At 49.1% G+C, this 567,268-nt stretch overlaps 10 protein-coding genes, 2 long non-coding RNA genes, 8 other non-coding genes and 4 pseudogenes across 34 annotated transcripts in view; 15 read left to right on the top strand and 9 right to left on the bottom strand.

Annotated features, from left to right (window-relative positions):
• The window catches only part of LOC136160831 (ATP-dependent RNA helicase DDX19A), a 16,669-nt gene extending 3,462 nt beyond the window's left edge, over nt 1-13,207 (top strand). For both annotated transcript variants that reach the window (XM_065924988.1, XM_065924990.1), the window contains exons 3-12: nt 2,367-2,417; nt 3,376-3,511; nt 5,740-5,832; nt 6,855-6,957; nt 7,327-7,441; nt 10,597-10,774; nt 11,131-11,368; nt 11,901-12,063; nt 12,506-12,697; nt 12,913-13,207. In XM_065924988.1, the coding sequence (XP_065781060.1) occupies nt 2,367-2,417; nt 3,376-3,511; nt 5,740-5,832; nt 6,855-6,957; nt 7,327-7,441; nt 10,597-10,774; nt 11,131-11,368; nt 11,901-12,063; nt 12,506-12,697; nt 12,913-12,974 (1,331 nt within the window). In that variant the 3' untranslated portion in view covers nt 12,975-13,207. The remainder of the gene's footprint in view (nt 1-2,366; nt 2,418-3,375; nt 3,512-5,739; nt 5,833-6,854; nt 6,958-7,326; nt 7,442-10,596; nt 10,775-11,130; nt 11,369-11,900; nt 12,064-12,505; nt 12,698-12,912) is intronic.
• On the bottom strand, nt 5,564-22,480 carry LOC136160832 (uncharacterized). Of its 2 annotated transcripts, XR_010661658.1 has the most exons (3): nt 20,866-22,480; nt 18,229-20,437; nt 5,564-8,248 (listed from the first exon to the last, which is right to left on the bottom strand). It is a non-coding gene; the product is annotated as an uncharacterized lncRNA (long non-coding RNA). The 2 variants fall into 2 exon arrangements; XR_010661657.1 differs by having other exon boundaries at nt 18,229-22,480.
• A 364-nt stretch (nt 22,481-22,844) lies between these two features.
• On the top strand, nt 22,845-40,159 carry LOC136160830 (ATP-dependent RNA helicase DDX19A). 2 transcript variants are annotated; one of them, XM_065924986.1, is made up of 12 exons: nt 22,845-23,010; nt 26,163-26,211; nt 28,683-28,733; nt 29,692-29,827; nt 32,054-32,146; nt 33,169-33,271; nt 33,641-33,755; nt 36,910-37,087; nt 37,444-37,681; nt 38,185-38,347; nt 38,766-38,957; nt 39,179-40,159. In XM_065924986.1, the coding sequence occupies exons 1-12, from the start codon at nt 22,954-22,956 to the stop codon at nt 39,238-39,240; spliced, it is 1,437 nt and encodes a 478-aa protein (XP_065781058.1). In that variant the 5' UTR covers nt 22,845-22,953; the 3' UTR covers nt 39,241-40,159. The 2 variants fall into 2 exon arrangements, with proteins under 2 accessions (XP_065781058.1, XP_065781059.1); XM_065924987.1 differs by having other exon boundaries at nt 22,891-23,010; nt 26,123-26,211.
• Nucleotides 40,160-47,850: 7,691 nt separating this feature from the next.
• On the bottom strand, nt 47,851-96,664 carry ST3GAL2 (ST3 beta-galactoside alpha-2,3-sialyltransferase 2). 2 transcript variants are annotated; one of them, XM_065924984.1, is made up of 7 exons: nt 96,446-96,664; nt 61,510-62,820; nt 59,056-59,249; nt 53,119-53,298; nt 51,537-51,582; nt 51,111-51,230; nt 47,851-50,260 (listed from the first exon to the last, which is right to left on the bottom strand). In XM_065924984.1, exons 2-7 carry the CDS (start codon nt 61,846-61,848, stop codon nt 50,087-50,089), a joined length of 1,053 nt encoding a protein of 350 aa, XP_065781056.1. In that variant the 5' UTR covers nt 61,849-62,820; nt 96,446-96,664; the 3' UTR covers nt 47,851-50,086. The 2 variants fall into 2 exon arrangements, with proteins under 2 accessions (XP_065781056.1, XP_065781057.1); XM_065924985.1 differs by lacking the exon at nt 96,446-96,664 and adding an exon at nt 70,551-70,780.
• On the bottom strand, nt 82,502-82,871 carry LOC136158606 (large ribosomal subunit protein eL34-like; annotated as a pseudogene).
• Nucleotides 96,665-101,376: 4,712 nt separating the features above from the next.
• Nucleotides 101,377-103,301, top strand: LOC136158605 (S-adenosylmethionine decarboxylase proenzyme pseudogene; annotated as a pseudogene).
• Nucleotides 103,302-121,009: 17,708 nt separating this feature from the next.
• On the top strand, nt 121,010-137,195 carry FCSK (fucose kinase). 4 transcript variants are annotated; one of them, XM_065924980.1, is made up of 24 exons: nt 121,010-121,035; nt 124,185-124,289; nt 124,645-124,796; nt 125,442-125,492; nt 126,433-126,558; nt 126,819-126,891; nt 127,313-127,410; nt 127,750-127,830; nt 128,334-128,453; nt 128,630-128,801; nt 129,210-129,322; nt 129,959-130,060; nt 130,146-130,316; nt 130,568-130,632; nt 131,007-131,377; nt 131,938-132,148; nt 132,287-132,453; nt 132,548-132,769; nt 133,051-133,194; nt 133,331-133,450; nt 134,950-135,137; nt 135,228-135,327; nt 135,794-136,017; nt 136,190-137,195. In XM_065924980.1, the coding sequence occupies exons 2-24, from the start codon at nt 124,208-124,210 to the stop codon at nt 136,274-136,276; spliced, it is 3,240 nt and encodes a 1,079-aa protein (XP_065781052.1). In that variant the 5' UTR covers nt 121,010-121,035; nt 124,185-124,207; the 3' UTR covers nt 136,277-137,195. The 4 variants fall into 4 exon arrangements, with proteins under 4 accessions (XP_065781052.1, XP_065781054.1, XP_065781053.1 ...); XM_065924982.1 differs by lacking the exon at nt 121,010-121,035 and adding an exon at nt 121,079-121,239; XM_065924981.1 differs by lacking the exon at nt 121,010-121,035 and adding an exon at nt 121,079-121,336.
• COG4 (component of oligomeric golgi complex 4) lies at nt 137,179-161,885 on the bottom strand. Its single transcript, XM_065924983.1, has 19 exons — nt 161,709-161,885; nt 159,657-159,739; nt 158,599-158,713; nt 156,936-157,110; nt 155,900-156,093; nt 153,701-153,806; nt 153,039-153,196; nt 151,698-151,756; nt 149,783-149,916; nt 147,825-147,943; nt 147,133-147,299; nt 146,187-146,352; nt 141,945-142,007; nt 140,081-140,197; nt 139,411-139,503; nt 138,595-138,678; nt 138,296-138,397; nt 137,932-138,060; nt 137,179-137,738 (listed from the first exon to the last, which is right to left on the bottom strand). Exons 1-19 carry the CDS (start codon nt 161,877-161,879, stop codon nt 137,604-137,606), a joined length of 2,370 nt encoding a protein of 789 aa, XP_065781055.1. The 5' UTR covers nt 161,880-161,885; the 3' UTR covers nt 137,179-137,603.
• Nucleotides 161,886-162,124: 239 nt separating this feature from the next.
• SF3B3 (splicing factor 3b subunit 3) lies at nt 162,125-200,690 on the top strand. Its single transcript, XM_065924978.1, has 26 exons — nt 162,125-162,272; nt 165,542-165,679; nt 166,836-167,162; nt 168,043-168,215; nt 168,634-168,775; nt 171,171-171,283; nt 172,674-172,811; nt 173,589-173,692; nt 176,436-176,601; nt 177,113-177,208; nt 179,481-179,553; nt 184,575-184,726; nt 185,032-185,187; nt 186,175-186,330; nt 186,817-186,960; nt 189,098-189,220; nt 189,941-190,095; nt 194,472-194,646; nt 195,324-195,529; nt 195,628-195,784; nt 196,863-196,988; nt 197,403-197,615; nt 198,180-198,278; nt 198,905-199,048; nt 199,629-199,733; nt 200,096-200,690. The coding sequence occupies exons 2-26, from the start codon at nt 165,610-165,612 to the stop codon at nt 200,234-200,236; spliced, it is 3,654 nt and encodes a 1,217-aa protein (XP_065781050.1). The 5' UTR covers nt 162,125-162,272; nt 165,542-165,609; the 3' UTR covers nt 200,237-200,690.
• LOC136162339 (small nucleolar RNA SNORD111) lies at nt 167,443-167,520 on the top strand. Its single transcript, XR_010662139.1, has one exon. It is a non-coding gene; the product is annotated as a small nucleolar RNA SNORD111 (small nucleolar RNA).
• Nucleotides 172,353-172,440, top strand: LOC136162338 (small nucleolar RNA SNORD111). The gene has a single exon (XR_010662138.1). It is a non-coding gene; the product is annotated as a small nucleolar RNA SNORD111 (small nucleolar RNA).
• Nucleotides 200,691-208,296: 7,606 nt separating the features above from the next.
• Nucleotides 208,297-269,696, top strand: IL34 (interleukin 34). Of its 4 annotated transcripts, none has more exons than XM_065924977.1 (8): nt 208,297-208,464; nt 220,257-220,413; nt 259,093-259,491; nt 264,030-264,163; nt 264,985-265,062; nt 265,328-265,486; nt 268,190-268,322; nt 268,544-269,696. In XM_065924977.1, the coding sequence occupies exons 3-8, from the start codon at nt 259,464-259,466 to the stop codon at nt 268,711-268,713; spliced, it is 702 nt and encodes a 233-aa protein (XP_065781049.1). In that variant the 5' UTR covers nt 208,297-208,464; nt 220,257-220,413; nt 259,093-259,463; the 3' UTR covers nt 268,714-269,696. The 4 variants fall into 4 exon arrangements, with proteins under 4 accessions (XP_065781049.1, XP_065781045.1, XP_065781046.1 ...); XM_065924973.1 differs by having other exon boundaries at nt 265,325-265,486; nt 268,544-269,695; XM_065924974.1 differs by lacking the exon at nt 220,257-220,413 and having other exon boundaries at nt 265,325-265,486; nt 268,544-269,695.
• LOC136162108 (U6 spliceosomal RNA) lies at nt 222,015-222,121 on the top strand. Its single transcript, XR_010661956.1, has one exon. It is a non-coding gene; the product is annotated as a U6 spliceosomal RNA (small nuclear RNA).
• On the bottom strand, nt 245,457-246,538 carry LOC136157424 (RNA-binding protein 4B pseudogene; annotated as a pseudogene).
• On the top strand, nt 248,065-259,377 carry LOC136157423 (dnaJ homolog subfamily C member 7 pseudogene; annotated as a pseudogene).
• On the bottom strand, nt 269,681-289,142 carry MTSS2 (MTSS I-BAR domain containing 2). 4 transcript variants are annotated; one of them, XM_065924969.1, is made up of 14 exons: nt 288,840-289,142; nt 284,436-284,497; nt 284,286-284,359; nt 283,422-283,506; nt 283,253-283,344; nt 283,096-283,170; nt 281,879-282,036; nt 281,591-281,698; nt 280,593-280,690; nt 279,031-279,250; nt 273,619-273,693; nt 273,188-273,364; nt 272,852-273,017; nt 269,681-272,773 (listed from the first exon to the last, which is right to left on the bottom strand). In XM_065924969.1, the coding sequence occupies exons 1-14, from the start codon at nt 288,906-288,908 to the stop codon at nt 272,019-272,021; spliced, it is 2,214 nt and encodes a 737-aa protein (XP_065781041.1). In that variant the 5' UTR covers nt 288,909-289,142; the 3' UTR covers nt 269,681-272,018. The 4 variants fall into 4 exon arrangements, with proteins under 4 accessions (XP_065781041.1, XP_065781042.1, XP_065781043.1 ...); XM_065924971.1 differs by having other exon boundaries at nt 269,682-272,773; nt 279,031-279,154; XM_065924970.1 differs by lacking the exon at nt 273,619-273,693.
• Nucleotides 289,143-290,084: 942 nt separating this feature from the next.
• VAC14 (VAC14 component of PIKFYVE complex) lies at nt 290,085-365,800 on the bottom strand. Of its 2 annotated transcripts, XM_065924967.1 has the most exons (20): nt 365,430-365,800; nt 359,451-359,601; nt 358,984-359,151; nt 358,045-358,107; nt 357,460-357,567; nt 356,949-357,058; nt 356,591-356,697; nt 355,543-355,677; nt 355,046-355,198; nt 350,154-350,217; nt 343,199-343,343; nt 343,021-343,086; nt 330,821-330,977; nt 322,983-323,115; nt 298,785-298,959; nt 296,898-297,016; nt 295,960-296,039; nt 294,070-294,220; nt 293,323-293,398; nt 290,085-290,665 (listed from the first exon to the last, which is right to left on the bottom strand). In XM_065924967.1, exons 1-20 carry the CDS (start codon nt 365,531-365,533, stop codon nt 290,384-290,386), a joined length of 2,547 nt encoding a protein of 848 aa, XP_065781039.1. In that variant the 5' UTR covers nt 365,534-365,800; the 3' UTR covers nt 290,085-290,383. The 2 variants fall into 2 exon arrangements, with proteins under 2 accessions (XP_065781039.1, XP_065781040.1); XM_065924968.1 differs by lacking the exon at nt 293,323-293,398.
• Nucleotides 353,990-354,060, bottom strand: TRNAG-GCC (transfer RNA glycine (anticodon GCC)). Its single transcript has one exon. It is a non-coding gene; the product is annotated as a tRNA-Gly (tRNA).
• On the top strand, nt 360,889-360,959 carry TRNAG-GCC (transfer RNA glycine (anticodon GCC)). The gene has a single exon. It is a non-coding gene; the product is annotated as a tRNA-Gly (tRNA).
• TRNAG-GCC (transfer RNA glycine (anticodon GCC)) lies at nt 361,560-361,630 on the top strand. Its single transcript has one exon. It is a non-coding gene; the product is annotated as a tRNA-Gly (tRNA).
• Nucleotides 365,801-368,192: 2,392 nt separating the features above from the next.
• LOC136158604 (uncharacterized) lies at nt 368,193-418,196 on the top strand. The gene is made up of 5 exons (XR_010661360.1): nt 368,193-368,288; nt 381,047-381,154; nt 383,242-383,383; nt 408,326-408,650; nt 415,607-418,196. It is a non-coding gene; the product is annotated as an uncharacterized lncRNA (long non-coding RNA).
• TRNAC-ACA (transfer RNA cysteine (anticodon ACA)) lies at nt 403,899-403,970 on the top strand. Its single transcript has one exon. It is a non-coding gene; the product is annotated as a tRNA-Cys (tRNA).
• A 23,959-nt stretch (nt 418,197-442,155) lies between the features above and the next one.
• Nucleotides 442,156-466,054, bottom strand: VSTM2B (V-set and transmembrane domain containing 2B). Its single transcript, XM_065919318.1, has 5 exons — nt 465,973-466,054; nt 465,237-465,421; nt 464,218-464,247; nt 462,866-463,316; nt 442,156-442,244 (listed from the first exon to the last, which is right to left on the bottom strand). The coding sequence occupies exons 1-5, from the start codon at nt 466,052-466,054 to the stop codon at nt 442,156-442,158; spliced, it is 837 nt and encodes a 278-aa protein (XP_065775390.1).
• An 83,069-nt stretch (nt 466,055-549,123) lies between these two features.
• On the top strand, nt 549,124-549,227 carry LOC136162079 (U6 spliceosomal RNA). The gene has a single exon (XR_010661929.1). It is a non-coding gene; the product is annotated as a U6 spliceosomal RNA (small nuclear RNA).
• The last annotated feature ends 18,041 nt before the right edge of the window (nt 549,228-567,268 follow it).

Here is a 567,268-nt window from a genome sequence, read left to right as displayed (position 1 = left end):
GGCACCAGATCTGAGAGCCAGTAAATTCAGTGTTGTCAGGCGAGTGGATTCTCCTCAGTTCTGTCTCATCTCAACAAAAATTTGAAGTGACGGACGTTAGAGCCCTTGGTGTGACATAGCTCTTGGGTCTTGGACAGACCGTGTTATAGATCTTAGACAGATCAGTGTTACAGCTCTATTTTATTTAGAAAATAGCAGGAAAATCCAGCCTCTAGGCGTGAGGGCATGCCTACCCAAAGATGCGAAGAGAAGAGTGGGGGAGCAGCGGCAGTGGCAGGCAGGGAGGGAGAGAGAGAGACCCCGGCCCTTTGGCTCCTCCTTTTATATGTTTTTTCCTCCCCTTGGGCCTGTCCTATGTAAATTGGGCTAGCCAGGAGTGCTGTTTCTTCTACCTGAGGTCCTCACTCAGGGCCTCAGACCTTCCTTTGTTCTATTTTTGCGGGCTTTCCCCTTTCTTGTCTTTTAGCCACCGCCATTCTGGACTCCTGTTTCCTATTCTTTTTTTTTTTTTTTTTTTAGTTGGAGGCTAATTACTTCACAACTGTTTCCTATTCTAAGTACCTAACAGTTTCATGACTGATAAGGATAGATTAGTTTTCCAGATTTAAAAAACAAAAAAATTAAAAAAAAAAAAAAAAAATTTACCTAGCTAGCTGTACTAAGTCTTTGTTGATAGTGTTGCTCAGATCTTCTGTGTCTTGACTGTTTTTTGTTTGTTTGCTTTTTGGTCTAGTTGTTTCAGTTGTTGAAAGAGAGGTATTAAAATTTCCAACTGTAATTGTGGACTAGTCTATTTCTCCCTTTAATTTCGTCAGTTTTGCCTCCTGTGTTTTACAGATCTGTTGCCAGGTACATTCACATTTATGTGTTCCTGATGAATGAATCCTCTTACTAGAAATATCCTTATTTGGGCTTCCCAGGTGGCTCAATGATAAAGAATCCACCTGCCAATGTAGGAGACCCAGGTTTGATCCCTGATCTGGGATGATTCCACATGCCGTGGAGCAACTAAGGCCGTGTGCCGTAACTGTCAAGCCTGGGACTCTCGAGCCCAGGAGCCGAAACTGCTGAGCCCACAGGCGCAGCTGCTGAAGCGTACGTGTCCGAGAAGCTGTGCTCTGCACGAAAGAAGCCACTGCAATGAGAGAAGCCCATGCACCACAATTAGAGAGTAGCCCTGGCTTGCTGATACTAGAGAAAAGCTGACACAGAAGCAAAGACCCAGCACAGTTCCCCCAAATAAATAAATATATAAATAAATAAAATTATTTTTTAAAATTAAAAAAAAACAAAACTATCCTCCTTTATCTCTGGTGATGATTTTGTTCTTGAAATCTGCATTACCTGAGCTAATCCAGCCTTCATATGCTTACTGGTTGCATCTCTTTCCATCCCCTGACTTTCAACTTATTTGTGTCTTTATATTGAAGTGCCTCTTGTAGGAGTATAATCTATAAAAATTTTGAATCATTATGTTGCATACCTGAAACTAATATTGTAAAATCAACTGTACCACAATTAAAAACAAAAAATAAAGTTTGCCTCTTATAAACAGCTACCAGTTGGATCTTGCTTTTTTTAATCCATTCTAATAATCACTGTCTTTTTTTTTTTCTCACTGTCATTTAATGGGAGTATTTTATCCATTTACATTTAAGGTAATTATTGATGTGGCTAGGTTTAGGTTGGCAATTTTACTATTTGTTTTCTGTTTGTCCCCTCATATTTTGTTTCTCTGCCTCTTTTCCTGCTTTCTTGTGGGTTAATTGAATGTCTTAGATTTACATTTTAATTTATTTATAGGCTTTTTAGCTTTATCTCTTTGCATCAGTTTATGAGTTTTATTAAAGTTTTTCTTCATATATTTTCTACTAGCTTTATTTCTAGATGCAGTATTTTATCTTTTAGTTGCTATTATAAATAGTATCTCTTCAGTAATACCTGTATTTATAAAAGCTACTGTTTTCTATTTATTTTGTACCTAGCTCTTTCATCTTTAATTGAGATAGTTTGTAGTCATTTTTAAGTTATACTCTTAGTCCTGCAAGTTTACAATCACATATTCTACAGAAAGTGATCATTTTACTTCTTTTAAATTTTTAATACCTTTATTTTCTTTCTTATGTCTCATTGTGTCTGCTAGCATAATGGTATATTTTAAATTAGGATAAGGAAGTCAGAGGTGACATCACTCTGAAGTCAACCAACATTTCTAGAAGTTTGAATTTTAAAAATCCATTAATCATAAAGAAACCCAACTATTTACATTTTGATCACTTAAATAAGCTCTGATATTTATATTGTCCCGCCTTTTGAATGGATTTGATATTTGCCTTTCTGATTATGATAACTCTTTTCTTGTGTAGGTGTTATCAAAACCAATGCCACTCCAGAGAAAACAGATGAAGAAGAGAAAGGTAACTAATCTTTGAAACCCTGTCACCTAGGACTTGCCTCTCTGGAGCCAGAGGCACTGTGAGTTATAAGATCGAGGAGATGAAGGGGACTCAGCCAAGGAGATTGAGAACAGTCAGTGAGATAGAACCAATAAAGGGTGGTGTCCTAGAGACCGGAATAAGGAAGTGTTTTAAAGGTAGGGAGTCCTGTATAGGTAATAAATTAACAGAACTGAAAATTGGCTATTCAGTTGACTTAGAATGTAGAAGTCATTGATGGGTTTGACAAGGGGCTGTTGAAGTCAAGTGGGGAGAGTAATGAAAAAGCCTCTAAGTGTGCGCTCTGGGGAGAATAGGAAGTGGACAGCATAGACAGTATAGAAGTGGACAGTCTAAGTATAGACAACCCTGTGAAGGAATGCTCCATGAAGGGAGTAGAGAATTAGGGTGGTAAGTGGATGGGCATGTAGGATAAAGGAGGAAGATTTATGATGAGGAATGGCAAAACATGTACACATGCTGGTAGGAGTGATCTAGTAAAGGGAGAGACAGAATGCAAGAGAGAAAGGTCACTGCTGGGAGAAATGTCCTTGTCCAGAAGACGGGATGGGACCAGGAGCATAACTGTCCATCCATAGTTAATAGCAGCGAAGGTAGAGAGAGGATGCCCACAGACACAGGTGGGTGTGTGGGTTGTCACCACAGCATGTGGAGGCACTTCTGATGGGGTTTCCTTCTCGGGGTCCTGAGAAAGTGGAGAGGTCAGAAACTGAAGAAGGGAGACGAGTGAATGAGTGGTGTATAGAAACATAAACACTGCCCAGAGACTCAGCCTACTTGCATCTAGGGATCAGGAGTTAAAGTGAGATTTTTGGTGTGATTGTGTTTTTCTCCCACCTTGCTGGGCTATCCAGGAGTGGGTGCAGATGTGGGGTTTGCCTGATGAGTATGAGGAAGATCTGTTGGTTTTTTCCTACAGAGGACAGAGCCGCCCAGTCCTTACTCAACAAGCTGATCAGAAGCAACCTTGTCGATAACACCAACCAAGTGGAAGTCCTACAGCGGGATCCCAGCTCCCCGCTCTACTCAGTAAAGTCCTTCGAGGAGCTTCGGCTGTGAGTACCTGTTCCTTTGAACAACTGATCCTTGCTAGTTCCTCTTTTGTAAGACTTAGTATCTCAGAGATCTTGTGGGAATTTTCCTCTCTGCTTTGTTTTAAAATCTTAATATATATTTACTTTCTTTGACTAGTTAATAATTCACATGATTCAAAAGTTTAAAAGTATGAAAAAGTGATGGTCTCCCTCCACCCTTGTCTCTTGGCAACCCAGTTTTCCTCCTTAGGGAATTTAAAATGCCACAGATTTATTCATCATAGCTGAAAGTCTTTTTTCTTTTATGCTCTTAGAACTTTCAATAAAATATTGGCTGACAGGTGATTTCTGGATGTCAGGAACATTTCTTATTAGGTAAGCCCTTTTGTTAGACTATAGGGTTTACAGTGTTAAGAAAAGTTTATCTACTTTTATAAAATCTGTCCAAAAAGCCTGTGCAGGATTCCCAGTAACTATAGTGAAAATCAGCCTTCAGTGTTACAGAATTTTTTCAAAAAATCTAGAACCCAGGATCAAGTCTTAAGTGTGTACATTTATGGCACTGTGCTGAGAATGACTTCTAAGATGTCCTTACTCTAAACGCGGAGAATTATATAACGTCATACCAAGTTTTCTGTTCCCTTCAGTAAGTTAGTAAAGAGGTATTTATGGGTCATTGGTTTATATACTTGACACAGCTGGGTGTTATGAGTAATACAAGATGTAACTACTGTTCCTGCTGCTTACCAGCACCCAAATCATAGACAGAATAACTGGTGAATAAAAAAGTGGTGGAATGAATGGATTCTTTGTCTTGCTCGTTGCCCACACATACACACTTAAAGTCAGAGAACTAACTAGAAACCAAATCAAGGTGTTAATGAAGCAATAGCTAAGATTTTTAAATAAAAAGTAAGATTTTTTAAATAAAAAATAAAAATAAGATTTTTAAAGTGTGGCCTTCCCCACCCCGCCCCCCCCCCCCCAGGAAATTATACTTTTCTATGTGTATTTTCTCTATGAAGGGCTTTTTTCAGTAAATTTGTCATCTCTGCTTCTCTTCATACATTCTGTCTGGCAGCTTGCCTTTCCTAGTATCAGTGGTCTTATTCAAAGGACTGGAGCTCTCAGGTCAACCAGTGATGAACTGGCCTCTGAAAAGGCAAGTTCTTTCTGATTTAATTGTTAGTAGCTGAACGAAACAAAGAATAAAACCTAGGCCACCTATATACTTGGTCTATTTTGTACTGAAAAGATAGGCAAAATAAAAGGGAAATAATGAGCCACTGAAAGTTCCTGGATCACTTGAGTCCTCTTTCAGTAGTAACTTTGTTCCTTGGCAACTAAATCAGAACCTGCCAACCCTCACAGCCTTTTCTTCCAAATGGAAGTACGCTAATTTTCAAAGTTCTTTGTGTCTGAGAACCACCAGAGGCCAGAAGAACTGCCTTTTAGAGACCCTGTGGAACTCTCAGGAAGGCTTAGAGAACATTCTTGCATTAGTTTGATGTTTCTTTAATAATAATCCGGTGTGATTTTTGTTAAACATCCTGTCAGTTTAGAAGTAGCAGAGAGCTTGTTACAAATGTGCTGTAAGAACAACTTTAATTGATATTTGTTGTGTAGCCACTTATGTAAGAAGTTGGTGCTTTTGACTAGACATAGTAAATCTGAGCAGCTGTAAAGTCCAGTATGATAACTGAACTTCCGTCATCTATTTACTAGAAACTGGCTGAATCCATGTTCTTACGTCTCAATTGTCCCAAGTCCTTGTGCAGCTGCCTTGTTTGGAAGGCCCATGGAACACAACACGGCTGTGGTTCCGTGGAGCACCTGCACTGAGAAATGTAAACCGAAGTCTCATTCTCGAAAGGGGCTTGTGTATCTTAGTGGTACAGTAAGGAGTGCTTGCTTTTAGATATCTTTCATAATTTATTTTATACTGTGAATTAATAGGAACCATTCTCACTGCATCCAGGCCAATCAAATTTGTGGGTCTACTGAAAGATGAATTTCTCTAAGAAAGGAAACTAGCCCAGATTTTATAAATTGCACAATAGTTTCAGATCAAGATTTAGTAGGGAAAGATGTTGGTTTTATTTTTAGTTAGTATTTTTTAAGGCACAGGAAAATATGTCTGACGGCCCAGAAAGTATCACTCTTTGCTAGATATAGGGAAAAATAAAATCTTAGGTCTTGAAAACAGTTGCGACAACTAGGAGCCATCCTCTCTCTCCCCGGCCTCCTAGGAAACCACAGCTTCTCCAGGGAGTCTATGCCATGGGCTTCAATCGGCCATCCAAGATACAAGAGAATGCATTACCCATGATGCTTGCTGAGCCGTGAGTATACAGACCCTGGTACACATCTCCAGGATGGGGTTTCGCATCTCCCACCAAGAGTGTAGTGTTCCTGAGCATAGGATGAGCCATTGGGAGCAACAGGCTTCTTCAGGGAAACAGCTTGGATAGGTAGCGAGAGAATCAGGTGCAATTCAACACATTTTCTGCCTTTTCCACTTAATAAAAACTGATAGAGAAAATCAGTGCTGTTTTAAACACTTTTAAAAATAATTTTGAAAATTTTGAGGCCTTCAAAAAAGTATCAGGAGCCATACCAGGAACATTGCTGTAACGCATCCTGCCGAGAAATAAAGCATCATTAATCTAGTTGACAATTGTAGTCCCCATGTAACCCTCTCCACTCACAGCCCCTCCCCGACCCAAGAGCGCATCACGGAAGTGGGTCATCATTTCTCATGGTTATTTATCCTTTTACTACATACCTATGTTTCCCTAAGGATCTAAAGAGTAGTTGGCCTATTTTTAAACCTTAGATAATGGTATCATACTTTACATAGCAACTTTTTTCATTCAACTATATTGTTTTTCTTTTTTAATGATGAAAATGCCACCTGTTCCCATGACACTGAATTACACGGAGTGAAATATGAAAGCTTCCTCTGAAGCATCTGACTTAGTATCTTACATCTTCCGAAGGTGGGAAAAGGGAGCACACAGAAGGAGCCGAGTCCTGAAGACACATCATGCAGTGAGATTTGCCCAGATCTTACTCTGCAGTCACAATTCCCATGGGCCTCTTGGGGTATAAAACTAGGGAACTGTAGCTGCACTAGAGTCTAGAATGAATATTTTTTAGTGTGAGCCCATCTAAAATAATCATCATTTCCCTTAATATTTAAGCAGGTTTTTTTTAAACAACATATAAAAAATTTATCATTGTGCTCAAGGCAGAAAACCTGAATGAGGGGGAAAATCCCTTTCCCTACCACCCAGAGAGAACATTTGGACCCTTGATTGTTTCTAACCAATGTTATCCTCATCTCTGTTCTTCCTGGGTTCAGCCCACAGAACCTGATTGCCCAGTCGCAGTCGGGTACTGGTAAAACGGCCGCCTTCGTCCTGGCCATGCTCAGCCGGGTGGAGCCAGCAGAGAGATACCCGCAGGTGAGGGGGTCCTGGGGGCCCTGGAAGGGCAGCGCCATCTGGGGGCGACGGTTGACAAGGGCATCCCTGGTGGAATCTGAATGCTTCTGATGCCTCAGACTTGCTCAGGCAAAGCCCAATGGCACAACAGGCCCTTCCATGGGTAGGATTCAAAGCAGCAGCCTTGAATGTGGCTTCTGACAGCATCTGCCAAGCCAGGCCTCCCTGCTGAAGGCTTCTGTCTACAGCTGACAGGCAGGCCTGGTTGATGAGGACGGGGCTCCCCACACTGTTCGGGTGGTAATGATACCAGTGTTCCTGTTGCTCTAGAACCTGTGGCCTGCCACTGCAAGGCTTTTCTAAACTCATCTCCTATGATCTGCCCGTTAGTGTCTGTGCCTCTCCCCGACGTATGAGCTGGCGCTTCAAACAGGAAAAGTGATTGAACAAATGGGCAAATTTCATCCAGAACTAAAGCTTGCTTACGCTGTTCGAGGCAATAAATGTGAGTATAAAGGGGCAAGACCCAGGCTGTGAGCTCAGGAAGCAGGTAGGGTGTTTGAATTTTGAAGATGAGGTGATGATATTCAACTTTCTGGTTCAGTCTGAACTTGGAGCCCAGCATGGATTTCAGCAAATTTATTTAAATACTTGCCCATTTCTTAATAATTCTCTCCACTCTTAAAATAAGATTTTAAGTTGTTAAAAAAAAAAATCCCTGCCTGAGTCATGGGGCTCTTAAAGTGTGGAGTGTTTCCCTGAGGGGGCAGGGTTTGAATTCAGCATCCAGAGTTCTGAAAGCTGCCTATGAGAGAGAGTAAGCAGGGAGGATGGTAGGTTGGATCAGATCCCTTTCTTCAGAGGTAAAACAGCTTTAGTAAGAGTGATCTACGAGCATGTACAGTTCTTACCAAATCAGAAATCCTTCCACCAATTCTTTTTTTCTGCAAAATTTAGAGAATGTAGTTAAAATAGGACAGGTAGAAAATTGGTAATGGGGAAATTATCAGAATATAAAACTACAAATCAAATAGAAAAAAGTAATCATTCTAATAGGAAAATGGACAAAAGAGGAGTGAACAGACCCCTCACAAAGAAGGAATTCAGATGGCTGGTCAATGGGAAAAGAAATATAGCTTCATTAGTCATCAGGGAAACGTCAGTTGAAACCACTATATGCCTCTCAGATGGTAGAAATGAGGGAGTATGACATACCAAGTGTTGGCCAAGATGTAGAACTAGGAAGCTCACGCGCTCCAGTGGGGAGTATACACAGGCACACTCACTCACTTCAGGAAGCAGCAGGTGTTACCTAGATGAAGAGGGACATCCCTTCAATTCAGCCGTTTATAATCGCCTCGAGCAGCAATTCTTAAACCTTTCGACTCTTACTCTTAAACATTATTGAGGGCCCTAAGTGCTTATTTTGAAGGAATATGAAGAAAATCTAGCCTTTCTTAAAATTTCAGATACTGCTTTTAGGATGCCATACCAAAACCCAACAAGTAGTAATTACGTAAAAGATAATTGCCATGTGATATTTGAAATCATATTAATGACCTCTTCATACTGTTACATTAAAATTCCTTGTTCTCCCTTGCACTTTGAATGCATCTTTTGTGCAATAGTAATTTTCTAACATTATACCTTGGTCATTTGGAAAATACCAAATGTCTTACTGAGTTATGCTGAGAATGTTGACATGTTTCATTATACAGAATTTTAAACAGCATTTAAAATGCATTAATATCACCACCAAACAACTCAGAGGAGTTTACATACAGAGAAACTCTCAAGTTTACAGCATCACTACAAGTTTTCCAAAGTTCTGATGTTCTCTTACACTTTAAATGTTATCATGACAGCAAATAACAGTCGATTGTTTTCGCTGAAAAGTCAGGCTCTCATTGTTCATATTCAAGAAAGTGTATATCAGATTCCCTAGTTAATTTTCTATAGTTTGTCAGTCAACAAACAAAAATGGCTTGTACAGTTCACACACAAATGATCACACAAGGACATTTCCTGGAGAAAACCATCATGTTTCAGCATGCAGCAGTAGCACTTTAACCAGAAATTATTAGGCTAGGTGTATTTGTATGTGTTTGATGTCTCAAACTGACAGGTGCAACTAAGTGTAGTATACTGGAACCTTGTGGCAACATGGATCTTCTCTAGATTGTTTATAATAACAAGGGACTTCACTGTGTGTCAGGGGTTAATATATTACTATATATTATATATTAAATATAGTAATAACCACTTAATGTACTGGTTTTTTTTTTTTTAATTCAATGTAGACTGATCAGCAGTGTGCAGTGAAAATCACAGTGTGTTGAAGATTTCATTTAAAACTCTTCCAATGGAGTTGATGTATTCCTAACCAGAGTCCCCTCCTCAAATTTTAAATTTTGTTTTTAAAATTTAAGTTAAAAACATTCATGTGTTTCAAAATTGAAAAGGGTGTATGGTAGAAACTTTTCTGTCTCCTATACCCTTCAACCATTTGGTTCTCCTTCCTAGAGCACCCATGGAGAAGGAAGTGGCAACCCACTCCAGTATTCTTGCCTGGAGAATCCCATGGACAGAGGAGCCGGGCGGGCTACAGTCTGTGGGGTCGCAAAGAGTCGGACACGACTGAGTGACTAAGCATAGCCCAGCACAGAGCACCCAGTACTAAACAGTCCCTCATGTGTCCTACCAGAGATGGCCTGTGTGGCTGCTGACAAGCGATACTTATGTGTGTGCATATATGATGTGTGCATTCACACACGTACACGTACAACATGTATTCTTTTTTGCCCCTATTGGCATGTAGGTTGCTCTGCAACCTCTTTTTCACATTTAATAATGTATTTTGGAGATTACTGCATATCAGTTCCTAAAGAGCTTTATACTTTTATTGGTGTCATCCATTGGGTGCATCATATTTTGCTTAATTAGTTATGTTTTGATGCATGTATATCCTTGTATATATGTTATTTCACACAAACTCGTATGCACACAGGATTGATTCCTAATAGTGGAAGTTCTGATCAAAGGCTACAGGCATTAGTAAATTTTTTTTAATGTTCTAAGTTGCTTTTTTGGGGGAGGAGGGGTTCAGCGGGCAACAGTTGACATATGGCATGCAGGTTCTTACTTCCCCAGCCAGGGTCTTGAACCTCTTCCCCCTGTAGTGAAAGCATGGGGTCTTAACAACTGGACCACCGGGGAAGTCCCATGCATTAGTAATTGTATTGATGGATAAAGCAGTTTCAACTGCTACCAGCTGTAGTTGGAGAGTAATGTGCTGTTGTGTTTTTTTTTCCTAGTAGAATTTGTATTTAGGAAAACCATCTACACAATTAGAATGTCTAAGAAGGCAAAAAATCACTGGGCCAGAATCCTGGGACTCAAAACTACCAATTTATAAGGATATCAGTGAAGCATGAGTGAAGGGATGGTATAAAAAGAATAAGAGTAATGCTAAAGAAAAAGAGCTGGGTGATGGGAAATTACAGGAGGAAGTAGGTAAAGGAAACTAACATGCATGGAAGATTCACTGTACAATTTATTCCCAACCACGGTACAGTGAGACAGGTGTCATGGCCGTTTTATAGCAGAAGGACCCAAAAGTTTTAGATAGAAATGCCCACAGAACACATCTTGTCTCCACAGTGGAAAGAGGTCAGAAAATCAGTGAGCACATTGTCATTGGCACCCCGGGGACCGTTCTGGACTGGTGCTCCAAGCTCAAGTTCATCGACCCCAAGAAGATCAAGGTGTTTGTTCTCGACGAGGCTGACGTGATGATAGCCACTCAGGGCCACCAAGATCAGAGCATCCGTATCCAGAGGTAGGCCCTCAAGTCAGGAGGGACTTCTCGGGTCCCAACCTGCAGTTCCTGCTCCTGTTACCTCACACTCCCCTTCTTGCCCCTGCCAGGCTCTTCGCAACTTTCAGGGGCATTTGTTTGATGGGCCATTTCTGTGTCAGCACTGAGTGCACCCCCTGCCCGGGTTAAGAAGGGAGACTCAGAGACTCTTGGTCACCCGTCCCTGCCCCCCGTCTGCTCCCCCTTCCTCCCCAAAGCTGCTCCCCGCTGCCCCTTCCTGGGGATGCAGGTCATCAGGCCTGTGGAGGCTGTGCCCTGGTCCTTCCAGAGAAAGCCTGGGTCAGGGTCATGCCGGACACCTGGGCCTCCCCTTGCAGGATGCTGCCCAGGAACTGCCAGATGCTGCTTTTCTCTGCCACCTTTGAAGACTCTGTCTGGAAATTTGCCCAGAAAGTGGTCCCCGACCCGAACATCATCAAACTGAAGCGTGAGGAGGAGACACTGGACACCATCAAGCAGTATTATGTCCTGTGCAACAGCAGAGACGAGAAGTTCCAGGCCTTGTGTAATATCTACGGGGCCATCACCATTGCTCAAGCCATGATCTTCTGCCATGTGAGCAGCAGCAGCAGCAGGAGGCGGTGTCCCGTGGGGGTGGGGGCCCCCAGAGGACGTGGCCCCGCTGCTCCCACTCAGCCAGCTGCTCTTGGTGCTGGGGACCGTGTTAACTGCCTGTGGCTGGAAAGGAGATAAATCAGTCCCAGGACATAGTCTCTCAGGTTGTAATGAGTTGTAAGGGGAAGACTGAAGAGCTAAACCTTCTCCGATCCCTACTTCTTAGAGATTACTTGGGGGGGAAAAATTCCAAATAACTTCCAAGTAAATAATTTTGAAGTATTAAGAATGTAATTATTTCAGAATGCAGACCTTTGGCTCAAACCACAATAACACTGAGATCATTGATGTAATTTATCCCCCCAAAATCATGTGGCTAAAAAATATTCCGAAACTTTAAGCCATCTTGCTGACTGAACTCAGTAGAGCGTTCATGTGTGTTAACAGCAAAAAAAAAGCCACTTTTCTGCAGGTGTCTTCATTTTTTTTTTTTTACAGGCGTCTTCATTTAAAACACTTCTTTTCACTCCAGACCCGCAAAACAGCTAGCTGGCTGGCCGCAGAGCTCTCGAAAGAAGGCCACCAGGTGGCCCTGCTGAGTGGGGAGATGGTGGTGGAGCAGAGGGCTGCGGTGATTGAGCGCTTCCGGGAGGGCAAAGAGAAGGTTCTGGTCACCACCAACGTGTGCGCCCGCGGTGAGCGGAGACTGGGTCTTGGCCCGCCAGGCTCGGGGCGGCAGGGAGATCTTCGTGTGTGGGAGGCTGCGGTGGTTTGTGGGAGATGCTGTTTTGTGGGCGAGCCTGTGGGGCTCCCCCAGCAGAGGAGACCGTCCACAGAAGCCGTGAGTGCTGGCTGGTGGCCGAGGACGGCGCCTGCTCTTCTTGGCCCCAGTGCGGTGTCAGCTGCTTCTCCAGATCCTCGGATCCAGCAGGGGCTCTCTGGCTGATGCCGGAATTTGGCCAGCACCGGGACGGCCCCGTCCTCTCCCTCGGGTTCTGCCACCTGCTCGTGTCCCAACCCCAGAGCTGGCCTGTCCCAGACCCTGCCTTCCGCCTGAGCTGGGTGAGGGTGGGCCTGACCGGGCAGCGGCGATTTCCGTCTCCCGTGCTCACTTGTGTCCAACTCTCCCGCACGCAGGGATCGACGTGGAACAGGTGTCTGTCGTCATCAACTTTGACCTCCCCGTGGACAAGGACGGGAACCCGGACAACGAGACCTACCTGCACCGGATCGGGCGCACCGGCCGCTTTGGCAAGCGGGGCCTGGCCGTGAATATGGTGGACAGCAAGCACAGCATGAACATCCTGAATAGAATCCAGGAGCATTTCAGTGAGTCCCGGGAGGGCCCTGTCCCTCTCCCGGCCCTCGGCTTCCCCAGGACAGGATGGTCTCCGTGCACCCGGAGCGCTCGGCCGGGCCGCCACCTCGGAGGCACAGGGAGGCCTGCGGCGGGGGGCGGGCCCGTCCCAGGGAGCCCCTGCCCTGCCTGCGTGCCCTGCGATCTGTGCGGGGCTCTCTCTGAACCCGCCTTTCTCTTCCCTCAGATAAGAAAATAGAAAGACTGGACACGGACGACTTGGACGAGATTGAGAAAATAGCCAACTGAGAAGCCCCTACAGTCTCTGTGCCGCCCCCGCCCCGGACACGAGTGCTTCCATGGCGCACCCTGACTGTTCCCGCGAGGATGACAGCACGAGTAGACAAACTGCCTACCTCATCTGAAATTACGTTTGGACTTGACAAAAATTGTGCAAATGATGGGGGAAGGTAGAAAAAAAAAATTGTTTACACAACTTTTGAAGATTAGGCGTGAATACACAGAAATTTACCTTTTGGAAATTCTGTTTGTTTTTTGGCCAGTGTTTTCCCCATCATAACCATAGTCCAGATGTTGTGGCTGGCTGTTTGCTGAGGAGTCTCAGTGGCAGCCCAGCCTGTTGTCTCCTTGGTGTTCAGGGCAGCCTCCAGCCTTTATAGAAGCCTGACAGAGTTGAGGTGAAAAGTGAACAGCGAGAGACCAAGTAGGTTAGGTTGTGAGCCAGTTGTCATGCTTGGGGTGTGGTGTGAGGCAGCAGAGGAGACCTGTAAGCTGCTGCTTTGAACTTGGGTTGGGACTGCTCCTTTGAGTGTTTTAAACCCCTTCTGTGTGATGGCTACAGCAGGAAGGGATTTGCTAAGCATGACCCAAAATGCGAACCTGGCATCTTTGGTGTATACAAGTCTGTTGCAGACCGTGGCCTGTTCTCAGCAGGTGCGATCTGTGTAGAATTGCACATCTGATAACGGTGGATCCCTTGCCTGTACTTGAACAGTCCTTTGGAGGAACCATCATGGAGAATTAGTGGTAGTCCTAGCTTGCCACACAGCCTGACCTTTCAGCATCTTTTTTACACCCCTAATATCACCATGACCTCTTAGCAGCTCCAAGCAAATAAAAGGTAATCTGTTTGGAGAAACAGTGAACACTGTGTTTCAAGTTGCTAATGGCCAGGCTTAAGGCAGCTCCAGAAGTGACCAGCAATAGTCACAAATGCTTGCTTTGCAGAAAGCAAGTTTGTTTGCTTAAATCGGAGCTGGGGAATGGTTTCAGAAATTCGCCATCTTGATTATAAAGGAATTCCGAGTGTCTGCATCCATGGTGCTTGGGACACAAACAGGAGCAACTAAGAGACACAGTGGACTCAGCCATTTATCTCTCCAAGGCCTCTGCTCCATCCTCACTCGGCATCGCGTGCGTAAGTCAGAGTAAAGAATAGGAATGGACACCTCCTCATACCCAACCAAAGCTGTTGGTGCCCAGAGTGACGGAGCAAAGATGACATGAAACTGAGGTGCAAGAGCATATGAAACCCCAGCCCAGAGGAGTCCTCTCCAGCTCTCTGACAGAAGGGCCACTTTGTCTAGAATCAGGCCTGTAAGAGAGATTTTCCATGATGAGAACTATTTGAATCCCAGGCCTTTCTTATAGGCATTTCTGTGTTTTAGGGCCAGATTTGTCTCCTGGAAAGGGAAAGGGCCAATGCCAGCCTCCAGGTGGTTTCTTTAATCTGACCTTACAGATGCTGCAAAGAGAGCCACAGACCACCAGTCTTGCCATGTTCCCCTATAGGCACTTGACTGTGTTGAGTCTGTGTACTTCCAGCCAACTTTGAGCCACCTTGGGAGACTTGTTAAGAGAAGAAATTTTACACAAGGTCCTGCAGACCAACCCTGAAATAACTTAAAGGCAATAATTAAAGGAGTACAGACTCCTTCTGAGGCTGCAGGCTGAGCATACCCCACCTCCTCACAACACAGATGACCTGAGTAGCCCCAAATCTGAGCAGGAAATGGGAAGGGATGTGCTTCAGACTCTCCAACAATAGGAATACATGGGTATCTGAGAGAAATCTAGGTCAACAGTTCCTTATCTGGGGGTTTGGACCCCTAAGAACTCACTGGATGGGTTCCATGGAGTTTATGCTGTATTTTGCTTAAATGTGTTTTCTTGGAGAAAAACTCTCAAAAGAGTATGTGTCTTTTTAAAAGGTAAGACTCACTTTATGGATGGCTCTAGATGGTGCCCCCAGTGTCACTGCCATCCATACTCATTCCTGCTAGTGCCTGGGTTCAGGGGGGTAATGGGCCACAGCTGCCTCTGTGACCTTGTGCCATTTTGAGACACCAATGATGTAAAAACGTATTAAGCCCTTAATGAGCTTCAGCCCCCAGGGTGTCTTTTGCTGTTTTTAGTAAGTTCCTATGTATTAAATGATAAACTGTGCCCTAGAACAGAGAAACTTGCTTGAAAAAGATTCTGGCCCAGTGGAAAATTCTGGATATGAAAAAAAAAAAAAAAAATTCTGGATATGTTCATTATCCATAAACAATAGATTTTACTGATTTTTTGGAGTGTTCGTTGACTGGTTTGCATAAGAACTAATGAATTGTTAATATAATCTTTTTTTAATGTATTTTTTTAATGTATTCTTTATTGATGCCTAATGGAACTAATTATGACATGTCCATGTTACTAAGACATCATTTCTGAGTACAAAAACCAGCAGCTGGTGATGGTGAAGATTTATGTATTATTCCATAGATTAGTCATCACCTGATAGTACTATCCCATTTCAGAGTTGACACTGCTCCAACATGAGCAGCTGGGATGTCTCCACAGGCCACGAGCCCTACTCAGTTGCCAGAGGGCTCCTTACCATCCTGTTTTTCTTGCTGGTAAGCCAGAGGCTGCTGGCTAATTGGAAAGAAGGCCGATGCCAGCAACACCTACTTACTGTTGTTATTCCAAAAACAAATTTGTGGCTCTTAAAATTTAGGCACACTAGGCAGAAATAATTTTGGGGAGAAACCCAAAGGGAAGGTTTGGAAAGAACAGATGACATCAGAGTTGAGTCACAAACGAATGACTCATGAATTCATGCCTGTCACCTTCGCCAGGAGGGACTGGCCCATCTTCTTCACCAAAACCCTCAAGCTATTGTAGATTTCAGGGACTCTCTTCAGGTTTCTCTTGATCCTGAACACAGATAAAAGGTTCTCAGGAACCCCCCCCCCCCCCGCACTTTATCTAACTTTGCTTTTCCGCTTGAGAATAAATGTTCCTTATTCTGTTGACTGACTCAGGTTGCAGCATTTTCTAAAAATGACACAGTGGAGAGGGAACCTGAAGGGCTGATGCTAGAAGGCTCCAATACCCAGAAGAGCTGTTCTGCCACTAGTATTCAGCAGAGCAAGGGGCTTTTCCTTAGCCCTAATTGTAAAGTGGAGAACAGGAGCAGGTGGAGAAAAATATTATATGAAGCCTGAGAGTGGTGGTTGTCTGGGATGTCAGCTGCTCAGATGAGACACTCACAGTCTCTGCTTTATCCATATCTCATAGGCAGAGGTGCTTGGGTGGCAGATCTTTTATGCAGCCCTACAGCCAGCTTCTTCCAGAGGAAGAAGGGGGGGGGGGGGATACTATTTAAATGGAACTCTCCTGGAAGTACTAGTACACATTTTGTGAGTCTTTACAACTGTCATATCCTCATCCATAGGCCTCCTGTATTGTTGGAATTCTTCAATTGGAGAAATGCAAAATAGTCTTAACTTAGCTTAGACCCTGGTCTAGATCACCAGATGTAGACATCTGGTCTACACTGGTCCCTAACAGTGTTCTGCTTCTACTTGGATTTTCCTCCAGTTCATCTGTCACACAGCAGCCAGGGTAATGTTTGTAACGTTTGAGTCTGATTATCCCACTCTCCTTAAGTCCTCCAACCCTTACTTTCCATTTTCCTTAAGTGCAAACTGGGTAACATGTTTTGTGTGTGTGTGTGTATATATCCCTAATACTTTATGTATTAGGCATTCCTCACTTCCTTTACTTTCCCCCTTGTACTCGACGCCAATTCCATCCTCACCGAAATTTCCTTTTGTGCTGGGATACGCCTTGGTGAAGTTAGTGATCTTGTGCATTTCCCTCTCCAATTTCTCATTTTGAGGCCATTATTTCCTCCCCTAGCCAGCCCACTTTGAAGCAAGAAAAAAAATTCAAAGGAACTGTCAGCACTTATGGATGAAGCTAAGAATGTTTCACCTCCAGGATTCTAGCTAAGATGGGCATGTGGAAAGAGTGAGTAACTCAGGTTGCAGGCACTCAGGGAACAGAGTGGAAGATCAGAGGATAATTCTTCATGCCACCCCAGGGCGTCACCTGCAGCCAACCTCCAGTTCAAAAGTGCTGAAAGCCCCTCACCCTCGACAGAGCACAGGAGAGCTGGGCACCCGTGTAGGGAGAGGAGCCTGGGCGGAGAACCTCTCCCCTCTGCCAGGTGACCAGGTGCACCAACTGCTGTGGTTACCCCTCTGCTTCGAACTCTTCTCCCAGTTCTTCCCTCCTTCGGTCTCACTCCTGCAAGTCCTTCCTCTTTCAATAGCAAAACCACTTCTTCAGTGTCCCTCAGTGCCCTGTACTGATCTCTAGGGTGCCCTGTACTGGTGTCTGTACTTCCCGACTGACATTACTGTCAGGCAACATTACACATAAGGACTTGCCTCGTGGTCCAGTGGTTAAGAATCTGCCTGGCAATGCAGGGAACACAAGTTTGATCCCTGCTCTGGGAAGATCCCACCTGGTGCAGAGCAACTAAGCAGATACACCACAAGTACTGAAGACCGCATGCCCTAGGGCATGTGCTTCACAAGAGAAGCCACTGCAATAAGAAGCCCACGCATTGCAACTAGAGTAGCCTCGCTGGGCACAACTAGAGAAAGCCTGCACAAAGCAACGAAGACCCAGAGCAGTTAAAACTAAAGTAACTCATTAAAAAAATAAAGGTCTTCACAGAGGCCTTCCCTGGTGGTCCAGTGGCTAAGACTCCACTCTGCCAATGCAAGGGGCCCAGGTTTGGTCCCTGGTCAGGGAACTAGATCCCAAATGCCACAATTAAAGAGTTCGCAGCAACCAAAGATCCTGCATACTGCAACTAAAAGATTTCAATGAAGACTGAAGATCCTGTGTGCTGCAACTGAAAACTGTCAAATAATTAAAAAAAAAAGTCTACACAGGGACGTCTTTGGCGGTCCAGTGGTTAACACCCCCCGCTCTGGGATAGGAAGTGCACATTTGATCCCGGGCAGGGGAGCTAAGATCCAACATGCCACCAAAAAAAAAAAACAAAAAACATAAAGCAGGAGCAATATGGTAACAAATTCAGTAAAGACTTTCCTAAAAAAAAAAAAAAAAAAAAAATTCTACAGATTATTTACTCCTGACAACAGATGTATTAGGATTCCTATTCTACAGATCAGGACATAGGCACAGAGGTTAAGTCTCATGCCCTATAACACACAGGTCAGAAGTAGCAGGACAGACTCACCCCTGGGCAGTCTGGCTCCAGGACCCGCATCCTTAGCCACTAGGCTGCACCTGCTGCATAAACAAATACGCACATGTTTGGGACTCCTTGTTTAGCATCCCTGTTCCCTTGAGATGAAGCTGAGTAAGGCTGGGAGGTGGGTAAAATCAGCCATCACTGAACTTCTAGCTGTCAGCAGGCATGTTGCTGCTGCTAGTGTGTGTTAATAGTGGAATATTTTTTACATATTTTCTTTTAAAAAATTATCCCCTATCACTTTTTCATACAATTTTTAAAAACCTGTTTGATATTTATAAATTAGTCATCAGACCTTTGTAGGAAAAATACAAACTTGGTCTGGCTCCTGCCACTATTCCTATTTTCTGAATCTTACAGCATTCCACTTCCCCTTCCCCACCAGTACAGGCATCACAAGGAGAAGGGACAGTAACTCCAAGAGCAGAGCCGCCATCCTATAGTGCCTGACACACAGTCAGACCATGGTGCTTTCTCCTAATAAACAACGTAGCCTCAAAGCAGTAACTCCACTAATGGTGAGGATGCTGGGTGTTAGACCAGCTACTTGGGAAGACAATATGCACATAATGTGTACATGCCCTTAACCACTTGTTTTGATGAGTGGTTAAGAACTGAGAAAACATTCTTAGCCCTCCAGTTTTTAAAGTAAATTTACTACTACCTGTATTTTTTTATTGGAGAAGGCAATGGCACCCCACTCCAGTATTCCTGCCTGGAAAATCCCACGGGCGGAGGAGCCTGGTAGGCTGCAGTCCATGGGGTTGCTAGGAGTCAGACACGACTGAGCGACTTCACTTTCACTTTTCACTTTCATGCATTGGAGAAGGAAATGGCAACCCACACCAATATTCTTGCCTGGAGAATCCCAGGAACGGGAGAGCCTGGTGGGCTACTGTCTATGGGGTCACACAGAGTTGAACATGACTGAAGTGACTTAGCAGGAGCAGCAGTAGTATTTTTTATATTTTATTTTCTCATTATACTGTTTTATTTTTAATTAACATATACACAGGTTGTAATGCACAAATATTAGGTGTATGATTGTTCTGAGTATTGACAACTGTATACATGTTTCAGTTCAGTCGCTCAGTTGTGTCCGACTTTGCGACCCCATGAATCGCAGCACGCCAGGCCTCCCTGTCCATTACCAACTCCCGGAGTTTACCCAAACGCATGCCCATCGAGTCGGTGATGCCATCCAGCCATCTCATCCTCTGTTGTCCCCTTCTCCTCCTGCCCCCAATCCCTCCCAGCATCAGGGTCTTTTCCAATGAGTCAACTCTTCGCATCAGGTGCCCAAAGTATTCAAGCTTCAGCTTGAGCATCAGTCCTTCCAATGAACACCCAGGACTGATCTCCTTTAGGATGGACTGATTGGATCTCCTTGCAGTCCAAGGGACTCTCAAGAGTCTTCTCCAACACCACAATTCAAAAGCATCAATTTTTCAGCACTCAGCATTCTTCACAGTCCAACTCTCACATCCGTACATGACCACTGGAAAAACCAGAGCCTTGACTAGACGGACCTTTGTTGGCAAAGTAATGTCTCTGCTTTTTAATATGCTATCTAGGTTGGTCATAACTTTCCTTCCAAGGAGTAATAGTCTTTTAATTTCATGGCTGCAATCACCATCTGCAGTGATTTTGGAGCCCCAAAAAATAAAGTCAGGCACCGCTTCCACTGTCTCCCCATCTATTTCCCATAAAGTGATGGGACCAGATGCCATGATCTTAGTTTTCTGAATGTTGAGCTTTAAGCCAACTTTTTCATTCTCCTCTTTCACTTTCAAGAGGCTTTTTAGTTCCTCTTCACTTTCTGCCTTAAGGGTGGTGTCATCTGCATATCTGAGGTTATTGATACTTCTCCTGTTTAACCACCAATTAAGATCAAAACATAATTAAAAATTTTTTTTTCATTGTTATCTAATGGGGGTGCAGCTGCTAACAAAATCAGTACTCACAAATGGTAGATAGAAAAGGTGCTTTTAATCAGAATGCCAGCAATCTGGGGAGATAGTGGATTCAGTTTCCCCAAAAAACCATCTCCGAAGACTCTGCGTGGCAATGAAATTTTTACAGGGAAGTGGTAGCAGTCATTCACTGAGACGGGGGGTTAAGTTGTTGCCATTCCCCACAGTGTGCAGGCTCCTCAGCTTCTCTTTCTAAAAATACAAGAATCTTGTGGTTCCAGCTACTTTTATCAGGCAAGGATTCTTTTGCATTTCTTTTCTTTTCTAAAAGTTATTCATCTGGTTGTGCCGGGTCTTAGTTGTAGTATGTGGGATCTAGCTCCCTGACCACAGAAATTGCTCTCCCACATTGGAAAAGTGGTTTTAACCACTGGCCCGCCAGGGAAGCCTCCTCAACTTTTCTTCTTCTAGCTGTAATCCTGTTCACACACTGATCACACAGTATTACTGAAGGGGAAGCTAGGGAAGAGATCTGGTCATCAGTTACTTACTTATTCCTCACTTCTACTTCTCTGATCTATAGAAAGAACCAACAAGTTAGGCAAGGTACCGTTTGATTATAAGATTTCAAAGGTGTGCTTGGCCTGGAGATGAGTAGAGCCTGGGGGTGCCTGGTTTAAATGTTAAAGTATAGCTGTACTAAAGTGACAAGAGAAGAGGCTTCCTGCTGCGGCTGGCTTCCTGCAAAGAGCTGCTTACACTGAATCTCATATAAATGGATTATACATTTATGCATCTTGTGTCTGGCATCTTTCTTTCAACATAATGTCTGTAAGATTCTTCTGTTTCATCATGTGTATCAGTAGTCTGTTCCTTTTTATTGCTGAGATGTATTCTATTTAATAAATATACTGAAATTTATTTATCCATCATCCTGTGATGAACATTTGAGTTGTTTTCAACTTGGGATTATTATGAGTAAATCTCCAATGAACATCTGTGTGCAAGTCTTTATGTTTCATTTCTCTTGGATAGTAACCAGGAGTAGAACTGCTGGATCACAGAGAAAGCATAGATTTAACTTCTTGAGACACTGCAGGACAGTTATGTGAAACCACTGCACCATTTTATATTCTCTGGAGGAGCTTGTGAGAGCTCCAGGTGCTCCTGACAGCCTCCTTGCTTGACCAGCATTTAGTCAGGCTCCTTTCTCCTAAGCCCATCTGTGCACGTCTTTGTAAGATTCAGTTTTAGCGAGAACCACCCACCCTTGATATCTCATCACCCTTAATCTCTGGTCAGGTTCTTCATTCTCCACCATCTTCCAGGTGATGTCTGATCACCCTTGCCTGTCTTCAGCAAAAATCCTATTAAATTGGCTTAACAAGAATTCTCCTTACCCCTGATGTTTCCTTTCAGTAATTTTCCATCCACCCCCCTGCTCCTTGACAATAAATTTCCACTTGCCCATGCAGTATTTGGAATTGAGCCCAATATTTCTCCTCTGCTGAAAATTCCATTACAGTCATCCTTATGCTTATGGCAATGGTCCTGAATAAAGTTTGCCTTATCATCATTAACAAGTGTCACTGAATATTTTTTCTTTAACACTCCACAACTTTACCAACACATGGTGGGTCAATCTTTAATTTTAGTCACTGTAGCCAGTGTGCAGTTGTATCTCACTGTGACTTTAATTTGCATTTCCTTAATAACTAAAGACTTTGAGCTCTTTTTCTTGTGCTTAGTATTTATTCCCTTATAAACCGGTCAGATCATTCACACATTTTGATATAAATGTTGCAATGATTAGAAATGTGCTCTAGAGTAATATATTTTGAATTAAAAGCTGTGTTAGTCTATTCAGTCATACATTAAAAAGTATTTAATGAGAATCTACCATGTGTCATACACTTTTCTAGGTTTATTAATCAGCTGAGATTAAGAAAGATAAGATCTTTGCTCTTGTCTGAAGAGTTAATATTTTAATGGGGAGAGACAAAAAGTAAATTAGAAGCAAACAAGATAATTTTGATGGTATAGAAATGCTCCTTGAAGTGTTATCAACTAATAATAAAACATGCAAAACAACTTATATCCCTGAGGAGGAGGATAAAGGGGACTTAGGTAATTTACCTGATATGAGATTGACAGACTATAACAACATCAAGTTGGTAGTTGTGACGTTTAAAAATTCTTAGCCGTATAAAAAGTCAAATTTAAAACTGTACATGTACTTTGTTTAGGACTATATAAAACACCTGTGTTTATGGACAGAAACTAGAAGGACCCCCATTTGCTTTGTGGTGGAATTACGGGGGCTGAAGGGCTTTCGGTGTCGCTCCGGTTTTTGCTGTCTTACCTGTTACCTCGTTCGTAACAGCAGAAACCGGGACCACAGTTTTCTTCTAGGACTTTCCTTCGTGCAAGGCCTTACAGCTCAGAGACGCAAACACTACAGGATGTGACAGACTTAAAAATACACTGAGGTGTCTGCAATGTGACGTGAGGCAGAAAAGTGAGGGCGTGGAGTTTCACTCCACAGAACTTACGGATTTTAAGGCACGACGAGGCCGCTCCAGAGGCAGGCAGCAGAAAAGGCGAGCTGGCGCAGGAGGGGCGGGGCGAAGCCCCGCGCGGCGCGGAATGGTGACGTAAGAGAACTGACGTCATCTTCGTGCACCGCCGCTTCCGGCCCGCGTGAGTGTGGGTCTGGCGCCTGCAGCCGGCCCGGGGCTGGTGTTGCTGCGCTAGCCGCTGTGTGTGTTTCCCAAGTCGGCCTTACTCCGCCGGTACCATGGCCACCGACTCGTGGGCCCTGGCAGTGGACGAGCAGGAAGCGGCTGTCAAGTCGGTCAGTGGCTTCAGCTTCAGGCGGGGCGAGCGTAGTAGGAGGGCCCAAGCTGACACTGCTTGGGGTTTGGGGAGCTGTCTGGGTTGAGCAGACCCGGGGCCTGCACACCCCGAAGGTTTGCTGCGGGGAATCTCTTAGCCCTGATCTGCGGCTAAGGCAGAAGAGGCCAGTATGGAGCCTTTTCCTTTGATCTGAGCCAGTTAAAGGCTTTATCCTGTACTTGCTCTGTAAACTGTCTTTCCTACATTGCATCTCCTTCGCAGTGGGGATTGTAAGGAAAGGAACAGTGCTGATTCTCTTTTTCATCTGTTTTCTGAGTGATTCTATGTTACTCTTATTTTACCAATTTTTAGATGCCGACTTAACATTGTTGGCAGTTTGTATCACTTCGCAGAATAACGGATTCAGGTTTATATTTAGTGTTTCAATCTGTTGCAAACGTTGCGGGAGGCAGTACAAATTGTTTCACCGGTGTTTAAAGTGACATTTAATTTCATGCAATGGTTCTTTAACTAATGAAGATCCATTCAACGGGAAGGTAATTATAGTGTAAACTGTGACTCTCTGTTCTTACCTCTTTAAGGTATGTTGATTTGGTGGTAATGGAATATTGATTTTAAGAATATAGGGGTTCTTTGTGTTGCTTTTTGTAGTCTGAAGTCTTATGTAACCTTTTAATGCCTAAATTATAACTTTTCTCCAGTCACCATTTATTGCTTTGGAAGGATTATCAGTTTCTCAGCAGGTAGTTGAAATGGACCAAGTCCAGGGAAGTATAGGAAGAGCCTTTATGGTTTGGTTAACAAGGCTAACTGGTGGGAATTGTGAAAATGGTAAGAGTCATGTTAGAACTGAACTCTGAGTGGGAAGAGAATGTTTATGAGTAAGAAAGTCAGGGAAATTCCTTGTGAAGAAGTTTATATTTGTGCTGGATATTACAGTAACTAAGAGAGATGATGCGAAGCGCTGACTCATTTGGAAAGACTCTTATGCTGGGAAAGATTGAGGGCAGGAGGAGAAGGGGACGACAGAGGATGAGATGGTTGGATGGCATTACAGACTCGATGGACATGAGTTTGGGTGGACTCCGGGAGTTGGTGATGGACAGGGAGGCCTGGCGTGCTGTGGTTCATGGGGTCACAAAGAGTCGGACACGACTGAGCGACTGAACTGAACTCAAGAGAGATGAAGGTGAACAGCATTTTAGAACAGAATGTACTAAAGTGCTGGACTTGTACAGAGAACAGGAATCAGAATAATTTTTGCTGCAGCATAAGGCTATTGGGTTGTGGTAGGAGCAGTATTGAAAATAGAGAGTGTACTTTAGACCTTAACAAAGAATTTACAGAGGAGAGGCTTAATTTGAATGGTTTGGGCAATTTTAAGGATACTGACAAGACTAGATCTGAGGACTAGCAAGAACTATTGGACTACAGAGAACAGAATATATTAAGAGTGGTGGCTAAAGAAAAGATCAGTGTGGAAATTACTCTAATAGTACAGAGATAGAGGGCCTGCATTGAATGGTGAAAGTGTAGATGAAAGGATGGATTTAAGAGATAATTGTGGAGGTTTTAGATGGCTTCCATGGTGACTTACTGGTAAAGAATCGGCCTGCCAATGCAGGAGATGGGGGTTTGATCCCTGGGTTGGGAAGATCTCCTGGAGAAGGAAATGGCAACCCACTCCAGTATTCTTGTTGGAAATCCCATGGACAGAGGAGCCTGGCAGGCTACAGTCAACTCTACAGTCTAGAGTTGAACATAACTTAGCAACTAAACAGCAACAACAAAAGATTTAGGAAAAAGAAGAGAGATAAAGCATAGATTACAGTTTTCAACCTGGATCCCACAAGGTGGCATTAATAAAGTGCTAATAACAGGTTTAGTGGAGTGGGAGGAACAGCAGATTTGATGTGTAGGGTGATGAGTACAGGTTTGCCAGTTCTGAATTTGAAATAAGGAGACAACTTGGTAAGTACCTGTGTTGCGAGTCACCAAGAGGTGTCCAAGTTCAGTGGTTTCTTCAGAGGACTCACAGGACTCTGCATGTAATTGTTTTTACAGCTATGATTTATTGCAATGAAAAGCAAAATTAGCAAAAGGAAAAGGCCATGTTGAAAAGTCCAGAGGGAACCAGTCTCAAGCTTACAACAATCCTCTCTCCTAGAGGAGTCAGAAGTTCCACTTTATTCCTACTTAATTCCTCTAGCCACAGTTAGTAACAATACATAAGAGGTGTTGTCAAAGAAACTCCTTAGAGACTAAGTGCTCAGAGTTTTTACTGGGTGCCTGTCACATAGTCATTCTTTGCCTCGCAGGTACCAAAATTCCAGACTCCTGGAAGGAAAGCAGTTGTTATCATAAACCATCATATGTTTTTAGAAACATGGTTAGTGAACCCTTCAGCAGTTTTGGGAATGGTGGGAACCTTCTCATCATCCAGGCTCCCAGAAGCCTGCCAGGGTTCAGCTTTCCAAGCTGGCTTTCTGAAGGCTAGCAGTCAGACCTGCTGTGTTAACTCCTGTCTATAAAGTACCCATGAAGCATTTGGAGATTCGGCACTGGAGTTCAGGCAGAATCAGTTCAGGGGTGTAAAACTGACAGTTATCCACAAGTAAATAGAAGAATATTATAAAGGTTATCGTTTGTACTCTAGAGTTTACAACTAGTTTTCAGCATCAGGTATTCCCTAGAGACAGTTACTGAGAATTGGCTTCAAATCTTTTTTAACCTACAATCCTATGAATAATACAAATAGAGACCTAAACATACTCATATCTGGTTTTATCCATTCTGTTTCTTGAGTGGTTGGTGTAAATAAATGTTTTAAAACATTGCTTCCTAATGGTTGGGTAAGACCCCTTTTATTTTACCATTTAGACTTAAGTGCTTGATAAATGTGATTGACCAGTGAACAATTTGGGGGTTATGAGCCCCCAACCCACACTGCAGTTGAAAATCCCCAAATAACATTGCACCGTATATGTGGCCCCACATTCAACCAGCCATGGGTTGAGTAATACTGTAGTATTTATCTTTGAATAAGTGAACCCTTGAAGTTCAAACCTGGTTTTAACAGTCAATTGTAACTCATGGTATTCTTTTATCAGGTTTCTCTGCTCTTAAGTGTTTCCTTTCATTCCCATTCAGATGAGTAATTTGCAGATTAAGGAAGAAAAAGTCAAACCAGAGACCAATGGTGAGTCACAAGTAACTACAATCTACATGTGTGCTTCTGCTTTGTACTCTCAGCTGCAGTGTGGAAAGCAGCTTTCACTAGCACCTGTGGCAGATGTCGGCACCAGATCTGAGAGCCAGTAAATTCAGTGTTGTCAGGCGAGTGGATTCTCCTCGGTTCTGTCTCATCTCAACAAAAATTTGAAGTGACGGACGTTAGAGCCCTTGGTGTGACATAGCTCTTGGGTCTTGGACAGACCGTGTTATAGATCTTAGACAGATCAGTGTTACAGCTCTATTTTATTTAGAAAATAGCAGGAAAATCCAGCCTCTAGGCGTGAGGGCATGCCTACCCAAAGATGCGAAGAGAAGAGTGGGGGAGCAGCGGCAGTGGCAGGCAGGGAGGGAGAGAGAGAGACCCCGGCCCTTTGGCTCCTCCTTTTATATGTTTTTTCCTCCCCTTGGGCCTGTCCTATGTAAATTGGGCTAGCCAGGAGTGCTGTTTCTTCTACCTGAGGTCCTCACTCAGGGCCTCAGACCTTCCTTTGTTCTATTTTTGCGGGCTTTCCCCTTTCTTGTCTTTTAGCCACCGCCATTCTGGACTCCTGTTTCCTATTCTTTTTTTTTTTTTTTTTTTTTTTTTTAGTTGGAGGCTAATTACTTCACAACTGTTTCCTATTCTAAGTACCTAACAGTTTCATGACTGATAAGGATAGATTAGTTTTCCAGATTTAAAAAACAAAAAAATTAAAAAAAAAAAAAAAAAATTTACCTAGCTAGCTGTACTAAGTCTTTGTTGATAGTGTTGCTCAGATCTTCTGTGTCTTGACTGTTTTTTGTTTGTTTGCTTTTTGGTCTAGTTGTTTCAGTTGTTGAAAGAGAGGTATTAAAATTTCCAACTGTAATTGTGGACTAGTCTATTTCTCCCTTTAATTTCGTCAGTTTTGCCTCCTGTGTTTTACAGATCTGTTGCCAGGTACATTCACATTTATGTGTTCCTGATGAATGAATCCTCTTACTAGAAATATCCTTATTTGGGCTTCCCAGGTGGCTCAATGATAAAGAATCCACCTGCCAATGTAGGAGACCCAGGTTTGATCCCTGATCTGGGATGATTCCACATGCCGTGGAGCAACTAAGGCCGTGTGCCGTAACTGTCAAGCCTGGGACTCTCGAGCCCAGGAGCCGAAACTGCTGAGCCCACAGGCGCAGCTGCTGAAGCGTACGTGTCCGAGAAGCTGTGCTCTGCACGAAAGAAGCCACTGCAATGAGAGAAGCCCATGCACCACAATTAGAGAGTAGCCCTGGCTTGCTGATACTAGAGAAAAGCTGACACAGAAGCAAAGACCCAGCACAGTTCCCCCAAATAAATAAATATATAAATAAATAAAATTATTTTTTAAAATTAAAAAAAAACAAAACTATCCTCCTTTATCTCTGGTGATGATTTTGTTCTTGAAATCTGCATTACCTGAGCTAATCCAGCCTTCATATGCTTACTGGTTGCATCTCTTTCCATCCCCTGACTTTCAACTTATTTGTGTCTTTATATTGAAGTGCCTCTTGTAGGAGTATAATCTATAAAAATTTTGAATCATTATGTTGCATACCTGAAACTAATATTGTAAAATCAACTGTACCACAATTAAAAACAAAAAATAAAGTTTGCCTCTTATAAACAGCTACCAGTTGGATCTTGCTTTTTTTAATCCATTCTAATAATCACTGTCTTTTTTTTTTTCTCACTGTCATTTAATGGGAGTATTTTATCCATTTACATTTAAGGTAATTATTGATGTGGCTAGGTTTAGGTTGGCAATTTTACTATTTGTTTTCTGTTTGTCCCCTCATATTTTGTTTCTCTGCCTCTTTTCCTGCTTTCTTGTGGGTTAATTGAATGTCTTAGATTTACATTTTAATTTATTTATAGGCTTTTTAGCTTTATCTCTTTGCATCAGTTTATGAGTTTTATTAAAGTTTTTCTTCATATATTTTCTACTAGCTTTATTTCTAGATGCAGTATTTTATCTTTTAGTTGCTATTATAAATAGTATCTCTTCAGTAATACCTGTATTTATAAAAGCTACTGTTTTCTATTTATTTTGTACCTAGCTCTTTCATCTTTAATTGAGATAGTTTGTAGTCATTTTTAAGTTATACTCTTAGTCCTGCAAGTTTACAATCACATATTCTACAGAAAGTGATCATTTTACTTCTTTTAAATTTTTAATACCTTTATTTTCTTTCTTATGTCTCATTGTGTCTGCTAGCATAATGGTATATTTTAAATTAGGATAAGGAAGTCAGAGGTGACATCACTCTGAAGTCAACCAACATTTCTAGAAGTTTGAATTTTAAAAATCCATTAATCATAAAGAAACCCAACTATTTACATTTTGATCACTTAAATAAGGTCTGATATTTATATTGTCCCGCCTTTTGAATGGATTTGATATTTGCCTTTCTGATTATGATAACTCTTTTCTTGTGTAGGTGTTATCAAAACCAATGCCACTCCAGAGAAAACAGATGAAGAAGAGAAAGGTAACTAATCTTTGAAACCCTGTCACCTAGGACTTGCCTCTCTGGAGCCAGAGGCACTGTGAGTTATAAGATCGAGGAGATGAAGGGGACTCAGCCAAGGAGATTGAGAACAGTCAGTGAGATAGAACCAATAAAGGGTGGTGTCCTAGAGACCGGAATAAGGAAGTGTTTTAAAGGTAGGGAGTCCTGTATAGGTAATAAATTAACAGAACTGAAAATTGGCTATTCAGTTGACTTAGAATGTAGAAGTCATTGATGGGTTTGACAAGGGGCTGTTGAAGTCAAGTGGGGAGAGTAATGAAAAAGCCTCTAAGTGTGCGCTCTGGGGAGAATAGGAAGTGGACAGCATAGACAGTATAGAAGTGGACAGTCTAAGTATAGACAACCCTGTGAAGGAATGCTCCATGAAGGGAGTAGAGAATTAGGGTGGTAAGTGGATGGGCATGTAGGATAAAGGAGGAAGATTTATGATGAGGAATGGCAAAACATGTACACATGCTGGTAGGAGTGATCTAGTAAAGGGAGAGACAGAATGCAAGAGAGAAAGGTCACTGCTGGGAGAAATGTCCTTGTCCAGAAGACGGGATGGGACCAGGAGCATAACTGTCCATCCATAGTTAATAGCAGCGAAGGTAGAGAGAGGATGCCCACAGACACAGGTGGGTGTGTGGGTTGTCACCACAGCATGTGGAGGCACTTCTGATGGGGTTTCCTTCTCGGGGTCCTGAGAAAGTGGAGAGGTCAGAAACTGAAGAAGGGAGACGAGTGAATGAGTGGTGTATAGAAACATAAACACTGCCCAGAGACTCAGCCTACTTGCATCTAGGGATCAGGAGTTAAAGTGAGATTTTTGGTGTGATTGTGTTTTTCTCCCACCTTGCTGGGCTATCCAGGAGTGGGTGCAGATGTGGGGTTTGCCTGATGAGTATGAGGAAGATCTGTTGGTTTTTTCCTACAGAGGACAGAGCCGCCCAGTCCTTACTCAACAAGCTGATCAGAAGCAACCTTGTCGATAACACCAACCAAGTGGAAGTCCTACAGCGGGATCCCAGCTCCCCGCTCTACTCAGTAAAGTCCTTCGAGGAGCTTCGGCTGTGAGTACCTGTTCCTTTGAACAACTGATCCTTGCTAGTTCCTCTTTTGTAAGACTTAGTATCTCAGAGATCTTGTGGGAATTTTCCTCTCTGCTTTGTTTTAAAATCTTAATATATATTTACTTTCTTTGACTAGTTAATAATTCACATGATTCAAAAGTTTAAAAGTATGAAAAAGTGATGGTCTCCCTCCACCCTTGTCTCTTGGCAACCCAGTTTTCCTCCTTAGGGAATTTAAAATGCCACAGATTTATTCATCATAGCTGAAAGTCTTTTTTCTTTTATGCTCTTAGAACTTTCAATAAAATATTGGCTGACAGGTGATTTCTGGATGTCAGGAACATTTCTTATTAGGTAAGCCCTTTTGTTAGACTATAGGGTTTACAGTGTTAAGAAAAGTTTATCTACTTTTATAAAATCTGTCCAAAAAGCCTGTGCAGGATTCCCAGTAACTATAGTGAAAATCAGCCTTCAGTGTTACAGAATTTTTTCAAAAAATCTAGAACCCAGGATCAAGTCTTAAGTGTGTACATTTATGGCACTGTGCTGAGAATGACTTCTAAGATGTCCTTACTCTAAACGCGGAGAATTATATAACGTCATACCAAGTTTTCTGTTCCCTTCAGTAAGTTAGTAAAGAGGTATTTATGGGTCATTGGTTTATATACTTGACACAGCTGGGTGTTATGAGTAATACAAGATGTAACTACTGTTCCTGCTGCTTACCAGCACCCAAATCATAGACAGAATAACTGGTGAATAAAAAAGTGGTGGAATGAATGGATTCTTTGTCTTGCTCGTTGCCCACACATACACACTTAAAGTCAGAGAACTAACTAGAAACCAAATCAAGGTGTTAATGAAGCAATAGCTAAGATTTTTAAATAAAAAGTAAGATTTTTTAAATAAAAAATAAAAATAAGATTTTTAAAGTGTGGCCTTCCCCACCCCGCCCCCCCCCCCAGGAAATTATACTTTTCTATGTGTATTTTCTCTATGAAGGGCTTTTTTCAGTAAATTTGTCATCTCTGCTTCTCTTCATACATTCTGTCTGGCAGCTTGCCTTTCCTAGTATCAGTGGTCTTATTCAAAGGACTGGAGCTCTCAGGTCAACCAGTGATGAACTGGCCTCTGAAAAGGCAAGTTCTTTCTGATTTAATTGTTAGTAGCTGAACGAAACAAAGAATAAAACCTAGGCCACCTATATACTTGGTCTATTTTGTACTGAAAAGATAGGCAAAATAAAAGGGAAATAATGAGCCACTGAAAGTTCCTGGATCACTTGAGTCCTCTTTCAGTAGTAACTTTGTTCCTTGGCAACTAAATCAGAACCTGCCAACCCTCACAGCCTTTTCTTCCAAATGGAAGTACGCTAATTTTCAAAGTTCTTTGTGTCTGAGAACCACCAGAGGCCAGAAGAACTCCCTTTTAGAGACCCTGTGGAACTCTCAGGAAGGCTTAGAGAACATTCTTGCATTAGTTTGATGTTTCTTTAATAATAATCCGGTGTGATTTTTGTTAAACATCCTGTCAGTTTAGAAGTAGCAGAGAGCTTGTTACAAATGTGCTGTAAGAACAACTTTAATTGATATTTGTTGTGTAGCCACTTATGTAAGAAGTTGGTGCTTTTGACTAGACATAGTAAATCTGAGCAGCTGTAAAGTCCAGTATGATAACTGAACTTCCGTCATCTATTTACTAGAAACTGGCTGAATCCATGTTCTTACGTCTCAATTGTCCCAAGTCCTTGTGCAGCTGCCTTGTTTGGAAGGCCCATGGAACACAACACGGCTGTGGTTCCGTGGAGCACCTGCACTGAGAAATGTAAACCGAAGTCTCATTCTCGAAAGGGGCTTGTGTATCTTAGTGGTACAGTAAGGAGTGCTTGCTTTTAGATATCTTTCATAATTTATTTTATACTGTGAATTAATAGGAACCATTCTCACTGCATCCAGGCCAATCAAATTTGTGGGTCTACTGAAAGATGAATTTCTCTAAGAAAGGAAACTAGCCCAGATTTTATAAATTGCACAATAGTTTCAGATCAAGATTTAGTAGGGAAAGATGTTGGTTTTATTTTTAGTTAGTATTTTTTAAGGCACAGGAAAATATGTCTGACGGCCCAGAAAGTATCACTCTTTGCTAGATATAGGGAAAAATAAAATCTTAGGTCTTGAAAACAGTTGCGACAACTAGGAACCATCCTCTCTCTCCCCGGACTCCTAGGAAACCACAGCTTCTCCAGGGAGTCTATGCCATGGGCTTCAATCGGCCATCCAAGATACAAGAGAATGCATTACCCATGATGCTTGCTGAGCCGTGAGTATACAGACCCTGGTACACATCTCCAGGATGGGGTTTCGCATCTCCCACCAAGAGTGTAGTGTTCCTGAGCATAGGATGAGCCATTGGGAGCAACAGGCTTCTTCAGGGAAACAGCTTGGATAGGTGGCGAGAGAATCAGGTGCAATTCAACACATTTTCTGCCTTTTCCACTTAATAAAAACTGATAGAGAAAATCAGTGCTGTTTTAAACACTTTTAAAAATAATTTTGAAAATTTTGAGGCCTTCAAAAAAGTATCAGGAGCCATACCAGGAACATTGCTGTAACGCATCCTGCCGAGAAATAAAGCATCATTAATCTAGTTGACAATTGTAGTCCCCATGTAACCCTCTCCACTCACAGCCCCTCCCCGACCCAAGAGCGCATCACGGAAGTGGGTCATCATTTCTCATGGTTATTTATCCTTTTACTACATACCTATGTTTCCCTAAGGATCTAAAGAGTAGTTGGCCTATTTTTAAACCTTAGATAATGGTATCATACTTTACATAGCAACTTTTTTCATTCAACTATATTGTTTTTCTTTTTTAATGATGAAAATGCCACCTGTTCCCATGACACTGAATTACACGGAGTGAAATATGAAAGCTTCCTCTGAAGCACCTGACTTAGTATCTTACATCTTCCGAAGGTGGGAAAAGGGAGCACACAGAAGGAGCCGAGTCCTGAAGACACATCATGCAGTGAGATTTGCCCAGATCTTACTCTGCAGTCACAATTCCCATGGGCCTCTTGGGGTATAAAACTAGGGAACTGTAGCTGCACTAGAGTCTAGAATGAATATTTTTTAGTGTGAGCCCATCTAAAATAATCATCATTTCCCTTAATATTTAAGCAGGTTTTTTTTAAACAACATATAAAAAATTTATCATTGTGCTCAAGGCAGAAAACCTGAATGAGGGGGAAAATCCCTTTCCCTACCACCCAGAGAGAACATTTGGACACTTGATTGTTTCTAACCAATGTTATCCTCATCTCTGTTCTTCCTGGGTTCAGCCCACAGAACCTGATTGCCCAGTCGCAGTCGGGTACTGGTAAAACGGCCGCCTTCGTCCTGGCCATGCTCAGCCGGGTGGAGCCAGCAGAGAGATACCCGCAGGTGAGGGGGTCCTGGGGGCCCTGGAAGGGCAGCGCCATCTGGGGGCGACGGTTGACAAGGGCATCCCTGGTGGAATCTGAATGCTTCTGATGCCTCAGACTTGCTCAGGCAAAGCCCAATGGCACAACAGGCCCTTCCATGGGTAGGATTCAAAGCAGCAGCCTTGAATGTGGCTTCTGACAGCATCTGCCAAGCCAGGCCTCCCTGCTGAAGGCTTCTGTCTACAGCTGACAGGCAGGCCTGGTTGATGAGGACGGGGCTCCCCACACTGTTCGGGTGGTAATGATACCAGTGTTCCTGTTGCTCTAGAACCTGTGGCCTGCCACTGCAAGGCTTTTCTAAACTCATCTCCTATGATCTGCCCGTTAGTGTCTGTGCCTCTCCCCGACGTATGAGCTGGCGCTTCAAACAGGAAAAGTGATTGAACAAATGGGCAAATTTCATCCAGAACTAAAGCTTGCTTACGCTGTTCGAGGCAATAAATGTGAGTATAAAGGGGCAAGACCCAGGCTGTGAGCTCAGGAAGCAGGTAGGGTGTTTGAATTTTGAAGATGAGGTGATGATATTCAACTTTCTGGTTCAGTCTGAACTTGGAGCCCAGCATGGATTTCAGCAAATTTATTTAAATACTTGCCCATTTCTTAATAATTCTCTCCACTCTTAAAATAAGATTTTAAGTTGTTAAAAAAAAAAATCCCTGCCTGAGTCATGGGGCTCTTAAAGTGTGGAGTGTTTCCCTGAGGGGGCAGGGTTTGAATTCAGCATCCAGAGTTCTGAAAGCTGCCTATGAGAGAGAGTAAGCAGGGAGGATGGTAGGTTGGATCAGATCCCTTTCTTCAGAGGTAAAACAGCTTTAGTAAGAGTGATCTACGAGCATGTACAGTTCTTGCCAAATCAGAAATCCTTCCACCAATTCTTTTTTTCTGCAAAATTTAGAGAATGTAGTTAAAATAGGACAGGTAGAAAATTGGTAATGGGGAAATTATCAGAATATAAAACTACAAATCAAATAGAAAAAAGTAATCATTCTAATAGGAAAATGGACAAAAGAGGAGTGAACAGACCCCTCACAAAGAAGGAATTCAGATGGCTGGTCAATGGGAAAAGAAATATAGCTTCATTAGTGATCAGGGAAACGTCAGTTGAAACCACTATATGCCTCTCAGATGGTAGAAATGAGGGAGTATGACATACCAAGTGTTGGCCAAGATGTAGAACTAGGAAGCTCACGCGCTCCAGTGGGGAGTATACACAGGCACACTCACTCACTTCAGGAAGCAGCAGGTGTTACCTAGATGAAGAGGGACATCCCTTCAATTCAGCCGCTTATAATCGCCTCGAGCAGCAATTCTTAAACCTTTCGACTCTTACTCTTAAACATTATTGAGGGCCCTAAGTGCTTATTTTGAAGGAATATGAAGAAAATCTAGCCTTTCTTAAAATTTCAGATACTGCTTTTAGGATGCCATACCAAAACCCAACAAGTAGTAATTACGTAAAAGATAATTGCCATGTGATATTTGAAATCATATTAATGACCTCTTCATACTGTTACATTAAAATTCCTTGTTCTCCCTTGCACTTTGAATGCATCTTTTGTGCAATAGTAATTTTCTAACATTATACCTTGGTCATTTGGAAAATACCAAATGTCTTACTGAGTTATGCTGAGAATGTTGACATGTTTCATTATACAGAATTTTAAACAGCATTTAAAATGCATTAATATCACCACCAAACAACTCAGAGGAGCTTACATACAGAGAAACTCTCAAGTTTACAGCATCACTACAAGTTTTCCAAAGTTCTGATGTTCTCTTACACTTTAAATGTTATCATGACAGCAAATAACAGTCGATTGTTTTCGCTGAAAAGTCAGGCTCTCATTGTTCATATTCAAGAAAGTGTATATCAGATTCCCTAGTTAATTTTCTATAGTTTGTCAGTCAACAAACAAAAATGGCTTGTACAGTTCACACACAAATGATCACACAAGGACATTTCCTGGAGAAAACCATCATGTTTCAGCATGCAGCAGTAGCACTTTAACCAGAAATTATTAGGCTAGGTGTATTTGTATGTGTTTGATGTCTCAAACTGACAGGTGCAACTAAGTGTAGTATACTGGAACCTTGTGGCAACATGGATCTTCTCTAGATTGTTTATAATAACAAGGGACTTCACTGTGTGTCAGGGGTTAATATATTACTATATATTATATATTAAATATAGTAATAACCACTTAATGTACTGGTTTTTTTTTTTTAATTCAATGTAGACTGATCAGCAGTGTGCAGTGAAAATCACAGTGTGTTGAAGATTTCATTTAAAACTCTTCCAATGGAGTTGATGTATTCCTAACCAGAGTCCCCTCCTCAAATTTTAAATTTTGTTTTTAAAATTTAAGTTAAAAACATTCATGTGTTTCAAAATTGAAAAGGGTGTATGGTAGAAACTTTTCTGTCTCCTATACCCTTCAACCATTTGGTTCTCCTTCCTAGAGCACCCATGGAGAAGGAAGTGGCAACCCACTCCAGTATTCTTGCCTGGAGAATCCCATGGACAGAGGAGCCGGGCGGGCTACAGTCTGTGGGGTCGCAAAGAGTCGGACACGACTGAGTGACTAAGCATAGCCCAGCACAGAGCACCCAGTACTAAACAGTCCCTCATGTGTCCTACCAGAGATGGCCTGTGTGGCTGCTGACAAGCGATACTTATGTGTGTGCATATATGATGTGTGCATTCACACACGTACACGTACAACATGTATTCTTTTTTGCCCCTATTGGCATGTAGGTTGCTCTGCAACCTCTTTTTCACATTTAATAATGTATTTTGGAGATTACTGCATATCAGTTCCTAAAGAGCTTTATACTTTTATTGGTGTCATCCATTGGGTGCATCATATTTTGCTTAATTAGTTATGTTTTGATGCATGTATATCCTTGTATATATGTTATTTCACACAAACTCGTATGCACACAGGATTGATTCCTAATAGTGGAAGTTCTGATCAAAGGCTACAGGCATTAGTAAATTTTTTTTAATGTTCTAAGTTGCTTTTTTGGGGGAGGAGGGGTTCAGCGGGCAACAGTTGACATATGGCATGCAGGTTCTTACTTCCCCAGCCAGGGTCTTGAACCTCTTCCCCCTGTAGTGAAAGCATGGGGTCTTAACAACTGGACCACCGGGGAAGTCCCATGCATTAGTAATTGTATTGATGGATAAAGCAGTTTCAACTGCTACCAGCTGTAGTTGGAGAGTAATGTGCTGTTGTGTTTTTTTTTCCTAGTAGAATTTGTATTTAGGAAAACCATCTACACAATTAGAATGTCTAAGAAGGCAAAAAATCACTGGGCCAGAATCCTGGGACTCAAAACTACCAATTTATAAGGATATCAGTGAAGCATGAGTGAAGGGATGGTATAAAAAGAATAAGAGTAATGCTAAAGAAAAAGAGCTGGGTGATGGGAAATTACAGGAGGAAGTAGGTAAAGGAAACTAACATGCATGGAAGATTCACTGTACAATTTATTCCCAACCACGGTACAGTGAGACAGGTGTCATGGCCGTTTTATAGCAGAAGGACCCAAAAGTTTTAGATAGAAATGCCCGCAGAACACATCTTGTCTCCACAGTGGAAAGAGGTCAGAAAATCAGTGAGCACATTGTCATTGGCACCCCGGGGACCGTTCTGGACTGGTGCTCCAAGCTCAAGTTCATCGACCCCAAGAAGATCAAGGTGTTTGTTCTCGACGAGGCTGACGTGATGATAGCCACTCAGGGCCACCAAGATCAGAGCATCCGTATCCAGAGGTAGGCCCTCAAGTCAGGAGGGACTTCTCGGGTCCCAACCTGCAGTTCCTGCTCCTGTTACCTCACACTCCCCTTCTTGCCCCTGCCAGGCTCTTCGCAACTTTCAGGGGCATTTGTTTGATGGGCCATTTCTGTGTCAGCACTGAGTGCACCCCCTGCCCGGGTTAAGAAGGGAGACTCAGAGACTCTTGGTCACCCGTCCCTGCCCCCCGTCTGCTCCCCCTTCCTCCCCAAAGCTGCTCCCCGCTGCCCCTTCCTGGGGATGCAGGTCATCAGGCCTGTGGAGGCTGTGCCCTGGTCCTTCCAGAGAAAGCCTGGGTCAGGGTCATGCCGGACACCTGGGCCTCCCCTTGCAGGATGCTGCCCAGGAACTGCCAGATGCTGCTTTTCTCTGCCACCTTTGAAGACTCTGTCTGGAAATTTGCCCAGAAAGTGGTCCCCGACCCGAACATCATCAAACTGAAGCGTGAGGAGGAGACACTGGACACCATCAAGCAGTATTATGTCCTGTGCAACAGCAGAGACGAGAAGTTCCAGGCCTTGTGTAATATCTACGGGGCCATCACCATTGCTCAAGCCATGATCTTCTGCCATGTGAGCAGCAGCAGCAGCAGGAGGCGGTGTCCCGTGGGGGTGGGGGCCCCCAGAGGACGTGGCCCCGCTGCTCCCACTCAGCCAGCTGCTCTTGGTGCTGGGGACCGTGTTAACTGCCTGTGGCTGGAAAGGAGATAAATCAGTCCCAGGACATAGTCTCTCAGGTTGTAATGAGTTGTAAGGGGAAGACTGAAGAGCTAAACCTTCTCCGATCCCTACTTCTTAGAGATTACTTGGGGGGAAAAAATTCCAAATAACTTCCAAGTTAATAATTTTGAAGTATTAACGTAGATTATTTCAGAATGAAGACCTTTGGCTCAAACCACAATAATACTGAGATCATTGATGTAATTTATCCCCCCAAAATCATGTGGCTAAAAAATATTCCAAAACTTTAAGCCCATCTTGCTGACTGAACTCAGTAGAGTGTTCATGTGTGTTAACAGCAAAAAAAGCCACTTTTCTGCAGGTGTCTTCATTTAAAACACTTCTTTTCACTCCAGACCCGCAAAACAGCTAGCTGGCTGGCCGCAGAGCTCTCGAAAGAAGGCCACCAGGTGGCCCTGCTGAGTGGGGAGATGGTGGTGGAGCAGAGGGCTGCGGTGATTGAGCGCTTCCGGGAGGGCAAAGAGAAGGTTCTGGTCACCACCAACGTGTGCGCCCGCGGTGAGCGGAGACTGGGTCCTGGCCCGCCAGGCTCGGGGCGGCAGGGAGATCTTCGTGTGTGGGAGGCTGCGGTGGTTTGTGGGAGATGCTGTTTTGTGGGCGAGCCTGTGGGGCTCCCCCAGCAGAGGAGACCGTCCACAGAAGCCGTGAGTGCTGGCTGGTGGCCGAGGACGGCGCCTGCTCTTCTTGGCCCCAGTGCGGTGTCAGCTGCTTCTCCAGATCCTCGGATCCAGCAGGGGCTCTCTGGCTGATGCCGGAATTTGGCCAGCACCGGGACGGCCCCGTCCTCGTGTCCCAACCCCAGAGCTGGCCTGTCCCAGACCCTGCCTTCCGCCTGAGCTGGGTGAGGGTGGGCCTGACCGGGCGGCGGCGATTTCCGTCTCCCGTGCTCACTCGTGTCCAACTCTCCCGCACGCAGGGATCGACGTGGAACAGGTGTCTGTCGTCATCAACTTTGACCTCCCCGTGGACAAGGACGGGAACCCGGACAACGAGACCTACCTGCACCGGATCGGGCGCACCGGCCGCTTTGGCAAGCGGGGCCTGGCCGTGAATATGGTGGACAGCAAGCACAGCATGAACATCCTGAATAGAATCCAGGAGCATTTCAGTGAGTCCCGGGAGGGCCCTGTCCCTCTCCCGGCCCTCGGCTTCCCCAGGACAGGATGGTCTTCGTGCACCCGGAGCGCTCGGCCGGGCCGCCACCTCGGGGCGCAGGGAGGCCTGCGGCGGGGTGCGGGGGGCGGGCCCGTCCCAGGGAGCCCCTGCCCTGCCTGCGTGCCCTGCGATCTGTGCGGGGCTCTCTCTGAACCCGCCTTTCTCTTCCCTCAGATAAGAAAATAGAAAGACTGGACACGGACGACTTGGACGAGATTGAGAAAATAGCCAACTGAGAAGCCCCTACAGTCTCTGTGCCACCCCCGCCCCGGACACGAGTGCTTCCATGGCGCACCCTGACTGTTCCCGCGAGGATGACAGCACGAGTAGACAAACTGCCTACCTCATCTGAAATTACGTTTGGACTTGACAAAAATTACCCAAATTATTCAGGAAGGTAGAAGAAAAAAATCTGAATTTTGGAGAGTTGAGTCCTTTTCCTCCCATCCCTTTTCAAAGCCACGGTTTCCCCCATCTTTATAATAATGTGGTCACTATTGGTAACCGCTGGCTGCAGGAGCCACTGCCTGTTTTCTGGCCAGGGGTGTTCAGACCGCCTTGAAGCCCTGAAGCAACAACAGAGCAGCAGCCTGGGCCCTCCACGGATCCACTGGTATCCCGGCTGATTGCTTTCCCTCTTCTCTGCAGAGGAATTCCACCCTCTCCCGGGGTGAGCGTCTTGGCTCTCTTTGTACACCTCAGATTTGAGGGGGGAGCATGAAGTCAGCGAACTGTCTTCAGAGGCACTGGTCTGGCACAGCAGGTCGGCCCAGGGCTGCCTCCCCCTCCCGCAGTGGCTCTGTCTGATCAGGTGCCTGGCGTCCCAGCCGCTGAGGTGGTTTCTGACACACACCTGGCCGGGTGAGCTCTTACCATGGACGGTACACTATGCCTGGACGTGAGCAGCAGAGTTTGGAAGGAAAGTTATGACCAAGGGAAAGCTCTGATGATGCCGTTCATCCATAACAGTGGACCTGTTGCTTACTCTGATTCATATACACTGTCTTTATGAATAAGGACGGACTAATCAGAGCTATAACCATCATCCACTATGTTAAAAAATTTAAAAATAATTATGGAACGCTTTACTAATCATGATTTGTTGTTTTTACTTGTATTTTTCTGCTTATTAGACTAACACATGCTCATTAAAAAGGTGTGTGTGTGTGTGTGTAATTTATAAAGTGCAAGTGTTCTGGCCTCCACCTCTCTGGGTTCACCACTGCTAGCAGCTTGATGAATATTCAGAATATCGCCTTCTGTTTGATTATGTCAACCTACTTTTCTTTTGCAAAAATGTGAACATTCTGCTGGCGTCGTGCAGCCTGCCTTCTCACTCACCTGTGTGTCTTGGACACGTGACATGGCTGTGCCTCCCTCTCCATCAGCACCATTCCAGGATGTAGCTGCCCCAGCATTTGCATCCTGGCTCCTAGTGAGAAACACGGGGTTGTTGCCCACGGCAAATGCTGGTTCCTCTCCTCTCTGCACCGCTGAGACCTACTCAGGATGTGTTTCTGGAAGTAGAGTTGTTGGGTCAGAGTGGAGATGCTTAACATTTTAACACATTGCTAATGTAGCCTGCTGAAAAGTTTTTACCAACATGTCATTTCAGTGATAGCAAAAATACCTACCTGCTTGCCAACCCCTCTCCATATGAATTTTTAAAACTGCAACTCCGAGCAGCAAAAATAGATTACATAATTGCTTTTTTAAAAATTGTAGTGATATTTGGGTTTATTGGTATTTATACCAGCACCTCTTCTGGGGGTGCTGCCCATTCCCATCTCACCATTTTTTCACCAGCTTGTTTGACCTCTGTGAGTTATAGCCACCTTTCTACTTTAGGGAAGTTAGACTGTCTTGAGTGGTAGATGTTTTCCTAGTTTGTCTTTACAAAATCATTTTTTCTTAATACTACACAAAAGTTTAACTTCAGTAGTCCTAACATACATTTTTAAGAAATCTGGATTTGGTGTCGTGGGCAGAAAATCTTTTCTCATCTCAGTATTATAAATTACTCATGTTTTTGTAGGTCTTAAAATGATTTGCCTGCCTGATCTTCTGTGAGGTATTACTATTACCTATGGGTGAGTGTATGGCAGAGTTGTGCATGCGTGGGTCAGAGTTGAGACCGAGCGACAAGGTCCAAATGGGACCAGACATGGGAGAGAGTCCTGGGAGTGAAGCAGGCAGACAGTGACCACAGGTTATGAGGGGTGCGGGAGTGGCTCTGAGAAGAGTGGGGTGAGAAAGGCAACAAGGGTCCAGAAAGGCCGGGGATGAGGCAGCGGGGGTGGCGAGGAGGAGGCGTGCTGGTGTTCGGAGGGAAACGAGGAGGGAGAAGAGGCCTGGTGCAGAGCCAGCGTTCCAGTTAGTTGAAACCCACGTGAACCCTGAAACACAGCAGCGATATAGAAAAGGGAGAACCAGAAAACATACTGTCCAACCCCCAAAATGAGGTGAATACTGTGGATCAGCAACCAGGAGAAATGCAATGTGCTGAGCAGGGCTGAAGCCAGAGCTTGCTGTGCTCCCGTCTGGGGGCAGAGCAGCTGCTGGCCAGCAGGTCCCGTGGAGCCAAGGAACTGGGAAGCACCGCATACAAGATCGGAACCCAAGGCAGCATTACTGCTCGAATGGCGCTGGACAGGATCTTCACCTGCCCGCCCGCTGAATGGAGGCTTCCATCAAGACACAGGCCCTGGAAGCAGGGAGGAGGACTTGGGCCCTGTCCTGCAATACGAACACAACCAAATTTCAGCAGATTCGCATAGTAAGACTATTCTTGGATGTTCCTGATTGGTTGACTCTTGACCCTTTCCCCCAACTCCTTCCATGGAAAAAACCTTTTTTAAAAAAAAATAGACTTGATTTTTTTAGAATAGTTGTAAGTGTATAGAAAGAAAAAGCAAAGTTACCTTATAGTAAAGGAAGGACTGAACTCAGATCCCTCTGAATGTGTACACTCACTGTATGTTCTTTTTACTTCAAGCCTTCTCCCTAGAGAGAAGCCACGTTACCAGAAAGAGCCTGTATTCTCAAAAACAAAAACCAGTTGTTGGATGAAAGGTATTGTTTCTATATTCTTGGGGAACAGGCTGGCCCTGATACACAGTTCACTGAGTGGAAGGGGAAGCGGCATCTTTTTGCATTTTTGTGTTAGTTGTCACACAGACATATACTCACTGCAGAAGCTGTGATTTTTCTGGAAGGGTAGTGAGGAGCATTGATTCCTAACTCATGCTCAGAAAGGAAAAATTTGATTTTTAAAAATGTTTTAGGGTTTCACCCTTCCCCTCCGCAAGCCAGGAATGATGTTTTCCTACCGTGCCAAGCGTGTCACAGGAAGGAGTTCCTTGCCTGCCGAATGGCAGTTCCCAGCCATTCATTCCTGTGATAGATAGATAAATAAAATAACCATTTCCTGCCCCTTCCCCTGGCATTCAGCAGAGTGCCAGCCAAGTGTGTATCCACCTACCCCTGGCCAGGCCATAAATCCAAGTGTTTCTCTCCAAGGATCCCTCTGTATTCAGACAGCATTACTGCTTAACAAATATGGTACCTCTCTTTAGAGTACACATTCTTACTGGATTGAGGCATGGCCGTGGGACTTCTCTGGCATCAAGGAAATGTGAACTTCTTGACAGAAGCATTCAAAGACAGCCTGTGGCTCACCAGATTCTTTTTTTCTGCCCCTGAAACAACAGACCCACCCCCAGATGGTGCCACTGTCTGCCTGGGTCCTGAGTGGTCTGAGGAACAGATCTCCTGATGGAAAAATAGCTTGTGAGAAATATTTTAAGCCACTGCCAGTTGGAAAGATGTTTATCATTGCAGCATAACCTAGCTTATCCTTACCATCTCTCCCTGCCTTGGAAAAGCTGGTTCCCTGTCCAGGCAACCTAATGTCAACCCAGATAGCAGGTATGTTCCATCCAGGTATGCAAAATTCCCAAGCAGTTTCTTAATCCATTATTTTAGAAGAGAGAATTATTAAATTATTTAAAAAGCATCGTGACAGAGAGGGATTTTTTAAAAAATCAGAAAAAAATCAGCTCTGTGAAGACAGGAAAACTGAGGAAGAAAAGGGTATCTGCTAAGTATGCAATTAAATATCACATTTAGCTAACTTTCCTTTCCATGAGCTTGTTGAAATTATAGGGGAGGAGAAAGGTATAAACTCATATGGACAAATAAAATGGAAGCTGTGACATCAGAAGAGAAAATTTAACAAAATGTTTGGAACACACAAAAATGAATGAAAATACTCCAATTTTTAGCGATATGGGAAACTACATAGAACATGAAAAAAAATCCCAATCCAAAAACCAGCTACAAAGTCGATGTATTCTGTTTGACTATATCAATGAACAACTACTTTTATTGTTTTATTTTTTACATTTAGCTCTAACTCTTTTGGTATTTTGGTGGTTTTGGTTATGGATCTAATTTTATCTTTTTCCAGATGGTTATCTAGTTATTTCAATAACATTTATTGCAACATCCATCTTTTCCTAAGTGACTTGAGAGGTCATCTCTTTTATAAACTGAATTTCCATACAGCCTCAGGTCTAGGCAGTCGGACTAATGAAAGAGAACTGAGTATCAGGGTCAGTCAGTCAGTTCAGTTGCTCAGTCATGTCTGAGTCTTTGTGGCCCCATGTACTGTAGCACGCCAGGCTTCCCTGTCCATCACCAACTCCTGGAGCTTGTTCAAACTCATGGCCATGGAGTTGGTGATGCCATCCAACTATCTCATCCTCTGTTGTCCCCTTCTCCTCCTGCCTTCTATCTTTCCCAGCAACAGGGCCTGTCCTAAGGAATCAGTTTCTCACACCAGATAGTCAAAGTATTGGAGCTTCAGCTTCAGCATCAGTCCTTCCAATGAATATTCAGGACTTCTTTCCTTTAGGATGGACTGGTTGGATCTCCTTGCAGTCCAAGGGACTCTCAAGAGTCTTCTCCAACACCACAGTTCAAAAGCATCAATTCTTCGGTGCTCAGCTTTCTTTTGGAGAAGGCAATGGCACCCTACTCCAGTACTCTTGCCTGGAAAATCCCATGGATAGAGGAGCCTGGTAGGCTGCAGTCCATGGGGTTGCTAAGAATTGGACACGACTGAGCAACTTCACTTTTAATTTTCACTTTAATGCATTGGAGAAGGAAACGGCAACCCACTCCAGTGTTCTTGCCTGGAGAATCCCATGGATGGGGGAGCCTGGTGGGCTGCCGTTTATGGGGTTGCACAGAGTTGGACATGACTGAAGCGACTTAGCAGCAGCAGCAGCTTTTCTTTATAGTCCAACTCTCACATCCATACATGACTACTAGAAAAACCATAGCTTTAACTAGATGAACCTTTGTCAGCAAAGTAATGTCTCTGCTTTTTAATATGCTATCTAGGTTGGTCATAGCTTTTCTTCCAAGGAGCAAGCCTCTTTTAATTTCATGGCAGGAGTTACCATCTGCAGTGATTTTGGAGCCCCCCAAAATAAAGTCTCTCACTGATTCTGTTGTTTCCCCATCTATTTGCCATGAAGTGATGGGACTGGATGCCATGATCTTAGTTTTCTGAATGTTGAGTTTTAAGCCAACTTTTTCACTCTCCTCTTTCACTTTCATGAAGAGGATCTTTAGTTCTTCTTCACTTTCTGCAATAAGGGTGGTATCATCTGCATATCTGAGGTTATTGATACTTCTCCCAGCAATCTTGATTCCAGCTTGTGCTTCATCCAACCTAGCATTTCACATGATGTACTCTGCATATAAGTTAAATAAGCAGGGTGACAATATACAGCCTTGATGTACTCCTTTCCCAATTTGGAACCAGTCTGTTGTTCCATGTCCAGTTCTAACTGTTGCTTCTTGACCTGCATACAGATTTCTCAGGAGGCAAGCAAGTATCAGGGTAGTGGTCACCTTTAGGGGAAGGATGGGGGTTAGCAAGCAAGATGGAGCAGAAAGGCCTCTGGGTTGCTTGCACAACCTGAGGGTGACTACGTCAGTGTTCATCTTAAAATAAATCACTAAGGAACCTCTATACTGTTTCCCATAGTGGCTGCACTAATTTACATTCTCACCAACAGTGCACAAGGGTTCCCTTTGTTCCACATCCTCACCAGTGATTATCCCTTGTCTCTTTGATAAGTCATTCTAAAAGTAGTATGGTGATATCTCATTATGGCTTTGATTTGCATTTCCCTGAGGATTAAGGATGTTGCTCATCTTTTCATGAACCTGTTGGCCATCTGTATGTCTTCTTTGGAGAAATGTCTATTCATATCTGCCCATTTTTTAATCAGATTGTTTTTGTTTTTTTGCCATTGTGTTATATGAGTTCTTTATATATTTTGGTTTCATGTTTTACATTTAAATTGAATCCATTTGGAGTTAATTTCTGTGAGGGGTGTGAGATAGGCTCTAGCTTCACTCTTGCGAATAGAACTACCATATGATTCAACAATTTGACTCCTGGGTACACATCCAAGGGAATATTACTATCTCAAAGAGACATGTGCACTCCCACATTCACTGCAGCATTATTCACAATAGCAAAGACATGGAAACAACCTAAATGTCCATTGACAGATGAAGGGGTGAAGAAAATAAGAAAATATGAATATATATACAACAGACTATTATTCAGCCATTAAAAAAGAAAAGAAATCCTGCCTTTTGTGACAACAGGGATAGACATTGAGGGCGTTATGCTAAGTGAAATAAGTTCGATGGACAAAGACAAATATTGTGTGATCTTACTTTCGTGCAGAATCTAAAAATACTGCTCTCATAGAAACAGAGAGCAGATTGGTGCTTGCCAAAAAGGAGGAATGGGCAAAGGCAGCCAAAAGGTATAAACTTCCAGTGTAGGATAAATAAGCTCTAGGGATAAGCTCATGGGAGCTATAGCTAAAAGCACAACACTTACAAATCAACTATACCTCAATAAAATTTTTAAAAATGTATTAGTGATTGGGGTACCATCTTTAAAGCCACTCTGGTGGCTGTCATTTGAGGGTCAGCAAATAATGGGATCCCAGCGTAACAAAGACTAGAAAGCCATGCCTCCTGACTTGAGACAGGGAGGCACATCTACCACAATAATCCAGTTTGGCAACTAGAGTTCTGACCTCTAAGGATTTGGAACAATAGTTAATTGACCACTAAGGTCCCCAGAAATGAAACAGATGCTTGGAAGCCTACTAAAGTATTGCTTGATGTGTATGGGAGAGAAGATTCTAAGAGTGCTGGGAAGAAACCTGAGTTGCAGTGATGGGAATTTTCAGGTTTTTACTCAGTTCCCAGACCTAATCAGGCCACACACCTGGAGCCCTTCTCAAGCAGATCTCAGGGTCCTTTGTGCAGCTGTTGCTTTTCCAGAGCAACCTACTTCCAGAGTGACAGTGCACTGGGAGAAGGGAAATACCCAGACTTTCAGGAGTCACCATACGCTAGCTTTGAGACCGGAATACCAAAGCAGTCCACTTTATTATGAGACTTTGAGCTTCTTATGGCCAATGACAGATGGAGCTCTGGTTCAAGTCCATTTAATGGTGGGTCCAATGAGATTCATTGGACATTCACAGATTCATCTTAAGGTAATTCCTCTAATTCCAAAAGGAAAGAGAGATATTTACTACCTGGCAAAATCTCCATACTGGCAACCAGACCCATTGGGGTAGGGCCTAACAGATGTCCCTGAAACTATCTCCAACATGCTAAGTCAAACTCAATACCACATTCCAGCAGGGTTAGCAGAAACTGGTGCTGCCATCCAGTTTGAGTTATGGAAGGATGGATGACTTCTTCCTCATCCCATTCACTCGCCATCTGAATCATGGAGAATAACAGTAGTTTATTGCAACAGTGCTAACTTGTGATTCCTGATACAGTATCTTTGCCAAATCAGAGCAATGGAGTCCGCGGCCAACATTAAAAAAAAAAAGATATAATTTGTGAGACTCAATCCTGGAGGTAACATGTACAACATCTGGAGTGCTGTTCCCACCAAGGACAGTGACCCATAAGACAGTGGCTTTGAGTGGGGCCCAGACAAGAAACAGTTCTTGGCAGTCATGGCTATGTACATGTCATCTGGACACTGGGCCTTATGATTCAGGTACGTGCTACCGGGGAGTGTCTGTGGCAGAGAACTGTCATATGGAGCCTCTGGCAACTCCAAATAGGAGAACTACAGCCCAGAGACCTACAGTTTCAGAATAAACCCTCCACCACTTCCAAAAAGTGGTGCCTTCCTCCACCAAAAAGTATCTTCCATTTGCAAAGTCACTCAGCTTGCTCTTGGGCATTGGCAGAAACTGGACAGCAGGGCACCAAGTTGAGTACAGACTCTGAAAAGAGCCATCGTGAGATAACTCATCCACCAGACTATAAGACTGTATGTTCAGGGGCATTCTGATGCATGATGGAAATTAAGGTCAAGTAGATCCAGACAGCCTAAGAAAATGGCAGTTACCTCAGACGCCTGTGGCACCAGCTCCAACCATTTTGCCAATTTCCTGCCAACCCACACCTATGGCATCATGCGAAGCTGCACAGAACCCAGAAACAGAGCAGGGAAAGCCCCATCCTGGTACCTGCGGGGTCTGCACGCTGCGCTGGGCCCACACAGCAGGCAGTGGTGAAGGCCACCCTCCCAGAGGGCACAGCTGGCGACTGGGAGGCTTCATGTATAAGGGATGGGTGCCTGGGAGTCGTCCCTTCCCCACTTCACCACCCCCTCCCAGCAATGCCCACAACATCTTCACCATTACTTGGTCACAACTTCCAATTGACAAATACACCTTTCCACCATCAAACACATTTCAAAACGAACAAGTGAATACACAGTTTCTTATTTTTAATTCAGAAAGAGAAAGGGAAGAAAATAAAAAAACATTTGCTTAAATAACTATTGTAGAAAAGAAGATCTGGGTTGGGTGCTGGGACCTACCTCTTCCAGAATGGGGATTTATTAATGTTCTAAACAAAACAAAACCCAAACAAAAGAAGAAAAAGGAACAACAACAACAAAAGAAATAAATTATTCCGCTCAATACTGTTTGGCATAATTGCATTTTTTCATCTCTTAAACACTCAAGAGCCTCTTTAGGAAGCACTGAGATGAGACTGGCAAGAATAACTGGTCTTGACTTTCTAAAATGATGGGGAGGAGGTGGTGAAAGAGGTGTTCCACTAAAGCCCTCCCTAACCCACCCCCGTTCTTCACTCCTCCTACTTTTGGAATTGGTAAGGGACAGACTCAAGCTAAGTTCTCAATATATTAACTTTTAGCGGGGCCCACTGCCCCCCACTAAACCTCTAACATACTCCTCTGCTGGCTCCTGTTCCCTCAGCCAGCTGCAGGAACTATACCAAAGACCAGGAGGCTGTCGAGTGGTATCAACTCACTAAGAAAAAAGGGTGGTTTTTATGTTTGTTTGTTTGTTTAATGTTTTTTAAGTCATTGTTGGGAAGGGGGATACTTTTAGTGGTTTGGAAGCTTCACAGAAGCCCTTTTCCCCTCCTACACTCCCCCAACCTTCAAGGGTGAGAATACCTTCAGCAGCTTCCTCTAGGAACTTAAGCTGGGTTCAGTCACGCAAGTAGCTTCCAGCTGTAACCTCTGGTTAGCTTTGCAGCCCTTCTAGAGCTGGAAACGGAAAGGGGGTCAGAGGGAAAAGGAGCAAGGTGAGCACGGGCAAGGGGATATGTGGGCAGGGGAGGAGGCATGCAAGAGGCAAGTCCACTCCTCCCCAGCTATTTGCATGGCCAGCTCAGTATCTGAAAAGCATCTTTGTTGGTCAGCCACCCATGATAATTTCAGGTTAGCTAAATCATAAGGCTAAAGCAAATTCCAACCCAGAGCAAGAGGTTTCCTACCCTTTTGGGGGGTGACAGGTGAAGGACCAGAGAGCTGGTCTCATCTCCAGCCTTCTGTCCTACATGCTGCTCCCTCTCCCTAGAGGCAGCCAAAGGCGGAAAGGCGGGGGAGCTGCACTGCCCTAATCACAGGGCAGTCTTCCCCCTCAGATGAACAAGTAGCCTGGTGAGGAGACCCAGGGCCTAGGGAGACACTGAAAAGGTTGTGAGCAAACAATAGGGCCCAGGGCACACGGAATAGCACCTGACATCTGACGTGACGGGGTTTCCTGTCTCCTGTCCTATTCCTTACACCTGTGCTTCAGAGTTGAGCCCTAGACGAAGTTCGCCAGCCTAGGAAGGGGTGCACACAATCCTAGTTTTCTGGTGACACACTAAATGCCGCGGTCAGAAAGGCCATTCCACGGCGTGGCCAAGGGCGGGAGGTGAGGAGGCAGGAGGAGAGGACCCACGTGCCCTTCAGATTCTCACTGCATTTCTTTGGTGGGTTTGCACTCACCCATCTACATCTGACCGATCAAGGAAATGTGGGTCTAGTTCTCTAGGCGGTTCGCGGCGGTCTGGGAGGGCTCTAACTTTTCCCCTGGGGAAAAGTGAGCTCCCTGAAAACCACCTGACCGCCCCGCTCCCCGCCCACCAGAAAGGCTGCCGGAACGCCCTTCCGCCCGCCCCGCGGTCACGGCGCACTCCCGGGAAGAAGTCTCCCCGCTGTCCCGCATCCTCCCCACCTTTCCTTCTCGGCGCCCCCAGCGAGGTTAGGCAGGAAAGTGACTGAGACGCCATCTGCCGAACCTGCGGGAAGTATACTTCTCGAAGCCGGAACGAACTCCTACTCCTTAGAAAGCGTAAAATAAAATCCTACCCAAAAGCATAAGGGAGTGGGAAATTAAACGACCGCCGGCCCGCCCCCGAAGGCCATCGATTGGCGGAGACGGGTCCCGGCGCCGGAAGTCCTCCTTGAGTCGCATGATTGGCTGAAGGCCCTGCCCGCCGGCGGCGCTGATTGGTGCTCGGCTGGGGGCGTCTCCTCGCTGTCCAAGGATACCAGCGCTCGCTGGGCTGCAACGTGATTGGTCCAGGCCGCGGCTGCGGCGCTCCGATTGCCCGCTGACGCTCCGGAGGGCCCCGCCCCGGGGCTGACCCCGAGTCCCGGCGGGAGTCGCGCTGCGGGGCCGAAGAGTCGCGACGCGGCCGGGCTCAGTTCCCTCTGTAGACCTCGATCTTGCTGGCCTTGGCCAGCATGTCGATGATGTGCGCCTCGAAGTCAGCGTCGTGCACGCCCGTCTTCCGGAACTCGCCCGCGTACCGGTTATTCTCCCAGTAGTGGTGCCAGTTGCCCCGGCTGTCGGCCCCGAAGCCGTACACGTTCACCTGCGGGTGAGGGCGGCGCGGGTCACTGCACGTCGGGGCCGGGAGCAGAGGGCACGGGAGAGCCTTGGGTCGTGGGAGGGGACAAGAAAGGGGCCGCGGCGCCCCGACCCGAGCAGGCGGCGGCTCATCCGCTCCCGACGCGCTGCACGCGCCTAGAAGACCCGGGACACCCAACCCTGACACTGTTCCAGAGGACACTGTCCCAGAGGGAGAGGGCTGTTCCCTTCCGGTTCTCCTTCCAGCCACCTTCTGATGACATCAAGAACGCCTGAGTTTGGGGCCAGTCTGACAGCTCACAAACCCTTGCTAACATTTTTCCCCCCTTAATGGTCTATTTTATTGAAAGCTGGTCAGGTACGCAATATCATACACTGAATAGTTTACTGGCAAAAGGGTGTGCTGGGCATGAGCACTGCTGTCCATGGCAGAGTAACAGGCAGAGCCCAGAGAAGGGCTCCTTGAATGACTAATCTCCATTTTTAACACAGAGTAGGCCTGGGGCCCACAGCTGTGGGAGACATCATTCTGTTGAAACAAGTACAAAACTGTTCCACTTCATTTATGGTTATTCTTTCTTTATGGCAAGTAAATATCAATTATGGGATTCAATTTCCTTTTTAAATAAATTTAACGTTTTAATGAACTGATATCAGATATGGTAAAATCATGAAAATAGTATGTTTGGGAAATGCAGATCTATACCCTGCAGCCTTGAAATAGGGGGAATGAAAGCCACTTAGTTCCTTCCTACAAAAACACATTCCTCTTGATGCACTGCTAAGCCCTGACAAAGGCTGGTTCCCTCTGCCCCTTGGGTTCTACTATCTTATCCTCAGACCAGGCTACCCACCTCATCACACACATGCAGGGCAAAGAAGAGTACCAGCATCCCAGTGGAAGGGTACCGCCCATGATGCTCTGTCCACCTGTCATGGATGTACTTGAAGAAAGCTGGGTTGTAGATCTGGACCTAGGAGGAGAAAATGTAATGAGCATATGAGGGTTTCTGGGACCTGAAATCTCAGGCCAAGCTCTGACCAGTTCCTCCACACGTGCCAGTAGACCTGTCCATCAGGGTTTCCTAGTTCCTGCAGCCTGTGTGTGTGTGTGCGGTGGCGGGGGGGCGGGGGGGGGGGGGGGAGAAGGTCAGGCATAGCAGCATATAGGGACTCTGAAGGTTCTGGAAGGGTACTGGGGGATACCTGAACCACAGGACCAGGCACAGCATGAGTCAGGCCTGCACTATTTCCATTGAGGTGGGGAGGAGGAAGCTTACCTTCTCTTTGTCCACTCGAAGGAAGGACTTCACTGGGGCATAGGTACTGCAAGCAGAAAGAAAAGTAACGCTGAGCTGGCTCTACCCAAGGATGCCTTTCCTCCCGCTGAGGCCCAAGTGATGACGGCCTCATGACAGGCTGCCCTGCTTCCAGACCGCTCTCCCACTGCACCTCACTGCAGCTCCTTGTCCAGAAACCAATGGCTCCCTACGTCCTCCAAGATAAAATAAGGATGGTTTACACAAGCACTGGGGTGTTCCATAACTCAGCTCAACTTTTCTTCCCATGACTCTCTGCTGTGACATTCCACTTGGGTTAGCCCATCTTCTCACACCCAGCATGTGTGTGCTCTTAACCTCTGCCCACAGCAGCCCTGACACTACTGTCCTCACATTAGGCTCAAATTCCTCCTTCCCTATTAGCCATGTTGCCTGTAACCTATGCTCCCATTTCTGAGTATCCATGGAACTTAAACTCTATAGCACTTATTTTAGCCCTGAGGACTCCCAAACATAAGCTAAAGTCAGAAAACTGCAACTTCTGTGTTTAAAAAAATACATAGTGAAAATAGGCAAAGGTGGAAGTAATCCAGTTATGGATCAGATGAATAGATAAAATAGACAATCCAATGGACAGATGAAGAGATAAAAATGATATATCCCTACACCAGAATACTATGCAGTCTTTAAAGGGGATAAAACCCTGACACAGACTATAACACAGATGAGCCCTGAAAACATGATGCTACTGAAATAAGCCAGAGGCAAAAGGACAAACACTGTATGATTCCACGTGTATGAAATACCTAGAACAGTCAAATCATAGAGACAGAAAGAACAGTGGTTATCAGGGGCTGGAGGGAGGAGGGAATGGGGAGTTACCATTTAATGAGTACAGAGTTTTCATCTGAGATGATGAAAAAGTTCTGGAGATGGGCTGTGGTGAAATTTGTACAGCAATGTGAATGCACTTAATGCTCGTGAACTGTGTGGTTAAAATAGTATTTTATGTTACATATACACATTTTTACACACACATGTGCACACACAAAAACCATGGTGAGACAGAGTAGATTAGTGGTTGCCTAGGGCTAGGGGTGGGTGGAGGGAGTGGGGGTGATGAGTAAGGGGTACAGGGGCATCTTTAGATTATCTTCATCTTTGGAATATGCATATGTTCTAAAATTACTTGCAATGGTTACATAACCCTAAACCCTGTGCATATACTAAAAGTCACTGAACTGCACTTTACATGTGTGAACTGTATGGTATGTGAATCCTATCTCAATAAAGTTAAAGCAGGGCTAACAGACAGGAGCCACCTCCTGGAAAGGGGGCCTGAAAAGGTATCCGTCACCTCTCGAACACTAGTAGGCTGGCTGCCACCATGCAGAGAGTGGCCCAAAACAAGCTGTGGCCGTAGCTAGCCACCATTTGGGGCCATCCCTACTGCTGCTTCTCTCCTCACCAGCCTCTCTTGGCCAAAATAGTCAGTGAAAGGAATTCTAAGATCTGGCCCCTAACAGTTCCTCCCCAGGCGGGGCAGCGCCCCGTGTCCCACTTGCAGCCAGCAGCGACTCACAATCGGATCTGCCCGGTGGACAGGGCGCTGGCGATCCACAGGAGGTCCAGGGCCTTGAAGGGCACCAGCACGAAGCTGACATTGGCGGGCAGGTTCCTGGCACTCTCGGGGTACATGAAATGGTGTGTGGTTCGGCTGCCGACATCCTGCTCAAAGCCCACGGTTGGTGCCTGATTCATCCTGCGGGGACAAGAGGGTGGTGTGACAAGACTCTGACACGGAAACTGGTACAAGAATTCTAGAAGACAGTTTGGTGCTGGCCACCATACATGTTAACAGGTGTGCACTTACCCAGCAATTCCATTTCCAGAAATCTATCCTAAAAAATGGTTGCATCACTGTGCAAAAATGTGTGCAAGGATATTCATTGCAGTATTATTTATAATAGTAAAAAGAAGAACCAATCAAACAGAACCAGTTAATATCAATACATTTTGTCACATTCATGTAACAGAACAGCATGCGGTCATCAGAACAAATGAATCAGATTTTTCATGTGCTGGCAAGAAATAAATTTTCAAGAGCTATTCAGTAAAAAAACCAAAAAAGGTGGTGAGGAATCTCACTTCTTTCAACACATATCTTCTGAGTACCTATGCAGTCAGAGGAAATCACAACGCAAAAAAGGAAAACTGAAAATTCAACAGTGTGATTCCAGTTAGATTTCAGTTATCTTGTTAGATTTCAGTTATCTAACTGAAAATAAATAAAATACATGGTGAAAAAAAAATAGTGTGATTCCATTTTTTGTAAAAGAGGGAAAAAAAGGAAGGATGGAAAGAGAGAGAAGGGAAAAAGGAAGTGAGGGAAAGAAGGGAAGAGGGATGAGGGAGGAAAAAACCTGACTTTTGTATATAAATAGAAAAAAGTTGGAGGAGTATTAAAATTTTAGAAATGCTTACTCTTGGAGAATGGGATAATCCACTTTTTAATGTGCACACTTCTCTTTTTTCCCCCAATAATGAGAACATATTATTTTTACAATTTTTTAAAATAAAAAAACAGCCTTTCACAGCTTATAGCTCACTAGGCTGTTCTATCCTTTCCTAGAAGACAGTGAAGCAAGGTAAGAAGCTGGAGCTTCCCCTCAGCCCCCAGGCAGCCAGTTCAGTTCCACCAGCGCCAGCGCCCTGTCGCTGCACTTTCAGCTCCTGTCTGCCCTTCCACTCCAAGACCAAGGGGGAAAGCCGGAGCTCTGACAGTGCCCACCTCAGCTGTCCCGGGCACACGTGCAGTGCGGGGCTCTCTCCTTTGCTGTCTTAAAAGAACCTGGAACCCCAGCGCAGACTCTTCCACCCAACCTTCCCCTGCCCACCGCGGTGTGACACACCAAGGTGGCTTCCAATTCCTTTCAAGTGGTGCAAAACATAGGATCAATAAAATCAAAGCTTCTCTTGTTGTGAGCATCTTAAAAACAAGTGATCCAGCTTTAAACACAAACCTGTTGGTCTTTTCTGCTGTGAGAACACAGTCTTATGTGGATCACACTGCAGAATCACACCACCCAAGCGGGTGGCTGTAACCTGGGCCTTCACTGAGGACACAGGGATCTGGGAGAGAGGCAGCAAAGTCCCCACTTGCTCTCCCAGCTTTTTAGCCAGTTCAAACATGCCAACATGCCCTGTCCTTAAAGGGGCCAGCACCCCCTAGGTCCTGGGCCCTGTGTCACAGGGGCTCCCCTGCCACCTCTATGGATGGCACAGCATGGTAAGGGTGTGTCCAAGATGTCCCCCTCTACCAATCACTTGCTGTACCTTCTGCCTCTCTGGTTCCCTTCCCTTGAGGGACTGGAGAGTATTATGTTTGGGAAACCAAGAGTGGCCTGATTTGGAACTAGAAAGGGAGTCCTTATTCTTAGCCACTTTACTTCCTGTCTGCTTCAAGGAGAAGCCTAGATTCTTTCCTGTAGGACTAACTGTGCTCTGGCCCCAGAACAAGGATTAAGATCCTGTCCCCCTTCCCCTAAACCCAGTTCTTTAGATTAACTGCCCCTCTGATGTCTTGGTCTTTAGGGCTGAGAGATCCCGTCTCCTAGAGGAGCTGAAATGCCTTTTTCTCATCTACTGTGGGTTACAGCTCCACACACACCACTGGTCCTCTTGTCAGCACAGCCACAGTCTGGATCTGGCTCTGCCCCGATAGCCCTGGGGTCTGTGAGGAACAGAGCAGTTGCAGAGGATGCCTTGATTGGATGGTGTTTCTCAGCTGCCTGGGGTATGCAAGTGGGTACCAGACTTGGACTGCTGGCACTTAAGCTGGCTGGGGTCTGGGCTGGGCAGGAGCTGGGGTCAAGGTTTACGCTTGTGAGGACCCAAGAAACACACCTCATCTCATTGAAGATGGAGAGGCCAAGATGGCCCTGCAGATCACAGGGCTGCAGCTGCCCCAGATCAGCCCTGAAGACCGCCCATCTGCCTTTCCCACAGTTCGGCAGCCAGAGCCGTCACGACACCCCTCCTTAGACCTGTCGTCCAGGATCACAGTCTCCCAGCCTCGAGTCAGCCCTCCTGGAGAGTCTCCACCTCCCTCGAGTGCCCCCCATTTGCTGGGCAGGCAGCCGCTTCCAAAAGTTTGGAGATGAATGGAAAAGGGATCTAAAAAGATGTTTCAGAGCCTCCAAGGAAAGGGAAGGAAGTGGCATGCTTCTGGAGACAGCTGATTCATTCTGGAGAAGCCAGGCCCTGGAAAGGGACCAAGGCGGGATGCAGAGGATAAGTTGGATTTCCGTGACTCCAGGGAGAAACTTCTAGAGTTCTCTCTGTCCCCTGCCACCAGAGCACCCCGAGCAGGATGCGCATATGGGCATGCTTAGGCTTCAGAGTGTGGGCACTCAGTCCCTTTCACTCTTTCATGTATTCACGGTGAGCCTACCATCTGCACGCGGCTATTTAAGGAGCTGCAGATCCATCTGCTGGCCAGCTGAGGGAAACCAGCTCAGCTCCATCTAGTCAGGGGGGCTCTGGAGTCAGAGGGGAGGTGGCGGCGAGGGGAGGGCCTGGGGGCTGGGGGCTGGGCACACTCCCCCATCAGCTCACTGTAACTCGGCTCAGCCCTTCCTTTCATCCGTGGGGCTTTCATCCGTCCTGTTTCCAGGAAGGGAGGCCTCCCCACAGGTTCCAAACCAAGACACACCTATAAGCAGTCCCCTCCATTGCCATCTGGCTGCTTCCACAAATCAGCTGAAAGCCACTCCTTCCACAAAGAGACCGGCATTTGACTAGTCTGGTGTGGGGGTCAGGCATCTGTATATTTTTTAAAGCTGCCATGTAACACTAATAATGTGCAATCAGGGTTGACAAATACTCACCTACAGAAAAACTCAAATCTTTATCTGCAGTTTCATGTAAGTAAAAGATATTTATACATATTTATCATAATATCTAACCATTTTACTCAACTGTGTTATTAATTCTACAAGCTTGTTGGTTTATTCATATTATCTATAAGTAAAACTTTTTTTTATCCTGTGCACAATCGCCACTTTTGCTGTTCATTCCTTGCTTTACTTCCTTCCTAACTCTGAGAATTATGTTAAATAGTATTGCAGAAAATATCCTTCTTTTCCACTTGATTTTAATAAGAGTATCTTTAGACCTGCCACTATTGAGGGTTTTGGTCATTGATATGGAATATGTAAAGAACCCTGGAGAAGGCAATGGCAACCCACTCCAGTACTCTTGCCTGGAGAATCCCATGGACGGAGGAGCCTGGTAGGCTGCAGTCCATGGGGTCGCACAGAGTCGGACATGACTGAGCGACTTGACTTCATGACACCCACAAAGAAGTCCCAGTGTCAGTCCACAACACCCGTCTCCTGGCCTGGCTCCTGTGAGCCTCTCTCTGCCTGACTAGGACCAGGTGCCGTCCCGTCTCCTGGCCTGGCTCCTGTGAACCTCTCTCTGCCTGACTAGGACCAGATGCCATCCTGGTCTGTCCAGCAGCCAAGAGTCTGCCCGCTGTGCTCCCTCCCTGGAGCTTCCCAACCTTCCGAGGTGCATGGTGAAGCCCTGCAGGAGGTGGAGAGGCCCTGCAGGCAGCACCTACAGACGCCAGAGCCCTTCCCGGGCCTTCCGGGTCCCACGGCTGCTCTGAGGCGCTGGCCAGCCACCTATCACCCATCTCAGTCACTGTCTCAGGGAGAGAGGTCCCCTCTGGCTCCCAGCCCGCCTCTCTTGTTTTCTGGGTGCCAGCAGCCAGAAGATGGGGAGAATCTCAGGTGGCTCCGGGAGCCTGGATTTGGACTAGCATCCCCCCTCCCCCCACTCTTAGCATCCCCCCTCTCCCCCGCCTTAGCATTCCCCCTCCCCCCACTCTTAGCATCCCCCTCTGTCCCCCACACACACTTAGCATCCCCCTCTCTCCCCCCCATTCATAGCATCCCCCCTCTCTGCCCCTCTCTCCCCAAACTCTTAGCATCCCCCCTCTCTCCCCCCACTCTTGGCATCCCCACCTCTCTCCCTCCCTTAGCATCTGCCCCCCCCATTCTTAGCATCTGCCCCCCTCCCCGCCAATCTTAGCATCCCTCCCTCTCTCTCCCCCCTACTCTTAGCATCTGCTCCCCTCCCCCCCACTCTTAGCATCCCTCCCTCTCTCTCCCCCCACTCTTAGCATCCCCCTCTCTCCCCCCACTCTTAGCATCTGCCCCCTCTCTCCCCCCCGACTCTTAACACCCCCACCCCCCACTCTTAGCATCCCCCCTCTCTCCCCCCAACTCTTAGCATTCCTCCCCCCGTCACCCCCCCACTCTTAGCATCCTCCATCTCTCCCACCCCCACCACTCTTAGCATCCCTCTCTGCCCCACCCACCTCACTCCTAGCATCCCCTTCTCTCCCCCACCCCCAACACTCTTAACAGGAGAAAGGTTTTGCAAGGACTGTGGAAAGCCTCAGAGACACATTGCTGCCTTGGTGTTGCTATGGAGACAGCAACAGTTTCTAAGACAAAGCCCTTCCTTCCGCCTCCTGTGAAACCTGGTCTTTCTCAATGCTCATCCTAAGAGATGCTTAGTGAAAACTGGCATTTTCAGTATCTTTATTCTCAGGGCGCTCCCTCCACCCAGGAGTGAGATGGAAGGATCCCCCACATGGTATCTCCTGCCCCCACATCTGGGGGGCGGAGGCGGGGAACACAGAAGTTCAGGGGCGGCACAGTAGCCCATCTCCGGTCACAAGTCCGCCTCTAGTCCCTGCTCCCCTGCCCGGGCTCCCTGCTCCGCGTCTCTGTCTGGAAGGCGTGCCCTCCCAACCCTTCTCTTCTCCTCAAGGCTGAGCTCAGATGTCTGTGGAGGGAATGAGCCCTTGCACAATCTAAATGCAAAAAGGTAAAGGGTCAGGGATGAGGGCTCAGAGCAGGCACCAACAGCTTCTTTTTCTGCCCAGGACACCCCTCTTCTGTCAGTTGCCAGAGGGATCACCCACAGTTGTTTGGGGCCCACACTCCTGGCCCAACAACTAAGGGGACCAGATGGATGAAAGGGCCTCTGGTGGGAGTTTTCACAAGACCTCAGCCAGGAGTCTGATTTTAGCTCTCTCCAGAGGTATTCAGAGTTGAAAGCTGAGTATGGGCCTCAAGCAAAGTTTAGAATGGGAATTGTGTCTCTTCATCCACAGAGGACAAAATGGTTGGATGGCATCACCAACTCAATAGACCTGAGTTTGAACAAGCTACGGGAGATGGTGAAGGAGGGGGAAGCCGGGCACGCTGCAGTCTGTGGGGTCGCAAAGAATCGACCACGACTGAGAGACTGAACAACAATAAATTCACCTCAGAAACAAAAGCAAGAAACTTGAGCTTGTCATGGAAGATTCTGGGTATTAGGGTCCTCCAGGACCCCCAGCAGCTGGCAATTCCTCCCACAGTTGGGCAAGGTCAAGGAGGCCAGTGCCCCCTCCTGGAGGCTTGTCCCATATCCAGCCTTGGGCTCCCCCGGGACTCACCTCATGATAAAGTTGTGCCCGTCCACGTCTGGCCCATAGCCAGAGCCCCGCAGGTTGCCCGAGTTGCCCACCACGGCACAGCGCCGGCACTGGCGGGGGTCCCGGAACCGGTAGGGGTTCTCGCCTGGCACTATCTGGAACAGCTTCTCCAGCACCTCATTGGTATTGTGTGACTTGAACTGTGGCTGCAGCATCTGTGGAGGAGAGGGAGAAAAAAGAAAGGGGGGAGCAGGGAGGGTAGGGAGGGCGGAGTGAGCAGGAGGCAACTCCCGCCTGCTCCCCCTCGCTCCCCTCAGCCTGCAGGGTCCAAGCTGCCCAGGTCTCCTACTGTCGTGGGGCGGGAATCCTCCCTGAGCAGTGAGGGCCCTCCCGGAACTCAACAACAGAGCTGTGTCCAGACCAGTGCCCTGCTCTCAGGAGCAGCTCTGTGATCCTGGTTGGACTCAGGGGCCAAGGTGCTCTCCAGCCTGCTCTCTGGGAGTCTGCAGGCCTGTGCCACAAAGTGGAGAGGCCCCTGCTCTGCGGTCCTCTGGGGCAGCTGCTCTACAGTCATTCTGAATGCCATTAATGAGGAAAGTCTCGGGGGAGCTTCAGGGACTCATTCCCAGTCAGCCTGCAGGGGGCGCCCCTGGGACTCAGCCCAAAGCTCCAGGCGAGATCCGGGGGAGACCTGGAGCCCTCAGCTCTGGGGAAAAGGCAAAAGGGCACAGATATCCTCCAGAGTCAGAAGAGCTGGAGAGAAACTAGTCCCCACCCCTCTAGGCACCAGTGATTTTGAAGACTGTAGAATGAGTCCAGGGCAGCACTTAAAGGCCCACAGTGCCAGACAGGTTAACACTCAGGAGTGAAGAGGCAGGTAGGCCCATAGCAGACAGGAGCTGCCATGAAAAAGGGCTGACTTAAACCGATTGTTGCCTTGTGGGACTGTCAGAGGGACCAGATTTTCTAATTTTTCAAGAAAAGCTGAAAATACAGATCTCATGTGAAATATGCTGATTCCTAACGATGGCAATTAAGGCAAACAGTTTTAGAACACGGAGCTGGACTCAACCCCCGGCCACCCCCTCTAAGGGCTTTAACATGCTCTGCGATCCGAGCCATAACACTGCGGGTTTGTGGCTCATGGGAGCTGCTCAGGGGCGAGACGCAGGAAGGGGATGGTGGGCCTGCTGCCCTGAGCACAGGAAGGGCCCCCGAGCACAAGAACAAGGACTCAGTGTGGAGAGGAAGCTTAGCTCTGAAGTAAGAATTTCTAGGTTCACAGCAAAAGCAAGTGACTGTGGGGAGCAGCAGAGAAGTGGCTTCTGGGGCTTAGACAGCTCTGAGTTTCACCCCTGTGGGCAGGGGGGCCTGGCCGCCCTCTCAGTCCATCGCTGCCCAGAGGCCGGTTCTGGCCCTTTGTGGCCACCTCTGAGACCTATGCCCTTGGGCAAGCCCTGTGCACTCTCCGAACCTGGATTTCCCCATAAAATGAAGGATGTGACTATGAGGAACAGGCAGGACCCTTCGAGGGCTCCGCGTTGTCATGGGAAGGGCCCGTGTGGCTCCTGGTAGATCCTGCCCTGTAAACTTGGGGGCTCTGACAGTCTGGCCCAGGAGCAGAATCTGTGAGTTGCTCTGATAAGCCCGGTCGCAGGAGCTCATTCTCACAGCTGCCCTAAATGTGAGAAAGAGGGAGAGTTACCACCCTCCCCGTTTGCCAGCTGGGGAAACCGGGGAGCATGCAGTGCCTCCGCAGCCCTCAGCAGGGAGCGCCGGCAGCCTGCGGGGCCCTGGGTTGAGGACTGACACAGAGCCACAGCTGACATCTGTGGCGACCAGATGGCCCTGGCGGAGCCTGTGGAGCGATGCACTAGAGACGGTGGGGGTGGGGGGTGGGCAAAGCAGCAAAGAGGTGACAGGGTCCAGCAGAGTGGCTTCCTCTCCTCCCCTCCCCTCAGCCCCCAAAGGATCCATGATGCTTTCGTATCCTAACCCAGAAGAAAACCTTTTCTAGCAAGTGGAGAGAACCAAGTGAATGGAACGGTGTTTCAAATTATTTGGGGCAAACATTTACAAATGAGGAAGCAGCCAGCATCGCAGTAAGCACTGGAGCTGAGTGGCCGCCTGTTTTCTGAAGGGCAGGCCTTCCTGTTGCCATGGGCTTCACTTCTCAGCATCTTCTCCCCAGAGACCTACCTCTCCTGTTTATTTTACCTCCTTGACCCAGCAGGCATTTCTGGTCTCTGTTTGGCCTCTACAGGCACTAGAAATGTGCGTTCTCTCCCCTTCCCAGCCAAAGCGCACTCTGCCCTTCACACTCTGTACCCCTGGTGGCTGGCTCTGGTCCAGTGAAGGGTGCAAAGGGGGCCAGGAGGCAGACGGCCCAAATCCCAGAGGGGATGCTCAGGGGGTCTCCTAAACAGACGGGGACAGACTCCAGGGAGGGGGCAGCAAAGGCCACGACTTTCTCACCATCCACCACCTCTGGACGTCGGGGGGCAGGTTCATATTCTCCCGAGTCCAGACGGGGGAGATGTTGCTGTTGAAGTGGCTGTCGAACCACTCGGAGGCACCGGTGTCGCCCATGCAGCGGCGACAGGCGCAGCTCTTGCCGGCCAGCCCCTCCTTGCTGAGGCGCTGCAGGCCAACGTAGCCCGGAACCAGCTTCACCCGGGGGGCCCCGTCCAGGGCGCCCGAGTCCAGGTAGGGCAGGGTGGCTGTGCTGTGGTGGGAGTAGGTGAACAGCAGCGACATGACGAACACCAGCAGGAAGGCCACGGAGAGGAACCACACCCGCAGCGAGCACTTCATGGTGCGCCCCTGGGAGCTGGGCCCTCAGGCCGGCGGCAGGCGGACCTCACCGCGGCCACTGCTTTCCCAGCCTGCCGACAGGCCAGCTACAGAGCAGCCCACGTGCTTTGGCACCTCGTGCAAAGGACATGCGGGCAGGTGCTGAGCTGGGACAGCAGCAGGGGCCCGCGCATGCGCCCCCGGCGCCAGGAGAGTCCGTGGCAGCAGCAGCGGCTCCTGTCCCAGCCGTCAGCCCCGCTCACGGCTTCATCAGCTCTGTCTGCCACTAGCTGGGCCACAGAGGCTCTGCTGCTCCTCGAGCCGCGGCAAAGAGGAGGTCAGTCCATCCCAGCCCTCTAGTCCCTTGGGGTTGCTGGCTGCCAGCTCTGGGGGTCCCCCTCTTTGGCGGCTTGAAACGATCCAGTCTGGAGCATTCGGGGTCCTTGTGGTTCATGAGCAGATGCCGAGGCGGCCCCTCGTCCCCCGCAGCGGGGAAGCCCTTGAACCCTAGTCACAGCAGAGAGCACGTGGGCTTCCAGCAGACAGAACGTCATGAAGTCTTTCCGTCTCTGGGCCCAATGCCTCTGCCGGGGGAGAAAAGGGAACGAGCCCAATCTGGAGAGAAGAGACTCAGGAAGCTCTGTGGGTGCCGGTAAACTCTTCAGGGACAAGGTCCTCCTGCCGTTGGGTTCCTCCTTCCTACTTCCCCAGAGGCGCCAGCCCCTTCTCCTGATGGTCCTAGTTGTGGAGGGGTGGCCGAGCTCCAGCTCCTGCCGTGCGGTCCTTAGGGCCTGCAATCTCCCGCTCCTCAGAAGAGTGCTGCTTTGAGTGCCACATGGGGCAACCGAACGGGCGCTCTTGTTGCTGCTGGCCCAGGCTTGGAGGCTGCCCTGCCCATCCCTGCTTCCGAGGCCTCGGTCCTGCCCTGAGCGAGCAGTAATCCCCCGGCAGGTTCCCCTCACTTGTCAGGCACCAGGCTGCTGCAGCGTGACTCTGAAATCAGAGAGGAAAAATAACGTGCAGACAGATCCCACAGGCACACATGCTGTCCCCCGGCCCCGCCCCCGAGGCCCAGAGTGGGCAGAGCTGGCGGAAGAAGACGCCCCCTTAACCAAAGGGCGGACAAAGGAGGGCTCCTCCCTCCCCGCGCTGACAGCACCGCGCTCTGCTTTTTAACTCCGGCATCACAGGACAAGATCAGCCCGCCATCCTCACTACGAGCCAGAGGTGGTTCAGACAGTAAAGATTCTGCCTGTGATGCAGGAGAGTGGAGTTTGATCCCTGGGTCGGGAAGAGCCCCTGGAGAAGGAAATGGCAATCCACTCCCCTACTCTTGCCTGGAGAATTCAATGGAGAGAAGAGCCGCGTGGGCTACAGTCCATAGGATCGTAAAAAGTCAAACACGACTGAGCAGCTAACACGTTGACACTTCAACAACAAGGATGGAAAGTGATCTCCCTAGAGCCACAAAATGAGTACCTGCAAAAGCCAGGTTTAGGAAGCTCCTATTCCAGCTATAGGAGGTTAATTTCAGGTGAAACAAGAGAAAATGGCCCAGAGGAAAGATCATGGGGGACTGCAGATATGACCCCCCTGGCCTGGGTGCTCTGGACCCCTGAGAAGAGATAGAGCACCCACACAGTGAGGGGTGCAGCCGGCCTGGGCCCTGGGATTGACCCTCCTCTCTCCCCAGCGTGGGCTACACAGATGAGGCAGTCCTGGGTTAGCCAGGTGAATCGTTCACACCCCTTCCAGCTCTGGTGTCAGCAGAGAACCTGACCGTGACAGGATGCTGGGGCCACTGCTCAGCCCTCTGGACAGCTGCCTTCATCTGCAGGCTATGGTATAAATGCCAGGGCCCCTGTGGGTACTCACAGCCTGAGTCCCCGGGCCAGCCGTGAAAAGAGGCAGCAGGGTGGTGTGTGGATCCGCCGGGAGGAAAGGAGCCCGAATTCACGCCACGTGCTCGGGAGCCAGGGTGAGAGTGAGGACAAGGCTGAGAGTGGAGCCCCAGGCCTGACTCCACGCCATGGGGAGCACTTAATCCCCGTGGCCCACATGTCTCCACCAGCTCCTCTCCAAATCCCGCCTGCCCTGGTTCTGACCTGGCCCCGGGTACAGCTGTTCACAGGAGCGCCACCTCAGCCAGCCCTCCCAGGTCCTTTGCTGCACAGAAGGCCTCTCGGCTCCACATTCAAGAACCTCTGCCACCCTCTCCATTCATGGCAGCTCAAATTTCTGGGGCCACGCCAAACCACAAAGCCATCAGGGAGCAGAACTAGCATGTTCCAATGAGGAGACATTATTCCAGGTGGGGAAACAATGGTTGCACACGTGAAGGACTTGCCTAAGGTCGTAGCCTCCTGAGTGGAACTGAGATTTAAGTTCAGTTCTACATGGTTCCAAAGCCTGAGACTGGCCAGGGTGTAGAAAGCAGCCCACGAGTTCCTTCAATGGCCCAGAGGCTCAGGGGTAAGAGACAAGGAGACACAGAAGCTGGCTTCCCAGGGTCCAGGGTGAAGCTTCGCCCACAGGCCTTAGCGGGGCTCCCAGCTCTAAGCCCCAGGCCCAGCCACACTGGTCCAGCGCGCTCCTGCCCGAGGGTCTCCTGCACCCTCTCCAGGCACAGCGGCTGGGCGCACGGTCTGTCAGTATCAACAGAAGTCTCCTTCTATTGTCTCCTCAGGGCCTCCGAGTGCTCACACCCAACATCTAATGAAAAGAACTTGGGTTTGCAGGGTCCTGCTCCCAGCACCCTGTGAGCTGAGAACCTGCCACGAGGCAACCCGTCCGGAGGTGGCGACTTTCCAGAATGAGTAAGGGATGGGGCTAGGGGTCAGGCTGGGAGACCTGGTTTCTGGAGGGTGGCCCAGTGTGGCCCCTGAAGGCAGACTCTAGCCGAAGCCAGCACAGGAGTCTCCGAAGGCTCCCAGGCTGGGCCTGCAGTAACTCCTTGGAGTCCTAACGAAGTAGGCACCTGAGGTAACTGGCTGCTTGTCAGGGAGGGGAAAAGCCCAAGTTTCGTCACTGTTTAGGAAGAGCAGAGAAGCCGGTCACCAACAAGAACCATTGCTCTGCAAATCCCAAGGCTGGGCTGTGTGTGGGAGCTGGTGCTGAGGGCAACTCTGGGCACAGGGCGGGGCTGTTGGTAAAGCAGCAAGAAACTTCCCGAGGTCATCGACGAGCGCTCCAAGTCCAGAAGTTGCATGGCTAAGCACCCCCATGGCCTCCAGCTGCCACTGGCTAATTCTGATCTCTCCCCTTTCCTGGCTGCTCTGGTCTTTCATGTTAAGCCCAGGCCAACCCCAGGGTCAAAAAGACAGGGGAAGGGCACACACTTGCCCCTGCCTCTGGGGCACTCAGAAGGAAGGAGGCCAGTCTTCCAGGGCCGCCTGGATGGTGCTGGCTTGTTTATTCATTCAACAGATACTGAAGGAGCCAGGGAAGGCTCGGGGGCTAGTGTGGGACAGTCCATACGCGTCCTGTCCTCATGGATCTTCCGGTCCAGGGCAAATACAACCACACGGGGGTGATGAATGCCACGATGGAAATGACAGGTGCCGTGAGAGGGAGCAGGGGACACAGGAAGAAAGAGCCTGACCCATTAAAGCTGGGAGAGGGGCTTCCCTGCTGGTCCAGCAGCTGACTCCACGCTCCCAACGCAGGAGGCCCGGGTTCAGTCCCTGCTCAGAGAACCAAGATCCCACACGCAGCAAGAAGACTGAAGATTCTGTGTGCCATGCCACAACTGAGACCTGGCACTCAGTCGTGTCCGACTCTGTGACCCCATGGACTGCAGAACGCCAGGCTCCTCTATCCATGGGATTCTCCAGGCAAGAACACTGGAAGGGGTTGCCATGCCCTCCTCCAGGAGGTCTTTCCAACCCAGGGATCAAATCTAGGTCTCCCGCATTGCAGGTGAATTCTTTACCGTCTGAGCCACCAGGGAAGCCCAAGACCTGGCGCAGCCAAATAAGTAAGTAAGTGTTAAATAAATGAACACAACAAGAAGGGCAGGGAAATGGGGGAGAGTGTTGGAGAGGAAAGTATGAGGTGCCCAGTTACGATGGGCTTTGAAAGGATTAGGATTTATTATGAATCTAATGGGCGGCTTTAAGGGAGGGATGTGTCATGACCTGATTTATATTTTAAAATAGGCCCTTGGAGCAAATTTTTAAAAACTAACAGTACCAAGAGTGGAGAGAGGATGCAGCGTATCAAGAATACTCAGTCACCACTGGTGAGAAAATAAATTGGTACAATGCTTGGGAGGCTAATCTGGCATTACTTAAAAAACGTGGACATGAATAGTATTTTTTTTAAGAAAAATTTAAAAACATCTTTCTTACAGGAAATATGACATGGGAACACACGTGATCAGAGAGCATGAGAACATGAGAGATTAGAAAGTCTCCCTGTCTGTCCTGGTCTGATTTATTCTGTGATGCCCTGATGTTATTCTGTGATGACGTTTGGAGTAACTGCAGTCTTCCTCTGGTTTGGTTGGGAATGAAGTTTGTCACCCAAAGACTGGATATTTGGAATCAATGAGTTATAAAACTGGTGAGTCCAGCCTGCTTGTCCTATGAAGCTGATTTAAAGCTTAAGTTTATGAACTTCCCTGGCGTCTGGTCCAGTTAAGACTTTGCCTTGCAATGAAGGGGGTGTGGATTCGATCCCTGGTTGGGGAGCTGAGATCTCATATGCTTCAAGGTCAAAAAAACCAAAACATAAAACAGACAAAATATTGTAACAAATTCAATATAGAGTTTAAAAATGGTCCACATCAAGAAATAAATAAATAAAGCTTAAGTTGAACCCTGACAGCTGTTTCATTTTCCCCTAAAATCTTGCCCCTACTTGGGACAATCTATTTCTTCCACTGAGATTTAATTCACAAACAATAAGATGCAGAAGCCTTTCAATGTATAGCTTAATGCATGTTTACCCATGTGTGTGTCTGTGTAAGCACCCAGAATAAAATACAGTGCATTTCCACACACAGCCATCCCCCTCCCCCGCCCAGGGGGCTCTCTTGTGCCCCTTTCTGGTCATTATTCACCGTTCTACCATTCTGCTGAGTCCTGTCATCATACACTAGGTTTACTTGAGTCTTGAACTTCATATAAACACTCCTGCCTGGCTGGCTTCTTTTGCTCAACACAGTGTTTTAGAGATTCATCCATGTTGTATGTATCAGTAGTTTATTCTTATCCATGTTTGGACAGTGAGTTGTTTGCAATTTTTGGTTGCTATGAGTAAAACAGCCCTGACCTTTCTGTACAAGTCATTTTGTGGACACAAAGTCTCACTTCTCTGGGGTAAATACCTGGGAGTGGAATTATAGAGTCATATGGTACATACACCAGTATGTTTAACCTTACCAGAAATGATCAAATAGCTTTCCAGAGTGGTTGTAGCATAAGTTTCCACCAGTAATGAATGAGAGTATCATTTGTTTCATGGCCTGAGTATCTTCTATCTTTTTAATTTTAGTTATCCTTGTGGTTGTGTAGTAAACTCTGGTGTTTCTACCACCAGATACACGTGAACATATGTACCAAGAGACATACATGAATGCTTAAGGCAGCACTGGTTAATAGCTGAAAACTGTCAACAACCCAAATGCCCATCAGAATAGGATGGATAAATTGTGGTCCATTCATGTCATATGGTAAACATGAATGAACTCCAGTTTCAGAAATAAACAGGGATGAATATGACCAAAAGACTACTATGCTGAGCAAAAAGAATAAGTTAGGGATACTTATTGTGTGAATTCATGAAAAGTTCAAAAGTATGCAACGCTAAGCAGTAAATTGTTTAAGCCTCTGTACAAAGATGATAAAACAACAGATAAAATCAGGGAAACACTGTAAAATTCAGGAAGTTTCCCTGGAGAGGAAGAAGACAGGTAAGATAAGAAGGGCCTAAAAGAAAAGAAAAAAGAAGAAGGGCCTATTGGGACGTTAGAAGTACTAGGAAATGTGTTACTCTTTAATCCAGGTAGGAAGAACAGAGTATTTTAAATTTTTATTCTTTAAGGAATTTACATGATACATACTATTCTGAATGTGTGATGAATTTCATTATAAAATCTATTTTTTTTTTTTTTTTTGCAGGTTAAAACATTTTTTGCTAAGGGACTACTCTGGTTGCTGCGTAAGACTAGCAGGGCACCGGAGAGGAACTACTACAATATCCCAGGCAGTGGAGGTGGTGAGTAGCTCGATGTACTCTGAAGGATTTAACTGATGGGCTAGATGGAGGGTGGTGGCGGTGCCATTCATTCATGCGGAAAAGTCAGGAAAGAAATGGATTTGGGTGAGAGAAAAGGAAAAAAAAAAAAAAAAAACAAGAGCTCTGTTTACAACAGGTTAAATCTGAGATGCCCTTTAAACATCCATGTGGAAATGGCAACAGGCAACAGGACGCAGATGTCGGAAGCCCATGGATGAGGTCAGAGCTGAAGTGATCCAGCGAGAGTCATCAGAGCATAGTTCATTTTAAAACTATAGGACCAGAAGACAGTGTCAAGGGAAGGCCTGACACAGATAAGAGAAGGCTGTTGGCAGTGGCCTTCACAATGGCTGATCCAGATGTATGGAGGGGGTGGACAGCTGACTAGATGAGAAACAGTCAGCACGCAGGGGAGATGATGCAGCATCATTAGCTATCAGGGAGATGCATCTCGAAACCACAATCAGGGCTTCCCTGGTGGCCCAGCAGTGAAGAGCCCACCTGCCAACGCAGGAGACACAGGTTCGATCCTGGGCCAGGAAGATTCCCCAGACCATGAAGCAGCTAAACCCATGTACCAGAACTATTAAGCCTGTGCTCTGGAGCCCAGGAGCTGCAACCACTGAGCCCATGTGCCACAACCCGGGAACCTGGAGCCCATGCTCTGCAATAAGAGAAGCCTGTGCACTGCAACTAGAGAGTAGACCCTGCTCTTTGCAATTAGAGAACAGTCCATGCAACAACAAAGACCCAGCACAGCCAATAAATAAATAAAAATTAAAAAAAATTTTTAAGTAGAATGGTTAAAAAAAATCCCACCAGATACCACCCACTAGGGTGGCTATAATCAAAAAAGACAGATAATAACAAGTATTAGTGAAGATATGGAGAAACTGTAACTTTCATACATTGCTGGTGAGAATATGAAATGGTGCAGCCAGTTTGGAAAACAGCCTGGCAGTCAAAAGGTTAAACACAGAGTTACCACATGACTCAGCAATTCTAATCTTGGGTCTATAATTCAAGAGAAATGGAAATATATATCCACATAAAAACACATATACAAATGATTATAGAAAGAACTCAAGGTTCCATCAACTGATGAATAAACAAAATGTCTAATATCCATACAATGGAATCTTAGCCATACAAAGCACTAATACAGGCTACATGCATGAACCTTGAAAACATGGTGCTAAGTGAAAAAAGCCCCCCCCCCCAAAAAAGAAAAAAGCCCAACACAAAAGCCTATCTACAATGTGATTCCATTTACAGGAAATGTCCAGAATAAAGTCAATTAGTGATTGCCCAGGGTTGGGGGTTAGAGGAAGTGCAGAGTGACTGTGAACGGGATGATGAAATGTTCTAAAATGGTCTGTGGCCTAAAATTGCACAACCACGTGACTAGACTAGAACCAACTCACTGGTACACTTGAAATGGACGAACTTTACGTGAGTTACATCTCAATAAAGGTGTCACCAAAAACCGGGCATGAGGTAAAGTGGAATGGGAGATGCGGAATGCAATATATAGAATGCTTGTATACTGGTGGGGATGGTTCAGTAGGGGGAGAAGTTAATGCTGCAGGAAAAAGAGGTTAATGGAGAAGCAAAGTCCCGAGTAGCAGGACCAGGGCAGCGGGTGGGGGGAGCCAGTCCCACATGGTCAGGGCTTACTAGCCTAGCAGGAGGCGAGGCAGGGCCCCGGCTCAGGCACGGGGAGTGATGCACCTTTACAGCTGGGGTTGGAGATTTACAGAGATAGATGAGAAGCAATCCTCTAAGAGAGGAGAGAAATGAGGGGGATTTGGTGGGAGGCAAGCAATGCTAGGGTCGTCCAAGAGGGTTGTGGTTGCAAAGTTAGCAAATCTTTTGAGACCGTTTAATGATAAATGCCCCCTGAAAAACTGGCTGAACTCAAGATTCTGAGGCTGAACAGAGGAACTGGCGACCAGAATCCAGAAGGTCGGGGGCAGACTTGACCCCTAGAGCCTTCTACCCAGTAGGGGATGCAAGCCTGAACAACTACACCAATAGAAAGAACCAAGGAAAGCCAAAGGAGGCCCTGGCCAGCTTGCAGGTGGAAGAAAGGAAAAGCAGGCACATGGAACTGAGCAGCAAAGCCAGCCCCAAAGGAGAACAGTGGGAACTGGGTTTTGGAGGCGAGTGCGGTTTTAGAGCCAGTCTCTGGTCCGTTCCCAGGAGACAAGCCATCGAATTAACCTAATGAAGCACAGGACAGCACAGCCTCAGACCAGCGCAGCTGAACACAATCTTCTTGGCAGGCAGAGAAAAGAAACGTCAAAATAAGGAGCAGAGGCTGGGGGGGAGGGAGGTTGTTTGAAGCTGGAGGGGGTGGAGAGAAGGAAAGAAAATCCCAGCCCGAGACTGATAAAGCTCCCTCTTTCCACCCACTGACACACGGCCTAAGGATGTGTCCCAGAGCCTCAACGGAAAAGCATCAAGCCCAGATTAGTACTCACATGTGTGATGCTTTCTGCGTTTCTGAGCATTCGCAGGCACAGCCTCTCATTCGGTATTCACAGAAGTCCCAAGACAGCCAAACGAGGTCAGCCAGGCGGCGAGGGACGGAGCTTTAATGCTATCCCACGGCTGATGGCTCCAAGGCCAGCGCTCCCTCCACAGGCTCTCACTGCCTTCCTTACAGAGAGGCTTTTCCCACTTACTGAGGTACAATCATCAAAGCACTCCGTGTGTCCCAGAACCTGGCCACCGAGCAACCCAGCAAACTGCCTGCCTCCTGGGTGTGGCAACAGCAGATGCCTGGGGGGGGCAGTCAAGACGTGGAGGAAGGGACCCAACAGCCCCACCTTTCACACTCAACTGGAGCCCACGTCCTTGATCTGAGAACTGCTAGCTTGACCTCTGCATGCCTGGCTGCCTGAACTCATCCATTGCAACACACTGGCACCAGCCTCTGGCACAGACCCCTCAGTTATCCTGGTGACTCAGGCCCCCTCGCTCCCCAGTCACAACCCCTCCGGCAGTGTCTGCTTCAGGAGTCCGTCTTGCTGCAGGACACCTCACTCTGACTGGTTGTCCAGTATGAGATCTCAGCTCCAGGACTGCTGATGCTGTCCAGAGTTGGCAGCCAGGAAACCAGAAAGCAAGAGCTAACACAGCTCTTCCAGCCTATGGTCGTCACTCTGGCTAACTTTCCAATAAGCCCGGGAGAAATAAAACATCAGTCTTCATTGCGAGATGATCAATGGTGCAGCCTAAGAAACAGGCTCCAAGGGAGGGATGCTGAGCCCTGGGGCATGGGCAAGCAGCAGGGCAGGGGGACGCGGGGTGCGGGGTCCCGGCGCTGCACCATACCTGCCCTTTAAGGAGTCCCTGCGTGGTGTGTTGGTGTCCTGTGGCAGGACAGAGTCCAGGACTTTGTTATACGTATCTACAGTAGGCAGGAAGCAGTCTGGAAAAGCAATACCATCTCAATAGCAAGGCAAAGCCAGACAGAAACAATTGAGGAGAGGCCAGAATATAGCACAAGGAATAAACAAGTGTTTTAAAGAACAGAACCACTTGTACGGTGAAGGCTAGGGTGGTTCCTGTTAAGCCTGTGTGTCCACTGACCAGTCTCTCCAGGCTTCAGACCACTCCTTATTTGCATTTTATCTGGTAGTTGTTTAACACATGAGTATAACCCTTTACCCGGATGTATTTGGACTCATATTACTCTCTCTGTTTTCTCTTTACTAGTTTTCCTTTAGTTTTTTTTTCCTTTTCCTGCCTTGTTGGATTGACACATTATCCCTACTCCCACCACTTCTTTCCCTCCTGGGTTGGAAATCATATCCCTCTTCTTTCCTCTTTTAGCAGCTATCTTAAATTGCTAGCATATATACACTTTCTTAACGAGGCCTAAGGTTTTCAGTAATACTGTCCTATTTAACATGGCAGAAACCTGATGTGATTTAAGAATGGTATTCCCTTCCTTACTCTACCTTATTCTTCCTTGCCTATGTGGTTAACAATTTTAGTTTTCCTTCTTAAAATTAAAAAACCAAACTAGACACAGAATCCCTGTTTTTGTGTTTTGCCATCTGTGGCAGACACTGCTGGTTGCGTACCAGCAGCCGCTCCCCCTTCTTTCCTGCCAACAGAGTCCTGATTTGGCTCAGGCGGCAAAGAACCCAGTCCCAGGAGAGGAGGCACGCCTGGACAGGCAGCCACAGTAAGCCTGTTCCCTTTTACCAGGAACTGGTGTAGGGATGAACCAGCTCGGGCCCATGAGACATAATGAGGTATCTGCTGGGGCCTTCTTGGAAAGATTCTTCTTCCCAAAAAAGAGGCACATTAGAAAGCTTCCTTTTTCTTAGCATCCCCCTGCTTGGGAAGTTATAGGGTGATGCTGTGCTACCCGGGGCTGTAGCAGCCATCTCTCAGCCATGAGGAGAAGGATCTTACACCCTCGAGACGGCAGAGCAGAACAATGGAATGACCCAGGGTTTTTCATATCAGTATTAGACCACTGCCCCAACCCTGGGACTCCCTAACGCCACACTTCTCATCATAAGCTTATTAAATATTTTCTGGAATTTAAGTCACTGTGGGTGACAGAATTATCTGAATATACATTCCATAGTTAAATTTATCAACATACTATGTCAATTTCTGCACTCGATGTTCATGCTAGCAATCTCCTTCCCCCAAGTTTTCTTAATAAAGTATACCTTTGGTAGTTCTTTTAGTCACTATCTACAGGTGATAAAACCGTCTTAGCTGGGGAGGGAGATGGGAGGGAGGTTCAAAAGAAGGGGTATATGTATACCTATGGCTGATTCATGTTGAGGTTTGACAGAAAATGACAAAATTCTGTAAAGCAATTATCCTTCTATCAAAAATAAATTCTTAAAAACTGTCTTGGCATGTCCAGAAATATGTTTATTTCTCCTCAGTCTTGAATGAGAGCTGAATATAGAATTCTAGCTTCCTTAAGACAGTCTTCTATCACCTCTGGCATTTAATGTTGATGAAATGTTGTCTGTTGGTCTAACTGTCATTTCTTTGAAATCTTTTATTTCTCTGTTAGTCCTCCCACCTGGTAGCTTTTAATGTTTTCCCTTTATTCTTTTTTTTTCCGGCTGCACCACACAGCTTGCAGGATCTTAGTTGCCCAACCAGGAACTGAACCGGTGTCGCCTACAGTGGAAGTGCAGAGTCCTAGCCACAGGACCACCAGTGAATTCCCACATTTTCCTTTTATTCTTCTTTGGGGGGAAGGGTAATAAGTTACTCTACTCCCTTTATTCTTATCTGTAGTTTCACTGTATTATATCTAGCTATTTATTCTGATTGGAGAAGGAAGTGGCAACCCACTCCAGTATTCTTGCCTGGAGAGTCGTGGACAAGAGAGCCTGGTGGGCTGCTGTCCATGGGGTCGCACAGAGTTGGACACGACTGAAGCGACTTAGCAGCAGCAGCAGCATTCTGTTTGGTATTCATGCTGTTATGTCAATTTTGGAATTCTTAGTCATTATCACTTCAAATGTTTTTCTGCCATTTCCTTGATTTGTATCTGGAACTCCTACTAGACTTGTACTAAAGCCTGTCACTCTGTCCTCCATGTCTATCCTGCCTTCTAAATTAATTCCTCAGCATGAGTGTCCAATTCATGATTTCTATGTGTCCAGGCTATAGTGATCCATCGTCTCAAGTTCTAATTACACTATTTTTCAATGCTGTAATTTTTTATTTAAAATTTTCATATTCACCTATTGTTTCCTTTATGACTCCCCTTTCTTTTCTTTAATAAGTTTCTTGTTGCCCTAATTTCTTTGACGATCCTTAACCTCTTTCTTTTTTTTTGAAATTGCATCCAAGTACTGCATTTTGGACTCTTTTGTTGACCATGATGGCTACTCCACTTCTTCTAAGGGATTCCTGCCCACAGTAGTAGATATAATGGTCATCTGAGTTAAATTCACCCATTCTAGTCCATTTTAGTTTGCTGATTCCTAGAATGTCGACATTCACTCTTGCCATCTCCTGTTTGATCACTTCCAATTTGCCTTGATTCATGGACCTAACATTCCAGGTTCCTATGCAATATTGCTCTTTACAGCATCAGACCTTGCTGCTATCACCAGTCACATCCACAACTTCGTATTGTTTTTGCTTTGGCTCCATCCCTTCATTCTTTCTGGAGTTATTTCTCCATTGATCTCCAGTACCATACTGGGCACCTACCAACCTGGGGAGTTCCTCTTTCAGTATCCTATCATTTTTGCCTTTTCATACTGTTCATGGGGTTCTCAAGGCAAGAATACTGAAGTGGTTTGCCATTCCCTTCTCCAGTGGACCACATTCTGTCAGACCTCTCCACCATGACCCATCCGTCTTGGGTGGCCCCACACGGCATGGCTTAGTTTCATTGAGTTAGACAAGACTGTGGTACTGTGATCAGACTGGCTAATTTTCTGTGACTATGGTTTTAGTGTGTCTGCCCTCAGATGCCCTCTCTCAACACCTACCATCCCTGCTTATTTAACTTATATGCAGAGTACATCGTGAGAAACACTCAGCTGGAAGAAGCACAAGCTGGAATCAAGATTGCCGGGAGAAATATCAATAACCTCAGATATGCAGATGACACCACCCTTATGGCAGAAAGTGAAGAGGAACTAAAAAGCCTCTTGATGAAAGTGAAAGAGGAGAGTGGAAAAGTTGGTTTAAAGCTTAACATTCAGAAAATTAAGATCATGGCATCTGGTCCCATCACCTCATGGGAAATAGATGGGGAGACAGTGGAAACAGTGTCAGACTTTATTTTTTTAGACTGCAAAACCACTGCAGATGGTGATTGCAGCCATGAAATTAAAAGACGCTTACTCCTTGGGAGGAAAGTTATGACCAACCTAGATAGCATATTAAAAAGCAGAGACATTACTTTGCCAACAAAGGTCTGTCTGGTCAAGACTATGGTTTTTCCAGTGGTCATGTATGAATGTGAGAGTTGGACTGTGAAGAAAGCTGAGTGCCGAAAAATTGATGCTTTTGAACTGTGGTGTCGGAGAAGACTCTTCAGAGTCCCTTGGACTGCAAGGAGATCCAACCAGTCCATCCTAAAGGAGATCAGTCCTGGGTGTTCACTGGAAGGACTGATGCTGAAGCTGAAACTCCAGTACTTTGGCCACCTCATGCAAAGAGTTGACTCATTGGAAAAGACCCTGATGCTGGGAGGGATTGGGGGCAGGAGGAGAAGGGGACGACAGAGGATGAGATGGTTGGATGGCATCACTGACTCAATGGACATGGGTTTGAGTAGACTCTGGGAGTTGATGATGGACAGGGAGGCCTGGTGTGCTGCAATTCATGGGGTCACAAAAAGTCAGACACGACTGAGCGACTGAACTGAACTGAACTGAACCTATTTCTATTAAAGATATTTACTGATTACTCTGTTATTTTCATTTCTTCTAGGGTAAATTTTTCTTTGTTTGTGTTCTTTTTTCATATTAGTTTTCCTTACTTTTTTTTAAAGGCTGACCCAAACATGGCCACCATCTTTGTGATTTTTTAAAATTTTTATCTATTTAATTTTTTTGGCTACACAGCATATAGGATCTTAATTCCCTGAACAGGGATTGAACCCATGCCTCCTACAGTGGAAGCATAGACCCCTAACCACTGGACCACCAGGGAATTCCCTCCTCACATGTTTCTGAGTATATAAGCTCATCCCTCCACCATCTAGGGGTTTTCACCTTTGCCTCCTCAGGTCCTCTGGGTCTCCTGGTCTAGAATTACATCTTGCGGCACTAGCTCAGCTTAGGTCCGGGCTCTGACCCTGGGGTGTGCCTAGGCAGGCACCTTCATGACAAGCCACAGCCCCAGGAACGGGCGGCACCGCCAGTTTCCCCGCCCCCGGGTGGCAGCTGTGTGCCCAGCGCTAGTGCCATGCTTTGTGTGGAGCACTTCGGAGCTGCTACCCCAGATGTCCAGTCGCTTCTGCCGACACCCAGACTCAGAGACCAGCAGGGCTGCAGTGTCTGCCCTGCTCGCCCGAGTATTCTCGCTCCGCTTCTCATTACAGGGGTGTTTATCATTTTATGTGGGGAGGGAGGGGGAGGACCTGACTATGTTTTCAGCTTTTTGTCTTTTTTACGTATCACTGCTATGTATTTAGCGTATTCATTTATAGTGCCATCTTGACTGGATGAGCTGGACTAAATTATTCGTACCAAGGAACTAGGACTCCTTGCCGATACCCATCTCCCAAGAAGGCATATCAAGCCCTCTCTAACGGGATTCACAGAACTCCAGCCAGGACACTGAGGGAAGCTCACTGAGACGGCCTAGGGTAAGCTAAGCAAACGCTCCAGTTAAAACTGCTCTCCCATCCCCACCCCATCTTCATCCCAATCCACCATGGGGCAGCCACAGGGGTAGGCAGACACCCAGCCCCACGCCTTCAGCCCCTCTTCCACACCACTTCAGCATCTACCAGTGTTTTACCTTGCCAGGGAAACTTGCATACTGGCTACATGGACACTCTTGATGAATGGCCTATCTGACTCCCTTCAAGACCCCAGCCCCCTGCAGCAGGCCCAGTCTTTAGTCTCAATTACATCAGGACAGCAGTGAATCTGGGAGCCAAATTCTAGTCTGGGCTATCATCAGGCAGCTAGACACTTTTTCCTTCCAGGACAAGGTTCTTGAACAATCAGAGCAAGGCTCTCCCACACCCCCCTCTCCTTCCTCTCTGATTATTTCCTGTTTGTTTCCTGCTGACCATCACTTTGACTTCAAAGCCACTATGACCTACCTTCCTGACTCAGACCCTTCCACTGCTTGTTTTTTCCAGCAGCTAATGGATTCTGAAGGTTCCGCCCTCGGCTCTTTTCCTCCTTTGCCTCTCTATGCAGGCAAGGACAGGAGGAGCCTGTCCTTCTACCCTAGACTCCAGACCTACATTCTCAATCACCTCTTTAGCCATGTGGCATTTCAGACTTAAACGCATCACCTTCCTGCATTCAAAAGCATATGAGATGGAGACACAGCACTCTCACTCACACGGCCCAGGTCACGCTCACAGAGCACCCAGAGACACCCTAAACCAGGCCACCCTCCCAAGCCTCATCTCTCACCATGCCCATTCCTCTCGGGTTATCAGCTAATTTGGACCATAGGCCAAATCTAGCCCACATTTATTAAGATCCTACACAAAACCTAAAAAGACACAGACATGTTATTTAATTCATTACTTAGCATTGGCCTTTGTATGGCAGGCATCAAAAAATATTTGTCCATAGACGGGAGAGATAATTTCAAAGTTTGGGATTAATGTATACACACTACTATGTATAAAACAGAGAATCAACAAGGATCTACTACATGGCACAGGGATCTCTACTCAATATTCTATAATAACCTATACAGAAAAAGATTTTCTGAAAAAGAAGGGATATATGTATAACAAAAACACTTTGCTCTACACCTGAAGCTAACACAACATTGTAAATCAACTAGACTCCAATATAAAATAAAAATTTAAAAAAAATTGTTCAACTGAATATCATCTCTCTATATAACCACAGGGTTGTAAGAAGCAGAAGAAATAAGGGTAATAAAAAACGCTTTGAAACCACTTTCATAAATCATTGTGTAAATGTGCAAAGGGAAACGATCATTATAATCAGCCCCCACTCATATGGCTATGACAGTCTAGAAATGAAAGTTTTCTCTGACTTCTTGCAGACCACCAGGAAACATGAGGCCTCAAGTACAAACCAGATTTCACAAGTCAGAGGCAAGAAGAAAGGTGAATGTATAAAAGCTAAGGGGGCTGCCTGGATGGTAGGAATGGTTGAGGCAGCCCGCTCCTCAGTTTCTACCAGCAGAGACACCAGGACTGCTAGGACGCACCTCTCTCTGGTCCAACCTTAAGCACCACAGGCTGCTGGCTAGGTTCTCTCAAGCTGGGACTTGTCAGATCTCACGACCGCCCACCCCAGCTCAGAGTCCTTCCCAGTTAAACCTTCCAAAATGGGGGGGAAAAAAAAGCACCTAAAAAGCTTGGCTTCAGATTCTGGTTTTGCCACCTGTCAGCTATGAACCATTTAACCTTTCTGATCCACGCCCTTTTCTGTAACATGGAGATACCGCGTATCTTGGAGAGTTTCTGTAAGGATGAGAACCAGAAAACTTCCAGCTCAGGAAGCTCAGAAAACTTCCTGTGCTCCCAGGCTGGGCAGGTGGGGGCCACGGTTCAGCCAGTCCCACCCCAGCCCCCGCCTCCCAGGCCAGGACAGCCAAGGTCTCACCCCAGAGCTCCCTCCTGTGCCTAAGCACTAGCACTGCCTGCCCAACCTCCAACCCCCATAGCGGCAGCTTCCGGGGGTGGGGCGGGCAGCAGAGGCCTGAGGTCTCAGAGCCAGTCGCCCCGTGGACATTCACCCCCAGGTTGCGCAGTAAGGAACACTGTGTCCATCCTGCGGCAGAGCCTGGGGGTCACGGAGCCTGTCACCTGTACCTGGCTTCATCACACATTCAGAACACAAGCCTGCCCTGAGCTGGTCCCTTTATTTTTCAGCCGTGCTATGTGGAATGTCGGATCTTAGTTTCCCCAACCAGGGATAAAATCCGTACCCACTGCATTGGAAGCTTGGGGTCTTAACCGCTAGACCGCCAGGGAAGTCCCTAAGCTGATTCTAAACAGCTCACCAAGGTTCATCCCATACTTGGCCACCTCTGTGACTCTCTAGACACACGTTGGCAACAAGATTCTACAAAAGACAAAGTTAATAAGAGGGTTTCTTCACAGGGCTGAAAGCCTCTAACATTGAGAGGCAGGAGGTGGACTTCCCCGACAGTTCAGTGTCAAGACAGTGCTGCCAATGCAGGAGGCATGGGTCTCATCCCTGGTTGAAGAAGATCCTGAGTGCTGTGTGGCAGTCTCCCCCCCCAAAGAAAGAGAAAGAGAAACAGAGAGGCAGGAGACACTGAAGGTAAGAGACTGGGAGAGAGATCTTTGAGGACTTCTGGAGGCAAAGGGAGTGGGATGAGTAAATGGATAAATGGTGGCCTGGGGAGAGCCAGAGAGCAGTCTGGAGAACCTGAAGTCTAGACCTTATTGCCCAACTCTGCCTCCCTAAGGCAATTAAACGTGACCACACCGCCTACCAGGGCCAGGGGACAAGGGTGCTTTGAGTCTGCTCTGATTGTCTATAAAGATAAGGTTCAAAGTGCCAGGTGGCTCAGCTGTTCATCACGGTTTACGATTTAGACCTCAGTCACACCAGAGATGTAATGAAGAGCTGCAGAGCTGCCACCGAGCCCTACGTCTCCTTCTGCCCCTTGTCTGGGTGTCCAAGGGACGTTTCAGATCTCAAGAGCAAAGCAGAGGATGTTTGTTCAACAAGCATCTCCTGCACCCGGGAGTGGCAGGCGGCACAGAAGGGCCCAGCCCTCCCCATCCTGAGCAGCTGTATCACTGACCCTGCAGCAAAGCTCCTTCTCTGGCCTCGAAGCTCCTGCTCCTTCAAGGAGCAGAGCAATGAGAATCCCATTCTGAGGAGGCTCCACCAGCCCCTCTGGTCCACCTACCACCCAGGGCTCCCTGGTTTTGCCGGCCAGGCTCCCCCTAGGAGAGCTGCCCTTCCAAGGGCATGCCAAGGGCAGCCAACCCTAAAGACCAGTTGCTGGCCTTGCCGCTAAAGAAGATGGAGCTGGGGACAGCCTATTCCAGAGGACTTAGGAGGGCATAACCGGAGCAACGCCCACAGCTAGAACGGGCATGGTGGGCAGAGCCAAGGGCTTCCAGAAGGAAGGGGTGAGTAAGATTCTCAGCTCCTAAACCCTGGGGAGAAGGACAATGCTTCTCATCCAGCTCACACTGATGAAAGACAGCACTCTTTGCTCTTCTCAGGAACATGGGTTAATCCAATCCTTCTCAACACCGGTTCCCTCAAATGCGCACACACCCTCTGCCCTGGGGTGGGAGGGCAGGTGTAGGTTTGATAGAGGGTTTAGAAGAAAGGCTCACGGCATTCCATCGCCCCTGCTGGAACTGAGTGAACAGGAAGAGGAGTAGATAGTTTCTCCAGGTAACCAACCTCCATCTCCCCAACGCGTGCACCCACAGGGCAGGGGACCAGCCAGGGAACCCAGACAGCTGCCTGCAGCACTCCCGGCAAGGGCGTGCAGGCTGAGGAGGAGGCTCCAGGGGCTGCGCGCAAAGGGCAAATGTTGTCTCCCTCATTTCCAACCAGCGCTCTGAGATGGCACCCCAGGAATCCTGCATCTGATCACTGCCGCCCTCCCACCGGGGAAGGGACAGGACTGGTGCTTCCGTTCCCCACCACTGCCCTGGTCCGTGCCCTCCCCAGCCTGCACCCAGCACGGGGTTCCGGACAGGGCTCTCCGCCCAGCACCGGAAGCCTGGGGAGGCTGGCAACCTGAAGAAGCTGATGGAGAAGGCTGGAGCTAGGGTCTACACTAGTCCTGCCAGTGCACACCCAGGAAAGGGAGAAGTTATGCTTCTAGAAGCCCCCAGGTCACCATCTCCATGACTCCCAATTCCAGCCAGGCCTTGGCCCAGGCACAGAGTTGAAGGATTCAACTTAAGACTCTAGCGTCTACCCCTGTATCCTTTGTGGGACGGCGGGAGGAAGAGAGAATGTCAGAGAAGAGGTCCTACCTAAAGAACCAGCACGGTGACCCTGCAGGAGAGGAGCCCAGGAGGGAGGTGACCGATGCTTTGCGGGCAAGGCAGGCCACAGGACCGGGGTCTGTGTCCTCACAGCACACGCATGATTCAGCAGGACTGCAGGCCCTCAGCAACCAGAGGGCAGACACCAGCTCCTCCTGGGCGCACAGTAGGACGGACCTGACCCACAGCTCTGATCAGTGGGACCAGCTCCAGCCCCCAGGAATGCTCACAGAGTTCCTGGGATGTGATAGCCCAGAAGCAATGCTTCCAGGAAAACAGCAGCCCCAGTTCCAGGATTCTCCAGCCCCCCAGCCCAGGGGGGAAGTAAGAGACGCACTCTCCGCTCAAGCCAGCATCCTACTTGAAGGTGCGAGTGAGAACAGGGCTGTGTCCTCTGCCCCAGGACTGTGCCAACCTCCTCCCCTTGGTCAGGATACCCTCGGGATACCTTGGTTGGAACATTTCAATCCTCACGACCCAGCCAAGCCACCCAGGTGGGAAGTCTGCCGAGCCGCTGGAACCAGGCAACATCATGAAGGGGACGGCCAGGGCTGCAGGACAGAGCCCTACTTTGTCAGCTGCAAATTTTTCTAAACGGTTCCAGCAGGGGAGGGCCAGTGGACTGTAGACAACCTCCCGTACTCTATCCATCCTGCCCCCACATTTCCTTATCAGGTGGCAGTTTCTTTTGATTTTTCTCTGGCTTCATCTCAACACCGGGAATGAAATGGGACCACCTTGCGTGCCGGTGGGGTGTGGAGGCCTGTCTCGGCACCACTCATAAGCCAGGCAGGAGGCCGACCAGAAACGCTGATCTGTGGTCAGGTGCTTATCTCCTTTATCAGGACTAGATGACTTCAAAGTGTTCTCTGTTGTTTTTTAAACCAGAACAATCTTTCGCCCAACTCACCCAGAAACTTTCATCAACCAGGCCAACTTATCAGTTTCTACTCTTGCTGCCCAGTGGGAAGAAGGAGCCAGGTGGTGAGACCAGATGCTGGAGGAGCTACCAGCCCTCTGCAGCAGCTCACGGGCTAAGCTGGGGCCTGAGCACCGTGTCAAGAGAATGCCTTCCTGTTACAAGGCTTACTTAGGATAAATGAGGCGGCACTGTTACAGGTACAGCCCAGTCGGTGCCAATTCTCTGGGGGACCTTGGGAAGGAGCCACATTCCCTCACAGTCAACCCTAAAGGAAATCAACCCTGAACATTCACTGGAAAGGACTGATGCTGAAGCCGAAGCTCCAATGCTTTGGCCACCTGATGCAAAGAGCTGACTCTCTGGAAAAGACTCTGGTGCTGGGAAAGACTGAAGGCAAAAGGAGAAGGTAGAGGATGAAATGGTTAGGTAGCATCACTGACTCAATGGACAGGATTTTGAGCAAACTCTGGGAGACAGTGGACAGGGGAGACTGGCATGCTCTAGTCCCTGGGGTTGCAAAGAGTCAGACACAACTTAGCAACGGAATAACAACGAGAAGAGATGACCCACCTGCTCCGGGGAGGACTCAAGGCAGGATAGGCACCAGGGCTCCTTAGACAGGGAGACAGATCAGCGCTAGCAGACCAGAGACTCTGGAAGAAAGGCATGCAGAGGTGCCTCCATGCTAGGGAAGCATATCTCCAGTGGGGAAGAGTATCCCAAAAACCCTGGAAACAAACCAGGAACCTGTCCCTTGTGAGCCAGACTGTTTTTATTCTTCATACACCTTATCTTTAGCTTTCTTTTATTCTCCTTTTATATTTATTTTATTTATTTATTACTCAAAAATGGTTCATTTTTTATTTAGCTTTCTGACTCTGTGCTTGTGCTTTCAATACTTTCACAATGATATTCTGCTCTTCAATAAGGAAAGCGCGCTTGATCCTGTCCTGGACACATTTAGCACACATGGAACCACCAAAGGCTCGGCTGATGTGTTTCTTCATTTTAGACAACCTCATGAGAACTTTAGGTCTCACGGCACGAACGCCTCTAAGCTGGCCTGCGCACACACCACATGCGGATTTTGGTGCTTTCCCAAACTTCTTGGTATAAAGGTAAACAATTCTATTACCAGGGGTTCGGGACAGCCTGGTTTTGTTAGCGGCTGTATTGTAGGACAGCTTACGTCAGACGCTGCACCATCCTGAATGCCTTTAGATGCCATCCCTGGAAGAGTCCTTTTATATGTATTAATGTCTTTTGGAAAGGTCAGCCTGTGACAGCTATGTTAATGAAAACCCAAAGGAGGTGTCTGCATCCACGCCTGGACCAGGAGATTAAAGGGAGCAATGTTATCTCTCTCCCCCAGGACTGGAGGTGCAGAGAAGCCCAGGGGTGGGCCCCTCGCTCAGCCTGTGTTCTCTGGAGTCATCTTTCCAACAGAAAGGGAGAGCTGTGCCATCCAGGCAGAGGCCCTGAGCTTGCGCCCTGCCCAGTGCCACAGAGGCGCTCCCAGCACCAACCCCGCGGACGCACTCTTGCCTGTGCCCGCACCAATCCCGGGTCACTAACAGTCAGCTCCAGGGGGCAGAGAGCAGGTGGCTGGGAAACTGTCGAGACCAGTGCGCACCTGCTTCCATTCCTCCCTGGCTCCAGCTAAGCCACCGTCCTTGTCACCGAGGAGCTGATAATACACTGTGAGTGACTCAGGCTGGACCCCTGTGGGGAAAGAATCCCCCCCCCCCGCCCCCGCAAGGTTGCTAGGCAGGTAATCCGCTTTACCAATTCAGCCAAGTGGCAGTGTCGGCTGCCGTGAGGACCACAAAGGCGGCCTTCCCCTCGCCCTGCCTCGGGCCCCTTGCCCCGGGGTGAGGGGAGCAAGGAGCCCTCCCCAGTCCCATCCGCAGAGAGTGGCTGACCCTCCCAGACTTGGCCTGAGTTATACACTCCATGCTAAGATAATAACTGTCATGACATCCTGACATTGCTGGTCAGGATGTCCAGTAATCATGGACATCATGACATTACTGGTGTCAACTCTGGGGAACACGGAGAGGAGGAATAGGGAGACCAGGGTCCACCATGAGAGTCCCGAGGGAGGGATACCTCTTGACTGACTTAATTACGTGCCCTGGGGTTACCAGGGGCTGGCCAACACGACGGTGCCTGTCTGGAGCTTGGGTTGTATGGGTGACCAGGGCTGTGAAGAGGGGGGGCCCAGGGCCTCCTCCCAAGCCCCTCGTCTGGTGAGATGAGGCAGCCCCACTTCAACACATGCTTGTGAGTTTAGCCTAGCGGGCTCTGGACTTCAGTTCCAGGACTGGCTCTATCTGAAAGTTGGCGAGTCTGGGCAAATCATACCTTCCTGGTACTCAGGTCTTCTGTCTGTAAAATGGGTATGGTGACATCTGCCACCCTGCTTACCTCACAGCCACCATCAAGATGCAGTGAGTGACGACTGTAAGCTACAAGGCACTACACACCCGAGGTACTGCTGGGTTTCAGCATCACAGAGGGGAGGGGGCAGGGACGCGCGCAGACACCGTGGCCCCGCCTGCGGGAGCAGGAGGCCTGGCCCAGACTGGCCGATCTCCAAGAACAGGACCCCAGACAGAAACAGGTGGGCCAGAGAGCCTGCGGGAGCCAAGCATGCAGGGCAACAGAGTGCTCCGGCCAGGCCGGGTCGGCCGACAGCTCAGGAGACTAGCCATTCTGCTAGGTCTGTGGTGGGCTGACCCCGTGGGACTTTGTCCGCTTTGTTTTTGACCACAGCACACGGCTTGCAGGAGCTCGGTTCCTCATCAGGGATTGCATTTGGGTCCTCAACAGTGAAAGTGTGGCGTCCTAGCCACTGGAGCGCCAGGGAATCCCCACAGAGCTCTTTCCACAACACCCCACTCTTGGCTCTGCCAGGCTGAGTCAAACCTCTGTACCCCCACAAATGGGAAGTGACGGGCGAACTGAGGCCAAAATCGTCTCTGTAGCTGAAACCGGCACCGCTGACCTGAGCACCGTCTTCTAAGGGAGGGGACAGGGTGGGGGGCGGGGCACAGCCCTGTCCAGCAGGAAGTGCCCCACTCACCCAGGAAGCGCAGAGGCCCTGAAGCTGCGCCCTTACAGGGTCTCAGCAGGAAACTCACGGCAGGGTGGGCACTTCAGGAGCCAAGAAGACAGGGCAGGCGGGAGAGCATGGGGGCAGCTCCAGGGCTCGGGCAGGCCTAGTTGGGCCAAGGGAGCTGGCTGAACATGCAGAGTGAACGACCCCCTGAGCCCAGACAGAGGCCTGCATAACACCGGCCACCACGTGAATGGCCCTGGGCCACCACGAGGAAGGGACCATTGCCATGAGTCACCTGTGTCTGCTCTTTATCTTGCAGTCCAGGGGATGCAGGACTTCCGTGGATGGGCAGCCAGGGCATGGGGGTTGCGGCAGGGAGCTCCTCCCGTAAAGATGCCATTCCTATTGGAAAGAACCTCCGTCTGCAAGTCAGATAGGCGGCCTGGGTTCTTGGACTCAGTGCTTCTACCTAGTGGTTTGAGGATCTTAGGCAAATTTCTCAGCTCCTACTTCCTGATCTAAAAATGGAGTGACTCTGTGATTCTGAGTCTCAGTCTACATTCCAGCATTCAGTTATTAACAAGGTGAGTGAATAAATGGCAACAAATCCTTGTAAGTTTGCCTACGGTGTGATACTGACACACACACTTAGCTCTGCCTATTGCGCCTCAGTACACGATGCCGTCAGAATGGACGACAACCCCATCTTCCTTCGGAGAATCATCTCTTCCCAAACTTCCATCTCTGTGCCCAATCAGAGCACCAAATGCAGCCAGCCAGCTTCCCTGGTGGCTCAGATGGTAAAGAATCTGCCTGCAGTGCAGGAGGCCTGGGTTCAATCCCTGGGTTGGGAAGATCCCCTGGAGGAGGGCATGGCAACCCACTCCAGTATTCCTGCCTGGAGAATCCCATGGACAGATGGGCCCGGCGGGCTACAGTCCATGGCGTCTCAAAGAGTCGGACATGACTCAGGGACTAAGCACAGCTTAGTTCTTGATCCAGGGCTGGGGGAGAGCCCCGATTCCAAGTGAACCCAGGAATCCCGCGGCAGTCCTGGCCTGGGATGCTCAGAAGGCAGAAGCCTGCACTGCTGGCAGACACCTTCTACCACGTGGGGGGCGAGGAAGGTGTCCTGATGGAGAGGGCAGGGTGAGGCGGCTATTGTTTGAGCTCTTTCCTTCCCTGCATGTGGCTAGCCATTCCCTCAGGTATGAGTCAACCAGTTCCCTTTTATCAAAGCACTTTTAGAGTTGACTTTCGGCTGCTGTAACTGAAGAAGTCCAACTGATACAATCTTGCACACATGTACAACTATTTTCCATTTCATTTAAAAGAATTTTTAAAAACCACTACAGTATCACTTGCCACATAGTGCAAAGGGGCTGCCCTGAACCTGGCCCTGAAACCCTGCCCTTGATAAGTCTGTCCAGCTGAGGGGTCCTCAGGCACAGAGGGATTCTGGGTTCCCAGCGGTAACTCTGGGAACTCCCCGGCCAGGACCCACACCCTTCTCCAGCTGAGGACACTGCCCGGATGCACAGATGGTGGGACAGCCATTGATGTATGCAGTCTTCCCGGGTGGCCTGGGGTCAGGACTGCTCACAGCCAAAGTCCCCCAACCACAAGCAAGACTGGAGGGGAGGGTGCTGCCCGGCTGGGCCCTGACCCGGTTGAAGTGATCAGGGCAAGAGAAGACCACCTGGACACGGACTGCAACGGGGAGTCGGGACCCTTGGCACCATTCCTTGTCTGGCAATGGATTTGAGGGAAAAAAACCCTTTCCAAATCTGTTTCTCAACCTGTTCAGAGTCATGTCTGACTTTTCTAAATACTGCCAGACACTATCCTGAGTTCTATCCATCTATCCCACTCATTTCTAGCAGCCACCTCTCTGATGAGATACCTTGCATGTACCCAACAGTACCTCAAACTCACCCTACTCACAATGCCAAACTCACCCACACTTTAAGCCCCCAAAACCTGAACTTCCCTCTGTATTCCCAGTGTCAGCAAAGGGGCATCATCCATCTGACCCTGAAACCTGGGAATCATCTACGCCCCTTCCTTCCTTCAACCTCCTTCAGTCAACCTATTACAAAGTCCATCTGAGGTTTCCAACCTAAATCTCTCCCTTTTCTACTTTCCTCCACGTCTGCCACTCCCTCTCTATTGAAGCACTGCCATCATCCACCTACAGTAGCCCCTGAACTGCTAAAGCCCCAAATCTACCCGAGACCTCCCTCCCACCAATTCATTCTCCACAGAAAGGTCAAATGACCTTCCCAAATGCAAGTTCCATCAGATCCCAATTTCTATTCCTCTCAGAGAAAGAACCAGACCTCCCAAAGCTCTGGGGCAAAGGTGGGGCTCCCTCAAGACCACACACCCTGGCTGGTGGAGCTGGGGGTAACCCTGAGGCCAACATGGACCAGGCAGGTCTAGGAGAGACTGCTCAGTCCAGAGCCCTGGCCACCCCAGGGTTCTCCCATCCCAGGCTGACTTGGAACTGGCTCAGCCTTCTAGGACTGACCCCTCCCCCAGCGTAGGCTTCATCTGACCCCAGATGGGAACGGTAGCTGGAGGCCAGGCAGGGGAAGCCCAGCTGGGCTGCAGCCAGGGGCGGTATGTGTCAGGAAGGGGAGAGAGCAGGGCCACAATAGCCTGTCAGTATCTGGGGCCATCAGAAAGAAGGCAGCTGGCGGGAGGATAAACCTCGAGGAGTCTATCTCTTCCCTCTTATCAGACTGACCCTTGGCAGCCTTGCAGCCCGCGGATAACAAACAGTCATTAACAACCCTGCCCACACTCGTGCACAACCCGGTGTGACCAGCCCAGCCTGGGGAGCCGGGGCCTCTCTTCCTGCCAGGGCAGTCTCGGGGGTCCGCCTGTCGGCCAGCCCGCCCATCCTGCCCCTCCTTCCTGGGCAATGAAACCCTACGCTCAGCCTACCCTGGCCTTCCCCGGCCCGTGGTCCCCTGGCCTTTCAGGTCAGGCCTCCGCGTCACGCTATATGTGGCTTGGCCTCACTGCGTCCTCCGCTCTCCTAAAAACCTTTAGGAGGTCTTTTTGCCCCTCCTCCCTTTTCAGGCGAGTTCTCAACCCTCAGTAGGCCCACCCAGAGTCTGCGCTACTGACCCGGCACCTCCGGGCTTCAGCATGTGATCCAACCCCCAAGCTGGCTTTGGGGGCAAATTCTCACTAAAGCAGAACCCAAAGCAGAAGAAGGTGAGGGGACTGGGAGTAGAGAGAAACAGAAAGCCTATACACAGTCACTCCAAAGCCTAACCAATGGCCAGCACAGGAAAAGATGGATGTGATGAGAGACCGGAGGGGTTTTTCTCTGGCTAAGCCCAGGACAGAGGCAGAGCAACGTTTGGGAAGGGGGATGAGGACAACGAGAGGCAGGGGGCAGCTCCCTTGGCTGCAGGAGCCCAAGTTCTCCAGAGAGGACAGAGCAGGCTGGGTGATGTTCAATACATCCAACTGGTTAGCAGAAAGGTCAGAACAATTCTCAGCAACTCCTGGACCCTGTGGTGGTATCCTGGGGCCCCAGCAGTATTCTCCTCGCAGGATATGGAGCTCCTCTGTTCGGCCTACTGGATGATTTGACAGCAAATCTATGAACAGATCTTTAAATTCTGTATTTACAGATGAGGGGACTCTGGGGCCCAGAGAGGGGCAGCAACTTGCCTTGGGTCACACAGCACCCATTTCACAGCATCCTCCTAAGGAAGTGCCAACGCTGGCTTCCCTACATTGGAAGAGCTTGAACAGAGTATCTTGCTGCTGTTTAGTTTCTAAGCTGAGTCCGACTTTGCGACTCCACAGACTATAGCCCACCAGGCTCCTCTGTCTGTGAGATTTCCCACCCAAGAACACCGGAGTGGGTCGCCATTTCCTTCCCCAGGGAATCTTCCTGATTCAGGGATCAAACCGACATCTCCTGCATTGGCAGGCAGATTCTTCACTGTTGAGTCACCTGGGAAGCCCGCAACAGGAGTCCCCGGGACTCTCCTAACCGTTTTCAAGCTTTCCTGTCTCCCCCTACCTGTGACACTCGGGGTCTCCTCCTGAGCCATGCTGGAGGACCCAGGAACTGGCTAGAAGCTACACAGGTGTGGGCCCGGGGAGATAGCAAGCCCTCTGGGACAGGATGGAACAGAGAGAAGGCCAACTGCTGGAAAGCCCCTTGCAGCTGGCTGCCTGGGCCTCAGATGGCTCCCGAGAAAACCCAAGAGAGACAGGACCGGGCTCCCACCCCTCCCCGGCTTTCCGGCACAGCCTCAGTCCCTCTGGCTGCGGCCTGCTAGCTTGCTCGGGCAGAGCACACAGCACAGGGGCCACAGAGACTTTCATTTCCTCCTGACTCTGGCTCCACCAGGATCAAACGATGAGTATTTTGTTTTCAACTGAAATTGACAGTTGGGGGGAACTCTACTCAAAGGTCAGGGAGAGTCCCTTGCAAACCCAAAGGGATTCTCCCCACAAAGAAGGAAGAAGGTAGTAACTATGCATGGTAACATATCGTTAACTAATTTGTAGACATTTCGCAGAGTATACAAGTGTGGAATCCTTATGTTGTACACCTGAAACTAATATAATGTTATATGTCAGTTATATGTCAATAAAAAAAAGGAGGGAGAGAGAGTGGAGGAGCAGGGTGGGGCTGTGGGGTGACAGGGCAGGGAGGGGGACGCCCCACTCCAGCCCTCAATTCCCTCCCTTGTTCCTCTTCCTACAATCCACCTCTCAACTTCCCCTTTCACTACCCACGCCGCCCCCTCCAAATTCCTTTAAACCACACAGAAAAGTTGTTGATTTTTTTCCCTCATCAGAGCAGTCCCCTCTAGACCAATTTGCGATTTGCATTTTTTGCTGATTTTCTCCCTCAGAAGGCTGCAGACCTGCCCAGCCCGGGGAGTGTTGCTGGCCCTCTGTGCAGGGACTTCACAGCTGGAGGGTTCAGAGGGAAGGGGCAAGGACTGCTCTCTGAGGTCTCTGGGTCATGCCCTGACCCCTCAGGATCTTCTCTGTCTCCTAAGTCCCCTTTCAGGAGCAGGATGGGCCTTGCACCTCAACTGTACACAAGCAGAGCTGCTTTCTGTGTCCCCCTCCTGCTTCCCACCCTGAGCCTAGAGAGGAAGAGAAGGGGAGAAAAGGAAAAAGGATGCTAACGGGTAAACGTGATCAAACCAGGAAGAGATGTCCCTCCAGGCAGGAAAAGCCTGTGCTACCTGCTCCCCCCAACCTCAGCAGCTAGTGGGGGGATGCCAATCAACCTCTTTCCCTCTCTGAGCTTCCTCATTTGCAGTCACATCCCCCTTAAGGAAGAAGGCGTTTGAGGATGTTTTTCAACATCTGATAGCAGAACTCTTGTTTTGTTTTAATATGATTATTTCACAACACAAATTTAGCACTGACAGCAAAATAAAGAAAAATTACATTTGTCTCTAGATTTCTCTTGTTCCTAGTTCACCTTATCATACACGGGTAGCAGGCAGTGCGTTCATATCATGCATGGCAAAATATCACATCCACTATGGCTCATTCATGTTGAGGTTTGACAGAAAACAGCAAAATTCTGTAAAGTAACTATCCTTCAATAAAAAATAAATTAATTTTTAAAAAAAACACACTCATTTGAATGCTAACAGCTATAACTGAGGGATACAGTTCTCTTCACCCCAGGAAGATGATCCTCTCTGAAAACCTGCAGGGATAAGTGCCCTTCAGCATCACTCCTTCTGCCCCACCTCACAGAGAACCCTGCTCCCTTCCTCACTTTCTTTTTATGTAGTTATTTAATATTTTGGCTGAGTGGCATGTGGGATCTTAGTTCCTCAACCAGGGATCGAACTCGAGCCCCCTGCAGTGGAATCTTAACCAATGAACCACCGGGGAAGTCCTTCTCCCATCCCTGCAGTAGGAAACCTCTCCAGTGCTCAGCTAGAAAGTTGGGGTGGCCCAAAGCCCAGTCTATGCCCTGGAGCCTTAGGAGAGGTCTGCAATGGCAACGTGAAAGTGTGACTGACAATACGCTGTAATTACAATCATGATTTATAAATAAGCATCAAGAGGTGCCCCAGAATGGCTGCTTAGGGACACACACAGGCATCCCTGGTGAGCCCAGCATAACTGAAGGAAATGACCGTTTTCCTCAGATAGCAGGCAAAGTTCACATCCCCTACACGCAAAATGTCATTTGCAGATATCTGCCCTGATAATTCAGAGAAGGCAATGGCAATCCCCTCCAGTACTCTTGACTGGAAAATCCCATGGACGGAGGAGCCTGGTAGGCTGCAGTCCATGGGGTCGCAAAGAGTCGGACACGACTGAGCGACTTCACTTTCACTTTTCACTTTCATGCATTGGAGAAGGAAATGGCAACCCACTCCAGTGTTCTTGCCTGGAGAATCCCAGGGACAGAGGCGCCTGGTGGGCTGCCATCTATGGGGTCGCACAGAGTCGGACACGACTGAAGCGACTTAGCAGCAGCAGCATCCCTAACAGTGAGAACTTGTTGTTAAAGAAAAGAGGGGAAAATCTAAAACTGAGGTCCCCAAAGAGCTGGGCCAGCTCCTGGAGTGGGTAAGGGCCCAGGTATTGGGACAACACAGTGGGGGAAAGTTGGGGCATGGAAACTGAGAGCGGAGAAAAGGGAGGAAGGAAAAGGTCACCCTTGGCGGAAGTGGAGAGACAAGAGATGCGGGCATGCTGAGCATGGACCACAAAGCCCCAGTTGCTTTCAGAATGAACCGGGCCCCTGAGGCAGTGGGGCCCCACCCTCTCAGGGCTGAGGCCCCAAACCTCAGGCAGGCAGCGTGGAGTCCGGAGTAACAAGCTAACCAGGCTTCCGGGAGCGCTGTCAGCATCCTGCACACAGCTCCTCCAAAGCAAGGACACTTCATCTCCTGCAAACTCCTCCTCCTCCTGACTGCCCCACTTCAGCTAAAGGACCTGACCTCATCACCCAGGCAAGAAAGTGTCTAACCCCAGCCAACTGACTGTCTGTTCCAGAAGATATCTACTTTCATAGTTCTCTAGAATCAGTCCCTTCTTTCCATTTTTACTGCCAAGTTCCAGTCTTCATTACTTCTCACCTGGACCCTAACTAGTTTACCATTTCCTCCCTCCCTTCTTTCCTTGTCCCCTTATGACCCAGCCATACCCTGCTACCAGCCTGCCCTCTGCCTGCTCAGAAACTTGTCGGAACCAAGCCCTCTTTCTGCTATCTGCTGAGTCAAGTCCTCACTGAACACTGTGCTGGACTGATCTCTTGCAATCTCTACTGCCTCTTCTTCTGGGGACTCCAACTTTTCGATACAGTTTGGGGGGACTGCCTACTGTGTCAACAGTCCTTCCCCGGCCAAGGGAGGAGGCATGGCCCAGTCTGGGCCAACCAGACATCTCCTCCCTGGGATATGATTCCCAACCTATGGTGACAAAATCCCAGAGCACAGCTGGAACAGAGTTATCCTGGCCACAGTGGTACCCTGAAGAGGCTGGCCTTTGGCTCCTGACATACCTACTCCAAGACCCTTGAGGGGAACTTCCCTGGTGGTCCAGTGGTTAGGAATCTGCCTGCCAATCCAGGGTACATGGGTTTGATCTCTGGTCTGGGAAGATTCCACACGCCACGGAGCAACCAAGCCCACGCACCACAGCTACTGAAGCCCGCATGCCCTGGAGCCTGTTCTCCACAAGAGAAGCCACTGCAGCGAGAAGAAGCCTGCGCACCACAACTGGAGAGCAGCCCTACTCTCTGCAACTAGAGAAAGCCTGCATGCAGCAACAGAGATCCAGCACAACCAAATATAAAATAAATACATAATTTCTTAAAAACCTATTTAGAAAAAAAAAAAGAAAAAGATGGAATAATTGCTTTTAAAAAAGACCCTGGAGGGGACTTGGGTCTTGAGTCATTCCTCAGATTCTAGGAGTTCCCACAGCCTTCCAATGAAGTCCTTTCCTACCAAAGTCAGCCAAGGTGTTGCTTGTAACCAAACTTCTTTTTAAAATACCTCTCCTAAAATAAAATAAAATAAAATGAAATACCTCTCCTATGCTCCAACCAAAAGAGAAAATTCCCTGAAAGCGCCGTTATGGTCTCTCCTTCCCCTGCTGACCAGTACACTCCCTGGCCTGCAGGCACTGTTGGAACTCTGCCTTCCCCTTCAGGGCCCAACCCAGAGTTCTCTTTTGAGCCCTCTTTGGGGATGACCTCTCCTCCTCTAAACCCACAAGCCCCTGGTTGCCCCTTCTGCCTCCCACTTCGGACATTGGAGTACCTGTCTTATCCCGCTCCCAGTGGACAGGGACTTGGTCATCCTCTCCTCCACAACACCTGGCAGAGTTCCAGACTCAATAAATTCACTAGGCTTTGTGGGCAGACAACTCAAAGGCCAATTACAGGTTTTCTGGGCAAGACAGACAGTGAGTGACAAAGAGCATGGGGTCAGAAAGACCCCATTTGGCTTCCACATCCTCCACTTACCAGCTGAGTTTATGGGCAAGTCTCATAAGTTCTGTAAGCCTCAGTTCTTCCTCTGTGAAAGAGTGACAATAATGCTAACCCTGCAACGCTGCTGTGAGAATGTGACGAGCAGACATGCATGAACATCCAGCCCGGTGACTGGCTAAGAGTAACCACTCAGGGAACAGCAGCTGTCACTCCAGCTACCCACAGCTCCTGGGTTAGCAGATGCTCTTTCGGCGGATTGAAATCATGAGCCCTGGGCCTGTGGTGTGACCCACAGAGCATCTCTGTTTCTTAGTAAACCCACCTGGGTCTACCTCTGCCTTATAAACCTCCTGAAAAACAGTAGGTGAACAAATGCATGGCGGAGATAAAGCACAGTGTATGGGGCTCCTCCTGTTTGTCTCAATCAGAGAGTCCTCGGCACCCTGTCCAGTGTGCAGCCATGGCCAGCACCCAACCCGCTCAGTCTGAGGGGCGGGGCAGAGGAGCGCCTGGTTCAATGTCTGCTTCCCCATGTACTCGCAGCTATCCCTTTTCCAAAGCCCTGGTGCCTGAATGTCCTGCTTTGGTGGGGCGGGGGGGGGGGGGGGGGGGTCCTTCCTTCAAATGGCCACAGTACAGTGTCTGCTATGTGGTTACGGGGGACTGGGAGCTCAGGCCCTACAAGTCACCCCGACCATTAATCTAGCCCACACTGGAAAGCATGGGAATGGAAGGAAAAGACCAACCCAGGGAAGCTGCCAGAACAGTCCTCGGTGGGGAAGTAAGGTGGGAGGCAGCCTCCTGAAGACCTTACATGGGCCTGGATTAATCACCCAGGCAACTCTCATGGCCCCAAACCAGTGGTTCTCAAGTACTATGGTCAGGAAGCCGGACAGAAATAAAATCTCAGGCCACGCCCAGACTGCTTGAATCAGAAACGTCTGGGGGTGGGGCCCAGCAAACTGCGCCTTACACAGCTCTTCAGGGGGATTACTGAACACCTACCCTGTGCCAAGGACCGAGCTGTGGGGTGGTATTTCAGAAACGAGGACACATCTGAAGAATTTCCACAGTCTAACAGCCGGCGGGGTGCGGGGGGTCAAAATCAAGTACACAATACACAAGGCAGGATGGCGTATAGAACAAGGCAAAGGAATCAGCTTCTCACCCCTCTCGCCAGCTCCTCCTCCCCCAGCCAGCTCTTCTCTTTCTATGTTGGCAAGGGGGAACTCCAATTCAAGGAAACGCGCCCCCCACCCCCAGGCTTCTCTTTGAGACTCCTCATAACTGCAGGTAGTTTTCAAAATAAGAGTGATCCTCACCCTGAGGCATCATTCAGGTCCAGAGGTTTGGCTTGTGGGGAAACGGACCATGAGGCCACAACCAGTGGTTCTTAGCAGCTGAGAAACTGACCCCATGCGGGGTCTGGGCTCGGAAAGTTCCTAGAGGGCTGTCAGCATGCCACAGTATATCAGGGCACTGCACTCCCGTGCAGGTCACTCCCACAGGCTCCTGGCAAGCTCACACGGTGAGCGCAGATGCAGACACAAGCACGCACACAGACAGCTGGCCCCCTGGCCTCCCTGCCTCCATTCTCAAGTTACAGCGTTAAAGATGTCCTATTCACAGCCAAGGGGGAGGGATGAGAGAGGGGGTGCTGAAGCAGGGAACCATCTGGTTCAGATCAAGATTGCTCATTCAGGACCCCAACGGAACTCCCAGAGCCTGCCTTCATGATGGCTCACAGATTTCCCTCCCTCTCCCAACTTCCCACTGGGAAACTGAAAACTGGGCTAGGAAGGGATGACCCACAGGCAAATCTGCCGAAGGAAGATAAAACAAAACTAAACCAAAAAAACACAAAACTGATACAGGCAAGTCTCCACCACCTCTCTGAGCCCTGGCTCCCTCTTTCCTTCAAACCCTGAATACCACGAATAAACTTGAGATCACCACCTACAGTCACTACATTTTCCTCCACAAAGAGCTCAGGGGGCACCTAGCAGGCATCCTTCCTTTTGCCGGCAACCATCTCCAAAGTTAGCAGCAGAAGCAAGATAAGGGTTAGGGGTGTGGTCTCCCAGACTTCTCTTATGCTGCCATCTCCACCAGTGTGGGAGGTTCCCTCCATCTCTGAGGGATGGTGGAGTCCACCACGCATAACGACGAGAGAAAGAAATGACCAACCAGCTTCCAGACAACTGTCCCAAAGACAAGATGGGAGTGTGCAGCACTGGCTAGGACTGACTGACGCAGGGACTCCAGAGTGCCCTGAGCCCCCTCGGCAGTTTTAGCTGGAAGAGGCTGCCACTCCCTTCCCACCACCAGCACCTCTCTCCTTTCCCCCCAACACCACCTTAGACTCTGTTCTTCAGTGTTTCACTGTAGCTGTAAAGCAGAAGGCAAGATGGGAGATGGATGCAGTTGGCAAAAAATAGAAATCAAATGGCTAACTTGAGTAAAGGAGTGATGGGTGGGGGACTCTACAGGCAAAGGAAGCCAGAAATTAAATACAGGAAGGAGGAGGGGGAAACAAGTGGGAGAACGGGGAAAGGGAGACTAAACCGAGCTCAGCACGGAGCTGCGGCAGGCAACTGGGAAGTTTGGTCCAGTCACAGAGGAATAACTGAGGAAAGAAATGACTCTTTCATGCCAAGGCAAGGGCTCAGACCAGCCCGACAGGGCTGGGGCATGGACTTGGCCAAGTTCCTGGTTCACTGTGCCAAGCCTTGGTTTCTCCAAAGTGGGAAGGAGGTCAGGCTGTTAGGTCTCATCAGAGAGAACTGGGCCACTGTGGATGGCTCGGGGGCAGTGCCAGGTAGGGAAAAGAGGAGAGAGCTGCTGATGGTGCAAAGAAAGCCTGTGGCCAGGAGGAGCGGAGCGAGGGTCCCCAAGGGGTGCACAGGCCAGAAGCGCGCGCGGGGCTGGGGGTGCGAACTAGGCAGTGGGCTGAAGTCGGGACTGGGGCACGGAGCGCTTCTTGGGCTGGGGTGGGGGGCTGGGGACTGCCACCACGGGTTGGAAGAGCCGCGCGTGGGAACTGCTGGAGGTGCAGGAGCAGAAGGCGGGCAACCGGGAGGGAGGCCAGGGTAAGAGAACCACCGCCCGCACGGCGAAGCCCAGCGCCCCGACCCAGGGGAAGTTAACGGGGTGGACCGGGAGGATCTGGGCCGCTGGTCGACCAACTGCCCGAGCGGAGGGGGTTCGTGGCAGCAAGGGGCCCGGGGCGCCTCACATCCCGCCCGCCCGACCGCGCACCTCAGTCAGCTCCCGGCGCCGCGCGGGCCATGCTCGCCGCTACCGCCGCCGCCGCCACCGCCGATGCAGAGAAAGCCGCCGCCGCCGCCAGCGTCCGGACCCGTTAGCTCAGCGGCTCCCCAGTCCGCCCGCGGCGGGCCAGTCCCGCCCTTGCCCGCCCGGAGCGAGCCGCCGCCGCCGCCGCCGCCGCCTCAGCCCGGCCCCTCCCCCCACCCAGCCTGACTGGAAGGGAAGGGTGGGGGCGGGGGGCGGGGGGGCGAGGGCCCCCTCCCCACTCACATCCTCCGGCCCTGCCCCGCCCCCTCCCCCGCTCGCCTAGTCATCCTGGGAAATGGAGTCCAGCGCGCGCCGCTCCGCCAGGAGAGCCCGACATGCGGAACTACTACTCCCAGAAGACAGCGCGCCAGTCCGCGCGCTTGTGGGCTTTGTAGTCCCCCAGGGGCTCGGGACGTCTACAGCGCGGGTGGGGAGGGGGATGCGAGGTTTCCACTCCGTGAGGCCGGGGTACCGACGGCGGAGACAGGATGTGGGGTCTGCGACGCGCTGTGCCGGGGCTGAATACCTGGACCTCGAGGGGGGCACCCAGCAGTGGAGGATGCCTCTCACACGGCTGTGGTCCGCTGCAGCCGCGCAGGGCTGCAGGCGAAGCCTCTATCTAGCCCGAGAGCCTCACGCTGGGGACGGTTACCATTCGCGCGGAAAGAGCCTTGACCTGAGGCTAGCTTGGCTTCATGCCCGGGTTCCGCAAGCCGGAGCTGCGGTGAGGCCGCTGCGCTCAGGCGGGAGAAAAGAGGTCACCCCACGTGGGCGTGGGGTTTTCCCTACCTGGAAAAGGGGGGCCGAGTGTCTCTCGGTTTCCTGGAGCGCTCACCCCCCTGGGGACCTTATATTGATAATTCCAGTCCCACCCACTCTCTTTCTAGCTGACGCCCTTAGCTCCCAACTGTTTAGGGCAAAGTACACACATAGGGCAAAGTATTACCCATTTTAAATATTTTTCTATGTCTTCTCTTAGCACGTGCTTTCCCCAGTTTCCAGATCTACCTCAAATTGTTATTGAAACGCCCGGTTGCCCTCCAAGCTTTATCCGTTCTGGCAGAGGGAGGCCTGTAAGTCGCTGGTTCTCTAACAGGCGTCTATCAGATTCTCCTGGAGAGTTTGTTTAAACATTGCTGACCGATACCTCTCCCGTTGCTGTTGCTTTAACTCCAGGGTGGCTCTGAGAGTTTTCCTTTCTAACACGTTGTCATTAGATGCTGGTTTGAGGAACCACTTTGAGAACCCCGCCTGTTGGCGTTTGTTGGCTAGAGTTCTGGCATTGTCCTTCAAGAACAAGCCTGGTGTGGGATAATATGAGCCTTAGAAAAGTCAGGCCATAGAAAGTGGGGTTTCAGGCTAGTTTAGCACAAAAAAAGTTCTTTTTAATTTAAATAAATCAATCAGTTGATGCAGTAAAAGGAAAATACTATATGAACCTGAGGGCTTCTCTCATATCTCAGCTGGTAAAGAATCCGCCTGCAATGCATGAGACCCTGGTTCGATTCCTGGGTCAGGAAGATCTCCTGGAGAAGGGCTAATCTAGTATTTTTGGACTTTCATGTGGCTCAGCTGGTAAAGAACCCACCTGCAGTGCGGGAGACCTGGATTTGATCCCTGGATTGGGAAGATCCCCTGGAGAAGGGAAAGGCTACCCACTCCAGTATTCGGGCCTGGAGAATTCCATGGACTGTATAATCCATGGGGTCGCAAAGAGTCAGACATGACTGAGTGACTTTCACTTTCCACATGAGCCTGAATGATGTCCCAGTCCTTAGCCCTTAGCATTCTCTTCAAAATTGGTAAGGTTTTCTGTTTCAAAGGCGAGCTTGTTGGGTGTGGTGCTACTCCCCAAACTATGGGATTGAGATCTCAAACTTCTAGGATAAGATCAGCTCCATAGAATCCTCTGCTTCCAGGTGTTCTATGACCTATAACAGGCTGGAGGATTGAGAGGTGGGAAGGTGGATTCTTGACTTGTCAGATATCTGAAAGTGATTCTCACACCACACCTTACCTGGGTAGACCCTTAACCACCTGCTATCCTGATGTTCTGGGAGCTATAGAACTCCATGGGGAAACTTGGTCACCTTCACCCTCTGGCACGATCTCAGACCCTTTCAGCTGTGAGATGATCAAGTTCTCTGCTCCACCAAACTCTAACCAGGCTCCTGTAGGCCCTCTTCTCCAGAATGTCTCAACCTTGGCCTATAAAAACTATACTCTTGGTTAGGATTCCGTTGGTCCACTGCAGTTCAATCCCTAGTCAGGGAACTAAGATCACATCCCACATGCCACACAGCACAGTCACAAAACCACCCCCACAAAACCAAAAAACTGTACTCCCAACACAGATGACTTTATCCACCCTCCTCCTTGGTGGTTCAGACAGTAAAGAATCTACCTGCAGTGCAGGAGACCAGGGTTTGATCCCTGAGTTGGGAAGATCCCCTGGAGAAGGGAATGGCTACCCACTCCAGTCTCCTTGCCTGGAGAATTCCATGGACAGAGGAGCCTTGCAGGCTACAGTCCATGGGGTCACAAAGAGTTGGACATGACTGAGGACTGAGTGACTAACACACACAACCTCCCCCCACATTAAAAGACTTAAACACAGCAACATAGTTTCTAACATCTCAAGGCCTCATCCCTGGGATGACTCTACCCCCCCTTTAAAGTGCCTGCCTGATAAAGCTCAAAAATTTACTGTTTATTCTAGCCAATACCAGTTGTAATTACCCCCCCACCCCTTCTTAGAGCGTTTACTAAAAAGGCTTACAGTTGTGACTTCTTCTTTCCCTTTAAGGTGTGCATCAAATGTATATGTGTTACGTGTCTTTCTCAAGGACCTGAAAGCCATTCCTTTGGAATATAATCACTGGAAAGAAAAGGGCCTCTGTGGGAGGGTAAAATCCTAGCTTCAATGCTTGCCAGCTAACAGATACAGCTGACCTAATCAACATGTACACTGACCCACCCTTTGTAGTTTTCACTTCTCTGCTCACCTCCCTCCATACTTTCTCATTCTCCCTGTAAAAGCGCCCAGTCACCTCTGTGTAAATCCAAGTTGCAGTGTATATCGATAATATATTGGTTAAAATCTGTGCTTACCACTTTAGTTCCTGCTTTGTTTATTTGTCAATTATTAAGATTTTTTGTTAGTTAACTATTAAGATGTTTTTATCTTTGACAAAATGGATATGAGTGTTGGGCCCTGGGGCCCCAGGCTCCAGCCTTCCTCCCATCCACCAAAGGCCAAAGGGTGAGTTATCACTAGGTCCTTGGGCACGTAGCCCAGAGGACACCAGGGGTGTCAGACCCTGACTAATGTTGACCCCTCTGTTGAACTCTTGAATGCTTTTCTGTTTTTTAATTTTTGATTTGTGTCCCTGTCACAGACTATAGTGCTTGCGTGCTCCATCGTGTCTGACTGACTCTTTGCGACCCCATGGGCTGTACATGGCCCGCCAGCCTACTCGGTCCATGAGATTCTCCAGGCAAGAATACCGGAGTGGGTTGTCATTTCCTATTGCAGGGGATCTTTCCAACCCAGGGATCGAACCTGCGTCTCTTGCATCTCCTGCATTGGCAGGCAGATTCTTAACCGCTGGGCCACCTAGGAAGCCTGTCACAGACTACAGGGGGCTCAGCAATCCACATACAACTCCATGCTCTGCCCCTAAGACCAGCTGCCAGGCCCTTCCTGTAAGGACTTTGCATCTGCAATGGCAACTTTCCCTCACGGGCAGAAGGGAATGAGTCTTTTTGAGTTTACACCCATCACCCAAATGTCTGTTAGCAGATTACCTGGGGAGAATTACGATGTCATTTCATGGGCAGCGCAGAGAACTTCTCTATCCCTCAACTCCAACAGGAGCTCCCATCAGCACCCAGCCACCTCCCAGTTAGACATCAGATTGGTTTTTACCCATTTCCTCTTGCAGGTTGTGTTTTCCTGTCCTCTCCACCCATCCAAATTCTGCCTGACTGTTCAAAGTCTGCCTTGAGTTTTCCTTCTGCCTCAGGGTTCTCCCCAACCGCCTCAGCTGCACAGCCACCCCAAACGTCACCCCTGGTGTAGCACTTGAATTTGCTTCATTGACTTAAAAGCCTACCTCTGCTGGTGAGCATCCACAGCAAGGGAAGCAGTGGAACAGGAAGTGGGGGAGACAGAGGAGCCATCCTTTGCTTTGGAGGCAAGCTGCTACTAAGTAGCAGGATGCAAAGAGGCGGTGCCTCCCTCCCTCCCCTGCTTTCTGGTTGACCTGGTGGTGGCAGCTCCCACACCTAATGGTCTGCGGTGACCCAGAGCAAACTACACAGTTCTGTGATCTGTAAAATGGCAATAACAACAGAATGGCCATAATAACAGACCCTTCTTGTAGAGTTGTTATAAAGAGTAAATGAAGAGGAAAAAAAAAAAACATACAATGATGCTGGATAAAAAGACTGTCAAAAAGAAATCAGGTCAACCTGTATATTTAACGTGATCACAGTACAAATACCAGCAGCATTTGTTTTGTTTTTTTGGAGAGGGAGGAAGAGGAACAGGTCAGTTTATTTTAAAAATTCATTTGGAGGGCTTCCCTGGTAGTCCAGTGGGCAAGAATCTGCTTTGCAATGCAGGGGACATTGATTAGATCCCTTGTCAGGGAAGATCCCACATGTGGAGCTAAGCTCGAGCTCCACAACTACTAAGCCAGCACACTACAGCCCGCAAGCCACAGCTCCTGAAATGCCCGTGCCCGTGCCCGTACACTGCAGTGAGGAGCCCGAGCGCTGCAGTAAGGACCCACCACAGGCAATGGATAAATATATCTTTTAAAAAATGCATTTGAGGCTCCCACAGTATGGCCGGCGACATTAGCTAGCGCTCGCTCTACTCTCTCAACGGGGAAACAGCGGACTACAAGAGACTGAGCTGTATCTGCCTCTATTTCCAACAGACTCACGTTCAACTTTCGCTCACCCACACACACAAAGCCGGGAAAATTTTATTAATCCTTTTTTTAAAAAAGTTAATATAAAATTATAGCAAAAAAAAAAAGGAACCTGAACTTTAGTAACACAGCTGGAACAATCCGCAGCGGCGGCGGCGGCGGCGGGAGAAGAGATTTAATTTAGTTGATTTTCTGTGGTTGTTGGTTGTTCGCTAGTCTCACGGTGATGGAAGCTGCACATTTTTTCGAAGGGACCAAGAAACTGCTGGAGGTTTGGTTCTCCAGGCAGCAACCCGACGCAAACCAAGGATCTGGGGATCTTCGCACCATCCCAAGATCCGAGTGGGACATACTTTTGAAGGATGTGCAATGTTCAATCATAAGTGTGACAAAAACTGACAAGCAGGAAGCTTATGTACTCAGTGAGAGTAGCATGTTTGTCTCCAAGAGACGTTTCATTTTGAAGACATGTGGTACCACCCTCTTGCTGAAAGCACTGGTTCCCCTGTTGAAACTTGCTAGGGATTACAGTGGGTTTGACTCAATTCAAAGCTTCTTTTATTCTCGCAAGAATTTCATGAAGCCTTCTCACCAAGGGTACCCACACCGGAATTTCCAGGAAGAAATAGAGTTCCTTAATGCAATTTTCCCAAATGGAACAGCATATTGTATGGGACGCATGAATTCTGACTGTTGGTACTTGTATACTTTGGATTTCCCAGAGAGTAGGGTTATCAATCAGCCAGATCAAACCCTGGAAATTCTGATGAGTGAGCTTGACCCAGCAGTTATGGACCAGTTCTACATGAAAGATGGTGTTACTGCAAAGGATGTCACTCGTGAGAGTGGAATTTGTGACCTGATACCAGGTTCTGTCATTGATGCCACAATGTTCAATCCTTGTGGGTATTCAATGAATGGGATGAAATCGGATGGAACTTATTGGACTATTCACATCACTCCAGAACCAGAATTTTCTTATGTTAGCTTTGAAACAAACTTAAGTCAGACCTCCTATGATGACCGGATCAGGAAAGTTGTGGAAGTCTTCAAGCCAGGAAAATTTGTGACCACCCTGTTTGTAAATCAGAGTTCTAAATGTCACACAGTGCTTTCCTCGCCCCAGAAGAGTGAAGGTTTTAAACGTCTTGATTGCCAGAGCGCTTTGTTCAATGATTACAATTTTGTTTTTACCAGTTTTGCTAAGAAGCAGCAACAACAGCAGAGTTGATTAAGAAACATGAAGAAAAAACGCAAAAAGAGAACACACATAGAAGGTGGTGGTGGCTGCTTTTTAGATATTGATACCAAGGGCCATGCTTTCCATAACCACCACCTTGTAGTTGCAGAAAGCCCTAGATGTAATGACAGTGTAATCATTTTGAATTGTATGCATTATTATATCAAGGAGTTAGATATCTTGCATGAATGCTCTCTTCTGTGTTTAGGTATCCTATGCCACTCTTGCTGTGAAATTGAAGTGCATGTAGAAAAAACCTTTTACTATATGAAACTTTACAACACTTGTGAAAACAATTCAATTTGGTTTACACACAGTGTAATATTTCTCCAGGTGTCATCCAAAATTCCCCACAGACAAGGCTTTCGTCCTCATTAGGTGTTGGCCTCAGCCTAGCCATCTGGGACTGTTCTATTAATTGCTGCCAGGATTTTACATCCAGTTACCTCCACTTTCTAGAACCTATTCTCTACTAATGTTATTGAAACCAATTTCTACTTCATACAGATATTTTTGCAACAGCAATTAAAGTTTTTCTTCCACGAGTCGAGTCCTCTAAGAAAACAATTGGAACTATCCATTCTGTGTATTTATATTTTAACACTGCTTCCTGTACTTGTATTACTTTGATTCCTTCCATTTACCATGGTGTCTCCCCTCCCAACCATACCCCCTCAGTAAAGCAATACACTGTTAAAAAAAAAATGCATTTGAAAAAATAATAGGTAAGGTTAGTGCCAACAACAAAAAAGATCAATTCTCAAATCTAAGAAAGACATGGAAAAATCTGTTTGAGCCAACCTGAGGACTGTTCTGCCCATCAGAGATCAAAGCAAAATTATATAAGTTCTTGAGACAAAAGGTTATTCATCAAATGACATATTGACAGTTTACAGACTCCAGATGTGCACGTTGTACAAAGCAAGTGATGTGTCATCATGACCTCTTACAAGATTAAGAAGGAAGGTTATCTCCTAAGGAGGTCTGTTTTATGCAAGTACACGATACACTCTAAAGCAGAGAGAGGAGGCCCAAATGGGCAAAGAAACGTGAATTTTATTTAATCACGAGTCAGGAAATTTTTGAAAAACTAATTGTATGAAGTAGTGAATGTCCTCTTGGATATTAAACATATTATAAACATACCTTTAGGATAGTGTAATAGATCAATAGCATAGACCTGTAAGTCTACAAATAAACTCAAATACTCACAAAAACTGACATATGGTAAAGATACATTTCAAATAAGTGAGAGGAAAGATGAATTTTTCTATAAATGGTATAGGGACAGTTGGAGAACCATCTGCTCAAATATTAAGTTAACGCTGGATCTAGTAAAAAAAAATCACCAATGGCTACCAATATGAAATATGAAGACAGATAATGGACCCCTGATGGAAGTAAAATATGCAGAAAGTAGTGGTGAAAAAATAAATCACCCCAAATCTGACAACTACCAATGTACAGAAAGCACAGGTGTTTGAGAGGAATGTTTTATTTGAAACTATGGGGATGCAATCTAAAAAATTCAGTGAGAAACTGTATAGGACAAATGACACAATTTCTTCAATGAATACATTGAAAAAAAAATTTAAGACAGAGGAGAATCTATAAATTAAAACAAGCTACATTAACCAACTGCAATGTACGGACTTTGTTTGACTCCTAATTCCAACAAACCGAAAAAAATTACATGAGAAGAGGGGAAGTTTGAATACAAGCCATTGGATATTGAATAATAATTATTCATTTAAGTGTATTAATGGTATTATGGTTAGTTTTGTGTGTGTGTGTGTGTGTGTGTGTGCTTAAGAGACTACATTTAGTGATATATACTGAAAGTTTATTTATGAAATGATGTCTGAGGTTTGCTTCAAAATAATTCAGTGTTGGGGTAAAGGTATAGACACAAGGCTGGCTAAATTGGTAATTGTTGAACCTGGGAGACCAGATGGTCACTTGGAGTTCATTTTAACATTTTTTTTTTCTACTTTTGCATGTACAGTATTTAAAGTGTACATAATAAAGTGCTTCTTTTTTTTTTTTTTTTACTGAAGTATAGTTGATTTACAATGTGTCAGTTTTAAGTGTACAGCAAAGTGATTCAGTTATGCATACACATGTGTGTGCTCTGCTCAGTCATGTCCTACTCTGCAACCCCATGGACTGTAGCCCACCAGGCTCCTCTGTCCGTGGAATTTTCCAGGCAAGAATACTGGAGTGGGGTGCCATTTCCTTCTCCAGGGGATCTTTCCAATCCAGGGATTGAACATGCATCTCTTGTGCCTCCTGCATTGACAGGCAGATTCTTTACTACCTCGACCCTTCAGTTCAGTTCAGTCGCTCAGTCGTGTCTGACTCTTTTTGACCCCATGGACTGCAGCACGCCAGGCCTCCCTGTCCATCACCAACTCCCAGAGTTTACTCAAACTCATGTCCATTAAGTCGGTGATGCCATCCAACCATCTCATCCTTTGTTGTCCCCTTCTCCTCCTGCCCTCAATCTTTCCCAGCATCAGGGTCTTTACCAATGAGTCAGTTCTTCACATCAGGTGGCCAAAGTATTTGAGATTCAGCTTCAGCATCAGTCCTTCCAATGAATATTCAGGACTGATTTCCTTTAGGATGGACTGGTTGGATCTCCTTGCAGTCCAAGGGACTCTCAAGAGTCTTCTCCAAAGCCACAGTTCAAAAGCATCATTTCTTCAGTGCTCAGTTTTCTTTATAGTCCAACTCTCACATCCACATGTGACTACTAGAAAAACCATAGCTTTGACTAGATGGACCTTTGTCAGCAAAGTAATGTCTCTGCTCTTTAATATGCTGTCTAGGTTGGTCATAACTTTTCTTCCAAGGAGCAAGCCTCTTTAATTTCATGGCTGCAGTCACTATCCACAGTGATTATGGAGTCCCCCAAAATAAAGTCTGCCACTGTTTCCACTGTTTCCCCATCTATTTGCCATGAAGTGATGGGACCAGATGCCATGATCTTAGTTTTCTGAATGTTGAGTTTTAAGCCAACTTTTTCACTCTCCTCTTTCACTTTCATCAAGAGGCTCTTTAGTTCTTCACTTTCTGCCATAAGGGTGATGTCATCTGCATATCTGAGGTTATTGATATTTCTCCTAGCAATCTTGATTCCAGCTTGTGCTTCATCCAGCCCAGCATTTCTCATGATGTACTCTGCATATAAGTTAAATAAGCAGGGTGTCAGTATACAGCCTTGATGTACTCCTTTCTCTATTTGGAAACAGTCTGTTGTTCCTTGTCCAGTTCTAACTGTTGCTTCTTGACCTGCATACAGATTTCTCAAGAGGTAGGTCAGGTGGTCTGGTATTCCCATCTCTTTCAGAATTTCTCAGTCTGGTGTGATGTCAAAGGCTTTGACATCGTCAATAAAGCAGAAATAGATGTTTTTCTGGAACTCTCTTGCTTTTTCGATGATCCAATGGATGTTGGCAATTTGATTTCTGGTTCCTCCCCCTTTTCTAAATCCAGCTTGAACATCTGGAAGTTCATGGTTCACGTACTGTTGAAGCCTGGCTTGGAGAATTTTGAGCATTACTTTACTAGAGGATGAGATGAGTGCAATTGTGCAGTGGTTGGAGCATTCCTTGGCATTGCCTTTCTTTGGGACTGGAATGAAGACTGACTTTTTCCAGACCTGTGGCCACTGTTGAGTTTTACAAATTTCCTGGCATATTGAGTGCAGCACTTTCACAGCATCATCTTTTAGGATTTGAAATAGCTCAACTGGAATTCCATCACCTCCACTAGCTTCATTCGTAGTGGTGCTTCCTAAGGCCCACTTGACTTCACATTCCAGGATGTCTGGTTCTAGGTGAGTGATTATACCATCGTGATTATCTGGGTCATGAAGATCTTTTTTGTACGGTTCTTCTGTGTATTCTTGCCACCTCTTTTCAATATCTTCTGCTTCTGTTAGGTCCATACCATTTCTGTCCTTTATTGTGACCATCTTTACATGAAATGGTTGTTCCCTTGGTATCTCTAATTTTCTTGAAGAGATCTCTAGTCTTTCCCATTTTATTGTTTTCCTCTATTTCTGTGCACTGATCACTGAGGAAGGCTTTCTTGTCTCTCCTTGCTATTCTTTGAAACTCTGCATTCAAATGGAAATATTTTTCCTTTTCTCCTTTGTTTTTCACTCCTCTTCTTTTCACAGCTATTTGTAAGTCCTCCTCAGACAGCCATTGTGCTTTTTTGCATTTCTTTTTCCTGGGAGTGGTCTTGATTCCTGTCTCCTGTACAATGTCACGTGGGGGCTTTTTTCAGATTCTTTTCCATTATAGGTTATTACACGATATTGAGCATAGTTCCCGGTGTTATATAATAGGTCTTTACTGTTTACCTATTTTACGTATAGTAGTGTGTATATGTTGAGGAAGAAATGGCAACCCACTCCAATATTCTTGCCTTTAAAATTCCATAGACAGGAGGGAGGAACCAAGATGGCGGAGGAGTAGGACGGGGAGACCACTTTCTCTCCTATAAATTCATCAAAAGAATAACTGAACACAGAGCAAACTTCACAAAACAACTTCTGATCGCTAGTTGAGGTCATCAGGCGCCCAGAAAAGCAGCCCATTGTCTTCGAAAGGAGTCCTCTAGTACTCCTCTACTACTCCTTAATTTTCATTTTCAATACACTATAACCTTATAGAAAAAAAAAAAAAAAGAAGAGAAGCCCTATTTTTAAACCGAACTTCATATATATTTCTAAAATTTTTTGTGTGTGTTTTGGTTTTTGTTTTTAATATAGTATTTTTAAGAGTCTAACCTCTACTCTAGATTTTTAATTTTTGTTTTTCAGTATATGATATAAATTGTGAACATTTAAGAATCCAATATTCAGCTCCCATTTTTATTCAAGAGTGTGTTGATTATTTTCTCCCAATCTTGACTGTCTGTTTTCTACCTCAGAACACCTCTATTTCCTCCTTTTCCCTTCTCTTCCCAATCCAATTCTGTGAATCTTTGTGGGTGTCTGGGCTACGGAGAACACTCTGGGAAGAGACAACTTCGTAGATCTGTCTCTCTCCTCTTGAGTCCCCCTTTTTCTCCTCCTGCTCATCTCTACCTCCCTCCTCCCTCTCCTCTTCCTCATGTAACTCTATGAACCTCTCTGGGTGTCCCTAACGGGGGAGAATCTTTTCACGATTAACCTAAAAGTTTTATTATCAGTGCTGTATAGTTGGAGAAGTCCTGAGACTACAGGAAGAATAAAACTGAAATCCAGAGGCAGGAGACTTAAGCCCAAAACCTGAGAACACCAGAAAACTCCTGACTACATGGATCTTTAAGTAATAAGTGACCGTCCAAAAGCCTCCATACCTACACTGAAACCAACCACCACCCAAGAGCCAATAAGCTTTAGAGCAAGACATACCACGCAAATTCTCCAGCAACGCAGGAACATAGCCCTGAATGTCAACATACAGGCTGCCCAAGGTCACACCTAACACACAGACACATCTCAAAACTCATTACTGGGCACTCCATTGCTCTCCAAAGAGAAGAAATCAAGTTCCACGCACCAGAACACCGACGCAAGCTTCCCTAACCAGGAAACCTTGACAAGCCATCGTCTAACCCCACCCACTGGGTAAAACCTCCACAGTAAAAAGGAACCACAGACCTCCAGAATACAGAAAGCCCACTCCAGACACAGCAATCTAAACAAGATGAAAAGGCAGAGAAATACCCAACAGGTAAAGGAACATGAAAAAGGCCCACCAAGTCAAACAAAAGAGGAGGAGATAGGGAATCTACCTGAAAAAGAATTTAGAATAATGATAATAAAAATGATCCAAAATCTTGAAAACAAAATGGAGTTACAGATAAATAGCCTGGAGACAAATATTGAAAAGATGCAAGAAATGTTTAATAAAGACCTAGAAGAAATAAAAAAGAGTCAATTAAAAATGAATAATGCAATGAATGAGATAAAAAACACTCTGGAGGGAACCATGAGTAGAATAACGGAGACAGAAGATAGGATAAGTGAGGTAGAAGATAAAATGGTGGAAATAAATGAAGCAGAGAGGAAAAAAGGATCAAAAGAAATGAGGACAACCTCAGGGACCTCTGGGACAATGTGAAATGCCCCAACATTCGAATCATAGAAGTCCCAGAAGAAGAAGACGAAAAGAAAGGCCATGAGAAAATACTCGAGGAGATAACAGCTGAAAACTTCCCTAAAATGGGGAAGGAAATAGCCACCCAAGTCCAAGAAACCCAGAGAGTCCCAAAAAGGATAAATCCAAGGCGGAGTGCCCCAAGACACATATTAATCAAATTAACAAAGATCAAACACAAAGAACAAATACTAAAAGCAGCAAGGGAGAAACAACAAATAACACACAAAGGGATTCCTATAAGGATAACAGCTGATCTATCAATAGAAACCCTCCAGGCCAGAAGGGAATGGCAGGACATACTGAAAGTAATGAAAGAGAATAACCTACAACCTAGATTACTGTACCCATCAAGGATCTCATTCAGATATGAAGGAGAATTCAAAAGCTTTACAGACAAGCAAAAGCTGAGAGAATTCAGCACCACCAAACCAGCTCTTCAACAAATGCTAAAGGATCTTCTCTAGACAGGAAATGCAGAAAGGTTGTATAAACGTGAACCCACAACAACAAAGTAAATTACAACGGGACCACACCTATCAATAATTACCTTAAATGTAAATGGGTTGAATGCCCCAACCAAAAGACAAAGATTGACTGAATGGATACAAAAACAAAACCCCTATATATGCTGTCTACAAGAGACCCACCTCAAAACAAGGGACACATACAGACTAAAAGTGAAGGGCTGGAAAAAAATATTTCACGCAAACGGAGAACAAAAGAAAGCAGGAGTTGCAATACTCATATCAGATAAAATTGACTTTCAAATAAAGGATGTGAAAAGAGACAAGGACAGTACATAATGATCAAAGGATCAATCCAAGAAGAAGATATAACAATTATAAATATATGTGCACCCAACATAGGAGCACCACAATATGTAAGGCAAACGCTAACGAGTATGAAAGAGGAAATTAATAGTAACACAATAATAGTGGGAGACTTTAATACCCCACTCACAACTATGGATATATCAACTAAACAGAAAATTAACAAGGAAACACAAACCTTAAATGACACAATGGACCAGCTAGACCTAATTGATATCTATAGGACATTTCACCCCAAAACAATCAACTTCACCTTTTTCTCAAGTGCACACGGAACCTTCTCCAGAATAGATCACATCCTGGGCCATAAATCTGGTCTTGGAAAATTCAGAAAAATTGAAATCATTCCAGTCATCTTTTCTGACCAGAGTGCAGTAAGATTAGATCTCAATTACAGGAAAAAAATTGTTAAAAATTCAAACATATGGAGGCTAAATAACACGCTTCTGAATAACCAACAAATCATAGAAGAAATAAAAAAAGAAATCAAAATATGTATAGAAATGAAGGAAAATGAAAACACAACAACCCAAAACCTATGGGACATTGTAAAAGCAGTGCTAAGGGGAAGGTTCATAGCATTACAGGCTTACATCAAGAAACAAGAAAAAAGCCAAATAAATAACCTAACTCTACACCTAAAGCAATCAGAGAAGGAAGAAATAAAGAACCCCAGGGTTAGCAGAAGGAAAGAAATCTTAAAAATTAGGGCAGAAATAAATGCAAAAGAAACTAAAGAGACCATAGCAAAAATCAACAAAGCTAAAAGCTGGTTTTTTGAAAAAATAAACAAAATTGACAAACCACTAGCAAGACTCATTAAGAAACAAAGAGAGAAGAACCAAATTAACAAAATTAGAAATGAAACTGGAGAGATCACAATAGACAACACTAAAATACAAAGGATCATAAGAGACTACTACCAGCAGCTCTATGCCAATAAAATGGACAACTTGGATGAAATGGACAAATTCTTAGAAAAGTATAACTTTCCAAAACTGAACCAGGAAGAAATAGAAGATCTTAACAGAACCATCACAAGCAAGGAAATTGAAACTGTAATCAAAAATCTTCCAACAAACAAAAGCCCAGGACCAGATGGCTTCACAGCTGAATTCTACCAAAAATTTAGAGAAGAGCTAACACCTATCTTACTCAAACTCTTCCAGAAAATTGCAGATGAAGGTAAACTTCCAAACTCATTCTATGAGGCCACCATCACCCTAATTCCAAAACCAGACAAAGATGCCACAAAAAAAGAAAACTACAGGCCAATATCACTGATGAATATAGATGCAAAAATCCTTAACAAAATTCTAGCAAACAGAATCCAACAACATATTAAAAAAATCATACACCATGACCAAGTGGGCTTTATGCCAGGAATGCAAGGATTCTTTAATATCCGCAAATCAATCAACGTAATACACCACATTAACAAATTGAAAGATAAAAACCATATGATTATCTCAATAGATGCAGAGAAAGCCTTTGACAAAATTCAACACTCATTTATGATTAAAACTCTCCAGAAAGCAGGAATAGAAGGAACATACCTCAACATAATAAAAGCTATATATGACAAACCCACAGCAAGCATCACCCTCAATGGTGAAAAATTGAAAGCATTTCCCCTGAAATCAAGACCAAGACAAGGATGCCCACTCTCACCACTGCTATTCAACATAGTGTTGGAAGTTTTGGCCAAAGCAATCAGAGCAGAAAAAGAAGTAAAAGGAATCCCGATAGGAAAAGAAGAAGTGAAACTCTCGCTGTTTGCAGATGACATGATCATCTACATAGAAAACCCTAAAGACTCTTCCAGAAAATTACTAGAGCTAATCAATGAATATAGTAAAGTTGCAGGATATAAAATTAACACACAGAAATCCCTTGCATTCCTATATACTAACAATGAAAAAAACAGAAAGAGAAATTAAGGAAACAATACCATTCACCATTGCAACAAAAAGAATAAAATACTTAGGAGTATATCTACCTAAAGAAACAAAAGACCTATACATAGAAAACTATAAAACACTGATGAAAGAAATCAAAGAGGACACAAACAGATGGAGAAACATACCGTGTTCATGGACTGGAAGAATCAATATTGTCAAAATGGCTATTCTACCCAAAGCAATCTATAGATTCAATGCAATCCCTATGGAGCTACCAATGGTATTTTTCACAGAACTAGAACAAATAATTTCACAGTTTATATGGAAATACAAAAAACCTCAAATAGCCAAAGTAATCTTGAGAAAGAAGAATGGAACTGGAGGAATCAACCTGCCTGACTTCAGACTCTACTACAAAGCCACAGTCATCAACACAGTGTGGTACTGGCACAAAGACAGAAATATAGATCAATGGAGCAGAATAGAAAGCCCAGAGATAAATCCACGAACCTATGGACATCTTATCTTTGACAAAGGAGGCAAGGATATACAATGGAAAAAAGACAGCCTCTTTAACAAGTGGTGCTGGGAAAACTGGTCAACCACTTGTAAAAGAATGAAACTAGAACACTTTCTAACACCATACACAAAAATAAACTCAAAATGGATTAAAAATTTAAATGTAAGACCAGAAACTATAAAACTCCTAGAGGAGAACATAGGCAAAACACTCTCCGACATAAATCACAGCAAGATCCTCTATGACCCACCTCCCAGAATATTGGAAATAAAAGCAAAACTAAGCAAATCAGACCTAATGAAACTTAAAAGATTTTGCACTACAAAGGAAACTATAAGTAAGGTGAAAAGACAGCCCTCAGATTGGGAGAAAATAATAGCAAATGAAGAAACAGACAAAGGATTAATCTCAAAAATATACAAGCAACCCCTGGAGCTCAATTCCAGAAAAATAAATGACCCAATCAAAAAATGGGCCAAAGAACTAAACAGACATTTCTCCAAAGAAGACATACAGATGGCTAACAAACACATGAAAAGATGCTCAACATCACTCATTATCAGAGAAATGCAAATCAAATCCACAATGAGGTACCATTACCTGCCAGTCAGGATGGCTGCTATCCAAAAGTCTACAAGCAATAAATGCTGGAGAGGGTGTGGAGAAAAGGGAACCCTCTTACACTGTTGGTGGGAATGCAAACTAGTACAGCCACTATGGAAAACAGTGTGGAGATTTCTTAAAAAACTGGAAATAGAACTGCCACATGACCCAGCAATACCACTTCTGGGCATACACACCAAGGAAACCAGATCTGAAAGAGACACGTGCACCCCAATGTTCATTGCAGCACTGTTTATAATAGCCAGGACATGGAAGCAACCTAGATGCCCATCAGCAGATGAATGGATAAGGAAGCTGTGGTACATATACACCATGGAATATTACTCAGCCGTTAAAAAGAATTCATTTGAATCAGTTCTAATGAGATGGATGAAACTGGAGCCCATTATACAGAGTGAAGTAAGCCAGAAAGATAAAGAACATTACAGCATACTAACACATATATATGGAATTTAGAAAGATGGTAACGATAACCCTATATGCAAAACAGAAAAAGAGACACAGATATACAGAACAGACTTTTGAACTCTGTGGGAGAAGGTGAGGGTGGGATGTTTCGAAAGAACAGCATGTATATTATCTATGGTGAAACAGACCACCAGCCCAGGTGGGATGCATGAGTCAAGTGCTTGGGCCTGGTGGGCTGGGAGGACCCAGAGGAGTCGGGTGGAGAGGGAGGTTGGAGGGGGGATCGGGATGGGGAATACGTGTAACTCTATGGCTGATTGATGTCAATGTATGACAAAACCCACTGAAATGTTGTGAAGTAATTAGCCTCCAACTAATAAAAATAAATAAATAAAAAATAAAATTCCATAGACAGAGGAGCCTGGTAGGCTACAGTCCATGGGTCATAAAGAGTCTGACACAACTGAGTGCGCATGTGCATACACACACACACACACACACACACACAATGTTAATCCCAAACTTCTAATTTATAATTTATAAAATGTTTTTTTAAAGTTCAGTCAGATGTGTACATCAAAAAACCAAAACCACAACAAAAACCAAGTCAACAGAAAAGTGGAAGAAAATTTTGCAATTTATATCAGGTATAAAAGGCTAATACAAAGTGTTCTGTAAATCAGTAAAATTTCCAAGGAACAATGGGACATGTAGAAAGAATACAAACAGTTCACAGAGAAGGAAACAAACATCTGTGATGTGAAAACATGAGTAGCTTCACGCTTTTTTAAAAAAATTATAGTAGGGATTTCCCTGGTGGTCCGGTGTATAAGACTTCACCTTCCAATGCAAGGGGTGCACGCTTGATCCCTGCTTGGGAAGCTAAGATCCCACATGCCCACAGCCAAAAAGCCAAAAAATAAAACAGGAGCAATATTGTAACAAATTCAATAGAATTTAAAAATGATCCACATTAAAAAAAAATCCTTTAAAAATTGTAGCAAAAAATACATAACATGCAATTTACCATCTTAGCCATTTTTAATTGTACAGTTCAGTGGCATTAAGTACATTCAAGTTGTTGTATGATAAACACTACCATTTATCTTCATAATTTCTTTGTTTTCCCAAACTAAAACTATGTACCCAAGCTATTACTCTCCACATTTCCCTCTCCTCCCAGCCTCTGACAATCACCATTCTACTTTCTGTCTCTATGAATTTGACTATCAAAGCTTGTAAGTATGAAGACAGTATTTGTCCTTTTGTGCCTGGCTTATTTCACTTAGCATAATGTTCTCAGTGTTCATCCATGTTGGGGCATTCGTCTGGATTTCCTTCTTTTTGTAGGCTGAATGATATTCTATTGTGTACACTGATATATACCACATTTTATCCATTCATCTGTTGATGGATACTTGGGTTGTTTCCATCTTTTGGCTATTGTGAACAAAGAAGCTATGAACACGGGTTTACAAATATCTCTTTGAGTTCCCAGTTTCAATTCCTTTGGATGTATACCAAAAGTGAAATTCCTGGATCATATGATAATTCTGCCTTTAATTTTTTGAGGAACCCTCATAATGTCTTCCATAGTGGCTATACCATTTTATATTCCCACCAACAGTATACAAGGATTCCAGTTCCTCCACAACCTGACACTTATTTTCTGAGTTTCACTTGTAATAATAAAAGAAATGCAAATTACAACCACACTGAGATATCATTTTTCACCTATCAGATTGGCAAAGATCAAAAAGCTTGATAGCTATCTTGGGAAGTGTATGGGGAACAAGGATTTTCGTACACTGCCAATGTGGTTGGAAATCCATACGGCCTCTGTGAAGAGCAACTTGGTAATAATGTCTTCAAATTACACATGCAAACACAATTTGACCTAGTAATTTCTAAGGAGGTATCCTATCTGCACATGTTCTTAATTACATATAGAGATGAATATTTGTCAAAGCATTGTAAGAGGAAAGATTAAAGATGATCTAAATGTTGATGATCCAGATTATAGATTAAATGAATGGAACTGGGGAAGTTTCAATTGATGGTGTCAATTGTTATCACTCCTGCTCACTTACTTCAGTTATCTCTGACACTTTGCCACCCTATAGACTGTAGCCCGCCAGGCTCCTCTATCCATTGGACTTTCCCGGCAAGAATACTGCAGTGGTTTGCTGTGACCTCCTCCAGGGGATCTTCCCGACCCAGGGAATGAACCCACGTCTCCTGCATTGTAGGAGGATTCTTTACCACTGAGCCAATGGGGAAACCCTTTTGTTATCATTGAAGTGAAGTGAAGTTGCTCAGTTGTATCCGACTCTTTGAGAGCCCAGGGACGGTAGCCCATCAGGCTCCTCCGTCCATGGGATCCTTCAGGCAAGAATACTGGAGTGGGTTGCCATTTCCTTCTCCAGGGGATCTTCCCAACCTAGGGATCGAACCCAGGTCTCCTGCATTGCAGGCAGACACTTTACCGCCTGAACCAGGCAGGGAAGCCCTTTGTTATCATTACTTCACTAGATAACAGACTTTTTTTTTTAAATTTACATCTGTATTTTATTTATTTATTTTTTCATTTATTTTTATTAGTTGAAGGCTAATTACTTTACAATATTGTAGTGGGTTTGTCATACATTGACATGAATCAGCCATGGAGTTACATGTATTCCCCATCCCGATCCCCCCTCCCACCTCCCTCTCCACCTGATCTCTTTGGGTCTTCCCAGTGCACCAGGCCCTAGCACCTGTCTCATGCATCCAACCTGGGCTGGTGATCTGTTTCACTACAGATAATACACATGCTGTTCTCTCGAAACATCTCACCCTCACCTTCTCCCACAGAGTCCAAAAGTCTGTTCTGTATATCTGTGTCCCTTTTTCTGTTTTACATATAGGGTTATCATTACCATCTTTCTAAATTCCATATATATGTATTAGTATGCTGTAATGATCTTTATCTTTCTTGCTTACTTCACTCTGTATAATGGGCTCCAGTTTCATCCATCTCATTAGAACTGATTCAAATGAATTCTTTTTAACAGCTGAGTAATATTCCATGGTGTATATGTACCATAGCTTCCTTATCCATTCGTCTGCTGATGGGCATCTAGGTTGCTTCCATGTCCTGGCTATTATAAACAGTGCTGCGATGAACATTGGGGTGTACGTGAATAACATACTTTTGAAGGATGGGCTTTTGTAGGTCCAAACAGACCTTCCAGAAATATTGATCAGATTAACTATTTCTTAGCCTCTGGCAGAACTAAGTTGTCAGACAACTCAGCAAGATAAACTGGTTTATCTACAGAAGGTCATCCACAGAATGTGTACTACATATTATGTGCAAAGCACACTGGTAGGCACTGTGAAAATGACTGAAATTGAAAAATTGAACCCTATCTTCTCGGAGCTTGAAACCTTGTGAAGCACTCTGACAGACCTTAAAAGTATTCAACTTTTTTTAAAGTGTACTTTCAATAATATCAATGGAGACCATTGATCTGGTGTAAAAACTAAGACTCAGCTCAGAGAAACTGTATATTAACAGTCCCAGGGGTTGAGACTTTAAGCTCTCACTGCCAAGGGTGTGGGTTCAATCCCTGGTTGGGGAGCTAAGATTTCTGCAAGCCGCAGGCATGGCCTGAAAATAGGATTCCTTAACATGTTTGTGAAATGCTTTATAGCTTATCCTAGAGGTTCCCCATGCAAATAGGAATTGTTTTTCCCTAGCTCTGTCTCTGTCCACTGAGAAGACCTGGGAGCAATGACACCCCATGAGCAACAAGCACACTAAATGTGTGTGTGTGGTGTTGTTTTTTTTTTTAACATTTTCTGTCTGTGTGGCATGTAGGATCTTAGTTTCCCAACCAGGGATCAAACCCAAGACCCCTGCAGTAAAAATGCAGGGTCTGAACCACTGGACTGCCAGGGATGTCCCTCAGTGCTTTTTTTTTTAAAATTAAGGTGAAATTCACAGAACACAAAATTAACTTTATAAAGCATACAATTCAGTGTATTTAGTGCATTCACAATGTCTAGAAACCAGTACCTCTAGTTCCAAAACCTTTTCATCACCTCACAAGAAAACGCTGTACCCATTAAGTGATCACTCTCCATTCTTACCACCCCCAGTCCCTGGCAACTGTTAGCTTGCTTTCTGTCTCTATGGATTTAACTATTTTGAACACTTCATATAAGTGGAATCATAAAATATTTAGTAATTTTTGCCTGAATTATTTCATTTTGCATATTTTTGATTCATCCATGTTGGAGTATGCATTATTCTTTTTATGGTTGAGTAGTATATCATTGTATAAATATATATATATATATATATGTATGTATACACACATTTTGCTTACTCAGTCTATTTATTTTAAAGTTGTGGTAATAAAATAAACCCATTTACCTTTATTTAATGGATCTGTACCTCTTCTGAAGCAACACTTGGTAACATCCTATGTTGTTGTTTAGTTGCTAAGTCGTGTCTGACTCTTTGTGACTCCATGGATTATAGCCCACCAGGTTCCTCTGTCTATGGGACTTCCCAGGCAAGAATACTGGAGTGGGTTGCCATTTCCTACCATATACTACTATTAATATATAATCACATCCTATAGAATATATATATACACATATATGTATATATGTACATCCTAGAGCAAATATATAGATACATACACATTCTAGAGCAGCACTCTTTGGAAAATACTGCATAAGATATTTGGCAAAGGCAAGTCAGGCTTTGGGGAAGATGGCCACTTAATGATAAAGTACACTTAATAGTTCTCCAGAGAGGGTTACCTATTTGGTTATCCTATCAGGTCTGGATTTATATAAAACCATACCAGGGACTTCCCTGGCAGTCCAGTGGTTAGGACTCGATGTTTCCACTGCAGGGACCATTCCTGGTCTGGGAACTAAGGTCCCATAAGTCACATGGAGTGGCAAGGAAAAAAGAAGAAAAAATAATCAGCTGTTTCAATTCTCCTTGAAAGACCAGTAGGAGAGTTTAATATCCTCTTCTCATCTTCATCATCTAACTCCCTTCTCTTCAGCAGTTCCCCTGCAGTAAACGCTCTTGGTTATATGCTTTCACAGGGATGGACCACCCATTCCCCAGCTGTCATGAGTGCTGGCTGCTAGCTGACCCCTTCTCCGGAGAATTGTTATCAGTCCCTGTGAGCTGCTTTGTCTGGAGATGCCCAGGAAATTTCGCTCCTCTTCCCTACTTCCCCCTGGCCCACCCATAGCCGATGAACAACTGATGTGGGGTACAAAGTCCAGATCCCTTGTTTCTAAAATAAACCCTGTGGTGCATTTTATGCTCCTGAGATCCCCAGAGGATGAGACTGAGGCTAGACTTAGCTGAACCATCTTTGCCTGGCTTCTTCCCCTGCCTTATTCTGTCTTCCTCACTACCCTAAAAAATCACTCGCAGAAGAATCCCTTTCTCTGGTTCTGCATCTAGGGAACTTAGCCTAAGATATCCCTGGGTAGCCCTGACTCCCAGAGGGATTTCCTGCTACCAGTGGCAGCCACTCATCTCATGCAGGGTCCTGCAGATTGCAACTCCTCCAAGAAGCCTTCCAGTCTTGCACCCTCACACTCTGACAGCATGTTTAATAAGGAAGTGGGACGCCTACTTGGGCTACCCTCATAGCTCAGTTGGTAAAGAATCTGCCTGCGATGCAGGAGAACCCAGCTTGATTCCTGGGTTGGGAAGATCCACTGGAGAAGGGATTGGCTACCCACTCTAGTATTCTTGGACTTCCCTTCTGACTCAGCTGGTAAAGAATCTGCCTGCAATGCGGGAGACCTGGGTTTGGTTCCGGGGTTGGGAAGATCTTCTGGAGAAGGGAAAGGCTACCCACTTCCGTATTTTGGCCTGGAGAATGCCATGGACTGTATAGTCCATAGGGTCGCAAAGAGTCAGACACGACTGAGAGACTTTCACTTCACTTCACTTCTGGATACCTTCTCTGTGCCAGGCACTGTGCCAGACCGTTAGGCAAATACTATTGTATTCTTACAGAGGAAGAAACTGAAGCTCAAAGAATCTGAGTGGTTTCCTCACACTGTCAGAAAGTGATGAGAACTGGAAAGGATTTGTCTGATTCCAAACCCTAGAATCTATCCTATATTATAACATCAGATTTTTTTTTTTTTTTAACGGCTCTGTCTACCCCAGATCATGGGGGTGGAGAGCTACACGTTTTTGTGTCTGCTGCTGACAGATAAAGTACTGAGGACTTTATCTCATTAAAAAAACCTCTGTGAATGTGTTTACTAGTGGCCTTGGAGCCCGACCCAGTGAGCCTGCCTGCCCTAGGATGTGGGGTGAAGCCCTTGGCCTCTGAGCTCTTTGGAGCTCACTGTTTTCGTTGAGCCACCCCCAGGGCTGCAGCTGCAGGCACCCCTTCCTTCTCCTCCACTGCAGAGTGCGGTCTGCTTTGCTAGGAACAGCTTTCCTGGAGGCCTCCTGTGTTCACAGGAGAAGGAGCAGGTGCTGAAGTGAAGGAAGGAGGAGGAGACCTGGGCCAAAGGAAGAGAGGGGGTGACTCTAGGGGGAGAAAGAGGGATGGAGAGAGGTTTGCGGAGGAAGTGGGCGAGTGGGAGCTGAGCAGCGGACTGCTCTTTATTCATTCCATCATTCAACACATTGTTTTAACCACGGATGATGTCCCAGGCATGTTCCAGTGACTGAGGATACAATAGGGAACAAACCACAGATCCAGCTTTAAGGGGGCCGTGTGGGAATAACAGTAATAGTCACAACAAGGGTTAGTAATTTTGGAGCATTTACTATGGAGTCAAGAATTTATCTTATCCTCATAATAATCTCAGGCATTTGACACATTTATTACCCCATTTCACAGATAAAGAGTCCTGACACAGAATAACCATGTGACTGGCCAAGGTTACAAAGAGAGTGGAATGTAACATTTTCTCTGAAACTCACTGCTTGGGCCTCCCAGGCTCCCTCTTAAGGACAATAGTTTTGTAAAGTACTTCTAAGAAAAACTCAAGCAGAGCAAATGAAGCTCAAGGTCTCCCTGCCTATGCCCACACCTGGCAGTATCCTCCTCCCTGCGCTCCTTCCAGTCCTGCTCCTGTCCATAGGTACTGTTATATCCACAGACATTTCTGACATGAGTAGCTTCCCATACATAATATTCTTTAACAAAATGTCTTTAGCATCTTTCCCTATTGCATATGTCGATCTAGCCAATTATCTCTGTTGCATAGTATTCCATTGTATGGATGTGCCTAATTTATTTTTCCAGTACCCTAGAGAGAGTGCGCGTGCGTTTCCACTTTTCCGAGATTACAAACAATGCTGCCATTCATAACTTTTCCAAAAGAGCCACACATCTTCTCGCTAGAGTTGTGACGGACCCCATCGCAACTCAGAAGGACCCCATGATGAACCCGTGCAAGTCTGGTTAATTGCCAATCCGACGGTAGTCGCTTACGCTGGGACACCACCTGTGGGTTTTATCTCCGGGTTTGATTTCTACCTTTGCGGAGGAGAGCGGCGGCCCGTTCCGCCGCACCCTCAGGACTCCCCGTCCCCGGGGTTAAACAAATGCCTAGACCCCACGTCTGGGACTCGAGCTCCAGGAAATGCGTTCTGTTTTGGAGACGCCCTGGCTCCTCTGGGAGTTGTAGTTTTGCTGCCCCGCGGAGCCGCCGTCTCCCGCCCCAACGCCCCTTCTCGAAGGGACGGCTCACTACCCTTTAGAAAGGCGTTTGCTCGGACCATGTCTGAGGACCCGCGAGGTTGCTCGGAGCCGGGATTCGGGGAGGGGCCGCCTCGGGCGGGGAGAGCGCTGAAACTACACTTCCCAGGACGCGCAGCGAGGCACGCACCGCCCCGCCTTAGAGAGCTCGCGGCGCGGGGGCCGGGCGCAGGCAGGTACGTGGGTGCGCGCGGACCCGGCGCCGCGCGGATACCCCCAGCCGTTTCGCGGATCCCTGTCCACCTCTTGGGCCCTCAGGACGGAGCTGGGCCATTGGCTGCCTTTTTGCTTACAGGGAAGAGTCTCTCGGAACTCTGCCGGCGCCCCCGAGCGCCCGCTTGCCGTGGGGTGGCCGCAGGCCGCTCATCGCGTTGGTCCAGGTCTTTTTACAAGAGCTCTGGGACCTGGGGACGCCCGGGACAGGGACTCCAGGCGGCTGGGCCGCTGGGTGCCGGCGCTGGTGACTTTCGCTCTGAGGTCACTTCTCCTGCCTCATTTTACCCCGTCGGGTCTCGTCATTATCCACTCATCTCAACTATATTTCTTTGTGTGATTTGCAGTGTAGTCTTTACCTGCAATCACCTTCTTTCTGCCTTCCATTTTCCCCTTTTCTCTGTGAAACTACTTTTTCCCCTTTAAAATGCAAAAGCACTGGCCTACTTCTTTTCAAGAAGCAAATATGAAGAGGCCTTATTTTATTCTGTCCCTGACTCCCCTTCCCTATCCTAATTTTGGGCAGCGTGTGGCTGAGGGCATTTAAAAACCTTTTCAACTTGACCTCAGTAGATGAAGTTCTATTGGAAGTGTGCAGAATGTTAGAATAGAGGCCTTACTATCTAAGATCTCTTTACAAATGTTAAGTATGACAGAGGGCAAAGACTCCAGGAGAGAGGTCTTGTTTCTGCAGGGTGCATAAGGACATGAATCTTGGAGCTGGACACACCTGACCTGTCTGTACAAGCTGTATATGACCTTCATTATCCCCATTACCTAAATAAGAATCTGAGCGACTCAGGTTCCAGTCATGGCTGCAGTATCAACTAACATGTGTGAACTGGACAGAATACTTCTCTGGCAGTGGTGTTGTGAGGATGAAAAATCAGTTGACTATGGGTCAGAGTGAGTGGCTGAGCTAACTCATGATGGCTGTCATCTTTAATGCCATCCCTGATTCACTGTCACCTTGTATTGGGCACTTTACATATATTTAGTACTTTTGTTCTATTTTCAGTTCTACAAAGTAGGTTTGGTGTAGTGGTTAAGAGATGGACTTTGGAAAAAAGGTGTCTGGGTTCAGATTTGGCTCTACCACTTGCTAGCTGTGTGAACTTGGGCAAGTCAATCTCTGTGTCTCAGTTTCTTCATCTTTAAGGATCAAGAGAGTACTTCCCGGATACTTAGAGGTTCTTAGAATAATTTTTCCTTTGATGGTGCCGAGAGGAAAATGATGTACTTGCTATATTGGTTCAGGTCCTCAGAAAAGCAGACAACAGGATGAGATGCAAGAGATTTATGGGGGGAGGCAAAAGGAGAGGGACCTGGAGGAAGCTGGGAGAGCTGTCTGTTTGCATTCCAGGTCCACTTCCTGTGACAGAACACCGGAAGGAAGACAGGAGTTATGCCCAGAAGCTCTCAGACTGCAGTGTGGTTCTGAGACAGCTTCTGTTGGGTTGAATGGGGAGTTCTGGCACCAAGGAGGCCTCCCAGGGGATCCCTATCTTGTCTCAGTGGGTCTCTCTTCTTCCAGTCGTTGGTTGATGGATCACCGGGCCACTGTGTGAATGAGATGGGGGGCATCTGTCATTACGCTTCCTACCACCGGAGGCCAGAGCTGGTTAGGGGGTGCCAAAGGTCACACAGGGAGTTGGTGGCCAGCCTGGAATCCCCAGCAACACCCTTCACTGGGAAGGCCCGATGGGTAACCTGGGGAATGCCTCTGACCCCAGATCCCTGGCCAAGATCTCCTGCTCAGATTTCCCTCTGGATTCCCCTCCTGAGCTGAGTGGGGAGCCGAGCAGTTTCTGTTAGTGGCGGAGGCTTTCCCTGGAAGCTCGTGGGAGTGTGGGTGTTGCTAAGTGGCATTGTCTGTCAGCCTGAACCACGGCTTGTGGCAGCAGAGTCTGACAGGAAGAAACGGACCGAGATTCAGGTTTCCCGTTGGCTCTGATTGGAATGCGGGTGGGCTGCAGACAGAGGTGATTCCACCTCTGGGGGATCATGCAGCTCGCTCAACCGGCCCTCCCCGTGCTGAGCTTTGGGGGCTGGAAGGAAGAGGCGGGAGGGGCTGCTTCGTGGGACCACCGTGGGCAGCACACTCCTAAGGACCCGCTATGGAGGTCTTGGGGAGGCCGAGCCTCGGAGGTTAGACCATTTTCTTACCTGGAAGGAGAGGAGCGTTGCGGGGATAGGAGTGGGTGAAGTCGTGGCTTTGGCATCACCTTCCCCCTACTGCTCACAGTGCTCTGGAGGAAGGTGACTGACAGGTGGGGTTGCAACCCCATCTAGCTTGGAGTCTCTGAGAGGGGAGGTCCCCTCCGAGAGCCCTGTAGTGGGTGCTGTGGGCACACTGCCCTTGAACAGACTGGTGCACCCCTCTCAGAGCTTCCCTCTTTGCAGGGAATTGCCTGTACCCTCAGGAGCCTGGATAGAAAACCTCCCTCCCCAGCCTCAGCTCAGAGCCAGTGATTGGGTGATGAGGGGCCTACAGCCCCATGCTTTAAGTGGGGGCCCACTGTCAATGCCACACCTTCCCCTTACTTCCTCTCCTGAGGAAATCTCAAACTGATAAAGACAAAGATACATTCATCATGTGACCCAGTAATCCCACACTCGGGTGTCCACCTGGAGAGATGTCTTATGTTCACGTTAAATCTACACACGAATGTTGATAGCAGTTCTATTCATGATTACCAAAACCTGGAAGCAGCCCAGATAGCGTTCCTTTAGTGGGTGGGTAGAGAAACAGACTGTGGAATGTCCAGGCGATGGAGCACTGCTTGGCAAAAAAGGAGAAAGAGTTATGGCTATGCTTAGCCAACTCAGATGGTTCTCAGAGGTGTTGTGTTGAGTGAAAGAAGCCAATCTCAAAAGAGTACATTCCAGTTATAGCTTTGGAGAACAGATGACTGGTTGTCAGAGGTGATGGATGAAGGAGGGTGTGACTGTGAAGGGTTGAGGTATAGGAGTTCTTTCAGATCCAGATGGTGGTAGTGACCACAAGAATCTATATGTGTGTTAAAATTCATAAAACTATTTACAACCAAAAAAATCAATTTTAGGATATGCTAATCTAAAAACATTCACACATCTCTGTATCTCTGCCCAGAAAACCCCTCAACTTTGGCCAGAATGGAGCAGCCAAAGGGCGTTGATTGGACGGTCATCATCCTGACGTGTCAGTACCAGGACAGCGTTGAGGTCTTTCAGAGAGGTAGTTGACCCTCCCTCTCCACACTGCCCCTGATGTAGGACCACTCCCTGTTCCTTGCCACATGTCCCTGGAGCCCCAGGAGCTGGGCAGTCCCAGGTTCAAACCCAGATTCTGCTTCTTCCTTGCCATGTGACCTCAGACACATGTCACTTCACAGAGACTTGGTTTTCTTACCTGTGAAATGGGGGTAACTGTCCTTACCTCACTGAGTTGGGAAAAGATCTAATGAGCTACTAGATGAAAAGGTGCTAAGTCAAAGAAGAGAAAATAATGGCGGTTGGGAGGTTTGCTCTAGGTGCTCGGGAATGGGGGGTGAGGTGCTGGGGGGCAAGTCCCAGCCGTGTTCTGACCGCAGAGCTGGAAATACGGCAGAAGCGAGAGCAGATCCCTGCCGGGACGCTGCTGCTGGCCGTGGAGGACCCTGAGGTTCACGTGGGCAGTGGAGGAGCCACCCTCAACGCCCTGCTGGTGGCCGCTGAGCACCTGAGTGCCCGCGCCGGCTTCACTGTGAGTGGTCCCGACATACCCTCCTTGGCACAGCGGGGTGGGGGCTTCAAGCGGAACCTTTCCCTGGTCCCCGCTCCTTGGGCCTCACTGCCCTGCCCCGTTCAGGGTCAGCATCGTGCTCGCGTCTGTAGATTGGGCAGACTCACTCAGGTGAGGGCAGAATGCAGGGCCAGCCTTTCGTAGTGGTTCAGAGCCAGTGTCAGAGTTAGGCTTTCTGGCTGCTCTTGAAAAACCTCGTCTTGCCACCCTGGGCTCTCCTTCCCACGTGGCAGTGGTTTGCTGGAACTGGGCTGCAGCAGCCCACGTCCCCCACACACCCAGTTGCTTCACTCGTCACCCTGCCCTGGCACGGGGAGTGAGCGTGGCTGTAGACCTGGGTGCAGCCTGGCAGTGGGCGTGGCACCAGCGAGTCAGGGACCACTGCGTGGCTGCAAGCTTCCCTACAAACGGGGCAGGGGGTAGCCCACCAGAGGGCTGCTTTGTCCCCTCATCTGTCTTGTGCCTGCCTCTGGCCATTGGTCTTACCTGTTATTCCTTTGTTACTTGTGTGGACTGGTGCTGGGATTTCTCCCTGGAGGGGAGGCTGCCATCCTTGGCTGCCATTTGTCTAGACCTCTGTCAACAGGGCTCTCCCACTTCTGATAGGTGGTCACGTCAGATGTTCTGCACTCGGCCTGGATCCTCATCCTGCACACGGTTAGTAGAATGCCCGGCAGGGCCCACGCAGAAGGATGGAGCCGCTGATTCTTGGGGTTGGACAGGACTTTAGAGGGCTTCTGCCTCTGTGTGCAAGGTGTCCCTTGTGCTCATTCAGAACTGTCAGAATCAGAATTGATCCAGGTGTTCAAAATAGGGAACTGGATAAATAAAAACAGCATATCCTCCTGGAGGAATATTAGACAGTGAGTAAAAGGCCCATTTAACTCTCTGCACTCACCTGTGCATTGACTGACTCTGTAACCTGGGGCAATGGTCACATGATCACTTCTAGGCCTGTTAACAATTCCTCCTTCTTGTGGATGTGTTGAAATGACCCATTAAATGTTTAAATTGGGGCTGGGCCTGGCTCATTGTGAGTGTCAGTGAATGTATTTTCATTATTCAGTGAAAAAGGCAAGCCACACAAGTTTGAATATAATGATCTCAGCTTTTTTAATGGAAAGTTTGGTTGAGATCATTATAGATGCACATGTAAGAAACAGTCCAGAGAGAAACCTCTGTAAACACTGCCCAGATCCCTGCAATGGTCATATTTTCCAAAACTATAGTATAATCACAGCCAGGATATTGACATTGACTTATTTCTCCAGTTTGACTTACACTCCTGTGTGTGTGTGTGTGTGTGTGTGTAAAGTTCTATTTTCTCCACCTTTTAAATTTTTGTAAAAAAATAGTCTGCATATGAGGTATATGAAAGGATATACCTCACAAATGAGGGCAATGGTTATTATTCCCGAGGGATTGTTTTTCCTTTTGTGTATCTGCATTTTCTAATTTTTTTACCATAATCATTTCATTTCAAAAATTATATGAAAAAGTTATTATTGAGAAAAACCCTGGTCAGAGTGCTGTAGCTTGGTGGCTTTCTGCTCTGGCCCTCTGCCCCAGGCTCCTCTGCCTGTCCCCACTCCCCCAGGGTCGAGACTTCGCCTTTGACGACTGTGGCCGGGCCTTCACCTGCCTCCCTGTGGAGAACCCCCAGGCCCCCGTGGAGGCTGTGGTCTGCAACCTGGACTGCCTACTGGACACCATGAGCCATCGAGTGAGGCCAGGCCCTTGTCCTGTTCCCCGCCGTGCCCCAGCCATGGTCTTTGCTGCCTGAGACGGGACGCCAGAACAATGGCTTTGGGTGCCCGCGTTTAGCGGGCGCTTCAGGAGGATAGTGTGCCGCCCTGGCGGAGGCGTGGCCCCAGAAGTAGGTGGGAGGGCGGGCATGGGCACCGCAGGTCTGGGGGCCCCCACCCCTCAGCAACCCGGTCCCCCAGAACAGGCGGAAGCCGCCAACTCTCTCTGTCCCCGCAGCTGGGCCCGGGCTCCCCGCCAGGCGTGTGGGTGTGCAGCACGGACATGCTGCTGTCGGTGCCTCCGAGCCCAGGTGAGCCTGCGGAGGTTTGCGGCGGCCTTCCCTGCCCGCCCGCGCCCGCTCTGCCTCTCCTCTCCCACCCCCCATCTCGGCCTGGCCCGCTGCCCCTGCAGAAAGGGCGCTCTGAGGTTTTTGGGATGGAGCCTAGAGCAGGAGGCAGGCCTCCCCCGCCCGCCTCCCTCTGCTGTCTGTGGGATGGAGGCACCCAGTCCTGTCCCTTTGGCCTCCAAGGGCTCTGGGGACGAGCTTTGGGGGGTGAGGTGCTGTCATCCTCCCAGGGGAACGCCCGTGTTGGAAACCACAGAAATGCCCTTTCTCTAGAGGTGCCTGCACGCCCCTGCCCTGAGAGCGTGCTCCTCCTGGCAGGGCCCCCCACCTGGCCCTTGCCTTGGCTTGGGGTGCCTGGAGAGCCTCCTGCTTCCCCCACCCGCAGGCATCAGCTGGGACGGCTTCCGGGGAGCCCGAGGGATCGCCCTTCCGGGGAGCACAGCCTACGCCCGGAGCCACGGCGTCTACCTGACTGACCCCCAGGTAGGGCCCTGGGAAGTGGTCTGTGCAGCCTGGTCCTGGCTCCTAGCCAGCCTGGGTTTGAGGTTTTCCCCACGGCAGCAGCTCCTGTGCTCACTTAGTCCTTTGCCAAACATGAGTTGCCCCTGACCCTGTGCCGGGCTCTGTACCTGCACTTGGGGCCGTGGAGACATTCAAAGCCGAGGAGACGGTCTGCCGTGGGGCTGGGGCAGGTCTTGGGCACGGGTGCCCCGGGGGTGTCCCGGCCCCATCAGACTTGTGTCCGAGGTTTTCATCTGGAGAACGCCCTCCTTCTCAGTCTCTTTGCCTCCGCCCCTGAATCTGTTTCCTCTTCCCGCCTAGGGCTTCGTTCTGGACATTTACTACCAGGGCACTGAGGCAGAGATACAACGGTGCGCCAGGCCTGATGGGCAGGTGCCACTGGTACGGCTGCCAGCCCCCAGGGTGGGGGGCTTAGAGACTTTATGGGATGGGAGAGGGAGAGCTTGCCTTTGTGCCCAGGGCAGAGCGCCCCACCTTTCAGGGAAGGCTAGAACCGGAATCTGAGGCAGATCTGGAACAGGTATTCAGGGGGGCAGGTTAGCCTTGGCATTCAGAGTCTTGTCCTGAATGAGAAAGGCCAGAACCAGGCTCAAGGGATATTTCTAGAAGGGAGGACAGAGATGTAAGTGGTGGGTAAGAGTCTGGGACTAGACTGTAAGGACGACGGAGGAGCCCTGACAATTGAGGGGTCCCCAGAAGGCCCTGTCGCGGGGCCCTTGGTGGGGAGCTGCCTCCAGTCAGCCTGGAGTCCCAGCGCTGCAGTGGCCCAGAAGATGAAGACCCTGTCCCGTGTGGCCTGGGGGCCCGTCTGCCCCCGCCCTCCCCAGCTCGGGCACACGCCTGGCCCTGGGGTCTCTTTTCTGACCCTGTGGGGGTCCCTGCAGGTGTCCGGGGTTGTCTTCTTCTCTGTGGAAACTGCCGAGCGCCTTCTGGCCACCCACATGAGCCCGCCTCTGGACGCCTGCACCTACATGGGCTTGGACTCGGGAGCCCGGCCTTGTCAGGTGCCCGGGACTGGGGACCGGGAGGCCTTGGCCTGGGCGAGAGGCCCTGACGCTGCTAGTCTGGCTGCGGGGCCTCGGGCCAGTCTGTTCCCTTCTGTGTGTTGGTGACTTTGAGGAGGGAATGGGCCCCGCTCAGCCAGGTAGCCCACTGACAGAAGCACCCACCCCTGTCCCAGCTGTCTCTATTTTTTGACATCCTGCTCTGCATGGCCCGGAACGTGCAAAGGGAGGACTTCCTGGTGGGGCGGCCCCCGGAGATAGGGCAAGGTGACGCAGACGTCGCGGGCTATCTGCACGGCGCCCGAGCTGAGCTGTGGAGGCAGCTCCGCGGTCAGCCGCTCACAGTGGGTGGGTCCTGCCTCTCCGCGCTCTGGGTGGGGAAGCCATGGGGGTGGGGACACCCTGGGGAGGCTCCTCCCTCACCCTCTGGCCCCTGGGCCCCTAGGCCAGGCCAGCCTCGTGAGCGCCTGCGTGGGACAGCTATCTTCTCCCAGTTCCGAGTCTCCTGCTGACATATCGCTTCCCTTCCTCCTTCGTCTCATTCCTGGGCTCCCGTCCTGGTCTTGCTGCTTTGTAGCTGGGTGACTTTGGGCAGGTTGCCGAGCCTCTCTGATCTTAGCTTCCCATCAGCACAGTGGGCTCGTTCATGCCTGCCCTCCCAGGCCCTGGTGAAGCCATGTTTTCTGGTGGGAGGCCCAGCCTGGCGTCAGAGCTGCAGGAGGCGGGACGTTGAGGTCAGTACTTGTGTCTCTACAGCGTATGTCCCTGACGGCAGCTACAACTACATGACCAACTCAGCCAGTGAGTTTCTGCACAGTCTCACATCCCCGGGGGCTCCAGAGGCCCAGGTCGTACACTCCCAGGTGGAGGTAAGACCTGCCTGGAGGTGAGGCCTGCAGAGGTACCTTCAGGATGCTTGGAGACAGTGGCCATGGGGGGCTGCAGGGAGGGGTGGGAACAGCTCATGCTTGGGACAGACTATGAGCGTAGGTGTAATTACCCCTTTTCACACCGGAGTCACTGGAGGCTCAGAGAGGTTAAGTAACTTGCTTAAGGCCACAGAGCCAGTTAAGTAGCCAAGTCAGGATTCTACATCCAAGTCTGACTGATTGAGAAGGTAGAGAAGAGTCCCCCCTAACCCTTTCTGAAGGGTCTGCTCAGGGAGTCAGGCAAATTCATGGTGATGGGCAGGTAGAGTGCAGAGGCAACCCTCAGGGTGACAGGGGTTGGACTAGCTGGACAGGTGGGAGTTTTCTGGGGGCCTGTCATCTGGCGGGACCCCCATTTCTGGGTTCAGGTTTGCTCTGGAGGGGAGCGTGCCCCTGGCAGAACAGCAGGAACCAGGTTGGGGTGGGAGTCATCCTGAGGCTGGGGCCAGGGAGGTGTGGAGTGGGGTCCGGCTGGCCAGCAGGCGTGGAGCGGCAGGAGCTCTGGCTGGAGCTGGGCTGTGGAGGAGGACTGGGGCCGCCCCTGCTGGGCCTCACGGCTTTCTCCCGGGTCTGCAGGAGCGGCCGCTGCTGGGGGCCGGGAGCGCTGTGGTCAGCTGCCTGCTGGAGGGCCCCGTGCGGCTGGGCCCCGGGAGCGTCCTGCAGCATTGCCACCTGCGGGTGAGGCTGGGTGTGCAGGGGGGAGGCCCGCTCCAGGGCGCGCCTGGGCTCCGCTGAGCACGCAGACCCTGTCCTCTCCCCCCAGGGCCCCATTCACATTGGCACTGGCTGCTTCGTGAGTGGCCTGGACATGGCCCAGTCCCAGGCGCTGCATGGCGTGGAGCTGCGTGACCTCGTCCTGCGGGGACACCATGTGCAGCTGCACGGCACCCCCAGCCGGGCCTTCACCCTCGTGGGCCGCCTGGACAGCTGGGAGGTAGGTGCTCAGTGGCCTCCTCTCACCCCCATTTTTAGGCCTTGGGGGCTCCGGTGTCCCCAGCACAGCGCCCACTTCCCTGCGGGGCTCTGCGAGCGCTCACCTGGGGGATACAGGCTGTGAGGAGGATGTAGCCGGTAGCCATCTCTCTTCCTGCCCCCTCTGGCCCCGACCCTGGTCCCCTGGCCTTATTGTCCTTAACCCCTTCCTGTGGCCCCGTCAGCCCTGACTGCTTCCTTCTCTTCCCCCAGAGACAGGGGACAGGAACGTATCTCAACATGTCTTGGAGTAAATTCTTCCAGAAGACGGGCATCAGGTAGGGTGGATGGCCCCATGGGGCTCTGTGGGCCTTGGCAGCTGGGGTGGCAGCCGCCTGGAGGCTCAGGGCACACCCCACTCAATCCCTGGGGCCTGGGGTAGTTTTGAGCAGCCTCATCTGCCCTAGCATCTTCCCCCTGGGCTACTCCAAATTCCTGACCATGCCCAGGCTTTGGGGTTTTGTTCAGCGGCCTGGGGAAGGAGGCAGGGCAGCTGGGCCTCCCTCCCTGAATAACTTGCTTATCTGGTCTCTGGAGGAGTTCGTCCTGTTCCCAGGAAGGAGCCAGGCCCCCGCTGACAGGTGGTCAGGGCTGGGGGACCAGGCAGGAGCCCCTGCTCCCCTCCTGCTGATGTGACTTCTCTCCATTTCAGGGACTGGGACCTATGGGACCCGGACGTGCCCCCCGCTGAGCGCTGCCTCCTCAGTGCCCGTCTCTTCCCCGTGCTCCACCCCTCGAGGACCCCGGGCCCCTGGGACTTGCTGTGGATGCTGGACCCCCAGGAGGACCGGGGCCGGGCCCTGCGGGCTTGGCGGGCTTGCTGGCGTCTATCCTGGGAGCAGCTGCAGCCGTGTCTGGATCGGGGTGCCACGCTGGCTGCCCGCCGGGACCTGTTCTTCCGCCAGGCCCTGCACAAGGCGCGGCACGTGCTGGAGACCCGGCAGGACCTCAGCCTGCGCCCACTGACCCGGGCTGCCGTCCATGAGGACTGTGCTGGGAGCCTGCTGGCCACGCTGGACCAGGGTGAGTGTGCTGGGCACCCAACTGGGAAGCCAGACCCCGCATCACCTGCTCTATCTGCCCTCCAGGTCATCAACCTCAGGCATTAGGGAGACATGAGACTCTAAAGCAGGGGGGAGACACAAGTGGAGTTTACCGTCTGGGTGCTAGGAAGTTCCATCCTGGTCAGTGAGGGGTTTAGGGAGAGGCGGGGCCCTGGGGCTGAGCCTCTGGGTCCCGTGAGCATTGGCAGAGCATGCATTCTGTGCCGGATGGGGTGAAGTGCTCCAGCGGGGGGCCCAGGCAGCGCCTTGTTCCCTGTCGATGCTGTTCACTCAGCCACCCAGGGGGCTGAGGATGAACCCAGGTGGTTTGCCTCCCGAGGCTGAGCTCTTTCTCACTAAGGGCGTCCTGGGCTGGGACTCGCCAGGATGAGAACTTTGCCAGGCGGAGAAGTGGGGAGCACTCTCAGGCCAGGATACATGTGGGGCCACAGTGCAGAGGTGTGAGGAGTCTGGGGTGTTTGAGGGCAGAGGGCCTTGGGGACGGCCTCCTCCGCAGCTGCCCACCTCCTGATCCATCAGTGGCAGCTGGTGCGGAAGACCCTGGCGTGGCCGCCCGGGCCCTGGCCTGTGTGGCGGACGTCCTGGGCTGCATGGCAGAGGGCCGAGGTGGCTTGCGCAGTGGGCCGGCTGCCAACCCCGGGTGGGTGCGGCCCTTCTCCTTCCTGGAGCGTGGAGACCTGGCGCGGGGCGTGGAGGCGCTCACTCAGGAGCGGACCAGGTGGCTGAGCAGGTAGGCTGAGGACTCCCCTGCTGGCCTTGGAGGTGGGAGCTCAGAGGGGCGGGGTGGCCCCAGGCGGCCAGGGCAGTGGGACCCAGGGCGACCGCTGGCCGCCAGCCTGGGCCTCACACCCCTCCCTCCCTCCCGCAGGCCAGCCTTGCTGGTGCGGGCCGCCCGCCACTACGAGGGGGCTGGGCAGCTGCTGATCCGCCGGGCCGTGATGTCCGCCCAGCGCTTCGTCTGCTCCGTGCCAGCGGAGCTGCCGGCGCCCGGGCAGTGGGTGGTGGCCGAGTGCCCGGCGCGGGTGGACTTCTCTGGTGAGCCCGTGGAGGAGGGTGGGGTGGGGGTCGGCACCCCAGAACTGAGCTGGCAGCCCCCCGAGACCAGCTGGGTCTCGTTCCGTCGCCACAGGGGGCTGGAGTGACACACCGCCCCTGGCGTACGAGCTCGGTGGGGCCGTGCTGGGCCTGGCTGTGCGAGTGGACGGCCGCCGGCCCATCGGGGCCAGGGCTCGCCGCATCCCGGAGCCCGAGCTTCGGCTGGCGGTGGGGCCCCGGCAGGACCAGACAGCCGTGAAGATCGTGTGCTGCAGCCTGGACGACATGCGGGGTTACTGCCAGCCCCAGGCCCCAGGTCAGCGCGCCTGAGACATGCGCTGCGGGGCGTGGGGGCGGAGGCCCAGAGCCCGCGGGCCACAGGGGCGGGCCTGAGGGGCGCCCTGCCTTCACCCCCCAGCCCACACGGGTGCAGGAGGGAGAGCAGCTCGCTGGTGCCCCAGAGCCCGCAGGGCCTGTCGTGACTGGGGAGGGGGTGTGCGCTGCGGCTGGGCTGAGCCCCTGGCTGCGCGGAGACGGGGTGGGGTCTGTTTCCGCTCTGGAGACCAGACGCCTGGCTGAGGGCTGCTCACTCCGCAGGGGCGCTGCTGAAGGCGGCCTTCATCTGCGCGGGCGTTGTCAGTGTCTCCTCCGAGCTCTCGCTGAGGGAGCAGCTGCTGCGTGCCTTCAGGGGCGGCTTCGAGCTGCACGCCTGGTCTGAGCTGCCCCACGGCTCTGGCCTTGGTGAGTGGGTCCGCGCCTGCTGCCCACCGGCCCGCTTGCTCCTTCAGCCTCACTCTGGCCCCCTCGCCGGGCCCTGCCCCGTGGAGCGGGATGGGCTGGCGGAGCGGCTTCATGCCGGCCCTCTCCCGCCCTGCAGGCACCAGCAGCATCCTGGCGGGGGCCGCCCTGGCCGTGGTGCAGCGGGCCGCAGGCCATGCGGTGGGCGCGAAGGCCCTGGTCCACGCAGTCCTGCACCTGGAGCAGGTGCTCACCACAGGTAGGGGGGTGCCCCCCGGGCAGAACAGGGCTCATCAGCAACAGGGGCTCCCCTGGACCTGCAGAGCGCCCACAAGTGCGCTGGGCCGCACAGTGATTAAGAGCTGCCTTCTTATCCCTCTGACACCCTCTCTGGTAGCTTTCAAAATGAAATATTTCTACCTCAAAGGACTTGATGTAGAAACATACTGTTAAGAGTTCGTGCGGCATCTTTCCTGTTAGGTATTCCTTCCGTCTGTGTTCCTAAGGGCTGTCCCTCAGGACGGGACTGGGTTTGGAGTAGGGAACAGGCCCCTCAGCCTGCTTTTCAGCACCTTGTCCCTCCCCTGGCTGGGGCCCCCACCACCTGAGGGGGCGCGGCACAGGGCCGTGGTCATACAGAATGTCTAGCACCAGGCTTCTCACCACGGCGGCCCCTTAGCATCCACACAGTAGAGAGCAGTGAGGCCTGTCTGGCTCCAGGGTGCTCCGCTCACCTCAGGATGCCGAGCCTCCCCTCCAGCACAGCCCTGGGAAGGAAGCTGCCACAGAGACACAGAGATACCTGCTGACGGTCTCTTCCCTGGCCAAGGAGTAGCCCAGCTCCTCCTCTCACTGTCTTGACTCACATCCTGTAATAGGTGGTCGTTAGCATAAAGGCCTGATGGGGAAGCCTTTTAGTTTTCTTTTTGAAGTGTACCATTCATATCCTTCATTTGATTAAATGACAGCTATTTATTAGATACCCACACTGTATTGGGCCCTGGGGATAGAATGAACAATAACAGGGTCCTTGCCATCAGAAGTCATATGGGCTGTTGGAGACAAACATTAATCAATAGCCACTCAAATGAACGTATAATTACGAGCTATGCCAGGTGCTCTGGAGGGGAGGGGTGCCATTAAGGAGTTCTCAGTGTTCCAGGCCGTGACACTAACCACGTTTGGCGGGAGCGTTCCAGATGCCTCCTGCCATTTGCGTTTCATACTCGAAACCCTTGGAGGCCTTTCTCCAAATATCACCCCAGAATCACCTCAGGTTTTGACATTTCTATGTAGCTGCCAGAAGAAAAGAGATCCATACCTTTCATTACTGAAGCAGAATGTGAACAAGCTATTTTATATAAAGTTTGATAAAAGAAGCTTATTTTCACCATCAACACCCTTTATCAGGCAAGCCAGGGTGCAGGGACTGTTAGGCTGTAGGGAGAGTCCTGTGTCATCCTGCCCTCGGGGGAAGGTTGGGGTAAGGTCTTAATCCTTCGATGTGGTTTACCCCAGTTCCAAGAACACATTAGGTATGCAGCAAACCTCAGACCTTGGGTTACGTTCTAAGCTTGGGCTCTGGAACGAAGCCCCTTCCCCTGGGCTTGTCTTGCTCCCAGGGCTGGGGCAGAAGCTGTACAACTCAGCTGACTCAGTGTTGGTGGGGGAAGCTGTCTTCCCAAGGCCAGCAGCCTAGCCTGGGGAGGGAAGCCTGGCCGGGGGACCCCAGCGGTGATGGGTTTGGGGCTCTCGTAGGAGGTGGCTGGCAGGACCAGGTGGGTGGCCTCCTGCCCGGCGTCAAGGTGGGGCGTTCCCGGGCCCAGCTGCCACTGAAGGTGGAAGTGGAGGAGGTCTCTGTGCCTGAGGGCTTTCTCCAGAAGCTCAATGACCACCTGCTCCTGGTGTACACTGGGAAGACCCGCCTGGCCCGGAACCTGCTTCAGGTCAGCCCCGGCCCCAAGAGGGAGGAGGCGGACCGCTCAGCGGGGCTTGGCAGCTCCTCTGCCTCCTCACGGCTCCTGCCCTCCCTGCAGGATGTGCTGAGGAGCTGGTATGCCCGGCTGCCTGCCGTTGTGCAGAACGCCCGCCGCCTGGTGCAGCAGACCGAGGAGTGTGCGGAAGCCTTCCACCAAGGTGAGGCACTTCCCCCCTGGAGCTCAGGACACCGGAGTGAGTGCCTGCTGCGACTCGTGGGCCTGAGGCCAGGGGGCTCTGCAGGGCTTGGCACCGCCCTCGGTACGAGGCCCCCGGGGACAGAGGCCTACAGTCTGTCCTCTGCAGGGTCCAACGCTTAGGTGTGAGTCGTGTCTCAGAACAGTATTTGCATCCTGGGGAAGGCCTCCAGCCCAGTTTCAGGGAAGCGGATGGGGGAAGAGGCTTGGCTCCACAGCTGGGTTCCAGGGAGTCAGCGCTGATCAGGGCCACACAGCTAAATGATCACTGTGCTGGGTACCATGCCAGCTGCTCTGTGCTCAAACCACCCCGAGAGGGGCTTTCCAGCCAGTACTGGACCCAGGTTCTGACCCAGGACGCCGGTTAAGCAATGCCTCTTGGCACCTCATCCAGCCTACAGATGGCCCCCGCTCTGTCCCCACCCCAGGGAGTCTGCCTCTGCTGGGCCAGTGCCTGACGTCATACTGGGAGCAGAAGAAGCTCATGGCTCCAGGCTGTGAGCCCCTGGCGGTGCGGCGTATGATGGATGTCCTGGCCCCCCACGTGCACGGCCAGAGCCTTGCAGGAGCAGGTGGCGGGGGCTTTCTCTGTCTACTGACCAAGGAGCCGCGGCAGAAGGAGGCTCTGGAGGCTGTGCTGGCCAAGACAGAGGTACCGGGTGGTTGGGGTACGCTAACTGGTGGGGACAGGAGCCCTCCCTGTGGCCCACCAGTGAACCAGGGCTACAGCTGTAAGCCCCATTGGCCCCGCATCCTACGTCCAGCCCCCTGAGGGCCTGAAATCCATGCAGAGCCCACTAACACCTCCCATCCTTTGCTCCTAGGGCCTCGGGAACTACAGCGTCCACCTGGTAGAAGTGGACACTCAGGGCCTGAGCCTGCAGCTGCTGGGGACTGAGACTTCCACCTGAGACCCCTTCTCTTGAGGCTCATCCCTCTGCAAGAGGAGACAGCCTGCAGCTACAGCAGCCCCTCCTGTCCTCCCTCAGGGGAGTGTTCAGCTTTCTCTCCACCCTTCTCTGTGAATCTGCTTCCAAAGGAAAGCGATCCAAGTTCTAGCCCGGCCCTTTCTAAAACTTGGTGAAGCAGAGACGGTGCTTGGAAACAGGACTGAGACCTCCTGGTTGACGGTGGCCTAAGGCTTAGCCTGTGCTCCATCTGGACCTAGGAAAGTCCTGTGCTAAACGTCCCCTGTGGCCTTTACAAATCTAATGGCCCTGCTTGGGCCTTGGCCTTTTCACTGTCCACCAGGGCCTGGAAGAAGGAATGACAACCAGCCTTGGCAGACTGCTGGGGTCCCTTGGTAAAGCCGACCTTGAAGAGGCCTTGGGGGCATTTCCTGTGGCCTTCCTTAGAAGTCCAGCTTTTGCCTGAGTAGAGACTTCCTGTTCAACACTCCCTCCCAGGCTGAGCCAATGGAGGAGTGGGAACATGTCTGTGGCAGAGAGCCAGTGCAGTCCTGCAGCAAGCTGCTGCTGACTGAGGCCTTAACAGCAATGCTGCAGCTCTACCATGTGCCTGTGGGTTCTCCATCTTCCTGGAATAGATTCACTCTGCCTGTCCAGGTTGTCCTCATGAAGATCCTTCCTGCTCCCGCTGGGACTGTGGGAGCCTGCCCCTGGGATGACCTGGCTTCTGGTGCCAAGGGCCAAGAGGGGATGAGGGTCTGGGACTGGGTGAGGCCTGTTGTCATGTGCCGCTCTGGGCACCAGAGGAGGCCGAGGAGTCAGGCTTTTGCCTTCATATTTCAGTGCAATTCGTGCACCTGTCTCGCCCTGTAGCATCCAGCCCTTCCTGGAAACAGCACACTGGCCTCTCTTCAAGGAGCCTGTTTATTCAGGGCGACCATAAATATCACAGCCTCTCCTCAGAGTAAACCTCAGGTCCCCAGATCAAGCCAAGTCCTTCAGGACTGGCAGGGAGGCAGCTCATGTGCTGCCGTGTCCAAGGGCGAGAGGATGGCCCTCCATGTGGAAGGCTGGCCCACCCTGGCATTCCCACCAAGTTAGAAGTCAAGGTGGAGCCACCTCTCTCGATGGGGAGACACTGTCCCCTAAAGCACCCCGACAGGTCTGAGAACAGAGAATGGACTGAATCAAAGTCTTGTTTCCCCGCTGCCAGCAGGGGAACTTTGCGCTATCAGAGCTCTGCCGCGCTAGACAGCCGTGCTCAGCTCCTGGATGCAGCCACTTGGGATGGGCTCCGAAGAGTCACAGGCCAGCTGGGCTCATGCGGCAGCTACAGGCGCAGCCTCTTGATGTCCTCGCTGCGGAAGTCTATGCGCAGAGCCAGCACCTGGCGCACTTCAGCAGGCGTGAGGCGCCACGTCAGCGGGCCCGAGTTGGCGCCCCAGTAATCCAGGATCTCGGTCACCTGTGGGAAGAGTAGACAGTCAGCAAGGAAGGGCCAGCCCGAGGGAAGGCCCGGGAACCCCACCAGAGGCAGCGCAGGGACGCTGAGGAAGGAGGCGGCCTGCAGGGCTGGGCTGCCGGTGGAGACCCAGATTTTGTCTCTGCCTCTCCTCTCAGTCACCTTTCTCTGGCAAGGCCAGGGGAGCCCCACATACCCGCTCCAGATTGAGGATCGTGGCCATCTGGGAGAGCCGGGCAAACTTGTCTCGGATGGTCCAGGTGGTCACCGTGGTGAGGTAGGCGATGAGTGACCTCAGCTCTTTGTCGAACTGCAGGCCGCCCAGCTGCATGGGAACACGAGCTCAAGGCCTGGCCCTCCGGCCAAGCAGCACTGGCCCCCAGCTTTGCTCAGTGCTTGGCTGCATGGCCCGCAGGGACTCGGGTGGTGCTTCAGTTGGCTCTACTGCCTCAGGGCAGGACTGAGCCTAGATGCACAGGGCCTGGGGTAGCAGGGAAGGGACAGACTGGTCCTCCTTAGGGAAGACAGTGGGGCGGAGGCCTGTGCTATCTTCACATTACCCGGTTGAAGGTGGACTTCAGCACCACTTTCTCCAACTCGACTGCAACGAGGCTGGTCATGAGGCTGGTCAGGCTGTCGTAGATGACTGGGGACAGGCCGGCCTGCACGCAGAGGCTGGATATCAGTGGGGGTCCCACCTTGCCCCCTGCCTCCATACGAGCTGTCGGGAGTGCTTCCACAGCCTGGGGCTTGGAAGGGCATCCAGAGTTCCCAGCAGGAATGTGATGAGAAGCCTCAGGCTGCTGATTTGGGTGGAGGTGGGTAATTCTACAGACTGGTCCTGAGAGCCCTTGCTCACCTTGAACTCTGCCATTTGCTGCTCCAGATTAAGGATGAACTGTTGAACCCAAGGATCGTTGGCCTCATAGTCACTGAATTCCTCCTACGTCAGGAAGCAAGGTGGGTCAGCAGGGGCTTCTCCAAGGATTATTCACCCCCACCCCACTTTCACTCCTCTAAGGAAACAGCTTCTGTAGCTTATCATCCAGTCTAAAACCAACTTAAAACCAGGCTGGCAGAAACTGCTGTTTCTGCATCACACTTCTGACCAGCAACTGAAGCACTGGCCCAAACATGGTAAACCTCCTGGCAGTTTACTCCCTCTTGTATCTCATGTTCTATAGGAGTGAAAAGATTGTGTGTACATGCTCAGTTGTGTTTGACTCTTTTGTGACCCCATGGAGTATAGCTCACCATGCTCCTCTGTCCATGGGGTTTCTCAGGCAAGAATACTGGAGTGGGTTGCCATTTCCTCCTCCAGGGGATCTTCCTGACTCAGGGATCAAATATGTGTCTCCTGCATTGGCAGGCAGGTTCTTTACCAACTGCACCAGCTGGGAGGCCATGAAAAGATAAAGCTAGAAAAAAAAGGTGCTAAGATGTGGGGCAAAAAGAGCCTCAATAACAGAATACATCAAGGCAAACTCCTTTTAGATGTCTTTCGGAGCCCTCTGACTGCAGGAACAACCTGTCACTGGGAGGAAGCTAGCCTTTGAGGGTGAGAGAAATGAGCCTGAGAAATACGTAAGGTGCAGTCGGTAAGACAGCTCCACCGCTGGGGGCCAGGGAACGCGGGGTAGTCCTGGGCTTGACGGCTGCCTGTGGTCAGGCTGACCTCCTCGATGTTGTGGGAGACAGAGAGGAAGGTGTTGATCCACGGCTGCACCTGCGGCTTGATGGCTGTGCTGTTCAGCTCTGCCAGCCCTTCCTGCAGGGCAAGGCAGACAAGGCAGACACGTCAGACACGGGAGGCACGTGCCCCTCCCTTCCCTTCCTCCGCTCCCTCCACCCTGTGTCTGCCAGGGTGTCCTCAGCTCGGAGCCTTTTCTGCAGGCCCTCTCTGAAGTCTTAAGAGACAGGATGCTGATCCAAGAGGCCAGGAACAACTGTTCCTTTTGAGGTATATCCTGAATCAGGTCCAGGTCAGAGAAGTGGCCACGGGGTTGGTGTGATTTCTGAGCGCCTGGTACCAGGCAGCGCCTTCGGCTAAGGCCACGCAGGTCTGAGTACCCACGCGGTTCCGTCTCTTCTGAGCACCTTTCTGAGGGCTCCTGGCACTGTGGAGGCCGAGTGCAGATTCTAGACGGCCAGGATGCCAGCTTGTCAACGTGACAGCAGCACTGCTGAGAAACCTTTAGTCTTCAAGGGACTCGCACAAGATCAGTGGTGGGCACCCTGCCCCCTCATGGTTCTTCCCCACCACCCCCATTTCCTTATATGCGTGTAACCCATGATAAGCCAGTAATAGTCTCAGAGCAAGACACAAGCCCAGGACTGGGGCTTACCTGCAAGAGGTCTCGGAATTTGCTGGACACGGCGGCCAAGTCAGAGAGGCAGCTGTCAAACTTGGCCTGGGCCTGCTCGCCTCCAATGCCTTGGCTGAAGAGCTTGGTGCAGTCACTCTAGGGGAGAATACCCAGCCATCAGGTTTCTGAGCCCAGGGAATGTCATCATAACCACAGCTAAGATTCAAGTGCTCACTGTGTGCCAGGCCCAGTTTCAAGCATTTTACTTTTATTAAAGTACTTTTCTTATGAATTAAGTACTATCATTATTTCCATTGTACAGATGAGGAAACTAAGGCACAGAGAAGTTAATAATTGGCCTAAAGTCACACAGCACTAAGTCATGAAGCTGGGCATTACAGCTCCAGAGCACCTGTTCCTAACCCCACACCGCGGCTGAGTGGCAGAGAATGCACAGGGAAGCTGCTGTGGCTTGCCAGGAGCTGCCGGCATTTCCTATAGCCTCCTCAGAGCTTGTGCTGTTTTGGCCACAGCGGGAGCAGCAGGGAGGAAGAGCTGCTAAGGGACCAAAGTCCAGCAGACTAATTAATGTTACAGAAAAAGTCAGGAACACAATCTAACGTGCCATGACCTAAAAACAACGGTGACAACCACCTTGTTGAATACTCACGACGTGAGAGACCCTATGCTATGGGTCTGTTGTGACTGTCGCTCTTACTTTATTCCACTTTAAGGCCTTTATGGGGTGAATTCCTAAGCTGGTCCAGTTTACAGCAGCCCCCCAAGCCTCCCTCAGGAAGCCCACCAGCGCGGAGGCCCTCTCTCGTGTCTGCTCCTGGCCACCTCGGGCAGCCCAGCCCTAAGGCCCGCGCGCAGCACTAGCCTCAGCGCAGGGCCCCGTGCCTTTGCAGCAAAGCGCCTTCGTGGGTACCGGTGCCTGCCTGGAGGCAGGACGCTGGCTTCCCTCCTCTCCCAGAGGCAGCGTTCAGGAGTGGAGGGGAGCTGGGCTCTTTGTTTTCTAGTATTTAACAAAGTAAATACTCCATGATGTTGTGTTAACTACTAATACAATCATTAACCACCACTGCATGCTGCTCATGTACCGGGTGCTTTATGTTCTTGTTTAATTCTCACAACAAACCTGTGGGGCAGAGGCCATCACTCCTGTTTACAGGAGAGAAAACAGGCTCAGGGAGGTTAGAGAACTTGCCTCGGGCCCCACAGCTTGTCAGTGGCCAAATGCAGACGTGAACTCAGGGGTATCTGACTTCCAAGTCCAAGTAACTTCCATTGTTATATGGCCTTCCTTTAAAAAACGATGACAACTGGCTCTCTACAGGGTTAAGTGAACCCTATATCATATTTTTTTTTGCTGTGCCACTCAGCTTGTGGGATCTTAGTTCCCTAATCAGGGATTGAACCCACACCCTCACAGTGAAAGCACAGAGTCCTAACCAGTGGACTGCCAGTGAATTCCCCTCATAATCATTTTTATCTCAAAATTTATGGAGGACTTTATTATTTTTATAAAGTGCTTTCAATCCTGTTTTTTTTTTTAAACCAGGCTACCCAACAAACCAAGAGCAGGGCCCCATGGAGATCTGTATTTCATTTCATTGATGAGAGAACTGAGGCTCAGGGATTTGTCCAAGGTCACATGCCAAGTATGTGCTGAAAGAGCTAACTTGAATTCTGATCTCCCAACTCATGGGTTATAATCTTCCTGTAGTTCCGAGATGTGCTGCTACCATGTCAGTCACTAATGAATCCCCTCCAGTGCTCTGAGGAAGAGCTGGCTCGATGCCAGGAATGCCACGGCCCCAGCAGGAGAAGCATACAGGGTTCACTCTCAACAGGAGGCATGGGAAGGCTGCAGAGAGCTGACAGGCAGGGTCCCCTTTACCTCCAGGGTCTTTTTCAAAGTGGAGATGTTTTCGCTGCAGACTTCCACGTTATTCAGTGTCACCTGGGAGACAGGACGGAAGAATGTCACTTCCTGCTCACTGTTGCTGGTACCCACTCCTGAGGCTCAGGGTGGCCAAGGACTACCCTCAGCACTGTACCAGGCAGGGTCTCAGGTCTCAGTGGGCAGAATGGTGAACCAGGCTCACCCTTTCTCCTGGGTCTGACACAAAGAGGCAGAGAAGCTATCTGACCTCAGAGGTAGGGATCCAGGGTTTCAGGTCTTTTTGTTCCATGTGTAGGCATACAAGTCTGGGAGAAGTCCTGGGGCTCTGAACCTCCAAGCCAAGGTCAGTGATGCAAAGGCTGTCACTGATTTAAGAAATGCTTTCTGAGAGCCTGTTACCAATGAAGTATTTTCTCAACCATTAGGTCTGCGGCTCTGCCAAATACCTTCTGCAAAACAAGTACAGTTGACCCTTGAACAACACTGGGGTTAGGGGCACAGTAAAAAGTCAGCATATAACTTGTGGCTGGCCCTCCATGTCTATATCTGTGCATGCGTGCTAAGTCACTTCAGTCGTGTCTCTTTTAGACCCTATGGACTATAGCCCACCAGGCTCCTCAGTCCATGGGATTCTCCAGGCAAGAATACTGTAGTGGCGTGCCATTTCTTTCTCCAGAGGATCTTCCCAACCCAGGGACTGAACCTGCATCTCTTATGCCTCCTGCATTGGTGGGCAGCTTCGTTACCACTAGCTCCACCTGGGAAGGCCATCTGCATCTGTGAATCTGCATCCATAGATTCAACCAACTGTGAATCATAGAGCTGTAGTATTTACTATTGAAAAAAATTCATGAATAAGTGGATCTGTGCAGTTCAAACCCATGTTGATAATACAGTCAACTGTATTATCAAGCCAGCTCACAGGTGGAAACAAGACACCTAAGAGGGTGAAATGACTCAACAAGGTCAGTCAACTCTTGATTCAGCAAATATTTAAAGTGTCCACTATGTGCCAGGCACTGTGGAAGGTACTGGGAAGAAAGTGGTTAACAGAAAAAACTCAGTCCCTTGAATTCCTGAAGCAAAGTCGATAATAAATGTCAGGGAGTGATAAACGCCACAAAGAAACATAAAGCAGAGGAAGAGGATAGCAATTCAGTGAGCGACAGGTCACAGCGCTAGAGCCAGGTTAGAATTTAGGTCTCGCCACTCCAGGTCAAGGGCTCCCTCCTTTATGATGCAACTCCTTATGAGCTTGGTGCAGAAACACCAATCATAAAAAGCAGTGTGTGACAAAAATGATAACTAAGGTAAAAACTGCGATGGCCATTTAGAGGAAAGAAACCTTGTTTTGGTCTGAGGCACACCAGGAGGCTCCATGGCAGAGCCGGTACCTGAGAGGGACTTACGAGGCTAGGAGATAATTCTGGAGAGAAAGGCGAGTGCGTTTCTCCACCCCACCAGCTTCTGCTAGTCCACTGTTCTGTTTGATAGTATCTTAACGGTACTTAGGATGATCCAATATTGTCTTATTTGTTTCTTGTTTGCCCTTCCCACTAGAATGAGAGTCCATGAAGGCAGGGATCTAGCTTGTCCAAGAGAACTTTCTTGATGATGGCAATGTTCTAAATCTGAGCTGTCCAGCACAGTAGCAATAACCATGTGTGGCTACTGAGCACTGGAAATGTGGCTGGTGCAACTCTACAACTGTATTTTTAGCTTCAAGTTAAATAGCCACACCATACTGGGCAGTGCAGCTCAAAAACCAACAACAGTGCCTGATATATAGAAGTTTCTCAATAAATATTTGTTGAATGAATGAATGTCTGTCTTCTGAAGAAAAGATAACAAAGGCAAATGCAGAGTGGCAGAAAGTCCAAAAACATATCCGGGGACCAGGAGAGCTGGGGTGGACGTGCAGGGAAACGACACGAGGTGGAGCTGCAGGGACGGGTGATGTCAGCCTGGGGCTGGGGTGCCATGCTGTCCTGGACAACGGGGTGGGGCTGAGGAATATGTAAAGTGGGTGGACATTATATGAGCACAGCTGTGGTTTGGGAATACTGTTCTAGAAGACACTGTTGGGAGAAATTAGAGTTTGAAATGCTCATGCTGCCCTTGAACGGGTGTGCTGGTCCCATGAGCAAAAGGCTGAGGTGAGGGAGACAGGGGCTGATGTTTCAAGAGGTGAGTCAGAAACTTCAGGGTTTCTGGATGAAAGAAGCTCAGAACCCCAGGGACTGAGATTAGGATGTCCTTGTTGTTGTCCACAAGAAAACTGCCCTTGTCAGCGTCCTGCAGCCAGTGCTGGAAGGTCATGCTGCTGACAGTGCTGCTAAGGCTGCTTGCACGGTGGATGGATGACACTTGAGGCATTCCTTTCGCGTGCCACAACACCAGGCCACCAACATCACAAGCTCGATACAAGGCCACCAACAGTCTCCAGAGAAGTAACTGCACTGTCATAACAGCTCAAGGACGGAAGCCACAACATGAATGTTTCCAATGCATTTGAGGACATAAGGAAAATCTGTCATGAGGGGAAATGGATTTGGGTTCAAATGGTATTGATTTCAAAGTTCCCTTGTACTGACAGTCCTTGTAAGCATGGATTCACTGGGCTTATCCCGGCTCACAGTGACTGATATATCAGCACCGTCAGGGAATTCATCTTGGCAGCCAAATAAATCAAGGTGACATAAGAAATAGGCCATGTGGTGGGAGTGATGACACTTTAAGTACTTGGCGTCAGGAAAACGAGAAAACTGTCACCAAGCATTTAGCATCACCTTTTCTTGCCGGCCTTATCTTCGGGGCCTCAAACAATGGGGCTGTCTGAATGGGAGCAGCGAATGTGCGAACACACAGCAGCCAGCCTACTGGGGACTGCGGAGCCACGGGATGGAAGACAGGACTAGAGGGACAGATGTGTCAGATTCAGGAGCCTTCAGCAAAACACCCAGGCAAAGATGTCTAGTTTTGATGTGGTAGGTAGTAGGGAGTCATTTTTGAGCAGAGAGATGAAAGAATGAAAGTAAGTTTTGTGAAGAATGAAATAGAATGCAAATAAAAATGAAAAATTAAAGTCAGTTCATGATTATATGAAGCTGGTTGCCAGAAATGTTGACAAAGTTCTCTAAAGGTACAGAGGCAATAATTTCTTGGAGAGAATCCTGGTTTTTCTGGCAACAACCATGATATCCTAAATCGACAGGACACATGCTCAGGGAAAATATTTTCAATGACAAAAAGAAAGTAGGACTGCCAAAAAAAAAAAAAAAGAAAGAAAGTAGGACTGCCTGAATAGACTTCACTGGATCTGAGGACTGGTTACTGTGGGTTTCCCTTGCACAGGGACAAGGTAAAAATGAGCATGTTTAGGCTTCTGTCTCCGAAAGCAACATCTCAACTCTTTTGGTGTCATAGTTCTGTTTAAGAATAATAAAAGCTTTAAGAACCTTGCTTCCAGAAAAAAACACATATACGTTTTTGCATCCCCTGCAGGGTGGTGTTCAGGACTCCATCTGTGGACTGCTGTCGACTGAGAATTCAACTCTCGGCTGTTTCCTTCAGGTCTCTGAACCCCAGGAGCCAAGAGGAGTCTGATCAATGCAGGGAGTGCAGAACAGCCCCTGATAGCACTGTACCCACACATGCCAAGACAGCAGGGGCCAGAAAGGCCTGACCACAGGCGCAGGACTCATCTGCATTCTTTTGGGCTCATCACAAGTTGGTTGTTGCCCGGTATGAGCCCTTTCATCCTCCCGTACTTCTTCCTCAGCTGTCACACAGCTGTCATGCTGGGTAGCAGCGCTTGAAGAAGGTCACCTTCCTGAGGAGGCTGAAAGCCTAAGAAGTGTGCCAGAAAAGCAGTTTGGTAGGCCTAATGGGTCAGCCCCCTCCCCCGCTGCAGGCCGTCCTCAGAGAAGTGGTCTGGGGGCTGGCACAGATGTCATCCAAGCTTGATACTTAGTGGAGCCCTCAACAGCTGGGGGTGCTCCTGGGAATGAGCACTGGGGGGCTCTGAGGCGCCCAGCCTTCATGGCAGGAACAGGACATGTCCTGGCTCAGGCTGCTCTGAAAGAGGGCCCTGGGTGAGAAATGTTTTCAGAACCCTCTAAAAGGAGCCTTCCTTAAAGGAGGAACTTTCCTTCTCTGCAGACACTGGGGGAGAGGTCTCCAGTCGAGGGCTGGTTGGCCAGGGCTCAGCCCAGCTCTCGCCCGCGGGCTGCCTACCAGGAAGGACAGCTTGGCCTCGTCGGTGCTCTCGATGCCTTTGGTGTCAAACTTGCCCTGCTGCAGGCTGCTGTGCATGATGCTCACGGCGCTGGTCACTCCGCGCTGGATGTCCTGCAAGGTGGTGGCTGGGAAGCCCATCCGCAGCTTGTGACACAGCACGTCCCTGGGGGCAGAAGGGCACGCGGGGACTGGCAGGCGTAGCCTGGCCTCCAGCACGCACACCAGCGGGCTCACCACCCCGAGCCAGTGGCGTGAGTTGCTCTTCCCAGGGAACAGGAGGCCCTGAGCAGTCAGGGCAGGGAGGCCGCACCCCCTCAAAGGCGCTGATGTCAAGCGCACACAGAGAGCAGACTGGCGACTCCTGAACCCCTGTGAGGCTGTCACTGGGTGGCACTGAGCTCCAACACACTCGGGAGGAAGTGCGGCTTGGTGAAGGCGGCACCATGTAAGAGCAGAGAGAACAGCTTGTGATAGTCAGACTCCACTCCATGTTCCACCACTTGTGAGACGTGGGATCTCCCTGAGCCCCGGGTTCCTCATTGACAGAAGAGAGCCACTGGCTCCCACCTCACAGGGTCGCTATCAGGACTGAAGGGGAGCAGGAAATCAGCACAGTGCCTGGCTTGCAGCAGAGGCAAGTATCACCATTAACATTACAACTGCTGCCTTCATCTGAGGCGCCTGCTCCCTTTTCTCGGTCTGAGGGCCAGAAACTCCTCCGATCCGGCCCAGCGAATTCAGATTTGGCCCATAAGGTACCTGGGTGCTGTACAACTGCCTGGAGTCAAGGATGTGGTGCTATGGATAGGAGCTTATATCCTGTTCAAGTTCAAGAACTGAACTTGAATCATAAGGGAAAAAAAGCAAGAAACAAAATGGGCCCCAGGAATCAAACATGAGGACCTTCCTGCCTCCCAGAGAGTGGAAAGGGTGGCCGCTGTACCTGAAGTCAGACTCCAGCTCTGTGGTGGCGAGGTTGATCATGGCGCAGAGGCAGTCGATGCTGGAGCTAGAAAGGGCCCGCCCGATGCACTTCTTAACAATGTAGAAGACGTCATCCACCATGCTGGACGTCAGCTGGCCCTTCTCATAGGTGTCCAGGGCCACAGCCTACCCCAAAGGCAAATTGCCCAGTAAGGGCCCCAGTTCTGTCACGGTTCTAGATGGTTCTGTACTTTGTCTGTGCTTTTCCTAAAATAGCTTATTCTGGTCACAGCTTGGAGTGGCTCCTCCTTGCTAAAGAAGTTCACTTCCCTACTGATCACCAGTGTTAGGAAACTAAGTAGTTAGGGCGTCTGCCTTGAGAATATCTGTTATGCAGGATATAAGACACCAGGGGAGGCCCATCTTCCCCACGGCTCCTCACCCACACACTGCTAGGGAGGCAGGGGACAAAGAGGCTCCCGAGGAGCTGAGGTGCTCTTCCATGACCCTTGTGAAAGAAGTCCCAGCTGGGTCCATGAAGAGCCCAATCACCCCAAAGATGCCCACTGACCATGCAAAGCAGTACAGTTAGTCGGCATGCCAGGGTATTCTCAAAGCAGGACTGAGAAATACGAGCGACCTCGGCCATGGCTTTCACCTGGCTTCCTGGACAGGCTGCCCCATCTCCGAGGGCTGTGCCCTCTGTCTTACCTTGTTCACAGTCTCCCTCATGAAGTACTCCTCCATGGTGATATAGAGACCAATGAGCTCCTGCATGGTACAGCTAAGTAGGCAGTTATTGAGGAGCTTGTCCAGGCACTTCTGGTGCTCTAGGAGACAGCCAAGAAAGGAATACTCACTCTTCTTCCCCAAAGAAAATAGATCTTTTCTCTTTTTTAGGTCCCTTTCTAGTCTCTGTTCCAAATCTGTACATAATTTACATGGTTACAATCATAGTACCGATACAATTCTGTATCCTGCTTAAAAATTACATCATAAATATTTCATTGTTTCTATGTAGTTTAGTTTTTCTTCTTTTTAGCTTACTGATCTTTAATGGCTGTGTGATATCTTATGTAGACAGCCCATATTTCTTTAAACTACTTTTTTTAGACAACTGCGTTATTTCCAAACATTTTGGTATTATTAGAGATAACAGGAAATTACAGTAATTGGAGATTGCAGTTTTTAGATTTTTCACTCTATAAAAAGTGCTGCCCAACAAAATTTTCTGTGATGATAGAAATGTTCTGTATCTGCTGCCTAATGTAGTAGCAGCTATTAAGTACTTGGAATGTGCTTAATATGATTGAGGAACTGAATTTTTAATTTCATTTAATTTTGTGAAAAGTGAAAGTATTTGTTGTTCAGTTCTGTCTGACTCTTTGTGACTCTATGGGCTGTATGTAGCCCGCCAGGCTCTTCCTTCCATGGAATTCTCCAGGCAAGAATACTAGAGTGGTTAGCCCTTTCCTTCTCCAGGAGATCTTCCTGACCCAGAGATTGAACCTGCATCTCTTGCACTACAGGCAGATTCTTTATCATCCTGAGCCACCAGGGAAGCCCTTATTTAATTTTAATTAAAATTCAAATAGTTACATGTGGCTTGTGGCTACTGTACATACATGGTCAACTCTGAACATACATGGTCATTATTAACAGCAGTAAGTACCAAACTCCAAGTGAGCACATATCCGCCTTTAAACACCAATTCAGGGACTTTACTGGTGGTCCAGTGGTCAGGATTCTGTGCTCCCACTGCAGGGGGCATGGGTTTGATCTCTGATGGGGAAACATGATCCCACAAATCTTGTAGCAATGCCCAAAACAAATAAAAAAACCAAACCACCAGGTCCTATAAATGATCCCTTTGCCATGCATTATTGGTACAAGCCATGCAGACTGCCACAGATGCTGGGTGAGTTTCAGATCTCCAGTTAAGAGGACTCATATACTCAACCAGCAGGAACTAAACGTCTTCTTAAAAACCTGGAGAGTCAGTGTGTCAGTGAAATAGGACAGTGGCATACCTTTTCAGTCAATATACTTATTCCTTCAAAAATTGTGACTGAGGGAACGGGGAGACTGAGGGAGGGAGTAAAAGGTTTTCTCAATATTACAATTTCTTCAATACTACATGAGGTGTAATTTACATATCATAAAATTCAACCATTGTATACGTGCAATTCAATGATTTTTTTTTCAGTAACTTTATATTTTGTAACAATAGCCACAATCCACTTTTAGAATATTCTTATCACTCCTTAAAGTTCCCTCATGAAATTATGTACATTTTTTTGTTCTATCAGTCTACCTATCTATCATGTGCACATATTGCCTACCTCAACACCAGTCCCTAAATCTGAGCTGGTGAGGAAGCAGGGCATGGGGAAAAGAGCAGAAGACTCATTGAACCATTCTTGCCTTTAGCCTTTTTCATCTGTAAAACGATTAGATGGCCTCAAAGACCCAGTCCAATTCTAAAATCTGATAAGTCCAAATTTCCTCCTGAGAGTCAATTTGTCCACAGATCCCCCCCAGAGACTAATAAGCCCCAATTACTTCCTCATTGAAAGAATCTGTGACTTAACTAGTACAAAACAGAGTCAGTTGACTCTGGCTCTGAGAGTCCCCGACCCATCTCAGGGAACATGGGCAACACCTTTTACCTTGTTTGACTTCTTCTGAGGCCATGGAGTCCCCCACCTCAAAATCTGAGCTGATCCTTTTCCTGAGGAAGCGCAGGTACAGCTCACTGCGGGCATTCATCAGGGTGACCTCAGTCAGGATAGGATCCAGTTCCCTAAGACACGTGGAGCAGAAAGCCTAAGCAGGACACTGGATTCCTTCAGATATAAGAGCTACAGGGCAAATAGAGTCCCGAAGTCCCCCTCCCCCAGGCCCAGGAGAGTCAGCTCTGCCAGATGGTCCTTCTGGCACTGCTGGCCCAGTTGTGATCAGAGACAGTGGTCAACCACACGTTCCATTTACATGTTTCACCTGAATTATTTACCCCCTAAAAATTCTGCCAGAGTTACATAAGAGACTGGGAGATGTATTTTTAGTTTTCGTGTAATGCGCTCAGTTGTGTCCGACTCTTTGCGACCCCATGGACTGTAGCCCGCCAGGATCCTCTGTCCATGGGATTCTCCAGGCAAGAATACTGGAGTGGGTTGCTGTTTCCTTCCCCAGGGGATCTTCCCGACCCAAGGACTGAAACCATGTCTCCTGCATTGGCAGACATATTCTTTACCACTGAGCCACCAGGGAAGCCTGTATTTTTGTTAGTGGCTCGAGTAAAAATTATCTATGTTTCATGTAAAACAAATCATGCTTCCCTAACCCCTCATGTAGCTGTGGTGGAATTTTTTAGGATACATCCTTAAACTGTGTCCCACACCCATCACCTATGTAGATAAAAAGCCAAATATCAATCTTGGAAAAAAAATGTTGGAGGACTCACACTTTCCAATTTTAAAACTTACCACAAAGCTAACGGCAAACAAGGCAGTATGGTTTTACTGACATAAGAACAGACATATAGATTAATAAGAGTCCAGATATCTTGACATTTATGGTCAACTGATTTGCAACAGGAATGTTAAGACAATTCAATGAAGAAAGAATATAGTCTTTTCAACAAACTGTACTGGGATAACAAACGGCCACTTTTAAAGAATGAAGTTGATCCCTTCCCTCACATTTCAGACAAAATTAACTCATTTTCCACACTGCTGTCCCAGAGGTCTTTTCGGGACATAAATCTGGTCATGTCGGAATCATGAGTTCCCACAGCTCTTGGGACAAACGCCAAGCGGCCTGACTGACAGCCTCGCCAGACTCAGTGCACGGCAGGCTCCCTCCATCTCCTGTACTTCAGCTCTGCTGGCCTTCTTTGGGTTTTCAAATACATGGCGTCTTTGCACACTTTCCCTCTCCTCTGCCTGGAACACGCTTCACCTCTTATTCCTATCTATCCTTTTCTGATTTTTGTGGCTGCGCCACACAGCATGTGGAATCTTGGAGACTGAACTCATGACCCTGCACTGGTAGCACAGAATCTTAACCACTGGACCACCAGGAAAGGTCCTCTTACTCATTAAAAAAAATAGAAAACTTTAATTTCTTTCATGTAAGGGTATAGCCAATTAACAATGTTGTGAAGTTTCGGGTGAACAGTGAAGGGACTCAGCCATATATATACATTTATCCATCATCCCCTTCTATTTACTCTTAAAGTCTCAGATGTAAGATCATGTTCTCAGGATTCCTTTCCTTGCACTTTATCAGCCTAGGTTATATTCCTTTATTACATGTGTCCCTGTACTCTATGCTCAGTATACTGTAAAGATTAACAGCACCAACTCTAGACTCAGACTGCAGCATTGGTAATGATCTAGTATTCTTGACAAAACACAAATATGTTATACATATGCTTTTGTTTGTATGCTATATTCCAGTCTAAAAAAAGAGTCAAAGATAAAGTATTTTTAAAGTGTAAACCACACTGTAGGAGAGCAGCCTCTGAATGATACTTGATTACTGATTCACACTTCCATGGGGTGAAAGAAAGAGGGTTATTACCTTGGCTCTATTTTTTCTGATGTAGAATTTCTCATCAAGTTGCTCTGGACATGCCGAAACTGCAACATACCACAGAATTGAGAATACTCTTCCCCTCCCTCCTTCTCTCTGCTTCCTGCTGGTCCCTTCAGACTTCTGGTATAAGAATGTTTAGATTTAGTTTGTTAAGAGGCAAGCTAAAAGGAGACTCTCAACGGGAGGTGCCAAAGATTTACTTTTGATTTATATGCTAATGTTCACCTCTATTACTGTACTTAAAACTGATGCTAGTGGTATTCCAATGAATTAATGTCTAGTTTCCTAGAGTTCTAGAAATAAAACTATATGGGGTTACTCCTATTTCTAAGTTCTATTCTTATTTTATCTGCTCAAAGGGATGGAGAAACAAAGTTCTGAAAAAGCAAATGTTACCTCAGCCCTTACTTTGTCAACAAAGGTCTGCCTAGTAAAAGCTATGGTTTTTCCAATAGTCATGTATGGATGTGAGAGTTGGACTAAAACAAAGCTGAGTGCCAAAGAATTGATGCTTTTGAACTGTGGTGTTGGAGAAGACTCTTTAGAGTCCCTTGGACTGCAAGGAGATCCAATCAGTCTATCATAAAGGAAATCAGTCCTGAATACTCATTGGAAGGACTGATACTGAAGCTGAAACTCCAATATTTTTGGTCTCCTGATATGAAGAACTGACTCATCGGAAAAGACGCTGATGCTGGGAAAGATTGAAGGTGGGAGGGAAAAGGGGACAACAGAGGATGAGATGGTTGGATGGCACCACTGACTCGACGGACATGAGTTTGAATAAACTCTGGGAGTTGGTAATGGACAGGGAAGCCTGGTGTGCAGAAGAGTCAGACATGACTGAGTGACTGAACTGAACTGAACTGATTCTCATTTTATCTGCTTAAAGAAATGGAGAAACCTAAAGTTCTGAAAAAGCAAACGTTACCTTTAGCCCTTAAAGAATGAAGGAGAAATCTGAGACAAAATTATTTAACACTGAATAAGACCTGAAGAAATCAAATTCTCACTCAGTCACCAGATGGCAATGCTGCACATTCTGTGACTGACAAGTGGTTTAATGTTTCTGTTGTATTCCTTTTAGGAAACCCTTTCTATTTCCTTCTCAGCCTTGCACTGAGGCCATCATCACCTTGACAACACCTTCTGCCCAAAGTAAGCTGGGAAATGGCAAGATGCAGGCCAGTCTGCATTTGACATTTTGTTCCTACTTTTTCTTTTTTGCACTCCCCACCTCCTTAGCCTCTCTGCCCCTGATTTATTCTATTCAGTGTTGCCGGCTAATGCTGCTTCCAAAACCCCTTATATGCTTCCCCTGCTCACCTGCTGTTGGTAGTCCCTCTGCTTGATGAACTTGTCTACCACCTTCTCTACCTGTCTGTCACATTCCACCTGCAGGTATTTTATCAGGGTATAAAGTCTGCCTGGCCCATAATACGTTTCCACTATTGGTTGATGGGTCTCCACAATTCGGGCAATTCCTGGAAGGGAGAAAGGGAGAGGGCTGGAGTCCAAATGTTCTTCCCACAGATACACTCCTTTCTTCTATCCAGGACTGACTTGGGGTCTAACTCAACCCTTTCTGGCTGTTTTACTTCCCAAAATGAACACAAATGGTTCTTTATTGGTGTCAGGAATTGCTAAGCAAATCTGTTACCTATGCACAGTGCTTGGTAAACAGCAGCCATTTGATAAATTATACTGACAGTTTCTACAGGAGCATCTTTGGAAATGAGCACCACTCTCTCCCCTGTCATGTTTTAGTTAAATCCACTCCTGGAGTTTTATTCTCGAGGACTAGGGAGAACAAAACATCCGAGAGATTCTAATCTTTGAGAATCAGATACTGAATTGGGAAGTTAACTCTCCAAGAAACCAGTATATAGCAAACCACAGGATTAAAGTAAAGGCATCAGGCTGGTGAGGAGAAAAGCAAAGCTAGGATGCAGATGCTGGAAGTGTCTGTAGTGGAGAAAGAGGCTTGCCTTCAAACAGAAGAGTCAATGTATCTGCAAAGATGACTGCAGCTCTTCGATCACTCATGTCTGTGCCTAGAACTAACAGAAGGTTCTCCTCAGCTTTACTGGCCACCTGAAAAAAGTAGAAAATCCACATGTATTTCTTAGACCAAAGGTTAGCCTCAGTTTTTCTAAAAGACCTCCCACTGGCTTTTCCCCCCATGCTTCCCTCGATGCTAGAAAGCCTAGATAGCACAGAGGAACACCCCTTGGGGGCTGTGGGCTGTCCAAACCTCAGGCAAGACAAAGAACTTAACATGGTAGTTAACTCTTCTTCCATTCAGAGGGATTAATAATGCTTTCCTTTTCCTTGATAATATCTACAGTTGTTAAACTGGGGAGAGAGTCCCAAGTTACAATAATTGTTTCAAAGAATAACTCAAGAGTTATTATTAATGGTGCTCTGTTGAGTAGGGGACAGAATCTGGGTACTTCTAAGGGAATTTTAAGGGATTAACAGTAGAAGCCCTTTCCAGGTTTCAGATAACAAAGTACTGATTAAGAAAAAAGTATTGATAGAAAAGTACCATAAAGCAGTTTCATTTCTTGTTAATTAATTTTTAGAATGGGTAAAACACACTTAAACATTCAAAAGGAACAAAGGAGTGCTGGATGAGAAGTAATTCTTTCATCAGTTCTAATGAGATGGATGAAACTGGAGCCCATTATACAGACTGAAGTAAGCCAGAAAGATAAAGACCAATACAGTATACTAATGCATATATATGGAATTTAAAAAAATGGTAAGGATAACCCTTGTTTATGCAAAACAGAAAAAGAGACACAGATGTACAGAACAGACTTTTGGACTCTGTGGGAGAAGGTGAGGGTGGGATGTTCTGAGAGAATAGCATTGAAACAAGTATACTATCAAGGGTGAAACAGATCACCAGCCCAGGATGGATGCATGAGACAAGTGCTCAGGGCTGGTGCACTGGGAAGACCCAGAGGGATGGGAAGGGGAGGGAGGTGGGAGGGGGGATGGGGTGGGGAACACATGTAAATCCATGGCTGATTCATGTCAATGTATGGCAAAACCACTACAATATTGTAAAGTAATTAGCCTCCAGCTAATAAAAATAAATGAAAAAAAAAAGTAATTCTTTCTCTTATCTATGTTTCTTGATCTCCTAAGTTTCCTCTTGAGAAGTGACTGCTGTTAACTATCCCCAAAATACTCCATGTTTATGTAACATACAATCTTTACTGTCGCTCTCTCCATTTTCAACATGAATGATGGCACGCTGTTGTTTAACTTAGTCAGCCACATGTTAGAGAGTAAAGTGTGTCTGCACATATGGAACTGTCGCATTTTCCTGAATGGCAAAATAATGTTCCATTACACAGAACTGGGGGATGGGGACAGGATGCACTGTGACACACACTTAAAAAATAACAACTCTGTGCTCACACGCCTACTAATGTTTGCTTCTCCACAATCTAAGGCTCCAGGGGAAGGTGAGCGGAGACTAAATTGAAGCCTGTTTCTTTTTCAGTTTTAACCTGCTTGATCTCAATTTTTGAGCTGCAAGCCTGGGGATTTTTTTCCCCTCCAAATCTTATTTTGAGACTCAAGCCTGGTTGGTGTTGTTGCTTAGTCGCTAAGTCATGTCCAGCTCTTTAGCGACCCCATGGACAGCAGCCCACCAAGTTCCTCTGTCCATGATTTTTCAGGCAAGAATACTGGAGTGAGTTGCCATTTCCTTTTCCAGGGGATCTTCCCGACCCGTGAATTAAACCTGCGACTCCTGCACTGGCAGGCAGACTCTACTACTGAGCCACCAGGGGAGCCTTCAAGCCTAGTTAGTTAGTTAGTCTAAAAACCACTAACCAACATCTCTGAATGCTCTTAAAAGAAGCCAGTCCCTGGCTGACAGCTTGGAAAAGGTGATTCAACTCGTCAGAGAAATTAAATTTTAATTTTCTTGTGGTTTTACTTGGTCCGTTGGAATACATCAGTAGATGTCCAGGCTACGTCTGGTACAAAGTAGACTGGTGACAGTAAGTGTTGAATGAATGCATGTGTCCAGTCCTGCCGGGATACAGCAGAAAAGGGGATTCAAATCCAGACATAAAAAAGTATCCACAGAAAATGGATCCATTCAATGCCCCGATTTGCAGGCAGAGAACTGTACCATTATGCTGCCAAGCAAGCAGGAGCCATACCTGCTTGCAAAGATATTCTGAGAACTTGCTTAATCCCTCCTCGTGCAAGCCCAGCAGTGGGAAGATCTTGAAGAAGCGCTCCACCTGGGGCAGGTCCCCTTCCTTTGTGGCAATGGCAAACTTCTCTGTGACAATGGCTTTGAGGCGCTGCTCAGCTTCCTGCAGCAGTTTCAGGTTGGCATCAATCATGCTGCCTGCACAATGGGGAGAAGATGAGAATTAACATAAAGAACGGTACTCTGTTAGGTTTATGCCACTCGGTCTGTGCATTCCAAAAACAGGTATTGAGCACTTAAGTGTGTGCAAGATGCTGTACTAGCAATACAGATGATGAAGAGATGAATCAGCCACACTTCCACTGCCACAGGAGTTACAATCATCTTCAAGAAATGAGATTTGTGCACAAATGACCGTAATAAAATTCCGTGTATGATAAGTGTCATGAGAAAGGTGCCCACAAGTGACATTTCTGGTTGAAGTAATCAGAAAAGGCTTCCCAGAGTTGATATTTTGTTTCTCAAAGATGGGCAAGATTTTGATTTCTGAGGATGGGGTACACACATTCTAGGCAAGGGGAATGAAAACAGCAAAGCACTGGACACAGAAAGATGAAGAGTATTTGCAGAGAACTGCAAGCAGTATATACCCTGGTCTAAAGAGGAGCTCAATAAACGTGTACAATGAATGGATGTATGAGTGAATAGCATGAAAAAAGGCTGGAAAGACAAGAGTGGGTAGAGGTCATGGAAGGTCCAGAACAGAAAGCTAAAAATTTAATTTTAATTGTATAAACAGGCAATATTGTCCAGTGTAAACAACCCACTGGTCAGAGGAAGAGTGGATCTGGATTGTTTTCTTTTCCATAAAGTAGGAATAACAACCTTTGCCCTGGGATGGTCTAGGACCTATACTGTGTCTAGTACCAGACAAGAAAATTTCCTAAATTTCCTAATTTTCCTTTTCCTGATTGAGACTGCCGAGTTCAGATTACAGATGCTTGTAACTAAACTAGGAAGCAACAGTTTGGGATGCCAACCTTCTTTGCCCTGTCGGCTGAGCTCGATGACTGACTTGTCCAGGCACAAGTAGCGATGAATATGGGCTGCAGCCTGCTCATAATCTTCATTTCTCAAAGCAGTCTGAACTCCATCCATGCAGAACTTCAGATCCAAGATGTCATCAGCTCTCTGAATGGCTTGATAGAGGCGATTCTGCAATAAGATTTGTTGCTTAGAAACAATGTCCTCTTCTTTCAAAAGCATCTCTCCAGAAGTTTGGGAGTTTCAGGGGCTGAAGCCAAGTAACCAGAGATCCTTTACAGCTTTCACTGGTAAAGTAAAAAACATTACCACTACCACTCACAAAATTTGTGGATGATGGTCAATACTACTGACAAGTATCACACAATTTTATTTATGTGAACTGTCATTTATTTTAATAAGGCAGTAGTGGAGTAATCCACATTTATATTTCGGTTATATTGTTAAAGTTATAATCACAGTGTATTTGACATTTTGGGAACATGACATTGCAATCCAATTAATAATGTATGCATGCTGATGTTTGGTAGAAACCAATCCAAAGCAATTATTCCTCAATTAAAAATAAATAAAATAATGTATGCAAAATATATGGAAAGAATTTTTGTTTCAAATAAGCAAGAATGAGGAATTCCCTGGCCAGCCAACCCTTAGGACTCCACATTTTCACTGCAGAGGATGAGGTTCAATCCCTGGTTAGTGAACTAAGATCCCACAAGCCACACAGCCAAAAAACAAACAAACAAACCAAAACCTACAACCCAGATCCTGTGTTGTTCAGTACAGTAGCCACTCTCCCCCTGTGGCTACTGAGCACTTCAAATGTGACTAATCCAAGTTAAGATGTATATGCGTGAAATACACACTGGATTTCAAACTTAGCACAAAAATAAATAAGGTAAAAATGTCTCATTAATATCATTTAATAGTAATTTCTGAAATAATGGGTTAAACAAATGTTTCTAAATTGTGAAAATTATTTTCACCTGTTCTGCTTTTTAAAAAACAGTCACTGGGAAGTTTTAAATTACATATGCGGTTCATGATAGAATTTTTCTTTTCCCACCTGAATGACTTTTATTTCATTTTCTTGCCTAACTTCTCTGGCTAGAACCTCTAGTACAATGTTGAAAAGCAGCATCCTTGTTTTGTTCCTGGTCTTTTGGGGGAAGCAACTAGTTTTTCACCAGTAACTATGATGTTAGTCCATCTTTAACATCATAAAGATGCCCTTTATCAGGTCGAGGAAGTTCCTTCTGTTCCAAGCTTGTTGAGTGTTTTCATCAAAACAGGTGTTTAGTTTTATCAGATGCCTTGAGTCTATGAGATGATCATGTGGCTTTTTCCTTTATTCTATTGATTTGGTGTATTACATTAACTGATAGTCTAAATCAGTTTTGCATGACTGGGATAAATTTCACTTGCTATAGTATAGTCTTTTTAAATAAATACATTGCTGGATATGATTTGCTACTGTTGTTGAGGATCTGTGTGTCTATATTCATAACAGCTATTGGTCTGCCGTTTTTCTGTGATATCTTTATCTGGTTTTGGTATCTTGCATTAGGTTTCTATTGGATGGTCGTGCTCTAATTTCTAATGTGGTGGCTTCTCTACTGCCCTCTACTAACTCAAACATCAAAAGCTCAATGGGATTACCTTGGCCAGGTCAAGCTGACGGACTTTGCTTGACACATTCTCAGCTAGGTTGCAGGTAAAGGTGATCATTCCAGCCAGCTGCTTTGCATCTCCTTCAATCAACTGTAGATTTGGACTGGAGACACACATTGTCAGTACACAGATCCATAGGAGTAGATGGTAAAAGAGATGAAAAAACATTTTTGCAGATGGAGACTATGTTTTCTATTAATACTTCTTGTGTGTGAGCATGCTTGTTTAGTCACTTCAGTCATGTCCAACTCTTCGAGACCCTATGGACGGTAAGCCTGCCAGGCTCCTCTGTCCATGGGATTCTCAAGGCAAGAATACTAGAATGGGTTGCCATGCCCTCCTCCAGGGCATCTTCCTGACCCAGAGATCAAACCCGCGACTCCTGCATTGCAGGCAGATTCTCTACCCACTGAGCCACCTGCGAAGTCATACTTCTTTTTTATCTCTCCACAACTCTTTGCTCCATTCCCTCTATTCATAGCTTTTTCTCAAGAGTGTTTTACTGAAAAGTTAGGCTTATATTGAATAACAACTTAATTTTAAATAAATACAAAAGACAGTCCTAAATAAGTACTGCCAAAGAACTAGGGTGCAGAATCTCCCCATTGCTAAGTGAGCATAAAATGCACTAACCAACAGTCTAAGAGGATGATGAAATCAAAGCAATTTTTATGACTAGCAAATATACAAAATACACAAAACAGGGGCTCTCAAACTTGAGCCATACATCAGAATCACTTGACATGCAGGTTAAGCTAGAGATTCTAATGCCCCACCCCCAGAGCTTCTGGTATAGTAAGTTTGGGGTGAGGCCTCAGAATCTGCATTTCTAACAAGTTTCCAAACAAGATGTTGATACTTCCTGGTCCAAGGACACTTTGAGAACAATCTAACCACACCCGAGGGTATTCACGTTACCTGGAGGTAATTCTCCTTTCCAATTTAAACTCAACTGTCACTGTATAACACAAAGTTATGAAAAATAATAACTTATCCAGTGGACTCCGATGGAACTTAAAATAGCTCTTGCTGAGCTGAAGACTCACCCCATCCGATGGAGGGTGACCATTTTACTTTCAATGGTGTTTTGCTGCTCCAAAAGAGCATCCAGCTCTCTCTCCACCACTTTCTGAAACAAAGAAACATCCTGTCATTAGCATGGTCAGAAGGAACCTTAAGAGTTGTCTAATCTAACTACTTAGCTGAAGAGTAAATCCCATTTCAAGTGTCTTCTTTCCTGTCATTAAGCTCCCTAGGGATTTAACAAATACTACTTCATTTCTGCTGTCATCACATTACATAATAATTGATAGCTTAGGTATATCTCATTCCAGCTAGGAGATGAACACAACAAAGAGACGAAATAAACTTTTATTTGATTTCATTAGTATAGTGTCTAACACAGGGAGGCATTTAAAATATAAAGGCTCAAATAAAGAAATGAAACTTCTAAACTGGCAGTTATAAATAGTCTCTTCTAGTGTATAATCAGTACCCAAAAGCAATAAATAGAATTTTCTCTCACCCAAGTCAATTTTTGAATTACTTTAACTAATGTAATCTTCTTATGCTTGAGTTTCTTCATCTGAAAAATAGGGATAGTACTATATACCCCTTACAGATGTTAGGTAAGCCAAACGATAACATACATAAATACAAACACAAAACCAAGATTATTCTGTCTGTAAGATTGACTTAATCTTTCCCCCCAAAGTATTGATTAACTCAGTGAATACAAGCTTAGTACTGAACATTATTAAGCACATCTTGCTTAAAAAAACGTATTAAAAACCGCCGGAGCTGTTGTAAGCCAACATTTGAAAATTCTGAAAGATACCAATGACCATCCCTGCTCGAGGCCGAAGCTGCCTTCTGTGCTCAACCTTCATAAAAGTTTGGTTTAGGGAACAACTACTAAACTATTAGATCAGAGCTTAGATTTTTCTGCTGACTGGCAAAGAAGCCAGCTGGCAGTCAAAAATGTATTCACATCAAGTCACACAGAAAAGTAAAGAAGGGTGTAAGGAATGTCAGAAAGCATAAAGCCCACACTCCTCATTTGATATCAGGCAGGGCTAAGTACAGCTTCCCTGGTGGCTCAGTGGTAAAGAATCCGCTTGCAAATGCAGAAGACGGGTCAGATACCCCGTCCAGGAAGATAGTACAGGCAACAGAGCAACTAAGACCCTGCACCACAATCAGAGCCTGTGGTCTAGAACCTGGGGCCTCCACTACAGAGCCCACTGCCTGGCAACTACTCAAACCCTCCCGCCCTAGAGCTGTGCTCTGCAACAAGAGAAGCCGCCACAATGAGAAACTCCTGTCTCCACAACTAGAGAAAGCCCAGGCAGCAACTTAAGACCCAATACAGCCAAAACTAATCCGCCTGCCGATGCAGGAGATAGGGGTTCGATCACTGGATAGGAAAGATAATCTGGAGAAGAAAACGGTAACCCATTCCAGTATTCTTGCCTGGGAAATGCCATGGATAGAGGAGCCTGGCAGGCTACAGTCCGCAGGGTTGCAAGAGTCCGACACGATTTAGCGACTAAAGATTAGACAGTTGTGTCTGAATCTTAAAATCCAAAGTTTCTATAAAGCCCTGAATTAACCTGAAACACTAAAATTACACTCTTAAATCATTCCCAACAGAAGGAAGTCTAAAACGCTTCGAGTTTATTTGCAATGATTTCTCGCCTAAATGAGATAATGAGGTAAGTGCATTTCAAAATATTTAAACTGCTAAGTCGTTGCAAGAGAGCTTTCTTCCTATTTTGAAAAGCAAGCGAGTCGGCGTACACCCCTCAAGTCTAACTTTACTCTGGCGGAGAAATCTGGCGATTAAGGGCCAGGGAAATCAATGGGTGAGTGCGGGCAGATCGCCTAGGTAATATGAAAGCATGCTTGGGGGCGTGAGACAGAGTAAACAGAGATGTCAGGTCGCCCCAACTACACTCAATTACATGCCTGCTTCTCGCGTAGGTGCTTTTTTGGTTCCTTGGCAAGAATAGAACTTCCCACAGCCCGAACTTCCCACTAACGGCTCCTAGGCCCACTGCCTCTGCGTCCTCCCGGAAAAAGCAGCTCAACTCCCCCACCTCCTCGCCGCAGAGCCGTTCGTACACAGCCTCCAGCTCCTGCAGCTCGGTCAGGGAGCGAATGAGCTCGGTGGAGATTTCTGAGCAGCTGCCTCCTCCCACCCAGTCAGGCGGCGAAGGCACGCCTGAGAGCTTCTGAAGGGAATCGAAGTCTGCCATCTTCGTCCCCATTCCTCGCTTCCGGCCCCGCGAGGCCCCCTCCTCGTTGGCGAGCCACGTCTTTGGGGCTGTCCACGGAAGTGCCTAATGAATTTGTAGATTTTTTTTTTTTAATGTCTACTTTTAGAAAGTCAATTCATTCCATATTCTCCTGGAAAAAATGATGGCCATAAATAATATTTAAATAATTTTCAATGCGATGTGGAAGCAAGACAGAAGCAGTTAAAAAAATTATATATACATTCTTCAGGCGCCCGTGGGGTCCTTTATCCGTCGCGCGCCAACCGGAAGGTCCCTATCTTCGGAGGTAATGGCGGACGCTGGCGGGTTGGCGTTGTCTGTGGCTTAGGCCTTCAAGGAAACTGAGGATCTGTTGGATATCTACGCCATCCTCCCTGCTACAAGGTAAGGAAGCAGCTTCCTGACCTCCTTGAATCCGGGGAGACGGAGAGCTGCTAGGTAGGGAGCTGGGCCGAGCCTTTGGTAGGGGTTTTCGAGGCAGCTTAGGCCCAAGAGGAAAGGGCAAAGGACGAGTAGGTGGCGGAGAGGGAATGCTCGCGTCGGCTTTAGGGAATCGCCTCCAGCTTGAGTTCACGGTGTGGGAACTAGGCCTGGCTCAAAATAAGGTTTTTAGAGACTGTACCTTTTAGGCACTGGAGGAGGTATGAGAATAGCAGGAGGGACGACTCCCTCTGGAGAAATACGACACACCGACGGTGTAATGGAAAGGTCGCGGGCGTTAAAAATGTGAATAATGGAAACAGCCTTTGAAATCGAGACTATGTCATGTTTATCCTTGGCACTTGGATAGCTTGTTTCCTTCCGTGATCTCATGCAGTGATTGATATTCTTTTGGCACATGGAAAAGGGGTGGAGGGAGCAATCACAGGCTTGTCCTCTCGTGTTTACAGACAACATTCCCATATTTCAGTCTAGTATGGGAAATAAAAATATACCAAGGTTAGGCCGTTAGTGGCTCCTGGTATATTATTTTGGCTGAACTTCCTCCATTACCCAAGATAACAATCCTTGGGGAACGTGATTTCTAAAGATAGTAATGGATGGCATCAGTTGTACAGCAACTAGAAAACAGGCAGAGTTCTTCAGTAAGCTATGAACAATGAAAGGTAGCCTGGAGGGCGCTTTTCCAGGTTTCAGAAATGACCTGTGGTTTCCTCTATTTGTTTTCAAAAAATTTTCATGTTTTAAATTCAGTTAGTCAGTCCTACCACTTGGATCATACTGACAACATGATAGGGGTTTCATTGTGAATTCTGTTGTCGATAACTGGAATTTTGAAATTATTTGAAGTTTTATAACCACAGCAAGATGCAAGAGAATAAGTTGTATCTGAGAGTCATATTTACTTTTTTTTAAACTTGTTTTTTATTGAAGGACAATTGCTTAATAGAATTTCGCTGTTGTCTGTCAGACCTAATCAGCTGTAGGTATACATATATTCCCTCCCTTTTGAAACTCCCTCCCATCTCCCCATCCCTAGGTTGATACAGAGCCCCGGTTTGAGTCCTGAGCCTTACAGCAAATGCCCCTGTCTATTTTACATATGGTAATTTGGCCACCTCCTGCAAAGAGTTGACTCGTTGGAAAAGGCCCTGAGGCTAGGAGGGTTTGGGGGCAGGACTAGAAGGGGAGACCGAGGATGAGATGGCTGAATGGCATCACCGACTTGATGGACATGAATTTGAGTAAACTCTAAGAGTTGGTGATGGACAGGGAGGCCTGGCGTGCTGCGATTCATGAGGTCGCAAAGAGTTGGACACGACTGAGCGACTGAACTGAACTGAACTGAATGCATTTACTACTTTTTGATTGACAGCAATTGCCACACGTTCTCTATTTTTTACCCAGACCTTTAGCTAAGGACAACTTTCCTTGGAACTTTCTCAGTGTCTAAGCCCTTATGCGTGTGTGTATCTATGTCTCCACATGTGTGTATGTGTTTTTTTTCCATTTTTCTTTTTGTAGGTCATTTTTCAACTGATATTCCACTTCAGGCCTTTGCCTTCTTTCCCTATGCTCCTAGATGAAAAGATGTTCCTTGGTTTCAAGTAGGAAAATGTGTATTTCTCAAGACTTGTTTCCAGACTGAAATATCTTTTCCTCTCTTTGGTAGCCCAGTGGTTATTATTTGTAAGGATATTTATTCAAAGTTCTCCTTTCTCATTTAACAAAACAGAACTGATATGTTAATTATACAGTGATCAACTTTGAATTTCTAGAGATCCTTACCTTTTGTATCTGAGTGAGGAAAAATAGGTCAGTTAATTTTCCAGCAGTAGGTGTGTATAGATGTTGTTTTTGGCAATTCTTTTATGGTAGAGATACATCAGTTTGCAGTTTTGAGTTCTATCTGATGAGAAGAATCCTTTTCTGTGATTGCGTACTCCTTTGGGGAGGCTTCCTCCTGAAGTGACAGTTAAGTTTTAGTTTTTTGGTGGTGAGTAGGTTTGAATTTAAAAATTGGCATCACTGACTCAAAGGACATAAGTTTGAGCAAACTCCAGAAGATAACAGAAAGGCCTGGTGTGCTGCAGTCCACGGAGTCCCAAAGAGTGGGACACGACTTAGCAACTGAACAACAGGTTTAAGTTTCTACTAATGTAAATATAGAGCTCTATAAGAGATGCAGGTGAAGTATTTTTTCTATTAGATTAGCAAAAGTCTGGTTGTGGAAAATTAGGAACTCACGTTGCTGGGGGTATAAATTGGCAGAGTTTCTTTGAATGGCAGTTTGGCAGTATCTATCAAAACTGCAAATGTGTAAGTCCCTCAGTCCAGCAATTGCACTTCTAGGAGTTAATCTTGGAGATACAGTCATGCACATGTGAACGACGTATATATGAAGGTTTTTCTTTGCAGAAATATTCGTGTTAGCCAGAGTTTGGGAAGAACCTGAATATTCATCTGTAGGGTTTTAGATAAGTGAATTCTTATATACCCATTCGATGGAATACTTATCCTTGTATTAATACATAGCTGTAAAATAAAAATGAGAAAGTCTTTTATTTGTTGCTATGTCCAAGATAGGTAAAAAGATTTAAAAAAAATCAGTTGCACTATAATGTGAGTGTACAACGATCTTTAGTTAAAAATGAAGGCATAGTATACAGTATTAATATGTCTCTTCTTGCGCATACAGAAAATATCTGGAAGGACACGATATAACTTGGTGAAATTGATTCCTCGAAGAAGGAAAACTGAATAGCTAGGGGATGGGTGGAGTGAGCTTTTTGCTGTGCTTTTGAATTCTGAGCCTTGTGAAAGTAGGTTATTCAAATAGAAGTAAATGTAGACTTACTTCATTTCCATGACAATAAAGCCAAATAAACATTGTTGCATTAAATGGTACAGAGTCCAGCTCCCTAATGTTTTTTACTACATGTGACCTTGGGCAATTTATTTTCTTAGCTTAATTTTCTTACTTGTAAAATTAGTGTAATATCATGTACGTTATATATTTCTTGTGAGGTTAGAAGCAAAGTGTATATAGTAGCATAGTGCCTGCATGTGGAAAGCAGTCTTAATTATATATGTATGTTGTTAGTCAGTAAGCCTTACTCTACTGGTCCTGCTGTCTTCACTAGATGTTCCCATACAGAAATATCTGTTAACAGTTTCACAGCTGATATTTTTCTGCTTTTATGTGCTCTTAGCTTGCTTTGACTTGGTATAACCAAGGTCTGAATTGTGGAGTTGTGGGTGGCTCACTGTTACTGCTGCCATGTTCCTGTACAACTTGACCTTGCAGCGAGCCACTGGCATCAGCTTTGCCATTCATGGCAACTTCTCTGGTAAGTTCCTCTAAAGTTTTGTGGGTTTTTTTAAAATTTTTTTTTTTTTTTTGACTGCACCTTTCGGCTTGCTGAATCTTAGTTCAGAAGTTGAACCTGTGCTCCCTGCAGTGGATGTGAGGAGTCCTAACCACTGGACTTCCAGGGAATTCCTCACATTTTAAATATTAATGGTTTTATGCTTCAGATTGGTTTTTCAACATCAAACCTTTTTTTTAAAAAGCAAGTTATGAAAAAAAAGTTTAATTGTTAGAAAACATTGTAGCTTATGTAATGCTTTACAGTTTCTAAAGTAATTGATCTTATCTCATTTCCAAAGAACTTTTAGAAAGTAAGGTGTCTTGATAAGTGATTGAGCATTGAGCAAATGAGAATGGATTGGGATGGGTAGGCGTGGTATATCAGGTAGGATAGGAGGCCATTTAGGCATTAGATGGTGAAGACCTGCACTGGGGCAGTGAGAATAGGTAGAAGAATATGAGTTTGCATCCTGGGTGGCAGAGAAAATGACAGGAACATTGATAACAAGTTGCTTGAGATCAGAGAGTGTGAGGAAGGAGGAAATTGGTTATTCTCAACATTTGAAGGTGATGACAACTCATCAGGGTGGAGATGAGTTGCAGGGAGAGATGGGTCCAAGTTGGCTTTTTATGCATTTGCAGGCGTTGATTGCAATTTTGAAAACAAGTGAGCTTTTTAGAAATTAATAGCATATATTAGACAGCAACTTTGAAAGTTCTATGGGACACTACATCTAACTGCACAAAAAGTTAATATGAATTCTTAGAACAATAGCATTAAAAATGGACTAGAAAGAGCCTTTAGTAGTTTTTAATTTTACAAAGCTAAATGTTACATGTTAGTATCATTTGTAGACAACTCCCAGTTACGCTTATTGATGGCAAATCTTAGAAAAATTAGAAGAAGTTTTTAAAAACGCTTGAGTGATCATTTATGAAAAGCTTTTCTTTGATACAACTTTGTTAAATGTTTTAAATTTTAGGAAAAGAATCTTTTAAAGTAGAATAAATTAATTTAAAATATTAAGCCTCCAACTCATTTCATTGTATTTATGTGTAGTAGCATTTTGATTCATGAAGGTTACTTTTTGGACTAGTTTTTATTGTTCATGATCTTTATTTTGTGTGTTTTTTAGGAACAAAACAACAGGAAATTGTTGTTTCCCGAGGAAAGATCTTGGAACTTCTTCGCCCTGATCCCAACACTGGCAAAGTACACACTCTACTAACTGTGGAAGTATTTGGTGTCATCCGGTCGCTCATGGCTTTTAGGTTGACGGGTGGCACGAAAGACTACATTGTGGTTGGCAGTGACTCAGGTCGAATTGTTATCCTGGAATACCAGCCATCTAAGAATATGTTTGAGAAGATTCACCAAGAAACCTTTGGCAAGAGTGGATGCCGCCGCATTGTTCCCGGCCAGTTCTTAGCTGTGGATCCCAAAGGGCGAGCTGTTATGATTAGTGAGTGACTTACTCTCTTGGCTTTTTGATTCTTAAAGAAGCTCAGTTCAGAATAGCAATGCTGTGATCTTGGTAGCATACCAAGAAATCACTCACCTGGATAAAATTTGTATCATTTTGGGTGTTTAAAGTTGCTTTCCCTTTTAAAACAATGGGGAAAGTTGTAACACACCTTTTCTACTTATCTAGTTGGAAATGGGTCTTTTTTGGTTTCTTTAACTGTAGCAAAAAGACCACACTGAAAGTTTTAACATTAGACAAAGAGTATGGTTGCTTTCATCAGCCTGAAGTGATGATTTTTATTCATGTCTCTTCTCTGATAAATCTCTTGAAGAAAACTGCATATCTGATCAGGCTTCCAGAGGGCAACCTTCTGTGACCAGTCACAAGATCATTAGATCTAATTCAGAGAACAAAGGTGGCAATTTATGAATTTTTGCTTAGTTTGTCATAAAAATTTTTGAAAAGTTAGTGGGATATTAAGATTCCTATTATGGGGACTTCCCCGGTAGTCCAGTGGCTAAGACTCCGAGCCCCCAGTGCAGACTTGGGTTCAATCCCTGGTCAGGGAAGTAGATCCCACATGTCACAACTAAGAGTTCACATGCCACAACTAAAGAGGGCCCTCTTACTGCAGTGGAGATCTTGAATATTGTAACTAAGACTCAGCAGTGCTAAATTTTTTTAAAAAATCCCTATTAGAATGAGAAGGGTAAAATTTTGCTCCTGTCTATTTTAGTGTTAGCAAAATCTAAAGTTAATGCATTTGTAGAGGTTAGCAGTGGCTATCATTTAGAAAATAATTGTGATGTAAATTTAGCTGTTCTGGAGCCTCTGTTTTCATTATCTGGAGTTTTTTTATTTTTGTCTCCATCCACAGGTGCCATTGAGAAACAGAAATTGGTGTACATCTTGAACAGAGATGCTGCAGCTCGACTTACCATTTCATCTCCACTGGAGGCTCACAAAGCAAACACTTTAGTGTATCACGTAGTTGGAGTAGATGTGGGATTTGAAAATCCAATGTTTGCTTGTCTGGAAATGGATTATGAGGTATATGTTACTTGTTCACAATTTTTTTTTATTATTATTATATTCCAAATGCCTTTCTGAAATACTTTGGAATGTTTCAGAGTTTACCTGACTACATGATAGCACTTTTGCTCTGATTTGAACAGTCTCCCTGAGTAAACAGGGTATTTAGTGTGAATTTTGGCAAAGCATTTGGCATCTGTGGACCTCTGTTTCCTGGTTTGTGAAATGGAAGAATCTTGATGTCCTTTTCAGCTTTGTTTATTCATTTTTTAAATAATTTTTACTGGAGTATAGTTGATGTACAATGTTGTATTAGTCTCAGGTGTACAGCAAAGTGAATCAGTTATGCATACACATATATCCTCTCTTTTTTACTTTCCAGCTTTGAAAGTTTGATTTTATGGTACTGACTAGTCTTTGTGCCACTGTTACCTAGGAAGCAGACAATGATCCAACTGGGGAAGCAGCAGCTAATACCCAGCAGACGCTTACTTTCTATGAATTAGACCTTGGTTTAAATCATGTAGTCCGAAAATACAGTGAGCCTTTGGAGGAACATGGAAACTTCCTAATTACAGGTACTTTTTTCTTAGATCTGCTTTGTACCATTTTGCTTGGTCCATTTTATGCCTAAACTTAAGAGTGTTTACTTAATAGAATTTGGAAACTGTAATCAGGTTTCATAGTAAACCTGGGTGCCTTGTCTGTGTTTTGGGGAGCTTAGAAATTCATGTGGTGGTTAACTCTTACTCTAATGGGGCAGAGAAGAAAAGAACAGTCAGCTTGGAGTATTAAATTCTGTTGGTTGCTCTGGTGTTTTGATTGTAGTCAATCTTTCACTCTCATTACAAAAATTAAAATCTGGCTCTTTGAAAAGACATGTTATAGATGAAACAAGATAAAACGATCCATCAGTTTGAAAGCCTAGATGAAATAGAAATATTTTTGAAAACTGTCACCAAAATTGATCCAAGATGAAATTAAGAACCTGAATAGACTAGCATTTGTTTAAAAAATTGGGGCAATAATCAAAAGTTTATTTTCCTCAGAAGATTTAAGGTTCAGAGTTTTTAGGGACCTTAAATTTCTTGAGAGATTAGAAGAAGAATAAAAACTGTTGTACCACTTTAAGAGCTTAATATAACCAGTACCAAAACTGGGGAAGGACAGTAATAAGAAAAATTTGCAGCCTAGTTATCCTTTGATGGTAGATCCAAAAATCTTAAATTTTAGCAAATCGGATTCAACAGTGTTTTATGTGCATCATAGCAAAGTAAGATTTTTGTAGGAGCTCAAAGAGGTCCACCATGAAGAATCAATATTAGTTTGAGTCAATAATAATTCTTTTAATGAAAGACTAAAAGACAACTGTATTTGTGGTTACTCAATTGTATCAAGCTCATGTAAGATGGTGATCCAGTCCTTTCTGTTTTGAGTCATTTGCATTTAATGTCTAAAATGAAGTATGTCTGTTGTTGGGTAGGATTTTAGAGAAGAAAAATATAAAGCAGCACTTGTCTTTGAGTGTTAAATGTTAGGAAGAGACTATATATTAAACAGAAGCATTTTTAAAAATAGATTATATTTAATTACTTGTTATAGTGTATTGTGATGCTTCTCATTTACAAGGGTTTCATTCATTAACCAAATGTTTACTGAACCTCTATGATCAATATGTGCAAAGTCAATCTGCTTGCCCCTGGGACTGTGTGGTGAAAAATTTGTTGTGGTGTCTCCTTTTATACAAGATTGAGTATAATGGTGAATACATATTAGTAACACAAAAATTACTAGAGTGTGCCACATGCCATGACAGCATGGAGGAGGGGTTCCTAACCAGGAGAAGGAAGGGAATACATTAGAGAAAGCTTAGAGCAGAAGCTCTAATACATTAGAGCAGAAGTGCTCAGCTGAGCACTAAGGAATAGTTAGGAGTTAGGTGCAGTGGGGGTAGAGGAGGAGTTTCTGTTATGGACAGAGGAAACAGAATGCACAAAAGCCCAAATACAGGAAGCAAACATGGTTCGTTGAAAACTGAAAGCTCATTGTGGTTGAATCATTGGGGGTAAAGAGCTGGGGTGGAGGAAGCAGAAGAAGAATGACCTGTTAAAGGTGAATGTTTTGGACAGATTACTTGATTACATTTTGGTCACAGAATGGAAGATAGTAAGGTCAGGAAGCATTTCCATTAAACCAAAAGAGATTTGCAGCATGAGGACTGCTGAAGAGGTAGAACCAATGTGGGAGAGGAGAGAATTGAAGCATGGCATTCTTTTTTCTGGTTTGGTCTGTTGGTTGATGGCAGTGTTCTCTATGGAGAAGGCAATGGCACCCCACTCCAGTACTCTTGCCTGGAAAATCCCATGGACAGAGGAGCCTGGTAGGCTGCGGTCCATGGGGTCGCTAAGAGTCAGACACGACTGAGCAACTTCACTTTCACTTTTCACTTTCATGCGTTGGAGAAGGAAGTGGCAACCCACTCCAGTGTGCTTGCCTGGAGAATCCCAGGGGCGGGGGACCCTGGTGGGCTGCCATCTATGGGGTCGCACAGAGTCAGACACGACTGAAGTGACTTAGCAGCAGCAGCAGCAGTGTTCTCTGAGGTCGAGAACCCAGGAGATGGTTTGTTAAGGACCTTGGCAGTGGTTTATGAATGGATTCATTTTTAACCTGCTATGGAATTTCCATGTAACAGTGTCCAGTAGGCAGTTGAATTATAGGTCTGAAGCTGAGAACAGAGTTCTGGGCTTGGAGCTAAACTTTTAGATGCCTTATTAGATATCTGGACAGGTTGAGATCACCCAAATGGTGCTCCATCCTTGTCTAGTGTAACTCTCAGGGAAAAGAAACACATTGAATGTTTATCACCTTCAGGCATACTGTACCTTTAAGTTGTGCTGAAGGAGAGAAGGAATTAAAGATAAAATTCGTGGTTATGTCAAATCATTGCTGTTTTTTGTTTTCTCTTGATAGTTCCAGGGGGATCAGATGGTCCAAGCGGAGTGCTTATCTGCTCTGAAAACTACATTACCTATAAGAACTTTGGTGACCAACCGGATATCCGCTGTCCAATCCCCAGGAGACGGGTAAGGTCTTTGTTTACCATAAGAGAAGATATATTTATGTTGTGAAATGAACTTAATTTTTGTTAAGTGTTTTTAATGAAGACAGTAAAGTATTTTAGCACAACAAAACAAAATCTGAGAAAGAAAATTGAAAATCAACACAATTCTGTGTTGTACACCTGAAACTAGCATGATATTGTAAGTCACTTGTACTTCAGTGTTTAAAAAAGCATATAGTTTTCATTCTTGACGAACCTATGAACATTATCAATTTGAAATTCCTGAAAGTTTCTAGTTTGAAGAATCCAGGTGTATTCATTGGAGGTAAATTGTCTTTCATCCTCCCCTACCCCACCCCACTTAGAAGGAGCAACCAGTGAATTCCTGTATACCTTTCACTTAGATTCACTCATTAGTACTGCTTTGCTACATTGGCCTTTTCTTTCTTTTGTATCTGTTTTTTTGGGAAGACCGTTTGAAGGTAAGTTGTAGGGATCATGACACTTTATGACTGTTCCTTGTATTACCCCATTTTATTTAAGAGATTTGGGTATCTGTGGATTTGGGTATCTGGGGCCTCCTCAAACCAATCCCTTGCAGATGTTGAGGGATGATTGTAATGAAGTTCTGTGTACCCAGCTTCAGTTATCAGCAGCACATGGGTAATCTTCATTGATCTCTGCTTCCTCAAACTCTTCACCCCAACTTACTTATCTTTTTAATATTAATTTATAGATCCTGGGGTTAAGTCTTTTTAAGACTTGGTTTGTCTAGTACATTGATTCCATCAATTTTAGAAATCTGGTAAGATTAGCAAGTTAAATTTTTGAAGTGGTATTAAGTAATTAAATTTAGTTGATCAGAAATTTATTAAGCACCTGACTGGCAGGTGCTGTACTTGACTTTGGGACTACAAAGAAGTATAAAACATGTTTTGCCCTTGAGAGAAATACAAAATGTTGGAAACATTAAAAAAAAAACACAAAATCCAGCTGAGGGGGATGCCTTTTGGGATTCAGGCAAGTTGATACAGAAGAGGGATGATGATGGTGGTTTGGATAGTACTGTGAACATGTAAGAGTCTTATTCACAGCCTAAAATGATGATTCTTTAAATTTCATATCTCTTTGACATTTTTCTCTGGAGATAGTTTTTGCCTTATTAATCTGATCAGGCTGTAGAGTGGAATTGTGGCTTTATTTATTTTTTTTTTTAACCTAAGCTTTATTATGTATTTATGGTAGACAAAAATTTCTTGGCTGGTAAGCTGCTCTGGGTCACAGCTTGCATGGAGAGACTTCAGGTGCCTCTAGGCGTTTGGTGGCCTGTTTGATCTTTCTTGGTAAAGTGCTGAATTCAGGAAAAGAAATCCTAATTTCTAAGATGTTGATTGTGTATTTGACTTTGCTAGAATGACCTGGATGACCCTGAAAGAGGAATGATTTTTGTCTGCTCTGCCACCCATAAGACCAAATCGATGTTCTTCTTTTTGGCTCAAACTGAGCAGGGAGATATCTTTAAGATCACTTTGGAGACAGATGAAGATATGGTAAGTAGACCATGGAGAAGGGGGGAAAAATGAAGAAGTATGTTAGTTCTTATTAGTCTAGTTTGATAAAACTTGCTACGATTTCATCCTAATTTTAGTTAAATAACTGTATTTTGAAAAATGATGGTTATTTAAGATTTACAGAGTGGTGTTAATAAGCCATTTGTTCAAATACTCTGAGATAGAAAGGATAGTTAAAATTTTAAAAAACGGGAGCAGAATGCCTTAAAAATATTGCTTAAGGTGTTAAAGCTTTTAAAGTTTGGAATTGGAATATGAATGTAAATTTTCTCCCTCTGGTTAACAGATTTTTGGTCTGATTACATATAATGTGAGAATGGGTAATGCCACATCTAGTGAATGACAAGAGAAAGCCCTCTATGTCACCTGAAAACGCAATATACGAGATTAGTCACTTTTATCCCATGGAGGAGCACTGAGCAATTTCTTAGATACTTGTTTAGCTCAAGAGTTGGCAAGTTTTTTGTTTTTGTTTTTTCTTTTTAAAGCCAGGTAGTGAACATTTTCAACTTTTGTTGTGGGCCGTGTGGTCCCTTTTTCCGCTACTTAGCTCTGCCCTTCGGGCACAAAAGCAGCCATCGGGAGTATATGAACTGCATTGGCTAGCCTGCAGACTGCAGTTTGCTGACTCCTGGTGTGGATGTGAAGGACAGGAATTTTTCTGCCACTTTATTACATTGTCTTATTATACTGGGCTGTCTTCCATGGTGTGACTTCATTTACCTGCACACTAGAATCTTTCTCTTTCCATTCTAGGTTACTGAGATCCGACTCAAATATTTTGATACTGTGCCTGTTGCTGCTGCCATGTGTGTGCTTAAAACAGGTTTCCTTTTCGTAGCATCAGAATTTGGAAACCAGTGAGTAATCCTTTTATTACCCCATTTCACCCTGGTTACTATAAAAGTTGACGGAAGAGAGGTGGTTTCAAGGCCTTGTAGCTTTTCCTGAGAATATTTTAGATCCTTCAGAACAGAAGTTTTGCCTTCTTCCTTTTTATGTTCTTTCTCTTGATGACTTCCTCTATTTTCGTGGTTTGAATCAATATCTGTGGATAGCTGCAAAAAGTAGTTTTAGAAGTAATCTCTCCTGAGCTTTTTGTTGGACATTTCATTGAATAAATACTTGCTGAACTATTTAGTATTAAATAGATGTTCCATAGACACGTCACTTGTACAAATCTGAAGTTGAAACTCATTAGTACCTATAGCAGCTTCCCAGCCATGTCACCAGTCTTTCCAACCTCACTATTTCATTTTTTTTTTTTAACATTCTTTTCCATTATGGTTTATTTTAGGATGTTGGGTTTTGTTCTCTGTGCTATCCAGCATGACCGCTGTTGTTTACATAAAAGCTTACATCCACTCATCCCAACCTCCTACCTCATCCCTCCCCAGCCCACTCCACCTAGGCAACCCCAGTCTGTTCTCTGTTTTTCTGTTTCATTGTGTCATATTTTTAGATTCCACGTAGAAATGATACCATATGGTATTTGTCTTTTTCCTTTTGACTTAGTATGATGTTCTCAAGTTGCATCCATGTTGCTGCAAATGGCTTATTTTGTTCTTTTTTATGGCTGAGTAGTATTCTGTTGTGTGTATTTATATACACCACATCTTTATGTGTTCATCTAATGATGGACGTCCAGGCAGTTTCCATGACTTGGTTTTGCCGTCCTCACTATTTCTGTTAATGTCTTACGGGCCAATTCAGCAACTTGAGCGTCAAGTCTCGATTTTGCTATCTCTACAGCTTTCATTTAAAAGTCAAGTTGATTATTACTTTTGTATTCCTTTTTTGTGGTACTAGTCTGAATTCGTTCTGTAATTCCTTATTGCAGTTCATTGTCTGTCCTGTAAAGCTCAACCTTTATAGAGGGTCATCTTTTTAAGCAAACAAGACACAACCCTGATGAAATCGTTTCCTCATCCCTATGTTACAGTCTTTGATGGCTTTTCATAGACAAATGAATTAACTCTGAATTCTACTCTGGCCTTGAATTTAAAACCAGTATTGAAGACTCCAGATTGCTTATGAATTGAGATGCCATGGTCTTGCTTTCTAGTTCAGGTTTTGCCAGTGCATGCAGAACAGTTATCTAATGCTATTTCTGTGTAATGAAAATGAAAGTGTTGTCTAGAATTCTGTGATTCTATTCCAGTTTTGCCATTTCTACAGTTGTTCTCCCTTTCTTTATGTTCTTAACTCATCCTCATGGAGCTTATTCCAACTGTCTTTTTATTATTCCTTTTCCCAGTTTATACCTGTTTTGTCTCACTTTCTACAACTTAGCCTACTGTTATGAGTATTTTCACCCATTTCTAATTTTTTAGTTTTCTTAACAAGGAATTTCCATTGTAGAGAAGTTAGGAAAGTGCATGTAAACAAAAGTGAAAGTGAAGTCGCTCAGTCGTGTCCTGACTCTTTGGGACCCCATGGACTGTACCTGCCAGACTCCTCCATCCATGGGATTTTCCAAGCAAGATTACTGGAGTGGGTTGCCATTTCTCTCTCCAGAAGAGAGACATTTGTAAGCAAAAATGTCTCTTGTAATCCTTCTGCCCAAAGATACATGTTTTTGTGTGTAGCCTTCCTGTGTATATATATATTTAAATGTTTGTATAAAAATTATAGTGTATAGTGTTTTGTAAGTTATGTATTTTTATATAGTAGTGAATAATAATAAATATTTTTCTTTATTAATAGATTTTAAACATTCATTTTTTAGCACCCATTATCTTTTTCGGTGGCAAAATATGTATAAAATAAAATTTGTCATTTTAACATGTTCAATTTGGTGGCATTAATTAGCAGTGTTGTATAACCATTGCTACCATTTTCCAAACTTTTTTTTAATCACTCCAGACTGAACCCATGTGCCTATTAAGGAATAGCTCCTCATGGCCCTTTCCCTCAGCCCTGGTGACCTAAGTGCGGTTGGTCACACATTCACTCTTTCTGTCTGGCTCATTTTATATAGCATATTTTCAGAGTTCATGTGTCAGCTCTGTATTCTTTTTATCTATGAATAATAACCCACTGTATGTATGTACCACATATTATTTATCTATTAATGGACACTTGAGTTCTTTCCACCTTTTGGCTGTTAAGAATAATACCATATTGGATGCTGGTGTGCAAATATCTGTTTTAGTCTTTGTTTTAAATTCTTTTGGGTATGTATCCTGTTCTTAAAGATATAGAAAACCCTAGTCAATAAGCAGAGATCTCAAACTGTAGATACTGACTCAATATTAAACTGATTTATGAACATTATGTTGATGGCAAACATCTTCAGAAAAAGTACTTTTTAAATGCTTATTGGCTTTTTTTCTAACAGTTTTACAGAGATAAAATTGACATAGCACTGTATAAGTTTAAGGTGTGCGGCATAATGATTTGACTTATACATCATGAAATGGTTATCACAGTTCATGTCATTTGGTACATTAAAGAAATAGAAAAAAATTTTTTTTCTCATGATGAGAATTCTTAAGATTTACTCTCTTTGACAGCTTTCATGTATAACATATGGAAGTGTTAATTATATTTATAATATACATCAGACAAAATATTTTACCTGAAATCTTTGCTTCTTCCCAGTTACTTATATCAAATTGCACATCTTGGAGATGATGATGAAGAACCTGAGTTTTCATCTGCCATGCCTCTGGAAGAAGGTGACACATTCTTCTTTCAGCCAAGACCACTGAAAAACCTTGTGTTGGTTGATGAATTGGACAGCCTCTCTCCCATTTTGTTTTGCCAGGTGTGGATCTTTCCTGTCACTCCATAATGAGCAGTGCTAACCAACTGTGTTTGAATATGAATGAGTTTAAAGTTTTAATTTCAATTAACCTCATAGTCAAAGAGGTTCAGTAGCATGTCCGTGGACTTGCCAGAGATTGAAGGGTGAAGCAGCTGAAGGCAGTTGGGGAGTTAAAAAGCCTTACATAAATCCTTTGGCATAAAGTGGTTAAGACTCTGCATTTCTACTGCAGGGGGCACAAGTTCCATCCCTGGTTAGAGAACTAAGATCCCACGTGCTGTGTGACCAAAACAAGGAACTGATAAAAGCTTTGTTTGTTCTTAAAACTTGCTGCTTCAAACTGCTTGCTTTTTGGGACACTGGGTCTTTTTTTCACTCCATGTGCCCAGGGCCTGTAGTAATATTTAAGCCTAGTAAAAACTAAAAAAGTGGTTTGTCCCCCTGAGAATAATCTAATTTGTGTGTGGAAAAGTAGCACAAGTAGACATTTCCCCCGCTTTTCTTTATGCAGATAGCTGATCTGGCCAATGAAGACACTCCCCAGCTCTATGTGGCCTGTGGTAGGGGGCCGAGGTCATCTCTCAGAGTGTTAAGGCATGGACTTGAGGTAAGATTGGAATTTCTAGATCATATGCAGGGTTTGGAGGGAAGCGCTGGCAAAGCAGCCTAAGGCTTTATTCTGATGAGATCAAAGATGTATTCAGTGTTTATATGAAACAAAAATGTTTTCTTCTTCACCTGTTTCCATAAAGTTTACAGTTTAAATTTCCTAATCTTTAACATGTTAACACAATAGGCACTTAAAAAGTTTGGCAAATGGATATCAAAGGGGAAAAACAACTATTAGTTCCAGGTTCACATGCCACAATGTGTAGGTTGAAAAGTCTGCATGGTACATTTTATTGCATCTCATTTTAGTCTTGATCTTTCTGCATAGCTTTTAAATACTTACATTTTTAACTATGTTAAATACAATGTATATATATTTATATCTTACTAAGTTTATTTCTTATTACTGTGTGTTTTTAAGTCGTACAATTCTTAATGTTTTTGCAATATACCGCCACAGTGGATGGATCAGAATTTATTTAATGACTCCTTTATTGTTGGACTTTTTAGGTGAAATGGACACTCAAAATTATCTTCTCAAATCCCATATCCTCTTCTCATCATGGTTCTTGTGTTGATGCCTTTTAGCAAGCCCTGGGCTTGATTTTGTTAGGAATAAAATAAATCTTCCTATGGCAGTTACTTTTAGCAGTTGGGGTTGGCAAACTCCAGGCTGTTAAAAGGCCCACTACCTGTTTTTTGTAAATTTTTATTGGAACACAGGCAGGGTGACCTTTGTTTTGAATTTTGGCTCTACTTAATAGCTGTTACTAAGCTTTTGTTTCCTCTTCTGTAAAATGGGCTTAATAGCATCTGCCTTAAAGATTGCTGTATGAATTAAATGAGAATGCAAAAGAAGCACTTGGTCAAGTTCTTGCTTATAGTAACTGTTTAATAAATGTTAGCTATTAATATTGCCATCTCAGGGGATTTAAAAAGTTTTGACTGCCCAAATATTCATCAAGTCATCAAAATTTCAATGACTTGAATCTAATTTAGACCAATAGTTCTTGGTAAGGTACTTGCTGCTCTTTGGATCCCAATGATCATCTGGTGAAAGTAAGTACTCAAACACAAAAAAATGCATACATGCATTAACAAAACTTTGTGTACGGTGTTGGGAGATAAAGAACCTGATGAAGAATCATTGTTTTTGAGTCCTCTGTTGCCTCCTGATTTTTTCTAATTCTATTTAAAAAAATCTGTGTTATGCAAAAATATTTTTTATTAAATTGTTGGGCATTGCTTTGTTCCGGTGTATCTATTTGTTGAATCTTGTTCGACTAGATTATGGTCTCAGTTGAGCAGGATCACTGTCAGGTAGTGCAGCATATTGACATTTATGTTTTATTGATCGCAAAATTTTCCAAGACTGTCCTGTACCATGACCAGGTACTCCTGTTACCGTTACATCAATAAACCAACAAAAGGATAAAATGCCTTTCATATATATTCTTGAGTTCTTCCTGTAAAATGTAGTTCCACTGTTCAGTTGTACAAAATGATAGGCTGCCTTTTTATCTCTGGATCGTTTAAAAATATTTAATAAAGTTTTTATCTTAGATGGTCTTAGATTTGAAAAATTGGAAGGATATTATAGACAATTAATGTTTAGCCCACATCTTGTTTTCTCCTCTAGATCATTTTGAGTTTATCTTACATTTTTTATTTATTCTCATTTGAGAGTCTATACGACATTCAGAGGATTCTTGACTCTGACATTAAAGGGCATAAAAATCTAGTAGGAAGGACAAAACAGTTCCTCAGATTACTTTTAGATAAGTGTCCTAAGAGGTGATGGTTGTGATTCATATGAGAATTTATAGGAGGAAGAGATGACTGCCAGCCCAGAAAATAAGGGAAGATTTTTTCTAAAGGATGTGGCATTTGAATTGTTATGTGAAGAGATGTGGAATTTCGCCTTAAGGGAGCAAAGGAAAGGATGCTAATTGAGATGAACTCTTTCATTCCCACATGCTTGCTTTTTGTGGAGGATGCAGGCATGTTACACTCAAAAGGAAGCATTTGGCCTTGGCTGCGGCAGCTGTCCTAGATGTTCCATCACTTCTTGCTGAAGTCAGTTTTGACAATTGACAGTACTTCTAGCCTTTTGGTTCTTAATGTTCTGTTTGACTAGTTGGTTCCAGTGTTTAATCCAGTGTACATTGTGAGCACTGCTATATTATAGGAACTGTATTATCTAGTGTGATTGTAAGCAAGGAGCCGAGTTTCACACTCACTGGGTCTGTGGTTTGTCTCCTTCCTGTCAGGTATCAGAAATGGCTGTCTCAGAGCTACCCGGTAACCCCAATGCTGTCTGGACAGTGCGTCGGCACATTGAAGGTAAGCAGCCCTTTCGCAGAGGTCTGAATGAGGGTCCAGGTGCCACTGACAGTAGAAGCTTAAGAGGCTGCATTCATAATACTTCTATGTCACTTCATATACTAGAAACTTTTTGACTCAACACTGTTTTTGAGGCTCCAAATCAAGATGCTTTCACTTACTACATTTTGTACACAAGGGTAAGAGGCACACAGGGTGGCTGTTCATACTCAGTACATAGACACTTCAGTATCATAGATAGAGCTATCGTATATCGGTTGTTTAACTATCTTCATCATTAAGGTACTCTTTCTATATGTTAGAGGTATGATGTAAGGAAAAGTTTTGGCTTCTTCTATGATGTTTTCTCCTGTTGTGTTGAAATCACAGTGAAATTGAAGGTATTCTGGATGTTAAGAGGTTTGTTGCTGTTCTGTTCAATAGGTACAGTAGTTGTTTTTAAGGGAAGTGGAGGTTGATTGAAGCAGAATTTTAGGGTGAGTGGAAAAGGAATGGAAGAAAGAGGAAGTCTGAGCTCCTGAATAAAAATGGTCACCTCATCCTAAAAATTTGAAAGTTATGTGAAAATGCATATTAATGCAATAGCAGAAAACTCTTGTGACAACTGAATTTCAGTCCCTTAGAAATAAAACTCAGTTCTCATTTTCCCTTTGATTCTTTGGGGTTGTAGGTCATTTCTATTCCTAGACCTCATTTTCCTCTTGTTCCCTCAGGGATGTGAAACTGGCCAGAATACAAAGCTTTTTCAAGAAAACAGCTGGAAATCTTCCTGCTTTTTAGATGTTTTGGTTGTGTGGAACAAGTTTAAGGGACCTGGGAAATGTGTAGGAGGGAAATCTCTTTCTATTAATAGAATACACAGTGAATTTTATCTTCATGTGGGCATTGGAATCCTATCTGAGTAGAGAGAAATAAGTGAGTAGGAAATCAGTAGGTTCATTTTAGCTGAGAAGGTATTTATTGGATGATTGGTTTTGAAAGATTTCCCCAGTTTTGTATTGTCTTCATAAAGTGGTCATAAACTGGTCAGTGTTGATGTTCACCTTTACCTTGGGGGCTGGTTGATATGAAGGCTCTAGACTGTGAACTAGAAAGAGCCTTTGTGATTAAACCTAGTGTGCTCCTTTTTTTTTGTTTGTTTTTTGTTTTGACTTATTAAACTTTTATTGTAAAATCGATTTAGATTTGCAGGAAAGTTACCCTTCATTTTTTTGCAGGAAACTTATCCCTCATTTTTTTTGGAGAAGGCTGAAAATCACAGATGTTGACTGTCTCAAGATAGAGCACATAGGTAATAGAGACTGAAAGCTTTGTCTCCCGAATCTCAACCCAGTGTTCATTTGACTAAGTGAGTCTGGGTCATGTTGGTTTACTAGGACAAGTTCAGTATTCTCATCCTGCTGCTTTGTAATTAAGATAGGATTCTATTCTCAGAGCATATGTCATCTAAAAAAGAAGTATACAAAACTGTTATGTGTTCTGGTATGATAAGGCACATTGTTGCCAGGAGGGGATAGAGGAGAGGGAAGAGGCATGTGTTTGAGAACCAGGAAAGGCTTTGGGGTGATGTTTGATAAGTTAGAGGTGAGCGCTTTATTGCCTGATGGAGCTTGTCACTAAAATGTTTCCTCCTCTAAATACTCACATCTAGGAAACTATTAAATCCTGATAAATTTTACTCTTTAGGAACTATAATTTGGGTTTTCACCCATAAAAGAGGTCAAGTTCTCAGTTCATTCTCTTTCCGGATTTCCTAAGTTACTATTCCACATGTGCACACATGCTGCAGTCTTCCAGGCAACTACTAACCTTGGCTGGTACTTGGTGATGCACACTACCAATACCAAGCCTTTTTTTCTCTTCCACAGGTGGCTGGTGGAGGTGCTGATCACCACAGGTGTGTACCTACTGCTAGGGCCTACCGTGGGGTCTCAGAGTTTGCCCAGGGAGAGGGAGTTGCACAAAGTATTGAGGCTGCCCTGATAGCATCTCTCAGAGGGTAACTTAGCAGTTTGCTGTCCGTGTGCACTGTATAGTGCACACCCATCTGCCAGTGTGTTGAGTAGTCAGAGGCAGGGGTCACTTTCTCCTACAGAGTGTAGAACCTAGGATTGATTTGCTTCCCATTAAGCCGAAAGGACCTGTAGCTAGAAGATCTTAACTTCATACTCTCCCTTGATGTTTTTATATGTTCCATGTGTAACTGAAAGGTTGGGCCCTGGAGCAAGCCCCTGCTTTTTTCTTTTGAGTCTAGTGAGGCCTGTGCTGAGGCAAGACAAACACTTGAGTAGTCTGAATATGGAGTGAGAATGAGATATTGAACGCCTCGGTCATCTTGGTGATCACTCACTTCCTCTTGGAGTGGGCTCTGCTGAGCCTGAGGTACTAGGACAAGAGAAAGAAGGGCTCATCCCCTCTTCTGTGGGCTGCTTCCGCAGTGCTCAGACAGAAGTCTCACTTACCTGAGACAGATGTGGTCTCATATGCTAATAGATTCTTCAGTGACATAGGAACTAATGGTATTTTATATGAAACTTGAAGCCTCTGGAAGAAGGCAACATAGACTTGATAGTTCATTAGCATTTGCCTTGACTGAATCTTTATTTTGTTCCCTAGTCCAGCTTTTACCCTAAAGCCTGCCTAGGAGCCAGAGCTGCTGCCTGCTTTTGGTTTTCCTGGTCATAGAATGGGAAGGGTAGACGTCTCAATGCTTAGCATTCACAGGGGAGTGGACGTTTGCAGCTTTCAGACAGCAGCCATTGCCTACTGCTTGTTGAACTGCCCGGCAAACATAGGACCCAGACCACCAAGCTTGGTTTAATTTTTACACCTCAGCTGTCTGGGGCCTTGAGTTGGGGGGAGGATAAGGACGCAGGCTGCTGCTTTTCCTCACTCCCCTCAGTCTCCACATGTAGGTTAAAAACGCGTGGTTTCTTTTCTGGAGACCCTCCTCTCTTGACTGAAGGAAGAAGCTGAAATCCTGGCCAGTTTTAGCCCTTTATTGTTTGGCTTTAATTTGCCCTGGCATAGCTTTTGAGATACAAGGTTTCAGTGTTGAGAACGTGGGAAAGTACACTATTTATATAATGTTAAAATTAAGCAATTCCTGTTAACTTTTACACCAGAGATTTCCAGTTTAAAAATAGAGCTGGAGTAAAGCTTTCAAGTTTGGTGTTGCTTAAAGACTGATGGTGGTTTTATTGTAAGCTGTTAGGACATCCACTTCAGGGATGGACATCTCTGTACTCAATTTTTTTTTTTTTTTTTTTTTGTGCTCAATATTTTAAGATGATGAACAGTACAGTTTTACAGAGCAGTCTTCTTATAAGGCGTTCCCCAGGCATGTGAAATCATCTGAAACCAGTTATTTGCTTGTCCAGCATTACTTCAGATGATTTGGAAATTGAACGTTCCTCTGGATCCCTGATGTAACCATTAAGATTATACCCATTGGAAACATCTTTCGATTTTTGCCTTTCAGCCACTCATTCAGTGCTCACATGTTATTAATTGAAGCAAAAGTTTTTCAGGACAGTACTTAAACCTTAATAAATTATAAATTATATTTCTATATGTTTATCTTTTAAAATGCTGATTGCCATCTACTAGATTGATTTTACATCCTCCTAATTCAGAATGCTATTATAGGTTACACCAGTAATACTGGGTTGGTCGAAAATTTGTTCAGATTTCTCTCTAAGCTGTTACTGAAAAACTTGAATGAATTTTTTTGGCCAACCTAATTCATTTTCATGTGGTCCCTTTTCTGTAAAGAACACTAATTCTGCTGAGCCTACTGAGTAATGTTAGTTAAGCTGAACACTTTTGGAGCAATCAGAATCCAAACTGTGTCCTTGATGTGAGTGGGATGGATCAGGCCTATGATGTTGGACTCAGACAAGGGCTCCAGCAAGCTTTCACTGCTTCTGCTAAGAGTGAGGTAGCCACTCCAGTCTATTACCTCGTCTACTTGGCATTCTGGCCCTCGCTTGCCAGATTTCTGTGTGAAGGGGGCAGGAAGAGGGAAATTGAACAGAAAATTAAAATGTAGGAAAATCACAATTCATCTTTTAAAAAAATGAATGTACATTTATTGAGCATTTATCAAGCTTTATGCCAAACATTGTTCTAAATATGGGAGACACACACAGAAATTGTTCTATGTTGTGGGGTGGAATGTGTAGGAAATAGCTTTTAACTATGGGATGTACGTGAGAAACTTTTGGGGTTGCTTGTATGCCTCTGACATCTTTTCAAAACTTGTTGGTGTTTGTTTATCCAAATACATTTTATTAAATGGAAAGCAGATTCTAATTGGATTTCTTATGACCACTGAACCATTAGGATTTTTAAATATGAAAAGTTAAAGAGGTCAAGGGCTGACAATATAAGCTACCTCCCCCCACCACCACCCCTCTTCCTGGTTATACAGTGTTCTTACATCATTCCTTTTGGGACATCCTAGGATTCTTAGTTTCCAACTCCGTATCCTAGAATGACTTAGTCTCATGGAGGCCAAAATAGTCACTGTTTCATTCATTAGGTCTTATGTTCCTATGTAAGATTCTTTCAGAAAAAGGGGAAGACCTTTTTTGGTTATAGGGAGTATCTCTTAATGGATTGTGACTGGCACCTGAAAGAAGCTTTAGCTTCAATACATACTGAATTGAATACAAAGACATTTTGAATACAAAAATATTGTATTCAAAATTTCCTCTTACTTTTTTCTTGCATTTTTCTAGCAAAGTTCTCAGGAAAATATTATAGTTTTCCAAGGTACTAGATGTGGGCATGTGTACTCTATTAACTGTTTAGCCATTTAAGGAAGCAAAGTGTATCTGTAGGCTGTTATGACCATTATCTTTTGGATCATCCTACGCTGTTTGCCACATGAGTGTGATGGCTCCACATAGAAGAAGTGCCTTGGAAGGCTTCTGACGAGAATGCTTAGTGTGTTTCATTTGGCTTTATAGCTAATGAATTCTCAGCTAACCAGCTACTTTCTTCTCTTTCCTTTTCAGATGAGTTTGATGCCTACATCATTGTGTCTTTCGTGAATGCCACACTGGTGTTGTCCATCGGGGAGACTGTAGAAGAAGTGACTGACTCTGGGTTTCTGGGCACTACCCCTACCTTGTCCTGCTCCTTGTTAGGAGATGATGCCTTGGTGCAGGTGAGGATTCTCAGAGAGCTACTTACCTGCTTCCCTTACTTTGTCCTTTCTCTGACTTCATTGTGGTGTTGGTTGCTGGGTTCACATTAATGAGCTTTGAACTTCTTTGAAATTAATGCTGTGAAACATGAACTTTTTTGAAGTTAACTTTGCCTGGAACCCCTAAACTCTTTTTGTCATTGACCCACTGGTGCTTCAAATGCAATGCCTCTAGATCTGACAGATCCGATGGTATGAGGGTCATGCTTATAATCACTAATCACTAAATGGCTAAAGTTGGGATTTTTTTCTCTTACTGCCTCTAGGTGTATCCTGATGGGATTCGGCACATCCGAGCAGACAAGCGAGTCAATGAGTGGAAGACTCCTGGGAAGAAAACAATTGTGAAATGTGCGGTGAACCAGCGACAAGTGGTGATCGCCCTAACAGGAGGAGAGCTGGTCTATTTTGAAATGGATCCCGTATGTTATTTTACTGTTCACTGTGGGACTTAGTCTTGCCTGGAAAATCCCATGGACGGAGGAGCCTGGTAGGCTGCAGTCCATGGGGTCACTAAGAGTCGGACATGACTTACTGAGCGACTTCACTTTCATTTTTCACTTTCATGCATTGGAGAAGGAAATGGCAGTCAACTCCAGTATGCTTGCCTGGAGAATCCCAGGGACTGGGGAGCCTGGTGGGCTGCCATCTATGGGATCGCACAGAGTCGGACACGACTGAAGTGACTTAGCAGCAGCAGTGGGACTTAGTGTAGAGTTCAGAGTTGAAGATGGGAGCTGCAATCCAGGTGTCTAGATTATATATTCACAAGGAGAAATGAGGGAAAGTCCTTTACTGGAAGTTGGAGAGGATACATTTTCATGTCTTTAATTCTTAAACTGGAGTTATGAAATGCCGTCTTAGCAATGAAATGCTTTTTCTGACCTTCACACTTTTTTCCACCAGATATTTGCTATGTGTTTAATTTCTGCAATCTGATTTAGTTTCAGAAAATTTTGTTTTACTTTTACATATGGAAAGATAGCCATATTTAATTATACTCTCAAGAAATCTCTGGATGTGACCAACTTGTATAGTGTAACTGTATCTATGATTGAAATGTTTTGTCTCTAACTGCCATGTTTGAATTCTGTTTCACCCATGAGTCTTTTTATGAACAGATAAAACAGTGATATATTTTCATTTCCTGAGATCTAGGTTGGCTTAGGAAGTTTGTGATGCATTATACTTGTTAAAGGTCTCTTGATTATCTTGTCAGTAATTTTGCATGCCATTAGCCTGAAGATTTGTCTTGGAACCTCAAGTAGAGAAATTCTTGGTCACCAATTATAGTAAGAAGAGTGAGAGGAAGCAAAAAAGAACTTACTTAGCAAGCCCCCATTCTTCTCCAGGCTCAGGAGTTGGGGGTGGGGTGGCATGGTCTGTGACCCCTGTCTTCAATCCTGCAGTCAGGACAGCTGAACGAGTACACGGAGCGGAAGGAGATGTCAGCAGACGTGGTGTGCATGAGTCTGGCCAATGTGCCCCCTGGAGAGCAGCGGTCTCGCTTCCTGGCTGTGGGGCTGGTGGACAACACTGTCAGGATCATCTCCTTGGACCCCTCAGTGAGTGTCACCCTCACCTTCAAGGGTCTTCCACCTGGGCTGGGCCCTGAATCTATACTTCTGCTTCTGATTATTGTAGCAGCACACCTCAGGAATCTTCTGCAGTGCTTTAAAATGACTGATCTAAGACTACCAAATGTTTCTTTGGCTTAAGTCCTGATTCCCTTTTTTAGTTTAAACAAACAAAAACAAAATCCAAGACTATGTTTACAGAAAAGAGCCTTAGATGACTTTAAAGAGGTGCCCTGTGCTTATTTACTTTTACCATTATCCACTTCTACAAAAAAGAGAAAGCCCAGTCCTCCGCAGAGCTTGTTTTAAGGTTTAGTTCTCTAGTGACCCCCATACCTGTTGAGAACTCATTCTTCAGGTTTTCCGTGTCCACAAAAAAGAGCTGTTCTTCACTTTTAAGAAATAGATTTTTCTGGGCAGGTTTTTTCCCAAAGTTGGTCACTTGCTGTATTTTATTTTCTCTTTCCTCTTTAGGACTGTTTGCAGCCTTTGAGCATGCAGGCTCTCCCGGCCCAGCCTGAGTCCTTATGTATTGTGGAAATGGGTGGGACTGAGAAGCAGGATGAACTGGGGGAGAGAGGTTCTATTGGCTTCTTGTACCTAAATATTGGACTCCAGGTAAGAGATCCAGAAACACACTCCTGGGGTCAGGGCATCTTTTACTTCATGACTGCTTTGTTTAAGGCAGGTATTTTCTGTGCCTGTGTTTTAGTTACCCACATTATGAAAAGTGATCAGTTTTGCTCTCGGTTCCACTTGTTTTAGCTCTAATTTAGAAGAAATCAGGCCTGGAAAAAAGTATTTTATAGAGTCTGATAAAATTGCTTAGCAGTGACTGTTTTGGGGCAGAACTATATTGCCTATGGCTTTCACGGTTTGCAGTTTGTGAGACTATGATCCAGTTGTTCCTCAATGTCCTTGGGGTTGGTTCCAGGATCTCCCTTGGATACCAAAAATCAGAGGATACTCAAGTCCCTTATATAAAATGGCATAATGGTTGTATATTCTCATAACCTTTAATTAAATCATCTCTAGATTACTTAATTACCTAATAGAAGGTAAATGCTGTATAAATAGTTGTTGTACATTTGCAGCCAATTCAAGTTTATTTTTTGGAATTTTCTGCTTTTTTTTCCCCCTGAAATATTTTTGATCTGTGATTGGTTGAATCGTGGATTCAGAATCCATGGATACAGAGGGCCTCACTGTTCATGATGGGCTCCATTAACAATAAAGGGCCCCTCCGTGTTCCCTGTTATCAAAACACCTAGGCTCTTCATGGCATGAAAGGCAGGAACGCAAGAAACAGAGTGTCAGGGGTTTTGACCATATCCTTTTTTTTTTTTTTTGCCTAGCCCAGGGAACTGTTTGCTTTTTAATTTTACTTCCTAATTTAGAAATTCTCAAACGTGCCCAGGAGTTAGACTAATGAAATGAACCTCCATGTACCCATTACCAGTTATCAGCATTTTGCCTCTCCCTTCTCTTCTCTTCTCTTTTAAGGCAGATCCAGTATAGTGTCATCTATAAGAATTTGAGAATGTAGCTGTAACAGGAGTATGTGTGTGCATTTTGAAGCTTTACTATCATGCTTAACAGAATTTAAGTTCCTTAATAGCTTCTGATACCCCCATGTTCTCATTTTCTCCCTTTTTTTCTGTTCTGAAAAATGTTTTTACTTTTGGTTCTACTCAGAATCTGCATAAAACTGTCCAGTTTTTATCTGCTTAATCCTCTCACATTGTTTTATTATTTATTTGACTGTGTCAGGTCTTGGTTGAAGCGTGTGTGATCTTGTTCCCTAACCGGGATTGAAACCGGGTCCCCTGCATTGGGAGCACAGGGTCTCACTCACTGGGCCACCAGAGAAGTCCTCATGTTTCTTTTAACAACTGTCTCAGCTTGTTAAAAAGAAATCAGATCATTTTTCTTAGGGAATTTCCTACTTCCCATCCTACGCATGTGCTGGCCTCCCAGAAAATCACAGCGCGATTCTTCCTCATCCCCAGGGCAGAGCGCATGTTTCTGATTCTGGATGGTGCATCTAGCTGTACTACCACTGCCATGGGGACTGCATCACGGCCTTCAGACCCGAGTTCTTGGATAAATACTTCACTTTTCCCCCTTTGTTTACTTATTTTTTAGAGTAAGAGGTTGGTGCCATAGCAGTCTCCAATGAAGACTGATGAAATGTTTGTTTTTGTTTTAATTTTAGATAACATTTGCAGATTTTTAGATTTACATCAGACTATCACAGTCTTTGTTTTAGATACTAAGTTCCCACAATTTAGAAAAGTGGGAATTTTCCTTTTGAAGTTGCTTCCTTTGTCCAATTAACAGGTGCCCACTATCTTTGGGGGCTTCCTTCTGGCAGAAGGAAGTGCTCCACATGCATCTGGAACACTCTTGCTTCAGGCTGGAATAAGCTATTTCTCTCAGGATTCTTATTTTTTTTTAAGGGAAATGTATTTAGAGACCACAATAGGCATGGGTATATTAAACGGTACATGTATCTTAAAATTGTAAAGGGTTTAACATAAAGGGTAAAAAATTTTAAGGATATATGATGAAAGGAAACTGCTTTTCACTTAGTAAATGCTCAGTAACTATTTGAGTGAGTGGTTTAGGAAAATGAATGAATGGCTGGCTGATGACTATATATTTAAACCACCTCGTCATTTTCTTCCAACGGAAATAGGGTAGCTAAAGAAGCTTCCATTATGCCTAGGCCTTAAACACCTCTCATTTTTATTAGAACGGTGTGTTGCTGAGAACTGTCCTGGACCCTGTCACTGGGGACCTGTCTGACACCCGCACTAGGTACCTGGGGTCCCGTCCTGTGAAACTCTTTCGTGTCCGGATGCAAGGCCAGGAGGCAGTAAGTAATGAAAGGGGCAGTAAGTTTTTGGATGTTAGTGGCATCAACTGAGCCCTGTGGCATAAATCTTGCTGTCATTAATTCACAAGTGTTGTAGTTAGTCAGTTAGTTGGACATTAACTTATCTTGATTCAGTTCCTTCATGCAATAAATCTTGAGTCCTTTAATCTAGAGCTTCTTAACTGAGGTTCCATGGCACTGTGCCATGATTAAGTTATAGGTGCGTTAGAATATCCCTTCAGCCCTGAGGCTGAGCAAATGGAGTGAACTGAGAGTTAGCTGGAAACCTCCCATGTAGGATACCACTACCTAGGAGTAAACTGGTATAGGTATTGTGACTTACTGTGCAATGTGAAAGAGGCCAGGAAACATTGTATTCTTTGTAGTTAAGAATGTCAGTGTTGCTGAGGGACCTGCCAGTTCTTTACTTGTTACTGCAGTTGAATCCTTGCAGCTCTGGAGCTTTGTGTTGGTATTTTCCTTTTACACACATGGAGCCCAGGATCCTAGATTGAGTGATTGCTGGCTAGGAGCCAGCACTTGTAGCAAATGCTGCACTGACCCTTCTGTAGACCTCTCTTTCTTAAGGTAGCCTTTTAGGTTTCTAAAATGCCTTGGGGTATTTCACACACTGAAATCTGGGGACAGAGTAATTGGGTTAGTACATCATGTTTGTTTGGGCTTTTCCCAAGCTTATTGGAGATGTTTTTCTTTCTTCAGGTGCTGGCCATGTCAAGCCGCTCATGGTTGAGCTATTCTTACCAGTCTCGTTTCCATCTCACTCCCCTGTCTTATGAGACCCTGGAATTTGCCTCTGGCTTCGCCTCTGAACAGTGCCCTGAGGGCATTGTGGCCATATCCACCAATACCCTGAGGTGAGAGAGTCCCAAGGCTGAAGCACCACGAGAGGTTGGCACAGAGCCGACTCTGCCCTGGGACTGGTGTGTTGTAATTGAAACCTTCATTGGCTCAGGATTTGAGTACCTGGTAGCCAAGTTTCGGTGTGTGGGAGTTTTAGCTTCTGTTAAGACTTTAGGACCATGTTTTCATATTTGGCAATGTAGTTCAGTCTCTGAGATTTAAGATTCTTGTTTTCCAGGGCCATGCTGTTGAATTAGTGTTATAGCAAGCATTGTTGGATCACTGATTGTCTTTTCTCACTGTGTCTTGCATTTGCAGTGTTATATCTTATTTATTAACCTCAAAATTAATTTAGACCTTTTGCTGGTTGACAGGTTATTTATACTGATCACATTGGAGTGAGCACTGTCTGTATTGCAAGATGGAAGATAACCTAGTCAGTTTTGACTTTGTCAGATTTTGGTGGTTGGTTTAGTTTTGTTTTCTTTTTTAACTCTTTAATGTTACCAGTGCCATTCATGTGTTCTAGTTACAACTGTTGTTTGTTTACAATGGAACTCTGGCCTCTTGGTATATGAATCACTTATTACTTAGTCAGGTGAACTCCTAGATTTGCTTGCAGAAGCTTTCAGGAACTTTATCATCGCCGTTCTCTCTGTTTTTAAGCTTCAGCATCTTTGGCTCCAGCACATTTGTTCTCCCTGCACACCTCCATATGTTCCTTCCTGGTTTGTTATCTCTGCACTTGTTCTTGGAATGCTTTTCACACACATCTCTGCCTGTTAAGTCTTAGCCTCATCCATGGGTTCTTTAGTTGTTTTATTGACATGTGCAATTTCCTGGATTCCTGTAAATTTTGACAACACCACAGATTTTCAGTTTTTTTTTTTTTAAAGCATCAGCATTTTCCTCCCAGAAGAAAATCAGGGAAGACTGCTGTGTGCTGTGTGTCTTGCATGTGAAACATGTAAGCAGAATTCTTGGGAACACAGTTTATACACCACTGGTCATGGTACTTACTGTCAGAACCACTCATTTCCATGGTGACTATTACGAATAATGTTGCTGTGAACACTCGTGTACAAGGGTCTATTTGTGTGTATATTTTCTTTTTTCTTGGGTGTATACCTGTAAGAATGGAATTGCTAGTAACTGTTTAACTTTTTTAGAAACTGCTACACTGCTTTCTCAAGTTGCTACACCATTTTACAATTTCATTAGTGAGGTATATTGGATTATTGTCTTTTTATTATTGAATTATAAGAGTTCTTTTTATATTCTGTATACAGTTATCTTATAACATGATTTGCAGATATTTTCTCTTTTTTTTTCTTAGAGAGTGACAGTCTTTACTGTTTAGCAGTTGATTTTTTTTTTTTTTTAACTCACATGTTGGTAAGTTCAGCTCAGTCGTGTCCAACTCTTGGCGACCCCATGAACCGCAGCACGCCAGGCCTCCCTGTCCATCACCAGCTCCTGGAGGTTACCCAAACTCATGTCCATTGAGTCTCTGATGCCATTCAACCATCTCATCCTCTGTTGTCCCCTTCTCTTCCTGCCTTCAATCTTTCCCAACATCAGGATCTTTTCAAATGAGTCAACTCTTTGCATCATGTGGCCAAAGTATTGGAGTTTCAGCTTCAACATCAGTCCTCCCAATGAACACCCAGGACTGATCTCCTTTAGCATGGACTGGTTGGATCTCCAACATCAGTTCAAAAGCATCAGTTCTTCGGCGCTCACTTTCTTTATAGTCCAACTCTCACATCCATACACGACTACTGGAAAAACCATAGCCTTGACTAGATGGACCTTTGTTGACAAAGTAATGTCTCTGCTATTTAATATGCTGTCTAGACTAGTGATAACTTTCTTTCCAAGAAGTAAGCGTCTTTTAATTTCATGGCTGCAATCACCATCTGCAGTGATTCTGGAGCCCCCAAAAATAAAGTCAGGCACTGTTTCCACTATTTCTCCATATATTTACCATGAAGCGATGGGACCGGACACCATGATCTTAGTTTTCTGAATGTTAAGCTTTAAGCCAACTTTTTTGCTGTCCTCTTTCACTTTCATCAAGAGGCTCTTTAGTTCTTTACTTTCTGCCATAACAGTGGTGTCATCTGCATATCTGAGGTTATTGCTATTTCTCCCAACAATCTTGATTCCAGCTTGTGCTTCCTCCAGCCCAGTGTTTCTCATGATGTACTCTGCTTATAAGTTAAATAAGCAGGGTGACAATATACAGCCTTGACGTATTCCTTTTCCTATTTGGAACCAGTCTGTTGGTCCACATCTAGTTCTAACTTGCCTCTTGACCTGCATACAGGTTTCTCAAGAGGCAGGTCAGGTGGTCTGGTATTCCCATCTCCTTCAGAATTTTCCACAGTTTATTGTGATCCACATAGTCAAAGGCTTTGGCGTAGTCAATAAACCAGAAATAGATGTTTTTCTGGAACTGTCTTGCTTTTTCGATGATCCAGCAAATGTTAGCAATTTGATCTCTGGTTCCTCTGCCTTTTCTAAAACTGGCTTGAACATCTGGAAGTTCATGGTTCATGTATTGCTGAAGCCTGACTTGGAGAATTTTGAGCATTACTTTACTAGCGTGTGAGATGAGTGCAATTGTGTGGTAGTTTGGTCATTCCTTGGCATTGCCTTTCTTAGGGATTGAGATGAAAACTGACCTTTTCCAGTCCTGTGGCCACTTTTGAGTTTTCCAGATTTGCTGACATTTTGAGTGCAGCACTTTAACAGCATCATCTTTTAGGATTTGAAATAGCTCAACTGGAATTCCATCACCTCCACTAGCTTTGTTCGTAGTGATTTTTCCTAGGCCCACTTGACTTTGCATTCAAGGATGTCTGCCTCTAGGTGAGTGATCACACCATCGTGATTATCTGGGTCGTAAAATCTTTTTTGTATAGTTATTCTGTGTATTCTTGCCATCTCTTCTTAATATCTTCTGCTTCTGTTAGGTCCATACCATTTCTGTCCTTTATTGAGCCCATCTTTGCATGAAATATTCCCTTAGTATCTCTAATTTTCTTGAAGAGATCTCTGGTCTTTCCTATTGTATTGTTTTCCTCTATTTCTTTGCACTGATCACTGAGGAAGGCTTTCTTATCTCCTGGCTATTCTTTGGAACTCTGCATTCAAATGGGTATATTTTTCCTTTTCTCCTTTGCTTTTCACTTCTCCTTTTCACAGCTATTTGTAAGGCCTCCTCAGTTAGCCATTTTGCTTTTTTGTGTTTCTTTTTCTTGGGAATGGTCTTGATCCCTGTCTCCTGTACAATGTCACTGACCTCCGTCCATAGTTTATCAGGCACTCTGTCTGTCAGATCTAGTCCCTTAAATCTGTTTCTCACTTTCCCTGTATAATCATAAGGGATTTGATTTAGGTCATAGCTGAATGGTCTAGTGGTTTTCCCCACTTTCTTCAATTTAAGTCTGAATTTGGTGAAGTATTTGATTTATGTCTTCAAAGAAATGAACCTTGCTCATTACCCCCTCATAGTATTTTGGATATTTATGGGAGTAGAGTGTTGTTGAGTTGCTGAGTCGTGTCCAACTCTTTTGTGACCCCATGGACTATAGCCTGCCAGACTCCTCTGTCCATGGGATTTCCCAGGCAAGAATATTAGAGTGGATTGTCATTTCCTTCTCCAGGGAATCTTCCTGACCACAGGGTTCAAACCCATGTCTCTTGCATTGGTAGGCGGGTTCTTTACCACTGACCCACCAGGTAAGCCCTGGAATGTTGCCAATCATAGTCTTGTAGAAAATGTTCTGGTGTTTGTAATGTACTCTTTTTAAATGATTCTTAATTAGCTTTTTTTTTTTTCTCTCAGCACTTTGAAGTGTCTATATTTTTAAGAGCATCTGAGTTCTGCTTATTTTGCACATAATTTGACTTATGAACATTTCTGTCTGCTTGACAGAGGTTGTAGATCTCATACTTGCCATCTCTTTCTGCATTGTGTGGGTTTCCTAAAGCCTAGGTGATTTTCGTTCAGGATGGCATTCACTTTATTTTATGAAACACTGTCACACAAATAATCACATATATTCGGGTAATTGCAGTGCAAAAAGAGATTTTAACTTTTCACTATCACGTTATCATTGGAGGGATAAAACAGATCTTTGAGGGTTCTAAGGTAAATTTTACTGGGGGAAACTGGAATCACTCTGAACAGTGATGGGCTGTTGCTGAAATAAAAGGCCCTTCCCAGATCTCCTGTCTTTTGTGCATAATCTTCTAGATGATAAGGGTATTGTTTCATGTTCCCCAATGCTGATATTAGAGCTGTGACTGCTTACTGACCCTTTCAACACCAGTTTCTTGGTCCTGAGTGGGTGACCTATTAACTCCTTGCCTTTTGCCATAGGATTTTGGCATTGGAGAAGCTGGGTGCTGTCTTCAATCAAGTAGCCTTTCCACTGCAGTACACACCCAGGAAATTTGTTATCCACCCTGAAAGTAACAATCTTATCATCATTGAGACTGACCACAATGCCTACACTGAGGCCACTAAAGCTCAGAGGAAGCAGCAGATGGCAGAGGTAATGCAGTTGACCTTCAGGGTTCAATAAAAAGGCAATCTTGTGAAACCATGTTTAAACCTCTGTGTAATTGATGTCTAATGCCTTTGTTATATTTAAAGATCCAGAGTCTTTTCAGGTCCTTCAAACAGTCCTTTGCCACAGTCCTTTGTTTTTCAGGGACTTTCTTATGACTTAGGACTAAAACGTTGACCTGGATTTATTCAATCAATAAATACTAGAACAGTATTTATTCTTCTCTGGAACAGTTCTTCTCTCCTGGAACTTCCAAAATAGCCTGTGTTATATCTTTCCTGAATTTGGGCCCAAAGAAGACAGCTTTTGTATTCCTCACAATACCATCTCCTTCCAGAAATTATTTCTCAGCAAAAACAAATAGTCCCCACTATGTAAAACTGTATCTGGCCCAGAAGAGAGGAAGCAATCAGTCTTCATCTTCACGTTTCTCAAGTGTTCACCACGACTGATGATTTTAGTTTCCCCTTAGTTATCTTTTCCTCTTTCCCTTATTTGTACGCCTCTCCCTTTGATCTTCATTTTGGGGAATAATGATTTTGGTGGACAGACTTTGCTGCTTTGTGTATTGTGAACACCTCCTGGAGGTGTTCTTGTTTGTCCACTTCTCACCCAGCACCCACCTCTGAACGCACCAACTCTTCTTGCTTCTTTGGATTTAGGAAATGGTAGAAGCAGCAGGAGAGGATGAGCGAGAGCTGGCCGCAGAGATGGCAGCAGCATTCCTCAATGAAAACCTCCCCGAGTCCATTTTTGGGGCTCCTAAGGCTGGCAATGGGCAGTGGGCCTCTGTGATCCGAGTGATGAATCCTATTCAGGGGAACACATTAGACCTTGTCCAGCTGGAACAGAATGAAGCTGCTTTTAGGTAAGGGGCTCTGACCATGCAAGGTTTTGAAGACTGGAATGGGAGTTCTCTGGGCTGTGCCTAATGCCTGACTCCTGATCCTTTCTTTGAAAATGCAGCGTGGCTGTATGCAGGTTCTCCAACACTGGTGATGACTGGTATGTGCTGGTGGGCGTGGCCAAAGACCTGATACTGAATCCCCGATCTGTCGCTGGGGGCTTTGTCTATACCTACAAGCTCGTGAACAATGGGGAAAAGCTGGAGTTTTTGCACAAGGTAGGAACCAGACAGTGGCTTTCCTGGATCTTAAGTCCTACTTGTTGTTGTTTAGTCTCTTAAGTTGTGTCCAACTCTTGCATCCCCACGGACTGCAGCCCACCAGGCTCCTCTGTCCATGGGTTTTTCCAGGCAAGAATACTGGAGTAGGTAGTCATTTCCTTTTCCAGGGGATCTTTCCGACCAAAAGATTGAACCCGTGTTTCCACATTGGCAGGCAGACGATTCTTTACCACTGAGCCACCTGGGAAGCCCCTAAGTCTTTTAGACGTAACCAGTTTTGTATCAGTCGTGGATCAGGTCTTTCTGACCCTTCTCTTAGTGGCACGTGAAAAATGCTCCAGTGACACGCCACTGCCTGCTGGTCCGCCTGGAGGCCTGTATGCTAACCACCCTCAAAGGGGAATAGATGCATAACTAATGAGCCCCGTATTTTCTTGGCTTACTAAGTAGGCAGCCATTTGTGACCAGAATTCAGCAGTTCTACAGAATTAAGGTCATGTTATAGATATATATATATAACATATATAAGGTCATATATATATATATTTTTTTTTTTTTTTTTTTTAAGGAATTCTTCATCTCTCTTCTACACTGACAGCACATGAATGTGATTTCTCTTGGCCTTCCACAAGGGGCATGTTACTATAGGAAATAACTATTTCACAGAGCCTTCTTTGTGCTAAAGTCACTGTGTCTCCTTTACTTGTCTCTAGCACTCTTTTCCTCTCCCTCCACACGCCCCAGTCACTTCTCTGATACTGAGGCTTCACTTTCAGTTAATGGTGCCACTTTAGTTAACATCGGCTCTGGGGCAGTGTTCATCAGGTACCAGGACTTCTTTTCACCTATGGCATTCATTGATCCACTTGCCAAAATAGAGTGTTTCTGATCTGTTTACCCAAACACCTGGTTTTATAGGGACTGTTCATTATATGTGTGGGTTTATTTTCTCTGATGAGCCAAAGAAGGTCTCATTGTCTGTCTTCCTGACAGATGCCTGTAAAGTCGTTTGGGGTTGAGGGCGTGTAGCTGTATGTGTTGAAAACAGCCGCATCACCTGTTTATCCTCTCACAGACTCCAGTGGAAGAGGTCCCTGCTGCTATTGCCCCATTCCAAGGGAGAGTGTTGATTGGTGTGGGAAAACTTCTGCGAGTCTATGACCTCGGAAAGAAGAAGTTACTCCGCAAGTGTGAGAACAAGGTAAATATGCTGGTGGAGGGTCCTGATCTAGCTTGTGAGGAAGAAGACCCGAGCATGGTGGTGGACAGCAGCTGTTAAAATCGTGTCTTTATCCGGACCGTCTTTGTCTTCCTGGGCTAACAGTTAGGCTCTTGAGAAGGGGAAGAATAAGTAGGTTTCTTGGCTTCTTTACTTCAAGAGCCAGATTTCTATCCTGCTTGTGTCTGTAAGGAGTTAAACTGACAATTAAGCATATTTTCCCACCACGTTAAAACTAGTCAGCTTTTTCCCACCTTCTAGGAAGTTCTTGCTGATTGCTGTTCTTTGGTGTGTGCCATTCTTTAGACCCTATCTATGTAGCAGTTAGGGTGACCTGGACTTTTCCTGTTGATTCTGCACCCCAGGGTTATACCTTGCTGTCCTTGTTTTTCCCAGCATATCGCCAACTACATCTCTGGGATCCAGACAATTGGACACAGGGTAATTGTATCTGATGTCCAAGAAAGTTTCATCTGGGTTCGCTACAAGCGTAATGAGAACCAGCTCATCATCTTTGCTGATGATACCTACCCCCGATGGGTGACCACAGCTAGTCTCCTTGACTATGATACTGTGGCTGGGGCAGACAAGTTTGGCAACATTTGTGTGGTAAGTTGATTTTTACTTGGGTTACAGTGATGTGTGAAAAAAGTGGCCCAATTTGTGGTAATACTGTAATCTCTAATTTGGAAAGTAAAAATGGGTGTAACATTCTTTTAGCTTCCTCTGCCCCCATCCTGCTGTTCACTGCCTTCTTCCCCATGCCAAGTGACTTAATAATGATAGATTGAGTTTGAACTGAGGACTAAGACTCTCACTCTTTGCCAGAATTGGGGGCTTTCTTTGTATTTTATTTTTCAGTTGGAAGAAGATTGCTTTACAGTGTTGTGTTGGTTTCTGCCGCACCAGCGAATCACCATAATTAAACATGTTGTCTCCTCCCTCTCGAGCCTCTCTCCTCACCCTTGGCTTATGTTTTAAAGCCCAGTCTGGATTTTCTTGAATAGCTCTTGAGTTTCTCACTTACTGGACACCAGAACAGGTGCTGGCTCAGGTCTGCCAAATGCAGTGCCCCCAGGTTTGCTTGCAGGGACCTGGGGCAGACATGCTGCTTGGTGACCAAGGTCAGTGAGTGCAGAACCCAGCTCTCTGATTTGTGTCTCATCATTTTAGGTGCGGCTCCCACCCAACACCAATGATGAAGTGGACGAGGATCCCACTGGAAACAAAGCCCTGTGGGACCGGGGCTTGCTCAACGGGGCCTCTCAGAAGGTAGGCTTGTGGAAGCGACCCCAAGGAGGGGCATCAGGACCTTCACCAAGGAAGCATTTCTTTAGTGTTTCATCCACAGTGCACGTGACTGCATGGTGGCTTTGACACAAGATAACCAAGCGACTACCGTGTTCTCATGATAGAACAGATTTTCCTGAGACATTTTAGCATTGTGAATTTCTTCCGCACATAGTGGGCTCCTTGGAAACTGTGGTTGCACAGGCTCACTCAGGACACTAACCAGCTCTTCCTTCAGTGTGTCCTGGGCTTTCCTCTTCTGTAGGTGTCTTTTGTAGCACTGAACTTTAAAAAAAGATCCATTTTACTTTAGAAGACAAGCCTATAGATTGCAGTTTTTTAAACTTTGCTTGTTTCTTCCTTTTTTGCAAACTTGATATTTAACAAAAATGTGTTTCAGTTATAAATCAGAAATTATCTACTTTCAGCATGTTTGTGAAGGTGTTAAACTCTGTGCTAAGAACATTTCAAAGTATGTTTAAATTTTAATAATTTATGAATTTATCAAGGTGGTGAAATCTGCCCTTTGGAAGTGCAGTTTGCTCTTGGGAATCTGGAACAGTCTTCTGAGGGCACACATAGTGACTAGTCTGGTTTTTGACTTGCAGGCAGAAGTGATAATGAACTATCATGTGGGCGAAACAGTACTTTCCTTACAGAAGACCACGCTGATCCCTGGAGGCTCAGAATCGCTTGTCTACACCACTTTGTCAGGAGGCATTGGCATCCTTGTCCCATTCACATCCCATGAGGTAACATCTTCCACACTCCTCTGGCTTTTCATTCCTTGGGTTGTTCCTTAGTGTTAAGTTGGCCTAAGAGGGCAGTCCAGTTTGTGTTCATATGCAACTAGGAGTGTTGTGGAATTTTTGTAAGGTGACAGGAGTATCTGGGAGAAAGGAATCTTGACTTTTTCCCTTGGGGAAAGTCATTGATGTTTATATGCCAGGGGTTCAGTTTTCTGATGTGACCATAGGATAGTCAGGGGTGGAAGCCCCAGAGCCACACCAGATGGGGTGGGGTGTGGACTGGGTACTTAATGCTTCCTAGGGTCAAGTCTGGGATTGGCTAAATTTGGTTTATGTAGTTGTAGCCGAGGAAGATGGGATTAGGAATCTGACTTCACAAACCACTCTTTGCTTATGGTGTTTTCTCTCATATTCTGCAAATACAAAGGGGTTTTCATTTAGGTTTTAGTGAGGAACAGTTATTTCACATCTGCTTGGGTGGTAAAAATCAATGGCCTATCTGTTCACTGTGCCTTTGTAAACCATAGACTAGTAGTTGAAATCTTTTTTCTTTAGTGATTGATCCTTTGTTTTTTTCCGCCAGGACCATGACTTCTTCCAGCATGTGGAAATGCACCTCCGGTCTGAGCACCCCCCTCTCTGTGGGCGAGACCACCTCAGCTTTCGTTCCTACTATTTCCCTGTTAAGGTAGGTCTTTCTTGGAAACTCGGGTTGGAAAGGGGGATTCTCAGCCCATTTAACCAGTCTTACCTTTGGGCGTCCCACCCTTAAAAATCAGCAGAGTCTTGAAGGAGCACTGGGGGGATGGATTTATGGGGGAGGAATAGTTAGTGACATTCAGAGACCTCTTCCCTCAGGACAGACCATAGCCAGAGAAAAGCTTTCACCCAGTTTTCCTCAGGCAATTTTGAATAGTGTTCCTGGCACTATAACTGGAATTCAGATATCTGAGGGAGAAAAAAACTTTTCCTGGCATTGCTGCTTTAGCATGTGCCATTTTCTTTGGGCATCTCACCTTTTTCTTTCTCTCCCATCTTTCCATGTCTTAGAATGTGATTGATGGAGATCTCTGTGAACAGTTCAACTCCATGGAGCCCAACAAACAGAAGAATGTCTCTGAAGAACTGGACCGAACCCCACCTGAGGTGTCCAAGAAGCTTGAGGACATCCGGACTCGCTATGCCTTCTGAGCTCTTCCTTTTCCTGTGGGGCTTATCAGAGACTTTATTTCCCTCACCATGGGGCTGTGAATTTCTGTGACAGAAGAAGGGTGGTGATAATTAAGACTTTGTAATATTAAAGCTAGTAGCTCTTCCCCATCCACTCTTTTCCAGGAGCGACAGGTTTCCCCTAAAATTGGCACCAAGATTTGTACCCTTCTCCTTGCCTGGTACATAATCCATTGCCCCCAGGTTCTGGTGTGGAATACAGTGTCCCTTTTCCCAAAGCTTTCTTGCATTGATATTTTTGGCTATCCTGCCTACTTTTGTACACACCTTTAATTTTTAACTGGTTTACCTGTAAATACAGTTTTGTATGATGTTGTCTTTGTGGGGCTTAGCTGAGGTGGGGACCAGGTTGGTTATAGTACAGCTCCGGAGTTCTACCACTTTGGAACCTAATACAAACCTAGCTTTTGAGGTGGCTGGCGTCCATGTGTCTTTTCTGGGGGTGAGAATTTAGGTGGAAGATTGAGACTGAGTTGGAAACCATATCCTGCTTCCAACCATCTTGGACTTCTGCCACCCTGTGGCCTCGCACTCCCAGCTCTGGGCCGGCGTTTGGACTTTCTCTAGTCTTTGCTGTGATGCAGATGGAGCGTGGACTCTAATGATATGTTGTCGTCCATACCTCTTCCCATTGGATAGTGAGGAAGAGTGGCTGATGTCGTTTTCCCTGTTTTGCCTCCCTTCTACTTTGAGGTTGTAGAGTGAAGGATTTGGTCTGAATTCCAGCTGCCTCATCTCTTAGTAGATGCTCCTTTTACTTCCACAGTTCTTGAAATAATCATTTGCCATCTGTCTGCCGGGAAGGATCAGTAAGTACAGAAGAACCTGCCCTTGGGAATAATCAGTACATGTGGTCACTTTTAAAAGAAAGGCACATGGGTAATAGGCTGGAGAGGGGCTGTCTTCAGCATAGCTTGTGAAGGACCTCAGAGTATGCGGAGTTGTGGCTAGAAGTGACCCAGACTCAAAGGTTCCAGCTCACACTTAAGAATTCCGCTGTCAAGCCTTCCCCTGTCGAGCTGTGTGGGAAGCCTTAACATTCTGGGCAGTCCCGTAACTTCACTGAGGCCCAAGTCACATTCTTTCCGAATGCTTCATAGAGTAACACGCTTCTCTGTGTGTGCTCAGTACTTCGATTGGACAGATCTTCAGGCACGGGTGAGAGTCAGAAGTGAGCGTGGTTCGGTAGAATCTTTGACCTCCAACAGCTGACATTCTACAATGCAGTGTCCCTGATGCCGTCCCTGGAACAGTATCTCTTCAGTCATAGCTGGATACGAGGTTGGTCAGTAGAGACCTCATTTTGCCAGGCATTGAATCCCTAGCGGACACTTTTCTTTCTCACTTAGCTCATGGGTATGCTTAGTAGACCGTACTTTGGAATTTGTATAGCCTGATTCTAGGGCTCATTTTCCCCATGGCCCCCACCCATTCCGTGTCACCTATCAGACTATGGCATTGCTGTGCCGTAGTATGGGAGACGGCATAGATGTTTGAGCAGTAGCTCCTTGTTCCCAGCCTCTCTCCTCTTCCTACAATAGTAGGCAGTTATGTAAGAAAGGAAATGTTATTTTTCCCCAAACTTTAAACTTCTTATTTTGTATTGGTATAGCCACTTAACAATGATAGTTTCAGGTGAATAGCAAAGGGACTTAACCATACATATTCATGTATCCATTCTCCGCCAAACTCCCCTCCCATCCAGGCTGGCACATTACACTGAACAGCGTTCCAAGGAAAGGAAAACTTGATCTCTATAGAATCAGGAATTACCACCCTTTTGTTGTTGTTGTTCTGACCATGTAGACAGTGGTTTATTGGTCCAGCCCAGGGGAGGGAGAAACCACATATCACTTAGGGACACTGCAGGCTATGCAAGACAACAGGGGGATCGCACTCAGGAACCCAGTAAACAACTGGGGGCTTTGGGAGGCTTTGGAATATCAGCAAAGGGAAATTCCTAATTCCTTTGGGAAGTTGTGATTGGCTTGTTGGAATAAACCCACAGACTGCTCCCCAAACGTGGGCATGAAAACAGTGGGGAGGGAAACTCGGGATTCGGCCATTTGAAGCCCTTCTGATTTTACAGCATATGATAACTGAACCTTAATTTTAGATTGTATACAACAACTGGGAATGTATATGGTCATGTGATTACTGCCCCACCTGAGAGCTACCCGTAGGTCAGGCAAGGGTGAATTTCACACTGGATCATCCTGTGCTTCCAGTGTTCTCCAAGGTTCTCTTGTTCCCAGGGAAGATGGTACATGCTCAGTGGAATTGTCAGAGAAATATGGGTGTGTATTGGAAACTGTTATATGATAGATGACAGCAGATTATGAGCTAATATTCTGAGCATTGTGCTAAGCACGTGAGAAATTCTCAGGTCTTGCTCAGCTGAACTTAACATTCTAGTAGGGGAGAAGCCTACACTTGTGAAGTAACCAGGCAACGTGTTTGATGTGGTCAGGCCAAATGACTGCCGAGTGAGCTTGGGCAAGCCATTTGTCAGTTTGGAGGCTTGGCTCCCCCGCCATAGAAAGAAAGGAGAGGGGCAGTATGTGCTGCTCGGAAGTCCCGGAGAACGTAGTCCAGCGTCTTAGTTCCTCTGAGTTACGGCACTGGTCAACACATCGGTGACTGTCTCTTGGGAGTACAAACTCTGTTTATTTTTTTCCCCAAGTTTCCTAATCATGAAAATCATCCTTTAGGCCACTCACGGCCTGAGTTCCATCAAGTCTCTGCCTCTGATTCGATCCATGATTTTGGTCAGGCCATTGACTTCTCATGCATAACGTGGAGATAAACAGTTTGATGTCAGTAAAACGCGGGCATATGCCTCAAACACCCAGCAGTCCACCCAGCACTTTATAGGTTCTTCCTGATCCACATGTGAGCTCTTACTATGTGGGCCTAGATCAGCATGGTTAAGTCCTCCATTTTCCTTTAGGAGCTAACGAGGGTGTGGATCACCTGACGCATCACAGTGATGTTCTCTTCCCCTCACACTGCCTCACGCTCGCTGTGTCTGTTGCCTTTGTCAGATGGGTGCTGAAGGAGAGCAAGAGCTTTGGAAGATGTGCAGAGAGCATTTCAGCGCCATAATTGAGGGACCTTCTCTGGACTTGATTCTTCATTAATTCTCACAGCTGGAAAGATTTTCTTTTCTCCAGTTTTGATCTAATTCACATACATCATTGTGTTTGTTTAAGGTGTACATCATAGTGGTTTGAGATATATATATATATATATAGTCTTAATTCATCATCTCTTGAAAAGGCAAAATGAGAAACTTTTTTTCTGAAGAGAATTCTTAGGATCTATTGTTGCCAACTTTAATATATATCACCTAGCGGTGTTTAGTCATCATGTTGTACATTATATTCCTAGTACTTGTTTCTCTTTTAACTGGAAGTTCTGTCTTTTGACCTCTTTGTCATAGTGTCCTGTCCCCCCGTTCTCCCCTCCACTCCTTCCCTCACAAATCTGATCTTTTTCTATAAGTTTTGTTATTTGGTTTTTTAAGATTCTGTATATAAGTGAACTTACAGGGTAATTTGTCGTCTTGTGTCTGGCTTATTTCACTTGAGCATAATGCCCTCAAGATTTATCCAATCCTGCAAATGGCAGGATTTCCTTCTTTATGACTGAGTAATATTTTACTATACATCCACACACACCACATTTTCAAGTTTTTGAGAGTTCTCTGTACTGTACCAGTGGCTGTACCACTGTATGATAGTGGCTATACCGGTTTACAGTCCCACCAGCAGTGCACGATTCCCCCTTTCCTCACATCCTCAGCACCATTTATGGCTTATTCATGCCGGTTCTAACAGGCGAGAACTGATTTAGCATATTGTGGTTTGATTTGCATTGAGCATCTTTTCACGTACTTGTTGGCCATTCATGTATCTTATAAAGAAAAAAGCCTGTTCAGGTCCTTTGCCCATTTTTTAGTTGGATTTTTTGTGTTTTTGCTGTTGAGTTATATGAGTTCTTTATGTTTTTGGATGTTAACCCTTTATTAGATACCTGGCTTGCAAATAATTTCCCCATTCCATAGGATGTCTTTTAGTTTTTTTTTTTTTTTGCTGTATGATAGTCTAATGGAGTCCCACTTGCTCATCTTTTTGTTTTGCTGCTTGAGTTTTTAGGTGTTGTACCCAGGAATTGTCACCATTGTGCTTCCTCTGCATGTCCATGAGTTTGCTTGTTCTCTGCAAAACAGAACTGTGACAAATGGAATTTTAGGATCACAGACACAAGGAATTAGGCTTGAATATGTTGAGACCAGTCTTGTCTAGTTCAGAGTTTCTGCTGTAGGACCTACAGAAAGTTTTTAGTAAGATTTAGTGATTGGATTGCAATCACTACAATTGCAAACTCCATCTGTGTTAAGGGGACCACACCACATCAACTCCTTTGGTTTAGTTGTGTAACCCGGTAAATGGAGAACTCTGCTGTTTTGCAGAACACACATTAGAGACTGCCACGGAACAGAGGGAATGTCACCCCATCAAAGCATTTGCCGTTGGTTATTAGGACTGCTCTTATTCTGCTGCCTTTAAGTCTCTGCAACTTGGGTCTGAAAAAAGGACTCAAAAATTTTTAAGTGCCTCAGCGTTTCCCTGACCTCATGAGTAGAGGTTCCACAGATGTTGTTTCATTTGGAAGATCTTTTGCTAGGAATAGCATTCCTTGGGGGGAGGGGGTTCAAGTTGGACTGTGGGTGGAATGTCAGCTTTTATCTATTTTTTTTTAGATGTATTGCTAGCAAGACAGCTGCTGGGACTGGAAAAGGCTCTTGAGGTTCACTTACTTAAAGGGAGAGCTCTCATCTCCAGAACCCATGCTGCTCTCACGACTGCAGCCTCTCTTGAGGTTGGTGGGAAGCCAGAAATGTTTGGAGAATTCTGCAGATGAATCAACCTGGCTTTCAGCTTTTTTTTTTTCTTTTTAATTCCTAAATTCTGCTTCTATTCAAAATAGAGATGGCATGTGTTTGCATGAATCATCCACTTGCTCATTTGCATATGTAATATTTTATGTGAATATTTTAAGTATTGTACCCTTAAAATATGTTTAACGGCCACATACAGCGCTCTGGTGCTGAAGTGAAATGTTCGAAAAAAGAATGTAGGGATACAGATGACTGGTATATGTAGGTAGGACTAAACACCTCTGTTGTCAGTGGCTAATTTATATTTGGGGATCTGATAACCCCCTGTGTGGACCTTGTATGAAGTCTGAACTGAAGTCAGTGGATGTGGACTCCACAGCACTCAGGAAAATCCCCTTCACCACTCTGCATCAACATAACCAAGAGCTGTTTCTACAGAGACTTTGGAAGTCAACATCAAGAGACATGCCTAATCCACTAGAAGATGGGGCTACATTCATTTATTCCACCAGTGTTGCCTGAGCACCTACTGTGTGCCACCTCCTTGAATGTCTACTGCACCCAGGAGTCCTTATAACAAAGTAGTTTCTGTCCCTCTGAGTCTGGTGGTGAGGTGAATCTGCCGGCAAGCCTAAGGCCCATGTCTCCTTCAGATAATAAAACAGGCACAGCCTTGGGACTTCTGGGGGAAATCAGAGACAGCCAAAGATTTTAGCTCAGGCAACCTGTTGCAGTGGTGATATCTGTTTTTCCCCAAATTAGTCTGCTAGGGATGCCTGGGCATCCGTCTATTTCACAATCTGGTAGTAATCAGACCTGGAAATCATTAGGTGGCTTCCAGGTGTCTGAGGGAACATTACTTCTTGTTAAAAATGAAGCAAAGGAAATCAGAACACCAAGTTTGCCCGAGAGGACAAAGCTAAGGAGTCAGCACCACCTCACCCTCTAAATCCAGCAGTTCAGTCAGTACCCAGTCAGGTTTGGCTGTGATCCCTGAGTCAAAGTCACCTCAGTTCCCCACCTCTGTCTTTTAGAGTCTGGTCCTCAAAATTTTATCCCACAGGCCCACCCAGCAGAATTTACCCTTTTCTGTAAAGCAAAATCTCTGGGAATGAGACCTGCTTTTGATTAGGTCATTTCAAGAGACTTTCAAAGTTAATAATTTGGGGTCATGAGTAAAATGTGTGTGAGCTAGTGTGACGTGATGGTGAAGAGAAATGTCAGCATTCACTGTGAGTCCCTGGGGGTGGGTGCATGTAGTGCTGCAAACAAGGGCCACTGAGGAGTTTCTTGCCTTTAAGGAGTTGATGCTGCAGTCGGAGAGAGGGACTTCACATAAGTCAGTCCGAAACCAGATCCCATCTGCCACGTGTAAAATGGGAGTGAAGTCCATAGCAGAACACTGGATGCAGAGTCACATGACCTGGGTTCACCAGTCTCTGAGCTGTGCCTCAGCTTCCTTTCTGTAAAATAAGACCAACCTCTAGGGGTTATTATAGTAACAGTAAAGTGCTTTGCACTGAGTTTCTGGGGATCTGAGGAGGTTTGGCCACTGAACTTGGGTCCAAAATCCTTGGGAGACCTGGAGCCACCCCTATCTTGAACTGTATGTGATGCCTTGAAAGAAAGGGTTATTCCCCTAAGCCACAAGTTCCCAGAGAGGGCACAGTGGAGTTTTGTTCAGACTTCTGCAGGGCCCCATCCTGTGGCTGTACCCCTGTCACTTCCACCCCATCTGTCCTCCCATGGGCTGCTTGACTGCTCGACTCAGCTGGGGAGAAATTCAGCAAGACCTTGCTGAGGGTGTGGCCACTGTCGTCGCTGTCTTGCAGATGGGAGTAGGGAGTTAGCCATAGTATTGGGTTGGCCAAAAAGTTGGTTCTGGTTTTCCTGTAACCTGGAAAAATCCTAACGAGCTTCTTGGCCAACCCAGTACATTCCAAATGTAGGCATTATTGTCTTACTGGAAGTCCAGGGCCAAACCAGGAATCCGGTTTTGTCAGCCCAATTGAGAAACCATTTCTTGAGAAATTTCTTGAACAAGTACTTGTGCCAAGCACTAACATCCAGAATAAGACACGCTAATATCTAGGCCAGCATTTCCCAAACCAGGTGCTGTGGAATCCTAAATGTTAAATAAGGGACCTCTTAGTGAAGGATCCTGTGCTTGTATCAGGGAAACCTGAAAACTATCTTGGATAGTTTGATGCTTTGAACACAGCCCTTCCCCAATCCCTTGAGGACAATCTCTACTTGTCCACTGGTAGAGAAGCTGAAGGATTCCTTGAAGGAAATTCCGGGTAGTTCAGTGGTTAGGACTTGGCGCTTTCACTGCCGTGGCCTGGGTTCAATCCTGGCCAGGGAACTAAGACCCTGTAAGGCTCCCTTGGGGAACTAGCCCACCCCTAAGCACTCCAAATATGATCTGAGTACATCAGGGACCTTGCTCTGAAAACTAGGAAGAGATGGAGCTCACCCTTCAGGGGCCACAGAACTGCAGGCAGAACCGTTCTCGGCTCTCATTCTGACCCAGGCAAAGTGAGAGTGCCCCTTGTCCTTGGAGATAGGCTTGAGCATCTGCTGTGTCACCAGGAACTCCCACAGATACGTGTGCCACCCCACGCATTACCCCAGGACAGGCCCGGAGTCACGGACAGAAGGAAGCCCTCTGGCTGTGTGATCTTGGCTTAGATAATTCCTCCTCTGGGCTCAGGTCTCCATCTGTAGGCTGGGTATTGATTGGTCCTCAACACTGGTGATATTTATCAAAGGCCTTTTCTTCCTCTGAAGTTCATCCCCCTGTGTACATGTGCAGTCTGGACAGTACTACATCACTACAGTTTTGTTGAGTTTTGTGGAAGGGTTCTTGTCGGAATAAATGTGCTATGAAGAGGAGTTGGCGTGGCCCCCTAAAACAGCCCATCCTGCCTGGGAGCCAAGACTTTGTCTGGGGCCTTCCACCGTTAACTTGCCTGGCGCACTCGGTCAGAAGAGTTCCTGGCTGATCCTCTGGGCTTGTGGCCCCCTCCTACTCCACTCTCCAAGGCAGGCTGGGGCCACGTGGCCCTGCCCCGCCCTTACTGGCTCCAGTTTCTGAATCAGTTGCAGTGGCCTGCTTTCCCCGCCCTTCCCATCAGTCGGGAAGCCTTGACTGTGGGCTGGGGGAAGCCACAGCCTTTCACACCTGGCACCCATTGCCCCCTGCCCTTGGTACCTGTTCCAAGCCCTGGAGCCCCTTAAAGCTGCCAGCGAAGCCCTAGGAGACTGTATCTTGGTACTTGAACAGGTAAGAAAGTGGTTGATTTTCTCTCACGTGGTTTTCTTTGCCTGACTTGTCCAAAACCCAACTTAGCTGCTTCCTTCACAGATCACAGCAAGAGGGATTTGAGCTAGACTTGAAAAACAGTCCCAGCAAGAAGCTCTGAATTACGTCTTAGAAAAATGGTGTGAATTCTCTGCTCTGTGTTTCTTTTTTAAACCTTTGCTTTCATCAGCTTTGCAGGAAAAAAGCAGATCCAAATAGCTATAAAGCAAGTCACTTCTCTCTGCATTCCCTTCTGAGTTTTGTAAATCAACAAACCCACATTCTTAAATGGTTGTCATGGGTTACTGAGGGCTCTTCCACCGGATATTGCTTTGGTTTTTAGACCTTAATGTATTACTGTGTGCATGAATTATGTACATGAATTACCTTATCAGAAATTGACTTAAAATTCTCTATAAAGGAAAGGAAGAAAATAAAATGGCATAAGTTAGCCTTCTTCTTTCAGATGGTTTTGTTGCAACAGTATTCTGAAATTAAAATGGAATGTTCTGCTTTTGCACTTTGCATTGAAACCAACTAACTGATTTTTAAGTCCGTGTGGTATCCACCAGGATAAGCATCCTTTGTCCCTTAGTTGTGAAGTTTAGATTGCTTCCAGGTGTTTCGTGATTAATAATTCGACTTTTATGGACAACTCTGTGGAAATAATTTCTTTTAGATTTTTTTTTTCTTTTAATCTCTCCTTGGATTTTATTCTCCATCCAGAATAAATACTTGGGATAAAGGGCAAGAACATTTTTGTAGCTCAGATCATGTTACACATGGAGTCAGCTCATTCATAAGATTTTCAGGACCCTGAGGCATGAGGGAGTGGGTGGGGAACTTGTTTTCTCTAAATTTTTCAGGAAGTGGGCTGGAGGCAGTTTAGTACAGTGGTTAAGACTTGGCCTGTGAAGGCAGGAGAGCCTGGGCTTATATGCATAGCTGCCTGACCTTGAACCCTCACCTAATAAATTCAATTAGTTCACATGTAAAATACAGACTTTAAAACTCCTTAGCGGTATAGGAAAGGTAGAGATAGTATTTGTAAAACAACGTTGGTGTGTAATAAGCACCCTGGAAGGCTCTTTCAAACCCGGGGCTTTCTCTGGGCCGTTTAGAAGCTGCGCAGAACTGAGACAGTCATCGCAAGGGCATCTTTTTGACCTCTTCCCCCCTTCTAATTCAGCCTCCTGTTAGAGATGTTTTTTGTTTAACTTTGCCCCAATCCAGCTAAGGCTGGTGAACTGGGCACTGGTCACCCAGACTCTCGGCCACCAGCCATCAGCTCTGATGCCACCAGTCCCATCTCTTAGCCACCTTCCTCAAAGGGCAGGTTTCAGGGATCACTGGACAGGGTGGAGGGTTCCCCCATGGCCTGTGGACCCACCTGTTGTCCTCCATGCTGGTAGGCCACTGGGAGGCCACATCAAGGCACAGAGAAATACTCCCAGGCTGGGTTCTAATCCTAGCCATACCAATTCCCAGTCAATGGACTCCTCTGAGCGTCAGTTTCCTCCTCTGTAAAATGGGAATATTAATACCTGGGCTATAGAATTACATGAAATTATAGAGCTCAAGCGGCTGGCACTTAGGAGCCCATTACCGTGGAAGGTCAAGACTATGTTCCAGAGCCCTTGGGAAGGTACCAGAATTAGCCATAAAAGATAGGCAGAAGACTCACGTTCATCGTCAGTCAGCAAACACTCATCATTCATGGTGCTGGATGCTCTGGAGAGGTGTATAACACAGGCTGCCTGCTCTTGGCACAGGTGTACAGCTCATCCCAAGGGACAGAGGAGACAGCAGCTGCCTTGGCACTCCCAGATACCCCGCTTGAAAGGGAAGAATAATCTGTGAGGCAAAGATGGGGAGGAAGGACAAGATAAGCTGGCGTGGGGGAGCCTGGATTGCAAGTCGGGGCCCGGGGCTCTGGGGCTCTGGTCCAGCTCTGCCATCCTCAGAGCCAGGGTCTTTTCTCCAGCTTCCGGTGAGAGTTAAGAGCACTCAGGTTTCTTCCACCTCCTTCCTTCTGGGGGTCTGCAAAGTGTCTCTGGAGGCCACGTGTCCCCATCCCCCACCCCTCCAACCCTGTTTGTTCATGGTAGCTGTCCAGGAACCAGCCTTGGTCTTGGGAGGAAGAGGCATCCTGTCTGAAGTGGACAGTCTGACCCCGTGACCCAGAGAGGGTGCACAGCAGTCTGAGGATGGCGGCCTCTAAGTCTGTGAGAATCCTGGAGCTTCTGGGCTCTGACTGCCCTGCACACTTCTGTCTGACAGCCCTGTCCCACACTGGGGACAGTATGCCCCGGGACGGGGTTGCGGTCATCCTGGGAATGTACTCCTGAGCTTCCAGCAGCGCCAAGAGAGTTCTGTCTGTGCATCTCAGCAAGGAAAGCTCAATAGCCACGCCTGGAGAACCAGGCCAGGACTTCCCATTTGGGGCCTTCTTAAGTGGGTGAAGAGGAGGATGAGTGGGGATGTAGCTACAGTGAGCAAGATTGAGGTCAGGGCAATGAATCTAAAAGGCCAAAGAGATGTGGACTTGCTAGTGTGGACAGCTGTTCAGAAAGTTCAGGCCCTGCTGGTCAAGCTTGCCTCTTGTCTCTCATAGCATGAGAATGCCCACGTTCTGGCTCAGGACTCTCTCGCCACATCCAAGCTTTATCACCCACAGACTTCCTCAATCTTCCCTTCAAGGAAGGGAATTTGGAGCATGCTATGACATGGATGAACCTTGAGGATATTAAGCAAAATAAGCTAGACAAAGAAAGACAGATTCTGTATGATTGCACTTAGGGGAGGTAACTGCTGCTGCTGAGTCGCTTCAGGCGTGTCCGACTCTGCGCGACCCCATAGATGGGAGCCCACCAGGCTCCCCCATCCCTGGGATTCTCCAAGCAAGGACACTAGAGTGGGTTGCCATTTCCTTCTCCAGTGCAGGAAAGTGAAAAGTGAAAGTGAAGTTGCTCAGTCGTGTCCGACTCAGCAACCCCATGGACTGTAGCCTACCAGGCTCCTCCATTCATGGGATTTTCCAGGCAAGAGTACTGGAGCGGGGTGCCATTGCCTTCTCCGACAGGAGGTAACTAAGAGGAGTCAAATGTGTAGAAGCAATGAGTAGAACAGTGGTTGCCAGGAGCCGGGGGAAGGAGGGAATGGGGAAGTTATCGTTCAGTGGGTTTAGAGTTTCAGTTTTGGAAGATGAAAAACTTCTAAAGACAGATGGTGGTGATGGTTGCACAACAAAGTAAATGTACTTAATACCACTGACACGGACAGTTAGAAATGGTTGAGATTTGTTGTCTGTGTATATCACTACTGTTTAAAACTTGGTGTGGGGGGATGAGTAGTATATGCCTCATAGGGATTAAGAATTGAATGAGGCAAATGAATTGAATTATTATTAATGTCAGGTTCTGGACACATCCAAGACATTTTGCCTCACAGACTCAGCGCTGGAGAAGATTCGTGTGTCCCTGTGGGGAGCAGCTGTGCTGTTCTGCGTGAGATGTTCAGGATGAGGTTCAGGGGAGACTTCCTGAAGGAATGACTGAGGCCCTGCCCAGAGGGCTCCTAGCATTTGTGGGATGAGTAGGTTCCAGATATTGGAAAGTCCCCGGCAAAACAAACAAACAAACAAACAAAAAACCACTCTCACTAAGGGGCAGTTTGAATGGGAGATTTTAGATCCACCTGGAGAACTTGTGATCAGAGCTGTTTGAATGTGGAATGGGCTGTCTTATGGAGTAATGAGCTCCCCATTAGTAGAGGCATGCAAGGAGAGTTTGGGCAAGTTGCAAATGAGACTCTTGCATGAGGCAAGGGTAGGGCCAGAGGGTTTCCTAGGCTCTGTGCCTCTGTGATGTGATCCAGTCCAGGCCTGTGTAAAGATGGGACCCAAGTCAGAGGGAGGGGGCAGGCAGTGGGGGAGGCATGCTGCCAGCCTTCCCTTAAATAACAGTAATGATAGCTGCTGCCATTCTGGGTACAGACTGTGTTAAATGCTGAACCGGCTTGATCTGAGATCCTCACCACAACCCCAGATGGTGGGTGCTACTATCGTCTCCATTTTACAGCTGGGAACTGAGGCTCCATTCCCAGTTCCCAGGCTTAAGTCTCCAGCCCAAGGTCAGCCAGCAGGCCACGGAGCTGGAGTTAGAACCCAAGCAGCCTGGCGCCAGCCCTCTGCCTCTGCAAGCTGGCTGCCCCCTGCTCCCCTGCCCCACAGCAGTCCCTGGGAGCTGACACTCTCACAAGGCAGGGATTTAGCAGCTGCCCCGCTCCCTCCATCTGGTTTCTCTGCGGAGCCAGGCCCTACCTGCTTGGCTCCAGGGTTCAAGTTTAACCCTTGGCAGACAACCCTGGCCTGGATTGAGAGCCAGGCTCCTGGTCACTCAACATCCCCCTTCGCATTCTGGTAAACAGGACCCTGCTTGACAACTCTCTTCAAGGTTCCAAGTCTTTCCCATAGCTGTTGAGTGAGTTCATTCTGTCTTTTTTTTGCAACTGTGTTTTTTCCAATGCAGCTCTTAGGGTGCCAAGACATTGTCTGCATGATTCAATTTCTCCAAGTTCCCAGGCTTAGCACTCACAAGTCAATAGATGCCACCCCTAACAGTGGCAGTCCGATGGCCTCCTGTGTCCTCAGAGTTATAGAGGAAGCCCTGCCGGGGCGGCGGCCTTACAGAATGACTCAGTTCATGGGGCTGGCCTTGACACCTTATGGAGGTGCAGGCAGCTACAGTGTAAAGACACCTTGACTTCCCTGGGGCCCAGTGGTTAAATTTCCGCGCTCCTGCTGCAGACTGCAGGAGATCCCTGGTTGGGGAACTAAGATTTTACACGTGGCCAAAAAAATTTTTTTTAATGAAGATAAAGGCATCTCCATTGCCAGATGGGCACTATCTCACCCAATCCATACAGAGCCCAGGATTCTCCCATATTACAGATGAGGTGACTGAAGCTTGGAGAGGTGAATTCACCTGTTTGGAAGACAGGAGTCTTTCTCTCTCCTCTTGGGTGCCTTGGAGGCTTTACACTGGTAGCTGATCTGACAGCAGTAGGAATAGTGCCACTTGCTATTTGGCTGTGTTAACGCACCCTTAAGATTTCTCCCCCACTGCCTCCTGGCACCCTCACTGCCGCCCTGGGAGCGGGCCTGGGAAGTGCTGTTTCATGGATGAAGAAGGTGATCTGGGGCTTTCAGGGCCTCACAGAGGAGAGGGCACACCAGAGCAGGGAGGGTGGTGATCCTTCTGGCCCTCCTTGCTCTGCAGGCCCCTTCCCCACCCTGCACTGGTGTCAGGCTGTGTAGCCCTCCTGCTGGCCTCCTTGGAGGCTCTGTCCCATGCCCCAGTGAAGCGGGTTAGGCACAGAGGCCAGCAGACCAGCTGGCCCAGAATAGGCTGGGCTGGGGCCAGGTACTTTCCAGTGTCCTCCCGCAGCTGGGAAACCTTTCTTGGATGAGAGCTCTGTAGAAGGTGCCTCCCGGTCTTACTTGCCCTGGTCTGCCTCCCAGCCCAGAGAAGACTCCTTCCCTCCCTGTCCACGGAAATCAGAGAGGCAACATAATCAGCAATGGCACTCTGGAACCTGTGAGCCTATAGTGCATGACTGTTAACCCCAGAGAAAGAAACTGAGGCTGGTTTAGAATCTGGGCTTAAACCCTGGGCTATCTGCTGGCAAAACCCATAACACTGGATGAATCATTTTCATGGTATACTTTTTCAGTTTTCAGTACTAGTGATTTTTAAGGATGGTTTTAAATTTACAGAACCTTTGAGGTGAAAGTGTCGATAGCTCCATACAGTCACGCCGCCACAGATACACAGCGCCCCATGTCACTAACATGGGTTAGCAATGCGATAAGTTTGGTACAGTTGATGAATCAGTATTAACACATGATTATTATATTAACAGATCACTAAAGTTCACAGTCTCCATTAGGGTTCACTCTGGCGTTACACATTTACAGGTTTATTTGTCTTTGGCTCTGCTGGGTCTTCACTGCTGTGCGTGGGCTTTCTCTGACTGTGGCAGGCAGGGACTACTCCACAAGCTCGCTGAGCACGTGGGCTCAGAGGTTGCAGCGCATAGGCTTAGTAGCTCTGGGACATGTGGGATCTTCCTGGACCAGGGATCGGACCCATGTCTTCTGTATTGGCAGGTGGATTCCCAACCTGTGAACCACTAGGGAATTCCCTATATGGTGATTTAAAAAATATATATATATATTTATTTGGCTGTGCTGGATCTTAGTTGCAGCATGCAAACTCTTAGTTGTTGTACGTGGGATCTAGTTACCTGGCCAGGGATGGAACCTGGCCCCCTGCCTTGGGATCACAGAGCCACTGAACCACCAGGTAAGACCCACTTATATGGCGACTGACACTCCGTACAAATAAAAGCGATGTGTTCTTCAGCCCTTGTATCTAATAACTGGTACCAGTTTTACTGAGTAGAGGATGGTTCTTCATATAGCTGTACCTACTCAGGCAAATGCCCAGTTGGCCCAGGCCCTGTAGGAACAATTCCATAAGGGGTCTGGGAGTCCTTTCCCTCAAGGCGTGGTTCAGACCTCCTGCAAGAACTGTTCCCCAGGCCCTTTCAGACATGTGAACCTACACTAAAAAGACCCCTCAGAGGTCACCTTCCTTTATCACGAGACTTAGAGGAACGGTTGATGTCCTGGCTTCTGCCTCCAGCTCATCTTGCACAACAGTGCTCCCTAAGTGTGTTCACCAGGTTACTCCCCTGCTCACAACCTGTGCTGGCTCTGTGATGCCTGGCACACCGAGAGGTGTGTGGCGTTGAAGGCCTTCTGTAGTCTGGTGTTGTCCTGCCTGTCCAGCGTGGACTCCCGTGATACCCTGATGCTGCTCCTCAGCTCTGGACAAAGGACCTTCTCTGCTGTCCTCAGCACTTGCCCTGTAGCCTCATCTCCATTCCTTGCTCACTTTATCCCCACTTCTCCCTCCTCAGTAATGTCTCTTGTCCCCGTTTTCCACCCTTCATCCTCTGGCTTAAGACTCCTTCTCTCTGCCATGAAGCCTACTTGGACCACCTTGGCTGAATTTGATCCATCCTTTTTCAAGCTCTTATTACATTTACCGTCCACACCATACAGACTAGCCTTGAATCATTCTGTATATGTTCTCTGGGCCTGCCTCCCAAGATCACCAACTAGCCTGTGATTTCCATAAGAGCAAAGAACTGAATCCCCAACATAGGCTGAAATCAGCCTACGGTGGTTCTGGGCTTATAGTGCCTTGCTAACTAGCCATTAACAGCAAGACACTGCATATGGAAATAGTCTGTAATTCTCAGGTAAGGCAGCAAATGCTCAATAGGGCTCTTAGTGTTACCATATTCCACTGATTCTAAAACACACCTTTCTCCCACTCCCTGCATTTTAACACCTCCTCTGAAATCAGGATCAATGGCAAATCACAATTTAACTGACAGGTTTTTTTTCTTTCTCAGTGCCACATATAATTTTGGTGCATTTTATAATCAGTTGTGCGTTAGACTTAAGGAGATGAGATGTTAATGGTTGATATGAGAATGTGTTTCTGGAATGGACCTGCTGATAAAGTTTCTGGGAGAAATGAGGGGATTCTAGGAAAGATGAAGGGAAACTGGGTGAAGAGAGGATGCTGAGGGAGATGACAGATGCTGGGAGAATTGGGGGATACTAGAACAGGATGGGAGGGTACACTATTGAGCCCAGAAGCTTCCCAAATCACTCTGAGTTGATTCAGGTATTCCTTCTTTTCATGTTCCTATCCTCTGTGCAAATGCTACTTCAGAGGCTGATTCCCAGAGGCAACCTCTGGGTCCCTCTCTGAAGTTGCAGGGTGCCCAGGTTACCCCTCCAGCTTCAGATTCTTTGGGGCTTCATCTCATATGCTGGACCTCCCTTAGCTTCACAGTCACATTCTAGCTGCATAAAGCTGTTGGGTGGAAGAATGTGTGGTCTTTTGCCTTCAGACTGCCCTCTAATGTGGAGTTAGCAGCAAGGGCTTTGGGGTGAGACATATTCAGATTTAATACTTGCTGTCCCATTTGCTAGCTGTGTGATTTTTGGCAGCTTGTAAAACTTTCTGAGCTTTGGTTTCCTCATCTTCAAAGTGAGAGTGAGAGAATTCCCTGGATGTCCAGTGGTTAGGACTCTGCACTCTCCCTGCGGAGGGTGCAGGTTCAGTCCCTGGTCAGGGAGCTAAGATCCTGCAAGTCACAAGGCACAGCCAAAAAAAAAAAAGAGAGTGAGAATATCTAACTCTGGTATTGATGTGCATGTGCAGTGGTGGAAAGGAGATTAAATGATATAAAGTGATTCACATTAGCTTTTATTATGCTGCTGCTGATTATCATTGTCTTTTAGTCTTTTTATTCAAGCTGAGGTAGCCCCTTCAGCCCCTGAGGTAGCTTCTTCTCATGGACACTGCCTACATTATCAACCCAGATTTTATGGGCCCCAAATACCCCTGAAGCAGAGGGAGCACCCTCTCCCTGGCAATCTCCAGTGCTGACTGGGAGCTCTGACTCTTTATCCCTCTTTCTGTTAGTTTCCTGAGTACCTGGCTGTTGCCTGCTGATTACCAGAGCTCTAGTTTCATTAAAAAAATAAAGAAAAAGGCCATGTAAGGTTATAGATAAAACCAGCATAAGGAAAAAGAAGTGTAAGTGAGGCTCCTTTTCAATGAGATGTAAGCTTTGATAATTTTTCAAGGAAACTACAAAAAGACCCAGAAATTCAGGATACAAAACAATCAGAACATTTTTTAATGCATAGCTGAGCTGCATGGACAGCCCCTGGGCAAGACAGTAAAGGAAGCTGGGAGGGAGCAAGGGCCTTCCCAGAGGGCCCTTCACTGGTCTGGATAACCCAAGGAAGCTGACTGGAATAACCATAGAGACTAGGGCCAAAGTTTTTAGCCTACATGAAGCACAGAGGTAGAAATAAGAGCCCCACATACAGCTGAGACTCTCCAGGATTTAAACCTCTTTTAAGTGAAGTAAGGCCAGAAAAAATTCAACGACTAAGGCAGAGGAGGAAGCTTTTCTAACCTGGACTGGGTCGGGTTGGAGAAGAGGAAGGCCTCCTCTTAGAAATGTATAATCATACATCTGCCCTCTTTTGGATTTGAGATTAAATTTACACTACTCATGTGATCCTAGAGTCTGGAGGCCAGGAAGTGATCATAAAAACTACTCCCGGCTGGAAAATTCATAGAGAAAGAAAGTAGAATGCTGGTGGCCAGGATGTGGCCTGTGCGGAGGAGGCGGGAGGAAAGGGAACTGTTGAATGGATATAGAGTTTCTGTTTTGCAACATGAAGAGTCCTGGAGATTGTACAACAACATGAAAATATTTAGCACTCTTGAACTGTATGCTAAATTTTATGTTATGTATATTTTACCACAATTAAAAAAACTGAAAAAAAAAAGATTTGGAGGGATTTCCCTTAAGGATTTTATTATTGAGTGAGAAAAGTAAGAAATGGAGATGGGTGTTAATATGATCCCCTTTTGGCAAAGTGACTCCAAATAAAGCCAAACTTGACCCCAAACCCCACACTTGTATTTGCCTATGTATTTCTGTATAAACATACAGGAGCATGAAGAAGGTAGTGAAGGCTTCCCATCAGGGTTGCTTATATAGGGCTGCAGATGAAGAAAGAAAAGGAAAAGAAAAAGGAAGATTTTGGTGCAACTGAAAATATCTACAATACCTCATCTTCACTCTGTCTGCTCTGATCCTGTTTATGAAAGAGGATATCTGATTGTGCGTGCTCACCTCCATGGGATAAAAATCAGACTGCTGACTTACCGATATGCCCTCTGTGGCAATGGAGAAGAAAGCATATTATATGGATCTGGTGATCTTATTTTATTTACACAAATAAGCAAATGCCCTTTCTATGTGTATACACACCCTCATGTATTGGTGTGAGCATGGAAAAGATGTGGAAAGACAGGTGTCGGCAACTGACGCAAAGCCAGACACTGATGTAAAAGCAAGGGACATAAAGCCGGAACGTGACGGAAAGCCAGTGCACCTGATGGAAAGGCAGGGCAAGTGATGGAAAGGCGGGGAACATGAGGGAAAGCCAGGGCACGTGACAGAAAGCCAGGAACGTGACAGAAAGCCAGTGCACCCGATGGAAAGGCAGGTCACGTGACGGAAAGGCAGGGAACATGAGGGAAAGCCGGGAACGTGACGGAAAGCTGGGAACGTGACGGAAAGGCAGGGATGTGACGTGAAGCCGGACACGTGATGTGAACCCAGGGAACGTGACGGACAGCCTCTGCACCTGATGGAAAGCCAGGGGACGTGACGTGAAGCTGGGCACGTGATGTAAATTCAGGGTACACGGGGAAAAGCCGAGCTCCCGACATAAAGCTGGGCACTTGACGTCAAGTTGGACACATCACACGCCCCAGACGTTTTGTGGCTTTCGGTTTTGTAAGCTGAAGTCTAACGCCAAAGTCACGTTCACTCTGAAGGTTCGTGCTGGCTCCTGCCTTACCTCTGCCTGGGCTCGAGGCTGGCTTGGGTTTGAGGCGCGCTGAAGGAAAGCTGGGGGAGGGGAGTGGGGTTTGTGGTGGAACCCGAGGGTGCCCACCACTGTACCGTGGAGAGAGGGACCCGCCTGCCAGTCTGTGGGCCCCTTTACCGGAAATAGCCGTTTCTGGAAGATCTTGAAGAACCGCCCTTTCCTCGAGCAGTTTCTCGTCTGTTAGGCGGGTTTTAAAGCCCCGCCCCTCCCAGCCTCGTGTCCTCCACGCCTCCTTCCCGCCCGGCCGCCTGCTCTGTGATCTGGCCTCCCCACCAGCTGGGCTTGCAGCTTTTTGTCTTCGTGTGCCAGTCCCCGGCATGGCACGTGGGAGAGGCTCGGGTCAGGAACGAATGTAGAGCAGAATTTAACTCTGACCCCTCTAAGGGGTTCTTATACAGGGAGCGTGGGCAAGAGTAGGGGTTGTGGTGGAACCAGGAGGATCCTGGGTCAGACTGATGTGTATGATGACGGCGGGGTGGGGGAAGTTTGGCGACTGACTCCTCCTGGCCCCAGACCGCTCGGTTCCAAGTGGCTTGGGAACCGGGGACTGCCTCTGATTCTACCTTAGCTGCAATACTGATGTCTGTTAGAAAGAGACCAGGCCTCCCTTGCAGATCTCTCTGCGTTAATTAATTAACATGGTGATTGAATTCTCCTCATGGTAGGCACTGAGCTAGGAATTCGGTGGGGCTTATGTTCCAGAGGGGTGGGAGATTCAAAATTACTAGTGCATAGTTGTTTAATTACAGCTATGATAGCTATTATGAAACACAGGCCCCGTTGCCCTTGGAAGGTGTAACAAAGCAAGTTTGATGATGAGCCAGAACAGAGCCTATGCGCCAGGGACTGTGTTCCTGCCAATGGTCTTATTACAGCAGGGCTTGAACCCAAACTCAACAAGCGTGAGGCAAAAGACATAGCAGGGACTTCTGCAAACATCCCCATTTCCCTTCCACCACTCCTTCCCGACTCAGTTCAAACAGGAGTTTCTCAAGCTCCATTTTTCAGATGGGTGAAGTGAGGCCTATAGAAAGGAACTGATTTGCTCTCTAGGTCCCAAATTAGTAAGGAGAAGCCAAAGACAGGCTCCCTGGCACCATGCTCAGCCTGCCTGAGTCCCCACAGTCCATCCTCTGTGATGAGCCAAAAAATGAAAAACAAAGCTGCTCTGTTCACCCAGATTTCTGTTTTCTCCATTGTTCTCCACTAGGGACATTCCTGAATTGGTAAAGAAGGGACTGGCTCAGCCTCTCCTGGCAGTTGATCGGCTGTGCTGTGCCTAACCAGAATTGAAAAGTCAGGAGACAGAGTTAGAAGAAGGTTGAGACTTTGAGGACCTCCCGCCTGGCTCAGGACCCTGTGATCAGGTCAAAGGAAGAGGGGCACTGCGGGGTTGGGGTGTGTGTGCTGGGGGGTGGGAATGGAAGGAATACAGAGGGACAGCTCCCTTGGAAAGGGAGCAGCTGGAGCAAACTGGATCTTCTGTGGGTCCAGGTCAGCATGCGAAAGTGTCTGGGAGGGTGTGGGTGAAGGGAAGGGGAAATGGGAGGAAAGAGAGTTAGGCTGGCAGGGGGTGGGGGAAGGGCTTTATGCACAGGGAACAGCAAGTGCAAAGGCATTGAGGCCAACCATCATGTGAGGGAAGGGGTGGGCTCCAGGGATGAGAGTCTGACCCCTTGGTGATCCTGGCTCCATGGAGCAAAGAAAGGATCATGAGAGTCTTGTCCTGTGAGAGGAGACAGTTGTCTTTTCTCTGCCTTAGGCTGAGAAAAGCAGAGAACCCTCCTTTTTCTCCAAAAATGCACATGTCCACTTACGTGTAATATTTTTTTAGTTGTTTTTGCTTTTTTAAATTGTGGTAAAAGATATATAACGTAGGACTTCCTTGGTGGCTCAGATGGTAAAGAATCTACCTGCAAGGCAGGAGACCTAGGTTTGACCCCTGAGTCAGGAAAGATCCCCTAGAGAAGGAAATGGCTTCTTACTCCAGTATTCTTATCTGGAAAAATCACGGACAGAGGACCTTGGTGGGCTATACAATCCATGGGGTCATAAAGAATCAGACATGACTGAGCGACTAACACACACACACACACACACACACACACACACACACACACACACACACACAACATAAAATTTACCATTTTTTAAAAGAGTGGTTTTAATGTGGATCATTTTTAGTTTTTATTGAATTTGTCATAGTATTGCCTCTGTTGTTTATGTTCTGGTTTTTGGCATGTAGGATTTTAGTATCCCCCCTCCCAATCCTGAATTGGAAGTCAAAGTCTTAACTGCTGGACTGCCAGGGCATCCCTAAAAACTACCATTTTAAACATTTTTAAGTGTGCAGCTCATTGATATTAAGCACATTTACAATGTTACATAACCATTATCACTATTTCCAGAACTTTTTCATTATCTCAAACAGAAACTCTGTACACATTAAACAACTCTTCCTTTCTCCATCTCTCCATCCCCTGGTAACCTCTGGTATACTTTCTAGCTCTAGATTTTGCCTATTCTAGGTCTCTCAATATATATACAGTTTTTAAAGAATAGTAAAATTGACATGCAATAAACTGCACAAAAGTGCACAACTTGCTAACTTTTGATTAAGCACTTCTTGTTGTTTGGTCACTGAGTTGTGTCCAACTCTTTGCAACCCCATGGACTGCAGCATGCCATGCCCCCCGTCCTTCACTGTCTCCCAGAGTTTGCTCAAATTCATGTTCATTGAGTCAGCGGTGGTATCTAACCATTTCATTCTCTGCCTCTCTCTTCCCCTTTTGCCTGCAGTCTTTCCCAGCATTAGGATCTTTTCCAGTGAGTTGGCTTTTTGCACCAGGTGGCCAAAGTATTGGAGCTTAAGATTCAGCATCAGTCCTTCCAATGAATATACAGGGTTGATTTCCTTTAGGACTGACTGGCTTGATCTCCTTGCAGTCCAAGGGTCTCTCGAGTCTTCTTGCTTACTTCAGCAGCACATATACTAAAATTGGAACAATGCAGAGAAGATTAGCATGGCCCTTGTGCAAGGATGATATGCAAATTCATGAAGTGATCCATATTAAAAAAAAAAGTCTTCTTCAGCACCACAATTCAAAAGCATCAATTCTTTGGTGCTCAGCCTTCTTTATGGTCCAACTCCCACATCTGTACATGACTAATGAAAAAACCATAGCTTTGACTCTACAGACCTTTGTCAACAAAGTGATATCTATGCTTTTTAATATGCTGTCTAGGTTTGTCATAGCTTTCCTTCCAAGGAGCAAGCGTCCTTTAATTTCATGGCTGCAGTCACTGTCCGCAGTGATTTTGGAGCCCAAGAAAATAAAATCTGTCACTGTTTCCACTTTTTCCTATTCAATTTGCCCTGAATTGATGGGATTGGATTCCATGATCTGAGTTATTTGAATGTTGAGTTTTAAGCCAGCTTTTTCACTCTCCTCTCTCACCCTCATCATTAGTTCCTCTTCACTTTCTGCCATTAGAGTGGTATCATCTACATATCTGAGGTTGTTGATGTTTCTCCTGGCAATCTGTATAGCAGCTTATGATTCATCTAGCCCGGCATTTTGCATGATGTACTCTGCATATAAGTTAAATAAGCAGGGTGACAATATATAGCCTTGACGTACTCCTTTCCTAATTTTGAACAGTCAGTTGTTCCATGTCTGGGTTTAGCTGTTGCTTCTTGATCTGCATACAGGTTTCTCAGGAGACAGGTAGGGTGGTCTGGTATGTTCTCATCTCTTTCAGAATTTTCCACAGTTTATTGTGACTCACACAGTCAACGGCTTTAGCATAGTCAATGAAGCAGAAGTAGATGTTTTTCTGGAATCTCCTTACTTTCTCTGTGATCCAACTAATGTTGGCAATTTGATCTCTGGTTCCTGGTAGCTTGAAGGATTTTGAGCATAACCTTACTAGTTTGTGAAATGAGCGTATGGTAAGTTTGAATATTTTTTGGCATTGCCCTTCTTTGGGATTGGTATGAAAACTGACCTTTTCCAGTCCTGTGGCCATTGCTGAGTTCTCCAAATTTGCTGGCATGTTGAGTGCATCACTTTCACAGCATCATCTTTTAGGATTTGAAATAGCTCAGCTGGAATTCCATCACCTCCACTAGGTTTGTTTGTAGTGATGCTTCCTAAGGCCCACTTGACTTCACACTCCAGGATGTCTGACTCTAAGCGAGTGACCACACCATTCTGGCTATCCAGGTCATTAAGACTACTTTTGTGGAGCTCTTCTGTGTAGTCTTGCCACCTCTTCTTAATCTCTTCTGCTTCTGTTAGGTCCTTACTGTTTCTGTCCTTTATCATGCCTATCTTTGCATGAAATGTTCCCTGATATCCCCACTTTTCTTAAAGAGATCTCTAGTCCTTTGCATTCTACTGTTTTCCTCTATTTCTTTGCATTCTTCATTTAAGATGGCCTTCTTATCTCTCCTTGCTAGTCTCTGGATTTCTGCATTCAGTTGCATTTCCCTTTCTCCCTTGCTTTTCACTTCTCTTCTTTCCTCAGCTGTTTGTAAAGCCTCCTCAGACAACCATTTTGTCTTCTTGCATTTCTTTTTCTTTGAGATGGTTTTGGTCACTGCCTCCTGTACAGTGTTACAAACCTCTGTCCATAGTTCTTCAGGCACTCTGCCTACCAGATCTAATCCCTTGAATCTATCTGTCACCTCCACTGTATAATCATAAGGGATTAGATTTAGGTCATACCTGAATGGTCTAGGACTTCCCTGGTGGCTCAGACAGTAAAGAGTTCGTCTGCAATGCAGGAGGCCATGTTCGATCCCTGGGTCAGAAAGATTTCCTGGTGAAGGGAATGGCAACCCACTCCAGTATTCTTGACTAGAGAATTACATGGACAAAGGAGTCTGGCAGGCTACAGTTCATAGGGTCACAAAGAGTCAGACATAACTGAGCAACTTACACTTTCACTGAACAGCCTAATGGTTTTCCCTACTTCTTGATTATTCATGCAGTAAGCCAAATAATGCCTATACCAGTCACTGCCTAAATTTCCTTGTGTCCTTTTAAATTCCTCTCTCCCCAGAAAACTACTGTCTGCTTTCTGTTCCTGTAGATTAGTTTGTATTTTCTTGAGTTTTAAGTACATGAAATGACACAGTTCATACTCTTTCTTCTGGGTGGTTTGGTTTCTTTCAGCATAATTGTTTTGAGATTCATTCATTCATGCTGTTGGGTGCCTCAGTAATTCATTCTTCTCATAGCTGAGTAGTATTCCATTTTATGATCTACCATAATTGTTTATCTGTTCACCTGCTGATGGACATTGAGATTGTTTCTAGCTTTTGGTGCTCATAAATAGAAATTCAGTGGCTTTTTGTATGCAGATTGTGTCCTGCAGGCTTCCCTGGTGGCTTAGCTGGTAAAGAATCCTCCTGCAATGCTGGAGACCTGGGTTCGATCCCTGGGTTGGGAAGATGCCCTAGAGGAGGGAACAGCTACCCACTCCAGTATTCTGGCCTGGAGAATTCCATGGACTGAATATTCATGGGGTCATAAAGAGTCGGACACGACTGAGCAAGTTTCACTTTACTTCACTTGTGTCCTGCAACCTTGCTGAGCTCTTTTATTAGCTCATCTTGTTCCCAGTTTTAGGGACAGAGCATTCAGTCATTCATCATGTAAGTTTCTCATAGATGCCCTTTTGCAGCTTGAGAAAATTCCCTTCTCTTCATAGTTTGCTGAGAGAGTCATTGGGAGTGGGATGCTGGATTTTGTCAGAGGGACAAAATCTACTGCATCTGCTGAGGTAATCATCAGTTTTTCTTTGTTAGTTTGCTAATGGTGGTGGGGGCGGAATTCACAATGCTTGATTTTCAAATGTGAAACCAACCCTTCATTCCTGGTACTGCCTGTGAGATTAGAATAGGGCATGGGAATTCAGGTGCCTCTGGAGAATCAGGGGCCTTGTCCCTCAAGGAGACCAGGTTCTATGCCCAGTCATGGGAGAGGGAGGGAGGGGGCAAAGGGCAAGGGCGGGGAGAACCCGAACGTCAGACTGCACCTACCACCGCAGGGGAGCCGCCCCAGGAGAGCCAGGGCCCAGTCAGGGGCGCAGTGCCATCGGCAGCTTCCTACTGGATGTGTGTGCGCACGGCTTGGGCGATCCCTGCTAGCAGCCTCTCTGCCGGATCTCCCGCACCGCACTTGCCTCTCTGGGAACTCTTGGCCTCTGTAAAACGGAGCTGGTGGCGGCTGGGCACCCGGGCACAGGGACCAGGCCCAGGAGGCCAGTCTGCATTCCTGAGTGCCGTGGAAACGACCTAGCAAGCTGCGAGCTCCTTGGCAGTTCCCATCTCCATGAAATGAAGGTATGGTACTTCCTCCCAGGGCTGCTGTCTTCAGTGAGCCCATGGTGACAGACCACTTAAATAAATCAGATAAAAGTGGCCAGTGGATGATGTTCCAGGCCAGTGGATGATGTTCCAAGCCAGTGTCCCGCACTCACCAGGTGTGTCCTGCCGCCAGTGGCTGACTCTCTCATCCTTAGTTTCCTCACTTAGAAAATGGAGATAACAGTTTTACGAGATGAATTGTACTGATGACAATTCAGTGTCATCAGGCAAATAGATGAGTGAGCACCCGGCACAGTTCCTGGCACGTGGGAAGTGCTGGATGACGTGCAGGCGTCTCAGGTGCTGGGGTGGCTGCAATGGAGACTGTCCTGGAGCTGGAGAAGCCACAGAGGCAGCCAGGGGCAGGAGCGTGACCTGGCCTGGGTTAAGTGTGCAGTGCTGTGCACTTGAGTGATACTGTGCCATGGAGTGGCGCTCTCAGCATCGCTGCCAGACTGGCATGATCCTGGTGCACCACCCAAGTGCCAGCAGAAAGGGCGATGCTCAGAGCTAGAGCTCGAATTGGAATCCAGATTCCCTTGGTCGTTTGGGAGGTTTGTGCCCATCTAAAAGGTAAAGGATCTCCCCAGGGTGGTGCTAACTCTGGTCCCACATTGAGGGAACTGGGAGAGAAGAAAGGAATCAAGTAGCCAAGGAAGTTCTGGTGGATTCTCTCCTTCCGCATCTTGGCCTTGGGCTGGGTTTTTCCTTCAGCTTCTTAGGCTGAGTGTTTAGCTGACCTATTTCTACTTCTCTGTTGGCATTTCAGCATCTGACCCAAATGCCCTGCTCACGCAGATGTTGTTCATCAGATGTTACCGTCTTCTTGGTACATTAGGCTCTGGGGACACAGTGATGAGGTCAGAACAAGGCTCATCCTTATGATTACAAGATAACACCTATGTGAACACAGTTAAAATGATGGCAGAGACCAGTGCCTGCAGAAGTGCCACAGACAGTGTGACAGGGAATGACCTGGGCTGGTCAGAGAAGGCTTCTCTGTACCTGTGATGTTTCAGTTGACAAGAAGGAGTCAGCTGGGCAAGATTCTGGGGCGGGGCATTCTAGGCAGAGGGAACAAAGTCCTTAAGGAGGAGTCAGTCTGATGAGTAACTGGCGGTCAGTATGTGGACAGTGGGTGGAGCTAGGGGAGGGGTCACCGTGCAGTGTGCGGGGAATTCCGGGGGGCGGGGTGGGGGGAGCAGGAGGACTTACTCTAAGTACAGATTCCAGGATTCTTCTGAAAATGAAAAAAAGTTCTTGTATTTTTTTCTTATCTTTTGTCTTTTGTGATTTAGAGGGTCTCTTGTTTGGAAAAATATTTGAGAGTCTCTCAGAACTGAAAGTATTGTCGCCCACCAGGTTGCCTTTAGCCACTATTATTTCTACTCCTGAACTGCCACTGACAGTAGATTGTGCTGTTCTCTAAGCCACCTTGCCAGAATTACTTGATGGGGTCATATCCCCTGGCAAGGGGTATGAAAGCCCAGCCTTCTTGCCCTAGGCTGGGAGGACTCTGATGTTATTTAAAAATGCTCTAGGCCTCCAAGACGTGCCCTTCCCTATCCTCTCCTCTTGCTCCTTCACCTGAAGGTTTCTCTGGAAAGTTTGCCCTCAAAAATTCATGTAAAACTGAACCCCTGTCTCAGGTTCTTCTTCTGGGGAAACCAAACTTAAGCCACCAGGGACCATGTGTTTTTTGGACTTGAAATTGAGGTTCTGGGATTAGAACCTTCCAGCTCTGAAAGTCTTTAGAACTGTGTGATTTACTCAATCACACAATAGGTGATTGGCAGAGCCCGGCCCAGGAAGGCATCAAGGGTGGGGGTGGGGCCTGTTGGTGAATGTGGTGCAGAGCCAAGGTCGCAGCTGTGGTTTACCAGTAGCTGTGCTTTCTGCCTTAATTGCTCCGGAGACTTTATGTCCAGAATTCCACCTGCTTCTTTCTATGTTAGAGTAATTCACCCTGAAGTATGAAAGATTGGCAGCTCAGAGACAATGCATTTTGAAAAGAAGATACTTGTAATAAATCTGTAGTTCAATGAACTTTTTGTCAGGGTGATGAATGAGTTCAGTCAGCTCAATCGTTCAGTCATGTCGGACTCTTTGCGACCCCATGGACTGCAGCATGCCAGGCTTCCCTGTCCATCACCGACTCCTGGAGTATACTCAAACTCATATCCATTGAGTTGCTGATGCCATCTAACCATCTCATCCTCTGTCATCCCCTTCTCCTCCTGCCTTCAGTCTTTCCCAGCATCAGGGTCTTTTCTAATGAGTCAGTTCTTTACATCAGGTGGCCAAAGTATTGGAGCTTCAGATTCAGCATCAATCCTTCCAATGAATATTCAAGACCGATTTTCTTTAGGATGAACTGGTTGGATCTCCTTGCAGTCCAAGGGACTCTCAAGAGTCTTCTCCAACACCACAGTTCAAAAGCATCAATTCTTCAGGGCTCAGCTTTTTTTAATAATCCAATTGTCACATCCATACATGACTACTGGAAAAACCATAGCTTTGACTAGATGGACTTTTGTTGGCAAAGAGATGTCTCTGGTTTTTAATATGCTGTCTAGATTGGTCATAACTTTTCTTCTTAGTGCAATTCTGTTGGGTTTGAGGTCATAAGTGAAAGTGAAAGTGTCCAACTCTTTGTGACCCCATGGTCTGTAGCCTATCAGGTTTCTCTGTCTATGGGATTTTCCAGGCAAGAATACTGGAGTGGGTTGCCATTTCCTTGTCCAGGAGATCTTCCTGACCCAGGGATTGAACCCGGGTCTCCCACATTGTAGGCAGACGCTTTACCAGGGAAGTCCATTTGAGGTCATATGTGTGTGTGTGTTAGTCACTCAGTCATGTCTGACTCTTTGCGACCCCATGGACTGTAGCCCACTAGGCTTCTCTGTCCATGGAATTCTCCAGGCAAGAGCAGTGGAGTGGATTGCCATTCCCTTCGCCATTTGAGGTCATAAGGGAGCCGTATATCAGGTAATTCCTGAGTTTTCCCAAGGATCAGCTTTCCCACCCCATTTCTGCTTCTCCTTACCCTCTTCTCCCCACAGTCAGACCACACATGTTGAGAAGCACTCCGTGCCTTCCTCAGGTCAATTGCAAGGCCTCTCAAAGGTTTGAGTCGATGGAGGGGAAGGTAACTCAGCTAAAGAAATAATTTGGCCAAAAGTGCATTTTGGAAAAGAACAGACTGGTGATTTGAGCTAAGCTCCCTGGCAAGTGATTGATTTCTCAGAAGCGTGGAGGGCTGTGTATGATGTAGTAAATTTCCATACCATTTTCTAAAGGGCTGGTGTCAATTGCTGACTGAGGCAGGCTTGTGATTTAGGTCTGGAGATGGCAGGTAAGACACTCCTGAGGAATGGCAGCCCCCCTGGCAGAGTTTCACTTTTCTGTCCAAGTGGCCTTGGGCAAGTCATTTACTTTTCCCCATACACAGTTTCCTTGTCCAAATAAGTAGAGCTAGAAAGTCCACAATCTTGGTCCTCAAAGTGTAGTCTGCAGACCAGGAGCATTTACACCTGGGAGCTTGTTAGAAATGCAGAGTCCTGGGAATTCCCTGCCAGTCCAGCAGTTAGGACTCTGCGCTTTCACTAGCAAGGGCCTGGATTCAACCCCTGGTTGGGAAAGTAAGATCCTGTAAGCTTCTTGGCATGCCCTCGCACCCCACGAAAAAAAAAAGAAGTACAGAGTCCTGGGAATTCCCTGGTTGTTCAGTGGTTAAGACTCCGTGGTTTCACTAGTCTGGGAGAACTTCTGGTTGGGAAACTATAATCCCGCAAGCCACACGGTATGGCCAGAAAAGAAAAAAAAAGAAATGCTGAGTCCTGGGTCTCACCCTAGACCTTATAAATCTGTATTTTAAGAAGATTCCCAGGTCATTTGTATACACATCTCAGTTTGAGGAGCCTTGCTCTGGAACAGACCACTCAAATGTGGTCCTTAAACTAACGTGTCAGCATCACCCGAGCTTGTTCGAAATGCCTCTTCGTGGGCCCCAGGCCTACTGAACGACACCTCAGGGTGGGGCCCAGGAGCCTGTGTTCTGACAGCCTCTCCAGGTGATTCTCAGGCACACTGACCAAAGGTAAGTGCCCTCCGTCAAGTCACATAGATTCTAGCAGAGGTTTGGCTGTTGTATGTGTGTGTGCTAAGTTGCTTCAGTCATGTGACTCTTTGTGACCCCATGGACTGCAATCAGCAGACTCCTCTGTCCATGGGATTCTCCAGGCAAGAACCCTGGAGTGGGCCGCCATGCCCCTCTCTGTAGCTGTTGTACACACAGGGCTTGCTCCCTGCTACTTTGTGGTTCTGGAAACACTCACATACCCGTACTCCATGGCATTTCTGGGGTGTCTTTAGCTTTGCTTTCCAAAGAGAAGACTGAAGTTTAAGGGAGGTTAAGTGAGTTGCCCAAGATCTTTCTATCTCACAATGTTTTTCGATAGTGTTATTGACACAAGATGTTTCTGGCAATGTGAGTTAGCTATTACACGGTAATAAAACTGCTCGTGAGTATTTAACGTTACCTGTTGATAAATGACAGAGGCTGTTTCTACTGGAGCATGGTGGTTTACAATGCTGTGTTCGTTTCTGCTGTACAGCGGAAGTGAATCAACTGTATGTAATACATATATCCCCTCCCTCTGAGGCCTCCCTCCCACAACCCCCAGCCCGCCACCAGGTAGGCGCTCTTGGAACATGAGCTGGAAAAGATTTTGTGGGTCTTGATCAAGTTTTCGGAGCTCGTGAACTGCAGCTCTTCTTTTCTTGTTTTGTATAGTAATACATTCACATGGTTTAAACATCATGGAATAAAGGACTGCTGCTGCTGCTGCTAAGTCGCTTCAGTTGTCTCCAACTCTCTGCAACCCCCTAGATGGCAGCCCACCAGGCTCCCCCGTCCCTGGGATTCTCCAGGCAAGAATACTGGAGTGGGTTGCCTTCTCCTTCTCCAAGGCATGAAAGTGAAAAGTGAAAGGGAAGTCGCTCAGTCGTGTCCGACTCACATGGACTGCAGCCTACCAGGCTCCTCTGGCCATGGGATTTTCTAGGCAAGAGTACTGGAGTGGGGTGCCATTGCCTTCTCCGTAATAAAGGACTATAGTCAAAGTTTTTCTGTCACTCTTGTTCCATAGCCATCCTATACCCTCCTCCCCTAGAGAACTGTTTTTAGTTTACTGGATTTAACCTAATTAATGCTGATTCTTTACAAAACTTTGGAATCTCCTGATATAAGGCTACCCTCACGACCCCCCAAATCTTTGCACTTGCATTTTCCCAATTCACTTTATCATCCTGACAAAAAGTCCATCAAATCTATTAACAAGCATCTTCTCTTAAGGATGCACCATCTTGAAGAGGTTCTGAGTTGCTGCTCTTGGATGCTTTTGTGTGTATTATTCTAATACAGCATTTTTTTTTTGCAAATACAAATGTACATAGATATTTATAAGTGTGTTATATATAGCATATATTAGCTGTGAAATAGCATCCGTATCTATGTCTATATAATGCTTTGTCACCTCTGCCAACACAATTTACAAAATAGAATACACGGTACTGTTCTGAGCCATGCTTGTTTCACTGAATATATTATGCAGTTCTGTTGTGTGATAGCAGTTGTTTCCATTCTGTTATCACAGACACTGCTATATATGTGGCATTTTGCCAGTGCTTATTCTATATGCAGGATGAATTCCCAGAAATGAGGTTGCTAGGTGTCTGTATTTGTAGTTCCAAGAGATACTGCCAACTTGCCCTCCTTAAGTTGGTGCCAGTTTGCACCTCAACCAGCTTTGGATAAGAAGTAACTGTTTTCTCACATCTTTGCCAGCTTGTTAAGTTGTTGTATCGCTGGATTTTTACCAATCTGATAGGTGAAAAGCAGTGACTCATTTGAGTCTTCATTAACCTAGAGTATGTTTACAGGCCATTTCTATTTCTTTTTCTGTGACTATTAATACTCTCTGCTTGTTTTAAAAATTGGATTGTTGCCTTTTTCTTTGTTGCTAGGAACTGATTATCTATTAGGGAAGGATGGCCTTTTGCCTTTGATAAAAGTTGTGTCCAACTTACTGTTTCTCTTTTATTGATGGTTTGTTGGTTCTGTTTACACATATTTTCATTTTTTGCAGTCAGATTTATCAGTCATTTCTTTTATGGTTTCTCAGTGTTGAATCATAGGTACAAAGGTCTTCCCTGCTTCAAGATAACCTGTTCTTTATTTTCTTCTATGATTTTACATTCAAATTTTGATCCATTTGGAATTTATTTTGATGTATGCTATGAGGTATAAATCAACTTTTTTTTTCAGATGTCTATCTCTTTTCTGATGAATTGAGAAGCTATTTTAATCATAAACTGTTTATCACAAGCTTATTTTCTCATATATATGTAAGTCTATTTCAGAACTTGCTACTCTATTCCATTGGTTTTTTGGCTATTCATGTTCGTTGATGTTCACACTATTTTGCTTGCCATGGTTTATAATATTTAAAAATATCTTTTAGTATATAGAAGGGCTGCTCCCCTTATTTTTATATCTCTTTCAGGCTGTTCTTGCTCATTTTTCTATTTGAACTTTAAAATCTGTTATATAATTACATTCCCATGTGTTGGTGTTTTTACTGGGTTTGCTTTAATAAAAACTGAAGTAAAGCACACATACAGAGAGGGGAACCGATTATAAGTATGCAGCGTGATGGACTGTCACCTAGTAAAGCGAGCCATGCTAGAGCAGCACCGGCGTGCAGAAGCCCCGCTCTGGCCGCCGAGCACAGAAGGTAGTTATCATCCTCATTTCTTTTGTCATGGATTGGTTTTGATGGATTAAAAAAAAAAAAAAACTTTACATAAATGGATTCTTCTGTATTTGGCTTCTTTTGCTCAATTTGTGAGTTTTTAAAATCTGTCCTCCTGCTGATGGACATTTAAGTTGTTTCCCAGTTTTTGGCTATCATGAATAACGCTGCCTTGAATATTGTAACATACTGCTTTTGGTGTCTATGCATGTATGTGTGTGTGTATATATACAATTCTGTTGGGTATTTTTTTATGAGAACTTGTGCATGGGATGTGCATGTGTTCAACTTCAGAAAATACTGCTGAACAGTTTTCCAAATAGATATGTAACCATTTACTCTCCTTCCAGTAGTGTCTGAGAATTCCAGTTATTTAGAGTTCCTGCAACACTTGATTTTGTTGGTTGTTTGGATTTTACTTACTCTGGTGGTAATTTAGTGTGGATTTAATTTTCACTTCTGAGACAACAGTGAGGTTGCATGTGTGCTCAGTTGCTTAGTCATGTTAAGCACTTTAAAATATGCGTTTGTCGGCCGTTTAAATATTTTGTTTCATAAAATACATTGGGATTGTTTTAAATGTATACATTAACTTTAGAAAATGGACATATTGATGATGTTGATTGTTCTTATCCAGGAACATGGTGTAACTTTCCGTTTGTTTAAATCTTCTGTGTCCTTTAGTATTATTTACAGTTTTTTAGTATGTATCTTGCACATTTTTTGATAAGTTTATTCCTAGATAGATATTTTTTATGGAGCCTTTTCTAACTGGCTATTGTTTGTAGTAGTTTCTTAGCTGATTCTTGTAGCCATTTTAGGCTTATAATTATTTCATCTATAATTAGAAATAATTTTATCTCCTTCCATCCAGTTCTTTTTTAGTTTTTTATTGAGATATAATTGACATATAACATTGTATTCATTTTAGGATACAAACATAATGATCTGCTATATGTATATCTATGAAGTGATTACCACAATAAGTTAGTTAACATCACAAGTGGTTATAATTTTTTCTATAACAAGAACTTTTAAAGATTTATTCTTTTAGCAACTTTCAGTTGCTTTTAGTACAGTATTATTAATTATAGTCACCATGCTGTCCATTGTATCCTCTCATCCAATTATTTTCTCTCTCATTTCTTTAGTGTATCTAGTTGCAGTGGCTAGTACCTCTTGTACAGTGATAGTACACACAGATGTATTATTTCTGTCTTTAGTTGGAGTGTGTCTGTTGTTTTCTAGTTAAGCAGAATGCTGGCTTATAACTGAGATTTATATACTTTATCATATTAAGGAATTATCCACTGAATCCTACTTAAGGATTTTTAATCAGGATAATGTGTTTTGGGGCAAGAGGAGAAGGGGACGACAGAAGATGAGATGGCTAGATGGCATCACTGACTTGATGGACATGAGTTCGAGTAAACTCTGGAAGTTGGTGATGGACAGGGAGGCCTGGCGTGCTGCGATTCATGGGGTCACAAAGAGTCGGACATGACTGAGCAACTGAACTGAACTGAACTGAATTGAATGTGTTTTTTTGTTAGATGCTTATTCAACATTTATGGATTTCCTGGGGTCTATCATTACGTTAAGTTCCTGAGAGCTCCTTGGTGGGTTAGTAGTTAGGATTCTGGGCTTTAACAGCCATGGCACAGATTCAGTCCCTGGTCGGGATGGCCCTGGGCCACAGCAGTGAGAGTGTCGAGTCCTAACCGTTGGACTTCCAGGGAATTCCCTCCTTTTGGTTTTTTCGTGTGCGTGCCACTGTACTGGAGGATCTTCTTTGAGTCAACAACTACTATGGACTCCTCTGGAGAGGATCTCTGGACATGTACAGAGTCAGGAATATGGTACGTATGGGCAGAAGTGTCCTTTTCTAAGGGCTTCCCTGGTGCTCAGACAGTACAGAGTCCGCCTGCAAGGTAAGGCGCCCTCTGTTTGATTCTCTTTTGGGAAGCCCAGCTCCAAACTCCTTCCTGGTGTAGTGGACAATAGAAGTTGGGGTTTGGTGAGTTCCCTAGTCCAGCGGTTAGGCCTCCATGGTTTCACTGCATGTGCACAGGTTTGATCCTGGCCGGGGACTAGGGTTGTGCAAGCTGCATAATGCCACCAAAAGAAAAAAGCAAAAGAGAAAACAGCAACTATGGTTTTGCGTCAAGTTGGGAAAAAATGCCTGATTCTGATCTTAGTCTTTTTCGGTTTAGCTCTGTAGTTGTTTGGTTAGCTTTCATCTCAAAATAAAACAAAACATTCCAAAACTCCCCCCCAAAAAATTAAACAACCTTAATCCTGTTCCACTCAGTTTTGTTTATATAGTGCTTTAGAGGATGTCCCAGTGGACCTTGGGACTCACTGCTCTAATGGTTTTTGAGAAGGGAAAAACGTTGAAGGAGCTCTGGATCTATAACAAACCTTTGGATTCTCAGTCCCTGGGGAATGCAGTGCCCAATCGAAAGAGGCGTCCACTTGGCAGTGCAGCCCGGTGGTTAAGATTTCCAGGCCAGTTTGTCTGGGCTCGGATCTTCCTCTATGTACTACTGTGTGACCTCAGACGAGTTACATCACACCTCTGGTCCTCAGTTTCTGCAGACGAAAAATAAAGATAATAGTGGTTCTATCTCTAGCCTTGTTGTATGGAATCAGTGAGTTCATGCCTGGCAAATTCCATAGCCATAAATATGGGGGAGCCAGAATGGGTATTGGAGCATTCAGTGGGGATTGGACCAGGTGGTCTTTACATTCAATGATCTTCCTGACTTTTGCTGACCCCAATCCTCATGCAGATATCTGCAGGTGTCCTTAGACAAGTGAAAAGTTCTCAGGGTCAGGGTCGTCTTCTCTCTTTTTTTTTTTTGGTATACTGTTTTATTAACATTTAAAACCAATGTTATGATTATTGAAATTATAATAGGCAGAGCTTTTAATAAATGATTGTTGAAATAAAATTACAATAGGCAGAGCTTTTAATGGAGCAACGTATTGAACACTGCAGATTTCATAGACAAAACCCTGGAATTGGAAGTAAAACCCATCATTGAACAGAAGGCCTTGGTTGCTGACAGAATCTCCTACTTGAGACAAGCCTGAGGGAGTCGGTGATGAAGTCCAGGATCGGTAAACGCGAGCAGATATCACAGATTCCAACCCTTAGATGGTTTTCCCACACAGGGTCAGGGTCTTCTAAGATGAAGCAAAATAATGAAATAAAAAGTCCCATTTTCTAAGTGTCTGGGCTACAGAAAGCAAAGGAACCAAAGATTCTTAAAGGTTGGCATTTCAGATAATCAATCTGTGAGTTGCTGAAAAGTTGGGTTAAGGCACTTGGTCCCTAACCAGGCTTTTCTGCAGCCTTTAATTCTGACACTTGGTGCTCCCTGAGAAGTGGGTTGGTTCATTTTTGAATGGGGCATCCGCACAGTGGCTCTCCTGGGTAGTATTGCCTACAGTACCCAAATATTTGTGTTTGAGAGAGTGGAAGAGGCATTTTGCTGTGGGCAGAGGAAGCAGACGCAGATAGTGGTTGATTGTAAAAGGGAGAGCCACTGGGAGGGAGGGACCCCTTGGGCAATACCTGGCTTCTCTCCTTAAGTGTGGATTCTGAGCAGCAGGGTCTGGCTCTCCTTCAGGTATGCTGTCTAATATGGTGAAACAGAAATCAGGCTGAAGCCCTCATCCCCAATTTGCTGTTTCCAATGAGTTATTTGCAATTTTTAAAGCTGTAGTAAAATTACTTAAAAGGAACCGACTTTAAACATTGCTTGATGGTGTGTTAGTTTCCTGGGGCTCTGTAACAAAGTACCACAAATTTGGTGGCTTTAAGAGAAAAGAAGTGCGTTCTCTCATGGGTCTGGAAGCTGGAAACCCAGAATCAAGGTGTCCACGAGGCCATGATTTTCTTGACCTTTCACTGCCTCTTCCTGGCTCCTGGTGATTGGTTGCAGCCTGGTACCATGGCTTGTGGACCTATTTTTCTGATCTCTGATCACCATGTTGTCTTCCCGTTGGGTGTCTGTTTTCTCTTCTTATAAAGACATCAGTCCTTGGATGAGGGCCTTCTGTAACCTGATAGGGCCTCACTCTAATTTAACTAATTACAGCTGCAAAGACCCTATTTCCAAATAAGGTCACATTCTAAGATTCTGGTGGACATGAATTTTGGGGGGACAGTATTCCTCCCAGTTAAGATGGCTTTTGACAATTGTGCATACCCAGGTGACCACTGCCCCATTCAAGAACCAGGATATTTCCATCACTGTGAATTTGCTCATGCCCCTTTCTGTCCTGACTGTGTAGCTGCAGATTATTCTTGCATTCAAATAAATGGAATTATGTAGCGTGTGCTCTTTGGTGTCTGTCGTCTTTTACTGGCAGTGTTTTTGAGAGTCATCCATGTTGTCACATGGATCACTAGTTTGTTCCTTTTTCTTGCTGAGCAGTCTTCCACTGTGTGATTATACCAGATTTGTATATCCATTCTCCTGTTGATGAACATTTGAATTGTTTTCAACTTTTGGACTGCATATAATTCATGATATGAATATAGTAGCAATGCATATTCTTTTTTTGTTTTTGAGTACATGGGTCTTGATTTTTCTAGGTTGATATTAGGAGTAGAATTGCTGCTTCATACAGCAGGTATATAGCTCATTTTATTAGTATTGCCAGACAGTCTTCCAGAATGATTGTAGGCCCCCAAAGGTAGTGTGTCAGAGCTCCAGTTGCTCCATATTCTCATGATCTTGGTTACTTTCTTGGCAGTATTTTCTTTGGTGCATACAGAGGGTAGACCTCTGCTCAAGTTTCTATCCTTGAGCTGTAGAGCTCAAGGCCCTCCAGCTACTGATCTGCTTCTTTTTGGTCATGTTGCTCCAAGGAAGTTTTTGGGCACAAAGGTCTGCTGGAGTCCCTTTGTCAGCTGTCACTTTTTTCTGAGAATAACAGAAGTTTGAGCCCTCCACACTCTGTTCTTCCACTCTTGAGTCTCCTTGCTCATTGGAGGTCAGAGTTTGAAGGTTGGAGGTTGGAGTCCTTCAGAAGGACATCAGCAGCTTTCAGGAGCTGTTCAGAATGTTCAAGGGTCCCATGTGACTAGTTCCACACTGGATTTCTTTCTTTCTTTCACAATCAAGTATTTTCCTCACAGATCTCTATTGATGGTGCTAAAGCAATAGCAATAAAGGGAATAATTCAGGAATAAAAGAAAAAGCTTCAGTTTTCCAAGACATGTCTTTGCTGCCTTTTCTAATAGTGAATAATAATTATTATAGTAAATACTGAGCTCCTGCATACCATCCCATGTTCTAAGTTTTCTATATATGGAAACTTGGTAAATACTCCCATAACCCTTTGAGGTCAGAGTTTTGTCTCAAGGCCATTCTACAGATGAGGAGTCTGAGGGAAGACAAGAATGCTCACGTTGCCCAAGGCAAGATGGAGCCAGAATTTGAACACAAGGTTCTAGCTTCGGAGTCAGTATCTTACCTGCACATTTTTTTCCTTAGGGTCATTCACATTTTGGAAACCTAGACACATTTATTTAAAAGGGAATCATTATCACTACCACGAATGGGAGATCCATATCATTTGCCATAATAGATGATAACTATGAAAACAAATACTCTGATAATGGTATTATTCTAACTTATTCCTGTTATTCCTCACCCACAACACCATTTTTTTAAAATGGTTTGTGCTTTTGAGTTAAATATAAGAAAATTTTGCCCAGTTCAAAGTCACAAATATTTTCTCCTAGAATTTATTTAGTTTTAGGTTTTACAATTACATCTATGATCCATTTCAAGTTATTGTATGCATAGTGTGAGGTAAGGGCTATGCTTCTTTTATTTTTTTTTAGGGTTATGCTTAATTTTTTTAAAAAATAAGGATTTCCGGGACTTCCTCGGTGGTCCAGTGGCTAAGACTCTGTGTTCCCAATGCTTGGGGGCCTGAGGGTGGTCCCTGGGCAGGAAACCAGATCCCATATACCACAACTCAGAGTTTGTATGCTGCAATGAAGACCCGACACAGCCAAATAAATGAATATATATATTTTAAAATAAGAATCTCCAGTAATTTCTACAGCATTGGTTGAAAAGACTCCCTTTTCATGTCTTCTCTGAGTCTGGCTTTTCTCAGGGAGTGGGAGGATTAATTCTCACAGTTGCTACAAGGATAAAAAGGTGTAATCATTTTGCTACACAGGATGTAAGCTCATTGGCACATGGTCAGGACTCAATAAACAGCCGTTAGTTCTCAGATCATGCTAAGTGCCTTCCTGTTGTTTGGCATTTGGGTTGTTTATAGTTTTCCTTCTTGAAGTGTAAACAGCAATGCAGTGGATATTGCAAGTGTACTGCTTTTTTTTTTTTTTCCTTTAAAATTACTTTAGAGTATATTTACAGATCTTAATCCATTCTACAGTTAGTGTCAGAAGCATATACCCTACCAGAAGCCAGAAGCTACGCCTTGCTTTAGAATTAGCTCTGCTTCTAACCAGCGGGATCTCCTCGGGAGGGTTAAGAACTGAAATCATCGCTTTCTCTGACACCCCCCCACCAACACCTCACTGTACCACTTGGTGGTTTTTCATCTTCCTTTAGCTGAACACACTTTTCAATGATACTGTTTTCTATTCATTTATTTACCTGTTTGCCTTCCCCACTGGCCTGCATCTGTCTTACTGGAATCACAACTTACCAGTTGCCAGCACAGTGCCAGCACGTACTAGATCCTTGGTAGATGTTGACTGTAACAGCAGCATCAGTGCAACGTGACGCAGCGGCTGGGTCTGCGGACTTCTCTCCGTTTTCTGATAGCAGTGTTCTTTTAGCACTAGTGCTTTGGTTCCAAGGTTTTGCGTCATTTAGAAAGCTTTCTCTAAGTGTGGGTTGTGTGCCATTAGTTAATGCTGAATGGCGTAACAGGGTCCTTGTATCCTACATTAAATAACATTGAATTTCAGAGTGAGGACATTTCTTATCAGTTCTTTTTCAACTCTTCTTCTCTAGGACAGGATTTCTCAGTCTCAGAACCATTGATGTATGGGGGCTGAAAAATTCTTTGTTGCAGGGCGGCTGCCTTGTACACGGTAGAATGTTTACAGCATCCTGGCCTCCACCCATTACTAGGTACCAATAGCGCCCCCATTCCCACTTGTGACAACCAGAGTTATTTCTGCTGCTGCTGCTGCTGCTAAGTGACGTCAGTCGTGTCCGACTCTGTGCGACCGCATAGACGGCAGCCCACCAGGCTCCCGTCCCTGGGATTCTCCAGGCAACAATACGTGACATTGCCAAATGTCACCTCCAGGTTGAGGACTGCTCTGGGAGAAAGACTCATGCTGGTGCTATTGTGTTTCAAACACCTCTATAAGCCTTGCTAGGGAACTCTCTGGAGGTCCAGTGGTTAGGACTGATTTCACTGCTTAGAGCCCAGGTTCAGTACCTGGGGCTGGGAAACTGAGATCTCACAAGCCTCACGGCCAAAAACAAGCAACAGAAATCCTTGCTAATACTCCCTTTCCAAAAAAGAGAGCACTTCCCTAGCTCTGCAGGCAATGCTTTCTCACTTAAACTTACGTTATTTTACTTTCCTTGATGTTAGCTTCTCATTTTGGCGAGTGAGAACTGTTTTTCTCTCAACGTTAAGTGTTGTGGAGTTTTCTTTACAAATGAATTTAAGTAAAAAGTTGAATGAATATAGAGAAACATATCTCAAATATGTAGCCATGACCCAAATAGTGCTGCGCTAGATACCTGCTTCTAAGGACACGCTGAGTCATGCATCTTCCTGTTTCAGGGCTCCTGTCGGCAGGCAGGTTTTCATGTTTTGCTTCGCCTAAGACAATCTCCAGCTGGGGAGATGCCCTAGGGATCTGGTGTAGTGCCGAGCTTCCCAGATGTGCTGACACGGATTGTACACATGCAGCACCTGTCAGGAGTGTGCCGCCTGCTCCAAGCATTTGGTCTGTGGACCCAAGAGTGAGTCTCAGTTGATAAAATCATTCAGGTGGCTTTGGATCACAAGGGTAAAGGGCGTGCATGTCTGGTTGCCAGCCAGTCCCTTTCTGAGAAGCCGGTATTTGAAAACAAACCACACAAGGCTGGAGACTTTCTGATTTCATAGAGAGGTCAGATGTGGGAAGAAAGCACCATATGCCATATTGTGACATATCATATGTCATTTCAGACATCTTGGCAAAGCTGCCAATCTGCTACTGACTCTGCTTGCCTCATGGGAAAAGTCTTGATCAGATGGCAGTGTGAGTGAGAATATCACACTTAGCAACCCTTTCAAGGGTTATGAATTAATGAACCCATTAATTCATATTGAGTCTAGACATTAAGCATCAGTAGCTACCAACACCAGGGAAGAGTGGACCTGGCACCGCCTGTAGTTGTGACAAAGGATTTAAACTTGAGTCTGATCCAATCCCCAATGTGCAGAGGCACAGGACAGGGGAACGTGTTGAATTGCACCATGAATGCACAACCAGCAGAGCTAGACTGGGGACACTCTTGGACGTGTGTCCTGGGTTCTTTTTTTTTTTAATTTGTTTTTATTTATTTGGCTGTGCTGGGTCTTCACTGCTGCATGTGGGATCGAGTTCCCTGACCAGGAATTGAACCCAGGTACCCTGCCGTAGCAGCTTGGTGTCTTACCCAGTAGACCACCAGGGAGGCTCCTATCCTGGGTTCTTTAACAGATGAATTGTAAAGGGAAGAATGGGGTGGAGGGGAAATCCTGTGGGCTAAAAGAGGATTAAAAAATACATGAATTTTAAAAATGGGCAAATTAAAACCTTTACTGTCTAGGGAAGCACACTTGGTTGGTAAAACCAGAAAGAAACCCAAGAAATGTTTCTGTAATAATCAGGATGGTGGTTACTTTTTGGTAAGTGAGATGGGACTCATGGAGAGCCTTCTGGAGTGGCCTACAAGGTTCTATTCCTTGATTTCATGGTAGATACAAGATTTGATTATCTTATAATAATTCATTAAACTATATATTTGTTTTCTGTTACTTCTATATTTTATTTTAAAATAGTTTTTAAAAAGCAAGATGCAAGAGGGGGCATAGGAATACCTATGGCTACTTCATGTTGAGGTATGGCAGAAAGCAACACAATATCGAAAGGCAACTATCCTTCAATTAAAAATAAGTAAATTTAAAAAAATGCAGAGTGCAAAGGAATATGGGTAAAATGCCACCTTTGTGGGCAAAGAGAGGAAATATGAAAAATATGCTTGTTTTTTAAAAATGTAAGCAATGTAAGGATAACCAAAAACTAATGAAATTGTTTTATCAGGGAGGGAGAAATAAGGGGGGAGAAAGATAAAGCTTCCTGAATATGACTTTTATCATTTAGTTTTTACTTGGAAATGATATGTTTTATATAATTAAAACACAAAATTTTAAAAATCTTTAAAAATAAGAAACAGAAATGCTTGATTTTTTGACTGTACATTCCCATTATTTTGAGAATATAATCTAAGAAAGAACCACAAAAAAATCTTAAACTGCACAGACTTGTTTTATTGTTAAAACATCAGTGTTACTGTGTTGAAACAGTAGTAATAATATGTGAAAGGACAAAGAAAATAATTATCTTAAATGTGATTAAGAAACAAGATTTTCAGCACAAAAGAGATGCAAAAAATAATCTAAAGAATTTAAAAACTTTATGATTCTAGTGATTTATCTACAAAATAATGAATATTTTTGTTTCTAAAAAATATGAATTTCCTAGGTCTATCCACCTGAAAAGGCCTATAAACATTGAAACCCAGGAGTAAGGAGCACTGTAGTGTTCAGATTGTGGTTTCTAAGTACCATTCCCACTAAAATTCCATGGAAAAGCAGCTGATTTCTATCTAGTCTGAGGCAGAAAATGTACACAATAAGCCAGGAAACCCCCATCATGGCTGAAGGCAAGGAAGCTCCTGAAGACTCCTGGAGTCATGTGGATAGGACAGGACCCACTGCAAGGAGCTCCCACTCGCCAAATGATGAAATAATTTGAATGTTAAAAAGAATAACAACCACCCACTTTGGAAAATAGGTTGGCAATGTCTTATTGTTTAAATGTTAGGCTATCACCCAGCCACTCACTCCTAGGTATTTACCTAAGAAAAATAAAAACATATATCCACAGAAAGACCTGTATGCAAATGTACAATACAGCCTTATTTATACTTGCAAACACCTGGAACGATGGAAAACTACTCTGTAATAAAAGTAAGAGGCTACTGATAGACTTAGCAACACGGAAGGATCCCCGACCTGTTAGCTGAGTGAAAGAAGACAGGACAGAAATAGCAACATACTATATGATTCCATTTATATAATAATCTGGAAAAAATAAAACTTCAGGAACAGACATTAAATGATTGCCAGATGTGTAGGGTGGGGAAGAGGATTGACTGCTAAAGGATACAGGGGACTTTTTTGGGGTGATAGAAATGTTCTATAAATTGAATAATGTATTGGTGTGAGTAATTATTGAAATTCATCAAAGAGGGTGAACTTTAGTATATATTAGTTATAGTTCAGTGAACCTGACTTTGTTCAAGAGGTGGCAAGAATACACAGAAGATCTTCACGACCCAGATAACCACGATGGTGTGATCACTAACCTAGAGCCAGACATCCTGGAATGCAAAATCAAGTGGGCCATAGGAAGCATCACTACAAACAAACCTAGTGGGAGGAGATGGAATTCCAGTTGAGCTATTTCAAATCGTAAAAGAGGATGCTGTGAAAGTGCTGCACTCAATATGCCAGCAAATCTGGAAAACTCAGCAGTGGCCACAGGACTGGAAAAGGTCAGTTTTCATTCCAATCCCAAAGAAAGGCAATGCCAAAGAATACTCAAACTAACGTGCAATTGCTCTCATCTCACACTCTAGCAAAGTAATCCCCAAAATTCTCTAAGCCAGGCTTCAACAGTACATGAACCTTGAACTGTTAGATGTTCAAACTGGATTTAGAAAAGGCAGTGGAACCTGAGATCAAATTGCCAACATCCGTTGGATCATCAAAAAACAAGAGAGTTTCAGAAAAACATCTACTTCTGCTTTATTGACTATGCCAAAGCCTTTACTGTGTAGATCACAACAAACTGTGTAAAATTCTTCAAGAGATGGAGCTACCAGACCACCTTACCTGCCTCCAGAGAAATCTGTATGCAGGTCAAGAAACAACAGTTCGAACTGGATGTGGAACAACAGACTGGTTCCAAATCGGGAAAGGAGTACATCAAGGCTATATATTGTTACTCTGCTTATTTAACTTGTATGCAGAGTACATCATGAGAAATGCTGGGCTGGATGAAGCACAAGCTGGAATCAAGATTGCTGGGAGAAATATCAATAACCTCAGAAATACAGATGACACCACCTTTATGACAGAAAGTGAAGAGGAACTAAAGGGCCTCTTAATGAAAGTGAAAGAAGAGAGTGAAAAAACTGGCTTAAAACTCAACATTCAGAAAACTGATCATGGCATCTGGTCCCATCATTTCATGGCAAATAGATGGGGAAACAATGGAAACAGTGAGAGACTTTATTATTTTGGGCTCCAAGATCACAGCAGATGGTGACTGCAGCCGTGAAATTAAAAGATGCTTGCTCCTTGGAAGAAAAGCTATCACCAACCTAGACAGCATACTAAAAAGCAGAGACATTACTTTGCCAACATAGGTCCATCTAGTCAAAGCTATGGTTTTTCCAGTAGTCATATATGGATGTGAGAGCTGGACTATAAAGAAAGCTGAGCGCCGAAGACATTTGAACTGTGGCATTGGAGAAGACTCTTGAGAGTCCCTTGGACTCCAGGGAGATCCAGCCAGTCGCTCCTAAAGGAAATTAGTCCTGAATATTCATTGGAAGGAATGATGCTGAAGCTGAAACTCCAATACTCTGGCCACCTGATGTGAAGAACTGACTCATTGGAAAAGACCCTGAGGCCGGAAAGATTGAAGGTGGCAGGAGAAGGGGAGGACAGAGGATGAGATGGTTGGATGGCATCACCGACTTGATGGACATGAGTTTGAGTAAGCTCCGGGAGTTGGTGATGGACAGGGAAGCCTGGCCTGCTGCACTCCATGGGGTTGCAAAGAATTGGACATGACTGAGTGACTGAACTGACTGACTGAACCTGACTTTAATGGATTGAAATACAAAAATTTTAAAAATTAATGAACTCAAGGTGATAACTGAAAAATCATCATTAATTACCTTTGGAAGCTGTTAGGCAACTCATTCTGAAAGCTGGTAAGTAAAGAAAACGAATCATACTTTTCTTAAAGTGTTATAAATATTTATTTGTCAAAATATATATATTTTTAAAGTGGAGTAAGACAAGGCTGAATTTCAGGTAATGTTATGCCACAATCACAGGTCACATAAAAACAACAACAACAACAGCCAAAACCCCAATTGTCCTAGCAGTTTCAGAGGATTAGCTTCAATGCTAGAGTTCAGAGCTAACATAGAAAAGTAAAAAGGTTGCTTGCCTCTACATGTCATTTTAAAGGGAAAGGAGATATTGCAGGTAGACAGGGAGAAGGGTTTAACATCTAAGGAAAGCAAGATAAGAGAGATTCTACTGTATGGGAGAAAGGGGATGCCAGCAAAATCCCTACCTAGGGATGCTCAAAGGCTGAGAATATAAGGGTCAGAGTGAAAGGCTACAGGGACTGGTACCAGGAGAAAAGAAAAAAGTCAGCTTAGAAGAATTAAAAAGAAAACAAAGAGACTTCCCTGGTTGAGAATCTACCTGCCAATGCAGGGGACCCAGGTTCTTTCTCTGGTCTCGGAAGATTCCATGTGCTACCACAGAGCAGCTAAGCCCCTGACCCACAGCTCCTGAGCCTGTGCTCTGGAGCCCAGAAGCCACCACTGTTGAAGTCTGCACTCCAGAGCCCGAGCTCCACAAGAGAAGCCGCCGCAATGAGTAGCCCACACACCACAACGAAGAGGAGCCCCTGTTCGCCACAACTGGAGAAAACCCACATGGCAGTGAAGACCCGGGGCAGCCAAAATACATAAACAACAACAGATAAAAGCTTTTTTAAAAAAGAAAGAAAACATGGTTGGTCACAAACTCCTCTGTTTACTGAGACATGAAGCGGTGGAAACATGTCCACACGGGGGACCATGCGGAGCAAATTCTCCTATGTGACAACAGTGTGAGGATCTGCAGTCTGCAGTTATCCTACCTCCAGTTTTTCAAAGGCTGAGTACCCAGCTCAGCCCACATATGGCTCCCGTTCGTTCGTACTGGGCCATGCCACAGAGAATTGCATGCCTCTGCGGAAGCTTGAGACAGCTCACTCTCTAGCCCGTAACCGTGGCCCTCTCCACCTGTGGGGCGCACAGCCCTGCTGCAGGACGCAGGGGGCTCCTGTCCCCTCCATCTCAGGAGGAAGTGGTGGGCAGTGGTGGCAGCAGTGCCTGAGTGTGGCAACAGGTGTCTGTCTGTCGGGATCAACAGAAGTGGAGCTGAGGCGGCGGGTCACAGCTATGTTCTGGACTTGAGGCAGATGGGACATGGTCTGCTCTGTGTAGTCGTGTGGAGACGCTGCTGCCGCCACTGCTGCCTCATGAAAGTGAACTCAGGAACGCTTGCAGTAGTCAGGTGCTCTGGAGGATAGCATCGTTGTAATAAATGGATTCCCCACAGCCCATGGTGTAAGCTGCGCACACTGCTTCATTCTGTTCATTATAATTGCTTGGTAAAGTCCGCCACGCGACCCGTACGGCCTGTTGGGCACTCTTTTGACCGGTGCCCCTCTTTCCCACACTGACAGCAGCCACTCCAGTCTCCCATCCCAGGGGCAGTCCATAGCAACTGGTGGACAATTGCACATGAATTCTTTTTGCCTGGAAACTATCAAGGCCCCTGTCAGCCTCCACCGCATCCTCTGCCCACTCCATGTGTACAAAGGCATAATCTCTCACAATGTCATCATATTTGATGCCTGGACCATACTCCTCAAACTTGGCTTGAAGCTATTGGTTGGTACAAATAGGACTGATATTGCCTACATGCAACTTTGTTGATGCTTTGCTCTTGTCCTGGCTGGTTTTCACCTTGCTGTTCACCCACATGCAGTCAGCAGTGGTACCGGTTGTGTATGGCATCCTCAGCTGCTGTCTTGTACTCTGCATGCGCAAAGCCATAGTTCTTAATGCTGTCACACTCCAGCACCTTCCAACACTGTTCGAAGAGTGAGCGGATCTCCTGCTCTGTGGCCTCCTAGGACAAATTTCCAATGAACAGTTTCATCATCCTGACAAGAATCTCCTGGTGGCAATAGCGGTGGCTCCCGCATCAGAGAGAACTCTGCCTAGTGGTGATCGTCACTCATGCCTTGGTGCCCCTGGGTCAAGAGTCAAGCTTTTATTCTGCTTTTTCTACCCAGACCACATCTTAAGAAAATAGATGAGGAAGGAATATTCTACTTTATAAAAGAATCACAGCAATATATGTAGAAGAGAAGATAGAAAGTCACCACCTAAGAAAACAGTGGATCAAGGCTGTCATCCTGAGTATGTGATGAAAGGTAAAACGATGATGGAAAACTTTATAATGGATGGATCATGGAGAAAGAACATGACATTCGCACTTTGAAGTGGGGCAAACAAAGCTTCTCTGTCTCCTGATATAGTGCAACACCTCCTATGAAAATTATGCCTGAGCCCAGTGAAGCTTCCTGATGCAAATATTATAATTACAGAGATAAATATGTTAAATGACATTGCAGGGGTGCAATTATACAAATCCAGAATGTGGGAAGTCTATAGGACAAGTGACTCAGTTTCTTCAATAAAAACAGAAAGGGAAGAATAAATTATTATAGATTAAAATGTCTTAAAATTGTTCAAAATGTACCATAAAGCTACAGAAATCAAGACAGAGTGGTTTTGGCATAATGATATAAAAATAGGGCATTCTCTGGCTCTCCAAGCGTTAGGACTTGACTCTTTCACTGCCGGAGTCAGGTTCAATCCTAGGTCAGAGAACTAAGATACCACAAGCTGTGTGGCATGACCATGAAAAAAAAAGATATACATAATACATCAGTGGAGTAGAATTGAGAGTCCAGAAATAAATCCATATCTACCCATGTATTTATGGTCAACTGAAATATAGTAAGGGTGCTAAGACTATTCAGTGGAGAAAGAATCATCTTTTAAAAACTAGTGCAGGGACTGCTGGATAGTAATATGCAAAAGAGTGAAGTTGGGCTCTTGCCTCACACCATATACAAAAATCAGTTCCAAATGGATCAAAGACCTAAATGCAAGAGCTATAACTATAAAAGTCTTAGAATAAAGCATGTATATCTTTGTGCCCTTGGGTTAGACACTTTTTCTTAGATATGACACCAAAAGCACAAGCAATCAAAAACAAACAAAAAAAAAGGTAAATTGGGCTTCCTCAAATTTAAAAAGTTTTGTGCCTCAGGGGACATTATCAGGAAAGTGATATTAACAAGTATCTGTGAGGATACAGAGAAATCAAAACCATCATGCATTGATGGTGGGACTATAAAATGGTATAGCTGTTTTGGAAAGCTGACTGACATTTCCTCAAAATTTAACCATGAGCAGCCATATGACCCAGCAACTGCATTCCTACAAATATACCCAGGAGAACTGAAAACATACACCAACACAAAAACTTATACACAAGTATTCTTAGCAGTGTAACTCATAGAAGTAAAAAAAAAAAAAAATGAAAACAACCCAAATGCCTATCAGCTGATGAATGGATAAAGAAGATGTGGTATATCAGTACATTTGGAATATTATATGACAATAAAAAGGAATGAAGATACTGGTCCCGGTGGTAAGACGGTGACCACTACTGAGTGCGATGTGGTGAGAGCAGCGAAGGAGCCAGAACTGCTCAACCACGAAGAAACTAGGAGGGCAGCGGAGTCTTTCAAGAAGCAAGAAGGTGCATACTATGTCAAGAAAGAGTACAGTGTTGCTTATAGCTACTGTATGTAGATACGTTTCCTTAAAAATGCTAGCTGTTACGGGGGTTGGGCAGTCATCTAGATGATGATCAAAGGGTTCCAGAAAGCTCTTGGAGACGCACAGCAGTGAGTGAGGTTGTGTGACAGTTCCACCCAGGGACTTCTATGAGAGGGCAGTTACCACCTGCCTCTAGGGAATGCCTTGGCGGCACCTTGCCGTTGCTGGCGAGCACTAGAACTTTACGAACATGCTCAGGCACAACAGAAGTTCAGGAATGCTAATACAGGCACAGAAGATGAGAAAACAGCAGGAACAGACTTTGAGAATCAGGATTTTGGGGAGTTTGTTTCCTGTATGGACTGTGCCCTAGAATTTGCCCCTGCCTGCCACTGCTTCAGAATCATCAAAGAATATTTAGCAGTCTGAGTGGTTATCCAGAAGCCCAATATGTGACCAGTAGTATTTTGCAAATGGATCTCACCTTTGCAGCTGCTCTGTATGTTATTATGAAGGTTGCACTGAGGAAGTGGTTTGGTTTTTTGTACAGCCTCTCAGGATGGCTCTTGACCATGAGGACACCTGCATTGTTTGTAGAAATGCCAAAGAGCACACAAAAAAGGTAATGGGAATACAACATTTAAAGAAAGAGACTACAAGCTAGCATATGAACTGTGCAGAGAAACTCTGGGGACAGACCCACAAATACAAGAAACTAACATACGTGTTCAAAGCATACAAATGTCCAAAACAGACAAATAGTTCATACAGCTCAAAAACCCCAAAAAACCCAATCAAAAAATGGGCAAAAGACCTAAATAGACATTTCTCCAAATGAGACATACAGATGGACAATAGACATATGTAAAGATGCTTAGCATCACTAATTATTAGAGAAATGTAGATCAAAACTGCAATGAGGTATTACTTGATACCAGTCAGAATAGTCATCATTAAAAAGTCTCTGAATAACAGACCTATACAGTTGGTGAGAATGTAAATTGGTATACCTGCTAGAAAAACTGTGTAGAGATTCCTCAAAAAACTAAAAATGGGACTTCCTTGGTGGTGCACTGGTGAAGAATCCACCTGCCAATGCAGGGGACACAGGTCTGATCCCTGGCCTGGGAAGATCCCACATACTGCAGAGCAGCTAGCCCCGCACACCACGGTTATGAGTCTGAGCTGCCGTCTGTGAGCTACGACTACTGAGCCCTTGAGCCCAGAACCCATGTTCCACAACAGGAGACGCCTCTGTGCATTGCAACTGGAGAGTAGCCCCCGCTCGCCACAACTAGAGAAGGCCTGCTTGCAGCAATGAAGACCCAGCACAGCCATAAATAAATAAATAGAATTTTTAAGAAGGAAAAAAAAAATAGAACTATCATATGATCTAGCAAGCCCACTCCTGGGCATATACCCAGAGAAAACTCTAATTCAAAAAGATACATGCACCCCAATGTTCATAGCAGCACTGTTTACAATAGCCAAAGCATGAAAGCAACCTAAATGTCCGTTGACAGATGAATTGATGAAGAAGATATATATTTATATCACATATAGACTGAAGATTGCAGGTAGGGGAGGAAGACATAGACTGAATAGGGAGATTGCTTGTGAATTTTTGTTATACATATATATATATGTATACAATGGAATTATATGTAAAATGACCTATAATGGAATACTACTCAGCCATAAAAGTGAAATAATGCTATCTTCAGCAACTGGATGGACCTAAAGATTATCATACTAAGTGAAATAAATCAGAAAGAGAAAGACAAATACCATAACACATATATCACATATATGTGGAATCTAAAATATGAATGAACTTATTTGCAAAACAGAAACAGACTCACAAACATAGAAAACAAGCATGGTTATCTAAAGAAGGTGGGGGTGGGTATAAATTCGGAATTTGGGAGTTCAAGGCATTCTTTGGGGGTCCTGGGAGCTTTGAAACTTCTGGTCCAGGGATTTTCTTTTTTTCTTTTCAGTTTGACTAATGACACTGTTTGGGGCCCAGAAAATGCAGGCTTTCCCAGTTTCACCTTGAATGTGGACGCATGTCACCTCCTTCCTTCATCATGTCTCCATATACTTGGCTTAGTTTTGTTTTCTTAGTTGGATACCCTGTGCCTGTGTGAGAAGGGTGACAGAAAGGGAGCCAGACTAAACACTGCAGGTAGGGGAGGGAAAAGGGAAGCCACTCACTTTCAAAGAGTCGGGTGACTCTTTGCGACCCCATGGACTGCAGCCTACCAGGCTCCTCTGTCCATGGGATTTCCCAGGCAAGAATACTGGAGTGGGTTGCTGTTTCCTTCTCCAAGGGATATTCCTGACCCAGGGATCAAACCCAGGTCTCCCGCATTGTAGGCAGATGCTTTACCGTCTGAGGAGGGAGGCAGAGAGTAAACAGGGAAACTGTGTGAATTTTTGTCTTACTGTTTAAATTTATTAAAAATTTAAGGGAATAAAATGTTTTACCCTTATTTAAAAAAAAATGATTTGAAGTACTGTCTTAGCCTACTCAGACTCTCATAATAAAATACCGTAGACTGGGTGGCTTAAATAACAGAAATTTATTTTCTCACAGTTTTGAGGGTTGAAGTCCAAGATTAGAGTACCAGCTTGATTGGTTTCTGTTGAGGACTCTCCTCTTGGGTTGCAGACAGCCACCTTCTGGTTGTGTGCTCATGTGACTGCCTCTTTATGGGATCACGGAGAGAGAGAGCGGCAAGCTCTCTGGTCTTCTTTTAAGGGCACTAATCCTATCATGAGGGCCCCAGCTTCATGATCTCATCCAATGTTGATTACCTCACTAAGATGCATTTCCAAATACCATCACAATGGGGGTTAGAGCATCAACGTAGGAATTTGTGGGGGAGGGGAACACAAACATTCAGTTTACAAGATGAATGAACCCTGAAAATATGCTTCTTTCACAGAAGCCAGTCACAAAGGATCACGTAAGATTTTATTTACATGAAATGTCCAGAATATGCAAATCCACCAACTCCAGGAGCTTACTCAAATTCGTGTCCATTAGGTCAGTGATGCCACCCAACCATCTCATCCTGTTGTCCCCTTCTCCTCCTGCCTTCAATCTTTCCCAGCATCAGGGTCTTTTCCAATGAATCAGTTCTTTGCATCAGGTGGTCAAAGTATTGGAGCTTCAGCTTCAGCATCAGTCCTTCCAGTGAATACTCAGAACTGATTTCCTTTAGAACTGACTGGTTGAACTCCTTGCAGATTGCAAGGAGTTATATCTTTTTTTTTTTTTTTTTTAAGGATTTATATCTTAATATTTTTAAAAAAGTAAAAGAAAGGAAAAAGACATAGAGACACATCAATCAGTGGACCAAATTACTGGGCTCTTGATTCAAAGCAACTTTTTAAAAACTTATTTTAATTGGAGGCTAATTACTTTACAATGTTGTGGTGGGTTTTGCCATACATTCACATGAATAAAGCAACTTTTTAAAGTTGTTTTTAATTTTTAATTGGAGGGTAATTGCTTTACAATATTGTGTTGGTTTCTGCCCTATATCAACATGAATCAGTCATAGGTATACCTATATCCCACCCCTCTAGGTGGTCACAGAGCTTTGGATTTGAGCTCCCTGTGTCATACAACAAATTCTCACTGACTTTCTATTTTACATATGGTAATATGTATGTTTCAGTGTTATAAGGCAACTTTTAAAAAGACATTTTTTAAATAAGGAAAATTGAATATGGATTCTTTTTTTAAATTGATCTTTTTATCGAGGTAACATTGGTGTATGAGTATATGTTTCATGTGTACAACATTATATTTCTACTTCTATATACACCACAGCCTGCTCACTACCAAAAATTTAGTTTCATCCCACCACCAGTTGCCAGCCATACACTTATACCATATGTTGCTTATTTTGCCCTTCTCACCCTTTCCCCTCTGGTAACCACTACTCTGTTTTGCCTCTACATGTTTGCTTTTGTTCAGTTTGGTTTCTCCACTTGTTTTTTAAATTCAGTGTGAGCAAAATCATATAGTATATTTCTCTGACTTATTTCATTTAGCATGATGCCCTGAAGGTGCATTCCTGTTGTCACGATGGCAAGAGTTCATCTTTTTATTTTTTAATTTTTTGGCTGTGTTTTCAGTCTTGCAGAATCTTAGCTCCCTGACCAGAGATTGAACCCATGTCTCCTGCAGTGGAAGCACAGAGTCCCAACCACTGGACCACCAGGGAATTTCCCGAGATTTAATCTTTTTAATGGCGGAGTAATATTCCATTTTCTCTATCCATTCAGCCATGGATAGTCACTTAGGTTATTTCCATATCTTGACTGTTTAAAATAATGCTGTGATGGACATAGGGGTGTATGTATCTTTTCAAAGTAATGTTTTCATATTCTTTGGATAAATACACAGAAGTGAAATAGCTATGTCATGTGGTAGTTCTGTCCTTAATATTTGAGAAACCTCTCTACTGTTTCCCATACTGGCTGCTCTAGTTTACAATTCCACTAACCGTATATGAGGGTTTTTTCCCACAGCCTCCCCAAGGCTTGTTGTTTCTTCCCTACTTGATGATAGCAGTTCTAACAGGTGTGAGATGGTATCTTGCTGTGGTTTTGATATCTTTTCATGTGCCTGTTGGCCATCTGTATGTCTTCCTTGGAAAAATGTCTGTTCAACTCCTCTACCCTTTTTTTTTAAAATTTCTGGCTGCACTGGGCAGCATGCAGAGTTTTTATCCCCCGACTAAGGAACAACCCCACTCCCCATGTAATGGAAGTACAAAGCCCTAACCACTGAACAGCCAGGGAGGTCCCATCCTCTGCCTAGTTTTCAATCAGGTTGTTTAGCTGTTGTTCAGTCGTGTGCATTCTTTGTAATGCATATTAACCCCTTAGTGGATATGCAATTTACAAATATCTTCTCCCATTCGGCAAGTTGTCTTTTTATTTTGTTGGTTGTTTCCTTTGCTGTGTGGAAGCTTTTTAGTTTGACACCGTGCCATTTGTTTATTTTTTGCTTTTATTTCCCTTGCCTGGGGAGACATATCTAGAAAGATATTGTTAAAACTGTTTTCAAAGAGTATACTGACAGGACTTACATTGTGGTACAGTGGTTAAGAATCTGCGTTCCAACGTAGGAGACTCAGGTTCAGCCCTGGTCAGGGAACTAAGATCCCACCTGCCATGGGGCAACTAAGTCTGCTCACTGCAACCACTGAGTCTGCTGTAACAAAAGATCCCGCCTGCTGTGGTGAGATCCCACGCGCCACAACTGAGATCCGATGCAGCCAAATAAACAAATAGATTAAAAAATATATATGCTACCTATGGTTTCTTCTAGGAGTCTTATGGTTTCAGGTCTTACATTCATATCTTTAATCCATTTTGGGCTGACTTTTGTGAATGGTGTGAAATAGTGTAGTTTCTCTCTCTCTCTCTTTTTTTTTTTTTTTTGCATGTGGCTGTCCAGTTTTCCCAGCTCCATTTATTTCTTTTTTTAAAATTTTATTTATTTGGTTGCGTCGGGTCTTAGTTGCAGGCACGTGGGATCTTTCATTGTGGCGCTCAGGCTTAGTTGCTCCACAGCATGTGGGAGCTTAGTTCCCCGACCAGGGATCAAACCTGAGTCTCCTGCGTTGCAGGGCAGATTCCTGACCACTGGATCACCAGGGAAGTCCCCCCAACTCCATGTATTGAAGAAACTATCCTTTCTCTGTTGTAAGTTCTTTGAACCTTTGTAGTAAATTAACTGTGGGGTTTATATATGTGCATTTACTTGAACATGGATTCTGTGTTAGATGATAAGGGATTGTGTGTGTATACTAAGTAGCTTCAGTTGTGTCTGACTCTTTGCCACCTGATGGACTGTAGCCCACTAGGCTCCTTTGTCCATGGGCTTTTCCAGGCAAGAATACTGGAGTGGGTGGCATGCCCTCCTCCAGGGGATCTTCCTGACTCAGGGATCAAACCTGTGTCTCTTATGTCTCCAGCATTGGCAGGCAGGTTCTTTATCAGTAGCACCACCTGGGAAGCCCAATATAAGAGATTATTGGTTTGGAAATGTGCAATAATAGTAATTTTTAAAAAATCTTAACACACGGGTAAAATGGCATGTCTGGGATTTGTTTAAAAATACTCTAGGGCAAAATTTAGAGGATGGGTGAAATGGGAATGACAGAGTGTTGATAATTTTAGAAGCTGAATAATGGCTATATGGGCCTTCCCTGGTGGCTCAGCTGGTAAAGAAGCCTCCTGCAATGCGGGAGACCTGAGTTTGATTCCTGGGTTGGGAAGATCCCCTGGAGAAGGGAACGGCTACCCACTCCAGTATTCTGGCCTGGAGAATCCCATGGACAGAGGAGCCTGGCAGGCTACAGTCCATGGAGTCTCAAAGAGTCAGACATGACTGAGTGACTTTGACAGTGGCTGTATGAGGGTCCATTATACTATTCTATTCTACCTTGTTTGGTTTGTTTAACAATGCTATAATACTGTTTCAAAAATACATCAAATAAGCAGAGGGGCAAAAGTATTGATTAGTACAGAATTCCAGAGAGTTCATCTTCTAATAGAAGATTCTGAGCTGAGCCCTAGGGCAGTGAAAGCACACCTTTGCCAACAGGCTTCTGCGTTTCATTCAGAGGAGAGAAGCCACGGGAACCACTCCCAGAAGATGCTTTGGATTCGACTTGATGGGATTTTTATAGAACATTTGCAGAGATGATGCACTTCCAGACTTTATCAATTATCTTTTGTTGTGTAAGAAGCTATCCCCAAGCTTAGTGGTTGAAAATAAACAAACATTGACTATTTCTCACAGTTCTGTGGGATGGCTAGGATTCTGGGCTGACTTGACTGGGGCCAGACGGACTAGTTTAGGATGGTCTCATTCAGATGCCTGGGGCCTCCTATAGGAAGCTAGCCTGTAATTGTTTACAGGACGTGAAGCCCTCCCAGCAGCAAGAGAGGACAAGCCGGAAGCCCAGGCACACCCTGTTGATCAGAGCAAGTCACATGGCCCAGCCCAGACCAAAGCAGGTAGAAATAGAGCCTCCCTTGCAGATGGGACTTGTAGTTACTGAACAGGGAATGGGAGCCAAGGGGCCAGGCAGGGTCTAACTCAGCCCACATCTCTGGATGTCACTGACTACTCAGATGTGGCCAAGAGTGGACCCTGTGTGATTCATGTGCCCTGGTTCTAGATTCCTCACTTCACTGGTAGAACAGAGGTGGTGGGTGAAATGTTATTCAGAAATATAAACCCTGAGCAAACAGAAGAAAATCATTCCTGTTTGTGCTTTTGTTTGTTTGTTTATTTATTTATTCCCCCGTGGCTTAAACTCAGTCCTGTTTTTCTTCTTCTTCCTCCTTAAATTGAGCATGTGTGACACACTGCTCAGGACTGCTAGGTGCTATAATATCCCTCCCCACATTCTCAAAGGGCAAAGTGGCTTGATTCACAGGAGGAGGTGGGACTGGGTGTTAGTCTTGGGACAGCTCCCTCTGTCAGCCCTGTTTCTTCATATCTAGACGAGGGGGTTGCAAGGCATGTCTCTGAGGCCCTTGTGGCCCTGCCCTGCCTAGAGATGCGGCAAGTGGTCCGGCGCTCTGTGCCCTGGGTCTCAGGTCAGGCCTGGCCTCTTTGGGAAGAAGGATGCTCTGTGTTGGTGTAATAGACTTGTTGCCAAAGTGGCCCTAATTCTTCACACGCACCCGCATTCATACCTTTCTCTACCTTTAAATTGAAGTACAATTGATTTACAATGTTGTGTTACTCTCAGGCACACAGCAAAGTGATTCAGTTATACATATGGAGCAGGGACAGGCTGCCCGCTCCAGGATTCTGGCCTGGAGAATCCCATGGTGCAAAGAGTTGGACACGATTGAGCGACTTTCACTTTCTTTTTTTATTTTTATTTTTTCGACTTTCACTTTCACATGTTCATCTTGCTCCTTTGTCTGAGGCACTGTCTGCTGACTTCCCCCCAGTGAACGTGTGGCTCCCTGTCACTGCTTCCCTCCCTTCCCCACACATACGCACCCTCCCCAGGCCCTTTGTCCTTCCACGATCCATAAGTCATGGTTCTGTTAAATTAACATTCACTTTTGACTTGCTACTGTGACTTTGAAAATGCTATTTGCTATTGAACTGTGTAAAATGATACTCCAACTTTTGTTTTCTTGTCCAAGTTCTCTCTGCACGAGCTCCCATAGGACTCTTCTAAGCCCCTGGGTAGAGTGGGGCTGGGGAGGCAGAGGCGATTCTTAACTCCTCCCTGTCCCCTTCCTCAGCAGAGAGAGGCAGGCAGACAGACAGACACCCTTGAGCTTTCCCAAGGTTCAGCAAGGCTCCTCTCTTTGGTGACTTCCTCTGTGCCACCCTCCCGCTCCCAGAGAAGGGTCCGGCTTCTGCGTCATCAGGCAGCGCCCGCTTTGCGCCTGCCTTGGTTTCCACACATCTCTCGCATTTCAGTGGGTGGCACCCAGGGGGGCTCTGTGGTGTGGCCTGAATGTGACCATGACCCCTTTTCTCACTTTCCCAGCTTCTCCATCCCAGTCTGGTGGCCCAGGGTACGTGGTAGGAGCCTTTCTGAGAGATTTCTGAGAGAGATCTTAATGAGGAGCTGGCTGGGAGAGTTTTGGGGCATGGATGGGGTGCAGAGGCAGATTCTGGCGTGCGTGTAGGAGGTCTGGATCCGCGGCTGTTCTGGTGGTGGGAGCAGGACAGGAGCAGGAAGCACTGTCCAGGCCCCGGTGCACAGGATGCAGGGCCGAGGTATCTGAAGGGCTGCGGGACCGCCAGGTTACAGGGCGGCCCTGGAGAAAGGGAAGCTCCATCCGCACCACAACCTGTCCACGGAGCCTCGTCGTGTTCTCAATCGTCAGAAATGGAAAACAAGCCAGCTGCCTTTCAGCTGGTGAGCAGAGGCTGTGCGGTGGGGCACTACTTGGCAAGGAGAGGGAACAGACGACCAAGACGGGCAGCATCCCGGCTAAGCCCCCGATGGCAGTCAGCTAAGGGAAGGGACACAGATCGCGCTCTGTGATTGCATTTATGAGGCGCTCTGGAAGCAAAACTGCTGGTCAATGAACAGGCATAGTTCCTCCCACCCTGGGGCCAGGGCGGGAGGAGTGGTTGACCGCAGGCTGGCAGGAGGGAACATTCTGGGTGGATGGAGATGTTTTACATCTTGATTATTACAGTGGCTGCGTGGCTCTGTGCATTTGTCGAAATCCATAGAATTGTATGCTAGAAAAAGGTGAAATTTGCTGTGGGTAGTTCTTACCTCAGTAAACCTAAATAAAGCAAACACAATGATGACAAAAGGTTTCAGCCTGGTCAGTATTTATGGTGATGCTGTGGCAGCAGGGAAGTTAACAGTGTGGGTCGCAGGAGGAGGAGGTTCAGGGGTGCTCTTCACACGGGATGAACGGACACCTGTGTTCTCCTGTGAGGCCCTTCCTGCCTGCAGGGAAGCGCCACGGGTGAGTCGGCCCATCCAGCATTCTATGGAGGAGCCATGGATGTCACAATGGAGAAGACCCCCAGATCACACATGCTCTCCCCTCATGCCAGCAGCCTGTGGCCATTTCCCCAATGGGGAGAAGGGAACAGGGTGGAACAGAGCTAAATCAGAGGCTGAATTTCAGAGCCGGCTCTGTCACTTGCCAACTCAGCGTCGCAGAGCCTCAGTTTCCTCATCTGCAAAATGGATACAACAGCCCATACCTCACAGAGCCGGGTGAGGAATAAATGATGGTGACTGTATGAAAGCCCCAAGCCCCACGCCCAGCTGTAACTCACTGGCTGGCTGTGGTTGAATTCCTCTTGCTCTTCTTACAAGCTGTGTGGCCTTGGACAAGTGTCTTAACCTTTCTGGGCTTTGAGTTCCTCAAATGAAGCTTTATGGCCCCATAAGGTTGTTGTGAGGATTTAATGATTATAAAGGCCTTAGCTGTGGGCCTACCATATAGTGAACACTCACAGCATTTTTATAATAGGGTTGCCAAATTTAGCAAATGAAGATACAGGATTCCCAGTTAATTTGGAATTTCAGATAAGCAGTGAATATTTTTGTAGTATAAGTATGTCCCATGCAATATTTCGGATATACTTATACTAAAAAAAGTATTCATGGCATGTGCTGTGTGCTGTGCTTTGTCTTTGAGTTGTGTCTGACTCTTTGCCACCTGATGGATTGTAGTCCGCCAGACCCTCTGTCCATGGGGCTTCTCCAGGCAAGAATACTAGAGTGGGTTGCCGTACCCTCCTCCTGGGGATCTTCCCAACCCAGTAATCAAACCGGGGTCTCCTGCACTGCAGGTGGATTCTTTACCAGTTGAGCTAACAGGGAAGCCCCATTCATGACATAATTATACTAAAAAAAATTTGTATCATTTATCTGAAATTCAAATTTAACTGGGTACTCCATACTTGGGGAGGCAGATTGGGAATGGAACTAAGCCTGAAAGTGAGTAGAGGGGTGAATGATCTGTTTTTTTTTTTTTTTTTTAATCTCCCTGCAGTCTAAATCATTCATCTAGTTTATCTATGATCTCCCCTCAGGAATCTCCCTGGGTTTAACCCACACAGCCCATTCATTCCTTGGTCCTGCTTTTGTTTTGGCCCCGGGCCATCCGCCTGTATCCTTTGAACTCGCTCCTGGACTGAGGCTGCCCTGTGGATGCCCTGTCGTCCTGCATCTGAGCGGTGCGCCTCTGGCCTTCCCATGGGCCCCGCCGGCCGTGGCTGCCGCCCGCGCGGTAGGCTCTGCGTGCCTGTGGCTGGGGGCTGAGTGGCAGCACCACTCTTACATAATCAGTCTCTCTCCTCCTTTCTCTTTCCAGAGCCAGATTTCACACTGAGCAGCTGCAGACGGAGAAATCAGAGAAAGCACAAGCCAGCCACAGATTCCAGGGCCTGCGGGAGACTCTCTTCCCACTCAGAAGGAAGACCCCGAGGCGACCGTCTCAGGCCAGGTCTTGCTGCCATGGGACCCACGGCCGCCGCCCACTGGCTGCCCTCCGCACTACCGGGCAGATAAGGGGGAGCCCTGCCCGGAGCACCTGCCAGCACCCGGCCACTCCCCCGAGGCCAGCCCTCCTCACTCCGGGCTCCCTCTGCTGACCTGAGGCCATGTAGGCCCTCCTCAGGCCTCTGTGAGCACACACACCTCTGGGGACGCACGTCTGTTCTCTGCGAGACCCAGCGCACCGCCATGCCCCGGGGACTCGCCTGGCTGCGCTGTGAGTACCCAGCAGGGCTGGGGGGCCCGTGGGGACGGCCCGGGGAGGCCTTGGCCCGCAGCCGGACTCTGCTGTAACCACGGGAACCAGGGCATTCTTCCTGGGGAGAAGTTGAGATGCTTCCCAGCTTAACGGCAGGCACCCTCAGGGACTCCCACGCCGTCTGCCCCATCTGCAGCTCAGACAGGCATGGTGGCTGTGAGCCTTGGAGTGGGTGGACACAGTCAGTGGGTCATGGGGACAGGGCAGGCACTCGGGGTGGGAGGCAGGGTCTCACCTGCCCAGACTCACTGGTGCTGCGGAGTACGGTGCAGAGATTCTGGCTTCCCTGGGGGTGGCCAGGCCGGGGTGGGGGCTTATGAAATTGTTTGGGCCCTGAGACACATGAGAGAAGTGCAGGCTGTCCCCTCTGCCTCTCCCTCCGTGCAAAGCTAAATCAAAAGGCAGGAAGAGAACAGTGTTGTTGGGAAAAAGAAAAATAGTTGAAATGAGGACAGAAAAGAAAAAGAATCTAGAAACCTCTCGAGCCTGCTGGTGGGAGGCCAGACCAAGCTCCCTTCAGGCTCCAGGGTTCAATTTAATCGACTCAAATTCAACATATTTTTTCTGGTGCCACCCACGTGCCCACTGGAGAGGCACTGCCATGGTGACAAGGACCTAGGCTATCTTGTGCGTCTCTAATACCTGGCATGGAGTTAGATGCTGGGAGCCATGTGTTTGGGTCCTGAGACATTTTTACATTTTACAAACCTCATGTTTACATGAGATCTGGGGTCTGATCCTCCGAGGGATGCGCTGAGGAGCTGGGTCCTCCCCGGCCCTTGTGGAGGGCACTGCAAAGGGTCAGGATGTTCAGAACAGGTGGGAGGGCCCAGACTTGGTGTTCTGGAATTTTCCAAGTCATGAGGAGTAGGGGGAGCAGGAGAAACAGTAGAGCGAGGTGCCACTTGAAATGGTCTCAGAGGCGGGTGGATCCGCATCCGTAGAGCTGGGGAGGTGAGGATGGCGCTCCTTCCAGGGAGGAGAATAGCGTGCGCAGAGGCCCAGCAGCAGGGGTGAGAGGCCAGGCTGGGTATCCATTTGGGCTCAGGAGGCTGAGGCCGTGGGAGTCAGGGTGAAGGGCGCCTGATTGATGAGATAGCAGGGAGCCCTGGAAGATGCGTGGTCTGGGGTGGGACCTGGGATTGGGAGTCCCTCTGCTTTGGGGAGAGTCTCTGTTCCATCCTTCCAGGCAGGAGGTGATGAGGGTCCCTTCTGAAGATGGAGGTGAGAATGAAGAGGCCTGGCAGAGGGGCATGGCGCGTGAGGTGGAGCACAGGGGTAGTGGGCCAGCTGTGGTGGGGGGTTGCGGATCAGGAGCTCTGAAGGAACTAGGTGCTGGAGAAGGGGTGGCGATCCTAATGAATTGCCACAAACTTGGTGAAACAGCAGAAGTGCACTCTGTCACAGTTTGGGAGGTCAGAGGTCTGAAATCAAGCTGTCAGAGCTCTGCTCCCTCCGAAGGCTCTGTGGAGGGTCCTTGCTGCCTCTTCCAGCCTCTGGCGGCTCCTGGTGTTCCTTGGCTTATGGCTGCATTGCCCCAGGCTGCCCTGCTCTGTGAAGGCCTTGTGAAGGGTCTTTCCCTATGCGTCTCTGTGTCCTTTCCTTGTCCTGAAAGGACACAGTCATTGGAGTTAGGGCCTACCCTAAATTCAGGATGAGTTCAGCTGGAGACTCTTAACAACAGTTGCAGAGACCCTGCCTTTGGAAGGCAGATAGTCAGTGAGGCTTCAGTCCTGCTGTCCCTGCCTGCCTATCTGTGTGCTGCCCTGCTTTTCAGAGTTGAGGCAGTGGGAAAGGAGCCTAACATTGGAGGTGGTAGCTGGGCTGCAGGGCTGGAGGAAGTCTCAGTCTGGGAGGAGACAGGTCATCTGGGTAGGATTTCCGGGGGCACCCACCGCTGCCAGTCTGGAAAGCCTGGGGGCTCCGCAAGTCCCTGCTGCGTGCCTCGTTGCCAGGCTCTGAAGGCTCCAGACTGGGACTCGGATGAGGGCAGGTGGAGTGCCACTTGGGGGTGGAGTGGGCAGCCACGGGGTGCCAGCCACGTTGGAAAGGAAATTCAGTATGGACAGACACCCTGATTGTGAAAGAAAAGATGGAAATTTTGATCTTTATGTGACATCTCTGTGCCCCGAGGACACCTGTCTGTGCCCTGTCACTTTCTGCCAAGCACAGTCGCCAGACCAGCAGCATCAGCTTGACTTTGGAACTTGTTAGAAGTGTAGATTCTCTGCCCCCCACCCCACACCCTGCCTGCTGAATCAGGTACTGTGGGTGGGGCCTGGCACTCTGGGCCTTTACCAGCTTCTGCAGGAGACCCAGATGCCTGCTCCCAGTTCCCTAAAGTGCTGAGTAACATGACCTCACTGGGGTTCAGAGCGCTGTGCATCCACATACTGGGAGCTGCCTTGTCTGCTCAAGACAGTGAGTGAAATTGGCCAGATGGTGCTAGAGACAGAGGCTGGTCTGGGCAGGGGAGGCCCCAGGGAGGGAAGGAGTCTTGGTCTTAAAGTGTGAGAGGACAGCCAGGGCAGGGGCAGTGTGTGGGCCAAAACCCCAAGGCAGGAATGATCTTGATGGACAGGAGCACCCAGCTGAGGGGGCGTCTGATGTAGAGACAGGTAGGGAGCAAGCGGAAACACCGGTTTGTCTGTTCCTTGGTCTAAATATTGGGTCAAGAACATGGGAAGGGGAGAGAGACAGGAAGTGCCAGATGGATTACAAATTTGCAAGTTGGCGAAAACTGTGGGGTCAGACTTCTACGACGGAAAGCGCGGGTGGGCTGCAGCCCATGAGGGGCGCAGCCTTGAGCAGACCTGAGCTCCTGGTCTGGCAGGGGCACAACTCTGAGCAGGCGGGGGTGAGGGGGTGGGGTGGGGCTGGACTGGATAGTGAAGCCCCCAGCTCAGGCCCAGGAGGTGTAGAAACAGAAGGGCTCCCAAGTGCCAGGGAGGTGGGTGGGGAAAGTCCGGCCAGTAATTCCTGCTTACAACAAGAGATGACTCAGCCTGCCTGGCTAATTTGGGGGGAAAGGAAGAAAGGAAAGGAAAAAGCACTGCTTTTGGCTATAACAATAATAGACAATAATTGTAGAATATACCCTACAAAATATAAAGAAGAACATAACAACATCCCATAGAGATTTGGTGCATTTCTTTCCGTTGCATTTTCTATGCATACACACACACAGAATTAACGAATTCAAGTCATGCTTCATACTCAGTGTGTTGAGTCATGCTCTTTTAAACTTCACTAAGCATATCAAAAGTATTTTTCTTGTCATGAAAGCATATCATAAGTATTCTTTAACAATGTGATTTTTATTGACTGCATTCATTATTAATGAACATCTACGGCACTTATAGATGTTTGCTATTATAAAATAATACTGCAGTGGAAGTCTGTGTCTCTCGTTTGTTTTCCTTCACATATATTCCTAGAAATGAGTTTAATGGGTCAAAGGGTGTGGACAGTTTTAAAGTTTAGTGGGTTGAAATGTGAACATTTTAAAGTCCATCAATAACAAAAACTGCCAAAGTGCTTTCCAAGATGAGAGCATTTGCCTCACTACTTCACCAGCACTTTAATAATTTTATTCTATTAAAATAAAGCAACAGCAACCAAAAAAACTCATTTCCTATTTGGTAGATGAAGCATGGATCTGATTGTTTTAGTGTGAATTTATTAGTGAGGTTCATTTTCAGATATGTCCCTTGCATATCCATATTTTGTTCTTTCTGCTCTGATCCACTGAACTCTTGTTCTTATTTGTTGCAAATTCTCTCAAATATATTTTCTAAGTCTGTTCAGTTATGCAGAAATCACAGTTTTTAAAGTCACAGTGACCCACAGTGGTGAAGGTGGGTAATGTTCAGATCATTTGTATGGAAAGAGAAACAGCCTGAGTGAGGTTGGCTCAGCATCCTAGAAAGACCATACAGGAAGGGCCGCTACACACCTGCTGGTACCAACACCTGAGAGGCATGTCAGAGTCAGACAGCAGGGAAGACAATGGCGCGGGTCGCCCTGGAGTCATTGGGAGAGTTCTGACTAGACTCCACAGTTCCAGAGTCTCTGCGTGGAAAGTGCAGCAGCAGGCCTTGGAAACTCCTTGGCTCTAGACGAGGGGCAGAGGTTGTCCTGGAAAGGAGGGTGCCCGCTCCCAGGGCAGGAGCAGGCAGGAGGCTGGGGACCAACCCCGGGGCGTGGATCTGGGGTCTCTGACTGGCCGAGGTGGGAGTGGCTGGGCTGGGCAGCACGTGCATGTCTGAGTTGTTGTCCCGGAGCCCCGGCCCCAGGGAAAGGCTGCCCAGTGCTAGGATGGCCTCCTGGGGGCCCAGCGCCCCCACCCCGGCCTGTGAGGACGTGTCCCCTCGTAAAGGGAGGCGCGTGCTCACTCTGCACACAGGTGCGTGAAGGGAGGCGCGTGCTCACTGCACACCGCAGGAGCAGTGTGAAGCAGCAGGTGCTCACGTGTTCTTGCTGGGTGCGGCCCGCAGATCTTGGGATCCTCCTCGGCATGGCCTTGGGAAATGAGGGCTTGGAGCCGTGGCCCTTGACCCAGAGCGACGAGTGCGCCGTCACTGGCTTCCTGCGGGACAAGCTGCAGTACCGGAACCGCCTTCAGTACATGGTACCCTCGGGCCCTCGCCGCGTCCTCTTCCCGAGGCCCTTGGCTCACGGGACCATGCCCCTCCCTGGCCTGGCGTCAGCCCTGAGCCCGCCCGGCCCCTCGCACACACCCTGAGCCCGGGCCTGTCCTTGCTCCTGCCAGCCGTCCGCAGGCGCTCACCCGCCTCTCATCTGACCCTTGATCCCACCTCCACGTGGCCCTCTCCCAGGGGAGAAGGGATTGCAGGAAATCTTGGGGGAAGTCCAGACATGTATTATGAACCAGGGTGATAAGGACCTGGAAATTATAATGTTTGATTCTTTTATTAGGGTGAATCATGTGGCATGTGGCTCTATAGGTCCTTTTTTTTTTCAACAGTTTTGAAGACATATTGAGACATAATTCATATACCACACAATTTATGTACTTAAGTGTACATTTCACTGATTTTTAGTGCATTTTCAAAGTTATGAAACCATCGCTATGATAAGTTTCAGAGAAATCCTTTAAAGTTATCTTCCTTAAAAAAAAAAAGTTATCTTCCTCACCCAAAGGAGATGGTTCTCTCAGAGTAGTAAGCCTCTCATCCCACATCTTGGCCTGAGAATAGGCCTGGTGAGGACCTATCCTTCCCTGTTTTCTTGAGGAAAGAGCTATCTTTGTCCCAGCTGGGGGCCAAGCACATATTTTCTGTGGAGGACCACTGCTATGACCTCTGCCGTCAAGGGGTTCTTCTGGGGTTCTTCTGGGGTTCTTCCCCTGCATCAGATTCCTCTGGGAGGCTGGGGGAATCTGAGCCATTTCTGACTCTGACCTTATCCTTTGTTCTTTTATCTTCCTAGAAACACTACTTCCCCATCAACTACAGGGTCAGTGTGCCTTATGAGGGGGTGCTCCGAACAGCCAACGTCACCAGGCTGGTAAGAATCCCCTCCCCTGGACTGGGAAGGCCCCTGCCTCCCGGGACACCCTGGGCGCGCTGCCAGGGAAGCTCACTGGTTTGGGCCGGTCCCGCTGCCAGGAGGCTTTCCTGGCCCCTCAGGCAAGCCCACCCTTGGCTCAGGCCCAAGCTTGCTCCCCACCCCCGGGGGCTGCCTGTGGTCTACCCCCTGGGCAGGGCAAATCTGGGGGGGGGGGGTTGGGCCTGGGGGCGGAGCTTCAGTAGTTTCTCTGTCCCTGCAGCAGCGGGCCCGGGTGAGCCAGCAGGAGCTTCGGTATCTGTGGGTCCTGGTGAGTCTCAGTGCTACTGAGTGGGTGCAGGAGGTGCTGCTCGAGGGCCACCCGTCCTGGAAGTACCTGGAGGAAGTGCACACGCTACTGCTGGACGTCAAGCAGGGCCTGCAGGTGAGCATTACGGGGGTGCGGGCAGGTGGGACAGCTGCATGTGTGCGCGCGCGTGTGAGCATTCTGGAGGTGCAGGCAGCAGGGTGCGTGTGTGTGTGTATGTGTGTGTCTGCCTGCAGGTGAGCATTGCAGGGTGTGGCAGGCAGGGTGTGTGTGTGTGTGCCTATGTGTGTGCATGGCCAGAAGCTATCAAAGGAGGAGGTGAACACGTGGAAAGTCCTGGCTTGTCTTGGAGGGTGTGGGAGAAGTGGGGATCAGGGTGATGGGCTCGGCTTTGGGGGAAAGAGATGCAACTGAGACCCTCTTAGGCTCTGCAAACCCAGGTGAGTCATTGGCCCCACTCACTGTTTCCACAGCTCAGGAACAAACAAAGGGCAGAGGGGTAAGTGGGCGGAGCACAGGGGGCTTAGGGTGATGGACTCTTCTGTGTGATGCTGTAATTGCATTTGTCAGAGCCCACCAATGTACAGCAGAAAGAGTGAACCCTAATGTAAAGAGAGTTTAATTAATAATGATAATAGGGGTTCCTGATTGCTGCCTTTCAGCGGTGTTGATCTGAGGCCTGGTATATATGTCTTCCAAAAGGCCTGAGGAGTAAGGTGACAGGATCACTGTGTTGTCTGTGCAGGCCGTGTGTGTGCTGTGGGACCCCCTCCCCACACGCCAACTCGCCCTCCTTAGGACCCCGATAAACCCCTGCCAGGTCCCCAGCTGCTGCCCAACAGGAACAGCCGACAGGGTGCCAGCTATGAGCTCCTGCCAACCTCAGGGTGCGGGGCCAGCGCCTGCTTTTGCAGCCACCTGGAACTTTGTGCAGTCTCTCTTTTCCGGCAGAGGCCAGGAGGCTAGGCCGTGTCCTTGGTAGCTCTCTTGTGCCTGGGGGCAGGGTAGGGGGGTGCTGACCTGGGGAACGGACCATCGTACTCCATCCTCAGTTTTCCTCGGGAGTGTCTCTGGCTCCTGGAGCTCCAGGGAGCTGCTCTGGGGGCTGGGAAGGAGACGTGCGTAGGCAGAGGCCCTGCCCACCTGGGCTGTTCAGGGTGAGCCAGTTTTGAATCTCGCCTTTATCAGTGGTGGTGGCCGAGGCCCCCTCACGGGTGACCCGTGTCTCTGGGGTAGTGGGTCCTCCCAGGGCGAGGCCCTTGGCTCTCCTCTCAGCCTCACTGCTCTCTCTAAGCCTTTGTACGTTAACTTTCTGGGACTGCCAGCACAGATCACTACTAACCCACCACTTTAATCCGAGCCTGCGCCTCCTCTCTTCTAGTCGCCTGGGGCTTCCCAGGAGGCACTTCTGGTAAAGAACCTGACTATCAGTGCAGGAGACATAAGAGACATGGGTTTGATCCCTGAGTCAGGAAGATGCCCTGGAGGAGGGCATTGAAACCCACTCCAGTGTTCTTGCCTGGAGAGTCCCATGGACAGAGGAGCCTGGCGGGCTACAGTCCATGGGGTCGCACAGGGTCGGACGCGACTGAGGCAACTTAGCACGCACGGTAGCTTAAAACAACAAAAATTGTTGTCACGGTTCTGAAGAGCAGAAGTCTGAGATCACGGGGGCAGCAGGGCCATGCTCCCCCAAAGGCTGCTGAGGACGCTCCTTCCCAGTGCTTCCAGCTTCCAGTGCTGGTGGTCCTGGTTCTGGGCTTGTGGCACATCACTGCAGCCTCCGCCTGTCTTCACACGGCCTTTCCCTCTGTGTCCCATGTCCTTTCTCCTGTCTCCAGTCATCAGATTTAGGGCCCACCCTAAACCCAGACTCGTCTCATCTGGAGGTCCCTGACTTAACTACACCTGCAAAGACCCTGTTTCCTCACATTCACAGGTGCCAGGGATAAGGACGTGGTATAGCTTCTCTTGTGGCTCAGCTGGTAAAGAATCTGCCTCCAATGCGGGAGACCTGGGTTCAATCCCTGGTGTAGGGAAGGTGCCCTGGAAAAGGGCATGGCAGCCCACTCCAGTATTCTGGCCTGAGGATCCCATGGACAGAGGATACTGGCGGGCTATAGTCCAAGGTGTTGCAAAGAGTTGGACAAGACTGAGCAACCAACACTTTTCACATTTTCACAGCTTTTTTAGGGGGACGTGGGGCAGAGGCGCACACTTCACTCTGAGGAATGGCCTTGCCCAGCTCAGGCCCCACAGCCCCCCTGCTCCGTGTCTGCTCCTGTGGCTCTGGGCCCCGCTCCGTCTTGAGCACAGTGCCCATGCCCCCCGAACTGGGCCCCTTAGAGTAAGTGCGACTCGGAGGAGTCCACCTGCTTGGAGCCAGAGGCCCAGCCTTGTTGGCCTGCTTTGGCCTCATGATACGACCGACCCTCCTGCGGGTCCTGCCTCCTCTTCCTGGAGTGGGTGTGGGTCTCTGCACCTGAGGGGCAGTGTCCCTGGGATGGGGACTCCTTGTGCAGGGGTGGCCAGGCCTGTGCTGGAGCAGCGAGGATGCCCCCAGCTCCTCCCGGTCTGGCCGCCCCCAGGAAAAGAAAGAGAAGCCTCTGTGTGTTGTGCTTGGGTGAGGGGCATTGAGGGAGCCCCTGCCAGGAAAAATGGCGCCCGCAGGAAGGAGAGAAGTTACTCTTGGGTGTTCTGGTCACCTCTTTCCAGGCAGGATGAGTTTGCCCACCTCACCCTCACCCCTGCCAGCTCTCTGGGGATCTCTGCACCGGCTGAGGGTGGCACCTGTGGCCCTAAAACTTTCCTCCCTTCCAGGGCGTGGAGGTCAGCCCCCAGGTGGAAGCAGTGTTGAACCTCCTGAGTGCGCCGGGAAGCCTGAAGTTGGTGCGGCCCAAAGCGCTGCTGGACAACTGCTTCCGGGTCATGGAGCTGCTCTACTGCCCTTGCTGTGAGGAGCTCTGAGGGGCTGGGGCTGGGGTACCGGGGTCTGAGCCAGGTCACCGGGCAGGGCCAGGGCCCTCCTCAGCACGTCCTCTGCTCCCCAGGGCCACAGGCCGTTTCTGGAGCAGAGATGGACTTGGGTACACGGAGGGCAGTGTGGCTTGCTTGGGGTGAGCAGGCTGCTAACCAGTCCTGCAGCCTCATTTGTGTCTGTGTGTGTCTCCGCAGGTAAAGAAAGCTCTGTGCTAAACTGGCAGGACTGTGAGGCGCCTCAGCCTCAGCCTCGCAGCCCAGCCTCGGCACAGTGTGAGGCCGCCCAGCTGTACCCTCTGCCCCAGCCGCCCTCCACCTCCCTGCCCCGTGTCCTGGGACCCTCGGCTGGCCCCCCTGGTCAATGAAGCTGCTGAGGGCACAGGGCGAAGGCTTCCTGCCCGGAGATGCCTAGGGTGACCTGGGGGGCAGCTGGAGGAGCCCCTGCAAGAGACGGACTGGGCCCGAGATCTCGGGTGGTGGGGAGCACCTCCCGGAGAGGAGGCCCCGAAGTGTTTTCCTTTGAGGACAGAGCCTGAGAAGCATGCAGCTCCCCCTCCTGTGGTCTTGCTGGGAGCGGCGGGGGCCAGGGCACCTGAAGGTCGATGAAGACAGAGCCTCTGGCTGCTCCTGGCACTGCCTGGGCTGCCCCCTTCCCCGAAGGCAGCGCTGACCTTCTCCTGAGTCAGGCGGTGGGAGTGGTACCAGGTGGGCGTGGGCGTGGGCAGCGCTCGGCTCAGCAAGGCCGGGGCGGGGGCAGCAAAGCTGGGACAAGGGCATGGTCGCCAAATGCCACGACTTGCCGTAGTTTCTTTTATTTTTTCTATTAAACACCGCTTTGTTTTGGTTTGCTTGCATCTTTGAGGGTGAACCTGGAGAAGGCTGCTTTCCCCTCCTGCCAAGTGCAGGAAGCAGGAAGGGGGGCGGGCTGGTTTGGCTTGGGGGCCTGGGGCTGAGGATTCAGAGTTGGAGTGGTCAGGGCCTTCGCCAGGGTCCGGAATGGTGGATATTTGAGGGACTGAGTTCCAGCCCCGCCCCAGCCCATGAAGCCTCACGAGCAGCGATGTCAGTGTCGGGCTAATCCCCCACAGCGTGTCCTGGACACTGCCCTCTCTCCCTCCATCTGGCAGCCCCAAGACCACCCCCAGCAGGGATGAAACTGAGGCGCTCAGACACATGGGTCCTGGCACAAGACCTAGCCACTCCAGCCCTGCCCACACAGAGCCCCGCGCTCCTTGGCTGGGGGCGCAGACGGCGGAGGAAGCCGGTAGACAGTGGTGTTAATTACAGTACAACTTTATTAATACTGGGATCTTCACAGTGCATTTGTTACTTGTAGCAGTGACTACTTAAATCAAGGGGAGGGTGGGCTGCGGGAGGTGGGTGGGGGGGGAGGAGAGGATAATTTATCCAAAAACAGACAGAAGAGAAACAAAATGGTTTAGATGGGATGGGGGCAAGGGCGGGGAGGGTGGTGGAGGGGAGACACAGTGAGTGGGAACCAGAAGGGGAGGCCTAGGGAGGGGAAATAAATTAAAAAAAGGAACAAGTTAACAACAGCACCAGAAAAGTTACTTCAGTCAAAAGACGCTTTGATTAGAATATTTCTCTGTACAAAAAGAAAAAAATGAAACAAACGTAAAGAAGTTCCCCAAACCAAAGTTTGTAACATGGGATGGTTGGCTCGGATCCTGAAGGGGCGGGCCTACTTGGCGGTCACTAGAGGGATGAGGCGGTCAAGGGGGTGGAGGAGCTATGTACAGCCCTGGGGGTGGCCTGGAGGGGGGGCCCGCAGTCTAGGTGAGGGGTGCCTGTGCCATGCCCACCCCCCTGGGGTCCCCGAGGCCACACCCCTCCTCCGGGCAAGCTCTCTCTCACGGGACCCAGGGACCACCCCCTCCCCGCCACTGCCCCTTACCCTGCTCACATCAGATAACCTGCGTCTTCAATCAGCCCACCTGGGCAAACCCTAGGAGGGAAGTGTACACTCTGCCCAAGCCTCCAAGTGCAGGCCGTCTGCTCCCCCGGCCCTCCCCCAGGTGTGGTGCGCTCAGCTCAGCGAGGCTCCTTTCTCCCACCTAGCGACTTACAGGTACCGTCCTCCACCCACCTCTGGGGAGCCCCTCAGAGGCATCCCTGGTTCCCCACACCCGCCTGGCGGCCGTACCTAGACCCGTTTCCGGAACAAGAACTACCGGGAGCCCCGGGTCCATCCAGACCAGGAAGAGCCAGCTCTCCTGACCCCAGGAGCCCCTGCCCTGTGACCCTGCAGCATGGCCGCTCTCGACGGGCCTGCGGGTCACAGGAAGCCCTCCGCTTGCCCTTGGCACACGTGCTTTTACCTGCTTAGAGTTGGCGCAACATGCTATGCGGGTGGAGGGGTGCACTCCCCCCCTCAGTCCTGCCACCTGGGACCACCCTGGAATGGCATCTCCTCTGACAACAGAGTCAGAGCCAATCTCCCCCAGCAGCCCTCCCCCTTTGGCCTGCAGTAAATGGGCAGGAGGCCCAGCCCCCGGCCCCTTCCCAGCGCATTGTGGCTTTGCTCTGGACGCTGCAGGGAACACTGCCCCTGCCCCAGGCCCCGGGAGCCGAGCCGGCTCTCGTCTTTCTCCCATGGCCGTCAGGCCACCGCAGGGCCCTCTGTCCCTCAGGCACTCTTGGACACACCCTGTACCGGCTACCCTGTCCCCACACGCAGTCCTTGTTCGGTCAGCTCACTTTATTACATGTTCATAGACTAACCCACCCCCCACCCTCTCCAGTTTCAGTCCCTGACCCAGAGGTGGCTGAAACTGTTACCAGAGTTAGAGTCCCCACGTGCCCAGATGATGATGGGATTCTGAGCAGCTCCTGGGAGGCCGGCAGGCCGACAGCCTGGCCTCCACCGCCTTCCCTGCTGCCCCGCCCCGCCCCAGCCACACCTGCAGGCAGGGAAGCTGTCTCAGGGCCCCCACCCTCCTCCCGGCAGGCACCCTGCATGTCCTCCCCGAGAGACTCGACTTGGGCCCCAGGCCCCTGTCCCCAGTGGGTGGGCTGGCTCCTAACTTCACTGGCCCCCCCAAACGGCCAGCCGCTCTGTGGAGCCTTCGGGTTAAACCAGACACTAGCCCTGGTCCCTCCATGGCCCCCCACCTCCCTGATGGAGGAGAGCCTGGGAGACGCAGAGACAGGGGTGACGGTGGGTGACGGAGAGGGACATGGGGGGTCCTGGCCAGGGGCATGGGACCACTGTCCCGGGGGAGACGGGGAGGCGCTGGGCCCTGCTGCCCTGAGCTGTGCACTGCGGGCCCCGCCAGGCAGGTGGGCCCCTCCGCTGGGGGCACGGGCACAGCTCTGTGGCTCGCCCGGTGTGGGGAAAGGGCAGAGCCTGGCAGGAGGGAGAGGAAGGGCAGAGTAGGCAAGAAAAGGTTGAAACAGGCTTCAAATCCAGTTCAAAGCCGGCAGGCTCCTTCCTGGCGCGGTCTAAGAAGTCACTTTCTGTTTAAACCATGAAATCCAAGCTGGGTTTCTCCTCCCGATAAAGTGGCTTTGACTCATGTGACTTAAAAAAAAAAAAAAAGCTCGCCTGGCTCTGCTCACTCCTGACTGTGCCTTTGCTGTGAGTCGCCGCTGCCCACCGGCCAGGTTCCCTGCCTCCCCGGGCCGGGGGGCGGGAGGGAGGGAGGTGCCATCACAAGATGCGGGGCGCCGACCTGTCGTTGGTGACGGTCCTGCGGAGCCGCACCCCTCGCCGGATGGCCACCAACATGTCTTTGGCCGGAGGCTCGCCGGGGGCGGCGGGGGGTGGGGCGGGCGTCTCCTCTGCGGGGGAGGATGACAGGGCGGAGGGGAAGGGGAACTGGCCCTCGGCCAGCGCGTGGGCGCCTGCCACCAGCTCCCCGAGCTTCTCCACCAGGCTGTGCCGGTTGGCGGCCAGCTGCTGCTGCTGCTCCTCGTCGTCCTGGGCTGCCAGCCCCGCGTAGCCGGCCGCCTCTGGGGACGGGCTGCCCCAGGCCGTGTTGGGCAGACTGAGCCTCTTCGGGGAGGCTTTGGCCAGGTCCGGCGCCAGGGCCGTGGCGGCCTCGTCGGTGTAGAAGACGCACTCCTCGCTGCCCGCCCGCGTGGGCCCTGCGTAACCGGGGGAGTCGGGCACCGTGGGCGTCTTCACCGGCACGATGGGCGGCCGGATGGGGATGGGGCCGGCGCTGGAGAGGGCGCGGCGCACGGTGGGCTTGGTGGACGGCGTGCGGCGGATGGTGGCCACGCCAGGGGGCGCCCCCGAGGCGGTGGGCAGCCCCGCGGTGGAGGCCGGACGCTTGGTCTGGATCAGGCGGCGGTAGTTCTGGGCGATGTTGCTGTTGCGAGGGATGGTGGACGACTTGTCGAATTCGGGGGGCCCCTCGCCATCTGCGTCCCCGTTCACGGAGTAGCAGTCGTAGTCAGAGCCTGGCGGGGCACGGGACGCGGTGAGCCCAGAGCCTCGGGCCAAGTAGGCGCGGCCCCAGCCCGAGCCCCGGGGCCTACCTTGGGAGGGGATGGTGTCCTCGGAGCACGAGGGCGTGGTGGTCTGCGTGCTGTAGCCGCTCGAGTACTGCAGGGAGTCCCGGCTGCTCTTCTGGTGCTCCAGGCTCAGGCCGCGGGTCAGCACCATGGCCAGGTCGCTGGCCGCAGGGGACACCTCCTCCCCGTGCTGGGGGCGGGAAGACGGCAGGCTGAAGCCTCGCTCCCTGTTTCCCGTTCCGCCCGGCCGAGGAGGCAGTCCCCCTAGGTGGCCCGGGCTGGCCCCGTGACCACTTGCCGGGCCTTAGCTGGCCTGGGAGAGAGGGGGGCCCGTTCATCCATCCTGGGAGCGGCCCTTACCTTGGCTGCGATCGTGGCGGGGGACATGCGGGGCCGCGGGGCCTCCTCTCCACTGGTGCCCGGGGCGCCCCCGCCGGCCTGGCCGGGCTCCGGGTCTCGCAGGAGCTCCACGCGGTCCTTCCTCCGCTGCAGCACGGTGCCTGTGGGCTGCTCGTGGGGGCCGGCCTTGGTCCAGTCCTGGAGGGCGAGGCGGGCGGGTCAGGAGGCCCCTGCGCCCCGCTCCTCACGGCTGAGGGCAGAGCACCCAGGGCACTGTGACTCCCCAGCCCCTCCTGGGCTCCTTGTCCCACAGGAGGGAGGAGGTGAGCATGTGGGGAGCAGCTGCAGAGGGTGCCCAGGAGGTTTCTTTTGTGGGGTATGTGTGCGTACGCATACCCCTCTGGTCGGACCTGGTCCCTCCCTGAGTGCCCGGGCAGGTCGGGGGCACTGACCGAGGTCGGGGAGCTGCACTCGCTAACAGACTGGCAGGTCTCCGAGGCCTCGGAGGATGCGGAGCTGGAGGACTTCTGCAAGCGGAGGCGAGCGGGCAGGCGGACGGGGCAGGGTGGCAGGTGGGGAGGGAGAGAACACATCCGGTCACGGCGCCAGCACGCGGGGGGCCCGGACTCAGCCCCCCACGGCCTCCCCGCCCACTCCACGCCCTGCGCCGCCAGCACCTACACAGAAAGCAGCACCCAGAGCGCACACCTACCCCCACCGCAGCCCAAGAACCACACTCCTAAGAATTAACAAAAAGGCTGACTGCTGCTGGCCTGCACGTGGCGAGCAGGGAAAGAGCGACACTAAGGACGGCAGTGGGGTGCTGGCATGAGCTGCGGGGGGCTTTGTCATCGTTCTCTCGGAGGAGCAGGCCTGGGGGGAATGGAGTCCAGGGTTCCATCCTGCAAGTGTTACGCAGGGGCTGCCTGTTAGGTGGCTAAGCCCAGATGCAGTGCAGGCAACGGTATTTAACAGTCTGGAGTTTAGGGAGAAGTCAGATTTGGAGCCACAAATCCAGCAGCGTCAGATGGAACCAGGTGACACAGGCAGTCGGGATGAGGGTGGTTAGAGAAAGGGCTCAGGATGCCAGGCTGCCCTCAGCGCTTGGGAAGGAGAGGATGGCCCAGTAAAGAGTGACAGGACCTGCCAGTGGCGTGGAAGACTGCGAACAGGCGACTGTCACAGAAATCAGGGAAGGACCCTACCCGCCAAGGAGGGAGGGCCAGTGGTGCGGGGGCTGCTGGAGTCTGGCAGGTGGGGCAGCGGGGTGTCCATGGAGACCCCCAGGACTGCTCATAGAACGGCGGGGCGGATGCCCAGTGAAGACAGGGCCGAGGACACCCAGAGGCTCCTGCTCTGGACAGTGGCAGGGACCAGGTGCCCCGGAAGGCCCCCAACTCAAGACAAAGGGTGAAGAAAAGGAAGCAAGGGCAGAGCAGGACCACGAGGGTCCCCAGGGCAGAGGCGGCTTTAGCACTGTGGTTGAGAGACTGGGCAGGCGCGAGGCGGAGAGCCCGCCCTACGACTGAAAGTAAACCTGGAAGGGGACTGGTCAGGTACAGCTCTCCGCGTCCTGTGCCCACCAAGGCACATTCTCTAAAGCATCTTGGTTTCAACTCCCAGACTTTTTAGTTATGATGAGCCAAGATGACCAAAAGAAAAGGAAAGTAAACTCTGTAAGTAAGGATTCAAAGAAAATAATAAACACATTGAGAGTTTTACCAATATAATTGCTAAAACAGAAAAAGAGAAAAATGTTTGGAAAACTCAGTGGAAAAATTCAACATCCATTCATGAAAAACACTCACACTAGTGATAGAAAGGAACTTCATTCATCTGATAGAGCAGTCTGCAAAAACATCAATTCTTTTCTTTCTGAGGCTGGAGAAAGATAAAGATGCCCACTATCACCATTTCTAGTAAGTACTAGAAGTCCTAGCAGTGCAATAAAGCATGAAAAAGAAGTAAAAAGGAGTAAAAAGCAAAAGGACTAGAAAAAAAGAAACTGATTGTTTGTAAAAGACCTGATTGTGTATGTAGAATATTCATTCTATGATTATCAGAACTAAGAAGTGTTTTTAATGAGGTTATTGGATACAAGATCAACATACAAAAAAAAAAAAATCAAATTGCTAAATATCAGCAGCTGAAAAACAAGTAAGAGACTCTGAAAAAGCCAAAATAATTTAAAATAACGTCAACAAATATCAAATACCAGGGGAAAAAAATCCAGTGGTATATGTGCAAGATCCTCATATGAAAACAGCAAAATAATATTGAAAGAAGGTAAAGCCATAATAAAATGGAGAGACACATGTAATCCCAGTCAGAATCCCAGGGATTGCTTTTTTTAAAGTGGAAACTAGCAAGCTAACATTAAAATTGAGAAGGAAATGCAAAGGGCCCCAAACAGACAGATAATATTGAAGAGTAACATACCTAGAGGACTTTTATTACCAGGCGTCAAGGTTCTGTATAAAGTTACAATAATTAAGATGGTGTCCTACTGGTATAAGAACAGACAGATCAACCAGTGGAACAGAATATAAACTACAGAAACAGCTACACATTCACAGACACCTGCTTTATGACGAAGTTAACACACTACAGTGCAGTAGAGGAAAAAGATGAGCTTTTCAATAAATTGTCAATTAGATATCCATATGGAAAAAAATGACTCCTTCGGTTCAGTTCAGTCGCTCAGTCATGTCCGACTCTTTGTGACCCCATGGACTGCAGTCCGCCAGGCTTCCCTGTCCATCTCTCATACTAACACACATACACACAGTCAATTCCAGATGACCTGCAGATCTGAGTGAAAAAAGGTAAAACAAAAAGGTTTTGCAGGGAATTCCCTGGTGGTTCAGTGGTTGGGACTCCATACTTCCATGCTGAAGGCCCAGGTTCAATATCTGCTGGTTGGGGAATTACAATCCCACAGGCGGAGCAGCAGAGCCAAAAAAAAAAAGAAAAGAAAAAGCTTTTGGAGGAAAACATCTTTGTGACCCTGGAGTACACAAAAATAGTGCTAACAGGACAGAAAAAGCACTAACAATTGGAAAAAATGGATAAATTGGACATACATTAAGAACTTTAGAATTTTACTCCTATTAAAGGAGATAAAGAGCAACCCCACAGACTCAAAACAGATTATTAGATGAAAAGACTTGTAGCCACAGTGTATAAGAAGTTCTACAAATCAACAAGAAAAAGACATACAACCTAGTAGAGAAAAAGCAACAAAAGATCTGAACATTTCCCTCATAAAAAGAAGATACGGCCTTTAAAAGTATGAAAAAACATTCAACCTCATGAGTCATTAGGGGAATGCAAATTAAAAACACAGGGCACTGTTACTGTAACACCTACCAGAATGGCTAACGTGAAAAGAATGTAGGACACGCAGGCTGATGAGGCGGAGGAACAGCAATAAAGCTGCTGCTCTGCTCCTCCTGCCCTTCTAACTATGGGGAGGCAGCAGATACAGCCGCAAAGAGCGATGTTCCACAGAACACGCGACAGCATTCAAAAGTCGGGGAGGAGGGACCGAGCAGCCATCACAGGCCGGAGAATTCAAGGACACGGCGTGAAATGCAGCACAGGGCCTGTGTCAGAGCCTGGGCTCCTGGTCTGGGAAAGCCTGCCAGTGGGAAAGCTGGCATCACGTGAACAAAGTATGCCAGTGGCTACCAGCGTCGCGCCCGTGCTGGTCCCCTGGTGTTGAAAACTTGGTAGTCACACGAGATGTTAACCTCAGGGCAGAGTGCAGAGGGCGGGTGGGAACTGTACTCTTTTTACAGATTGTCTACAAGGCTAGAGTTATTCCAAGATAATAATAATAAAAATAAACCTTAATGGACAGGTTAAATTGCTGTAAAATAGAGAAGGTGCACTGGAAGATAGACCTGAAGAGATGATCCAGAGAAACACAGAGATGGGAGGTGTGGTGGGGGCAGACACAGAAACAAGGCCAGAGGGCCTGACACACGCTTCCCTGAGAACCAAGGCGGGGGCAGAGAAGAGTGAGAACAGAGAATGCCTGCAAACTCCTAGAACCGATGAAAAACACGAGTGCAAAGACAGGAACTCAAACCCACCCAGGGAGAGTCAGGGAGAAAATCCACAACCAGACACGTTGCAGGAAAATGCAAGTGACCAGGCAGAGCAGTCAGGTCACTCAAAGGCACGGCAGTGAGGACAGCAGGCCTCTCGGCCGGCAGCAGAAGCCAGAACACGGGGAAAACACCCTCGGAGTGTGGCAACAGAGCAACTGGCACCCAGCCCTGCATCCCTGGCAAAACTAGCTTTCAAGGAAGAGGAAAAAAGTGAAGCCTGTTTACAGAAAAACTAAACCTGAGTTTACTACTACAGACCCATTCTAAAGGAACTTTAAAGGATGTATTTTACTTTAGAAAGAAGCAAAATGACTGTAAAAGGAGAAAACGAACAAAAAAAGTATAAACACATAAGGGTAAATCTAACAGATACTTATGTATAAGATAATGATGAAATTAAGAAGAAAAATGTCAATTCCCTAGAATTGATGATAAAAAAGAAAATAGCATAAAATAGCTTATAAGGGGAGGGGGTAGGTGACCGAAGTTAAACTATCTGTTAAGATCCTTGAATGATTCAGGAGCCTGGGTTAGGACTTTGCTAAGGATGCGTTGTAAAATTTCAAGGTAACATATATAAGAAAGGAAAGAAGTATAACCTAAAATCCAGTAGAAGGAAATAATGCGGGAAGAAAAAACAAACAAAAAGCAAGAGAAGAAACAAAAGCAGCACAGATAAAGCAGAGTGAACAGAAATAAAAAAGACAGAAGTCCAAATATTCCAGTAATATCAATAAATGTGAAAGGACTTAAAAATGTCAGTTGAGAGAGATTGTCAGCCTGGATAAGAAAAGAAAATCTAGGCATATGCTGTTTACGAGAGACTCATCTAAAACATAAGGACATAGTGAGTTTAAAAGCTAAGAAACAGGAAATGATAACATAAATGTTGAGCTGAAGTAGCTGCAGTAAAATCAAACAAAACAGACTCACTCTATGCTAGAAAACACACAAGCAACAGAGGGTCAGCTACATCACGTGGGGAGATCCAGTTCCCTGTGAGTTAACATTTTAAAGCTGTATGGACCTAATAGTCTCAAAGGCATACGCATACATGGATTAAGGGCACAGGAGAGTGAATTATGCTAGCTTTTCCGTTATGGAAAGGTGACGCAGACAGGAGTGGGTGGGGAATGAGACGGAGGCGGTCAGTGTGGACAAGTCTCCTGAGCAGTTTCACTGAGGAGGAGAGGCAAGGCGGCTGGAGGAGGCTGAGGAGGGACGGTACTGGAGCGTGTGTCTATGTGCCGACAGGAGTGGGCCTGCCGAGGAGGGCAGTCTGGGCATGCCGTGGGCACATCCTTGGTGAGAGGGCAGCCTGCAGAACGCTGGGGTCGGAGGGAGGCCGGGGCCACGGTGGGCGCCTGGGGACGCAGCCTGACCCCGTGTCCTCTGCCCTAGCCCCTCCAGTGCCTCTCATAGCGCCTGAGGGTCTGAGTCTGCCTCTGAAGGGTTCCTCGTGTTCAGAGTGAGAGCGGGGAAGATGCCCGCAGATCCTGGGGCTCCTGGGGACGCCTCCGCAGGCCACCCGCCCCATCGCAGCCAGCCCCGGGACGGGGGTCACAGGGCCCGGAGCTGGCAGGCTCCTCCAGACCTTCCCCTCCCCTGCCCTGGGGCAGTGGGCTCAGGCTGGTCTGGGCGCAGCGGTCCTGGGGGCCTGCAGGCTGCTCTCAGCGGCGGTAGGCTGAGTGTGGATCCCCACAGTGTGGATGGCCCGGCGCTGGCATGAGCTCAGCAGACGCCCCTCACCTGGCTGGTGATGTCTGAAGGCATGGGCGAGGGGGGCTTGGAGTAGGTGGCGTCCTGGGAGACGAAGCCGGAGTCGTGGGAGGAGACGCTGGAGAGGCGGGTGGTGGGGGTGGGCTGCGCCAGGCTGCGGTAGCGACAGGCGGGGCCGGGTGAGCACGTTTGGGCGCCCCCGGGCCAGGGGGTGCCGCCACCCTTGGCGCTGCTGCCGCTGCTGGGGGCGCTGGGGAGGGAGGGGCACGGCGGCCAGACAGGGAGACACAGGGCGCGTGTGGGAGGGCGACACACGAGGGTGGGCAGAGAGGCGGGCGGGGGGAGGAAAAGACAGGGTCAGACCGGGCCCTGAGACCACGGGCCAGAGCAGCGGGGTTCCAGACTGCGGGCCGGGGGGCGGGGCCGCCCGCTGCCCCAGGAGCCTCCGCCAGGCACCCTGAGGCAAGGCAGCCCGGCGAGACCTCAGGCTGACGAGGGGAGACCGAGTCACCACGCGTCAACACTTCCCAGTCAGGCCACAACCAGACATGAGTCGGGTCCTGACCGTCTCCTCAAAGTCTGGTATTTGCCACCAGATCCTGACCGAACGTCTAGAGTGGGGCGCTGGTCCTAAACTTGCCACCACCCTCCCCCTTTCCACCTCTGTAGCTCATCCTCTCTGCATCTGTGTCTAGGCTGGGCAATGCTCCTGGCAGTGAAGGTCACCATCCTCCTGAGCGCGACCCGGGAGGCCCCGGCCCCCACCCTTGGCCACGGGTGACCCCTGGGATCAACCTCCCTCCTGTATCAGTCACCACCCGGGCTCTGAAGAGCCTCCAGCTGCCGTGGACCCTTCTCTCCCTGCAGGAGCAGCAACTGCTCTCCCTGGGTCACCGCCCACGGCCTGGGTGCCCAGCCAAGGTGGTTCTAGAGAAAGTGTGCCTGGCACAGAGGAGTCTCCCCACCAGTAACCTGCTCTGTGCTCAAAGACCGACCCCCGCCCAGGAAACCTTGAATCCAGACCCCTCCCAGGAAGCACCCCGACCTTGAGCCTGCCTGCTGGTCAGGCAGGACCCCGGCCCCGTCCTGGCCCTGCACAGCCCCCGGGGCTAGCTTGGGCTGAGGGTTGGCCCTGTGGCAGCTGCCCACAGGGACCAGCCAGGCCGCAGTGTCCACAGGTAAGCTTGGAGCCTCCGCACATGCCTTCCCCATCTTAGATTCTTACTGCTGCCCAGGCTGTGCTGGGCCCGGCTGAGCTGAGGGGTTAATGCTGGCATTCTGTACTTCAGCTTCCCCCTCCATGAAACGGAGACAATACCATACCTGATAGAGTGGTGTTAGGATTCAATGAAGAAAATGCAAAAAGCATTTGACAGGGCAGCTGGCGCATCCTTTCCTGCAGCCACCCCGCACCTGTCCCCTACGCCTGCACTAGCAGCAGTCTTGCAATGTGAGTCTATTTTCCCTGTGCCTGCAGATTCCTTGACGATGCAGCAGTTGCATGAATTCTGGGGCCACAAAGCAATTCCTGACGGACTTCTGGGGGACCTCCCCCATTTCTCTTCCCTGCCCCCACCCAGTACCCCGCTGACCTGCACATGCTGGATTTCCGGGAGCTGGAGCTGCTAGGCGATGAGGGTGGGGTCTGGTACGACCAGCTGTAGTCTGAGCCCTTCAGGTCTGTGATCACCTGGACAGGGACGTGGATGGGGTCGCTTGGGGCAGCCCAGCCCCGCAGAAAGCCTCCGCACTTCCCTGAGTCTCCCTCCAGAAGGCTGGCAGGGCCTTCCCGATTGAGAACCAGGCCCCAGAGGAGATCTCAGGGATTCGGAAGCCCTCCGCATCCCAGCCTTTTTCTAAAGCCAGCTCCTCATGCAGGGACAAACGGCAGGGCTGCCAGAGAGCGGGGGGATGCCGGGGAGGTTGTGCCCTCTCTGCTTCTCAGGGATGCTGGCCCAGCCAGGACATGGGGGAGCCTGGTGCTCCCGAGGACTCCCTGGGGCTGGTGGAGGAGTCGGCCCAGAGTGGCCGTGCAAGACCATGGGGTCCAACCCTGGCTCTGCTCTGCCCCCAGGCGAGCCGCTGGTCCTCTCTGAGCCTCAGTTTTCCCTTGGGAAATGCAGCTGATCCTTCCTGTCTTAGAGGGCGTGGAGGGAACTGAACTAGGTGACCCATGGGAAGGGCTCGGCGTGGGGCTGGGCACACAGTAAGCGCCGAGTGAGAGGAGTGCCACGGTGCTGTCAGCGAGGACTGCCCCTGGTGCGGCGGGAGCCTGGTGCTGAGAGATGGGCAGGGCGGCCACAGGGGCAGCTGCATGTGTGTGCGGGAGCTGGCAGGTGTGGGCATGGAGGCCGGAGGCACCATCAGGACTGGCTTGCTCAGAGCCTGGCCCTGCGGATCCGGCCGGGACGTGCGGCTGTCTGCTCTCAGTGTGAGGCCCCGCCGGGTCCCGGGCACACCCTGCTTGTGTGGGCAGGCGCCCCTAGAACCCACTGGGGTGGCCTTCTGTGCCCAGCTGCTTCCCCACACACTTTCCCATTGCCTCCTCCACTGTCCCCAGCCAAGGGGCTGTCCCTGGGGCTGGCCGCACCTGTTCGCTGGCAGGGGGCAGCTTGTGCGGCTCCGCGGTCAGCACCACCAGGTCGTCGATGATGCCCTGCAGGTGGGTGATCTCCCCCAGCATGGTCAGCTCGCCGTTCTGACAGGGCAGTGAGTCAGCCTCCCGGCCCTCCCGCCCGGCCACCCCTCCCTCACCCTTCTCCCCTGGCCCACGCGGCTCGGGCGACAGTCCTTGGGACCTCTTGGGATTCCTGAGGGCCCCTCAAGTGGCCCCATCGTGGAGATGCTGAGAAGGGCTCCGTGTTCCCGCGGGACCCACCACCACGGGCTGCAAGAACGTGATGAAGGTGCAGAAGCGGCCGCGCTCCTCAATCAGGGCCCGGCGCACCGCCTGCTTCTCCGTCTCCTCCAGCAGCAGGTACATGTCGTTCACGTCCTGCAGGGCGCTGTCCAGCTGGGGCTGCAGGTCTCCTTTCCCTGCGGGTGGGGACGAGAGGCCGCGCTGGGGACGCGGGCCGGCCCACTGCATCCCAGGCTCAGGCCCCCAGTGGGATCCCTGGCCGTCAGGCTGGGCACTTCCAGGGGGCCCAGGGACCGGGGAGGGCAGCCAGGACGCCGGGGCTGGTGGAAAGGCTGGTCCCCAGTGCAGGCAGAGAGGACAGACAGACAGGCACACAGGAAAGACACCAAAGCTGCAAAGCCACCCAGGTCCTGGGGCGAGCAGAGCCCTGGGCAGCCCCGGGGCCACCCGGAGCAGCTGTGCTCAGGGCAGTCGGGCGGAGACCTCCAGGAGAGCAGAAGCTTCTGTCCCCGGGACACTGTCACCGTCACTGCCTGTGGGGTGAGGCGCCTCCCCTCCCCGGCTCAGGGAGGGAGCGTGGAAGCGGAACAGAGTAGAGCATGGGCGGGTCTTCAGGCTGGGCCCAGGGCATGGGAAAGGGGGTGTCTCATAGGGGTCCCCACTCGGCTCAGGAAAGATGCACAACAACAGCAGGAGTGACACAAAGCAGCAGCGAAAGAACCACGGAGAGTGACAAGAGACAGGCGTGGGGGGTGGGGAGCAGGGCGCAAGGGCCCTGGGGGGGCCCGGCCCCCACCCTGCCCACCCCAGCGCTGGCCTGGCAAGCCGACCCAGCATAGCCCCGGCCTCGGCCCCAGCCCCTCCCTCGCGGACCAACCACCTTCCTCGCTCCTCCTTGGCCTGAAGAGGCTCCTCCAATGGCCCTGAGCCGGGGGAGACAAAGCGACAGGGAGACACGGAGGGAGAGCAGTGGGGACGGGGATCTGACTTACCAAGCAGCTCTACAGGAGGGGTGGGGGAGGAGAGGAGAGACAGAGAGAGACCGTGTGAAAGAGCGGGATGGATAGAGCCGCTCCCGGGGGCGGGGCCTCCCGCCGCCTCCCGAGCAGGGCGTCCAGTCCGAGGCGGCAGGCACCCCCTCTGCCCACCCCAGAGGCGTCCAGCACGGGGTGCCTCAGGTGGGACGCTGCCCAGGGAACGGCGGGGCTGCGCCGCTGCGGCCGCTCGGGGCTCACCTTTGCGTGCTTTCTTCTGCAGCTTCAGCGTGTCCGAAGACTTCTTCTTGATCTCGTGCCGCGCTCGTTTGTACTCTGTGCAGAGGGCGAGAGCGCGGCGCTATGACCAGGTTTCTGCCAGTGGGGAGCTGGAGGGCGCGGCCGGGCCCGGACCTACCTTTTGCGTGATCCTTGTCCAGCTGGTTGGCCGACTTCTTCCAGTCCTCGATGCGCTCCTGCAGCGGGTTGATGAGGCTCTCCAGCAGCGCGCTGTGGGCGACGGAGGGCGGGTCAGGGCCGCCCCGGAGTCTTCCCGCGACCACTGCCCCCGGCGCGAACGCACTCACTTGGTGAACTGCCGCAGCTTGGTCTCGATGCTGCGGTGGCGCATGCACATGCGCGTGAGCGCCGAGCCGATGTCCCGCGTGGCCCCTGGGGGCAAGCGCCGCGTGGGCGGGGCGGCCGGGCTCCTGCAGGCCCAGGCCGGGCCACGCGGGGGCGCGTCCGGCCCGCGAGCCGAGCCTCCAGCCCGCCGGCCCCTAAGTCCCCAGCCCGCGACCCCGCGGCCCGCACAGCTCCCGGCATCCCCATTTGGCCGCCCAGCCGTGCTCCGTTCTGCGACCCCGCCGCCCCTGCAGGAGAGCTGACCTTTCTCTCCAAGTGGTCAGGCCAAAAGCTGTCCCCGAACCCCAGAAGGGAGAGGCCCACACCAAAGATGGTTCAAGGAGCCAACAAAACCCCTCCCTCCCTCCCAGGATCCCCTCCAGATGTGCCCAGATGCAGGCATGAGGGTGCCAGCAGCTGCCCGGCACCTTGGTCTCACCAGCCAAGGAGCAGGGGCCCCGGGTCCCCACTGCTTGGACCAGAAGGTCGCGGAGCCGCCAAGGCCAGCAAGGGAATCTTCCCCTGCCCCGTGTGCGCCCCGAAGGGCAGACAGGGAGAGAGCCACAGACTCACCTACAGAGTGTGAACACTGGCTGAGGGGTCAACCCAGCCAGCCAGCAGCAAGACAAGCGCCGCCCCCCACCCCCAGAACACCCCTGTTGTCTGTCACCCGCTCCTGCTTGGTGACGCGAGGCTCACTCTCCAGAGAGCCCGCTCCACGAGCAAGCAGGACCCAAGGTCCCGATTCTGGGCCGGGTCCTCTCGGGCTCACACCCACTCCGCCGTTCTGCGTGCAAGCCCAACCTGCGGCCGCGTGCCCTCCCCACCTCGCGTGTTGGTGGCCATGTCGGCCACTTTCTGGAAGGCGTCCAGGAAGGCCACAGCAGCCAGCACGGTGGTCCTGGGGAGATGGGCGGGGGGCGGTCAGTGGAGGGTGGCCTCACGCCCTGACCTCTCCCCAGCTGGGGCACCCTCACCTCAGCTGGGAATGCAGCTTCGTGGCCTTGGAGTTGAAGTCCTCCCAGATGGGGTAGGAGCTCTGCGGAGGGGACGGGAGAGGCAGTGAGCTGCCATGAAGGGCCCCCTGGGCCGGGCCCCCTCATGCCCGGTCTAGACCCCGGGTCGTGTCTGAGAAAGCAGCCTCGCTCCTGTGGAGAGGGGGCTTCCGGGGCTCCTCTGGGGGCAGACACAGGCATGAAGAAGGCCTGGCCCCAGAAACAGGCACCTCTGCCCACCCCGGGCTCCCAAACGCTCAGGAACCCCAGCCACTGTGAGCAGTGGTTGCCCACATCCTCAAGGGGGACGGAAGCAGTGAGAGGCAGGCCGCGTCTCCTTGCGGGTGGGAGAGCCAGGGGGGACTGGGCGGGCCACACGAGGGGCACTGTGTCCCTGGACAGAGCCCTGGATGGTCCACGTGGCCTGGGGGCAGAGGCACCGTGAGCCGTGGGGAGCGCGAGACACGCTGGGTCTGAATGAGGGCCCCGTGCCCCGGAAGCTGCTGCCAGCCTGACTTGCCCATCGCAGGCCCCGGGTGACCACGACTGCTGCGGTGCCTGGCCAGCCTGCCCGGGACCGTCAGGCCCAGGCTGAATGGGGCCTTGTGCAGCCAACAGAGCCACCTTTCTCCACCCCCGGTTCCCCACCCCTCCTGGGGACACAGTGTGGCCTTTATCCCAGCCTGGCTCAAAGCTCTGAGCTGGGAGGGGGTTTCCCAATAGAGAGGCTGGGCTCCTGACGATCAAGTTGTCCAGTGTGATCAGAGGGCTTTTCTGGCTAATGGGCCTCCCATGGCTGTTGGGTCCCAGCCCAACGGCCCTGTGGAAGGAAGCCCTGATCCTTGAAGAAGAACCCCAGGTCAGCGAGGCCCCAAGGTTCTTCTGACCTTCCCTTCCATGTGGGATGGGGTGCTGGAAGCCGGGGCTTTTCCAGTGGGAAGGGGGAAGGCGGAGACCCCAGTGCCCAAGGCCTCAGCGGGGAGGCTCTGCCAGGCTGGAACCCCAGGGAGGCCAGCCTGCTGGACTGAGAAGGACAGGGCAGCTTCTGGGAGCCTCAGAAACACCCTCCCCTCCCAGCCCAGCCCAGCCAGTGCCCAGGGAAAGCAAATATTTGAGAGGTTCACAGGCTGGGGCGGGAAGGCGGAGGCTGTGGGTGGGCAGTCTGTGCGGTACAGCCTAGGGTGAAGGAGCCTGGGTCTCCCCTGGCTCTCCTGAGGACTTGGCACCACCCTGCTCAGCACCCCCAGCCCGAGGCTGTGCTGAGACCCTGGGGGGAGACAAGGCCGTGGGGGCAGGGGGGCAGAGGCAGTGGTCCTGGGAAGGCATCTCAGCCCCTTGGCAGCCTCTATCTGAGAGCCAGGGGCTGGGAGAAGCGGGGGAGACAGGACCCCACTGAAGTCGCACCCTCACAGCCCCCAGGCTCACTCCATCCCTGGCCCTCCCAATCTCGGTCCTCCCGGGGCAGAGGGGACAGGGTGGGGGTTGGGGGCCAGGCCCAGTCCCTCCTCAGCAGGTGGACAGGAGCTCCTGGCCTCTAAGGGTCCACTGGGAAGTCATGATGAGCCCAGAGGCGAACTCGAGGGGCTGGCGCCCAGGAGCGTCCCCTCACGCAGGCTGCGCCCGTCTGTCAGGCAGGCTCGAAGCCTCGGGGCTTGTGGTCTTGATGGTGACAGGGACTGTGACTGGGGTCAAGAGTGTGGTGGGCCAGGCGCCCAGCTGAGCTGTCTCACTGTGGGGTCACACTGGGTCCTTATAGCAATCCTTTGAGGTGAATACCACTGTCATCACCCCCATTCTACAGATGAGGAAACTGAGGCTCAGAGGGATTGACTGGCTTGTTCACGGCTACCGAGTGTGGGGGTCAGGCTCTGATCCCAGGTCTGACTGGTCACTGCATGGCAGGAACACCCCCTTTACTTTGGGGTCTGGAAGGTCAGTATCTGGGTACCCAGGGTGGGGAGGGGTGGGGACCCCAGTATTGGGAGAGGAGCGGGCGGCTCTGGGGGGGCAGTCACACGCTCGTCAAGGGGGTGCTCCAGTGGGCAGGCCCCGGGCTGTACAGGTGAGCGGCCCAGACTGCACCCTGGCAGAGGGGCTCTGCGGGAGGCTCCTCTCTGTGCCTGTTTGCTCCCCTGGGAGATGAGCGCGGGAGCAGGCCGGTGTGAAGGCCGCCTAGGAAGCACCAGCTCAGGGCCCGGCACACAGACAGCGCTTGGCTGACGCTGCGGACAGAGTGGACATGCAGTTTCTGCCTCTGCCACCCGGCTGGGTGCGTGGGCAGTGCGTGACACTGCCCACTCTTGGGGGCAGGCAGGTTGTGACCCCGTTTCCGGAAGGTGCAGGCCGAGCCCTGGAGCTGCACCCAGCCCTGTTATCCCGGGCAAGTCCCTGCCCCTCTCTGAGCTTCGGGGGGCATCTGGGCTGCTTAAATGAGGCGGAGCAGGCAGGGGCTCCCGGGGCCCCTCCGCCCTGAGCCGTGTCCCCCAGGCCCCAGGTGCAGCCCCCCTCCCCTCTTCGGCCACCCCCCCATGCCAGGCTCTGGGCCTGCAGCCCTGGGTGGGCTCTCGCGGGGCCTTGCAGGCAAGTTCCGTCTCCTCACCCTGGCCACCTTCCTCTGTGGAAACCCCGTTGCTTCTGTGGCTCAAGCCACTGGGCGAGACAGCGGAAGCCATCCTCCAAATCCAGATGACCGGCCTCCAGGTGGCCTGCGTCCCTGCCCTGTCCCTGGCCCAGACACAAGCCTGTGTCACAGGCAGGGGACTAGCGGAGCTCGGCATTCCGCCAGGTGGAACCTCTCCGAGTTTGCCTCCCCACGTCAGAAAATCCCAAGTCGCTCGCTACAATCTGGGCCCATCTCCTTTGGTCTCATCCCCAAGTTCTCGAAAATTGCCTGGAGGCGGGGAGACGGTCCTGCCCGCTTCTCTGAGCGAAAGCGGCTGCTCTCCGCAGCGCGTGTGGTGAGGATGCCAGCAGGACGAGGTGTGGGAAGGTGCCCCCCCCCCCCCCCCGCCAGCCCTGGGAGTGGCCGGGGAGGGTGGTCTGGAACGGAAACCTGGTGCCAAGGCTGTGACGCTCACAGGGCAGCAGGGGCTGCTGAAGGCGCCGGGAAGCCAGGACTAGGGGGCCAGCAGAGGGCTTGGAGGTGGAGCTGGGGGGGCATGGTCTCAGGGGAGCACCCTGTGTGGGGCACTGAGGGGCACCGATGCACACTGCCAACCCTGCAGTTCTGGGGGAGGGTGGCCCTGGGTCTCCTGGGGGTGGGGGACACAGGGATCTGGCAGCCCCCCTGAAGGCCTGCCTGGGCACTGTGGTGTGTCCTCCCGGGGCCTGCGATGTCACCGTAGGATGCCAGGCTGTGCACTGGGGAGGGTGACAGGCAGGGGGCTCTGAGGAGTTCCCCGTTCCCTCCTGCCGGGCCACCCTGCCCTAGAGCAGAAGGGGAGAGGCGCGGCCTGCTGGGCCCCCGCCTGTCATTGCTGCTGGCCCTCCTCTCTGCCCAGTCAGCTGGGCTACTCCGCCAAGCCCCACCCTCTTCGGGGGTGAGGACCCTCTCGCTCCCCGGGTCAACAGTGACGGGTGAGGTCACAGACTGTCCAATAGTCTCCTTAGTGACCTTGAGCCATTCCCAGCCTCGGTTTCCCCACCTGGTGAACCAGTGTGGGCCAGGAGGTGGTGGCCCGCTGCAGCCTGACCTTGGGCCATCCGGGAGAGGGGCTGGAGCTGAGAGCCTGGAGCAGCAGCAGCCGTCCCCTGGGGCTGCTCCCTCAGCCCCACCTTCTCCCTCCTCCCCCCAAGGTGGGTCAGAGGCCTTGGGGCCTGGGGCACTCATCGAGCAGACCGTGGAGTCCAGGAGCTTGTTTGGGACGCGGGCGGCAGGCGCAGAGGCGAGGCTGGCAGGGAAGGAGTTAACGGTTCCCTGCTTAATTATTTTTCGCTGCTTTGGCGGTGACAGCATTGTCTGGGCTCCAGGGCCGTCGGGGGCGGGGAAGTGGGGCACGAGGGTGGTAGAGGGCGGTGGCCGGAGAGACCCTGGACCCTTCAAAGGGGCGTGAGTCGCCCCCGGAGCCAAATCCCCATTCATGGCTTGGGGGTCTGGGGCGCGGGAAGCCCGCGTGTGCGCAGGCTCAGGTCGCGACCCCAAGGGGGCGCTGCGACCCGGGCGACCAGGGGCACGGACCCCGGGTATCGCACGGACACCCAGACACACGAGCGCCCACACCCCCCACGACGGGCGCCCGGAGAGCAGGGCGCACGGCAGACGCAGGCCAGACGCGCTCAGACAAGGGCACACAGATGCGGGGCCGCTCCGACACGGCGGGACGCGGCTTCCCGCCGCCACGCGTCCCCAAAGGGGACACGCACCCGCGCCGCATCCGCGCCCGTTACCTTCATGTCGTTGACGATGGCCTGGAAGAGCCCGCCCAGGGCGCCGCACTCCTTCTCCGCCGTCTCCATGCTCGGGCCGGGCGGCGGCGCAGGCAGGGCGCTGGGACCCGCGCCGCGGCGGCTGTCGCTCCGAGGCCGGGCCGGGCCTGGCGCCTCCGGGCCGCGCTCAGCGGCCGGCCGCTCCGCGCTCGGGGGTCGCGGGCCGCCGCGGGGCGGCGCGGGCCATGTCGCGGCGGGGCTGGCGGACGGCGCAGGGGGCGCGGCGCGGGCGGCGGGCGGCGCAGCCTCGGCGCGGGGACTGGCGCGGCGGCCGTAACCCGAGCGCGGAGGCCGGGGTGTCACGTGGGCGCGGGGGGCGGGCCGCGGGGAGGGGTCTGCGGGGAGGCCGGGCGGGCACCGGCCCATTCACCGCCCGGAGCCCGGGCTTTGAAATCCGAGCCCGGGCGCGGCCAAACTGGCAGTTCGAGCAGGCCCGGCGGGCGCAGGCGCCGCCGCGATCCGGGGGCGGCGCTGCCTGGCTTCCCCGCGGGGGTGGGGCCGGCGGTTGGGTGCCACCCCGGGAAGGGGCTCACCACCAGCCTCCGGCCTTTGGTCTAGGGTCGGGGGTGTGTGTTTCCCCGCGCTTTCAGAAGAGGGGAGCAAGCTGAGGTCCTGGGGCGCATCCCGTGGGATGGATACACCACACTTAGCAGAGGCGTACGGTGCCCCGGAGGCCGCCCGCCTTGGGACATTTTATCCCAGGGACAGGAGTTTGGACCCTCCTCCAGAAGTTCTCTGGCTCCTTTTCCAAGTAGGGCCCGTGCTGATGCCACCTGCACGGGGTGCCCAGGCCGGGCCTCTGTGGATGGTGGGCTCCAATCCTCAGGGTTTGGGGCCATGGGACCAGCAGAACAGAGGCGAGCCCTCCTCCCCTCTCTGATGCCTGGGTACACACAGTAGGATGCGCATGTGTGTGCACATGGGCCATGATGAATTCTGCCTGTCTTCCTGTCCTGGAGACTCCAGGGAGGGAAACCCACCCTCCGGGGCCTATGCTGAGTCTCTGGGGAAAAGCCAATCCAAGGCCTTTCTCTCCTACTCCAGGGACCCACGAGAGCCACCTGGGAGATCAGTGGGCCTATCTGAGGCTTCCCAAAGCCTGGGGGCACCAGAATAGGTCTCTAGGATCGCAGCAAGGTCCCAGGGCAGCTGAGCATCAGCAGGGCGGGCACCCGTGGGAAGGAGCAGGCCAGGCATGGGTGGAGTTTTCTGTCACTTCTTTATTGGGGCAGGGGTGCGTCCTTCATACGAATCTCTGTGCTGGTCCCTATGTGCACACAGACGCATATACATGTATGTACACACATCTGCATGAGGTCAGAGCTCTGGTGGGCTTGGGGGGCTGTCAAGCTCTTTATAAGAGAGCGTTAGAAAGAACCCGATTCCAGATAACGGGGATGTCTGAGGTTGCGGCCCCACCCTGGTGGGAAGCCAGCTCTGTCTGATCCCAAGTGCAGCTGGCTGTGCTGGGGGCCCGGGGCTGGGCTGTGAGAGCAGCATGGTGGTCAGCACCTCCAGCCCACCACCCTGCCCCCAAGGCAGAGCCCTGGGCGCCGCGGGGAGGAGGCCTGCAGAGGCCCAGTGCTCACGGCCCACTCCGAGGGCCGGTCTCCGTGCCAGGCTGTCAGAGGAGTGCCCTCCGGTCCGGGTGGTCCCCGCGCCCGCTCCGCTGGTGTCTCACGTCCAGGTGCTGCTTCTGGACCCGCTCGAAGTGCTGCAGCAGCTCCGCGTAGTCGATGCCCGGGGAGTCTGCTTTCTGCGACCTGGGTGCCGCCTTCACACCGTCTCTGTGCAAGGGGGCAGAGGGGCTCAGCGTCAAGGCCTGAGTGCAAGTGGGGGCTGCTGGAGGGGGAAGCACCGGCCACAGGCTGGTGGAGCCCAACCTCGGGACACGTGTCCCTCAGGCCTGACAAACCCCCAACTGTTGGCCCCAAAGAGGGGAGCGCTCCGGGGCACCCCCTCCCCCACAGCTGGCGGGACCAGTCAACACTGCTGCTTGGATAAGGCCCTCAGCCTGTGGGCTGGCAATGGCGCCCAGAGCAGGCATCACATCGGGAAGCATTTCCTGTTTATGAGTGGCTCCCTTTGGGGTGAAAGCCAGGGCCAGCAGCCAGCCAGGAAGCCAGCTGGGGCCTGGAACAGGGTCCAGGGAGACGGGGGAGGGGCAGGGCTGAGGCCGGGGACCACAGGGATGGCTGAGGTCTACTGGCCCTCCACTTGGCAGGACATCTGTTTTTGAGCTCTGGGGCCTAGAGGCCAGCAGTCACTCTCTGTGCCTGGGGAAGGAGAGCTGGTCTCACCACAGGGCAGCTGGCGCCTCTGAGAACTCTTCTTGTGAATGCCCTCCCAGCTGCCCTGTCCTGTAGCACGGGCGCTGCACTGCGCAGCTGCAATACCAGACGTGACGGGAGGAAGCTGCCCTGTGTTCAGTCCCAGCCTAGGTGCCCAACGGGTGGCCACTGCAGCCACAACCATGTCCCTTTGAGGCCCAGAAACTCAGTCTGCTTGGGGGAGTCACAGCAGTGCTTCATTCAAATGGAACCCTCACCGATGAACCTGGTTCCTGGTGGGGCGCAGTCCACCGATGGTCAGAGCCTGGAAGGCACCTCTGAGAAAACACCAGGACCAGGGGCAGCGGGAACTCTTCCCATGGTTGGGATGCCATCCGGAGCAGCCCGGACCCCTACTCAGCCTGTTCCCTCCCTGACAAAGACACATGGCCTGAAAACACCCTGGAGTGTGGCTGTGGCTGCTTCTTTCCTGGGCCCACTGGCCCAAAGATGCTCTGCTTAGCTGATCAGCCCACAGTAGTCATGAGAGCCCTTCACCAGGGTCTCCAGGCTTCAGAGTGCAGAAGCGGATCCTTCCCAGACCACATGGATCTGCCTCCAGCGAGGCCAAAATGAGGGAGAAGAGTCTTTGAGGGGCTCTCTGCTGGGGTGAACTATTAGTTCCCCCCAGAGCTGGGCCTCGGGCAACACTGGTTCAGCAAAGCTCACAAGGAGCTGAGCTGGGTTCGCTCTCGGGGGCCAGCCTGCGGGCAGCATTCTGGGCTCCGGCTGCGGTTTTCCGCTCCCCTGGGAAAGCAGAAGGGACATCCCTGGCATAGTATTCCTGGGGCCCAGGTGTCACTGCCACAAGGGAGCAGCTCCCCCTTCCAAGGAGGCTGAGGGACATCCTGGAGTCCTGACCCCAGGGGGTGACCAGATGCCACCCACCCATGTAGACGGAAGAGGGGGTGACAGGCAGGCCAGAGATGCTGCTGAAGTGCGTCGTCTGAGGCCGGCACCCACTGGCCATGTGCTCCTCCCCCCATTCGCATTAGACGCAGAGGGGCTGAGATTAGGGGTTGCCAGGGAGATGCCAGCGACGGAGGCAAATCCCGGGTGCTGTGCACAGATGTGGTCGGGCGGGCGGGGGTGGGGGGATGGGCCTTCCCTTGCTCCCGCGCCCCGAAGGCAGCAAGTCCTGCCCCTCCCGTGACTCAGCCCCCTGTGGCCAGGCCCTTCCCCGCCCGGGGTCTTGGGAGCAGGAAGGGCTGTGTCCGGGGGTGCGGGGGCTCCTCTGACACGAAGGCTGGGAAGGAGGCTCGCCCCACTGTCACCCCCTGCCAGTCCAGGGTGTGGCCGCTGCTCAGCCCTTTGTGTTCCCTGTATGTTTATGACCGTCAGGCCGCGAGTGGCTGAGGGACACCTGGCCAGCAGCACAGGGCTGGGATTCCAGAACCCAAGGCCAGCCCTCGCTCTTGCCACCATGCACCTGTCACCCGGCTCCTGTCTGGTGAGTGTCACCAGCTTCTGCTTCGGAGGCTCCCTCTTGCCTCACAGAGGAGACAATGGCCCAGAAGCCTAACTGGTGGACAGGGTCCCCAAGCCCTCAGCCCACAGCGGCGTGCGGGGGCAAGGAGCTGCCAGGGCGACCCTAACACCCTAACACCCATCAGGCACTGGCGAGGCCAGCAGAGGCCAGGCCAATGAAGCACAGTACAGGCCCAGGGCCTTTGAGTCCCAGCAGCCAGAGGTGCTCCGGCTGAGGGAATAAAACCCACACCTAACCCTGTGGCTGCCCCCGCCTCCCATGGCACCCCGAGTGCTGAGTGCCACCTCCTGAGGGTCACCCAGCGGTGTCACGAGCAGCTGGGACGGTGTCTAGCCCTCCCTGCTGCTGCCCGGGGAGGGGGGCACGGTGTGCAGGAGCTGGGCCTTGGCCTGGGGGCTCCGGCCCCCCGAGAGGCCTGGGGCAGGCACAGCCCATTGGGGACCGCACGTCCAGCCCCAGTCAGGTTGGGGGGGTGGTGCCCCAGGCCCTGCAGGACAGAGGGCACAGGGGCATCTCAAGGCTGCCTGCGCCCACCGCAAGGGCAAAGGCCTGAGGACTCTTGCGGGAGGGAGGCGCCTGGCCTGCCGAGGGGCTCGCGCAGCCTGGGAGGGAATTCTAGACGCACAGGGCATCTGGTGCAAGCTGGGTGCGCTCCATTCAGCGTAAATCTTCTCAGTGGCTCTGCTTGTTTCCATGGCGACCTGACAAGTGAAATTTTCCATCTCGGATGCCAAATGCCTGTGGATGAGGCAAAGCCTCCAAGGGTTACCAAATATAGACATGACCCAACAGGCTCGGGGGCCAGGCCAGCCGTGGGCTCAGGGTGGGAGTCTGGACGCCCGTGGAGGCTGGCATGGGGGCCTCTCCGGGCAGCCAGCCTGGGACCTGTGCTGCCTGTGGACAGGTCGAGAGCAGGGTGGCCATGTGTGCACCCTTGCTTCTCACCCGACTCAGGGGCGGGGAGGGTCCGAGGCGTCCCGGGGCAGGCCGTGGCCCAGGGCTGTCTCTCTGCTGCATGTGGGGGAGGGCTGCCTGAACCTGGGAGGGACCCCCTGCAGCTCTCTCACCATGTGCTTCAGGCGACACAGTCTCCAAAACGGGGCACAAATTCCTCCCTCTGCACTTTTTGTTTGGGTCACTCCAGCACGCGCTCGAATTTTTTGACAAACTCAACCCAACTACCTACAACCTTCTAAACAGGGCCAGGTCTCCCAGCCAGGGGCTCTGATGTGGAAACGGAAGGCCTACAGCAAGTGGCTGTGAGGCAAACAGTGCCCGCAGTGACAGGGGGTGTGAGGTGGAGGTCAAGGAGGGCCCAGGTCCCCCGTCGCGCCCCGACGCGCCAGGCCCTGTCCGCGAGCCGGGCACTCACTCGGTCTGCAGCAGCTCAGGGTTGGGGACGCACTGCAGCCGGTGCGACAGCAGCTGGAAGGCGCTGCTCTGTGGCAGCAGCATGAGCAGCCCATACAGGGCCTTGATCAGGTACGGGTGGCTCTTCACGTCCAGTAGCTGCAGGCGCAGGTCTGCGGGAGGGCAGAGGCGGGGGTCATGGAGGGCGGAGGGCAGGGGCCAGGGAGGGCGAGGTGGGGGTCAGGGAGGGCGGAGGGCAGGGGCCAGGGAGGGCAGAGGCGGGGGTCAGGTCGGCTCTGACGGCACCGCAGCCTGGTCAGGGGGCCAGCCCAGTGGCTGGGGTCCTTGCATGCCTGCCCCCGCTCCAGCGGTGTCTGAGCCGTCCCCGTGATCACGTGAGATCAGCCTTTCCCTGCCTGCTGTCCAACCTTCCTGACAGTCGCCTCAGCCTGACAACCCCCCACACGCCTACTGCTCCCTGGCATTGAGGGGCCTGGGCTGCAGCGTGATGGACCCCCGGGCCCGCTCCATACATGCGGCATAGAGTGCTGTAAACAAGTGAGCCGGAGAGAGGCTGGGCTGGGGTGGCTTTGAGGGAGGGCAGGCTGGGGAAGCGCTTTGGTGTGTGTCTGAACACAGCGAGCCCAGCAGTGTCTGGGGGACGCCTTGGACATCTGCAGCAGATACCAGCCCTGCTCACACTGAGCCAGATGGGAGGGGCGCAGCCGGGCCCTGCCCAGCACGGTCCCAACTAGACGGGACCACGCAGCTTTCCTGAGCCCTTCCAGGGACTCACTCGCTTCTTTCTGGTGTCTAAGGCCCAGTCTCAAGGATCCTCGGTGGAGGACAAGCCTCATAGCCCTGGAGACCACGCCACCCGGCAGCTCCGCGCAGGCCTTGGGGCCAGGCTGCAGCAGGACGCAGGGGGCTCGTGCAGCAGCCCCCCCCAACCCCAGGCCCAGCAGTGCCAGCTCCAAACCCCCTCCCTGCTCTGGCCCTGGGCAGAGCAGTCACCACAGGGCTTGAGGCTGCCGAGGGTGGGAATGGGCCCAGGCAGGGTCAGCTGTGGACCACTCTGCTGCAGTCCCTGCACGAAAGCCCTGGGCCTGGAGAGGTATTTGCGGCTTCTCTAGGGTTAAGCTGGACCTGCCATTGGGGAGCACAGGCCAGGCTGCTCCGGAAGGCTTCTGAGAAAGTGAAATGTCAGTCTAGGGGCCGTCTGGGGTACGCTCTGATGCCCTCCGCTGGAACAGGGTCTCCCTCCTGCTCGTGTGTCTGTCATCGAGACGGCGGCTGTGTAGAGAAGCTGCCTTCTGTTTGGATGGGGGGTGGGCAGCCTGCGGCCCCTGGGTCGCCTTTGGGCTCCAGGGCTTGGCCTGAGTAGGTCAGGGGTGCTGCCCAAGCAGAGGGCCTGGGTGCTGGGCTCGGGAGGAAGCTGGCTGTCAGCAGGGCTGCCGCCCGGCTTTGCTTCCACACTGTAAGCATGCGGGCTGCATTCCGAGCCGCCTGCTTTGGGGAGCAGGTACTGGATGAGGTAAGGCCCCAAGAGCCACGCTCGCCGGGGCTAGCTGCCCCTCCTGCATACTCAGCCCGGGTGTTACACTCAGCGCCTGCCCGTCAGCTGCTGGCGGATGCCGGCTCTGCTCTGTAGGGACAAGGGGCTGGCTCCTGGGCGCTGGGGAGAGCACCCTCGACAGCTGCCTCGCCGGCCCCAGGTGGATTTTGCCAGCGCACAGGCAGGTTCTGATGACCCGTTCCAGCTGGCCTCCTGAGCCCTGTCCTCCCATTCTCACGTTCCTGAAGTTCCAGAAGCGCCCCTGGGCACCTGCCCGTGCCCCTTCCCTCCCCAGGGGCAGAGAGCTGCTCTCTGAGCCTGGCTCCACCGGCTCCCTGCAGGGCGGCGCACGCTCACATGTGAAGATGGGGCACTCGATCAGCTGCACCAACTTGTCCACCTCCGTGAGGAAATCCACGGTGACCTCCAGGTCCCCACTGCAAGGGTGGTCAAGGAAGCCTCACTGCTGGCCAGGGCAGCCTGCCTCTCTGAGGGGCTGGGGTGGGGGCGTGGGCCCAGGGCTGACCTGGCGCATGGAGCATGCAGCCCCCGCCCCAGACCCTGGCTCCCAGGCTCAGGCCACGTTTCCGCCTGAGAGGCTTCGGGACACAAAGCACAGTGGCCTGTTCCCTCTGCCTTTCCGCCCCTCCAGACAGAGCTGGCAGGACTCCCCGCGCTCCCTCCTGCTCCTCTCCTCTGCGCCCGCCAGACCTGTTCCCGCCTGAGTGGCTGCGAGCAGGGCCGAGGGGCAGACGGAGGTGTGACGGTGTGCGGGCACTGGGCAAGGCCGCGGCAGACCCGCTTTCCTTACCCCAGTTCTCCACTCCTCAGAGGAGGAGGCCAATTTTGCCTCCTACTAGCTGTCTGATCCAGGTCACACACCACGCAGCCAGAGAAAGCTGGGCTACTTCACAGTGTTCCAAACAAAACCTGACCCTCCTCTGAGATCGGCCGACCCCAGGTCCTGTGGCTGCTCCGCTTCTCCCGGTCACGTCCTCTGCGGGGCTCGGCGGCCCCCGAAGGGTCCTGAGCTCAACTCCTCCTGCTGTCCGACCGGCCGTCCCCGCGCCAGCACTGGGCTGAGGACACCCTGCCTCTCTCCCGGGGCTCCCTCACCTAAGCACGCAGCCTTCCCGACCTCTGGCTTGCGACATGACCCCGGTTCCTCAGCTGCGTCCCTCACTGTGCCTCACGGGCCCTGAAGCCACAGGCCGGAGGGGAATCTGGGGGAGTCCGCTGGGAACGGCACCCACCGCCCCCTGAGGCTGGGCGGCAAGATGGTGAGCGAAGGATACAACTTCTGGATGAGGTCGTAGGCGTGCCGATAGTTCTGGGTGAGGAAGCAGAGCGACACGGTGGTGACTGGGTTGTGGCACCAGGAGCGATACAGGCAGCAGAACAGGTTCCGGCTCTCCTACGGGAGGAGGGGGATGAGGGGGTGTGCGCTGTCAGCAGACCCCGCCTGGGGCCCACCCCCCATCCGTGCCCCCACTCCGCCCCCTGACCCCCGCCCGGGCCCCGCCCCCGCCCTCTCCAGCCCTCCGAGACACCTCGCCTGGGCCCCCACCCCGCCCCCGACCGCCCCCCCCACCTCCGGCCCGGGGCCCCCGACCCCCATCCGTGCCCACACCCCGCCCCCTGACCCCCTGCCCGGGCCCCCGCCCCCCCAATCCGTGCCCGCCTCCCCCCTCCCCCACCCCCCCCATCCGAGACACCCAGCCCGGGACCCCACCCCCCATCCCAGACACCCGGCCCGGGACCCCCGCCCCGCCCCCTGACACCACCCCCCCCCCCGCCCCCATCCGTGCCCGCCGCCCCCTCCCCCGTCCCCCATCCGAGACACCTCACCCGGGACCCTGCCCGCCATCCGTGCCCCGCCCCCCGATCCGTGCCCCCCCACACCTCATCCGTGCTCCCACATCCCCCATCCGTGACCCCGCCCCTCGCCGCGGGCCCCTTGCAGGGCACCCAGGGCTGTTATGTGGCAGCCCAGCCAGAATGAGCCCTCGCAAAGGAAACGCTCCTCCTCAGACCCTGTCATTACTCCTGGACCCACAGAGCCACGTGCTATGGTCGCGAGGGCCTGCCGGCAGCGAGCCTGGCCTGTGCGCTGGGCTCCTGCCTCAGCAGATAACAGCAGTCGCCCTCCCAGCCCTCCACCGCAGGAGCTGGGGGGCCGCGAAGGCCTGGGTGCCAGCGGGGAGGAAGGCTGCTCAGGGCCCGGCCTCCTCTCCTGGGCAGCGCCTTCCTGTCATCCTCAAAGCCACCTCTTCCTTCCTCTGCAGCCCACCTTGCACCTGAAACCCTGCCTGGAGCAGAGCCCACCCTAGGGAGCGCCCCTGCCCTGAGGAACATCCTACAGGAGGGAGGCAGGGGTGTGGCCTGGCTCATTCCCAGAGGCCAGGCCCCAGTGCCCCCAGGCACAGGCCTGGATGTCCTGGAGACCCCAGAAACGGGCCAGCGCAGGGTCTCAGCTGGGAGGGTAGTCAGCACAGCCCTGATACAAGCCGTGGAGCCGCCAGCCTGTCCTGGATGAAAGCCAACCCAGGGACCCTCCGCAGCTCAGTCCGAGCAAGGCCTCTGACCCACGTCCCCCAGAGCGGTTTGGCAGAATGGTGAGCACCTCCCTGCTCTCTCTGACCGGCCCTGGTGGATCCTCACTTAAAACTCCTGGGCCAGACAGCACCCTGACACCCTGGCTGACACAGATGTGTCCCTCTGCAGGAGAGGAGGGCCCAGGCCAAAAAAAAGGGTGAGGAGAGCGGTGACGCCCGAACCCCAGTGGGGTTGTATCCACAGGCCTGACCCTGACCGGGTGGCAGAGCCCAGCAAGCATGACTCTACCGGGCTTGCAAGGTGGACTCAGAACCCGAGCCGCTCTGCGTGCACGGGGGCAGTGCCAGGTGGGGTGGGGTGTCAGGGAGGGCATGGGCCCTGGAGCAGGGTCCCCAGTCTTCTGCTGGCAGAGCCCTTCACGGTGGGCAGCTCCAAGGACACACACCCGTGGCCAGCACTCACATGCAGCCCACCCAAGAGGACCCGTATTTGACACTGGACTGGGAGGCTTCGGGTCGCATCCTTGTCTCCTCCCCGCCAACCTCTAGGGACTGCAGTGCGGGCTGGCATGGCCGCGCCCATGTGCACACGAATGACGCTGGCTGGAGCTCGCAGGTGAGGAGTACCGGGGTCTTCAGGTCCTTGAGCTGGTTTCGCAGCTGGAAGAGCTCAGTGGAGGTCAGCAGGATGGTGTTGAGGGTGTGGACCATGGTCGAGGCGAACGTGAGGTCCTCCTCCCGGAGCAGGATGTCCGCCATTGAGTGGAAGATGCTCTCTGCGTGCAGCAGGAGGCAGAGCTGCCTGGGGGAGGGGCAGAGGGGAACATGGTTTCCTCGTGAAGCAGGAGGCAAAGCTCCCTGTGGGGGAGGCGGCTCTGGGCCACAGGCTCGGCGCCCTCTCGCTCATCTTCCAGCTCCCAAGGGAGCCTGCTCTCTCCTGGGCCTCTGGGGGGCCCAAGGGGGCCACACACAGTGGAGCTGGGTCCACGGCTCCCGGGCACTCCAGAGTCCCACAGGCTGTATTTATCCATCCACCCCAGGCCAGAATGTGAAATCCGAAGAAAGAAAGCTGGAGGAATAAGGCTCGGGCTTTTTGGGAAGGAGTCTCCATTTTATAAAAGGGAAAACTGGGAACCCAGAGAACAGAGGAAGAAAGCAGTTTTCCCCGGGTCCCTGGTCCAAGGTGATGTCAACAGTGACACCAGGTCTCAAGGACAGGGCTCAGGGAAGCCTACAGACCTCCCTGGTTTGCCAGTTGCCCACAGAGGCCTGGTCTTGCGGGGACAAGCAGGCCTTCCTGTTGGGAGTCTAGGAATCTCAAGGCCTCTGGAAGCTAACCCAGGAGTCAGCAAAGGCTGGTAAGAAAGGTGGGGTGTGGCCCCTGAGCCCTGCCTGCTGGGGGCTCTGCCAGCATGGCACCCCCTTTCCTGTCTCTCATCCGGGGTCAATGTCTGTTTGCCTGACTCCTGGTCTCAGGCCTCAGGCCTGTGGGGTTTGAGGCCTCAAAGGTGCTGAACAAAATGAGCCCCACTTGGAGCCAGTGAGCCTCTGACATCTCTGTCTCCGGTCACTGAACATACACTGAACTCAGCATTATCAGGGTCTGGCTTCCTGCTTCCTTCCGAATACCAGCCACGCCCTGGGGCCAGACAGGAGAAGATTCTTTTCCACCCCTGGCTCCAGAAAAATCCCAGAGCATTTGGTAACGGAGAGGCCAAACCACGAAGTGCAAAGAGCAGGCAGGCCGTCTCCAGCCTAGGCCCAGCTGGAACCAGCAGGCCCGGGCCAGAAACCACCAAAGAAATGGAAACAAAGCTGCTGGGGGGCAGTGGGGGGTGGGTGGGTGGAGGATGGGCCTCGGCGCCTGAGCCTAGTGCTCCTGACCAGCTGCGTGACCCACTGTGTCTGTGGGACAATTTCTCCACCTTCCAACTGGGGGTGATGCCTGCCTGTACCGTGGGGGCGGCTCAGAGGGCACCACCCAGACTCCTGACCGCCTGTGCGGCGCGTGGTATGTGGGACGGGACCCCTGGTTGGGTCCTGCGCTGGTACCCTTTGGCAGAGCACGGACGGCGCTTCCGTCCCTTCGCGACCCTCCCAGCCCGAGACGGGCCCCCTCTCCAGGGCCGTGGGAGAGAAACGGGGCAGGAGAGCAGGGCGGGAGGAAGGAGCACTTTCTGACAAATGGTCACAAATGACCATCGCCTGCAGCTGCCGCCGTCTCCATGACAGGGGCTGACAGCTGAGGCTGCTGCCAGGCAGCGCTCCCTGGGGACCCAGGCCCGGGGCCGGGGGGGGGGGGGTGGCCTGCGGCAGCCGGAGGACAGCCAGGGCAGGTGCAGAGGGACCGGCAAGGGGGTGGCGAGGCGCGGAGGCAGGCGCCCCGGCCTCCCGGCGTCCCTAAGAAGCCCCGACTGCAAGGGGGCCTCACAAGGTCAGGACAGCAGAGCGCTCAGTACGTCCGCATCACCACGCCCTCCTCCTTGGGGCTTTCAGTCACCTTCGGCTCCTCTCTGGCTGGCACCCTCGGGGGCCGTGTCTGGGCCAGCGGATGTCTTCAAAGCTGTCTCTGGATGAGCAGCTCCCACACGCGCCTCTCGAGCCCTGGTGGCCTCTGGATGGGCACCGCTCACCTGGTGGCTGCCCTGCCCACTTGACCAGAAGGCTCTTCAGGCTTGGCAGGGCCACAGCACACCTCCTGGTTTCCCCCTCGCCTCAGGCCCCCAGCCTTCAGGGGACATCAGTGCCCACGCAGCTGCTGCAGCCCAAAGCACAGAGTCCTCCATGGCCCTTGGGGCCCCTCTCACCAGGACTCTGCCTTCAGCGCACGCCTGCCTCCTGGCCCGTCTCAGCCATCCTGCCCGGGGCCACCGGTCGGCCCTTCTCGCCTGCTCAATTCCAAGCCACCTTCTAATCAGACTCCCTGCTTCTTTGCTCACCCTCCGTGCCCCAGTGGGGGTGCTTCTTAAAAAGTGCCAATTATGGATTTCCCTGGTGCTGCAGTGAATAAGAATCTGCCTGCCAATGCAGGGGTCATAGGTTCAATCCCCAGTCTGGGAAGATTCCACATGCCGCAAAGCAGCTAACCCCAAGCGCCACAACTACCGAAGCCAGCACACTCTAGCGCCCTCAAGACACAAGTAACGAGCCCCTGGGCGGCAACTTCTGAAGTCTGTGCACCAAGAGTCTGCTCCAAAATAAGAGCAGCCACCGCTATGAAAAGCCTGTGCATCGGAACTAGAGAGTAGCCCCGTTCTCTGCAACTAGGGAAGGACTGCAGGCAGCAATGAAGACCCGGCACGGCCAAAAATAAGGGGCCACTTTCCACTCAACCCTGAGTTTGTGGCGTGACCCGCACAGGAGGGCCAGCCGGCCCGGCCCCATGCTCCCCCCATATCTCCTGAGACCTCACGGAGCCTGCACCCCACGCAAGCAGAGGGGCCCAGCCACACCACCGCAGCGGGAAGAGGAGTGGCTTCAGACCCAGGGGCCCGGCTCCCTTCCCCGTTCTGCCTCCTAGGAGCCCGTGGTGAGCGGGCCCAGCAGATGGCGGCCTCACGGGGCTGCTGCGTCATCACTTCTCCACGGAGCCCCCGCCCGCTTGGGCTGCCTGCCGGGCCCTCAAGCAGAGCATCAATAATGGAACACAGCTTGCGAGCATTAAACATTTGCCCATATTTTTTAATACCCACATTAACGTGCTATTCATGATAAGGCAATAGCTTGGAAAATACTTGGGGACAAGGCAGAGAAGTGGGGTGCAAGGGAACCTGGGTGGGGTCTGGGAGGCCACAACCTAGGGGTCCCCTTAGGCCCGAGGAGAGCAGGGGTCCACCCACACCTGCCCTGGGGCGGTCTGCAGTGCATCCCTGGATCCCAAGGACACTCTGCTCCCTCTCCTCCAGCCACCCGCTGCGGCATGGACCACTGTCCCATGCTTCCAGGTCCGAGTTCCCACAGGGGACCCTGTGTCACTCACAGGAACTCTCAGGGGAGCAGCCTACCTTCCATTGGCTCTGAAACCCCTGGGTCATGAGAGGGACCGCCACTTTCCCTAACGCACAGAGAGGGGCAGCCTCAAAAGGCCAAGCCTGGTGCTGGGCTGGGAAGGCTCAGGACCAGAGCCCGCCCGCAGGGGCCGCACCACGCTTGCTGGGCTGGTGTGAGCCTCCTCACTGTCCCCCAACCACAAACACCGGCCAAGCACCCACCAGACTCTGCCCCTGAATGGCCTCAGCCGCAGTGGGAGGTGCTGCCCTGGGCCCAGCCTGGCGCCCACCTACAGCCCCTGTTGCAGGTGACCATGGGCCAGAGTGGGCAGGAGGAAGACCTCAGCTGGCCTGGCAGGGGGCTGGAGAGGGTGGGCCATGCCTTGAGGCCGCGGGTCCTCCCTCCGTCCTGGTGTGGAAAGGCCCCGTGCTGCTTCTTTTCCGGGGACTGGGACCACGCTGGGCCAGGCCAAGTCCTGTTGTGCAGGCCAAGACCCCTGCCCTCCCTGCTGGGCCATGTGCAGAGCACAGGAGTGGAGGCCCTGCTCTCCAGGGGCTCATCCTGCGGGTGGGGGTGCACAGGGCAGGGTGCCTGGGGGAGGCCGTCTTGGTAGTGGGGGTGCTGAGAGAGGGAGGGGACCCAGTCCTTTCGGGATAGAGGGGGCCGGGGGGCAGGCATGGGTTGGCACAGAGGAGGGGGGCGTGGACGGTGGGGACAGCTGGGGGCCAGGCCCGCGTGGAGGAGCAGGGGCCCGAGCACGGGTGCTCTTCCTGGGGAGGCATCCTGCTGCCTGCCGCACAGCGCTCTGGGAAATCTGAAGTCAGCCATGCGGCTCTGGGAGAAGACGGAAGACTTCTTCCCATGACCCCACTCCCCTGCATCCTCCAAAAACAGGACCAGCGAAGCCACGTTCCCCCACCCACGCTGTTGGCCAAGCCTTTCCCGGGTCCCCGGGCTCCCTTCCGGTCTCCCTGGCGCCTGTCGCCAAGTCAGGGCATGCTGACGCCCCCGCCACCTGGCCCTGCGGGTTCTGACACCAAGCCCGGCGGCCCAGTGCTGGCTGGGAAGCGAAGTGAGCTCATCCTTTCTCAAGGGGCGCTGGGGGTGGCTGCCCGGCCCTCCCTTCCCCACTCCTTGCTCAGGCCTGGCTTTTTGTAGAAAAGCTGAAGCAGACAGTATGTCTGATCCCCGAAGAGAAGGTGCTGGGTGAACAAGCAGCCCGCAGGGCCCAGGAGTGTCCCCTACCCAGGCCGACAGTGCTGGCTTTGGGACCAGCTGGGGAGCACAGCCCAGCCCACTGGTGAGTCTGCCCAAGGTCACTGGTCGGGGGACGTGGAACTGGCATGAGGTGGACTCAAGAGAAGTTTAAGGGGAAGTGGAGGCTGGAGGGCTTTCTCATCTTGACTGTCCCGAGTCACTAGCTACCCGCACAGATGGGGTGGCCAGCAGCAGAGGGCACCAAACAGCTGGCCTCAAAGGGGAGAGCCTGGACTCACCCCACTGGAGCAGGAGGCGATGCTGCTGCTAAGAGACAGGCATAAATGCGGGGGCTGCCTCCTGCTGCCCCAGTCACGCTTAACACAGTCTGTTCCTGCTTCAACCCCTGCTCGCCTCCCTGCTTGCTCACTGCCCCACGACGAACAGAGAACTCAAAATGAGCCCCAGTGGGCGTGCCGCCACTCCCTAGGGCCCCTAAGCTCCCAAGGAGCCGGGGGACTAGACCTTCCCAGGCCCCTCCAGATCTTGAGGAATCGCGCTGTGTTAGCACCACACGGGGGAAAGGCAATGCCAGTGACTTCGTTCAGTGCCTCCTGTCTGACTGGGCCCAACCAATGGTTTCCTGATGCGGGCAGGTCTGTTGCTCACGGAGGCATCTTCTGCGTTCTCCGCTAGCACTGCTCACCGGGTCCGTCACGCCTCTGTCTCCACGCCGGCCATCCAGCCCGCCTGGCACCCGTCTCCCACCCAGGTTCTGGGCCGGGGGCCCGCCCCTGTGAGCTCAGCTTCAGGGGATGGTGTGGCCGATGGGGAGGGGTGCGTTGGGCTGCGAGAGGTGAGCAGGCAGTTGCCCTGAGTCAGGCTCCCTGTGAGGCTGCACGTGGAGCGCGCCTTCTCCCTCAAGCCTGGCCTCCCTTCATCTCCATCCCCAGCTGCCAGCTCCATGCATGGAGGGCCAGGCCCTCACCCCCTCTGCCTTTTGGCCCTAGGTCGTGTACACGGCCCCTCGGTGATCCGAGGCCAACGGAACAGGCCTTTGCCGGGAGCCCCACAGCCGTAACTCTGAAGCGCAGCCTCATGTCAAGCACAGGGAACGCGGGGGCCCAGAGTCATTCCCACAGGAAAGGGCCCTCCCGCCTTGCCCTGCCCCTGTCCCCACAGCTGGGATCCTTTAGGAATTTAAAGGGAAAGCGGCTCTCAGGTCGCTGAGACATCTGGATGGGGGAGGAGGCCGTGGGCTCCCTTCTGAAGTTCAGAGAGCTCCCTGCCTCCTCCCCAACAGCCCCCGGCTTCTCTTCCCTTCCAGCTCTCTGCTTCCCAAGTATGAAAGTTGTAAATCTGTTTTATTTATTTCAATCAGTCCTCAGCAGTGTGCCCCTCAGGGCAGAGGCAGCCATGGTAACCCTGCCAACTCATGCCTTAAAAATTCATCATGTCTAATGCAGCCAATGTGTCTGATACACTGAGAAGTTTTTTCGGGGGGTGTGTGGTGGGAGGAGAGGGTACAGGAGTTGTTTTTCTGGGTCTTGCTGGGAGTTGGTGCAGTGGGGGTGAAGACAGAGGCAGATGGGCAGAGGCAGAGGGCCGGGAAGGAAGGGGCTTCGGTCCACGCAGCTCGTTTGACCCTGCTACAGAGGGTGTGGCAGGCTCTGGGGGCAGACGCCTGAGCGGGGCTCATCCTGGGACCTTCAGGGAAGGCCTCCTTAGGGTGGGAGGGGCCAAGAAAACCAAGCGGTCTCCTGGAGGGGGCCAGGGCCTCTCTGGAGGCTCAGGGTTTGCTCCAGGGACCACAGAGAGAGGGGGCAGAGCCGGGAGAAGTCTGTTTGTCGCTCAGTCGTGTCCAACTCTTGCAAACCCATGGACAGTAGTCTGCCAGGCTCCTTTGTCCATGGGATTCTCCAGGCAAGAATACTGGAATGGGCTGCCATTTCCTTCTCCAGGGGATCTTCCCAACCCAGGAAATCAAACCCAGGTCTCCTGCATTGCACGTAGATCCTTTACCAACTGAGCTACGAGGGAAGCCCAGGAAAGGTGACCCCCATTTCCTCCTTCCCGCCCATCTACCAGACGCCCCTCTGGCGCGCGTTTCCCGTGTGCCGCAGCAGTCTGCTCAAGCCCAGCCCCTGTCCGCTCTAAGTGCCTCTGGCCCCCGACGGGCCTGTGCCCCGACCCTCCCCTGCCCGCCCAGCCTGTCCCGCCATCTGCCTGCACCCCCGGGGTGCCGGCCCCTGCCGCTCCCTGGGGATGTCTCCTTTCTCGACCTCGGCTTCCCGAGGGAAGACGCCCAATTGGGCGGGGCCGCTGGGGGCAACAGGAGATGGAGACTTGCGGGCCAGAAGTTAACAACAGGAGAGCAGGGTGGCCTGGCTCACTTTGGTGTGGCATGCAGCTGGCACTGAGAACGGTATGTGCGGGAACCCAGGGAGTCAGGCGGGCTGTGAACCATGCAGGGCTGACCTACGGACAATGTCCGAGTCTGTGTCCTAGAAAGGAGGCTGCACCTTGGTCCTACAGGGAGCCTGCCCTGAACAAGGCTGGAGGTACGTCAGGGGGCAGGGGTGTGACCTCCTGCCAGAGGCTCTGGGGACACCACGGAAGGAGGGAGAAGCCCCTGGGGGCTGTCTCTCCACGCCCCAAGCCTCAAACCCCAGAAGGTGAAGCCCATGGCTTCAGAACATTTCACCTTTTGAGCACTCCAGGGAGAGGAAAAGAAAGGGATGGGCCGTCGTGGGAAAACCTGTGGTCTCCATGACAATCAGCTCCAGCCAGCCCTTGAGAGGGGCCCTCCCTCTCCCGTCACAGGGATTCCCTTCAAGCTGAATCACATCTTCCTCAGCGTCGGCCCCACAGGACAGAGGTCTGTGAGTGCTTCCTCCACATCAGGTCTGTCAGATACCTAAAGCCCCTTTCACGTGGGCCAGGAGCTGCTGCAGAGAACAAGGGTGAGGCCAGAGCCTTGCTGAGGTCCCCCTCTGGTCAGCCCTCCCTGGCGCCTGAGCGCTTCGCTGCTGCCTTGCTGTTTGCCCGGCTCACCCAGCAGCTCTGATGGGCTTTTTCGGGAAGACACAGGGTTTGGGGGGAAGGCGGAGGGCACCCTGGCTACAGGTATCACGAGGCCTTCTGATGGACTGGAGCCTGGGTTTCTCCAGAACCTTCCTGTGGCGCTGGGGCAGTTTACCAGCAAAGCAGCTCTTCCTGCCCCACCCTCAGGTTGCCTCTGGGGGTAGTGGGCACTGAGCAACCACACAGCCATCCCTGGCAGTGGTGACCTGCGCCCACACCGAGTCTGATCTGCTGGGGTGGTGGCCTGTCTCCAAGGGTTGGGGAGCCCAGTGGGGGCGAGGATGGAACCCATGGGGATGACCCCACCAGCAGGCCCCAGAGCAGCTGCCGCCCGAGGCCCAGGAGGAGCGGGGGTCTCAGTCTGATGACTCCCATGCTCTGAGTCCAGGTTGAGAGGTCGGGGAAGTGACCCTGAACCCTGCAGACCTGGGGGCCCACAGGGACCATCAAGAGAACTGAGCGGAACGGTCCTCCCCTCTGAAGCCCTGCAATTGCCACGCTGCCAGGGCCACAGTGCTGCCGAGCCCCAGACCCACAGTTCAGGCTTCCTTCCACCGGACAGTCAGCTGGGTGTCACCTGCAGCACAGACCTCTCCTCCTGGGTTAGCCCCTCTTTCCACCCGAGGGCTCCAGCTCCCTGTGACCGGAATGCCTAAGGCACACAGACCTCATGACACGTGCCCTTAATCGTCAGGGTCCCTTGTGGTGGAGGGGACAGGTAGGGGAAAGCGCTGCTGAATCGCTGACACTTCTCCCCTCAAACAGTGGGGGTGACCTTCTGAGCAATGAGGCAGCAGGTGACAGAAGTGCCAGGAGTCGGGGCCCGATGGGCTGCCCTGTTGTCCCCGAGAGTGGCTTGGGGACGCCCCTGCCCCACCAGCCTTCCCGTAAGCAAGCTGCTCTGTTCACACTTTCCTCTACTCCATCCCCTTCTTCCCAAACTAGCCCTTTGCTCCAGGCCAAGGATCACTCCCTGTTGCTTGGTGAAGGGACCACAAGCACCTACAGATGGCAAGCACCTCCTTTCCACCTCAGTCACCCTGGGCTGGACACAGAAGCCTGAGTGTCCCCCCAAACTGCCCCTCTCAATGCCGCCACCAGACTTGGGCCCAGCAGCCTGGTGTTCACATGGTCACCCCACCCAGGTCAGAATGGCCCCCTCCTTAAATTCTTCTTCACCCAAATGGGCTGCCCTTGTGGTGTGGGTCCTAGGCGACCACAGTGGTCCATCTGTATCTCACATTCCCATGGTGACTACTCCAAGGATGTGCCTTGAAGGGCTCCCATCTGCTCTGGGGGCAGCCTCGGTGCCTGGCCTGTGGGCGCCATACACACCTGCTGTCTCAGCATCCTGGCTCAGTCAGAAGGTCACACAGAGACCCTCTAGAACCAGGAGGCCCTCCACATCAGAAACAGCCCCTTACTGAGACCCCTGAGCCCAGCTGCACACTGGAGTCACCCAAAGACTGCTGGGGCCTCCAGGAGTAGGTGATGTATATTCCTAACAGGCCTCCTGGTCAGGACTGAGAACTGCCGCCCTGAATTGCTGCCAGCCTGGAGATGCCGCTCTCTGTGGGGAGTGGTTTCACGGTCCCAGCAAAGGGCTGCAGGGCCCAGACCTGGCTCAGGGCTTTGGCTGCTCTCCTCCTCCTGACCACTCCCCACCTGTCCGGGGACTGCGTCCTGGCTTCCCCTGAGTTTCTACCTTGTCCCCGCCTTAGGGTCCCAGGTCCTCTGTGCATAGCCCTGACTTGCTCCATTGGAAGGGTGAGAGAGAACTGAGTCCTCAGACCCAGACAGCGTGGCCACCCTGCCCTCAGTCCCCGCCTGGTGGCCCTGGGGGGAAGCACAGAGCTCCCCTGAGTCCCAGACTCGGAGGCTCAGGGGGAAGCACAGTGCTCCCCTGGGTCCCAGCCTGGTGGCCCCGGGGGGAAGCACAGTGCTCCCCTGGGTCCCAGCCTGGTGGCCCCAGGGGTAAGCACAGAGCTCCCCTGAGTCCCAGCCTCAGAGGCCCGGGGGTGGGGGTGGGGAGAGGAGCACAGCGCTCCCCTGGGTCCCCGCCTGGAGGCCCTGGGGCGGGGGTGGGGGGAAGAGGGGAGGAAGCACAGTGCTCCCCTTGGTCCCCACCTCAGAGGCCTGGGGTGGGGGAAGCACAGTGCTCCCCTGGGTCCCAGCCTGGCGGCCCCAGAGGGGAAGTACAGCGCTCATCGTCCCTGCGTGCGCCTCTCCTGCCTTCCTGGCTGCATCTGGCTTCCACAGGAGAGAACTGTCTACAATCAGGGAGCTGGAACCATTAGTGCCTTTCTGGCCTTCCAATCTTTCGTCTGGGAGTTCTACGGAATTTTATGATCTGAGATCATTTTCTGTAGCTCTTCACAAGTGCCCACTTAAAGGGCACTGAGATAAACGTCAGGACAGACAGGGAAGTGAAACGCTAATACCCACTGCTGGTAACAAAGAGCAAATATCAGAGCAGCCTTGGCGCTTGAGTCTCTTGGACAACATGGAGAGATCAGACTGAAAGGGCTGGGAGGATGGCAGGGTCACAGCTGAAGGTATGGGACAAAGAGAGCATGGAGGGGACCGCTTCAGTTCTCCGTGGCCAGATGCAAAGGGGCTTCTCCTATTTGTACCCCCTCCCACCCGCTGTCAGGAGGCTGCAAAAATTCCTTTTGTGATCGGTCATTTTCAGGGAAATTTAAGATGCATAAAATAGACTTTTCATGTGAACGTCCCCTCCCAGACCAGGAGAGGTTTATGGGATTAAGCACACGAGAATGGGAAACGGCTCCAGATGTGACGGCGCCCTGCAGGTGCCTGAGGAGTCCCAGGTCTCTGTCACAGAGACAGCCCCCTGCCTTCCCCAACAGCGTGTCAGGCAAGGGGTCCCCCCAGCGCCCCATCACCTCCCACAGACCACGATCTGGATGCTGCGCACAGACACGGGCGATGGAGTTCAACCCTGACACGGCAGCCTTGCTCACAGAGAGCTGACCCTGAGTTGGCCTGCTGCAGCCTGAAGACGAGAGGGCAGTGTCCCGACAAGCTCGGGATCCTCATGGATCCGCTTGTCAGACGACGGCTGGCGTGTGAGGGAACACAAGGCAAGTGGCAGAACGACTGAGTCTGGGATTCTCTGCCAGAAAACCACAACCTTCACCACAAACAGAATTACACGTTTGTAAATGCAAAGACAAGTTTTGGGAGGAAAGCAGAGGCTACTTGTGGGGGAGGAAGGGGTGGGGAGGGTCTCTCACATTTCAAACTACATTCTTCTGCGTTATTTCCATTTTTATCTTACATGGGTTAAAATGTCTTTTGAAACAATACAGAAATCACTTAGAAACCGACACATTCAGGGATGGTCGTGGACCCCCTCAAGGAGATCTCGGAGGCGGAGCAGCGAGATTTAACAATGGAAACAAGCACTGCACCAAGGAGAGGATCAACAGCCAGGAAGGGTATTTTTAGCTACGGTGGCTCTTTGCTTCAAAGGCGTAGGTTTCATATAAAACCAGGCAAACCTCCTACAGAGTCTGCCTGTTTGCAAGGAGTGATTAGCATAATACTCCTCACAGGAGAAAACGCCTGGCTCCACTCTGAGGCAGGAGTGCCTACTACTGGGTGGTTTCTCCTGAAATAGCATCTGAGCAGAAGAGCAAAGTCTCATCAATGGAGACGAAGGCCCGGCCTTCCACCAGAGCTGGAAAGCCGCCTCCACCCAGGGCCTGGGGCTGGTGGGTGCGATACAGCCAGGCCAGGGGAGATCTGAGACTGCAGCCTCGCATGGGAGGCCTCCCTTTTGCGCGGCTATTTAAATCACGTTTGCCTCATGTAAGCACCTTCTTCCCATTTCAAGTACAAAGGGTCTGGGGGTTGCCTTTCTAGGTGCCCCTTCCGAGGGGGAGGTCAGAGCCAAGTCAGGGCAGAAGATGGATGCAGAAGATGGATGGGCTGGGGAGATGGCAGGCGGGGACCGTCGCTCAGGACTCCGATGCCTGCACGTCGGGGAGGTGTCCCCCCCTACCCCGAGGCGATGGGGGGCCCTGGGAGGCAGTGCTGCTGTGCTGAGCAGGCTGCAGCCCGTGCCATCCTCCCCCCAGCCCCTTGGGCGCTCACGCCTGTCCAGGCCCATCCATCCTGCCTCCCTCTCTGGCCTCTCGTCCCGAGCGGGGCTCCCCACTCTGCTGGCACTATGCTTGGCCTGGAGGCGCATCTCTGATGGCTGTCTTTTCTCTCCTAGGAGCCCTGTAGCTGGCTCAGGAAGACTAAACATGTAAAGGGATGTCTGACCGTTTCTCCAAACACCACACGAATGAAATGGAAGCTGTGACCTTCCCAGAACTCTGGAATCACATCCTCATCTCGGGAGCTGAGCTGGGGACGAGTATCACCGGGCAGTTGCCCTGTCCCAACAGGTCCAGCACCCCACCCTGGGGGGAGTGTGCCCTTGGACCACACGAGCGATGGGGCTGGGGCAGAACGCGGCAATGTTGTTGCTACTGCAGGCACCGCTGGCCGTAGACAGGGCAGAGGGTCACAGGGGAGGGGAAGGGGGGTGCAGTCCTTTCTGCGTCCCTGCTCCCCGCGGGGACCCCGCAGCGGTAAGATCACAGGTTCTCCTGCAGAGGGTCAGAGGACCGGGAAATACTCACAGACGGTGTGCACAGCTGAAGATCTGAGGAAGCAATTACCGTGCTACTTGGGGGTGCAGGAGAAGCAGAAGGAACTGGACTGGGGCGGTGGCTCAGGCTTGAAGGGTAGGAAGGAAGTGAGGTAACGCCAGGAACCTGCCAACTGCTCGGGCCAGGGGCTACTGGCAGAAGGGGCGGGGGGCCCCTCAAGAGCCGGCTCGTCTGTCAGGAAGGGCATCAGCTCACGTAGGAGGAAGGGAAAGGCTGACTCCTCTCTGGGGACAGGTGGGGAAAGCTGGCTGAGCTCACAGGCACCTGGGACTAATTGCCTGGGAGAGCCGCACGCATCAGGGCAAGGACGCCTGGGTATCAAGAAGGCCTGAGACTCAGTCCAGGTTATCTGCTCACACTGCCAGCCCCGGCACCACTGAACCTTCCAGAATGCTGTAACGGCCATGTCCCTTGTCAAGCAAGCTTCCTGAACTGCTCCTTAATCAGCCTCTGGTGTCTGAGGAGGCCAATGACGCAGCTAGAGACAGAGAGCGTCCCCATCACCGCAAGCCCTGGGCCCCACTTCCCTGCCGTTCATGGGAACGTGGGGCCCGGGGCTCTGGGAGCTCAGGCAGTCCCCTGGCTCGGTGCCACCCACCCCAGCGTGGCCACGTGTCAGGGTGCCCCTCAGTACTTGTGCACGCCCGCAGCAGGTGCAGAGGGCCTTCTGAGCCTGCCCGGGGTCCGTCAGTGACTCCAGGGGAGTCTCAGGCTGCTCGGGCCTGGCCACCGCCTCACTCCCAGTCCCTCCGGGGGTCTGCGCCCTGGCCCCAGGCTTCCGGGCACACTCTTCGTACACATGGGCACCTTCTCCTACCACCTCCCCGCCACTGAGTGCCTTATCTTCCATGGCTCAGGGACTCTGCATCTCTTTCTAGAAGCTTCCCTGGACCCCTCCCTCCATGCTTGGCACCCCCCCCTCATGTGCTCCCACAGAGCATCATTGCTGCTTAAGTTTGGGGCCCCCCGGGAGGGCGCTGGGACCCTGTCTCTGAGGCCTGCTCGGTGATGCGTGGAGGCCGGCACAGCAGCAGCCCCTCCGGAGCGGGGGGCAGGGGGGGAGCTGAGGACTCTGACCCACTCTCACGGGGGTGAGTGCTTGCTCCCGGCAGTCCATTCAGAGACGAGGACTCTTGCCTGGCCTGACAGCTGTGGCCTAATTTCCAGGGCTCTACCCGGCTCCTTAATTTTACCCACTTGGTATTTTCACTCCTGCAGCACGGGGGGATGGAGAGGGCCTGGGGCGGGGGAGGCATGGATGGCAGAGGGCTGAGCGCCTGGGGCTGGTGGACTCGGGGGCTGGGGGCGCAGGGGGAAAGCATGGGGTGAGGAGGGCCAAAGCGGTGGCTGTTTTTGTTTTTTTTTTAATTTTCAAAAGGAAAAACAACAACAAAAAGCCAGCTCCTAAATCCTACCCCCCTGATTTTCCTCAGTAAGCGTTTTCAACAAGGTCACGAATGCACTGGCTCTATAGATTCTTGGCTCCAAACCACATTTCAGGCAGCCTTTAAAAGCCAGTTCTTGGCATAGCTTCAGCTGAGCCTGAGGAGAGGGAAAATCAGAGCACTTTTATGCTCCGAGAAAACATAAGATCCAGGTCACAGCTTCTTGGCTCTGCTGAAGCTGCCAGGCACTCCACCTTCCCACAGACCCAAACCTGCGGACCTCCGTCAATCCTGCCACTCCCTCTGGAGCAGGAGCCACGGCGCTGGGGCTCACACTTCTCAATAAGTCGTCCGCCTGTGTGACTGGACTGCCACCTGGATGAAGGCAGGTGCGTGTGCCCAGGGCTGGCTCAGGGCCTGGAACGCAGAGGCTGCTCCAGGACCAGCCCCAGAGAACCGCGAGGTATGCACCTGTGACCCCGCTGCCGCCTGGCTGAACCTGCGCTCCTCCCTGCCCAGCACCACCCGAGGGTCTGTCCTGCGGACCACGGGGGCGGGTCTGCAGCGGCCTAGCCCAGGCGTGGTGCAGGGCAGAGCCTGAGTCCCCACCTGTGTGAGAGGCCTCGGATGGCCCTCAAGGCCCCTACTGGGCGCCAAACTGAGCTCAAAAGCCAGACTGAGATGGCCCTCATCCCTTCAGTCATGGCCCAGGGCCACCATGCTAGGGCAGAGGTGGGGAGACAGCGTGAACACCTCGCTGGGCGCAGGGCTGGGTCCGAGTCCAGCCCCAGCTCCACACACAGTGACGCAGGAACACACAACAGACAAGTCCCAGCTGCGGGCACGGCGCAGGGCTGCAGATGGAGACCACAGGAAAGGGGTCCCATCAGCTGGGGGTCTGACTCCTCAGGCGCCACCCCACCGCCCGCCTGCCCCCCGCGGTGGTCTCTGGGAAGGCCACAGGACACATAGAGCTCCCAGCCTGTAGGCGGAGGGGAGGGGGGTCCCTCCTTCCACCACTGTCCTGGAGGGCCCTCAGTGTTGCTGGCTTCATACCTCTTTCCAGGCAGCACTGAGGCTGACCACAGAGTGGACGCTGGCTGGGTCTGCCTGTCCACAGCCTGGGGTTCTGGTTCCAGACCAATATCCCACGAGCAGCGGCCCCTCTTCCCCGTGGGAGGGAGGCACACGACCCCATCCTGCACAGGCGGGGCACAGGCCTGAGTCCTGAGACCCCAGCCCGGAGTGGGGCTGACAGGACCTGAGGATGCCTGGGGGGTTCCCACTTTGGGCTTGCCAGTCCGCGTTGGGCTGCAACCGAGAGCCCCGACAGGCAGGGCGTGGGGGTGGGGACGGAGGCGTGGAGGCCGCCAGGGGGCAAGTCTTAAGTCGCTCAGCGGCTGTCCCGCCTACACGTCCCTAGAAAACAAGAGGCAGTGACAGTCAGCCACAGAGCGCAGGCCTTCCAGGAGCCGAGCCCAGGGCAGCAGTCGCGGATGGCCCTGGAGGGGCCAGGGGCTGGGAATGGGGGGAGCGGGACGGCCAGCTCTGGCTGGCCTGACTGACAGGCAGAGGGTGGGAGCTTCATCACAAGGACCCTCGCCGTCACCATCACCACCAGGACCTCCCGCACCATCACCAGGTACAAGACACTCCCCAGAGCACCGTCTTGTGGTGGCACTGAACTTCCCGAGACCTGGCGGGAGATCACGGTGGCTGCTGCTCCACTTTCACACGGGAGGACGGTGCTCAGCAGAGCATTGCGGGCCCTTTCCTCTGGAGAGTGCTCCACTCCGCCCCACCCGGGGGCCCGTGACCCTGACAGGGGTCCATCTCCCCGCTCACGGTGAGACCAAAGCCGAGAGGCTGAGAGGAGACGGCGCCACAGGGAGACACCAAGTTCCTGGGTCTGGCAGCCCGCGCCTTGGTGTGACTCTAAGGGTCAGGCAAGGCCCCTTGTTGTACTGGTGACTGTGACCCCACGACTACTGACAACTCTAGTTAGCTCTAAGCAGCTCTAACTCCAGGCTGCAGACCTCCACTGGCAGGGTTGCACCAGAATCCCTGGGATTCAGCTGATGACGGGATGAAAAGGTGGGAATCGCTGCACAAGCAGGCTGGACGAGGTGGCCTCCGAGACCCTGTCCAGAGCGAAGCTCTAATGCCTCTGGGCTTTAGGCGGATTGTACTCAGAGTTCAGCTCACTGGGAATGCTTACCAGAAACAGGCAGTTCTATGGTTGGTTCCCATGAGCTCCTAATCCCCCGAGAAAAGCACCACAAACCGTAAAAAATGCTGAGAAGCAAAACGTGTCACCTGGACTACATCAGAAATAAAGAACTTCTGTTCATCAGAGACACTTTTAAGGGGGTGATAAGGCAAACCGTAAAGTAGGAGATAATTACAGTACACACACTGGAGAAAGACTTGAATTCAGAATGTATAAAGAACTTCCACAAATCAATAAGAAAGTCACCAAAGACCCAATGGGGAAATGATTTAAATAGACTCATGGCAAAAGACGATATCCAGAAGGCAACAAAGTGATGAGAAGCTCTTTAGCTTCATTAGTCTTCGGGGAAATGCAAATTAAAAGCACGAGGTGAGGGGAATTCCCTGGTGGTCCAGGGGTTAAGACTCTGCGCTTCCAGTGAAGGAACCACTGGATTCAACCCCTGGTGGGGGAACTAAGATCTTGCAAGCCAAGCAGTATGGCCAAAATCCAAACAAACAAAATCCCACAAGGTGATACCACCACAAACCTATCAAAATGGCTAAAAGCAAAGACTGATGATACAAGTGTTGGTGAGGATGTGAGCAAGAGTTCTCATACATCCTGGATACAAGTCGAAACTGGTGCAGCTAGGACAGTTATCTGTCAAAGCTAAACGTGTATGGCCCTGCTCCAGCAATCCCCAGGCATTATCTAAGAGAAATGTGCATGTGTGTCCACCAGAAGACAAGGGAAGGGACGCTCATGGCAGCATTATTCATAGCCGTGCCAAAGAAGACAACCCGGATGCCCGCGGCCAGAAGGGTAAGTGAGTCTCCGCTCCTCACACAGTGGGGCACGAGACAGACGTATGAACTGCTGCTATGTGGGACACAGTGAGTCTCACAAACACGTGGTGGGTCAAGAGAAAGCTTGTAAAAGAGCACAGATTGTATGATTCCGTGTATATACAGCTCAAAAGATCAGGTTAACAACAAAAAACCTTCCAAAAACAAAAACAAAAAAATCAGGTACACGAATGTACAGTTAGAAGTCAGGCCAGTGCCTACTTGGGGGAGGAGGGTAGGGAGGAGACGCGAGAGGGACCTCTGGGTGCTAGAAACGCTTTGCTTCTTGATTTCATCACTTGTTACCTGGATACAGGGAACCGGCGAAAACTAACCAAGTTGTAGGACACTTAGGACTCACGTACCTTTATACGGTATGCTGTTATTTAATGAAACATTTACATTAAAAAAGAATGGCATCGTGGAAACCAAGCCACAGAGGGAGGAGGGAGGAAAGGCTGCCATGGAGGCCTGACCAGGAGAAGGAGATGGACGTGCGGCACAGAAGCCACATGTGTCAGCGTCACGCGATGGAGAAAAGAGGGCTTTGCCAGACAGACGGCAAAATGGCAGAGAGAACAAGGCAGAACCGGGACATAGGAGGCCGCGAGGCTACCGATGACAAGGCTGCGGGTGAGGAACGGAGCTCCATTATTGGGACAGCGGCAGCTGTCGGGGGGAGCGAAATGAGGAGGCTCAGATGCCCCACGTTCGGGCAGGCGGTCACAGGCGAGAGCAGGGGCTGGGGTGCAGGACCATGACCGCAGCTCTGACCGGGTTGCGGCCGGTGGAGATGCAGCAGGAGACACACAAACTTCACACCTAGGAAAGCAGCGTTGGCAGGGAAAGAGTGACAGGCAAGGCTGGAGACAGATGCTCGACGGAGGGCTGGAGAAAAACGAGATGCCTCAGGACTGCACTTGAAATCTGTCTCAGCTCAGCTTCAAAGAGAGAGAGAGAGGCCAGTGTGGGTGATGTGAGCAACTGTGATAAACCGGAGGAAAAACAAACGAGCTGGGAGGAGAGGGGTTGAGACTTGTCCTTCTGAGCAAGAATCAAAACGGAGATTTAGACCAAGACAGACAGTCCCTGTCTGAGAGCCAGGCAGTTCCAGTGAGATTATGTCATCTAAATACAGGCCGGAAGCAGGCCAGCATGGCGGGCCGGCAGGAGTCTGGAGGCCTGGGGCCTGAGGGAGATGGGGAGGGACTCACAGACTCATCCTCGGTCCCCTTCCGAGCGGGGACAGGCAGAGGCTGAGAGCTGGGAGAGAGTGGCGAGGCTGGGCCACAGCAGGGTTCCCTGTGGGTCAGTGATGCCCAGAGAAGCCCCTTCCAGCCAGGCTGAGGAAAAGCAAGTCCAGACTGGACACTGGGCAGTTTTCCCCATGGCCTCCAGCACCCAGAAGATGGCTAAGGCTCTGGGCTCCAGGCTCCACGGTGGGTGTGCAGCGCCCCAGGAGGTGCCCTGAGACACGGGTGAGGGGCAGGCGCAGGGGCTCCTGGGCCGCAGGGAGACGTAAGGGTGAGGGCAAAGGCCCAGCGCCCACGCTTTCCGGGAGCCAAGCTGTCCGCTTGTGAGCAGACTCCCACTGCCCTCCCCGACCCCGCGAGCACGCAGCGGGCTTACAGAGCCCCTCCTCATGGGCTGTGCTCTGGCCGTCTGAGGCGGCGTTTGGCGCCAGGACTCCCCCAGGCCAGGGCCCTTCCGACACATCTGCTCAGAGACGGGAGCTCTCCTTCCACGTGGAAAGGGCAGCTGGTCTGATGCCTTGTGGCCCTTCCACGTATTTTACTGAAGATGAGTATGAGAGTGTGTGTGTGATCTCTGTGGCCACCTGCTAAAAGGATATGCTTGTGGGGAGAAGGGAGGACCACACAGGGGCCTCCCAGAGCAGCCTACTCTAGGAAACTCAAGGTGAAAAGGCTGGGTGGAAAGCAACAAAGAGCTTCCTGAGAGCCGGTCACAGAGCACCACCAGACTTCTGTAACTGCTGTTCCAGGAGTTTCAAAGCACACTTAGGCCGAGGACACCCACTTGTCTCTCCTGGCTCAGATGCAGTCCTACTCCAGGGAGGCGGAGGATGAAAGTGACCTCTGGGGGCCAATTCCGAGCCTGCTGATATTCTGTTAAGCTGCTCTATTGTGATCCCTGGCAGCTACTTCCTAATTAACCGAGCAGTCTGACTTCCCAAGGTCAAAGCTTTGCTGGTTTCCTGGCGTCCTGAGGTAAGGTATAAACAGATTCAGAGACAACTGCAGGTTCCACAACCTCTCAAGCTTCAGAGAGAAACTCAATGCCTAGTTCCCAGCCTCTGGCTACAGTGCCGGGGAGCTGACGCTTCTCAGGTGTGTGGACTACAAAGCAAGCGCTTTTAACGGGAGGCTGGGATGGCCCAGTAGGTGCCGCCACCCATGTGATGAGTCTCTGGAGGCCTTTTAGGGCATCCCATGTGGTGGGCACAGGGTGGTCCCTGAGTCCTTCCCCTTCACAGGCGCTCCTGGATGTGGGGCAAACCGCTGGCTCCATGGGTCACATGGCCTCCCTCTGCCAAGTTCACCCATGCCCTCTAACCTCTCAGCAGCCCTGCTCAAAGCCTCCTTCGAGCCCCCACTTCCATCAGCACCCTCCTCAAGGGTCCAGGAGGGCCCTCGGAACGTGGGGCCACTTCCCTCTAGAACTCCCCAGACTCCCAGAGCACGCTGCACAGGGCTCTCTCTGGCCAGCATGTCCTCTCCTCCCCCATACCCCTGGCTGCACCTAATTAATCCCAGCCTGACCCAGCAAGGCCCATCACATGTGGTTTCCATATTCCAGAAGAAAAGACGTCACTTCTTGCCGGGAACTCCGGTGTGCATGAGAGTGGGTTCTAAATGGGCAGCGTGAGGACTGCCTGCTGGAGGCCCTGGCTCACAAACGGTTCTGTGAGGTGCAGGATGCTGGCATTTCTCTAGATTTCTGCCCCTTCCAGCAGCGTCTTTTCACCTTTGCAGGCAGGGCTTTCTTGCAGGCCATCTCTGGGATGTTGGCTCGTGCCACCCTGCACTCACAGGCGCTCAGTGTTATTCCGGTTAGGAGGTGAAAGTCAGGAGCTGGCTGTGCAAAGCAACTTCTGGCACACACTCCCTGCTCTGTCCTGCGTCTCATCTCACAGACGCACCCTGGCCCCTGGAGAGGACTGACGGCGGAAGGCTCTAGAAGGTTCCCACAGGCAGCTGGGCAGGGAGAGGAGCTGTTCCTGAGAGGGACGCAGCGATCCCCTGGAGAAGGCCCCCAGCCCTGCCCCGTGTCCTGTCCTCCGCCCCTCGGACACCTGACGGAAGACCCCGGGGAGGTGTCTTGGACCTGCTTCTGCAGACAGACTTAGGGGGCGTGTGTCTGTCATAGCAGTTTGTTTCTCTTGGGGCGCGAGGGAGAGCTGAACTGGGCCTCCCAGCAGCTTCCCTGCAGGCTGGGGGCCGCGGGAAAAGCCACTTTTCTGCACCGCTCTGTGAACAGGGTCTGGCCAGGTCCCTCGATTCATCTTTCATTCACACCAGCACAAGGGGCTTTGGGGGACCAACCAATGACCCTGGCAGATAAGGTGGCACGCAGAAAGGCACAGGGAAACAGGGTGCCAAGTGAACTCCAGAGGCCCGGGGGATGCAGACGGCGAGCAGGGCCAGGTCGGGAGGGTGGGCCCGCAGTGTGGGCTGCCCATCCCGGGGAGGAGAGCACGAGGACAGCACAGCGGAATTTCCCAATTACGGCGTGAACAGAGAGCTCCTCTTGCGCCACCGCGCCCCCTCCCGCCCCACAATTAAAAACCAATCCAGTTTCCAGTGGCTTCCTAGCCGGGGCTCTGGGCCCACCAGTCCCTAATGCGAGGCTCTTCTGCGGAGCCCAGGGGTGGGGGTAAGGGGGCATAGGATTAGCAGGGATGCATTAAGGACACTGGGCCTCGGACCACTGGACGAGCTGCCAGGCGTGTTTGTGTCGGAGGAGGGCCAGAATGCACCAGAAGCTGTACCCAATGGGGCTTCTCGGGGTCAGGGTCTCATGGAAGAAAGCCTCGTGACAGCTCCCTCCCGACTTGGGCCCCTTCCTAATGCCTCATCTTGGGGGCTTCCCTTTCTCCCGGGAAGGGGCTTGGGACCCCAGCCACCAGGGACGGGGCTGGTGGGGGCTGCAGCCCTGAGTTCACAGCACAGTCACTGGCTGAAAAGAAAGGATTCTCTGGCCAGCCCTCTTTGCAAGGCAGCAGGGAGGAAGGGGGGCAGGGAGGCCCAGCTGATTAGGCCCCAGGCCGCCGGAGGGCCGCGCGGGCCGGGGTGAGCCTCGCAGGCTCCCGCACAGAAGCAGGCCTTGTCAGGATGACAGCTGCTGGGTTGTGCTGGAGTTCACGTCGCAGTTTATCAAAGAGGCTGCGTTTTCTCCCTCCTCGCCTTTTCTCCGGAGTATAGTGGGACGGTTCGTGGGAAAACAAGCCCTGGGCTTGTTCTGTCTGCACGGGCTGGGGGGTGGGAAGGGCCGGAGGAAACGTACACGCACACCAACTCGGGGCCGGGCTGGGCCGCTGGTGCGCGCCCCGGGAGCCGGCGCTCGGCACAGAAGGTTGATTCTCTCACCCTCTGCCGGGCGGTCTCCCCTCCCCACAGACCACGGGGCGGGGCGGAGGCCGCAGCCGTGTCCTAAGGCCAACAGCAGCGCCCCCCAGCTGTGCCCAGCTGCTGCCCCTGGCTCTGCAGAACAACGGGGCAGGCACGAGACCACGTCTTACAGCCAGAGCAAACTGGGCTTGGAGACGGTCCACAGAGCTCAGAACTGGAGGAACTGGGATTTGAACCCAGGGTCCTTTGACTTGAGAAGCCCCCTCTTCAACCGGCTCCCAAGTGCCCGCGGCACCTGCCTGACCGCTGTGGCGCCCTGGGAGGGGGTGCATGTGTGGGCAGGGCTGGCCGTTCACACAACCTGTGCTCAGCATCCACCCTGCCCCCCTGGCCTCCCTGAGTCCCTGCAGCTGGAAGAAGGGCCTGGGCCCGGGGCGGGGCACAGCAAGCCCTGCTGAGATCAGGTTTTAGAATCCCTGGCCTCCCCAAACCCAAAATGCCTCTACACAGATAACAGGGCCACGTGGACACCGAGCGGATGTCTGACCCCTGCAGGGGCTCCGTTCCCGCCCCCATGGAGGGGCAACCTGGGAAGGCCAGGTGGGCGGGGAACCGCTCCGGGCCTGCGGAGGGTCCTGCCTCTTCCTCAAGGCTGAGACCCCCAGCCAGATGTCTGTCCTTAAGAACTCCGGACGCCTGTCCTTCCAGTCACCGTCCCTGGACCGAGCTAAATGCAGCACTGCAGGAACCACGGCTAGTCACTTCTCTGCCAGAAGAGTCTCTCCTTTCTGTGCTCAATCCTGGGGGTTGAGGGGAGCAACTTATAGTTGGCTGAACACCACAAAGAGGGCATCTCTTGTCAGACCTGTGGTTTCACCTCAGCGGTCTGCATGCATCACTAGTGTTCGCTTCTTTAAAATCGCCAGCAGAAAGTAAGGAAATGAGACGGGAGGCAGGTGGGCAGGCTGACCCTCCCAGGTGCAGGCCCCAGTAAAGCTCTGCTGAAGGACCTCGACCCCGTCTGACCACAAGGAGGAGGAGGGCACATGGCTTCAGGCCCTTCTCCACGTCAGGGGGCCGGCGTGGCCCCGGGGAAGCAGTACCTGGACGTGACAAGGGCTGCTGCTACTTCGGGGGTCGGGCAGGATGGCAGGTGGGACAACACACGTGAGGGGCCCAGTGGCAGCGCCTTCCATCCTGCCCACGGCATTCTCCACCTGGGACTGGGAGAGCATGCTGGCCAAACAGGATGGGAGTGAGCTGTGCCCTGGGGGCAGGCGCGGTGCCCACAGAGGCCCCAGTGTGGTTCTTGAGGGACCTGAGCCCCAGAGCAGCGAGTAACTGCCGTGCTGGATGGACTCGGCCCTAGAAGGCTGAGGGGCGAGGACCCTCTGGGGGGCGGGGTGGCGGGAGGTCCTGGCATGTGGGGTGGGTAGACCCCTCAGGGACCCAGCTCAGCCGTCTTGCACAGATGGGACAGGGGAGCAGCTACAAAATCAGCAGAGTGCAGAGGTCTGCAGCCCAGCTCCAACCAAGTCAGCTGGGCACGTGGCCTCCTCTCATTTCCCTCCTGCAGAAATGAGGATTCCCACCAGTCCAGGATGCCTGGGAGACCCTGCAGAGCAAGCGAAGCCTCGCCACCTTGGAGGCTCTGAACAGGACCATGGATACATCAGGACCACCAGTTCCGCGAAGCCTCGGCACTGACAGGAGAGGGAACACCCCTGCACACGCGCACATGCACACGCGGCCCCCACTTCCACCCTGTGCTGTCTGGGGGGGTTGGCGACCCCCCAGCACCCTCGCCCCAGGCCCCGATGGGGCGTGCCAGGCTGATGGAGGCTGGAAAAACCCACTGCAGCGGGCTCTCCAGAGAGGAAACTAGCCACAAACTCCCTTTCCAAAGGCCTCTCTCCCCACTGGTTTCCTGAAAGTCTTCCAGGCAAGGAGGACTCATCAAAAGAGCCAACACCTCTGCAATTTGGAAAGCTGCATGAAGCTAGCTGTCACTTGTGTGGGGAGAGTCTGTCATTTTCCTGGTGGGGGGTCCCTTCAGTCTGCAACTCACTGTGAAAAAACAAACGTGGAAACCTTCCGCATTTGGCCAGTGAGGTTCAGAATTCACTTCTGCCCTCTGTAACCGTGACTGCCACCTGGGATCACTCTGCCCACTGGGGGCCTTTGGCGCTGTCTGGGGACACACTTCTGACTGTCCCCACTGGGGCAGTGAGGGTGCTCCTAGCCCCTAGTGGGTCGGGGTGGGGGATGCTGCTCGATACCCTAGAGAGCACAGAACACCCCCGCCACCAAGAATTAACCAGCCCCAGACGCCAATGTGCCGAAGCGGAGAAGCCCTGCCCTCCTCAAGCTCAGGAAAGCAGGGGGCAGCAACACCCACCACCACCACCAGGAAGCCCTGGGTGGTCCTTCCCAACCGGCAGGGACTGTGCCGTCCTGTTCTTTGCCCTTCCGTCCCCTCCTGAGAATCAATCCTTTGACCACCCCCGAGGGTGGCCTCAATGCCACTCTCCCTCTGGGGCTGGGGGCCCTGGGCTTGCTCCCCCATTTCCTTGCCTGCCACTACCCCCCACTCCCAGTGCACTCAGCAGGCTCCTCCCCGCCTCCTGCCCCCTCACTGCTTCCTGCATTCCCCTCTCTCCTCAGCTTTTTTCTGCCTCCCAGGCCTTTCTTCTCAGCCTCCTCTCCCGGCTTCTCCCTCTTTCTGCAACCATCACACGCTGGAGAAGCAGGAGAGACCATGGTTGCCTTGACCCATTGCAAGACGGGAGGATGAAAATTCGAGGCCGTGGGAGAAGGGAAGCTCCCAGAACTGACCTGATGATGAAGGCGCCTCTGACCTCCAGGAGCTTCCGCTCACTGCTGAACCTCTTGAGAAGGTTGATCATGAACTTGTAAAAGTAGGAGTTCATGGTCGGGGTGGAAGGAGAACACTCCAAGCCTTTGGTACCTACAGAGGAAGGGATAGAACGGGGTTTATTCTGCATGTCCACAGAAAGGAAATAGTTATTGATGCCAAAAAGGTGGGGAAAGTCCCTGAGCAACCAGATGAGGTTGCTGGCAGCAAAAAAACAAGGACCAAACACGTGTGTGCAAGCTGATACAATCCTGCTCGCTACGAACGCACCCGTTCCCCTGGTCACCCCTCCATCACTTAGTGACACTCCCTACATGAGACTAGGTGCTAGGTGCCAGGTGTTTTTGAAAAAACACAACACATCTTTAACTCATCATCCCAATATATAAAATACACCCAGACTTTGGAGGGTTAAGAACAGATGGTAAGTCATAGAGAAGAAAGAGGCAAGGCAGGCACACAGCGCCAGTTGTCCATAAAGCCCACAGACCCCCAGAGGCAGAGGCCACACTCCTTTCCCACCACTGCTCAAGGAGAAGTCAAAGAAGGCACACCCTGGCAAAACGTAACCAGGTGTTGTCACCTGCACCCGGTGCTCTGAAATCAGACATTCTTCATCTTCAGGCAAAGATGCTCTGTCAGAGTAGCACTGTGAAGACCTTGAGCTGGCTTTACAACCAGAAGCACACTCCAGGTCTCCCCCTTATGTGCTTGGTCGCTCAGCTGTGTCCAACTCTTTGTGACCTCATGGACTGTAGGCCGCCAGGCTCCTCTGTCCATGGGATTCCGCAGGCAAGGATAATGGAGTGGGTTGCCATTTCCTTCTCCACTCCCTTATGTATCCCAGCTGAAAATACATGGAAGGCCAGAAACAGCACCCCCCCCCCCCCCCACCCCAGCCTCGAACACGGCCCGGTGTAAGGCATCAGGCACAGAGGGGACTGGGGTGGGGCTGATACAGCTCGCAGTCGATCCCGACGTCGTGTGTTCATACATCCCTGGGGTCACCCCATCCTTGCTTTCTAGCACATGCTCATCTCAACAGCGCTGGAAAGAAGTGGTGGTGATGACAGGAATCCTCAAGTCCATCTGCCTCAGGCATGAATAGGGCATCTGATTTTTTTTTGGTAACAGTTTAATTGCGATACAACTCATATACTATCAAGTTCACCCTTTTAAACTGTGTACGATTCAGTGAGTGAGGTCTCTGGGAATCAAGCTTGGCTGTGAGAGGGGATATCAGCTCCCAGAAGCGTCAACCCAAAGCACAAGTGTGTGGAAGCATCGTCCAGAGCATAAGCAAGCCTTACAGAGGAGCCCTGGCAGGCTGACTTCATCAGATGCCGGGGTCCAGGAGGCAGCAGTGAGACCTTCTCCCAGAAGGTCTATTGTGCTGAACTCAGACTTCCTTATATCCTTGCGATGTCCTTACAGGGAAGTGGCTGGGAACTGGAAAAGGTGTTTCCTGTTTTTTTTTCCCCTAGAAAAAAACAGACCAGTCTTTCTGAACTGGTCTGTGAGGATGCCTCACCAGGAGCCACATCTTCAAACTACTGTCTCTCCAGAACCTCCTGGACAGCTCCTGTGAATCGTGCCTGGGGCGAGCCCTGCGTGAGGAGCCAGTTCAAGGACAGGCCTCACGGCACTTCTTGTCTGCAGTATGTTGTTCTGGGTCCCTGTCCGGAAGAGCCTGGCCCAGGGCCGTCCTGAGTGTCTCTGGAATGGCAAACAGTCTGTTCCCAGCCCCCGAGGGGCTGTTTGCAGAATCGAGTGTCACATTCTTACAGATCGAGTTACTCCAGGCCCAGCTGGGGCTGACTCTGAAGAGATGGTTGTGGATACAGCTGTCCCTGTCCCCACACTTGAGGACATGAATTCTGCTGCCCCCGTGGAGGCCTGGCTGGAGGGCAGAGGCCCCCCACCCGTGGAGGTACGTGTGGCCTGGGGTCTAGCTCCCTGCAGTCCTCTGGGTGCTCAAAGACCGTGGCTCCTTATGTCCGTGTCCCACCCATTAGCAGGCTCAGGTTCCACAGTATTCCAAAGGACAAAGAGATAGAAACAGTGACTGACCATAAAGAAATCCTCCCCCCAGGGGCTGCAGTCTCCAGGCCCTGGGGACTGCGTGACCTGAGCAGGCTCTGGGGAGAGGCCCTGGGTGGTTCAGCTCTCACAGAGGCAGTGGGGTTTTCTGGCCGCACCATGTGGCATGCGGGGTCTTCAGTCCCCAACCTCTCTCCCCTATATTGGATGGTGGATTCTTAACCACCAGACCACGAGGGAAGTCCCAAACATGGTGTTTAGAGACTGGCTTGGGAGTCCATCACGCCTGAGATCAGATCTTCACTCAAGCCCCGACTAGCTGTGCAGCTTTGGACAAATCTCTTAGCCCCTCTAAGCCTCAGTTTTCTCAACTGTAAGATGGGGGCAATGAGAGCCCACATTAAATGAGACAGAAGATGTAATGTACCAGGCCTGGGTCCTCCTACATAGTCTGTGCTCGAACAAGAGGGGCTGTTACTACTGGCAAACCTGCCCTAACCCGGAGAGTTGCATGAGGCGAATGGGTCCCACCTCCTGAGCCACGGCCGCCCCTGGGGCCCACGGTCAACTCTCGAGGTCCAGGCCCACACGGTGGCCCCTGGAGCTGAGGAGGCCCTTAGGAGGGAGGGCGGGGGGCAGAGACACATGTGGGAAAAGCCGTGTCGAGAGGGTCCTAGCCTCACAGTGCGGTGCTTACCATGGACGCTTCCGCCACTCACTTCAAAGAGCAGGAGGCTGGGTGCAGTCTAAGTGGGCACCACGTGCCTTTTGAGGCTGACGGGAGAGGCTGCGGGGCTGCCCGCGGCCTGTGGCCCTTCAGGCTCCCTGCCAGCGCGGACTCCAGTCAAGGCTGCTGCCCCAGGAGGGGAGGCCCTGCAGGAGTGGGCGGGGAGCCCTGGGGAGGGCAACACGGGCTGGGCGGGCTGGGCCAGCTAGGCAAGGGCAGCTGCCTCTCCCAACTGCCTCGCTCCCTCCCGGTCTCCTTCCCCTGGCCCACCAGTCACTGCTCAGACTGACCAGCTGGCTCGAGGTGGGACCGGAGAGAGGGTTCTGGGCAGGGCTGCAGGCCCGGAAGGAGAGATGGGGTGGAGAGAGAAGGAACTCTCCAGGAGTGCTCCCACGGGGAGTGCCAGGCCTCTCTCAGCTGAACGCTCATCTCTGCCCGACCGCAGCCTGCTCCTCCCCATGGGGCGCCCGCCTCTTGCCCTTCTGCACGTGACTGGATTGACCTCCTTTCTCCGGCAGCTGAGAAGAGCCTGAGGGTGAGGGGCTGTGGCCCCCGAACAGGGTGGTCAGGGCCCGCGCTGCCCCCCTCACGTGCTCGCGGATCTGCCGGGAGGACAGGCCAGGGCGAGGGGCTGTGGCCCCAGGATGGGGCGGTCAGGGCCCGCGCCGCCCCCACCACGTGCTCGTGGGAGCAGCCTGGTCTCAGGAGGAGATACCCAAAGGGCGAGGAGAGCGGGACTCCACCCCGCTCCTGTCTGCTGCAGAGATGGGGCTCAGGCAGGAGGCTCACGTGAGTGCCGCTGGCCCAGGGCAGGCAGATGCCGCCGGGAGCACCGGGTGTGCAGGGTTGGGCGGGGGCGGGCGACTGGCGAGCCAGCACTGCAGATGTTCCTAAGTGAAACCTGATGTGGCGACAGGAGACTCTGCGGAGCACCGACTAACAGCCTCCCCGGGATGTTTTGGATAGAGCTCTGTGGCTGTGACGTGCGCGAGCCTCACATGTCAGGATAAAAATAGCTCTGGCCTCAATACACCACCCACTACAGTTCAACAAAACCAGATGCGAGAGCGTCACTGTCCCGCCCGGGAGGCAGGGAAGGGTCCACAGACACCCAGGGCAGGTCCAGCCGGTCACCCGGGGGTGATACCTCTGGGCCGGTCCCTTTGGGAGCCTAATAGGCTCGAGGAATTGAGGAGCACAGGCCCAGCCCATAGCGAAATGCCCTGAGGGCAGGGCTGGGACGGGGAGGCTGGTGGAACGGAGGGCCTGTGCTCAGAGGGAAGGGGCTGGGACGGGGGTCTCAGGGGGCAGGGAGCCCTCATGTCAGAGGGCCCAGCCCCCACGGCGGCGAGGACCGATCCGGCAGGCAGTCGCTTTGGTCTCTGTGGAAAGGCCAGCGAGCCCTCTGCCCCGGGCAGTCCCCCAGCTCCAGGAGGCTGTCCAGCTGCCCGCTTCAGAGCAAGAGAGAAGTGAAGGGGCCCGGCAGGGCCTGGGAGCACCTACAGCTGGTGGGGGCAGGGAGGCTGCAGGAAGGTGAAGGAAGCAGGCTCCAGGGCTAGCACCACCACGAGCCTGTGCTCAAAGAGAAGGGGCTGACCCACGGGGAGGTTTCAGTGAACTGACATGAGGAAAGTGCTGAAAACAAAGCCCCATCCTGAACAAGAGCTCAGCACGTTAGAGTCACAGCTGTCCTTGGGGAACCACCAGGGATGGCTTTCTGGGTTTCCTTTAGAGTTTGTCTCTGCATTTGGTCATACCAGGCTGGGCTATAAGCAAAGAAACTGAATCAGCACGCTCGTCTTTGCCCACGTGTTTGGAGCGGAGAGCAGACAGCCTTGCAGGGCGCAATGACTTGAGCAGTTTCAACCCAAGAACAAGTCGGAAGGAAAGGTTGGGAAGACTGGGTCTGGGGGCAAACATCCATCCCGGGAGACTTGGTCACAGGTCACGACGCAGCTGTGCGGGGCCCAGCTTCCCCACCTCCTGCAGCAGGGCCTCGACCCAGAGCCCTCCTCCCTGCAGGCCCTTCTCCTCGGAGTCTGGCAGGGCCCCAGCCGTGTGGAGCCAGGCAGAGGAGGCACAGACACCGCCAAGTCACAGGGGACCGAACTGGGCGCTTTCATGTCATTTCACGGAAGCCCAAGTTAGGGAGATGGAGCCCTCCACTGGCTTCCCTTGGGGCCACCCACTCAGGCAGCTCATGGTCCTCCTGACTGGCCCAGCGGCGGCCCCCGCCCCAGCCCGAGGCTCTGATGGGGCCAGGAGTGAAGAGGGTCGGGCAGAAGGGAGACCACTGCCTGCGCCCACACCACGCTGCACTGCAGGCAGGGGTGTCCCTGCCAGGCCAGGCGAGAGCAGGTCCCCGGTGGGCACCGCTGTGCTGACGTTGAGGCCAGCACAGCAGCGTCCAGGCAGGTGACGGCCACCGCCGCACTGTCTGCATGGTCTGAGTTGACAGGCGGGACGTGCAGGCACTATGCCACCGGGCCCATCTTTGCTAGGCTCCCCACCTCCTCAGTCTTCCCAAGGCCCTTGGTAGGGGGGCAGGGCGGGTGATCTGTCTTAAAGAGGCACAGCTCTGCACCTGCAAGTTCTCAGAGCTGTGCCCTGGCGAGCCAGGGGAAGGCAGATCCGAACCGGAAGACGGTCTGCCTCGCAGCCTCCGTGTGTGGCCAGCCGGAAACGGACTGAAGGACCCCCTGCGTGCAGAGACGCCGTGGGAGAAAGGACGGAATGCATGTGCGTCTCTGGGTGCCCTCTGACCTGTGCCCCACGCCAGCACCCTCGGCACCCAGCTCCTGCCCTCCCCAAGGCGGCCGAGGTAGACAGCAACAGGGCACAGCTTTTACTTCCGGTTACTGCTGTGAGTTGACCTCGGAGAACCACAGCCCACCTGACAGACCTGGTGCCAGCCAGGGACCGCGCGCTGGGTGGGTGCCACCCCGACAGGGCGCGCGGGGCACATGGTGCCGTGAAGCCCTCGCAGCGGGGAGTCTCACTGGCTGCAGGCACTTCCGTGGTGCTCTTTCCAGGATGGAATTTCTTCCCGTCTGGCACACTTAGCTGTTTTCTATGAATTCAGGGCAAGGCTCTGGCTGATGCAAGCCAGTCTGACAGCCTTGGGAGCTGGGGCAAGTCTTCATCACCTTAGCCTCTCCGGGGGCCCAGGCGTCTTGACAGGGCCAGAAGCTGGGGCGCAGAGTTCTTTGCCACCCAAGTCCCTCTAGCTCCTGCTCCAAGCAGTGGAGGGCGTGCTACCTGAACTCCCGGGGCCGGGCCCTGTAGCCAGGGCTCCCACCCCGCCCCCTCCAGGATGGGCTGTGCACAGCTGCTTTCCAGCCCACCCCTCCACTAGCCAGGAAGCGTTTCACAGTCACCCATTTTTCCACGCCCTTCTCCCTCCCTTACAGAGGAGGGACAGATCAGACAGCCCTGGTGGAGAGGATACGTGTACCCTGCCTGTGTCCCCTCTCCCTGAGGATGCACGGTCTCGGCTTCATGGGCAGGGAGCTCTGGGGGCCGCCCCCACCCACAGGAAACCTCCTCTCAGTGAGGCCCCCCACCCCCACACTAGGGCCTGGCCGCCCCCCCCAGCCTCTGGCAACCCTGCCACCCATCCAGAGACTTCACGTTTGCGCCCAAGTGCTGATCTGGGGACCTAGGACGAGAATGGACAGAGGGGAGGACTCGCGTCCACAGGGGTCGCGCGGTCAGGATGTGGGAGCCTCCCGGCCGCAGCCCAATGTCCAGGCTGGAAACCGCTGCATCCTGCAGAACCAGAAAAGGACGCTGGGCTGCCACGAGAGCCCCTGCCTCCTTCCCGCCTTCAGTCAGAAGCAGCTGGGAACAAGAGCAGCTGCAGGCAGGGTGTGCACAGTGGCGACAGCCTGGGCCTTTGGGACACCCCATGGCCGGGGTCTGACTTCAGGTGTTACTAGCGAGATGTCTTCCCTGGTGGCTCAGCTGGTGAAGAATCTGCCTACAATGAGGTAGACCTGGGTTCAGTCCCTGGGTTGGGAAGATCCCCTGGAGAAGGGAAAGGTTACTCCAGTATTCTGGCCTGGAGAAGTCCATGGACTGTATAGTCCATGGGGTCACAAAGAGTCGGACATGACTGGGCGATTTTCATTCACTTTTTGAGGCACGGGCCTTCCTGGGATCGGCTGGCAGCCTGGCCCCCACTTCCACCGAGCAGGTGCCCTCAGGGCCAAGCACTGGGATGCCTTCAGGGACAGTGCGGTGGGGCTGTGTGAGGGAAGCCACCACTGAAAAGGCCCCACATCTATCTGACTCTTGGCTTTTGCATCAGAGGAGGTCTAAGACCTTGTATCTGGATGTCAAGAGCCACTAGGGGACAGAGACACCCCAGGCAAATGCCCAAGATTCGCTGGGTACGCTCCTTCCAAGCTGCCTCCAGGTGTTTTCCAGGATTGTGTCGCTGGAAGGCGGTGGCGTCTGCCTGCAAGGGAGGACTCGGGAGTCACGCTGGCCGCAGAAGAGCCACCTGCGGCTGGAGGGACCCCAAAGCGGGGGCTCCCGGGGCGCCACGGCCACCTTCACGTCCGAGGACTGCCCGGGAACACCCTGTCTGAGTTATCCACTCTCCGGCCTGGGCCACCTGCTGTGTTAGTTTTAGCTTCTCAAAGAGGAAAGACCAGCTGCCTCATCTTCCACCCCGGACACCCAACCTCTGGGATCCCTGATTCCCGACCAGGTGACGGCATCCCAGGGGAAGAGACCATCAGCTGACTTGGATAGTTTCACATTCAGCCAATGGCTCAAAGGGCCAAGAATTGCAGGGAGATGAGGGAAAGGGCTGCGAGGATCTCCTGAGAGGGTGGGGGCTGCCGGAGTGGGAGGCGGGAGGGTCAGGCTGCCGGCTGCCTGCAGAGCGGCACATTGCCGGCCCTCGCCCTGGGGAGCTCCGGGGCTCACGTGGGTGGCCCAGGTGCCAGCTGGTCCAGGGCAAGACTGAGCAGCGCCATGCCCAGGGGCCCCGAGGCCGCAACCATCTGGGAAGGGAAGACTCACCGGGCATGTTCAGCAGGCCGGCTCTGCCGGGGGTGGGCGCCTGGAGCTCCGAGTGGCTGACCCGGAGGTCAGGGCCATCGAGGGCGCCTGGGTCATCCGCCTGGCCTGCCGGGGAAGAAGCAATTTCTGCCAGCACCTCCAGATCCTTTAGGATAACCTGGGGAGAGAAGAGGAGGATGATGGACAAGGACCCCCACCTGGCGCTGTGGTTGTGGATGGACAGCCGCCTCCAGGGGCACCAGGAGGGCAACAGGCCGCTGAGGGTTGCCCGGCTCACAGCTCTGAGTGCTCAGAGACTGCTGTAAAGGAGACAGACTCAGGAGAACACAGGCAGACAGCGGACGGCAGGAAGTGGGGGGAGAAGGCGGGGTCAGCTCTTCCAGTGATCCCTGCTCTCTGGTCCCCAAGAGAGGAGGGTCTCAGGCCCAGGGCCCAGTCTGTGCAGTGGGGGCCCCTGGCTCGTCAGGCCTCAGCCAGCTCAGCTCAACCAGCTCAGCCAGATGCTGACCCCGTAAGGGTCACACAACCCACACTAGGTCCAGCGGGTTATTTCCCTATCGGAAAATATGCTTGGGGAGACCCAGCATGCCTGAGAGGCCTGGCCCGTGAGATGCCCGCACTGAGTGGCCCTGTGAGGGGGGAAGCCACAGGAGGCAGCTGTCCTAGCTCCGAGTCGGAGGTGAGCCCTTGACTGTCCTTAGTCTCGCCTATCCGCACCTGCTCGAGGAACCTGGGGTCCACATCAGACTCAGCGTGAGTCCACAAATGGGGCTCTGTGCTCACAGTCCTGGCTTCAGTCTCAACCCTGACATCAGCTGCCTGACTCTGGACCAGTGAGTTCCACTGTACCCGCCCCCACCAGCTTCTACTGAGTGGCGCCCGCTGGGGGCCGGGCCCACGCTGGCGGGAGGAGAGGCAGGGCCACAGGCTGCCCTGGTGCAGTGCCTCTGCCCTGGGGCCAGCAGCTCGCCCTGAGGGGGACTGCCGGGCCTCGTGAGTGCTGACCCCAGGTCTGCTAGGGAACCGGGGGTAGAGGGAGGCACGCAGAGCAGTCTCTTAACTAGCGGAAGCTTTTCACGGACACAGGACCAGACCCAGAGGCACATTCCCGGAGCCCGAGCTGCGGCCCAGCCCTGGAGCGGGGTGTGGGGTGGGGGTGGAAACCAGGCAGGGGCAGGTCATCAAGGACCACCACCTGGACACAGGGCGCGGTCTGAACGTGGGTTTGCAGGGGACCAGGAGGCTGTTTCCTCCTGTGTGCCCACGGGGATGCGCCCTTACCAGGGTGCTGTGCCGATCACAGGAGACGCTTCCTGCATGACTTCTGCGTGAGGATCTGGGGCCTGGCCTGCCAGCGGCCCTGCACGGGGATAGGGCAGGGACAGCAGCACACACACCCAGGCCTCCAGCTTTACCTCTGCATCAGGAGGGTCTGTGTCACCCATCCCCGCATGCCGCCGCCTCCCCACAGGACCGCACGGCCAGCAAATCTGCGCTTCATATTCCACATTCTCTCGTTTTAGAAAGTTTAACACCAACCCGCAAGTGAATGCAGACCACACAGTTCTACTGTACAACTGCAGCCAGAAATGTTGTCTACAGGTTCCTTCAGTAATCCTGGCCACCCTTCTCGTGCTTACGTATCAGAAGATTTGTCTCTGGTCCCTTGGGGGCTAAAGCCAACAGATAAGTGGGCTTGGAGCAAAACCGTGTGTCCTCGTGTACACACACACATAGTGGAAGCTCCCTTAGGTGGGAGCTGGGGAACAGCAACACTGTCCCCTTCAGGCTCTAGAGCAAAGGACTTGAGAGGGGCCGCCAAAATGGAGGTCAAGCAATGACGGGAAGAGGGTGGGGAGTTGGTGGGCAGCCACTTCGGGGTTCTCAGTCCAGCCCATCCAGTCCAGCCACTGGCTCTCCCCCAGCAGACCAGCAAAACCACTCAGTCCAAGCTGAACGTGGCTATGGGTAACCACCATCCGGACGCAGGCCTAGGCCAGGACTCTGTCTCTGCCTGGGCAGTGGGGGGCAGTCCCGGGGGACAGCAGTGGGGACCATAAGGAGCCGCCGTCCACTGGACCTGGCTCTGGTCTCTGTGCCAGCAAGGCTGTTAGCGCCCCTCATCCCTGAAGACCTCACGGCCCTCAGCTTGAGGGCAGGAAGTCTGGCAACAAGGACACGGTGGTCTCCGTGGCCTTGGTCACACTCAGGGCTTGGACACAAGGCGAGAAATGGCCCACGCAGCCTCAGGACACGCAGAGCCAGTCCCATGGCAGCGCGCAGGCCGGCTGGGCCCATGCCGACGCTGGCCCGTGGTCCTGGCCCTGAGGATGGGAAAGGCTCACAGAGTGGGAGGAAGCCACGCCAATTAGTATGCGCTCCACAGATTTTGCAGAATGAATATAAAACACTTGTGCTTTCTTTTTGTGTGAGAGAAAGAAACGGGGGAAGGAGAGGGAGGGAAGACGGTTACAAGAAAGCAATATTCTGCAGGAGCAGGAGGGCCTGTGGTTACCATGGCAACGGGCTGGGGGGGGGGGCAGGGGGAAGTCGCATCAGCTGGTCCCTGAGCCGGCTGGCCACCGATGGAGAGAAAAGGTCAGCGGCAACTGGGGAAGAAAGCATCTGACAAAGCAGCTCCAGGAGGAAGGCGGCCGGGGGGGAGGGGCACGGGGTGTCACACCCTCCATGGCTTGGGGAGTGAAGTGAGGAAGGCCTTCCTTCTGGGAGGCAGCCGGACAGCAGCAAAGGGCACGTTTCAGCACGGGAGGGGAGTCACTGTCTAGATGGGCCGCAATAGGCTGTCAGCCCCTGCCCTCCAGTGGGCCAAGGACAGTCTCCTGGACAGCAGCTGTTTCTAGCCCTCATTTACTGGTGCATCCAGGCACTCTGTCCCCACAGCATGTCCACAGACTAGCCCTAGAAAACCCCTCACTGTAGGACGCACCCTTCTGTCTCCTGGAAATGCTCCTGCCTGCCCCTTTACCACCTCGGGACCAGGGGAGACCCAGAGTTCTGCAAGGTTAAGCCCCCAGGCCTGCAGGCCTATCCTCTCCTCCCACCCAGACCCCTGGACACGGAGTCCCAGGCGAGGCACCCGGCGGCTGCAGAGCTGGGCAGGAAATGGAAGATGGATGGTTCTGGATAGCTTCTGCCAAGGGATGGCTGGAAAAATCTTCCATTTCTCTACCCACGTGTCTGAGAAATTCAGTCCAGAGTCTGGCTAGGCCCCTGGTCAGCTGACCAGGCCCCAGATGTCAACGGGCTCAGCCTTCCAGTCCCATGAGCAGGGAAGGAACTCCCTGGGTTGGGCCCTCTGTAGTACCGGCCAGGAGGGAGCTGCACGAGCCTCCGAGGGCGGCATCCGGGCTGGCGGGGAAGGGGATGCAGGAGGCCTGAGGCCGAGGACTGCAGGCACCGCCCAGGCCAGCTGATGCCTCCGTCCACAGCAGGGCGGCTGCAGGGCCACACCTGAGATCCCGGGCAGCTTGGGTTACCCCTTATTCTTGGGGAGCGGAGCTGAGAGCAAATGAAGAGGCGCTAGGCCGGGCCTGCGTGGGAAGACTTGCGGCCGCCTGCCTCCTCCCACTCAGGAGCCTGTCCCCTTCCTTCACGAGGGCTGCAGCCCAGGGGGTCAGGCCTCTCGAACCCCTATGCCCGGTGGACTCATCTGAAGAACTCGGTCCAGGAGGCCGGGCTACCGGCCCAGGAGTGGCACCCGGGGAGCCGCGAACGGGGGGAGGATGTCTGTAGGCCCTGGCACAGCTCCTGTGTGCCTGAGCCCCCGTGCAGCTCTGGGGGACGGCTGCTGGCACCTGCCGGCCTTCAACACAGCAGACCTGGGCTGGAGAAAGCAACGACCAGGCCCCAGCCTGGCCTGGCCCGGCCAGAGGGGGCAGTTTCCCCAGAACAGCTTCCCCCAAGAGGATGGGAGCAGGCCAGGCCCAGCATGCTGGGGAGGTGGCCCACAGCCTTGCCTTCTACCGCACTGGGGCAGCTCTGCCAAAAAGGCTCCCAGATCTGGGGGTGCGGGCGAGGGCACTGGTCAGCCTTAGACCTAGTTTCCCATTGAGGAAACCACCCTGATTAAGACCTTGTATGCCTCGGTAAAGCAAAAAACAACTTGAAAAAAAGGAACAAGAATTCTGTCTTGGTTTGTTGCCCGACTTTGAACGCATGCCTTTAGGAATCAGGAACAGCTTTCTTTTCTTTTCTTCTGTTCGAGTGGACTCAGAAGTCCTTCCAAGGCGCCAGTTCCGTGCCATACTGCCAAAGGGCAGCACCTGATGCTTAAGTTCCCGGACGACAGGACAGTGAGAGTTCTGGCAGCTTGAACCATCCAGCCGCCGCCCCAGAGGGCAGAGGGGGGACGAGGCCAGCCTGGGGTGAGCTGGCTTGGAGACAGGGCCCCCAGCTTCCCGGGGTGAGCCGGCTTGGAGACAGGCCCCCCTTGCCTCCCACCCCGGGGATTCCTGCTGAAACCCTCGCTCACTCGCAGCTCCGACTGGCAGGTACCCCTGCAGGAGGTGAACTCTCCCCATGAGCGGGCAGGGACGGGGAGGGGCCTTCACGTGGGGCAGCCTGGGGCAACGCGGGTACCGTTATAGCTCGGTCACCAGGCGATGGGCCGAGGGGCTGCTGTTTCCAGGGCCCGGTCCATGACGACCAGGACAGCAGCACGGGTGCCTGGCCTCTGTTCAACCCCAGCCCCGTGTGAGCCCCACTCAGCTCTGTCCGAGCGGGCAGGCCCCCGTGAGCGAGGAAGGAGGCAGGACAGACCACAGTGCGCTCTGCTGCCATCTGCGCGCCTCCTGCTTGTGCACATGCTCATGCAACACGTCCGGGACCCTCCCGTGTGCAGACACGCCTCTGCCCTCACGGCATGTGACGAGGGCCGTGAGAAGGTCTGGGGGTACTGGGTGCTGTAGTGACACAGACAGGGATCTGGCCGGCCCGGAGGAGCAGAGCAGCGGGTAGTGTACTGACAGACATGCCTTCACGGATTCATGGGGCATCAGGCCAAGATCCCGACCTGGTCACCTCACTTCTCTGAGCCGGTTTCTGCTTTGCTAAGGGGAGATGCAGCAGAATGCACGCCTGAAGGGCTGCTGTGGACACGGTGAGGCACAGTACAGGCTGGGAACCGAGTGAGTACGAGGTGCACGTCTGTCCTCAGCATCTTGATTAGCAACTCCCCACCCTGTCAGCAGGCCTTGCAAACTGCCAACAGGAAGACGTCAGGGAAACGCAACTGACTCTGCTTTGGCCACCTCCGGAGGAGGAAAAACGGACGCACGTCCTGGGAGAGATCTTGGCTACCGACGATGCCCCAGGTGAGGCGCAGTGGGGTGTACGTGTGAAAACAAGGGCCCTGGCCTGACCACCTCGGCGACGGCAGGGAGAGAGGGTGCTGGAACTGACAGATGGGGCCTGGCCCCAAGCTCCCAACAGGAACTGGGGTGGGTCCACACCGAGGTTCTCAGTCAGACATGAGCATCGGTCGCTAGGGGCCTGTGGGGAACCCAGGCCACAAGGCCCCACAGGAGAGAGCAGCTCGCACAGACCCAGGCTGCAGCCCAGGCAGCCGGGTGGTTAAGAGCTCCGGTGGCTCTGACGGCGGCCCTGGTGTGCGTGGCTGCCTTGGGGGACTCTGTGAGGTGGGTGGACGTCGGCCTTTCTAGGTGAGATGGCTGATCAGTTTTCGAGCTCAAGGAGAGACGTGCTGGGGCAAGTGGCTGGCCCCTTCCGGGAGCCCCAGCCCTGTCTAGGGGAAGGTGGTTCCCCCCTCCTCCCCTTCGTGAAGCCGCCTCTGGGCCCGCCTTTTCCTGCTTTGGGAAACAAGCCGCCCCTCTGGGCAGCCTTCTGCCCCGTGCTCCAGCTACGGTGCAGCCCCGGGTCCTCACCTTCCCATCAGTGGAGGGAATTCAGACAGAGATAAGACTGCAAACCCTCCCAGCACAAACCTGTCTTCCTAGAGCATGGGGTGGCGGCCTCACCCCAAGGAGGCGCCCCCGGTGTGATGCTGGGCCTGAGACCGCAGGGCCCCGCCTGTGCACGGCAGCACTCCGCTGCCAAGGGCTCCCTGGTGCCCACGGCTGGGGCCTCTGCTGTGCCATGGGGGCTGGGAGTCCCGTCCCCGGGGTGTGTGGCTGCAGGCCTGGTCGCGCCTTGCTGGCCACAGCTCATCTGTCCCCGCCCCTCATTTTCTTTCCCAAGCCCAGCAGGAGGCCACGGGGTCCGCCCGGGAGAGCAAAGAGGACCAGCCGTGAGGCCTGCAGCGGGAGGGCCCACATGTCCTCACCTGGGCCATCGAGTGGTGGCCCGCCTCGCCTCTCCATGTGGGGTGGGCCCTCCGCAGGCGGAACCGAGCTCCTGGCTGCTGTCTCGCCCCTCAGTGCTTCAGCCTGGCGCCCGACCTGACCGTGTGATCTGACCGTACAGAAACACTCAGAACTGACGCGCGGGGTGGCGGGGTTGTTTTTGTTTGTTTTGGAGAGTGGATGGAATGAAAATTGGAGTGAAATAACAACTGAGGCAAGGATATGAGAAGGAAAAACAAGCCCCATTCTTACAGAAGACTGTCCACTTTTGAGCAGGCCGCATTAGTATTCCAGGCAGTGGAGTCAGGACCACACAGAGTTAGGGCTAGAAGGGACTTAACACAATCCAGCCCAAACTTCCTTCCTTTTTAGGGAGGAAAACGGAGGTGACATGGAACTGGTTCCAAATTGGGAAAGGAGTACGTCAAGGTTATATACTGTCACCCTGCTTATTTAACTTATATGCAGAATACATTATGAGAAATGCCAGGCTGAATGAAGCATAAGCTGGAATCAAGATTGCAGGGAGAAATATCAATAACCTCAGATGTGCAGATAACACCACCCTTACAGCAAACAGCAAAGAGGAACTAAAGAGCCTCTTGATAAAAGTGAAATAGGAGAGTGAAAAAGTTGGCTTAAAACTCAACATTCAGAAAACTAAGATCATGGCATCAGGTCCCATCACTTCATGGGAAGTAGATGGGGAAACAGTGGAAACAGTGGCTGACTTTAGTTTTCTGGGTTCCAAAATCACTGCAGATAGTGATTGCAGCCATGAAAGTAAAAGACGCTTGCTCCTTGGAAGAAAAGCTATGACCAACCTAGAAAACATATTAAAAAGCAGAGACATTATGTTGCCAACAAAGGTCCGTCTAGTCAAGGCTATGGTTTTTCCAGTAGTCATGTACGGATGTGAGAGTTGGACTATAAAGAAAGCCAAGCACTGAAGAATTGATGCTTTTGAACTGTGGTGTTGGAGAAGACTCTTGAGAGTCCCTTGGACTGCAAGGAGATCCAACAAGTCCATCCTAAAGGAGATCAGTCCTGGGTGTTTATTGGAAGGACTGATGTTGAGGCTTAAACTCCAATACTCTGGCCACCTGATGTGAAGAACTGACTCATTTGAAAAGACTGATGCTGGGAGGGATTGAGGGCAGGAGGAGAAGGGGATGACAGAGGATGAGATGGTTGGATGACATCACCAACTCGATGGACATGAGTTTGAGTAAGCTCCCGGAGTTGTTGATGGACAGGGAGGCCTGGCATGCTGCAGTCCATGGGGTCACAAAGAGTCGGACACGACTGAGTGACTGAACTGAACTGAGCCTGAGCACGTTGTGGGGAGGAGAGCAGCCTTACCATGGAGTGGGGGCAGCATGGGGCAGAGGCTGTCCTCCTGCTCTCCACCGGGTGGCTGCCACACCATCTCGGCCGTCCCGCCATGGCTCACTGCTTTGGGGTGGGGCCCAGGGGGTTCAGCAGACCTGGGGCAGCCCGGGGGGCAGGTCAGAGCCAAGTGCATCCAGCCTGGATAGAGCAGTACCCCTCCCAGCGGCACTCTCACTGAGGTGAGTGAGGGCAGACTTCGTGTGGGGTTTAGATGATCTGGAATCTGACAGACCCAGCTTCCAAAGCTGGCTCCTGGCAAGTTATCTCCTTCATGCCTGAGCTTCCTCTCATGTCACACAGGGGATAATGAAACTACTCCTGGACCACCAGGCAGATTCCTGAAGACAAAGGGTGCGATGCACTCTGACCAGCTCCATGACTCCATAAACTGGTTTCTGCCTCTCCTTCTCCCAGACAGGGTTCAGCACACAGCACCCCCCATGGTTTCCAAAGGAAGCCAGCGTGGGGGTGTCAGACAGGCCACCCCTGCCTCTCTAAGCTGCTCTCCGATGAAGGCAACAAGGGGGAGCCCTCGTTTCTGGGGTGGACACGGAGGGACGGCCCATTTCTAGCAGCAGGCCTTCCCTCCTGGGGGCACGATTTGCCCCTAAAGAATCTGAGGGTGATGGACAGGTTGTGAGGAAGGGCCAAGCGCAGACAGGGAGCCTTCCTTGGCCTCCTGAAACAGCAGTCGGCAGGGCAGGTGGAGACACCCCGCCCTCCGTGCAGGTCAGAGTAGCCCAGGTCCCTGGGGAGGAGGGGCACCCGACCTTTCTTCCAGACCTCTTCTGAAACTTAAGACTTTTTTTTTCAATCCCACATATTTTTGTTTAAAATAGATTTTCAACTTTTAGAGCAGTTTTAGGTTTGTAGCGATACTGAGCAGAATGTAACAGAGGTTTCGCACGCACCTCCTGGATCTGCACACACACAGCCTCCCCTCACCGGTCTTCCTCACCTCGGCGATGCGTCTGTTACGGTCAGTGTACCTGCACTGAGACACATCACCTCTGAAGCCCACAGCTGACGCCAGGGCTCACTCCGGGCACGTGTGTGATGACACGTACTTGCCGTGACCTGTAGCGAATCTGAAATGCAGGTGGGGAGGCAGCTGTGTTTGAGGCTGGGGTGGGGATGGGAACCACGGGGAACATGGACAGGACCCGTCCGTCGTTCGGGGGCTCACGGGCAGAGCCTGCCCGGGCAGCTGTGGGCTTGGGAGGTGGCTGACACTGGCACCTTCGGGCAGGAAAAGAGCGGCCCTGCAGCCCGCGGGTCCTGCAGGAAGCTCTGCACATGTGCCCCACGTTCCAGACTGTGGGATCAGGGTCGCATTTTCACCTAAAAACAAGTCATTGGATCGCTAGCTGATGGGAGCATTTCTACTCCAGTGCCAAGAATATTAATTTGACACCTGCAAAATTGTTTCTGACAAAAGGATTTTCAGATCAAGGCTGCGAGGAGCAGGCGGTACTGAGGGAGCAGCCACTTATCCTGAATTAGGACAAGCAAAGACAACCGAGGATCCCGGAGAGGTGTGGACTACCGAGCTGTCCCTGGAAGGGGGCAGGGGGAGGTGGGCAGAGAAACAAGGGCACGTGAGACACCCCGGGGAGGCCACATGCCGGGGGCTGGGGAACGTGGTGGCGGCGGAGCTGGGGCTCTGAGGCTCGGCCTCTCCCTGCGGCCAGCTCTTGCATCATGAACACCTGGCACACTCTGTCCCCCAGGGCCAGTGCCTCTCCCCCAGGGTGACGGGTATGCGGGTTTATCACCATCACACTAGGAGAGGAAAACATCTGCGACACAGACCATAGATTGGATGTCCTGGATAAACAGAGCTCCTGTAAATCAATCGGAAAAGTGGACAACGGATCAGGGCGCTGAGGGAGAGCTTTTCCAAAGTCCCCCAGCCCTCTCCACACCAGACTGCACAGTCTTCTCAAGAAATTGTAGCACGAGAGAAAAAGGCCAGATGATGGGGGGATGACACGATGACCAAGCACAAGCTTGGGGGCCACACAGGTGAAACATAGGCATAGAGGCGCAGCGACTGCACGCTCCGGGGACAGGCAGACTTGGCTTTGGCCCCATCACTCCCTAGGTGTGTGCCAACTACTTCACCTCCCCAGCCTTATTTTCTGAATTGCCAAATGGAAATAACAGCAGCATTCTCCTGCAGAAGAACTGTCGAGGGTTCTCTGGATACTACAGGCAAGGTACATTCCCTGACACTGGGATGACTTCAGACACTCCCTAGGTGTGTGCCAACTACTTCACCTCCCCAGCCTTACTTTCTGAATTGCCAAATGGAAATAATAACAGCATTCTCCTGCAGAAGAACTGTCGAGGGTTCTCCGGATACTACAGGGAAGGTGTCTAAGCACATTCCCTGACACTGGGGTGACTTCAGACAAGCTGGCGGTTATTAACAGGCTAACCCGGGTGTTGAGCCACCTAGGCTGAGTGTACAGCCCTGCGTGGGGCAGGCCGTGGTTACATTCTATTAGCGAGGGGCCTCCCCCCAGCCCGGTCTGGCTGTGGGCCGATCTGACTAAATGGGCTTTCAGGGTCTTGTACCCCTGGAGCTCCAATCTGAGATCAGGGGTGTGCCTGAAAATAACTGGGGAAACCTCCCAGAGGGCACTTTCTGGACACCCTGGAACGGAAGCTTGCTCCAGGAGAAGAGGGACTTTGTCTCATTCATGGTTGCATTTCCACTGCCAAGTACACAGGACACCCTCAAGGTCACTGGATTCACCAGGGACAGGATTCTGGGGAAGAACCAGGACGTGGCAGGATCACGACTAAGCAGTGATACTGGGTTCCCAAATCCCTCCCCAGGAGAGAGATGGGATAGCGGGGACTCTGAACTGCTGCTAACAGCAGCGCTGCCTGCCCACCCCACCCCCGGCAACTGTCCCCAAGAGCAGCTGCAGCCTCTCCCCACTGGAGGCCCACAAGATGCGCCCCAAAACCCGAAAACATTTGGCATCTCAGCAAATCGAGTTTCCACAGCCGCAACCTGAACAGAGCTGTTTAATGGACTGCATCTCCTCTGGCTCCCTTTAATTGCACACGCACACAAAAACCAACTGTGGGTGAAGAAGGCTGGATGGGATTAAACAACTCAATTTAAAGGACTGAAAACTCAGCTGCTTCCACTGTAGTCCTGGGGAAGGAACCAATCAGTGAAGTTCTTCTCTCCCTTTCTGTACTGAAATGAGGGCTGTGAGTGTGCAGCGAGTCAGTCCTAACTCACGCAGAACCGGGCCATGTCCACCTGGGCCTCGCACTGCAGCGGCGGGGGTGGGGGGAGGCGGGGTGTCTGTGTGTGTGTGGGGGAGGCAGTGTGTGTGTGTGTGCGCGCGTGCACACACGGGTGCATGGTGGACAGGCAGGAGGGGTACTGAGCAGAGGCCCAGACCATCTGCTTTGAGTTTAAGAAAACGTGGAGGATCTGAGAGGACCTGGAGGTTGACACTTGCCTGTCTGAATCTCTCTGTGGCTCAGGGTCAGGGAAGCAAAGTCAGGCTGCAGGCCGGCTGCCCGGGACCCCACACAAGCCAGGGGCCAGTCCAGGAGAGACTGAGACACCTCCTGCATGGGAAGATACGGGCCAGGTCCCACTCCCTTTTCCCCAGCCCCTGTCCCCTCCTGCTCGGCGCTGGGAGGTCTGCAGATGCGAGCGCCTGCTGCCTCATGGGGCCCAGAGGAGGGCAGGAGAGGGGTGGGTCAGGGCCAGGGCCGCCAACATCCAGCACGAAGCCTGGAGTGGGCATGGGTGGAGGGCAGGGATGCCCCCCAGGAGAAGGCAATGCCCGGCTGCAAGTCCTGCTCCTCGGCCGGGAGGCGGGGCGTCCGACCAAGAAGGCCCCTGAGCAGGATGCTGCTGGCATGGTGTGGGGAGGCTGAGGGCACAGCCCTTGCCCACCCAACTCAGGGTCACTCCCGCTGCCTGGGAGGGGGCCAGCCTCTCCCTTTAGCTTGTGGTGACCCCCAACAAAAGCGAAGACTCAGGGTCCAAGTTCAAACTGGAGGACAGAAAGGAGTCCAGCTGAAAGGGATCACAACTGGTGCTCCGAGGGTTCAGCTGGTGCCCGGCACAGCACTCGGCGTTTCTGGAGACATTTCTCACACCCTTCTGTGCTGTCACTGCCCCAGTGGATGGAGAAAGGAAACTGAGACACCTTCCTGCCGACACTCCCCACGGCCTCCCAGGGACCAGGGGCTCCCTGCCCGACTGGCTTCCTCGCCACGGCCAGACCCGGCGCTTGTCAGAAGGGCCCGCAGAGCAAGAGCCTTTATCTCCAGAGGGCAGGAGACAAAGCTTTCTCCCTGACGGCTGCTCCTCACCAAACAGGAGCAACGGGGGGAGTTTAGGGGTGCTGGCTTAAGAGAACACAGCAAAGTAAGTCCCTCTGAGCTACACCGTGCCCTCAGCAGGGGAGGATGGCAGCCAGAGCCCGGAGGAGGATGGGGACCTACCTCGTCAGACTCGTCCGACAGCGTCTGCAGGAGCACGGGGAACAGGCTGTCTGTGTGCCGTGACATCTGTGGGGAGGGGCCGTGTGAGCCGCGGCAAGGGCCTCCCACCCCAGCACCCTGCCAGGTGCGGCAGGCCCTGCAGACCACCCAGGAGCGCCGCTCCAGCCCGGGAGCTCACCTTGCGGGGGGTCTTGATGTACAGGTGGTAGAGCCACTTGAGGACAGCAATCCTGGTCATCATGCCGATGGCCGTGTCGCTGAGGTGGCAGTTCAGCACCTGCACGATCCCGTCCAGGTGGAGGGTGACTGGGGCCCTCTCTGCGCTGCAGGCGAGACCAGGAGGGAGCTGGTCTGAGGCTCACAGGCCCCGCACCCCCACCCGGGGCGCCAGGGTACTGCTCTGCCAGGTGGGAGCGCGGACACCCACGCTGTGGCAGGAGGGCCAGTCTGCTGGGCAGCTACCCACAGCCCCCTTTCTAGCAGCGGGCTGTACCAGAGAAGGTGCAGAAGGGCGGACGTTAACAAGCTCGGGACCAGTGGACCTCGTAGCTGAAAGGCAGTTCAGCACCCTCAGCGCATTACGTCCAGAGCCTGTCAATGAAACAAAACCTCCCTGTCCAAGGAAAGGACCCAGGGACGCCCCTAAGTAACACAGGCCCTGCCCCAGGCACCCGAAGCCCACTTCTCCAACAAGGACCCATGGCACTTCAACCGGTCACATGCAGGGCCCTCGGTACAGCAGCCGGCCTGGGTGAGGGGCCTTCAGAGCCGTCTCTGAAGTTGTTAACGTTCTCATCTGAGACAGGAAGGAGGTGACAGGCTCAGCCTGTAGATCGGAGCTTGCTCAGAATGCCTGTGCTCTAGGGCGGGGTGCAGGCTCCCTGCTCCCCTGGCCTGAAGCCTTGCTGGTCTCCAGGCAGAGAAAAGTCCTGCCAAGCAGCCCCGGGAAGGCTGGGTGCCGCTGGAACAGACCCTTAGCCCTATGCTCAAAGTGGGGTCCCCAGACAGAGGCTGGTATTCTCCGGGATGGGGGCCGTTAAGGACAGGGGCCCTTAAGGTGTTGGGAGGGGCTCCCTTCCCATCTGACGCAGGACGCCTTTGCCTGCCTGGACAAAACGGTCTTCCGTGGTATTTCCAGACTGCTCAATTATTCATTTGCGTCAGGAACTCAATGCCTATGCTTTCCCAATTCGCCTGCAGCCTCTCTGAAGCTTGTTTGATGTGAACTCCTAAAGGGCAGGGTTCTGAGCTCTGTTAAGTGCTAAATGGAAGTGCTATTTAACATGGTCTGATGATTCCCCATGGAGCTCGTTTTGGGGGCATGAGCAGGCACTTCTAGCCTCTGGGGGTCGGGGAGCTGTACGTGTGAGGGATGTGGCCCAGCAGACTGAGCCTTGGGGTGGGGCTGCTGCTGAGGCTCCCCAAGAGCCATGTGGCTGCAAGTGCTGGGGTCTTCCGAGGATAGCCAAGCATCTGAGTTCTTCAGCAGCCTGGACAGATGGAGAAACTCACTCACAGACAGACAAGTCCAGGATGGCAAAGGCGGGCTCCCAGACAGTCTCAGCCACCCAGGAACCCGCTGCTCTTCACCTCTCTCTCTTTCTCACTATCTACTAGAAATACAATGCAAGTCACACATGGAATATTATGCTTTTTGGTTTTACATTAAAAAGTATACAGAAACAGGTGAAATTAAATTTAACAATATATTTTAAGTAACCCAATATACCCCAAGGGCTTCCCAAGTGGTACAGTGGTAAAGAATCCGCCTGCCAATGCAGTAGGTGCAGGAGACACAGGTTTGATCCCTGGGTCGGGAAGATCCCCTGGAGAAGTAAATGGCAACCCACTCCAGTATTCCTGCCTGGGAAATTCCATGGACAGAGGAGCCTGGAGGGCAAGAGTTGGACACAACTGAGCATGCACTCATGCAATACGCCCCAAATGTCATTTCAACATGTGATCAACATAAAAGTCGACGCAGAGATTAGTAACAGACTGTGCACACTCTCTTCAGTGTCCTGAGTCTTTTAAACCCGCGTGTCTCCTGCCTTCAGCGCCCTCGGCTCAGACAGGCCACGGCGTGCGCAGCGGTCACGAGGGGCAGAGGCGCCTGTGTGGATGGCATGGTTCTGCGGCACCATCCAGGGCTGCCTGTGCATTCCCTCTTCTCCTCTGACAATTTCCTGACGTCCCTCTCCCTGTCTGACCTCCAGGTCCTGCTGTGGTCCATCGCACCAGCCTCCTCCTGGGCTCCTTCAGGCGTGCTCTGTAAGCTCTCCTTGGGTGGGCAGGATCCCACAGCTGGAGACACTCCAGACACCTTCCTGGAGCCCGAGGTCTTAGTGAAATGAGCTCGGAAAGCACTGGGGAATGATCGGAAGCCCCTTCCTGGCCCTGTGAGCCGAGGGCTCCAGAGAGGCCCTCTGCACAGCAGGAAGTGCACGAGGGCCCCTCCGCCCGGCAGGTCCTCTGCTTCCTGGCTGAAACAGCCCTGGGGGGAGGCCTGGCAGGTCCCTGGGACCCAGCCCAGCTATGCCTCAAGCTGCTGGGGGCCGGGAGGCAGTGTGAGCTCAGCTCCACTCCACCTGCAGCCCGGGCCCTGGGGAGTGCATGACGCTTGGGGGTCGAGCTCTGACAGTGAGCAGTGACGACAGCGGTGTGTGCGAGACGACATGCGCATAGGTTCTGGGCAAGCACTGTGCTGGGCTCCACGCTGAGCCGTGTCACTCCCAGTCTGCAGATGAGGCAGGCAGAGCAGGGAGGCGCTAGCTGACCCGTGCACACCACGCGGCTGCCAAGCGTGGACCCGGTGCTTTCTTGGCGTCTGAGCCCAGGGTGGCCCTGCCCACTGCATGGCTCTGCCTCCTGACGCGCTGCACTCAAGTACCCCGGCAGCACTGTTTCCCAGGGAGGGGGACACCGAGGAAGCTGCTGCTCATCTCGGCGGGGGGGGGGGGGGGGGACGGTGGGCCAAATCCCAGTGGCCCCAGGAAGCCAGGCTAGACAGCCCCTCGGGCAGCCGGGCTCCTTGACTGACGACAATCCCGAGGTGCTGCGGGCCAGCGAAATATGTCTACAGAGCACAGACACCGAGGGCCGGCTTATGACTGCGCCTCCCTCGGGGCGCTGCCCTGGGGCCAGACAAGGAAGGAAGGGTGCTGCGCGGCCGGCCGGAGAGCGGGCGGCACCCTGTGTGCCCACAGCGGCCCTCCTCAGACACGGGGCACCCCAGACTGACGGTGAGGTGGGCGTCAGCCTCAGCCAGTCAACAGGCCCCTGGGTCCCTTTGGTGCGCGATGGGACACTACAGGACTTGCCCGAGGCTGGGAGGCCTGGTGCATCCCCCCTCAGCTGGGGACGCTCTCCCTGGCTCCCATGTCCTTGGCTGGCTGGAGGTGAAGGGCCCAGGAGGCCGAATGGCCCAGGGAGCCACGGACGGGGAGAGCGGGCGATCCTGCCTCCGAGGGGCAGCTCTCAGCTACCCTGCCGGGGTACCGGCTGCACTGTTTGGGCTCGGCGTGAGCTCCATGCGAAGCCGGGGCTCTGGAACCTGGGCTCTTCCTAGCTCCAGCACGCTGCGCCCGGTGCTCAGCTCCTGAGCTGCTGGTCTGGAGCCAGAGGTGTACAGCCTCCACCCTGGCTCACCCCACCCGGAGAACGGAACGGAGCTCAGTCACAGCTTAGAACACATTTCTGTGCTGGTTCCAGAGAGTCTAGTTACTCCTAGGTGCTTGTGAGTTATTTCATGCTGTCTGCAAAACCCTGTTCTCACTACGCACTTTCTCAGAAAGCATCTCATAATGAAGGTCATATGTGTACATGTATTATGACTTCCAAATGCGTGGTGGTTCTGTGGCTGTTAAAATACTGACTTCAGGCATAAGGGTTCTGATGTTACTAATATATCCTGATAAAGCCCAGCACTTCTCCGTGGGAAGCAGCACTTTATTTCTGTAACATCTAACCCTTTATGGCACTCCTATGTTACAGCTCTAATCAAATTAGAACAAAGGTAAGTCTAAAAAAGGTACTGTTTCTGAATTCAGAGCTGTTTTTTTTTTTTTTTTTAACAAAAGATCTTTAGCACATCTTTCAATCAGCAGGTGCTAAAAGTTGGGAAGCACTGATTTCTAGATCTTTCTGCTTGCCTGCTGCAGCCAGCTATACTGCACTGAAGAGTACAGTATACTGTACTGGAGGCCTGTACTGAATGCCCCTGATGACAATGGTCCTCTAAAGCCGTACCAGGTCTCGTGCACAAGGCCAGAACCCAGAGCTTTCAGCAGACTGTCACCTTGCTGGCTGTCTGCCAGGCGGGGAGGGGTCCCGCTGCCCTCGGCGGGCCTGGACGGGGTGGGAGCGGCCCGCCTGTGCAGGCAATGCCCGGGGTGACTGTGCGTCGGAAACCCGCAGCCCGAGTTACGCTTCGCGGGGACCCTGCGAGAGGCCAGCGTGCCCGAGCTCAGCCCGCTTCAGGCAGCACCAACCGGCAGAGCAGGCACCCCAGCCTCCGTCCTCCGCTGCCGCCTCTAGCGGGAGGGCTGGGCTCAGGTCTCCCGGCTCTGGGGTCGCCCCCTCTCTGGTACAGCCGGTGACTCAGGTTGGCAGCTGCCATGAGGAAGCCTCCGTCTGAGGGAAACAGAGCGCCAGATAATGTGCTCTCCGTTGGCTTTTCAATTTCAAAGCCTGGTTCAGCATTCGCTGCTGAATGACGGGTATAAAGCAAGGCTTGGTCCCAGTCAGGGGTTCCCGGCCACAGCGCAGGAATCAGGGTCTCCTCTGGGCGGAGGAACCACTGTCTCCCCAGTGACGGGGGGAGCTGTGTCCCCCGCACAAGGCCGTCAGTCACGGCTGATCTCCGGTCCTCCTAGACCGCCCTGGACTGCCCCCTCCCAGCGGCCTAGATTAGTGATGAGGCTCACCAGGCCTTCCTGCTGCTAGCTTTGCCCCGCGCCCACACCTGTCCTCTCTCACACTGCCGGAGGGGCTTCGAGACCACATGGCCCTCCCTGCCAGAGCCCTCCGATTTCCAGAGCGGCTCCTCGGCAGGGCGGGCCAGTCTGCCTGCATCTCCACTGAGACCTCTCCCCTGAGTTCCAGCATCCCACATCCACACCAGCCTCCATACCCGCTCCGGCGGGATGCCCAGAGCCGCCCTGAGCTCTACTCTCAATGGGCCCACTCACATCCCTGTTCCTCCTCCTGCTCAGCTTGGGAAATGAAACCAGGATGCTCTGATCCGGCTCAACCCTGCATCTAGAAGTCTCCCTCCCCTCGTTTCCCCCCCTCACTCCATCCCATTCATTGGCCAATTCTGTCGATTCTACCTTCAAAACAGCTCCAGTCTATCAACTTTCTCCACATTCTGTCACCTCTTCAGTTTGAGCCTTCGTCCCGTCTAACCGGGACGTGGCAGTGAGCCCCTGACTGGTCTGCACCCACCTCAGACCCTGCTAAATCCAGTCTCTACCGCAGCCCCGACCTCCTGTCCCTCCTCAGCCCTGATGTGGAGACAGCACTGCTACTGAGTTTGTGGGGTTGAAATGTAACCATCAGCAGAACCCGACAACGTGACCCAGAGTGCTGGGCACAGCCGGGCTTAGGAAGGCCTCCCCGAGCACTCGAGGTGGGCAGCCGCTGCTCCACTGGGGCACTAGCCAGGCCCAGGAAGGCCTCCCCGACAGCTCGAGCTGGGCAGCCGGTGCTCCAGCGAGCCTCAGCAGGGCACCAGCACTGGCCCTAACGCCCTCTGAGCCCCTGCACAACCATCACCACTCTTTCCCATAACTTCCTGCTTACGTCTCTGACCCCACACTGGAAAACCTCAAGCTCAGGGACCACATCTTTTTCTTGGAAACTGCAGGGTTGAACACAGGCTCTGGATGTGTGACAACAAACTAAAAACAAATGAATGGTGTTCAATGGCTTGCTCCAACAATGTGGGAGAGATCCTAGGAAGAGTCCATATTTACGGTCAGTACTCTGAAAACACCCCCAAGGTCCTGAGAGAGGAGTCAGTGAGAAAACAATGTGAACGGAGAGAAGAGCCTCCTCAGGGTCTGCGGAGAAGAGTCTCCTGGGGATAAGTACATGTTTTCTCTTGTGAGTGACCTGTGCCCTCAGGTCCCGCGCTCAGGCTTGGATTCAGAGGGAAGAATCCCATACAGAAGGAGCTGCATCCACTTCAGCCTCACAGCCAGCCGTGCCCGACAAAGCGGGGCCGGGGGCCAGTCCAGGGGCTCAGGCAGTCCCTGCCCGGACCGTCATCCGCCTGCAGAGCGTGGACAGTCCCTCCTGGGACTGTCATCCACCTGCAGAGCGTGGACAGTCTCTCCTGGGACCGTCATCTGCCTGCAGAGCGTGGACAGTCCCTCCCGGGACCGTCATCCGCCTGCAGAGCTCGGACAGTCCCTCCCGGGGCGGCCATCTCCCTGCCTGGCCTGCACTGCCCTCACGTGGAAGGCGGCGCCATTGCAGCCAGCCTCGGAGGACAGCTCCCACACCCCTACGTGAGCACGCTCCGGCTCAGTCAATCACTGCATGTGCTCTGAGCTCCTTGAATGGCCTTCCCCAGAGAGCTGCATCGGCCTCACATTATCCTGTAAAAGCAAACGGGGCTGGGCAAAGGCGTCCACAAGGTACCTCTGTGGTCACCATGCGTTACCTACACTATTATTGTTGTCTAGTCTCTTAAGTCCTGTCTGACTCTTTGTGACCCCGTGGACTCTATCCCACCAGGCTCCTCTGTCCATGGGCTTTCCTAGGCAAGAGTACTGGAGTGGGTTGCCATTTCCTTCCCCAGGGGATCTTCCTGACCCAGGGCTTGAAGCTGGGTCTCTTGCACTGGCAGGCGGATTCTTTACCTTGAGTCACCTAGAGCTACACTCTTATACCTTGTATTTACTGATCTCTCACAGCCTCTAGACCTTCCCAAGAGGCTATGTGTCCCCCAGAACCAGGTGGGGTGGGCTGTTCAGTGTCCTCTGGACTCCCTCATCAGACAGTTTGTGTTCTACAAGTGCTGATCCTAAGCAAAATCTGCCTCAGGGTTTGCTGCGACCTCCCGTGCCCAGAAAAGATGTACGTTGCTAGCTCTGCACAAACAGCTCTGGCCATAACAAACCACTTACCTGGCTGGAGTGAAGACACTGATGCCGCTACTGAAGCTAGAGTCGCAGGAACCATCAGGCCCTCCTGGGGAGAGAAAGAGGAATGAGGCATCACGATAAAGGTCACTGGGGCCTTTAGAAGAACAAGGCCCCTGTTCACGAGGACACACAGACCCTCCAGTCTCCCACACCTTGATTCTGGCTCTTGGAGAGGAAAGTGGCTTTGGAGCCCTGAAGACCCCATGCCTAGTGGTCCCTGAAACTTCTGGATGGTATGCTGCTTGTAGGTTCTTAGGCACAGTGGTCTCACAAGCAGGGGTATCAGTGCTGAACACATCTGGGAAATCTCAGAAGGGGCTGCTGGTTCAAGGGCAACAGATGTTAAAAGTGACTTCTTAAACACTCAACATCACAAGCCATCAGGGAGACATAAATCAAAACTGGAGATGCCATTTCACACCCATTAAAAAAAGACAGATATTGATAGCAAGTGATGGTGAGGAGGCAGAGAAACTGGAACACTTATACACTGCTGGTAGAAATGGGAAATGGTGCAGCTGCTTCAGGAAAGAGTCCAGTTAACTGAACAGGCCTGGGGGAAGGTGAGGCGGACACCTGGGGCAACCTGGGTGGGCCCACCAGGAACAGTGGTGGGAGCTCCCTGCCACTTGGGGCCTCCCTCCCTCCCGCCTGCTGGGAACACACTGTGTTTATAGGTGAAAGGATACAATGTTAAAAACTGGCTTCAGATGAATTTCCACTGTTTCCTATTTTCACTCTGAGACCTCACCTCTGTTTCCTTTTGCACAAGTGTGGGCACTTCCCCAGGACCCCGTTAGAGGGGGCTGCTGAGCAAGAGGGCCAGACCTGGGCAGCTTGAACAGACCTTGCCAGGCTGACCTTTAGGAAGGGTCCCCATACCTGCCAGCAGTTGTTCAGCCCACCCTCCACCTTGGAAGCCTTGGGACACTAGTTATCTTTAAGTGTTTGCCAAATCGATGAGTAAAAATGAGACTGTTCTATTTTGTGATTCTGGGGTTCCCAGTCAAGTTAGGCATCTTCAGTTGCCCTTTTGTTTCAATCTCCAGACTCAGGAGCTCCTGGGCCCGGTCTCAGTCTGACTCCTCTACTTCCTCACTGTGTGACTTCTGGGTAGGTCACCTGCCTTCACCCCACTGCCTTACCTGTGTGATGCCAGGGCCTCCCTGGAGTCTTGTGAGAATAATGGAGCCAATGCGTGTTCAGGGGTTAAGACGGAAAACCTGACCCATGTCTCTGTTTCCTGAGGATAAATTCTTAAATGTTCTGGAACATGCTGCCAAATGTATTGATATCTACCAAACAATGTATTTAAGGTGTTAACTCTTCACCTTCTCCCAGTAGGAGTGTCTGGTTGTTCCAAAATCTCTCCAGGGAATGTGCATTTCTCTTGTAACCAGAGTGAAAAATGAGGGTGGTACAGGAGAGTGGACGGGAACGAGAAAGAAGAGATTCAGTTCAAATGCCCTCCATGAAGCCTGGCCGGGTGCCCCAGTCCTCTGTGACCACGTCCAGTGTCCTGTGATCACTCATCTAAGGATCCAACCCTGAGCCCTCTGCTGGCAGGTCCTGGGTCTGAGTCACTCAGATCTGGAGTGCTGATAACACCCAATCCCAACAAAGCTTTGCAAATAGGTGGATTCCATTTCATGCTCACCCACGGAGGTCACCAGTCCTCCACTGGAAATTGTATTTATAGCTGTGCTCCTCATTCACTGCTTGAACTTCCATCCCTAAACGACTACGATCCCTCATCTAGGACCCATCAGAGGCCCATTACCACCTGGGCAAAGCTAATACTAAAAGGCAAGGGAGCCAAAGTCCTGCCCCTGACACTCTTGCTAAGTGGTGGGTCTCATTATAAACAGACATTGAAACAACTTGACACTGAAGTGCCTGTTATTGGGAGTGTGTGACCCACACCATGTGCTAAGAGCTCTACAGGCAAAAAAACCTCCTCCGACACTCACAGCCACACCATAGGTTCCGTACTATCACTGTTGCTCCCGTCGATGAAAAAGAAACCTGAAGCACAGAAAGGCCGAGGGGCTTGTCCAAGGGCAACAGGCATGAAGGCAGCAGGCAGGACGCCCAGGCAGGCAGGTCTGACTGCAGAGTGCAGACTGTGATGCCCAAGACAGTCAGGAAACGTCATGGGGGGATAGGAGGATGCGCCAAGTGCCTGGGAGCTCAGAATCAGAGAAGGACCCTGTGCTGTGGACTCCTCAGGCAGAAGGGTCAGGGGAGGTAGCCAGGGCAAAAAGCAGAGGGGCTAGGGGCAATCAACCAAACAAGATCCATCCTGACTGGAGCCCTGTGGGGTGGGGCAAGGGAGAAGCACCTGCATGTGACAGCAAGTGTGCGCGTGTCTGTGTGCGCGCACACCCACGTGTGTGGGGGTGAGTATTCATGCACCCGCATGTGTGGGTGTCTGTGAGTGTGCACAAACCTATGTGTCTGTGACTGCGCACACCCGTGTGTGTGCGTGTCTGTGTGTGTACCCGCGTGTGTGTGAGTGTGCACGCAGCTGCGTGTGTGGGTGTGAGTGTGCATACCTGCGTGTCTGTGAGTGCGCGCACCCACATGTGTGCGTGTCTGAGTATGTGCGCACCCGCATGTGTGTATCTCTGTGTACGCACCCGCATGTGCATGTCTGTGTGCACGCACCTGCGTGTGCGTGTCTGTGTGTGCACATCTGCATGTCTGGGTGCACGCACCTGGGTACGTGTGAGTGCACCCATGTGTGTGCATGTCTGTGTGCGCACACACCCGCATGTGCGTCTGTGTATGCACACATCCACATGTCTGTGTGCACGCACCTGTGTGTGTGCATGAGTGCACCCATGTGTGTGCGTGTCTGAGTGTGCACGCACTTGCGTGTGTACATCTGAGTGTGCACACGTCTGTGAGTGTGCATGCTTTGTATATGTCTGAGTGTGCGTGCACTCGAGTGTGTGCATGTCTGCGCGTGCACCCGTTTCTGTGTGTGTGCCTGTGTGTGCACGCACTCGAATGTGTGCACGTCTGTGTGCGCGCACCCGTGTGTCTGAGTGTGTGTGCACTCGTGTGTGCCTGTGTGTGCATACACTCGTGTGTGTGCCTGTCTGTGTGCACTTAAGTGTGTGTGTCTGTGAGTGTGGGTGCACTCGAGTGTGTGCGTCTGTTTGAGCGTGCGTGTATGCGAGTGTGTGCCTGTCTGTGCGCGCACTCATGTGTGCGCATCTCTGTGCAAGCACGCAAGTATGTGCGCGTCTGTGTGCACACACTCGAGTGTGTGTGTGCGCACTTGTGTGTGCGTGTCTGAGTGTGCTCCTGAGAGTGTGCGTGTACTCACGCGCAAAGGGCCTGGCTGCCAGGCCTCACTGGGGGGCTTGCCTGGGGTGTGCCGTGGCCTGCACGGCGCAGGCTGGGTGGGGATGGGGGCACCAAGCGAGAGAGGCCAGGCAGGAAGTCGCTGCCTCCGCCAGGTTGGAAGAGATGGGCAGAGAGCGCTGGCATCAGCACTGGTTGAAGCCGGGGACTGCGTACGGAAATGCGGACTCTCTTGGGTTGCTGGCACCCTGTGCTGGCGTGCTGGGAAAGTGGTGGTTGGGGACCAGCTGAGCGGGTCTGGAGAGGCTGTGGAGCCCCAGAATTCGCCAGTGCCATTTCTGGGAACTACTATAAAGTGAGCTCTGCGTCTGCTGAAGTGCTGTTTATGAGGCAGTAAAATCTGGAGCCAAGCTGCCTGAATGTGTCCTGACTTAGGACCAAGATTCTCCTGAGCAGAGAGCTGTTTGAGGAAAGCTTAGGAAAGCTGTCGAAAAGGTTAAGTGAGCTGCATTGGCCGGGAATCGAACCCGGGCCTCCCGCGTGGCAGGCGAGAATTCTACCACTGAACCACCAATGCTCCAGCTGAGCACGCCTCCTCCCCAGCTGTTCTGCTGCGCTGGCTCGCGGGACGTGGGCACGGCTGTAACCTGACACCCGGGACAGTCCAGCATCAGTGCTGCTCCACTCTAGAAGGCCAGGCCCCTGAGGACGCCCACGGGACACATGTGTCTGCCGTTCTGCTGACGTTCAAGAGAAGCCAATGGGACAAAATGCTTTCGGAACCCTTTTGGCTCCTGGGGGGCAAGTTCCAGACCTCAGTCTGTTAGCCTTAAAGATTTCAGTAGGTTCTGCATCAGTTTAGTCTTTGGCTGATTTTGCAAAGGAGAACATCATCCCAGAGCTCATCGGGGACCTCTGGGTGAGGACCGAGTCCAAGAGATGGAAAAAAGTCTCAGAGTTCTACATTTAGAGAGTCCAACTCTAGACTCCAGTAGGCATAAAAGCAGTTTTCTTCATGTGAAGGATAAACAAGACATTAACGTTAAAGGAGAGGAGCAGAATTCCCAAGGACTGAATAAACCACAGCTGGGTTGGTCTGAACCCCACCTCCCTGATAATGAGTGGCAGAGGAAAGGCAGGCGGTTCCTGAGTCACTGGATGTCCACCCCCGAGACTCAGCTGAGCCTGCAGACTCAACGGCCCTCCTGCCACGTTCAACGTCTCTCTACCTCGACTGTAGCTGAGCTCAGAACAAGACTAAGGAAAGAATGAATGCTCTCTGGGCAGAAAGGGTTCGGAGCTACGGGTTCTGGAGGCTGACTGCCGGGCTCAAACGCCACCCCTGCCGCGGGAGCTGCCGGACGCTGGTGGTGGGACTCCTCTCTCTGGGCCCACCTGCAGAAGGAAGGCAGAAGTTCTCACCTGCCTGGCTGTCCCAGAGTTAGGGGCTGAGACACAGGAACAGACCTGGCTGGCTGAGGGAGACCCCACATCAAGTTCTCCAACCTCCGGGCCCCCAGGCCCTCGCTGGGAGCTGGGGGCGGAAGACAGAGCCCACTCACCGCTGGCTGCCCCCTCCTGTGTGGCTGCGCAGTCCTTGGGGCTGGGGCCTGCCTGCTTCTGCACCACCAGCCTGGGCTCGTCGGGCTCATCGTCCTCGGGGGTGACCAGCTTCATCAGGCTCTGGTTGCAGACATTGGCTACCTCCTTGATGTCTGAGTGTGCCGATGTAAGGAGCGGCCCCATTCAGGAAGGACTGAGAACCCGTTCTGCTCCCCCAAGCGGCTGCCCTGTCTCCTTCCTTCCTGGGGGACTTCTCACCCCCGAGGAGGGCAGAGACTCGGCAGCCTGGGCCTGGAAGAGCCGCTTAGATCTCTTGAGGACGCGGCTGAGGCCCGGGCATCCTGGGCTGCCTGGGCCCTCCCAGGTCACGCTCCGCTCTGCCTCCTGCTCCAGGGCTGTCTGCAGGCGTGTCGGGTCCTGGGGCCCCCTCCCTACCCAGGGTGACCTTGTGCCCCTCAGGGCTGCCCTTGTCTCCGCTCTCTGGGGTGAAGGATACTCCTCTTGCGGTCGTCGTAGGCCAGGCAGGGCAGGACAGCAGTCAGGATCCCTGAGGAGTAGGGCAGCATGACGCGGCCGGCCAGCTGGATGAACTCCCGCAGCCAGCACATGGCCGTCAGCTGGATCAGGTCATCTGTGGGGGGATGGTGTCCCGGGATGAGCACGGCCGGTGCCCGCCCCCCATGCGCCCACGGGCGCTGGAGCCCTGGAGTGGGGCTGAGGGCTGGCGCGGCTCCCGGCCCCCTGGGACTCCCACGCTCTCGCCCTTTCCTGCCGCGGGCACCAGGGGCACACGGACGGCAGTCCTGCAGCCGCCCGTAAGAGCAGCCATGGTGCTCCGCCCTCCGGTGTCCACGCCCCGAGGGGACTCTGCAGCCCCTCTCATTAGGAGCGGGAGTTTATTTCCCCACTCCCGGCCCGGGGCTGGCCGAGAGACGGCGGGAGAAAGGACGCCTTCAGCCCCGGCCTCGCTGACGCCTCCCGTCTTCTGGAATCCGCCGACTCCACATGAATGCACCTGGGCTAGCCCACCAGGTGACGGCACTTGGAACGACTGTCGCTGCTTGCCACAGGTGACAGCTGGACAGCCAGACACTAGTGACACAACGGGCCACCCAGCCTCAGCCCACCCCCAGCTGACTGTAGGCACACGATTCCCCCTGGCCCTGGCCTGGCACAGGGGGCAGGGCCGCCCAACTGACCTGAAGCCTGAGGTCAATAACAAGGGACTGAGATGGGCAGGAGTTACATTTGGCGGTGGTTTGATACTCAATAGAAACAAAGTTACATGACCCCAGCTTCCAAGCCTTTCAATTCATGGTGCTGATGCCAAGCCTGCCAGCAAGGAGGCCTCCAGATCTTCCCCCATCTAGGGCCAAGACCAAGTGAAAAGGCCTCCATGCTGACAGAAGCAGAATCTCTCCCATAAGGCCCCACGGCTCTAGGACCCACCGCCACACCGCCTCCCACTCCCAGCAGGACTCTGCCCAGGACGGGGAGGGGGGCTTCTGAGGAGGAGGGGGTCCGCAGGCCTGCCACGTGCTCACCCGTGGTCTGGCAGTGGATCACCAGGATGTTGGCCATCTCCGCAAACTTAACACTCGAGGGGTTCTTCTTTGTTTCCTTTAGAAACTCTCCAAGGACCACCTCACACCTGCAGTGAGTGAAGGAGGAGGGAGATAACCCTGCCACCCGGGCCAGGGAGCCTCCCCAGTGCCGTCTCTGCTCCGCTCGGCATGGGCGCCCGGGTCAGAGGGACCATTTCAGAGGCTGGGGGAGGAGGCGCTCTCGGCATCCCAAAGCGGGAAGCTCAGGCGCCAAGAGGAGAGTGAACCTCAGGTTCTCCTGGCGCCTGTGAGGGTGTGTGGAGCACGTATGCAGCTCCGTGCTCCCCTCCTCACTCACATTTTCCGGATCTCTTTGCCATTGTCGCCCAGGATCTGGAAGAGCCCGTCCAGGATCTCTGGCAGGTAGTCCAGCAGGTTAATGTCGGGCACAGACTCCAGCACCAGGATCTGACCCAGGAAGGAGACCGTCAGGGAAGGTCATGGCCCTGGGGTGTCCCACGGGGGAGGGTGTGCCAGCTGCCGTTGCTTTTGTTCAGCGTGCAGGAAAACAGCAGCTCAGACACCCTGAGGAGAAGCGAGCCCGCGGGAAAGGCAGGCAACCCGCGGAAGAGGATGGCTTCAAAGAGAAATCTGGGTGTTTCCGGAGACGAGGAAGGAACCCCGTCTGCTTCAGAGGCGAATGTGATGGGCTCTGGGGGCAGAGCTGAGGAAATGTGTTTTGGGATCATGTGCCATCACGGCTCCTGGAGGGGCAACAGTGAGGCGCCTCCACAGCCACGGGACGCGTCCAGGTGGGTCAGAGAGTAGGCTCATGGGCAGTGAGAAACAGCCTCAGGGCCAGATCTTACCCAGGAGATGATGAACTGCCGGGCGTACTGGTTGTTGGAGTAAATCCTCTCCCGCAACAAGGGGATGAAGCCCACCAGGTCGAACTTGTTGCTCTCCGTCACGATGTCCTGGGGGTCAAAGGCATATGAGCTGCTGCGGGCTGGGTGGCCTGACCTGGCTGAGTGCCTGACTTCAGGGGTCAGGTGGCCACAGAGGAGGAGGACAGAGCCTGTGTCAGGCAGACCAAGGGACAAGCGAGGATGGACTGAAAGTGGGAATCAAGGGGAACAGAAGCAATGAAAAGGCAAAACCCTTCCTACACCTCTAGGGTCTGGACTGAATGCCCAGTGAACTGAGCATACACTGCCCGACACTGGGGGCGGGGTGGGCCAGCTCGTGGGAACACTAGGGGCGACGGACGGCTCTGCAGTGTGATCCTGCTGCTGATGTAACTCTCTATACTCAGAACTGCATGTTATCCCACTTACTGTATGTAAATATTTTTTTTAATTAGGAAGACCATCCCAATGATAGAGCTTCAAAGCTGCATAGACAGATGGAAGAAAGAAAAGCTAAAAGTAAAAGTGGGGACCAGGTACTAATACCTTTAAGAGGCGGTCTAGGAGCTCAGATCCACTTTTTACATTGGGGTCTGGGTCAGCAGCCAACTACGGGAGACAGAGGTAGAAGGATCAGTCAATTTATTAAGGCAAAGAATCCACTGGAATTCTATAGCAAGGCCTTGGGGGAGCCTGTTCACAGATGGAAGGAAGGTAGGGGAGGCAGGGAGGCAGCGTGGAACTGGGGAAGGCGCAGAGATGCGCTCGGAGGTCCTGCTCTGCTCAGGAGCCCGCAGGGCCTGCTGCCACTGGCCGCGTGGCTGCTTCCCGCTGGCGTTCCCCAGGGCTTTCCAGCCTAACAACGCCGGGTCCTCTCCCCACTCCTGGAGGGGTGGCCGGAGCAGTTTCGAGGCTGATTCTCTAGAAACGACCTCATGGAGGGAAACTCCGTGATGCTGAGAGGCGCTGATGAGCTAAGAGGGACCCCAGAGCCCTTCTAAGCAGAGCTTTTTCCAGAGTTCATGGGCTGTGCTCTCCTCACAGGGGAAATACAGTCTACACCATGGACAGAGGAGCCTGGCAGGCTGTAGTCCCTGGGTCGCCAAAGAGTCGCACACGACTGAGGAACTAACAGTGCAGAATCGCCACCGTCGCCTTCTACAAGGGAGGTCAAGTGCTGACCTCTGACCACTGACAAGGGAGGTCAGTGCTCTCAGACGGCTGTCTTCCCCCCAGCTTGGGGTGGACTGATATTTTGTAAAATGCGGTGAAGTTAAATTAACAGAGATGTGGGGGGAAACCAAACATAAATACAAGCCCACTTTAAAATGTATCATCAGATTCAACATACAAGGAACGTCCCTGGCAGCACCTGCTCATCTGCTCCCCTGCCTCTGGGGGAAGGCAGCCGGCACTCAAGTCCCGGAGGGTCAGGTCCGGGAGGCAGGGGGCGAGCTCAGAGCAGCTGGAGCATGGAGGGCTCACCTTGCTCAGCCCGTCGAAGAGCACGTTGAAGTGGGGCAGCACGGCGCCTCGGGCCACCTTGACGATGTTGTAGAGGGCCTCACAGGCGTAGTAGCGCAGCCTGCTGTCGGCATCGCTGAAGCAGGTGAGCACCGGCTCAATCAGCTCTTTCAGGTAGAGCCCCGAGTCCTGTGACGCAGTGGGAGCGCAAGTGCTACTCAGAGTCAGAGCCCGGGGTCCCAGCCCCGGCTCCCTTGGAGGTGCTCAGACCTTCGACTAAGGGCTGGGCTCAAAGGCTCTTTGCAAGCCTACCTCTAGGGTTACGGGCTGCACCCAGGAACTGGGGAGCCAGGTGGCAGAGCCAGCCGTGCTGACCCGGGTGTACACAGAATGACAACAGAAAACACGCGTCTGTGACCCCCTGCTGGGGTCAGGGGCAGAGTCGAGGCCACGGCTGGTGTGTGCGTCCCTTCAGGATAAAGGCGTACCTTGCCCAGTGCGATGGAGCAGGCGGCCAGGCCGATGAGCCCCCCTTTCCGGCTGTGGGGGTGCTGAGATAGGGCAAACTCCTGAGACAAGGTCTGGATCACATGCTTGATCTGCACCGTGTTGTTCTGGGCCACAAACTCCCGGACTAGCCTGGAGAGAGAGAAGAGAGGGTCTTACGCCAGTGTGATCGGGCTACTCCTGCTCCTGCTGCTGGCCCCGGGGCCTGGCGCCGGGATGAGGGGTGCAGAGGACCTGCTCAGAAAGAGGAATCGGAGTCACAGGTCCTGCCCTGCCCCAGTTCCGCTGCTGACTGGGGGGCGCTGGCTTTCCCTTTCCCTTTTGTGGTCTCCAATTCCCCTTACTGAGAATGGATCAAAGAACAGTGACCAATCTCAATTGTGAGAAGGCAACCAATGTTGTGCTGGGGACCAAAACCTGCAATGATCCACCGCCTTCATTCAGCCCTTTGCTTAGCCCTCCATTCAGGCACTCAAGCAGTTCTCTGTCATTTCCAGCGACAGGGCTGAACTGGGCCCACGTTCAACAGGCAGGATCCACACACAGCAAGTAGGTGCAGCCACAGCACACGGCGTCACCACAGAAGCCAGATGCTGCAGGTAAGTCTCCCAGGGTGGCGCCACCTGAGTGAGACCTTAGAGTCAGCAGCTGGCACTGTCCAGGAGAAGAAAGGAAGGCCGGGCACCTGAGGCACAGAGAAGAGCCTGGCTAACGGCAGTGCCCAGAAAACACAGTGTACCTAGAGGCGGGTGAGGAGCCCAGGGTGTGCTTGTGCGAGGGGCGGCTGAAGACAGAGCAAAGGACAGGCGAGCTGTTGGAAGGTTCACAGTCATGGGGCGGCGCCTGCAGGAGAGGCTGCGCTGCATGGGAGGGGCTGGTTTGACAGGAGATACACTATCCCCAGAGGATAGCACCCCAGCTCTCAGGTCAGAAACAGGGGGCTTAAACATGGCGGAGACAGTGGTAAGAACAGGGAGGAACAGTTTTAAATTAAACAGAAAAGCATTAGGATCCCCTGTAAAAGGGGAGAGGACAAGAAGGGTAGAGACGCTTGTGTTTTAAGATGCCGTGAGATGGATGGGAGGGGACGACACCGTTCCATCATCAGGTGAACGGGACTAGCAGAGACGAGGTGCCAGGAAAAGGCTGCATTAATGGCCTGTGGGGGGCCTCCTGCTTTGCTGGTTATAGCGTGTGATTCCACCAAGCCCACCCCTGGGGACTGAGGGCTGTGGACGGACCAAGGGCCTCGGGAGGAAGGCAGTTCCATAGGTGGCCACACTTCCTAAGCAGTGCAATAAACCCGCTGGATTCTCAAACAGAACCCCAGGCAGACGAGTCTCAGTGATGTCAGAGTTGAGTGTCCACAGACAGCAGCCCCTTGAGAAATGCCCTGCAGGTGAGTCATGAAGCAGCGAAGCATTGGTGGTTCAGTGGTAGAATTCTCGCCTGCCACGCGGGAGGCCCGGGTTCGATTCCCGGCCAATGCAGGGCTGCTTTTTTGGCCCCTTCTAGGCAAACTCCCTCAGAGCTCCTGCTGCAGGAGCCAGCTCCTCCGCCACACCCGGCCTGCCGCAGCCAAGGCTGCTCTGAAGCCGGGAGCACCTCCCTGCCCGGGGAGCGTGACCAGCAGCTGGATTCTCCACACATGTGCCACTTCCTGGCTGTGGGACCAAGGCCCGTGTGCCCTGCGGCCGTCAGGGGACTCCTGGGCACCCCCCAGCCCTGGCCAGTCTCCAGCAGGAAGCTGTGGTGAAGGCTGTGAGCTGTGAACAGCTCCACACACCATGTGGACGGGGGAGGGGGACCACACTTCAGAGAGGAGGAAGCCCCCGGAGTTTCAGTAGGCTTCTTGTTACTGAGAGGGAGGGATCTGAGGTGGTTTCTGTCCTGATGGATGAAGGCAAATCAGACACACAGACACCCCCCCCCTTCAGCCCCCTCCTGCTCTGGAGTCTGAGCTTCTGTTTCTGCGGCGGAGCTGATGTGGCAGCCTCAGAGCGTGGCCTCGGACTCTGGGAATCAGTATGTGGACAGGAGGCTGGTCCTGGGGTTAAAGGGAGGTGCTCACACAGCAGCTGACAGCCAAAGCATTGGCGGTTCAGTGGTAGAATTCTCGCCTGCCACGCGGGAGACCCGGGTTCGATTCCCGGCCAATGCAGCAGCAAACATTTTTTAAAAATTCATTAAAAAAAAAAAAAATCCAAGAGACTGGATTTGAGATTTCACACCACTCACAGCATTGGTGATACACTCAAAACCTGAGAATGACTTTTTCCTAGCTTGATTTTCCACACCTGTCTCCTAACTTCTACGATCTAGCTTGTTGTCTCCTTGTGCCTGAGGAGTGCTGGAGGGAGGGGTCACCAAAGCCACTGCAAGCAGCTGTCCTCCCACTCCCGCCCAGATGGGCTGCTGGTGGCCTCTGCCTGCGAGGCTCCTAGGGAACCAGGCTGAGCTGTTCAGCCCATGTGAGCGCAGGCCCAGGACGCGGAGTAATGTCTTTCATGAAGCTCCAGCAGGGCAGCCACAGAAGACCCAGCCTGGCCAGCAGCACAGCCCCTCCTGGAGCCACCTCCTGTCTACCTCCTTGTTTCATGTCACAAATGGTCCCTGAGCCACTGGAAAGGGTCCCCCAGCCTGCTGGAGAGCCAGCAAACGGGGTGCATTCCCTGCCTGAGGGGCTTTTGCTAGAATCTGGTGGGTGAGAAACGAGAGGGCATGAGGACTTTCATGCAAAACAGGAAAAAATCTGCTGAGGACCGTGCAAGGTGAGGACAGGTCAGGAGAGAAAGAGCGTGACGCATCTCTGGTGGGGAGGGGATCCAATGTGGTTTCATGAGGGGCAGCTTTTGAGAGGGGTTCTGAGGAATGAGTAGGTGTTCATGCAGGAGAAGGAAGCTCAGACAGAGGGAAGCTCATGCGTGAAGGCTCAGAGGAAGGACAAGGGCACTCGGTTTGGCAGCTTGAAAGGTCAGAGGTCGGGGAGAGGCTGCGCCCATTCACGGGCTTGGCAGAGGAGGTGGCCTTTGCTCTGTGAGCAGCTGCAGATGGTAGGGAAGGTCTGCAGCGGCGGGCGGTGTGGTCTGACCCGCACTGAGGGAGCGCTGAAAGCCAGAAAGGCTGCAGAGACCGGACGCTGGGAGAGCATGAGGAATGGGCACCTTCGTCGGGGCAGGCTGGCAAGAGCAACAGGGCCTCCAGAAGCAGGAGCAGACGGGCAACAATCCCCGACCCTGCTGTTTGCTCCACACCAGCTGGAAGGCCCCTCACCCTGAATCCCACCAGGACGTAGCTCAGGGCACCCCAGGTCACTGCAGACATGATGGCCCCTTCAAGTCCCAAGGCTCTGGAACCCCAAGTCTCTGCAGTCTGCACCCCTGCACATGAGAAGAGAACACTGTCCACAGCCAGGAAAACAAGACAAACAGTGGTTTCTTCTGGAGGGCAAACCCTGAGAACAGGTGGTCAGCAAATCCATCCGCCTGTGGAGCACTGGACCAAGCCCTTGGGGTCACAGCAGGAAGACCTGTCCCACGAATCAGGCCCACACTCGCTACCTGACACTCAGGGGGTCAACAGAGGGCCAGCTGCCTCTCCAGTCTGTAGCCTGGCTACACGCGCAACCTCCCTCCAGCCAGACCCAGCTTCCTACTGGGCCCACTAGTCTACTCCGTGGACACTTCCTGTCCAGACCGCCCCACAGGCAAGCTCCTGTCTCATTCTACAGCCTAGCCAGGCCTCAAACGTCAGCTCCAACCCACCCCTGCTTCTGCTGACCATCTCAGGAAGGACCACTCCTCCCCGGACGCTGCATTCTGGGCTCACCACCGCATCATCGAATGTCATGAATTCTTCCTCACATGTTTCACATTCCCAGCTCCACAAGCCAAAGGCAATGTCAAACACTAAACAAACCCCGTTAAAGACAAAATCCTTTCAGCAGAGCCTACAGAGTGACAGCACTTACACAGGATGTGCTGGAAGCAACAATAAGGCTGAGATGAGCACCTCTATTCAAGGGCTTAACCAATGACTCAAGTATGAAAATAGCAAACATTTCTGAGAAGCAGAGCGGGTGATGGACAAAACCGGTGTCACTGCACCTTCAGCCAATAAAACCACAGACATGGAGCCATGTCTGTACATCAGTTCTGAGTCTCCTACTCATCAGAGCAATACTCATCAATACAATTTGCTGGCAATGGCAAGATCCAGGGCAATGATAAGCAGCTGTGGGGAGAGACGGCACTCAAGAAAGCGGAGCTTGATGAGAGAAGTGTGGTTCTGGACATGCTGAATCTTAGAGCTGAATGGGAGGGTCCTCTTGGCAAAATCCAAATCCTTTAGTGGAGAAGGAAACCGAAACCAAAGCAGTTAAGGCAGTGGTTCTCACCTGGGGTGATTCTGCATCCCCAGGGGACATTTGGCAACTGTCTGGAGACATTTTTGGTTGTACTAGTGATGGAAAGCTACTGGTGTCTAGTGGGTGAAGATCAGAGATGCTGCTAAAAACCCTACTGTGCACAAGAAAGTCCACCACAACCAAGAATTACCTGTCCAAAAATATCAATAGCACTGAGATTAAGAAACCCTGAGTTAAGGAATTTGCCAGAGGTCACAGAATGAGCGACACACAACAGACTATACTAGGCCCTTACAAAGCATTCTGCGGTGATGGAACTGTTTGAAAATCTATGCTGTCCATTATGGCAGCCGACAGCCACATTTGGCTATGTGAGATACAGGCAGAATGACTGAGAAGCTATATTTAAAATCTTTATTTTACCTTTAATAATTTAAATGTAAATAGTCACCATGGCCAGTGGCTACCTTACTGGACAGGGCGGAACTAAAGCCTCTATTTCCTGATGCTTAAACTGGCATTCTTTCTGTTTCACTGCTTGCCTCTTTCCACTCTTCTGAAATTACCTACCCACCTGACTTTGTCACAAAGATTTGGCTGGGAAAAAAAAAATACACGTGTAAAATAACAGCAGAAAAATCTCAATGTTCCCAGTGAAACGCTTTGCTTTATAATAAAAATAACTAAGCAAAATGTCAGGTCATGGTTACACATACAGTGGGATCCCATTATCCACAGTTTCCGATACCAACGGTCAACAGCAGTTCAGAAAATATTAAATGGAAAATTCAAAAATAAACAATCTATAAGCTTTAAACTATATGTTGTTCTGAGTGTTGAGATGAAATCTTGTGCTGTCCCACCAGGACATGAATCACCCCTTCCTTCTGTACACTCATGCTATATAGCATATATAGAGTTTGGTGCCATCCAAGGGGTTTCAGGCATCCACTAGGAGTCTGGGGACATATCCCCCACAGACAAGAGGGTGCTACTGCACATGTAATTAAGACTGCAGAAACAACAAATTATTCCTACTTCCACTTTTGGAGAAGGGTTATATGACAGAGATAAAACCATCAGCCCTCTGAGCCTTGAGATCTTAGATCTGACTTCTTCATTTGGCCAACTTATTTTCTTTTCACTTCTCAAAAAGTGGGTAAGAAATGAGGCAGGTCAACATCCATGACAAATTCTCACGCTTCCCACCTCCTTCCCACCGGAGATTACTCTCGGATTTGCTCGTTTTGGTAGAGACCACACTGAGGACGCATCATGCGCCAGGCACTGGGCTAAGCACCGTACATACCCAACATCGCTTCACTCTCACCGCAGCCCCTTTGAGGTACCAGGAGGTTAAATAATATGGCCCAGATCACACAGTACTGCCCATCTCCTGCTGTTAACCACGACACCGAGATCCTAAAGCTTGGGGCAGCAAAGCTAGCTGCAAAAGCATGACGAGCTGCCCGGAGGAGCGGGACCCGCAACATCCAGGACGGAGTCCCGGCTCTCGGAGGAGCAGACCCCGCAGCAGCCAGGACGGAGCCCCGGCCCCACTCCCCGCGCCCCAGACCGGGCCCACAGCTCTTACTTCTCGATCTCCAGGGCAGCCACCTTCCGCTTTTCGTAGAGCTTGTCGTTGAGGGCGCGCACGATGTTGGGCGTGAGCGGCGCGAAATCCTTCTCCGGGTTCATGGTAGCAGCGCGAGCTCGCCTCCCGAAGCCCCGCGGCTCCTCAGCCCGCGGCAGCCGGGGCCGCGCCGGGACCAGGGGCGTCTGCAACTCCGCGCTGTCTCCGGCGCCGGCTCATGGGCCACGCCGCCACAGCCCGAGTCTCGCGGGGCCGCGCGCCCCCTCGGAGCCCGGGCGTGGACCTCGTCTCCGTCCCCCTGCCCCGAGCCAGCCAGCAGCTCACAGGAGCAGTGCCTGCCGGGCGCCAGGGGCGGCGGCCATGTTTCCCGGGTCAGGTGACCTCAGGCAGCTTCCGCCTTCCGCCGCTGGGCCCGCCCCTCACCGGCCACACCCCCGGTGGGTCGGCCAGGCCCCCGCAAGGCAGCACTCCCCGCCCCTACCCTGGCCTGCAGGCCCCCCCAGTGTGGGCCGTGTTTGAGGCCTGCTTAGAGCGGCACGTGTACCATGTACTCCACTGCCTGCACATAATAGCCTTGGCACCTGGTGGGCTTCTGCAGACGTTCCTGACAACGAAGGGGCTCTTGAATCGCTTTGCATAATTTATTCCACACCTACTGAATCCACTAGTTCATTTATTACATTAGTCATCAGTCAATTTCTTATATGCCAATGTTACAAATTAGAGTAATGCCTTCTTGATTTTCGCTATATCCTAGTCACTTGTACTAGTGTTTAAATATTTTCTCTGATCAACTCACTTTAAAAATTTTAAAATTCCTACTTAAGCCTTGTTTATGCCCCATAATGCTGGGTTTGAATAGTGATATATATATTTCTAAAACACATAAATAAATTACAATAAAAAACCAAGCAGTCTGTCTATTGTTATCCAAAAAGTAGATTCAGCTTTTGGTGGGTGTTGAGCCAAAAGGCACGACCAAGCCAAAGATGGGGAGAAGGAAGCATTTATTGTTTCTGTGACAAGTAACACTCATGATGTCCGCCAAAGCAGTGTCTCCCTCCCCCTCAAAAGCAAACTGGGGAAAGTTTTAACCTAAAGGTACATGGGTTTTCATGAAGGGGTTTGAGCAGTGGAGAATTCAGCACAGAACTCAGGCCATGGTCAAAAACGTCTAGGCTTTAGTGATTAAGGTCATGAGAGCCAACATCATCATTCTGTCCTCCTCCTAGGTGTGGGCCTTAGTTCTTCCAGAACTCAAAGACTGTATCAAATTGTTATGTCTGTCCCTTGAGGAGGAGCTAGGACTCTGCTTTATAGCTGAACTGTTTTTCTCGAGACTCGAGTGGTCTCCAGTTCCTAAAAGTGGTTCCCTGTTGTCAGTTGCCAAGAAAATGGGACTTCAAGTGACTGCAAGGAAGTGAATTTTGTCAACACACTGAGGAGGTTTGGAAGGGAATCTCTCCCCATTTGACTCTGCAGATGGCTGGTTCATCAGCATGTGTTTCGAGGATGGAATTTTAAGAAAACGGTTGCCAGGTATCTAAACACTTACAGACCTGGGCTTTCCAGGTGGCTCAGATGCTAAAGAATCTGCCTGCAATGTGGAGACCTGGGTTCGATCCTTGGGTCAGGAAGATCCCTTGGAGAAGGGCATGACAACCCCCTCCAGTATTCTTGCACTTCAGTATTTTCACAGAAACCCATGTAGATCTATGCTTTCATAAATGCTTTTCTACCTTATGTGTAGAGGAAGAAATTCTCAATAAGCTGGTAATTTCTGCCAAAGTCTTCTTTCAGATTTTGTGAGCAAGAATTTAACAACGATTTTTGTGGTTTGTTACAAGATGTGTTTCAAAGCTGTAAGGTTTGTTGTTTGCTTTGCCTAAGAACTACTCATCTATAGAAAGCCTTATTTCTCCTCCATCATTTCAACAATGTTTACTTTCTTTCATAAATGAAACTTATGTGAGACCATCATTGCTGAATGAGGCACACACTGAAACATGTTTAGCATCTGGTTTTAATTATTTTAGATTCAAATGATGCTCTAAGAAAGAAGGAGTCTCAGCTAAATTAGTTTGATTCCTGTAGGTTTGGACTCAAAGCACCTGCCCATCTTACCAGCCGTCTTCAGATTTACGGGAGATTAAGAGCTGAAGTTAGAGAATCTTTAAGACTGTTACAGAAAATTTAAAAAGTCAGGCCTTTTTTTTTGTTAACCGGCCAGATGGAATTTAATCATAACTCAAATTGCACCCAATATTTAAACACTAACAAAATGTGTACCATATAGAAAAAGTTCAGACATAAGAAATTGAAGGTTTAGAAATAAAAAATTTCATATTTTTCTTCTTTTAGTATCTGTTCCTTGGGTGACACAGTGGACTCAAGTTTACGTTTCCCTTTATACAACAAGGGGGTAATGGTAATACACGCTTACAATGGAAAGCAGTTTGCACTTTATAACAGGACAGGAAAACCGTTTGGTGAAGAAGGCCAAAAGAATCGTAGGCTGGTGGCGTGGTACAGGCCCGCGGTCACTCCTGAGGAGACGGTCTCAGCCCCACACCACCGTGACCATCTATCAAGACCGCTTTTCCCGCGGAGCCGCGCCTTCCAGTGATAAGTCACCGCAGTCCACCAGCCTTCGTGACGTCGTCTCGACCCCGCGGTTTGGTCCCACCCTGCCCACCGCCGTGTACGTCTGAGGCCAGCCGGGCTTCGATTGGCCCGTCTGTCCGTCACTCCGGGAGACGTTCGGGGGCCGCAAGGTCCGGGAGCTCCTACTTGAGTCTGTGTAGCTGAGCGTGTGTGAGGAGTGGAGCCGGGCGGCTTGCTGGCGCTGGCAGCCTTGTGGTGAGTGACCCTGAGGGGAACTGACGAAAACGGCGGCCGAGGTGCAGGACGCCAAGCAGGTCGCCCTGAGGGGGCTTCAGCTGGGCAGCTTCCCTCGCTGAGGCGGGCGTTCTCAGTTGCCCTCCTCGCGGCGTCTAGGTTTTTCCCGCGTCTCAGAGACGACGCGCGCGCCCCGCTTCTGTCGGCCCCGGTGGGTGACTCTTCCTGAGGTTCCCCTTCCTTTTCTTTCACTAACGGTGCCTCTCAGCTTCCCTCCCTCCTCAGCGTACTTGACGTCCCCCTCACCTCCGACCGTTTTCCTAATTATATCCCGCTCTCCATCACCATCGCTGCCATAAAATTTCTGTCTACCTTCGACAGGGTGGGAAAGACACCTCAGCGACCTGAAGCGCTATACAAAGCGCTACAGAAATGTAAGCGCTTGTCCAAGTTGCTGACTCTTGATGAGGATAGATTCGTATCGAATACATGACTGTTTTGTTCTTGGTCGTACCCTGTTGACACATGCCATATTGGCATTAGGTATACTATTCAGACCTTGGAACAGAACAAAACCAATAAGGGCTGTCAAACGTCGAGGCTCGATCCAAAACATTGAAACAACCACTGATAGAAAAGACTTCGCTTCGTTAACCTTGTGTGTCTTTACTATGATGACTGTTCTGAAGGAAGTGAGATTGGGAAGGCCGAAGCAGTTACGTTAGTGTTACCAATCCAAACTTGGATTCCTTCCCGGTGTGCAGCAAAGCTAGTCTCCTGACACTGGGTTGTGGTGAAGGGAAATTTAGCATTTGTTGAAGGCACCAAACAAGCAGTCAAGGTAGCTGATGCTCAAAAGGCTCACTCTCTTATTAGGGAGGGTTGGGGGGGTATATAATCAAAACATTGGACGTTTTTCTAATTGGTTGGTGGTGAGGGAATTGGGAATCAGTATCCTTGATCTTCTGGTTCCAACTGCTCTGGGTCAGCATGCAGTTAACTTCTTACACCTGGTATGGGTTTTAGTATCTGCAGAGTAGCTCAAAGAATATGGTTCAGAATATTATCTATAACCTTTAAGGGGAGACTGAAGATTTTTGACTTTGTTTTATGGCTGAACTATTATTTTGTCTTGCTTGATTTCTTTTATTTCTTTGTTTTCTCAACTGATTAAATTTTGTTCTGTGGACTTCAGGGAAGTCCTTAGAGGCTAAAGCTTTGCTATAAATAAGAGGCAGGTGGAGGACATGGGTGCGGGGGAATCTGTGCTGAGAAGGCCTCATAGGATCCTACTCAGATAAATTAGTAGCACAGCTTTAAAATAAGCACTGGATTAAGAATTTAAGAGAAGACACTGAAATGCTTTCTAAAGTTATAGGAAGGTCATTCACATATGAGGGTATGGGCACACATGTGTACAAGAAGTAAAATGATAAGATTTTGTATCTTGTCTTTTTGAGTTAACATACAAAGTAGGAAGGTTCTTGATCAATACTGAGTTAAACAATTTATATGCCTTATTTTCTATGTTTTATATTAAAATAACTTTTATTGTGAAAAATAATGAATATAATTTATGTTGTATTCTTTTTTCACGTTAGAACTTTAGTTCACCTGAAACTTTGGTGCATGATGCGATAAACGGCTGTTAGTAAAGTTTTGTCATTGTTCTGTTGCTATTTGGAAAACCATAACCCATGACCCAAATCTGGCTCACCATCTGTTTGTTGTTTGTAAAAAATTTATTTATTCATTTGGCTCTTTCAGGTTTTAGTTGCGGTGTGTGGGATCTTAAGTTGTGGTGAGAGGGCTTCTCTAGTTTTGGTGCCTGCTGAGTTGACCCTGAGGCATTTGGGATTTTAATTCCCCAACCAAGGATCAAACCCTTGTTCCCTGCATTGAAAAGTGGATTCTTAGCCACTAGACCACTGGGGAAGTCTTCTCACTATTTGTATTTGTAAAAAAATTCTGTTGGAACACAGGAACATCCATTTTTTACATTTATTGTCTGACTTCTCTTGTGCTACAACATCAGAGTTCAGTAGTTGTGACAGAGACTATATGGGCTTCAAAGCTTAATATATTATTGTCTGGCCATTAACAGAAAAAGTTTGCCAACTCCTGAAATAGGACATCCTTTCCTCACTGATTGGATAATGTCATATTCCCACATAGCTTTGATATATACATGTTTGTCTTTGAGCTTTTCTATTCTGTTTTGTCTAGCTGTGCATACATAATACAGTGTTTTAATTCCTTTAGTTCTAAAATAAGACAATATCCAGTAGGTTAATTGCTTTCCTTACTCCCTGTACCAAGTTGTTCTCTACCTTATTTATTCTTGGCCCTTAGATCCTTCATACTAATTTTTGTGATTAGTTTATTAAATCCCATAAGAAATCTTTTTGAGGTTTCAACAGGAATTGCTTTGAATATAGCACATTAATTTGGGAAGAGTTGTCATCTTTACTATATTCAGTCTTTCCATTCATGAGTGGAGTGTATCCTGATGGTTTTCATGTCTTTTAATGTGATCTTAAGATTGTTTCCTTTAGAGATACATCAGGGAGATGGGCTTCCCAGGTGGCACTAGTGGTAAAGAACCTGCAAGTCAGTGCAGGAGTCAGAAGAGGTGTGGGTTTGATCCCTGGGTCAGGAAGATCCCCTGGAGAAGGGCATGGCAACCCACTCCAGTATTCTTGCCTGGAGAGTCCCATGGACAGAGGAACTTGGCAAGCTACAGTACATAGGGTGGCAAAGAGTCGGACACACTGAAGTGACTTAACACACACACATAAGGGAGAATCATCTTGGTTTTGCTTTCATGTGATTGTCTGGTTTTAGAATTAGGACATTGCTGTCTTTAAATGATATGAGATGTGTTTATTCTTCTGATTCTTGAAAGATTTTGGTATAGGATTGTTTTTATTTTTTAATTTTTTGTTGAATATTTGATAGAAAACACCAATGCATCCATCCAGGCCTGGCACTTTATTCTTGAGGTTTCAATGAAATTTAAAAAATGAGAGCAGGGCTTCACTGGTAGCTAAGTGTAAAGAATCCACCTGCCAGTACAGGAGATACAGGTTTGATCCACATGCCTCAGAACAGCTAAGCCCATGTGCCAGCACTGCTGAACCTGTGCTCTAGAGCTGGGGAGCCAAAACTACTGAGCCCACGTGCCCTAGAGCCCTTGCTTTGCAACAAGAGAAGTCACTGCAATGAGAAGCCCCCATGCTCTGCAACTAGAAAAACGTCCACATGGCAGTGAATTGTAATAAATAAATAAAATTATTTAACAAACTTTTAAAAATGAGAGTAAATTCGATTTGTTTCAGTTCAGTTGCTCAGCTGTGTCTGACTCTTTGCGACCCCATGAACCATAACACGCCAGGCCTCCCTGTCCATCTCCCAGAGTCCACCTAAATGGACTCATGTCCATTGAGTCAGTGATGCCATCCAACCATCTCATCCTCTGTCGTCCCCTTCTCCTCTTGCCCTCAATCCTTCCCAGCATCAGGGTCTTTTCAAATGAGTCAGATTTTAGAATCAGAGGCCAAAGTATTGGAGTTTCAGCTTCAATATCAGTCTTTCCAGTGAAGACTCAGGACTGATCTCCTTTAGGATGGACTGGTTGGATCTCCTTGCAGTCCAAGGGACTCTCAAGAGTCTTCTCCGACACCACAGTTCAAAAGCATCAATTCTCCGGCACTCAGCTTTCTTTTTGGTCCAACTCTCACATCCATACATGACCACTGAAAAACTATACCCTTGACTAGACGGACCTTTGTTGGCAAAGTATAATGTCTCTGTTTTTAATATGCTGTCTAGGTTGGTCATAACTTTCTTTCCAAGGAGTAAGTGTCTTTTAATTTCATGGCTGCAGTCACCATCTGCAGTCATTTTCGAGCCTCCAAAAGTAAAGTCATCCACTGTTTCCCCATCTATTTGCCATGAAGTGATGGAACCAGATGCCGTGATCTTAGTTTTCTGAATGTTGAGCTTTAAGTCAACTTTTTCACTCTCCTCTTTTACTTTCATCAAGAGGCTCTTGAGTTCTTCTTCACTTTCTGCCGTAAGGGTGGTGTCATCTGCACATCTGAGGTTATTGACATATCTTCCAGCAATCTTGATTCCAGCTTGTGCTTCGTCCAGCCTAGTGTTTCTCATTATGTACTCTGCATATAAGTTAAATAAGCAGGGTGATAGTATACAGCCTTGACATACTCCTTTTCCTGTTTGGAACCAGTCTGTTGTTCCATGTCCGGTTCTAACTGTTGCTTCCTGACCTGCATACAGATTTCTCAAAAGGCAGGTCAGGTGGTCTGGTATTCCCATCTCCTTCAGAATTTTCCACAGTTTATTGTGATCCATACAGTCAAAGGCTTTGGCATAGTCAGTAAAGCAGAAATAGGTGTTTTTCTGGAACTGTCTTGCTTTTTTCTGTGATCCCACAGATGTTAGCAATTTGATCTCTGGTTCTTCTGCCTTTTCTAAAACCAGCTTGAAAATCTGGAAGTTCGTGGTTCACATATTGCTGAAGCCTGGCTTGGAGAATTTTGAGCATTACTTTTGCTAGCATGTGAGATGAATGCAGTTGTGCAGTAGTTTGAGCATTCTTTGGCATTGCCTTTCTTTTGGGCTTGGAATGAAAACTGATCTTTTCCAGGCCTGTGGCCACTGCTGAGTTTTCCAGATTTGCTGGCATATTGAGTACAGCACTTTCACAGCATTATCTTTGAGGATTTGAATTCCATCACCTCCACTAGCTTTGTTCATAGTGATGCTTCCTAAGGCCTACTTGACTTCACATTCCAGGATGTTTTTCACATTCCAGGATGTCTGACTCTAGGTGAGTGATCACACCGTCGTGGTTATCTGGGTCATGAAGATCTTTTTTGCATAGTTCTTCTGTGTATTCTTGCTACCTCTTCTTAATATCTTCTGCTTCTGTTAGGTCCATACTATTTCTGTCCTTTATTGTGCCCATCTTTGCATGAAATGTTCCCTTAGTATCTCTAATTTTCTTGAAGAGATCTCTAGTCTTTGCCATTCTATTGTTTTCTTCTATTTCTTTGCACTGACCACTGAGGAAGGCTTTCTTATCTCTCTTTGCTATTCTTTGGAACTCTGCATTCAAATGGGTATATCTTTCCTTTTCTCCTTTGCTTTTTTACTTCTCTTTTTTTCACAGCTACTTGTAAGGCCTCCTCAGACAGCCATTGTGCTTTTTTGCATTTCTTTTTCTTGGGGATGGTCTTGATCCCTGTCTCCTGTATAATGTCATGAACCTCCGTCCATAGCCCTTCAGGCACTCTTGTCTATCAGATCTAGTCCCTTAAATCTATTTCTCACTTCCACTGTATAATCATAAGGGATTTGATTTAGGTCATACCTGAATGGTCTAATGAATTTCCCTACTTTCTTCAATTTAAGTCCGAATTTTGCAATAAGGAGTTCATGATCTGAGCCACAGTCAGCTCCTGGTCTTGTTTTGCTGACTATAGAGCTTCTCCATCTTTGGCTGCAAAGAATATAATCAATCTGATTTCAGTGTTGGCCATCTGGTGATGTCCATTTGTAGAGTCTTCTCTTGTGTTGAAAGAAGGTGTTTGCTATGACCAGTGCATTCTCTTGGCAAAACTCTATTAGTCTTTGCCCTGGTTTATTCTGTACTCCAAGCCCAAATTTGCCTGTTACTCCAGGTATCTCTTGACTTCCTACTTTTGGATTCCAGTCCCCTATAGTGAAAAGGACAACTTTTTGGGTGTTAGTTCTAGAAGGTCTTGTAGGTCTTCATAGAACCGTTCAGCTTCAGCTTCTTCAGCATTACTGGTCGGGGCATAGACTTAGATTACCGTGATATTGAATGGTTTGTCTTGGAAACGAACAGATCATTCTGTCATTTTTGAGATTGCACGCAAGTACCGCATTCAGGACGTATGAGCGGTGAGCAGCGGCTGCGCGGCGCTGGAGTGGTGAGCGGCTGAGAGGGGATACCCCACGTTCAAGGTAAGGAGCGGTGGCTGCGCTTTGCTGTAGCAACTGTGAAGATATATGCCACGTCCAAGCTAAGAGAAACCCTAGTAAGATGGTAGGTGCTGAGAGAGGGCATCAGAGGGCAGACAGACTGAAACCACAGTCATAGACAACTAGCCAATCTGATCACATGGACCACAGCCTTGTCTAACTCAGTGAAACTAAGCCATGCCATGTAGGGCCACCCAAGACGTACGGGTCATGGTGGAGAGTTCTGACAAAATGTGGTCCACTGGAGAAGGGAATGACAAACGACTTCAGTATTCTTGCCTTGAGAACCCCGTGAACAGTATGAAAAGGCAAAAAGATAGGATACTGAAAGATCAACTCCCCAGGTCGGTAGGTGCCCAGTATGCTACTGGAGAGCAGTGGAGAAATAACTCCAGAAATAATGAAGGGATGGAGCCAAAGCAAAAACAACACCCAGTTGTGGATGTAACTGGTGATGGAAGCAAGGTCCGATGCTGTAAAGAGCAATATTGCATAGGAACCTGGAGTGTTAGGTCCATGAATCAAGGCAAACTGAAAGTGGTCAAACAGGAGATGGCAAGAGTGAATGTCAACATGTTAGGAATCAGCTGACTAGAATGGGTGAATTTAACTCAGATGACCATTATATCTACTATTGTGGTTCTACTCTCAGAAGTTAAATAAGTGCCTTCTAGATTTTTAAAACTATTAAATAGTCTCAGAGGGAGGAAAGCAAGGATGTGAGGGAAAACCATAAGGAAATCTTTCTTACATGGCAAAGCTCAGTTAGAAGGTAATGATGAGGTCCCATGAGAAACATTACACAGCTGAATTTAATTTATTGAATAGCATACCCTATTCTGCTTTTTATTGGATTATAAAGATTTGATCCCTGTCATCAAGGAGGATAGGAATTTATTCTAACTCCACCATCAAGCCTGTCACCTGGAAAGAGAAATTTTTGTAGAGAGGGCTTTATAGGAGTTGTAAGTTCAGAGGGCTAGGGTCATTTAAAAAGCACTATCCACAGAGAGAAACAAAGCTAACAGGAGGCCCAAGGGAATTCCAGAAACTCAGACCTGAAGAACATGGATAGAAATTATTAGAACTTTGTACAGCTTCTTAAATTTAGAGACAGTCTCTGGTGTGGGATGAATTATGTACCCCTGTCTCCTGCCCCAAAACATGTTTTAAGTCTGAACCCTTGTTATTTGTGAATGTGATTTTAATTCGGAAATAAGGTTTCTGTAAAGAAAGCTGAGTGCTGAACAATTGATGCTTTTTAACTGTGGTGTTGGAGAAGACTCTTGAGAGTCCCTTGGATTGCAGGGAGATCCAACCAGTCCATCCAAAATTAGTCCTGAATATTCATTGGCAGGACTGATGCTGAAGCTGAAACTCCAATACTTTGGCCACCTGATGCGAAGAACTGACTCTTTGGAAAAGACCCTGATGCTAGGAAAGATTGAAGGCAGGAGGAGAAGGGGACGACAGAGGATGAGATGGTTGGATGGCATCACTGACTCAATGGATATGAGTTTGAGCAAGCTCCGGGAGCTTGCCAGGGAAGCCTGGTGTGCTGTAGTCCATGGGGTAGCAGAGAGTCGGACTTGATTGAGCGACTGAACTGAGCTGAAGATTTCTGCAGATTTTATCCAAGGTAAGATGAGGTCATACTGGATTAGGGTGGGTCATAACCCAGTGTCTGGTGTCTTTATAAGAGAAAGAAGGAGGTTTGAATACAGAGACAGTGGGAGCGCATACACACTGAGGGAAGATTCTGGAAGCAGAGATTGAAATTATGCAGCTGCAACCAAAGAACACAAAGGATTGTGGGCAACCACTAGAAACCAAGAAGAGAGAAAGAGGGAGCCTTCTCTCAACTCTTTAGAGGGAGCATGGCCATGCTACTACCTTGATTTCAGACTTCTGGTGTCCAGAATTGAGAGAGGATAAATTTCTGTTGTTTTAAACCTCCAGGTCTGTATAATAACTTGTCACGGCTGTCCTCATACATCCTGCATCTTCATTACTTTTCCTGGGCACTACCTAGTTCCCTACTGCAGTTAGCAGTTCAGCTCAGTTGTGTCCAACTCTTTGCAACCCCATGAATTGCAACACGCCAGGCCTCCCTGTCCATCAACAACTCCTGGAGTCCACCCAAACCCATGTCCATTGAGTCGGTGATGCCATCCAACCGTCTCATCCTCTGTCATCCCCTTCTCCTCCTGCCTTCAGTCTTTCCCAGCATCAGGGTCTTTTCTAATGAGTCAGTTCTTCACATCAGTTGGCCAAAGTATTGGAGTTTCAGCTTCACCATCAGTCCTTCCAGTGAACACCCAGGACTGATCTCCTTTAAGATGGACTGGTTGGATCTCCTTGCAGTCCAAGGGACTCTCAAGAGTCTTCTCCAACACCACAGTTCAAAAGCATCAATTCTTCTGTGCTCAGCTTTCTTTATAGTCCAATTCTCACATGCATACATGACCACTGGAAAAACCATAGCCTATGCTTTTATATTTTTTCTAATGCACACTGTTTATCCTTTGTTGAGTTGAATCATGGCTTGATATATCCCATCAGTTTTGTAAAATTCTTGGTCAGTATCTTCTCAGATACAGCTTCTTCCCCATTCTCGCCTTTTACCCCAGTAAAGTTCCCTTGTCCTGTTTAGAGTCATTTTTTATCTCCTCTCTGCCAATCCTTGCCAACCACTAATGTGCTTTTACTTTATAGATTGGTTTCAACTTTCTCTAATGTCATATAAATAAATGAAATTATACAGAATGTACTGTTTTGTATCTAGTTTCTTTCTCTGTTACGTTTTTGACATTAACTCCTATTTTAGTGTATGTCAATATTATGTTCCTCTTTATCTGTATGTATTTATATATATATATAATTTGTTTATCCATTCATATGTTGATTGACATTTGGGTTGTTTCTAGTTTGAAGCCATTATGAATAAAGCTGCTGTGAACATCTGTGTGTAATCTTTAGGTTAAGTACCTGGGAAGTAGAATAACTGGATAACACAATAATTGTTCAATTTTATAAGAAACTGTCAAACTGTTTTCTAGAGTATTTGTATGATTTTAGGTTCCCTTTAGGAATGTATAAGAGTTGTAATTCTCCAAAGCCTTGCCAACACTTGTAAATGTTAATCATATAAGTTTTAGCTATTTTAGTGGGTATTTGTATCACTTGGTGCTTTTAATTTGTACTTTACTGATGTCCAGTGACATTGACCATGTTTTCATGTTTTCATTAAATACTTGGATATCTTTCGTGATGTGTCTATCTAAATCTATTGTCAATTTAAAAACTGGCTTGTCTTTTTTTTATTGAGAATTTGAAATTGCCTTATATTCTATATAAAAGTACTTGGTTAATTATATACATTCAGAATATCTTCTGGGTCTGAGACTTGCACTTTCTTTTTAAAAGATTTATTTATTTATTTGACTGCACTGGGTCTTAGTTGTGGCACGCAGGATCTTAGTTGTGACATGTGGGATCTAGTTCCCTGACCAGGGACTGAACCCAGGCCGCCTGCATTGGGAACGCAGAGTCTTAGCCACTGGACCAACCAGGAAAGGTCCTTGCACTTTCATTTTTTAATGATGTTTTTTCTAGAGAAGTTTTTAGTTTTAATGATGTTCAGTTTGTTGTTCTTTTTGCTAAGTCGTGTCTGACTCTTTGTGACCTCATAGACTGCAACACACCAGGCATATCTGTGCTTTACTGTTTTCCAGAGTTTGCTCAGATTCATGTCCATTGAGTCTGTAGTGGATCCAACCATCTCATCCTCTGCTGCCCTCTTCTTTGGCCTTCAATCTTTCCCAGCATCATGGTCTTTTCCAATGAGTTGGCTTTTCACATCAGATGGCCAAAGTATTGGAGCTTCAGCATCAGTCCTTCTAATGAATATTCGGGGTTTATTTCCTTGATCTCCTTGTAGTCCAAGGGACTCTCGTGAGTCTTCTCCAGCACCACAGTTTGAAAGCATCAGTTCTTCAGTGCTCAGCCTTCTTTATGGTCTAACTCTCACATCCATACTTAACTACTAGAAAAACCATAGCTTTGACTATATGGACCTTTGTTGGCAAAGTGATGTCTCTGCTTTTTAATACGCTCTCTGGGTTTGTCATAGCTTTCCTTCTGAGGAGCAAGCGTCTTTTTTTTGGATATCCATATGGAAAAAAAGTGAATCTTAATCCTCCTTTCACACAAAAATGAACACAAAGTATATCAGAGATCTAAATGTAAAAGCTGAAACTGTATATTCCGGAAAGAAAATCTCTGTGACTGAGGTAGAGAAAGATTGCTTAGATAGAACACAAAATGCGTGAGTCATAAAATTAACATTGATGTTCATTCATTTTTAATTTTGACTCATGCGTTTTTGTCCTATCTAAGCATTCTTTGTCTACCTCAGAGTCACAGAGATTTTCTTTGTGAAATATATAGCTTCAGCTTTTACGTTTAAATCTCTGATCTGTTTTATGTTCATTCTTGTGTGAGGGGAGGGTTAAGGTTCATTTTTTTCCCTATGGATATCCAGTTCTTTTAGTAACATTTTTACATTTCCCAACTGAATTACCATTACTTCTAATAAGGAAGGAGTACCACCTTTTGAGCAATCCTTCTGTGGTAACAATTACAATCTATCAAAGAGATGAAAGTTTAACTGCTTGAATACAAGGGTAACAAGCAAAAGCAGGCAGAAACTGGATGAGTATCTGTTTGGAAAAGGAGAGTGACACTGCATGAATGTCCCATGTTTACCACATTTTCTACCCCAATGTGCAGGCCAAGGTAAAACTTGAAAAGGATGTTGACAGACTTTCCGATTGAGTAGCCAGAGGTCAGGATTTGGGGTAACCTCAGCAGCTGGGAGGGTTCCCCAGGTGGCGCTAGTGGTAAAGAACCTGCCTGCCAGTGCGACAGACATAAGGGATATGAGTTTGATCCCTGGGTCAGAAAGACCCCCTGGAGGAGGGCATGGCAACCCACTCCAGTATTCTTGCCTGGAGATTTGCATGGACAGAGGAGCCTGGCAGGTTACAGTCCATGTGGTTACAAAGAATCAGGCACGACTGAAGCCACTTGGCACACATGCCACACAGCAGCTGGAAGGTAAGTGGGGAGATGACAGACTCACAAAGGGGAGCTCTACATTTTGTTTATAAACTCACCATATCATCGCTTGACCCCTGAACTGGGCTTGCATGAGACAGTTTTCAAGCAGTCCAGATAAATCTAAAAGGTCTGAACAGAGATTTCAGCGGTTGCCCACACAGGAAAAGCACTTTGGTGTTTTTACTTCAGCCAAGTTAACTGCCTATTGCAATAAAAGTATCATCTTTGCAATAAAAGTATTCATCAGAGAGCCAGAAAACAATTCAGAATCTCTCATAAGTCATTCAGAATGTCCAAAATATAGTAAAAAAAAAATCTAGATATACAAAGAAACAGGAAAATGTGATCTTTGTCCAAGAGAAAAGGCAGTCAATGGAATCTGACTTCAACATAATTGAGAAATTGAATTAGAACACAAGAATTTTAAAGCAACATCATAGATATGCTTGATAATACAAGGGGACATTTATTGTAACAAACTAAGAGATAGGATCTCACCGAAAAAGTATAGGTAGAACTGTTTTTAAAAAGTACTGGTGGTGGGTAATTCTACAGTTGGAAAAACAGTACTTACCGCCCCCGCCCCAACCCCCTCCAATCAATGGATGGTCTTAAAAGCAGACTGGCTTTTTGTTCTATTTGGCACTCACTGTTATGTTGATTTATATATCTATCCATTATGCTGTTACCATACACTGCTTTGAAATTAGGTATAATAAATCTTTAAGTCTGTATGTAATACTTAGTATCTAGTAATGTCACTCTTCCAGCTTTTTATATTCCTCTAAGACATCTTTGTGATTGTTGGCCCTTTCCTATATAAATTTTTAATCAACTTGTCAGTTTCTGCAAGAAGTTTGCTGAAAATCTGTTTGGGATCACACTGAATCTGTGTTAGACCAATAAGCTGGCAATTATCTCATAAGAAATATGATTTTTTGAATCATGTGATATCTATTTTCTTTCCTTTTGCACTGTCTTTAAATTCAGTTGTGTTTTTGTAGTTTTCTTTGTATAGATATTGCACAAATTTTGTTAAATTTGTCCCAGAGTAGTTCATATTTCTTGATAATACTGCAAATTTTGTTTTTCTTTAATTTTTGCTAGCTACTAGTATTTAGGAATGCCAGTGATTTTTATATATTAACTTAAAATTATGACTAAATTGCTAAAATCGACTGTTTACATTTACAAAAATTTATCCGTGATATTTTATTTTTTTCTTTCTATTACATATACCTTTTGTCTATCTAGCTATGATCTTTTTCTTTTTTTGCATCATCTAGGACCTCCAGTATGATTTTTAATAGAAGTAAAAGTACATTTTGGCCTTATTCCTGATCTTGAGGATAAAATGTTTAGTCTGTCTCCATTAAATATTATGAAAGCTACAGCTTTTCATAATTGTCCTTCAGGTTGAGGAAATTCCCTTTTAGTCCCTATTTTGCTCAGAGTTTTCATCACTAACAGGTGTTGAATTATGCCCAGTGGTTTTTCTGTATCAGTTGAAATGGTCCTATGAATTTCTACTTTATCCCATTAATATGGATAATTACATTGATTTTAAATTAAATTTTTAAAATTTTGTATTGAAGTATAGCCGGTTAACAATGGTGTGATTGTTTCAGGTGAATGGAGAGAGACCTGACCATACATGTACAAGTATCTGTTCTCCCTGAACTCCCCTCCCATCCAGCCTGCCATATAACATTGAGCAGAGTCCTGTGTGCTATACAGTAGGTCCTTGTTGATTATCTGTTTTAAAGATAGCAGTGTGTACATGTCCATCCCAAACTCCCTAACTGTCGCTTCCCCCCATCCTTCCCCCCATCCCCTACCCCTGCAGCCATAAGGTCGTTCTCTAAGTCTGTGAGTCTGTTTTGTAAGTACATTCATTTGTTTTCCTTTCTTTTTAGATTCCACATGTAAGGGATGTCATATGTTCTCCTTCTCTGTCTGATATACTTCACTCAGTATGACAATCTCTAGGCCCATCCATGTTGCTGCAGATGGCCTTAATTCATTCTTTTTAATGGATGAGTAATGTTCCATTGTATGTATGTCCTACATCTTTTTCCTTTCCTCTGTCAGTGGACATTCAGGTTACTTCCACGTCTTGGCTGTTGTAAACAGTGCTGCAGTGAACACTGGGATGCATATATCCTTTTGGGTCATGTTTTTCTCTGGATACATGCCCAGGAGTAGGATTGTAGAGTCATATGGTAGCTCTATTTTTAGTTTTTAAGGTGTCTACATACAGTTTTCCATAGTGGTTGTACCAGTTTACATTCCTCCCAACAGTATAGGAGGATTCCCTTCTCTCCACACCCTCTCCAGCATTTATTGTTTGTGAGGCCAGTTTGACTGGTGTGAGGTGATAACCTCATTGCAGTTTTGAGTTGCATTTCTCTAATAATTAGTGATATTGGACATCTTTTCATGTGCCTTTTGGCCATGTGTATGTCATCTTTGGAGAAATGTCTGTTTAGGTCTTCTGCCAATTTTTAAAAATATTTATTTTTAGTTGAAGGATAGTTGCTTTACAATACTGTATTGGTTTCTGCCAAGCATCAGCATGAATCAGCCATCAGTGTACACACGTCCCCTCCCTTTTGAACCTCCCTGCTACCTCCCTTCCTATCCCACCCCTCTACGTTGCCACAGAGCTCCAGTTTGAGTTCTCTGAGTCATGCAACAAATTCCCATTGGCTGTCTATCTTACATAGGGTGGTGTATGTTTCCATGTTGCCCTCACCATATATCCCACCCTCTTCTTCCTCCTGCACCACCAGTTTGTTTTCTGTTTTTTTTATGTCTGTATCTCCACTGCTACCCTGCAGATAGGTTCATCAGTATTGTCTTTCTAGATTCCATATATATGCATTAATATACAATAATATACAGTATTTGTTTTTCTCTTTCTGACTTACTTCATGTAATAGGCTTTGTTCATCCACCTCATTAGAACTGACTCACAATCATTCCTTTTTATGACTGAGTAATATTCCACTATATATATGTACCACAACTTCTTTATCCATTCATCTGTAAATGGACATCTAGGTTGCTTCCATGTTCTAACTATTGTAAATAGTGCTGCAATGAACATTGGGTGCATAGCAAATGAAACAACTGACAAAGGATTAATTTCTAAAGTATGCAAGCAGCTCATTCAACTCAGTACCAGAAAAACAAACAACCATCAAAAAGTGGGCGGAAGACCTAAACAGACATTTTTCCAAAGAAGACATAAAGATGGCTAATAAACACATGAAAAGCTGTTCAGCATATCACCTTACGCTGGTCAGAATGGCCATCATCAAAAAATCTACAAACAAATGCTGGAGAGGGTGTGGACTAAAGAGAACCCTCTTGCACTGTTGCTGGGAGTGTAAATTGATACAGTCACTATGGAAGACAATATAGAGATTCCTTAAAAAACCAGGAATAAAACTACCATATGACTCAGAAATCCCACTACTAGGCATATACCCTGAGGAAACCAAAATTGAAAAAGATACATGTACCCCAATGTTCTGCCCATTTTTTGATAGGGTTGTTTGTTTTGATGATGTTAAGTTTCATGACTGTTTGTGGACTTTAGAGACTGACCTCTTGTCAGTCACATCATTTGCGAATATTTTCTCCCAATCTGAGGGTTGTCTTTTTGTTTTGTTTATTGTTTCCTTTGCTGTGCAAAAGCTTTTGAGTTTAGTTAGGTTGCATTTGTCTGTTTTTGTTCTTATTTCCATTATTCTGGGAGAGGGATTGAAAAAGGCATTGCTGCAGTTTACACCAGAGCTTTTCCTGTGTTCTCCTCTAGGAGTTTTATAGTGTCCTGTCTCATGACCTCAAGGAGGGTTCATGCCAAGGGCACCTCCCGGGATTGTGGCTGCTAGTGCCCCCACCCTACAGCGAGCCACTGCCAAGCCACGCCTCCGCAGAAGACCCTCCAGCACTAGCAGGTAGGTCTGGTTCAGCCTCTTGTGGGGCCCCTGCTGCTTCCCCTGGGTCCTGGTACACACAGGATTTTGTGTGTGCCCTCCCGGAGTGGAGACTCTTACCCCCAGTCCTGTGAAAGTCCTGCAGTCAAGTCCTGCTGCCCTTCAGAGTCAGATTCCCTGGGATTCCTAGTCCTTTTGCCAGACCCCAGGCTGGGAAGCCTGATGTGGGGCTCAGCACCTTCGCTACACTGGGAGGATTGTGATGTAACTGTGCTCCAGGTTGTGGGTTGCCCGTCTGGTGGGTGGAGAATTACATTGATCTTTACCTGTGGAACCTACTTTGCAGAGCTAGAATAAACTTCTTCATCATGATGAAGAAGTAATGTAATCATTATTACAATAGTTATTTTTATGTTGCTGATATCCTAATCAGATGTCCTAATGTTTCGATAAGAATGTTAATGTCTAATTTTCTTTTCCCCTGTAGTGGCTTTGTGTGTTTTTGGTGGTGTTGGTGTCATACAGTGAAGCGGAAAATGTTTCTTTCTCTTTATTTAAAAAAAAAAAAAAGCCTGTGAAGGGTTTCTTCCTTAACTGTTTGGTAACATTACCTGATTGGAACACACACAGTTCCCATGTGCCCCGTGTGCCCACATGTGTGCAGCCTCAGCCGCTGTCAGCATTCTGCACCCAGAGTGCATTTGTTATGACTGATGACCCTGCACTGATACATCTTTATCACTCAGAATCTGTAGTTTACAGTTTGTGTTCACACTTGGTGTTTCACATTTGATGGGTTTTGACAAAGATAGTGACATGCCTTCACCATTTTAGTACATTGCAGAATAGTTTCACTGCCCCAAATCCTTTGTGCTCTGCAGATTCATGCCTCCCACCCCACCCCCAACCTCTACAACTTCTGATCTGTTTATTGTCTGCATAGTTTTGCCCCTGCAGAATATCATATGGTTGAAAGCATATAGTATTTAGCCTTTTCATATTGGTTTCTTTCACTTAGTAATATGCACTTAAGGTTTCAACATATCTTTTCATAGCATGACAGCTCATTTCATTTTAGCCTTGAATAGTATCTCATTGTACTATACAATAGTATTTCATGTCCATAATTCATCATTCCACCTGCTCAAGGGTTTCTTGCTTGCTCCTAAGTTTTGGCGCTTACGAATCAAGCTGCTGTAAGCACCCATGGGAGGTTTTTGTTTGGATGTGTTTTCAGTTCTTTTGGGTAAATATTCAATACCAAGGAGCACAATTGCTGGGTTTTATAGTAAGTGTATTTTAGTTTTGTAAAAAGAGATAAAACGGCCAAAATATCTTCCAAAGTTGCTGTACCTTTTTGCATTTCTACCAGCAGTGAATGAAAGTTCCTCTTGCTCGACGTCCACACCTGCATTTGTCATGATCAGTGTTTTGGATTTCTGGCATTTTTATAGGTGTGTATTGACTTCTAATTGCGATTCCCTAATGCATTAGGATGTTGAACATCCTTTCATATGTTTTTTGCCATCTGTATATCTTCTTTGGTGAGATACCTGTTCAGATATTTTGCCTGTTAATGGGTTTCGTTTTGTTGAGTTTTAAGGGTTATGTTCAATTGCTTCTGGTTTTGATAGATTGTTTTGGTGGAAAATACTTTTTGTACTAGTGAGCTCTGTGTAAGTTCACATAATGACTGCCTTTTATGTGAAATCTTTAGTGTCCAATAATGACCTTTTTCTGGGAACTCCCAGAACTGCTAGACTTGATTGTGGCCATTTTGTTTTTCAGGACTCCTGTGGACTGGGTGATGGGCAGATGGGCATTTGTTGTTGTTTAGATGCTAACTCGTGTTTGACTCTTGAGACCCCATGGACTGTAGCTCACCAGTCATTGGCAGGCGGATTCTTTACCTCTGAGCCACCTGGGAAGCCCAGGCAGATGGGCATAGAGCAAATTAAAAGGTCACAAAACTCATTGTTCTTACTAAGATGAAGCTTTTTTTTTCCTCGAATAATCACTTCCAAGATTGCTGCAAGTCTTTGGTTAATTTCTAGCATTTTGAGAAAAAAAAGTTGATTTTGACTTTTTTTTTCGGCTAGTGTTCTCATTGCTTTTATGGAGGGAAGCTTTTCAGAGCTCTTTACTGTGACATTTTCAGTGATGTTCACTGTTCTTTTGTGAACAATAACATAAACTTTGTAAGTTAGTGCTGTGAGACCTGGAATAAATTTCTTTCCTGTAGAACAGGACAAGAACTCAGTTAAATGACCAGGGAAGGTAATATGCTATATGCATATCATGTCAGTTTATATTTATAGGTGCTGGATCTAGATGAGCCAGATTTTACTCTGTAAGTAATATGTGGTTAAATTTCATCACCATATAACATGTTATGGTTTGTGTCCTTTAAAATGAAATGAGGAATTACTATTTAAATGATAGTCTAATATCCTCTTCCACCTGAAACCTTTTGTCATCAGGAATGTCTCTTGATAGAAAAGATATGTTCTTATTTATTTTTCCCCCTGAATATTTTATAAATAGTGTCATATTTAAGATTACTATCAGTTTTTTATTTTAATTTCCTGAATGTGTAGCAGGAACTTCTGAATCTTTATTACTTGATTTTTTTCTCTCTAGTTGTTGGTGTGTATGGAGTATTATGGGGAGAGAAAAATGGAGGATTGATTTGTGAATGATAGGTTGACTTTGCCAGACAAATCATGTATAGGTCAAGTTGTTTGAGGGTGAGCTGCTATTGCTCTGGACAGCTTTCTTTATATTTTTATATTTTATTGAGTTTAATTATACATGCAGGGCAAATGAAAAATGTCATGCAGTTGGTTTCATGATGTTTCATTCAATGTGATAGGAGTTATATAAGTTCCCTCACTGAGAATATTAGGAAGGCTTTCTACTATCTCTGAATTTTACACAAAACTATAGTGTAGCTAGTCATTTAAAATTCTAGACTTGTTTTGCCCTGCTGTATCTGATTGAGTTATATTTGAGATCTAAAAGTAAGATAATTTGCTTTTGTTTGAGGATATATTATGAGGTCTAAAATATTTCATAGTTGTAGTTAAATTTCCTAAGCTTATAGTATCTGGATTGGGAAATTAGAGGTATATTGATAATTGAATAGTTTGCTTTCATCTGATGTTATTCTTGTTATACTACTAGCCAGTATTTTAGTAAGTGGGACTTAATAAAATGTAGACCGATCAACTTTTCCAAAGGATAAACTACTATATGGAACATACTTTTAAAAAAATCATGTATGTTTGATTCAGATCAAGTACTTAGTAAATTTGTAGCTCTAGAACAAGTGGCAGGAAAACAGAATTTCAGTATTGTGTGTGTTGGTTACTGGTGGCTTCATTTAGAAGGCGTAAGAAGAAAGAAGAGCTCAGACAGGACTGTCATTTTTCAAAGAAAAGGCATGAAAGGATATTTAAAGGGACAGTAGTGTTGGGAGGTGTAATTGTTTTTAATCCTAACTTACAGCAAATAAAATTTGTAAAGGCTTTGAAAGGTAAGCCCGGTTAAAACTCAGTCTTTTAGCAAGGATCAAGTAAAAAACATGACCTTCACAACCATTCATGAAACCTCAGAGTTTATCAGATGTCTCAGAGTGAAGTTTGACTTTTGGTATGATATCTATTCAATTTCTTTTAATTAAACAATGTTTTATGAAAAAGTTTCTGCCTATGATCCATGATTGACTTAATATTACTGTAATTAGGAAGAGAGATGGAAGTCAAAAGTCAGGGAAAAAATCATAGCATATCTAAGAATGCTTAGAAAAGAACTGTGGGTGTGGCTGTTTGACTGAGGACCTGATTACAAAATAGATAAGAAGCCAATCTGTTCTTTGAGAGAACTACGTATTTTAGTTTAGTAGGTGGTGCAGTGGTAAAGAATTTGCCTGCCAAGGCAGGAGACGTGAGAGACACGGGTTCAATCCTTAGGTCTGGAAGATCCCCTGGAGTAGGAAATGCCAACTTACTCCAGTATTCTTGACTGGAAAATTCCACAGACAGGAGCCTGGCAGGCTACAGTTCAGTTCAGTCGCTCAGTTGTGTCCAACTCTTTCTGACCCTGTGGACTGCAGCACGCCAGGCGTTCCTGTCCACCACCTACTCCTGGAGCTTACTCAAACTCATGTCCATCAAGTCAGTGATGCCATCCAACTATCTCATCTTCTGTTGTTCCCTTCTCCTCCTGCCTTCAATCTATTCCAGCATCAGGGTCTTTTCCAAGGAGTTAGTTCTTCGCATCAGGTGGCCAAGGTATTGGAGTTTCAGCTTCAGCATCAGTCCTTCCAATGAACACCCAGGACTGATCTCCTTTAGGATGGACTGGTTGGATCTCCTTGCAATCTAAGGGACTCTCAAGAGTCTTCTCCAACACCACAGTTCAAAAGCATTAATTCTTTAGCGCTCAGTTTCTTTATGGTCCAACTCTCACTCCATACATGACTACTGAAAAAACCATAGCTTTGACTAGACAACCCTTTGTCAGCAAAGTAATGTCTCTGCTTTTTAATATGCTGTCTAGGTTTGTCATAGCTTCTCTTCCAAGGAGCAAGAAGCATCTTTTAATTCCAAGGCTGCAGTAACAATCTGCAGTGATTTTGGAGCCCCCCAAAATAAAGTCTGTCACTATTTCCATTGTTTCCCCATCTATTTGCCATGAAGTCATGGGACTGGATGCCATGATCTTAGTTTTTTGAATGTTGAACCTTAAGCCAACTTTTTCACGCTCCTCTTTCACTTTGCATCAGGAGGCTCTTTAGTTCCTCTTTGGTTTCTGCCGTAAGGGGGTTATCATCTGCATATCTGAGGTTATTGATATATCTCCCAGCAATCTTGATTCCAGCTTGTGCTTCATCCAGCCCAGCATTTCGCATGATGTACTCTGCATATAAGTTAAATAAGCAGGGTGATAGTATACAGCCTTGACATACTCCTTTCCCAATTTGGAGCCAGTCTGTTGTTCCATGTCCAGTTCTAACTGTTGCTTCCTGACCTGCATACAGATTTCTCAAAAGGCAGGTCAGGTGGTCTGGTATTCCCATCTCTTTCAGAATTTTCCACAGTTTACTGTGATCCACACAGTCAAAGGCTTTGGCATAGTCAATAAAGCAGAAGTAGATGTTTTTCTGGAACTGTCTTGCTTTTTTCTGTGATCCAACAGATGTTGGCAATTTGATCTCTGGTTCTTCTGCCTTTTCTAAATCCAGCGTGAACATCTGGAAGTTCTTAGTTCACGTACTGTTGAAGCCTGGCTTGGAGAATTTTGAGCATTACTTTGCTAGCATGTGAGATGAGTGCAATTGTGTGTTAGTTTGAGCATTCTTTGGCATTGCCTTTCTTTGGGATTGGAATGAAAACTGACCTTTTCCAGTCCTGTGGCCACTGCTGTTTTCCAAATTTGCTGGCATATTGAGTGCAGCACTTTCACAGCATCCTCTTTTAGGATTTGAAATAGTTTAACTGGAATTCCATCACCTCCACTAGCTTTGTTCATAGTGGTGCTTCCTAAGATCCACTTGACTTTGGACTCCAGGATGTCTGGCTCTAGGTGAGTGATCACACCGTCGTGGTTATCTGGGTCGTGAAGATCTTTTTTGCGTAGTTCTTCTGTGTGTTCTTGCCACCTCTTCTTAATATCTTCTGCTTCTGTTAGGTCCATACTATTTCTGCCCTTTATTGTACCTATCTTTGCATGAAATGTTCCCTTAGAATCTCTAATTTTCTCGGAGAGATCTCTAGTCTTTGCCATTCTATTGTTTTCTTCTATTTCTTTGCATTGATCACTGAGGAAGGCTTTCTTATCTCTCCTTGCTATTCTTTGGAACTCTGTGTTCAGTTGGGTATATCGTTCCTTTTCTCCTTTACCTTTCATGTCTCTTCTTTTCTCAGCTATTTATAAGGCCTCCTCAGACAACCATTTTGCCTTTTTGCATTTCTTTTTCATAGGGATGGTCTTAATCACTGCTTCCTGTACAATGTCATGAACCTCCATCCATAGTTCTTCAGGCACTCTGTCTATCAAATCTAATCCCTTGAATCTTTTTCTCACTTCCACTGTATAATCATAGGGGATTTGATTTAGATCATATTTGAATGGTCTAGTGGTTTTCCCTACTTTCTTCAATTTAAGTCTGAATTTGGCAATAAGGAGTCACAGTCAGCTCCTGGTCTTGTTTTGCTGACTGTATAGAGCTTCTCCATCTTCGGCTGCAAAGAATATAATTAATCTGATTTCAGTATTGACTGTCTAGTGATGTCCATGTGTAGAGTTGTCTCTTGTGTTTTTGGAAGAGGGTGTTTGCTGTGATCAGTGCATTCTCTTGGGAAAACTGTTAGCCTTTGTCCTGGCTACAGTCCATGGGTTTGCAAAAAATCGAACATGACTGAGCATGCCTGCACAAAGCTACATCACGTTTTTTCACAATGGTTGCACCAGTTTGTATTACCAACAGATTGTATATTAGTCAGTCTGATTTACTGATCAGTCAACCAGATAGTGTATTAACTAATCTTGTGGGGATTGTAGTAGTCATTTAATTGGCGTTTCCTTGATATCTAATGAGGCTGAACATATTATGTTTTTCTGACCATCTGGATTTCTTTCTTTACTTTTTTTTTAATAAAGTGTCAATTCATGACTGTTTTTCTTATAGTTTTGGTTGTTGAACATGCAATAATGTGTATCAGGTGCACTAATCTTAAGTGTACAGTAAAATTTTTTGCTCTCTATTGCTTTCATTGTAGAAGTCTTTCATCTTCTTGGTTAATTCCTAAGTATTTTGTTTTTTGATACTGTTGTAGTTGAAATTGTTTTCATCATTTCCTTTTCTGATTGTTAGTTTATAGAAATGCAGCTGATTTTTGAGTGTTGACTTTGTATCCTGCTACTTTGTTGAATTCATTTATTCTAAAAATATTTTTGTGGACTGTTGAGAGTTTTCTACATAAAAGATCACATCACCTGTGAATAGAGATAGCTTTATTTACTTTCCAGTTTGGATGTCTTTTTTCTTACTTAAAACACCAGTTTTGCTTGAATTTGAACTGTATTTAAAAGTATGTGCTACTTTGTGGCTAGCTTATTTTACTGAAAATACTGTGATGTCATTTTGTTGTGTACACCCATCTTTTTTGTCATTGCTTTACAATATTTCAGTGTATAAATTCATACTGCATTTTATCTTTTCTTTCGTTCCTACATGTTGAGGTTGTTTCCAGTGTTTGGCTATCAATTTTGAAGCAGCTGTGCATGTTCTAGTACATGTCTTAAAAAATTTTTTTGTTTGTTTTTGGCTGTGCTGGGTCTTTGTTGCTGTGTGCAGGCTTTCTCTGGTTGCAGTGAGCAGGGGCTACCTCTGGTTGCGGTGTGCGGTCTTCTTATCGCAGGGGCTTCTTTTTTTTGCAGAGCACGTGCTCTGGGGCACGAGGGCTTCAGGAGTGGCAGCTCATGGCACTAGAGTGGTGGCTGAGTAGTTGTGAAGCACGGACTTAGTTGCTCCATGGCATGTGTAATCTTCCCAGACCCGAGATCAAACCAGGGATCAATCCCCTGCATTGGCAGGCAGATTCTTTACCACTGAGCTACCAGGAAAGCCCCTACATGTCATGTTATAGACATATATACTCATGTCTTTTGCATGTATGTGTGTTTATCTATATATGTGTCAGAAAAATTGCTGGGTCATAAGGAGGAATGTGTTTAGCTTTCGTATAAATGGCCAGATACTATTCTAAAGTGGTTGAACCAATTTACAGCCCCACTTATTGTGTAAGTGTTTCAATTGCTCCATATTTTTTCCAACACTTGGTATTGTATTTATTTTCTTAACTGTTTATTTATTTATATTTTTGGCTGTACTGGATCTTTGTTGCTTTGCCTGAGTGTTCTCTATTTGTGGCAAGTGGGGGCTACTCTCTGGTTGAGGTAATTGGGGTGGATTCTCTTGTTGCAGAGTGCAGGCTCCAGGTCATTCAGGCTTCAGAAGTTGTGGCACATGAAACTCAGTAGCCGCGGCTCAGGGGCTCTAGAGCTCGGGCTCTGTCGTTGTGGCGCATGGGCTTAGTTGCCCTGTGGCGTGTGTGATCTTTCCTGACCAAGTGGGTGTGTGTCATCTTCCTGGACCACGGGTCAAACTGGGTCCCTTGCATTGCAAGATGGATTCTTAACCATTGGACCACCAGAGAAGCCCTGATATTGTCTTTAGTTTTGACTGTTTTGTTTATTGTGTTAGTTTGTATTTCCCCTTTCACCAAAGACTTTGTTAGAAAGCATTGAAATTACCAAGTGAAAGAACCTTTTTATTTTGTTTTTAATTTCTACTCTTAATCCTGTGACCAAAGAATATTGTTTATATTGTTTCTACTTTATGGAACATATTGAAATACTTTTTGAGACTTAATTTTGTTGTTGTTCAGTCTCTAAGTTGTGTCCATCTCTATGGGACCCCATGGATCGCAGTATGCCAGGCTTCCCTGTCGCTCACCATCTCCTGGAGTTTGCTCAAATTCATGTCCATTGAGTCGATCACGTGATCAGTTTTCGTGAATGTTTCATGTGCACTTAAAAAGGAAATTATTTGTTGTGGGAGTTTAAAGATAGTGATATGGTTTGTTTAGTTTCTATATTCCATGTCCTTTTTTTTTTTGCACACTGGTATTGCATGTATGTTGGGTATGTTGATGTCTTCTATTTGTTTTCTTTTTGAATCTTTATTTCTCCTTTATTTTGCTTTATCTTAGTACTTGCTGTGGTACATAGATATTCCTAATATACATTTATCCTGAATTGGTCTTTTGATCATGAAATGTTTTTTAGTATGTACCACTTCTGATGTCAATTCCATCAAGTCTGATACCAGAATTACAACACCTGCTTCCTATTGTTTCCATTTTCCTTAAATAAATTTGTTCCTTATATTTTTACTTTTTGAATCATTTTATTTTAGATAAGTTTCTTTATTATGTTGTAGAGTTGAGTTTTGCTCTTTAAGTTAGTTTGGAAGAGTGTCTTTTAAGAAATAGGGAAGTTGTCAGTGTGCATTTATCGATATGACTGTGTGGTCTCTGTTCTGACAAAATATTACATATATTTTTATCATGTGTATGGTGTTTCCTCTTTCAGTATGTAGTATGTTCCTCACTGGACCCACTTTTTATATTTTCCTTTGTATTTTTTTTTTAAAGGAGAGTGGAATCTGTTTTTAAAAATTGTGTTTATTTAGTCTTGGCTGTGCTGTGGTTGCTGTGCATATAGGCTCTCTCTAGCTGTGGTGTGGGGGCTTCTCTTCGTTGTGGTGTGGGGGCTTCTCACTGCAGTGGCTTCTTTTGTTATGGAGCACAGGCTGTTGACGAGGGCTTCACTGCCCAGTGGCACGTGGGATTTTCCTGGATCGGGAGTCAAATTCGTTTGCCCTGCACTGGCAGGCATATTTTTAACCAGTGGACCACCAGGCAAGTCCTTCTTTGTGTTAATATTACTGGAAGGTTTATATTGTTGTGTTAGTTTCAGGTGTAAAATGAAGTGATTCAGTTATACAGCAAAGTCATTTATACATGTGTCTATTCTTTTTCAAATTGTTTTCCCATTTAGGTAGTTACATAACATTGAGCAGAGATCCCTGCGCTATACAGTAGGTCCTTGTTGGTTTCCCATTTTAAATATAGCAGTGTGTACATGCCGTCCCAGACTCCCTATCCCCCTCCCCCAGCCATAAGTTCCTTCTCTAAATCTGTGAGTCTGTTTTCCAAATAAGCTCATTTCTATCTTTTTTTTTTTTTTTTTTAGATTCCACATATGAGAAATGCAGTATTTGTTTTTTGGTCTGACTTCTTTCAGTATGCCAATCTCTAGGTCATTCCATGTTGCTGCAAATGGCATTATTTCATTCTTTTTAGTGGCTGAGTAATATTCCATATTTACATACACATCTTTTTTTTTTTTTTTTTTTTTTTTTTTAGTTGGAGGCTAATTGCTTTACAATATTGTAGTGGTTTTTGCCATACACTGACATGAATCAGCCATGGATTTACATGTGTTCCCCATCCTGAACCCCTCTCCCACCTTCCTCCCCATCCCATCCCTCTGGGTCTTCCCAGTGCACCAGGCCTGAGCACTTGTCTCATGCATCCATCCCGGGCTGGTGATCTGTTTCACCCTTGATAGTATACTTGTTTCAGTGCTATTCTCTCAGAACATCCCACCCTCACCTTCTCCCACAGAGTCCAAAAGTCTGTTCTGTACATCTGTGTCTCTTGTTCTGTTTTGCATATAGGGTTATCATTACCATCTTTTTAATTCCATATATATATGTTAGTATACTGTATTGGTCTTTATCTTTCTGGCTTACTTCACTCTGTATAATGGGCTCCAGTTTCATCCATCTCATTAGAGCTGATTCAAACGAATTCTTTTTAACGGCTGAGTAATATTCCATGGTGTATATGTACCACAACTTCCTTATCCATTTGTCTGCTGATGGGCATCTAGGTTACTTCCATGTCCTGGCTATTATAAACAGTGCTGTGATGAACATTGGGATGCACTTGTCTCTTTCAGATCTGGTTTCCTCGGTGTGTATGCCCAGGAGTGGATTGCTGGGTCATATGGCAATTCTATTTCCAGTTTTTTAAGGAATCTCCACACTGTTCTCCATAGCGGCTGTACTAGTTTGCATTCCCACCAACAGTGTAAGAGGGTTCCCTTTTCTCCACACCCTCTCCAGCATTTATTGCTTGTAGACTTTTGGATAGCAGCCATTCTGACTGGTGCGTACACATCTTCTTTATCCTGTCTTCTCTTGATGAACACTTAGGTTGCATGCATGTCTTGGCTTTTGTAAACAGCACTTTAGTGACTATTGCAGTGCATGTATCCTTTTGAACCGTGTATTTCTCTGGGTACATACCCAGGAGTGGGTTTGCAGGAACATATAGTAATTCTGTTTTCAGTTTCTTAAGGAACCTCCATACTATTTTCCATAGTGGCTGCACCAATTTACATTCCCACTAACAGTGTAGGAGGGTTCCCATTTCTCCACACTCTGTAGCATTTATTGTTTGTGGATTTTTAAAAATATATATATTTTTTAAAGTTTTTATTTTATTTTTGGCTATGCTGGGTCTTCATTGCTGCATGTGGACTTTCTCTGGTTGCAGTGAGTGAGGTCTTCATTGTGCTGTGTGGGCTTCATTGCTCTTCATTGTGGTGTGTGGGCTTCTCATTGTTGTAGCTTTTTTTTTCAGAGCATGGGCTTTAGGTGTGCCAGCCTCAGTAGTTGCAGCTCTTGGGCTGAAGGATGCATAGGCTTCAGTAATTGTGGTACAGGGGCTTAGTTGCCACATGCCTGTTGGATCTTCCTGGACCAGGGGTCAAACCTGTGTGTCTTGTATTGGCAGGCAAATTCTTAATCACTGGCGCACCAGGGAAGTCCTTTTCGTGGATTTTTTGATGATAACCTTTATGACTGGTGTGAATTAATATCTCATTTGCATTTCTCCACTAGTGATGCTGAACATCTTTTCATGTGCCTTTTGGCCACCTGTATGTCTTGGAGAAATGTCTGTTTAAGTCTTCTGCCCATTTTTTGATTGGGTTCTTTGTGTTGATGATATTAAGCCACATGAACTGTTTGTGAGTTTTGGAGACTAATCCCTTGTTGGTCACATCATTTGCAAATATTTTCTCTGTCTGTGGGTTTTCTTTTCATTTTGTTTCTTGTTTCCTTTGATCTGCAAAAGCTTTTGAGTTTAGTTGAGTTATATTTGTTTATTTTTGTTTTTTTTCCATTACTCTGAAAGATGGATCAAAAAAACTATTGCCATGATTTATATCAACCTGGACAGCATATTAAAAAGCAGAGACATTACTTTGTCAACAGAGGTCCGTATAGTCAAGGCTATGATTTTTCCAGTAGTCATGTATGGAGTGAGAGTTGGACTATAAAGAAAGCTGAGTGCCGAAGAATTGATGCTTTTGAACTGTGGTGTTGGAGAAGACTCTTGAGAGTCCCTTAGACTGCAAGGAGATCCAACCAGTCCATCCTAAAGGAGATCAGTCCTGGGTGTTCATTGGAAGGACTGACGGTGAAGCTGAAACTCCAGTACTTTGCCCACCTCATGTGAAGAGCTGACTCATTGGAAAAGACCCTGATGCTGGGAAAGATTGAGAGCAGGAGGAGAAGGGTATGACAGAGGATGAGATGGTTGGATGGCATCACCGACTCGATGGACATGGGTTTGGGTGGACTCCGGGAGCTGGCAGTGGACAGGGAGGCCTGGCATGCTGCGATTCATGGGGTCACAAAGAGTTGGACATGACTGAGCAACTAACTGAATACATAAAAAACAAACAGAAAATAAAGCATTTTGAACCTTACAGTACAGGACTTTGAGAAGTAGAGTGTGACAGCTGGCACACAGGGGCTGCGTTGAGTGAATATGCACGAGGGGTCACTGACTGGAGGAGGAGAGGGAGGGGTGGGAGACAGCAGAGCTGAAGGGCCCTCGGCGATGGGAGGTTGAGGGCAAGCTGCAAGTTCACTCACGCGTGCTGATGACGGCATGGGCTCTGCTTCCTTGCTGGATTCAGTTCTGTCTACCCTCTTGAAAAAACAATTCAACGGTGTCTGGGTAGTGGCTCTTTTTTTCTTGCCGTAGATGACATGGTGGCACTGGGTTGCATTCTGAATGCTGCAGCCTTCATGTAGCAGTCTATGTTCAGGTCCTGTGCCTCAAAAACTAACAGTGCTTCTTTGAATCAAATCCCCTTCCCATTTCCTATGTTGTCCGTCCCTTTGGTTCTGTAGCTAGTTCTTCCTCGTGTTTCTCTTCTTCCTTTCTCTGGGTCTCCACTGCATTAGGTCTTCGTTAGTTAGCTCCTCATGTTGCCCAGCAAGGATGAGCTTGCTTCAGTGAAGTCACCCTCTGCAGATCTAGCTGGAAATAAAGATGATGTACTACTGTACTCTTCACAGCATTGCACAGTAAAGTACACAAATGCACAGCCGCTTGTAGAGGATGCGTGCGTGTGACCTTGTGTGCCACACACACGAGCTAGCTTAAGTGTTTGGACATGTGGACACATGTTTGCATCTTTGAAAGTTTGCAGCTTGAAGCTTCATATGAGAGGGACTTACGGTATGGTGTTAAAGAATTTCCAATTTCGTTTTTTTACATGTAACTATCCAGTTTTCAGCACCATTTATTGAAGAGACTGTTTTTCCTCCATTGTGTAGTCTTGCCTCCTTTGTTGTAGATTAGTTGACCATAGGTGCATGGGTTTATTTCTGGGTTTTCTGTCCTGTTCTAGTGATTTATATTTTTATGCTAGTACCATAATGTTTTGATGACTGTAGCTTTGTAAAATGGTCTCAAGTCAGGGAGCCTGATTTCTCCAATTCTGTTTTCTTTCTAAAGATTGCTTTTGGCTATTTGGGGTCTTTTGTGGCTCTGTACAAATTTTAAGACTTTTTTTGTTCTGGTTCTGTGAAAAACACCATTGGTAATTTGATAGGGATTGCGTTGAATCTGTAGATTGCCTTGGGTAGTATAGTCACATAATCATGTTGGCAGTATTGATTCTTCCATTCTGCAACATGCCTCTGCTTGTGTCATCTTCGATTTCTTACATCAGTGTCATATAGTTTTGAGTATAAGTCTTTTGTCTTCTTTGTTGTTGTTGTTCAGTCTTGAAGTCGTGTCTGACTCTTAGAGACCTCATGGACTGCAACATGCCAGGCTTCCCTGTCCTTCACTATCTCCCAGAGTTTGCTCAAATTCATGTCTTGTTAAGTCAGTGATGTCATCCAACCATCTCATCCTCCGCTGCCCTCTTCTTTTGCCTTCAGTCTTTCCCAGCATCATGGTCTTTTCCAATGACTCAACTCTTAACATCAGGAGGCCAAAGTGTTAGAGCTTCCCTTGGCAAGCCAAGGACTCATACTCTGCTGCTGCCCCAGGGACCTGAGATCTGGGACATGATCCACTTTCACAACCCATGACCCATGCAACACCACCACCGTCCCACACCAGATGCCTCAGCCTCTGTAAAGCAGCTCGGGGACAAGCAGAGGACACACATGGACTGTGGAGCTGACCACTTCCAAGAACACACTTGATTTCTCTGGGGTCAGTTACTCCTGAACCACTGAACAGTTCTGTAGTTACCATCTCATCATTTAGATTTGAGACGGAAGTTCAGGGAAACCAAGTCCCTTTCTTGATGTCACAGAGGATCTGAAACTGGGCACATACAAAGCCCAAACCCTCTCCACTGTACACCAGTTGCTTCCACCCGCCTTCTTAAACCTCATCAGCTGCAAAGTGTGCTCACCCAATTATGGAGCGTGCTTCCCTCAGGCAGAACTCCGGCCCCAGCAGAAATGCACTTTCTGCGTTTTCCCCTCTCTGAAGCATTCTTCCACCACACACGGTGTGTACAAATGTGATCCATACTTGAGATGTTGAAAATCTAGGGTTACTTTTCTACCATTAAGGCAGGAAGTGTTAATCATCTCCTGAGCACTTACCACATGCTAGGTAATGTGATGGACAGTTTACATGCATTATCTCATTTAAACCTTAAAACAAGCCGTGGAACTAGGTGGTATAATACCCATTTTACAGATGGGGGAACTGAGGCTCAGAGAGGTTATGAAACACCCAAGGTCACACAACTTATGGATGGTAGCTGAAAAAATCAAACCCAAGTTTGTCTGGCATGAGGTGTAACTAGCATGTTACAGTTTTCCCCTCTTCAAACATCATAGCTCCCACCAGCTGGATGCCTGTTGGCTGTAAAACGATCAGGTTTTTTTCCCCTGGCAACTCAAAAGATCCATACCAGATCTGTATTCGCAGTTCTCTAATACCCCATTGAATCCACACTGCCTGGGTGTCTCTAGATGGGACCACAGTATTCACATTACAAGCCTTTTGCACCTAAAAGGAGACAGGCTGGATTGGAAGAGCTTTAAAAGATAACCTGTTTCCACCTCTCCTGGTCATGGGGTTCTTACTTCAAGCCTCAGTCCTTAAAGAAGCTCCAGCTGCCTAGGACAGTGGCCTCAGCATACCACCTTGGCAGGCGTTGGGATAGGCCTTGGGAGGCGAAGGGTGAGGGGTGGAGGGGTGACACTGGCCCTGTGGGACCGTCCGGCACTTGCACCGCGCTTTCCAGTCCAGGAGCACAGTCTTTGCTGAGGCTCTGGTTTCTTTGGTACCCGGTGTGGGGCAGGGAGACGTGCTGCTGCCTTGTGGACCTCTCAGGCAGCAACAGCTCTAAACCTGAGTCTGTGGGCACTAGTCATGCGGGGCTCTGAATGATCCTCTCCCTGGAGAAATGATACGCAGGAGGTAACAGAAGAAGAATTCAAAGGTTGGAGTTCAAGAGGCAGTTCAAACAGCAAATTTTTCTTACATTGAAACAAAAAGGAAACCAGAATCCGGCTCCTGTGGAAATCCTGGGCCACCCAATTCAAAGAGGAAGGCACAGCAGAACTACAGGGAGCTCTCATTGGCAGCAGGTAGCAGAAAGTGTACAAACAATAAATACTGCAGAAGACCAGGAGAACATCCTAGGCTGCAGGGGGAGTGCAGTTGACAACAGCCACTATAGACAAGTGCATGCAGGCTCCTTTAGACACGAAAAGCAGCCTAGGATGTTGCAGTCCACCTCCGGGGTCTAGACCCTAGGAAAACGTCCCTCCAGGACACACATGCATCCAGCGTTCTTTGTGGTGGTATTTACAACAGCCAGGGCACGCGAGCAACCAAAACTTGATCCACAGACGAATGGAGGCTGGAGATGTTCTGCACACCTTCCTGGGCTGCGACTGCCACACACGAGAGGATGAAGTGGGGCCAGCTGCAGCAGTGTAGATGTGGACCAGGCGGTGCTCACACTAGGCAGGTCATCAGAGACCGAAAGTGTGCTCTCACCCAGGGGTGAAATCTGCACACAGGTGGAAAAAAATTATTAGGCCAAGCAGACTCAGAAGCCTAGAAAACTTCGACTGTATTGGCAGGAAAGAACACAGGGGAGTGGAAGAGGAGGTAACTGAGGAGATTGGTATTACCATATATTACCATATAAAATTCTAGATAGATAAATACACAGATAGACAAAAAACGAACAGAAACATGCTCCATAGAATAAGGACGTGGACTCTACACCCTCTCACAGGCTCTATGTGATTACAAACAGGCCCGTGAATAAAGGACAGGCACATGTGTATGTATAACTGAATGACCTTGTTGTGCACCAAAAACAAACAACTGTGTAACCCAACTAAAATACTCCAACAGAAAATAAAAATTACTGCCGGATAAATCCCCCCAAACCAATGTCTGCTGCATTCTCCTCAGGCCTCCGAACCCCGTGCTGCTGTCTCATGCCTGGGTTTAGTGGTCTTGACTTCGAGGTCAAACTGTGGTCTCTACGACAGAGCTGGAAAGGTGGTGCCAGCCCGTGAGCTGCAGTAATATCCTGACCGCCTGCCCCCTCTACATGGGACCGCCACCTTAAAATTCAGATGGTCCTCCTACACCTAAAGCAAGCCTCTTGCACCTAGAAAATGGTAGACTGTCTGAGTTGAAAGAGATTTGAAGACTCACACTATCTCCACCTCTTTCAGTCAGTGGATTCTTATTTCCAAGCCTCTCTCCTTAGAGAAATTTCACCTGCCTAGGACAGCTACCTTGGCATAACACTTTGGCAGGGATTGACGTAACTCTGAGGGTGAAGGGTAAGGGGCCGAAGGAATGACACTCGGGCCCAATGTGTCTGTTCTGCACTTCCCACCACACTTTCCCGTCACTGGAACACAATATTTGGCAAGGAATAAAGCAGGGTCTCCTGCATTGCAGGCAGATTCTTTCCCAGCTGAGCTATCAGGGAAGCCCTTGGGAAGGCTCAGGTTTCCCCAGTACGCAGAGCAGGGCAGGAAGAAATGCTGTGCCTTGTGGCCATTGGGGGCAACAGCAACTCAAATGCAGGACCTATGGGTACTTCGTATTCTCTTTCCGACTCTGCAGTCCCATGGAGTATACAGCCCGTGGAATTCTCCAGGCCAGAATACTGGAGGGGGTTGCCTTTCCTTTCTCCAGGGGATCTTCCCAACCCAGGGATCAAACCCAGATCTCCCGCACTGCATGCAGATTCTTTACTAACTGAGCTTCTAGGGAAGCCCTGCAAAATGATCCCTTCGCTGAAGAAATGACATGCAGGAAGTAACAGAAACAGAACTCAAATAGAGGCCACCCTTCAGGAGCCAATTTCAAACATCATATTTTGCTTACACTAAAGAAAAAAAGAAGGAAACCAAAATCCTGCTCCTATGGATATCCAGGGCTGCCCAAATGAAACAGGAAGGCACAAATACTCCGGAAGGTCTGATCAGAGGTGCTCAGAGTGTCCCACGGGTGGTTGGCAGCTATTCAGCCACGTGATTTGTGTAGTCAGGATACCACAGTGCTTCTCCGTGTGAAGTCTCTGGGGCCTGCTGGACTCCATCTTATCTCTTACAATAAGTCTGAGTCCCAGGAGGAGGCTCAGAGGAAGATGATGTGAAACAGACTTAGCGGGAGGGATGGCTTTGGTGAAGCTTAGCTTTTTATAAAATTTTATTTTTTATGCGATTTTTAAAGGTTACTCTCCATTTATGGTGACTATTAATACCAAATACGGCTATATTCCCAGTGTTGTACAATACATTGTTTTTTGTTGTTTAGTCATTAAGTCTTGTCCAGCTCTTTGCAACCCCTTGGACTGTAGCCTGACAGGCTACATCTGTCCATGGGATTCTCCAGGCAAGAATATTGGAGTTGCCATTTCCTCCTTCAGGGGATCTTCCTGACCCAGGGATCCAACCCATGTCTCCTGCATTGGCAGGCAGATTCTTTATGACTGAGCCACCAGGGAAGCCCAATACATTCTTATAACTTATTTTTAAAACAGATATTTATTTATTTGGCTATGAAGCCTCTTTTACATGTGACACTTGGGATTTTTTTTTTTGAGGTGTGTGTGTGTGGTATGTGGGATCTAGTTCCCTGACCAGGGGTCGAAACTGGCCCTCCAGCATTGGGAGCTCAGAGTCTTAGCTACTGGACCCCAGGGAAGTCCCCTTATAGCCTATTCTAGGGGTTCCCAACCTCTTTGGCACCAGGGACTGATTTTGTTCCATGGATGGGAGTGGAGGATGGTTTCGGGATGATTCAAGCACATTGACTGTGCACTTTATTTTTATTACTATTATTATGTCAGCTCCACCTCAGATCGTCAGCCATTAGATCCCAGAGGTGGGGGTCTCCTGGCCTAGTCTACATCCAATAGTGTGTGCCTCCCACTCCCCCCACCCCTATTGTGCCCCTCCCAACTTTCTCCACTGGTAACTGCTAGTTTGTTCTCTATATCTGTGAGTCTGCTGCTTTTTTGTTATATTCATTAGAGTTTGTTGTCTTTTTTGGTTCCACATATAAGTGATGTAGGTATTTGTCTTCCTCTGTCTGACTTATTCAATTAGCATAATGCCCTCTGAGTCCACCTGTATTGCAGCAAATGGCAAAATGTCATTCTTTTTATGGTTGCGTAGTATTCCATTGCATACGTGTACCATATCTTTATCCATTCCTCTGTTGATGGACACTGAGGTGGTTTCTGTGTCCTGGCTACGGTAAACAGTGCTGCAGTGAACACTGGGGAGCATGTATCCTTTGGAAGGCTACGGTAAACAGTGCTGCAGTGAACACTGGGGAGCATGTGTCCTTTGGAAGGCTACTGTAAACAGTGCTGCAGTGAGCACTGGGGAACATGTGTCCTTTGGAAGGCTACTGTAAACAGTGCTGCTGTGAACATCTGGGTGCGTGTGTCCTTCTGAGTTAGTGTTTCTGTTTTTGTTTTAGTTTTTCAGATCCATATGCAGGAGTGAAATTGCTGGGTCACATGGTAGTTCTATTATTAGATTTGTGAGACACTTACATTCTGTTTTCTGCAGTGGCATCACCTCTTACATTCCTACCAACAGTGTAAGGGGTGTTTCGCTTTCCGTAAGGCTTAACTTTTATCACTGCATAGTCTTATGTTTATTGAAAAAACACTGAGAATCAAGGTTTAAAAAGAAGAAAACAACTGTGCTACACAAATACAGCCAGTGTTGAAGAGATGTACTTCCTTCTGCTGGTATGTTTGTTAAAACACTGGAGAGACCTTATAAGTACTTTTACACTACTTATATTTCCCTGAACATAGTAGTGTGAGCTCTGCCTCTTTAAGTGTTCTTTGAAAGCATGACATTAGTTGGGTTTATAATATACAACCCGGATATGATCGAAATATTTAATCATGCTTTGTCAGTCATCAGTTTCTGACTATACACCATTATATAGGACAGTTTAAAGAATACCATAAGCTTGACTCCTAGTGGTTCTTCTTCATAGGTTCTTAAAAGAGCAAATGCTGAATTGGTGTTTAAATATATTAAATGCTTTTAATTTTTTGTAACTTTATTTTTGGCTGTGCTGGGTCTTCGTTGCTGGGCGGGCTTTCTCTAGTTGCAGTGAGCGGGGGCTCTTCTCTGGTTGTGGTGCTCGGGCTTCTCACTGCAGTGGCTTCTCTTTTTGGGGAGCACAGGTTCTAGGGCGTGTGGGCTTCAGTACTTGTGGCTCCTGGGCTCTGGAGCACAGGGTTAATGGTTGTGGTGCACGAGCATGTGGGATCTTCCTGGATCAGGGACTGAACCCATGTCCCCTGAATTGGCAGGCAGATTCTTATCCACTGTGCCACCAGGGAATCCCACGAAGTCAATTTAAAAACAAAAACAAAAACCTTGGTTCTTTTATATTCAATTAGTGCTTTTAGGTATAATATTTTTTCCCTCAAAATCATACCTATGATATATTCCAATTTTTTTAATTAAACTCCAATCATATTTCCTTTAAAAATATATAATCTTATTTTTAGAGTTGCTATGTGGAGTGGTGTAAGGCTTGTGCTTTCCTCTCGTCTAAGTAGACAGTTTCCTCAGCGTCATTTTGCATGTGCATGCATGGCACTGCTTTTATCATGTGCCTGATCCTGGCTGCACGTGGAGGTGTGAGAACACCAGATGCACAGAGATGTTTTTTTCCATGGCTCTTAAGTACAGTGTTTCTCTAACACTCCATACCAAAGAACTGAGGCATGCCTTTCTCAGAAAGGTTTGTATGACAATGAATTCTCAAAAGCTAAAAGCTTTAGTAACCAGGGATAATTTTTACAACAAGAATGTTGCCTTTTTTCCTTCAGCTGAACATATTTATTTTGTTTATTTGGTTTGGCATGTGGTTGACTTACAATGTTGTGTTAGTTTCAGGTTTACAGTATAGTAGTTTAGTTGTTTATATACATATGTTCATTCTTCTTCAGATTCTTTCTTGTGTAAGTTATTACAGAATATTGAGTAGAGTTCCCTGTGTTATGCAGTAGGTCTTTGTTGATTATCTGTTCTATATATGGCTTGACTTCCCTGATGGCTCAGATGGTAAAGTGTCTGCCTACAATGCAGGAAACCCAGGTTCGATCCCTGGGTTGGGAAGATCCTCTGGAGAAGGAAATGGCAACCCATTCCAGTACTCTTGCCTGGAAAATCCCATGGACAGAGGAACGTGGTAGGCTACAGTCCATGGAGTCGCAAAGAGCTGGACACAGCTGAGAGACTTCACTTTCACTTTTCTATATATATTCATTCCTATTTTATCCTTCCTATATCCTTCCTTCACATTTCCCATTTGGTAACTGTAAGTTTGTTATCTGTGAGTCTGTTTCTATTTTATAAATAAGTTCATTTGTATTGTTTTTTAAAATTAGATTCCACCTATAAGTGATATTATATATTTGTCTTTCTTGGTCTGACTTACTTCACTTAGTATGATAATCTCTAGGTCCATCCAAGTTGCTGCAAATGGCATTATTTCATTCTTTTTTATGGCTGAGTAGTATTCCTGTGTGTGTGTGTGTGTGTGTGTGCGTGTGTGCATGCATGCATGCATGTGTGTATACGCACACACATATTCTTTATTCATTTCTTGATGAACAGTTAGGTTGCTTCCATGTCCTGGCTGTTGTAAGTAGTGCTGCTAGGAACATGGGAGTGCCTGCGTATTTTGGAATTATGGCTTTCTCTGGATATATGCTCAGAGGTGGGATTGCTGGATCACATGATAGGCAAGAACATTGCCCTTTATTTATTTATTTTTTCATTTATTTTTATTAGCTGGAGGCTAATTACTTCATAACATTGCAGTGGGTTTTGTCATACATTGACATGAATCAGCCATGGAGTTACATGTGTTCCCCATCCCGATCCCCCCTCCCACCTCCCCCTCCACCCGATTCCTCTGGGTCTTCCCAGTGCACCAGGCCCGAGCACTTGTCTCATGCATCCCACTTGGGCTGGTGATCTGTTTCCCTATAGATAATATACATGCTGTTCTCTCGAAACATCCCACCGTCGCCTTCTCCCACAGAGTCCAAAAGTCTGTTCTGTACATCTGTGTCTCTTTTTCTGTCTTGCACATAGGGTTATCATTACCATCTTTCTAAATTCCATATATATGTGTTAGTATGCTGTAATGATCTTTATCTTTCTGGCTTACTTCACTCTGTATAATGGGCTCCAGTTTCATCCATCTCATTAGAACTGATTAAATGAATTATTTTTAATGGCTGAGTAATACTCCGTGGTGTATATGTACCACAGCTTCCTTATCCATTCATCTGCTGATGGGCATCTAGGTTGCTTCCATGTCCTGGCTATTATAAACAGTGCTGCGATGAACATTGGGGTGCATGTGTCTCTTTCAGATCTGGTTTCCTCAGTGTGTATGCCCAGAAGTGGTATTGCTGGGTCATATGGCAGATCTATTTCCAGCTTTTTAAGAAATCTCCACACTGTTTTCCATAGTGGCTGTACTAGTTTGCATTCCCACCAACAGTGTAAGAGGGTTCCTTTTTCTCCACACCCTCTCCAGCATTTATTGCTTGTAGACTTTTGGATAGCAACCATCCTGACTGGCGTGTAATGGTACCTCATTGTGGTTTTGATTTGCATTTCTCTGATAATGAGTGATGTTGAGCATCTTTTCATGTGTTTGTTAGCCATCTGTATGTCTTCTTTGGAGAAATGTCTGTTTAGTTCTTTGGCCCATTTTTTGATTGGGTCATTTATTTTTCTGGAATTGAGCTGCAGGAGTTGCTTGTATATTTTTGAGATTAATCCTTTGTCTGTTGCTTCATTTTCTATTATTTTCTCCCAATCTGAGGGCTGTCTTTTCACCTTACTTATAGTTTCCTTTGTTGTGCAAAAGCTTTTAAGTTTCATTAGGTCCCATTTGTTTATTTTTGCTTTTATTTCCAGTATTCTGGGAGGTGGGTCATAGAGGATCCTGCTGTTATTTATGTCGGAGAGTGTTTTGCCTATGTTCTCCTCTAGTTTTATAGTTTCTGGTCTTACATTTAGATCTTTAATCCATTTTGAGTTTATTTTTGTGTATGGTGTTAGAAAGTGTTCTAGTTTCATTCTTTTACAAGTGGTTGACCAGTTTTCCCAGCACCACTTGTTAAAGAGGTGGTCTTTTTTCCATTGTATGTCCTTGCCTCCTTTGTCAAAGATAAGGTGTCCAAGGAAATCGAAACTGTAATCAGAAATTTTCCAGCAAACAAAAGCCCAGGACCTGATGGCTTCACAGCTGAATTCTACCAAAAATTTAGAGAAGAGCTAACACCTATCTTACTCAAACTCTTCCAGAAAATTGCAGAAGGTAAACTTTCAAACTCATTCTATGAGGCCACCATCACCCTAATTCCAAAACCAGACAAAGATGCCACAAAAAAAGAAAACTACAGGCCAATATCATTGATGAACATAGATGCAAAAATCCTTAACAAAATTCTAGCAAACAGAATCCAACAACATATTAAAAAAATCATACACCATGACCAAGTGGGCTTTATCCCAGGAATGCAAGGATTCTTTAATATCCGCAAATCAATCAATGTAATACACCACATTAACAAATTGAAAGATAAAAACCATATGATTATCTCAATAGATGCAGAGAAAGCCTTTGACAAGATTCAACACTCATTTATGATTAAAACTCTCCAGAAAGCAGGAATAGAAGGAACATACCTCAACATAATAAAAGCTATATATGACAAACCCACAGCAAGCATCACCCTCAATGGTGAAAAATTGAAAGCATTTCCCCTGAAATCAGGAAAAAGACAAGGGTGCCCACTCTCACCACTACTATTCAACATAGTGTTGGAAGTTTTGGCCGCAGCAATCGGAGCAGAAAAAGAAGTAAAAGGAATCCAGATAGGAAACGAAGAAGTGAAACTCTTGCTGTTTGCAGATGACATGATCCTGTACATAGAGAACACTAAAGAGTCTACCAGAAAATTATTAGAGCTAATCAATGAATATAGTAAAGTTGCAGGATATAAAATTAACACACAGAAATCCCTTGCATTCCTATACACTAACAATGAAAAAACAGAAAGAGAAATTAAGGAAACAATACCATTCACCATTGCAACAAAAAGAATAAAATACTTAGGAGTATATCTACCTAAAGAAACAAAAGACCTATACATAAAAAACTATAAAACACTGATGAAAGAAATCAAAGAGGACACAAACAGATGGAGAAACATACCATCTTCATGGATTGGAAGAATCAATATTGTCAAAATGGCTATTCTACCCAAAGAAATCTATAGATTCAATGCAATCCCTATCAAGCTGCCAACGGTATTTTTCACAGAACTAGAACAAATAATTTCACAATTTGTATGGAAATACAAAAAATCTCGAATAGGCAAAGTAATTTTGAGAAAGAAGACTGGAACTGGAGGAATCAACCTGCCTGACTTCAGACTCTACTACAAAGCCACAGTCATAAAGACAGTATGGTACTGGCACAAAGACAGAAATATAGATCAATGGAACAGAATAGAAAGCCCAGAGATAAGAACATTGCCCTTTAATGCAACTAATATACCACATTTATCTCAACCCACAAGTTTACCAAGGTCAGTTGTCAAGGTTCTTGTCCTAGGGGAGTTCAGACTTGTTGATGAACTATCTAAGAAGCTCATCTCAGACCATGGAAGTTTTCTACTATGTCAACTTCAAATGAATTGATGCTGCTGTGTAGTTGGATTCTCTGATTCCATTTTTTTTTTTTTGCCTTGATTTTTTAACCTTCTTTTTGCCTTTTTAAAAATCAATTGAATTTTTTTTAAATTGGAGGATAATTGCTTTACAATGTTGTATTGGTTTCTGCCAAACATCAACATGAATCAGCCATAGGTATTCACATGTCTCCTCCCTCTTGAACCTCCCTCCCACTCGCCCTGCTCATCCCACCCGCCCTGCTCATCCCACCCCTTTAGGTCATCATAGACCATTGGGTTGAGCTCCACCTGTGTTAGACAGCAGCTTGTGTTAGACAGCAACTTCCCACCAGCTATCTACTTTACATATTGTAAGTAGTGTATATGTTTCAGTGCTACTCTCTCAATTCGTCCCACCCTCGCCTTCTCCCGCCCTATCCACAAGTTTGTTCTCTGTGTCTGTGTCTCTCTTCCTGCCCTGCAAATAGGTCCAGCAGTACCATTTTTTCTAGATCCCATATATATGTGTTAATACATGGTATTTGTTTTTCTCTTTCTGACTTACTTTGCTCTGTATAACAGGCTCTGGGTTCATCCATGTCACCAGAACTGACTCAAATGTATTTCTTTTTATGGCTGAGTGATATTCCATCATATATATGTACCACAATTTATTTATCCACTCATCTGTCAATGGAAATTTACGTTGCTTCCATGTCTTGGCTGTTGTAGATAATGCTGCAGTGCTCCGATTCCATCTTTATTTTCTAGATTCCACAATTCCTTGGTCCTGGAGACTCTTTCTAAGTCTGATCCTGCTGGACAGGCAAGATGGCAGAATCAGACCACCTGCTGTGGTATCTAGAAAAGCTTAATAAAAAGGAATTTATGAGATGGAAGATCCACCTTGGACAAAAACATGTGGAGCTCAGACTGCCAGAGATCCCAACTTTCGATCTAAGGACAACCAAAGAAGACCTGGTCAACCTGTTGGTGACCTCTTACAAGGCACAGCATGTCTGGAACATGATGTTCAGCATCTTTGAAAAGCTCCTTCGTAGAGCTCTCTGTGAGAAGATCAACACCGGGTGAAACTGTGAGTTAGTGGGGAGGGTTGGGGGCAGTTTTTAGGAAGCCTGATGGTTTTAATAAACTAAGAGAGCTGGTCTTCAGACCTGGAAAGCCATCAGAAGACCAGTGATTAACCGGGTGTGGGTCCTGTCCTGTCCTGTGACTTTGTGATTCTGCCCAAATGTCTTCCATCCTGCTTAGGAAAGTAGCCAGCCAAAGGATAAGACCCAGCCAAAGAGAGTGCTCCAGCTAGCATAGATTCCAAGCCTAACGCTTTGCACAGAACTGTAAGATATGGCCAGAGAAATCAGTTTGTTGTTGTTCACTGACTCAGGCATGTCTGACTCTTTGCAACCCCATGGACTGCAGCACTCCAGGCTTGCCTGTCCTTCACCATCTCCTGGAGTTTGCTCAGATTCATGTCCATTGAGTCGATGATGCCATCTAACCGTCTCATCCTCTGCCGCCCCCTTCTCCTCTTGTCCTCAATCTTTGCCAACATCAAGGTCTTTTCCAGTGATTTGGCTCCTCGCATCAGGTGGTCAAAGTATTGGAGCTTCAGCTTCAGCCTCAGTCCTCCCAATGAGTATTCAAGGTCCTTTCCTCTGCCAGGGTGCTCAGGCAGCTCAGATGGGCGGGGTTGGGACCGGGTAGCTGTTTGAGTTAGCTCGGTGCGGGACAGATCCTCCCGCCCCTCAAGCTCACTGCTGCTGGGAACAGGCAGATCAGTTATGTGCAGTCACAGCCTCAGCCCCCGGGACAGCTCTCAGAGGCCAGCTGGCTTTTCTTCCTCCATCAAGTTCTGATGTGATAGCAGAAGATCTGTTCTGGCTGCCCTTGCCCTGGGGATAAAATTTTCTTCAGGTGTTTTTTTACCAAGGGAAGTCTCATCTCTGTCTGAAAGTTTGTTTACTCACTTTTGCATTCCAGGTGGCGCTAGTGGTAAAGAACCTGTGTGCCAGTGCAGGAGATGTAAGAGACACAGGTTCAATCCCTGGGTCAGGAAAATCCTCTGGAGAAGGAAATGACAACCCACTCCAGTGTTCTTGCCTAGGAAATCCCAGGGACAGAGGAACCTGGTAGGCTACAGTCCATGTGGTTACAAAGAGTCAGACACAACTGAGCAACTGATCAACAACATCAACAATGATGTACACAAATGAGAAAATCAGAGAAAAAATAAATATATAATTAATGGTTGATAATCAAAGATCTAATGATTAGCTGCTTTGAGCCAGTTTATATCAGGAAACTATCTCTGGGACATAGTGAAGGACAGGGAAGCCTGACATGCTGCAGTCCATGGGGTCCAAAAGAGTCGAACACGACTGAGTGATTGAACAACAAAACCAGGAAGCAGTCTCAGAACTCAAGAATAATGACTTCATTTTACATAAAAATTTTCCTTTGATGTGTTATAACTAAAGGTTGTTGAAAAATGCTGTGGAACCCGAAAGGTGAAAGAAATAAAGTTTTTCTTATGCCAAAATACTTGAGAAAGAAGCTGTTAGGCTCCGCACCAGTGGTGAAAGAGATCTGCAGCTTGTTATTTGGATCTATTTTACTTTATTTGATTCTACTGATGAAAACTAGGTTTTCGCAATCTTCTTTTAAAATGTTATAGCAAATATCTTGTACCTGTGTCTCTGTGATGAATGCTAAGTCGTGTTCAAATATATATAGCCCACCACGCTTCTCTGTCCATGGGATTTCTGAGGCAAGAATACTGGAGTGGGTTGCCATTCTTCTCCAGGGGATCTTCCCAATCCAAGCATCGAACCTGTGTCTCCTGTGTTAGGAGGAGGATTCTTCTTTTTTTTTTAATCACTGAGCCACCTTGGAAACCCTTTAAGTACAGATACTGGGTGTGTGTGTGCACGCGTGCACTTAGTTGCTCAGTCGTGTGTGACTCTTTGCAACCCCATAGACTGTATAGTCCATGGAATTCTCGAGGCCAGAATACTAGAGTGGGTAGCCTTTCCCTTCTCCAGGGGATCTTTGCAACCCAGGGATTGAACCCAGGTTCAATCCGCTGCACTGCAGGTGCATGCTTTACCATCTGAGCCACCAGGGAAGCCACCAGATTTTTGACAAAGGCTGAGTCTGCTATGAAATCTGTTTTCTTAAATAATGATGTATCTTGATGCCTGAAGAAGAATAGCTTGAATATTAATTTGGCCATTTGAACTATTGCAGGTTATATTGGCATTTATTATTTAGAGGTTTTCTCCCCCTCTCCCTCAACTTAGAATGTTGGAGGTGAAAACTACCCACGGTCCGCAGCAGATATCCCTCTCTGTCACTAGATGGCAGCCGAATGCAATGACAGAATCAGTGGCTTGCAGCTTCTTCTCTGAGTCTTGGATTGCTTTCCTCCAAGGCTGTTAAAACTCCAGCTTCCTGGCCTCTTCAAAGAATCACAGCACTGACATCCAGGAGCCGGGATTAATTCTCTGTAAACAAACGATTTTGATCAAGACCTTCTCTGCCAGAATGGACAGTTACTGTCAAGTGGTTTACACAGAGGTTAAAGGAGAGAGAAGTTACGAGACTGCAGCAGGGCATGATTGTCGATGATGCCCAGAAAGGGACAGCGCATCGATGAGGTGGAAGCAGAGGCAGCGAGGAGCGGTTCTGCTGGCGGGGTCTGTGGTAGACCATGGCCTGGAACAGACTGGGCTGCTTAGAGGGAGGAGAGGGGTGGAGTGCTACTCCTTTCGGGTTTTTTTTGGGAGGTGTCCCATCTTCCTTTTTTTGTGAAATGATTTTCTGCCAGTGATCTTATTACCATGGAAAGAGATAGTCATACCTGTGGAGGGTATATGATGTTGGATAGTGACATATAGAGATGAGCTCATGAATTTCATGTAAAAAGTGTCTTTCTCTGTATTTATAGAGGTAGAAATTGAGACAAAGGGAACTGAAGTTGCTTAGCAAAATTACTACCAATTAAGCTTTATTTTTTACGTTAGAGACTGACTATTCAATACATCTGGGTTAGGAACCACGTGACTGCAGTTTTCCCTCCTCCTTCTCACTGGACAGCCCATGCTCGGGAGGAGAGGCCGACAGGCCTGTCAGGGTCTGTGCGTTCACAGTGCTGGGACTCAGCGGAGCAGAGAGCACTTTTGAAAGAAGGCACGAGTGACTGAAAGTCTGAAATCAGTTGAGAGGCGCAGAGAGGGGCTGCCTCATTCTTAGGCAGAAGACATGGCTTCCGAAGCAGTGTGATTCCAAGGGCCATAAAATACCACCCTTCCACCCCCTGTAGTGTGATAACAAGCAAGTTCTGGACCCTTAGGGAACCAGGGTGCCTGGAATTCCAACAATGGAGATTCATTGTTTAGGCCAAGCTTTGCTTCCTCCGGAGTTTTATTTTGAAATGCAAACATCCCTATTGAGGCTAACCCTGCCATGTGACAAGGCGAGCTCCTTTGGGCAGCTGAGCCTTGATTGAGGAGTCAGGATGGGGTGGGAGGTGACAGCAAAGAGAGGAGTTAAAAAGTGGGGAGACTTGGGACTGACCCCACACTTGGTTGATTTCCCAGTTTGTTTTCATGGTGAAAATTTGGACCTGCAATATCATCTGACGTGGAGAATCCTGAGAGCTTGACTTCCATCAGTTGAATGTAACTGGGGAGGAGTTGTTTTTCTTCTTTATGATTCTCTTTGCCTCCCCTCATCAGAGGCTCTGGTTAGGGCAGGTGTGGGCACTGCCTGTACAGAGGGCCACTCGGCTTTACCCAGTAGCGTCAGGCGTGAGTTCTGTTCGCCCTGAGGCTGGTTGCTCCAGGAGGTGCTGGCTTCCTCTCCCTCCTGGAGACACACATGATTTCCTTGAAACACAGAGCACACATTTCTCATCTGTTATTAAGGCAGAATCCTGAGCAGAGAACAGTCCTGAGGTTTGTAAGTGCTGCATGAGAGGCACATAAATTCTTCTGATGCCAAGAGTGAATTCCTCTTTCCCTTTTCTCTTTCCCCTCTTTTATTACGTAATTGATCAGCAACATTGATCAGAAAAAATATGCCTTGTTGACCATATTCTTGGTTGAAGATCAAGGGTGTTGATTTTCTGTACATCAGTACCTGCAGCAGGTGCTAACTGGATGGGGTAAACCTGTTCAATGTGCCACCGAGTGGACCCCGGACGGCCGCACCCTTGAATGGTGTCCAGCCTCTTCTTTCCCTCCAGCACGCATTTCTTTTCTCAACCCGGATTTTGTCACTATTGTGAGAAAATTTTCCTTTGAAAGATAACTGTGTCAAGGCTTCTAGGGTTTTAGTTTTGAGTGTTGATGTATTCCCCTTTTTAATGTCGTTCTTTGTGTGTGTTTGGTCTTGGAGGTGGGCCTGTGTTACTTTCACTGTGGTAAGCAGTGCTTGTTATGGTGTGGGGGGAGGTCCAGCATTTGTGGACAGCTGGCTGGGAAGTGCGTGAGGAGGCCCTGGCTCTGGGATCTGGGAATCCCAAGTCAGAGCCCCTGCTGTGGAGTGACTGAGCTGCCCTGTGACCGAGGGGCACTCTAGACGGCAGCCCAGTTGACTCGGAGAGTCTAGTCCAACCTGGCCTTTGCTCTGGTAGCTCTTCTAGGCCCCGATTTTTGTTGAGGTTTCTCAGACACATAACTGAGTAGGCTCCTTTCCCATGACATCTCCCCGCTTTCCTGCTTTTGCCTGATGTTGCATTATAATGGCGCACTGCCTTATGACTCTTGGGGATTGGGCATCTTCACCTGTCCTTGCAACTACTTCAGTTCAGTCCAGTTTAGTCACTCAGTCGTCTCTGACTGTTTGTGACGAATAATGAGTTTTTTGTTTTTTTTTAGTGAGACCAAAAAGTTGGGAATGTCTTCAGATGATTGACTGATCTAACCATCAGCATACACGGAAGTGTTGAGAGAAGGAGTGAGGACGGTTCCTGCTCCCTTGAGATTTTATAAATGGAATCACCAGTCACCTAATGTACATTATGTTGCTGTTCCCCACCCACTGACAGGTGGTGTTCAAGGTTCCCTGGGCTTGAGGGGGGTCCATAAGTGCTGTAGATTGAATCAGTATTGAGAGTGTGTCCTAGGACCTCTTGGGGGCCAGGACCTCGGGTTGCCTGCTGTGGACTGAATTCCCCGCCTCTCGCCCCCATTCCTATGTCAAAGCCCTAATCCCCTGGGGTTAGTGCCCTTATGAGGAAAGACCCCAGAGAGCTGGCTTCCTCTCTTGCCACCACTTGAGGACACACAAGGCTGCTATCTCCACACCAGGAAGAGCGTTCTTACCAGACTTCTAGCCTCCAGAACTGTGAGAAGATTTCTGTTGAACCCCCCAGTCTAAGGTATTCTGTATAGCAGCCCAAGGAGGTTCGGACTACCGTGTCTGCAGAGGAATACGGTGATTTGGCCAGTAGGCTGTTTATTTTGGGGGCTGGGTGAGTTTGGTTAACCACTCTAGGTAGGTGTCCTGGGGACTTCTGTGGGCTCACAGTCACAGTCACAGACACTTTTCTTACTTCTGGTTGGGCATACCAAGTTTCCTCCCCGCTCTGCCCTGTAGGCTGTTACTAGACCCTGGTAAGAAAAAAGATCCAAGGAATTCAACTATTTTCTTGAGATTTCTGTATATCTTGGAAAAAACACAACAACCCAATCAATCAATGACCATTTATCAAAGTGCCTTCCTGTGCTCTTAGCGACACTTTTTTTTGGTTGAAGACATAACGTAATTTTCAGCTCAAGAACCAGCAGGGTAAAACCTGGAATTCCAGATCTCTTATCAGGAGTTGTAACAAGTCTGAGATTGTACCCTGCTTGCAAGTTAACTGGTGAGCCTGCTGCAGCATTATGGTCGCTGGCAGGAGACGCAGGTGTCCTGGCTCCGTGGAAGGACTTTGTTCTCATAGCAGTCGCGTGGCCAGAGAATGAGCATTTTCTTGGACAGGTTCAGTGTGCAGGGCCGGGGACACCTGTACTTGTAGCCGGTTGTGTTATAGGAGAGGAGCCATCAGGGTGCCTGAATTTTACAATGAGCAGTCAGAGAGCAAGTCTGTCTCTGCCTTCCAAGGCTGTTCACGACATGAACATCCTTGAAAAATCCAGAACAAAGGCCGACAGTGCCTCTGCTCACCAGGTGTGCAGAAATGTGAGAGGCCCATGAGGAACTCCTGACGTCTTTCCCCAGGGCTCTGTGTTGACCCCTTGGCGGAGTGGCAGGTGGTGGTGGGTTAAGTCCTTGTTGATGGGCCATTTGAAGCCTAAGACTCGGCAGGGATAGTTGGGTAGACACATGCTGCTGATTTGTGCTGCACCGGGGGTACTTCCTGGGGTATCGAGGTTGCCTGCTGGACATTTTCTTGAAGTTGATTGCACTGACTTGTGGATTCATGTCTCATTTTGAGTTATGGGAGGGGACTGCTAGGAGAGGGAAACACTATGCTCACGAGGTTTCTCCCCTACAGAAAGAAATTTAAGTTAATCTAGTACATGTTTATTGGGCATTTACAGCACACAGGGAAATTGGGGACATAGAGGGGCAGAGGGCATTAATGACATCCTGGGTCCACACCCTCTGGAAGCATTCATCTGACAGGGAGGGGTCGTGGCACTGAGGGAGAGCAAGCCCTGCAAACGTGAGATGGGTAGCTAGGAGACAAGACTTGTGTGCCTACAGCTGGAGTTATATTACTTAATGTTGGATAACAAAGTACCTATGATTAGTGACTTAAAAGAACATTTATGATCTTGGTTTCTGTGGGTCAGGAATTTGGAAGTGGCTTAACTGAGGAGTTCTAGCTCATGGTTTTTCATCTTTGAGTCCAGATGTCAGCCAGGGCTTTGATCATCTGAAGGCTTGACTCGGGTTGGAGGATCTGCTCCCAGGGGAACAGATCCCAGGAGGATCTGCTCACTTGGATGTGGGTGGGGGATCCTGGTTTCTTGCCAAGTGTGCCTTTCTACTCACTGTTTGTGTCTTTTCACAAAATGGCAGCTGACTTCTCCCAGAGTGAATGATCCAAGAGAGCTGCACATCAGAGGCTGAAGTATCCTTTATGACCTGCCCTCCAAAGACATCATCATTTCTGCAATGTTCTGATTGCACAAGCCAGTACTACTCAACACCAGGAAACAGAGATCCCTGGTGACAATTTGGGAGGCTGGCTACCACAGGGCCAGCAGAGGGACTGCCAGCAGAGGGACTGGGACTGGAGAACAGAGCCCTCAATTTCCCTGTCTACTTTTTCTTTTATTTCTTTTAATTTTAAAGATAAAATATGCATAACATATTTCTTTAAGAAAATTAGAGATACCAAGGGAACATTTCATGCAAAGATAGGCACAATAAAGAACAAAAACAGCAAGGACCTAGCAGGAGCAGAAGAGATTAAGAAGAAGTGGCAAGAATACACAGAAGAACTGTACAGAAAAGCTCTTAATGACCCAGATAACCACAATGGTGTGGTCTCTCACCTAGAGCCAGACATCCTGGAGTGTGAAATCAAGTGGGCTAGTGGAGGTGATGGAATTCCAGCTAAGCTATTTCAAATCCTGAAAGATGATGCAGTGAAAGTGCTGCACTCAATATGCCGGCAAATTTGGAAAACTCAGCAGTGGCTGTAGGCCTGCTGGGTTTACATTCCAACCCCAAAGAAAGTTCAGATTACCATACAATTGCACTCATTCCAAATATTAGTAAGATTATGCTCAAAATCCCTCAAGCTAGGTTTCAGCAGTACGTGAACTGAGAATTTCCAAATGTTTAAGCTGGATTTAGAAAAGGCAGAGGAACCAGAGATCTGCTGAATCATAGAAAAAGCAAGGGAATTGCAAAAAACCTCGACTTCTGCTGCTTGGACTGCACTAAAACCTTTGACTGTGTGTATCACAACAAACTGTGGAATATTCTTAAAGAGATGGGAATACCAGACCCACCTAATCTGCCTCCTGAGAAACCTGTGTGCAGTACAAGAAGCAACAGTTAGAACTGGGCATGGAACAATGGGCAGGTTCAGAATTGAAAAAGGAGCACATCAAGGCTGTGTATTGTCACCCTGCTTGCTTACATGCAGAGGACATCATGAGGAATGCTCGGCTGGGTGATTCACAAGCTGGAATCAAGACTGCCGGGAGAAATATCAGTAACCTGATAGGCAGATGACACCACTTTAATGGCAGAAACTGAAAAGGAACTAAAGAGCCTCTTGATGAGGATGAAAAAGAGTGAAAAAGGCAGCTTAAAACTCAACATTCAAAAAGAGAAGATTATGGCATTCCAGTTCCATCACTTCATGGCAAATAAATGGGGAAAAAGTGAAAACTGTCAGATTTCATTTTCTTGGGCTCCACAATCACTGCAGATGGTGACTGCAGCCACAAAATTAAGACACTTGCTCCTTGGAAGAAAAACTATGACAAATCTAGACAGTGTATTAAAAAGCAGAAACATCACTTTGCTGACAAAGGTCCATATAGTCAAAGCTATGGCTTTTCCAGTAGTCGTGTATGGATGTGAGAGTTGGACCATAAAGAAGGCTGAACGCCAAAGAACATGCTTTCGAACTGTGTTGTTGGAGAAGACTCTTGAGAGTCCCTTGGACAACAAGGAGATCAAACCAGTCAATCCTAAAGGAAATCAACCCTGAATGTTCATTGGAAGGACTGATGCTGAAGCTGAAGCTCCAGTACTTTGGCCACCCATGGGAAGAGCCAACTTATTGAAAAAGACCCTGATGCTGGGAAAGATTGAGGGCAATAGAAGAAAGGGGTGACAGAGGATGAGATGGTTGTATACCATCACTGACTCGATGGACATGAGTTTGAGCAAACTCAGGAAGTTAGTGAAGGACAGGGAAGCCTGGCATGCTGCAGTCCATGGTGTTGCAAAGAGTTGTACACGACTTAGCAACTGAACAACAATGCATAACATACATTTTACCATTTGAACCTTTTTCAGTGTTTGGTTCATCCCTGTCTGGGGATTCCCAGGTGGTGCTAGTGGTAAAGAATCCACCTGCCAATGCAGGAGACTCAGGAGACCTGGTTTTGATCCCTGGGTCAAGGAAGATCCCTGGAGAAGGAAATGGCAACCCACTCCAGTATTTTTACCTGGAAAATTCCATGGACAGAGGAGTCTGGTGGGCTACAGTCCATGGGGTTGCAGAGTCAGACACGACTGAACACACACACACCATGCCCCCACCCCCGTCTACTTTTATTCCTGATCAGACTCTTAGCCTCTGCAGGGACTACTTTTGGAACCTCATCCTCAGGTTCCCCAGGTCTGCCTTGGAGGTGTTGCTGGTGCCCGCTTGGAACCCGGATGCCTCTGCTTCGCAGCGCTCTCCTGGCAGGGCACAGGGAAGCAGCAGGTGGCCATGCACTTGGTTTGCTCCTGGACTGGCTCCCATGTGATTACTACGTCTTCTCCATGTCACCTTCAGTGTGGAAGCCTCCTCAGCCCTTCCTCTAAGCTGAGGTTCACCTCTCTGAAAGAGGAGCTTGGGCATTGCTGAACTATGTTGATCTCTGCAAAAGCAAGATGCATTTTCTCCTGAGGTCTGTGGCAGTCAGCTCCCAAATGAAACTTATTTAATAAAGGAATTAGTTCTAATTGAATTCTCAAGATGGTATTATGGATTCATTTGAGGGGGAGTAGAAGGAGCAGTGGGCTCGAAGGTCGAGGCGAAGCTGTTTTCTGAGCATCCATGATGCACACTCTGAAAAACAGTGTTTCCAGAATGGCATTGTCGTTGTCCAGTGTTGTGGCTTCTTACACATTTTCTGTGAGGACTGCGTTCCGTCACAGGTGTAGGCCATGGCTTCTTGTGTCTGTGCTTTCCATTCCTGGAGTAGTGCCCCCCACCCCCAGCTGACGCCTTGGAGCAGTGTCAGATTTCTAATTGTAGGAGGCGCTAGTTGTTTAACGTCTCCTAGCCTGTGCCTTCCTCCTAGGAATCACTTACCTGCTCTTTGCTCTTAGTCCACGTGCATCCAGTGAAGGTGAGTCCACTCTGGGCTCACCCAACCAGTCCCTCTGGCCCTGGTGATTGGTCCCAATGAACATATGATCCAGGCCAGGCCAGTGAAACCAGGGACTCAGTTCTGGCACTTTTGTTGAGCTGATGGACCTGCTGCCTTCAGCTCACGATCACATGTGGCCACCTGTGCATCAGGCAGACCTGAGAGACAGCAGGAAGAGGCCGGGCCTTGTTCCTTCTGTGCTCTGGAGCCAGCTGTGGCCAGATCCAGCCCTCTATATTCCGTCTTGGCTTGAACCAGTTTGGATTGCCATATTTGGTCAACGTGATACACTTATACTTTTTAAAAATCAGGTGGGTCCACTTCTCCTACGTGGAACCTGATGCTTCAGGTACAGGTGCTGTGGAGGGTGGATTTCCTTAGTGTCTTGTGTATATCACATCATTTGAGTGGTCCAAGGGAGTCCTAAACTGGGCCTACTGCTGCTATGCATATATGGGACTTCCTGCCACCAGCCATGGGGAGAGGTCTCAGAATTGCAGACTTAGGCCAGTAGAAACAAGCCTGAGGTTTGTAGTCAGGCTGTCATAGCCTAGCATGTGACCTATCTGTGTCTCACAGTCTCTCTTGGTAAATAGGGAGAGTGGTCCTTGGCGGATTTGTTCTCTCTCTAGTCTTCAGCCTTCATTGCTTTCGTGCATGTCCTTCCCTCCTTTATCCTTCCCATCTTCTGGGATCTTCATCCAGCAGTTCTCTTTTCTTCCATCACTCTGGCTGTACCTGTTGATTCCCTTTTCCTCCTGTGCACAGATGGCAGGACCAAGGCCTCTCCCCAGCCTTGGTTGTGCCATCCTCTAGCTACTAATCTCTTTCCCTTGCCAGTTGTACCACTTCCTCTCATCTGATTCGCTCACGCCCATCTCAGTTTTCTCTGATAAAGGGAACCAGTTTGCCATATTGGAACTGGTGGAACTAGCGTACACAAAACCGTAGCACAGCACAATCAAGACAAGAGTGGCTTTGTGTCTGCCTGTGTATGGGTCTCTGGGGCACTGGACACTTGGAGCCCCTCATGAAACTCTCCAAGCCCTGAGTTCCACGACCTCATTCTCTGATGAGTTTTCTTCTACTTCTCTCCTGCGTACACTTCTCTACCTCATGGTCTCCTTTTTGTTCCTGTCTCTGTGGGTTTTGCCTTTAAGATGCAGTTCTTCCTCCACTATGGACTCTCTCCCGTGGCACTCTTGGTTTTAGTTACTAGCTCTGTGCACTTGCTCCTGGATATTTACTTTGGTCACAATCTCTCCTGTCACTTACAACTGTTGGGTAGATATCTGCAGTTGGATGTTCTACAGGAAACCTCAATTTCAAAGTGGCCAAAATGGACTTCTGCTTCTGCCCATGACAGAGAAAAAGGACTGGATTTATCACAAACAAAAAAAGAAAATACATGTAGTAACTGCCGTCAGCCATTGAATGAAAAGCAGCACAGGGCAGTGATCTAGGAAAGAAGGAAGACCAGTGAGGCGAGGCTGGAACGCCTGTGCTTCCTGCCAGGAGCAAGTCCAGGGAGAGGGGTCCACACAGAGCCCAGTGGTTTCCCTGAATTGAAAGACTGAGTGGAAGATTCATGGAGGTAAAGCAGGTAAAGTTTACAGGCAGAAGAATACCAGAGAAGAGATGGAGAGAGCATGATAGAGGGCCCTGGAAGTCTGCAGATTCTAGTCAAGTCTTGAGCAGTGTGTCAGTGTGAGGAAGGTACTTGAGGCCACTGGAAGAACCACCAGAAGAAGCAGGTAGAACAATCTTGGAATTGATACAGGCCTGTGTCCCCAGTGGCCAGAGTAGAAAAAGACTCTGGAATATTACTCAGCCGTTAAAAAGAATTCATTTGAATCAGTTCTAATGAGATGGATGAAACTGGAGCCCATTATACAGAGTGAAGTAAGCCAGAAAGATAAAGAACATTACAGTATACTAACACATATATACGGAATTTAGATAGATGGTGGTGATAACCCTATATGCAAAACAGAAAAAGAGACACAGAAGTACAGAACAGACTTTTGAACTCTGGGGGAGAACGTGAGGGTGGGATGTTTTGAAAGAACAGCATGTATATTATCTATGGTGAAACGGACCACCAGCCCAGGTGGGATACATGAGTCAGGTGCTCGGGCCTGGTGCACTGGGAGGACCCTGAGGAGTCGGGTGGGGAGGGAGGTGGGAGGGGGGATCGGGATGGGGAATACGTGTAACTATATGGCTGATTCATGTCAATGTATGACAAAACCCACTGAAATGTTGTAAAGTGATTGGCCTCCAACTAATAAAATAATATTAAAAAAAAAATAAATTAAAAAAAAAAAAAAAAAAAGAAAAAGACTCTGTATCCCACAGCATAGGTGGAATGAACACATTTCTTGAAAGATACAAATTACCAAAGCTTACTCAAAAAAAAAAAGTGGGTAACCTGAAGAGCCTTGTATCTATTAAATAAGTTTACAGTTAAAAACCTCCCCACAAAATAAACCTCTGTCCCTGATGGCTTTAGTGGGGTATTCTATTAATACCAATCATTTAAGGAAGAAATAATACCAATTATGTCCAAACTCTTCTAGAAAATTAAGATGAGGGGACACTTCCCAATTCAGTCTATCTTTAATTTCAAACCCAGAAAAAGACAATACAAGGGGACTGCAGATTATGATTTCTCATGAACATAGATTCAAAAATTCTTAACAAAATTTTAGCAAATTGGATCCTTTATATTTAGCAAAATATAAAGAATACATCATGACCAAGTTGGAGCTTATCTAAGGATTGCAAAGCAATTTAACATTTGAAAATAAATCAATGTGACTGTCCTTTAGTAGACTAAAAATGAAAGTCACATAATCATCTCAATAGATATAAAAATAATTTGATAAAATGAAACATCCATACATGATAAAAAATCTTCAGTCATAGATGTCATTTTCTCAACCTGATAATGGGTTTCTATGAAAATGCTTCTGCTAACATACTTCATGATGAAAGACAAAGTGCTTTCCCTGTAAGATCATTAACAAGGCAAGGAGATCTATTCTTCTTATTTCTACCCACTTTTACTCATTTTTATTCACTTCTAGCAGGTACATTGTATTTCTATATACTAGCAATAATCATAATTTAAAATAGTATGATTGGCATTAGCATTAAAATTTTGAAACATCTAGAGATAAGTTTGGGGGAAAAAAGCACAAATCCGTAAACCGAAACCTACAAAACACTGCTGAGAGAAATTAAGAGACCCACATAAATGAGGAGAGAAATATGTTCATGGATCAGAAGACTCAGTATGGTTAAATTTTTTTTTAAGGTTGATTGATTTATTTTTGGCTGTGCTGGGTCTTGCTGCTGCCTGCGGCCTCTCTCCAGTTGCAGTGAGTAGGGGCTGCTCTCTAGTGGTGAACGTGGACTTCTCATTGCGGTGGCTTCTCTGCAGAGCCCTAGGCACACGGACTTCAGCAGTTGCCTTGTATGGGCTCAGGAGTTGTGGCTCAAGGGCTGTAGAGGGCTGGCCCAGTAGTTGTGGCCTGTTAGTTATATGTGGGATCTACCTGGAGCAGTGATCAAACCCATGTCCCCTGCCTTGGCAGACAGATTCTTAGGTACTGGACCACCAGGGAAGCCCTCGTTAAGATGCTGATTCTCAGGTGGCTCTGTGGCGCAATGGATAGCGCATTGGACTTCTAAATATTTCACGCAAACGGAGACCAAAAGAAAGCAGGAGTCGCAATACTCATATCAGATAAAATAGACTTCCAAATAAAGGATGTAAAAAGAGACAAAGAAGGACACTACATAATGATCAAAGGATCAATCCAAGAAGAAGATATAACAATTATAAATATATATGCACCCAACATAGGAGCACCACAATATGTACGGCAAACACTAACGAGTATGAAAGAGGAAATTAATAGTAACACAATAATAGTGGGAGACTTTAATACCCCACTCACAACCATGGATAGATCAACTAAACAGAAAATCAACAAGGAAACACAAACCTTAAATGATACAATGGACCAGCTAGACCTAATTGATATCTATAGGACATTTCACCCCAAAACAATCAACTTCACCTTTTTCTCAAGTGCACACGGAACCTTCTCCAGAATAGATCACATCCTGGGCCATAAATCTGGTCTTGGAAAATTCAAAAAAATTGAAATCATTCCAGTCATCTTTTCTGACCACAGTGCAGTAAGATTAGATCTCAATTACAGGAAAAAAATTGTTAAAAATTCTAACATATGGAGGCTAAATAACACGCTTCTGAATAACCAACAAATCATAGAAGAAAACAAAAAAGAAATCAAAGTATGTATAGAAATAAATGAAAATGAAAACACAACAACCCAAAACCTATGGGACACTGTAAAAGCAGTGCTAAGGGGAAGGTTCATAGCATTACAGGCACACATCAAGAAACAAGAAAAAAGCCAAATAAATAACCTAACTCTACACCTAAAGCAATTAGAGAAGGAAGAAATGAAGAACCCCAGGGTTAGCAGAAGGAAAGAAATCTTAAAAATTAGGGCAGAAATAAATACGAAAGAAACTAAAGAGACCATAGCAAAAATCAACAAAGCTAAAAGCTGGTTTTTTGAAAAAATAAACAAAATTGACAAACCATTAGCAAGACTCATTAAGAAACAAAGAGAGAAGAACCAAATTAACAAAATAAGAAATGAAAAGGGTGAGATCACAACAGACAACACTGAAATACAAAGGATCATAAGAGACTACTACCAGCAGCTCTATGCCAATAAAATGGACAACTTGGATGAAATGGACAAATTCTTAGAAAAGTATAACTTTCCAAAACTGAACCAGGAAGAAATAGAAGATCTTAACAGAACCATCACAAGCAAGGAAATCGAAACTGTAATCAAAAATCTTCCAGGAAACAAAAGCCCAGGATCAGACGGCTTCACAGCTGAATTCTACCAAAAATTTAGAGAAGAGCTAACACCTATCTTACTCAAACTCTTCCAGAAAATTGCAGAAGAAGGTAAACTTCCAAACTCATTCTATGAGGCCACCATCACCCTAATTCCAAAACCAGACAAAGATGCCACAAAAAAAGAAAACTACAGGCCAATATCACTGATGAACATAGATGCAAAAATCCTTAACAAAATTCTAGCAAACAGAATCCAACAACATATTAAAAAAATCATACACCATGACCAAGTGGGCTTTATCCCAGGAATGCAAGGATTCTTTAATATCCGCAAATCAATCAACGTAATACACCACATTAACAAATTGAAAGATAAAAACCATATGATTATCTCAATAGATGCAGAGAAAGCCTTTGACAAAATTCAACACTCATTTATGATTAAAACTCTCCAGAAAGCAGGAATAGAAGGAACATACCTCAACATAATAAAAGCTATATATGACAAACCCACAGCAAGCATCACCCTCAATGGTGAAAAATTGAAAGCATTTCCTCTGAAATCAGGAACAAGACAAGGATGCCCACTCTCACCACTACTATTCAACATAGTGTTGGAAGTTTTGGCCACAGCAATCAGAGCAGAAAAAGACATAAAAGGAATCCAGATAGGAAAAGAAGAAGTGAAACTCTCGCTGTTTGCAGATGACATGATCCTCTACATAGAAAACCCTAAAGACTCTTCCAGAAAATTACTAGAGCTAATCAGTGAATATAGTAAAGTTGCAGGATATAAAATTAACACACAGAAATCCCTTGCATTCCTATACACTAACAATGAAAAAACAGAAAGAGAAATTAAGGAAACAATACCATTCACCATTGCAACAAAAAGAATAAAATACTTAGGAGTATATCTACCTAAAGAAACAAAAGACCTATACATAAAAAACTATAAAACACTGATGAAAGAAATCAAAGAGGACACAAACAGATGGAGAAACATACCGTGTTCATGGATTGGAAGAATCAATATTGTCAAAATGGCTATTCTACCCAAAGCAATCTATAGATTCAATGCAATCCCTATCAAGCTACCAACGGTATTTTTCACAGAACTAGAACAAATAATTTCACAATTTGTATGGAAATACAAAAAACCTCGAATAGCCAAAGTAATCTTGAGAAAGAAGAAAGGAACTGGAGGAATCAACCTGCCTGACTTCAGACTCTACTACAAAGCCACAGTCATCAAGACAGTATGGTACTGGCACAAAGACAGAAATATAGATCAATGGAACAGAATAGAAAGCCCAGAGATAAATCCACGAACCTATGGACACCTCATCTTTGACAAAGGAGGCAAGGATATACAATGGAAAAAAGACAATCTCTTTAACAAGTGGTGCTGGGAAAACTGGTCAACCACTTGTAAAAGAATGAAACTAGAACACTTTCTAACACCATACACAAAAATAAACTCAAAATGGATTAAAGATCTAAATGTAAGACCAGAAACTATAAAACTCCTAGAGGAGAACATAGGCAAAACACTCTCCGACATAAATCACAGCAAGATCTTCTATGACCCACCTCCCAGAATATTGGAAATAAAAGCAAAAATAAACAAATGGGACCTAATGAAAATTAAAAGCTTTTGCACAACAAAGGAAACTATAAGTAAGGTGAAAAGACAGCCCTCAGATTGGGAGAAAATAATAACAAATGAGGAAACAGACAAAGGATTAATCTCAAAAATATACAAGCAACTCCTGAAGCTCAATTCCAGAAAAATAAACGACCCAATCAAAAAATGGGCCAAAGAACTAAACAGACATTTCTCCAAAGAAGACATACAGATGGCTAACAAACACATGAAAAGATGCTCAACATCACTCATCATCAGAGAAATGCAAATCAAAACCACAATGAGGTACCATTACACGCCAGTCAGGATGGCTGCTATCCAAAAGTCTACAAGCAATAAATGCTGGAGAGGGTGTGGAGAAAAGGGAACCCTCTTACACTGTTGGTGGGAATGCAAACTAGTACAGCCACTATGGAAAACAGTGTGGAGATTTCTTAAAAAACTGGAAATAGAACTGCCATATGACCCAGCAATACCACTTCTAGGCATACACACTGAGGAATCCAGATCTGAAAGAGACACGTGCACCCCAATGTTCATCGCAGCACTGTTTATAATAGCCAGGACATGGAAGCAACCCAGATGCCCATCAACAGATGAATGGATAAGGAAGCTGTGGTACATATACACCATGGAATATTACTCAGCCGTTAAAAAGAATTCATTTGAATCAGTTCTAATGAGATGGATGAAACTGGAGCCCATTATACAGAGTGAAGTAAGCCAGAAAGATAAAGAACATTACAGTATACTAACACATATATACGGAATTTAGATAGATGGTGGCGATAACCCTATATGCAAAACAGAAAAAGAGACACAGAAGTACAGAACAGACTTTTGAACTCTGGGGGAGAACGTGAGGGTGGGATGTTTTGAAAGAACAGCATGTATACTATCTATGGTGAAACGGACCACCAGCCCAGGTGGGATGCATGAGTCAGGTGCTCTTGCCTGGTGCACTGGGAGGACCCTGAGGAGTCGGGTGGGGAGGGAGGTGGGAGGGGGGATCGGGATGGGGAATACGTGTAACTATATGGCTGATTCATGTCAATGTATGACAAAACCCACTGAAATGTTGTAAAGTGATTGGCCTCCAACTAATAAAATAATATTTAAAAAAAAAAAAAAAAAAAAAGATGCTGATTCTCTTTAACTTGATCCTATAGATTCAGCATAGTCAAAAATTCAGTCAAGATTCCAGAAACTTTTTTTTTAAGAAACTGACATGCTAGTTTTAGAATTTGTATGGAATTACAGAAGTCCTAAAATACCTAGAACACATTTTAAAAGAATGGACATATTTGGAGGACTTGCAGAGACTGGAAGGGGAGCAGATCCCTGACTGACTGTGCCCGGGGTTTTATGACCAGGCTGGACTTGGCAAACCTTCCAGCCACATCTCATGGTCAGGGTGGCGACACTTCATGTTACAGAGCCAGTGTTGGCACATTAATCCCCCAGGGTCACTTTCATCAACTGCATGCACCTATCTCTGAGCATTTGTCTGCTTTCTGCTTACAGATAGAACCCGCAACCTTTTGTGGGCTGCTCTTGGGTACCAGAGCCTCTCCCCGTGAATGTAGAGAATATTGTGTAAACATGACTGACTGCTATGGGAGAGGAAAGGACCAGTATCTTTGCCTTGAGGCAGGTCAGACTCCAAGATGTAATTTATACTTTCCATGGATCAGGCTTGGGACTTTCACCTGCAACCGCATCAGTCACATTCTGTTTGCCTTCTCCCCCCTCAACCCTGCTTCCTTCCACCCCGTTGCTAGCATCTTCAGCAGCATATTTTTAACAAATCAATTGCTCCCAAGAGAAGCAAGAACTAGTGAACACTTACTCAATCTCACAGCACCTTAATTATCCAGCTTTTTCTTTTGGACACTCAGGGGGCGGTTTCTCTTTGTGAAGAAACCTCCTCAGCTTGTCTCCATCCCTGAATGGCTCTGGTGACATGACTCTTCCCTCACTGGACTGGCTCTCCTGCAGACAGGAATTAAGCTACATTCATCTCTGCACCAGGTACACAGTGGACACTCTGTTCTTAAACTTTGCATCCCTTCATGAGGTTCTACTGCAAGGGTAGCATGAGGCACGACCCAAGGGATCTTTCTTCTCTGTCATCTCCCTGATGGAGGGCACTGAACTGTCCAATAAGACAGCGGGAAAGAGGTGCTGGCCTCTCGCTGCTGTCCTTAGGACAGTGTCCCCAAGGCTGGGCTTCGCATGAACAGTTAGATCATGCCCACATCCCCAGGCATTGCAGTTCCCGAATTACACTCTGTTGCTTTGCAGTTAAGCAATAATGCAATTAGAACTAATGCAGGAGAGATGATGATCTGTGGGGCCCGTTCATAAAAATGCTTCATCTAAATGTTGAGCTCAGTGCTTGGAAAGAATAAACAGACATATTTCTCTTTCTCCTTTTTTTTTTTCTTTTTACATAAAAAGGAATTTGTCTCAAAACAGTTGTGGGTTTTATGAGTCGTCACTTCTGTTCAGCCCGTGGCTCTCTACTGAGGTGTGTTGCGGTCGCTCGCGTATGGCGCCCACTTTGCTTGTCCCCACTGTGCAGTGGGGCTGCTTGTGCAGGCAGAGCCTGCCTCTCGCCACTTGTGCAATCCCTTCATTGTTTCGCTGCGCAGGGCCCGGGGACCTGGTGGCAGTTCCCTTGTACTTGCCACCTTCGTCCCTCTCCTGAGGCCAGTGAGGGGGTGCTGAGTCAGTGTAGAGGAGGGGCTGTCAAAGCATTGTGTCATCCCTGCAGCACAAGGCTTCCATGGCAGTGGCCCCAGGGTGGGATTCCCTGGCATGTCTTTGTCCAGATGGAGAAAGTCAGCCCTGGAGACTCCAGACTGATGTGGCTCCCTGGCTCCCCAGGCTGGTCTGATGAGCACAGTGCCGGCAGCCCAACGAGCGCTTCGCAAGCAGCATGTCCTACACTGTGAGACAGTGACCTGCCTTTATTATCGGTTGTGATAGTCTTCCCTATTTGAAATGGATTTTTCCCCTGATGTTATTGCTTACTAAAGTTAGTTACCCACATTGTTTTGTATTCAGTTGAGTCATGTGAAATTGCTAATATTTGACTGTTCTGAACTATAAAAATGGCAAATTTGCTGTTATTTTATCATTTGATCAATAAGAACAGCAATTTTGGATAATTCAATCTAGCAATTTTACTAATGCTTGGGAAACTAAACATCTGGGACCCTGTGATATAGTTGGAAAGAATTTCATGCCAAGATTGGGTGGGTTTAGGGTTGAATTTGGGTTTCCCTGTTAGCTCAGTTGGTAAAGAATGCTCCTGCAATGCAGGAGACTTGAGTTCGATCCCTATGTTGGGAAGATCCCCTGGAGAAGGGAAAGGCTACCCACTCCAGTATTCTGGCCTAGGGAATTCCAAGGACTGTATAGTCCATAGGGTTGCAGAGTCAGAACAGGCTGAACGACTTTCACGTTCACTTTCAGAGTTGAATTTGGTTTTTACTTCTTCCACCAACCCTGATAACTCCCTTGTGTGGATGAGTCTCTGGAGTGGAACTCACAATTCATGTCCTTCCCGTTTCACAGGTCACATGCCTTTTAAATGGTAAAGTACCTTGTGCATGTGGGCTAATAACCTGCAGCTGGGAAGATTCTTATGCATTATGATCAAACTCTTGGCTTGGACTTTCTGGGAGCAAAGTGTGCCTTCTTTAAACTCCAATTTTTATCTGTTTGGGATGAAGACGCTTGGGGCCCAGCTCTGGGGACTGGTCACGGTTGTCTTCAAGAGGCTAAATCCTGTATCTGATAGGATGGCATCTTATTCAAAAGTCAGAAGAGTTGAGTTAAAAGTGCAAAAATCAATCAGTTGCATTGTCTCCAGAAGGTTATGCAAACAATTTGGATCTTTTTAAAAAAAGAAATTGATTTTAAAAATAAAAACCTCAATCAATTAAGTTTCCCTTCTCAGGGTGGCTTAGAGACCATGTTATTTATAAAATGCTTTGAAATTCTCAGTGAGAATAATATTAAAGAGGAAAAAAGTATCACTCTTTGAGAATTTCTAACTTTTAAACCTCATAAAGTGACTTTACTCAACATTCTATCTATGAAAAATCTCTACTAACTATATTCTTGTAAAGGGCCTGATACAGTGGTAAGTGATATTCCTGTTACAGACTTGGAGGAATTTAAGCATTCTCATATGACTTTAAGACCTCCAAGACAGTGCAATTCAGTCTAGTCAGCCTTTGGAAATTGTGGACGTTGTTGGTTCCCTGCCTATATTCTGTTACCTGTCTCACTTTTGTGTCTGTGAGCCCTGCTTCCGATAGACAGCACCTTCATCTCTTTCTCAGAGGACTCCTTTGTCACTGGACACCATAAGCCAAGGGCTTCCCAGGTGGCTCAGTGGTAAAGAATCTGCCTGCCAAAGCAGACGATGCGGGTTTGATCCCTGGGTTAGGAAGGTTCCCCTGGAGAAGGGAATGGCAACCCACTCTAGTATTCTTGCCTGGAGAATCCCAAGAACAGAGGAGCTGGGTGGGCTGTAGTCCATTGGGCTGCAAACAGTCAGACATGGCTGAGTAACTGAGCGTGCGCTCACCCAGACACCGTAAGCCGGAAGAGCCAGGGAGTTGGCAGTTCCAGGTGAGTTCTCAAGAGTGACAGGACTTGCCATCTAAAAGCCACAGCTCCCTCATTCCTTGGTGGGGTAACTCTCAGGTGTGTTTCACTGTCTTGCAGAGTTCCACATCCCCATCATGGTAACTAGGCTGATACATACCCTTTACTGGCTGCCTGCCTTCCCTGTTTCACTTTCCCTGTCCACTAGAGATATTTCATGATCTTCCAAACATCTTCATCCCAGTAGCTGCATCTGGAGTGACTAAAACTAAGACATTGAGTAATATGGGGATGGTGTCTTTGTGGGCCCACCATTTAGCCAGAAATACAGGATTATCCATGACAGGCTACTCCTCGGGCATGTTGGATAGCAGCTTATGTAATACTGTGTATAATAATTGCAATTATAAGAACGTACACGTTGTCCCCAGAGATCTAGTTGCTGTAGCCAAATTGTAATGTGCTTGCCTTCTGGAGCAGTCCCTCAGCTTTGCTTTCAGGAGTGTTGTTCTCCCACCCTCAGCCTCAGCTCCAGTAAGAGGCTTGTGACTCATGTTGGCCAATGAAAGTGCCACATCTCCCTGGCTACTGTGATTGGCTCCTGGTTTGGTGCATAACCCAACCCAGACCAGTGAGAGGTCTTTTCCTGAAGTTTTAAGGAGAGAGGTAGTCTCTTTGCACAGGTTGCTAAACTAGTGGGGTACAGGCTGGAGAGGGGCCTGCCTCGGACACCTGTGAGCCCCAAGGAGACAGCACTGGGAGCTGGAGCAGAACAGGGCCTGGTAGTGGTCTTGTCTGTGCTTCTCATCCCATGAGTACTCTCCCAGAGCTGTTTTTCTGTCACTTGGGATTGAACCAGTCCTGACCAAGAGGGTTTCTCTGGGGGAGTACAGGGTTCTCTTCTCAGAAATTGCTTCCTTAATGGAGGTCTAGGTGACTCCTGGGTGTGGTTACTAACAAGAAAACTTCCGGCTCTGGTGCCAGGCCTACAAAAGACTGAAGTCTGTGAAGACTTCAGGCTTGTTCTGGGTCCTGATGCTGGGTGTTTTGGATGTGTTGGGAAACTTGCCATTGGTGGCTTTTTCTCGAATAGAGGTATGTAGTGTTTGGATGAAAGGGTTGGGTACAGAGACAGTGTGAGATGCTGAGTAGTAAGCGCTGAGGCCGCACTGTTCCTGCAGCCCCATCCGTGGAGCCTGGCGCCCGCTGGGCCTCCCCAGCCCCCGGGGGCCTCACAAGCTCCGTCACAGTCAACTGGTCGCCTCTCCACTGAGACTGTGTTGCCGCCCTAAATGGGCACCCTCCACAGCCAATGGTGGTTTGACCATCTCCCAACTGGCTGTTAAGAGGGGAAGAGCTGTGAGGGGCGCGTGAACACAGCTGAGAAGAGCAGTTGAAGTGGGAGCAGCTTGGACTGGTCATCACTGAGGCTACAGACGGGGCAGGGTGGGACTGGCGTGGATGGGGACGAGGGGGCTGAGAGCCACCCCAGGGACTGGGAGACAGGACCGCTGAGGCCGCTGGTGTGACTGCACCACAAGTGCTACGTTGCCAAAATGTAAAACCGCTACTTCTAATTGATCAGGGATACTCCCATCATGGTCCTTGACAGACGATGGTGTAAGCTCTAGGCTGGGGTCAGGGTCTGAGCTGATCTGCTTTGATCACTACTTGGTAAAAGTCATTACTTGACTGTAAGTTTAATGATTTGGTTTGTAGGCTGAGTTAAATGTCCCTGTGTAAAAAAAAACACCCATCAAAATGTCATTGACAGCTCATTCCTATCATATTTCGACAGCAAGAAGTCATCTTCCTTTCTGTCTTTGCTGCTTAGCAAAGAGGTTTCTGTTGTTGGGGGTGGGGAGGGTGGGTCCTTACTCAGTGAGACTGAAGAGGGATGAGTATGTCCTCTTTGGCTATGAACAGTATGGACTGTACACTCACATCAGCCCCACCTGTACCCCAGACCTGCATTTTATCAGGAATCTCCAGTGGCTCATGGCACAGATATAATGGATTCATTGTAATATCTTACCAGATCACAGTGATAACCTGTTCCCTCGCCAGGAGAATGGAGTGGGGCTTGCAGTCCTGTTGGATGCTTTGACCCCGGCTCCACGTCATGTTTGTTTGAATTAAGGCTGGTTATCTGACCTAAGACTGGCCAATCAGAGCCCTTCTCTTGGGAATTTGGAACAGGACTCACGTGTGTGTGTGTGTGTGTACTGGGGTGGGTGTACACCTTCTTCTTGGGCAACTGATGTATAACAGGTCTACTTGGGAATGGATCACAGCTCACCAGCTGCAGGGCCCTGAGCAAAGGGGGCCAGTCGGCAGACAGAAGACAGAAGCAGATGTGTTTGACAGCGCGTCGCTTGCCTGTACGCTGCGAAGCAGGCAGAATGCCTTCCAGAATGGTCTGCCTGAGGATCATGAAGCGGGGGCATTCGCCCATGGGATCCTCCAAGGCACTGTCCATCCTCAGTGTGCTTCTGCTGTGTCTGTTCTTGATGGAACAGGCTCCACCGCTTAGAGGAAACCCTGGTAAAAAAGCAGAGAACACAGGCTCCACCTTGAGGAGGGGCCTCAGTCCTTGTCTGGAAGCATCCACCATAGCACTGTGAAGTCAGAGAGGGCTGAAAGACCTGTGTGGCCCAGAAAGTACCTCCACGGTCAGGACACACCGACAGTCACATCTGCACCCTCACAACTCCATGCCTAAATAACTCAGGAGCAGGAACTCCTGTCCGACTCTGCGACCCCATGGACTGCAGCATGCCAGGCTTCCCTGTCCATCACCATCTCCTGGAGCTTGCTCAAGTTCATGTCCATCGAGTCGGGATGATGCCATCCAGCCATCTCATCCTGTCACCCCCTTCTCCTCCTGCCCTCAGTCCTTCCCAGCATCAGGGTCTTTTCCATTGGGTCGGCTCTTCGCATCAGGTGACCAAAGTATTGGAGCTTTAGCATCACAGCATCAGTCCTTCCAATGATTATGGAAGGTTGATTTCCTTAAGGCTTGACTGGTTTGATCTCCTTGCAGTCCAAGTGACTCTCAAGAGTCTTCTCCAACACCATGGTTCAAAAGCATCAATTCTTTGGTGCTCATCTTCTTTATGGTCCAAGTCTTACATCCATACACGACTACTGGAAAAACCATAGCTTTAACTATACAGACCTTTGTTAGTGAAGTGATGTCTCTGCTTTGCAATATGCTGTGTAGGTTTGTCATAGTTTTTCTTCCAAGGATCAAGCATCTTTTAATTTCATGGCTGCAGTCACCATCCACAGTGATTTTGGAGCCCAAGAAAATAAAATCTGTCACTGTTTCCACTTTTCCCTCATCTATTTGCCATAAAGTGATGGGACCAGATGCCATCATCTTAGTTTTTTGAATGTTGAGTTTTAAGCCAGCTCTTTCACCCTCATCAAGCTCTTTAGTGCTTCTTCACTTTCTGCTTTTAGAGTGGTATCATCTGCATATCTGAGGTTGTTGATATTTCTCCTGGCAATCTTGATTCCAACTTGTGCTTCATCCAGCCCAGCATTTCACATGATGTCCTCTGCATATAAGTTAAATAAGCAGGGTGACAATATACAGCCTTGTTGTACTCCTTTCCCAATTTTGAACCAGTCCATTGTTCCATGTCCAGTTGTAACTGAACGGAACATAGTAGATGCCCCAAATTGGCATGGCTGAAATTATCACTTCAAGTGGCATTTACAAATAATCTTCCAGTGAAATTTCCCTTTTAATCTTTACCAACAGTATAAATGGGGAAATTGAGAACTTATTTATAGTAATAATCAAGGACAGAAATCTCTGAACTTTCTCCCTGGTTTTATGGACTTCTATGATTTCTATTTTAGAGAAAATGCACACGATAGTATGCCAAGCACCATGCAGCTCTTTAATAAATAAAAACCAATTGCTGAAATATTTCCTGCCTGATAAATTATTTTCTTAGTTCCTGTCTCATGAAATTTAGGAGAGAAATGGCAAATTTCTCATTTATTTGACTGATTTTAGTTTTCTACAGTCAACAAATGCATCCTCTGGACTTGGATCTGCCTATTCATTTGCAAAACCTCCACGTGCCTCGTGTTTCTGTTGTCCCAGGTGAGTCTCTGTGGCCCGCTCTGGCAAGGCTAAGAGAAGAGCTGAAGTTTCTTCAGTCTTATTTGACTGGAGTTTTCCTTGTTATTTTTGATTTGTGATGTGGTTGACTTCCCCCACGCCTGTCTCTGTCATGACAGGCGCCCTCTGATTCACACAGTGCAGCGGTCTCTCCCTGTGGCTGACCAGCTCTGTGCTGGCTGCCTGTTACAGCCCGTCAAGAGCTGGCTCTGCATTCCCGAGTGGGCTCCGAGACTCCCACAGCACTGCCTTTTGCTCAGACAGCCTGAGACTCGCTGGTTCTTGTTTCCGTGTCTCAGCACACCTTGACGAGATGTAATAAGGCCTCTGCTTCTGTGACAGCTATTCATGAAAAAGCACTGAAAAGTGAAAGCGTTAGTCGCTTAGTCCTGTCTAACTCTTTGTGACCCCACAGACTGTAGCCCACCAGGCTCCTCTGTCCATGGGATTTCCCAGGCACGAATAAGGGAATGGGTTGCCGTTTCCTTCTCCAGGAGATCTTCCCAACCCAGGGACTGAACTCAAGTCTCCTGCGTTGGCAGTTGATGACTTTACCACTGAGCCAGCAGGGAAGCCCCACTGGGAAGTTCCGTGTTTATAATTGAATCTTCCTTTGTGTATGTGTGTTTGTATGAGTGAAATGGTCTTTTCTTTAATTAAAAATATTTTGTAAGTGTTCAACACAGAAAAATTGAACCTCACAGCCAGGCGTAAACACCATACTACCCACCACTGGAGACACAAACTTTTAGCACCTTGATGTATAAGCTTCGAAAACTTAACTTCTACTTGTATGCTTCACTTTCTCTGTATAATGAAGTTGGAATTCAAGTCCTATTTTAAACGTGCAACAGGAGCCTGCTACTTAAAGGGATTCTAAAGTGATTCCTTTTGGGATGTGACTAATTCCCCTGGGATTTATTTGTGCTACTGGATCAGGCAAAATTTGGAAATCATAAACTGTTTATGGTTGGGAGTCTGGGTGTCTGACAAGTTTTTGAAAATTTCTGTCTTTATCTCTGCCTCCACATCCATCCATCCTTCCATCATTCATTTGCTTATTTTTCCTAACTGAGTGTTGAGAGATTAACGTAAAGAGACAGGCAGGGAAGCCAGGGCTGACTTGATGGAGTGCCCTCTGCAGGGAGCCTCACGCGCTCGGTGCCACATATTTATGGCGTGCCCCAAGGACTGGATTACATGGCAAAAGATTAACATCCCTGCGTACAAATTAAAAATGTTCTATTATTTGCAGCATGGAGCGGACTAGCTGAAGATGAGCATCTTCTCTTTGAACAATGTAATTGAATGTCTCTCAGCCTGAACCCTTTGTTGTATTGATTTGAATTAATAATTTGTACATTTGTAATCTCCTGGCTTCCCCAGTCCAGAACTGCCCCACACATCACAACACTGTGACTGCCTCCTCCCCAGCCATCACCTCTAGTCTGGAAGCCTTGATGGTTCTACGGACAATTAATCAGTCAAATGGAATCAGTTTTTTCTGATAAAGGAGAGCCGTCCATGTAAAACTGACATTCCATTTTATGGGAATTAACATTCTGAAAAGTGACTGTGATCTGCCTTAGTTTAAAGCACCATTTCCTTAGGGCCAGTTTGGAGAAGCTATGGGACATGGTGGTGGTGGGATCGTATTTTTACCATGAACTGCTTGGGGCTGGGTCAGTGGAGGGAGCCAGAATAATAATACCAAGCCTTTTGGTGTTTAAGGGGCAGGAATCTGTTTGCTGCTGCAAAGCGTATTAGTCAGCTATGTGAAGTATGTTGGTAGATTTTGTTGTAGACACACAGCAGACCTTTCAAAGCAAAATGGAAAATTTTGTATACTATAATTTACTTAAAAAAAAAGGGACAGAAAAAATAGCATTTGCGAGGAAAGGAAACTCAGGGTATCTGCAATCCAATGTAACTTCTTTCATGTGTACTTAAATAAAAAACTGGATACATGTTATTTGAAAACATAAGTTACTTGCTTTGGGAATGGGTTTCTGGTGAACCCTGAATCTTGTCTTGCTTCAGTCTCTTTGAGGAGCATTCTAGATGGCTGCCTTCTGGCCCTGTAAGGGACCACAGCTGTCAGAGGCTGCAGAGGGGAGAGGAGGGTTGGAGACCGAGGACCTCCTGGGTGCACGCTCATTTGCCTGCAGGTGCTCGCAGACTGTATCTGTATGCCGCAGGCTGGGTGAGGTGACAGGGAGTGGTAGACCTTGTAGGGAAGTGGGGAGACTGTTCTCTTGTGGGAGACAGCCAGTGCCTGGCACCCACATTCACCGTGTGGGAATTTGGGCCACATACTACAATTTTTTCCAGGGGAAGCCAGAAATGTGAGTTTTACACGAGAGTTCCCAATGTTGTGAAGTAATAGGCCAAACAGACATCCTTGTGTGGCCCACAAACTGCCACTTTGTGACCTCTGGGTGGGAGACTGAATGAGACATGCATTGTCTTGGGGCTGTGGAAAGAGAATGTTATTTTGCTTTTGGTTTTAATATAAATTCCTGATAGTTCGCAGTTTTTTTTGCTTCTTTTGTTTTTAATTTCATCTGCACAAAATTGATTAATCATTGTCCTTATTTATGATAGGCTCTCATCATTGGTTTATGTATGGCTTCATTCATTCATTTATTGAAAATAATACCAACCCCACCACTCAATTCGAAAACTGATTGTGGTAATTACCTACATCCACCTGTGGGCTCCTTTCTCCCCTACCCCCCTTTCCTGGCTCCTTCCACCAAGTAATCCATATTTATCACTCCCTTACTTTCCTTTTTAGATAATTTTATCTCATCTTGTGTGTTTTTAAGAGTCCATCCATCCATCCATCCATCTATTGGTTTTAGTTGGATTTTAACTTTATAAAAAGAGTTATAGCGATACTATTTGTAGTTTTGGGGAACTTACTTTTTTCAGCTAACAGATGCTGAGATGTAGTTCATTCACTTTGGCTCGTGTGTAATATGCTATCAGCATGTTCCACAGCAGATTCAGTCGTTGTCCTGTCTGTGGCGACTTGCCTGTTTCCAGGTTATGTGAATGGTGCTGCCGTGTACTTTTGTTTATAAGCTCGAGCTTTTGCCACTTAGAAGTGGAACTCCTGGGTCAAAAGGTATGTATGTGAATGTTCGATTTTAAGAATTAGTGCCAAAGTGTTTTCCAGTGACATTAGGCCAATTTATCCTCCTGCAATTAGGTGGCTCAGTGGTACAAGAATCTGCCTACAATGCAGGAGATATAGGTTCAATCCCTAGGTCGGCAAGATCCCCTGGAGAAAGAAATGACCATCCACTCCAGTACTCTTGCCTGGGAAATCCCATAGACAGAAGAGCCTGGCGGGCTACAGTCTGTGGGGTCGCTAAGAGCTGGACACGGCTGACACAGCTGAGCATGCACACATGCAGTTGAGTGGGTATAATCGTGGCTTTGATTTACAGTACTCATCACTTTGAGGCTGAATACTAGACGACAGAGGATGAAATGGCTGGATGGCATCACTGACTCGATGGACATGAGTTTGAGTAAACTCTGGGAGTTGGTGATGGACAGGGAGGCCTGGCGTGCTGCGATTCATGGGGTCACAATGAGTCGGACACAACTGAGTGACTGAACTGAACTGACCTTTTATATATTTTCTGGACATATTTTCTCTTCCATGATATGGTGGTTCATGTCTCTTGTCTAATTTCCCATTGTATTATTTGTGGTTTTCCTACTGATTTCTAGGAGTTGTTTATACATACTTGATTCTAATCCTTTGTTAGTTGTCTTTTATGAATTCTTTCCACTTTCTTTATGGTGGTTTTTGATAAATGCTCTTAATTATAATGAAGTCAAAATTATCCATCTTTTCTTTTATAGTGACCACTTTTGGTGTCTTATTTAAGAAATCCTCCCTGATTCCAAAATCTAAAAGATATCTATATTTGCTAAGAGTACTACTTATCACTTATTACCACTTACTTATCACTTACTATAATCACTTATTATATATTAAAAATTATTACTTATCAGTTCTCCCTTAAAAAAATCAGATGCAGGGAGAAAATCTGATTTCTGTTGTATTTTTATTAGTTGCTGGCAGATTAGACTTCATGTGAAATCATGTTTTCTGACTTGAAATGTATTTTTAGTGCTCCATGGGTCTTTGTCATTTAAAAGAGGTCACTGCCAATGTTGTTTCCAGACTTTAGCTCATGTGGTGTCTGCAGCCACAAAATAGGGCGGGTCCTTCCTAAAGGACATGGGTTTTCCATGCATTCTAGGGTTCCTGGAGCCCCAAGGAGGAGATAAGATCTCCTCCAGGCTGAGGAGGACAGGGGCTCTTTGGGCCAGCAGCATCACTGTGTGGGTTGGTTGAATCGGCGCCCTGTCCCTCTGCGTCCTTTCCTGCCCCCACCTGGGAGAGAGTGTTAAGAGCGGCAGATTGCTAAGCAGACATGTGCACGGGAGCAGAGGACCGGGCCTCCCGCCACTTGTTATCCGGGGAGTGAAGGGGTTGCACCCTCTGAACCCTGACGGAATGGATGCTGATGTCTGATGGAGAGAGGGGCCTCTATGGGAAAGCAAGGCACAAATGGGTGAGAACGGGTGCCCCTGCCCTTGGGAGAAGCCCCTGAGCCACAAGCGCAGCTCCAGATGGCGCCATCTGGTGTAGTCCAACCAAGGCCAGTCTTGAATCAATCAGACAGAGCACTCTTTTCTGACTCAGGGCGGTAACTAAGACTGGGGTTGAGATAGAAACAAAACTGGGAGTGCGCTGACCCCGGTCACTTCCCCTCCCATCAGACTCAGGAGTTCCTGTCCTTCCCCCAGGCTGTGCTCCAAGAGGCTGCCTGAGGGCCAGGTGGACCATCAGCATGGGGTGCCAGTGCCTTATCACAGCTGGGGTGCAGGAGCTGCTCCCCACATATCTGGCCCCCTCCCCTGCCCAGAGCTCTCCCCCTCTCGCTCCATCTCTGGCTGGGGTGCAGTTTGCCCACCATCATCTCCCTCCTCTTCCCTCCCGCCTCTGCGCCCTCATTTTGGTGTTGGTCGCTATGCTGACCGTCCCTTCCCCAGTCCCTCCCAAGCAGAGCAGGTAGTTGTCACAGGCTGGGGCCAGAGCTCCTGAATCAGCCACAGTGTGTTCTTCCCAAATTGAAATAAGTTGTCTTGTCCTTGGACCCCTGTCTGCCCGGGGCTGGGACCAAAATCGAAAGGAAAAGGTGGTTTGGGCTGAGTCCAGCCCCACGTTTTCTCTTTTTGGTGGGTGCTCAGCCCTCCCACTTTGTATGCAGCCCATAATATTCAATGCAAACGACTCATTCTTGGTCCTTGTCTAGGAGGGTGGCATAAAGGACCCCAGAGAGCATGCACCCGGATCCCATCAGCCTGCTTAGTGGGTCTGCAGGGGCTGACTCCCCGTCCTCCTGTGAGTCCAGAGCACTGACCAGCAGGGAGGCTGGCTGACGGGGTCCCAGGGTCAGAGGGGTTTGCTGCTGCCACCTGTGGACCCTGATCCCTCCATTCCTTCCATTGTCATCTATTGCTGGGGAGGCAGTGAAGCTCCCACTTTAGAGAAATTGCTAAGGTTCATATGTGACTTCCTTCCCAGGAGAACACGATCTCCAGGGAGAGACTTAAGGGCTTGTTCCTCTGGGTGCAAGGCGCTGCCTCAGTGCTGAAAAGGGGCAGCCCATGGGAGCAGTTCCCCAAGCACACCTGCCTCCTCTTCCCCACACGCACCCCACATGCAGGGCCAATCACTTCCGGGCAGGGATCTGGCTGACTGCACGTGTGCAGAGTGGTCTGGTTTTGGTGATGGGAGATGGCCTGGCTCCTGGCCCCTAGAGTGATCTGGCACAACATCAGCCCCTCACTGACACATTGTTTCCATTCAGCCCAGCATCCAGAAAGTCTGTTTTTCTTTTCAAGCACAGAGGCCTGTATTTAACATGACAGCCCAGTGCAGTATTGAGTTAACTATAAACACTGATGATCCTTCTGGACCGAATCACTATCCACCAGACAAAATGATTAAACTTACAACTCGATTGGTGCTGATCAACATAAATGAAATGTGAAACAGCTTAATGCAGCCACTAAAAACAGCTGGCTCCAGGTCTTCTCATAGGTATCCCAGGATGTCAGCTCCACACTGGGGCTCTCTGCACACGTGGGACTGTCTAAAAAAACTTTTACTTTCTCTTTCCTCTCAAATAAATATGGCAGCACCTTGCTAAATTAGTAGGGATAGGCTGGATTATGCTGCAATAACAAACAACTCCAAAGCTCAGGGGCCTGAAACGGCAAAGGCCAGTCCCTCATCGTGCTGCATTTCCAGAGCTGGTCTGCAGAGGGAGCTCTGCCCATCATAAAAAGTCGGGACCTAGGCTGGCAGAGTGTTTATTATCTTGAAAGCCGCCAGTTGTCCTATGGGGGAAAGGAATGCTTCTTGCATTAGTGATCCAGTGTCTGGGACTGGAAATCATATATGCCCCTCTGTTCTCAACTCAGTGGCCAGAGCAGGTGACACAGCCCCAACCACCACAGGGTGCCAGCCAGTGAAGAAGTAATGATGTTTGGTGAGCAACATCAGTGACAAGCATGTTTATTTAAAAACTGGCTAGATTTTAAACAAATCCATGGGATCTGGTGATTTAGTGCAATCTTGTCATCGACATGACTGAGCGACTGAACTGAACTGAACTGTCATGGAATGAAGAATAACACTCCCCACAGCTTGTCTATTTCTTTAAGACGTGTAACCTGCTTCCCTTGTGGCTCAGCTGGTAAAGAATCTGCCTGCAATATGGGAGACCTGGGTCCGGTCCCTGGGTTGGGAAGATCCCCTGGAGAAGGGAAAGGCTACCCACTCCAGGATTCTGGCCTGGAGAATCCCATGGACTGTATAGTCATGGGGTCGCAAAGAGTCGGACACGACTGAGCGATGGTCACGTCCAACCTGCCCTGAACACACACATTTCAGGGGCTCAACACAATCTCTGGATGCATGAAGAGAGTGTGGAGTGCCCCACATTCTCCCCATATTCTCTCCTGAAACTAGCAGTGAATCCAGCCACAGTAATCACACCTGGATGCATAATCTCTAACTGGGCAAATGCATTGTACAGGTAGTTAAGTCAGAAGGGAAAAGAATGGTTCTTGATTTATATCACACCTCTTTCCAATAATTCCTTTCCTTGAGGACCAGGACTGGGGGCGCTGGGGTAGGGCTGGGGGTGGGGGACCTGGAACTGCCTTGGGAGAAGCATCTTGATTCCTGAGCCCATGTAGAGCTGTGTCTCTGACAGTTTCATTTAACCGTATCCCCTGACCCTTTCAATAAATTCCTCCTTTGAGCAACTGGGAGTTAAGTATCTGCCACTTGCCACCAAGACTCCAGACAAATTCCACGTGGTTCCCTGTCCCTGGCGGAGGCTGGGCAAGCACTCTGCTCTGCCCTGGGTGGCCTTGGCTGGGGGCCCTGGGCTGCAGCCAGCCACCAGTGCAGCTGGCAGCAGAGACCAGGAGGGCACAGCACTCGGCATTTGGGCCGCCCGGGGCACCACGGCTAGACTCATACATGTCTGTAGAGAGGTTATTTCAAAGTCGTTTTTATTCAACTGTTATTCAGCAATATACAGTACAGTTTATAAACGAGTGTCTGACCTTGTTTCCAATCTTTATTTAAAAATAAATATTATTGACAGTGAATTTTAATTATGATAAGATGTATCTTTTTTAATCAAAATGTCTCGAAATAATTTAATAAAAAAGAAAACCCCCCAAAGAAAAAAGTAAATTAAAAAATTTCCTAAACGCAATAATCTACTAAAAATATTTTGCTTTGTCAAAAAGGCTTTGACCCGACATTTTTACATAGTATCCTAAAGATAACTGCTCAACAGTTCGTGCAAAATGAAGACTTGGAAGAAAAGTATGAAAAGAAAAATACATTAAAATAGAGAAATCATTGATCCCATGCATATTGCACGGCTCAAACTCCACCTTATTTGGAAACTAGATGCATTATTTTAGGTGGTCTACATTTGTGTAACTTCCCCCCAAAATATGGTTTATTTGCTTTCCACGTGGACTTGGTCATGCGTCTCTGTCTGTGTCCATCTGGTGACGCGGTCCTCACCCAGGGACTGGGCAGCCGTGTGGGCCGCTGAGGAGCACAGGAGGGCGAGTCTGTCAGGGCCCCACCAGCAGGTGCAGGAACTCATGTAGGGCCAACAGGAACAGAGACAGGAGTGGGTCTGTGGCATAATTTGGGCCGGTGCCTGCAGGGGACAAGAGAAGGGGCAGGGTTATCTCCTGGAAGCGGGTGGGGTGGGGCGGGGGCAGATGAGACCCCCCCTGTGGGCTGTCGCTGTGAGTGTCCTGCTGGTACCCGGCCAGACGCAGCTGCCCTGCGGCGGCTTCCTCTTTACGAACTGCACAGGAGCCCATTCGCGGTCCAGACACGGGGTGCCCCTGCCTGAAGGGTGTGTGCTAGACAGCAGATCCCAAGTCCAGGCATTATTTTAGTTGAGTATGAAGACAGGGTGCTCCCTCTCCACTCCTGCCCCCAACACTACACTGCAAAGTGCCCTTGGTGCTTAAGGCCCGCTCCTCCGAGAGACTCCCCGATCGCACACAACTCCATCCCCTCCAGCTCCTGCCTGAACTTCACAGTCCTGCACTCACAGACACCTTGCCTGAGGCATCCTGAATGTGTGAGTCTTCTTTCCACAAACTGTCAGCCCAGCCCCTGGGGTCAAAGTGGGGCACTCAGCAATCACTGTTTGGTGGAGGTCAGTGGGTTAGGGCCCCCCAGGAGTGACCCTTGCACTATCCTGACGGGAGGTCACCCCCATCTGTGTCTTCCATGTGACCTCTAACCCAAGCCTCTGGCCCACTCCTGGGACCGTGACATACTGCCTTCACCCTCCTCACCCAGGCTGCCTGCCCAACTCCCCATCTTTCAGTCATCAGTGCTTCATCTGTTTGGGAGGCCTCTTGTGCAGCTCGGCAGAAGCCCACCCACGAGCCCAGGCTTCTCACCGGGGGTGGGTGCTCCCTCCAGGTTGTTAAGAGGAACCAATGTAGAGGTACCATGCACGCCCCCGTCCTGCCCAAACCGTGTGATGTCACTGCCAACTTGCAAAGGACTGGGCTTCGTCCATGGAAGCAGTATCCAGCCACACCCTGCCTACCTGCACGCTATGGAAACCTCTCCTCCCTTCACCCCGCCTAGCCAGCTGGGCTGGAGCCCTGTACCCTGAGGGGAGGTGCAGAAGGCCCTTCCCACCCAGTGAACATGCACAGAAGCTGCGGCCCCTCCACTCGGCTGCCTGCAGGAGCTGCCGCCAGCCCGGCCAGGTTTGTGCTTCCCTGACAAGCCTGGGCTTCGGCCCCTGACTTATTCCCCGCTCCAGGGGGAAGAGCCATTTGTCTTTCCTGTCCAAGGTGTTTTCCTCATTCTTGTGACCTGGGCCCCAGTCTCCCCTCTGTACAAGGAGGGGCTTGGACAAATGATCCAGGGCCATCCTGGCTTGAGATGCCAGGATTCCATCTGTTCGTTTGAGAAAACGAGGGCTGTGTTGGAAGATCTGAAAGAAAAGAGAGCAGAGGCCATCTGCTTGCCCGTCCTATCCAAGGTCGACATTTCTGAACCTAGTCCTGAGCCCTCGCTGAGAAGCACAAGGACAGGAGGGCCCAAATGGGTAACCTTCCCTTGCAGTACCAATTTTTCACACCGTCACCATGCCTGGCCTCCTGTGCAGCGTGACCCAAGTTAACAAACCCTCTTGCTCCCCCTCATCAGGAGGACCACGGTGTGGTCACTCCAAAGGCTCGGGTCTTCCTTTGCTGCTCCTCATGGTCATGTGTCGCTGGGAAGGACAAGGGTGGATGTGGTAACAGACCAGCTGATGGAAGCCCAGACGGCTGGGTGGACTCACTGGGGCTCAGAGGTGTGGAAACAGGCACTGGCTCCTGGGCCCACGGGGCTCACATGGCCAGGCCAGCCCCACTGGCCTCCCCATCTTCTGGTGCAGACCTTTCTGCTCCTGCAAACCCTGACACTCAGGCCCGTGCAGGCAAGACAGAAACAAGTGCGTGAGGCACTTAAAAGCAGATGTGTGTGTGCAGTGGGACACATCCAGATCCTCAAGGCACCCTGGGCCAGGAGGCACGGCAAATGGGCTGCAAGCCAGGCAGGGTGAACGCTGCAGAACTGTGGGCACAGGGGACTGGAGAGGAAATGTTAATTTGTCTCTGAGTACTGTCGACTTTGTCTTTCCCACTGTTGCAGTCTCGCCTACTCATGTTTAAAAGTTTTAAAATTGCAGAAGACTTGCAAACAACCCTGAACTGAAACAACCACCCTGCTCCTGGGCTGGGCCAAGCAGGGAGCAGCAGCGGCTGGGGAGTGGGTGGCCCCCCGGGGGCCAGTGCCTGGGGAGCGCAGACAGCAGGGTCGTCCCTGTCTCTGCTTGAGGATGTCTGGGTCGGGGGAGCCGCGTTTGGCTCCTGGGTGGCAGGTCATCGTCTCCCTGACCCCGCACTGCCATGGACGGGACCCAAGGAGGTGGGATGGGGTAGTGGGCTGGAACCAGGACAGCTTCCGGGCCAGGGTGCTGTGGGACCCATGCAATACCCGTCACCTCTCTGGGTCCTGGGGCACACTCCATAAAATGCAGATTGCACATGCATGGCACCATGAAATGAGTATGTGCAGGGCCCGGCTCCCCAGGCTAGGTCCAGACTAAGCAAGATGACAGTGGTAGATTGCAGAAATGGCTACAAATGCCCCTCCTCCCTCACCTTCTGTGACACTGCCCTCGCTCACTGATGAGGCTGGCCACAGGACTTGCTTTGGCCAATGGACATTATCGAGCGTGTGGCAACAGCAGCTTGAAAAGCGCGCTGAAGTTTGCCTTCCTCTGTGGCTCCTGGAACCCACTGCCACGTGAGAAGACTGGGCTGGCCCAGGGCAGGGTAAGAGCCAGGAGATGTCCCAGCCGGCCCCACATGCAAGGGCAGATGACCACAGGTGCATGAAGGAGCTGACAGACACCAGCAGGAGAAACACCTACAGAACCATGACCTGAATAGATGGCTGACCGTCACATCAAAGTCAGCACGGTTTAGAGTCAGAAGCTCACTGATAGATACAATCATGTAAAAAAAAAAGTGCCTCAGAGTAAAAGCCATGTGAATAAAATGTTAATGAAAAGGACAACATAATTACTTTTCTGAAAAGTGTTGGAGAAGATCCAATTTTGAGGACTGTCCTCCTGAGAGAAACATTTTCCAAGATGGAATAAACAGAATATCTTCCCAAGCATTTGTGTTCAAGACAGATGACGCCCCTGGGTCTCTGAGGGGTTGGCGGACTCAGGTTTTGGAACCTCTTGCTGCATGCCTCACAAGATACTCAGATAAGCCAGGGTCGACCAGGGAAGGCAGGCTTCCGGGCTGCTCCTGGAGGCAGCGGGGTCTTCACCGCAGGACGGGTCAGAGCTCGGGGGTCTGGCAACCCTGTCCCCTCCCCACCGCTGTCCAGTGGAGGGGCCTGGGCAATCGTCTAGCAGCTGGCTCCCCCCACCCGCCCCTGCCCCAGCATCTGCTGCCCCAGTCCACGTCCTCACTGTTTCCTGGAGCGAGGTAGGGCTGTCTGCGCTGTCCAGGGCTCACCCGACCCTCCAGAGCAAGGACCAGGAGACTGCCTCTGGCTCAGCTGAGGCAGGGCCTCCTATCCTGGCCTCCTGTATCATGCGCCGTGGAGAGGTCGATGTTCCCAAGGACATGCGGGCTGCTGTGATGACTGGTTACTAACAGTCTATTTCCTCCTTTCCTAAAAGGGCCAGGAAGAGCTCTGCAACACACAGAAGGTTATGTTGTGGTTAAGCGGGAAAATTAGGCTGCTTGAGAGGTGAGGGAAGCATCTGATGGAGTAGTAGCTGATTCACTCTTTATATTAAACAAATAGCACTGTTTTGCCAATCATTCTTACAGAAATCAAAGTTGCTCTGTGAATATTAACTTTTATTGTTTGGGTGGTGAGTGGGTAAGACTCACACCAGAGCCATTTTGCAAAGAACACTGTGGGTGCACCCAGACCCACGGGCTTAGTGAAGGCGCCAGTTCGGGCAGCTTCCACTGGAAAATCCTGCTTCTCTATTTACCCAGCAATGGCAGAATTCCAAAGGCCACATCAGAAGACAACAGGGAATCTCTGGGGCCATTTATCACCTCATGATGGAAGTGAAGGAGGCTGGGCTCCAGTCGCCCTCTGGGATCCTCACTTTGCCCCCACTGGAGGTTCCTGACAGTCGGTTCCTGCGGTGGGGATGCAGAGGACAACCCCTACTTTGGCCTGGTCTCCTACAGGCACAGGGCATTGGGGGGACCACCCCCCTCTACAGGCATCAGGACCTTGGTGGGCTGCTCCCCAGCTGATCTGTGGGCGTGGCTGGCCAGGACGGCCACGCCCCCGGCCACCTGCTCCGCCCACCCATCTGGGATCACAAAGGAGGGCTCTCTTGGTCCTGCTGTGTCTGCAGCCCCTCCCCTCCCTACCACAGGCTTCTCCTGGCCTGGGGGCTGCCACTGAGGGGCTGGCCTGGGTCAGGAGTTTGCAAAGGTGCCCTCAGAGGCCAGTGCTGCTCAGAGGCTGTATTTTGTTTTGTTTTGTCTTTAGCTTAAAAACTACAAATTTATTTCAGGTTTGAGTCAGTAAAATTCAGATACGTTTGTGGTCTGGTTCTACACACAAAAATGGCTAACAGGCTGATTCTGGCTCTTGTGACCTAAGCAAAGTTGGAGGTTCAGTCTGTGGGTGACCCCTCAGTGCCTAGCCTTTGTCTCCTCAAGTGCTGCATTAGAATATTCCCGTGCTGAACACCGGCAGAAAAGAGCTAGTCCAGCCTCATGAACAAATCCACTCCACCAGTGAGCATGGGTATCCTAACATCCGGACTGTAATGGAGGTCTGGAGGACAGGTCCCTCCTCTGTGTCAAGCAGACCTAGGCCACTTACATCCATTTGGCATTTTTTACTGTCATAACATGTTTTTTGAATAGGGGCTTTTTGGCTGAAAATGTTAGAAAACCAAGTGGAGTGGTTTTCTCAACCCTGGATGAGTTTCTTTCAGCATGGCTGTTCGATTCTATTCCTTTTCCCCTTTGCTGCCATCTGAGAATGAGAAGGGGCCAGCCCCAAGCAGCAAGAGTCTGGGCACAGCTGGACTTTGTGGGCTGCACTTGGACGTCCACTCACCGTGGAGGTGGAGGCCTGTCTGCCTGGGGCAGCTGGGAACAGACTGGTTCTTATGCCTGTTCCCATCACTGGCCCTGACCGTGAGTGTGGTGATGGCCGAGTCCAGACAAAGAGGAAGGCTTCCTCTAGGAGCTTCCTGGGGGCAGGGAACAAGGAGATTTCCAGGGGCTTGTGAAATAGAATAATTGGTCATCTTGGCCATGGTCAGGCCCCGTGCTGTTATCTGTGGGGGACACACGTACAGTCACAGAGCCTGGGGTAATGGAGAGGCACTGAGCTGCCACTTGAGGATTCAGTCTGGAACGCAGAAGGGTCTGGCTTGGTGCATGCAGAGCTCTAAAAATCATAAATTATAATCCGATATGTAAAATGTGGGAAACTTTTACATAAAAGCACAGATTGGTATGTTAACTGCAAAGGCCCACCACCCAGCAGCTCTGGGCCTGCTAGCCACCTAGCTGCATGACTGGCCGCTATCTTCTCAGAAGGGATCTCCTGTTCACTGCTCCTCCTCAGCCCAGGCCAGGTACTAGCGGGCCTGTTTCCTCCCTGACGCCCTGGAGTCAGCCCTGTCTCCTCAACCTGCTTCGCTCACCTGCACTCCCATGCTCGGCCCTCTAGGGGTCTGAGTGTGCAACCTCTGGGCAAGCTCTGGTACGGGATGCGGGAGGCCTGGCTGTCAGCTCTCCTTCCTTCCTACATCCTGGGGTGACCATGCAGGGCTGGCTCCCCTCGCCCTGACATGCCTGGCGGCCCCTGCACCCATCCTCTCTGGCCTCCCCTGAACGCTGCTCTGGTTAGGTCAGGCAGCCCGGCTGCAGTGGGTGGGAAGATACCACCTTTCAAGAAGCGGCTCCCCTTGTTGATGTTTTAATTAAATCCTTTCCATGGATATTTATTCAAAGGGAATCAGCAAGGAATAATCGAGCACTAACAGGACTGGATAGAATTAATTTTTGCCATAAAATTAATGTGTGCCGGTAACTAGGGCAAAAACAAGGAGCAACCAACGGCCTTGGTTTTTAAAGGAAACTGAAAGTATGGGATGAAGAGGTGCGAGAGAGGGGACGAGATGTGGGTCCCTTGGTCCTGTGTTGATCCTGCCCCAGCCTTAGGCAGCTGGCTCCTGGGTTTGAGCACAAGCTGTCCTCCTGGTGGGTGTCACATGTCCACTGGAGGTGATGTCCGCAGGGCAGCCTTCATGTCTGGGCTGGGAAGATTGTGAGTGCTCCGGGCTCAATGGGGTGGTGAAGTGAAAGGCGCTCAGTCGTGTCCGACTCTTTGTGACCCCATGGACTATACAGTCCATGGAATTCTCCAGGCCAAAATACTGGAGTGGGTAGGCTTTCCCTTCTCCAGGGGATCTTCCTAACCCAGGGGTTGAACCCAGGCCTCCTGCGTTGCAGGCGGGTTCTTTACCAGCTGAGCCTCCAGGAAACCCACGGGGTGGGGGCAGACATGAATGTCCCTGCCTGTTTTAGCCATGCTTCATGGCGCCCTGTCCCCTGCCTGGGCCCCAGTGCTGCAGTGACCTCTTAAAGCATCTTCCTCCTCCACCCCGTGCCTGCCTCCCCCCTTCTAACGCATCTGGCTCACTCTCCTTGAGGGGCAGAAACTGTGATGGGTCCCCTCTGCCTTCAGGAGAAAGCCCCACCATGTCAGTGCCACAGCTGGGGTCCTCCATGATGGCCCCCGCCAACCTCACCCCCACTCTTTTTTGCTGTCAGCCCTGTACCCCGATCCACTGTTCCCTGCCAGCACCTTGAGTGGACTCCAGGCTCACCCTGTAGAACCACTGATGTCTATTCCTTTGTCTAGGTCTGACCTAAACCTCAAGCCTGGAACAAGTGCTGCCTCCTCCAGGAAGCCCTCTCTGAGTGCCCAGGCACAGAGGGCTTCGCACAAATGAGCGTCTGTTCTCGTGGCCCTTGGCTGTGTCCCTTTCTCCCCCAGCCCCGTAAACGGCTTCCTCATGAGTCCTGCCTCTGCAGCCACGGTGGGACCCCATGTGCCAGAAGGTTGGGCCCGGCCTTCTCCCCTCCTCCCCCAGCAAGTGGCCCCACCCACATCCAGGGCCCAAGAAGACAGAGCCCTGCTGGGACCAGGTACCACAGTAAGTACAATATTTTAAATCCCACCCTCTTAACTGTAGGAGTTACTATTTTATCCCTATTTTACAGATGGAGAAACTGAGATCTAGAGAGGTGAAGTAACTTGCCCAAAGCCTAGAGTTGCCAGATAAAATATAGGATACCCAGTTAAGTTTGGATTTCAGATAAACAACAGAGAATTTAAAGTATAATATATGTTAAACTCTAATACTGCATGGGACATACTTACACTAAAATGCTATTGTTTATCTGAAGTTCAAATTTAACTGGGTGTCCTATATTTTAAGTTGCTAAAATCTAGCAGCCCTACCAAGACCACACTAAAATAGTCGGCAACTCTGGGCCATGAACCCAGACCATCTGGCTTCTGTCCACACACCTAACCACTGCACACACCAACTCTCAGGGTCGAAGGTCAGGAGCTCCCCTCCCCTGGTGCTTCAGCTTGATCCCAGGCCCACGCTGCTACCAAAGGAGAGAGCATGGGAATGAGATTTTTTTTTTTTTGTATTTTAACATTTATAATGGGTTTTTAGTGTGGCCAACTTTGTTGCTAGCTCCCTTCCAGCTCCTTAATTCTTTTTCTTTTTTTTTTCCCAATTATTTTTATCCTTAATTCTTTTGAAATGAAATCTTGCCCCAAAGGACCCTTTAATGGTGCCACTTAATGAAAATAATAAACAGGCTTCTCTCTTTGGTCGGGCAGCTGCTGTCTGCAGGGCCAAGGGCCGCCCTGACCACAGGATCAGAGTGCTTCCCAGGCCAGATGGAGTCTCCCAGCTCCTCAGTACCGGGCCTAGTCTTCAGGGGAGGATTTCCCATCCACCATTCAAATTCTTTAAACTTTGAGGCTGCGGGGTGCTAATAGGCCTGTGGTTCTTGGTTCGTGGTGCCAAGAGAATTCTTTCCTTTAATCCTCTCAGGAGACTTTGGGAGGTGGAACAGTGGCGCTCTTACACAGGGAGCCACAGAGAGGTTAGGTAACATGCCTAAGTTTGAACAGCTGCTAGGCGGTAGAGGAGTTATCTCTAGTTCACTCCCCAGTATTTTTGAATTCAGTCCAGGATGCCTTCCTGACCCCACCTCGGGGAAAGTTCTGTCTCACCTGCGTCCACACTGCCTCCGGTGCCCCAAGCTCCAGGCAGACTGGCTGCCGCACAGAGGCCACGGGGGCCCTCCCTCTCCTGCTATTAGACAGCCCCTCCCATTCCCTCTGCTGGAGCCTGCCCACCCTCCGTGGCTCAGCCCAGAGACGCCCACAGCACGACCTCCAGGACAACTTTCCATCTGCCTGCTTCTTGCCCCGGAGCCCCTGCCCCAGGCCCAGCCCTGCCCTGGTCCTCGAACCTGCCTCTCGCCACGTCAGTGCCCATGTGGGCAGCGCAGTGGTCCTGATGGGCCTGTCCACGTCCACTAACCCAGCAGCCGGGCAGCCACCTAGCAGAGGCCAGAGAGCTCTGTGCACATAGAAAGTACTCATCTTTCCCAACCCCAGCCCCAGCCCCCGGTGGCTTCGTGCAGGCTGGGCTAATTCCTCCCTGGGCCCTCCTCCATTCCCCTGCACCTCCCTTCTGGGTCCAGCATCCGTTCACATGGCTCACCCACCACCTGCCCTCCCCTCCACGGGGGTTCCTCAGACACCACATCCTCCTTGGCCTGGCTGGAGGCTCCCGTTGCCCATGGGCAACATTTACGCCGCGCTGTGTTTGAGCGGCCACGGTGGCTTACGTTTTGACTGCTGTCTTCTCCGACAGTGGGTAAACCCACGATCGCTTCGCATCCTGCCTACACCTGCAGTGCTGACAAAGTGTCTGTTGAATGAATGAGTGGAAGTCGTTCTTAGAGGCCCCCAGCGGTCTAAGCGGGCGTGATGCACCAGGCATTGGCCAGCTGCTTCATGTCTGTCAACTTAAACAAGCTGTGTCTTCGACTACATATCGCTGCCTGACCTTTCACCTGCCCAAGACTGTGTGCACACATCTCTTTGTCTACCTTTATCCAAATTAACTTCACCTGTATTTTCCCTTTATTCTAGTTTTGTCATTAAATAATTTTCACTCTGTTATGCCACATGGGGCTCTGTAAACCACTTCAAATTTTTCCCTTAGGGAAAAATTATATATATATGTATATATATAAAAGTGTATTTGAATAATTTGTATATTTTGGATGATATGGTTAGAGAGCATCACTGACTCAATAGACATGAACTTGAGCAAACTCCAGGACATGGTGGAGGACAGGGAAGCCTGGTGTGCTGCAGTTCATAGGGTCGCAAAGAGTTGGACATGATTTAGTGACTGAACAACAGTAGTATTTTGTGTAATTTTTACACACACACACACCTGTATATGAGCTTCCCTGGTGGCTCATTGGTAAAGAATCTGCCTCCTTATGCAGGAGGTGTGGGTTTGATCACTGGGCCGGGAAGATCCCCTAGACAGAGGAGCCTGGTGGGTTCCAGTCCATGAGTTGGACTGGACAAGTTGCAAGAGCTGGACATGACTTAGTGACTAAATAACAACAACAATATACATATACATATATATAAATAATATGGGCTAAATCAGTTTTAAAATCTTTTAAAGCATAGACCTCTCTTTTCAAACTAATTGCTGTGTGGAACCTCAATATTTAAAACCATTAGAGGGAGAATTTCCCTGATGGTCTGGTGGTTAAGACCCTGCGCTTCTAATGCAGGGCACATGGGTTTGATACCTGGCTGGAGAACTAAGATGCCCTGCAGTGTCGCAAAAATAAAAAGTCACTCCTCTCCCCATACCTCCGACAATGCCCACCTCCCAAAAAAGAAAAAACATTAGAAGTAGAACTGCTTTGTTTGTGACTGGAGGCAGGGCTGGGGAGCCCGGGGCTCCAAGGAACAAAGTTTGGGAACCACTCATTAGAGACTATGGCCCCTTCCGAACCTAAAACTCACAGACCTGTAGATGCTGGAATGCTGGCGTGCCCAGTACACAGATGAGGAAGGGGAGACCTGTCAGTGCTTCAAGGCAGTGGTCCCTGCTTCTCTTGGGCATTTCAGCCTCCTTTAGCTCCCACTCGTCCCCTGCATGGCCTTTATGTCTTTCCGTGCGGAGTGTGCCCAGACTCCCCAAGGTCAGGCAAACCGTGAGCACTCAATCAGGGCCTACTCAGGGAGGGCTTCTCACAGTGTGGGTCCAGGCCTGAACCTCCTTATCGCATTCAGCGGAGCTGGGCATGGCCAGGAAAAAGTAGGAGCGACAGCTTGAAGGCCCAGGGCCAGGGGAGACGGGCTGTAGGTCACCCAGGCCAGCACAGAACACAACCGCAGCGCCTTTCTCTAGAGCCCACCTTGGCAACACCTGGACATTTCTTTCTTTTTCACACTGAGGACTTTTCTTCAGGAACACAGTTTAACTGAAAAGGTTCACACATTTTAATTGCCCAGGGATAGTGCTCTGAAAATTTTATAACATGTGCTCATTAAATAAAATTAGCACAGAGGAGCGGCCCAGGATGTGTCACGCATTAAAAGATGACTCTGTAGAATAGAATGCATTATGAATTATTGCCTTGTGTATTTTTTTTTTTTTTGCCTTCTGCATTTTTGTTATATTAGTTTTTAATGCAAATACAGCTACTCATCTGCCTACCTGGAGATTTGACTTTTTAAATGCTTGAAAAAATATATCAGAAAGCATCACGCCCTCCCATCCGTGGCCAAGAGCCAAAGCCTCCCTGGGGTGTGACCTGAACGCCTCTTCACTTAATTCCCCTGTGCCTCGTCTTGCTTTCTGTGCCCTGGACACAGTAACTCTGTCGGGCCTCTGTACACCCCTCTTGCCAGAGGATCTTTGCACATGCTGCCCCTCTTCTTGGAAGGCCCTACTTGCTCTCGTTCTCAAGCCCACTCTTAATTACCACCCAGATTATGGCTTAACTGTTTTCCCTCAGGGGCCCTTTCCTGACTGGGCCAGGTCCCCCTATTCTTAGTTCCCATAGCCCATGGGTCTTTCATTTAGAGCGCCAGCAATGGCTGCAAACTTCTCCTTGCTGTGTGGCTATCTGATCAATAGTCATGCTATGTCTCTGTCTCTTCAGACTCCGAGGACTCTGTTGGTCTTATTCACACGTGCTCCCAGTGCCCAGCACAGATCTTGCACATAAGATGCTCAATGGAAGCTTTCTGAATGTAGAAGAAAATGAATGAATCAGCAAATCAGTGCCAGGCCCAGGGAATGTGAGTGTGGGGTGCTGGGGACAAAGACAGGAGAACGAACTCTGCCTGCCTGCCCAGGGTGTCAGTCCCAGGACAGGAGGGAAATGTGGGGGGCCTAAGACGGCAGTGGGGCCCTCCTGGGTGCTCAGGATGGATAAGACCCCTTGAGATGCAGGGTCAGAGAAGCGTCCTTCCCTCTGTGGAGTGATCCCCCACTACCAGCCCACCCTGCTCGTACCTTTTATGAGCCCTGAGTACATTCTTAGAGCACCACTGTTGGGCCATCAGCTTCTCCCTAAAGCAGGGGCTGGGTCTACCAGATGTCCTGGGCAGTGGCCACCTTCAGTCAGACCAGATACAGTTAGCTAGGGACCCCCACCGCAGCTCCAGCTCAGAATAAGCCATGGAACCATGTCAGCTCTGTCTCCCTGGGGGTTTATTAAAGATCCTTCCTCTGGGCTAAGCGGCATTCGTGTAAGAATCAACTGTAATGAGTTGCTATAAGGATCTGACATTGCAGCTGGGCTTTCCTGGCTTAGAGAAAACCAAGACTTTTTCAGGGAGAGCCGATGGGCAGGGGCCAGGGGGCAGAGAGGGTGGGACTCTGGATCTTTGCCTGTATTCATCCGGTAAAGGCGGGCAGACCTCCTTCAGGGTAAGCTTGCAGTGCTGGGTGGGAGGGAGGCTTATGTGGGCTTGAAGGAGTCCTGGCCTCCTGGTTCTGCATATAGCCCCTTCTTCATCCCACCCTCTCCCCATGGGTCCTTGGGTGCCAAGCAGTGCCTTTATTGGCAGTCATCAGAGAATGCATCGAAGCAGGTACCAACACAAAAGGCAGAGTACCAGAGTGCATAGGAGACAGTGCAGGCCCAAACCTGCAGCAGAGGCCTGGAGCCGTCGCCCGACACGCCCACCCCTGCACAAGCGGCCGTATCTCACGTGGTGAGAGTCCCCGTGAGGAGGACGCTGGGCACCTCCTCTCCAGTCCAGGTTGGTCCTGGGTCCTTTCCAGCTGCCTGACCATCCCTCGGGGCCAGATGCACAGATGTGTGCAGGTGGGATGTGGGGAACCGTACTGAACCTGGCCTTGCTCACCTTGCTCCTGACTCCTGCAAGATAGCTGCAGCCAGGAAAGAATGAGGACATGGCATTATCCCCACTTCCTTTCCTCCTCCCTCCAAATGGTAAGGAGAAAGGACAGAAATAGCACCTCACTGAGCCGTCTGCAGTCTGAGGGCATTTTCTGTCTGCAGTGCCATCAGCTGTCTCCTCACCTTTAGCCCCATGATGCATTCAGTGGACAGAGGGAAACACGTCTCAGAGCAAAGTCTCAGATTGGAGCACCCTGTCCAGCCCCCAGAAATGTTCAAGAAGGGACCCGGGACAGTCAATGCCATTCCCACGAACAATCCTGATGGTCACAGCCAACATCAGTGGGTGTTTTCTAGGTGCCCAGCCTGTGCTAAGCTCCACTCTTTCTGTGGATTATCTCCTCTGGTCATGCGTGGGCACTGCTATCACCAAGATGATAACAGATACGAGAACTTGCCTGTGGCGGGTGGAAGTGTTAGGTCAGGATTGGAATGCAAGCAGTTGGACTCGTGGACAATGAGAAGCATAGTCCTTATGAAGGATGAGGGAATGACGCATGGACTGTAACTTCTGGGTGGCTGGAGCTCTGTGAGGCCCAGAAATAGGAAGATTGGTTGGCATTCAAACACTGGCTTGCCTGTGAACCAGCTTAGCTGAATAGTAAGGAATGTTTGAAATGTCAGAGGAAGAATTAAGTGGTTGGAAAAGTGGTAGCACTTTCTCCTGAGCTGTTGTCAGCCTTACTCAGGTTTGTTTTGTCTTTTCCAGCATAACGGGCAGCTCCTTTAAGAGAGCTTGTCTAGGCCCTGATTCTGTGACACCATGAACTGCAGCCCGCCAGGCTCCTCTGTCCCTGGGATTCTCCAGGCAAGGAAACTGGAGTGGGTTGCCACGCTCTCCTCCGGGGATCTTCCCAACCCAAGGATCACACCCAGGTCTCCTGCACTGTGGGCAGATTCTTCGCCAGCTGAGCCACCAGGGAAGTCCAAGAATACTAGAAGGGAAGCCTGTCTCTTCTCCAGGGGATCTTCCTGACTCAGGGATGGAACTGGGATCTGAACTGAAGGTGGATTCTTTACCAGCCGAGCCGCAGGGAAGCCTGGCTGACCGTGGCCTCCTCCCTCAGCAGCACTGGGGATCCAGCTGTGGGCACACTCCAGAGGTGCCCTGTGCACAGCTGGCCTTCACCCGAGGAGCCCTCTGGCAGGGTGGTCACTTCTGAGCTGGAGGGAGCAGAATGCATGGGCGTGGGTGAGCCGGTGAATGGCGGGGCCCCCAAAACACTCTCCTTGAACCACAAAGACCAGAAGCCAGGCCAATGTAGGGCTGATATTTCAGCTCGGAGAGAGGTAATGATGGAATGGAACCACCAGTACTCTCCAGAAATGGCCTCACCCAGGATGCCGACACAGGGACGAGACTCACAAGGCCTGCCTCTCAAGGGCCACCTGGCGGAGGTGTGGCTCGAGAGAAGACCTGAGCGAGGGCCTGCTGCTGCTGAGCACCCCGCAGCCCCTCTCACTGCTCTCTGCTCACCGGCAGCTAAGCCTTAGCCCAGAGAAGACTGGGCTGGGTAATCCATCATGCACCTAGAGCACTTTCCCTGAGAACCCTGGAGAAGGAACTGGCAGCCCACTCTGGTACTCTTGCCTGGAAAAATTCCTTGGACGGAGAAGCCTAGGAGGCTACAGTCCATGGGGTTGCAAAGAGCTGGACATGACTGAGCAACTTCACTTCATTTCCCTGAGAACACCAAAGCCACCAACAAGCGAACTGTTTCCCCTAGAAGCCCCATCCCAGGGAAGGAGGTTTGTCATCCTTCAAAAAGAAAAGGTAGGGATCAGCAGTTGCAAATGCTGGGCCTGTTTGCTTGTAATCTTAAACTTTCCTGAAGCCCCTGTGTAAGACAAAGGGAAGCTTCTCACTGCTTTGGAGTTTCTAAGAGATGTCTGCAAAGCATGGGGGAATAGAAAAGATGATACTTTCTTCTTTTTTCTTGTGCTGCAAAGGTATCTTAAAACCAAGTCAGCATCTCCCGTAAAGCTCAGAGGTTTAGACCACAGCCAAGCCCTTGCCTCTGTCCACATGGGGCAGCAGTAATCAATATCATATTACAAAAGCACTTGACCTCATTTATTCCCATGGATGCTTGGGGAATCCTTAATATTCAGAGCTTTTACACTGTGTGCCTGGCGTATTTAATGAGAAGCTCCTTGTGGGTTCGGCTCCTGGTGACATTTAGAAAGCCTGGCTCTCCACTCTTCCTGTGGGGCTGCCACCCCGGCTAGGGAAGGAATCTGGGCTCTGGGGTGGGGGCTGTTTGATGGAGTGGGGCAGAAGGGGTCATGCAGAAAGGGGGGGCACTGGTAAGATGTGAGCGTGACTCACACCGAGTGCTCAGTGAAGGCAAGTATTCTTTATCATTATGATGATCTGTAGTACGGTTTTTCCTCCTTAATTTGGGGTCTCTCCGGTGCTGAGAGAATCAGCTGCATTGTGAGCTGGCTCATGGCTGGATGATAGACAAAAAAGGCCCTTACACTTGGTGTAACTTTCTCAATCCATGGGGCATAGAGTTGGGAGGCAGAGAGGCCCCCGGCAATGTCCCCAGGGCTGATCTAAGAGGGGGACAAAGCCCAGGTGCCTCTTTCCAGCCTGAGGCCTCACACTGCCCAGAGCAGGCCTCCTCTGTCAGCCTCGTCTGGGTCGGGGCTGTCCTCTCCGGGACTCCTGCTGATGCAGACAGCTTTGTCCCAGAGTCCCACGGGCCCCCTGATGCCCTGAGCCGAGTCTGGCTGTCCTTGCTGGTTCCTGCTCAAGGCAACCATGGGACTGGCCGATGAGGGATGGGAGGCTGTGACGTTGATAATCACACACATTTGCAGGATGTGGGTGCCTCCTGCCAGCAGTAAGGCTCAGCCATTTACTTTATCAAGTCCCTTCATGTTCTCTTTCAGGATGCTCAGTTTCACCTCCTCCTCTCTGGGACAACCTCTGCCAGATTTACTTTCTCTTTAATTACGACCCTTGTGTCACATCAGAGCTTGAGGGAAGAGCGGGCTATTTATTTAAGGTGATGGTTGTCAGGTCCTCGTGGGTCTGGGGAGGAGGGAGACCAGCTGACTGCTGCCTGCCTCTGCTGGCCCAGCTGAAAGCCCCCCAGCGTGCGGAGACTCTCTCTGGTCACACTGGCATTGCTGCTGGCTTTGTTGTCCACCAGGGGCCCGGGCTAAGAGGAAGTCCCTTCACCTTTTCCACAGCCCTCTTTGGCCATGGTTTACAGTTGCCATGGTGACTTCCAAGGATGCTCCCCTTAATGGCTCCCAGCAGTAGCAATCTCTCTAAAGCCATCACACCTATGACCTTGGTTGTCTTTCTCTCATTATTAATTGAAATATTGAGACTCAGTTCTCTGGGTGGGTACCAGGCAGCAATTTGCCACATCCAGCTGGCTCTCTGCAGGGGCCAGGGTGGCTCTTCTCTGAACTGGAGCCTGGAGGCTAATTAGAGGTTCACACACCATGGAGCTGATCCCCAGGTCCCTGCAAAGGGGAACCACTTGCCAACATACAAGCCAGTCAGTTGCAAACTGTATTCTGTTGAGACCACACTTGGCTTCACTGTGGCAACTTTCCAGTAGAAGGATTTGTCTGGAAGATACTGTTTTGTTTTCTCTCTCTCTCTTTTTTTTTTTCCTTCGAGACATGGCAACCAGCAGCAAAGTGTTCATGAAAAATAGGTCAGTGTTTAAATTAATTAGGAGTTAGATTTATGAACATGGCTAAGAAGGACCCCAATCTCCTGTGCTGGCTCTGCTGTGCTAATCCAGCCCATGTTATTTTTAGGCACAAATATCAAAATGTCTCTTGACAAATGAGACGTGAAATGAATGAGTTTTTGAACATAAACTTTTAGTGCAAATATGTATTTGGCTCTGTTGGGCATGTACAGGGTACAGGAAGGCTTTTCTGGCCTGGCTGTGAGAAAGCTGAAATACCAAGGTTTGAGTAAGTCCCCCCACCCCTTTGCTGGTGTTAGCAAAGAGGCTCGCTTTAAAAACAGTGACACAGTGTTGTCTGGGGCTTCTGATTTTCTCCCAGGAGCAACTGCTTAACAGGTGACTGGGGAGCTGGGCTGGGACCATCTCTGAGGTTGCCAATCTGAAATAGCCAGCATATCCATTCAGCTCAGGCATTAGATGACCTCTTTAATTAGGAACTCAGCTCTGGGTTTGTCCTGGTGTTGGGACTGGGGCAGAATGCATCTTCCTCCCTTGAGAGCTGGGTTGCTGACCCTGTCGCTCCAGATCTACCCTTCACCTTTCCCCACTCTGCTCTGAGCCCCGAGAAGCTGGTCTGTACAGGCTGCATCACCTGGGTGCCCTTGTCCTCAGCTCCCAGGAGGGTTTGGTCCCTGGGAGAGCCTGACAGGGGACTAGAGGTCAGCAGAAGAGGGAGGTCTTGCCAGGCCACCGGGGGTCAGCCACATCCCTCTCCCAAGGCCCCAGCTCTTTCTGTCTAGCAGTCCACCTGACCTCTCTGGATTCTGCTAGTTGCCCCTTCCTGGTCAAAGGTGCTAATGATTCCCACTGCTATGAGCCAGGGGCCAGTTCTCATCCTTGGCTGTCCTAACCTTGTTCACACCTTTAAAAAATACTCTCATTGCCTCTCCTCCAAGATTCTGCTCGAATGTGCCATCTGCTCCACCAGCACCCTCTCTGTTACACTCTGCAGACACTCCTGCCTGGTAACCAAGTGGTCACAGTCCTTTCTTGTCCTTTTCCCTCTAAGCTGCCGAGAACTGAGAGTGGGGTGAGGAGAGTGGTGGAAGTGGGGAGCAAGCCCACAGTTACTGCCGTGAGCTCCCTCTCTGACTCACACTGCTGCTGGCTCTGAGTGATCGGCTACCTGCTGCATCCCAGAGAGGCTCGGCAGGACCAAGAGCTGCTCAACAACACAGCCCTGCAGAAAGGCTACTAGTGCCCGTGACTCAGAACCCAGTCTGCAGCCTTCATCCTGCCCACAGCCCCCAGGCGCAGCAGCCTCCAGTGGTGAGGCAGGCTGGGACACTGAAGACAGTATGGGTGCCCCCTTGGCATCAAGCTGTTCGGGTATATGTGTGGATTAGAAGTCCTCTGACCGACTTCTTTAAACCCGGAGTGGGACATAGAGGGGCCCGCAGCACAGTGATTCTCCGCAGAGCTTCATCTGGACAACAGAGGACACAAGCCTTTTTGGTCCTCCAGCTGAGGACCCACCTTCCTTGGCTTGCACACAGGAGCTGGTGAGGACCTGGGGCTCTTTCTGTGATGTGTCTGCATGGTTTCTGATCTGTGCAGGAGCCAGCAGTGGCTTTGGGGTGACAGAGGCCTTAGGGCCAGCACACCCCATCTGGTTGTGCCACCCTGTGAGCCCTGCTGGCAGCCCCGCTGATTCTGCTTTCTGGGGGGAAGTAGTCTTGCTTCTCACTCTAGGGAGGGCAGAGGAGCCCCCGCCTGGGCTGGCAAGTGCCACCAGAACGGGGCTGACCTGAGGACTTCCAGAAAGAAGGCACTGTCCATGCCAACTTCCGTGGCTGGGTCCCTGCTGGAGCGATGTGTCATCTGGAGCTACCCTGCAGTCAGGCCCAGAGACTGGAGCTCTGACCAGCCATGCCGGGCACAGTCAGGTCAATTGTGATGAGGCTCGAGGGGTCAAGCTCTGCCCAGGAAGGAGGGAGATCGAGCAGGAATGACTTCTTATCACATGGGGCTTCCTTTACCGAAAACTTCAATGGCTCCTGTTGCTCCACTCAGCATTCAAGACCTTTCTCAGCCTGGCCTCCAACCACCAGCCACTCACTTCATCTCCCTCACCCTCTCCTCCTCATTCAGAGAATATAATGGCCTTGATGATAATAGTGAACTTTATAGAGCAGTTTCTATGCTGAGCTCCCTCTGAGTTCAGGGATTACTCAAGTATTTTTAAAAGAAATACTTTCAGAGAGGGTAAGTCACGTGCCTAAAGACACACAGCCAGTAAAAGAAGGAAACATAACTCATATCTGGTGCACAACATCCTCTGCTCTGCTGCTCTGCTTATAGTCTATGGGACATCCCAGAGGAATGTTCCAGCCCAAGACACACGTTTACTTGCTAGAGCCCAAGGGATGGGGCAGAAGGGAGTTTTCTTCACCAACCAGCAGTAACCAGTCTGGTAACCCTTTCCCAGTATCCCTATAACCCTTTTCCAGCGTGCTAGGCACGTGATTTAGGCTCCTCTTCCACCCTGAAGAGATGAGACTGCAGAACAGCTGTCAAGCCAAGGACTACATTTTCTACCCTGCTTGCATGTGTTGAACAATCAGACTGAGTTTCGGCAGATGGATGAGGGTAGTAATACTGACCACTTCTAGGCATGGCCTTTACAAACTTCCATTGCCATTCTCCATATCAGCTTTTCTCTGAGAGAACTGAACTCTACCAAAATTATCTGAGTGATTATTTTCTCAGTCTTCCAAAAATGACAGATACCAAGACCCATTCTAAATGTGTAAGAAAGATTCATCACGTGCTACATAAGCCTTGGAGCCCTGGGGCTTGATGTGCTCAGGGAACTGGGCTCAGAAAGGCTACTTCCATTCCCTCTTCCTTTTGTTTGTGGGCTGGATGTTGATGAGTGAGCATGGAAGCCACCTCTTAGAGATGGTGGAGTTTCTGTCAGCCTGAATCTCTGAATGACTGCACGGAACAGAGCCATCCTTCCTCAGCCCCTCCTCCCGGTGATGTAAACCAGAAATGGTACATTCGAATTGTGTTAAGCCTCTGGCATTTTGGAGTTCTGCACAGCAAGTCATGTTATCTTAAGCTGATATGGGGTAAGCTCCAAGACTGGTGGATGGCTTTGGGGAGAGGACCTTCACAAGTTCCCAGCTGACAGGCCTTCCCTCCTAGCCTGGGGGAAGGTCTTGTGGGTACCTGTGTGGAACCTGAGAGGGATGAAGCCTCCAGATATAGCCAAAAGCCTGAGCCACATGGAGAAGCTTCCACAGGGAGGATGACTTAGTGAGAAACAATTGAACTAGTGTGGAAGACAAACTGGCAGGGTCTGAACTGTTTGAAGGCTTAAGGTGATGGGCCAGGGAGGGAGGCTAGAATGCTGGTGTCCCTGGATTCAGCGGGGGGCCCAGGAGTCTGCATCCTTACAAAGTGCTGATGCTGCGGGCTTTGTGCAGCAAAGTAGTGTGCACTTTAAGAACCATGAGAGTAGGGCAGTGGGCTTCAGCTCCCCCACCTTATGGTGCTTTATTATGACTGTCCCGGAGCCCAGCCTCTCAGCGCTGCAAGGCTGATCCGAGATGCTCTCTGAGACTGTGCCTCAGACAAGACTGAGAGGGAGTGCCAAGCTTAAAGGCAGACACAGGGAGTGAGCCCCGCAGCTGAGCTATCTCTGAGGTCCCACCTTTGAGTAGGCGCCGGGGGTGAGGGATGCCTTGGAGGACAGACACCCTGCGGAGGAGGCCCTCTGCCCTGGGTAAAACCCCACCACCGCTAAGCCAGCCTCCTGCTCCCGGCCTGCAGGCAGGCCCTCATCGTTGCCCTCTGCTCTGACTCCCTTCTCCCCTTCTCTCCTTGCCCCTTCCCCCTCCCCTGATCCTCTCAGCTCCCTGGGAGAGCAGCCCCAAGCCGAACCTCCGGGTGCCCTCCTAACAATGGCAGGGCTCCATCCTCACCCCGGCCCCATGAGGGCCTAAGGAGCCTGGAGTGGCCATTATAGTCGAGCCGGTGTCTAGGACCGCCTGGAGCTTACCAAGGAGGGCGGGGCGCACGCAGCCAGGTCCACCCGCAGTGGACCAGCTGTGTCTGTTGGTCCAGTCAAGGTGGCACCCCGCTGTACAAGGCCTGTAACCGTAACCGCCTCCTCTCACTCCAGACTGGGTGCTACTGCCCACCCTCGGTGTTAGGAGACAAGCAGGCCCGACGCTGTCGGGGTGCAGCCCCCCGAGATCCGGTTCCCCAAACTCGAGAGCGAGCTCCTCGCCTCCAGCCGCGTGTACCCCGGGCAGCGCTCACCGTCAGAAAAGCTGGCCGCGAACACCCCCAGCGGCCTACAGTAAGGACGGGAAAGCGGCGGGAAGAGAGCAGAGGCAGGGTTCTGGGAACGCTCCCCCCAGATGACCCACCGACGGCTCGGCGCCCGCGACCGACCGCAGCGGGGCGGCCAGTCCGGCGAGAACCTCCCGCGGGGCCCTTACCTGAGTGCCTCTGGCGCAGAAGGGCCGCCTCGCGGGGCGGCGGCGGCGCGGACGAGGCGGCGGCCGCCACGGTGGTCGCGGCTCGGTGCGCCGCGGAGGCGGCGGCTGCCTCGGGGACGCCCGGCGCGGCGGCGGCGGCGGCGGCGGGAGGGCCCCCGGGAGGCGGGCTCTTGTCGCCGCGGCCGGGCTCCTGGGCGCCGTCGGCCCGGGCGGCGCTGGCGGGGCCGTGGCGGCGCGGGGCGCCGCTCTGAATGTGGGACACGGCCTCCGCGGCCTGCACGTCGGGCGGCGAGAAGCGCGTGAGCACGCGTAGCAGCGCCTGGGCCGTGTGCTCCTGCGTGTCGTCGTCGCTGTAGTCCGACACGCGGCACTCGTACACGCCCTCGTCCTGCCGCCGCACGGCTGACAGCCGCAGCCGGTGCGAGATGTCGTTGCCCTGCACGCGCACGGTCTGCAAGAGAGCGGGGCTTCGGTCAGGGCCCGGGGCGGGCGGGCCGGTGCCTCGCCCCCGGAGCCTTCACATCCGCTCCCACTAACGCCCCTTCCTTCTAGAGCCCCGAGGGCCGAGGTGGTGTCCGAGGGAGAGTCCTTCTGTCCTCATCGTGCAGATACCTGCTCCCAGCTCCAGCCCTTCTCAGTGAGCGCTCTGCCCTCGCTGGGAGGCAGCGGATGCAGAGGTTGCTGCCACACCCACTGGGTCCCAGCTGCCTAGGAACTTGCCTCTCGGCGGCAGCGTGGAGCGGCGGACAAAGCTCAGCTCCCTGCGAGCTGCCGGAGACGCCGGGGAGCAACAGCTTTGTGGCCCTCACCAAGCTCCCAGGGAACCCTCATCTCCGAACCGGGCATAGAAGGCCCTGGTCATCCCCAGGCCGTGATCCCTCCATCTCCAGAGGGGAAGGCTTGGCGCATGTCCCCCGCAACCCTGGCAAGACTCCTCCTCTCCACCGCAACTCCAAGCCAGCCCACAGCGCCCGGCACCGCGACCCACAACACAGGCGGAGTAGAGGGCTGCCGCGGAGGGCACCGCCAGGGCGTGGGCTGCGTGCGGGGCGGGAGTGGGGCCCACAGCCCTGAGCCAGGAGCTAGGGCAAGGAGCCTGCAGGAGAGCTTTACAGGCAAGCGTAGGGAGGAGGAAGGAGATTCAGGCCTGGGACCCTTGATTTACGCAAAAGAGAACCCGATCCACGACCGGCGACAGATGGCGCACGGACACGCCAAGCGGCCGACAATGCCAGGGTGTGCGTCGGCACCTATACCGCACCGCCAAGGAGCCTTTCTAAGAGGGAGGAGGCTGCGGGGCGCAAAGCGGCCGGAAGGGGTCTCCCGCGGCCCGCGCTGGGCTCCACACTTACGCTGATTTTAGTCGCATCCTTATTTGTTACCTAAAATGCAAAGAGGGAGAAAGAGACATTAGGCTGTTGGCCTTCAGGCTCAGGGAACTCAGACGCACCTCCTGCAAGAGGATCCTCCGCGGGCGGGCTGAGACTCGAAACCGCTCGGGATGTAGCCACGGCGGAGGGCACGAAGAACAGCGGAATTTTCAGGAGTTTTATCCGGAAGGAAGCAGGGCTTGGAGCTAGCATGGCGCCCGGCCAAGGAGGGGCTGCTGGAGCACCCCTGCCAGCCAAGGAAGGGAGGCTGGATTGCCTCCCGGGTGGGAAGGAAGACCCATTTCCCTCTGGAGGAGCATTCCCATTCCCTATGTTGTTTCCCTAAATCCCCTGTAAAGCTGGATGGACAGGACCCGATGGGAGATGTGAGCAAAGGGTGGGACTCTGGGTAGACTGAAGGTAGGCGGTGTGTGCGTGTGTGTGTGTGTGTGTGTGTGTGTGTGAGCAAAGGGTGGGACTCTGGGTAGAGCGAAGGTAGGCGGTGTGTGTGTGTGTGTGTGTGTGTGTGTGTGTGTGTGTGACAGAGACAGCGCTAGAGACTGTTTAAGAGGCAGATGGGCAGAGGGGGAAGTCCCTCTGACCCTGCAGCGGCTGTAGGTAACCTGTACAGCGTGCTCCGCCAGCCTCTGGAACCCAGCCCGGAGGAGCTTAGCTGCTTGGCCGTGTGCCCTGGGGACCTCGGAGTGGCAGAGGACAGGGAAAGCCCGGCCCCAGCAAGCGGTCTATTTTCAACATCCGGAACCCATCACCCTCTGGACCCGCAGCTGGCAAGAGCGGGCAAACTGGATGAAGGGTAGCTTCCTAGGGCTAGGCATGTAGTTCAGAGGAGGTTTCCGTGAAGGGAATGCGAATGCCTAGCGGTAACAACCGCTGTTGAAGGTGCTGTGAAGGCAGGGGCGGGAGGAGACGGGTTGCACCACGGGGCGGCGCCCTGCCTGCCTCTCCCCGGCCACCCCAGGCGCCGCGCGGGTGGCCAGTACCTTGCTCCGGGCCCTGGGCACGCTGAGCGCTAGCTCGTGCAGCAGCTCTCGGGGCGGCTCCTTGAGGTACCACCACTGAATCTCCAGTGAGTACGACGTGGCTCCGCTGGCCCGGAAGGCGCAGGGCATTTCGATGTCGTCTCCCTCACGCACGGTCACATCTTTGGGGACTTCGGTGAATGTCGCTGGGGGCGGGGGGGGGGGGGAGAGGCGTGACTACATGTGGGGCGGAGGCCCGGGGCCACCCCGGCTCTCTGGGCCGTGCGCTTCCCACCCCCCCCCCCCACCCCCAGCTGTTCGCGCGGCCCAGGCACTGGCCAAGTCCGCTCGAGCAGCTGCCGGGCCGCTGCAGAGACCGGCTGCCGCTGCAGGCCGCTTCCCTCCAGTCCGGGCGGGGCGGTGGGGGCGGCTCACGCTTCTTCCCAGCGGCCGGCCGCGCTACCAGCGCCAGGCTGGGGCGCGCCAACTCCCGGCGCTCCACGAGCCGCCTGGCCGCAACTGGAGCCCAGGTCCAGCTCCGAAGGACCTGGGCGCGGGCGTCACTGATGCCGCGACTCTTCGCCGCTCTCCACCCCCTACCGCGCCGGGCCGTGGCTGTACATTAGGATCGTTGGAGAGCGTGAAGCCTTCCCCTTCGCTTCCTCTGCCTCTTTCTCCGCGGCGGCCGGGACAGGCTGGCTTTGGAGGCCCCGGGAGGACCCTGAGTCCCCAGCGGCAGCAAAGTTCCCGCTCTCACCCTCGGCCACGAAGAGCAGCAGGGCGCGCAGCAGCAGCGGCGGCAGGTATCCGGGAGCGCCGAGCCGGTTCCTTTGGTCCATCTCCCGCAGGGGGCGCGGCGGCGACGGGGACCCGGGATCGGAGAGGCGGCTGTGGCGGCGGCGCGGGCTCGGATCCGGTCGGGCTCGGGCTAGGACGCCTTCGAGCCTGCCATGGCCTCGCGCGGCGCCCCCTCCCCCGGCCGCCGGCGGCCGCCAATCAGTCCAGCTCCCTCGCCGGCTCGCCAGGCGCGGCTCCGGCGGGGGGCGCTGCTCTGGGTGCGCGGAACGCGAGGTCCCGCCGGGAAGCTCCTGGCAGTCAGTCCGTGCTTCCTTTTGTCCAGTAGTCCGCCGGACTCTGGGGACCCGCAATTCAGTCTCTGCCTGGCGGGCCGGTCGGGGGTCGGGCCGCCCTGGGACCCATCCCTGGCCAGGAGAGCGCGCGCCTCGGAGCCCGAGCTTCTGCCTGCAGGTCTCCTGCTGCTGCGGCTCCCGACCGCCGCCTCCTCCGGCGACCGCCCCGCTCTCCCGCTGCCGCCTCCACCGGTCCCTGCTCGGCTCTTTCCGCAGGGCGAGTGGGCGCTCAGCCGCGGCGTGCAGACCTGGCGTCCGACCCAGCGCAGCGCCGGGAGAGCGGGTCCAGCGTGGCGGCCCGGGAGCCGGAGGGGCGGGAGAGGAGGGGGAAGGGAAGGGGAGGGGGCGGTCAGCGGCTGGGCGCCGGGCCGCCTCCAGAGCCGCATCACCCGCGCCCTCCCGCCCCCCTCCTTTCTCTCCCCTTCTTTTCTCTACCACAGCCGGCGCCGCCCCCGCCCCCGCCCCGGAGTGCTCCCCCCGCCCCGCCCGGTCGCCAGGAGGGACCGCCAGCCTCAGGCTGGAGCGCAGCCCCGCCCCGCCCTCGCTTGGGCTGGGGGTCTTCCCACCCCAACTCTCCCTTGTTTCTTTTCCATCTCCGTCCCCCGAGACGGCGGCTGAGCATCCCTGTGCCCCACGGGGACCGAGGCCCTCTCCGCAGACCCCCGCCCTCAACTTCTTACCCCGGTTTGGACAAAAAGCTGCCCCGCTCTTTGTCCCCGGCCCAAGCCATGGCGGGCTGGGGCGCGGGAGGGTGGGCGCCGCGGGCCCGGGAGCAGGGCGGAGCGCCGAGCGGGGCCGGGGCCGGGGCCAGAGCGTGCGGGCTGCCACGCCGGAGTCTGCAGCGTGCGAGCGAGAAGTGAGCGCTCGGCGCGGGGCGAGCAGGTGCCCGAGGCGCCGAGAGCGCGAGAGCGAGCCGGAGCAGAGGCAGTGAGTGACGGCAGAGGCGGGGTGGGGCGGGGTGGCTGCGGAGCGCCCGGCACGACTCCAGGCCCGGGGGGTTCCGAGCGGGGTGGGGTTTCTGCGCCTCGATCGTGGCCCTTGCCTCCCCTCTTGTTCTTCATGGGTCGCAGCCCTCGCTTTACCCGGTGCCCGGGGGGATCCCCGAGAGGAAGGCAAAGGGCGGGACCGCAGCCCGGTTTCGGAGTCCAGCCCTGGCTTCGCATCCCCCGAAACCCTGGACTTCTCAAAGCTTTCGCCCAGAGCCTCCTCCGTCCTCGGCCCTCTTCGAGAGAGCAGTCTGGTCCCCGAGGGGAAACGTGGGGCGCGCTTGCGGTTTGGAGGGACACATAGTTAGTTGTAGGGGCGAGTCCCACTCCTGCACTTGGCGTCTCTTGACTTAACCAAGGGAAACCAGTCAGCGGACTTCAGCGTCTCTGTCTCCACCCCATCTCTAATCTCTTAGCTTTGACCTGGGTGGAGAGGAGAGGAGTCCTGTGGATTAACGTGACTGCTGTCCCTATTCCCCAGCCTCTCTGGAGGCTCCACCAGAGGGTTTCCCAAGAACCAAGGAGCTGACACTTCCCAGCAGCTGACTTTGGTCCAGGAAGCTGCAGGTCCTTTCTAAGCTAGGTCTTTGCCAGCTGGGTGCTCTGGGCAGGTCCATTTACCCCCTCCTAGGCCTGAGTTTCAGCATCTCATCTGTGGCCAAGGAGTTATTCCTGTGTCCTCAGGCCACTGTTGCTCATCTGTTGGGCCCTTGTTGGCCAAGGTCTCTCGCCAGGAAGGGAGGGATGTCTCAGGGCCTTCCTCCTCTTCCTACAGTTTCTCTCCAGGGGCCCCAGAGAGGCAGTTGCTGGCTGCTTTCTGTCCTTTCATGCCCCCACCCCCTGGGAGCTTTCCCTTAATAATTCCACCTTCCTTTGGAAACCATGCTTGGATCACTGGATATAAAACCCTGCCAGGCCCTTTGCTGTCCTCAGCTTCTGAAGGGAGGGGGCAGACTTGCACTGTACTGCACAGGCTCAGGATGCTGGTGGGATTCTAGGAAACCAGATTCATTTGGGGGCTGATTCCAAGCAGGGTTATGATGGCAGGAGTTAGCCTACTGTGCAGTGGCCTGCCCGGAGATGCAGCAGTCTCCTGTCCTGATAGCATACCGAGGTGGAGGGCCAGTGACCAGGGAGGCACAGAGGGAGGATTCCTGCCACCAGAGGAAGTGACGCTTCGCTCACCTTTAAGGTTGGCGAATCTTCTAAACCTGTACCACCCTGTGGGGGTAAGGTCTTTCTTTCCCACAGCATAAGTCGGTGTTACGATGAATGAGAATGATAGCTGTACATTTTACATACTCTTCATGTACCAGGCACTCTCCATGCGTTAGTTGTCAACGTGAGAACTGAGCAGTCCTTCTCAAACAGAAATCAGATTACTCTTCCTCTGCTCAAAGCCTTGCAGTGGCTCCCTTTTCGTTCAGGACAAACATCAGTGACCTTGCAATGACTGGCAGGGTCAAACCATCTGCCTTCCACCTCCCCCTCCTCGGTCCTCGACTCTTGCTTTTTGTCTTTGTCTTGGTCAGAATCCTCTGCCACACTGGCGTCCTTTCTACAATGCCACTCACAGGGCGTGCTCCCGCCCAGGGCCTTTGCACCAGGTGTTCTGTCTGACTGGAATACTCCTTCCTCAGTTACCTGGTTCTTCTGATTTTTCTTAAGCAGTTACATCTCAGTGAGGCCCACTGGGGTCACAGTTTAAATATGCAATCTGCACTCCTCCGTCCCTACCTCCAGCACTCCCAGTCCCTGAATTTGCACTCCTTTCTTTAGCACCAACTTCCTTCCAACACATGACCCAATATCCTTATTTATAATGGCACAGAGATCTGTAGAGTCTACACTCATTGATGTATCTCCAGCACCTAGAACAGGGTCCAACATACAGTCAGTGCTCAATAAGTATTTGTGGAGTGAATGGATGGGCTCATTTAACCCCTATAATGGTGGGTACCTACTCCTGTGCGGTAGACTGATTTTACCCATCTTAGAGGTGTGGTACTCAAGAGAGTTTGAGGAACTAGCCCACAGTCACACAGGCAAGTAAGGCTTAAACCAGGTCTGTCTTCCTCTGAGGTCCCAACTTTAACTCAAACAGCCCCACCCCGGATGAGACTGAGGTCCGGTACCTGGAGCTGGTGCAGACAGCGAGGCTCCTCGGCCCTTGACTGACGGCGCCTGGTGAGGCTGCTTTGCAGCGGTGCGCTGCGGCTCTGTGCTGAGTGGGTCTGTTCGCTCTTCCCTCCTGTCTCCTAGACTGAGGCCACAGCTCTATCCTTCTTCTCTGTGTCTTTACCTCCAGGCTGGGTCTGACCCGTGCCTAGGGCTCTGTGGCTGTAGAAACCAGGAGCCCTGTCAGGAGTGTCCAGAGGGCGCGGTTGCTCCTTTCCTGGGGCTTCCCTGGCGGGCAGGTCGTGGCCTTCAGTCTCCTTGATTTAGCCTTTGCCAGGCAGCAGCCCCCACCGTCCTGGCCGATGCCTGGCCGGGTGCCCTTCTGCAGGGAAGCCAGTCCCTTCTCACTGAGTCGTGGTGGGCCACGGTCTCTGTTGGAAGCTCTAAAGAAGGCATCTGTGACAAAACGTGTATGTTGCTTCCCCAGAGGAAAACTACTCTCTGGGGACCAGAGCTCCTCAGCCCTGCCAGCTGCCGGTGTCCCCTGGGCTTCCTCAGAGATGCCCTGTTTAAAAAAAAAAAAAGATGCCCTGTTTAGGGAGCACGTTGGTCATGTGAGATGAGAGTAGTTTCCCACGGATGGACCTGTCAGAGCGTTTCAGAACTACTGCATAGCAAGTCCCGAGTGCTCATTGGTAGGCAGTGACAGCCACCCTTTTGGCTTCCAGGTTTTTTCCTTCCTCTCTGTGTCCACAGGCTCTGAAACGCCCGTAGGATCACTGTGTACAGGGGTAATGTGATCAATAGGTGCTCAACCCGCCTGACCCGCTGGACCGGCTCTGCCTGGGGGCTTGCTTGTGACCATCCTCAACTCTCTAACCTAACTCATGCCTACCACCAGCACGTGCTGTTCTGATTGGGCTGCAAGTTGGGGTATGCAGCACTTGTCAATACCATTTTGTGCATGAATTCACCGGACTCTCAAAGATGTTTCAAAAATGCTATTTAGAAAGACTGCCCAGCCTCTCATGAAAGCACCCTTAAATTATAGCCCTATGTAAATGTTTTTCCTGGAACTCACTTTCAAAATTTGCTTTAATGTTCATGTCCTCTTGGAGTTTTGGTTTTGATATTCTTGTCTCAGCTGACCTTTCCTGTCCTCCCTGAACCACATCCAGCAACATTGATTTTGGGTAATGTGTTTTCATTTTAAGATGCAGCCCATCCATAAACTTTTCTATCAATAATCTTGGCCACACTCTGTGTACCCAACAGCTTAAAGGAAAAGATCAGAGTTACAGGGACTTTCATTTTTGGCCAGTTTAGTCATTGACTCCCCACTAGTGTCTGGGGATAAAGGCCAGAAGTCCCGCCCCAGGGGACTTTCCCTGAGGGCACACCTCCGGCCGGCTGCTGTAGGCAGCACACGCGAGCCCTCCCTGGGCCCGGGGGTCTCTGTCCTGGGTGATAGGGGTGTGGCGCGTGGAGAGGCTCGCGTGGCAGCTCCTGTTGCCCTCCTCTGCCCTGCATCCTGGGAGGAAGACGCTGGGGCTTCAGCCCCTGGATGGCACAGACGCAAGGGAGGGCCGTCTGCTGTTGCAGGCCTCTGGGGAGCCGAGCGGCCCTTGCTCGTGTGCACGCCGAAGCGTGGGGCTGGCTTGCAGCCTGCCTGCGCTGGCCCTGCAGCAGTAGGAGACCCCGAGCTGTGAGGCCCATGGGTCTGGTCTATCCATGTTGGATCAGTGTCCCCACGCTGGGTCCCCGGAGCCTGGGGCTGTTAGTCTGCTCATCAGAGACAGGACTTCTGAGGCTGGGAATGCCTGGAGAGATGGACTAAAGCGGAGAGACTCCAGACAGAGCGTGTGTCACCTCAAACATTCATTCAGCCGGCACGTCTTGAGGACCTCATCATGCATCTCACCGGTGCGTATCTGCGGGTACCATGCTGGGGTGCTCACAGCACCTGCCTACACAGAAGCTGCAGTTTAGCCCAGAAGGGAGCAGAGACGCACCCACAAAGAGAGAACAACCTAAGCCTGATCAGCCCAGTCTGCGATGTGTAACACACACCCCCCACACACACATCGTGGTGGTCCTGCTGGTGGGGGAAGACGTGACACATCAGCCAGGCAAAGGCGGGGAGGGGAAGGGTGCTGGGGGCCGAAGGCACAGCCCGTGCCAAGGCCAAGGGCAAAGTCAGGGACCTGTAGGGTGGAGGGCAGGGGGTGCGAGTGAGGAACTCAGGTGGCCTGGGGGGCGGCAGGTGGGGGCACAGAGGGCCTTGGAGCCACAGTAAGGGTTTCCGTGCCCAGAAGAGTGGGGCTCAGACCCCATGGGGTGCAGATCCAGCCCAGAGTGAGCCCAGCCTGGCAGAGAGGTGGCAGGTGGACCCCACGTTGGACGGTTCCCAAACGCTCAGCCCTGAGTGCAGAGTGGGAATTTGAGTGACGGGGCAGGGCCAGGTTCTGGGGGCCCAGCCCAGGGAAGAAACACCTGCAGTGCGGGGGCTGCGCTTCTGGGGACAGAGAGGAGTCCAGAGTCAGCAGGGCGAGGTGAGGGCAGGACGGGCTAACGCACCGGGCTTGAGGGGATAAGGAGGAGGCCCGGCCCTGAAGGCAGCGTGGGGTGGGGTGGGGGCAGGGAAGCAAGTTCTCAGAAAGCCTGGGAGCAAGTGCAAGGCTGCAGACGGCTCCTTGTTTGGACGTGGCTCCGAGAGGCCTTTTGACGAGAGCTCGCCGGGCCCTGTCCTCTCCTGTCCCTCTGCACTTGGCGGCTGGCTCTGACCAACAGCACCGCACCTGGCCCCCAAACGTGCGGGCTTCGGGTGAGCCTCATGGCGCCTGAGTCCCCAGCTAAGTGCCTCACCTTGTCTTCCTGGGTCCTTGGCCTGCTGAGACCCCTGGACCTATGGGCTTTGTTGGGAGGGACCGTGAGCCTCAGGTTCCCCAACTGCAATGTGGGTTCTCATTCCTGCCCTCTCTGTCTCTCTCTCTCCCACCTTCCACTGAGACGATGCGTATGGTCCTAGGCCACAGCTGGTGAGCAGGCTTAGGGGGCTCTCGACACCATCTCCGCTGAGCAGTGTGAGAGCAGGATCCTGCCCAGCGACCTGGGCGGCCCATTGCTCGATGGGAAAGTAAGTCAGATGCCAAACTAAGCAAAGCAGAGCCAGGTGGCTTCCAGGGCTGTGGAGTCAGGAGTGCTTTGGTTCCAGTCCTGGTCTTGCCTTGACCTCTTGGAACTCAGCTTTCCCATCTGTTAAAGGGTATACCAGCTTTGCTGATTGCAGAGGGTGAAAGGGAGGATTGATTTTAAGACAAAGTATTTACAGCAGATCACTCAGCACCTGGGCGTAGCAGCAATAGCAGCAGTTCATATTTTAAAGTGCATGCCTAGCTGACTTTGGTAATGTGACAGTGTGGGACGGGAGATATCAGGGTGTGGACTGGCTCTCCTTGAGCCTAGGTACTTGGGAAGCATGGTGTTATCAGGGGGAAGTGATAAGTGGTGTTCTGTGTCCCCTAATGATTTCATTATAGTCTCTGTGTGTGTTATGTTCACAGTTATTTGCCAGAGTAAATCTTATAGATCCATGGAGAGTTGTGTGTTTTTTAATATTCTCAATACACTTGGGGTTTTATTTCCCACTGGATCTTATTAGTTTAATTTAGTAGAGGACAGACTGTATACTTAACCAAAAATTGCTTTGACTTTCTGGAGAATTAAGAGGCTTGGGCAGATGGATGTGAGTGGATCAATCTGCTTGAGATAAAATTCTGTTATTTCCCTGTGAGTGTTCTTCACCTTAATGGTGAGGATGGTGATTATAAAACATGGAGATGGCTAACAATGACCAGGGGCTGGCCAGAGAGCCAGGGCTGTGGCTCCAGTGCTTGCTCCAGACCCATGGGAGTCTCCCCGTTGGCAAGATGTTGTGTGATGGTTCCCCTAGAGATGCTGTTGGGGACCAGAGATGTCTCTGGTGCCCTTCCAGTGTCTTTGACCAGCCAGCTTTCTGAAGAGTTAGCGTCGCGTGGTCAGGGAGTTAAGGTGGGCACAGAGTCCAGAGCCCAGGGCACAGTGGAGGCAGTCATGGGACGGTCAAAGCCAGGAAGTATGACTGTTTCTCTGCTGTGCTGAGCTAAGCCTCAGCTCCCCCGGCAGAGCGCACTGGGGTCCCCGCCTCCCGGACTGCTGTGGGGTTAGACGAGCTGATGTCTGGCAAGTAGCTTTGTGGACTGTCATGACTGGGGATTCATGATGGTTATGGTCCCACGTCCTCTGCAGTTCTGGGTTTCAGGAGCCGCTCAGGAAGTGCCAGCTGGGCTCTGTTTCCAGGCCTCTAAGGTTGTGACATCCTTCCACATCTTTCTTGGCCACCACCTAGAAGTTTCTGCCCAGAGCATCTGTATGGGGACCTTGGGGACAGTGGGAGGTGCTGTGGTCCACAGGAGGCTCCCAGAGAGTTTTAGTCCCAGGCCGTTTTCTAAGGACCTCTTGTCTTTCCCAGTTTAACACTGGATGGGGGCCCATCCCCATGTGAGGCTACAGTAGGTCCAGTAGGGGCCAGGCACAGGTTTGGGGCAGAGTGTCACCTTTGGCTTCAGAGCATCTGGTCCGGGAGGCTCTGAGGTCCCTGGTGTCCCCTGCTTGGGTGCACTGGGCAGGCACGAGGGCAGGGTTCAGAGGGGCAGCTGCGCCAGGCAGGGGCTCGCTCCACCCCGCCGTCCGGGCCCCGGCCCCCTCGGTGCTGACGCCTGGGCCTGGGAGAGGCTCCGCGCTGCTGTGACCTTCACGGCTGACTTGCCCCTTCAGAGTTCCTCCTGCTGTTAGACTGGCAGCTGCCAGGGCCGCTCGGTTTGTGAAATGTCAGTGGTTTAATATCAATTCTGGAGGTTTTATTGCCTTTCCTCCCCCCTGTTTTCCGATGGGATTTTGATCCAATCAAGGCCGATCCAGCGTGATAGTAGGGAGATTTGTGTTCCTGTCCGAAGTTGACAAAAGGTCACCCTGCCTTGGAAGCCAGCGGCTGCCGTGCCCTTGCACACGTGTGATTACTCTCCTGTCCCCGGGCCCTGGAGTCAGGCCGTGCTTTTCCCAGGAGAGCAGTTTCCGGTGGGTGTGGCCGCTTCTCCCGGTGGGGACCAGTGTCTGGCCAAGGTCCCAGGGGGTTTTCAGCTCAGGCAGTGGCTGCACACAGATGCCGTAGTTTTGTTTGCAAAATGTCTTTGATGTTTCAGGCCTAAATTAATTTTTCACAATAATATTTCAAAACGTCATTTTTTTTTCCAAAAAAGGAAAAACCGGAGAAAATGAGAGTCTCTGGGAAGAGGCCTGAGTTGGGGAGATCCCAGGCCCTGAGCCACTCAGGCCTGGCCCCTCACCTTGGCCCCGTCCTCCCCAGGCCTGCTCATTCTGGGGTGGAGCGCGGGGATGAGAACTTTTGTCAGGGTTCGATCTTGTCCCGTGGTTCTTAAAGAGACGTGGCTTGGCAAGCCTTGAGTGAGTGCCTACTGTGTGCATGGCCCAGCCCGGGGCTTCTGGGCAAGTGTGCAGGCGCCTTGCGGGGATGGGGAGGTCCGCCCTGCAGGAGTGTGGCCTTGGCCGCGGTGGGCCTTCTCTGAGTGGGAGTGCTCACGCAGCGCATGGCTTCCAGAGTCCGCCCAGCTGAGGGGGCAGGGACAGAAGGGCAGCCAGGTCGAGGGGCTGGTGCAGCTGTGAATGGTGACAGCTGCAGGTGCCCCATAGTAAGAGAGAATGACAGGGCACACCTGGGGTACCCTGGGGGTGACAAAGGGTCGTGGCTCTCGCCACACCTGCCTGCAGGCCTGGGCCTCCAGGCGCTCACCTTCCGTGGGCTGGACCCTATCTCCAGTCCTGGAGCCTCTCAGCTCACAAGCCTCCACTGGGCCTGGCCTCCAGGGACTGGAGTTCCCGGCTGCACCCTTAGGACAGGGGTGGTGGGCGCGTGCTGAGTGTGCTTGTGTGTGTGGGGGGGGTGGGGGTGCTTGTGCGTAGACAGCATGACCTGTGTATGTGTTTGTGTGCATAGGCAGTGTTTGGATGAGTGACAGCTGGTGTGGGAAGACAGTGTAGGTGTGTGTAAATGGCGTGAGCACAGAGCAGCCCCGTCACACGCTGCCCAGGGGGAACGGCTCGGTGCAGACCCTGAGAGGCCTGGTGTTTCAGTCCCAGATGAAGCTGGAAACCCAGGTTTTTACGAGAAATCTAATTTTAAAATGTTGATTTCACTGCAGAAACAAACGCTGCAGGGTCTGCAGGCTAATGCTGGCTCCAGGGCCCTGGGTGCAGCGTCACCCGCCCCAGGCGTGGCCCTGGAGGCAGGACACTCTGGGGTGGCCCTTGGCTGCTCCCTGTAGCTGTACAGATGCTGACCCAGGACTGGGCCGCACTCTGGACCCACGGCGGGGACACTGGTGAGGCTGGAGGTCTCCGTGAGGTGAGGCTCTGCTGGATTTTTCAGATTCTTCTGCGTTTTCTGTCTATTTTAAGCTGAGGTGAGAATGTCATCCTTGAACCTGGCTCTCTTCTCTTTTCAGTCCCCGGGGTCTCTTGCCTGTGCCGCGCCGGTGTGTCTGAGCCCCGAGGTTGCCGGGGCAGATGCTGAGGTTGAGAAGCGGCGGCCGTGGTTGTCCGCGGTGTCTGGCAGCGCCACCCGGCCCTTCTCAGCACGGCTCCACCCCGTTCCTTCAACTCCACGGCTCCGGCAGTGATGCCTCCGTGTGCCCAACTTCTCCAACCTCGGGAGCGCTGTTGACTCCTTACCTGCATCTGCTAGCACATCGGCAGAGCTGGATGTGCTCCTCTCCTGGAAGCACTTGCTCCCTTGCCCTCCCCCCACTGCCCTGGCCACAGCCCCCAGTCTCCTCGTCGCTGGTCATCTTTCTCACACTCCTGAGTTGGACTCCTCAGAACTTAGTCCCAGGCTTGCTTCTCTGGCTCAGATAGAAGTGGTCCTTTGTCTGCACAGGCTTCCGTATTGATGCCACAGAGGATCTGGAGGATGTCCACCTGAGGCTTGTGCGTTCCCTCCGCAAGCTTGGTCTGGGGTGGTCCTGGTGGTCATCTCTGTCTCAGTAGCTGGCCCGCCACACCTGGGCCATGCTGAGACCCCCTGCAGCCCTGGAACCTAGCGCTTGCCTCTTTTATGCAGGAAGCTCTATGAAGTTGCGGGTCGTGAGTGTTGGTCCTCCGGCTTTCTTGCAGGGCTCCACCAGTCCTGTATTGTCACTTAGGGTGAGAGGCACCTCAGCCTGCTCTGTTAGGACGTCCAGAGTGTTTCCTTCTCCTCGTAAGCATCCTTACCATTTATTGAGTACCAATAGCGAGTAGATCTACAATAGATTCCTCCTGGACAAATAAATGAATGAAAGCATAGATGCATTAACACCCTGTGTGAGAGTTGCTATGATCATTCCCATGATGCAGATGATAAGTCTACGTCCCGGAGCCGTTTAGTTTGGTACGTGGTGGAGCTGAACCAGTGAACCAGTAGAGTGTGTCCGACTCTTTGCAACTCCGTGGACTGTGGCCTGCCAGGCTCCCCCATCCATGGAATTTTCCAGGCAAGAGTCCTGGAGTGGGCTGCCATTTCCTTCTCCAAGTGGAGGGGAGGGAAGCCTGGTCGCCAGCAGCGGCCAGCCCTGGAGCCGCCCGGGTCCCTGGCTCAGCTCCCTGAGCCCTCAGCCTCCTCCCCACGCTCCCTGTCAGGGAATTTCCCTCCTAGTCTCTCCATTGGAGGCTGCGTAGATGCAGCAACTGCGTTAGTCAGTGCAAACTTTGGTGAGCAACTTGGTAATTATTTCCAAAAATATTGACTCGTAATGTGAAGAAAGCTCTTCTCCATGCTGCCTGTCAGCAGAAAATTGCCTTTGGTATTAACATTTCATCAACCGCATAATGTGAATTGATGTAAATGCATAATTAGAAATAATAGCCTGGGAAAATTCACTCTTATTTATAAAATTGGGCTTGTTAAATTAAAATGGGAGCTAACGACTTCCAACTCGCTCTTAAATATGTCCGAGGCTTTGCCTGCCTTGCTTTGCAGGAGCGCCACGTGTTCAGCGGCTCTTCAGGGAGACCCTGGAGAGGGGATGCCCTCTGAGGAGGCCTAGACAGCACCTGTCCAAAAGGTGGCTCTCTAGTGATGTGAGCGGGCCTCTCCAAGACGGCTGAATCAACATCCGACAAATGACCATCCCTGAGGAAGCCTAGGCGATATCCTCAGCCTCATTCTTCCTGTAGAATGGGGGCCAGGCCAGCTGTCCCTCCAGAGTCTGAGAGATGCTGTGGGGCCTGGGGAAGGTGCTGCATGTTCAAGTGCAATGAGGCCGATGAACATGTTCCACAAATTCTGAGAGTTTGCGGAGGACAGTGAGAAAAATCATCGTTAGTAACATGGGCTCATTCATTCAACAAGTACTCTTAAGTACCTACTCCATGTCAAACCCAGGTGGTAGGTATAAAGATAGAAAAGACATGGTTTCTGATCTCTTGGAGCTCACCGTCTAGGTGGGAGAGATGTTTAGGCATTTACACGTGCTTTCATTTTGGGTGCAAGTGACAGAAAAACAATTCACACTACCTAAAAACAATTCACACTACCTAAAGAAATCTGTTTGCTCATGTAACTGGAATGGCTTTCAGGCAGAGCTTGATCCAGGGACTCAAATGAATTTGTTAGAACTCTGGTCGGTTTTTTCTGAGCTTTTCCTCTGAATGTCAGCCTCATTCTCTCGATTCTTGCAGGTTGTTCCCCCCAAACCCTCCCCCTCCATGTGGGGAGGGTGATACAGCATGCTGTTCACATTTATAGCCAATGGCTGATGTTTAAAGAGAAAAGTCTGCAGCTTTCCCTTCCTGCACATCCTTACTGGCTGAGTGGAGCTGACTTCTTTTCCCAGCTTCAGAAGTAGAAATGTGACTCAAGCCTTGCCAATCAGAACTCTGCCTCCTGAGCCCAGGGACGCAGAAGAGCCTGGCTGAATGACATGTCCGTGTCATAGGGGGATGTCTGGTCAGGGTCACTGGGAAGGCAGTGCTCCTGGCTCTCCAGAATGGCAGGCTGTGAAGACGACCAGAGGCACCTCCCTCGGGGGGAGCCAGAGCTGACATACAGCTGATCCTGCAGCGTCGCTGGAGTCTCTGGTGCGGCTACGCCTGGAAGGAGGTGCACCCCTCGTCTCCTCGGTTCCATGGCTGTTACCCTCATTTTTACACTCTAGTTGGTGCAGTGTTCTGTCAGCTCCTGCTGGAAAGAGTCCTGGCAGGATCTGTCCAGGTCTTTATCCTTGATTAAAACCTACTCACTAAATAGAAGCTGCTGCTGTCTTGAATTAGGCTCGGCATAAACGAGCCCATCTCTGAAAGCCCTCGCGTGTGTGTACGCTCACAGCCCTGTCTTTCGGCCTTGCTGGCAGGCCGTCTGTCTCCCTTTTGTGGCAGGCTGGGGGGCTTCTCAGGACCCGTGCTGCCCTCCCCTTCCTGGCTCCACTCCGGGCGTGGGGGACCCCAGGGAGGGGTGTTGATGGCCCCGCCTGGGTCTGCCCTGGCCCCTTCCCTCTGTTTGTCTCCTCCCCCAGGGACACAGGTTCCCTTGTCATGTGGGAAGAGAGCTGCCCACTTGTCTGCAGGAACAGCCGGGCCTTGTCCTCTCAGCTGCGGTCGATGCCTGCAGCGGGCTGGACAATCCTGGCTGTGTCCTGGGGGCCAGCGGCCCGCGGAAGCGCCCTGGCTCCGGCCCAGGCCCTGCGGGGGGCTTCGGGCTGGGAGTTTAGAGGTGGGGCCCGTGGGGAGCCCTTTCCTCTAGGGCCTCTGCTTTCCCCGCAACCCTGCCCATGGGAGCCAACTCTGGCCAAGGAGGAGGGCCTGAGCTTTCTGAAAGGGGTGCTGACGCTGGGTCTGGCGCCTTCCTCCCCAGCCACCGCGCAACCATGGGCCGTGAGCAGAGATATGACAGTTGGGGACTGGCCCCTCTAGCCACCTTCTCTGAGCCTGGTGCCCTCAGCGGGCTCTTCCAAGGGGTGGGGGGAGAAGGGTGGGAAGCAGCTGACGGGTCAGGGCCGGCTTACAGTTGGGCTTTCCAGTGGTGGCCCTGATGTTTGGATCTTCTGCCCTCAGCCCCTTGGGCTGGCACTCCTGCTCTGTGCCGCCTGTCTGCCCGCCAGCCCTGCCTCGTCCCCCTGCACGGGGCACGGCTCCTTGGGCACCCGGCCCCCAGCACACACCGTAGTCCCACAGGCGAATGGTCTGTTCTGAACCCATCTTGCCAAATGCTCCCCAAACACGGCCTCACTTGCAGCATTGGGAGGTGTGTGCTGTTCTTGTCCTCATTTTGCAGATGCAGAAGCTGAGACTCAGGATGACCAAGTAACTTGCCCAAGACCACCCAGCTGGCTAAAGTGAGTCTTTCTGCTTCCAAAGCTCATGCACAGGATCTGTAGACTCTATGGCTTCTCTGGGTGTCTTGGTGCCAGCTGCTGCTGCTTCTCCCTAGAAAGCTGTTTTCTTTATTCAGGTGACAACCATTTATTGAGTTCTTACTCTGTGCTTATTCATGGTCTTACAGTTCAGAGGGGAAGATAAATAATAAACATGTGAATAAAAAGGAAGAAAAATAGAGCAGATAGTGTTCACTGCTATGTAGAGAATTAAAAAAGAAGGGTGTATCTGGGCACGATGTGGGGTGCCTTTTAGCAGGGAACTTGGAGAAGGCTGCTTATGGACCTGGGACCTGAAAGATGGGAAGGAGCTATGTGGGAACTGGAGGAATCACACTGTGTGAAGAGAAGGTCTGGCAGCGTCCCTGGGTAGATGTGAGCATGGCGTGCAGGGGAGGTGAGCTGTGGGTCTAGAACTGCAGGAGTGGGTGTGCAAGGGGACACATGAACACTTAAGGGCGCTGCCCAGAAATGAGGCAGAACCACCCTGTGGCTTTGTGACTCAGTTGTCCTGTCTGGGCATTGGGTCCATAACAACCCCCTGCTACTCAGGTTCCAGGCAGACATCACTCAAGTAGCTGAAGGATTATCATAGGAAGATGAACTGACTTGATATTTGTGGCTCCTGAGAGCAGAATTATAACTACGGGATAGGGAAAGGTTTTAGGTGTGTTCAACAGTCGTAGATATTCAGGAATGAGAAGAGTTGCCCTGAGGAGCAGAGAGCTGCTTGTTACTGACGGAATGCAGCTTTGCTTGGAGTCAGGATCTCGTGCAACAGCCGACCCCTGGTGATGGAGCAGATGGCTCTTGGGTACTGATGGGGGTGGGGCTCACCAATGCTGGGGTCTCCCTTGGTGGTCTCTGCACTGCTTGAGCGTGCAGGGTGAAGGATGTCGGGCTGGAGAAAGGGTGCATGTTCCCTGCAGACCTGGCTTTTGGGTGGCTCGGGTTAAGTTGCAGGCTTGGTTCTGAGCTCTGGGCCAGAATGTGCCTGGTGCTTGATAAATTTCGTTGCTTGATTGATTTCATCCGGGGCCTGGAGGGAAATGAAGGGAAGATTTCTTGATTTGAGAAGACTAAATTAGGAGCAGATGTCTTTTCAAGCTATTAATAGACGGTTGGGGAACAATGAGCCTTATTTTTAAAGGCGCCCACAGCACACTGGTCGCTGCTTGCTGTCCATTTGATTATTTTGTGTTGGAGCATTTCATATTCTTGTCGGTGGACGGTCATTTGCAGGGAATAGCCAAGCCCCTCTTTATGCTTGATTCACGTCATGAGCCAGAGGGTCTAAATTTAAACTATTCCCCCAAACTATTCCATGTCCCGCTAAAGAGCTCCAGTACACCTCATGATTCTGAAAAATGGGTACAGTACAGAATGATTTTCCAGAGACGGGTTGGTGGAATGCACAAGACAGTCACTAAATGGCCCAAGTCATTTTTTTTTAGTTCTTCAATATAGAAGTTTGGGGTTTGGCTTTAGGTAAATGAAGATGAACCACTGTGGAAGCCATTAGCATTATGCACAATCATGACTGTTGAAAATGAAAATTGTCACCTACTCTGTGTATGTGTTTTCTCTCTTGCAGTTTAAAAACTAGCACCACTTAGCTCATTCAAAATAAAACTAGTGAGGAAAATGGCTTTTCTTTTAAAGAAAAGCCCAATATTTTGCTATAATGTGTTCCTCTGGAGAAAGTAATTATGATACAGACAAGAGAATTATCTGACTTGATTTACCTTGGTAGATTGAGTCCCCGTCAAGCTATGTGCACAGACCTAGGAGGGGACGAGTCACTTCTGACAGCCAACTTGGGTCCATGGCTTTCCGCACTCACTGTTGGCAGATGGGAGGCCCCGAGAGGTGCCCAGCTCTCCATGGGGCCTTTGGTCATTTTTGAATGGGGTCTGGGCTTGTCCACAGGGACTAAGCCCTGTGGGGTGCCTGCCCTCTCCGCATAGAGGCATCTGCTTAGGCAGTGTGGTGACAAGTCCGCATGCCTTGTCACTCTCAGTTGCCCTGCTCAGCAGCAGCTTCTTGCTGTGGGTACGTGGCCTGCTTGTCCCTCGAGCCACGAGCCTGTGCCTGGAGGTGCATGGGAGCTGATGCCCCCAGGGGCAGCCTTCAGCAGTGACGAGTGGGCATTGATAGCTGGACACTCTCTGGGTAGGACAGCGGTGATATGGTCTACAATCTCCTAGCGGGCTACCCACAGCAGCCTGCTCACTACCACGTCCCACACTGCCAGTCCCCAACAGGATTATGGGGCGTAAACCCTGGCTCTGCACTGCTTCCTGGTAGTCAGATTGTTGGAGAGGGTGGAGGACAATCGGTGTGCCCGTGTGCCCGGAGGCGTGCCTGCCCTCAGCCCGCTGCCAGCATGGCGCAGTGCCTGGACTTGAAGGGCGTAAGGGACACGTTGCCTGCGGGCGTCTTCCACCCTCCCCACTCATCACGGTGCCTGGTATGCTGCTGTGGACCCAACTGCGTCCCCCAAACCCACATGTTGAAGCTCTAATTCCCAGTGCCCAGTATGACTGTATCTGGAGATAGGGTCTTTTGGGGGTAATGGTGTTAAAGGAGGTCACAAGGGCGGAGTCCAAATTCCACAGGACTGGTAGGTCCCTTTAAGAAGAAGAAAAGCGATCTCTCTCCCCACCCTCAGCCCAGGATAAGGCCGTCTGAGCACACGGGACAGAAGGTGGCTGCTGCAAGCCAGGAGAGGCCTCAGTGTGAAACCTACTTCGCTTACAGCGTGATCGTGGACATCTGGCCTCCAAAGTTGTGAAGAAATAAATGTCTGTTGCCCCCCAGTCTGTGATGTTTCGTCAAGGTGGCCCTTGCTGGCAAATACACGCGCTCAGTGAGCTGTTTGTGTTTCACGGGCCCCGAAGCTTTGAGGGCCTCGTTCAGACCACATGTGGGGAGGGGAGCCCTGCTACCCCCTCTCCACCACTGCCAGTCACCCCGCAGACCGGGACGAAGCCGAGTAAGATTGTAGGGGTTGTCTGACTACCCCGCAGGGCCTGCTCTTGCCAGGGTATTTCCTTGGGTGCCCTGGAGTCTGGTCCCTGTGGGCGTCCTTCACGGGCTCGGATGGCACCTTCCTCTTCGGGGGACCTTCTCTGCCACTCCATCATGCAGCTCCAAGAGAGCAAGTCAGGGGGAGTTTCAATCTGGAGCCAAGGGAAGAGCTCCACTCCCACCCCTCATCCCGGCGAAAGCTGGGGGTTTGGGGGCCCTGAGGCTGCGGCTGCCATGGCCAGCCATGTGGAGCTTCACCTCTGATGGAATGCACTCACCTGGGCAGAGCCGGGCTGACAGCTGGAGCAGGGTCTTGAGGACCCAGGTCATCCCCGAGACCCCCAGACCCTCACCCCTCCCGGGGTTTGCCGTGGGGCCCACACATCCTGGAGCAGGGTCTTAAGGACCCAGGTCATCCCCGAGACCCCCAGACCCCCACCCCCCCGGGGTTTGCCGTGGGGCCCACACATCCTCGCTCTGCTGCATCTGACTTGGGCTGGGATCTTGTCACTTGTCATGCCGGGTCCTGTGAACCCCTAGTGAGACACGTGTGGCCCCCGAGGTCCCGGCGGATGGAGCTCGATGGCCGCAGCAGCAGTACAGCCTGTCCTGTGGCAGATCGCTCCAGGTCAGCCATTCAGGGAATATCCTTTATCACCGAAGCTCTCTGCCCACGAGCGTCAATCTGATCAAGGATCGAGGCGGTCCTCAGGGAAATAGGTGGAAAAGGGGCAAAAGGGACAAGAGGTGTGGCCCCTCCAGCCGCTGGAGAGGCGTGCTTGGAGGAAATGGTGTCACGGGGAGCTGCAGGCTGACCGTCCACGGCACCCACTCAGCTCGGCCCAGGAGAGGAGACCCTGACCTGGGCAGAGGGAGGAGGGGTCAGTAGGCGTGGGGATGCTCTGTGCACTTGGTCAGCAAATGTCGCTGACACGCAGAGATGCTGGGGCCTTAGAGCCGCACAGGGCATGGCTGCTAGATGGTCCATGGCTGTGACAAGGACACCCATGAGCCAGAACCCCCTTGACTTCCCATCCTCCCCTTGCTCTTCCGTTCACACACATCTTGCCGTCATCACACGTTATGTCCCCATGAAGGCCTGGCGCGTGGGGTCACCAGAGATACAAGATGTACCTGAGTAGCCACAATGCCAGGTTGGAAGGGAGGTGTTCAAGAGGCTTTAGTGTCTTCAGGGGCTCCAGAGTCAGAGTGGTCACATCCATGGGGAGTCTCGAACGCTTGCCTGGAAGGACCACCCCGGGAGTGCTATGTTCCCAGGGAGCCTGCTGATGGCTGACCCAGGGGTCACAGTGTGTTGTGCAGCCTGGACTTCTGGAGGCCCCTGGCCCACTCCCCAAGCCCAGGTGGCTCTCTGGTGAGCCTGTGAGACCTCAGGCCCTTTCTAATCAACCCCTCTGGCCCATGTCCCAGAGCTGGCTTCTGATTTTATACCTGCTGGGCCAAGCTTCTAAGAAGACATGGACTATAAGTCCCCTGAGAGGCCACTGTGTGCAGTTCCCCATCCCTGGGCTAATGGGCATATTCACATTGGTCAGCTTCACTGGTTGACTTATTCCTGAACTCTCCATCTCTTTACAGAGGAAAGCCCTCCTGCTGTCTGACCACATGCCACTCTGCTGCAGAGTGTATTGACTGTGTTATAACCTTGTGTTTGGGTTGAGGATTTTAAAGAAAGAGTCATTCAGAAATGGCCTAATCTCACTAATTTTGTTTCTAACCATCAAAGGTGGATTTGTCTTAACCGGAAATGGATCTTTTCCTTTCCCATCTTTCCCTGCCTCTATGGGGCCATTGCTCCTGAATCTGCTTGCATCAGGCTTCTCTGATGTCTGGAATCTCGAGTAGTTTCCTGCAGACAGATGGCATTGATTTTGCATTTGTTCTACTGTGCCTGTCTCTCACGAAACATTAACATCAGCCTTGACATGAAGCTCCTGAAGATATCAGAAACAATTTGACCTGTGACTTTAAAAAATGTTTGGTAACATGTTAGGCATGGGGAGGTTTTACAGAAGGGACTATTTTTCAAATAACTAGAGAATTTTGGACAATCATCAAATTTTGCTCTTTTGTGCATGTAATCTTCTTGCCTCTTCTTGTATCTGATATTTTTGATAGCTGAGTTGTTTTAGTGACTTCAATAGAAGAGGAAAAGATCCACCATGTTCCACGTTGCAGCACAGGGAGGAGCACTGGGTCAGGAGTCCCCAGGGGAGGCTCCCCATGACCTTGGGGAAGTCACTTCCTCATTTCCCCACTGGTGAGTTGGGGAGATGGATCCCTTCCCCCACCACATCTCAGATGCCTGCGATGAACAACTCACTTTTTAAAGGGGAGGGTCGGCCAGCTATCTCACTTTCTCTGGATGGACACAGAAATTCCTCAAGCTTATTTGATGTTGAGCACCTGAGTGGCCCTCTTATGCAAACAGAGAATGAGGGGGGAATCCCACAACCCTGCAGAAGGGGTCCCTCAGGACCTGCTCTTCTGGACTCAGCCTCACAGGTGGTTGCTGGGGAAGGAGGGGCTTCTTTGCATAGATACCTCCCCCCATCCTAAGCTCCTAAAGTATTACACCCAAGTCTGGCCATACTAATGTGTTCTAAGATTCCAGTAAAATGGATGGTGACCCTCAATTCCACATGAGGACTCTGTGGGAAGGCTCATTGCAGAAACAAACAGTTGGAGACCAGAGTGAATTGTCACTGTAGGAATGCAGGAGAGGAGAGGGCTACTTTCTCCTGGACTCCTGTCCCCAGCTCTTTTCATGGTGTTTTCTTGCGTCAGCTCTGCTGCTCAGGGAAACCTGCAAATGCCAGGCGTGGTGCAGACACTTGAAGAAATTGGCTCAGACAGGAGACATTTAACTCTAGTTAGAAGATTGGGCAATTCTAACTGGCAGAGATGGCCCAAAGCAGTCTGATGTCCCCCATGCCAGGCCCCTGTCCAGATGGCCTCTTCTTTCTCTTGTTCAGATGTGTGATCTGAAAGAATGGACATACCGTGGAGCAGGGACCCCACCTGCCTGAAGCTTCTGGCGCCTCCAGAGCCAAGAATAGTGCCAGGTACATAGAACCTGCTTCATTCACTCATTCATTTCACTCATTTGTTCATTCAGTTCTGAACACTGGTCAGGCCAGGTTCAGGGCTGAAGGTGTGCAGGGGTTGGCCACATTTCAGCTCTTTACTCCGAGGTAGGCCCCTATGACAGGGGCTTCCCTGATATCTCAGTGGTAAAGAATCTGCCTGCCAATGCAGGAGATGCAAGAGATGCGGGTTCGATCCCTGGGTTGGGAAGATCCTCTGGAGGAGGAAATGGCAACCCACTCCAGTATTCTTGCCTGGAGAATCCCATGGACAGAGGAGCCTATGGTCCATGGGGGGCTGCAAAGAGTGGGACATGACTGAGTGACTGAGCAGAGCAGGCCCCCATGACAAGTGAAGGAAAGCAGGTGGGGAGCCAGGAGTTGCAGTGCGGGCTCAGCAGACCACAGGAGCAAGTTAAGGCTGGTGCCTCTCACCTGCAGCCCCGCTCCATTTTCTGGGGCCCTAACTCACTGTTCTCACTGAGAGTGCCCTTTCTGACTGATGGCACACAACACTCCCACAGGATCATCTTTCTTGGGGAAATCTGCCTGGATCTGCGTCAAAGTCACCTTTCAACTGATGCTTGGCCTAAATTCTTCCTGCTTCCCACCCCAGAATTTCCTTCCTGGAAGTGGGTGGGACAGCTGAAGTCCTGTCTTGAAGTTCTTCTGAAGCAGAGGAAGGCCTGCTGTGGTAGAGCCTGGGTGAGGCTGGTGAGCCGCGGGAGCAGGCAGCATCCTGATCCATGGTGTCAGCTCACTGGCCTCTGCCTCTTGCTACTGTCTTACTTGACAGTTAGCCTTGGGAACAGGATGGGCAACTGACACGTAATCAGGAGTACTGTCAGGAGCTTCACAGGGAAGCATTTGTAGGATAATCGGATTCCCAAATCTCAACTCGGAGGGCTTTTGGAGGCTGCTTTTTTAGAATGCTTGCAGTTGTATACAGTAGAAAATCATTATATGCCTGGATTAAGCAAAGAGGGCAATTTATTGACTCAGTAACCAGAAGGCTTAGGTCTCAGGCATGGCTTGATCCAGGGGCTCAACTGTTCTGTTTTCATGTGTTTCTCTGTCTTCCTCTCTGAGCCTCATCCCCTGCCAGCTCCCCCATGTGGATACCCGCTTTATGTGCTGTCATCTGACCAGGTTAGTTCCTCAGACAGAAAGTGACCCCTCCCCGTTTCCCGGGGTTCCATCTGTGCTTGTCGGAGTGAGTGCCATCAACCAACTCAGTCACGTTTCTGTTCCTGAAACGTGTTCTGCTCCACCATCCCCCTTCTCTCCTTCCTCCCTCCCTTTCTCTCTAGATTTCTTCCCTTTATTGATTTCATAAAGATGCATGATCACAAACAATCCAGCAAAAGAGAGAAGCATAATTGTTAAAATTAGGTGGTGGTCATTCTAGATATTTCTCTAGGAACATGTACAGATTCATAGATAGAGTTTTCTAAAATGAGATTATTTCAACATGCTATGTAAAAATAAAATTGTCAAATTTTGGTTGAATTTAATAGCAACAATGAAAAACCTGAAGTGAGATGGAAACAATATTTCTTCACCCCATAGTCCATCATTCTTAAAAGAGTACCTCAGATTAAGAAAAGAAAGTTATGAAAAATAATATGAGCTGGGAGTCATTTTCTTTTAAGGATATCTCAGTTCTAGACAATTTGAACTGGTTTTGGATTCTGAAAGATGAGGAAATCGGCAGGTTTATTCTCTTCTGAAGATTCTCTGCCAATTTCTCTTCACTTTGTCCAAATTTGCAACTTTAAGATTCTCTACCATAGGGTTTCCTTTTCCTATATTTTGTTATAGTCAGTGCTTCTCATTTATTCATGATTTTTCCTTTTTTTTTCATTTTGATGCTCTGTTTTATTGTGAAATAGATTTTTTCTCCAGGATTCATGGGTATTATGTTGCCTGAGTTCTCCATGCTAAAAAAATTGCCTCTCTTGATTTTTATATTTAAAGGACAACTTGAGACATACACAGTTTGCCTTTAAAACTGCTTTCCTCAGCTTTGCTCTGGAGACTCCTAAGTTACCCCCTCCCCCTCTCTATGTTTTTCCTCTAATATTATGATTTCTCCAGTTTCCTTTTTCTTTAGATATACTTTACCTGGATATAGCTGTAAATAAGATTTTTAAAGAAAAGTTCCTGGGTGCTATATTTACTGAGTTCCTTAGTGTTCTTTCATAATGTTTGTTACTGTTTTGTTCAATAGCAAATTGAATGATCATATCATTTTAGGTTCACATTTTCACTACAGTTTGTGAACATTCTCTCTTATCCACTGAATTGAAAATTGCTGAGGAAAAGTCTGAGCACAGTGTGATTTCATGAACCTCTTTCCATCTGAAAATGCCCTTTTCCCCCCACTCTGTGAACACACAAAAATTGTTTTCTTGTTTCTCGATTGTATCACTTTTAACACAATTTTCCCTGAACATGTTATGTCTTTTGGATGCAAAAATTTAGTTCATCATCTTTAGGAAAATTTATTATATACTTGAATATCTCTCTTTTATTTTTCACTCATGTGCTCGGGATGAGCAGGAAGGAAGTGGGTGTGAGAAAAGTAGAAGTGTTCCCAAGCTCAGCTTGCAAGGTGAGTCTGTTCCAGCCACTAGCATTAGACACAGGCAACAAAAGAAAACTGTAGGTGAACCTCATTTAAAAACAAGTTACCTACAAAATATTAGGATATCATCAAATCAAGCATGAGATCATAAAAAGCATACAGTGTGTTCAACTACAGCTTATTCCAGCAACAGGGGACCGTTCAACATTGGCAAATATACTAATCTAATTACTCCACTGGCAGGTTAAATCATGTGAATCTCTTAAGAGAGGCTGAAGCAGCGTTTGATGTAATTCACCACACATTCCTGATCCAAAAGAAAAGATGATTAACCATGTTAGCAAATACCGGACTCACTGCCCTTTTGGGAGGGAGCCTTGAAAAGTCACAGTCGCTGAAAGAGCAATTTCCAGTTTGCCCAGGACAGAGGGGTTTCTGAGATGTGGGGTGTTTAGTGCTGAAACTGGTGGTCACCATATACAGAGGGCATTGGCAGCAGCTCAGGCAAAGGGTGATTAGGCCGTTCTAAAGAAGAAAATGAAGATTTTGTTTGTTTGTTCCAGAGAGGGAGGGGAAACGGCAGTAAGAGGGGCAGAAAACAGGGGTGAAGAAGCAAGACTCTGTGAAGTGGAGCTGTGTGGGTGAGGGGCACCCCAAGGTGCAAGGACCAGGTGCCCAACGCTGAGCGTGGGGCTGTGTTGTGGTGACGGAAGCCTCGGAGCATCTTTCTATTAATACCTGGTCCGTGTCGTGGATGCTGGCTGTGCCCTGCCAGATATGGTTGCAGCATTACTGGGCTGCTTGCTGCTTCACACCCCACACCCTCACAACTGTGGGCGTCAGCTGCTGTCCCTCTCAGGGGAATTGCCCCAAGGTGAGTCCACCTCCCTGCTCCCCTCAGCAGTTGACTGGGTGACAAAGGGCGTGCAGAAAGCTGCCTGCCTAGCGCTCCTAGGAGCGCTAACCTAACCTAACCCAAGAGAACCTAACCCAAGAGAACGCCCTTCAGCAAAGTCTAGCATATTCGCAGGCGTGTGTGCGCCCACGAGCTAAAGGTGGGCCAGGCTTTCCATTGGAGCTGCGGAGTGAATCAAAGAAACCTCAGCTAAAATTGGAGCGAAGAAAGCCTGTAGGGGGAGCTCTCCTTTCCAGTCAGGCATGGCCAAACAGGAAGAGACAGGCGCCTACATCCTGACAGGAAGAAGCAAACCACCTTACTATCCAGCAGGAAGAAGGAAGCTTCTCTCCACCCTGACTGCCTTGCCGATCTGAGCCTGCAGCAGCCCAACCAGCGAGAAGCCTCCAGCTTCCTTCAGGGGACTCTGGTGATACAGCCCCTCCCAATTCCTTTCTTTTCCCTAGAAAAGCCAGCTCCCTTCTTTGTTTCTGGTTTTGCCTATGGTTTGCAATAGTTTGCATATCCTGAATTGTAATTCTTCTAGCTATTCCCAAATAAATTTGCTTTTGGTGGTAAAAAATCTGACTATTATATTATTAAAGTTGACAGAATTGGATACAGTAGGAAAAGAAGCTGTGCAAGTGGTGGAGATTTGCAGAGATCTCGGAGAGGGCCTTTTCCAGAGTCTGGAGCTGCAGTTTGGGCCAGTCTTACCTGGATCTCAGAGCTTGGGGAGGCTCCAGCCTTCATCTGAATTCCATATATTAGCACACAGAGACCAATAAGGGACCCAATAAGAGACTGGTTGAGATTAGAACCACGATCTGCGTGAGGCAGAGCTTGAGGCACTAACAGTGGAACTGCTCGATGTGTGACCTTGGGTTGGTTCCTTCTCCTCTCTGGACCTCAGTGGATCTCCAGGGCCACATCCTTTTCTTAACTCTGTGTTGGAGGAAGCACTTGCTTGCTGGAATTGGTGAGGGACCTGGAATTTCAAACTCTGCAGTAGGAGAGTTGGTTAATGTCTACAGTGAAGAGTGAGCTGGGAGATTAGGACCCACAAGCAGGCACAGCTTAATGTGCACCTGTTTCTTTAAGAACAACATCTGCTTCTAAGCAGGCTAGCTTTCTGTGGCTTGTTTGCATCCTTCTTTGCTTAGAAAGCAAACTCTTTCTTCAAAGTTAAGCTTCCTCCTAGGCCTACGGGATTAGCACGTACTCCAGATTAATGGGTCCAAATTAATGCGATTTATTGTCATGGCTTTCAAAGTTGCAGTCTACTTATATAGCTACTTTTTTTTTTTCTGGTACAAAATTTAGGACACTTGGACTAAAAAGGATACTTTTCTTAGTTGCGCATTTAAACATGTGGAGTACCTTACAAAGTTACGGAAATCACAGCACACTGAATGGATATGAATAAAGCCTGGCAGATAGAATGAAGCGCTATGAGGTCAAGACTTCTCTGGAAGCCCAGGTGTGCAGTTGCCCTGTTGGTCTTGGTTATGAAATAGGAACAATTCAGAATCTTCAGCTAGATGATGTTTGAGAATCTCCGAAGGGCTCACGTGCCCCAGGCTTCAGGAGAGTGAGGCAGCAGATTCTATACACCTTTTCAATGTGGCCAGGTGCACTGTGCTTGCAACCACGTCTAAGCCACAGATGGGGTTTTTGTGAGCCAAATGAGAAGCAGCTGATGAATCCTTAGCCCATTGTCTCTTTCAAGGCATGTTTAATGGAAACTGGTTGAAAAGTCCAGCCTGGGTCGTATTTAAACATTTCCTCATTGTAACTGAGCAGGAGCCTGTGGGCTCTTCCTGAGTCAGACCCCTTCCTCATATTTTCTGTTGTAGCTCCTCTGAAGTACCCAGATAATTGTATCTCATGTATATTTCCTGAGTTTTTCAGATGCTGAAAACCACCATCAAATGGAAGAAATTAACTGCTTGATGATCATGGCACATAGCCTCTAGACCTATGGACGGCTAGGGATTGATCATGTTTCCCACCCTATTACCTCACCATCAACCAATCAGAGAATTGTGCATGACTGGATCTCGTATTGTAGAACACCTCCCTTTCACTGGGTCTTTAAAAATGCTCTAACACCCTTCGGGGGGTCGGGGCTCTTTTGAGGATGAGCCACCTGTTCTGGCTCGACCCTGCAGTAAAACTTTTCTCTGCTCCAAACTGCATCATTTTGGTTTGCCTGGCCTCACTGAGCATCCGGCATGTGAACTTGCTTTTGGAAGCACCATCACTGAGGAGTCTGTGGTGGCCTGAGGCCCAAAACAAGCTGGTTGAAGAGTGAAAGATCTTCGGATTCGTATTGCACTATCTCTTGGCTCAGCTGGCATCAGAAAGGGGCTGCGTCACGAGAGGCGCTTGCACCTTCTCTCCCTGCATGCCAGTGAAACTCTGCCCTCTCATGGTGCCATTTACCTCTAAATGATTGTGCAATTACATTTGTGAATGTAATCCTGCGGGGTATTATTCTAATTATAGCCCACAATTCCTTTCAACAGCTTTCACTGAAATAATTTGAGCAGTGAAATGGGGCTCTTCAGCCAGTTAGAATGTCTGGAATTCCTGGACACACGCATCTGCCTCTTGAAATCCACACGCCCTCGCTTTTTCTCAGGAAAGTCACCAAAGTGTCTGGTGTACAGAAGCTGCTCCTCAGGGATGCATGCGTGTCTGAATTGCAGGTCCCTGAACAACTTCTTTGAGTTCGTTATGCACAATAGCTTTGCTCAGCTCCTAATTACATATTATGCATTCTTTACAAGTAGTCTCTGTGAATTTCATGGTATGTAAATTACGCCTCAATAAAGCTGTTAAAAATAAGATAGCTATTCATATTTTAATATTAATAGTTATTAAATTAATTATAATCAAATATAGAAATATATGTATCAGAGATATCATTACTATGGACCCAGGCCAGATCTCATGAGATGAGAATGACCCGGGAAGGTCTAGAGGGGAATGCTGAGTGATCCTGAGATTTAATTGACAGAGGTGTCCAAGATAAATGCTGGTGGCCCTTTGTCTATAATGAACTAAGTTGTTCCTCTCCTTCCCTCCCCTCTTTCTTCCCTCTGTCCCTCTTCCTCCTCCTCTTCCTCATCACCTCCTGGTTTTTTGGGGTTTTTTTTGGCTTTGCTTATGCTATGGGTGGAATCTTTCCAGTTGTGGTAAAGTTTTATAGAATTTAATCTCTGATGTGTACTTACTTTAGGCTTAACATAATAGTAGGCTTTCTGGAGGGTCCTATGAACCCCAATTTCTGGGCTCTCCCCTTGGTAGTTTATAAGCTGCAGGAAGAAGAGTCAGTATCACAAACACTGAAGCCCAAGAGGAGACTTCAGTCATGTGACTGAAGGGACACAGGTTTGCTCTGCTTTCCTGGGGACATGGCTAGTGCTGGGGGTGGGGCTGCCCTTGGGGAAGGCAGCATTAACTTGGTGAGAGCCTTCCTCAAACTCATGCATGCAGCAACCTGTTTTCTCTGCGACTTCCTATAGAACCTCATTCAGAATTTCTACTTTCAGGATAGTCTTTTCTAGACATTTTTTTGTAAAAAAAAAAAAAAACTTCAATAATTAGTCATTATTAATTGCTAGCACGAATTCACCTGAACGTTTTCATCATCACCAATTCTGCTTTTTGATTAATCTGTATTAAAGAACCATACATGTAGGGTGTTTTAGTCTTTGAATCTGATAGCTGGAGTTAAAATGTGGGGAAAGAGTGTAAGGAAGAGAAAGTGCTGGACCTGGGCTGCTCTGGATGTGGGTCGGTAACCTTCACTCGCAAGGTCTGGTCTGCTCCTCGAATTGAAGGGCAACATCCATTTAATGTTTTAATCGAAGGAAATATCCGACAATGCGTATTTCAACAGATTCTATCAGTAAAGTTGTCTACAAAATACTCTTGAGCACCCATATTGTTGTATTTTATGCAAATAGCCCACATTTACATGAAGCGGGAACCTGGATGTTCCCTTTCTCAGATTAGGACAGAAGCCTGCTTATTGATGCTTCTTGCTTTCTTTGACTTTCTTATGCTACATTTTATCTTTTTTTTTTCTTTTTGCTGTGTATAGAAATGAATATTCAGTTCATTTACTTTTATTCTTGTTCAGTAATGAAACTAACCAAGGTTATTGATTTTCTTCTGAGTCTACTTTTGGATGGATCCCATTGCTTGGGACATGGTGATGTGAACAGCTCTTCGTTGTCCTTTTCCATGTAGCGTGCAGAAATTATTTAATCCCAGAGCTTAAATTAAAAAAAATTAAAAGCTCCAAAGGATTAGGTTTTAAGAATTAAGCGTTTATTACTCATTCCCAGTTTTACTCTGTTGTTCATCCTTTCTTCCCTCCAGTTCTTTGTGGGAAAAGAGTTCAGGAGTCAGATGACCCAGGTGTGCGTCCTGGCTCTAGCTGCCTCTCCATCGTGGCTGTTTGTGGAGTGAAAATATGAGCACAGATTTGACAGGGCTGCAGGAGGATCAGAGAGGAGGGCGAGGGGAGGCCATCTTCCTTCTCTCTCCACCCCTCTCTGGGGGCTGCTTCTCCCATCCTGTGGATGAGAGGACCACCGGAAGCCTCCAGTTTGAGGGAACTTGGTGGCTCAAAGAAATGATGCGTAGATGGTGTGTTTCAGGCATATGTATGTGCTTGTGGGGGCTGTTTTTGGGAGGACTGCCAAATTCCACCAGACAGGATGCTTTCTATTGGCCTCTGATTTAGAGGGTCCTGGTCAGCCTGGTTGGGCCACGTTTTCCGGGCTGTGCCTGGGAACCCCACCGTGCAGATGGAAGCCAGGCAGGCCCTTCTATCTGGCAATGCCTGCCCTGATGGGGAGAATGTGGCAGTGGACAAGGGTGCTGCCAGCTGGCAGTCCAGGAGGGACGGGAGCCCAGGTTCCCAAGGCCCAGGCCCATGGGCTCAGGCTGTTCACCCTGCTTCTCCAAGCCCCACTGTGCTCCCTGAGTACCCAGGTCACAGGGCAGGCATGGGAGAACTGCTCCGTGGATGCTGGGTCCAGAAGAGTTCTCCCCACTGCCCCACCTCCTCTGGGGCGTCTAGGCTGGAGCTGGCAGCTCCAGGTTGATTGGAGTCAGTTGACGGCCCCCAGGAATGTACGGAGCACAGCTGACTGGCTGGTCAGGCTACGGCGTGGGGAGGTGAGGCCAGAGGAGGGGCTGGGGGCGCCTGCGGCCCCCGCCTGCCAGGCTCCCCCTGGGCAGCCCCGACTCTGCCTGTGTGCTGGGCGCCCACCTGCTTCCCAGCAGGCCAGGCCTCAGCGGGCTCCCCCACACCTCCACTCCACTGCCTGCACCCAGAGGTCTGGCGCAGTGTCCCCTCTCCTGGGAGGTCCTGGGTCTCCCCGGTGTCATCTGAAAAACGGGGATGGACAGACCGTCTTCCTTCCTCAGGATTAGGGGCAGCGGTAGCTTGGCTTGCACTCTCCCACTCCAGTATTCTTGCCTGGAGAATTCCGTGGACAGAGGAGCCTGGTGGGCTGCCGTCTATGGGGTTGCACAGAGTTGGACACGGCTGAAGCGACTTAGCAGCAGCAGCAGCAGCAGCATGTACTCGGGGAAGGGGTAGGCGTGACCCTGAGAGGCTCTGAGGGCGGAGGAGGGGCTGGCCGGCGGTCTGCCCCTCACTCGGTCATCCATCCTGAGCCAGGGAGACTCCCAAGTAGTCTCACAGGGAAAGACCCTCATCTTGGGCCACTTGGGTCACTGCTGGTGCGGCATGGCCCGGCCCTTCAGAGGATCAGTTTGCAGTCAGATGAGCCTGGTTCTATGACCTCAAGTCAATTCCTTAACTTCTCACAACCTCAGTTTCCTCACCTGGGAATGAGGGCGATAGAGATGGCTTCTTCAGAGCATCCCTGTGGGCAATAAACACTAGTGTTTGGGAGGCATGTGCGGGGTGCACAGAAAGGCTCTCGGGTGAAATCATCATCAGTGTTGCTTCCCCAGGCTGTGGAGCAGACGGGAATGCTGAGGGGCCACCGAGAGGGCTGGCTCTCTGGGCTTGTCTTTGCCTGGATTCTGGGAGGACGTGGACGAGTGTTCCTGTGAGTTGATGGGAAGGGAATAGGCTGTTGGGAATCATTTAGTATATTTTAAACTAGGGCTTTTTTTTTTTTTTTCTATTTTCTAGAGATTTCCACAAATCTCTCTGGATGCCAAGCTCTCTCCACCTCTTCCGGTCACCTACAGCCCATAGTTTATCGCAGTCCTTGTTCCCATTCTTCCTGGAACAGTAAATCTGTGCGCCGCAGCCCAGCCAGTGAAACACCCTGATGTGAAATCGTTCCTCCTGAGAGCCCCTGCGGCACCTCCACGGTGCTCCCCACTTGAGAAATAAATCAGTGTTTCTCCTGGGCACATGGAGGAGCTGATGTCTCCTTGGCTTTGTCTCTGAAAACTGGAGGCAGATGAGGGACCTTTCTGGGCTGATTCTGAGCTGGAGCCATGTGGGGAGACCTGTCTGATGAGACAAGCAGACCAGAGGCACCATGCCTACTTTTCTTGGCACTGAGACCCCAAAGAGCAAGTTGTCCAGAGCCCCCGAGAGAACCAGCGAGCCCCGGATGGGCTCTGGCCCGGGTGCTCTGCAAGCATTTGTGGAATGGATAATCAAATGATGACAGGGCACACAGGAGGGAGGGGTGAAGCGTCTAGTGTCAGGAGCCTGGGTTCCAGGTCCCGCTTTATGGGGTGGCCCTGGCGGACAACAAGTTTTTAACCAGGAACCCTGGGGAAACACAACTGGACTTGTGGTTTATTTTATGACCATCTTTTCTAAAAATAAAGGGAGCCCACTGAGCTGCTGTTGGGCTGTGTGACCTGGGGTGTGTTTCTTAACCTCTGTACCTGCGATCCTCAGCTCTAAAGCAGGGACGTCAGCAGCTGAGTCGTCAGACTGTCAATGGTGCAGGAAAGGCCCACGTGGAGGGGTTAGCTGGTGGTGTGGCTGTTGCTGGGTCCATGGGAGACAGGTGCAGCAGAGGATCCTGTGGGCCAGGCCCCCACAGAAGGTGCCAGGGCTGGTCCTGCAGCCAGCATGGGGTTCCTCGCCAGGGTCCTTCTGCAGGGAGGCAAGCCTCCTGCCCTCCCTGTCTTCCTTGTGCTCAGGACCCTGTCTCTCCATCTTTGGCTTCCCTGGCATGCTCCCGAGGAGGTCAGAGGCTGGCCTGGCTGCCTCCTTTCCACTTGGAAGAGCAGGAAGCCCTGGAGATGGGAGGCCTGCCCTTCTCGGAGTGGAAAATGTGTGTGTGTGCTAAGTCAAAGCTTTGGAACTAATTCTTCTGTGCGAGCCTTCTGTTCATCAAGGACCTGGTCCTGGGGAGAGGGGTCCCCTGTCTGGGCTTCAGCCTTCCCTTTTGGAGAGTAAAGTGGCTTCTAAGTCCTCCAGGCGTCTTTCATCTCTGACACTTCAGGCTCGAATGGGTCTTGCTGGTCCTTGGAGGGTGCTGTGGGTCCTTCCCAAGGGGGAGCAGGCAGCTAACCTCCCAGGATATCTGAGCCCACAGGGGTGGGGTCTCCCACCATACTCTAACCGGGGTTATGCAGAGGACCCGTTCCGCCCAGTTCCAGGGTAGACTCTTTTGCTTTTTGGTGGGTGTTCTACATTCTTGGCACTTTTCCCTGGGTGTACCAAGGGTTCAGATTCACAAGGAGAGAGCTGTCCACGGACACAGAGGGAGAGAGGTCAAAGGGAGTGGCTGGCTTTCCCTCAGGAGGGAGTGGGCAGTGGTTAAGGGCAGGACTTGAGAGCCAGCCCATCCTTATTCAGTCTCAGTTCTGTCCTTTCTCAGCTGAGTGGCCCTGGGCAAGTTATTAACCTCTCTGAGCTTCAGTGTCCTTATCTACAAGTCGTCTGCCTTAATTTGAATTCCTCTGAAAGCAGAGGCTGCCTGAAGAACTTGGGTACAGACTGCATTTGGGATGAGGGTGTGGGGAGGGGGCGAGATGAAGGGAGAGGAGAGGGGAGTGAGCCGTATGCTGCTGAGCTGCCTGCAGCAGTGGGCAGTGGGGTCCCTCCTGCGGGGGACCTTGCAAGTTAGCATTTGGATGCCCTCAGAATTGTCACTCCAAAGGCGACAGGTTGAGGCATTGATCCATGGACTCCTATACCCCTTTGGCTGGGGTTTGTCTCCAGGGGACCCCACTTCTGGACGGTTGGCCCCCCTAGCCTTAACTCAACTTTCGCATTGGAAGGCTTCCTCCTCCCATCCCTAGAAGACAGCCTTCTGGCAAGAGGGCTGGGCAGGCTGGGTATCTGCCCGTGTGGACCTGTCCACCCAGTGCCACTGACACTCGCGATGGGCTGGGTGCAAGGCATCAAAATTCCAGTGACCCTACCTAATGGACTGATTTAGCACAAGCTGACGAATAATAAGTGAGAGTTGCCTTCTGTCATCATTATCGGGGTGATGGCTGTTCATTACTTGGACCTGCCCCTAGCAGCCCACAAACCCGATGGTAGTCCCAAGGCTAAATCCAACCTGTAATATACCTGTTTAATTGGTCCAGAGAGATGCAGAGCTTTTAAAATTAGTTGCCACTCTTACAAATTTGAGTACTGTCATGTAAAAATTGAGAGTTCCAGTTTTTCTTGAAAAATTGGAAGTTCTGGGATGATGGGGCGTTCATTCTCATGTGTTAAAACTCAGTCGCCCTACCTCCAATGGTTTCTCTCCTTAGCCCGAAGCTAGTGCCTGAATTCCACCGCTGGGGTCTGGGGTGTTGCTTAGACTCCACTTGCACCCTGAGTGGGGTCATCGTTTTAGAGGAGCAGGTGCTGTCCAGGATGCTGCCCCCGTACCCTGGGGACCCCCACTTGGAATCCCCCAGTTTGTCCCTGCCTGATCCCCGTGGGACTGTGTGAGGAGGGGAGGGGGAAGCAGCCTGGATTTGGGTCAAGATGACGCCTCAGGCCTAGGGGTGAAGCAGGCTCTCTGGGAACAGTGGAGCCCAGAGCAGCTAAGCAACCTCAGGCCTGTGTGCCGTCCCCCGAGGCTCCCAGGCCCATTTGGTGAGTGAGTGATCCTGCCGCTTTGGGATAATCTCCCATGTGGCGGGTGAAACCTGCTTCAGGGCGCATCTCAGCCGCAGGACAGCTTGGTACACGGAGGGCGCTTGCCCCCCGGGGAGGGAAGATCAAGTTACCCAGTTTGGATGCTAGGCTAAATCTTGGAGTTGGCGGGCCTGGAGGTCCTGGGGAGGGAGTCAGAAGGGCCAGAGGCTCCAGCCCCCTCCTGCCCTCCTGGGAGCTGGTGTACAGAAACCTATAGGGCTTCCCAGAGCCACTGCCCATTTTGAGGAGCAGCCGCCTCACGGCTTGTCTTCCGCCTGGATCTCACAAGGGCCCCTGCAGGCCTCTAAGTACTGTCTGTTTTTCCTGATTGTGGTAAAAAAATGAAACTAGTTTGGAACTTGACTACAGCAGGTCCTTTCCAGAAAATAGAGTTAAGAGCAGTCAGAAAGACTGCTGGGAGAACACGCTGGGATTTTTCTCATTCCCACTCATTTGGCCCTTTCCAAGGTCTCCTATGTTAACGTTCGTGCCTGGCGGTTAACCTTAGGTGGTTAGAGCAGTGGGTGGGCTCTTACTCACAGAGAAGCCTGCCCCTCCCACCCCGTCTTAGAACCAGAGAGCTGGTGTCTGGATGGGAGTGCCCAGAGTCTACCCACCAGTGGTTACACCTGGGGCTGCTCTCTGGGTATGGGAATGTTCCGTCCTGATCCAAGAATTATTTCTTTTCTTTGCTTGTTACTGGTGCCTAATATTCTACCGTTAGAGTTCTATGTGGCCTCCTGGAATATTGATTCTGCCCCATTTATTAACTGGGTGGCCCTGTCCCAGTTAATTAACTTCTCTGAGTCCCAATTTTCCTACTGTGAAATGGAGACAAGACTTCCCAGAGTTGTCTTGAGAAATAAATGTGGAAGCCACTGGGGGAAAACTAAATTGCTGAGCATGGTGCCCACACAGGGCACGTAGGACCATAGGATCGTGCCCATGTGCTGGGAGCCAGGGGGTCACAGACATGTTTTCAAGGTCATCAGGGGGACTTGCCCTGTGATAAGCTGGCTGTGGGGATGGCGACCTCAATTTTCAAGAATGATTTTCAGAGAGAACAACAAAGCTGGCTTTTATCTCTTCTTGCAGTCCCTGGCCCCCGGGAGGCTGGCAGAGGGATCGAGACTTCTGGAACCCTCACCCCCTGAGGCTCAGAGGGTGGTACTGATAGTGGAATTTAATTCATTTGTGCCCTTATCAGCTCCCCCAGAAACCTGTCTTGGACAAGGCGCTATGAGAGCCGGCCTGGATGTCCAAAATACCAGTGTCTCTTCCACAATCCAGGTTTTTAAATCACAACAGCTTAGAAAGTTGCTTTTAAAAGATCATGTATTTTTTTGTTCAGATTATAAAAGTCATTCGTGCTTCCTGGGGATAATTTAGAAAATACTTAAAAGTGTAAAGAAAAAAATTAACCCCCCTTACAATGGTCTAAAGAGATAGTTGCTCTAAACATATTGGTGAATTTCCATTCAGTCTTTTCCTTCTTCTCTCCCTCATCTCTTCTTTCTTTTTCTTATTTTTGTTACAAAAGAACTGAAACAGAAAGAAACAAGACACATGGGAAAATAGAGAAATACCATGGTTTTCATCATCCACCTCCCTCTCCTCCTTCCCTCTTTCCTTTCTTAAGGAAAACAGTTACAGATAGAATTGGAGACCCTTTTTATACATCTCCCCCGGGCCATTCCCTGAAGTGGGGTGTATGCTTCCTTATCAGGTTTTATACTTTTCCCTCCTGTGTATGTATCCATGAAGGATTGTTGTGTGTGATCCACATTTAACAGAAGCAGGGTCACACAACACATACCTGACACTTTGTTTTTTTCTTAGTCAACATTGTTTTTTAGGTTTATCCCTGTTAAAGTGTATATGTATAGTTCACTTTTTTATTTTAATGATGTGGTTGCATCCTACTGCATGACTTCACCACAATAATTTGTCCATTCTCCTATTGGTGGACTTCATATTGCAGCCACAAGCATTCGTGAGCACATGCTCTTGAGCACACATGATCACTTTCTCTGCAGTACAGGCCCAGAAGAGGGGTTCATGAGCCACTTCGTATGTGAACTTTGAACTTCATTCGATTTTTGCCTATTTTTTCCTAAAAGTGGTTATTTCAATTAATGAATGTTTCTATTTCCTCTCAACCTCAAGCACCTCTTGAAATTGCCTGATTCTAAAATTTCAGCTCATTTGGTGATATGCTCTGATGTGGAATTATTGCATCTCATTGTTTCAGTTTTAATTATTTTTGAATATTACTGAAATTAAGCAGCGTTTTGTATGTGTATGGGACATTAGGGTTTCATCTCTTTTGAATCTGACTATTAAACTATTTGTTTCTGATTGTATTATGGGAGATGTTGTTGTGGTTGCTTAATTGCTAAGTCATGTCAGACTCTTCGACCCCATGAACTGTGGCATGCTAGGCTTCTCTGTCCTTCTCTATTTCCTGGAGCTTGCTCAAACTCATGTCCGTTGTGTCAGTGATGCCATCCAACCATCTCATCCTCTGTTGTCCCCTTCTCCTCTTGCCCTCAATCTTTCCCAGCATCAGGGTCTTTTCCACTGAGTTGGCTCTTCACATCAGGTGGCCAAAGTATTGGAGCTTCAGTTTCAGCAACAGTCCTTTCAATGAATATTCAGGGGTGATTTCTTTTAGAATTGATTGGCTTGATTTCCTTGTAGTCCAAGGGACTCTCAAGAGTCTTCTCCAGCACTACAATGTGAAAGCACCAATTCTTCAGTGCTCAGCCTTTTTCATGGTCCAACTTTCATATCTGTACATGACCACTGGAAAAACCATAGCTTTGACTTTGTAGGCAAAGTGATATTTCTGCTTTTGAATACACTGTCTAGGTTTGTCATAGCTTTTCTTCCAAGGAGCAAGTGTCTTTTAATTTTGTGGCTGCAGACACTGTCTGCAGTAATTTTGGAACCCAGGAAAATAATCTGCCACTGCTTTCTCTTTTTCTCTATTTGCCATGAAGGGATGGGACCAGATGCCATGATCTTCGTTTTTTGAATGTTGAGTTTTAAGCCAGTTTTTCATTCTCCTATTCACCCTCATCAAGAGGCTCTTTAGTTCCTCTTTGTTTTCTGCCCTTAGAGAGGTGTCATCTGCATATCTGAGGTTGTTGATATTTCTCTCAGCAATCTTGATTCCAGCTTGTGATTCATCCAGCCTAGCATTTTGCACGTTGGGGGGTATTTTGTATATTCTTGATACTAATATGTTGGAATGTATACTCTTACATTATGACTTATTATAAAAATTTGTTAGTGGTGTCTTTGACACACAGACACCATCTATAGTTTTAATGTAATCACATTTATCATCCTTCTCTTTTGGTGGTGTATGCTCTTGGTATTGTATTTAAGGTAACGATCTCTAAACCTTTTTATATTTTTACCTTTATAATTTTACAATTCCTGGATTGCATTTTCTAAATATGCATATATAAATATATGCAGAATATCTATGTAAATATTCTTATATGTACACAGAGATATATATCAAAATCTCTGTATCTTTCTGTGTATCATACAGATATACATACGGACTCACATATGTTTGTATATGTGTATATCGATAGGCACACCGCTGCCTCAGCACCCTTTGTTGAACCGTTTACCTTTCCCCACTAGTTTGTAAATTCCACTTCTGCTAAAAATCAAGTTTCTATATTAGCTTGGATCTGTTTCAGTTCTTTCTCTTCTGCTCCACTGGTCTATTTGTCTCTTATTGCATTGTTTCAATGAGGTTAACTTTTTAACAAATCTGTTGTCTGGCACATTCTCTCTCTTTACAGTTTCTTTTAAAAATTATGTCACCAATCCTTTTCTTTTAACCTTTCAGTTTGAATTTTTGTATCAGATTGCCAAGTTCCATAAAAAAAGAATTTGGATTTTAATTGAAATAGCTTTGATTTTATAGTTTAATATGGGAAAACTTGACATCTTTGTGATAATGAATCTTCTCATCCATGAACTATACATAAATTTATTTTCATTATTTTGGTACTTGTATATCTTTGTAATATTTTACATAAGTATGTTAAACAGCTGCATAATATGTTTAGCTAGATTTTGCAGCTACTATGAATGATACTCTTACAAATGACATTCCCCAAATGATTTATTTGCTGGATTCTAGAACTATTATTTTTTGCATGCTTTTCCTTTTTTTAACGTATGTATGTACTTACTTCTTGATTTGGCTACATCAGGTCTTAGTTGAGGCACACGGGGTCTCTTGTTGTGGCTCATAGACTTCCGTGGGGCTCAGCTGGTGAAGACTCCGCCTGCAGTGCGGGAGATTTGGGTTTGATCCCCGGGTTGGGAAGATCCCCTGCAGAAGGGCAAGGTTACCCACTCCGGTACTCTGGCCTGGAGAATCGAATGGACTGTGTAGTCCATGGGGTGGCAAAGAGCCCGACACGACTGAGCGACTCGCTCTCACCTTCATGGACTCTCTAGCTTGGCAAGCAGTCTTAGTTGCTCTGTGGTGTGCAGGGTCTTAGTTCCTCAGCCAGGGATCGAACCCACATCCCCTGCATTGCAAGGCAGATTCTTAGCCGCTGGACCACCAGGGGAAGTCCCGTGTATGCTTTTCTTGAGTCCAGAATTCCTACTATGTGTGTGTATTGTGAAGAAATTTCTATGTAGGAATTTTTATTTTCTCATAATCATAGTTATCTATTACTTTCCAATCTTTATTCCACTGATTTATTTATCTTTTATTCTTTCATTGACTGGGATTGCCACAAAAATATTGAATAGCAGCAGTCAAAATAGTCATTCTTATCCTCTTACTATCTTTAATATAAATAATTCTTAAGTTTTATTAAGAGGTATGATGTTTACCAAAAAATTTTGGTGGTTGAACTTTACTAGTTAAGGAAATTGCCTTGGTGTGCTAATATTTTTGTAAATTATAAAGTCATGTTTTATTTCAGCAAATACTTTTTTCTGTATTTCTTTAAAGATGATTAAATACTTATTCCCTCCCTCTAGCCTTGAATATTATGGTGACTTTCACTGGAAAATTTCCTGATGTTAGAAAATCTTACATTCCAGGGATAACACAAATTTGATCATTATATAATGATGGATTTGATCTCTATATTTAACTTAAACTTTAAAAACTCTATTCATAGATAAAATTGATCTTGCCTTATCTTTATGTGGTTTTGGTATTGAAGTTAATATAGTCCTATAGCATCAATTGGATAGTTTTAGTTTTTCTGTTAGCTGAAATAGGTTTTTGTTTTTAATAAGGTGGAGTGGTATGTTTAGAATCTAGGGAAGATTTGCCTATAAAATATTTGAGCTTGCTGCCCATTTAGTAAGATTTTTGCCTGGAAATACATTCAATATAGGTAATGGTTCTTTGTTCATTCAAGTTTTCCATTTTGAGTAAATATTAGTAATTGTTTTCACCAGTTGTCTCTGTTATTTTCAAATTTACTATCATAAAGTTGTTTATATTGTTTTCTTATGATTGAAAAACATCTTTACCTCATTTCTATTTTTCTCTCTCCTTCACTCCCAATATTGTTTTCAAATTGTTCTTATTTATTTTCAATTTAAGTACAGAGAAATGCAAACTTTCTGATGTATAAGTTTGGACAAATGTAACCATCCTCAAAATCAAGATACAGAGCAGTTCTATCACCTTCCAAAATTTCCTCATACTGTCTCTTTGTAGTTAATTACTTTCCATACCTCCACCCTCTGGGAACCATCCTTACAGTTTTGCCTTTTCTAAAATGCCTGTATCACACAGTATGCAGCTTTTTGAGTCTGACTTTTTTTTAACTGACTATAATGTATCTGAAATTGATCCACATTGTTATATATCTCTATAGCTTTTTTTCTTTGTATTGTTGAATAATACCCATTTTATACCTGTGCCACAGTTTGTTCATACATTTCCAAGCTGTTTCATCGTTTCCAGTGTTTTGGTGATTATGAACACAGTCAGTATAAGCAGCTATGTACAGAATTTTATGTGTGGAAGTTTCATTGCAGTCTAGTTGCCTAGTCAAGTCCAGCTCTTTTGAGACTCCATGAACTCCTCCATCTGTGGGATTTCCCAGGCAAGAATACTAGAGTGGGTTGCTATTTCTTTCCCCAGGGCATCTTCCTGACCCAGGGATTGAACCTGTATCTCCTGCATTGGCAGGCGGATTCTCTACCCCTGAGCCACAAGGGAAACCCATAAGTTTCATTACTCTTGGTTAAATACCGAAACCTGGAATTGCACTTTTATAAAAAAATCAGCTGACTACATTTGTCTATTTCTGGACTCTTATCTGTTGTATGCTAATTTCTGTACTGTCACACTGTCTTTACACCATCATATTGTCTTGGTTGCTGTAACTTTATGACAAGTGCAGTTGACCCTTGAACAACACAGGTTCAAACTGCATGGGTTCACTTATATGTAGATTTTTTTTGCTAAATATGTACTACAGTACTACATAATCTATAGTTGGTTGAAACCATGAATGAGAAACTGTGGATACAGTGTGCTGACTGTCAAGTTACATGTGTATTTTCAATGGCTGGTATGGTTGACACCCCTAACCCCCATATTGTTCAAGAGTCAACTATTAAAATAAGGTAATGGAAGTCTGACTTTGCTGCTATTTTTCAAATTTTTTTGGCTATTTCCTTTGCCTTTCCAAATAAATTTTAGAGAGTTTGTCAACGTTTGTCAATGTCAATCCCAAAAATTTCTGTTGGGATTTTGATTGGGACTACATTGAATCTATAGATCATTTCAACACTGAGGTACCAATCATGAAACACAGATTTATTACTCCATTTATTTAGATCTTCATTCCTTTTCTTTGAGCAGTGTTTTGCAGTTTTCACATAGAGGCCTGACACATGTTTTATTAACTTTATTTTTTTTTTTATTCTATATTTTTCTTTATTAACTTTATTAATTTCATTTTTTCAGTAAGTTTAAAAAATTTGAATTTCTAATGTTCATTGCTAGTATATAGAAATAAAATTGATTTTTATATTGATCTTTATTCTGTGATCTTTCTAAACTCCTTTGTTAGTTGTAAGAGTTACTTTTATAGATTCCTTGGAGTTTCCAGCATAGGCCTTGTGCTGCCTGTGGATAAAGGGATGTTTATTTCCTCCTTTGCAACACTTACGCCTTTCATTTCCCTTTTTGGCCTTACTGTACTACTTGGGACTTCTGGTTTCTGTGATAGCAGTGCTGCGCCCAGCGCTGTCTGACCCTGTGGCCCCGTGGACTGCAGCCTGCCAGGCTCCTCTGTCCATGGGGTTTCCCAGGCAAGAATACTGGAGTGGGCTTGCCATTTCCTCCTCCAGGGGATCTTCCAGACTGGTTGATTAAAACTGACAAGGATAGGTATTCTTGCCTTATTTCATATCTTAGGGGGAAATCATTCCATCTTTCATCATTAAATTTTTTTTTTTTTTTTTCATCATTAAATTTGATGTTACCTGTAGGTTTTTTGTAGATGTCCTTCATCAGGTTAACGAAGTTCCCTTAAATTTCTAGTTTGGTGAGATTCAATCAATTTTTAAAAGTTATTAAAAAATTATAGATTGAATTTTGTCAGGTGCTTCTTCTGCACCTATTAAGATGATCTCATGCTTTTGCTTCTTTTGTCTGTTAATATGGTGATTTATTTACATTGATTGCAAAGTTGAACTAACTTTGAGTTCCTAGGATAAAGCTTCACATGATCCTGACGTATTATTGTTTTAAAATATTATTGCAATTGATCTGCTAATATTTCATGAGAATTTTTGTTCCTATGTTCATGAGAGATATTGGTCTATAGTTTATTTATCGGTTAGTCATATAAAGTCTTTGTCAGTTTTGGAATCAAGGTATTGTGGGCCTCACAAAATTCCTTTTCTGTGTTCTGAAATACATTGGTTGAGTTGTTATTGTTTCTCCCTTAAGTGTTTGCACAGTGTATAGTTCGGCATTTCCTCCTTTAAATCCAAACTGATGATCTCTACCTTTTTACTTGGTATATTCAGATAATTTACATTTAATATTAGTATTTATATGTTTGGATTTAGGTTCAGCATTTTATTGTTTGTTTTCTGTGTATTTTCTCTACTTTTTGTTTCACTCTTCTTAGTATTCTGCCTACTTTTCGATTATTTTGATTTGGGGGAGTATATTTCATTTAGATCAATGTATTGACTCATTTTTTAGTGTGTCTCTAGAATTTTTAATTTTTCAAAGTTCTTAGGTTGTTGCATTTAGTCCAGAATTTCTGTTGTATTTGGTGAAAGAGATAGGCTATCCTGGGCTTACTTGATCTTGACTGCCCAAATACTGCCTTTTAAAAAGTGTAATTTGCTATTTTTCATATGTTTTTCTAGACATCTATCTATTGTTCTTTTAAAATAACTGGTTTTTGTTGTACTGAGCGTCTTTTTTAGTAGTGTTGTTTTTCTTCTAAGCAATAAAATTCTGCAGAAGGCTTCATTGGTGCCCCTGAAAAATGCCTTTATTTCCTGAGCGTGCCCACCTCCCAGCTTCTGTGTGCTCTGGTGCTAGTTTCAAGTGAAACCTTCGAAGGACTGCTGTTGGGCTCTGGAGCCACCTGCTGGTATAGAGAGCTAGACATGCCTGAAGCTTGCATTCCTTTCAGCCTCAGGCTGCTTTTAGCCAGGGCCTGTCTTGTACAGGACTGCGAAGTCCCAACTCTTTTGCCCCAAAAGACAGAACAACTTTTCTCCTTCCTTATCATCCTTCTACACTTCCTTACTGGATTCTTCTGGGATACTTTCTTAATAGAGTAATTTTCTTCCTTTTATTTTTTTTGAGTTTATTTCTCTTCTCAAGTTGTTTTCATCTCCTCTTATTTTTTGTGTAAATAAGTTTATCAAGAATTGTATTGAATTTATCTCACAACTTATGGATGTAGAATTTTGTTTCATTTAGCCCTAAGTATCTTAATTGTTTTGAGATTTGCACTAACACATGAGTTAATTTAGGAATGACATTTTAAAGTGTTTGATATTTTTTTCCTAATGGTCTTTTAATTGTCAATTTCTAATTTAATTTCGTTGGGTTCTGCATTGTTGATATTTGAATCTCTGAAATTGGATGACACTTCTGTCTCATTCTACAGTAAGGGTGACTACTTATAAACATTCCTCATTTCCTGGAAAAGTATGTTTTCTTTTGTTGACTGCATATATATATATATATATATATATATATATATATATATATATACACACACATATATATGTAAAGATCATGCTTTTACAGTGTTGTAAAATTGTTCTATATCCTAAGTTATTTTTGCCTGCAGAATCAGGTTCCGATGTGGTGAGTTGGAATGTTCTGCTCTGATGGTGGATTTCTCAGTTTCTTTTTTTTTCCCATTTATTTTTATTAGTTGGGGGCTACTTTACAACATTGTAGTGGTTTTGCTGTATTGGCATGAATCAGCCATGGGTTTGCATGTGTTCCCCATCCCGATCTCAGTTTCTTTTTGTTATGCTATCAGTTTTGCTTTATGTGCTTTGAGGTTATGTTGCTGTCAGGTACACACAATTTATGACTGTTATATCCTTTTATATAATTACACAGTATTTTTTTTCCTATGAATGCTTTTTGTTTTGTTACATTTTATCTGTCTCAAAAATTATTATTCTTGTTTTGTTTTTGTTTCATTTCTCTATTTTTGGCTTTTCTGAGTTGTTTATATTCAGTTCAGTTCAGTCACTCAGTCGTGTCCGACTCTTTGCGACCGCATGAACCGCAGCACGCCAGGCCTCCCTGTCCATCACCAACTCCTGGAGTTCACCCAAACCCATGTCCGTCAAGTGGGTGATGCCATCCAACCGTCTCATCTTCTGTCGTCCCCTTCTCCTCCTGCCCCCAATCCTTCCCATCATTAGGATCTTTTCCAATGAGTCAGCTCTTTGCATGAGATGGCCAAAGTATTGGAGTTTCAACTTCAGCATCAGTCCTTCCAATGAGCACCCAGGACTGATCTCCTTTAGGATGGACTGGTTTATCGTTTATATTACTGTGTCTCTTGTAGTAAGAGCCATATCACTAGATTAAGAGGATTAAAATATGTTAGATTCTATCTTATAATTGGTAATCTAAATCTCTTTATATTTATGATAAATATTGATATGATATATTGGGACTTATTTTTGCTATCTAGTTTGTTATGTTTTCTTTGCTTCTCTAATCCCCTTTCTGATTTACACTTGATTACTAAAGCTTTCATTATTTTCCTCTGTTGATTTGGAAATTATATATATATATATATATATATATATATATATATTAGATTTTATTTATATTTTTAAAATGATTATCCTTATTTTTTCTTAAGCACATTTTTGAATTTTGAATTGCCTAGAATTCCAAAATGTAAAATAAAACAATCATCAGTATTAACATCTTGGCATATTTGCATCTGGGAAATAATTTTAACTTTTATAAAAATGAAGCAAATATATTATAAAGACTTAAGATAGGAATGTACTATGAAGAAAGTAAAAAATCTAAGTCCTAGTCCTTAGGCAAATATAATTCCAGACACTTAACTATGAATACTTGTCAACATAGTAGCATAGATATAGTGACAGATTCTTAAAAAATTGAAATGTGCTTGACATACAGTATTATGTTAATTTCAGGTATACTATATAGTGACTTGACATCTATATAAATTATGAAAAGATCTTCACAAAAAGCCTAGTAACTATCAGTCCCCATATAAAGTTATTATAATATTATTGACTATATTTCTTATGTTGCATATGACATCCTCATGGCTCATTTATTTTATAGCTGAAGGTTTGCACCACTTATTCCCCTTCACTGATTTTGTCTCTTGACTTCTCCTCTCTGGCAACCACCCATTTATTCTCTGTATCTATGAGTGTGTATTTGTTTCATTTTATTGCTTATTTGTTTTTTTTCCATTTATTTTTATTAGTTGGAGGCTAATTACTTTACAATATTGTAGTGGTTTTTGCCATACATTGACATGAATCAGCCATGGATTTACATATATTCCCCATCCTGATCCCCCCCCCGCCCCGCCTCCCTCTCCATCCCATCCCTCTGGGTCTTCCCAGTGCACCAGCCCTGAGCACTTGTCTCATGCATCCAACCTGGGCTGGTGATCTGTTTCACCTTTGATAGTATACTTGTTTCGATGCTGTTCCCTCTACACATCCCACCCTCGCCTTCTCCCACAGAGTCCAAAAGTCTGTTCTGTACATCTGTGTCTCTTTTTCAGTTTTGCATATGGGGTTATCGTTACCATCTTTCTAAATTCCATATATATGTGTTAGTATACTGTATTGGTCTTTATCTTTCTGGCTTACTTCACTCTGTATAATGGGCTCCAGGTGCATCCATCTCATTAGAGCTGATTCAAATGAATTCTTTTTAATGGCTGAGTAATATTCCATGGTGTATATGCACCACAGCTTCCTTATCCATTCATCTGCTAATGGGCATCTAGGTTGCTTCCATGTCCTGGCTATTATAAACAGTGCTGCGATAAACATTGGAGTGCACGTGTCTCTTTCAGATCTGGTTTCCTCAGTGTCTATGCCCAGAAGTGGGATTGCTGGGTCATATGGCAGTTCTATTTCCAGTTTTTTAAGGAATCTACACACTGTTCTCCATAGCGGCTGTACTAGTTTGCATTCCCACCAACAGTGTAAGAGGGTTCCCTTTTCTCCACACCCTCTCCAGCATTTATTGCTTGTAGACTTTTGGATAGCAGCCATCCTGACTGGCATGTGATGGTACCTCATTGTGGTTTTGGTTTGTATTTCTCTGATAATGAGTGATGTTGAGCATCTTTTCATGTGTTTGTTAGCCATCTGTATGTCTTCTTTGGAGAAATGTCTGTTTAGATTCAATGCAATTCCTATCAAGCTACCAATGGTATTTTTCACAGAACTAGAACAAATAATTTCACAATTTGTATGGAAATACAAAAAACCTCATATAACCAAAGTAATCTTGAGAAAGAAGAATGAGACTGGAGGAATCAACCTGCCTGACTTCAGACTATACTACAAAGCCACAGTCATCAAGACAGCATGGTACTGGCACAAAGACAGAAATATAGATCAATGGAACAGAATAGAAAGCCCAGAGATAAATCCACGAACCCATGGACACCTTATCTTCAACAATGGAGGCAAGGATATACAATGGAAAAAAGACAGCCTCTTTAACAAGTGGTGCTGGGAAAATTGGTCAGCCACTTGTAAAAGAATGAAACTGGAACACTTTCTAACACCATACACAAAAATAAACTCAAAATGGATTGAAGATCTAAGTGTAAGACCAGAAACTATAAAACTCCTAGAGGAGAACATAGGAAAAACACTCTCCAACATAAATCACAGCAGGATCCTGTATGACCCACCTCCCAGAATATTGGGAATTAAAGCAAAAATAAACAAATGGGACCTAATTAAGCTTAAATGCTTTTGCACAACAAAGGAAACTATAAACAAGGTGAAAAGACAGCCCTCAGAATGGGAGAAAATAATAGCAAACAAAGCAACAAAGGATTAATCTCAAAAATATACAAGCAACTCCTGCAGCTCAATTCCAGAAAAATAAATGACCCAATCAAAAAATGGGCCAAAGAACTAAACAGACATTTTTCCAAAGAAGACATACAGATGGCTAACAAACACATGCTTATTTGTTTTGTTTTTTATATTCCACATATAAGTGAGATCATATGGCGTTTTTTTTTTTTTTTTTCTGTCTGACTTCACTTAGCATAATACTCTCCAGATCCTTCCATTTTGTTGCAAATGGCAAGATTTTAGTTTTTAAATTCTGAGTAGCATTCTATTGTATATATTTTGGGCTATCTCTTCTTTATACATTCATTATTGATGGTCACTTAAAATGCTCCCATATCTTGGATATTGTTAGTAATTCTGTAATAAAAATTAGTGTGCATATATCTTTTTAAATTTGTGTTCTTTTCTTCTTTGAGTAAATATCCAGTAGTGAAATGGCTGAACTATGTGGTTGTTCTATTTTTTGTTTTTTTAAGAAACTTCCATACTGTTTTCCATACTGGTTGCGCCAGTTTACAGCTTCACAAACAGTGCATGAGTGTTCCCTTTTCTCCACATCCTTACTATCCTTGTTAATTGTTAGCTTTTTGATGATAGCCATCTGACAGGTATGAGATGATGTCTCCTTGTGGTTTAATTTGCATTGCCTGATGACTAGTAATGTTGAGCATTTGTTCATTATCTGTTGGCTATCTGTATCTTCTTTGGAAAAATGTCTATTTAGGTCCTCTGACCAGGTTTTTTTTTTTTTTTTTTTTTAATGTTGAGTTGTACGAGTTTTTTTTTAAAAATATATTTTAGGCATTAACTCCTTAGATATATCATTTGCAAATACACTTTGTTGGTAGTTTCCTTCTCTGTGCAAAAGCTTTTCAGTTTGATGTGGTCCCATTTGTCTATTTTTGTTTTTGTTTCTGTTGCCTGAGGAGGCAGATCTAAAAACATATTGCTGAGACTGCTGTCATAGAGTATGCCTGTGTTTTCTTCTAGGAAATTTATGGTTTCAGAACTTACATTTGAGTCTTTAATCTATTTTGAGTTTACTTTTGTGTGTGGTATGGGAAAGTAGTCCAGTGGAGTTTTTTTGGCATGCATCTGTCCAGTTTTCCCAACATTGTTTATTGAAGAGGCTCTTTCTCCCACTGTATATTCTTGTCTCCTTGTCATATATTAGGTGACCATGTAAATATGGATTTGAGTTCATTTCAGTTCAGTCACTCAGTCACTCTTTGCGACCCCATGGACTGCAGCACGCCAGGCCTCCCTGTCCATTACCAACTCCTGGAGCTTGTTCAAACTCGTGTTCACGGTGTAGGTGATGCCATCCAACCATCTCATCCTCTGTTGTCCCCTCTCTTCCTGCCTTCAATCCTTCCCAGCATCAGGGGCTCTTCCAATGAGTCGGTTCTTTGCATCAGGTAGCCAAAGTATTTCAGCTTCAACATCAGTCCTTCCAATGAAAATTCAGGACTGATTTCCTTTAGGATGGACTGGTTGGATCTCCTTGCTGTCCAAGGGACTCTCAAGAGTCTTCTCCAACACCACACTTCAAAAGCATCAATTCTTTAGTGCTCAGCTTTCTTTATAGTCCAACTCTCACATCCATGCATGACTGCTGGAAAAACCATAGCTTTGACTAGATGGTTTATGGGCATCAGTTCTGTTCCATTGATCTATGTGTCTGTTTTAGTGCCAGTACTGTACTCTTTTAATCTTTGCAGCATAATTTGAAATCAGGGATCATGATACCTCCAGATTTGTTCTTCTTTCTCAAGACTATTTTGATTATTTGGAGTCTTTTGTAGTTTCATACAGATTTTGGAATTATTTGTCTTAGTTTTGTGAAATGCATGCATTTGATAATTTGAGAAGGATTGTATTGAATCTGTAGATTACCTTGAGTAATGTAGTCATTTTAACAATATTGATTCTTCCAGTTTTTAAGCACAGTATATCTTCCCATTTGTTTGTGATATCTTCAATATCTTACAATTTTCAGAGTACAAATCTCTTTAGTTAGATTTATTTCTGGATATTTTATTCCATTATGAATGAGGTCGTTTGTAACTTCTGTTTCTGATAGTTCATTTTTAATGTGTAGAAATGCAATAGATTAATTTTATATCCTGAAGCTTTACTAAATTCACTTATTAATTCTAACAGATTTTAGATAGCATCTTTAGAATTTCCTATATATAGTTTCATGTCATCTGCAAACAAGGACAGCTTCACTGCTTCCTTTTCAGTTTGAATTCCTTTTCTTTTTCTTGTCTGATTGTTGTGGGTAGAACTTCCAATACTGTGTTGAATAAAAGTAGATAAAAACAGAAGAGACATTCTTGTTCTGTCCCTGATCTCAGAGAAAATGCTTTCAGATTTTCACTGCTGAGTTTTATGTTGAATATGGGTTGTAATATGTGACCTTTATTATGTTGAAGTTTGTTCCCTATATACCAACTTTTTTAAAATCATAAATGGATATTGAATTTTGTTGCAAGTATTTTCTGCATCTACTGAGATGAATATATATATGACTTTTGTTCTTCAATTAACCAATGTGATGTATCATATTGATTTGTATCTCTGTGTTAAATCCTACTTGACCATGGTGTTTGATTCTTTTAATATATTGTCAAGTTGAATTTGCTAATATTTTATTGAGAATTTTTACATCTATGCTCATCAGTGATATTGGCCTGTAATTTTATTTTTTTGTTGTGTCTTTGTCTAGTTTTGGTATCAGGGTGATGCTGACTTCATAGAATAAGTTCAGAAACATCCCTTTCTCTTTAAATTCTGGGATAATTTGAGGAGGGTAGTTGTTAAATCTTCCCTAAATGCTTTGTAGAGTTTTTATTAAGCCATCTGGTCCTGAGCTTTTGTATATTAGGAGTTTTAAAAAAATTACTGATTCAATTCTGTTACTGGTAGTCAGTTTATAGTCTCTTTTTCTTCCTGATTCAGTCCTGAAGGTTGTACATTCTTAGGGATTATCTATTTCTTTTAGGTTGTCTATTTCGTAGTTGTTTGTGGTAATCTCTTATGATCCTTTGTATTTCTCCTTCATTTCTGATTTTATTTATTTGGTCCTTCTTTTTCTTGATGACTCTGGTTAAAGTTTTATCATTTTTTTCTATTATTTTCAAAGAACAAACTCTTAGTTTCATTGATCTTTTCTATTTTTAAATATATTTTTCCTTATTCTTGTTCCCATATTTATTATTTCTTTCTTTATACTTATTTTGGGTTTTGTTTGTTCTTTTTTCCATTCCAATTCCTTTAGGTGTAAGGTTAGACTGTTTATTTGATATTTTTTGTTTCCTGAGGTAGGCTTGTATTACTATAAACTTCCCTCCTAGGAATGCTTCTGTATCCCATTGATTTCTGAATCATTGTGTTTACGTTTTCATTTCCAGGTATTTTAAAATTTACTCAGTGATCCATTTGTTGTTTAGTAGCATGTTGTTTAGCCTCCACTTGTTTGTGTGTTTTTTTGTTTTTGAAGTTTTTTGCAGAGATTTCTAGTTTCATACCATGTGGCCCAAAATGGTGCTTGTTATGATTTCAATTTTTAAAAAATTATTGAGACTTGTTTTGTGGCCTAACATGTGCTCCATCATGGAGAACATTCAACGTACACTTGAAAAGATTATGTGTTCTGCTGATTTTGGGTGGAATGATCTACAGTTGTTCTTTCACTTGATGTACTATGTGGTTTATGGCCAGTGTTTCTTTATTGATTTTCTGTCTGGATGATCTGTCCATTGATGACAGTGGATGCTAAAATCCCATATTATCATTGCATCACTGTCAATTTCTCCCTCTATGTTTGTTAATATCTACTGTGTGTATGTGCTCCTATATTGGGTGCATATATACTTACAATTGTTATATCTTTTTGTTGAATTCATCCTTTTATCATTATGAAATGTCCTTATGTGTCTCTTGTTGCAGTCTTTGTTTTAAAATATATTTTGTGAGATATAAATATTGCTACCTGGCTTTCTTTTCATTTTCATTTGTTTGGAATACCTTTTTATATGCCTTCACTTTTAGTCTGAGTGTCTTTAGATCTGCAGTGAATCTCTTGTAGGTAGTGTGTACATGGGTCCTGCTTTTGTATCCATTCAACCACTCTGTGCCTTTTGATTGGAGAATTTAGTCCATTTATATTTAATGTATTTATTGATAGATACATACTTATTGCTGTGATTCCCCAGTGGCTCAGTGGTAAAGAGTCCTCCTGCCAATGCAGGAGATGTGGGTTTGATTCCTGGGTTGGGAAGATGCCCTGGAGAAGGAAATGGTAACCCACTCCAGTATTCTTGCCTGGGAAATCCCATGGACAGAGGAGCCTGGCGGGCTACAGTTCATGGGATTGCAAAAGACTCTGACACAATTTAGTGACTAAACAAAAACAACACATTACTTATTACCATTTTGTTAATTGTCTAGTTGCTTTTGTATTTCTTTTTTGCTCATTTCTTCTTTTGCTCTCTCTCCTTGTAATTTGATGAATATCTTTAGTGTTATATTTGGATTCCATTCTCTTTGTGTGTGTATCTATTATATTTTGGTTTTTGGCTACCATGAGGTTCACATAAAATTATGTGTATGTGATTAATTTAAGTTGATGATCTCTTATTTCAAACACATTCTAATCATCCTATTGTTTTACTCCCCACTTCCAATGTTTAATGTTTTTGATGTCATATTTTGTACCTTTTTTGTTTTGTGTATCCCTTAACTACTTATTGTGCATATAGATGCTTGCATTATTTTTGCCCTTTAATCTTCCTCCTGTCTTTATAAATGGTTGATCTGCTACCTTTACTATATGACTGCTTTTACCAATGAGAGTTTTCTTTTTATATTTTTCATACATACATAGTTGTGGCCTTTTCTTTTCCACTTAGAGAAGTCTCTTTAGCATTTCTTGTAAAGCTGGTTAAATGGTGTTGAATTCTTTTAGCTTTTGCTATTTCTCTTTTAAATCTGATTTATAACCTTTCCAAATAGAATATTCTTGGTTGTAGGGTTCATTTTCCCCCCCTTTCATTGCTTTGACTATATTAAGAACTCCCTTCTGGCCTGCAAAGTTTCTGTTGAAACTTTGTGACAGTTTTTGGAAGTTCCCTTGTATTTAACTAGTTGCTTTTCTTTTGCTGTTTTTAAGATTCCCTCTATCTTTAATTTTTGCCATTTAAATTGTACTGTGTCTTGGTGTGACCTCCTTGGGGCCACCTTATTTGAGATTCTCTGTGCTTCCTAAACCTGGATGTGTATTTCCTTTCCCAGCTTAGAGAAGTTTTCAGCTATTATTCTGCAAGTAAATTCTCTTCCCTTCTTTGTCTTTTCCTTCTGGAACCCCTATAATGTAAATACTAGTACACTTGATGTTATTCCAGAGGTCTTTTAAACTATTCTCATCTGGACTGGTTCAAAATTGTGAAAGGTGTATGTCAAGGCTGTATATTGTCACCCTGCTTATTTAATTTATATGCAGAATACATCATACGAAACACTGGGCTGGAGGAAGCACAAGTTGGAATCAAGATTGCTGAGAGTCATATCAATAACCTCAGATAGGCAGATGACACCACTTTAATGGCAGAAAGTGAAAAGAAACTAAACAGCTTCTTTTGTGTGTGTGTGTGTGTGTATTTTATTTTATTTTTTTCATTTATTTTATTAGTTGGAGGCTAATTACTTTACAGTATTGTAGTGGTTTTTGCCATACATTGACATGAATAAGCCATGGATTTACATGTGTTCCCCATCCCGATCCCCCCTCCCGCCTCCCTCCCCATCCCATCCCTCTGGGTCTTCCCAGTGCACCAGCCCTGAGCACTTGTCTCATGTATCCAACCTGGGCTGGTGATCTGTTTCACCCTTGATAGTATACTTGTTTCAGTGCTATTCTCTCAGAACATCCCACCCTCGCCCTCTCCCACAGAGTCCAAAAGTCTGTTCTGTACATCTGTGTCTCTTGTTCTGTTTTGCATATTGAGTTATCATTACCATCTTTTTAAATTCCATATATATGTGTTAGTATGCTGTAATGTTCTTTATCTTTCTGGCTTACTTCACTCTGTATAATGGGCTCCAGGTGCATCCATCTCATTAGAGCTGATTCAAATGAATTCTTTTTAATGGCTGAGTAATATTCCATGGTGTATATGTACCACAGCGTCCTTATCCATTTGTCTGCTGATGGGCATCTAGGTTGCTTCCATGTCCTGGCTATTATAAATAGTGCTGCGATGAACTTTGGGGTACACGTGTCTCTTTCAGATCTGGTTTCCTCAGTGTGTATGCCCAGGAGTGGATTGCTGGGTCATATGGCAGTTCTATTTCCAGTTTTTTAAGGAATCTTCACACTGTTCTCCATAGCGGCTGTACTAGTTTGCATTCCCACCAACAGTGTAAGAGGGTTCCCTTTTCTCCACACCCTCTCCAGCATTTATTGCTTGTAGACTTTTGGATAGCAGCCACCGTGACTGGCATGTAATGGTACCTCATTGTGGTTTTGGTTTGTATTTCTCTGATAATGAGTGATGTTGAGCATCTTTTCATGAGTTTGTTAGCCATCTGTATGTCTTCTTTGGAGAAATGTCTGTTTAGTTCTTTGGTCCATTTTTTGATTGGATCATTTATTTTTCTGGAATTGAGCTGCAGGAGCTGCTTGTATATTTTTGAGATTAATTCTTTGTCTGTTGCTTCGTTTGCTATTATTTTCTCCCATTCTGAGGGCTGTCTTTTCACCTTGCTTATAGTTTTCTTTGTTGTGCAAAAGCTTTTAAATTTAGGTCCCATTTGTTTATTTTTGCTTTAATTCCCAATATTCTGGGAGGTGGGTCATAGGGGATCCTGCTGTGATTTATGTCAGAGAGTGCTAAACAGCTTCTTGACGAAGGTGAAGGAGGAGAGTGAAAAAGTTGGCTTAAAACTCAGCATTCAAAAGACAAAGATCATGGCATCTGGTCCTATCACTTCATGGCAAGTAGATGGGGAAAAAGTGGAAACAATGTCAGGTTTCATCTTCTTGGGCTCCAAAATCACTGTGGATGGTGACTGCAGCCATGAAATTAAAAGACTCTTGCTCCTTGGAAGAATACCTATGATAATCCTAGACAGTGTATTAAAAAGCAGAGACATCACTTTGTTGGCAGAAGTCCATCAAGTCAAAGCTATGGTTTTTCCAGTGGTCATGTATGGATGTGAGAGTCATAAAGAAGTCTGAGTGCTAAAGAATTGCTGCTTTTGAACTGTGGTGTTGGAGAAGACTCTTGAGAGTCCCTTGGACTGCAAGGAGATCCAACCAGTCCATCCTAAAGGAAATCAGTCCTGCATATTCATTGGAAGGACTGATCCTGAAGCTGAAACTCCAATACTTTGGCCACCTGATATAAAGAACTGACTCATTAGAAAAGACCCTGATTCTGGGAAAGATTGAAGGCAAGAGGAGAACGGGGTGACAGAGGATGAGATGGTTGTATAGCATCACTGACTCAATGGACATGAGTTTGCACAAACTCAGGGAGATAGTCTAGGACAAGGAAACCTGGAGTGCAGCAGTTCATGGGGTCGCAAAGAGTCAGATATGACTTAACGATTCAACAACAACAACAACATCTTAAAAAAATTCTTTTTCCTGTTCAGCTTGGGGCATTTCCATTACTTTTCTTCTAGTCACCAATCCTTTCCTCTCTGTTATCTAATCTACAATTGATTCCTTTTAGTGTATTTTTAATTTCAGATATTGTATTCTTATGTTTTGCTTGGTTCTCCTTCATATTTTCTCTTTGTTGAAATTCTCACTCTGTTCATTCCGAGTTTGGTGAGTGACTTTATGAACAATGCCTTGAACTTTTCATTGTATCAATTCCTTATCTACACTTTGTTGAGTTCTTTTCCTGAAGTTATGCCTTGTTCCTTTGTTTAGAACGTGTTTCTCTGTCCCCTCACTTTACCAGTTCTTTTTATTTCCATGTGTTAGGTTGGTCCTGCTTTCTGACATAGGAGAAGCAGCCTTATGTAGGACATGTCCTGTGGAGACAGGAGCGTGCTCCCCTCTTGTCACCAGAGCTGTGTGCTCTAGGATTCCCTGCTATGTGGGCTGCTCCTTCTGTGTGGCAGGGTTGATTACTATGGGCATGCTGGTGTGCAAGGATGGGCTGTGGCTTGGTTGACTGCAAGGCTATGTCTCGTGTGGTGACTGTGGGCCCACTGTGGCTACCTGCACAGTTGGTTGCATGACCCAGGGGGGTGTAGGGTTGGTGCTGGCCCACTGGTGGGCAGGGCTGGTTCCCTGGAGCTAATAGGCTAGAGATAGGATTCCAAAATGCTTTCCAGTACTGGTGTATTGTGGTAGAATAATCTCTCCCAAATGGCTGCTGCCAGTGTTTCTGTCCCCAGGAGTAGTCCCAGTTGCCTCCTGCCTCTTGGATGCTCTCCAATATCAGCAAGTGGGTGTGACCCAGAGTGCTTTCAAACCACCGCCTCTGTACTGGGTCTCAGAGTGTGTAAGATTTTGAATGCATTCCTTGAGAGTGGATCCCTGTTTGCTACAGTCACCTGACTCTCTGACACACAGACCCTGTGTTGTATTGTGTTGCTCACTCTACCAGTCACGTCCAACTCTTTGCAACCCCACGGACTGCAGCACACCAGGCCTCCCTATCCATCACCAACTCCTGGAGCTTGCTCAAACCCATGTCCATTGAGTCTTTGATGCCATCCAACCATCTCATCCTCTGTCATCCTCTTCTCCTCCTGCCTTCAATTTTTCCCAGCATCAGGGCCTTTTCTAATGAGTCCACTCTTTGCATCAGGTGGCCAAAGTATTGGAGCTTCAACTTCAACATCAGTCCTTTCAATGAGTATTCAGAGTTGATTTCCTTTAGGATTGACTGGTTTGATCTCCTTGCAGTCCAAGAGACTCTCAAGAGTCTTCTCCAACATCACAGTTCAAAGAGTCAATTCTCTGATGCTCAGTTTTCTTCATGGATACTCTCACATCCATACAGGACTACTGGAAAAACCATAGCTTTGACTCGGGGGACATTTGTTGACAAAGTAATGTCTCTGCTTTTTAATATGCTGTCTAGGTTGGTCATAGGTATTCTTCCAAGGAGCAAGTGCCTTTTAATTTTATGGCTGCAGTCACCATACACAGTGATTTTGGAGCCCCCCAAATATAAAGTCTGTCATTGTTTCCATTGTTTCCTCACCTATTTGCCATGAAGCAATGGGACTGAATGCCAGGATCTTAGTTTTTTGAATGTTGAGTTTTAAACCAGCTTTTCACTCTCCTCTTCCACCTTCAATAAGAGGCTCCTTAGTTCCTCTTCACTTTCTGCCATAAGGGTGGTGTCATCTGCATGTCTGAGGTTATTGATATTTCTCCCGGCAATCTTGATTCCATCTTGTGCTTCTTCCAGTCCGACATTTCGCATGAGGTACTCTGCATATAAGTTAAATAAATATACAGCCTTGGACACAAGCCCTGCTTTCCTTCAAAGCCAGATGTTCTGGGGACTTATCCTAGTGCAGGACCCCCTCGCTGTGGAACCTAATGTGGAGCTCAGACCTCTCACTGTTTGGGGAGGTTCTCTATGACTGTGACAGTCTTCCCGTTTGTAGGTAGCCAATCCAGGGGTGTGGGCCTTGCCTATATCTCCACCCCATCCCTGTCTCATTATGGTTCCTTCTTTATGTTTGCAGTTGTAGAAAATCTTTTCTGCTGGTGTTTAGTTCACTCTCACAGACAGTTTCTCTGTAAGTAATCATAATTTTGGTTTGTTTGCGGGAGGGGGTGAGTTCAGTATCTTCCTATTCTGTCTTGGTGACCTCTAGTGACAGAGATTTACCTTTATAAAAATATGACTATCTCCAGATGTTCTTTTAAAATATAGAGTACTATATTGAGTTGACCAAAGTCTGAATGACCTTTCGGTCCAACCCAATATTTACTGTTACTAGAACTTAAAAGAAAACATAGCTGAAGCAAAACTGAAAGAATTGTGAACATCAGACATTAAAAAAGATAAACAAAATTATTTCCTAGACGATCCTTCAAAAATAGAAAAGAAAGATTTTGAAAAGCTTCAGAGTTGATAATCATTTTTTTAAAAAAAGGTATGTTTAAAATTTTGAGTTTGTTTCAAAGTTTCGAGTTCAGTTTGGTGACTCTCCACTTTGAAAGATGAGACGTTAATGAATTTCCCTCTTGTCTCCTTAGAGTTGTCAGTTATAGTATGACTTTTACCTTGAAAAGAAAGTGAAAGTGTCTCAGTTGTGTCTGACTCTCTGCGACCCCATGGACTATACAGACCATGGAATTCTCCAGGCCAGAATCCTGGAGTGAGTAGCCTTTCCCTTCTCCAGGGGACCTTCCCAACCCAGGGATCGAACCCAGGTCTCCTGCATTGCAGGTAGATTCTTTACCAGCTGAGCCGCCAAGGAAGCCCCAGAATACTGGAGTGAGTGGCCTATCCCTTCTCTAGCAGATCTTCCTGACCCACGAGTCGAACTAGGGTTTCCTGCATTGCAGGGGAATTCTTTACCAACTGAGCTGTGAGGGGAGCTTTTAACATTATCCAGCTTTAACTAAAGTCATAATTTGCTCTGGTATCGTAATTCTCTTGATCGGTTGCCCTTTTTCTAGGTGTAGATGGGTTCTCTGCTCAGCCCTAGTTCTTTTACTCCAATCTCTAAATTCCTGAGTTTATAATTATTATTGCTGTTATTATTATTTTATATAAATTGAAAGGATTTAATTATGAATAGTTACTTTTTTTCCCCTAAAAAGTCCATATGTTCTGTATTTTCTGATGTACTTAATGTTTCAGAATGGCTGTTTCTTGCCTTTACAGAAATAAGCTGGCTGAGTGTCAGATTCTAGGTTCACTTTTTCTTGCTTTTGGAACTCTGAGATGTCAATACCTTTTATTCTGGCTCTGAATGTTGCTGCAGAGAAGCCAGAGTCTGGGCAGATTTTTCCATTGTATGTTGTTTTGCTCTTTCCGCTGAGATGTGTGAGGATTTCTCTGTTAACTTTGAAGCTTTGTAATTTAATTAGGATGTGATATGTCTTTTTGTTGAGGTTTTTGTATCAAAATTTGCTGACACACATTATGCTCTTTTAAAAATTTTTCTCAGGTTCAATTATTTTTAATACAGGGAAAATTTCATGTATTATATCTTTGAATACATGTTTTGTTCCCTACATTGTGTTTTGTATCACTTGTTGTGTTTTCTTCTTTAGGAATTCCAATTATACCTGACAAATTGTCTCTTTTTTATAGTCAATCTGTCTCCCTAATAACTTTGATTTCTTTGTTTTTTAAAATCCATATTCATTTTTATCACCCTAAATCTTTCCTCTAGTTCTGTAATTATATTATCAACAGTATCTATTCTGTTCCTCTGCAATAATACTTATGGGTTCTAATTTTGTTTTCTAATATCTATTTCCATCTCATGCTATATTTTTATCATCTCATCTTTTACTTTTAACTTTATTTGATTCATGTTTCTTTTAAATTTTCTCTGGTTTCAAGCAATAGTGGGCTTTCTCTCCTGACCCTTTAGTGATGCACTTGTCTAGTTCAGGCTTTTTTTGGGGCTTGTGCTGTGTTCTCACGGCGTTGCTTTCATGGCTTCTGCACTGAGTCGTTCCATCTAGGTCATGCACAGCATCTTCACTGCTCTGACCACTGTACCTGAGACCCGTGGGCTTTCCCCTTTAGCTACAAGTGGTGTCTGCATCTTTCCTTTCTACCCACTGTCTGAGGTGATGATGTGGCAGGTGAGGGCATCTCTGGGTGATATTCAGGCTTTGTAAGAGTAGCTGGGCTCTGCCCCCTCTTCTGTGGCGTTATGGAAGAGTCTGGGCTTTACTGCACCTGACCAATCAGTGAAACATTTCATGCTACCCAGGAATCCTGTACATCCTTACCTTGGGCCATTTCTCTGAGCAAACTGGGTGGCCAGATGCACGGCCTGACCTTTGCGGGCTACTCCTAGGTGCAGTTGCAGTAGGTCTCCACTTTCGTCTGGTATCACCATGCTGAGTGGGACCTTCCCATGATCCAGATCCAGATCTCCCCCTCCCTGTCAGCTGGCTGTAGAGGTCGCACCCCATGTTGACTCATACCTATGGACTCAACGCAAGATTGTGACAGTCGTGTTTGGCTCACCACTTTGTATAGCTTGCCTGTGTTTAATACCCTTTTGTCCCTGACCCTGGATGCCCACAGGATGATGTGTGGCTAGTACCCAACTTGCTTGACTTGCTGCCTCAGAGAGCACCTGGCGTGGTGTGGGCAGCTTTTGTGGCAGTCACTTGATGCTCCCTGATCAGAGGCCGAGTATCTGTGTGGCTCACATTCCAGGAACTGATTTTTGAATAAAGTGTGTTTGTTTGCAGCAGACAGCATGGCTTGTTCCCACACCTTAGGAATCTGTGCTGTAGCTCTCCTGGTGGGACTGCACTGCTATTAAATACCACGGATATGACTGGCATCATGGCATCTGCTGAGCCAACTGGCAGAGATGACTGCCCTACCTCCTGGGCCTCTGGCAGAGCATTCTCCTACTCCGGATCCTACTTAAAATCACTTGTCAAGTGGATCAGAGCAGCATTCTGAGTGCAGCGCATGCTGCTTCAGAAGCTGAAAGGTTTTCCAAGCATGGTACTTATGTTAGTGGTTGAAGATGTAAGGTGTGCAAGCGTACCTGAGACCGCTGGGCCAATGTGACAGACCCTGGGATCTTTGTAGTTTCTCTTCTGTCTTCTTCAGGACAGTTGTGGACTATGTGATGTTCTGTGAAACATGCAGACAGTCAAGGTTGCCCCAAGCATGGACACAGCCCTTGGGAGAGACTGATGTGTTGCTGTCACCTATCCAGCTCAGCCGCTCAGTCATGTCCGACTTTGCGACCCCATGTCGTCTACCCACCCAGGGTGAATGAATGGGATTATGGCTCTTCTTCCTGATGGGGATTAAAGAAAAACCACCACAATATTGTAAAGTAATTAGCCTCCAATTAAAATTAAAAATTCCAACAAATTTACTAGCTCAATATCTGCATTCTACAGAGCAGAGGCTCTGTTGCTCTGCTCTAGATAAAGACAAAGATTTGGCACAGAAACTGTAATTGGGGTGAAACTCAGGTAAGTCTGAAGTGATTCATCACCATGATTCACTGTGGATTGTGCAAGTTCTGGGGGACCCAGCGGGCCCCCGACCGTTGCATTCTTTAAGTTTTTGAGAATAGAACTCATTTCTGCCTTTGCCCCCAGGATGTGGTAACATTTTTGGTTGGTTGAGTCAGGGGATCAGGGACAATTTCAGGGTCTGGCATTTGGCCTTTCCTACCTTGCTAGCTGCTAAACACGTCCTTCTGATTACTCATGCAGAAGGCTGAGGAAATGACCACTTGGTGGATCTGTGGACTCACCACAAGAAAGATTCCATTTATTGAAACTCCAATACTTTGGCCACTTGATATGAAGAGCTGGCTCATTGGAAAAGACCCTGATGCTGGGGAAGATTAAAGGCATTGGGAGAAGGGAGTGGCAGAAGATGAGATGGCTAGTTAGCATCACTGACTCAATGGACATGAATCTGAGCAAACTCCAGGAGATTGTGGAAGACAGAGGAGCCTAGCCTGGTGTGCTACAGTCCATGAGGTTGCAGAATTGGACATGACTTAGTGACCAAGCCACAGCTACACTTTACTCTAATGAGGGATGGGGAATGATGGTGCTCCAGTACGAAAGTCATCTCAGGTGCCATGTCCAACGGCATACTAAAGAGACAGGTTTTCCCCTTCCTGGTGCACTGTTACCCAGAACTGTTACCCAGCACTGTTACCCAGAACTGGAGTAATAGTTATTGTTTAAACTCCCTATGGCATTTCATTGCAGGGTCATTCCTCAATTGATGGGTTCTGGGTTTGAGAACTGCAACAACACTTGGGCTGCCTGTTGGTGTGATTTATCTCTATATTTTCTGCTCATTTTAATCCATTTTTGCCCAATACCTTTGTCAGCCACCTATATGTCTTTTTCCTATGATGGTCTATTGGGAATCACCACAAATCCATGTAGGTCAAAGCTATCTGGTTGCCATCCTAACCTTGCTTTCTACATTGCCTCTGAAGATTAAATGTTACTGTATGGTCTCTGCTGTTCCCAAATCCTTCTGTCCTCGGTGACTCTGCGGTGCCAACTCCCTTAAAAGATCCATTATCAGCGTCAGTTTCAGAAGATAGCCACCACTGAATGAAGCTAGTGGTAACGAAGCCCGTACCTCCCCACCCTCCCCAACCCCTCTTTCCCCACTCCTTAGTGAAGGATGTTTCCTATGGATTTTCTCAACAGATGTGGTCATGTGGTGAAAAACTCAGATCTTATGGATAGATCCATTCCAACTTGCCCACTCCTCTGAGATCAAAGATCTGAAGCCCTTGTTTAACAAGGCCGCTCTTATTTTCATATTACATTTAAGATGAGATTTTTTTCTCAAGATTCTAGAGGCCATTTCAGAAGTTACTAAGACAGACTCTCAGAACCTGACGAAGTGTCAAAACTTCATCCAGTTTCGTATTCTGTGTCCCTTCCCCACCTACCCTTGGCTCAGTACCATTGGGATCCCCTTGCAGGTAAGCCTTTCTAGTTCCTATGGGCTCTTGTAGGTAAGGTCTTTCTGCTCTGTTGGTGAATAATTCCCTTCCCTTAGCAGGGTCTGCTGAGATTCAACCTTGGGTTATTGTTCTAGTGCCTAGAAGGGGATGAGGGAATAGATCTTGAGGAGGGAAGATGTTGTCTTGCAAAGGTTTGTGACCATGGGGTCTCTGAATAGAGTTCAGGCAAAAGAATCTTCCATCTTCCTGAAAGAAAGTGAACTATTGTAGGCAGAGGGTTCAGGGGAGTCCAAGAGTTCACTGTTCTGAAGTATCCACTCAGATGTCTCTATCCCAAGTCTTGGGGGCCCAGTTATTTTCTATCTAGGCCCTGATTTTGGCTTAGGAGATCTCAGTCCTCTCTGGAGACTTGCTGCTCTTACAGTCAGATGCTGGGTCACACCTTAAGCGTGGTCTGCCTTCCAACGAGGAAGGATGATCTGTTTGGACATTGCCACAGAAGCCTTCCGATTGCCGTGCCATACCTCAAATTGGGTACTTAATCAGCTGATCTGAGTCTGTCATTTCTCTATTCAGCGCACCAATAGCATTTAGCAGCATCCAACCAACGGTACAAATCTTATAATTGCTACATTATATAGCACACACTCGTGCATGCACATGCGCGTGCGTGCGCGCGCGCACACACACACACACACACACACACACACACACACACACACACACACACACACACATACACACAGACATGGGGCTTCCCAGGTGATGCTAGTGGTAAAGAACCCAGCTACCAATGCAGGAGACATAAGAGCTGTGGGTTTGATCCCTGGGTCGGGAAGATCCCCTGCCTGGAGGAGGGTGTGGCAACCCCCTCCAGTATTCTGGCCTGGAGAATCCCGTGGACAGAGAAGCCTGGCGGGCTACAGTCCATAGAGTAGCATAAAGCTGGACATAACTGAAGCGACTTAGCCCACACACACTGTATCTCAGATTCTAGACCTATCAATAACCTAATGCGTCCCTTTCCACCTGATGCAGTCAGGTGTGGCTTTTCCTAGCCGTCCTTCCTAGATAAGGGCGCAGCCCCAGCCTGCGGGCGCCCGCAGCGGTGCTCAGGCACAGCCTGCCTCCTCTGGGGTCCTCTTGGTCGCCACCACCCCTTCGTGACTTTGGCCACTGGAAGTCTGCCACTTGTTGTTTATGTGACAGTTGACTGCCAGTTTATGTTTACAATTCCTCTCTTGTCCTTGTAATGTTTTCGAAGATAGTTGTATTCTTTCTAACTTTTTGAATTATATTTTATCTATCACAATGGCATGTGTTTGAAGCAGGTAAGGTTCCAAACAGGAATTTACAACTCAATCCTGAGTGAAGACCCAGCCAGTCTACATTTTAAAGTAGTTGATGTCTCTAAGTACATAAGTTTTAATTATGCTTTTTTTGGTTATGTGGCTTTGTTGATACACGATGGTAGATTTATTATATTTTTTGAAAATCTACAATGTGTCAGACATGGTGCCATGTACTTTACAAAGATCGTTTCATTTAATCCTAGCCCCATATAATCTTCACTTTATTTTCCAGATGAGAAAATGGAGATTCAGAAGGTAAGCAAGAAAATAGCAGACAGTGAGTGGAGACAAGGTTAACCTGGATCCTGTGACCCCCCAGGACACTGTCCACTGTCTCCCCTTCATTCAGCCACCCATTCATTCCAATACCCAGTGATCAGCTCAGTGCCTGATATTTTCAACTGTGTTGGTGATTCACTGCCAGGATAGTGGAGCCCTGGAATTTGTGAGAATTTCTGTAAGTTGGCTGAGGAGTCAGGAGATGTCTTTCATCCCATAGACACTTGTGCAAATTAATTTAATGCTCACTCTCTCAAGTCTGGGGCATGCTTTGGTGGAGTGTTTGCATTGAGTCATAACAAGGCCTGTATTTGATTTTCAGCAAATATTGACTGAGGTCCCACAGAGAGCTCTCAGGGAGAAATTAGAGGGGACTACCTCCTAATAATAGGATTTGTATACATAATTTCTCAAGTGAGACTCATGAACGTTTACCTGGAGCTACTGGGGGTAGAGTGCCAATAGAGTGGTGGGACTTGTCACCCCTTGGAGAGGAGGTTTTTCCCTGCAACGATTTGGCAAAGGAGTGCTTGCCAAGCACCTCACCTTGTTACCAGGGGGCAGTGGAGCAGGCTGGAAGGACCATTGTTTTACACAGGAGGAAACCAAAGCCCAGAGGTAATTCATCCTTTACTCAAAGCCCTAGAGAGAGTGTCTCTGGTCTCTTGGTCAGTGACTCTTCTGACCGTCCTGAGAGTATAAGCTTGACTGTAAGAGGATTCCTAGCCTGGGGCAGCCTGTCTTCAGGGAGGAGGGTGGGGCTCTGGGGTAGGCCAGGGCAATGTTGGGCTGCAGCTGGAACCCTAAGGCTTATTTCAGGAAGGGGGATGAGAGGAGGGCTGTCAGGGCTCAATGTGTTGACTGGTTGGCTTTGGGGGAGGACTGAAAATGCAATTCCATCTCCAGTTTCTAAAGTAGACTGTGGGGTCAAAACAGGCTTTGAGGTTAATTGACATGTGGTCTTTATAATCAAGTAAAGTGAGGGATGAGTTTCCTCAGCTGGATGGAGACTTTCGTTTTGGGCAGGTGAAGGAGACAGGCTGGGACCTGGGACCCTTTGATGCAGTGCTTGCATCTTGACAAACGTCTCTTCAAGCGACAAAATACAAAGAAACTATAAGGGGCTGAAAATAACTGTGTGCATGTGCAGTTGGGGAAAATTCTGGACAACAATTCACAAAAAGACCAATCCTGTGCCTCCGCCCCCACAAACTGCCACTTCTAAAGAGCCGGGAGCAAAACCAGGGTGTCTGCCCGTGACCCCTGCACACAACACCACCAAAGCAAGCCACCTAAGCCTCCCCCCTGGTCTGACCCTTGACATACACCTACCCTCACCCCATATAAGGAACCAGCTCATACCTCCTCAGAGAGTGAGCAAGGGAAACTTTTCTTCTTCCTGTGGCCCATGAGACCCAGGGAAGCCCTGACCTGAATTTTTTGACTGGCTTCTTATCAATTCCTCTAGGTTAGGGAAGACCGAGAACCCTCGTCGGTATCTCTTTTGCTCATGTCTAGGTACCCATTCATCAGTAGGTCGGGATAACCCTGAACCCAAAGACCCTAGCCTCACTCACGGCCCAGGGGAGGGCCTCCTGGGCTGGTCCAGAGATGGCTTTGCTGATGGGTGTTCTGGCACGGCGCTTTGTGGCAAGGCCCAGGCTAAGCTTTGGCCACGTCAAGGCTGGTCCTAGCATAAAGCAAGCATGCTGCAGAGACACGGCCATGGGCAGGTGGCAGGCTGAAAGAATTTTAAAACCAGGCAGGCCTGGGCATAAACTTACTCTGCTACTCACTAGCTCTGTGAGTTTGGGCAAGTTCTTTAACTTCTCTGAGTCTCCATCTCTTTAATTATAGAAGGAGCAAATAATAGTATTGGTTTCATAGTGTAGCTGCAAAGGTAAACTGAAAGAATAAATGTGAAATTCTCACCCTCAAGTCCAACACAGAAGACGTGCCCAATAAACGTCAGGGGCTTGTATCACTTTTCACTTGTGGGCTTCTCTGAGGTTTGACTATCATGGCAGAACTATCACATCTTCCCTCTTGCTTGTTCAAGAGCGGGCACTCTCTCTCTGTGAATTCTGCCATCTCTTTGCTGGGGACACCTCAGGAGAGAAGGGCTCTTAATTAGTACCTGGGAGGGTCTCCACTGGCTTGGCCACTTCCCTTTCACTGTCATGGAGCAGACCTCTCTGAATAAGCACTTACGCCTCAGGCATGCTGCCTGCTTTATTGTTTGTGGATGCCATCTTTTTCTTATTAGTTGTCATTATAAGATGCTTAAAGGGGGCATGTATTGGGAAGTATTGCAAACCGTCATCAATGACTGTGTTCATACCCTGCGATGCCTTATGCCTGTGACTGTGTAGCCACAATCCAGGCGTTTCAGAGATCACACAGGGAACAGACATGGTGGGGGTTACTGGGTTCTTAGGTCAAACTAATTTACCCAGGGGTCATCCACAAGGGCTTCCCTTATAGCTCAGCTGGTAAAGAATCTGCCTGCAGTGCCAGAGACCTGGGTTTGATCCCTGGGTTAGGAAGATTGCTTGGAGAAGGGAAAGGCTACCCGCTCCAGTATTCTGGGCTGGAGAATTCCATGGACTGTATAGTCCGTGGGATTGCCAAGAGTTGGACACGACTGAGCGACTTCCACTCACATCCATGGGTGAGCATGACAAAGAAAAGTCTTCTGGAGTTGGACGCAAGGCAGCGAGGAGATCACCAGCCACTGGTCCTCACTCTGTGGCAGGGAGCACTGACCACGTCTGAGACGCCAGCTTGCCAGGGACTTGACTCTGGCACCAAGAGATGATGCGGTTCAGCGTGGATCCCTGGTGCTGAGTCAAATAAGGGGCCATCCCTTGATCATGTGGAAGGTACCAGGTCAGATCTGGTTTCCTATACAAGACTCCCTGAAAAAGCTGACTTGGGTCTTGGTAATGACTATGTGTCTAGGGCTGGATCATAATACACTTATGTATGTACTGCAGCTATGGTTTGCCAAGTCAGAGCTTTTTAAGAAACTGGGAGGGAGTGTGTGGGTGGTGACGGTGGTGGCGGGGCTTCTGCCCTAAGACGTATTGTACCTCTGGACCAAGAGGTGATGTGTTATCTCTATGTTGTCCTGTCTGACCTTGGCCACATTAGCAGGCTCCAACTTGGAGAGGCTGGGTGTTGAGAGGATTGGAGAGAAAGAGGCCAGCTGTGCATGCTGAAGATACTCCCCAAACCTCCCAGGAGTTTTGTGGAATCCATCTTTACAGGACCAGGGAGGACCAGAACCTTGGGGATTCGAGTCCAGCCGCAGCCCAGTGTCCACAGGGGAAGCCCAGTTTCCAGAGGCATCAGGACTGGTACACGGAGATTGGTGCTGGATGATCTTCAGTGGGGTGTCCCTCTGAGAGCATCTGTGCAGCGTCTGAGGAGGTGGCTGACACAGGCTTTGTCCTTGACTGAGCCTTTGACTCGGCTGCATTCTGTGTTTGGTCAGCTGACACCAGGGCATTCTGAAAAACCACCTCAGGGATGGGAAACAGCAGCCCAGAGCTTGGAGGCTGAGGGGCATGAGACCCAGCTGCCCCCAGTGTGCTGATAGAATGGTCAGCCAGGCTGGGGTGGGAGGGGGGAGAGGGAGAGAACGGAGGTCCATGGGATAGCTGAGCAGGCTTCTGTGAAGGTCCAGATGCTATGTTTGATCCTGTCAAGGGGACCTATGTCCATCATCCCTCCAGGGTCAAGACTGGTCCTCAAGGCTCCTTCTTTCCAAGGTTAGCTGCTCTGGAGACAGGGCCATTTCTTGGAGTCTGAGGGAGAAGGTGGTATCAACAGAGATGGATCCTCGAACTGAAGGGTGTGCCAGGATGTTATTTTCAGAGTATAGATTCAGAAAATGTGTTCAGTTAAGTCAAAGAAGGCTGAGTAGAGATCAGACACACAGAAAAACCTCTCATCCTGTGTGTAGACTCTGAGTCCATGGGGCCCTTGAGGGGAGGAGAGAGGTCTCTAAGGCAGGGGGACAGCTCTGGCAAGTCACACCCCGCCCCACCCCCACCATCAAGTGGGGGTGAGTCTGTGCTTTGCAAGAGAGCTCTTCAGTGCTGGTCACAGAGTTCACTGGAAATAGGAGTGGCTCTGTAACGCTTGTTTACATGAAATTAAATGAATGCATGAGTGAATGAATGAATCTGAGATTATGAAATCCATTTATTCCACAAAAACAGACTGAATGTTATAGGTGGCATCCAAGTCCCTATGCCGGAGGAGTCCAGGCCCCTGCACTGTGAGGAGGCCAGGGCGTGATTCTCCCACACGCTCTTCCATCCGCCTGCAGCTGCCTTTCTGGAATTGGCAGAGTAACTGAGGAGCTCTCTGCAATCTAAAGGGGCCTGCATGTACTTACTCTATTGCTACTTTCTTGGGGGTGATGGCCGTCTTACTACTTTGGGTAAACTCCCTGGCTGACATTGCTGCCAGCAGGTGGTGGGAGCCATCACCAACACAGAACCAGCACAGATGAGGGCAGAGTCACTCCTGGGAAGGGGCGGGACCGAGTGTCTGTCTGGAGAAGGACGGCCTGGGAAGGGACGGGACTGAGTGTCTGTCTGGAGAACGTTGGCCTGGCTAAGATGCGCACTCCAGGGAGGGCCATCGTCTGTCCTTAGGAAAGTGAACTATAAACCCGAGGGCACAGCATCAGGCTTCAGGACAGCTTGCTGTTTCGTACTGTCCAGGCCTTCCTAAACTTCTGCGTGGAGCTGCAGGGTTGCTTGGCGGCCTCTTGGAAGTTAAAATGGAGCCTTATAGAGATAGCTGGTGAACATTTAAAGCTAGGCCATGTGGGGTCTAATTCCACTCTTCATCTAATGAGTGAAACTGTCTACCATTTACTGAGCACTGATGGTAAGGTAGGCTGAGAACTTCGCATGCTTTGTCTCGTTTAATTCCTTCAGTGACCCGGTGACAGACACTGCTACTAGGTGCATTTTTATTGATGAGGAAGCTGAGGCATAGGGAGGTTCAGGAGTGGCAGAGCCAGAGACCTTCAGTCCACACCTGTGGGCCCCACACTGTATGCAGAACCTGGATATTCTGCTCTTGAGGAGCCTGCTTTCCTTCCCCTCCCCTCCACACATTAGTGGAAGAGTGCAGAGACATGGCAGAATCAACATGGAACTCCAGAATACTGGGATGTTCACACCATGTGTAGGCAGAGAGTTTCAGGTCCCTGTGCCCAACCTTCTGCAGGTCTGCAGCCTTGTTCAGAGTGGGGATTCTTCTCATGCCTTGCCTTCCCACCCTGAACCTCAGTGGGGTTCTCAAAACAGGATGTGAGCAGGGCAGCAGATCCCTGGGGAGTCCCAGTTACAAGCCTGCGCCCCCCCGCCCCCAGCCAGAATCTCCAGTGGTGCAGCCAAGGAATCAGCCATTTCACAAGCTCCTTGGTGGGAGAAGAGTCACAATGTACTTATTTGACAAAGTCCTTGCTATCAAGGATTTATGAAGAATGCCTGTTAAGTCAAGGAGAGAAAGACAATTCAGTAAGAAAATGGGTAAATGAATTGAACAGGTACTTCACAAAAGAAGATGTATGAATGGCCAATAAGTACAAAAACAGATGTTCAGCATCATCAGATATCAGAGAAGTGCAAAATTAGATAACAATGAGATATAACTTCACACCACCAGAATGGCTAAAGCTAAAAAGACTGACAATAGCAAGTGCTGGTGAAGAGGCAGAACCACTGGACTCACACACTGGGCGTGGAAACATGCAGACGTTTTGGAAAAGTATTGGTCCTTTTCTCATAAAACTGAACATATACCCACCTTCTGACCCATCATTTGCACTCTGGCTATATATCAAGAAATATGGATGGCTTACGTGCACCAAAAAGAGAGAAATATGAATGTCCGTTGAAGTTTTATTCATGATAAACCAGGTGCTTATCAATAGGTGCACAGATAAACAAATTGAGTCCAGCCACACAATGAAGTACAACTCAGCAATAAAATAGAAAACTGGTGATGTGTGCGTCAACAGAGACAGATCTCACAGACATTACCCTGTGCAAAAAAAGAGAAAAAGCCATTTAAATGCAATTACCTGGAGGAGGAAATGGCAACCCACTCCAGTAATCTTGCCTGGAGAATCCCCATGGACAGAGGAGTCTGGCAGGCTGCAGTCCATGGAGTCGACTGCAGTTCATTCAGTCCAAAGAGCCGGACACGACTGAGCGACTGAGCACAAACACAAATGCAATTAAAAAACTAATTGACAGTGATAAAAGAATAATGGGTTACTTTGACAGGGAGCTGGATGGAACTTCAGGGTACTAGAAATGTTCTATATCTTAATCTGAATTGTGGTTACACAATGTATACATGGGTTAAAATTGAGTCGGACACTTGAAATACTTTATGTATATTATACCTCAAAAAAAATTTAACAAATAAAATCCTAGTGGGAGAAGGACTGGGTCTTCCTGTGGCCTTTCCATAATGAACAGGAGTCACCCCCACCCCCCACCATGGATGTCTCCAGGCACACTCGAGCCTCTGGAGCTCTCCTCTACCATCCGAGTTGCTTGCCAGCAGCCCTCTCCCCATTCCCCAGCCAGAACCCCGCAGGTCCTTGGTTTCAGCTGTTGGTCTGGCAGCGCAGCCTGTGACATCAGCCTGGTAGTAGGAGGGAACTCTGGCCCGAGCCACCGTCCAGGGGACTCCAAAAACCTGGAGCTTCCTGCATGGAGGCCTCTCTGCCTGGGGTGATGCTGGGCACAGTTTGCCAGGCTCTGGGCTCTTCATCACAATACTAAGGGGGAAAGTTACTGGCCTGATATTTATTTCCCTTCTTCTTCAGACCAGGTGAATCCAGACCCTTGGGCCAGCACATGGCCCTCTGGAGTCCCATTGCACTCCTTCTAGCAGGATGCAAGTAGCAGTGAGAGCACTTGGCCAGGTTCCCGAGCTTTCCAGGGCCATGGGTCACTCTCATCCAGGCAGCAGGGGTCTGCAAACCATCTGGGCCCTTCAGAACCAGGAGTCATTCTGATGTAGCACCCAGCATGTACTTTCTTGGCTTCAGCCTCCTGAGCTCCTCTGAGGGGCAGTCAGGATAGGAATAAGCTCATCCATCTTCACACGAGGAAACTGAGGCCCAGAGGAGGATGATCCGATGTCATATAGCTGTTTAGTGGCAGAGATGGGACCAGGGCATGGTCTCTAATCCCAGGGGGGCACCCTGCCGACCTCCTCCCTCCCCATTCTGCAGGCTGGGGCATCCCGTCTCCTGCAGGAGCACATCCTATCTCCTGTAGGTCTCTCCAGAGTCAGGAAGGAAGGTTCCCCCATGGTCTACCCATCTGATCATCCCGGTGGCTAAATGGAGGGGCCAGCAGAGATGGAACTAGCCTCTCAGTGGAGCCTCAGAATCAAAGAGAGAACCTTCAGAAGGAGCAGGAGGGCAAGTCAGACCCAGAACAAATCTGATTCTCTCCTCTTTGAGAAATCTTGCAATTCTGGCTCTGGCTCTCACCCAGGGAGTCAGAGCTTGAAGACGCCGTAGAGCCCCAGAGGAGGAGGACAGAGGATCTGGAGGAGCTGGTTGGGGCACTCGTCCCCAAAGGGCCAGGTCAGTCCCTGAGGGCCAGCCCTGCGGTTCCTTCCTCCCCGGGGCACCTGGTGGGGGAAATACTTTCCCATACATCCTTGTGATTTCAGGACACTGCAGAAGGTGGTTCTTGCCCCCAGTTTACAGGTGGGGAAACTGAGGCTGCAGAGACTTGCAAGGCCTCCCATGGGGTTCCTGCTTAGAATTCACTGTTGCTTCCCTTTAGGGCTGATGGAAAGGCCAAGGCATTTTATCCCTCCTGCCGGAGCTCAGGTAGAAGCGGCTCAGCAGTCCTGCTTCATCCCCCTCGCCTCCCTGGGCACTGAGCTGGGGAGCCCATCTGAGGTCCTCAGCTCTCCACGTATGGCATTAGTTTGGGGAGTGGAGAGTGTTCCTCTCTTCCTGTGTGGATGAGGGTGGGGCTGAAGCTGGGGTAAGTGACTCTGCCTCCTGATGTGGGACCCAAAAGGGGAAAGGCAGCCCAGGGACAGTAGACCTGAGGTGATCCAAGGTGACCCTGAATCTGGCCTGAGCCCACAGTCCCTGCCCTGTGAGAATTCCCCATAGTGCCTTCCCTCCCCAGGGCTCCCTGACCTCAGCAGTACCTGGCTTCTTTGCCCGGGTCCCTCTAACTCCCAAAGACTTAATCTGCTGCAGACCCATAGGGGCTCGCTGGGGGCCTATTAGAGGCTGCCCTGGGTGGAAACTGTCTTATGCATCCAGGTCCCCCTGTCTCAGATGCATATGTGTAGTGAATGCTCAGAAATATTCATGGAGAGAAGAAGGCATGAAGATTTGTTGAACACTCAATGCGTGCCTTGTGTTTATCCTGATCTTCAGTTTTAATCTCTGCTCCTTAGGAGTTGGTTATTTTCCCCATTTTGCAGATGGAGGAATCAAGGCTCACAAAGGTTAAGTAGGTGGCTTGTCCAAAGTCCTCACTGGTAGGTGAGGAAACCAAGACTCAAAAGCAGCTGCGCCTCTACTCCATGGGCTGGAGCTGGGCCTGTCACTCACGAGCTTTGCTATTTTGCCTCTGGGCCACTTGCTATCAGGCAGTGGGCATTTGTAATTTCTGCTCATTCCTCCTCTGGGGCCCCCCTGCCTGCTCCTCCTCACTGGACACTAGTCCTGGGCCTTGGGCACACACGGGAGATAACAGACACTTTTTGCCCTCATAGGGGCTACGTTTTAATGAGGGAGCAGGGCATGAACAAGGAATAACATACATAAGAACAGTAATTCAGATTCTGGGGTATACCATGAAAGAAATAATGAAGGTTTATGTGACGGAGAATAATGGTACTTATGATGGTGATGATGGTGGTGGGGCTAGTTTAGATGAGGAAGTTAGGATAGGCCTTTCTGAGAAGGTGACATTTCAGCTGAGACCTGCTTGATAGGAAGAGCTTGGGAAAAGAGTTCCAAGGAGATAGAGCAGCACATGCAAAGGTCCTGGGGTGCACCTGAGCTTGGAGATTTTGTGGCACAGAAAGACCAATATGGCTGGGCCATGTGACTGAGGGGGACAGGGGGAGCTGAAGCAGAAAGGTAGTAGGAATCAGATTACACTGGGCCTTTCATTAAGTCATGTGCAGAGAGTAAATTTTATTCTCACTATGGTAGAAATCCACTGGAGGGTTTTCAGCAATGGAGAGATGTGATTTGACTTGTCTCTATAAAACATCACCCGGGCTACTGTGTGAGAATGCATTAGAGGGGGCGCTTGGAATGGGCTCTTGCAGTAGCCTCCATCATGGTTGCTGTGGTCTCAAAAAGAGACAAGGGTGACGGGGAAGCCCGGGATGACCGTGGTGCTCTTGGAGAAAAGAGGACAGGTCCTTGTCTCCTTTTTTGCAGCTTTCCTTCCCCTCCTATCTTTCTTTCCTCCCAGCACCACTTCTGCCTGTCCTCCAGACCCCTTCCCCATGCGGTCATTGAGAACCAGCCACAGGGAGCCCGCCCCAAGTGTGACATTAGCATCACACCCTTACCAAACAGGGGATTGCTGCAGCTCCCCCACTAGCTATGTAGCATGGCGTCGGAGGGAGACACTGTTGAAATCACAATGGTGAAGCTGCGGTAATAACCTCCTCAATCAGTAATCAAGGTCCTGGGCTCAATTTGGGTAGCAGCTTTATGTGGTAGTTTAATTCATTGTACACCAATTTCAGTTGTGCATTAATTACATGCGGTTGAATAGCAATTAACTAATCACCATGTCACTCCTTTCCCGTTAGGAACAACCTCATTAATTCCAGTCTGCAAGGCTGCTGGTATCTTTTTGCCACCCCTCTGCACCCTCCCGCTCCCTTTTTGGCTGCTTTTGACTTATAATCAAATATGAAATTCATGCATTTTTAAATAAGTTCTCGACTGTTTTTGCCACTGAAAAATTCATGGCATTACTCAGTCCCTTTAAATAATGTTTATTCATTATACATTTCTTGTCTGAGTTTGGTGCTGTCTGCTGGTACCGACAAGCTGTTGGGGTTGTCTTGGGGGGTGCTGGGGGCCAGTCCGGGCCATCCTGGGTGATGCAGGAAGGTCTTCCCGAGAGGCGCTGGTGGTCCCTGGTCCCCGCAGTTGGGTGAATACCGTTGCCCTCCTCGGGGTTTCGCTGAGGCCAGCCTGCCCTGTGCTCTGCTTCGCAGACATGTTTGTCGTTACCCCACTCCGTGCTCCTACATGTGCTGTGCCCCCCTCGGCTAGTCATCTTCCTCCATTTCTGCTTGATGGTGGGCCTGGCCTTCAGGCCCAGGTTACAAACAGCTTCCTCCAAGATGCCGTCTCTGCCCCATAGTTCTCCCATCCAGACTCTTTGTCTTCCCTGGTGTGTGCGTTGTCATTGTAGCACTTTTCACACTCATGTCCACAATCTGCATTTTAATCCAGTGCTCATGTCCAGGCCCTGGAGGGAGTCCCATCTGTGATCAGAGTTGCTGCAGCATCCAGGGCCATTACTTTACTTGCTTTGAATGACTCCCTGTAGGGCAACCCTACAGGGGTTCTTAACTCAGGAGAGAAAGGCTTGTGCAAAGTCGTGACAAGTAAGTGGACACAGGAGGACAGGCCCCTGATTTCTGGTAACAGAAACTATCACCCAGCATCCCTGGAGGGCCACCCTTTTTGAGAAATGAGACCCCTGCCAGAGGGCAAGGGACTTACTCTTATTTCCATTCAGTCAGTCAGCTCTGACTTCCAAATATATCTGAATATTTCCACTTCTCACCCCACCTCTGCCAGGCCTGTTTGCTGCTCCTTCTGCTCAGCTTTTTACTTCATCAGTTCCACGTCTTCATTTAGCTTCAACTTAAATGAAGACCTCCCAGACCTCTTCACCTTTTTAAAGGGCTCTGCAGTCGCTCTGCTCCACATCAAGGGTTGTGATTGGCTTTGAAGCTGGGCAAACCTGAGTGTGAATGTTCCTTTTCTCCCATTTGACCTCAGTAGGCCCCTTAATTCTAGCCTCAGTTTCCTTATATGTAAAATGGGTATAGTGTCTGCTTCCTGACCATGTGGCTAAAAAGTCAGGTAACTATGGCAAGTGCCAAGCCCATAGGATGGGCTCACAAGGGCCGGTTTCCTTTCCTGCTTCCCCTGAACATCCTCTTCACCAGGAAGAACCAGTGCCCTGAAGGTGGCTGGGCCCTCACCCCATCCCCTCCCAAACTGTGCGGGCTAGTGTCATCCAGAAGAGGTGGATTGATTCAGCCACACTGTCACCCACATTTGCCCTCTAAGCTATGTCCGAGGGACTGACCCTGGGGAGCCTTAAATGATGTGACCTTTGACCTTTCCCCGATCCGCACCGAACTCTCAGTCCCACCCTAATCCATTCCTGATGGCACTCCAGCCCCATAACACTCCAGTCCTAAGGGAGATCTCAGCCAGCGTCGGTCCGATCCCTTCTGCAGGCTGTCCTCACCTGCACACGGGGTCCTTCACAACCTGCGCCCGCCAGCCCAGCCTCCTGTGCCATAAACGCACCCTCTGCCATCACCTGGCTCCCGTCCCCTGGGCTGCCCCTCAGGTTCACACCTTGATCACGCTGCCTCCTCCAGTGGGGTGCCCTTCCCTTCCTTTCTGAAAGCTCCCAGCTGCTCTTTGCTGCGATGCCCAGCAGGGACTCACAGGCCCCCTGTGGCCCAGGTCTGGCCAACCAGCGATGGGCCTGTGACCTGAGGCAGGTCATTCGGAGACCCTGTGTCTCTCCGGGTTTCCCCAGAAGCAGACCCAGGGGTGGGAGAGTTGGTGTTGGAGTTGTGGGAAGGGCTGGTGGGGAAGACGGGGAGGCAGAGAGGCCAGGGAGCAGGCTGTTGCTGTGGGTGGCTGGGGCTCAGGCCCTGGGAGATGCTGTGGGACAGGCCTCAGAGTGGTCCTGTCTGAAGGGCAGGGAGGCCGGGTGTTCATCCACCTGCTCCTGGGCGTCACTGGGGGAAGGCTGCTCCTGGGGACATTCGATGCAGGGCGCCTCTGCTCTGTTCTGCGGGGATGCTGGGCTCGCCCTCCCCTGGGACCAGAGGTTGCCCTTGGGCCAAGACTTGGGGACTGGCATGGGCTGGCCGGTGATGCTGAGCGAAGCGGGGATGGGGTGTGCACCGACTCCCACGTCCCCTCTCCCGCCCCGCCCTCCCTCGGCACAGTGCCGTCCACCCAGCACCAGTCAAACCCATCACTTTACTTGTCCTTTCGTCCTGCGATGCTGCCACGTGGCGCCTGCTTGTCTTCAGGGTGTGTTCTGATTTCCTTCTCCCTCTACGAACCATTATTTATTTATTTTTTAAACAACCAGCACTTCTAACACCAAATGTGTGGGAATTTTTTCCTCCATGCCAACCAGTTCTCCAGCTCTCTAGATACCAACTGGTGTCCTACAGTTCCATTCAAGTGCCTAACTGCCCGGTCAGGGCAGGTCCCACGGGCTCAGGGCTCAGTCCCACAACACTGCCCATCACTTCAGGTGTCAGTCACAAGGCCTAAGCCACCCATACTTCTGACCAACTGGCTATAAGTTGGGAGCTCCCAAGACCCTCTCCTTTGATTAGAAAATGTGCTGGACTGGTTCACAGAACTCGGGACAGTGCTTTACTTACTATTTCTGGTTGGTTACAAATGACGCAACTCAGGAAGAGCCAGATGGAGGAGACGCACAGGGCCAGGTTGTGAGCAGCCCCGAGCGTCCCTGCTTTCTGAGCATACCGCCTTCCAGCACATGGACGCTCTGAACCCCTTCCTTTGGGAGTTCTTATAGAAGTTTCATTATGTAGGCTCAAATGAGTAAATCATTGGCCACTGGTAACTCAACCTCCAGCCCCTCTCGCCTCCCAGAAGGTGGGGGGACCAGATCTCCATTGGTCCCCAGAAAGTGGTCAGATCCTGACTTTCCAAGAGTCCCAGGAACTGTGTGTCAGCAACTATGAACAAAGACCAAATATGTATTTCTGTATGATATCACACACTCCTTCCCCAGGTTAAGGTCCAGTCTGTTTTCCACTAAAGTGATCACTCTCCCTTAGGGTATTTACATCACTTGCAAAGTGTACCCCTCAACAGCGGAATCCCAGACTGTGGGGGTGGGTAAGGGCTTTCCTTAGGGTCCCCAGTCCTCCTAGAGGTGTTTTCAGCACAGCTGCCCCGATGATTCTGTCCCCACCCACAGGTGGATTCCTTTTATTTCTCTGTCGAGGGTGGGGTGGGTACACACAGCCTAAGTAACAGTAATTAGAGATAATGTAGTCATTTACACAGTGAGTGATACTATTGTTTTATTTGGTGCTACATTTTGCCCTAACTCTAGAAAACATAGTGCTAACTGTCCGCCCACCACCCCCAATAAAAACCCAGACATTAAACCTCCCTCACAACTTGCTTTTTTGCTAAAGATTAAAAATGTTACTTCTCTAATCTGTTTCTGAAATGACTTTGGAAATGCCATCATCAAGACCAAAATGCACCGGGCGGTAGTTAGAAAAGCAAATACTGGCTGTTCATTTGCCTAAGATTGTCCACGATTGTGCTGTCTGTGAATAGCACCCAGTCTATCCCTCGAGTCTACGTGCATTTGGGAAATTAATTCTGACTCTCTTACGAGTGTCATTAGAGAGATGCACATGGCCATCAGCTTGCTCTATTTCTGCAGGCTGGCGCGGTCAGGCCTGTGAGTGTGTCTGTGTTGCTGGCAGGGCGCTTGGTTCAAGGAGGGGGAGCAGGAGACGGGACAGAGGCAGCCTCAGAGGGCTGCTCTGGAGGACCCTGTGAGCTTTGGGCTCTGCAGCCCAGGGTGAGGGCCCTGGCCTAGCCCCACATAGCTTCGTGGGAGACACTTTCTTAGCCAGCCTGAGCCTCGGTCTTCTCATCTGTAAAGTGGGCACCAGAATAGCCCCTCCCTGGCTGCCTTGTCTGAGGGCTCGGGGCGGAGCAGGTGAGGGAGCCAGCAGAGTGCAGGGTAGGAGCTGCTGGCGAACCGGGGAGGGGAGTCGGGGCCTGTGCCAGGGATGTGGCTGCGCTCCCAGCCCAGAGAGCTTCCTCGCTGCTGACCGCGCAGGACGAGGCCTCGGCCCTGTCTCGGAGAGCCCGGTTTCTGCCATTACCCCGGGGGCCCCTAGGAATTGGCTCTCCCTTCTGGGAGCCTCTCTTGTGCTGACCCCTCCCTCTGGCATGTTCTCTCTGCCAACTGTCTCCACCTGTCAAATCCTACCCATCCTTCAAGGCCAAACTCAAATGCCACATTCTAAGAGGCCTCAGGGCATGTAGGAGCCTGGGCTCTGAAGCCAGAATGCTTGGGTACAAATTCAGGTTCTACCACTTACCATCCTGACCTCGGACAAGTCACTTAGCCTCTCTGTGCTTCTGTTTTCTTATTTATAAAATGAGGCTGATAGTCAGAGGGTTGTTGTAAGGACTAAATGGGTTAACACATGTAATGCACTTAGAACAGTCTCTGATGGAGAGAAGCTCTATGTAACAACAGCAATAAATGGTATCTATTCTAGGAAATGTCTCTGGCTCATGCAACTGACTTAATTTCTCCTCTTCTGGTGTGGTTGCCACTGTATCCACCCTCCATCCAGAAGACCTAGCAAAGAGCCTTACTCATAGTAAGTGCTCAGTTCTCACTGAATTAAGCTGAAGAATGAAAGCCTGTTAAAGGAGGATGATGGGTTAGCGCTGACGACTTCCTTCCTTGCTTCCAGCACGTAGTCCTTTCTTCCAGGAAGGCTCTGTGGGGCAGCTGAGCCTTGGCATGGAAGGGATGGAGGGCGCAAACACAAATGGCAGCTACCTGGGGCCAGGGCTGGGAGGAGCCTGAGCCAGGGTCCAGTTTCCCACCTGGGTGGCTTTTCTGCCCTAGCAGTCTTTACTGACTGCAGAGTGTCTCTTTCTGAGGTCCTGAGGCTGCCTGGCCTTTGCTGCACTCTCCCTCTCTACCAGGGAAAAAAGACCCTGTGAGACATCAAGGAGGACACGTGATCCCTGAGCGATGAATGTGCAGCGTATGTGTGCTCACCAGGGCAAGCGTACCCAGTACCCACCAGAGCCTCTCCTCTGTGCTCCATGCTTACTTATGTCTCAGGGCCTTTGCACCTGCTTTCCCCCTGTGCCTGCAATGGTCCATCTCCAGATCTTCCTGAGATTATCTCCTTCTCAACTTTTACATCTCTGCTCATGCATCACGGTCTCCAAGAGGCTTTTCTTGACCACTGTAGCCAAGGTAGAATCCCTTCCCCACCCCATTCACTGAGCCTTATATATTCACTATTCACTTGTTATCGCTCTCCTTCCCTGAAACAAGCAGTGGTTTTGGAAATTTGCTCTTTGTCCTGTCCTAGCACATGGTAGATGTCTAATGAGTTGTTGAGTCTATCAATTAATTAAGAAAAGCAGGATGAAGGCCCCGAGGACCCGCTGGTTGAGCTGGTGAGCCCTGAGTGGCCCAGGAACTTTGTCATGTTCGTGGGACTTGAGAGCTGTGATGCTCTTAATTGCAGGCTGTGGTAGCTGGCCCAGTGGGCACCCAGAGTTGCCCAGAGCTCAGGACCTGCCCTTTTCACACGGCCGCCTAAAGCAGCATCTTCCACTTCCCGCTTAGTACCTGAAAGAGAGGGAGCTCAGGCCAGGCCTGTGCCAGGGCCGGAGGGATGGGGCTGGGGCATGCAGGGGCTGGGTGGGGTGTAGGAGGGGTGTCACACCCCTTGGCTGCCGCCTTCTTTCGCTCCTGGCCACAGGTGCTGAGGTGCCTTGTTCCCTCCAAGAGGGGGCTTCCTCGCATGCCTGGACTTGTCACTGAGGCAGCATCTCCAGAGGATGGGCTCGGGCTCCACAGGAATGATGAGGAGGTAAGGCTGGCCTGAACTGGGGGTCCAGGGAGAGTGTGCTTCCTGGAAGCACGCCCCTTGGCAGTCGCTCCGTGTGCCTTTCTGAATGAAGTTACAACCCTGAGTGCCTGAAATGGCCGGGGCCATCCTCCTAGGCCCCCTCCCCGCCCCCCAGCTGGGTTCTTCCTTCATAGGAGGCGCAGGCGCCCGAGGCTTTGATAGGCTCCTGAAGCCCTTGCAGTCTCAGCGTGCATGAACCCCTGTGTGGCCTGGTCTTGCCTTTGGGCTGGGCTCCTGGGCTCCCAGCTCTAACCCACTGCTTCTTCCTGTATCACACTCGTCATTCTTCCAAGGCAGACCCTGCACTCGCCCTCTGAAGCCTCCCTTGTGACGGCAGTCCTCAGGGATGCCCACCCGCGGTGCCGGGGGCTGTGCAGGAGGGCGAGGCCCTGGTGGGCGGAGGGGTACAGGCCGGCAGACTGCGGGGTCTGACGGTTGCCAGACCTGAGCACTCCGGGCATTCTGGGCTGGATACTTTGCTAGGCCCAACCTGTGTGTGGCAGGATGGTTAGCAGTGCTCCTAGCCTCTGCCAACTAGGGACCAATAAGAATCTCCCAGTTCTGACCACCAAGAGCGTCTCCAGACGGCCCCTGGGAGGCTAAGAACCACGAAGAGACTGGGGAGCAGAGGAAGACAGTGGGGCAGGCGTGGGATGTGCAGAGGAGGGGAGGGGCAGAAAGGCCGGGCCGGGTGTGTGTGAGGGGAGCAAGAAGGCTGGGTTTGGGGTGTGTGCAGAGGAGATGGAGGGGCAGAAAGGTGGGGCGGGATGTGTGTGAGGGGAGCAAGATGGCTGGGTTTGGGGTGTGTGCAGAGGCGGTGGGCAGAGGTGCCCAGGCTCTGTGGCAGGAGAGGTGCTGGCCCTTTAGAGAAACTCCAAGGCCGTCCTGAGGCTGGACCTCAGAGAGTGAAGGGGGCCTGGTGAGGGGCAGGGTGGGTGAGGGGTCTGTGTCTATGATTAGGATGCATGCCCCTGCGGCAAACCAACAGCCTCCAACCTCAGTGCTGGCCCTATGGAGCTTCTTAATGCAGAGAGGAGGGTTCCGCATAAGCTCCAAAGTGTTCCTTCCAGAGGCAGAGCTGGGGGTGATGAAGTGAGGGGCTGGGAGGGGGCCTGCTATTCAGAAGCTGCACAGGATGGGTGGAGGGGCTGGGTGGTCCCTTGGAGACCTAAGCTGTTGTAGGCACCAGAGGGTTCTGACCACCAAGGTTGAAAGGCACATGGTAGGGTCTAGGTGTTGCAGGAAGGGGGACCCCTTCCAGGGCCCGAAACTGGGCCCTTGTCTAACACTCGGCCTTGTCTAACACATGTCTAACATGTGTCCGAGGAGACACATGTGCTGACAAAGCAAAAGATTTTATTGGGAAAGGGCACCCGGGTGGAGAGCAGTAGGTAAGGGAACCCGGGAGAACTGCTCTGCCGCATGGCTCGCAGTCTTGGGTTTTATGGTGATGGGATTAGTTTCCGGGTGGTCTTTGGCCAATCACTCTAATTCAGAGTCTTTCCTGGTGGCGCACGCATCGCTCAGCCAAGATGGATGCTAGCGAGAGGGATTCTGGGAAGTGGACAGACATGCGGTGTCTCCTTTTGACCTTTCCCGAACTCTTCCGGCTGATGGTGGCTTATTAGTTCTGTATTCCTTATCAGGATCTCCTGTCATAAAACAACTCATGCAAATGGTTACTATGGTGCCTGGCCAGGGTGGGCGGTTTGAATCAGTGTGCTTCCCCTAACAGAGGCAGAGCAGCAGCTAGTTGTCTTTCCCTTGGAGATGGTCACGGGCTGCATGGAGGTGGTTGGGGGACACGCAGAGGCGTGACCGGGGGAAAGGGTGGGGGGGATGGGGGTGTGGAGGGGTGTGGGGGTGTGGGGGGGGCCCACCCGGGGGCCCACCCAGGGGCACACCCACCCCGGGCTGTCCCCGCCTCCTCCCAGAGCGGGTGCTCCCCCTGGTCACGGCTTCCCAGATGTGCACGCCTGAGACAGAAGTGGGGGTGGAGGTCTCTCCTTAGCCTGCCTTTGCTCTAGTGCCTGGCTCTGAACCACGGTTAAGTCTGTGCCATCTGTCAGCTTCCTGACAAACGAGCTTACTTCCCAGGAAACCTCAGGTAGAGCCAATCAGGAGCCCTCTGAGGCACTGAGACAGACAGCGCCACCCCTTGCTCACCTGGACCTGGCCTGCTGTGCCTCCCCCAGGATCCACTGCCTTGCCTAGGCCGGGGGCCGGGGGCAGGGTCAGTCACCAGGGTCCTGTGACTTGAGAGTTTAGCCAAGGTCCCTGGGGCAGGTCAGAAGAGCCATCAAGCCCGCCTCAGGGGTGACAGGCAGGTGGTCACAAACAAGGGCTGCATGGACCCTTTGTATTTAGATAGTTCCCACAGTGTGTGCAGCATAGGTGTTTAATGACTCACCTCATCTCTGATAAAACATCATCTTCATGTAACCTTTCTTCCAGGAGCATCCTCCAAAGTGGGGACATTTATCAAAAATTAAGTGCTGGTGACATATGCCTATTCTCCAGTGATATCACCAGAAGCAGCTTGTGGCCCTTACCCTAGGACACTGCTGACATTGACTGCGTCATTGTGGCCTTTTATCTTCTTGAGTACACAGACCTCACTCCTCCCTATTGTCCTATACCACCCTGCTGCAATCATTTATAGAACTCGACTGCCCTCTGTGAAGGCGCTGGAGTTTGAGACCTTTTCTAAATCTAAATGGTCCATATAAAGGAAAGGGTAACATAACTTATATGCAGAGTACATCATGCGAAATGCCGGGCTGCATGAAGCACAAGCTGGAATTAAGATTGCCAGGAGAAATATCAATAACCTCAGTCATGCAGATGACACCACCTTTATGGCAGAAAGCAAAGAGGAACTAAAGAGCCCCTTGATGAAAGTGAAAGTGGAGAATGAAAAAGCTGGCTTAAAACTCAACATTCAAAAAACTAAGATCATGGAATCCGGTCCCATCACTTCATGGCAAATAGGTGGGGAAACAATGGAAACAGTGACAGACTTTATTTTCTTGGGCTCCAAAATCACTGCAGATGGTGACTGCAGCCATAAAATTAAAAGATGCTTGCTCCTTGGAAGAAAAACTATGACCAACCTAGACAGCATATTAAAAAGCAGAGACATTACTTTGCCAACAAAAGTCCATCTAGTCAAAGCTATGGTTTTTCCAGTAATCATGTATGGATGTGACGCTGGACCATAAAAAAAGCTGAGCGCCGAAGAATTGATGCTTTTGAACTGTGGTGTTGGAGAAGACTCTTTAGAGTCCCTTGACTGCAAGGAGATCAAACCAGTGTATCCTAAAGGAAATCAGTCCTGAATATTTATTGGAAAGACTTATGCTGAAGCTAAAACTCCAATAGTTTGACCCCCTGATTCAAAGAACTGACTCATTTGAAAAGACCCTGATGCTGGGAAAGGTTGGAGGTGGGAGAAGGGGACAACAGAGGATGAAATGGTTGGATGGCATCACCAACTCGATGGACATGAGTTTGAGCAAGCTCCAGGAGTTGGTGATGGACAGGGAGGCCTGGGGTGCTACAGTTCATGGGGTCACAAAGAGTCGGACACGACTGAATGACTGATCTGAACTGAACATTTTTTCCCAGGATTACTCACTGGGGTAATATATCTTGAACCTTATTTTGAATATAGTTTATAACAAATCATCCCTCTTAAAAAATACATAGTTGTATATACACATATACACACATGTATGAAATAAAATGCCTCTGTGGCTGCCTTTCTGTCCAGGTGAAGTGGGATGACGCTGGGCATCTTCAGGACACTGGTGGGTACTCTGTTTGAGGAGCAGGAGGGGAGGACGAAGGTGGGGCAGAGCCTGGCCCATGGCCTTGGAGCCTGGCCCTTCTTCCTGGGCTCCGGTCTCTTGGGCAGGAGAGCAGAGCTCTGGGGAAACTGCAGGTGGTCCCCAGGAGTGAGAAGCTGGGCACTGTCACTTCTAAAACAGACTGGCAGTGGAGTCAGCCCCGGTCTGCCGTGCCCTTCTTGAGACACAGGGTCTTGAGGCTGAGGCTCCTGTGTGCACTGGGGGAGCCTGTACCAGGCCTGGTAGGGCAGGGTGGATGCAGTGCCTGAGGCCATGAGGGGCTCGTCCACACCATAGAAAGTCACATCCCAGGGCGCTGAGTGAGTGTGTGTGTGGGTGTGCATGTGAGTGTGTGTGTATGAGTGTGTGTGAGTGTGTGTGTATGAGTGTGTGAGAGAGTGTGTGTGAGTGTGCATGTGAGTGTGTGTGTGTGTGAGTGTGTGTGTATGTGTGTGTGTGTGGGGGGGGACAGCAGGTGTGGGTGGGGGAATGTCACTCCAGTCAGATGCTGCCCCTCCAGGGTGTGAACCTCTTCTCAGAAAGAAGGTAAAGATCTATGTGAAAATCTCATTCTAAAATATCTTAACTAATTCTAATGACTAAGAATAAAGCACAAGACAAGGAGCACCTACCCATGGGTCAGAAAGGCTCACTGCTACCTGTCTGTGACCCTCTGTTTAGGAGCACGCGGGGCCAGTAGTGGTCGGGGCCGCGGCAAAGCCCGTGGTCGGTCTGAGAAGCTCCCGCGGGCAGTGCCTTTGCCGGCCTGCAGCTCAGGGACGGGGTGTGTGCCTTGGAGGCCGGCGGCTCCGGGCCTGGCGAGGGGACCACCCCTGCGCAGTCAGCTCGGCCAGCACCATGGCCTCTCCAGGGCCCAGGCACCGAGCTGGCCAGCAAAGGACATCTCCACGGGTGGCCAGCGCACTGCCGAGCAGGGCCCACAGTCCCCACGGCCCTGCCCTTGCGGGCCCGGGGGCCTGCCCACTCCCACCCCCACCCCGGCTTTCAGCTGCTGCTCAGACGCTGTCCCGCCCTCCTCCTCGACAGTCCGAGGTGCAGCCCGGATCTGTGGGTACCTCCTCCTCTGCATGTCTCTCCCTCTCCTTGTTCTGATTTCTGGCCTCAGAAATCAGAGTTCCTGGGGCCCAGGGAGCCCCCACCTCCTTTCAGAAGTGGGGGCTGAGGCTTTGTGCTCCAGTCTTCTGAGCAATTCCATCACCTCTACAGGTAGCTGGAACAACCAGGAATGTCATGATTTATAAAGGAGTGATTAAGAAAACAGGAGTGTGTGTGGTAAGAGGGCTGGCAGCAGCCCCTGTGGGGGGAGAGCCAGCGTCTGCAGAGTTTTGTGTGCCTTTGGAGAGCACAAGCAGAATATCCACATATTATAGGATGGAAATTCCATTAATTTGAGAGAAAATTGACCAGATATTAGGAGAACCTAGGACGGTTTTTATAAGAGAGGTAGAAAACCATCAGGGCCGACATTCATAATTGCCCCTCACCCGCGTCTACTGGGCTGTGGGCTGGCTCTCCTCTGCCTGGGCTGCTCTGATAGGGCCGCACCGGCCCCTCTTCTGCTGAACCCGTGTCTGCACCAGCACCACTGACTCCCATCAACAGAGCTTTACAACTCCATCATAAAGTCTGGCTCCAGGGCTGGGACTTGGCATATAAGGTCTCAGTGTGACTGTGTGCAACCCCCTCCCCTGAGAGCTTAAAAAGGGGACTTACTGTGCTCGCTTCGGCAGCACATATACTAAAATTGGAATGATACAGAGATTAGCATGGCCCCTGAGCAAGGATGACACGCAAATTTGTGAAGCATTCCATATTTTTACAATATTGTAAAACAATTAGCCTCCAACTAATAAAAATAAATGGAAAAAAAATAAAAATTTGGTTCAAATATAAAAAAAAATAAAAGGGACTTACTGAACTAAAAAGATAGCTAGTACATTCTGAACAGAGAGGAGGGGGCAGGTGTGTGCCTTTGAGTGTGCGTTCATACACGTGTATGTTGTGTGTGCATGCGAGTGCATGCATATGGCTGTGCACATGTGTGATCATTTGTGTGCATACCCGAGTGTGTGAAGACGTGTGTACATGTGAGTATGGGAGCACATGTGTGGGTGTAGATATGTGTGTTAACACACAGGCATGTGTGTGAGAGTGTGTACATGAGAGCAGCCTGTGAGTGTGTGAGTGTATTTATGCACACAAGTGCACATGCATGTTGGTGGGGTTCTCGGGGCGGGGATAGGTTTTTAATATTCCTATGGCCATTTCTGTTGAAAGGAAAAGGCATTATTAGTTCAGCATCTCAGCCCTTTATCTAGGAAAGAGGAGGCCCCAGACGATCGGAGCTGCCAGCGCCTGCTGGGGTTTAGACTCAGAGTTCGGAGCAGCTGGGACAATTATAGCTTCCTGTGCCAAGCTCTCTCGGCCGGCGGGCACCGTGCTGAGCATCTGGGAAGCCCAGCTCATTCCATTTTCCTGACACTGTGGGGACAGGGCCATTGTTATTGGAGGGTCATAATGGAGCAAACAGAGGTTCAGAGAGGTCAAGTCGCTTACGCACAGCCCCACAGCAGGAAGTAGGGATGGTGTGGGCGGTGCTGGCTGGGCACCCTTCTCTGCTGACCTCTGGGTTTGGAAGGTGCCCGGGGACCGTAGGGAGCAATATGGTTACCTTACTGATGGACAAAATGTGCCCGAGAGGGAAAGCCTGAGGCTTCCCACTGAGGCAGGCCCCCACCCCCGGACCCTGGGCCCTTCCCGGTTGGGCAGAAGCGGGAGAGGGAAGGCGCCCGGGAGCCGCCCGAGGTCCCCGGCAGCAGCAGAGCCCGAGGTGGACAAGCTTGGGCGCAAGTCTGAGGGGAGCTGAGCCTCACAGAGGGGTGACACTGGGCGCCCCTCCTCCTCCTCCTTTCCCCAGGGCGGCTGTCCCCACGCACGCCAGCTCGCGCTCCCAGCCGCAGGGTGAAAGGGACAGAAGGACAGTTGTCGTACTTGTGGGAAAGGCCCAGGAAAGAGCCTCATTGGTCTGGCTTAGGCCACTGAGCTTCCAGGAATGCTGACGGGAAGAAGGACCCTGTCTGGAGCGGCTGGGAGCTTCCCGGGCAAGGGAGGAGTCGGGGCGGATGACAGGCCACCTCCCCAGGTGCGTGTGCTCCCTGGAGTGCACGTGCAGAGCTTTGCGCCCACAGCCGTGAGCACAGATGCCTGAAGTTGCACACCTCTGCCCGCCACACGCAGGCAGGAGGAGCCTGGACTGTCCCTGGCTTTGGGCCAGCAGTACGGGAAAGGCCAAATGCACGGAAAAGAGGAGGGGCTGGCCTGTCTGCGGGAGGTCCCGGGGAGAGGGGATCCTTGGTCCGAGGGACTGGACGTTTCTTTATGGAAAGTGAAACGACTGCATTTGTGAGCCTCAGGCTGGGAGAAGGAGGCTCTGAGCTGTCACAGGCGGTCCTGTGCTGGGCCGCTGTGCTTCCACCTGCAGCTGCAGTGGCTCCACGGTGGTGCAGCCTGCCCCAGAAGGGCAGGGAGTGTGCGCCAAAGACTCTGGGCTTGCTTCCCAACCAGTGGTATAGGCGGTGACTCGCTGCAGCCACAGATCTGACAGTGCTGTGCTTGAGTCCTGGGGCCAGGGGGCTGAGCTGAGGTCACACTGCTGGTGAGCGCCTGAGTGGGCTTCGGAAATCAGATGTTCTGACCCTGCAGCTGGTGTCTCTCCCCTTCGTGGTGGTTTGAGCTGTCCTTGGGAGGACCCCAACTCTGGTAAGAGAGCCCCTGACTGTGCGCAGGACCCCCATTGCTGCTCAGAGGGCAGGACAAAGATGTCACAGTAGGATGTCACTGGCCTTTGCAGAGGTGGACCAGGCCTTGCTTCCTGTCTCCTCCTTTACTGACTGATTTGGGCTGCACCTTTTATAATTAAATGCACTTAGGGAAAGCTGCTCCCCACAGGGAGAGCGACAGCGCATTAAATATACCAAAGGTCCTGAAAAGTCCCACAACTCAGGGTCCAGCCAGAACTTGAGCAAAGGGCGAGATGACCGGCCCCATACCCTGCCTCATCTTGTGGTTGCTCCATGGCCGGAGCTGGGTGCTGCACTGGAGACGGCAGGTGAGGTGGGGTCCCCACTCTGCCTTCCCTTGCCTGCCCCAGAGACTCAGTGTGTGTGCACACACATGTGCAAGAGAGAGAGGATAAAGGGCGATTAGAAACCAGAATGCCGGATGAAGGCTTACCAGGGTTTATCTGCCTTTCAATGTAATTGTGAGACAAATTAAATGTTTATTATCTACAGATTGATTCAGGAGGAAAAATCCAATCAGACAGAAAGGCCTCTGACTCAGAGTCTGCTCCGTGAGCTGGCCACCAGTTCCAGTCCCTGGCTGCTCCCTGAGGCGGGGCCTAGACAATTCAGCAGGCTAACTTCTGACGATTCAGTAAATCCATGCTAAGCTCCTGCTGTATACGAGACTTTGTGCTGGTCTCAGAGGTTGGAGGGGATCAGGGGAGGGCCAGACACCTCCCATTTGACCAACGACAGTCACACACATGCAGGGAAGCCCTGCAGGGAGTGCTCACCCCCCGGGGCTCAGGGTTCGGCTTTCCTTCTCCATCTGTGGTGCAGGCCCTCTCCTTGGAGGTCAGAGAAATGCGGGGCGGTACAAGGGAAGCCCAGGGTCAGGGAGGTCAGGCAAGAGGCAGGGAATCTGTGTTCGCCTTCATGCCAAAGTCCACTTACTCCTTTAGGAGGGATTTACTGAGAGATCTCAGCCACTGACATGGAAGTTCAGAGCTCTGAAAGGCCTAATGGTCATGATGGGGACCTTACTGCCCCACACGGGGCGATTTCATCACTTGCTGGCAAATTAAGTTTCTCAAGAGATACGCAAGCCAAGGGCCAGGGGACATCAGTGTCTGGCCTGTGGAGGATGGTCCTGAAAGCTCCAAGTGGGTTGGTTGGAGAGTTGGAACCTCACTCTCTCGGAGCCTTTTGGAGCACACCCTAAATCCAGTGACTGGGGTCGTCAGAGAAAGGAGAAATCCATGGAAAGACGGGCAGTTTGGGGCTGCCTGAGCCGGCCCTTGCAGCTGGAGGAGGCAGGGCAGTGTACTCTCACGGCTTTCCGCACGGGTGCAGCCCTGCTGGTGCCTCCAGAACTGGGAGAGCGCGAGTGCCTGCTGTTTGCAGCCACCCAGCCCGTGGGGCCCTGCGGCCGCACCCTCTGGAAGCTGGGGCCCTGCTCACTCTCTGTGGAGACTTTGGAAGCATTAAATGGTTGAAGGTCCTGATTTCCTGTCCCGTTGCAGCTGGGTGGAGCTGCCTCACCTGTGTGGCCAAGACCAAGGGCTTCTGTGCAGGGGATTTATTTGGGGGCCGTGATTCCAGGAACAGGAGTGGCTCACTGGGAAGGTGAAGCAGGGGTGGAAGGAAGTCGCTGTGGGCCACTGGGGCTCTTTTCACCTGGGGACCCTCTGGGGTACTGGGTAGGATGTGCATCAGTTGCCCCCCTGAGGTGTCCAAGGGAGAAAGCGTTCATCTGTGGGTGTGCCTCCCCCACCGGCCAGGAGTTGCCAGGGGCGTTGACTACCTTGCACTTCCAAGGGTGGGTGTGTACTGGAATGGCCCAGCACCTTCCCGGGCACCTCAGGGGGCAGAAACAGAGGGCCCAAACAGAGAGCAAGTGATGCGGATGGCTATGGGAACAGGTACTGCCAGCAGCCCCAGCTGGCAGCTGGTTGCTCCTGCAATTGCTGGAGGGAAAGTGTGAGCTGAGGATGGGACAGGGCGATGTCAGAGTTGCCCACACTTCCTGAAACCCAGAATTCCTCCTTCTTGCTAGTGCACTTTGAAACCCTGAAAGTTCCTCTGAGCCCTCTGGGGAACTAGTCCCATGCATGAAATTGCAAACATGAGCTTTGGGGTGAACCTGTAACACCTCCTTTCACTTATCTGTTCATTTATTCAGCAGACTTTTATCAAGTGCCGTCTGTGACTCCTCCTGGCCGGGGCTGCAGGTCAGAAGCAAGCAGTCCTGGTCCTTGTCCTAGATCTTGAGAAGCTCATGGTTGAGGGAAAGGGTAGGCAAACATTTTGGAAAGGATGAGACAGCATTAACAGACATTTGGCTTTGTGGGCCACACGGTCTCGTTGCTGTTGTAGTAGGAAAGCAGCCGCAGACAGTGTATAAACAAATGTTTGGATAATTCTAATAATATTTTACCAAAATAAGTGACAGGCTGGATCTGATCTGACCCATGAACCATAGTGTGTGACTGTGGTCAGCAAACAAGGAGAAGTACAACCCAAGCTAAAACAAGTCCAGAACACAGTACTATGTCCTCTGTCCAGGGAAATTACAGGTTTCTCAGAAGAGGTGTCATATGAGTGAGGTCTTGAGGGGTGAGTGGGAGCTTGCTGGATGGAAAAGTAGGAGAAAGGCATTTTAGACAAAGGTAACTGCACCTGAGGAAGCATCCTGTGTGCGTGTGTTTCTGAAGAGTGGGACTCTCCATAAGTTGTGGAGGTCTGCAATATTCTCTGGGAAATATTTTCAGATAAGACAACCCATGGGCAGTTTTAAAAGGGGAGTGGGTGGGAGGAGAAGACAAACCCTGCTTTCAGGGCTAGGAGTCGCTCCTGGGACCCTGCCCTGGAGCATCAAGCCTCAGTGGACATGAAGGGCTGGTTTAGAGGGTCTTCCTGGGGCTAGGGGTGGGCAGAGCCCTCAGAACTTGACTCTGCTTCCCAGAGCTCACCGTGCCATCTGCCTCAGCCACCCTGCTGGGCAGCGTGCTCCGCCACCTCCACGGGTCACAGCCCCTCAGGGTGGTGTCTGCGACAAAGATTCTTTGCTTAACCAAACTCTGGTCAGGCTTCTGAACTTCCTAGGCCCATCTGGGCACTTCCTTTTAGAATCTAGTTTTAGCAAGAGCCCTGAGAAGGTTAATAAGATCATCCCACCTGTGATACCTAACCAGGTTCTTCCTCCTCCCCTGCCCTGTGATGTCTAATCAGCCTGGTCTGTTTTCGGTAAGAATCCTGCTGGATCGCTTTAGACAGACCCCCGCCACCCCTGATGTGCCCTTCTGCATCCTTGGCTGTTCACCCCCACATGGCCAGGCTAGATTAAGAGTTGAGGCCTGTCTCTTCCTCCCCCTGCAAAGCCCCACTGCAGGGTCCCTGAGCCTACCGCAGTGGTCCTGAATAAAGCCTGCTTTACCGTCTTTAACATGACATGGTTTTTTCCTTAACATCAGCCAGCGTTGTGTTGAGCCCTGGGAGCTAAAATCATCTGGCATGTCGGCAGCGCAGAGGTGTTGCTGAAAGGGTTTCCTGTGAGAGGAGGGTAGGCTCAGCTGGGGGGATGACTCTGCTGGCACCCACCTTGCTGCCCCGCTCTGGGGTCTCCAGCTCAGGCTCCCCATTGCTGTGGGCCCTGGGGGTGGGGCTGCCCTCTCAGTGGAGCGAGTCTAGCAGCTGAGGGCCAGGAGCCCCCAGCAGCCCATGCTGAGGGTGGTCAGTCTCTCCATCAGGAGGACCCGCTGTTCTGGCAAAGAGGTTTTCGGAGCGTGGTGACCTGGCCCTCTGCTGCTGGGCGGGCACCTGGCGTGTGGGGCAGAAGGTTCCCTGCCTTTGGGTCGACATTTTATGAACTCTGACACACCATTCTGGGTCTGTAATGAGATCTTCCTCTCCCCCCACTTCCTGCAGATCGAGGAGGCTGGTTTGGAGTGTGAGGTTGGGGGAGAGGGAGGGTCAGTGTCTATTGCCACATAACACCCACCAAACCTCCATGCCATACAACTATCAGTGAGGATTTCTGCCCATGCATCGGCATGTTGGTTCAGGGTTCTGCTGACCCAGGCTGGGCTTGGCAGGCTCACTCAGTCGTGTGTGGTCGCTTGAGGGTTGGTTAGGTGACTTTGTTGATCTTCTTGATCTTCCATGTCTGGGTCCTCAGCTGGGACTGTGGGCCTAGTTTGGCTCTGCACCCATGTCTCTTAGCCAGGCTTGTTCTCTGGAGGAGACGGGGAGCCAAAAAGAGTGCAAGTCTGGCCTTAATGGGTGTGCTGTCACTTCCACTGCATTCTATCAAAGCAAGGCACAGGGAAACTCCAACTCTTGACAGGTAACCTGACAAAGAGCCAGAGACAGGCAGGGGTGATGGTTTATGGTTATTTTTGCCAGCCACCCGCAACAGGTGGACCCGCGTCATGGGGCAGAGACATAGGACTGACTTGCTTCCCAAGTGAGAGTGAGGCAGGATGGACAGAACCTTCCCTTTGAACTCTCCTCCCCATTCCCAAGGTCTTACTGAGCCTCCCACTGATCCCGGCTTCTGCTCTCTTGCCCAGACCCCAGACGGTTCCCGTCCCAGCTCAGCTCTCCTGCAGGCTCATCCCGAGCCCTGTCGGCATCTCAGTTTCCCATCCAGACGACCTTGGGCTTTGTCTGGTGAGCGGGGCCCCCCACACCGGCCTGGGTGCTGCATCTGGCAGGTCCTCCTCTGTGCCGGGCCTGTGTGTGTGCTCTGCATACACTACCCAGTTCAGTGCTTACAGCAGTCCTGGGAAGCTGCCTCATTTCCCTCTTGTTCGAAGGAGGGCTTGGGGTCAGAGAGGTTAAGTTCCCCCAGCTGGTAAATGGCAGAACCAGAAATTAAACCTGGGTAGGACTGAGCTTTGGACATGGCACAATTTCTCTGCCCCATCCTGTGGATTGAAAGACCAAGACTCTTCCAGTCAAGGGACAAGGTCCCTCTTCTTCAGCTCAGCGATGATCTGGCAGATGAATGCTAAAGTTTTTTTTTAATTTTATTTTTTTCCTTCAAGTTTCCATCTGTTCACACAGCAACAGAATTTATGCACGCTCAGGCACCATCTGTGACCGCAGCCCCATTTCCAAATCCAAACGCATGTTTCCCTTTTATGCTTACCGTGCCCGATGGGGTGGTGGTCCTGAATAAATAACTTGTCTTGGATTGCCAGCATCCCAGGAAGCTCCATGGGAATTTTCCTCTTAGGAGGGAGGTAGGAGGAAAGGATTTTGCTAAACTGGAATGTTATTTTTCTGACGCGGGCTGTTTTAGCCGGCTGACATTTCGGCGGGCTCCCATCTGTTGGCTGCGTTTCTCGCCATCTCTTTGTTGTGGTTGATAGCAGATGACGCACGAGTGTGTGTGTGCGCGTGTGCGAATGTGCACCTGTGCGGGCACCGCACACCTGCCTTCCACGTCTTTGAGAGCTCTTCTCCCCATCACCCCACCTGGAGGGCCACTGCGGTCACAGTCACATAACCTGAGGTTTGGGGAGGGGTGATCCGGCTTGACGAGCGGAGGAAGCGGGGACTCGGTGGGGCCCGTGGCCTCCTGGGTGCCTAGCGCTCTGAGAGCCCAGGACTCAGGCCCTCTCCTCCTCTAGCTCAGGAGTCTCCAAACCCAGCTGTGTCCTGGTGCCCAGGCATTCAGTGTAGAAGTCCCTCCTCCCCCAGTCCTTTTCTGGTCTGCCTGGAGGTTCTCTGACTATACCGTGGCCAGGTCGCCCTCCCTGGTAGTTGCAGCTCCTTTCGCAAGGCGTCCTGTTCCGTCAGCGCGGCTTTTGGGGCTGGCCCCTGCTTTCCTTGTGCCTGGACAGAACCTCTGCCTGCTGCGGCCTCTCCAGGGCACCCCGTCTCCCAGGCCTGCCCACCCTCGTCCAGAAGGCTGCCTGCCCACTGCCTCCTGCCCTGAGAGCTGCTCCTGGGTCTCTTGGGGGTGACTACCCTACACCCGTCTCCTCCTGGACCCCATAGCTTGGGTGGCCTATGCTTCCTGGGTGTGTGGGGCACTGGGGACAGAGTCCAGTGTGCACATGGCTTGGGGAGCTTCTGCTCCCTGGCAGGAGGGGGAGTTACACGAGGGGAGGTGCCGCAGCGTCGAGACCCTTTCCTCGGAGGGTCTGAGGTGATCAAAGGCCGCAGTCCACACAGAGAGCTTGGCCCAGGGTCCTGCAGGGCCCAGGGGCAGGCTTTTCAGCATTTTGAGCTTCTCTGTCAGCCCCAGAGAGCACTGAAATTGAAGGGGAGAGGGGACACTTTGATGTCCCCAGGTGGTTCCTGGTGTCAGCATGCCCCCAAACCTAGCTATTAAACATCAGGGCTTTTCTATGATAATAATTACTTATGTTTTTGGGTCTTCCTGAAAACTTATTTTAAAATTATTAAATACTATAAACATCATTAAATATCTCAGTAATACAGAAAGTTGTGTTACTTCTCCCGCTAAACCCTCTTTCCTAACACAAGGGCTCTGCCTTTGGTACACTCCTCCCCACCTTCCTGGAGCTGCTGCGACTCTATGCGGTACACGCTGCTTTACAGGCTGGGGCCCCTGAGTGTTCACTCTGCTGGATCCGGTACTCAGAGAGCCATGTGGCCCAGCGATTCCTGTGCTCACAGCAGCTCTTCCGGATGACAGATCTGAGGCTTCAGGGTCAGGGGACAGGCCCAAGGGCACGCAGCTGCTTCAGGGTGCTCAGAGATCCAAGGACTCCTGGTCAGCCCCAGGGGTCCCCCTGCTCCTCCTTACAACCCTCAGGAGGGCAGGGCCATGGATGGAAGACATCCCTATGGCCCATTTTACACTAAGACACTTGGGTCTAGACAGGTGAGGGGACTCGCCCAGTATCCTACTGGTTATGAAACCTGTGGACTGTATCTCAGAAGTGTCTCCCAAATCTCCCCTTCCATCCGACACACTTGGCAGAACTTTCTCAAAGTATGTCAGAGCCCACCCCGTCCGCTGACCTTCCTCTGGGCCTTGGCACGGCATTCAAGACTCGTCACATACGTAGTGGTGGAGCACAGGGTTTAAGGGCAGTGACTGAAATCAGAGAGACCTGGGTTTCAATGGTTCCTTGCTCTGTGACCCTGGACAGAACTGTTCCTTCTGTCTGGAATATTTTCTCCCATCCTTCCCCTGGAGGAAAACTTCTACTCATCCTTCAGGACCCAGATGTCAAGGAAGCCTTCCAAATTTCCCCAGGCATTCCGTCTGGCATGCTCCATGAGCCCCATGCCTGGACTGCACATCTTTTCTTTGAATGTTCTCACAGTGAGAGGCTGTACCTAGGCTTTCTGGAGGCCCACCGGGTCATCAGCATTGAGAGTTGGCCAGATGGACTCATCATCGCCGTGTTGCAGGAGGAATGTAACACAGCAGTGTACACCCGCAAAGTCCAGGGCCCCTTCTGTTGGCACAGACACACCTCCCCCCCTGGTGGCCCTCTCGTGTGGCCGCGGGCTTGTGAGCATCTGGGTGTTCTGACCAGCCGCTTGCCAGGCCCTGCAGGGGGTGAGGGGCACAGCTCTGGGAGGATGATCAAGATATATTAATACATTTTCTCTTAATTAAAAACTAATGAGCCGTGTTTCCCCAGCTGGTCAGTGCTGTTGGGGCCATGTCTTACCAGCGGAGGTTTGGCCTGTGGCTGTGCGTGAGGCAGGGCTTCTGGGAGCGGGCAGGGGGCCGTGGAGAGCGCTGCTGAGGGTCCACCAAGCCTGCAGGGCCCGTGGAAGGCCCATTTGCAGACCCACAACTGAGCCACTCGGTGGGGCCTCTGCAGCCTGAGAAAGAGCTGGGCTGGACCCCGGGTGGGACAGGCCTCACGCTTCTCGCTCTGGGCATTGCCTTGTGCCTTGGCTTGTCCCTGCCTGGAGCCCCCGCCTCACTCTCACGTACTGGGGCGTCACAGTGTGGGCTCAGGGGTCCACTGAGGCCTCCCTTCAGGGTGACGGTGCTCGGGGGTCACCTTTGCGCCCCGCACCCACCCTGCTGAACCGCGGCAGTGAGCACAGCTTGCAGCATCTCTCACCAGCAGGGGGAGGTTGACCTTCGTTCAGCTAAGACTTGGGACGCCTGCATGTGTCTGCCGGACCCTGCCCCTCTGAGTGGGCAAGTCCCAGTCCCTGAGAGCTGATGGCATAGCAGGTGAGGTCTGGCTGAGCAATCTTGGATGTGCTACCTCCCTCCTGCGTCTCCCCGGGGCTTCCATTTGCAAAGTGAAGGCGAGAATACTGCCGATCTGGGCTATTGGGAGCAAGATGATGACACAGTGCAAAGTGGGGAAAGCCTTCTAAGCTCACAGCAGCATCCTGCTGGGAGCGGTCAGCTGGCACAGCTGGCCTGGGCACTGAGGGCCACCACACGGAGTGAGGCTGTGAGGGGAGCCCCGCGCACTGTTCCTGCTCTTGAGATCTGATGTTGCGGTGGGAGAGGGACCAGCACTGAACAGACGATCCCAGATACAGTCACGTCCCGCTGTGCCCAAGTGGACCAGCGCTGCTCGGGCCTTCAAAACGCAGCCTAGGGAGCAAGGCTGCTGGGGTGGGGGGCGGCAGGGGGCAGGCTGTCTCACATCATGGTGGCGGGTCCTCCTGCTTTCAAACAGCTTTGCAGCATCTAGCAGGTGGAGGCCATCTGGATCCCTTGGGGACTAGGTGGGTGGTAATGAGTTTCAGCATCACTGGCCTGCACGCCATTGCCTGATGGGGATACAGGAGAGGGGGCCTCTGACTGGGAATCCACGTCTGCTCTTCCCTCTGCCGTCTCCTCCTGCCCCCAGGGTGTGAAACCTTGTAGCAGCAGATTCTCCAGACACCAGAACCCTAGGAGACTGGTCCTAAAGGGCCCCCAGGAGAACTGGGTCCAGCCTTCTCCGGTGTTGAGCAGGAAGATGCAAACACCAATAGATCTGAATCTCAGGGCCCAAGAACTTGGGCCAGGCTTCTCCCTTCACTGGGCCTCAGTTTCCCTGAGTACAATGGGAGTGCTGTGCAAGATGGGTGCTGACCACCTTTTCATCTGTGATATGCTCATTTTCATTAAAAAAAAACAACAAAAAACCACAATTGCAAGAAACATGATAAAGCCTTGTCAGTCTTCATTTTCCAAGTTTTCTGTGTGTTTTTTTTTTTAATCAGAAGACAAAATGTGATTAGATCATATGCTAGGCTAACTGTTCCCAAAACAGAATTGAAGCATTTGAATATGTTTGCAAGAGGGAAGCAAAGTGGAGGAAGCTGTGGGGAATTAGCGCTGATTTCTCCCCAGGGTGGGCCCCCTTGGGGACTTGGGGGGCTGTGGGTGTTGCCTTGGGGAGCAGGAGCCCCAGAGTGGGGAGGGTGTGCTTTCCCTGTGACCTAACTGTATGCAAGGCTGAGGTGTGTGGGGGCCAGTGTCCCCATGTCCATTCATTCACACTCACTCATTCATTCCCTCTGGAGACATGAGTGGAGCACTCAACCCTCCTGGTCGGGAGGACGGCTGTGCTTCCTGCAGAGCCCTGGGCTGGCTCGAGACCTGGGGAGACACAAGGGGGCTGCAGCTCTGTGTGATGGGGTGTGGAGGGTCGGGAAGGCTGATGCTGGAGCAGAGGCGAGGGGACCGGCCTTTCCAGAAGAGAAGTGGCCTGTGTGAAGGCCAGGTCAGGAGCAGCCTGGCCCACAGGGGCCGTAAGCAGATTGTCAGGCCATTGTGTCAGGAGCTAGGAACTCAGGAGTGGCAGTCTGGGGCTGGAGAGGCTGGTGGGTGGGATCCAGTGAGTGACCTGGGTGAGTGCAGGCCTGGAGGGGATGGAGTCATCTCTGTGTGTAGGGCTGTGCGCCCTCCCTTGGGGAGCTGCCAGGTCAGCTGAGGATGTCCCTCACTGGGAGGGTCACCAGCTGGCCCCCCCAGGCCGAGTCACACCCTAACTTCTGTTTCATAACCGGAGGCCAGACTGTTGAAGAGGCTAGCAGTGCTCCTAAGAATTACCTGGTCCCTGAAGACAGAGCTTTAGGGACCACAGAGAGTCTTGAGCCCAACGCTATAGGTGGGGAAACAGAGGCGTAGGGAGATGAGGGCGTGGAGAATCGTCATTCCCAGCAGAGGCGGGGTTAGAACGTGGTCTTCTGGCTCACTGTGGCCCCTCTGCTCAGAGCACTGGACAGTGACCAGCGTCCTCTGGTGTGATGTGGCTGCTGCCAGTGGCTTTGGTGGAGGGTGTAGAGAAAGTGGGGAGCCTCTCTCTGCAGTTCTGGATAAAGGAGATGGACACAGGCCTCATCTGCAGGAAACTCCCCCGACGAGGCAGGATCTGATGTTTGCAGGTGCTGCGCTGGAGGAGGCAGACACTAGAGGGGGGGCCTGCTAGGCATCTTGGAGGATAGTGGTGGGGGGGATAGGGTGGGCAGGCCACAAGCCCAGGAAAGAGGACTAAGGATGAATTTAGTGATTGTAAGACCTCAGAAACAAGTGGTGAAACAGCTGAGCCAGGGGAACTCAGAGACAAGAAATACCCGGGAAGGGGCAGGGCTGAGTGCCAGGCTGGGCCATCTCTCCCATCCTCCGCGAATGCTGTCCCACCACCCCGCAGTGGCTGAGATTACAGAGGGCCGACAGATGCACTCAAATATGGTTTTATTCAAAGAATGCACTTAATTAGGTATTTATGCCTGTGGTTCTGAGTCCAAAGTTTTCTCTCTTTTTGGCATGCAATCCAGGAATGTTATTGAAGATCATCTGCAGAGGAGTATCTGGATAGTTGGAAAGTAATAAAGCAGATGGTCCCACTGTTAAAGCTGACCTTTCTCTCCCTTCTCGTGGCTAAGCAGGGCAAGACTGGGTCCTGGTGCCACTCATGTGGGTGCCTCACTGTGCAGAGCACCTGGGCCTTTGCAGCCAGCCTGGGCCCACGGCTGGGAGACTTGGGGCCTCCCAGAAGGCCAGCTGGAAGGGCCAGAGCCACTGAACGATGGGGCATCTGAGGCCCAAAGTCATGCAGTAGAGTGACCCCTGTACCACTTGAGACAGCAGCCTGTCCCTGCACAGACAGGAGCCCCACCCAGTCCTATGGCCCCCCTAACTTTCCAGAATCAGGAGAAAGAGTGTCCAGCTTGCTGTTCTCAGACAGGTAAGGCTCACAGCTGAGCATCGTGGTCCTGAGCTCAGGGGAGGGCAGGAGCCATGGCTTGGGGTCTGGAGGATTCCCGAGTGTCCTGGGTCTGACCCACACCCATTGCCTTCTTGGCCTGTCCTGATCTCTCTTCTTGGTCTCTCTCATCTGCCCCCATCACTGCCTGGGGTGTGGGTCAGAGGGGCAGCCCAAGTGCTCCAGGCCTAAGCTTCCCCTCATGGGGCAAGTCAAGTCCTCCAGGGGCCATGGGTGCCTCCCCCTGCCTGGTACCCCACAGGCCTGTGGTGTAAATGCAGATGTTCAGTACCTACCTTCAGTTGCAAAGAACATAATCTGACTTCATTATTGACCATCCAATGATGTTCATGTGTAGAGCCATCTCTTCAGTTCAGTTCAGTTCAGTCAGTCAATCATGTCCAAGTCTTTGCGACCCCACGGACTGCAGCACGCCAGACTTCTCTGTCCATTATCAACTTGTGGAACTTACTCGAACTCACATCTATTGAGTTGGTGATGCCATCCAACTATCTCATCCTCTGTCGTCCCCTTCTCCTGCCTTCAATCTTTCCCAGCAACAGGGTCTTTTCCCATGAGTCAGTTCTTTGCATCAGGTGGCCAAAATATTGGAACTTCAGCTTCAGCATCAGTCCTTCTAATGAATATTAAGGACTGATTTCCTTTAGGACTGACTGGTTGGATCTCCTTGCAGTCCAAGGGACTCTCAAGAGTCTTCTCTAACACCACAGTTCAAAAGCATTAGTTCTGTACTCAGCTTTCTTTATAGTCTAACTCTCATATCTACACATGACTACTGGAAAAACCATAACTTTGACTAGATGGACTTTTGTTGGCAAAGTAATGTCTCTGCTTTTTAATATGCTGTCTAGGTTGGTCATAGTTTTTCTTCCAAGAAGCAAGCATCTCTTAATTTCATGGCTGCAGTCACTATCTGCAGTGATTTTGGAGTACAAGAAAATAGTCTGTCACCGTTTCCATTGTTTTCCCATCTATTTGCCACGAAGTGATGGGACTGGATTCCATGATCTTAGTTTTTTGAATGTTGAGCTTTAAGCCAACTTTTTCACTCTCCTCTTTCACTTTCATCAAGAGGCTCTTTAGTTCTTCCTTGCTTTCTGCCATAAGGGTGATGGTCATCTGCATATCTAAGGTTATTGATATTTCTCCCAGCAATCTTGATTCCAGCTGTGCTTCAATCCAGCCTAGCATTTCGCAGGATGTACTCAAGTCATCTCTTGGGTTGTTGGAAAAGGCATTTACTATAACTAGCATGTTCTCTTGACAAAACTCTGTTAGCCTTTGTCCCACTTCATTTTGTAGTCCAAGGCCACACTTGCCTGTTATTCTGGGTATCTCTTGACTTCCTACTTTTGCATTCTAATCCCCTATAATGAAAAGGAAATCTTTCTTAGGTGTTAGTTCTAGAAGATGTTATAGATCTTCATAGAACTGGTCAACTTCAGCTTCTTCGGCATCAGTGGTTGGGGCACAGACTTGGATTACTGTGATGTTGAATGACTTGCCTTGGAAACTAACTGAAATCAATCTGTCGTTTTTGAGGTTGCACCAAGTGCTGCATTTAAGACTCTGTTGTTAAATCCATGGCTGATTCATGTCAATGTATGGCAAAAACCCCTACAATATTGTAAAATAATTAGCCTTCAACTAATAAAAATAAATGAAAAAAAAGAGACTATAAATAGTAAAAAAAAAAAAAAAAAGAAGAAGACTCTGTTGTTGACTCTGAGGGCTGCTCCATTTCTCCCACGGGATTCTTGCCCAGAGGAGTGATTCCGTCCACAGTAATGGAGGTTGTCATGCATACTCAGTCTCTCTGCAACCCTGTGACTGCGGCCCGCCAGGTTCCCCTATCCATGAAGTGGGCTGCCATGCCCTCCCGCAGGGCACCTTCCTGACCCAGGGATCAAGCTTGTGTCCTGCACTGCAGGCAGATTCTTTACTGCTGAACCACCAGGGAGGCCCGACAGAATGGTCATCTAAATTAAATTAACTCATTCCTGTCCATTTTAGTTCACTGATTCCTAAGATGTCAATGTTCAGTCTTGTCATTTCCTGCTTGACCACATCCTGTTTGCCTTGATTCATGGACCTAACATTCCAGGTTCCTGTGCAGTATTGTTCTTTAAAACATCGGACTTAATTTTCACCACCGGACACATCCACGGCTAACTGTTGTTTCCACTTTGGCCAATTCATTCTTGAATCTTTTAGTAATTACCCTCTGCTCTTCCCCAGTAGCATATTGGACACCTTCTGACCTGAGAGACTCATCTTTCAGTGTCATATCTTTTTGCCTTTTCATACTGTTCATGAGGTTCTCCAGGCAAGAATGCTGGAGGGAATTGCCATTCCCTCCTCCAATGGACCATATTTTGTCAGAACGCTTCACTATGACCCATCCCTCTTGGATGACCCTGCACGGCATGGCTCATAGCTTCATTAGTTATGCAAGTTCCTTTGCCACAATAAGGTTGTGATCCATGAAGGAGATCTGAAGATGGAGTAGCTCTACATAGTCAGCCAAAAAAGACCTGGAGCTGACTCTGGCTCAGATCATCAGCTCCTTATAGCAAAATTCAAGCTTAAACTAAGATTCAAGGGATTATATCTAGTAGTCAGAGTGCCTGAAGAAATATGGACAGATGTTCATAACACTGTACAGGAGGCAGTGACCAAAACCATCCCAAAGAAAAAGAAATGCAAGAAGGCACAGTGGTTTTTTGAGGAGGCTTTACAAATAGCTGAGGAAAGAAGAGAAGAGAAAGGCAAGGGAGAAAGGAAGATATATCCACCTGAATCCAGAGTCCCAGAGAATAGCAAGGAGAGATAAGAAGGCCTTCTTATATGAACAATTCAAAGAAATAGAAGAAAACAATAGAATGGAAAAGACTAGAAAATTCAAGAAACCGAGTTTTGTCAAATTTCTTGAAGATCTCAAATCTTCAATGGAATTGGAGATATCAAGGGAACATTTCAAGTAAGGATGGGCATGAAAAAGGACAGAAACAGTAAGAATTTAAGAGAAGCAGAAGAGATTAAGAAGAGGTGGTAAGAATACACAGAACTATACAAGAAAAGTCTTAATGACCCAGACAACCACAATGGTGTGATCACTCACCTAGAGCCAGACATCCTGGAATGTGAGGTCAGTGGCTCTTAGGAAGCATTACTATGAACAAAGCTAGTGAAAGTGATGAAATTCCAGCTGAGCTACTTAAACTCCAAAAAGGTGATGGTGTTAAAGTGCTACACTCAATATATCAGCAAATTTGGAAAACTTGGCAGTGGCCACAGGACAGGAAAAAGTCAGTTTTCATTCCAATCACAAAGAAGGGCACTGCCAAAGAGTATTCAAACTACTATACAATTGCGCTCATTTTACATGCTAGCAAGGTTCTACTCAAAAGCCTTCAGGCTAGGCTTCAGCAGTATGTGAATGGAGAACTTCTAGATATTCAAGCTGGGTTTAGAAAAGGCAGAGGAACCAGAAATCAAATTGCCAACATTTATTGGATCATGGAGGGAATTCCAGAAAAGCGAGGGAATTCCAGAAAAATACCTACTTCTGCTTCATTGACTAGGCTAAAGCCTTTGACTGTGTGGATCACAACAAACTGTGGAAAATTCTTAAAGAGGCAGGATTAAGAAGCAACAGTTAAAACTGGACATGGAACAACTGACTGGTTCAAAACTGGAAAAGGAGTGTGCCAGAGCTATATACTGTCACCTTGTTTATTTAATTTACATGCAGAGTACATTTTGCAAAATGTCAAGATGGGTGAATCACAAACTGGGAGCAATTTGAAATATCAACAACCCCAGATGTCCAGAAGATACCACTGTAAAGGCAAAAAGTGAAGAAGTGAAAGTGTTAGTCACTCAGTTGTGTCCGACTCTTGGTGACCTATTGACTGTAGCCTGCCAGGCTCCTCTGTCCATGGAATTCTCCAGGCAAGAATACTGGAGTCAGTTGCCATTTCCTTCTCCTGAGGATATTCATGACCCAGGGATGAAACCTGGGTCTCCTGCATTGCAAGTAGATTCTTTACCATCTCAACCACCAAAGAGCCTCTTGATGAGGGTGAAAGAGGAGAGAGAGAAAGCTGGCTTGAAGCTCAACATTAAAAAAATAAGATCCTGGCATCCAGTCCCATTAATTCATGGCAAATAGAAGGTGAAAAAATGGAAGCAGTGACGGATTTTATTTTCTTGAGCTCCAAAATCACTGTAGACTGTGACTGCAGCCATGAAATTAAAAGACGCTTGCTGCTTGGAAGAATATCTATGACCAACCTAGACAGCATATTAAAAAGCAGAGACACATTATTTTGCCAACAAAGGTCCATATAGTCAAAGTTATGGTTTTCCAAGTAGTCATGTATGGATATGAAAGTTGGACCATGAAGAAGGCTGAGCACCAAAGAATTGATGCTTTCAAATTGTGGTGCTGGAGAAGATTCTCGAGGGTCCCTTGGACTGCAAGGAGATCCATCCAGTCCATCCTAAAGGAGATCAGGAGATCATTGGAAGGACTGGTGCTGAAGCTGAAACTCCAATACTTTGGCCACCTGATGGGAAGCGCCGACTCACTGAAAAGGACTCTGATGTTGGGAAAGATTTAAGGCAAAAGGAGAAGGGGACAACTGAGGATGAGTTGGTTGGATGGCATCACCAACTCATTGGACATGAATTTGAGCAAACTCTGGGAGATAGTGGAGTACAGAGGAGCCTGGCATGTTATAGTTCATTGGGTCACAAAAGTTGGACAAAACTTAGGGGCTAAGCAGCAACAAAGTGCCCACCTGCCTGTAGAGGCTGTGCGTCTGGACAGGAAGGTGATATTGCCCTTTATCCACTAGGTTGGGATGAGGCTGCTGGCCTCCTGCATGCT

The sequence above is a fragment of the Muntiacus reevesi genome, chromosome 2, assembly GCF_963930625.1.
Source record: "Muntiacus reevesi chromosome 2, mMunRee1.1, whole genome shotgun sequence".
NCBI lineage: Eukaryota > Metazoa > Chordata > Mammalia > Artiodactyla > Cervidae > Muntiacus > Muntiacus reevesi.
This window is presented reverse-complemented; position numbering and strand designations above follow the sequence as displayed.

Excerpts from the sequence above, each read along its gene's own strand:
- VAC14 (XM_065924967.1), bottom strand. The coding sequence starts at position 365,533 with ATGAACCCGGAGAAGGATTTCGCGCCGCTCACGCCCAACATCGTGCGC. Across the intron at positions 358,108-358,983 it reads TCTTCGACGGGCTGAGCAAG|TTGGCTGCTGACCCAGACCC; the intron begins GTGAGCCCTCCA and ends TGTCTCCCGTAG. Across the intron at positions 294,221-295,959 it reads CGAGTGCCCCATCTTCACAT|ACCTGCGCCTGCAGCTACTG; the intron begins GTGAGCGTGCGC and ends GCCCTCCCGCAG.
- SF3B3 (XM_065924978.1), top strand. The coding sequence starts at position 165,610 with ATGTTCCTGTACAACTTGACCTTGCAGCGAGCCACTGGCATCAGCTTT. Across the intron at positions 179,554-184,574 it reads AGTGCGTCGGCACATTGAAG|ATGAGTTTGATGCCTACATC; the intron begins GTAAGCAGCCCT and ends TTTCCTTTTCAG. Across the intron at positions 186,961-189,097 it reads ACCTAAATATTGGACTCCAG|AACGGTGTGTTGCTGAGAAC; the intron begins GTAAGAGATCCA and ends CATTTTTATTAG.
- LOC136160830 (XM_065924986.1), top strand. The coding sequence starts at position 22,954 with ATGGCCACCGACTCGTGGGCCCTGGCAGTGGACGAGCAGGAAGCGGCT. Across the intron at positions 28,734-29,691 it reads AACAGATGAAGAAGAGAAAG|AGGACAGAGCCGCCCAGTCC; the intron begins GTAACTAATCTT and ends TTTTTCCTACAG. Across the intron at positions 33,272-33,640 it reads CAGCAGAGAGATACCCGCAG|TGTCTGTGCCTCTCCCCGAC; the intron begins GTGAGGGGGTCC and ends TCTGCCCGTTAG.
- ST3GAL2 (XM_065924984.1), bottom strand. The coding sequence starts at position 61,848 with ATGAAGTGCTCGCTGCGGGTGTGGTTCCTCTCCGTGGCCTTCCTGCTG. Across the intron at positions 59,250-61,509 it reads ACGTCCAGAGGTGGTGGATG|ATGCTGCAGCCACAGTTCAA; the intron begins GTGAGAAAGTCG and ends TCTCCTCCACAG. Across the intron at positions 50,261-51,110 it reads CCCTGCATGTGTGTGATGAG|GTGAACGTGTACGGCTTCGG; the intron begins GTGGGTAGCCTG and ends CCTCACCCGCAG.
- MTSS2 (XM_065924969.1), bottom strand. The coding sequence starts at position 288,908 with ATGGAGACGGCGGAGAAGGAGTGCGGCGCCCTGGGCGGGCTCTTCCAG. Across the intron at positions 280,691-281,590 it reads TGCCCCCTGCCAGCGAACAG|GTGATCACAGACCTGAAGGG; the intron begins GTGCGGCCAGCC and ends GTCCCTGTCCAG. Across the intron at positions 273,694-279,030 it reads CTTCAGACATCACCAGCCAG|AAGTCCTCCAGCTCCGCATC; the intron begins GTGAGGGGCGTC and ends CTCCGCTTGCAG.
- VSTM2B (XM_065919318.1), bottom strand. The coding sequence starts at position 466,054 with ATGGACCAAAGGAACCGGCTCGGCGCTCCCGGATACCTGCCGCCGCTG. Across the intron at positions 463,317-464,217 it reads AGGATGCGACTAAAATCAGC|ACCGTGCGCGTGCAGGGCAA; the intron begins GTAAGTGTGGAG and ends GCTCTCTTGCAG. Across the intron at positions 442,245-462,865 it reads TCTGCGCCAGAGGCACTCAG|GCACCGGCCCAAATTATGCC; the intron begins GTAAGGGCCCCG and ends TGTCCCCTGCAG.
- COG4 (XM_065924983.1), bottom strand. The coding sequence starts at position 161,879 with ATGGGGACGAAGATGGCAGACTTCGATTCCCTTCAGAAGCTCTCAGGC. Across the intron at positions 158,714-159,656 it reads GTCACCCTCCATCGGATGGG|TCCAAATCTACAGTTGATTG; the intron begins GTGAGTCTTCAG and ends GTGTGTCTCCAG. Across the intron at positions 153,197-153,700 it reads ATTGACTCTTCTGTTTGAAG|GAATTGCCCGAATTGTGGAG; the intron begins GCAAGCCTCTTT and ends TCTCCCTTCCAG.
- FCSK (XM_065924979.1), top strand. The coding sequence starts at position 123,190 with ATGGAGGTCTTGGGGAGGCCGAGCCTCGGAG. Across the intron at positions 128,802-129,209 it reads CGGTCAGCCGCTCACAGTGG|CGTATGTCCCTGACGGCAGC; the intron begins GTGGGTCCTGCC and ends GTGTCTCTACAG. Across the intron at positions 135,328-135,793 it reads TGCGGAAGCCTTCCACCAAG|GGAGTCTGCCTCTGCTGGGC; the intron begins GTGAGGCACTTC and ends TCCCCACCCCAG.
- IL34 (XM_065924974.1), top strand. The coding sequence starts at position 259,464 with ATGCCCCGGGGACTCGCCTGGCTGCGCT. Across the intron at positions 265,063-265,324 it reads CAGCCAACGTCACCAGGCTG|CAGCGGGCCCGGGTGAGCCA; the intron begins GTAAGAATCCCC and ends CTGTCCCTGCAG. Across the intron at positions 265,487-268,189 it reads ACGTCAAGCAGGGCCTGCAG|GGCGTGGAGGTCAGCCCCCA; the intron begins GTGAGCATTACG and ends CCTCCCTTCCAG.